The 467672-nt window shown below is 36.7% G+C and overlaps 24 protein-coding genes, 5 long non-coding RNA genes and 2 other non-coding genes across 45 annotated transcripts; 15 read left to right on the top strand and 16 right to left on the bottom strand.

Moving 5' to 3' along the window:
* Positions 1–2779: 2779 nt before the first annotated feature.
* Positions 2780–43793, bottom strand: LOC118270968 (maternal embryonic leucine zipper kinase). Of its 2 annotated transcripts, none has more exons than XM_035586820.2 (8): positions 43559–43793; positions 29702–29745; positions 19788–19878; positions 17566–17769; positions 8005–8146; positions 7146–7345; positions 6374–6526; positions 2780–5656 (listed from the first exon to the last, which is right to left on the bottom strand). In XM_035586820.2, exons 2-8 carry the CDS (start codon positions 29733–29735, stop codon positions 4459–4461), a joined length of 2022 nt encoding a protein of 673 aa, XP_035442713.2. In that variant the 5' UTR covers positions 29736–29745; positions 43559–43793; the 3' UTR covers positions 2780–4458. The 2 variants fall into 2 exon arrangements, with proteins under 2 accessions (XP_035442713.2, XP_035442712.2); XM_035586819.2 differs by lacking the exon at positions 43559–43793 and adding an exon at positions 34681–34817.
* A 3106-nt stretch (positions 43794–46899) lies between these two features.
* LOC118271212 (intraflagellar transport protein 57 homolog) lies at positions 46900–48130 on the top strand. The gene has a single exon (XM_035587208.2). The coding sequence runs from the start codon at positions 46953–46955 to the stop codon at positions 48072–48074; it is 1122 nt and encodes a 373-aa protein (XP_035443101.2). The 5' UTR covers positions 46900–46952; the 3' UTR covers positions 48075–48130.
* A 3379-nt stretch (positions 48131–51509) lies between these two features.
* Positions 51510–70357, bottom strand: LOC118271342 (xylosyl- and glucuronyltransferase LARGE2s). Its single transcript, XM_050695859.1, has 13 exons — positions 69940–70357; positions 68606–68957; positions 67736–67934; positions 64164–64378; positions 63218–63550; positions 62459–62611; positions 61406–61583; positions 60580–60710; positions 59725–59880; positions 58868–59047; positions 54737–54829; positions 54142–54272; positions 51510–53256 (listed from the first exon to the last, which is right to left on the bottom strand). The coding sequence occupies exons 2-13, from the start codon at positions 68816–68818 to the stop codon at positions 53106–53108; spliced, it is 2133 nt and encodes a 710-aa protein (XP_050551816.1). The 5' UTR covers positions 68819–68957; positions 69940–70357; the 3' UTR covers positions 51510–53105.
* Positions 70358–70990: 633 nt separating this feature from the next.
* Positions 70991–93322, bottom strand: LOC118271033 (protein mesh). Of its 2 annotated transcripts, XM_035586903.2 has the most exons (22): positions 92837–93322; positions 87499–87737; positions 86930–87136; positions 86273–86431; positions 85525–85662; positions 84995–85163; positions 84423–84680; positions 83711–84050; positions 83076–83357; positions 82601–82733; positions 82126–82220; positions 81883–82001; positions 81236–81387; positions 80642–80750; positions 80010–80146; positions 78751–78880; positions 77905–78167; positions 76125–76229; positions 75428–75536; positions 74383–75261; positions 73055–73211; positions 70991–72072 (listed from the first exon to the last, which is right to left on the bottom strand). In XM_035586903.2, the coding sequence occupies exons 1-22, from the start codon at positions 93207–93209 to the stop codon at positions 71811–71813; spliced, it is 4815 nt and encodes a 1604-aa protein (XP_035442796.2). In that variant the 5' UTR covers positions 93210–93322; the 3' UTR covers positions 70991–71810. The 2 variants fall into 2 exon arrangements, with proteins under 2 accessions (XP_035442796.2, XP_050551811.1); XM_050695854.1 differs by lacking the exon at positions 74383–75261 and having other exon boundaries at positions 92837–93319.
* An 8194-nt stretch (positions 93323–101516) lies between these two features.
* Positions 101517–103127, bottom strand: LOC118271326 (uncharacterized). Its single transcript, XR_004783295.2, has 3 exons — positions 102774–103127; positions 102131–102199; positions 101517–101642 (listed from the first exon to the last, which is right to left on the bottom strand). It is a non-coding gene; the product is annotated as an uncharacterized LOC118271326 (long non-coding RNA).
* A 2651-nt stretch (positions 103128–105778) lies between these two features.
* Positions 105779–108006, top strand: LOC118271325 (uncharacterized). The gene is made up of 2 exons (XM_035587380.2): positions 105779–106030; positions 106348–108006. Exons 1-2 carry the CDS (start codon positions 105986–105988, stop codon positions 107428–107430), a joined length of 1128 nt encoding a protein of 375 aa, XP_035443273.2. The 5' UTR covers positions 105779–105985; the 3' UTR covers positions 107431–108006.
* A 1486-nt stretch (positions 108007–109492) lies between these two features.
* LOC118271238 (uncharacterized) lies at positions 109493–112110 on the bottom strand. The gene is made up of 3 exons (XR_004783283.2): positions 111980–112110; positions 110394–110468; positions 109493–109667 (listed from the first exon to the last, which is right to left on the bottom strand). It is a non-coding gene; the product is annotated as an uncharacterized LOC118271238 (long non-coding RNA).
* Positions 112111–113705: 1595 nt separating this feature from the next.
* LOC118271331 (uncharacterized) lies at positions 113706–115649 on the top strand. Its single transcript, XM_035587387.2, has 2 exons — positions 113706–114031; positions 115239–115649. The coding sequence occupies exons 1-2, from the start codon at positions 113992–113994 to the stop codon at positions 115541–115543; spliced, it is 345 nt and encodes a 114-aa protein (XP_035443280.1). The 5' UTR covers positions 113706–113991; the 3' UTR covers positions 115544–115649.
* A 7507-nt stretch (positions 115650–123156) lies between these two features.
* LOC118271385 (uncharacterized) lies at positions 123157–127719 on the top strand. The gene is made up of 3 exons (XR_004783304.2): positions 123157–123323; positions 126353–126436; positions 127273–127719. It is a non-coding gene; the product is annotated as an uncharacterized LOC118271385 (long non-coding RNA).
* A 1004-nt stretch (positions 127720–128723) lies between these two features.
* LOC118271388 (uncharacterized) lies at positions 128724–231605 on the bottom strand. 2 transcript variants are annotated; one of them, XM_035587472.2, is made up of 17 exons: positions 231188–231604; positions 175930–176065; positions 174733–174910; positions 162263–162649; positions 160760–160881; positions 140043–140312; positions 139282–139598; positions 137639–139189; positions 136991–137180; positions 134588–134722; positions 133993–134152; positions 133423–133564; positions 132768–132887; positions 132170–132380; positions 131838–132008; positions 130844–131062; positions 128724–130553 (listed from the first exon to the last, which is right to left on the bottom strand). In XM_035587472.2, the coding sequence occupies exons 1-17, from the start codon at positions 231378–231380 to the stop codon at positions 130436–130438; spliced, it is 4620 nt and encodes a 1539-aa protein (XP_035443365.2). In that variant the 5' UTR covers positions 231381–231604; the 3' UTR covers positions 128724–130435. The 2 variants fall into 2 exon arrangements, with proteins under 2 accessions (XP_035443365.2, XP_035443366.2); XM_035587473.2 differs by lacking the exon at positions 134588–134722 and having other exon boundaries at positions 231188–231605.
* Positions 231606–232624: 1019 nt separating this feature from the next.
* On the top strand, positions 232625–237378 carry LOC118271389 (RIB43A-like with coiled-coils protein 2). The gene is made up of 9 exons (XM_035587474.2): positions 232625–232845; positions 233212–233352; positions 233561–233721; positions 233906–234041; positions 235085–235189; positions 235480–235619; positions 235949–236036; positions 236125–236231; positions 236653–237378. The coding sequence occupies exons 1-9, from the start codon at positions 232723–232725 to the stop codon at positions 236792–236794; spliced, it is 1143 nt and encodes a 380-aa protein (XP_035443367.1). The 5' UTR covers positions 232625–232722; the 3' UTR covers positions 236795–237378.
* Positions 237379–237609: 231 nt separating this feature from the next.
* On the bottom strand, positions 237610–242051 carry LOC118271115 (histone deacetylase 11). Its single transcript, XM_035587034.2, has 8 exons — positions 241902–242051; positions 241656–241788; positions 241382–241492; positions 241091–241182; positions 240465–240669; positions 239887–240053; positions 239010–239118; positions 237610–238674 (listed from the first exon to the last, which is right to left on the bottom strand). Exons 1-8 carry the CDS (start codon positions 241907–241909, stop codon positions 238519–238521), a joined length of 981 nt encoding a protein of 326 aa, XP_035442927.1. The 5' UTR covers positions 241910–242051; the 3' UTR covers positions 237610–238518.
* Positions 242052–242269: 218 nt separating this feature from the next.
* Positions 242270–247022, top strand: LOC118271223 (rho-associated protein kinase 2-like). The gene is made up of 11 exons (XM_050695860.1): positions 242270–242495; positions 242635–242814; positions 242971–243075; positions 243256–243585; positions 243803–243881; positions 244038–244221; positions 244657–244780; positions 245291–245439; positions 245906–246004; positions 246190–246264; positions 246523–247022. Exons 1-11 carry the CDS (start codon positions 242424–242426, stop codon positions 246653–246655), a joined length of 1530 nt encoding a protein of 509 aa, XP_050551817.1. The 5' UTR covers positions 242270–242423; the 3' UTR covers positions 246656–247022.
* Positions 247023–247221: 199 nt separating this feature from the next.
* Positions 247222–249361, bottom strand: LOC118271229 (vacuolar-sorting protein SNF8). The gene is made up of 4 exons (XM_035587232.2): positions 248968–249361; positions 248391–248592; positions 247896–248042; positions 247222–247444 (listed from the first exon to the last, which is right to left on the bottom strand). Exons 1-4 carry the CDS (start codon positions 249233–249235, stop codon positions 247312–247314), a joined length of 750 nt encoding a protein of 249 aa, XP_035443125.1. The 5' UTR covers positions 249236–249361; the 3' UTR covers positions 247222–247311.
* Positions 249362–250207: 846 nt separating this feature from the next.
* On the bottom strand, positions 250208–250280 carry Trnar-ucu (transfer RNA arginine (anticodon UCU)). The gene has a single exon. It is a non-coding gene; the product is annotated as a tRNA-Arg (tRNA).
* A 207-nt stretch (positions 250281–250487) lies between these two features.
* On the top strand, positions 250488–263810 carry LOC118271016 (uncharacterized). Of its 4 annotated transcripts, none has more exons than XM_050695856.1 (17): positions 250489–250818; positions 251269–251363; positions 251893–252046; positions 252525–252653; positions 253278–253456; positions 254074–254163; positions 254828–254950; positions 256574–256735; positions 257166–257654; positions 258519–258692; positions 259209–259309; positions 259765–259914; positions 260232–260323; positions 260587–260677; positions 261743–261841; positions 262313–262536; positions 262613–263810. In XM_050695856.1, exons 1-17 carry the CDS (start codon positions 250632–250634, stop codon positions 263743–263745), a joined length of 3672 nt encoding a protein of 1223 aa, XP_050551813.1. In that variant the 5' UTR covers positions 250489–250631; the 3' UTR covers positions 263746–263810. The 4 variants fall into 4 exon arrangements, with proteins under 4 accessions (XP_050551815.1, XP_050551813.1, XP_050551814.1 ...); XM_050695857.1 differs by having other exon boundaries at positions 259762–259914; positions 260593–260677; XM_050695855.1 differs by having other exon boundaries at positions 259762–259914.
* A 434-nt stretch (positions 263811–264244) lies between these two features.
* On the bottom strand, positions 264245–284897 carry LOC118271087 (ankyrin repeat and LEM domain-containing protein 2). Its single transcript, XM_035586971.2, has 14 exons — positions 284714–284897; positions 284367–284615; positions 281620–281775; positions 275330–275493; positions 273444–273584; positions 272847–273020; positions 272199–272351; positions 271610–271851; positions 270277–271316; positions 269787–269914; positions 267609–267751; positions 266710–266841; positions 266104–266305; positions 264245–265740 (listed from the first exon to the last, which is right to left on the bottom strand). Exons 2-14 carry the CDS (start codon positions 284602–284604, stop codon positions 265648–265650), a joined length of 3006 nt encoding a protein of 1001 aa, XP_035442864.2. The 5' UTR covers positions 284605–284615; positions 284714–284897; the 3' UTR covers positions 264245–265647.
* Positions 284898–285609: 712 nt separating this feature from the next.
* Positions 285610–287100, bottom strand: LOC118271248 (WD repeat-containing protein 18). Its single transcript, XM_035587257.2, has one exon. The coding sequence runs from the start codon at positions 286966–286968 to the stop codon at positions 285625–285627; it is 1344 nt and encodes a 447-aa protein (XP_035443150.2). The 5' UTR covers positions 286969–287100; the 3' UTR covers positions 285610–285624.
* Positions 287101–287534: 434 nt separating this feature from the next.
* LOC118270963 (malignant T-cell-amplified sequence 1 homolog) lies at positions 287535–335100 on the top strand. Its single transcript, XM_035586808.2, has 5 exons — positions 287535–287704; positions 333668–333820; positions 334123–334223; positions 334453–334654; positions 334946–335100. Exons 1-5 carry the CDS (start codon positions 287694–287696, stop codon positions 335025–335027), a joined length of 549 nt encoding a protein of 182 aa, XP_035442701.1. The 5' UTR covers positions 287535–287693; the 3' UTR covers positions 335028–335100.
* LOC118270960 (adiponectin receptor protein) lies at positions 288330–291665 on the top strand. Its single transcript, XM_035586806.2, has one exon. The coding sequence runs from the start codon at positions 288636–288638 to the stop codon at positions 289794–289796; it is 1161 nt and encodes a 386-aa protein (XP_035442699.1). The 5' UTR covers positions 288330–288635; the 3' UTR covers positions 289797–291665.
* LOC126911038 (uncharacterized) lies at positions 306488–307005 on the top strand. Its single transcript, XR_007705597.1, has 2 exons — positions 306488–306625; positions 306769–307005. It is a non-coding gene; the product is annotated as an uncharacterized LOC126911038 (long non-coding RNA).
* LOC118270961 (uncharacterized) lies at positions 330524–333658 on the bottom strand. Its single transcript, XM_035586807.2, has 2 exons — positions 332627–333658; positions 330524–331476 (listed from the first exon to the last, which is right to left on the bottom strand). Exons 1-2 carry the CDS (start codon positions 333014–333016, stop codon positions 331111–331113), a joined length of 756 nt encoding a protein of 251 aa, XP_035442700.2. The 5' UTR covers positions 333017–333658; the 3' UTR covers positions 330524–331110.
* A 783-nt stretch (positions 335101–335883) lies between the features above and the next one.
* LOC118271227 (electron transfer flavoprotein-ubiquinone oxidoreductase, mitochondrial) lies at positions 335884–356610 on the top strand. Of its 2 annotated transcripts, none has more exons than XM_035587230.2 (15): positions 335884–336026; positions 336385–336489; positions 337368–337480; positions 339206–339404; positions 341687–341778; positions 342003–342162; positions 342560–342672; positions 343108–343327; positions 343930–344085; positions 349971–350095; positions 350562–350679; positions 351037–351144; positions 351554–351667; positions 355292–355366; positions 355821–356610. In XM_035587230.2, the coding sequence occupies exons 1-15, from the start codon at positions 335993–335995 to the stop codon at positions 355907–355909; spliced, it is 1821 nt and encodes a 606-aa protein (XP_035443123.1). In that variant the 5' UTR covers positions 335884–335992; the 3' UTR covers positions 355910–356610. The 2 variants fall into 2 exon arrangements, with proteins under 2 accessions (XP_035443123.1, XP_050552023.1); XM_050696066.1 differs by lacking the exon at positions 335884–336026 and adding an exon at positions 336061–336182.
* On the top strand, positions 352783–354167 carry LOC126911075 (uncharacterized). Of its 6 annotated transcripts, none has more exons than XR_007705648.1 (4): positions 352795–353033; positions 353120–353307; positions 353563–353776; positions 353929–354167. It is a non-coding gene; the product is annotated as an uncharacterized LOC126911075 (long non-coding RNA). The 6 variants fall into 6 exon arrangements; XR_007705647.1 differs by having other exon boundaries at positions 353926–354167; XR_007705645.1 differs by having other exon boundaries at positions 353563–353785.
* Positions 356611–356943: 333 nt separating the features above from the next.
* LOC118271207 (uncharacterized) lies at positions 356944–362342 on the bottom strand. The gene is made up of 6 exons (XM_035587203.2): positions 362174–362342; positions 359524–359768; positions 358871–359111; positions 358415–358579; positions 357911–358012; positions 356944–357251 (listed from the first exon to the last, which is right to left on the bottom strand). Exons 1-6 carry the CDS (start codon positions 362213–362215, stop codon positions 357066–357068), a joined length of 981 nt encoding a protein of 326 aa, XP_035443096.1. The 5' UTR covers positions 362216–362342; the 3' UTR covers positions 356944–357065.
* Positions 362343–362847: 505 nt separating this feature from the next.
* LOC118271202 (uncharacterized) lies at positions 362848–365296 on the top strand. Its single transcript, XM_035587195.2, has 5 exons — positions 362848–363013; positions 363428–363594; positions 363819–363990; positions 364503–364598; positions 365153–365296. The coding sequence occupies exons 1-5, from the start codon at positions 362969–362971 to the stop codon at positions 365291–365293; spliced, it is 621 nt and encodes a 206-aa protein (XP_035443088.1). The 5' UTR covers positions 362848–362968; the 3' UTR covers positions 365294–365296.
* LOC118271211 (uncharacterized) lies at positions 365291–373050 on the bottom strand. 2 transcript variants are annotated; one of them, XM_035587206.2, is made up of 7 exons: positions 372876–373050; positions 372017–372157; positions 369900–370014; positions 368366–369128; positions 367722–367877; positions 367296–367465; positions 365291–366870 (listed from the first exon to the last, which is right to left on the bottom strand). In XM_035587206.2, exons 1-7 carry the CDS (start codon positions 372946–372948, stop codon positions 366534–366536), a joined length of 1755 nt encoding a protein of 584 aa, XP_035443099.2. In that variant the 5' UTR covers positions 372949–373050; the 3' UTR covers positions 365291–366533. The 2 variants fall into 2 exon arrangements, with proteins under 2 accessions (XP_035443099.2, XP_035443100.2); XM_035587207.2 differs by lacking the exon at positions 372017–372157.
* Positions 373051–373527: 477 nt separating this feature from the next.
* On the bottom strand, positions 373528–381058 carry LOC118271397 (fibroin light chain-like). Its single transcript, XM_035587484.2, has 7 exons — positions 380894–381058; positions 379291–379379; positions 377692–377887; positions 376461–376604; positions 375363–375460; positions 374620–374764; positions 373528–373987 (listed from the first exon to the last, which is right to left on the bottom strand). The coding sequence occupies exons 1-7, from the start codon at positions 380927–380929 to the stop codon at positions 373910–373912; spliced, it is 786 nt and encodes a 261-aa protein (XP_035443377.2). The 5' UTR covers positions 380930–381058; the 3' UTR covers positions 373528–373909.
* A 9780-nt stretch (positions 381059–390838) lies between these two features.
* Positions 390839–405565, top strand: LOC118271017 (uncharacterized). Its single transcript, XM_050695691.1, has 13 exons — positions 390839–391081; positions 391972–392017; positions 392516–392617; positions 393515–393619; positions 394122–394235; positions 395965–396093; positions 396481–396588; positions 397045–397176; positions 397657–397812; positions 398063–403438; positions 403731–403883; positions 404273–404485; positions 405106–405565. The coding sequence occupies exons 1-13, from the start codon at positions 391022–391024 to the stop codon at positions 405228–405230; spliced, it is 6819 nt and encodes a 2272-aa protein (XP_050551648.1). The 5' UTR covers positions 390839–391021; the 3' UTR covers positions 405231–405565.
* A 5332-nt stretch (positions 405566–410897) lies between these two features.
* On the bottom strand, positions 410898–436457 carry LOC118271018 (kielin/chordin-like protein). 2 transcript variants are annotated; one of them, XM_050695947.1, is made up of 33 exons: positions 436359–436457; positions 435805–435859; positions 435256–435372; positions 434905–434943; positions 432937–432987; positions 432195–432233; positions 431567–431677; positions 430325–430477; positions 429347–429481; positions 428834–428959; positions 428437–428586; positions 427738–427854; positions 427055–427201; positions 426434–426595; positions 425898–426029; positions 425355–425480; positions 424710–424742; positions 424550–424585; positions 423818–423853; positions 423020–423109; positions 422241–422306; positions 421194–421226; positions 420557–420709; positions 419784–419813; positions 419570–419698; positions 417029–417169; positions 416319–416453; positions 415479–415616; positions 414558–414689; positions 413416–413616; positions 412609–412800; positions 411583–411747; positions 410898–410974 (listed from the first exon to the last, which is right to left on the bottom strand). In XM_050695947.1, exons 1-33 carry the CDS (start codon positions 436386–436388, stop codon positions 410934–410936), a joined length of 3441 nt encoding a protein of 1146 aa, XP_050551904.1. In that variant the 5' UTR covers positions 436389–436457; the 3' UTR covers positions 410898–410933. The 2 variants fall into 2 exon arrangements, with proteins under 2 accessions (XP_050551904.1, XP_050551905.1); XM_050695948.1 differs by having other exon boundaries at positions 412609–412797.
* A 12485-nt stretch (positions 436458–448942) lies between these two features.
* Positions 448943–449014, top strand: Trnaq-cug (transfer RNA glutamine (anticodon CUG)). Its single transcript has one exon. It is a non-coding gene; the product is annotated as a tRNA-Gln (tRNA).
* Positions 449015–467672: the final 18658 nt, after the last annotated feature.

Below are 467672 nucleotides of genomic sequence, written 5' to 3'. Positions count from 1 at the left end.
TGGATTAGGTACACAAATTACAAATTGGTAGTGTCGTTCGGGACTCGAACCCATGAAACGGTACGCATTTATTGGTAACGGGCTTTGATATTCCGAGCTAAGCTTACTGTAACGGCCCCTTTATATTCTGTGGTTAGGTTACGGGTTGAAGAAAGAAAATAAAAAAATCATATGCAACAAGAAATATTTATTTATTTTATGAAAATTTCGTTCACAATCCAATGTCTTTAGTAATAGTCATTTATTTGGAACATTAAATGCAATACATAAAGTACGACAATTTATTTAATTAAATATTTTGGTAGCATTTCAAAGTGACATAAATTTAAATATGGCTGACAAATTAAACATGGCGGATATTAGATCTAATGGAGAGATTGAAATTAATTAATACTTATTTAAAATTAGCACAAAACTTATATAACTAATGTTAGAAGTTAATGTCTTTCATTATTTACTTATATAAACATATTTTTTTAATTATTTTCTAGGCATCTCACTGCAAAGAGGAGGCCCTCTTATTTTTCAAAATTTGTGCAAGTTATAATATAGTCTTAATCACTTAAAATACTAACACGTGTATAATTCTGATATACAGATCTCAATGAGATTATTAATTACATTTATTTTAATTATTATAATATTATTATAGGCACGCATTTATTTACCTAGTGTTACCAGTTAGTAAATATTTTGGCACCATTTTAGTCATGAAAAAACTAGTTTTCTGCCTCTAATAGCTTCAAAAACTTAATACCTAGGTACAAAGTACAATAATAATTTTAGGCTGCACCCCACTTCAGACTCAAAAAATCCAAGGGTCCTCAAGGTTTAATTTTTTTTTATGATTTTGCACCTTGTGGGCCTTTCTTAGCCTTTTACCTACTTTTTAGACCTTAGTTTCGTTGTACAAAAAAACAATGAAATGTTTGTCTCATAGAAATATTAAGTACATTGCATCGTAAAGAGCCAAACAAACAATCACTTATTAATACTGAATTTTGTTTAAATACCTAATACTCAGTTGACAACTGTCATTTAATTTAAAATTATTATTGTTGTATTTAAAATATTATATTATCAAAGTACCTATTGTTTAACGTGAAATTAAGGCTATTTTAATGCACAGCAATTATTATTTTGCTATTTATTTTTTAAATCTAAAACAACATTGAACTCTAGCGCGTCAACAAGTGCTTATTAAAAAAAAAGAAACAACAGATTAAAAATTAACGTAAATAATCATGTAAGGGAATAAAAACTGGCATCATTGTTGATTATTAAATTATTGACAACAAAATAAAATTATAATTATTATGATACACAAAGATCAATAGAGATTAACAAAATAATTATGAAATATTATGCTCATGTGCGTAGTTTGCAAAATATGTGCGTTTCTTTCCCAAAATATATAGCTAAACTTTAATAAATAATTAGGCAGTGTTTGCAACTGTGTTAATAAATGGAGCCTCTGACGCATTTAAAAGAAGGTAAAATTTAATTACTTAAGTTATTCAGTTGAATTACCAACAACAAATAGCAAAGATAATATTATAGGAATAGTGTGGTACAAACTACCTACCAAGTAAGCCAGTATTGCAAAGATGAACAGATGGCTTAGTACGAGTAACGAAATTAAAACGAGAACGCGTTCGGTGCTCTGATTGGCCGGTGCTAATGAACCAACCAATTAGAGTGCCGAACGCGTTCTCGATCAACGTAAAGCAAACTCATACTAAGGGCACAGAAAATAGCTAAGAGAAAAGGTCAATTTGTAAAATAGTTTTAAGAAAAATTTATGGCAAATTCAAATTGAATTTAAATAAAAAATAGTCTAGATCCTAGACTATTTTGTAACTTTCAATTCCACAGACCGAAGTGAACTCGATCACGGTGCGCTATGTTATTGGTTGTGAAAATAATCTCAACCAATGATGGGCGAAAAATAAATCGATTTCAAATTGAAAGTTACAGAATAGCCTAGCTACTGTATGTAGTCTATACCGCACGAAAACCTATTTTATTACTGTTAAACGATTTAGTAAAATATAAGGCACAAAACAACGCCTTAAAAAGATGCACAACACTGCCCAATTCATAGATATCTAACTAAAAGAAAAAAAAGAACTACACAATTAAAATTAAAAATTAATTTTCTCCATTTTTCTCTTCAATTTTTTCATCATGGTGGTCTTCGAATTTGGCACCCATTCTTTTGAGCGCGATGACAGCTGACACTGCTTTGGCCCAACGCTTTTTGATCACGTACCTTTTAAGTTTCGATTTGGTGACGTGTAGTTCTGTGCAAAGCGCTGATTGGATGAGCCAAGGATGCGTCAGAGTCGATGACGCTGATAGTCGATCGCTGTGGAAAGTTAAAATTGAATATTGGGATTGTGGTTTTAATAAAACAATAGTTAATGATTCCAGGTTAGGTAGTTTCACAGGTTAGATAGTTTTCGTTTTTAATGTCTTACATAAATGCTCGACAAGTTTCAAGCACGATCGGAGCCCTTAGAACCTGTAAATGCAGCGACTTCACTGCAGTTTTTCAAGCTCCTTGTGTAAAAATGCTGTTTTTAAACCATTACTTATACCCATCGTGGATTGGAGTCTTATTGGATTGTATGGCGTGGTATTTTTCAATTTGCGTATGGTTATTTTCTACCTAAATCCAGACATGTGATCTTGAATAGCCAACTCCTCAATAGGAATTGGCGTGTCCAAATCAAAATGCTTATTTTACTACTTTAGACTATAAATAAAACATCAAAAATTTTAATAAAGCCTTATATTTTAACAACATACGTATAGTAATAACAATAAATTATAATTAAGTTATACATAAGTACAGAGTAAGGAACAATCATAATTTATTTAAGCATATTTATACCACCTACTATAAAAATGTCTTATGTACACATTAAAAAAGTTTTAATTACCAAAACGTGTTCAATAAGTATGTCGACTTAACTCGCTCTCAGTCTTGGAGTCTAAAAATCTGTATTTAATTACAAAATTTCGAAGACTAGATAGTTTCCCTTTTTTATTATTGTCATTTTAAATTTTTAACCGCCTTTTTAAGACTTAGCGCATACATATAAACGTATTTTCTTAGTACTTTGTACCTTATAATAAATAAATATAAATGATAACTATGGTTGTAGTGAAATTACCATTTTAAGGTAAGTGTCCGCAGGCCCGCATCGTACGCATCGCACGCATCGTACATTCCATATGATGTCATCGGTACGCATCGCATGTAGGCATTGCCGACGAGCGATCCGTACGATGCGGATCAGTGAACGCAGTTGTATGAGTTTCTATACAAGACAAACTAAAATCCGTTGCGTGCGATGTGTTCGATGCGTGCGATGCGGGCCTGTGGACGCTTACCTTTAACGAGACCTTAGGATAAAATGGACACTGTGTAATAAATAGTCAAAAATGTCTGTGACAAAATAATTTTGACTTTAACTTTATCAATAGACTAGCATTTAGTTTTGATCTTTCAGTTTATGACTATGAGTAATAATGGTGCTCCTACACAGCCTTAAAATATTAGTAAAAATGTTCATATTTTAAGTGTGGGAGAGCCATGCTTCGGCACGAATGGACCGATTCGACCGGATTGATACCACGGCCTCACAAAAAAAAACGACCCTTGCGTTGTGTGAGCTTGGTTACCGGAGGCCCAATTCCCCAATACCCTTGCCAATCTTCCCAATCCCCGATTTCCCAACAACCCTTATTTATTCCTAACCCCCAAAAGGCCGGCAACGCACTTGTAACGCCTCTAGAGCAAGCGGCTCCGATTGCTTACCACAAGATGATCCGTCTGCTCGTCTACCGGCTTATAACATAAAAAAGAACGTTTCAAAAAATGGTTACCTAACATTTTTAAAAGGCAGTATGGAAGCACCATGACAATCATCCTATCGATAAAAAGCTGCCTTGATAGGATATTTTCAACGACTAGTCTTTTATATTGTACGTATGATATATTTACGTACAACAGTTATTTTTAAGAGTAAATTAATAGTACAAGTACCTCATCATTCAGTCACAATACTAATCGTACTTCTTTCATTTATAAACTTCATCATTGATTACTTACAATAGATATAATGAGAGCTACGGATACTGAGTTCACCAGATGGGGATAATGAAGCTTAACGTCCCATTCCTCCAATCACTGTCACTGCCAAAAACCTAAATACCAATGGCTGGACAGCTGCAAGTAGCCCATTGGACAAGATCTTAAGCTACATTAGCGGTCTCGGTGGCACGGTAACTCTCATTGGCTGATGAAAAAAACTTGTGTAAGGTCTAAAAATGTTTGTATAAGAACAATGTTCATGTATATGCGCTAGGCTTATAATATAAGAACATAAACTAATCTCATACCGTACTTTGGTAACATAGTGTCATGGCACTTTAGTCTCACAACTTAAATCATTTCGCTACATTAGTCGTCACTTTCTTCCTTTGCGTCTTCTCATCTGAAGTCTGTCTTTGGAAGAAGGCGTGGAGGCTTGACATGGAGGTTTGACCCAACTGGTTAGAGGGAGACCACTCTAGGGATATCGACTGATGTCTGCCTCCGTTTGAAGTGCCCCCAGCTGACCTCTCTGCTTCCACCTCCTCAGATTCTCCCCATTTCTCCAAAAGATGTAAAAGAAGGTCTTTTGTCCGATGCGCATTGTTCTCATCGCCTCTTCTGTAAGGCATTTGTCTACCATTCTCTGAACCATTCACTAATTTGTCTATCTTCTCTCGTCTCCTGTCGAATTCCTGGAAGAAACTGTTCCGTACGTCTACTGGTTGATCTGGTACGTCTCTACTCATGTTTGTCACTCGTTTCGGCCTGCTTGTCTTCACCCATGGCATTTTACTCGTCATTGGTTTCTCTGGCTCCCTCTCTGTTAAGAATGTCGATGATATTTTGGTCGTTGACTTCGATGTGAACAGTTTCTTTTCCTTACCTGACGCGTCGCCGTTCGTGATAGTCTTCGTATACCTTGTTTCTTTCTTAAAACCATTTGGTAGTTTCTCCTCTTTGACTGACTTTGTTTCTGTAATGTTTTTGTCTAGTTCCTTCATACTGTTGTTGTTTGCGAGATCAGTGTTCATTGTGGATAACATATACAAGTGGTCAGACAGTTTCTTTATTTCTTCTGCTAAGTTTTTCCTAACGAGAACGTCCTGTCTTTTATGCAAGAAGCAAGTGCTGTCAGAGGCTCGCCTTTCTACAGGATTATATTTGGGTGCAGATAGGAAATTGTGTTCTCTTAGTGGTGGTGGTTCCAAGTCGTCTTCATCAAACACTACATCAGGGGAGCTGCTCAGGGAACTTCTAGGGGAAGGCGAGCATCCTCCTATAGAGGACCTCTCACAATTTCCATTGGCTAGGCTGGTGATTTCATGTGCTTGGTTATCGAATACGTATGGTGAGTTAGGGTGTTCACTCCATCGCTCTACGAAGAGCCGCAGGTTGTCCTTGGCGACGTCGAGTGCGTTCTTAGGTTCAGGCACGGGAGTGCGCGGTGCGGGGTGCGGTGTGGGGAGCTGGCCGTTGTGCGCGGCGTGCGGGGGCGGCGCGCGACGCTGCAGCCACGCGTGCCGGAGGCACTCGGTGGCGCTGGGCCGCGACCTGCGACAAAGACCCTTGTTACTAGCGCCCAACACCGACACAACAGTTACAGGAGGGGATGGCGTCACTACTGGGGGCTAAGTGATGGTTGGTAGGACCCAGTTACGCCAAGGAGGATGTAAGAGGAAATGCGTGCATGTGTAGAAGGAGTATAGGAAGGATTAATAGATTAGCTTGTATGGGACAGTTTGTGCCAGATCTTGGGCCAAATTTGAAGGAAGGAACAGTTACTGGTGGTCTACTTATACATTCTAATCTACATCTACTTAACTAGTATGTACAGGTTAGAGAATTAATGTTATAGTTAGAGCATTCTTCTACTTCGTGCAAGGTTTTATGTATTGTTAGTTACTAGTGTTGGATAAAACGAGTAACAAGGGGTCTTTATCGTCAGGCTGGCATGTACACAGCTTTAGAATAACCGCGATATTGAGATCATACCGGAGTTGAAAGGTAGCGAGGATATATCAGGTTTGTCATCGGTTTAAACACGCATTTTGAACTAAGGTTCTTTAAGAAGTAGGTAGTCAAATTCTTTATTTGTACACGCTTACTTTTAGGGGGAACTTTTTGCAAAAAGTCTTTTCGTGGCCATTTTAGACTTAGGGTCTTTGGGAGGTTTTTTTAAATGAAGATTTTTTGCAAAAAGTTCATGCCTTAAAGGGCCTAATGCCCTTAAAATCACAACAAGAAGGTAGTATATCAGGCAGAACTTACTCTTTATCTTTGACCAGCAACTTCTGGATGAAGTCCTTGGCGTCTTCCGAGATCTCGTTGAAAGCTTCATCGTCGAAGTCGTATTTAGCGACTGTGACGTTAGCCATTGTCTCTATGTCTGTCTCGCCCATGAACGGTGAAAGTCCCGATAGGCTAGAAAGAGATGGATATGTTTACATATACTTAGTATGAGATACAGTATTTAGGTATTATAAAACATGATAAGCATATACCTATTATTAGCTAATTTAGGTATGTGTTATGAATAAGGACATTCAATATGACTTCTTTACTTGGAAATCTTATGCTATGAAGTTAAAAATAGAATTGATCGAATTCCTATATGAAGTATGTAGTATCACAAGTCTTTAATTCCCTGAATTGCTTACATTATTAGTTTACATGACTACAATTATTCAATTATTGAATGTAGGTAACAAAGTCCCATGTGATCTTAATCTAGATCTTATCATATCGCTTAAGATTTTTAGTCGAAAATCCGAGCAAGAGGTCTCGGTTTCACACGGTAAAAAATGGATAGACCAAACACTTAATAATATCTTCTCTCTACTCGTTCAAAGAAAAATAGCGGTAAAGACTAAGGGTCGATTTATACTAGCGCAGAGTCGAAGCGCATTGAAGCGTCTATCCAAAACTGCACACAACAAATTCAACCTTAACTTAACAGCGTAACGCACTCTCGCTCGCGACTCGCGATTCTGCGCTAGTATATATTGACCCTAAAGGCAATAATATAAAAAAATAAACTTACAGAACATAACAGATGACGCCAACCGACCACATATCGGTTCCGTAGCCAATCTGATCGAAGTTCACAACCTCTGGTGCCACGAACTCAGGGGTGCCAAACAGAACTTGGAGTTTCTTCTCCGGGTCATAGAACCTGGCCAGACCGAAGTCAATGATCTTGATGCGGTTGCCCTGCTTTGTGAGGCAGAGGATATTTTCTGGCTGGAAGGTTGAAGAAGATAGAGTTAATAAGAGTTGAACTGGAGACTGGAGAGACAGAGTGGACTATACTTTGTCTTTAATATTATTAAGAACAACGCCTGTGTAAAGGTAGGTATATCCTGTTAACAAGCCATATATATTACGGGCAATCTATCAACTATTTTCATCAACATTTGCTTACATAACTTCAGCATGTAAACAAGGCAATTGAAAACGGCAAAATAAAGCATCAAACACTCATCGAAAGGCCATAAATTACCAAAGAGTTTTTAGTCCAATATAAACTCCTTAGTGTATTTCTGCAACGTTTCCGACAGATGACAGAAATACACATTCGAAATTCAAAAGCGACATCTTCAAATAAACTGGCTTGTAATCATAAAAGTCGCGCGCTTTTTTCCGCCATTTTGATTTATTAGTTGGAACCGAACCAAAATGGCGGGACCGCAACAGCAACAGCTGAACAATGTAATCGTTTCTTTATTTACTTTATTATTTGTACAAACGGAATTACGTCTGTATTTTATTGTTGAAGTCAAGGGTGAAGCGATTTTGCATTATTTCGATATTTTTGTAGCTGATTTTGTAGTAATTACGATTTACTTAATATTTCAGATTGTTTTTCTGTCCTTCAAATAAATATTAGAGCATTTTTTTACCTTCATATCGAGATGCAGGATATTCTGCCGATGCACGAACTCAATGCCTTCGCATATCTGTCGCATGAACACAGTGCAAGCTCGCTCCGTCAGCACGAAGTCCTCATCGATGACACGCTCAAACAGCTCACCACCTGTTATGCTGGAAAGAGAAAGAAATAAGTTTTTAAATACATGACGAAACAAAAATACTTATATAAAACTAGCAAACCCGGCGAACTCCGTTTCGCCACCAATGATTTTCCCTGTTTTCCTGCTTTTCTCTTATTTTTTTCCTGAATTTTCTTTGCTATAAACCTCACGGAGCCCGAGACCTTTCTAACAAATGCAAAACCGTGGAAATCGGTTCGTGCGATCTGGAGTTATAGCATCAGGAAGGAAAACCTGACTTATTTTTATATTATAGATGATGGAGATCATTAGACCTATGAAGAAATTATTAGCAAATATAAAATTACAGGGATCGTATTTTTTATATTTGATGGGTCAACGTTTGGCCGCTATCTCGCCTGGTGGTAAGTGATGATGCGGCCTACGATGGAGCACGTCTGCCCATGAGCAACCTATTCACTCGAGCTTTGAAGACACCCAGGTTATACCCATCAGTATTAAAGTAAGTTTTTTACAAATATCACGACGTAAACAAGTCAAAAGTTTATAGAAATTAAGACTAACCAACAAAGACATTAAGCATCAAAATCCTGTGGAACAAACCACACTCCACCTACGTAATTCCAAGGCAACTTTGGAATCGGCGTGAACATAATTACGACTTTATGGATGGACAAACAAAACGCCCGGTATTACAGCTATTAGGTAGTGTTGAAAACATCGTAAAACTTTTGTTTATAGCACAGAGAATAGAGTGATGTCTGAATTCGTTTTTTTTAGTGGGAGAAAGAGAAAATCACTTGTCTGTACACATAACCAGTTAAACTTCTGTAATCTAGGTACTATGGGAACGAGCATTCAAAAATGTGGATTTTACTGTAATAAGAAAAGTAAAGAAGAAATAATTTTACATCCATTTAGTCAAGCCCTACCCTCTTAATCTTCTGCGGACTACCTAGCGGGTTACCGAAGCTTCGGTTCGGTAAGAATGGGGTTGTTTTTATTCAGTAACAGTCTGACGCTACCTCTCGCCTCATTGGATGAAATTCCCCCTCGAAAAAAAGTACTAATCTTCAACAGCAAAAACAATCTGGCATTGAAGGCGTACAGACACAACAAAACAACTAGGAAAGACTTCAAAAGAAACACGCTACTAATAGGATACCTAACTGTTTTTAAGACTAATCAAAAATACCGTCTACCGCACACAAGAGGTCAATTAGTCATTCCAAATACATCTGACTCATCTGGACCTCTCCCAATTCGCTGACACCGCGTTCCGCGTTCCGCATTGCAAAAGTTCAAAGATAGTTCTTCCAAATTAGTCCTTGATTACTTAGAATGCACATTGAGTGCACTCCATGTATAGAGACTGCATGTTTATGCACTATCAATACAAAGTGCATGTTATCACAAGGCCGGAATGACCGCCAAGGTACAGAATTCGAGCTATGTATGACTCAGCATTGATTGCAAATGAAACACGATTGGGAAAAATGTTTAGTACAAAACTTTGCACGTTTCCTCAAGCTCAAAAGAGTGGACAAAAGCGTTCGTGACTAGAATATTTAGTTTTTGTTCGTAATGCTATTTGTTCCATGTAATCGGGTGGTCTCAAATACCGTCATCTAGTGGCATGTGTTCAGAAAATGTGCGTCCATTTTGTAATTTAATCATCAAAGAAGACTCAACAGTGTTGATGTTCCGTAACGACCAAAAATACAAAGTGAGATAATGAGACAAACTAACTATAGTACGTACTACAGATAAACAAACATACAATTCTAACGCGTAGGTAGGTATTTACCAAAAACTGTCTCACCAAAACAGATGTTACTACGAAAATACGTTGTTTTTTTATTATTTTGAGAAGCTATACCGATTGCTCGGCTGAGCCGTGCTTTGGGCAAGGTTGCCAAAAAAATAAGATGATCGAAATTAGCATCGACGTGTGCGTTGGCGCCAAAATAAACTCAAATAGAGGCGTTGAAGGTTGATGTCAGGCCGTTTATTTCGTGTTTATCGACGGACTGGATTTAAATTGTTATACGTTACTGAGGAGGATAGATTATGGAGATTATGGGGATATTTATACCCCAATCATCGAATTAAAACAAGATTTTATCGAGAAAAGTCTCAAAAGCCGGCAATGTCAAGCTGGCGGTCATCAACACTGGTCAAAGACAATCGTTATCTCTTTTTTCGAGACATTACTGAATCCCAAAACATTTCGAACTGAGAACGACCATTAAATCGTCCTAAGCTGCCTTAATGCATTCTGGAAACGGCATTCTTGAACCGAAAACCAGTCTGTAATCTTCTTTTACCAAGTTTTTACTTTAAAATGGTGTTCCAAGATCCGTGTGTGTCGGTCACGACTATTTCGACCACATCCTTAGTATGCACGTGTAGGAACACGTTTAATGGTGCTTTTGTAATGTGTTGGAAAGGCTGGTCGACTGGTGAGTGGCGAGTGGCTAACTGTTCTTAATTTTAGTAGGTACCTACAGTCTCTTTGTGTGCGATGTAAGGACACGGCCCAATTTTTTGCAAATGTTTTATTACGAGGACCAAGGTTAATGTAGTCATGTCTTTAAAACTAATATCGTTTAAAGCTATATAGATATTTAATCTATTTAAAGATCAAAATCAATCCGGAACTGCGGACTACCTCTTATTTTACGCGGGTTTACTCGCTCTGGCTCGAAAAGCAGGAGTAGGAACAAAAAAGCAGGACTTCGAATAGTCGTGTTACGAAGTACAAAAAAACATACCGGCCCGGCCGAATTGAAAACCTCCTCTTTTTTGGGAAGTCGGTTAAAAATACAGCTAGCGATAGTACCAGTTTTATTTGTTACCGCAACAAGATGAAACAATGATCGTAAATGCGGACGGAGCAATAACATCAATCTCCTTGGAAGCGTTTACTAAAACTTCAACTTGGCATACTTTCCATAAATTTTCCAACTAATTGGTTCATGTGTCGACCGTGTACGATGAAATTTTATTGAGAAAAGGTGACCTTACCACATGTAAAATAAAAGCGTCTTTGCATTAATGGATTGCCTTACAAAGATGCAACAAAACATTTGTTTTCCAATCTCAATAGACAAAGTTTCGTTCTATCTAAGGCCGTAGGTTTTATTGATTAACTAATAGAATTACTTGAAATAACGTTTTATTTTTAATTTCATATCAAAGCCTATTTATTTATTTTCATTTCATTCGTTCATTTTTGTTCACAAAAGTTCGCAATAAATAGAATTGTTGTTTGCAATCTGCGAAGTTTCGGACGAAACTTCGTTTTTCGTTGAATTAGAGTAGGCCCCCAGGTTTCACACAGTTTTCAAAACAATATATAAGATGGATATAAAGCATGCAAGAACACACGTGTTGCTGAATGGAGCCAACGTAAATAGTGTCAGGAATTTAACAGATATTTGGCGGGTTTAAGACTAGAATGAAGATTTAGGAGTAAGTACCTATCGGTTCTTGATAAAGATAGATGAGTGAGATTTTCCCATTCATTATTCTTCTCCTTCTCATTTATATGGGCTATAGATGTCTAAAATGGAAATAAAGGAAAGCAAATAAGGAATTGCAATTTTTTTAAGGGGTTAGAATCATCCAATGTCTTCTGTCGACATGGGCGAGGCTTGAGGAAGTGTCAGACTCTTACTGACTAAAAACCACCCCGTTCCTACTCCTGCTTTTCGAGCCGGAGCCCCGGTAAATCCGCTTGGTAGTCCGCAGCTCCGGAGTTTAATAGATACTTAATACACATATTTATGTATACAGGTGGTCTTTATGTCACATTCTCATTTGGTCGACCTTTGTGTGATGCAAAATGAGGAAGTAGGCATTAACTACAGCTTTGTAAATATCACACGTAATTTGGGTTATTTTAAAAATATTTTGATGAATTTTACTTTATTTTTTTTATGGTATAAGCCGGTAAACGAGCAGACGGATCACCTGAAGCAATAGCCGCTGCCTATGGATAACCGAAACACCGAAACTGAATCGTACAAGTGCTTCTTGTTCCAAATCGTAAGAACTGAGTAAATACTAAAGGAACGTAATTTCCTACCAAGACAAATGAGTAGAGACATACATTATTATGTTCCAAATGTCACGATTTCTGTACTTAGCAGTATACTAGTCGTAAAAGACGGACTTTATAGCATTTTTACTGTATTTTTTGATAATCTGGCAAGATAAAAGGTAAACTACAGATAAAAGGTACATCGTAAAGGACGTAAATATTTATCTCCACGCGTCTGGCTGGCAAAACTGTTTCCTTGACCCATTCCCCACGCATTCCAGACTCGTTAGTAATTTTTTTGTTGTTCATACGACCCTGACTCCACTATTCGCAATACACGGAACATCATCGAATTTTTCCATTTACCAATACTTACGTTGTTATGTTTACTTCTCACGTTTAACGTCGCGTCATTCATATTATGTAGGCTATTTAAATTTAGAATATTTGAATGAGGAAAACGTCAACAGCTGATTCTGGCCAGTATTTTTCGCTTTTCGGGCGTGACGTCATGGATATAGGGTTGTGACGACACCTGACAAGTGACAAATGACAGAAGTCGCACATAGACTATCGACGAGTAAATCAATGGATGACGTCATAAATATCCTGCATCGCACATGTGAAGTTTACATGGATAGAAAATCCCAACAAACAACAGTTGGGCAGAAAGCCCGCCAGGCATGATCACCTCACCTGATCGGAGGATCCTTTCTTTTCTTAGGGAACTTTACTCTCAGTTCCCTAAAGGGTTATAGTTTTCGAGTTTATTAGTCGTATCTTGAAGAGTTTTGACGTCAGACGTATCGGTGTTCATTAATCGGATATGTAAACAGTTTAAGAGCTGCTGGCTACATAAACAATATTGTATGAAAGTTAGTTTTTGCCGTACCTACGTCATTATGAGCCAACTAATGTATTTTATAGACAAACTTAACGGCTTTAGATGACGATCAATCAATGTCATAATACCGATAGCTATGTTTACATTCTAGTTTCGTGTTGTCTACGAGAAAAGGATATCAGAAAGTTATGCAAAGTTACTTTCTCATGAGTTGTTAATGTGATCGGTAATTCGATATTTGTTTTAACATTAAATTTATTGGTTATTCTACCATTTTCTAGTTTGACGTTTCTTGTTTTTAATTACCGTGGCCATTTTTATTTTGACTTAAAACACGTTATAGCTACAAAATCTATACTAATATTATAAAGCTGAAGAATTTGTTTGTTTGTTTGTTTGTTTGAACGCGCTAATCTCCAGTACTACTGGTCCGATTTGAATAATTCGTTTTGTGTTGAATAGCGCATTTATCGAGGAAGGCTATAGGCTATAAAACATCACGCTATGACTAATAGGAATAAGTAGAGCGGGTGAAACCGTGCGGAAAAAGCTAGTCGCTAATAGTTGTTACAGGTCGCATTGATGTCTGAATTTATATCTTTGATTTGTTTCATATTTTAATACGTTTAGGCCAAAATATATTATAAGGTGTCCGTTATAAGGTTGAGATCTGCTTGAATGGGAAATTTTTAGTATTACATGGTCAACTTTAGTTGAAGAAATTTTTTTTTGTTTGTGATACGATTCAGAAATAAGATCAGTATTTGCAGATGTCTCAGTGGGCCTTGGCTCAACAGTTTTACATAAGGAGTCAGCCAAAAGTCATAAGATTACAAAAATAAAATAAAAATGTTATTTAAGTGTTGCCTCGACTTATTGTTAATCATTTTCTGTGAACGCATACACTTGACATAGGGTTGCCAACTTTTATATTTATAAATAAAAAAGGTATTTGTGTGTGGACCAAATTAATCTTATGTAATTAGTAGGTATGTATGTCTATAGTTTGTTAGATCACGAGTAAGATGTGAAGATAGATGAATATTTGGCAAACGTACTAAAGAGACAGGAAGACTGGGTAAGGCATGTAATAGACATGTCAACACTAGGGGACGACGACCGATTTGCTGGTTGGCTGATTGACTATTTTAGGGTTGTAGTGAAAAAAGACAAAAATGTAACCGATAAACCGATTAAACGTGGCTTTAAAAAGACGCAATCGTTAAGACAGATCTCTATAAAACTATTAACTATAGCTGATTATAAATAGATACAGAAAACAGCAAAATTAACTTAATAAAAAAATTACATAACCTCAAAACCTTGACAATATAACCAAAAAATATCCAATCCTTGTTTAAAATGAGAAGAAAATGGCGAATTATTAATTGAAAAGCAAGCAACCCTGTTACGGTTTGATAGAATGGCGTCGCGTGGCCGTGCGCCAAGTATGCGCCGTAACATCTGACGCTGTTTGACGCCACGACTCATTCTGTATCTGTGGAGTAGCCGTCGCCATTTACGGGTTACACTTTGGCGCGCTTTTATATCAGGATATGCGTCATAGAGGAAGACAAAGACGGGTATTCAAGATAAGTTAATTGGAGGGTTCGGATTCGAAATTCAAGATAGAGAGGCCATTTAAACTGGTTGAGTGTTTAATCCTTTTTTTTATTGATTCCTTTTTTGAATTTTTGTTTTTATTTATGAGGTGGTTTGTTTAGTATTCTATTTGGAAACTAAGATTTGTTTTTTTTTTATGGGATAGGTGGCAAACGAGCAGACGAGGTACCTGATGGTTAGCGATCAGCGCTGCCCATGGACACCCGCAACACCAGAGGAGTTACAGGTGCGTTGGGAGATATTTAAAAATGAATGCGCTCTTTTCCTGAAGGTTTGAAGATTTAGTTTCACAACCTGATTTATTATTAAATAGTTTTATTATTAAATTTATTGAAAACTAAATTAAAGCATAATAATAAGTTACCTATGTAGATAATAGATATCGTTTTTTCTTGCGTGCGTGAAAATTACTCCACAATATTTAAAACTTAGGCATTTAAAAAAAACACGGTTGGTGACTAACGCCTGGCGCAGCAATACCAGTGTCCACATTGACCGCAGAACAGCACATAAGATAATAAAACCGTCTCGTATTTACTTAACTGTACATTTGTGTTACTTTCCAATAGCAAAGCAATACACAGTTTCTTCTGACTCATCGCAGTCATCACTTGTCTGTCTGACTTTCACCTTTTTGACATGTCACTGATCTGTTTTACGTGTATGCACATAAAAAGGTTATGCACACATAAACACAAATGTCTATCTCGAACGAAAGCATTTGACATATGTTTTCCTGTTATTTACGCTTGTGATTTCACTTTGGAAGCTGTTTTTGGAGCGCCGCAGCAATTTACAGCATCAAATGATCAATTAGGAAACTATGTATCTATGCACTTAGTCATTATGATCTATTAAAATAACATCAAAATTGAATAATGATGACCATTTAAGTAGCCAATGAGGTGGATCAAAGTACTTAAGGGTTGCCAGATGACCGGGATTTTCGGGATTGTCCCGGAATATTTTGTGCTGTGCTGAACGTCACGCCTTTTATCCCCGAAGGGGTAGGCAGAGGTGCACATTACGGTACGTAATGCGGCTATACAATGTACACCCACTTTTCAAAATTTGTGTTATAAGTCCCATGTAATAGGGGGTGAGCCTATTGCCATATAGCTAGGTACCTACTTAATTCCTACTTTTACATACAGTTTAGTCTCGGATGGGACACTAAAGCTCAGATTACATTCTCGGCTTTAGAAATGTCTAGGAAATGATCTGTTTGGATCTGGCAACCCTTTCTTATTTTGAGGGGAGAAAATCATCCAATGACTTCTTCCGCCTTGGGCGAGGTGAGAGGGAGTGTCAGATTCTTACTGACTAAAAACCACCCCGTTCCTTCTCCTGCTTTTCGAGTCGGAGCCCCGGTAAACCCGCTAGGTAGTCCGCAGCTCCGGAATCTGGCAACCCTAATTAAGTATTTCAATGACGTCATAGTATAAGAGTGAAAATTCCATAATGAATGTGCAATGGGCGGCGTTGCACCTGTCGACACATGCGAACTGTCAACGACTGACCTAATTACACCTGGATTATTCACAATTACTAATTATAGATTCCATCCAGTGTAGAAGGAAAGACCGCCATTAAAACCCCAATTATAGGCGATGACGGCCAAAACATGAGCGAAGTTTAAAGACCTATTTACTTTTTTATGTTGTTTACTAGCGACCCGCCTTAGCTTCGTATGGGTGCAATATTATGCATGTATTATGCTTATAAACCATTCTCTTGAATCACTCTATCTATCAAAAAAACCGCATCAAAATCCGTTACGCGGTTTTAAAGATTTATGCATGTAAAAGGACATAGGGACAGAGAAAGCGGCTTTGTTTTATAATATGTAGTGATGAAATATCCGATGACACTAGGGTAAAGTTTACACTGAATTCGTCTGTAGGTATAAAATTTTGCCAAAAGATGAGTGCATATTTTTGGGTACATTAGCGAACCCTTCAAAAAATGCATAAAACAAAGAGACTGCGAACAGATGTTTACAAATTGACGTGTCGGGAAATTATGAAAAAATGAGAGATTGTATGGCAAGAAATATTGCAGAGTACAGTACCTACAGCTTTTTTTTTAAGGTAGGAAAATCATCCAATGACTTCTCTTGCTTTGGGCGAGGCGAGAGGGAGTGTCAGACTCTTACTGACTAAAAACCACCCCGTTCTTACTCCTGCTTTTCGCCGGTAAACCCGCTAGGTAGTCCGCAGCTCCAGATAAAGTACCTACAGTCACAGTGATAAATGAAAACAAATGGCCTAGAATTCCGGCATGTCAAAAGTACAAACGTCCTTAACCTACATCGCTGGGTGTAAGAGTAAGACATAACCTGATATTGTCCAGCTTTTGCAACAGTGACTCATGCATGGAGCACGAAGCTACTGTTTGAATGAACGCAAATCGAAATGCACCGAGAATGTTTGTGCAAATGAATCTCCACCTACATATTTGTAATGATAAATATCCATCACAAAAATAAATTCCTGAAGCGAGCCATTGGACGGCGAACGATACAAATAAATTGATGACGGAAACTATGAAACACTGGCTCCATCTGTATAGTTTTTCCGCAAATTCTTGTCGTGTGACTGTGTACTTTGATTCTCTGATTAGTTAGCTATTTTCGTTATGCATTAATTTAAAAGAAAGGTCGTTGAATAAAATTAAATATGTACACACGCATGTTAGATCCCACGTTTTGAAGCTGCCGTGGGTAGATTTCTTGGCATTGTTCACTTTCAAATCAGCTACGTTATTAAAAGTAATTGAATATGAAAATTGTTTCATATCCGCTTAACACTTATAGCCTTTGTATTTGTATCATGCTTCTAGCAATCGAGATTTTACAGCTATTTGTATATACAGAAGTGTCTCTTGGACATTCTTGTTTTATCATGTGTTGGAGTGCATCAAGTGCATTGGTACTTACAGTTCGAGCACCACACACATGTATTTCCCCCATTCGTAGGCGTCATACAGCTGTATGAGCCTCGGGTGCCGCAGTCTCCTCATCACATCCACTTCACGCTCCACGTTCCTTCTCTCATCTCTTCTGCTGACGGAGACAAGTTTGGCAGCAAGCTCCAGTCCTGTGCTTCTCTCGCGGCAGAGGTATACTGTTCCGAATTTGCCCCTGAAAAGAAGAAAAATGGGTGAACATTAAAATAGAAGAATACATATGTAAGAAAATTTATAATCAAAATTTAAGGAGTGCAAAATACAAAATAAGTAGAGTCTGGAAAAGATAGTATAATGGGCTTACAGATTGCAGAAATTATAGATTTTGTCTCGTAACATTTATACAGGTATTTTTGAAATAAAGAAACAAATAATAGTTTGTCAGTCTGTACGTCAATGAAGCTAGGTGCTCGTTCTAAAGTGTAGCTTCGAATGAAGAAGACCGAGCAAGAAACTCCATTCGTAATAACTGAATAGGTGATTTTAACCATTCGCAAAAAGGCACGATTCTATTCATAATAAATGATATAAAAAGAAAACAATAAGTCAAAATGAATCTTGAAATCAAAATAAATGGGATTAAACACAAAGAATCTTCCACAGATCCGTAAAGAAGATTTATGAAAGAAATGATATCCACAAAGTGCTTCTAATAGATTTGAATGTAGGGAAATAAATTATGTACAGAATGTAGTCATCGGCATTTCTTTTGACAAAGGAAACCATAACAGATACCCTTTCATATGAAGAAATGTTGTGTAACTAACGTCGTCTATCAATATCTTGTGAATTCAGGTAGAAAAGAGACAGTCGGGTTATCACGACTCTTTTTTCTTAAGAAGTACGAAGAGGTGCCCATGTTAAATATGTTACTTGGTTTTTAAAGGTAAGCGTCCACAGGCCCGCATCGTACGTATTCTGTATGACGTCGTCAGTACGCATCGCATGTAGGCATTGCTGATTATGCGGTGCATACGATGTGTACTTATCAGTGGACGCAGAGAGTTCATATACAAGACAAACTAAAATCCGTTGCGTGCGATGCGTACGATGTGGGCCTGTGGACGCGTACCATATCAGTTCGATAATTTATTATGTATTGAGTTCTTAGTAAAAATTAAAATAGGTCAAACTATTTTCAAAAATTGAATAAATTAGTTTTCTTTTCATTAGATAGCTTACAACCTTCTTCGAATTAAATACGCGTGTCTTTCTAATTATGTTCCAATTTCAAAGTTCTTACAGACAAAATGTTGTTTTAATTATAGGGCAATTACGCATGGTAGCTACTGGCATTGTCTTGTAATAAATGTGCCATGCTCCAAAATAACAAGGTATTTAAATTATTAGAGGATAATTTCTGAGAAAATTACAGCCATTGGACACTTGGTCTATTTACGATGTAGATTTACGATTAACATTGAATAGATAGAACATTAGTTCACGGTAGTAAATTAGTTTTAAGAGCTAGTGTGTTTTCTAAAGCTTTACTGATTTACTGATCACTAATGGATAATTCCAAACTAATTAAAAAATTAAGAGCCTTTTTAGATTACAAATCAGAAATTTTATGCAACGCAACGCCTTTTATCCCCGAAGGGGCAGGCAGAGGTGCACATTATGGCACGTAATGCTACTGTACAATGTAATAGGGGTGAGCTATAGCCATATACTGGGCACCATTCCAGACTCCGCGCTACCTCTAAGGAATTTTCGAAAAACCGAAAAAATCTTTGTCCGACATGGGAATCGAACCCGAGACCCCTTGCAGTCGCACTTGTGACCACTCGACCAACGAGGCAGTCTTGCTGTCAGACAGAAATTTAACTACACCGGTATAAAGAAGTGAGTTACCGAAAAATAAATAAAATATTCGATAACTGGATATTACTCTTTAAAAAACTGTTTTTCTACAGTACAAGTGCTCGAAAGCACTTCTCAAACAAGCCAATTGTGTCATGAAGTCCGATTATCTTCAAGCGATAATTCAAGACGAACTCAAATTAGATTTGTAAACAAATTAGGATAACACTTGAGAAAACCATTGTTATTTACATGTACTTTCTACTTACCAACATTTGAATTGACATATCTGTTACAATAGCGATAGCTTATCGTGTTAATCAGTGTTTAAACACTCGACGTGTGTTAAACAAACACTTACTGCAAGTAAAAGTGTAATGGCGGACTCACCTGCCGATCTCAGAGAGCATTTCATAAAATTCATTGACATCTGTACTCCTTTTGATGCTGACATCTCGACAGGGAAAAGGTGGTTCGATTTCTGTGGACGAAACATATTGATATTGTTAGTTTATTGGTTTAATTTTACGTGTTTTTGTGTACAAAAGGCAAATATGCTAAGGGAGTTCCTTAGGGACGATATTGGGGCCAATTTAGTTTTAAGCCAAGATTGAATGAAAATGCCTTGTTTGGAGGTGCTGTAGTTGGGTTGTATCCTACGTCAAAAATAAATTATTTTCAATACAATAAAATATCCCAAAACGATCGTACTTTCATTCTAAATTTTTAATTTTTTCTAGCAATTTTTTAACAAATAAGTATGCTATTTGACGCAAATATTTGGTAACGTCATAAGTTGCGATCTCCTATAAAATTCATAAAAAAGTATCGTTTTTGACATTTCAATAAAAGTATTGAATTTGACTAGTTGGAAACTATTGCATTGTGTGATGATTGGTCATTTAAGTTTAGCAGGTATTCTATTCCAAAAGGTTCAAGATATCTGTCAGACTTAGACTAGGCCCTCGTAAAGATTATTGCAACTACTGCTCTATCACCTTATTGAACCTGATTGTCACGGACGATTACTGATACTAATCGCAATCTAGATTACTAATCTCATAGTGTAATACTAGTGACATGACTTCACGTGGTCCACTGACCTTTTTAACTTGTTATCTTAATTACACACGTGGCTTATCACACGTCGACGTCAACGTCATTATGTCGAAGTCACCTTTAGATGGATGATAGATATAATAGTATAGCTTTGTATGCCGGTGGTCAATCACAGATGCGATTGCTTTATCGTAGTAGTTTTTTTTTAAGGGTGGAAAATCATCCTATGAGTTCTCTCATCTAGGGTGAGGGAGTGGCAAACTCTTACTGACGCAAAACCACCACGTTCCTTCTCCTGCTTTGAACCGAAGCCGGTAACGTGTTACGTTATTCGCAGCTCCGGATTAGCAGTAGTTAATCTGTTTAATTTGCGCCAGATAGTTATTTGGTTTTTTTTTGTATCGGGCGGCAAATGAGTAAACGGATCACCTGATGTAAAGCAATCGGCGTACCCATAGACATTCGTAACATCAGAGGACTTTCCAAGTGCATGTCCGGTATTTCGGGTAGGTATATCGAAATTTTTATTAGTAATACAAAATTATTTTATCCGGTGTTTAAAGTTTGGGTCTTTCCTTATTACAACAGCTACGATGATGTAAAGTACCTATAGGTAAATGTTATAATTGTATAGGATTAAGATTTTCGTATTTTCCTTCCGATTTTTGCATAATTTGCCACTGTGGTTTTTCTTGATAGGCATGCAATGGCATTTGTGAGTCCACTTTATTTAATCAATGACGAATGATGATGACGTTTGAAAGGAAAGTGTCTCAAAATATGGGGTTTTCACGACAAAGGTCATTTGGGAAAAAATACCTTAAATACGACAATTGAAATATTTTATTGAAATAGCACTACCTACTGTTATATTCGTCATTAACAAGATCTAAATGGCAATAGTGGTAAAACTAAGTATTGACCAATGACCAATTAAAATGAAACCACATTCGAACGTTATGAAATTACGAGAATACAAGCGTTTGTGATAATTTTCCGTTGTTATTGTAACTATACGTACTTTCTGATATGGTACCCAGTATCTAATTAAAGTGATTAGACATCGTACTGCCGGTTGATAACGCGATAAAAAATGCACCGTAGTCCGCACGAAATGTATGAGCTATCGTTTTGACAAGGCGGATATTTGTAACTACTATAATATTATTATGCTTCAAGGTTTCTTCATTATTATATCTCAGATTATTTATGTATTTCTTTCTACCAAACGTGTACAAAAGTCCGACTAGGCTTCTCCTACGTTAGAGCGTTTACCATAAAAATACGGATATGTGCTATGGATGCGTGCTATGTATGTGTGCTATGGATGGCTTCCCTACTATTGAGCTCAAAACTGCTCGAGCTGCGCATCTTCCTCGCACAGCTACTTCGCAGCGGCGCATCTTCATAGCACATCTTACTCGCACTGCTACATAGCTTAGTATCAGTGGAAACAATCACATAGTTTCGCAGCTTATCTCTTGTATCTTCGTATCATAGCTACATAGCACATTTCTGTTTTATGGCACACTAATTTTCAATTACATTAACACCGTGATGTTCTTCTACTATTTAAACTTAGACTGTAGAAACAGATGTGTCGCAAGTATTCAGGTGTTTTGTATTCCTAAAAGGCTAGAACTACACTCGTCACTATGTTAGTCACGTCAGTGAATATTTTACATGGAGAAACGGGATCCTAGCCTTCCCGTCTTGTTCACTACACTTTTATACGTTGTTGTAAGCTAAAACTATGTTCTTTTGGCCAAATGTGTAAAAGTTAAAGTCAAAATTATTTATTTCAAAGGCAGTTTTGAACGTCAAAGCAAATATAATAATATTAACAATGTCTGTCTGTCGGTCAGTCCTCAAGTGATCATGTAAAACACTAAGGCAATTGTATGAACCTTTCTTTTTGAAGTACCTATCAAAGCTATAAGATACTTATACTTAGGTATTACCTAAATTACTTAAGTAAATCTTTTTGGGACAGCAAAATACCTCAGCTGTAAGTAGGAAACAAATATTTCATCACATCAGCGAGATCACAGGTCCAATAAACCAGTAAATTACTCCGCAAATTGAGTGTGACAACACATCACCGCAAGCACGATGTAAATTGCTCCATCTAGCCAATACATTAGAGACGAAAATAGAACAAACGAATCTACACTCATTTATCACCATAATTAAACACGTTTCTCGATACTTCTATAGCGATAGTATAAAAAAAAAACAAATAATATAATGAAGACTGCACCCGCTTGCGTCATTGCATCATTTTGGCACGACATCAAGGAGTAAAAAACGTGTCGACCAAGTCCACTCGCAATTTTTGGAGTGTCTATCCATTGTTTAGTCTCAACGCACCGACCGACATGTGTTCAACGTTTAGCTGTAGCTTGTTTACATATTTATGTATCCGGCATGTTCAGGCTCGTTTTAGTTAATTTTCAATGCTAATCGACCTAATTTCGTATGTTAATTTCGTTATTTAGTTAGGTTTACGGAGGCTGTTTAGTTAGGCGGTTCCAATTTATAGTTTTACTGCCAATTAACAAGTTTAAATTGTGAGTTACAGTTCAAACATTAATTGTGGTAATTTAAACAGAGATAGCTACCTAAATTACGTGGTTTAAAGTGTTGATTAATCTTATCGTATTGATTTTTTGATACGCAGTTCACTGAAATTGGACAAAAGCGATTACAAATGTTAGGTACTAATTATTATCTGAAAAAATGGTGTTAATTGATTTTCCCTGTGCACCGATTAGCAGTTGCACTCTGATCGATCCTGAATCCGGCCCTGTAGTAATATTAATAGTAGGCACACAATAGTACTAATTTAATTTAACCTTAGTCCGTTGGACAGTGCACGAGTTGAATGTACTGTGAGCGCCTTTGATGCGTTCGTCCACCTTTACCACGAGAAGTTGATTACTCATCGATTTTATATAGTCAGATCTTAGTTACATCATTAGTACGACTCAGATCTGTTTCTATAGTAAATAAGAAACACGAATTGAGCGTGTTTTTCGTAGTTTTTTAAGCTAATGACTCCCATAAAAGTCGGCTGATGTTTTATGGGTTTACCATATTTTAGAATGCTTTTTTGGTAAGGTAACATAATAAAATTCTATTGTTTTTGTTTATGTTTGGCTTCCTAATTTAGCGTTTGGAGATTTATACGGTCAGATACCTGGATTGTTCGTTTTAAAATTTTATTATGGTCATAATATAAAAATATTGTAAGTGTTTTTTGTAGTCAAGTGTGAATTTTTTGTTCTGTTCGTGAGTAATGAGTTAATGTACGTAACTAATCTTTTGATTTCCTACGTGGCTATTTGAATAATCGTTATGTTAGTCACACTTCACACTTACTAACTCATTCATAGCTCATACTTCTTCTAATTCTTCTGACAATAATTTTATTGTAGTATATAGGTATGACTTGACTAAGCATTGACACTATGACAGTAGAATGGACCAACGAAATCATCAGAATCACGTGCTTTTGGGTTCAAGAGGCCACCCAACGTCACCCCAGCGTGAAGTCTAGAGGATTTCCGGAGCTGCGGACTGCCTAGCGGGTTACCAGTGCTCCGGTTCGAAAAGCAAGAGTAGGAACGAGGTGGTCTTTAGTCAGTAATAGTCTGATACTGCCTCTCGCCTCACAAAGGTCCCGCCTTTGGTTGAGAAGGTTGGAGGAAGGGTTGAGAAGTCATTGGATTTTTCCTCCCTCAAAAAAAGCATCGTGATTTTGTCTATCAATCATCAAAATCGTGGATAATATTAATACATATAATTACGCTTATCAAATGAAATTGATTTGATGGCAATTTTAGTAGAACTAGTTAGGACCTGTTCAAAAAACTGAAGTGTTGATGTTCTTGTCTACCTGATAAGGTAACCTAGATAACTTTTCTTTAGTCGGACAAAAAGAACAACGTAGGTATTACCTCTTTCATAAGACTCTTATTACTCGAGCCGGGGTCCCGGTAATCCGCTAGGAACCGGAGCTCTTTAATATATTTTTAATGCAACGTTTTAAAAAGAAAGATAATGGAAATCAATGAATTAGGTAAACTTTACTCTCTCTCTACCTAAAGACAAAAGTAAAATTACTATCAGATATTAATTGATAGATTGATTGAAAACTCTTTATTGTACATCATATAAAAATACAAAGGACAAACATAAAAAAATAAAATAATAGTAGGTACAAAAGTATCTAATCATGATATTTTCTATAAGAATTGAGCCACATTTGAGACGGGATATTTACCATGTTTATTTATTTCGTTGAGTTTCCAATATTTCGGCACTGTTGCACAGCGCCATTAGACTAATAAATTCAACTAGTAATTTTAAAAACGCAAAACACTAATGTTATTGCGTCGTATGATGATTTTTAAAAATAGCATAGTTATGAATGGGAGCGGGCGCGGACGGGCAAAGATCTGATGACCTTCTGTCTAACAGCATCCCAGGGGATACTTGGCTGCGAAACGGCACGTGTTTCTATTTTATTGTTAGCATGTTTTTAACTAGCTCATATTCTATACAAATCTACCTAAATACTCGTATTGTTGTTCTTACCCCAAGTACTCGAAATAATTTTGCGTTCAATTTGTTTATGAGCTCTATTTAAAAACGGATTTAGGTAGGGTAGGGTAGGTAAAGTTAAATACTAAATACTAGGATTTTCTCCTGTGTCGTGAGTGCGTTTACAAACAAATCAGTTCATGCACATGGAGTTACTCCGTGCGGGAATCGAACCCGCTACCACTACACGTTAATTTTCCTAAAGTTGCTGCCAACTTTTAAACACATGATTTACGCGAAAAAAGGGAGTTGATTATTTGAACTTTTGTGATTTCTGTAATGAAATACAAAATTGGGTGATTTTTATTTTTTGCTTACACATGTTAGTCTTCCGTAGCCCGGGGGCCCTGTATAATTGATACGGCAGATACGCTCCTGTTCTAAACCCTATTTTAATAAAAATAACGTATAATGAAAACCATAATGTATACCTATAGGTATTGTATTGTAAATACATGCAAATAAAAAAAGTCTATTCAATATTAGGTATGTACTGTGAATAGAACATATATCTATCTATTTAAAATATACCTTTATTGTTCATTGAGGCAAAGGAAAATAAAATACCTACACTACTATTATAAAATCAATTGTTTTCTGAATTATATGTATAAACACAATAACTATTTATATAGATAATAGAAATACCTATCGCGGAAAATTTTATTGTATTTAAAATAAATATTACCTATCTGTATTTGTTCATTTCTTTTTTTATTTTATTGTTTTTTATGTATAGCAACACACCCACTGTTTGAACATGTAATAAATATGTGTGAGTATGTGTGAGAGAGTCTCTGTGTGTGTGTGTGTTTGAAAAATGCCATAACACTGAATGTGTCGTGTAGAAAGTCATTCACCTTTCTTTCACGATCAAAATTAAATGTTCGTGGTTCATGTAATGGAATGTATGAATTTTTACATACCGAACACATAAATATGTATACATAAGTATTTTTGTTTTGTATAATGTATTACATATGAATTGTTGTAGATATATGAGGCTACGTTAAGTAGGTATAACTAAAAACTGTTTTGTAATCATTACAGAGGGCTTAGTACGAGTTTGTTTTACGTTTAACGAGAACGAAACGAGACTGCGTTCGGCGCTCTGATTGGTTGGTTCATTCGTACCGGCCAATCAGATTGCCGAACGCGCTCTCGTTTCGTTTTCGTTCAACGTAAAGCAAACTCGTACTAAGGGTACTGATTTGTTAATTTAGCAATTTTAACGAAAATAATATCAACAATATTGATTGCATAACTATCAAGAATCGTATTACCTAATACTAAACTATTATTATTAGGTAATAATGCTTAGGTTTTTAAACTTTTGATAAAGGGGGTCGTACGTAAAATATTTTCTATTAAATTTTTCCTCGAGCCAATATAATAAACCTACATAAAAATTATTCTGCGACAAAACAAAATAAATAAACGTTTTATATGTTTTTAGTAGCAACGTAGCAATGTCATGCCATTTATCCCCGAAGGGGCAGAGATGCATGTTAAGGCACGTAATAGCGTTATACAATGTACACTCACTTTTCACCATTTGCGTTTTAAGCCCCATGTAATAGGGGGTGAGCCGATTGCAATATTATATTGGACACATTTCCAGACTTCGTGCCACTACTGAGAAATGTTCGAAAACCCAAAAAAATGTCCAGTAATACTTCGCCTGACCCGGGAATCGAACCCGAGACCCCTTGTTCCGCGATCGCACTTGCGACCACTCGTCTTTCGTTCTTTTTCTTTGAGCTAATAAACCTACTTCAAAATACATTTGCGACAATTAAAACAAAATAAACATTTTATTTATTTCATATCTTTTGTTAAGTATAAAAATGCTACACTATACCATAAACAAGTAACAAAACCATTTTAAGAACGGACCACAGGATATACACGTGAGTCACAACAAGAATGCCTTATGATTAAGACCTGTGGTATTGACAATGAGGTTGAATGCCTTAGGGCGCTTTTCCATCAGAGATGTGCTATGTAGCTATGTTACGAAGATGTAATAGCTAAGCTGTGAAACTATGTGACCGTTTCCATTGATAAGATATGTAGCTGTGCGAGGAAGATTGAGTATATGTGCGATGTATCGATAGTAAGCAAACGATCCATAGCACGCATTTTTCCATATAAAAAACATAGCTCAGCTGAGTCCGTTTCCACCAGTGCTAAGCTATAATGTTATGCTATGCTATAAAAACATAGCTTATCTGAGTCCGTTTCCACCATTGCTCAACTACGTACATCAATGAACATGATTGGTGGAAGCCAAACGCATCCACAGCAACGTAGCATAGCACATCTGGTGGAAAAGCACCCTAAGTCTAGACTTTAGGGGACAATGTTACTACAGGACTCAATTTAGCATACCTGGATCAATTCCCGTCATTTCTGAATGCCGGACATTGCTAGGATTCCATTGTGCTTGTACCCAATCGATGATTGGCTAAGCTGTTATTCTAAGAATGTAAACCTGTGTACCTGGTACTATGTATTAAAGGGCTGTAGCCACAGATGCCAGTACCTAATCGAAATTAGACTATACTGTCATAATCAATAGGTTTATAATTACTGTTTAGCGAAGGGGCGTACCAATACAAACCAGATCTTGTCTAATGGTGCAATAAATATGTAAAACTGTATTGAAATTTAACAAATGGATAAAGACAAGAAGAAAATAATCCCTACATCGATCAACTTTTTCCAGCGACTTCGCCCGCGTTACCGTGGGATAAAAATTCCTATTCTATCACCCAAGTCAGCTGAATGTCCTGTCTGTACAACATTTATTTTTACATCGTATCGTATAAGCCTTTTATCCCCGAAGGAGTAGGCAGAGGTGCACATTATGGCACGTAATGCTACTGTATAATATACTCCCACTTTTCACGATTTATGTAGTAAGTCCCACGTAATAGCTACCTCTTTAAAATCCTAATTAACCTACCTCTACGACAATGACGAAACAACCGTCACAATTATTACAAAAACATGGCCAGGTTTCGAGACGTACAAAACTACAAACGTACATGTCCACATGACGCGAGTGACGGACTGACGACTATGTATCGTGTCATCGGACTAACGATTTCAAATATTCAGCCGAGTCGAAAATAAAGACGGATTCCGCTTCGCCTGCCAAAATCTTGTGTTTGTTTACTTTATTTTATTTCGCTGTCAGTTTATCTAACTACATGTGTAATGGTAAATATTAAATAACTTTACATTTTAACCTAGATATTGAGTATATTAACAGAATTAATCAAGTGCTAAGATTAATCCTTTAACCGCCTGTGTGGCATATATGTCCCTACCACTCATGTCATATTGCTGCGACAGAGAAAATGCATGATTTTTCGTTCTATTTACACGATTGCTCCTCTTTATTTAGTGTAGATATATTTTTTTCGATTTGTAGCCACGTGCTAGGGGCACGATAATTGATATTTAACTTGGCGGTTAACTAAAGGGTTAATAAATTAATGTTTAAAGCTTTTTACGGCCAACCCTTGTCATAGATGTCGAGTTCGTCTGAGGCAGTCAGTGTAGTGTAGATAAGTGTGGGAGAGTCATGCTTCGGCACGAATGGGCCGGCTCAACCGGAGTGATACCACGGCCTCACAGAAAACTGACGTGAAACAACGCTTGCGTTGTGATTGGGTTAATAAATCAACGTTGTCATGAACGGTTTTTTAGCGAATTTTATTAGACAACTTTTTGTAAAGTTCGTTGCTACCATTTTTTTCTGTGTTTTGAATTGATAAACTAGTTCATACTGGTTTCTGAGTAACCGTTTATGCTTCTAGTATGAAGGATGGGCGGGAAACGCTCATAGACTGCTCAAATTGAAGATGATCTCTGATAGCTATTTTTGTCGCTACGTTAAGATAAACATCGTAGTTGAAGAGATTTTCATAAAAGCTAAAAAAGCTCACGAAGATGCGAACTTCGTGAGTCAAGATTCTGAGTAATGTTTGGGAAAAAGTTGATCAATTTAGTTATCATTACGGCACGTAATGCTGCTAAACAATGTACACCAACTTTTGACCATTTGCGTTATAAGTTGGGACTTATAACGCGGGATCTGATAACGAGAGATGATCCCACACACACACAACGGCACGCCTTTTATCCCCGAAGGGGTAGCAGAGGTGCACATTACGGTACGTAATGCGGCTATACAATGTACAATTTTCACCATTTGTGTTATAAGTCCCATGTAAGCCTATTGCCATATAATACCAGAATCCGTGCTACTACGGAGAAATTTTCAAACTCCGAAAAACTACCAGTAATAATTTGCCCGACCTGGGAATCGAACCCGAGATCCCTTGTCCGGCAGTCGCACTTGCCACCACTCGACCAACGAGGCAGTCTTACTTACGAATACTATTCTTATTTAAATCTTTAAAAATAAACAATAGAATGCCCAGCCCAACCCAACTGTCAGTTGGTAACGGTCATTTATTTCAAATTTTGAATTCGAAAAAAAGTCTGCAACACACAAGTGACGTCACACTTTCGGCATTTAAAATCCGTTACACGTGATGTGTTTTTAATGGCCTCACTCGGTCTGTTTGAACGAATTTAATTTTATAAACAAAAGCATTGAATATTACCTCCCACCGGATCCGTCTCGTCCACATGGATCATTTCTGATGATCTGTAACAAAACAATAAAGCATGAATTTCAGTATCTCATTAAGCATTCATTGCAATGCAGCTGGAAATTGTTTTTGAATTATTAATTTACACAAGTATGATGCATGATAGTTGTTTTATTGAACAAATTCAATGTGAAATATAAGCAATAGGGATGATGACGGGGTATGAAAATTAAAAATGTAATTAGTTCGTCAGTTAGGTAGTGAAACAATATTAGACACGTATTTTGTTATTTTGTCATCTAAGATAACAATACTTAAATAAAACTATTCAAAGTAAGTTTAGGAGTGGGAGCAAACACGTTACTTCTACGTATTAAAATGTACCAAGAAGTTACGTCATGCGATGTTTGAAATCAATATTAAAAAATTAAAAATACATGTCTAATATTTTAAAATAATCTACAAGACGGACATTAAAATAAAATTTAGTCATCTACCCTATTACTTTATAACTACTAGTTGTTATTCTCGTGTTCACTCGCACGATTAAAGGATAAATAGTAGCCTAATCCACTCTCCAGTCTTTTAAACAAAAGTGACCGTGAACTTTTCAAGCCAGACAGCTATCAATAATATTGAAAGTTGTCATTAAAAATCGATTTTAGACTCATTAAGACTACTTAGTGATAATTAAAAATTAAAATCTCGCTTGTGCAATCGTTTGAAAGCGTTGGCGAGAATAACGCGATTTCTACCGAACTTGAACTGAAAAGACTGATGACTGTTGATGAAGCGAAAGAAGTGTGTAAGATTCGTAGCAATTGGCGTTTCATTGTCTCTGTCTACCCCCATGGGAGACAGGCATGAGGTTATGTATGTATGTATGGCTATAAACTTGAGATTTTTATTTCATTTGTTTTGTTTTATTCACTTTTATTTTACTACTATTTAAACCAAAACTGAGGTCTAACAAGTTTACCTGCAAAATATATCTCAGATTGCGGAAATGAGACATTTTTCTATTCTACGTTTTATCATATTTGTCCCATCTTTATCCCAAATTACTTGGACGGCTTCTTATTCTCATATTCTTTTTCTTCTTGTTCTAATATCATAGTTCTCTTTCTTTTCATCCATCTATCTACATTTAAACACTATTTCTACTTCTACAGTTAGAAAACCTACTTAATCATTCCCAAGTATCCCTTTCCCAAATATTTGTCCTCTATCCCGTGGAACAACATCGTTCTGCAGTCCAGTCGTGCACTCGAATTTGGGTCGTCTATTTACGAACTAGCATTTGTGGGCCATTATTATATCGTGTCGATCGCACGGACTCAAATGTATTTCATATTTTAAATCACTAGCCGTTGGCATTTAGAAAGGTTTTGCTTCGCTTTGTCATGCCAGTGTTGGCAAATATGACGAATGCTGGTGTAGTTTTGGCGTGATTTGATTGATTGATAGTGTTGTGGAAGAAAATCGTTTTATTTGTTGGTTTGTCAAGAAATTTTATAGTTTTCAAGACCGAATTGGGAATCTGAATGGGGTTTTCAAATAGTAAGTGCTTGTTATTTATTTTCTGAAGTATCTTTGGAGTAACAAAGTAATCTTTGAAATATTTATTTAATTTTTGGCTCAAAATATAACAGAATTTAAAGCTACTAATGCCAATACGTAGTATATTTAAGTTTTAATTTTTCACGAACGTAAACATAGTTCGAAAAGCATTTACTACATTCAGCCAGTTTTCCAATCGTAAACAAAACTCATTGGGGCGTAAAAAAACATTGAAAAAGAAAAATTGAACATTCTTTTTTTAAAATGGAACAAGGTTGGTGGTAATGGTGCGGTTCAGTATTCCGAGATTCGACCTACTTGTATAAGACGGATTGATTAATTCAAAATTATTTGTTTTGTTCATAATTCGTATTGTGTATTTTAATTTCATTGCAATATTCATTCATTATTAGATCTATTAAGTCATCAGTTCATTCAAAGTTACACTGCGTTTTATATCAGTCTGATGATTCAACTTTATAATACTGTGAGATTGCCACAAACAAGTTTATTTTAGGTTTTTTGGACTTCCTATGATACATTTATTAAGTCCATCAGTGCATTAGACTAGATAAACACTAAATAATCCAGTATTTACCATAAATCTAGTCTAGATTAAGAAATAACCCGTTTCTTAAGCATTTCCCAATTACATATCATTAAACATTTTTCAAAACTAAACTGAGATCGGAGATTTTTCCGACAAAAGTTACCGTTTAACGAAAATAGATTCTGTTGTAAAGTGGCGTAAGGTTAATTTTATCTTGTAGGTTATATGTTGGCTAATTAGCTAGATTAACACATTTCCACGTGTGGAAAGGAGGCCGATGGTCAGATAAGGTTTTGCACACTCCGCCTGACTGCATGTTTATTTAAAATAATCAGGTTAAATTGTTTTAAAATGTAGCTACCACTACCAGTACTTATATCTTTCGGTCTTTCATTCATCATCATCAGCCTATAAGTGGCCACTGCTGGCCAAAGGCCTCTTCTCACACGGAGAAGGTTTGGGCATTAATCACCACGCTTGCTCAATGCGGTTTTTCATTATGTTTGTTTAAAACGTAATTGTTTCTATAGATAGATAACTAAAACTAAAAATAATTATCCATTGATAAACATTAGACATTTATTTAGCTATTTACTAAGTTATTTGCCAAATATTTTAAATAGGTACTTCGTAATTCTGCTATTCAGAATAGCTATATTTTCTTTTAAAATGGGATTTAAGTACACATGCATAATCGCAAATAGGAATGATAATGATAACTCGTTGGTGGAGTGCGACTGCCGGACAAAGGGTCTCGAGTGTGATTCCCGAGTCGGGCAAAGTATTACTGGGCTTTTTTCAATTTGTCGAATACTTCTCAGTAGTAACACAGAGTCTGGAATTGTGCACTAAATGTGGCAATAGACACACCCCTAGTGCACGGGATTTACAACACACATGGTGAAAAGTGCGTACATTTTATAGCAGCATTACGTGCCGTAATGTGCACCTCTGTCTAACCCTTCGGGGATAAGATGCATGAAGTTTAGTTACATACGCACTTAAATACATAATTAAGTAGATATAACAACAATAAATAGGTAAGTATTGAGTATTAATAGAAATGTAATCAGCTGGTGAAGTTACACCCACTCTGAATCATGTTAATTGATTATTTTATAAGCTTCTAATCTCTAGACATATCTACTTGAAATAGATAATAATTGTTCTTCAATAAAAGGTGAATATAAGTAAAGTACACAAAGGGAATTTCCCACGAAAATTGTACAAGGATAAAACTAGGAACTCAAGAGAAACAGAATTTGCATTGTCTAGGTGGCGCTGCGGGCGATTTAAATCACATAAGTTTAAACTAAATTTAATATGCGCTAGAAACAGCTATGTGGCAATTTAGATTTTAATTTTTTGCTGTAGTTTGAAGTTCAGATAATAATTATGATTGTTAATAGAAGAAAGTATTCTTCTTTGGATTAGAAAAGTCTCTAAAGCCATTTTTTAATGGGGGAAAATCCAATAACTTCTCCCGCCTTTGGCGAGACGAGGGGGAGTGTCAAATCTCTTACTGGCTAAAAACCACCCCGTTCCTACTCCTGCTGTTCGAGCCGGAGACTTGGTAAACCCGCTAGGTAGTCCGCAGCTCCGGAGCCTCTAAAGCGTAACCTTCAAAATTGTATTTATTTTTTGTATTTTAAATCGTTGCTAATTTAGAAAATTGTAGGTCCTTTCATTAGAGAATATTTTTCAGTTATTTATCTACTTATGCCTATTATCTAAATTGCCACATAAACGAACATTTCAACCAATTTAATTACATTTAGGTATTTTTCCGACATTAAAATAAAATTATTATCGTCATTGAATTACTTATGTATTCATACCAGCGATACCAACTGTCGTTTGTTTGAGTACCTACTGAAACCCCAGGTTTTACGAGACATGAGATACATTGCATGGAATTAAAAGCCTTCTTCCTTTCGAGAAAAGGATTATAATCGTGTGTTAAGATAATATTTTAACCAAGTAACAGCGGGTGTGTGGCAGTCTGACAGGTCACAAAGCGATTCTGCACACAGCTTTCGCAACTCAAGGTGAAATTCTTTTGGACGTGTTATACAACCAATTATACATACATAAGTTTAATGTACCTTTATAAACGACTGATAATTGAATATTTTATGCACATGCGAGCACTTTCACAAGACCTCATTAATTAGGTACACTACTAAGTACTAAATGGTGGATTGTTAGTTAATGTGGAGATCAGAAGACAAGAGAGAACAGGAATAGTTGCGAAAGGCACATGATCGAAAAGCCTGGAGATAGCTAGAGAAGGCCTGTGTCTAACATTGGACAACACATGGCTAAAGATGATGTTTATGAAAATATTCGTAGGGTCGTCTTCGATTGAATAAACATGCACCATGTAAAACAAGATCAGAATTGTATCTATTGTTTTAAAAAAGTTAGTTGTTACTTGTAGGAGACCTCATTAGAACGAAGTTCCTATCGTTTTGAACTAAGTATCATAGGAGGTACTATTTTTATTTATTTTCAATGTATAATCGATTTTTTTTTCTCAAATCGATTTTATAATAATCTAGGCAGAATTATAGAATCACATTATCACCATCCCGCCTCTTTAAAAAAGCAAATAAATATGGCCGTCACTGTCACTATCACTATTCAAATTTTAGAACGTGAAATTATTGTCTCGCCTTGCTCCCTTAGCCAGCGTATCGCGCGATAAGGAACTTCGTTCCAAAACTTCATTTCAATAATAAAACATTTAGGTAAAAATGTACCATCACACGCTTTCGTGATGATATCATAATAAATGCATCATTATAACAAATACAAGGTGTTAAATGCAATATGTTAAACAAAGTCTGCATTCTGGGTTTTTCTTTTGTGAAAAACTTACATTTGTCGGTTCGTTTTCCTGAAAGTCGATAGAGGACTCATTTTTTGTTTAAATCCTTTCTTTGTTTCATATAAATTTAATCACTGTGATGAATATTCTGATGATTTTATTATTTATTTAACACTGTATGTATAAATGAACAAAGACGGGCTTAATTTCAAATGGCATTCTCTACCAGCCAACCGTAATGAAGATTTTGATGTTTTGTAATTTAGAAAAAAATAAAACTCGAACAATATTTGTAGGTTAAGTTTATAAGTGGTGCTTCGTAAGTATATCGCTATTGATTTTTCCATAACATTCAGAAATTTCATTTCATTACATTACACTTAAAATGATCAGAAAAAGAAAAAAATAATAATCTAATAATCTTGAAATAAAAAAAATCCCGCCATAACGATTAATGTCACTTTTCAAATTCAGAACTAAGCACTCAAATACACCACTAATGTCACTTTTTTTTCTTAATTTTCATAATGGTTGGACCAAGGAAGTGATTGATACGGACAATGGCTGACTGATTGGACTGAAGATTGTATTATATGAGATGTCGATGAATCAATTGGCATCATGAATGGAATGCATCGACGCCATTTGTAAGGGTAAGCGGCCAATTTTCCAAAGCAATTCATACCTAGTTTATCATCTGCACAGATATAATGTAAGGGCATTAATTTATAGTGAATACATACTTAGTGGCTGATTAATAACAGGTCATTAATTATGCAGTAATGGGGCATCGGGATTGCAAATTAAGTTTACATAACACGAATTATTTATCTGTCCTTAATAACTTATGAAATGCAGAGAAAACTAAATCATCTGCGTTTGAAATAGGTTACGTATTTAAATGCAAAATAAACTCGCATAAAATACAGATTTACGGCTAAAAAAATGACAATAAATTTGAAATTTTGGCACAACGTTTCACCAGGATCAGCCTATTGCCAACTGTACCCTTAGTACGAGTTTGCTTTACGTTGAACGACAACGAAACGAGAGCGCGTTCGGCGCTCTGATTGGCTGGCTCGAATAAAGCAACCAATCAGAGCGCCGAACGCACTCTCGTTTCGATAACTTTATACGTAAACCAAACTCATACTAAGGGTGCAGTTCTCTCGACTTCTGACGTCACAACTTCCATGTTTGTAACCATAGTTTACTATTGTTTATGCTCTGACTTTGTAGGTAGCTTTACCTATGTATATACCTATATACATGTTACTAGGTATATAGGTGATTATTTATTCCGTGACGCATGCTCGAATGGACTAGATTTGTTCAACTGGTAGCTTTTAGAAGTTGTTTTAGCTAAGAGGTTTAAAGATTATTTACACTTCGAATCTTTCCATGGGAAATATTGTTTTTTGAATTTCTTTCACACATAGATGTTTTGTTACATGTGTATAGTGTATGTTAACGGTTGAAAATTTGGTTTACAAGCAAGCGGTATATGTATAAACGTGCAAAATCAAGAGAAACTGCAGTATCGGAATAATATGCATTTATTATATTGAATTAGTGAAAATAAAATAAATTTTGCAGCTAAGTAAAAACTTTTCAAAAATGGAAAAGATTAAAAATAAAACCGTAAACAAATCTAATGCTAATGAAGAAAGTTTCTCAAGGAAAAATAAAATAGTAATAACTATCAAAAGAGGTGACATAACGAACACGTGTGTGATATTTAGTTCGAAAATTAAATTCAAGCCGTTGAGGAGCAAAGCCTGCCATTTCGTCGCGACACACCGATAGGAGAATGCTCACGGGTTCGTCGACCGGAATTAACTTTCCAAACTTGTTTCTGATAAAAGGCTCACACGGAACACGACACATATGTGCCCGCGACCAACAGAAATGTCGTAGCACACACACAAATTGTTTTCCTTTTGTTCAATTGAAATCTTTAACTCATTTCTGTATACTAGGTAATTAAATTTAAAACTCGGTAAAGTAAACGAACGGCTGTGGAATTCATCAGTCAACTTTTAAAGTGTGTTTTCCTTAAAAAGGCGGTCAAGACAACAAGCCTACACATTTGAATTCTGGAGGTTGCGAGGATCGTCAAAATAATGTTTATTTAACTGTGAAGATACCGAAAACTCAGGATCTTTGGAATTCCAAATGTTATTGTGTAGGCGACAAAGCACACAGGCCTGTTTGTTTTGTCTCGATATATAAAGTTGATTGTGATAGTTAATTTGTTTCAAATCCTTGCCAAGAATGCGAATTAAGATTTAACTGTCAACGGAAGTTTATAACAAGTGTATGAACGGCTGACAAGGGCCACTGAAATGTTTGGAGAATTCTCAAATTTTTATTATCATTGGCGTTCTCTACTGTCTAAATATAAATAATACAGAGTTTCGGTTCTTCGGCAGTTCATTTTTATGTTTTATTGAGAAGTGTTCTGACTTCTGACGGTAAATAGACGAGAAGAATACGAATATTATTTCGAATTTAGAAATTCCAATAATTGAAAATGACAGCTGTCAACAAAGGTTATCACAGTAATCAGTGTCTTGCCAATAAGGAAAAAAAAGAAATCAGTGATTTTGCATGCAACCCGACAGTTTTTAAATTTTGGGGGACCAGCTCTTGTTTTGTAGAAGTTTTTTTCCAATAAATCTTCTTTAAAGCATTAAATGCCGAAAGTAAATTGAAGGGAAATCTTCCGTTAAGTGTCGGTCACCAGTGATCAATATGGCGGTTAACGTATTAATCTATTTTTAAAATATCCTTAATGAAGACAATCTTCCACCTATGAAAATGTATCAACACTGCCCTAAAAAAGAAAAACAAAACAGCAAGACCTGCCCATTCACAAGGACATATAACTAAATACATTTAACATAGGTACAACAATGGTCACTGGTATATGGTCAGGGGCCATGTAAGGCACGGTGGCACGCCTGATGACGCCAGGACAGGATGAGCTAGGAAGTTTCCAGTAATAAATTGAACAATGTAAATAGATGAGACGAATAGCAGACTCGGTGTGATGTTTGTAGATATAATAGTATTTACAAGGAATGCGATTTAAGAGGGTGTGATTGTTAATTCATTGGTAAGCAAAGGGCTTAATAATACTGCAATTCAACTAAATCTGGTTAAGATGCAACCCAAAATCTAATTAGGAAAACGAAAAGTGGAGAGACAAATTGGACTTCATGTTTCCCCAAGGCATCTTTAGGTATCCGGAGCTGCGGACTATTTAGCAGGCTTAGCGGGACTCCGGCTCGAAAAGCAGGAGTAGGAATAGGGTGGTTTTTAGTCAGTAAGAGTCTGACACTCCCTCTCGCCTAGCCCAGGGCGGGAGAAGTCATTGCATGATTTTCCCCCTTAAAAAAGGCATCTTTAGGTGCAGGGATTAACATTTATTACGCAGAAAACACGATTCTCTTTTACGTTCTTTCAACTGGTAAGAGCAATGAATTAAAACAGTAACACCGAGTGACACGAGAAAGAAACACATTCACAATGATTTGAGCGAATTTCTCCAGAAGCTGTTGCATTGATCACTCAGTTGACATTATAGTTCGTGGATCTGATAAACCGTCTACTTTCACTCGCATAATATATCCGCAAAAAATCACATAATGATTTCACTTGGGCTCCGACTCTCTGACACCTTCAATCTTCGTCTTTAATGATTCATTAACACGGATCAATTGAGACTTATATACGAGGATTATATACGTTCTAGGAAATTGGTTTTTATTTCTATTCTGAGAACCCCGGAATCTTTTTAAAACCTCGTTAATGTAAGCACAGCTGAAGTTGTACTTCCGAAGCTTTTGTAGAAACTATTCAATGGATATACTTAATGGGCATTACACATTCTAAAAATAAATTAGAGTTGTTTACTAGGTATTCCCGCGCGGTTTCACCCGCTCTGCTCGGCTCCTGTTTATCGTAGTGCAATGTTTTATAGCCAAAAATCTTCCTCTATAAATAAGCTATCCAATACAAAAATAATTATTCAATTTGAACCAGTAATTCCGAAGATTAGCGCGTACATACATTTAGCGATTCATTTTTATTTATACAGATTTAATTTACACAGTTCATTGGTAAATAAGATGACGTACAAACATTGTAAAGAGGGCAACAGTTCACGGTGTAGTACTACAACTAGTAGCACGCATAGTAGTCATATAATTCTGTAAAATCTAGGTAGCAATGTGCACCGATGTCAGTCGAGCGAGGTACGCGAGGCCGCGCCAACCAGACGGTCTATTTCCGAACCGACGAGACGATGCAAAAAATCACACATTCATACTAACCAGTGGCTAAAATTATATGTCTATGTTAAGTGGAACTAATCAATAAACGACCAGTCTGTTACCGTTTAGAGAAAATTGTGAGTCATTCGAGTTATTGAGTGTTGTAGGCCGTACAAACTAAGTTTTGTTCACTGTTATACTTGCTTGTCTAGTTTTCTGATATTGACGTAGTAATTTGGTACTTTTAGACGGGGAAGCTGGTTCTTCTTGTTGGTCATTTATCTATTATAAAGCCAATTTACGAAGTCGAAACATCTGTTATTTGAAAACTACATTAAAACAATGCTTAGACCCTTTAAAGTTTATTTTATTTAGCACACTGCAAACAGGACAAAGGTCTGTGACGGAAAATTGCATTTTTGCAATAATAAATGCCAAAATGGCCTCCAACCGAACATTAAAACGTTCGGAAGAAGAAAATCAACAACGAATTCGGTTTGTTTATGTAATTTTTACGAGTATTTCGATGTAAAGAACAGATACCGCTGTTGTTTGTAAATATTGAGATTGAAATAAATGGCGCCCGAGATAAAGGGAAATATTGTGAATAACTAAAATATTTTACAACAATACCCTTTGTTGTCTAGTAACGCAGTGGAATAAATCATGTGATAGGGAAAAGTATTCATTATGGTGTCAAAATAATAGCGATGCGGGAGTTGAAACGTTTACATACGCCTGTTTTCCGCTAAAGGGGTGAACAGAGATTAGACACACTAACTTTTCTGTTATAATGTTTTTCATGCAATTAAAGACCATAAAACTAATGATATTTAGAGTTTAAAATCAATTATCTAACCTTTAATTTGTTCATATAACATTAGTCCAAATGATATACATACGATCACGTTGACGTAGATACATAAGTATATACATATTTAACTAGGTATGTATGTACCTAAAGGGACTTAATTCCAGACCAGATGTTCTGAAGTAGCAATATATCATATATCTTATGAAAACCGACACCAAAGAGTATGTTGTGGTCGTTTTATAGTTTACCGCATAAAAATAGTTTTTGCTTAGTCGTGTTTATTTATGCCCGTAACCACAGACTGTATAGTTAGCTAGCAAATAGATAGATATAAATATTGATTGGCATTTGATTTAATTTAGTTTTTTTCTAAGGTAAAAAATCTTCTACCATTTTTTATTTCATGCCATGGTCAAACAAGGTTATTGAAAGATTCTCTCAGTTGATTCATCTTCTTCACATTACATAGGGACTTACTATAGAACTGTGATGACTTCACCCAAGCAATCAGTTATCAGTCTTTTAACTATTTTTAATGTTATTACAATTCTCGATCTAAGTCTATTGAACTTAACTATCCGGAGCTGCGGACTGCCTAGCGGGTTTACTGGCTCTGGCTCGAAAAGCAAGAGTTGGAACGGGGTGGTTTTTAGTTAGTAAGAGTCTGACACTCCCTCTCGCCTCGCCCAAGGAGGGAGAAGTCATTGGATGATTTTCTCCCTAAAACAAGTTAATTGAACTTTTTCTATGTGACATTCCCATATGCTGCACTAGCGTCACACCATCGAAACTGACGAAACAGTTTGTTATACAAGCCGAAGGAAGCTATCAAAGTACTATCTTATTCTAGACCAATAATCAAATAGATCAAATTCTCTTCCTTATTGATTCTCATCTCATCAGCATTGCGAAGCAGCATTCACACACAATAATACATTTAACACCGCATAAGTATGTATTAATGCAACGAATACTATATCTGTTTCCATCTATGCGACTAACAACATCCTCAACTATTGTCTTAGAGAATTACTTTCCAAACAATAGCTGTGCCTTGCGTATAATATGTTCCGATCACCTTTTGTTTAAACTACAACAATACGAACAGATATAGCTGAAGGATCTCCACATCCTAGGATACAAATGACTTCTGATACAAATGCTTGGTATGTTATTTATTATTTATATTAGTTTCTATAAATCGATGTTTATGTTTATACATTTTTTCTCTGTTGGTATGTGAGAAAATGCCACGTTGGTTGGTGTGTTGGATTTAAACGGTCTGAAAGGTGGAAAGAATCCAATAAAAGATGGATCAATGTATCCATCGTTAGCAATAAGTGTGTTAAAGGAACCTCAACAAAATATACTGACAGGAGAATGAAGGAGTAGACAAGGAGTAGTAGTAGGAGTAGCAAGAAGAAATATAATAAAAAGAACTAGTCTAGAACTACTTCTAGAGACTATTTTCTTTTTTGTCAAAAGAGCAGACAGTCAGTTAGGAATTTGTTTTATTATTTCAAGGTAAATAAGCATTCGCAACACGTTCGTCAACCACATATTTCGTGCTCTTTGTTTTTTATTCAATGATTAATAGGAAAACAGTCGTTTCAATACCTATTTCTATATCTTTATGACAAGCGATTTCATTTTGAGCTAGAGTAGTTTGCAAATGGTCTTAAAATTTAAGATGGAGACCGATGTATGGTCAGTATCTTTTAGAATTTGCCCTCCTTCATAAGGTATACGCTTTCGTCTTCTGATGACGAGGAAGATGACAGGAAACCAAACGATTCATTGTTACATTAATCATTTCCATCCACTTTTGCTAATGCTCTTGAGAAAATTCAAGTGTTTTGTTTGATTATGAACAAGAAAATAAATAAAACTGAACGCAACGCCGGACATTGTATTCATAAATTGTACGATAACATTGATGGAAACGCATAAATTGATTGCTCAAGCCCAAGCAATCAGTTATCACGTGTTATCAATATGAATTCCGATATGGTAACGTGTTCCTGTATTGGATACTTCTATTGTTATCATAGCTTTAATATCAATGTTAAAATCTACCTAATCGAGTTTGTTACACTAATAAAGGGTCGCCTTGAAATTGGGGAAGATTATGGATTAATAGTCTAGAGATAATTAGAAGTTTTGGGTACTTCCGAAACTATACTTATTTGCACGCTATTATTTTCTGACGAACTAAGTCAAGTACAATATTATAAAAAGCCAATTGAAGAAAATTACTTCTTTAACTAAATAATTTATAGTGCTAGAAGATATATGCACAGATATTTTGACAAAAGTAATTATCGGGTCTCAATTTAGGGATTTTCAATAGATTTAAGTGCTTAAAAAAATTGGTAGGTGTTCCATATTTTGATATTAGGCTCACGTGTTACAGTGGACTGACAACATCAAAACTATCTCTTACAATTCTAGTTATCCCTAACCCTAGTTGAGAGCTTGATATCCCAGAATCCTTTGCGACTACGACTCAAGAATTTAAATGCGAGAACGGCATTAACAATGGTTTAGCTGCGTCTGGAGGTCGAAAACAGGATCAGGCGTTCCTGTGACCTCTAAAATAGCCAGACAACAATATGCTTTGATAAAACAACCAAACAAAGACTTCCAAACGTTTCCTTTACATCATCAAGGTCACCAAACCTGTGAGAGTCCACTACTGGACTATGTACCTCCTTAATAAAAGAGGACTTTGCTATAATCTCCACGCTTGTCGCGGTTGGAGATTGCAGTTTTAACGGATCAGGATTATCAGAGAACACTGCTGTTTGGTGTCTGTATAATATGACTTTAGGCTGTAAGATCTTCCTTTGTAAGATATGTATTTCTTGCAAATAAATTGAATTTGAATTTTGAATATGTATTCTAGTATTTTATTCGGTGGTCGGTTCTTATAACTCCTTTGGGAAGACGAGAGATGGGAATAAATGCTTTTTTTTCTTCTTTAATGGCGACCGAACCTCCAATTCAATTTTGTCGACTACACTGCCAGTGTCCAAATGTATTCTATTCTGTCTTCACCAACATAAGTCTACAAGTAGATATCTACCTAATATGCATACAGGTACTCCTTAAGTAGGTTAGAAACGTGTACATTAAGTAAAAACGTCGCCAATTTCGCTCGTCACAACGGACGACCGACAACCGACAACTTGATACCTACGTATGCAAAAACCGTTACAACAGCACTAAGTATAACCTGTATTTTTTTAAAACCACGTTTTTATTGCAGTCTAAATGTCAAAAGAGGATTTATTTCAGTCTACATTCAAATTATTTTCTTTTGGAAATCTCAGAAAAGTTTTTTTTGAGAACAATTGGTTAGAATAGTGCTGTCTGTAGTTCGTTTTTGGTGTATAGTGATGTGCTATATGTGTGAACTTATAGTATGGTAGTAGGTAGGTATATCTACTTACTGTTTTAATATAAACATAGGTATAACACACGTAGGAATAGTGTGTGAAAATAAAACTCGTTTCTCTTAGGTGACCTAATGGATGCAACTTTCCTGTTGATCTAAGACCTAAGTTTTAAGAGCTTATTTTTAAATACAAATGTGTTTTTTTACGTAAGTTTAAAGAGACGCAGTAGAAAAAAAGTTTAAACTGTTATCGGTTTTAAATTGAGAGTGTGCGAAAGTTTTGACGAACTGCAGTCAGTCGACAAAGTTGTAGTCTTAATTTGAAAGGACGTTTTAATTTTCTTACAGCTTTAGTCGTATTTTTTTCATTGAACAAAGTTGAGCAGTATAATTCTTTGTTTTTGAAATAGAAATTATTAAAAAAGCCAAACACAAACTCACCTCCGAAAAACAATTTCACATTACAATCAAAAACATCCAAATAGATTTTCGTTTTTTGAATTAAAAACGCACACGAACCACTTGCACCGGTTACAAAACACTATATTTAATATAGTTTACTCACTCTACACTACGTTCAAAACAAAATTGAGTGTAAAAAGTTTTTAAATGAATCAACCGCAGTAACGTGACGTGCGCTCTCCGCGGACGCCTGATCGCGACTGTGCTCCTACCACTGTGGTGGGCAACGTTTCTAATTTTATCGTACCAGTAATACGAGATAAAGACGGCATTATTGAGATATACTTTTTTAAATTTTATTATTACTGGTATGAAAGAGAAAATCGACGATTCAATAAAGGTATTGTAGACCATCGAGTTCTATATTGTGTGTAATATAAGTAAACATTGATCTTTACTTCTTTAAAAGGTAAATTGTGCACGATTGTGTCGCCTTAAATGAGACACGTCAGAACACTTTAAAAGTTAAACAAACAGTTTGCTACGTGGTCTGCAATGCGTTTGCGATGACACCGGCATTGCAAGTAGCAATATCAGAGAGAGACGGTGCCGACTTCAAAGTCAAAGCATTTATTTGAGTTAATCCTAAATTAGGCACTTTTAAAACGTCATATTAAATTGTCCGTCAGTCTGTCAGTGAAGCTAGGTGCTCGTTCCAAAGTGTAGTTTCGAATGGAGAAGAACGAGCAAGAAACTCCATCATTACTCTTTAAAAAATGTTTTTTTTTACAATCTCTCTGATCACTTATCATTAGGCAGGTCGTAAGCGTTGTTGCTACCAAACTGCAGTATAAAAAAGTACTTTTAATCAACTTTGGGCAGCTTTACAGTGAAGATTATGAAACAAAGTTTGGCATTGAATGCCATTGGCACTGTGTCCAGCCATTCTTCCTGCAACCGTTAGAATTCTGGCGAATGTCGACAGTAGGTGTCCGCGACTACATCGCAGATGTTGCGAAATCCTATAATAACTTCAAACGATTGGAGATAGGTATCTATCTACATAGTCTACTCTCTAAAAGATTGTTTACTAAAAGTTTCAGGGTTATTAATTGGGTATAGTTACAGGGAAAATATTAAATGCATACTATAAATTAAACTTAAAGTCATTAGGGGAGGCATAGGCCTCCCCGTGAACATAGGTTCAGCAGTAGCAGGACGCCTTGAGGCTGGTATGATGATAATGATAGGAAAAATATTTTATAGGCACATAAAACTATTAAATCAGGCGCCTTTTTGTAATGCATAACGTCTTCTGTCTGATGCATCAATATCATCAGACAGAAGACGTCCACCGACGTAAAACACCTGCAATACGAGGCATAACCACAACGAGTGCGTTATCGAAAACCTGGAAAATATAAAAAAGGTTGAAATGATGTTTTCAGTATGTTCATTAAGTTTACCATATAACATATAGTTCCTTACCTTCTCAATAATACATTTTCCATAAATAAATATTCGTTAAATATAAATTAAATGGTTCTATTCACAAGGTGATCGCACGTGGACGCTATGATGATACACACGGAAATTGTGCTAAGCGAGCCAATAGGTAGTATTAGTAACTACAGACTGTTTTAATGATCGGCTCCTATATAAACTTACAAAAAATAAATAGGATTAATGAATTTGGACCAATGACTTAGGTGAGGCGAGAAGGAGTATCAGACTCTTACTGACTAAAAATCACCTCTTTTTTGCTCCTGCTTTTCGAGCCGGGCCCTCGGTAGCCTGCTAGGCAGTTCGCCCTCGGTAGCCTGCTAGGCAGTTCGCCCTCGGTAGCCTGCTAGGCAGTTCGCCCTCGGTAGTCTGCTAGGCAGTTCGCCCTCGGTAGCCTGCTAGGCAGTTCGCCCTCGGTAGCCTGCTAGGCAGTTCGCCCTCGGTAGTCTGCTAGGCAGTTCGCCCTCGGTAGCCTGCTAGGCAGTTCGCCCTCGGTAGCCTGCTAGGCAGTTCGCCCTCGGTAGCCTGCTAGGCAGTTCGCCCTCGGTAGCCTGCTAGGCAGTTCGTCCTCGGTAGCCTGCTAGGCAGTTCGCCCTCGGTAGCCTGCTAGGCAGTTCGCCCTCGGTAGCCTGCTAGGCAGTTCGCCCTCGGTAGCCTGCTAGGCAGTTCGCCCTCGGTAGCCTGCTAGGCAGTTCGTCCTCGGTAGCCTGCTAGGCAGTTCGCCCTCGGTAGCCTGCTAGGCAGTTCGTCCTCGGTAGCCTGCTAGGCAGTTCGTCCTCGGTAGCCTGCTAGGCAGTTCGCCCTCGGTAGCCTGCTAGGCAGTTCGCAGCTCTGGATCACTTTAGTAGCGAGGTCTGTATAGTATAATGTTCAGCTTGTAGTTTACATAAATAATTAATTCTATATTTTTTGAGCGGGATACGAACGCGTCTCAATATGTACGCAGCAGACAGTTGTCTAGGCAGTGCAATTCATTTCCGTTTTTCGTGATATCCACTTACTTATAAATATAATAGTTTCTTAGGTCGGTAAACCGCATGTAATGCCCAAAGTGTTGCAAGCGTTCATAGGCCACGGTTACCACTTCACTTCACTATCAGGTGGGTCGTGCGGTTTTTTGCCACTGTCGTGGTATAAAAAAATACATGAATTAAAATATTATGTATATTCAATAATTTTACTAACCATTTATAGGTAGGTTTCCTTGACGTAGGGAGCGGTCGTGTGTCACGGGATTACTCATTACTCTGGCCAGTGGCCACTGATATAATAAACAACACATTCAATCCAAATTTAATTCCTCAAACGTAATTATATCTCGTGTTTTGTAAACTTCCGTTCTTTAATTAATTGTTATTATTCATTAATAATGATAATTTTCCTGAAAGGATAGGCAGGCTAGGCGTATTCCTATGTAATATTATTTGCTTGTGTTGTTTAGCATGACTGTACCTACTAAGTACAATTTTTTTTAGTGGTTTGGTAACTATCAAGTCTTACGTAGGTAGGTAACCATAATAAGTAAGTAAGTACCTACCTGATTACACACAAAGAAAATAAGGAACTTTATTAAATTTAATTAAATGAAATTGTCAAGAAATGAAAGTTCTGTAGTTATTTGAATTTATGTAATAGAAACTAAGGACGTTGCAAATTTAATTCCACGTCCTTGATAGAAACTAGTTTATTATTTTCTTCTATTATAACTAATATTTTGAAAAAATCTTCTATTATATTATGATAGAACTTGATATCCATCCTTTAACTCGTGAACTCATAGAATCATTACGATTTTGAGTATGGCAACCCGCTACGTTACCATGGTAACGGCGCCCAAACATTAGACTGACAGCATCAAAGAATAAAGCAGTATTATACGTGCGATTCTATTTTGTAATTTTAATAATACTTCCCTAAAACATTAAGGAAAATGGATCTAAAATTAATGGACAAACTGCGCCTATTAAAAGTGGACACCGAGTTACGTTCGCAAATAAAAATGAAACCGATGAGTAGGTACTATTTCATTACTAGTACGAACCCGGGCGAACAGTTCTACGTTTTCGCATCCACTGCTGCGTGGCTGATCAGGAAAACTGGGAAAGAATTTGAACAACCCAACGAGGAAGATGATCCAAACAGTATAATCGCTACTATCCTCGATATCTTGAGAGAAAAGGACATTGCTGTAGATTTCTCTTCGCACAAACTCAAACAAGGCTATGGAGAACAAGTGTGTTATATATTAAACGTACTGGCTGACGAAGCTTTGAAATGTGAGGAGTTCGAATGGCAGAAACCAATCGTGGATATACCAGAGCCTGAAGAAGCTGCTGATGATGTAGACCAAGTTGAGGACGAAACAGAAATATTACTAGACAAAGTTGAAGAAGAAATGGCGATATATTCCGGAGAATCTGAAGAAGAATTTAATGTAGAAGAAAAGGATTCAAGTTTAGTCAAAAAAGTTCATGATTGGGAAGCTTGGAAACTAGAATTGGAGAGGGTAGCACCAGCGCTGAGACTTAAAATATCAGCAGACGGTCGCGATTGGAGGGCAAGACACTCCCAAATGAGGACGTACAGAGATGAACTATTTGAAAGGTACAAAACGACTGGTTCACAACTTAACAAACTCCACACAAATATAAGTTCTGTTATGGACAAGATATCAGCAAGAGAAAACATACTGAATGAGCAATTTGAGCCGTTAGTCAGAGAGTACGGGGCGTTATTGGATGAGTTGAATAAAGTAACCAATGAATATAAAGATGTTAGTGTAGGAGTGACAGAGAGACAAGAAATGTTGAACGAATTGACTTCTAAAGTGGAAAACATAAAACAAAGGACAGAGTCTAAAGGATCCTCGATGAATGATAATTCTCCTTTAGTGACTGCGAAAAAAGCGGTTGCGAATTTGAAAAAAGACATACAAGATATGGATTTCCAGATCATTATTTTAATTTGGTTGTTGACTACGAAAGAGAATCCGAATAGTAATAATTTGTTTACGAATGCTGAATCCAAAATGGTGGGCATTGAAAGTTATTGAAGGAGTTGTTCGATGTTTTGTTAACGAAAATCAATTTTTACTTACCTTGTCTGCTGTTACTTCATTAAAATAAATCTCCTGATCGATTTCCGTCATGGTGGCCATATGTCTAACTAGACTAGCCCATGACACAAGATATATAGTGTACAAGCACTCTCTGTTCGTGTTTTCCGAGGCATGGGGGTGAAACACCGCCGAACTTCCTGACTACGGGCTAATGGCCATTTTAATCCAAAAATGTCATTATCACTTTTTGGCTGGCGCGGGAATCGAACCCGTGACACGTTGCATAACCGCCGGTCACTCAACCACTCCTCCAACTGTGCTTCACACTTCAATATGGATGTATTGTGTACAATAAGATATTCAGGTTATACGTGTGAATACCTTCTTTGAAAATAAAACACATTGATCCGATTAATTTCTTTGTTTTTGTAATATTACGTAAAAATGTTCACAGATACACCAAGTGTTGGCGTGCTTACAACGATTACAATTTAAAAAAATAATTAAACAAAATATTCAAAAATAATACATTCTTTGGCGACATAATATAGAAAAATAGGTAACTTATTATGCGTAAATACAAAAGATTAAATCATTTTATCATATCCGAATTATAAAATTAGCTGCAAAAATTGACACATCTGCCACTCAGTTCTCAATTAAAAATATAAAGTTAAAGGTAAGCGTCCAAAGGTCCGCATCGTACGCATCGCACGCAACGTATTTTAGTTTGTCTTGTATAGAAGCTCATACAACTGCGTCCACTGATCCGCATCGTACGGACCGCTCATCGGCAATGCCTACATGCGATGCGTACCGATGACGTCATACGGAATGCCGATGCCAAAAATCCTAGTAGGTAAATGGGGTATCAGCAATCCGATTGCTAATATTCGCGTCGGCAATCCGAACGCTGCATACATTGGACGCAGTCTGAAAACTTAATCCGTTTGATGCGATCCGTCCGATGCGTACGATGCGAGCCTGTGGAAGCTTACCTTAAAGGTATAATTTGGAATGAAGTGTAAAAATAATACGTAAAAATCATAATTGTCACAATGAAATAGCGTACAACAGGTTGCAATAAAGTTTTAATAAAGTGTATATTGTGTATTAAAAGATAAGCGAAGATTTTATACAAGTTTATATTGTTTGGCAAGATTGATAATTTTCAATTAATGTAGAAAGGTATTAGGTATCTTCTACAATATAAAAAGCAATCACTGAATGTGTTTGAGCGCAAATCTTGAGAACAACTGAACCGATTTCGATTTTATTGGCTTTGCTACTGTTAAAAAACTGTAAAAAAACGCCTTTACGTCAGAAAAAAAAAATACACATGATGCGCAAAATTATTTCCCGTTCAAAACAAATCCGCGGTGTCCATTAGTATTTTAATATTTTTATCATATACTCTACAGTTTATATAGAGCTTTATTTCAGTATACTACGTACTTCCTAACCTGGTGTCGACTTGGTTGCGCAACTAAGTTGCCGGCTACCAAACCATCCTTAGTGTTTGTTCCGATGTCTCTCTGTCTAACGACAGTACGATTGCGCGTCTGGTCGAGAGCCATGACATTCGTCGACCCTCAGAAAATAACGCAAAATAAGTGAAGAGTAATTTTTCTTTGGTTTTGCAAGGAACAAATGAAAAGTTTTTGATTATTCTTAGAAGATTTCTTTGTTAGGTTTTGGTACATCTAATCGCTCATATTTTGACGCACTTTTAGAGACAATCTTCATTTGGCATTATCTGTGATTTATAAACTGATTTCTTACTACACAATTCATACATTCACAATCGTCATAAAAACTTAACCAGATTTAACAGAATATCGATACAATAATTAAAACTAAAATATAATACAGTCAAACGATCCGAATTATAAAACATACATAAAAAAGATATAAAAAAAATACTGCAATGGCCTTTCTTGTATTTTAGGCCTTTTATACTCATACAAGACACTTTAAGAGCCATATTTATTTGATACATCATGGTTGTAGAACTAAGTTATGCAAGAAACAAAATGGCTATTTCATTAATTAGAATGCACGATCGGTACGGTGACTGGGCTGCCGCGCAACGTGTAGCTAGTTCGATCTCGCACGGAGCAACTTTTCTTTGTGTGATCCACATTGTTGTTTCGGGTCTAGGTGATGTGTATGTGAACTTGTATGTTTGTAAACGCATCCACGATACAGGAGAAAATCCTAGTGTGGAGCAAGGTTTAATAAAAAAAGTATCAACATTGTTGCGCAACAAAGTTGTCGGCAACCAAATCAACTCTAGTATTAATTCTGGCGTGTCTCTGTAAACATGGTTGCGCGACTAGTCGCACCACCATGTTGTATCAATGAAATAAGACTTTTAAGTGTCACGTATACTATCGGCCTTAAAAAAAGACAGGAATGTATATAAAGCATGAACAAATATACCATATCCATACAAATTCGTACTCTTATATTCTACCTACACAGTAAAAAAACGCCTAAGGCGGGAATTGTCACGATATAAAAATAATATTCCTATGGCCGTTTTCGCCAACCTCTACTAAGTTTTAAGGACCCCTTAAGCTAGGATGGGTGACATTCTTCATTTTAATTTATCAATCTGTAGCCTTATTACGAGTTTGATTTACGTTGAACGAAAACGAAACGAGAGCGCGTTCAGCGTTCTGATTGGAATGCACTAAGCATTGGAGTAAGCCAATCACAGCGCCGAACGCCGTCTCGTTTTGATCTCGTTAAACGTAAAGGAAATTCGTACTAAGGCCCCTGTAAGTGGCACTTAAGTATACAAGTAAGGGATTAGTTTAGGTGCTTTCTCAGTCTAACCGCTGTACTCAGAGTTATTTAATGGTTACTTAACCCAGTCCTTAGCAATTGTTTTCGATACAAAATTGTTACTAAGGAATAGTTTAAGTAATTATGAAATATCTCTGAATGCGGCAGTAATTTTAGTTTAGTGATGATTGGTGAAAACGGCCACTTAAAGTCACATAATTTAAAGATTTCTTTCAAAGAATTTAAGATAAATTAATTGATTTTCAATTCACAACAGCTTGACAACTTTTCACATAAATACTTAAACAAAATAAATGGTATTACATACGTCATCTCAGTAATTATTCTTAGGAATTAATTGTTATAGTTGAGCCATTACAAACCGAACTCTTACGTCAAAGGACTGTGACAGTGCTGCGCAACTCGTTATCGATAAATCAGTTAGCTAATTACTATTAAATATTAATGCAATAAAAGTAATGTAGGTGTTTAACTTTAAATTTAAACTGTGTTAATCTTTTTAGTATTTTACGTCGAAATTTGTAATTTTTTTTATGATTTTAAAAATATCTTTTAACAAGTACGCTGCAATTCTTTCAATATTATTTCGTTATCTTTTCTAATAACTATCGACAAATCTTTTTTTTTTTAACTAAGTTTTTACACATAACACTAGCAGTGCGAGCGAGAGTTCCGATGCGCCCATAAGAATGAGCGAGAGTTCCGATTATTTTTGACTGAATTCGCACGCTTGTAATGACCCAACTATAGTTTAGACTATGCACGGTGCAAAAACTGAAATACAAAAATTGATGCATTGTACATGTACATAATATATATCTAGCTATAATACACTGTATACATTATTTTACTTATTTAATCTCGATGACTACTTAAGATATTATAGACAAATATTATTGCAATTTTTACGTGAGTAAAAAATTCTTACGTTAATCAACCCGTACCCTTAGTACGAGTTTGCTTTACGTTTGAAGTAATCAAAACGAGAGCGCGTTCGGCGCTCTAATTGGCCGGCTCGAATAAACCAACCAATCAGAGTGCCGAATGCGCTTTCGTTTCGATTACTTTAAACGTAAAGCAAACTCATACTAAGGGTACAGATTTAACTTCAAAGGTATAAATTAAAATACAGTGAATATTGTTACAGGTATAGAGATACATAGATCAGGGGGCTTACTCTTGAATCCAATTCCGATCGATTGACATTTATATTGTGAAATCTTGTTATCTTGAGTTGCAACACTAGCGCCTATTGCGTAGCATATTTAATGAACTAAACGGTATTGAGTTTGGCTTTATATTCGGAATGCTATTTTAACAGATGAATTCGATTTATATTCCGTATGTATAGAATGCTAATTTAACAGCTACTATTGTGGTTGTATAGTGCTGACATTGAATATAATTATTGACATATTATTAAATTGTATTAACATTGACATTGGTTTCAAGAGTAAGCGCCCAGATCTTTATACACACAAAAATATCACTCACCGTAATTCTACCTCGATAAAATATTCACCATATTTTTCGATCACACCGGTAAGTAAAAAACTACGTATCTGGGACATAAATTATCCTTACCAGTACTAAATTGGGGCATTTACCTACATTTTATCTAATTAATCCGGTTGCATGTCTTATGAAGAACGTATATTCGTTTCTATATCAGAAGGTCTAGTACGACTTTGTTTTACGTTTAACGAAAAAACGTTACTGCATTTAACCCTCTAATTGGTTGGTTCAATGGAGCCGGCCAATCAGACCGCCGAGCGACATCTCGTTTCGATCTGGTTAAACGTAAAACAAACTCGTACTAAGCCCTCTGATCTGTTAACGTCAACATTTTGAGAGCCATACTTGAATGAAGAAGACTATAAGCTACAACAGCGCCATCTAGGATGCGCAAAAATTAAAGCGTCTCTATTAAAATATTGAATGGCCAACTCTTGGAGTTAAAAGATACTATTTTCTTAAGAGTCATTCATAAGACATGCTACAGGTTCAATTAGACAATGAATAAATACAACCATAGTTACAAACATAACAATCAGGGCTATCGCGAGAGAGTTTGTCCAATCGCTGCTTTTGTCCAATCAACTACATGCTAATGTGCGGTCATTGGACAATAATTTTTTGAGAGCTGCAGTGATTGGACAAATATGACGTGATGCTACATTGGCGCCCTCTGACAAGCGGAGACGGTAGCTCTCATCAGTTCAGGTCCTGATCACCTGCTTGGTTCAGTATTAAACTCTTAGCCTGTGCTAGATACATTGGGTCTGAATTCGATGGTTCTTTGAATGTGATGTTGTATTTACTCTTGAGGTCCTCCATGAATTCTTGTTTCAATAAGGCAAGGCAGCTGGAATTGTGAAAATTAGATTTTATTTTGACGTTCTTAAAGTCTATTTTGTTTTGTGTTTAGATTCTAGGGAACACGTTGGTTAAGGTGAATTTACAGGAGATATTGGAAATTTTATTAAAAATATTGAAAAGGTAATTTAGATGAACAAAGTCTTTAAAGTTTACTTATCTGGAGGTGACCTTGGTTAATATGTATATGAGAATGGGGTGTGGGAGAGCCATGCTTCAGCACGAATGGACCGGCTCGGCCGGAGTGATGACTACGGCCTCACATAAAACCGATGTGAAACAACGCTTGCGTTGTCTGAGTGAGGTTACCGGAGGCCCAATTACCTCACCTTCGCAATCCCCAACAATCTTTAAATTCCTAACCCGCAAAAGCCCAACAACGCACTTGTAACGTCTCTGGTGTTTCGGGTGTCCATGGGCGTTGGTGATGGCTTACCATCCGGTGATCCGTCGACTCTTTTATTGGTTTCTCTCTCTTTTACCATAGAAAAAAAAGAATATAAAAAAGTCAATGAGCGAGGTGACAATCGTGTTAATATTACAAAGCGATATTAGTGAGTAACAGTTGGAATGAATAGAAAAAGAAGAGTGTACTAGAGTAGTGGGGGTGTATGTACACGCGGTAGTAGAGGAGTGGGGGTATACGTATGTAGGCTACGCACACACATTGTACTTTGTACTTAAGTATAAGATTATATATGTATTATGTGTAACTGTGCAGCGATGCGGCTGCGCCCGCAGTTGATGTAATTGTATTCAGTCGCTAATATACCGTGATCGCTTTCGGATGTTTTATTTCCTCGACACCCTTCTGATATATTACGTAGTTGGATATAGCTTGAGAACAGACCTTATTCATAATAGCTATACGTACATGCGGTAGTGCGGGTCTGCGCGGAAGGCGGTGATGTCCTGCGAGGGCGCGTGCGGCGTGTGCACCACGAAGGCCCCCGGCAGTACCACGGCGCGGTAGCCCTGCGCGCGCAGCTCTACGCTGTGGGACACCTGCAATGCGTACGTACGTTAAGTGTGAAAGAGCCATGCTTCGGCACAAATGGGTCGGCTCGACCGGAGTGATACTACGGCCTCACCGAAAACCGACGTGTTGTGTTTCGTTGTGTAAGTGAGGTCCCAATCCCCGATTCCCCAACAACCTTTAAATTCCTAACCCCAAAAGGCTGGAAACGCACTTGTAACGCTGGTGTTTCAAATGTCCATGAGTTGGGGTGATTGCTTACCATCAGGTGATCCGGCTCAATTACCGGCGTGTTCCATAAAAAAAACTTACGTACTTAGATATACATGTATTTTTACGGCCATATTCCAATATTATATCCGACGTAGCAATCAAACTCGATAACTCTTGCTCAGCCTTACTAACGTAGCACTCAAAAGAGAAATTATAGTGTAAAATATCTAATTCATCGTAACGCGAGCACCAAGTCACTGGCTATAAAACGCAACGTTACCTTATTCCAGCCGAAGCCTGAGAACCTGGTATCGTATTTAGGCACAGATCTGTGCACTACTAGATACGGCTCGTAGTCCGACTGCCATTCCACCTGGAATATACAATACAACTTTTAATATTAATAATTAAAGATAACCTATAGATGTCATAAGTAGTTTCCGTAAATACAAAGAGAAGATGTCATAACTGGGTTTCCCATTAACATAACGCGTGCCACTTTACGGGGAGCGCGGGATTTTCAATCTAGCGTTAACATACTACAAAAACCTTGCTAATTGTCCACATTTTAATGTGCCACTTTCTGAGCACTTATAACCTACTAGCTACTTCCGCGCGGTTTCACCCGCTCTGCTCGGTTCCTTTTAATCGTAGCGTGATGTTTTATAGCCTATAACCTTTTTCGATAAATGCGCTATCCAACACAAAAAGAATGATTAAAATCGGACCAGTAGCTCATGAGATTAGCGCGTTCAAACAAACAAACAAACAAACAATCAAACAAACTCTTCAGCTTTAATATAGTATATAGATATAGATATACACAATCATATGAATGATAAGGTAAATTCTGGCAGTATAAAACTATTTCAAAATAATTATACACAGGAGCAGCACAACCTTAAATTATTTTATATTAACATTCAAGGCTGTTCCTCAAAAATCTTAGAATTAGAGCTGTTTTTAGAAAAAACTAAGTTTGATTTAATTTGTCTATCAGAGCATTGGTTAAAGGAGGACCAACTAACATCTTTAAATCTAGAAAACTACAATGTAATTAGTAATTTCAGTAGAAAACAAATATTACATGGTGGGTCCCTAATATTAGTTAAAAATAGTATTAAATCTAAAGAAAGGAAAGACATTGTAGCACTGTCAGTTGAACACACCATTGAGTTGTCCTGTGTTGAGCTGGATAGACATGTTGTAGTTTGTGTATATAGACCACCTAATTATCAGAATCTTGCTTTATTTGATTCTGTCATGGAGGATGTTTTAAGAAAGCTTTCTACTAGTCACAAGTCAATAATTGTTTGTGGCGATTTCAATATTAATTTATTAGAAAATAGTACAAGCAGTATGGAATTGTTAAATTTGTTTGGATCATTTAATTTAAAAAATGTTTTTTTAGAACCAACTAGAATAACATCCTCGACTGCCACCTGCATTGATAATGTTTTTTGTAATTGTGATTACAAAGAAAAACATATTATAAATAGCTTGCCATCCGACCACTGTGGACTGATGGTTGCGTATAGCTCTTATTTGCCTTTGCTAAAAACTCAAATAAGATTTAGACAAACTACACTTAGAAATTTGGAGAAATTAAACAATTCTTTAGCTAGTAAATTAAGTATAAAAACATTTGATATTAGTAATGTGAATAAGTTTTACAACGATTTCTTTGAATTATTAAACAAGGAATTTAACAATATTTTGCCACTCAAAAATAAAGATATTCATACCAAATTTGTATTTAGCGATTGGGCTACTGTAGGTATTCGAAAGAGTAGAAATAAACTTTTTGATCTTTATGGCATGAAACCATATAATAACGACCCCCATTTTCAACAATATGTAACATCGTACTCAAAGACTTTTAGATTAGTGTGCAAAGCCGCAAAACGTCTTTATATCAGCAATAAAATAAAATCAGCTGATGACAAAATAAAGACAACTTGGAAAATTATACAAAACGAGACTGGTAGGAAAAAAATACATAATTCAGAAATTAAATTAAGATCTGAAATTGGACAAATTTCTTCAAAATGTGATGTAGCACAGGAGTTTGAAAATTTTTTTACTAATATTCCTATTAAAATAACTAGAGATTTAAATTCTTCAGCTACACTCTCAGCTAGTTTGCTTAAAAAAATGTAAAATCATGTCAACATGACTTTATTTTTCAATATACGAATCCTCTAGAGATCGTAAAGGTCTTTAAAGAAATTAAAATAAAATCAACTGAAGATCTTTGGGGACTATCAGTGAAAGTCTGCAAAACAATTATTCAAACTATAGCGCCCTGTCTGGCTATGATTTTTAATAAAAGTATAGATGACGGTGTTTTTCCTGACCTTATGAAATATAGCAAGGTTATCCCACTATTTAAAAGCGGCGAAACCACAGAACCTAATAATTATAGGCCTGTATCTATTTTGCCGGTCCTTAGCAAAGTGTTTGAAAAGTTGATACTGTCTCAGATGCTTCATCATTTTAATAAAAACTCCATCTTCCACCATCAGCAGTATGGTTTCACTAAAGGTCGTTGTACAACTGACGCCGGTGTTACTTTAATGAAAGAAATATTTGGTGCCTGGGAGGAAGCACAGGATGCCATAGGTGTTTTTTGTGACCTCTCAAAAGCATTTGATTGCGTTGACCACGAGACACTTTTGCTGAAATTAAATCATTACGGGATTAGAAACACTGCGCTCCGTCTATTGAAATCATATCTAGGAGATAGGCAGCTAAAAGTTCATATTAACGGTGTTAATTCACAAGGGCCTGAGATAAAAATGGGCGTTCCTCAAGGTTCAATATTGGGTCCTTTCCTCTTTTTAGTGTACATAAACGATTTGCCACTCATATTCGAAAATGAACCAAAAATGGTTCTGTTTGCAGATGATACATCACTGATTTTTAAAATAGGTCGACGTACGAATAATTTTGACGACGTGAACAGCTCCATTCTTCGAGTCTATGAGTGGTTTACTATTAATAACTTGGCGCTTAATGAGAAAAAAACCAAATGTATTAAATTTTGCTTGCCAAACGTACAAAATAACGAATGTTATGTTGCTTTGAACGGACAAAAGTTAGAATTTGTTAAGGAGACTGTATTTTTGGGTATCACATTAGATGACAGATTACAATGGGGGCCCCATATAAAAGCACTTTCGGGGAGACTAAGCTCAGCTGCTTATGCAATTAGACAGATTAGGCAGCTAACGGACGTAGGTACGGCAAGGCTTGTTTATTTTAGTTATTTTCACAGCATAATGTCTTACGGCATTTTGCTGTGGGGGCGAGCTGCGGATGTAGAATCAATTTTTATTTTGCAAAAGCGAGCTATTCGAGCAATATATAACTTGCCCCGTCGCGAATCTTTGAGAGAACTATTTAAAACTATAAACATTCTTACAGTGCCTTCTCAATTCATTTACGAAAATATTATGTACGTGAGAAAAAATCAACAATTGTTTGAAAAAAGAAGCGACAGACACAATTTTAATACGAGAGGTAAAAATAAGTTAGCTATACCGCAATTCCGATTGTCCAAAGTGCAGAAATCCTTCATGGGATTTTGTGTTAAGTGTTACAATAAACTACCAACCACCATACTGAATCTGAACGAGAAAAAATTTAAATCTTGTATAAAGCGTGAACTGTGTAAACAGGCATATTATAAACTGTCAGATTATATTGAAGATAAAAATGTGTGGCAGCATGTTGGTCCGGCTCCACTGGACACTCGCTCACACTAGACAATGCTCTAATACGATCACTAGTTACACGTTAAATTAAAGTACTAATTTATTCCAATGTAGTCTAGGGATCCTGTGGCATCAAGCAGTTATTTATTTATTTTTTATTTGAAAAATTAAATTAAAGATTATTTTTTATTTGTATAGAAGCATTATTTCAAAATTGTAAGTGTACATATGTGGGCACTATGTTTGAAACAACCCGCTTTTTTAATTTATATTCTTTACAAATTGGTTTTATTGTCCCATAGTTTTGACGTCGTATTGTCGTTACATTGTTCCTACATATATATACAATAGGTAAATGATCAAATAATGTATCAGAGATATTGTAAAAAACATTTTTTGAAAAGAGTAACGATGGAGTTTCTTGCTCGTTCTTCTCCATTCGAAGCAACACTTTGGAACGAGCGCCTAGCTTCACTGACAGACAGACTGACGGACAATTCAATTTGACGTTTCAAAAGTGCCTAATTTAGGATTAATTGAAATAAATGCTTTGACTTTGACTTTGACCTTTTTAGTTTTACTATCATTGGGCAGAGCCGTTTTTTGTGTCATAGTGCATAATCACATTATGGCATCTCCTTACTGTACTATCAAAATGAGAGGGCGCTAGGAATGTCTAATAGAGTGGTTGGTACCTCGTAGGGCGCGTTGGCGGTGGTCCACCTTGTGTAGTTGGTGGCGCGGTGCCCGCGGGGCCACTCGTGGTGGCGGAAGGGCGCCAGGTCGCGCGCCGCCAGCCGCGCCAGCAGCGCCGCCTTGCTGCGCGGGACCGAGCTGCGGTAGCGCGCAGACTCGAACGCCGCCACCACCAGGCACTAAGTACCAACATTATATAATTAATAGAAAATACTACTACACCTTTTTTTTTGAGGGGGAAAATCATCCAACGACTTCTCTCGCCTTGGGCGAGGCGAGAGGGAGTGTGAGACTCTTACTGACTAAAAACCACCCCGTTCCTACTCCTGCTTTTCGAGCCGGAGCCCCGGTAACCCCGCTAGGTAGTCCACAGCTCCGGAATACTACTATACCTATGAAATTGACGTTCTGTACCCGGCGGGTCAGATTGGCCGGCGCGAATAAACCAACCAATCAGAGCGCCTAACACGCTCTCGTTTCGATCTCGTTCAACGTAAAGCAAACTCGTACTAAGGGTACTAGTTTTAATTAATTAATTTTAATATTAATTAATTTTATCTCATTATTTTTAATTAAAATTACTTATCATTTAATGACAAACGTTCAACACATTTGAAGAAACTACGCTATCTTACTTTCATAGATAATTACTCAATATACCGTCACATCAGTAACTAATTAGAATGCATTATTAGAGTAGCTACAAGCGCAACTGTTGTGAATTTTTACTATCAAAATCTCTCATCTTCTTGTCTTCCAGAACTTGTCATCCATCATTTGGGATATACCACATCAAAAAAGAAATAGCATAATATGTATGAAACCAGTTGATAGCACAATATACTTTCAAACATACCTTCTTCTGCGGATAAGGGTTGATGAGTTTGATGGCGGCCTTGAGATGGGAGTAGAGGTCCACCATGGGCACGAAGTCCACGTCCATCAGGAACACGTACGGAGTGTTCACGTTCTCCAGCGCCACGTTACGGAGGTAGTTCACTGGGTAGTGTACCTGCCATGTGGAATTATTACGTATAACTTTAATTTATAAATAGTAATGGTAAATGGAAAGTTACCGGAGGCCCAATTGATCATCATCATCATCAGCCGAGAGACGTGCAGACGTGCACTGCTGAACAAAGGCCTTCCCCTTAATCCTCCACGTAGGAGGCCCAATTAATTATTCCTAATCTCCCCGATTCCCCAATCAATACTAATATTATAAAGCTGAAGACTTTGTTTGATTGTTTGTTTCTTTGTTTGTTTGAACGCGCTAATCTCCGGAACTACTGTTCCGATTTGAATATTTTTTTTTGTGTTGTATAGTGCATTTATCGAGGAAGGCTTATAGGCTATAAAACATCACACTATGACCAATAGAAGCTGAACAGAGCGGGTAAAACCGCGCGGAAGTAGCTAGTTAATAATAATGGTAAATGGAAAGTTACCGGAAGCCCAATTAATTATTCCTTATCTCCCCGATTCCCCAATAACCCATAAATTCCTAACCCCCAAAAGGCTGGCAACGCACTTGTAACACTTCTGGTGTTTCGGGTGTCCAGGGGCGGCGGTGATTCAACAATCAGTCAAAAAATGTTTGACGGTAACAACTTCAACGGCCGTCAGTGCCATTTAATGAGCAAAAGACACCAATCACTCGCATAACAAGACTAAGTTGAGAAAAAATCACAAAAAAGAAACTACAACTTACTTGATCAGTTTTAAACACGAGATGGTATCCGATGTTCTTCCTGTCGCGCAGAGTATCGGACCAATTCTCTATGAAATTCAACAACTTCCCAACATCACAGTCGGCTAAGTATATAGCTACGCTTAGTGGACCTGTAGGCAAATAGAAAAACACTAGTACAGTCATTTAAGAAAACGGTCAGTTTTCAGAGAAGTCCGACTAGGGGACCATCCTTAAATTACGTCACACAAATTTCATGATTTTTAACCCCCTCCCCCGTCCTTGTCACAATTGGTCACATTTGTGAGACCTCCCCCTCCCTAGTGTGACGTCACATTTTATAATTTTACATCTAGATTTTTTTTTCTATAATAGTTCCAAGTTCGTGTTTTAACATTTATATTATAATAATTTAAATGTGACCCGCCCCCTTGTCACATAAAGTCACACTTCTACGACCCCCTCCCCTCCCTTAAAGTGTGACGTAATTAATGGATGGCCCCTAGTTTCGAGCTACATCGGGGCCCTTAATGAAATGGTAAATGACTAAGTTGATTGGGGAAATATTACCAAGAACAAGATCGAGGGTTTTACTGGCTATGGCGATAGACCACCATCAGACTCTTGGCTATTAATATTGATTACACTAATATTATAAATGTGAAACTTTGTTAGTTTGTATGTATGTCCGTCAATCACGCTGAAACTACTGAACGGATTTTGATGAAATTTGGTATACAGACAGGGTATGATCTGACTCGGTTGATAGGATACTTTTTATCCCACGAAACGCAGGCAAAGCCGCTGACAGAAGCTAGTTTTAAATAAAAATCAGTTAGCTTAATACCTTCCCAGTAATTGACGAGTCTCTCAAGGAACAGTAGGCGGTCCATAGACAGCTGTAGAGCTAGAGTGACATCGAAGCCGTCACTGTTCTTATAGCTATAGTCCATGAAGTAGAGATGCGTGCGCAGCTTCAATTGCTGGGCCGCGCGGAAACTGCTGCATAGGTCCGAGTTGTTCATCTGTAAGGTGTATAATTAGGACATTAATAACGCATAATATTTTTTTAATAACTGTCGTGAGAAATACTAAATTAACTAAGAAATCACAGTTTACTACTACAGACGCGGCTACGCGACGTAGCCGCGTCGATTTTAAATATTGTAAAACGCAACACAAATATTGTAACGGACCTTAAAATGTGAGATTTTAAAGTTTTACATAATTATTCATGGAATTAGGTATAGGGCTAAGTCGCGCATCCTACTGCTCATGATGAAGAGTCCCTCTGTGTCTCGAAACTAGTAGTGCTTTTCTCCATTAATGTGATTAAACCGTAATCACTTAGTTAATTTAGCACGTAATAATCTACGAAAGGACTATGGGTGTCGTCTTAAGAAGTTGGTCATAATCTCCAGACTTGATAGGTATAGGATAACCTCTTGTTCAGTATATGAGACACAATAGAAAACACAATGTGTTTCGCGTAGATCTGCGTTTCGACATACAATGGGTTAAAAGCAAACTTATACAAAGGGTACAGATGGCGCTAGTTTATTAGGGAATTAGAGAAGGCTAAGGAATTAGCTAGTGCCACACCATTGGACGTTCAATATTTGAAGGATGCTGTGATTGGACGAAAACCTCTTCCTACATTCTCGCCATCTGGTGCGCAAAAAGTTGGTAGGCACCCGGAGCTGCGGACTACCTAGCGAGTTACTGGGACTACGGCGCGAAAAGTAGGAGTAGGAACATCCCGTTCCTACTCCTACTTTTCGCGCTTTTAGTCATTTCCTCTCGCCTCGCCTAAGACGGGAGAAGCCATAGAATGATTTTCCCCGGTCAAAAAAAGCTCCCATTAAAGACTGAATATAAATGATAAAGAATATATACTAACTTTAACAGTAACGTGCTGTATGAAGGTGCACCTGTGTAGCTTCTCCCTGAGCAGGTACCCGTCGAAGTTCACGTACGACTGATGTATGTCGCGGAAGTAGTGAGCGTCGCGGATCTTCACGCCGTATTTTAAAGGGGAGTTCCAGTGTATTATCTGAAATTATAATATAGAAGTTATTATTTTGTACAATTCCCGCACGGAGGAACTCTTTGTGTGATCCACAAATTGTTGTTTTGAGGTCTGGGTGTCATGTGAACTTGTATGTTTATAAAATCAGCCACGACACAAGAGAAAATCCTAAAGTGGGGGCAACGTTTTTAAGAAAAGTAAAGAACGTTTAAAAAGGTTTTGTTTGAAGAAAACATGACAGTGGTTACGCGCTATAAGCGACGCGACGTAGATTGTCACGCATGCAGTTTATAATTGTAAACCCCAGTCGTGGTTTGAAATTAATCGAGTATCCTCATACAGAAATGACAACTACAAGCCGGAGCCGGAGTCCTGTCTCAGAAGAATGAGTACCTATTTTTTTTTAAATCAAACAAAGCTTTAGTAGGCATTTCTTATTATGATTGACTGATTGTATATATGTGATGTATGAGTGATTGTGTTAGCTTATCATAATTGGAGTATTGAATGCAAAATGTATGTTTACATGATAGATATTAATATAGATTTCGTGATATTCTTTAAAATATTTATGTTACTCCGATACATGATAAATTCCGACGAACTATATACATAAGTAAACAAACTTACCTTAACATTATCCTTATTTTCCCCATAACAATTCTTAGCTAGCGTCGTAGTGGACATTTGTACGTTGTATTGACAGCTCATATCATAGACAAAGCGCGGTTGGTTTTTAATAATGGCATTGATGACATCCTGGTCAGCCAATGTTGTGTGGTTCAGTCTTTTTATGTTGTCGTTGACGGCATCGCGCCATAGCCTCGTCCAGTCTGTAGTTGTCCTTATTTTCTTGAGATCTAGTAGCATCACTCCTGTGTTGTAACCTCGGCCTAATGCTGGCCATCGGTTGGGTTTGTTCGTGTAATACCAACTGCTTTCATTCTCCACTAAGCCTATGAACTGTGAAAAAATGTGGTTGATAATGGCATTGTTTTTTAGCGAAATCTATTATAGAAATAGTCATAATTTGCTAACAGGTTCAATTAGTATAGCGTGAAGGTTTTGGTGCAAAAGATATAAAGGAGGAAAAACATGGAATGACTTAGCTAAGTTATGTTTTTTATATGAAAAGATGCGTGCTATGCATGTGTGGTATGGATGGCTTCGGATGGGCGGATCTTTCTCGCACAGCTACATAACTTAGTATCAGTGGAAATGGTCACATAGTTTTACAGCTTAGCTATTACATCTTCGTAGCACAGTTAACTACACAGCATATCTCTGGTGGAAAAGCACCTTTTTGACTGCACAGTTGGTGCGGTGGTCCGGCAACTGGCTGCCGCGCAACGGGTAGCGGGTTCGATTCCCGCACGGAGCAACTCTTTGTGTGATCCACAAATTGTTGTTTCAGGTCTGGGTGTCATGTGTATATGAAGTTGTATGTTTGTAAACGCACCCACGACACAGGAGAAAATCCTAATGTGGGGCAACGTTTTTTTAAAACGAAAGCAAAACCTTTAAAATCCTCACACATTTGAATCATTGATGCTAAACCCCACATCATTAAACTTACCTGATCATCAGTCATATTCCTAAACATGGCCCACAGCTCAGCCACATCACACAGGAACGTCAGATCAGAGTCCAGTACTATTGCCTGACTGAGGGAGTCAGGTAGTATGTCTGGAAACAGCAGCTTCACCAGCGCGTATATACCGGAGTAGTGGCTGTTGCGGATCCATTGCACTTGTGACAAGTATCCTTCGGCGTTGTAGCATGAGTATTTGACTGAAATTTTGCGAGACAAGAATGTGGGTAAAAGAAATCAATCCAAAACAATGTGTATACAACTTGTAATACACTAAATTAGTAGTAGTTTCAAAAATTGAATGATTTATAATTTTTTTCTATGGTATAAGCCGGTAAACGAGCAGACGGATCACCTGATGGTAAGCAATTGCCGTCGCCTATGGACACCCTAAACACCAGAGGCGTTACAAGTGCGTTGCCGGTCTTTTGGAGTTAGGAATTTAAGGGTTGTTGGGGAATCGGGGATTGGGAAGGGGGCGAAATTGGGGAGCCGAATACCGAAGCTGAGACTTTTTAAAAGAATAAAATAAACAAGGAAGTTATAGTCTATAGTTACTACCACATTTTTTTTTTTTTTTTTTTTTTTTTTGAGGGGGGAAAATCATCCAATGACTTTTCCCGCCTTGGGCGAGGCGAGAAGGAGTGTCAGACTCTTACTGACTAAAAACCACCCCGTTCCTTCTCCTGCTTTTTGAGCCGGAGCCCCGGTAAACCCGCTAGGTAGTCCGCAGCTCCGGATCAGGCATCAGCCCTGCTGGGCCCCATCTGTGGTGGTCTGATGGCTCTTTGAGGCGCGCGCAGAACGCTACGCGCCGTACGCACGGGTCTGGTTCTGTTCGGGCGGTGAGCTACCCTTGCTCGCCGTCCGCAGGCCCGCACTTACGGTGGCCGGAGATCGTCTCGCGATCCCCGACGCCCGGAGTGTCTCTCGCGACGGCTGGGGCGTGAGGAGGTTTGTTCTCTCACGCGCCCCGCCTCCTCCTTAGCTAGCATGACTGCTTCGCAGAAGGAGGAGACGGCATCCCAGTCCCTCTCGCTCCGCACCATGGCCTGAACCAGTGCTGGGCGCGAGAGGTCGCCGTCGCCGACCACATCCCTGAGGACTTGGCGGTGCTCAGCCCACGCAGGGCACACCGCCACCGTATGTTCTACCGTGTCCTCCGGGCGGTCCTCACAGTGATGACACCCGGGCGTTTCCTCCCGCCCAATAAGGAACAGGAACCTACCGAAACTCCCATGTCCGGTAAGCACCTGCGTCAGGCGGTAGGTGAGGACGCCGTGGCGCCTCTCTAGCCACTCCTCAAAGAGGGGACTTACCGCTGCGATGACAGCGAGCCCAGCCCTCGGTTGCGACAGTCGTTGCTGCCATTCCGCCATGAGATCGCGCCGGAGCTCGTCCCGCCACGCACTGATCTGGCGCGGCAGCAAACTAAACACGCGCGCGAGCACCTTCGCCTCCAAATCCCACGGCGGTAATCCGGCAAGGAGGTTCGCTGCCTCCCCGGAGATCGTGCGATATCCACGGATCACCCGGATGGCCATGACCCTCTGAGACGTGAGCAGCGCCCGAGCTGGCCGCCGCATCAGGTTCGGCGCCCACACAGGGGCGCCGTAGAGGGCCATGGACCGCACGATCCCCGCGTACAACCTCCGGCAGGAGGCATTTGGCCCCCGAGGTTTGGCAGGAGCCGCTTAAGCGCAGCCCCCGTCCGTTCCAACTTAGGAGCCAAACGTCGAAAGTGTTCCACGAAGTTCCATCGACTGTCGAGGACGAGACCTAGATACTTCATCGTCGTCTCGACGCCGATGGAAACTCCTCCCGCCGTTATTTGGAACCCACCCGGAGGTGGCGCGTTCCCGCGGCCATGAAAGCACATGGCCTCGGACTTGTGGAGCGCCACCTCGAGTCCCAATTGCCGGATCCTATCAACAACTGTCGCAACCGCTCTCGCCATTAAGTTGGCCGCCGCCTGGTGCGACCTCCCGTGCGCTAACACTAGCGTCTCGTCGGCGTAACAAATTACGCCAACGCCGTTCGGGAGGTCGGTGCGCAGCACCCAGTCGTAACCGATATCCCACAGGAGCGGTCCCAAAACCGAACCCTGTGGAACACCGCGCGACATCTCTCGCCGTTTCCATTCGCCCTGGTGACCGGGGTATATGACATACCTGTCTGTCAGGTAGGCCTCGATTATATGACGGAGGTAGGTAGGAACCCGGTGATACCGGAGTGCCTCCAGTATGCAGCTCCAGGGTAGGGAGTTGAAGGCGTTGGCGATGTCCAGAGACACCGCTACAACGACCTTACCCCTGGACACTGCAGTCCCCGTCGTGAGGTCCCTTACGCGCATGATGGCGTCCACCGTGGAGCGCCCTCTGCGGAAGCCGAACTGGCCATCCGCGAGGTCCGGCCCAAATCCGGACAAGTGCGCGACGAGGCGGTTCGAAATTATCCTTTCGAAGACTTTTCCCACCTCGTCGAGCAGCACAATGGGCCGGTATGCGGATGGAGAGTCCGCAGGGCGCCCCGGCTTCTTCACGAGGACCAGTTTTCCCGTCTTCCACTGAAGTGGGAACTGGCCCCTCTCCAAGCATGCGCTGTAGAGACCTATTAATCGAGGCCCGAGAGCCTCCGAGGCCAGGACCCACGCCTTGCCATGTAGGCCATCGGGTCCTGGGGCGGTGTTCTTGGCGCCCATTCGGCGCACCGCCGCTCTCATTTCTGCCTCGGTCACCTCCGGAACGATGTCGTCGTCGTCGTCACTGTGGCCCGCATTGGGCACCGCAGGGGGCGGAGTCATGGATGGAGGGGTGAAACCCCTCCGTAGTCGGGGAAACAAGGTGCCGACTACTTCCTCTACGACCTCTGGCCGGAGACTCTGAGTCAGTGGGGGAGCCCACGTGCGGAGCTTATCACGCACCATCCGATAGGGGCGCCCCCATGGATCTCTGTTCAGAGTCTCCAGCATCTCCCGGCGGGCTTCCTCCTTAGCCCGCCAAATCTCCGCTTTATAGTTACTACCACTAAACTCTAATACAAATACTTATCATAAACACAGAAGTGCGTAATAAACGCTGAACGACCAAAATATAAAAAAAAAAACTGTAAAAAAAGATTCAATCGCTCTCGAGGTTTGCGCTTATCAACACATATTGCGATCCGTTTTCATCCATAACACATAGATAACGGAAATCAATACGTTTTGAATTACTCAAACGAACACGGTGAATATTTTGTTCAGACTAAACTACACCTAGGTATCTAACAAAATTATATCAGATTATAGGTTTTAAAAATTCAATTTCGAAATATTATTAGGTATAAATTTTCCTAGCCTCTGACTAGAGTTGACTGTCTCGTTGGATGAGTGGTCGCAGATGTAATGTCGATTAATTGCGCGTTATTGTTTTCAGGTTTGATTACAGACAAAGAATTATTAGGATTTTTATTTTAGTTTTCGCAATTTGCTCAGTAATAGCAGCGTGAAAGGCTACTCCTTGGGCTAGCTGCACAAAATGAAATTTTCTATATTATTTAAAAATACAAGCACTTACCATCAGGCAAGTCCCAAGTATCAAACAGCGTGTTAATAGTTCTATGTGAATTCGTATCGACAACGAAATGGAAGTGTATGGGGTTCTGTCGATGGTGCATCAAAGACTTGATCATTGGCGTGATCTGTCGCGAACATTTGCCCATACACACGAGCGCTATATGCACTGTTTCACATAGAGTACCCACTGCATCTGGAATCTAGAAAATTAAGAACTGTTAATAGACTTTTCTTCTTTAACCAGTATAAATAAGTCTACAATTAGCTGTAAGGATATTTGAATAGTGTAAGGCCAACAGGCCAACTTATTCCTACATATTTGTGATTATTTTGAACTTTATTCTCATGTATTAAAATATATAATGATCATATTATAAGTTTCGAGGGACATACTAAATTAATTAATATGTTTTTCGGCTTACTCACATAACTGTTTAAAGACGGACTCTACTAGTTGCAGACTAGTAGAAGCGCGATACGCGGAATGTAGCTCATTAATATGAGCCTTTAGCATGGCTTGAAAGTAGTTGAGTTCCTCGTCAAACAGTTACGTGAGTAAAACGAAAAGTATAATCATTAAATTCTATAATCTTGTGTGGTTCTCTTTTATGGTCAGAGAAAGTTGTAATAAAATACAAATATGGATTTCAAGAGTTGACCGGGTCATGCTATACCTTAAAATACATAACAAAACTGGTTAAAAATATATGCCAAGTATAGGCTTGTACAGTTACACATATTATATACAATATCTCAAAGAAAAAGTGATATAACCCATTGTATGCCGGAACGCAGATCCACGTGAGACACAATGTATTTTCTATTGTGTCTTATATACCGGCAGTCAAACGGTTAATCAAAGATAACTTACCACAGGAACTTCATAAGTAGACACAGAATCGACAGACATCTTTTTCACCAAGGTATTATATTGTGAGTACTTCAATTGTGTCTTAAATACTTTGTTCTGAGATTCCAGCAAACTGATTTTTGATATAAGCCACCAGAAATACAGTACTAGTCCGATTCCAAAAAACGCTGCCAACCAATGTCGGGTACATAATTTTTTCGTTTTCATTTTCATTCTTGATGCTTTGTGTTGTGATTACGGAGTCAAAGCTGTCTTGTCCTAATGTTGTGATTTACTCTTGTAGTGAGTTTAAGTATTGAATTTATATATGTGAGTAATTCATTACTTTTCGTGCCGGTGAACATTATTTTGCCTATAAAGAGGTAAAACATTACTTAGTTAAATAATATTGTTTTATTTATTAATTATATTTAAGACTTTTCACTAAATAAATTATTATTTTTTTACTTAAAGTAATTAATTACTTAAATAAATTTTACTTAAATTATATTTAAAACTAGTCTGATGACTTTTTGACTAACAAAAGTAGCCTAAGTTATTGCTTAATATATCAGCTACCTGCTAATAAAAGTCCAGTCAAAATCAGTTCAACAATTTCAGAGATTAGCCAGAACAAAGAGACAGACAAAAATTGTAATAGGTATTATTTTAATGTATGTATTGTATGAATGTTCATAATAATATGCATATAGTAGAAAGTGGTTAAGTATTTCACTATTACAAACAGACACTCCAAATTTATTTATATTTATAGATTATAGACTACTCTAGTCCTAATATTGCAGTCATTGTATACAAGTGCAATAAAGTATCTTGTTGATTCTGACCGACAATACTAGGTACCTTACATAACTATTTTTAAATTTCTTTTGTATTTAAGATATATAGTTAATCTCATTAATTTAATACTTATCTTTTAATGCTTATCAGGTATAAGCTGTTAAATGGCTATGTTTTATTAGTATCTTCTATAGATACATATTTAAAATCTATATGTATATATTTGAAGATTGTTTACTTTTGAGTTATTATTCTCTGTCCTTTCTGTTTTATTACCATGCCATAGTTTTTCTAGTTACATACCCTCTTGGGAGTTCAAAGACTTATAGAATGAGTAAAACATAAATTACAACCATCTTCCAATAAATAATATTTTGTTATTTATGCAGGTATTCACCTTAATTTGTATTATGTGCACATAAAGGTTGGAGGGTATCCTTTGATTTAAAACCAAACGTGTGATAATAAGTTAATAACATATAGAATATATTAAATTCTAAATAAATGAATAAATAACAAAATTAATAAAACAAATATTACATAGGTATTCCTACCTTGCACACGCAATAGATTTAATAAAGCCGGTACTGCTTGTTGCACAGATAACAAACCGGGTACATAGTAAACGAGAGTAATAAAAAAATATCGACACAATCAATCATAATATCACGATTCATTTGATTTGATAATAGTGTAGAGCGCAAACCGAATTACTTTGTAATTCCATGTATAAAACTATTTTTAATCACATTCAAGTAATTGTCTGTAGCCCTTTTACTGAAACATATTTATTTCTTTCGTATATTTGCTCAATTAGTACATTTTCTATGCATTTTTTAAAACTTATTTTGGAAAATGAAACCGAAACAGTATTTAGCCTAAAATTTTTGACTTCTATCTGTCATCTGACAAAGTGACAAGATAATGTCAAACTATCGCGCAATGGAACCATAGATAAAAAAACTGTAAGTGTCTCCTAGTGAGCTATCATTTTAAATAAGTCTATGCCCAAATATGTCCGTACGTAATATTTAAGAAACAGGGGTGTTCGTGTGTAAGTACTAAAGTACCTACCTTCCAATAGAACATCTATCTGATGAACGCTACATTATTTGTACTATATAAGGTGTGTGCACTCTACACATATCTTAGTCTGAGAGCTTTGTAACTAAGTTTACTTTTATTTATACGTACCTTTTTTTTAAATATTACCGTACACTAGTATTTTCTTTTGTGCCGTGATTGCGTTTACAAACATTCAATTTCACATACACACATCACACCCAGACTCGGAACAACAATTTGTGGATCACACAGAGTTACTCTGTCCGAAAATCGAACTCGCAACACGTCGCGCGGCAACCAATTGCCCAGCCACTGCACGAACTGGCAGTCATTTTCTATGTAGTTTGTAAATAATGTTTCTATTTATACTTACATAATTAAATAATGCAAATAAGTTAATGAATAGCATTCTTTCACCAGCTGTAAGAAGTCCACGGCTAAACATAGGCCTGCTCCGCCCCAATGAATTTCAGATTGGCTTGGTGTAAATGTAAGACACATGAAGGATAAGGGCAGTTGGGTAAAATAACAAACAAAATGTAATATTATAAAATTTTATTTAACTAACTAGGTACATGAATATGAATGTCAGAATGCTTATTTTATCTGAATCGTTGTCATGTAACACAAAACAGGTATTGTACTTATTTAACAACATACCTATTTACTTAAACCTAGAATTATTTCAATGGTGGGATTATTCATGGATTCCGAATTTTGAGTGAATAAATTCCAAAGTTAATGTTGATTTATGGCAACGGGAACTATTTATATATATTGATTAACATTAACATTTATATAACTATTACATAATATATAAAGTTCTTATGAATTTCTTAAAAAGTATAAAAATATATTCTGCACAAGTTTTAGCTGGGTGGTTTAAAATTAAAATTTTAGCTGGTTTTTATTGGTAGGAAGACCAAATTAAAACACGTTTTTTCCAATATAAATCTAGTTTGAGCTAATTAGTTTTTTTATGGATTTTTTTTAAATATACTTAATTCCTACGGTAGGCAAAGAACGTACTCTAATTTGATAAGAGACAAAGTAGTTATTATATAAGTAGGTATATAAAAAAACAAATATATTCTAGGACGTTTTTGTACAAAATAGAACCACGAAATATAACTTAAAAAATGCAACCTTAATTTTTTATCCAAGTAAACCTATAAGTATCTTATTATTTAGTTTGGAAAAATAAAACTAAATATTTTTTCAAGATATCGAAAACTTATTTCAGTTTTATTTCTACCATAATCAAGCATAGCGTGGCAACACTTTATGGTTTAGATACTGGTCTTTTGGCCCAATTACTAAACACATTTTTGGTGCCTACGCTACGTTTGGTAATCTTAAACTAGTTAATTTCCGTTTCGCCACCGTACGGCCGAGCTTGTCTGCTCTGGTCATAAGGCATGCCATACGCTGGGTATGGTATACCCACTACTGGCAAAGGTGCTGGCATGGGCGCCGGCGGAATAGGCTCCGGCGAAGGTTCTTGATTATCCACCACCTTCACCGGTTCCGTTGGCTCCGGAGTGTCGTCTGATGTATCCTTCTTGTACGGTATGCTCTCATCATCAGAGTTGATTCGAAGGGATTCCTCAGGGTCCAGTGGCCTGGAAAGTTAAAGAAAATGTTAAAGTAATTTATTTTTGAAAACAATCGTGCTGTTAAGAATGTTCTGGTATGCTTAGCGTATTATAGAGGGTGCTTTGAAGAAAGGAGGATTCATATGGATGTTCAGTATGAAATTAGTTTTTTTAAACGTTGTCCTACCCTAGTTCTCCCGTGTTGTCGGTGCATTCACAAACATATTTACAAGTTCACATACGCATGACACCCAGAGCCCGAAAACACAATTTGTGGATCACACAAAGAGTTGCTCCTTGCGGTAATCGAACCCGCTACCCGTTGCGCGGCAGCCAGTTGCCCAGCTACCTCACCAACCATGCAGTAATTATCATGTATTGTAGAGGGTACATGGAAGGAAGGACACTACATCACGTATAAACTACTAGCTACTTCCGCGCGGTTTCACCCGCTCTACTCGGTTCCTATTAATCGTAGCGTGATGTTTTATAGCCTATAACCTTCCTCGATAAATGCGCTATCCAACACAAAAAGAATTATTCAAATCGGACCAGTAGTTTCGGAGATTAGCGCCTTCAAACAAACAAACAAACTCTTCAGCTTTATAATATTAGTATAGTATAGATAATATGAATGTTCAGTCTGTCCAAAAATAAATAAAAAAATCAGAGACACCACCTGCTAAAGCAATCATAGGGCATGCTACTGTGGCTATGCCCTAGTGTTTTTTCGCAGTTTAAGAATCTATCCAAGACTATAGAATGAAAATAAACGAATAATTATTTAATTAATTATTATGTTATCGGCTTACTCACGTATTTGTTTGACGAGGAACTCGACTGGTTTCAAGCCATGCTAGAGGCTCATATTCATGAGCAGCATTCCGCGACACACGACGCGGCGCAGCAGCGCGACAATCACCGCAACAATACGTGAGTAAGCCGATAACATAATAATTAATTTAGTATGTCTCACGAACGTTACAATAAAATTATAATTAATACTTACTTGATATTCATGAACTCCCTGTCTTCCTTTTCTTCAGCCTTCTTGCGCAGTAGCAGCCTCCATCCGATGCATATCAGCACAATCACGATGGGTATCATGATAGCGCTGATGATGCCCCATGTCGCTCCCAAAGTACGGGACGAGTACTCTTGCTTACCTATATAGTTTAAAAGTATAAATTATTCAGACTAATTGAAAAACTTTACCCTACAATAGCATTTTGTACTGTGTGTCGTCGGTGCGTTTACAAACTTACAAGTTCACATACACATGACACACAGAACCAAAACAACAATTTGTGGATCACACAAATAGATGCTCCGTGCGGGAATCGAACCCGCTACACGTTTCGCGGCAGCCGGTTGCCCGGTCACCGCGCCAACCGTGCAGTCTCCGTGCAGTAATTGAACCTATGAGATTTTACCTTTTGTGCTTAAAGTTTGTGATTTTAATTGATGATTTCTGACTTTCTAATTGGTTACTCAGTACCTAAGTACCTAAACATTTAAGGTACCTACTTAACTAATCGAATGCCCCACTTCCTCCCCTTTGCATAATAACAAAGTCCCATCGATTTATATAAAAGTTAACACTGGCTGTATTTGAATAACCTCATTATATAAAAATCTTATCACCCAATACCATTTCCCAACGACGAAAAAATAATACACAGCCCTTATAACGCAATTTATCATAAAACAAAGATACGCTATCGGCTGCGCAAAGCCCTAAAAGATAACCGCAATGCAAATAAAAAAATTGATACACGTACCTGTTCATATGACCTGGTTTTTTTATGTACACTAGATAAGAAAGCAAGCAATAACCTTACAGATTAGGAAGAACAAAATAATAACTCATCACAAGTCAGAGAAAATTTCTATTCCACACATCGTGGCCCGTAACATTATTCCTTGCTTTCTTACCTAAAACAAAATCAATTGATCAAGTTATTCTACCGAGATGGGAACAGAAATTTCCTCTTCGTGTGACTGCATAGACATATTTAAAATAAGTTTTATTAAATTAATCATTTAATAGAATTTACAAACATTCAACAACAACAACAACGATGGGAAACTCACGGAAATCCATTAGAACCTAAATAAAACCTAATTATGTAAAACATTAAGTGCAAAATACTAAAATAATGTGTTTCTTACGTAATAAATTATTCCTAAGCTTATAATACTCCTGGCAATGTCATTGGATGGGCAGTGAATAATGTATAGAACAATACTTTCAAGGTTATCAGACCATGGTAGAGCGAGGGCTCATTGTGGGCATTTCGGAAATAGGTGGGTCTATCAGAGTCTCCAGTGACTTGCCCTTCTGTGTGGGCATGGTGAATGTCTGGATAGAATCTGCAGGAGCACTCTTTGGAGGGTCCGGCAAGCCAGGGTTATTGAACGTACTCCTCGGACTGTCTGAGGTAGGACTGATCGGTGGGGAATATATTTCGGAATAAGTCGGAGAATACGCAGAAGGTATGGGGCTGTATTGACCCTCGTACTTTGGAGAGTAAGGATCTTCAGAATCCTTTGTAGAATAACCTGAGTCACTAGGCAACGCCCTGCGACCAAGTTGACGTGGTCTGCCAACGTATTCTATATCTTTTGCCGGACGAGTTAAAGTTGAATCTCTGTTTGATTCGGTATCTGAAGGCGATGTTATAGAAAGTAAGTCTTCTTCAGAGAGATCCCAAAGTTTTTCAGGGAATTCCTCGTTAGGAGCGTTCGGGATAGGTTCGTTGGTTCGATAGGATTTGTCATAGGCCCTACGCTTTTTAAACGACTTGTCAGATTTATTGGAGTCACTCTTATTGGAATCTGGGTACCCTATGCCTGAGCTGTCACCATCTTGTGGGGGAGGTGGGGCGGCCCTAGTTAATGGAGCAGATCTAGTCATTGGGGTCTCCTCAGTGGGAGTTTCTGGCAATTTAGCCTTTTTATCAGAATCTGTGCTACGTAAAGTGGAAGATTTCATTGTGTCTGTAAGATTTCCCATCGAAGCTGTTCTTAGGTTTAGTCTGGAAGCAGATTTTGATCGCGGAATATCTTCGAATCGGAATCCGTCTTTGCCTTCGGAGCGGGGCTTGTACCAGCACCAGAACCACAGTAGGCAAATCAACAGGCCTAACGGTAGAATAACTGCCAATATGACGCCCCAGGTCAAGAACAGTGCGCGCTGAGAGTACTCTTGGTTACCTGGATATTATAAAACGCTGTGTCATTGCTCTGTGTTATTGTATCGCAACAAATCTTTGAAACTTAATAGACAGATGTTTTAACAGAAGTAAAGTATCATTAGTATTGTTATTTGAACTAACAATATGACAGAAAGCAAGGTTTGTGTAAAGAAACATGTACTCACGTAGACACTCAGTGTATCCATAGTCTGGAAGGTTCCACCGTCCGTTGTCCTCACACACTCGACGCTTGTCTCCAATCAGAATGAAGTCTTGGTTACATTCGAAGTTCACCTGCCAATGAACAATTAGGTACCTAAGTTAGTGTCCTAAGTTAGTACCTAAGTTAGGACCACAGGGTCCGGTCCTTTTAGACGGAGTAGCCACGAGAGACCGAAGTTAACTGTACAGAGGCTAGTTCGACAACTTGAAAGTAAATGGGACAAAACATAAACTGACAATTGTAATAATAATTCTTAGTATATTATTGTACCATAATACACTATTGTATGTATATTTATGTTTACACAATGGATGATACACAAGGCAATTTTGACCACAGTGTTTCCTTAACTCGTGACGAATAGTGGTTTTGTGGGAGCCTACTTCAATTTATTGGAAACATTAATAAACCCTATAACACTTGTAAACATTTCAAGCTCGCTCCATTTCAACAGATTGTCCTCCAAAGAGAAAGTCTAAACCTATCAAATCATTAGTATCAACACTGGTTTTGTGCTAAGCATTAATATCTAGTTCGTTTTTGCTATGTAAATGATTATAATAATATGTATAAAGTAGAAACCTCAAAATGGTCCTTCTCTAAATAATTATTGCTAGGACCAATACTAACTATTGTTAGAACCTTAGATAGGTACTCACCCTTGTGCCTGGTGTGAAGAAGAAGTTACTCTTTCTGCCGAATCGAGGGGTTTCCAATATACCGCAGCTGATGACTCGACGGGCGTTCTGCTCTTTAATGTTCGTCTGGAAAAATATAATAAAGTTACAGTACATCTTTCTAAACATAATGCTCTAAAGCTCACAAAAGGTTCTGTCACATTAAAAATAATTTATCTTCAAATGCCTTTCCAAATAAAAATGTCATACATAAGAGTATGAAATCAAACGTTTGGTCCTTTCATCCGAAAAATCTGGTCCTTAGAGCCAAAAAGGACTTACCACAACCATAGAAAGACTATATTAAAGAAATCACAATTTCAATTCAAACACAATACAATCTAAGTACAAGATATCTTGAATACAAGAATGATGAATGGATTAATGTTAACGACTAAAGTGTGTAGCGTTGCCATCGTCTGTCCTGTCCTATTGACTTGAGGACCTTGGTCTATGCAATATAATTATAAGAACAATGGACTTGCTAGACGCATCTGCACGCAAATACTTAGTACTGTTAGGATTTAGTTTGTTGATAAAGTGAAAATAGGGATGGGTGAACATGAAGCTTAACATGTCAATACAATGTAATAGAAATACTGTTCAAATATCACGCAAATTTATTTTATTTGCTACTACATCAAACATGTAAATTTTTTACTGAAAATCACGGTCTACTGACGTAAATTAATGGAGAAAACACTGCGAAACTAACTTTAGTATGTCTCACGTGTATAGGATTTTGGTATACAATGGCAATAACCCATTATTCGCGTTATTAATAAGAGAATTGAAAATAAGAAGCCCTGTGATATAAGTTTTCTCTGATTCGGCAATGAAGGCGAAACACTTGATGCAAGTGGCTTGATTTATTTTTTTATGAAGCAGTCTATTAAAAAGTCATTCTACTGTACAAAGCAACGGGCCCAAAATTATATTGATATATTATGACCTACCAATAGCAAAAATATGAATCTAGAAACATTTATTAATATCTAATTGAAGATCAGAAAGGTTTCGAACCAAACAAACAAACAAACATACGTCTATATACATTTTTCTATAGATAAATAGACGTATGTAAGTATCAAGTGTGGGAATCCATAATTTGTATGGACTATGACAGGTTGACAATCAAGGTAATTATTTACTTAATAGCTGGGATGAATCATGATGGTTCGCATTTTCTTATAGGTACACAAAGTGACATCTTTATTAGAAAAATCAATTGCAATTCGTTAGTCTCGCTAAAACTCGGGAACGACAAGACCGATTTGGCAAATCTTGGTCTTGAATTATTTGTATAAATCCAGGGCAGGTTTAAAAGGTAAGAAAAATTTTTTCAAGGCTAGTCATAAATAGAAATAGTATTACAGGTGATCAGAGGGCTTAGTACGAGCTTGTTATACGTTTAACGAGATCGAAATTAAATCGCGTTCGGTGCTGTGATTGGTTAGTTCATTGAAGCATTTGGAGCCGGCCAATCAGAGCGAGTATCGCGATCGCGGTCGCGTTTTGACCACGTTAAACGTAAATAAAAAATCGTACTAAGCCCACTCATCGATAGTCTCATGTGAATTATATGCAAGTAGATTTAGTGCATCAATGGTAAGTCAAAGTAATCTGGGTTAAAGTAATCAAACCTTCGAGGAAACCGCGCTAAGAAAACGATTAAAGAAAGTATCTTTATAACGACCGTGATGCTACTAATTAGTTTAGTTTTAGAACAATAATAACAGCATAATAAAAAAGAAATACTCACAATAGAAGACAAATAATTCTTGGTGAATTCAGCCATGTCTCTGTTGAGCGTCATACCGTAGTCATATCGGCATTGGTAGGAGTCCTGACAGATTTCTATCGCCCTGGCCACGTCCTGCGATCTATTAGCAGGGAGGAAGTCTGCCGGCTCCCTTATGAAGTTCGGAACGAATTGGTTGTCGTTATAGTATGCTGCGGTTCTACCATATTCTCGGTAGAACATTGCCACTCCTATGTCTCGTTGTTCTCTGTCGGTTAGTTGCCCTGGAAAAGGAGGTATTGGGTGTTTGAAGTTGGAAAGCATTTGCGTGATCTTAAAAAGGCTTTAAATTAAATTTAATAGAAAATATCTTTAACAATTATCGGGGAAATTATGGTTTCACCAGATTGATATACCTAAATATGGTTTGGTTCTGGAGGCTATCAAAGACATATAGAAAGAAGTCCCCTTTCGCGTCTCTCTGTATGGATACAATAAACTCAAAAACTACCGAATGAATTTCGATACAGTTTTCACTAATAGATAAATAACAATAATTCCTGAAGAAAGTTAAACCAACTTAAATGATGATGTTGGACTTGGGATTTCAGCCATGATCGTCCCACTGCAGGGCAAAGGCTTCCCTACCCTCCTTCCACTCCTCTCTATGCAGAGCTTTCTGTGGCCAATCCTTTTCATAGGCGTCGAGTTCATCCCGCCATCTCCTTCTGGGCCTGCCGCGACGTCTATTGACGTTTAGTGGGATCCACTCAGTGGTGAGTTTTGCCCATCGCTCGTCTAACATACGGCAGACGTAATCTAATATCGACAAACTAATCGGAAACATAGTTTTGTTAAATGACTTACAGTGCTGAGCGAAGTCCCTGTGTGCAGTCTGGAAGTTGTTGAGGTCCACGGCGACTCGCGTGCCATCAGGTCGCGTGAAGTCATCGTTTACGTCCAAAGACCAGTTGCCGAATAGACCTCGCGTTTGGTTCTGTGACAAAATATATTTTGGTTCAGGTGTTCAGGATCAAGAAACAGATCAAGTGCTAATTGTAATTTATGTCACTTAATTTAAAATTTTCATCAGTTATCTGTTATGTATCGTGATGGCTTTTATTTCCAAAGGTGAAGGTAGAAGTGCACATAATGCCATTGTACAATGTACACCCACTTTTCACCATTGGTGTTATAAGTCCCATGTAATAGGGGGTGAGCCTATTGCCATATATCAGACTCAATTTTAGACTCCGTGCTATTACTGAGAAACCCTTTCCCAATCTTTCCAATTCCCCAATAACCCTCAAATTCCTAACCTCTAAAAGGCCAGCAACACACACACTTGTAACGCTTCTTGCGTTTCGGGCTTCCATAGGCGGCAGCGATTGCTTACCATCAGGTGATCCGTCAGCTCGTTCACTGGCTTTGTAAAAATAATCTGAATTACCTTATTTCAAGGTCGAAAACAGGTCTTTCAACATCTAAAAATTCTGTCTAAAATATTTAGGATACAGATATGATAAAAACATTGAAGAAAATAACACTGTTTATCAGTTCAGTGAAAAGTATATATTATTATGTTTTCCTTCTTGATCAATCCTTATCGAGCGATGACGGTATCGAGATAGTGTTAATAATAGCCGCAATTTAATCTTTAACTGCAGGTGCTTGTTATGTATTATATATTTAAGTAGGTAATGTGGTTTTTCAGCATATTTTAGCAATAACACGCCTTTTATCCCCAAAAGGGGTGGGCAGAGGTGCACATTACACGTAATGCCGCTATAATGTACACTCACTTTTCACCATTTGTGTTATAAGTTCCATGCAATAGGGGGTGAGACTATTGCCATATACTGGGCACAATTCTACTACTACTACTGAGAAATTTTCAAAAAACTGAAAAAAGTTCAGCTATATTTAGCCCAGACCGAGAATCGAACCCGAGACCTCTTGTCCGGCAGTCGCACTGGCGACCGATAATATATTTTTTTAATAATAATAACAGGTACTCTTGAGACGTCGAAATTTAATTGTCCGACAGTCTATTTGTCAGTGAAGCTAGACACTCTTTGCAAAGGCCATTCGAAAAGACTTTAAACACTATCCTATGATCCACTCACCATATAAGTCCAAGGCAGGTAGACTCTAGCAGACATGAACCCTTTGTTCTCGATCACCTCGACACCAGCGCCCGACGAGAACATGATCACAATCTCTGACTGGTTCAGCAAGTACATCGGCTGGTACACTGTCACACCTGGAGAACAATGGAAATTGCTTTAGTTAAACAGAATAATAGGAATTTACTTTTTGGAAAAGTCTACCTATGGAATTTTCGAAGTGAGCAAAGATTACGAAAGCAATAGACCTATAAAAAATGGGCTGATGGATGAATTGCCTTCCGTCAGCTGAAGTTTAACAGGCTTCCATTTTCAGTGGTAAACCATTTGATTGATTGAAATATTAATCTGAAAATCTATAATAATTGAAGAAATAACATCTAGCACGAGGTATCGTTAACCGTGTTTATTAAATACAGTTTTTTTAAGGCCGGAAAATCATTCAATGACTTCTTCCACCTTGGGCGAAACGATTAATAGTGTTAGACTCTTACCGACTAAAAACCACCCCGTTCCTATTCCCCGTTCCCGTTAAACCCGTTAGGTTGTCCGCAGCTCCGGATCAGGTTCAATTTAGCTAAATAAGTAATAAGAACCTTAAAATCTTTAGTTTAAAGTCTATATTAGCTTACCTGGGAAGTACTGAACTCGGAGAGCAGGCCTGTCGAAGTAGACCCTCTTGTTGTCAGCGAACACATCGAGTCGGTATCTCCATTGAGCGTGTTGGGGGCGTAGACGTACCTGGAGACGAAGATATTGGTATAATTCCAGACCTCAAACCTCAGACAAAGAGTTTGCTATAAAATTCTGTTTTTCCCATTTTACAAAGAAGCTACTCATGTAACCTAGACAATAATCAGTTAGGCCTGTTTGTCAGTCAGTTACCAAAATGTAATAAACTACTGTTAAAAGTAAGCGTCCATAGGCCCGCATCGTACACATTCCGTATGACGTTATCGGTACGCATCGCATGTAGGTATTGCTAATGATGCGGATCAGTGGACGCAGTTGTATGAGTTTCTATACAAGACAAACTAAAATCCGTTGTGTACGGTGCGTGCGATGCATACGATGCGGGCCTGTGGACGCTTACCTTTAGAATGACATTACAGAAAAACGAGTTCCTAATATGATAATATCTGATACAAAATAGTAAACAGAAGACAAGTAGATCAACACAATACTTAAGCAAATTGCATGATATAAAGAATACTAAAAGACCTTACCTCAATAGGTACGGAGTTGTTGGAAGCAGCTACAACAGATGTGAGATGTGTGGCGTTGACTGGACCGTGGATGTTGCGAGGAACCTGTTCGAACCTACCCTGGACGTCCAGCTTCAGTTGTGGGTGGTCCACTCTTACCAGAACGTATTCACCTTGAAAATTAACAAATATGTTTGTTTCGTTTCCACAAAAGAGGCTATTTTTTTTGAGGGGGCAAATCATCCAATGACTTCTCCCGCCTTGGGTGAGGCGGGAGGGAGTGTCAGACTTAAAATCACCCCGTTCCTTCTCCTGCTTTGAGCTAGAGCCCCGGTAACCTTTTACGTTGTCCGCAGCTCCGGAAGAGGCTAGGGCTAAGGAGCTGATTTCAACTAAATATATCCAATCCAATCTACCCAATATCCAACCAAAAACATTTTAAGGTTTATTCACGTTACTCTTTGACGAGATAGCTCGACTAGTTTCGGGTTACTCCTGAATATGAGTCCTTAGCGTGACTTGAAACTAATCGAGTTATTCGCGTCGGTGCGGTTACGTGAGTAAATAGTAAAACAAAATTGATTAAGTATGTCTTACAAGAGTTATATTGATACAAAAAGATTTAACCAAAGTTCAACCATTATTTTAAAACCTTTAGTAATTTTTACCTTTTCCATTGAAAGTGTATTGCAAATCATCGAATGTGACGATGTGTGGGTCTCCGAATATTCCTGCTACTCCTGGAGATTGGTATGCCACGCAGTCTTGCGAAGGTCGACGTTCGAATCTGTGGGAACAAATAGAGTCTTAATATCAATCATAGTTAAAAATCCTTTAGTTGTAAGATATTGAATTTTTATAGTAGTGGGTCTTCTGAAGACTAATAAAGAGACAAGTAAAGAAAAAACTACCTGAATGTTTCACAGCCAACAGCCTGTTCTTCTTGCCACAAACAACATTGGTAGAATGGAATCATATCGTGGAACCAATGGGATAACGATGGGACCTATGAAAAAAAAAAGGTAAAAATTTGCATCAAAACAGATCTAGGCTTCGATTACCAATATTGCACTGGTATCTCATTGATAGCCAGTGAAAGTCCATTGTCTATGGGTAAGTCGGGTTTTCTGTAGAAAAGAGTTTGCCATTTTCTTCACGTTTGACAAGCGACTTGGAGTTAAAAGGATCAGGTTTTTCAGAGAATGTTGCTGCCTTGTCTCAGTTAAAAATTTAGTCCTAGGATGCTAATTTTAAAGACCACCTTTACGACAACCGCTAAAAGAGAAGTGGTGGTAGCAAATGTATTCTACTCTGCCATTATCACTCACTAGCACTGGAAATATTACTACTAAAACTAGCATAGAAAATGTCAATTAAATGTCCTACCTTATTGGCCTCGTTGTAAGGAGTGAATCCGAAGTCGTGAGCCCTTGAGGGTCTGGATCCCCACATCTGATCGTAGGACAGCATGAGGAAACCGTTCTTGTCGTAGCAACACTGCTGGCCAGAACCTTCCGCACTGCAGAAGAAAGAAGAAAGAACCATTCAATTAATTATTTCTTAACAAGATGATCAGCTTTTCTTTTTTTGTCAGCCCTGGTCGTCCCATTGCAGGGCAAAGGCCTCCTAATCCTCCTTCCACTCAACTCTTTGAAGAGCTTTCTGTAGCCAATCCTTTAGATGATCAGCTAATTTATTTAATTTAATTTACGTCCAAATACTGAAATGCTATTCAATTTTAAGTTGTACTTGAATATCGTGCTATCTCTGTCGTTTACATAAAATTTGTAGTGACAGAACTATTCTTGGGAGCGTCTTAAAATTGAGAGACGTATGAGTATTTGATCATTAGTGTCTGTACCTGGGTGCTCCACTCCTGACGCAATGTATACCTCCCCAATGGTATCTGCAAGTGGGGTTCGTGTCTTTGTCACAATCCAGATCAGGCATAAACCTTCCTTTGTCCAATAAGGCGTGTTCCAATGTGCATGGGCAGACCCATACTTGAGAAGCGAAGTTCTTCAGGAAACGATCCGTTCGTAGCCAGTTGTTGCAAAGGGCATTTGGCCAACGTGAACCGTGTAGTCTTTCCCATTGTGGGGCGAAGTACCAACCCAATGGAATGGGTCGACTCCATAGAACACTGTGGATAGAAAATATGAATTAAATGTCAAATTAGCAATTTGATTTCCATTTAATTTTTTTTTAATTAGTGCTGAAATAATTTGACGTTTTTTAAATAAATAAAAGTAGCCTAAGATACTCCTTAGTACATCAGCTACCTGCCAATAAAAGTCCCGTCAAAATCGGTCCAACTATTTCAGAGATTAGCCCGAATAAACGGACAGACAAAAAAATAAAAAATATTATTTAGGTGTATGTGTCGTATGCATATTCATATGAAATGAATTCAAGACGCGGTTATTTCAATATTATAAACAATCACATCGATTTAATTTATTAGTCTAAACTCAATAACAGATGCATAAAACTCACGGCGAGATTGAGACTCCTTTGAAGACTTCAGGCGTAGTTAAATTAATCTGGAGGAAACCGAACTGCATGTCATTGTGCATGAAGTTGTCCCTGTTCCTAAAGTTTTGGGGATTGATCACATATTCTCCCGTGTTAGCCACGCCCATCTCGATAATATCTATGTATTCAAGTTGGGGTCTGATTGTAATCTCTTTGTAGCCCCATAAACTGATCTGAAGTTGCACGTTGAGGTTCGAAGTCAAGTTGAAGCGGTCCCAAGTTATTCTTATTTCTGGTGGATACCTCTCATGGACTGAGTTGTCAGTAAAGAATATCTTTTCTGCAGCCGTTGCTGGGGTTTCTGTAGAAAATGAGGGTGTTAGATGAAGGGAATGGGTAAACAGGAGATTTAATTTTAAAACTACATAATAGCAAAAAAGCGACTTCCTGCTTTTTATCCACGAAGAGCAAGGGGTAGGGCCTTATAAGGAATGCCGCTATACAATGTATGGTTTATAAGTCTCATGTATTAGGGGATGAAGCCGTATACCGGTCACAATTCCAGACTCCGTGCTACAACTGAGAAATTTTTGAAAATCCGAAAAAAAAAACCAGTAATACTTTGCCCAGCCAGGGAATCGAACCCGAAACCTCTTGTCCGGTAGTCCAGTCCCAGGGCCAGTCAAGGCCCAGTCTTAATATTAAAAGTTCCTACATTTTTTTATGAACTTACCGACGAAGTATTTTCCCTTCCATTTATAAGGTTCGTTGTTGATGGCGATCTCAAATCTAGCGTATCCATTGTGCCAGAATCTGGGCTGGACGCAGATAGCCCTATTGGCGTCCACTACGGCGCCTATAACGGACTCCGTGTCGAAACGGCAAGTGATTCTGTCCGTAGGGTTGAAGCAGGGACCCGTGATATTGACGATAGTACCTCCCAACATGTTACCACTCTCAGGAGCGAACATCAAAGGAAGATTTGCTCCATCTAAGAAACAGAGAGACATTGCATTGAACAATGTAACCAAGAATTGTATTGTGAATCTGATTGAAAAAGAGTAACCTATGGAGTTACTTGCTCGTTCTTCTCCATAGGAATCTACACTTTGGAACGAGCAAATAGCTTCTATAGACCGATAAAACCGACAGACAGACGTTATTAATATTCTTAAATTTGCTTTGACTTTCAAAAGTGCCTTCCTGGTCCATTTGAAATAAATAATTTTGACTTTGACTTTGATATGATGTCAACCATAATAGCTTTGTAATACGATTCCTTTAAGACATTATCAATAAACTCACCGATATCCTTATTACAAGTTCCCATAAGTATTTTCTCGTCTATCCTGAATATGTGTCGTCCAGGGAAACCGTTGGCCCATCCTCTGCCCGTCAGATCTCGAAGCACAGATGCTTGTGAGTAGGGTTTGTATTCATAGCTTTGGGTTCCGTTACCAGCGTTGAATCCGATCTGTGATTTGAGGTAACAAAATTGAATTGTGAAGCCATGTTACCAACAGTAAGTAACTGTATTATCTAAATATATAAAAATCAATTGCAGTTCGTTAGTCTCACTAAAACTCGAAAATGGCTGGACCGGTTTGGCAAATGTTGGTCTTAAATTATTTGTAGAAGTCCAGGGTTTAAAAGGTGAGAAACAAAATGTTTGAGGCGGAACGAAGTTTGCCGGGTCAGCTAGTATTTTACTAAAATTCGCATCGCATTGATATCATAAGTAACTTAATTGAATAATAGAATGTTATACCTGGTCACTTACAGTCACTTACACTATTCTATTAAATAGTAATAGAATGTTAATACAAATAACTTACATAAGCAGGCGTTCCACCTTCTCCTGTAGTGGTATCACCTCCAGCCTCCGTGTGAGAACTCCAGTTGATCTCCAAATAGTTGAAAATCGCGTACGTGAACACCTCATCAGTCGCTAGCACCATTTGGAATGTGTTTGTCTGTATCACAAAATAATTAATTGTGAACAGAATCATCAAAGAACAGACATCTTTTGAAAAATAACGAAAGAATAAACATAATAACAAAGTAAGGCAGTTGTCCCACCAACGGCGAGTGAACGACTAACTATCGGCTATTTTCTCGCTCAAGAAACGTACAATAGATATACTTTCCGTGTAAACAAAAGAGATGCATATACAAATAGTTGATCGCTGACTGTTCACACTGCCGGCGAGTGCTCGCTTCACTAGTTTGTCGCTGAGCGACAAGAGCTATGAAAGATAACACTCGCTCGGCGACACTCGCCAAGCGATTAAAACTCACGCCGAGCGAGCAACCAGTGGTCATTTCTCTACAGTGCGTATCGTAGTGCGAGTAATCATTCAATTAATCGCCTCACTCGCACACTCGCTTATAGCCGAGCTACACAAATATCAGAACTACACACTCGCTCGCCACGTCTCGCTTAACTCGTTTCTAGTTCTAGCTCTACTCGTTACTCGTTCATCGTTGCCGGTGGGACAACTGCCTAAGGGAAAGCAAGTCATTATCAACACTAACAAAATTCTAAAACAAATACTTAAATGGCTTGAAGAAGAAACTACTGACCCTGAACAGAGAGTTGTCGATTCCTCCAGAGAAGGACATGTTCTTCCAGGTGATGGTGATGGCGTGTTTGGGCAAGAAGGTCTCGGAGCCGATCACACCCTCACGGATGTCCCACGTCAGACGCTCTCTCATCTCCACTCCCAGTTGGTCTGTACGAGTCTGTAGAAAATACACTTTTTAGAAAGTACATATACACACCATTCATAAAGCTATGAACTACTACTATAGTGCTACTACTACTATATACTACTAGTAACTAAGTATAGTCAATATTACTAATACTACTTAAAACAATAATACTTAATGTGTCAATACACATTTGGGATTCAACAATCGTCAATTTGTAGGTAAGTACATTAAAGTGACATGACTCATCAAGCTACCAAAACTGTCCAATTTTGTTTGTTTTTTCTTTTATTTATTAAGTGTCACCATCATAAATGCAGCAATATTGCATAATGAATGAAAATAACCGTTACATACAAACTACCTTAGGCTTATCTGTATTTACAATTATGGGTAACCACAGCATGAATATTTTTAAGTTTACAATAAAACCTTTATTTTCTTTAATAAACCTTGCCATTTTTCTGTAAATCGTAGTTAACTTCATGTGTTGTCTGTATAAAAAAGGTTAGTACAAATTTTTCTTCTCACCTGCAGATCTCTGTCCATTCTGAAATAAACTCCTGGTCTTCGTTGATCAGGATCGTCCTGATTCAGGCTGCCGATACGACACTTGCTGAAGAAGATACCGATGAAGGACGGGTCGTTCACGTTGGGCCAGTCTCTCATGGGGAAAGAGAGAGGGTATGTGTAGTGGTCTGGAGGGTCACTGAAGTAGATGTAGCCGTTCATCGTCAACTGTAGAATGGAAAAATTGCTTTAAAATTTGTGTGTTGAGGCTTTAGAACTTATTTTCAAACCCTTAATGATGATGGTAATGATGAAGTTACGTTACCACTTGAACTAAATATATGTGCAACGTAACGTCTATTATCCCCGAAGGACATAGGCATAGGTGCACATTCAGGGGCTCGTAATGCCGCTATACAATGTACGCCCACTTTTCACCATTTTTGTTATAAGTCCCATGTAATAGAGGGTGAGCCTATTGCCATATACTGAGCACAATTCCAGACTGCGTGCTACTACTGAGAAATTTTCGAACACAAAAAAAAACTGAACTAAATATACCTCCCTTAAAATCTGATAAATTCACTTACCCTGGTGTAATTGAACCTAAATCCGAAGAACGGCAACTGGAAGTTGAAGTTCTTATGGATCTGTGGAGTGGAAGTGTGGATGTCCCTCTGGTAATCTCCATTGTTCTCGTTACCTCCCATATCATAGAACCAGTACATGAAGTTTCCTCTGATCTGGGCCAGTCGAGCAGCCGTGATGACGTAGGGCTGGCCATTGTTCTGGTAGCTGGTGTCTGGTAAGACTCGGCCATCGATATGAGCTGGGAAGGCGAAAATTAGAATATTTAATGGCTTGAGTAAAGACCGCAATGCAAGAAGTTTACTTGGATTGTGGGTAAGGTTGATGCTCACGGTTTTGCCATAAGCAATATTTTCAAAAAAATCTTCTTTCTTTTTTATTAGGTATATATTTATCTTCCATCATAATTTTAACAGTTATTATGATCACACTCAATGACTACGTTTATGATTTTGTTTTTACTTGACCTCAAATAGTTAATTATCAGATTTGATAAAAAATATTATTGATTTTGAAATGTTATGATTATGACTAAACTAAAGTTGCTAGAGAATCTCCAGGACCCGGAGGTGCGGACTACCTAGCGGGTTTACTGGGGCTTCGGCTCGAAAAGCAGGAGTAGGAACAGGGTGGTTTTTAGTCGGTAAGAGTCTGATACTTCCTCTCGCCTCGCCCAAGGCGGGAGAAATCATTGGATGATTTTCCCCCATTAAAAATGGTAAACTCCAGAAATTTCTTTCACTCACATTATGTGTTATTCAATAATTTATTCTATTAATACATTAATAAATTGTTTGCTACGAAAATATTGGAAACAATAGCAGATTTATTTTCACATAGTTTGTGAATTATTTAAGCAGTCGTTTATGGATTGGTATCGTATACTAGGCCCCGATAGCAGTGATAAGCTATCAGCTTATATCGGGCAAGCGATTCCTAGTATACGAGTTGATGTCATTTTAACACCTACCAAAGCCTCTTTGTTTCACCATTTACTGTAACTGTTTTTAGTATGCGTTATTATCTACTTTCATCTTTTCCGGATGCTAAAATTTATTAGTATTCGACCCTCTTGTAATTGTTGTGCTCTAGCATTAGGAACCTTTTAAAATTTGGTTTCAGCAATCAACTTAATCTTATGATGTTCTCTCCTGTTGTTATTTGTATCTTTTTTGATTTTGTCATAAGTCTGGGTTTTCTCGCTAATTTCGTACTTATGTACCTCATTTTTTTTACTGTTATGTCTTTCGTGGAACGTTTAATGATGTTATACTAAGAGAAATTATAATGACATTTCAGGCAAAGATGAAGAAGAAAATCTATATCTATTCTATACTAAAGTTGAGAGTTTGTTTGTTTTAAGGCGCTAATCCACAGAACTACTGGTTCGATTTGAAAAATACTTTTTGTTTCGGATAGTCCAATTGTCAAGGAAGGTATGATATATATGCTATATATCTATATATATAAAACTCTTCCGTTACTGAGTGACTGACTGACTGACTGACTGACAGACAACGCACAGTCGAAACTACTGGTCGTAGACAGCTGAAATTTGGAATGTAGGTTCCTTGGGATATGTAGGGGAGCACTAAGAAAGGATTTTTGGAAATTCAACCCCCAAGGGGGGAAAAGGGGTAAAAACGTTTCTATGAAAAATCTTATTCCTTGGGTTTATAAACTTGAAACTTGGCATGAACACGTACATAAGCAAGTAAATATGTTTGACATTATAAGTTTTTTCAAACTACCCTCCAATCGTGATTTAGGGGTGCGATTGGGTGACTGATTTATTAACGCACAGCCGAAACCGCTCGGTATAGGTGTCTGAGATTTTGAACAGAGGTTCCTTTAGTAACATAAGTGAGCACTAAGAAGGGATTTTTGAAATGTCAACCCCCAATGAAAGGGGGGAAACGGGATAAACTGAGCCGGGGCTGCGGGAAAGTTCTAACGAGATACCGTGGCCCCGGTACGCAAAGGGCAACTGAAGGAACGAGGTGGGTTTTAGTCAGTAAAAGTCTGACACTCCCTTCCGTTCCACCCAGAGCGGGAGAGGTCATTTGATGATTTCCCATCCTTAAAAAAAAAGACTTTGTATGACAACTTTCAGTCGTCTCTTTAACATACATAATTATGTACATACATGCATAACATTAATAACATCACGCCTTTAAATCCCTGAGTAATCACCTACATCATCCCTGAGTAACACAGGCTATATTTAATTCCAGTTGTAACAAGATTTCAGCCTGTGGAAGAAAAAGCCCTGTCGAGATCATTAAAAAACGCTATATATAACCGAATTACACGTGGGCGAAGCCGCGGGCGGAAAGCTAGTATGCTATAAAACATCACACTACGATCGAAAAGAAGCCCAGCAGAATGGATAAAACCGCGCAGAAGTAGCTAGTTTAGCAAATAAGTAATATTTAGACCAAATAGTCTTTGTTCTGTCTATAAATAGTTGTGGATTATATCTCTTGATAAAAAAAATAAAAACAATGACATGCAACCAGAAATCCTAGTTGACTTCATAAGAATTGTTTGTGAACACATGACTGTACAAGCTCGTCTATCTCTGATTCATTATTAGTAACAAGAATTACTATAGTACTTAGATAACTCGTTGGACTTAGATTAGAATAGTAGAGGACAAGTTTCTTTACAATTATTGTCCCCTAAACTCTGATATTGATGAATTTTACAAACTTTACCACAACACGCAAGTCACAATAAGCCGTATTGATAAAATATGCTTTTTTGAGGGGAGAATCTCATCCAATTGCTTCTCCCGACCTGAGTGAGGCGCGAGGGATTGTCAGACTCTTACTGACTAAAAACCACCCCGTTCCTACTCCTGCTCTTCAAGTCCCGGAAACCCTAGCGGAAGACCTGACATCATATGCTTAAGAACTAACTTATTGTATAAGCACAATTGAATTTTCATTACTAGTCTGGTTCGAGGTTGGATTGAAAACTTGCTGGCTTTGTTCAAATTATCTATCAAAACACGGCTATAGAAGTACCTGTATTGAGGCTGGGCGTGGCACCGACTGCGCCAAATAATGTTCGTTTAACTGATAAAAATAATAATTGTCAAATCTATATAGGTGGGTGGATTACTGTAGATTTTTAATTAATTGTTTTTCTTAGAAGACTAAAAACAGACAAAACTATGAACTTTACAATCCCTGGGATGGAAATTATAGAAGCATGTAATAATATTTATTTATGGGATAGGCCGGCAAACGAGCAGACGGATCATCTGATGGTAGACAATCGCGGTCGCCCATGAGCACCCGAAACACCAGCGGCGTTACAAGCGCGTCGCCGGAAGAGATTAAGAATTTTAGGATTGTTGGAGATTCAGACTAGGTTGAGGAAATTGGGGAAGGGGGTAATTGGGCCGTTGGTACTATACTCACATGATGCACCACAACGCAAGCGTTGTTTCACGTCGGTTTTCTGGTTAAGATTATAATGGTGCGTTTACATTAGAAAAAGAAATGTTTTACGGACTAAAAACAATTTAGACAAACATATACATATGTATTTGTACAAACTGGAAATGCCTTTACTTAGTTTCTGACTTAGTATTTGCAACTAAGTTTAACTTTTGGATTTGGATTCATCCCATCAATAGCTCCCTTCCCTTTATTATCACTCCTAATTCTAACACAATTCACCTGTCTTTTGGGTGGGTCGTCCTCCTTCTATTCATCCTTGTACATTGCAAGTTCAGTACTCGTTTTAAATTAATCAAAAATGTACTGTGGTACATTAGTTACATTGCTAGCCACGTTTGACCCAAAAACATAATCCTCAAACAACACACCGATGAAATCATTTGTAACTCGCATAGCAGTGTTGCGAAACGGTTTCATGGTGACACGACTTCATATATTTTGGTGGTATGCAGATTGTGCTCCTTATTCTATTTAATGGAGTTTTTACCATCAAATTGTTGGAAAGGTTAAGGTAAGGACATTAAGCAATAACTACTTTTAGTCAACAGTAAACGACTTAGTCATCTGGTTTAAGAACGAGTCCTCAGTATGAATTTGCTTTACGTTTAAAGTAATCAAAATGAAAGCGCGTTCGGCGTTGATTGGTTGGTTTGTTCGAGCCGGCCAATCAGAGCGCCAAACTGAAGCTTGCAAGGAAGCGGCCATTAGATTTTAAAACGGCACAACAATAACTACCTACTTAACTAGGAAGGTAAAGAAGAACCACACGTTCTAATTTCTAGTAAATACTCTATAGAGAAGAAAGGGTTTGGGGCCGGAATCTTCAACAAAATATTACTTTTACGTCATGAAATTCTGCAAAATAACCGAGTACTCATATACTCCAACTGTGCCTCTTCAAAGAATATTTCATACGGGACTCAAATGCAAACAGAAACCGCACTTGACCACGTTTATTATCTCTTGATAAAATGCGTAGCCCTTATCTACAGCTCGTACTTAATTGGTATAACCCGACTCATTTCAAAAGTTATTTCCATCTGGTACTTTAGTTAAAGAATCTATGTATCTCGTAATTGGTTGGGTTATACTTAAGGTGCGGCCCTTATCGTAGATTACTACATCATTTTATTTGATTAAATTAAATGAGTAATGTAATATTTTTTTGTTAAGTTACAAAAGGTGTGCCTGAAACTACAGTTTTAATTATTTCAATACACTGTTTTAGAAATGGACTTCTTTTTTCTCAAACTCTCTTAACTTGCATCAAAATAAAAGGACACAGGGTTAGAAGAATCATGTCTATTTGATGTCAATATATCCTGATTAGAAATATGCATCGGATTGTACATAGAACAGATATACTGAATGAAATGACGTCACCCTGCATTTATGTACTTAATGATTAATGGTTACTCATCTTGCGACATATGAATCACTCTAAATATACATTAGATACTAAAAGATTACAGGTCATAAACATTTTAGCTTCATTAAACATTTTGCGAAGCCATAATCGTCCATTATACTCTACTCAAGTAAAAAATGAGGTTCTATTTACGCGCTGAATTCAAAATCTCTTATCTCAACTCTTGAACATCGTCAAACATTGCCAAATGTTTGTCATTCGTCCCTTCTGTGTCATCTACGAAAACTATGTGGGCCAATGTTTGAACAAACACGCCAACGTATGTAGGTACCATTGATTTAGTATCAGTAGACAAGGCGAGGTCATGATTATCTAAGACTTTTGTTTCTTTACAACCTTTGATACCTTGTTTTATATTGTAAGGATTATGATTTTTAATGTCAAAATGTGTAACATTCTTCAATTCTTTGGTTAATAATTCATTATCATCAAATGACTTACCATACTCATTGTTCGTGACTTGAGTTGTGCCAGGAGAGAGCAACTGCTTCTCACTCTCTCCTGCATCATTATTCGAGTCGAAATTAACAGCATCTAGTGGCATCGGCTCTTCACCCACGAGCCCATCATTGAGCTGATATTTCCCGCTTCTTACTTGCAGATCATCCGTTGGACTTAGTATTTCCACTGGGTTCGCATCTTCAGCAACTTCATCTTTTGTGGCTTCTGTAACTGTGTCTAATACTATCGGGTCCTCACTAGCTAAATTGTCCACCACAACTTCCTTTGTTACATCGTTGTCACTGACAGTAACGTCTTGTCCGAGTACACTAACAACTAAGAGTGCTATTAAAGCTAAAACCTTAACACCCATTTTCACACTTATATTAAAATGTCCATCACATTATTTTTTATCAATTTTCACGACAACAGGTGGCTCGCTAATGTACTGGTCGACTAAAGTGTTGGAACATTGTGTGCCCGTTGATATGGTATTATCTTTAAGAGATATGATAAGATAGCAAATAGGAACGTTAGGTGTGCCAAATTCTTTGTCCTAATCATAGCCCTGCATGTAGGGTTTTGGTGTTTTATGATGATGATAATTTGAGGCGAATTAAAGGTGTTTGGGTCACGTTGGATGCGGTTTTATCTAACTGACTCAATACCTTACTTAATTTAATACAACATGGTTCGTAAATAGTTTGCACTTGTTCACAAATTATAGAGAAAATAATTATGCATGTTGCTACCGAATACTCAATGGGAATCAAACAAACAATTGCAAATACGAATGCAAGAAGCTTTTTCACTATAATGTGAACTTATTCTCGCAGACGACCGTTCCACACGCGGCTTACTAATTACTTACTTGTTGTTTACATAATTGTACGTAATAGTACCTAACTTAACGTTGATTCCATTTTATTTTAGGCCTTATCAATGACCTTATTTTAATGCCTTGTGGCCTGTGATCGTTTGGTCGATAGATCTATTACGCTATCCTCTACCTATACTTATAACTTTTACGATTATATAATATCTTCTTTTATTTAATAATGGGTCAGGTTTCTCTCAGCACTCTTTTACATTGTCAGTATGCATATTTGAACACCATGTTAGATTAGAGGGCCTCAGTATGTTAACTTAGTAAGTTCTATCATTTGTATTACGTGTTGCAATGTCTCTGTATTTATCGTTAATTGGAATAAAAGCTTTGACTTTGACTAATTTTCTTTCTTAACATTCTAAACAATAACATGTTTATGTAAGAGGTCTTTACTATGATTTCTTCTCATTCATCTGCACCGTAGGGTTATCACGAAACAAGCTCATATCTTATTATATTACTTTACAAATTCGTTTAACCTTCATTCTCATTTCGATAACGTGTGATCTTCAGTCTACTATCTTCTGGTCTCAGCCGTCACCAGATGTGAGTGACTGAATCTCAGAATTTAACAGCGATTTCCATCTGTTCATTGTGGGTGAGCAGATTTCTTGATGCATGAAGAAATCTATAGTCTTAGGGTGTCTTTACACCAGAGGTGTGCTACGCTACGTTGCTGTGGATGCGTTTGGCTTCCAGCAATCATATTATTTGCTTACACATAGCTTAGCACTGGTGGAAATGAACTGAGCTATGTTTTTTTATATGGATAATGATGATGATGATCTAAAAGATGTGTGTTATGGGTGGCTTTCCTACTATCACTAGATCACATACCCGAGCTGCGCATCTTACTCGTGCAACTACTTGCGGTGCATCTTAATAGCACAACTACATAGCTTAGTATCAGTAAAAACGGCCACATAGTTTCAAAGCTTAGCTATTAGGTACATCTTCGTAGCATAGGTGCATAGCACATCTCTGGTGGAAAAACACTCTTAAGTTAGTTATTTTATACGATTTGAATGTGACGTATAGTAGCTGAAACTTTGCATCTACATTTCTTTTTCTGAGCCCAAAGTTTTTAAATCAATAAAAGTTTTCACATAAGCAGTTACGAATATATTTTTATAATAACTATCGTGAGATATACTAAATTAACTAAAAATCACGGTTTACACAGCCAGTAGGCTGCGCGACGTCACCGCGTCTGCGCACGCTGCTCATGATGAAGACTCCTTCTGTGAGTAGAAGAGATTTTCTTAATTAATTTACGTCAGTGAACCGCAATTTTTAGTTGATTCAGTTACGAGTATTTGTTATTTCTATATTATACCGAAGAGTGCTGTAATCGGCACAAGTACTAAGTAATCGTACCTACCTAGGTTTTATCAACAGATAACGTTTGTTTTCCAGATATTTAACGAACTTATTCACCGTTCGCCTACTGGCTGATGATGATTCATTTTCAGTAATTTTTAGAATAACTTCCTTAACGGAAATAATAATGTGTGCGTCATTCCGGATGTAATCTATTGTCTTTATATTTTTTCTATGAAATTGATAGTAAACACTTCGATAGTATTAACAGTAGCTATGTACGTATGTACGTAGTAAATATGATTGTGATCAATGAATTAAAAATAGTCATCATCGTGTCACATCTTATGAAATAGTAGATATTTTTTTTTTTTACTTCACTGATAAGTTTAAGTAATGTTTTCTTTATATTTTTATTTTAATCTACTATTACAATGCTAGTAGTAAAACAGCTTACGGCCGCCTGATGCTACCTAAGTGACTGTATTTTTTTCACCTCTGACATTTCGAAATTAATCGAAATAGTAACTGTATTTACTGAAATAGCAAAACTAAGAAAATAAACTTTTTTTTAAATTTGTGTATAATTTGGACATTTATCAGTTAGGAGATATTATACTACTACTAGATACTACTTTAGGACACTTATAAAAGCAGGGAGACAATTTTGTCTGACATATTTTTATGATAAAACTCATCGTTTCGCTGAAAAGTAAAAAAGAACCCATTTTAGCAAACTTTGACCTTGAATAATTTTTCTGGCAGACATGGAATCGATGGAGACTTTTCACAATTTCATTACAATGCAAATTTTCAGCTTTTTGGAAATTTTTGCAAGGGTCAATGTTTAAAAATAGACTGGATTATTCGTACGAGTACTTCGCCGTAGTTTTGAGTGTCAAGTGATTTTTGGATAACAATGAAGAGACTATTAAATGGCGAATTAACTGGGATGGTAATTCGGGATTTTCTGTTTATCAGACAAACGTAGTTTGCGTATATTCTATGAGAAGGTGTTAAATAGTTTGGCTAATTAAGAATTGGATACAAATTATACAAATGCCTGCCTCGTTGGTCGAGTGGTCGCAAGTACAAAGGGTCTCAGTTTTGAGTCCCGGTCGAGCAAAGTAGCACGGAGTTTGGAATTGGGCCCAGTGTATGGCAATAGGCTCACCCCTGATAAAAGGCGTGAATGCTGCAATATATAACAACGCCATCGCAATCATTGCGATGGCGTTAAGATGGATCCCTTGTAGCATTATGCTGATCCATCTTATACACTTAATTTTTTACCTGATTGTAGGCAGTGTATTGTTTTTTAAATAGGAAATGAAAGGCTTTGTGATCTTATAATACAATGCTACTACAACCAACCAAATACATTATATTGAGCGCCTAAAGCTTGTGGGTAGCAAATCACTCTGTTGTGTCTGTTAGGTATCTATATAAAAAAGGAAAGGCGCTGATTAGTAGAACACATTTTGTTTGTGCATCTGGGGTTTATGCAGTAGTGTCCTCTAACTGTTCTGAGTTCTTTAGTGACGGATGTGCGGCTAGATTATGCTAAAAAGATTAGGGATGGTTTGTTTACCTCATCAAAATCACTCTGGGGGCCATCATCAGTTGAGGGCGCATTGAGTCCTCTAAGTAAATTCTACATAAATTTTGTGTATTTCGGCTTACTCGCATAATAATTTGACGAGTAGCAGCAGTGCGACGCGTCGCGTGTCGCGGAATGCTGGTCATGAATTTGAGCGTCTAGCAAGGCTCGAAACTAGTTGATTTTTTGTCAAATAATAACGTGAATAAGCCGAAAATCATAATAATTAATTTAGTATGTCTCACGAAAGTTATAATATAAACAAATTCTTCATTTGTTACTTTTGCACACAGAAACTACTGAACGGGTCTTACTGAGATAATTTATAGTCTGGATTGAACAACAGATACTTTTTATCCCAGTCCTACGAGCGAAGATTCTAGAAAACGTAATGTAGTACCAAATAAATTGGTTTGCCAATCTGCCTCCGTTTATTGATAAAATACAAGTCCACGACCTATCGCAACTCACAAGAATGAAATAACTCAACGATCGTAAGTATGAGGTACCTACCTATATACACAGATCATAAATTTTCTACAACATTGTTGCTCTCTTTATTAACAAATGAGTTTATAGCTATAGTATATAGGTAGCAAGTACTTAAAACAAGAGCCCTCGTCGTGGCCGAGTGCAAAACAAATCAGGCACACGGCCCTACACTCCAATCCTTTGTAAAACTGTCCTTTTACACGTTACTTTCACTTTGTATAACATCCATTGCTGTTTAAGTAAATATAAGTTCAAGAAAACGGCGTTCAAAAGAAGCAATGTATGTGAACTGTAGCGAAGTTGTTTAGTGTTGTCGTGTAATGCACTTTATGTGCAATTTACGAGTGCAACTAGAGAGAACCCGTTGTAAATTGTTTGTTGCGTTTAAAGGAATATTTATTTATTTGTCGATATCACATATATTCAAACCCGATAGAAAATAATACTAAACATAACGTTGACGTTCATTGTATGACATGTACCTACTGAAATGCTGCTCATGATTATAGGTCCCGGCACGGCTTGAAACTAGTTGAGTCACCTCGTCGAACAGTTACGCGATAGGTCAGCTGTATAAGTTAATTAAAACCAATCCTTTATTGCCTTATTCAGAGTCATTTAATGATTACTTTTAGCCCAGTCCTTAGCAATCGTTTTCGGAACAACATCGATCTAAGGAATAGTTTAAGTAATCATTAAATGACTCTGAGTCGCGGCAGTTAGTCTGCTAAGCTATTGATCTATTGTTTAACTCGATGGGCAAGCCTAATAATCAGGCTATTATTATAATAAGAAAACATGTTTCCAGTATTTGGTAAACCATTCTTCATAGGTATAATGGGACGAAAATAAACGAACCTCCGGCGATACGTAACTGGTGTGTACTTAAATGCAAAGAATCAACGACTGAGCCTCAACACAATTCACAGCATCATGTTATTTTTTTTATTGTAATAATCCGGTAAACGAGCACACGGATCACCTGATGGCAAGCAATCGTCGTCACCCATGGACACCCGAAACACCAGAAGCGTTACCGGCCTTTCGGGGGTTAGGAAATTAAGGATTGTTGGGGAATCGGGAAGATTGGGAAGAGGGGTAATTGGGCCACCGGCAACCTCACTCATACAACGAAAGCGTTGTTTCACGTCGGTTTTCTGTGAGCCCGTAGTATCATTCCGGTCGAGCCGGCCCATTCGTGCCGAAGCAGGAATCTCCCACACATACTTACTACATGTTATTAAGTTTTTAATTTCGCACACAGACATCGAAAACTCAAAACAAATGGTAAAAAATCTTACCTGAATACCAGTAAGTCGGCGTTCGGACTAATATCCAACATTATTAAACTGCAGTCGAAAGAAAATACTTAAACATCGATCAAGTTTCCGAAGCGGCTGACCGGCTCGACTCTAAACTAAATTATTGATAACAATCGCCCGCTGAAATATAAAGCGCATTGCTACTGCAGCGCTCCCGCCAACACAACGCGTTCTATTTTCAAACATTTGAATTTCTAGTTTCGAATTTTCATTTTTTTTTTCTTCTTTGTTTTTTAAATATATCAAGATGCCTTGCGGAGGTTGTGGTGACAGTGAGTTTTGTTTGTTATTTTATTAATTAATTTTTAATTTTAGTAATTATTTTTTTTATTTGTTTTATCCTTATATTAATTGTTTATTTTGTTTGAACAATACCTGACCTAGTGTTTGGTAATTGTGTGTAAAGTTGGCGAATGCTATCGTTTTGCATAATAAGTAGATATTTATTTAATGTCTAGGCATTCTGTTTCCTATAATTATGTCTAAGCGCGCATAAGTTACCCATTATTACAGCAAATTAATATTTACACTGCTATGCAGTCTTAAGATAAGAAAATTTCTGCCTTTAAAATACGCATAGAAACAATTGTCTTTCATTCGTTGGCTGATAACAGTGTAATTATAGGTATATTGCACTTCTATCTTGAAATGCACGTCAATGCATTTTGTTGTTTACAAAAAATGTGAAGGGCATTCAAACTTTTGACGCGTTTCTCGCTGATTAAGTACCTAGAAACAGTCGTAATGTTCTAGAATTGACTTCAACTTACAATGTGTCTGCGTTTTACAATATAAAAAACGCAAAAAGACAAGTAAATAACATCATTAATGATGAAAATATAAAATAACACTTAAAAAATTTAATTTATAAAATAGAGTTGATTAATTTAAATTAATAAACGAAAACCCACTAAGGTCAGCAAACAATGATTGAATTTATTTAATTTAATTACGAATTAACAAGACCTACATACCTATGCCTATCTATTTTTTTCGAGTCGATCAGATGTTACAAAGTTTGGTTACATGGAAATAGGCAGAATGAATATCATCCCTTATTAGGTAGAAGTTATAACATTTAAAAATATGTATCGAAGGCCCAGTTTTATGTTGTTTTCTTTTTATATGTCGTCGACTTATTACAAGAAGTCATTATGTGACATTCATTCTAAGATAAATGGTATTTTAGATTGAATTATGTATTGGTTGGTTCATTATCTTAAATATAAATACGTTGATGAAATTTGTTTTCGCATTCTGTAGAATGTGTCAAAATAAGTCTAGGGAATTAGGTATTGGTTGGTTGTTGATTTGCCCATATTATATATTATCTTAAATATAACTACGTTGATGAAATTTGTTTTCCTTTTCTGTAGAAAGTGTCAAAACAAGTCTACTATAAGTCAACGATTTCTTGCAATATGCCAACGATAAGTAAGTGCCACTAAAATTGTGTGAAAAATTTAATTGAATTAAAATTGATGTAGAACCGTATCGTAGATAAATATGTAGGTAAATTATATACTCTTAAACAATAAGTATCTTACTGCTCTGTGCATAATTGTTTCGTGACAGTTCATTATATATTTTATCTAAATTACCTCGCTTACCTCACGGTCTCATTGTCCACTAATTTACTCAGAAAAATCTATTTAGAAAAAACGAACATTACCTATAACGCCGATTGAATCACTGTTGATAGATTTTAAATCATATTTTTTTATTTGGTATAAGTCAGTAAACGAGCTGACGGATCGATGGTAAGCAATCGCCGCCGCCCATGGACATCGCCATTGGTGTTTTAACACCAGAGGCGGTATAGTTGTGTTGCTGGCCTTTTGGGGTTAGGAATTTAAGGGTTGATGGGGAATTCGATTAGGAAGATTGGGAAGGACTAATTGGGTCTTCGGTAACCTCACTCATAAAACGAAACACAACGCAAGCGTTGTTTCACGTCGGTTTTCTGTGAGGTTGTAGTATCACTCCGTTTGAGCCGGCCCATTCGTGGCGAAGTATGGCTCTTCCACACTTAATTTATTATGAACTAACTTCTTCCGCGTCACCGTGGGTTAAACAGCTTATGTGTTATTCCAGACCATAAACTACCCCTGTTACAAATTTTATTCCAATCCCTTCAGCCGTTTTGATGTGATTGAGTACCTAACAAACGTCGTCCCAAAAGATAAATTAATTGAAATATAATTTTGTTTCAGACTGTAAATGCAGTGCCAACCAGTGCTGCACATCATGCAAGTGTGATGCATCTTGCACTTGCACCTGCAAACGCACAACAACCACCACAGACACAGCGTGTGGAAAGGATACCAAAAAGTAACCATCATAGCATTAAGCCTTTTTTGTCAAAATAAAAAAAAAATAACAATCATTGATGGTCATGGATTTTAAATTTTCATAATTGGAACACGAGTTTTCTTTATTTGTAAAATTTGACATTAGGTCACATTGAAGGTGAAAAAATTAAAAATGGAATTTGTTTTACGTAATTAAAATTTTATTTTCAACAAATGAAACAACTGTTTAAATAATGATATTGCATAAAAATAAATAAATTACTTATTCATAGGTACTGCGTTTGTCAAATAAACTGCATAGTTTATTATTATTACATTGTTTTACATCACTTGTGTAACAGATCATCACAGCGTTGTTTCCTCCATTTTGCTTTTCATTGTTAAAAGAAAATAAATCATTATCATCATTGTTTATGACTTTTATTTTTAGAACACCTGTTTTAAATAGGGTTGATGACTAATTTTTATTTTAATATCCATCTTGTAGATTATTTTAAAACATTAGACACGTATTTTTTAATTTCTTACGGAAACAAATACTTATTATAAATATTAGGTATGTTGATTGGAAATATCACATGACATCTCTTCTAGGTAAGTTTTATACGTAGAAATGACGTAATTGTTCCCACTCCTAAACTTTCATTACTTTTATGGAAGTGTTATTATTTTACATGACAAAAAATACGCGTCTAATATTATTTCATTGCGTAACTGACGGACTAATTAGATTTTTAATTTTCATACCTCGTCATGATCCCTATTATCTAATTTCAACCTACGTACAACTTAATAAGGTATATAATAATATGGCTAGCTATAATAAATAGTATCTCCGAGTCTGGTTTCCATGTTTACTTCATGCAGGTATCTGAAAAAGTAATTACAATATTATAAAATTACACTGCTACCTACTAAGTTATTTTATACACAGCTGGGTAATATTTTTACACGACGGGTAATAATTTCTGGTCGTGGTGGCTCGGAGGTTTAAGACGTCCGCTTCTCATATACGAACGTGCCGGTTCCAAACCTACCATAGGCAAGTACCAATGTAACTTTTTCCAAGTAAAATGTAAGTAGGTAGGTACTTTTAAGATTATTTAGACACCACTGACAAACGGTGAAGGAAAACATCGCGAGGAAACCTGGGCTTATAATTTCTGATTATAAGTTTTAAATCGCCAACCCGCATTGAGCAAGCGTGGTGATTAATGCTCAAACCTTCTCCGTGTGAGAAGAGACCTTTGGTCAGTGTAATTTCTTATAGGGCAGAAACTCTTGTTGATATGCCTTGAATGAAATTGCCCAAGCTATTTATAGTACCAAAGTACATATACAAGGAGAGTAGTTACTCACGATCAATATAGATGTCGTGGCAGTCGCAGCCTGGTACACACTCATCGGTACTTGGAGGTTCAACTAGATCTGAAATAAAACAAATTAATTCCTTAACCAATGTAATAGACTTACACAAATTAATGTAATCTACACTAATAAATAAAATTGGAGTGTCTGTTTGTAGTATATTGAAAAAACCGCTGTTTACTACATGCGTATGAACATACATACGATATGCTATTTTTAAAATTTTTGTCTGTCTGTTTGTTCCGACAATTCTCTGAAATAGCTGAACCGATTTTGACGGGGCTTTTATTGCAGCCGATAAAAAACATCGGGATAATTATACTTTGACCGAAGAAAGCATTTAGGTTCTGAGATACATGATCCTTAAAGGTAAGCGTCCACAGGCCCGCATCGTACACATCGCACGCATCGTACGCATTCCGTATGCCGTCATCAGTACGCATCGCGTGTAGGCATTGCCGATGATGCGGTCCGTACGATGCGAATCAGTGGACGCAGTTGTATGGGTATCTATACAAGGCAGACTAAAATTCGCTGTGTATGATGCGTGCGATGCGTACGATGCGGGCCTGTGGACGCTTACCTTAACAAAGACATATTATAAGATTTAGACAAATAGTTATAACATACATACCAGTTAATCCACCATAGAATCTCATTTTAAAAACAAAATACTCAAATATTCTTAGACGTCCAACTTACAATAGATTAGCACAAAGAATAGAATAAAACTGCATCATTGCAATCCGACATAAAAAATATATTGTAACTTAATAAAAACTAAGTGACATTGATCAGCCAATAAAAGAAGACTAATGAGGCGTATCGACACTTAGTCACCAGCGAATCAAAGTACCCGAATCTTAAAGTTTCTTTAATACATTTTCAACCTTACACCATTGAAACAAAGAAGAAAATCTTTAAACAGATAGGGATAGTTTGATCTGCTGTCATCTCGTTAATGAGAAGATAGAATTTACTAAGGTTAATTAGTATCGTACTATCAATCTACCCATCTATTTATCACCATCAGACGTTCTCATACTCAACATAGACTTTCCCTAAAGACTTCCCGATCAGCCAATTGGAAGCGACCTGCCTTCATCTTCTCTTCATGACACTGGACTTTTAATACAGCTATACTTAAGTATCCGGAGCTACAAATTACCTAGCGGGTTTACCAGGGATCCGACTCGAAGGGCTGAAGTAGGAACGGGGTGGTTTATAGTCAGTAAGAGTCTGACACTCCCTCTCGCCCAAGGCGGGAGAAGACATAGGATGATGTTCCCTCCCTAAAAAGTTATACTTAGGTAAAACTAATCCTTCGCAAAAACATGTTCAATATCATCGAATTCAAACAATAAAACCTTTTTGGTCCATTCGAGGTCTCGCCAACCTCGCTATTGTAGTTTTTACTCCACTTGTTAAAGTTCTACTTGTATATAAACGTCAGTCTGTTTGTTCAAACGTACAGTCTCAGGTTTGCAGTAGTTTCCAGTTCTTCAATCAAACTAACCATCAGCCAAGATGCCTGCCCCTTCAGAACAGTGCAAAGGTATGTAAATAAGGATCTCATTGTTTATTAAGTCTTTGACTGCCAATAGAAAACTGTTGAAGGCAAATCCTCCGCTAACGTCGGTCACTGGTGACCACCACGGCGTTCAATGTGTTAAGTAAATGGTCGAAAGTTTAATTATTCTGACTGGCTAAAATAACACTACTGTTTGTTATTTGTTTCTAAATAATAAACATTAAATAAAATGTGTAGCTTAACACAAACTGAAGCCGGGATAATATAAACAGATCCTTATGTAAATATTATGCGATTATATTTATCTAGTTTTAACAGATTAATTTTAATACCATATCTTAAATTTTCTTTATCGCCTCGATTTTTTATAGTCAGGCAATGTCCCACAAACTTTCATACAAACCTCTTTTTTTAGTCGGTAAATAAATGTGACGTTTCACTTTCTAGATTCCTGCAAGGATGCTGATTGCTGCAAGGATAACAACTGCGAGACCTCGTGCAAGGATTGTACTTCCGAAGGTAACTATTCTTTATAAAATTATTCAACTACTTATTCTTCTTGTACCGACAATATTAACGATGACATCAACTTTAATAGTTCGTGACAGAGTATTGCTGGATCATGGATATCCTTTAGAACAGTTTGCTATAATCTCCGTACTTGTCTTGACAGGCAACTTGGAGATTGCAGTTTAAAAAGTCATATCTCTATATATATAGAAGTCAATTGTTGTTCATTAGTCTCGCTTAAACTCAAGAACGGCTGCACCGATTTTGACTAATTTTGGTTTGGAATTATTTATGGAAGTCCAGGGAAGATTTAAAAGGTGAGAAAAAAAAAGTTTGAGGCAATACGAAAGTCTAGTCCGTCTAGTTCAGCCAGTCTTAGATAGTAACCTGATTACTTTCAAATTAGTAGTCTCTTAGCCGTGGGAAGAGTAATACTGATTACTAATTAATACTGAAACTAATTCTAGTCTACCTTCAACACACGGCAAAACTACCAAAGATGATTAACGATCATGCAAAAAACAACTTCCTAATAGACCTAATTTTTCTTCTTCTTCCTAATAGATCTATTCTCTTTTCAGGTGGTTGCTGCTAATTCCTGGTGGCGTGCCTACACATACCATCTCAACTAACATAATGTGATATAACTTTATTTCTCTGATCACATTTAATAAAATTATACTTTAAAAAACTAAACAAAATTTTCTTTAAAACCTTTTTGGAATCATTTCGATCCGAAGTATTGTTGGTACATAGACATACTAATAATATGTCTAAAACAAAAATATCTTCCTTCCCAATCCCTGATTCATCTACAACCCTTAAAATCCTAACTTAACTACAAAAGGTCGGCAAAGCATTCACGCCTCTGGTGTTTCGGGTGTCCATAGGCGGCAGCAATTGTTTACCATCAGGTGATCCGTCTGCTCGTTTACCCGCTTATATTTACCATATAAAAGTAGGTAGTAATAGCACTATGCAGAGATGCAACTTTGCTACCATAATAAAACATTACTAAACAGACAATTTTTACAAGAATACCCTACGTTTTAAAAAGCCAAATTTAAAAATTGTATGTAATCTGTACGACGTCCTTATGGAAGAATATTCGTAGTTTTAGAAATGTTACACTGGTATGGTATCATATATTTATGCACACACTAACATTTAAAAAAAAAACTCGCGAAAGCACGACACAGGCAAACAATCTTGTTTGTAATTTTCGTTTGTTATTGTGTGGTGTTATACCCTCCAATCTAGTTTATACAAATCACAAAGACGACGCATCGTTGCCTGCCTCGTTGGTCGAGTGGTCGCAAGTTTGGCTACCGGACAAGGAGTCTTGTGTTCGATTCCCGGGTCGAGCAAAGTATTACTGGGCTTTTGTCGGTTTTTCGATTTCTCAGTAGTTGCACGGAATCTGCAATGGTGCCCAGTATATGGCAATAGGCTCAACCCCTATTACGTGGGACTTATAATACAAATGGTAAAAAGTAGGTGTATTACGTGCCGTAATGTGCATCTCTGTCTACCCCCTGGGGGATAAAAGTTAAAGGTGTCGTTGTAAAAAAACAAAAACGACGTGACGGTACCGCCAACCGTCAACGATCACACTCCCTTGTACAAATGCTTTATCTTTTCAAGTCTCAAGCGCAGCTCCACTATTCCTGTGTGTGTAAAGCACAATGACAATATGTGTGTATGTGTGCGTCCTCAAACAGGAGCGCTCAGTGTCTGTAACGTCTCCGGCCAAAGCAGTTGTGTTACTTTATTCGCTGTAATATTATTTGCCAAATACCGTCAACATGGAAGGTCCGAGTCCGAGTAAGCGGAGAAAAATTGGTGATGAGGTAAGGAAATTTAAAATTCACTTTCGCCTTTATATATAGCTTTTAGTTTTTTAAACAAAAATACGTTGTCCCATACTAGGATTTTTTCCTGTGTCGTTAGCGCGTTTAAAAACATATAAGTTCACATACTCATCACCCAGGACCGAAACAACAATTTGTGAATCACACAAATAATTGCTCGGTGCGGGAATCGAACCCGCTACACGTTTCGGCTACAGTTACAGCAGCCGGTTGCTGAGCCATCGTATCTATACCACCCAAATATATGTATAACTAGTAAATTAATGTAACTAATAACTTTACGTTGTTTATTTTAGGCCCGTGAAATGATAGCAAAAGTCTACCATTTCCTCAAAGAAGAATATGAATTCACGGACCTTCACAAAGAACCAAATGCTGACATAACACATTTGCGTAATATTACGCAGCGCACTGCAGAAGCGACGGGAGTATGTGAAAGAACAGTATATAAAATATTACAAGAGGAAAGAGAAAAATTAAGAGAAAAGTTTGCTGCAGCGGGAACCAGTCAAAGCACACAACAAAAGTCATTTAAAGAAGACAAATCAGAAGAAAGTGACGTTGCTGCCAGGGTGAATGAAGGTACTGAGCCCAAAATACCAGAAGTCAGAAACGTAGTGGCTACAACTAGTAAAGAAATGCCAGACGGAACAAATGTCGCTAGCAGGAGTACTGAACGAATCTTAGTAATAAAAAAGGATATATCAGAGGAACTAAGCGTTGCGACTGAAGCCAATAAAATAGCAGCACAAAGAGCAATAAAAGAAGAAAGAGACCTAACAGAAGAAAGTTATGTTCCAAAAAAAGAAATAGATACAAAAGAAGAAAGATCATCAGAAGACAGAGGTTTGCCTCCATTAACAGAAGAACTAGATATAAAACAAGAAAGAAGCACATCAGAAGAAAGTGATCTCCCTTCATTAACAAAAGAAATAGATATAAAACAAGAAAGAAGCTCATCAGAAGAAAGCGATTTCCCTTCATTAACAGAAGAAGGAGATATAAAAGAAGAAAGAGACTTATCAGAAGACAGAGATCTTCCTACATTAACGGAAGATGTAAAAGAAGAAACAGCCACATCAGAAGAAAGAGATCTTCCTACATTAACAGAAGAAGTAAAAGAAGAAACAGGCACATCAGAAGAAAGAAGTACTACTTCAGAAGAAAGAATTACGTCAGAAGACAGTAATACATCAGAAGGAAGAGAAACATCAGAAGAAAGTAGGTCATCATCAGAAGGAAGTAAGTCATCATCAGAAGAAAGTAATGTCAATGCCAATGGGGAAAGTACAAGAATAAGTCTAAATGGGATAAAAGATGAAGATACGAGAGAAGAAAGTAGTGACATTAGAAGAAGGAGATTTCGTGACTGGAGTTAGTAAATAAAGAAGTATGAAGTGACGAAGAAACTGACTCGTATGAGTCTTCTGATTAGCGTTCCGTATGCGTTACAAAATAAAATGAAGGTTTCTTAAAGAACTATGCAAATGGTGTATTATACTCAAAGAAAGAGTATGTCTGTCACGTCTGTTATTGTAATCTATAAACAAAGTTCTAGATTTTCGAAAATTTTGCATTGGCATTTCTTATTATACTAAAACTATATTTAATATAAACCACGCACTACATTTTACGTCGTCATGCTTTCTTCATGTCGCTATGAATCGAGTCTACAATGTTTCTTTACTGAGATAGTTAATCACTTTTTAACTATTTTTCTCATGCCTACGAATTTCAATCAAATCTAAATATCTTAAGCGAAATATCTAGACTATCTAGACGCGGTAGACATAATCTTTCTGCAAAGATTCTACGCCATTTGCATAGTTCTTTAAAAAAACAGCATTGAGTAATGCAATGTTATAATTATTGAATCCTATTTTTTATACAATTTAATTTAATTTAAATACAAATTCATTGTTGTTTTTAATTAAAAATATTTTTTTTTTTAAATACTTATTTGTTTTTATTATTTTCTTGAACTTGCTAACGCTACTTGTTAACAATTAAGTTACACACACAGGGACATGTGTGGGTATACGCATTACAACTACAAGCATGGCTCTTTCACCCTCGTAAGGTAAGGCGTCTATTAATGTGTGTACGGATAAACTTACATGTGTGAGTGATTCGACACAAACATTACTTAATTCTTTCTCGTACAGTACAGGAGCATGTTAGAATGTGTGTGTGTTGCAGCCGTTGGAAATTGGAATTGTCAGCCAACTAGACAAAGACAGCAATATAATAATACATTGTTGGGTACTCTTTATACTTATTATTAGTACTTCTTAAATCGTTATAATATATGTATTATAAATTATAACAACTTATATTTCTTATCAAGTTCAGAAATTTTATGAAATAAAGCCATTCTTTGACAATTTACCTAAAAAAACAATATTTGATTGCGACCGTGAATATAAAATGATGTCAAGGTCAAACTCTGTTTTAGGTATGCCACAGATTAAAGAAACACTGTGAAGACTGAACACTATGAAGATAAAACAAAGAATATGGATTTACCCGTCTTTTAAAAGTAATGCAAAGAACCTGATATTATGAAACTACCCGCTAATAGTGAGGCCTTCTTAATGAGATCAAACAAACGAATCACCTGCATGATAATCCATCAGCTTCGTTCAAAGACCATCAGAGGACACGCGACGATCTCCGGCCACCGTGAGTCCGGGTCTGCGGACGAGCAAGGGTAGTTTGCCACCCGACATGAACCAGATCCGTGCGTACGTACGTAAACCACCACAGATGTGACCCAGTAGCGCTGATGCCTGATCCGGAGCTGCGGAATTACCTAGCGTGTTTAACGGGGCGCCAGCTTGAAAAGCAGGAGGAGAAACGGGGTGGTTTTTAGTCAGTAAGAGTCTGACACTCCCTCTCGCCTCGCCCAGGGCGGAAGAAGTCGTTAGTATCGCGAATCCCCCCTCAAAAAATACCACCAGAGGAGTTCAAGTGAATTAATGGTTTTTTAAACAAAAGTTACAGCACGCTTTTATTTAGTGCCTACATTAAATACCTGGTCACCTTGGCTATCATTATTATCTTGCTATGTGGATTTAAGCAGGTACAGAATAAAATCAATCCGTAAAATCACACTAATGTGAAAGTTTGTTTATCCGTTAATCACGCTAAAACTACTGCATGGATTTTGGTGAAATTTGGTTTGTAGATAGGGTATGACTGACTTGGTTAGGATATAAGATAGGACTTTAATCCCACGGAACCGCGGCCGAAGCTGATCGCAAAAACTAGTATAATATAAATCAAAATAAAATTGAATTCTTTTCTATCTCCAGATTTTTTTTAGGGTGGCAAATTATTTAATGACTTTGTCCCGCCTTGGGAGAGGCGAAAGAGTATCAGACTAATTAAAAATCACTACAATCTATGACAAGGTTACAACTAAGGAATAAAAGACAAAAATAATTAAAACAAAACATTTATATGAGACAGTAGAAGAATACGAGTGTGATGAAGAAGACTATGGAGAATGTGATGGGGAAGCAGGACTCCAGGAAACGACTGGTGCGGCTGAAGAGAGAGGGGCGGCGAGTCCGTCTGTCAGTATCCATTGTCGACTGATGCTAGCAGCAACCACCTGTGGACGAAAACAAACAATGCATGAGTTAGCCAAAGCATTTAACAAAATTAAACGAAATCAAAGTCAAAGTCAAAATCATTTATTTCAAATAGACCAGGAAGGCACTTTTGAACGTCAAAGCAAATATAATAATATTAATAACGTCTGTCTGTCAGTCAGTCCTCTAGTGAAGCTATTTGCTCGTTCCAAAGTGTAGATTCCTATGGAGAAGAACGAGCAAGAAACTCCTTAGGTTACTCTTTTTCAATCAGATTCACAATACAATTCTTGGTTACATTGTTTCGGCCTTTAAGTTTCTGAAGCGGTAGACGTGGAAATATTATTGTTGTATCTCCACCGATTTTCACCAGTTATGAGTTTCATACGATTGGGAGTGACAGTTTAAACATTTAACTTAACTAAATGATAAATATCCAGGGCACTTTCAAATATCTCCACTAGATGTCGTTCTAAAACGCGCTGTGTTTACATTCGGTCCTAACATAGCATTATTTTTAGATCAAAAATTAATATCAATGAGTAAACCGTTACTTTTAGTTAAGTCAAAGTATTTATTTCAATTAATCCTAAATTAGGCACTTTTGAAACGTGAAATTGAATTGTCCGTCGGTCTGTCAAGCTAGGTGCTCGTTCCAAAGTGTAGCTTCGAATGCAGGAGAATGGGTAAGAAACTCCATAGAGGTAAAGGTAGATAGACTATAAAATAAGAGTTATGATTATCACCTTTTGATGTGCAATCGTCACAGCCCTTGTCTTTGCACGCACACTTGTCTCCACAAGATCCACCTTTGCAGGTATCTGTAAAAAAAAACAATCATTTATTTAGCTCCCTTGAAGAAAGAGTACACACACTGTCTGTGAAAGATTTTCAACTTTCTGGCTTTAGCAATAGAGATCAGTATTGAGATCAGGACTGAGTTGTTCTGTTTCAATTATTTTTGGGTCTTCAAGTACACATAATAGACAAATAGTTTGTCATACTAAAAATATACCTACACAATATGAATGGTCTACAACAAGTCTACTTCAAGATAAACACTTAACGTAAAAAATGTCTCAACTCAAAAAAAAAAAAATTACATCTTAACACTAACTGAAACTCAAAGACATTGAATGATTACTTAAACTACCTATTCCTAGTAACGATTTTGCCATGGTAATATTATCTATACCGTGATTTTGCTAAGGACTGGGTTAAGTAATCATTAAATGACTGAGTACGGCGGTAAGTATCTATTTATTAATTTTCTTTTAACAGAATGTAATAAAAATGAACACTAACCTCAATATAATGACGTGGAACCATTCAACAGCAGACACGATAAATAACTAAGATGTAAATGGCTATTGTTTCTGTATATAAAGTGGCATCAAGTGGCCTTCGGCTAAAGGAAAATTGTATAGGAAGGCAAGTTTAGTTTTCCTATCGAAATTTTAATCACGCCCGCTATAGTAGGAAGTTCTATGCCTCTAACCAAATGCTGCTTAGCGCTTATCTTTTTGTTCTTTATTATGGTATAAGCCGGTGGAGTAGACGGATCATCTGATGGTAAGCAATCGCTACCGCACATGGATACCCGAAACACCAGAAGCGTTACAAGTGCGTTGTCGGGCTTTTAGAAGTTAGAAATTTAAGTTAAGGGTTGTTGGGGAATCGGTGTTTAGTAAGATTGGGAATTAGGTAATTGGGCCTCCGGTATCCTCACTCACACAATGAAACACAACGCAAGCGTTGTTTTACGTTCTGTGAGGTCGTAGTATCACTCCTGTCTAGTGTCTCCTAAAACTAAATTATATGTCTAGTAGTGTAGGTCTAGTAATTAGTTTATTTTATCTACTTTAAAAATTGCCTCATGTATGTTTTTTTTCTATAATGAAGGGATTAACGTCATCAGTAGCTGAACGTGACCACTTCTGCTGGTAAATGGTTCCACTTGAGAGGTGGACTGTTGAAATACTGATTTTTTCTAAATTCCATGTTATCATTGAGAATTTCAAAAATGAAAGTACTAGAATACTTTATCTACATCATGAAAATTCTCAAAATTGAAAACGTAATACCTAACTTCTTGGGAGATTCAACTAAAGATACAGTGGACATAATATCAGACGATCTTCATTTGCGCACGCTGCTCATGATGAAGTGTCCCTCTGTGACTCGAAACTAGTAGAGCTTGTCTCCATTATTTAGTAAGAATGTCTCACGATAGTTATTATAAAAAGACAGTGACAATGATTATTAAAATTATAATAATACAATATTATTTTAAAACACTAATACATTATTTTAGAAGTAGGTATAATCTTACCTTTGCACGGTTCGCAGGGAGCAGGCATGTTGTGTCTAGCTGCAATTTCAGCACAAACTGCACTATCTTACAGCCTGTCAAGTTATATACCTCACAGTTATAGCAAAAACCAACAACATCTGGAACGAGGTTGAGGAAAAACTGATAACTATTATAATACTAAAATTGACCGATATTATTGTAAAATGAAGGTAAAAAATAAGTATTAAATAATAAACAATGTAGCTTGAATTTAAAACCGTTAAACAAAGGGATTATTCAATTAAATACTATAGATTTTTTACAGTTAAGTATCTATCTTATTTCCATTGGTGTATTAATTTTGTGCGTAGGCTTATGTCACCACTAGGGTCACCAATAGGGACGTAAACTTGCTTTCTGATAACACTGCACTATTCAGATACAAATACTAATATATAATCAAATACATACGAGTAGATACCAGGTCTCCCGAAACTGCGGATAACCCGCTAGGCAGTCGCCTTATCCGGGGCCGCGGCTCGAAAAGCAGGAGTAGGAACGGGGTGGTTTTTAGTCAGTAAGAGTTTGACACTCACTCTCGCCTCGCCCAAAGCGGGAGAAGTCATTAGAAGATTTTGAAAATGGACTACTATAACAACTCAGTAGTAATAAAAAATAAATGGAAATAAAAGAAAAGTAGCTAACGAGGTTAATACTTTTAGTTTAGTCGTCGTCGTGTCGTCACGCGTTTTATACTAGGCAGAGCTGCACATTACGGCGCGTAATGCCACTGCACAATGTACAATTGTACAGTTGTACACCCACTTTTCACCATTTTGTGTTTTCACAACCGCTGTACTCAGAGTTATTCGTAATCAATAAATGTCTCTGAGTGCGGCACTAAGAGTCATTTAATGATTACTTAAACTATTCCTTAGTAACAATTTTGTATCAAAAACAATTGCTAAAGCCGGGATTAAGCGACCATTAAATGTCTTTGAGCACAACGGTAAGTGTGGCAGTCAGTTAAGTATTTATTACTACACATAATGACTGATTAATATATATATATATATATATCTGTGCTGGCTACTGTGAAACATGTTGCGGGCTCGATTCTCACAGAAGCAAATCAGATCAGAGTGCCAAATTGAAAGGAAATATACGTTGCTGTGGATACTTTTGGCTTTCACCAATTATATTCATTAGTAGACATAGCTTAGAACTGGTGGAAACAGACTCAGTTAATGTTTTTATATGGAAGGATGAGTGCTAAAGATGCGTGCTATGAATGTGTCATGTGTGCTATGAATGGCTTCCCTACTACCTACCGACTTTACATACTCGAGCTGCGCATTCATCTTCCTCGCACAGTTACGTAGCTTGATATCGGTTGCAACGGTCACATAGTTACATAGCTTAGTTATTACATCTTGATAGCATAGCTACATAGTACATCTCAGCAGGAAAAGCACCCTTAGATTATGTCTATATGATCGCAACTACGACACAGAAGATGTTAGCAGTAAAATTATTTTAGAAAAATCTCGATGTAATTAAGTTACCCGGTTGAAAGAGTGTCACCATCGAGTATACTGGCCAGGGCTTTTAGAGGCGTAGCGTGGCTTACTGATTGTATGAAACTGGTTCTCGAAGGGTATGACGTGCCGCAGTCTTTCTCTCAACTCCTATCCATCGTACACCATTAATGTTGACCAAAAAGGTGGTGATATCCGATGTGCTGCCGTCTCAACTCTGTATCTAAGCATCTATAGACTGAACAAACATCACAAGTCTGCAACTCCAACAATCTGTTCCACCCAATGAAGCAAGTCTTTAACAATATATTTTTTTCGATAAAAACTAGAAAAGTCAAGCTAGCCCATCTATTTAGTGGGTTCCGCACGACCACGCAAACTGAACATCGAGGAAGCATCGCAGAAGGTTCTTCCTACTTCCCCAGTAACCTTGGTTGGGTCCACTACTCCTATATTTAGGAGATTAATTTAATTTTCATATCATTCTCAGTCAGGAAACTGTGGATTGCAGCAATGGCGACCATCACCCAAACTCAGACGCAAACTGTGGAAGGTAAGTTCATGTTTACATTTAATTAAAAACTATTATTTGTTAAAAAGTTTTGAGTAAAATTAGATCAACGAAAAAAGTGTACACTTCCAATTTTATCCACATCAAGTGTACGCATTACTATTTCTAACATTACATTAACCGAATCTTACTATGGACCCAAAAATTTCTCACACATAGAAGCTATAGTCATTCATTGAAAACCATGATACCTCAGTTTGTTCCGGCATTTCTTCTCAGAGTAGTCCGATAGGAAATGCCGGCCTCATCTAGTTATTTAAGAGATTTGACGTGTAAAAGAGTTACATTGTAACCTATTTGCAAAAATAAATATCATTTATTATTTATGCTTGCTCAAAGCAAAAGGCCTATTTGATACTTGTACTTCTTGTAAGTACAAACCTTGTCTGCGATATAAAGATCACAATAGAAACAAATTATCGTTTTCGATGAAGTCATTCACTAGTTATGACATAATCAAGGGAAATGTTAATTAAATTTATTTTGTATACAGGTTGCTTTAAAGTCTATTTTGACGTGTCGTATCTCAAGTAAATTCTAACAATGTATTTCTATTCAAATAGAAAAAAGGAAATGCCAAAAATAATAAACTAAGTAAATTAATGACATAACGGAACTTTTTACACATAAACATAGGTACGTAGCAAGTCTAGGGTTTGTTAGAAACATCATTAGGAGTGCAATGACTTTATTTCAACAATTTCAATTGCTTAATGTCTTTGGTAGATCTAACACCTGCTTAATGACTACAAGGCTTGATTTATAGAACAGCCTGTATTTTAATAAATAGTTAATTCTATTTTTGCTACAAGTAATCTATTTTATTGCTTTTAATTGATTTTAATTGATATTGATAATACTTGTTCAGCTGTTTAGTTTTATTTTTCATGAGATTATTCTACAAATTATGTCGTGGTGGCAATGTCAAGTAGGTGCCAATGTGACTTTTTCCGAGTGGTACGTACTTTCTAAGATTGTTTAGACACTAGTGGCAAATGTTGAAGGAAAACATTGTGACGAAAACCTGGGCTTATAATTTCTAAAAATAAGTTTGAAATCACCGTCACCGTGTAAGATGAGGCTAAAACTTTTAGTCTTTTTACACCAGCGATATCAAAACTGCGATTTCGATCTATATAAATAATCACAAAAAATACTTTAATTTATCCTAATATTTCCTTCTTTACAGAATTCCTGCCAAAGACCCAAATGAAACAAATTCTATCGCCAAAGACTAAAGCAAGTGCAAAAACCAAACAAGAGCCACAAGCCTTAGGATGTCCAGAAGACTGTCCATGCAAGATAAATGCCCAAAAAGCACAAAGACGCCCTCTACAGTTGCTGTTCAATGTCATAGGAATTATTGTGGCGTTGGTAGCCACTTATTTGATAGTGACCACAGATTCTAATATCTACTTAATATTTTGGATTTGTTACTCTGTTCTGAGGCGGCTAACGAAGTCTAAATCCAGGTCCCATGTTAAGTCTGACTGAGTCTATATTTTATGTATCGTATTTATTCCTAGGCTTAAGTATTTATTTGTTTATTTATTCGCACTAACTGAGCATGCAATGTAATCAATAAACTGTTTATTGTTTATGTTTTTGTTTGATTCTCTTGTTGTGTTGTGATGTGTTTAATAACTGTCTTATTTGTAAAGCAGCGAAAGTGATTACATTATCCTTAGTACGAGTTTCCTTTACGTTTAAACTAAAGTAACGAGAGCGTATTTGGCGCTCGAATTGGCCGGCTTGAATAAACCAAGCTAAGATTAATACTTACGAGTAGGTATCATTAGAACCGAGGATTTCATCATTATGTTACAGAAATCGACAAGCTTGATCATAATATGATACATTAACAGAAAAGTTTTATGTAAAGGGAACGACTATCATGATTCTCCGCTCTTTCTTTCTTTACCACACTTTTTCCACAGTCACGTTTCGTTTTTCTTTCAAACATGGTCCCAAGATTTTCTGTGGCGAATAATAATTTCTTTCGGTTTGTTCAAATCGTCGTATCCGTCGTCTTACGTGGATATAAACGTAATCTTGATTTTTTACAACAATTAGTATCGCCAGCAAGTTCACTGACCCCAGAAATTAACGCGCCATCTTGTTTTTTGTGACAAATGGGATTTTGGCGCAATTTCGAGATTGTAGATTATACAGCACAGCCACAAACCACGGAGTTTTTGTAGGTATCTAAACTTTTTGTTGTGTTTTCGGAGTATTTTTTTATTTGTACCTACCTATTATAATAAGTAAGTAGTTCTTTTGAGTTTGGCATTGAACTATTGTATCGATTTAACAATAAAAGATAGGTCGATGTTGAAGTACGAATAATGACTTGGATCAGAGACGGAGATTGCCTTAGGTAAGCAACTTTGGAGCATTTCCGACGTTTGGCTCCTAAGTTGGAACGGACGGGGGCTGCACTTAAGCGGCTCCTGCCCAACCTCGGGGGCCAAATGCCTCCTGCCGGAGGTTGTACGCGGGGATCGTGCGGTCCATGGCCCTCTACGGAGCCCCTGTGTGGGCGCCGACCCTGATGCGGCGACCAGCTCGGGCGCTGCTCACGTCTCAGAGAGTCATGGCCATCCGGGTGATCCGCGGATATCGCACGATCTCCGGAGAGGCGGCTAACCTCCTTGCCGGACTCCCGCCGTGGGATTTGGAGGCGAAGGTGCTCGCGCGCGTCTTTACTTTGCGCGCCGACGCGCGTCGCCGGGGCGAAACTCCACTGCCGCGCCAGATAAGTGCATGGTGGGATGAGCTCCGGCGTGATCTCATGGAGGAATAGCAGCAACGACTGTCGCAACCGAGGGCTGGGCTCGCTGTCATTGCAGCGGTAAGTCCCCTCTTTGAGGAGTGGCTAGAGAGGCGCCACGGCGTCCTCACCTACCGCCTGACGCAGGTGCTTACCGGACATGGAAGTTTCGGTAGGTTCCTGTTTCTGATTGGGCGGGAGGAAACGCCCGGGTGTCATCACTGCGAAGACCGCCCGGAGGACACGGTGGAACATACGCTTGCGGTCTGCCCTGCGTGGGCTGAGCACCGCCGTGTCCTCAGGGATGTGGTCGGCGACGGCGCCCTCTCGCGTCCGGCACTGATACAAGCCATGGTGCGGAGCGAGGGGGACTGGGATGCCGTCTCCTCCTTCTGCGAAGCAGTCATGCTAGCTAAGGAGGAGGCGGGGCGCGTGAGAGAACAAACCTCCTCACGCCCCAGCCGTCGCGAGAGACACTCCGGGCGTCGGGGATCGCGCGACGATCTCCGGCCACCGTAAGTGCGGGTCTGCGGACGGCGAGCAAGGGTAGCTCGCCGCCCGACCAGAACCAGACCCGTGCGTGCGGCGCGTCGCGTTCTGCGCGCGCCTCAAAGAGCCATCAGACCACCACAGATGGGGCCCAGTAGGGCTGATGCCTAATCCGGAGCTGCGGACTACCTAGCGGGTTTACCGGGGCTCCGGCTCGACGGGCAGGAGCAGGAACGGGGTGGTTTTTAGTCAGTAAGAGTCTGACACTCCCTCTCGCCTCGCCCAAGGCGGGAGAAGTCATTGGATGATTTTCCACACTAAAAAAAAAAAAAAAAGGTAAGCAACTTATAGTACTATAACTGACTGATATTAATATTAATATTATATTAAATAAGTAGATACATTGATACTACATGATGCGTACATATATATTTATTAAGTAGATAAATGTTTATTATACATATTTATTATGCACGGACTGCACGGTTGGTGCGGTGGCTGGGCAACTGGCTGCCGTGCAACGGGTAGCGGGTTCGATTCCCGCACGGAGCAACACTTTGTGTGATCCACAAATTGTTGTTTCGGGTCTGGATGTCATGTGTATGTGAACTTGTATGTTTGTAAACGCACCCACGACACAGGAGAAAATCCTAATGTGGGGCAACGTTTTTTAAAAAAAGAAAAAAAGATTATTAAGTCGAATATAAAAGCTACAAATACAAATATTATTTATTTTGTCAATGCCAGGTATCTTACAATAGATGGTAGATGGTATCATTCTGGTAGTTCGGCACATTGTGTCTGTACAGATACATAAAATTCATACAAAACTTGAAGTTATTAGAGTACGACAAGTATTAAGTACGTTAAATTATTAAGTACGAGGTAGGTACCACTTAGTTTAAGGAAGCATCTGTCGATATAACTTTGTTCTCGTACCTGAACGAGGTTATATTTTTTGCCGTAGTCTTAAGTACCAGCTTGCGGCTTGTAACTGCAGAAAAAAAACAATTTAATTAAGGGTCTGAATACAATGATTGGAAAAACAAGATGAATAAAAAAGAGCACACCCATGACCAAAAAACAACCCAAACAATTGTATTTTATTAGTTTATTTATTAAAATACCCCACAATTATTGACTCAGAATCTGGTGATACCTTTTACTCGAAAGTCGTACTTACGTCCAGTTGACCAATGAGGCAATTCTTGAGAATGAAAAGGTACCTATCTATTTTACCTGTACCTACCTACTATGTGAGAAGAGGCCTTTGGTTAGCAGTGGCCACTTATACGCTGTGTGACGTATTCTACCCAAGTATATTATATTGGTATTAGACTGCCTCGTTGGTCGGGTGGTCGCAAGTGCGACTGCCGGACAAGGGGTCTCGGGTTTGATTTCTCAGTAGCACGGAGTCTGGAAATGTGTCCAGTATATGGCAATAGGCTCACCCCCTATTACATGGGACTTATAACACAAATGGTGAAACGTGGGTGTACATTGTATAGCGGTATTACGCGACGTAATGTGCACCTCTGCCTACCCCTTAGGGGATAAAAGGTGGGACGTTATTTATTTTAATTTTTTATATTATATTGCTGCCTCTCCCCCTTCTTTTAGTATAACTCGTGACAATACAACGGTAAACAATAATCTTAGTAACGACATCAATTAGCAGCCGACGGGTGAGCTCTAATGAGCGCCTGCGCATATCGACACGAAGTTTCCTAGCTTTCTCTAACAACACTAGTGTGAAACCATTTCTACAGTCCTGTTAGTAGTTACTTTATAATTATTTAGTTCATTACAAAAGTGGATGCAAAACCTGGTCCTACCTTCTAATAACATCATTGGATAGGTCATTTTGAGCTGAATAAAAGTTACTATGGCGCCAAGTTCCAAATCTTAGTCCGTTCAGACTTATCCTTTATTAAACATGGTAGTTTTATCAGTAGCCAAGGAGTGCTATTTTTACGTCATAATTGCATTTGTGCTTTATACAAGAGGGCACAGAAAAACGTTAGCTTGCGTTACAAGGGGGAGAAGGGGCGTCAAAAATATTTTAGAATTGGATTACGTAATACTTAAACGCCCCCTTAAGATAACTGATATATTGTAGAAATACCTACCTATAATTGCTACTACTTTATAGTAAACGAAATTTCTTATCTACAAAAAAAAAAAACAAGTTCAATGTCACTGCTCTAAAAAAGCTATTTAAGCTAAAATTACTTCAATAACAAAACACAAAAAAAAAAACATTCTAAAACCATTTCAAAATAAACCATTAAGAGTTAGATAGTTGTTATAAAACGTAGTGAATCACTGCGTGCGCGCAGGTCGTCGACATTACACTTCGTGTCGTTCCGCTAAACCGCAGATCTGATCTTTGTTAATAACAAATCTTGATTTCTATCTCATTTATATGTTTTCTTTGTCTGTCTTTAAGGTATTTAGATCGAAGTCGGAGTTAGACAAAGTATGACTTAAGAATTTTAGTTTCAATAGGTATGTCCCGCTCTTAAAGTAAGTTATAGTCGCTAATGAGTTATGTAAAATGATCTAATTTTAATAGATAAAGGACACGAACTTGTATATTTGTAAACAGTAAAATCCACGAAATAATAGAAAATCCTAATGTGGTGCAAAGTTTAAAAAAAGTAAGTAGGTATATATTTTTGTATCTCGCGAAGAAAAATTTGTGAGAGAAAAAAATCAACAAATTCACGGAAAAAGTCGATAATTAAACATTCGTTCGAAGCTAGGAGCTGGTCGCTTGTGGTAAATAATCATAGTTATTTTTTACTCTAAAAGAGACCATGACCTATCAATTGGTTTCGGGTTTACAGATTGACGTGTAAAAGTTTTTCTTAATCGCACACTGCAGTCACCTGCAGCTCCCAAGAATCTTCCGTATATGCACATGCAAATAAAACAAGATATAAATAACAGAGTTCCCGTCAGAGCCCGGGTAGCCATTAGAAGGATGGCTGGTGCGGTTTTTGCCTCATTACCTGCTGCCAAGGTCAAAATTCCCCATTAAGCATAATTTGCAACTTTTTACTTTGTTTTGTGATCCTTCTAAACATAAATTACTGAACCTGTTTTGTTATTAGAGCGTGTTTTAAGCTACTTTGGTTTGCAATTTTATTATAACTTTCGTGAGACATACTAAATTAATTGCTAAATTAAGTGCTCTTTTCTTTTATTTGCCGAATGAAACCATCATATCGTGAAGTGATACTGTCTCTCCTAAATAGATAAACTGTTGTCAACGGGTCGTTGCTGTATTAATGCTACTCATAAATATAAGCCTCTAGCATGCCTTGAAACTAGTCGAGTTCCTCGTCCAACATTTAAGTACCTACGTGAGTAAGTTGGTAACATTATAATTTGCTTTTGTTTGGTTTACGAAATTTTATTTTATTATAATGTTATTACTATGCTCTTACGTTATTTTTTGCGTACTATTATTAGTAAACACAAGCAACCATTGAGCTAAATGTTCAAATTATAAAGACAGTTCATTTCACGTTTGTTTGTCTATTTGTTACGCTTTCCCACCGATATGAAGTACATAAATAAACTATTAGGCTTATTTTAGTATCTATAGCGATAGATTGAATTGGAGCTAAATAGTGTAGGCGAGTTTTTGGGCAATTGTTGTGACTACAGTCCAGCTTAGGAGAAAAAAGTATTGTATACAGGATACAGATGCACTTACACATATGCCATGTCACGTTTACTTTTCCCTTATACATATAACTAAGACCCACAACAGGAAAAAAAAACAAAACAAAAACCATTTCATTTAACGTTGCCGGACGAAAACATAAGCCTGTATGAGTCATATCTACTCATAAAATGTATTACAAATAGGCATAATAATAATATAGCGTATATTCTATTACATAAGGTTCATAAAGAAATACTCATAAAATATATTACAAATAGACATTTATACTCTATATTCTATGACATAGGGTTCATAATTCATTTATGCGCAGTCCGGTCACATTGCGCCGCATCACGTATTTTATGTCTCGCTATGCGCCAACTTCTGTCTGCTGCTCTTGGCAAAGCCTAACTGCGCCAAAAGACATAAAATTTAACTTAGAACTACATTTTCATATTACATATTGTATAGCTATTAATATAACATACATACATACATAACTTCACGCCTGTCTCCCATGGGGGTGGGTATAAACAATGGACCAAAATTGCTATGTCAAAGTCAAAGTCAAAGCATTTATTTCAATTGATCCTAAATTAGGCACCTTTGAAACATCAAATTGAATTGTCCGTCAGTGATGCTAGGTGCTCAAAGCGCAGCTTCGAATGGAGAAGAACGAGCAAAAATCCCACTATGAATCTTATATACCTCTTTCGCTTCATAAACAGTCGTTAGTAATATAACATAGCTTAAAATTATGGCTGCTCTTACAATATGAATTAGGGAAAATGCAGTTTATTGCATTGCAGATACTTAATGCTTTAACTTTATGAGCCTGATGCGACATTAGCATCAACTGAAAGACGTCTCATCATCAGACTGTGACAATCTACTATTGGAAACCCATGTTCCAATAGACCCATGCTCCAATTTGGAATATGGGTCTCCTCTATATAAGAGGTTTGTCTTAATCTCCGCGCTTAGGGTACTTTTCATCAGAGATGTGCTATGCTACGTTGCTGTGGATGCGTTTGGCTTCCACCAATCATATTTTATAAGGTAAGATGCGTGTTATGGATGGCTTCCCTACTATCGATACATAGCATACTCGAGCTGCGCATCTTATTCGCACAGCTACATATCAGTATCCCTTAGTATCAGTGGAAACGGTCACATAAAATCACAGCACCTTCGTAGCATAGCTACATAGCACATCTCTGGTGAAAAACCACCCATGGACGGGTTGGAAATCGTAGTTTAGGAGGTTCAGGTTTATCAGAGAGAGCTGTTGCCCTGCTGGTTTTGGTTAAAGTTAAAATATAGGATTGTCATTTTCGCAATAATATGGTTCACGAATCACAAAGTTATAGAAAAGCTTGGTATATAAACAGATGTAATCGTATCGGCTCCGGGCCGGGAGAGCGAACCGGTCCGGTCGCCTGTCCGTGCCGCGGTACCGGCCTGTTTTTGTTTACGGCCCAATCATTTATTGTACCTATACACAACACGGCACGACTTAAATAACTATCTTATTTTAGTACAAGAGGCGGTGAACGGTTTTAAAAAGTCATGTTTTAAAAATATTGGAAGGTTCTTTTTATTATTTATCTAATTAATAATGCAGTTGGTAGAATAGTGCTACTAGAAGTTTTATTTACATACAAATAAGTAAATATTTTTATACAGTAAGGTACGAACAAAAAATTAATGTGTATAACAATACTGTGCTTACTAAGCTTAATAATCATCTTCATTGACTGCAACTTGACTGCACGGTTGGCGCGGTGGCTGGGCTACTGGCTGCCGTGCAACGTGTCGCGGATTCAATTCCCGCACGGAACAACTCTTTGTGTGATCCACAGATTGTTGTTCCGGGTCTGGGCGTGATGTGTATGTGAACTTGTATGTTTGTAAACGCACCCACGACACATGAGAAAATCCTAATGTGGGGCAACGTTTTATTTAAAAAAATAAAAATAAATATCATCCTCATTAATTATTTTAAACTATTTTTAAACAGAAGTGCCCAATCAATTTCTAATGGCAATTATATTAAATAAAGCAAATAAATAACTGATTCACTAGAAACCAATAAATTACAACCCGATCTTACTACTATGCAAATGCCTAATTAAAGAGATGACAATATCAATCAGCATGCTATCTCTCGGACTAAGAGTAAGGAGCGCTGCGATCCCCCCTCGGCGCTCAGTTATTGACCCGCCGAGCTCGGCGGCTGTAGACGTTGCCTGCGCGCGCACCCTACCACTCTCCCAGACCCAGCTAGCTTAGTCTAGCCTAGCCTAGCACGATGCCAGCACCGTGCGACTCTTGCAAAGGTAAGTAGAAAAAAAATAATACTAAAATTCCTTTTACAAATATTTGTATTTGAATTTCTTTTTTTCAAACCACGTGTGTTCTCTTTGTGACGTTTGTAGTATTTTTGTTTTGTTTTGCCGGCTGTTCCTTTAAGTAGGTACTGTCTTGTTTCGCCAATCAAATGACGCAGTTGCAATTACGTAGTACGACGGTACCTTTCTAGTTGTTTCGTAATTGGTTTAAAATTTTGTTTTGTTGTTTGTAGATTTGTTTTTGTTTGATGAAAGGCCTTCGAGAAGGGATTTTGAGGGATTTTTCGGTGGAATATTTTTTTCGTAATTGATTTTTATGATGACGCAAGTCATTGTTGTTGTTGTTGACATATCAGAAAGTTAAAACAAACAAATATTTTATACGTCGTATAGGCTCTTTTTTATTATGATCGTTGTGTGCAAACTTTAGAAGGGTGAGTTAATTGCGTGCCTAACCCGACTGTAAAGAGTGCTGATAAGTTTTATATTGGAGGTGCATAAGAGTTACTTATTATTGTCCACATTTGTGCCGACAACAATTAATATAAAAATGATAGGTACATGTACTGTGAAAATTTTGTCGTTAACAGTTTTCTTTCGATAGTCGAAGTATGCAATTTATGAAGATTGTTTTTGACCAATTTTAAGAGAAGAAGGTGAATAAATTATATTGGATATTTATTTATTTTGCAAACAAGCTACAAAATCATCCTTTTGATGTTCACTAATCTCATTTTTTTCGGATTTTCGAAAATTTCTCATTAATAGCTCGGAGTCTGGAATTGTGCTCTGCAAATAGACTCCCTTTTTACATGGGACTTGTGAACACTAATGGTGAAAAGGAGATGTACATAGTATAGCGACATTACGTGCCGAAATGTTCACTGTCTCTTCGGGGATAAAATGCGTGACGTTGCATTACATTTCTAAAACTCATGACTTGATCTGGGAATAAAAATAACGACATGTAACTTCAAACTCAAACTAAAAATCTTTATTTGCATGTTAAGGTATTGCACAGGTCTTAATTTAAATATTTTGAACAGCTTAACGGCCTTTTTCAAGCGTTGCAAAATTGAGGGCTATCACTAACCTACAAGGAGGAGGCGGGGCGCGTGAGGGAACAAACCTCCTCACGCCCCAGCCGTCGCGAGAGACACTCTGGGCGTCGGGGATCGCGTGACGATCTCCGGCCACCGTAAGTGCGGGTCTGCGGACGGTGAGCAAGGGTAGCTCATCGCCCGAACAGAACCAGACCCGTGCGTGCGGCGCGTCGCGTTCCGCGCGCGCCTCAAAGAGCCATCAGACCACCACAGATGGGGCCCAGTAGGGCTGATGCCTGATCCGGAGCTGCGGACTACCTAGCGGGTTTACCGGGGCTCCGGCTCGAAAAGCAGGAGAAGGAACGGGGTGGTTTTTAGTCAGTAAGAGTCTGACACTCCCTCTCGCCTCGCCCAAGGCGGGAGAAGTCATTGGATGATTTTCCCCCCTCAAAAAAAAAAAAAAAAATCACTAACCTACCGTAAATTACATTTACTTAACCTTGGACTTAGTATAAAGTTATTATAACTAGGACTAGGACTTACTATAACTAAATAAGACTAGTATAAATAGGACTTAGTAAAACTTAACAAATGTGCAAAATGTATGGGTGATCTTTCCAACAGAACTATCGTGTGGCTAGTTATTTTCTCAGTCCGAAAATGAATAGAATAGTAAATTATATCAATTCTCACGGTCGAGGTATTTATCTAGAGTTGAATGTGCTTATAGCAGCGTACATAGGCAGGGACTTGCTTTGTTCCAAGCTGCCTATCTCTGTATCAGAATAAATTTGTGTTACTTAACCAAAATAGACTACCGAGTATAGTCTTGCAGTAGCCGACCGCTTCTAGGTACTTATATTTAGCCAGATATCGTTCTGTGTGTACCTGTAGGCTAACTATTGTTTCGGAGGTATGTTACTTAATAGTCTTCTCATGTATTGTAATTCTCGTGTCACAGTTTTCGTTGCCATACTCCTCCGTAACGGCTTGACCGATTTTGATGAAATTTTTTGTGCTTATCCGGTATCTATGAGAATCGGCCAACATCTATTTTTCATCCCCCTAAATGTTAGGGGTAGTACAACCCAAATTTTTTTAATTTTCCGCAGACGAAGTCGCGGGCAGAAGCTAGTTATATTATAAGATTTTGATTTTAAGGTCCAGAATAAATGAAACAAATGTTCACTTTAATGTGGTTTAATTAAGATTGATTTAAACGGCGGGCGCAGCAACCTCTATTCCCTATACCTAGTGCGCACATATGCAATCCTATACTTAAGTATTATCTAACGCACACATGTTCATGCTGCCCTTACAAACCTTTTAGCTTGTAAACCTTTTAGCTTTGTGCAAGTTTACAAAGGAAAGGACTTAAAGATTTAGTTGGAATTAATTAAGGAAAACATTGGGATTTTCGGAAGTTAAACAAGGTCGACTCAATTATACTAGATTGCAAAAAAATGCTGTTTTATTGGGAATTTAAGTCTTAATAGACTCAGACAAATTGCTTTTCCACCAGAGATGTGCTATGCTACGTTGGTGTGGATGCGTTTGGATTTCACCAATCATATTCATAGGTACACATAGCTTAGCACTGGTAGAAACGGGTTCAACCAAGATATATTTTTTATATGGAAAGATGCGTGCTATAAATGGCTTCCCTACTATCAATACATCGCATACTCGAGCTGCGCACCTTCCTCGCACAGCTACATAGCTTAGTATCAGTGGAAACGGTCACATAGTTTCACAGCTTAGCTATTGCAACTTCGTAACATAGCTACATAGCACATCTCTGGTGGAAAAGCACTCTTACAAAGAAACTTCTTTATTTTATTAGAATGTTAATCATAATGATGACTGCTATCGATGATGATTTTATGATGATGATTTTTGATGATGATGATTTTTGATGATGATGATTTTTGAGGATGATGATTTTTGAGTATGATGATGATGATGACGTTACAGATACGTGCGGAGGCGGGGCGGCCGCGTGCGGTGCCAACTGCACCTGCGGCCCCAACTGCGCGTGCGGCGATGGCAAGCCCTCTGGTCAGTATTACCTACACTCCAATTACACACAAATATAATTGAGTTTTAATTAACTTTGTAGCTGTTTTCAAACAGTTAACCATAGAAATCTACACTTTGGAACGAGCAAATAGCTTCACTAGAGGACTGACCGACAGACAGACGTTATTAATATTATTATATTTGCGTTGACGTTCAAAAGTGCCTTCCTGGTCTATTTGAAATAAATAATTTTGACTTTGACTTTGAGTTCAGTACCCTTGGTTGGTTTATTCGAGCCGGCCAATGAGAGCGCCGAACGCGTTTCGATTACTTTAAACGTAAAACACACTCGTACTAAGGGTACATACAGTATCTAGTTTAATTGTTGAGTAACTCTTTAACTGGAACTTAAAATAAGAATATAATATGGATTTAGGTACTACAGGACTGCCTCGTTGGTCGAGTGGTCGCAAGTGCGACTGCAGACAAGGGATCTCGGGTTCGAATCCCGGGTCGGGCAAAGAATTACTGGGCATATTTCGGTTTTTCGAAAATTTCTCAGTAGTAGCATGAAGTCTGGAAATGTGTCCGGTATATGGCAATAGGCTCACCCCCTATTACATGGGACTTATAACACAAATGGTGAAAAGTGGGTGTACATTGTATAGCAGTATTACGTGCCGTAATGTGCACCTCACCTTAACCCTTAGGGGATAAAAGGCGTGACGTATTTTTTTTTAAACAACTGTTTGTGGAACACACGAAGCGTTGCTCGGTGCAGGAATCGAACACACAACACGTTGGGTGGCAGCTACTGCCCAAACCGTGCAGTCTTTGATGGTACCTATTTTAACGTTTTATATTTCTCTTCACAGGTGGCAAGCCATGCTGTCAGGGAGGCGGCAAGAAGTAATTAAAACTCTTCAAATTCTAAACTACAATTTTCCCAAATGTGCTCTATTTTAAAAATTATATAATCTCTATTGTATCGTAGACTAAATAGCCGTGTAACTCATATTAAAAATTATTATGTAGTATTCTTTAATATTTAAAAATTTAACGAGGTAATGTTGTGTCGTCATGAAATGAAATTAGTATATAAGGGATTATTAGTTACAATGATATTCTAGCTTACATAGGTTAGTTTATATTTATCTCTGCTTATATAAGTAAGTGTAGTTAATAATAATTGTCACATTCAGTGTTTAGCTTCTGATAAAGGATTGTTCCTTAGTACTTATAATACTCATTAGTTTAGTTCAAGTGGGCACGCACACACACGTCTGAATATGTGTAGTGAATATAGTAAATAAGTAAGGAAATTATGTGTTTTATTTTAGACTAGCTTCTGCCATCTACTTCACCCGAGTTCCTAGGTGTTATTCTAGACCATAATGAACCCCTGTTCCAAATTTCACACCGATTCCTTCAGTCGTTTTGACGTGAAGGAGTAACAAACAATATACAAAAACTAACGACCCACCCCAGCTTTGCAGGGGTGCAATGGAGGTATATTATGCATGTATTATACATATAAACCTTCCTCTTGAATCACTCTATCTAATTTAAAGATTTAGATACAAAGGGACATAGGGACAGAGAAAGTGACTTTGTTTTATACTATGTAGTGATTTACCATTTATATCTGCCGTCGGTCGAGCTGTCGCAAGTGCGACTGCTGCAGAGCTGCGGACTACCTAGCTGGTTGCCAGGCTTCAGCTCAAAGAGCAGGAGTAGGAAAAGGGTGGATTATAGTCAGTAAGAGTCTGACACTCCCTCTCGCCTCACCCAAGGCGGTGAAGTAATTGGGTGGTTTCCCTTATATAAAGTGCAAATGCCAAGTAAAACGTGCACTGGCACCAGTGCAAAACTCATTACTACTGCTGCCCAACCCAATAAAAATCCTGATGTTATGAGCGGTTTATGACACAACTATGTGGGAGTATATAACACAAGTGTAGGAGAGCCATACTTCGACCCGAATGTGCCGGTCGACCGGAGTGATACCACGGCCACAAAAAACCGAGGCGTGTGTTGCGTGGTGTGAGTGAAGTTACCGGAGGTCCAATTACCTCCCTTCCCAATCCCTGATTCCCCAACAACCCTTAAATTCCTAACCCCCAAAATGCCGGCAACGCACTTGTAACGCCTCTGGAGTTTCAGGTATCCATGGGCGGCGGCAATTGCATACCATCAGGTGATCCGTCTTCTCGTTTACCGGCTTATATCATAAAAAAACGGAGGATATTACTAGTCCTAGCCAATTGATTTACTCTTTTTTCTTAATAAAATTCCAAAACGGGAATAAGAAAATAAAACACAGAAGTCATTAAAACATATTTTTATTTCATACGACAATATGTATATGAATACAATAATTATATCATGGAAGCAATTAATGGGACTTGTTGTTTCAAGATTATTATAGTTCACACTTACTTCTAGTTACATCCCAACTTTAGGAATTTCACTTAAACACTAAAATTGCATACACGAGCAATATAAAACGTAGACAATAATAAGTAGATAGTTACATAATGACGCAAAAAAATAATCATTACAAAATAAAAACTTAAAAGAAAAAAATAAATCTAAAAAAATGAGTTCTCAACATTCGAAATTCAGTCTCACATCAGCAGCCATATTCCTTGTTACCCAACTACGTCAAAAAGGAGGGTAATGCCATACGGAAAGTGATTGTTGATGTCTCTACAAAATAACCATTCGCTCTCGTAGAAAAATGTAGTTAAAAACTTGTTTATATAATATAATACATGCAAAACTATTGCGGTAAGCAAATTAATATCTTTATAAAAAGCGTAACAAACAACTTCGAAGTTTTGTACAAACAGCTCTCGTACTCGCTACTTTGTAAACTTGTATAATTAAATCTTTTATATATCTACCATCATATCTTTATAACTACGTTACACAAAATAGTTATATGTACCTTCCTAGGTACTCAACATATACTTAAAATAAAATCGGTATATAATAAACACTTGGATATATTTCTTGAACTCTCATCAACCGAATAAATAGACCGCGTTATACACTTAATATTTCATCTCCATACACAATCTTGATTCATACAACAACATTGAAAAATATATTTCTTAATTACAATAACAGACTATAACAAATGCACTTTGTTTTCAATTCCACAGTTATACATCAATAAAAAAAACGTACCATTTTATTAGTAACAAAATATTATCAACATGGCAACCCTGAATCTACTCGTAACGTCAAATCAAATGTTACACTCACTCTAAGTTACAAACTAGAATATATTGCGGGTGAATCTCAGTGGCTCTGTAGCAACAAGTCTCATAACTATCAGGCCATATAATTAGGCCTATGCTAATCAAACATCTATTAAAATTGTCCCAATATCATTATTAAAAATCGTAGGCTTACGAATTTTATAGAGCCACGAACATTCTACCGCATACAATAACATAGTTGATCACAAGTAAAACAATCACTGAGAAATCACGAGCCGACTTCTAACACACACTACCAGAAAATTGCCAAATGGCATAATATATAGCATTCTCCCGAGGTGAATTACATCCACCCTAGCTTCCTTACATACACAGAACACATCTTTTTTTAACTGGCAACACACAAATAGACATGACACCTGCCTTTGACAGGCCGCCATGTTGCTTTTTGCCAGCTTAATTTGACAGCCACGGAAGGCTTGAAAACACTCTGTAGTTACCAAATCCTGCCTACAGCTGCATCTTGGTCACGGAGTAATATAAAATTAAATATACTGGCTAATCAAAGCACTCCAACAAGTTAATAAATTTTCGACATTATTACAAAATTGTAAAGTTGAAAATCTATAAAATTAGACAGATTGGAGTACATTGAATTACAATCATGAAAATAACAAGCATAACAAATCATTTTCTATTACACCGTGTAGCTGAAATCATACTATTTTACTTGGCATGTTTGGCATCTGGCACTTTAGAGTAGTTGGCACCCTGGCACGGGTGGCAGACAGCTGTGGCAGGTGGCAGTCGCCTACGGAAGCAGTTCTTCCTCACTGTCCTCGTCCGAGTCATAGACTGGTGCGCCATTCCTCATTTGTATGACTGACTTCTTCCTATGACGCTGCTCCTTCTGATCTTTGTTCAGATCTCTGTAAAAAAAGAAATCGGTATTCAATAAGATAGTCTTTGAGTAGCCAAGCATAGATTTAGCAATATTTATTGGTTTTAAATAAATTTTCTTTAAATAAAAAAAACTTGTTATGAGTAATAAATACAAATGTGTTATTTAGACCCAGGCCAAATTTAAGTAATAACTTTAACTTTCTCAAATTAGTCAAAATGTCCTATCCAAAATAAGACCTTAAAATAATAGCATATTTTAGGTCACCTTTCCCAAAATCTAGGCCTTTCATTCCAAAGCTTTGATAATAAAACTAACCTGCCATTAAAAAGAGGACGTAACGCACTCTTGAGGCTGGTGAAGAGGTACGGGTACATCCTCTCCTGAGAGGCGAGGAGGTCCCGAGCACTCTCCAGAGGCTCTGAGAGTGAGGCTGCAAGGATCTTGTCCTGTATCTCCTCACTTGTTGCTTGCGCCAGTTGCTTGTTTGATGAACTGCAGGCTTCGGTTAGTGTCTCATCCAGAATGTTGTCTTTACTGAAAGGGGGAAAGAGGAGTTATAGATGTTTGTTCATTTATTTATTTATTGGAAACTCTACAGTTTACTTTCTTAAGTACATAGTATGGTATGTAAAGGAACATGAGGTTATAAAGCCAATTACAGAGTTTTACAGCATGCATTATATATTTTACTAGCGGACCCGACAGACGTTGTCCTGTCTACACGTTAATTTGAAAATTTTATTCTTTTTTTAATAAGCTAAAACATTCTGGACCTTTTTTATGAAAATTATTATTCAAATGTTATGACAATATCTAACGTCATTAATATTTGACACTGCGATGGTAGCGCCGTATGTCGGATCCGATGTAAAACATTCCAAAATCAACAACTACTAATAAATTAAAAATTAATTAAAAACACTTTGTCCAGCGGACAAAAGTGTGAATCTAAACCATTCTCAGATCCTCTTGAACACACACAAAAAGTTTCATCAAAATCCGTCTAGTCGTTTAAGAGGAGTTCAGTGACATACACACGTACAGAAGAATTATATATATAAAAGATTGGTATTAATATATGATTGCTGTGCGAGCTGTGAAGGATGGGGATCCTTGGGTTTTAGGAAAAATGCGGAAGGATCGCATATATCGTAATTCTTACAACAAAAGAAAGTGTTTCTGAAACCGGTTTATATACATAGTTCACAAATAATGATCATAGCTGCGAAATACTAAAAGAGATTTTCCACGAGCTGATAATTGCGAACCTCCTCATATTTTGTATTTTTACTAATTAATGTTAGCTTACCCATTATCTCCATTGTCGTCACTATGAGCGGGGCTGTTGGGCGGTGAGTCCGGGGAGTGGGGGGAGTGGGGAGCGAGGCGGAAGTCCGGCAGTGAGCGCGCGCAGGAGAACGCGGCCAGCGCGCGCCCGCGCACGTAGATAAACGGCCGGATTATTCGGATGTCGTGGTCACTGGAATAAAATATATTTATGTTATACTTGGTAGACATATTTTTTAGAAGACCACATTGCTAGTTGATTTGGTCCTAACTTATTATATTGAATTTACTTCTGAACATTGAGAAACCAGCTATGAACATACGCATATTACATGATTTATTAATAAGACTTACCGCAGAGTATAATGTGGCTTCAAAGTCCTCAATGTTCCAGCATGCAGAGCGGCTGCTACGAAGGCCGTAGCAGCGCGGTCGAGGTGCTGCGCGAGCGCTGCTACGCCGTAGCCGTGCGCCAGCGCCGTAGCAATGGCGCGCTTACGAGTGCTACGACACGACCAACGGGTCGCCTCCGCTGCTAGGCTCCAAGGGTTGTTGCAAATTACATCTGAAAATTAAAGAGAATTGATATAGTGATCTTCGGTAGTTAGACGTGGAAGATTGAAGATTTTTTTAAGTTTAAAGGGTGGGGAATCATCCAATGATTTTTTCATATCCAGGGATAGAGTTAAGTTTTTAGTAAAGGGTGATGAGTAAAATAACTAAGAACTAGATCTTCCAGTATGTTTTTTAAAGGTCAAAATCATCCAATGACTTCCCGCCGAGAGGCAAGAGGTCAGAAAACTCCCTCTCTAAACTAATGAGGTCCTAGGTTTTTACCTAGGACCTCATTAGTTTAGAGAGGATAGGACCTCGTTAATCGTAGGTTATATGTAAAGGACTCAGTTCTAATAGTCCTATCCATTAATACTTCTATTCTACTGGCACTACTTACTTTCTGGTTCATCCTCTTCAAACTTGTCTTCGTAGATGAACTTGACTCCAAGAGTCCTGCAGTACGCCATCAGGTGCAAAGGATCCACTTGCGACTTCGCTTCGTGAACGAATAGAGCTCCTGTAAATAGATGGAAACCACATTAAATATTTGACTTACTACGAAACCAGGTGATCATTTTAATCACTTTGTATGTTTGGATTAGTTAATTTTTAACATTTAAGTAACGATTCATACATTCGCCTGAAATTATCTTCGTAAGTAGTTTTCAAATGATATTCTCTAAGGGTAATTTTTTGATGACGGCGAAACCTTTAAAAGTCGCCTAGCTTTTCCGGGACAAAAGACAAAAGAAAAAAAGAGAAGAAAGATAAAAGAGTATGGGATTTTTACTTCACTAAAATTACCCCGGTCGCCCTCAACACCTTAAGGGTCACCCAGTTGTCTTAGTAGACCTACTCCGGAGCCCCCGCGGTGCAACGCCTGTTACGACTCTAAGGGACCTATATTCTACCCTAGCTCACAGACGGATTATTCTATTTTGACATTTCTAAAGTATGTACTTGAAATAAATACTAAAGCACTTTGATTAATACGAGCTAGTGCGTGCTAGTATTTAGGTGTTACTTGCAAGAATATATGAACAATATCTTACCAATACTGAAGTGTATGCCCTTGGCCCTGCAGTAGAGCTGGTAGTGGTGCATAGTGTGTAGGAGCGCTATGGAACTGCTACCTCCTGACAGACACACCAGCACCTTGTCTCCGGGCCTGATCATGTTGTACTCGTGGATGGCCTGCAAGAAAACGTTGAATAATTATACTTTTGTTATATATTCGAAAAGAGTTTTAGTCTGTACTCTGTCTTGAATTTTATTTCGTTACGACAGAATTAAAGCTCTTTTACCATTAGACACTTATTTTGTCACTCACTGGTTCTAGAGAGAGAAGAGACCTGATGCGATTTTGTCAAAGAAATATTTATAAAAATCTAGTGTGTGTCAGATTTGGTAAACATAGTTTTTCTTAGCCTTAGGATGAATTTTACGTTTTACGTTTAAAGTTTCTGGGCTCTGATTGGTTGGTTTATTCGAACCGACCTATCAGAGCGCCGAACGCGCTCTTGTTTCTATTATTTTAAACGTGAAGCAAACTTGTACTAAATGTTTCTGGACAAAAATACTTAGTACAATGTAACAGTCAGACTCTCTACAGTAATTCCTACCTCAACAGTGGGTTTCCAAACGGCTCTGGGAGGGCAGTGCCAGTTGCTGTCGTCGTCTAAGGTGAGGTCTGTGAGGGACGCGTCGCTGCAGGCACTGCTGTCCTCGTGTTCCTCCCTTTCCTCCTCCCAGTGAGGCTTGAATGTACGGCACTCTGACTCACTGGAGAATAGAAAGGTATTTCTTGGTTAAAATCTAGTCTAGGATAGCAAATAAAATTAATGACGAGAATTTACGATGGTTGAAAGGCTAATTGATCTAAGCGACATTTTTTTGCGATATTAATTTATATACATATATTCGGAATAACTGTTATTTTTCTCTCCATCGAATAATTTAGATCCTAATATATTCCTTAGATCAATTAGCCTCTCAACCGTGGATGTCATATTCTGGTTACAAGTTAACTTTTTGGAAGCACGACGATTATTTTAAACGATAACTTCTTGCAAAATAACAAAATGACATGACAATATAAGAAAAAAAAACGTGTCAAATATTTTTTCAATATCTAAGTAATGGACTACTTAGATTTTTAATTTTCATATCCCGTTATCATCCCTATTAATTAAAGTAATGTTTTTGTTTAAAACTAACCTCCTATCATAAAACCGTTCATCATGGGTCCTCTGGTCAGTACCGTATCCACTGGATCGAGAGCTTCTATCAGAACAGCTCGAGGATGCGTTGGAGGAGCGGCTGCAGCGCTTTGAGTCCACTGCCGTCGTGGCTCTAGAACAAGTCAGGAGACTGAGGGTTAGAGAGGACTGAGATGTTTTTTTAAACTTTGTCTTTCTTATCTTTGAAATGAAACGTTGCCCCACACTAGGATTTTGTCCAGTGTTGTGGGTACGTTCACAATCATACAAGTTTACATACACAATACACATGGCACCCAGACCCGAAACAACACTTTGTGGATCACACAAAGAGTTGCTCCGAGTTGGAATCGTGCCTGCTACCCGTTGCGCGGCAGCCAGTTGCCCAGCCACCGCAGCAACCGTGCAGTCCTTTCCTTATTTGTAGTAGACAAATTGGTAACTTATAAACACGGTAAGTATAACACAAAACTTCTTCATATGTGTCTGCTTGTCAATACTTTTACGGGTTAATGGACAAAGACTCATGAAGAAGTTTATGTACTTTGTAACTTCTACCAGCGGCTCCTCCCACATATCCAGGCTAAAAATAAATACTAGACTATAATCTATGATGCAACGTCACGATTTTATCCCCGAAGGGGTAGGCAGTGGTGCACGTTACGGCTCGTAATGCCGCTACACAATATACACGCACTTTTCACCATTTGTGTGATAAGTCCCAAGTATTAGGGGGTGAACCTATTGCAGACTCTGTGCTACTACTGAGAAAATTTAGAAAAACGTAAAAAAGAAACCAGTGAAACTTTGACTATAATCTATCTCAGTGCCAATTTGCTATGTTTAGATCTGCTCAGTAGTTTTTGGATGAAAAAAAGAACATCTAAACATTTTATTGTATTTTGTCAATTAACAAAATTGCATTCTTTAATGAGACACTTCTTAAACTATTCTATTCATACCATATTACGTTTGCATAAACTAAACAAAACATAGAGACTAGTCATGTACCTACTTGACATGTTAAACAGTATTTAACTAAGAGACTAGAATATTCCACTCCATTGTCGTCAAGTGCATTGACCCAGTTACAATGTTGCAAATTGGTGATAGATATAAAATGGCGCCTAACGATTTGAACTTGAGATCAATCAGATGTGATGACAACGAGACTGCGTTATTAGAAAGGGCAAACTAAATGATTGATTGGAGCAGTTTTATGTTTTAATTTTTTTAGTTTTTATGATGTATGATAAAAAATATATTGGGCTAGCTTCTGCCAACAGCTTCGCCTGCGTTCCCGTGGGATAACAAGTATCTTATGTGTTATTCCAGACTATAATCTACCCCTGTTCTAAATTTCATCCTGATCCCTTCAGCCGTTTTGACGTGATTGAGTAACAAACATACACACCTTTTGCCTTTATAATATTAGTACCATTATTTTGATGGAATAACAAATTCAGGTATGTAAACTAAAAGACCTCCTCCATCTTTCATTACTGACACATTACTTCTATAAAAAACATTTCATAGATTAGTTACTTTAGAAGAAACAACGATTATTTCTTACTATTTCTATTACCGTCACTATTTATGTATCATAAACACGTTTTAAAAGAAAATTCTTGATAAAACATCTTAAAATATAGAGAATAATGCTATTAAAAGTAACAACTGGACGTTAAAATGGATAGCTGTAGAGAAACTTGAGATGCTTGGATGGATACGCTTTGATTTATTGCCAAAATTCTCCCCGTGGTATCTCCATTTTGATTTTAATTTAAACTTCATTAAATTCTTGCCAAGTCGCCGTGGTGGGTAGCAAATAGTTTAACGACCTTACTCTAGTTTGGATTGACGAGCTGGCAATGGAACTTTATGAGGATCGTCTTTTTAAAGGGTATTTAACGTCAAACTTTATTTTTTGATGGAAATGATAAATAAGTATACGGTTTTTTTAAGGGGGCAAATCATCTAATGGCTTCTCCGCCTTGGGTACGCGTGAGGAAATGTCAGACTTTTACTGACTAAAAACCACCCCGTTTGTACTGCTGCTCTTCGAGCCGGTGCCCTGTTAACCTGTTAGGTAGTCCGCAGCTCCGGGTGTATTTATGTTTCTTTGTAAGTACAAATACGTATTATTGGTATAACGGTATTAGACCTAGTAATGTATTTTAGCAAGGCCTATTGGTAAAGAAAGACATTTTATAACAAGATCATCTAAATTTTAGGTAAAAGGCACTGTAGGTACTAGCTGTGTTTAATAAAGCTCAATGACTAATTTTAAGTGTCTATTGATAATGGATATTGGCCATACGGACCTGGACGGTTCCTTTATCGCATTTCAGTTTAATATGATTTTAAAGTGTAATTAGTTTCTAGATATGAATGTTCTTACCTATTCTGTCTTTCAGGATCTTCAGCGAACACGACTCTGCTGGAGTCTGTGGCGTCGTACCTCTTGGTCTGGCGGACGTGGTCACCAGAGCACACCGGTACGCCCTCTATAATGTCTGGCACTTCACTCTTCTCGTGTTTCTGGCATATCCGTAGTCTGCCCTGGAACTTTCTCGTCTTGGTTGTCGAATCTGTAAATGGTTTTTAAAATGCTTTTAATTTATTGTTGATTTCAGTGTAATGTTTTATGTGTAACGTCACGTTTTTGTATCCCCGAAGGGGTATGTAGAGGTGCACATTATGGCACGCTATATAATGTACACTCACTTTTCATCATTTGTGTTGTAAGTCCCATCTAATAGGAGGTTTGACTATTGTCTGTATTATGAATACTGTGCTATTAACATTAATATTAAGATAGTATCTCGTTTGATAAGATCTATCGCATGATAATCTAATCAATCAACTATCGTCCACCAGAAATTATGCATATTTTCGTCAATCAGTGTTTATTGACATTGAACCGTTCAGGGTCGTCGACTCGAACCACAAGACGTGAACAATTTATTGACACCACTTAGCAGGCGCACCGAATTCATCCGGGTTCCATTATTGTCTAAAAAATTAGTCATAAATAACGTCTACTTACCGAATTCTAGAAATGAGTCGGTTTCTGTGAACGTCATGTTAATTCCACTGTCTTGTGAACTGACTGAGGGGTTTTGGCACCAGTTTTTCTTGATACAACAATGTCTGCATGTGACGTCAGTACAACTTGCTTCGTCATCCGATAGTTTTTGTGAACTCAGCGATTTAGGGAGGATCGGCGAGTTCTGTGTCGTTACCACTTGAATGATCGTGTCTGGTGTCGATGTCTCACTCGAATTGAACGATATGCTGTTAGGCCCTGACGCTTCGTGTGACGGTGTACATTGTGCAGACTTTGGAGAACTTGTACTTGGAGACCGCTTGCAGAAACGACCTTCATCTTCATCATACTGAGGCAATACCGGACTAGTGGGACATTTCCTCAAACTGGCTGGCGCCTTTTTTAGGTCCAGTCCTAACTCAGGGCCAGAACCAATTCTTTGTCGACCAGTCTGTGGCGGAGAACTCTTTCGAGAACAAGACCCTGTATAGTCCGGGGATATCATCTCATCAACCTGATTGACCATTTCACGAATTTCGTGTTTCACTTCCGAAGCCATTTCTCGTGACATACCCATGAGATACTCAGCTACATCTATGACTGATACTGAATTCTTATCGCTCTGACTAGATATTGAGTTCATACTAAGATTCGACTGTTCGAGCGAATCAGAATTCTCTAAAATGTCATCTACTTTGGAGATGACTTCGCGAATTTCTGACTTTATTTCTGTTGCTATTTCTCTGGTCATTTCTTTGACATAAGCCTGGATATCTTCTGAGGTCTGTGAGTTTAGTGAAGTGGTCGGCGACGTTCGTCCTACTTGGCTGCAGTCAGATACTGATGTGCTGCTCTGTGTGCTGTAGAACGCCTTGCCAGGTGAGATCATGGGGTCGTCCAAGGACTGGAGGTCTGTTTGACTTCCGCAGTTACAGAAGTTAGATTTTTCTATGACATTGTTGGGGCTGGTTTCTTTCAAGCCCAGGTTTAATTTTGTTTGTGCGCTGAGTGCTGCTGGTGGACTGTCTGACCCTAAGCTGTAGCATCTTGACCTGACTAGCTGGGGTTGTCTGTTCTGTGGTATCATGCGGAGTGGTGACACAGATTCTCCAACAGCAAACTGCACTGGAGGTGTTTCACTTTCCTCTTTATGATTTTCCCGTAGACTTGATTCTCTCGAGTAGAACTTTGTTTTCTGTTTCAGTCTAAATATATGGCAGTCGTCTATGGCTGAGAGACTGAAATGTCTTGGCGACGATCCCAATATGGGCGAAGAAGTAATGGAAGACCTCGTCAGATTCAGGCTCTTTCTTGCTCCTGTGTATCCTGACGGGTCAAATGGCACAATATGTTTGACATTACCCGACCGACCGAGAAGAAGGTCGTGGGCTTCTTTAGGTAACATAAACCATCTGAGATAGTCTATGCGTGGGTTGAATGTGACTTCTGGCTCAGCTGTTGAGCACTTCATGGCCAGTTTCCTGGCTCTGTTGAACAGATTTCTAGCGGTTTGCAGAGTCTCTGTATATGTTTGTGGGAAAATACCTGGACCTGAAATAAAAACGATAGCAATTAAATATCGAGTCATTAACGTCACATCACACATGTTTACACATTGAAATGTAAATAGAGTGAATACTAACCAGAAATTCTTCTTTCGTGCGAGGTCATCTTACCGTCATTGAACCTCAGTGAGTGCAATGACTTTCTGTCCCTAAGTACTGCACAGGTGTGGTGTCTCCACTGTCCTGTTTCAGGGTTCACAACGTATTGAGGTAAGATCTTCCAACCTTCTGTGGCCACCATCTTCAAAGCCTCTAATACGAAGGCCAGTTCAGTATCTGACATAAAGAAGGGCAGGGAAACTCTGCAGAATCCAGGTCTCAGGTGTTCATTGTGAATGGGGACTTCGGGTGCCTTTACATCACTGAGTTTGCGCACCCGAGCGACCTCCTTCTGACTGTAAGAAAAATTCCATTGATAAAACCAAACACGCTGGTACTGTATGTGCGTGCAAATTATTTAGCCTTGAGATACAATTAACAGATTTGTAATATAAACGCGCAGTGCCCAAATGTTTGTGCTTCTAAAAATATAGCCGACGCTCAAGAAGCTACATCAATTTGTATGCCAATAGACACATTGTATGTGAACAAAAAACAATTTGGTTAGTGTTAAATATAAATTAACGCTGAATTACAGTCGTGTAGAAATAGATGCTTTAACGAAACATTTGCGTCATATGACATTAAAGTAATAATTTCTAACACCGTAATGAATTCCAGATAGACTAGAGTTAGGCTTGTTCCCACTTGAATTCACTAGTATTATTTATTTTCACATTCGTTCGTTTCAACCAATTGCGCCTTGAACAATTTGTATTGACATCAATATTTGTACTTACGCTTCAACGTCTAGAAGTTTCTCGTATTCCTTTAGAAGTTGGCTGTCGATTCCGAGGACATCGGAGCCGTAGTTCAGGTTGCTGGACAGCCCACCTCTGGCTTGGATTCCAAAGACATCGTTGAGGACTGCACAGATGAAGTTATGGTGGAGGAAGGTACCTCGAGGATGCTTCACCATCAGCGAGAAGATTGGAAGTCTTCTGACTGTTGGAGACACGTTGCCCAGCAATATTAACTCCGGTATGTTCTTTATGTGTGCAAGAACTTGTCTGGAACAAATAAAATGGTAAATTAATCATGTGCTCCTCTGTTTATAATGTCTAAAGAATAAGAAAACATTAGCCTGTCGTGTCAGCAAGAGGAAGAAATAAATAACGAACAGGCATTAATTTTTTCATCGGAAACTATACATTATCATCTTATACCAAATAATCAGTGTATAAATAATTCAGAATCGTCCTAAATACATTAATATTGCAAAGTATCTTTAGAAATCTACACAAAAGGTCGCTTTTTCCCAAACATGCTGAACTGGACCTATTTGGTGCATCCGTGGGACACAATAATGTAAACTTTTTTTTGTTTTTGTATTTTATTTCTTTTTTACTCATTATTTTTATTACTATTTTTTGTTATGTTGTGTGTTTTGCGGCCAAATAAACTTATTTTCTTTCTTTTTTTTATATCTTAAACATTAACTGACTTTTATGGCTGAAATTGGCAATAAGATAACAAGAATGGAAGAAAATGAAATTCCCAAATTGTGTCTTAAAAAACAAATAGTACCTATCTTTTTGTCATTTGGCCATCAGACTAGAAACCAGAATACACTAAACAAATTAGGTATTCAGTAATGATTTCTAGTTACATCTGCATAAGTCAATAAGCACATAAATTACCATGCCAAGGCCTAAAGCCGCAGTAATAAAAAGGTAGAAATCAATAAAACAGCGGTACACTCTGCTCTGGCTATGGTAACATATAATTTATGACAAGTATGGACTCTTTTTTTAGGATATTGCTAAATAACTCTTTATACTTTTTTTTTTGAGGGGGGAAATCCTTTGGGGGGAAAGATTTTAGAGCCTCAGAGTCTTATTGACTAAAAACCACCCCGTTCCTGCTTGGAGCCGGAGCCCCGGTAACCTGTTACGTTGTCTGCAGCTCCGGAACTCTTTATACTTAATGAATAGTTATTTGCAATTACCTGACTAATAAGTTGTAGATAACTACATCTATTTTCTTCGTAGTATTAAGTTAAATGGTTTACTAGAGCAATATCAAGATATTCCTAAAGAAACTGCAGTTGCTTCATCTAAAATATTAACTTTAGCCTGGTCAAGGTACAATACCAACTCCAAGCCATTTGGGAAAAGGCCAGGAGAAAGATTGTACGCTAGCTCACTATCTACTATCACTACAATTTTAAAATCAATTCCCCTACCAGGGCAAAGGCAATGGTTCCGGTCGAACTTATCAAATATTTATGTATGAAGCTACCAGACAAATTGTCGATCAACAACGTGATTAACCTTCACACCTAGCAAGGTCCATCAGACCTCTATGTTTACAAAATATAACCGCTGCTGACCCATTGATTTTATGTTTGTGACCCCCTGTTTACGACTCGCCCGCTGATAACTAACCGGAACTGCATTCTGGTTCATTTTCATTGATTTAGGAACAAAATATCGGAAAGTTTTATTGGTACGTCTGACGTCATTGCATCTGCCACGGGCGAGCAAAAAGATGGACTCGCTTTACAGACTACATAGATTTAAAAAAGTGGTATTATAAAGTTACCGACGTAGCTAAAAGGGTTAGTAAACTCAAGAGGCAGTGGGCGGTCACATTTGTCAAAGATGACCGTTGGGGTAAACATGTTCTAGAGTGGAGATCGCGTCTCGGTAAGCGTAGTGTAGGGCGCCCTCCAGCTAAGTGGAGTGACGATATCCACAAAGTAGCTGGTAGTGGCTGGATGCGTTGGAGCTGAAGTTTGAGCTCGGTGGCGTGCCATTGGAAAGGCCTAAGTTCAGCAGTGGACGAGAACAGGCTGATGATGATGATGAGAAGTATTATAAAATAGACATCGAGTTTATAGAATTTGTCATTAATTATTTGATGAAGACATTATTGCAGATAATTCTCTAATAATTGGTTCTACTGAGTAATAGTTAAAGTGTACATAGAAGAGGATAAAACCATGGATATCGCATCTATTAGTAAACAAGAAGCACGTGTAAGCGAAGGTCGCCACAAATGACATCCAATTTCATAATTTCGCATCGATCGGCTGCGACCACGTGTAACTTTGTCCCTCGAGTGCATCCTTCTAGTTTATGACAACTAATTTACTCTTGATCAATATCAAACATGGCTCCTATAGCTACTTTAACAAGATCAAACTATGTATTGTATATAGCTACCCTATTAGAAATGAAACTATAGGTAATATACAAGGTTATGTTTTAACACGTAAATTGCACCTATGTTTTGAAAATTGTACACAATTTTTCAACCAGTCAGATTCCGTCAAACTTTTGAAAGAGTTTTCCATCTGTAAATTATATTATTTGATCACAAATTAATTCAAATAACCTTCAATTCTTTATATTATGTCTTTTTTCAAATGACTTCTTCCAGTAGGAACGAGGTGGTTTTTTTTTGTGGTGGAAGCGGTAAACCCGCTAGGTAGTCCGCAGCTCCGGATTAGGTATCAGCCATACTAGGCTCTAATTCTTTATTCACGAAATCTGTGTTCGCTACAGCAGCAGAAAGTTCGAAAATTGGCAGTCGTTACCGAATCGATATATCTGACTAACATCTTAAGAAAACTAGTAAGAGAAGGTGGTTGTGTGTCATTTTATGGACTATTTGATAATCAATTCTGCTGCCAAGTTATGTGGGACAGCACTTGAACTGTCCGCAACTGGGGCACGATCTGTTATAGAACAAACGATTGTGCCATTTGTCTTTGTAAGTTAACTGTGACGATATTATAATGGTCTTTTTAATGAATCATATTAGGGAATAGGTATAAAAATAATAGGGTTTTTTAAATTTTAGGGGGCTTTTTCACCAGATATGTGCTATGCTACGTAGCTGTGGATTCTTTTGGCTTCCACCAATCATATTCATTGGTAGCACATAGCTTAGAACTAATGGAAACGACTCAGTTGAGCTATGTTTTTGTATGGTAAGATGCGTGCTATGGATGGCTTTCCGACTATCGATACATCGCATCTTCCTCGCACAGCTACGTAGCTTAGTATCAATGGAAACGGTCACATAGTTTCACAGCTTAGCTTACATCTTCGTAGCATAGCTACATAGCAAATCTCTGGTGGAAAAGCACACTTAAACTTGTATCTTTCATACACCTAGAAGATTAAATGCTTCTTTAACAGCGTAACTGCTTACGCTACCATAATCATTCATCAAAAATGCTGACCAAGCGATCTAAACTTCAAATTCCATAATACATTGCCAGTTAGATTCTGATAATGCCAAGTTCGAAATTATATAAAAGAGGGAAGATATAAAATTACACGAAATGTAATATTCGAATGGATACGGAACCCGGCTACTGGCGTATCTATGATAATGTCTGGAGTCTTGCCAAACGCCTAATGGCAAAACTTTAAAGCTCTGCTCTTTACTTAAACACGTTCAGTGGTTAGATACTATCAACTATTGACGATATTTTCTGTACTATTCATTAGCAATCGTTTTAAGGTCAAGTAGATTCAGATATTTTTCAATACCCAACATGTGTCAGGTTTATTTGACCCTAGAGGGTAACGTTTAGACCAGGGTTTCTCAAAGTGGGGTACGGGAACTCCTAAGGCTTCGCCATTCACGACGGCAAAGAGTTCGCGTCAAGATTATGTGAGAGTGGGTTATCATAGGTATGCAAACCCATTCTCACTTTAGTTAGTTAGTTTTTATCATGACCACCTAATCATACAGAATCAAACCGGTAAATACAGAAATCGGCTTGATACCGACTCAGAATTAAAGTTAAAATTGTCCAAAATTTCTCCTAACATTGAATCCATTTGCAACAAGAAACAAACACACATCGATACAAATAACAAAAATATTAAAACAAACACGTAAGAATAATGTTTCTGTATAAAGTTAAGTGACGTGGAATATTCTCAAGAGATATATCTTCATTGAATTTGTTGAACAGATGACGTGGTCCCACAAAGGGTGTCGACTGAGCTGACGTACCCCACATTACTTATACTCGATTTGTATTCAAATCGAGCTGGAACTGCTCGAAGTAGGCCATTATGTACTTGCACACGTGGAAATAAGCTCAACTAAAGCATTCGTATTGAAAATGCGAGCGATTTGTAATGAGAATAATTAGTGCTGAAAGTGAAATATTATTTTGCAGTTGAACAAAGGTACTTATAAGTTTGAAATCGCCAACCGTCATTCAGCAAACGCGGTGATTAATACTCAAACCTTCTTCATGTAAGAAGAGGCCTTTGGTCAGCAGTGGCCTCGTATAGGCTATGTGTACAAAAATGCACCTTGAACGATTGTCATCTATGTGTCTACATGACACTAATTATTATTTTTATTAGGACAAAGATAGATCTATCAAACCTTCATCACATTACTCTTGCTTCTAAATGGAAGCACCTAATTATAATTGGCCTTGAATCTAAGCCTTATGCTCATAAGTTGCCTTTACGATCACTTACATGACGTCAATCTGTTGTTTTTGGAAGCTTTAGACAGGAATCAGTAGCCAAATCACTTGTTAATTATACTAAAACAATGGCACAAAGTCAAAGTCAAAACATTTATTTCAATTAATCCTAAATTAGGCACTTTTGAAACGTCCAATTAATCAATAAAGTCTATTTTAAGTTCAAGAACATGGTCTTATTAATCTATTTCACCGTGTATGCTAAGTTTCTCCATCTAAGTGACGATTGTAATTAACTATGTTTGACCTACTTTCTCACTAGAAAAAAATGCTAAAACAGGAAGCCTAAAACACGTGACCTTTAACTTCAAATGCAAACAAGACGTGTTCAAACGACCCTCCATACTAGGTCGACTTTAAAAAAATATGGAGGATAGTTTACATAACATTGACCGTCTTCTATAATAAACTGCATACAGGCTTCGTAGAAAACTGGGAAATATTTTAGTGTAACACCAGTGGCTAAACAATTCCCGTATCAAGGATGCGGCCTTGCATCGAACCAGTAAAATTACCATTCACTATGTGAGGTTATTAGGGATGTCAGCTACCATTTCTATTTATTTTTATTATTTTATTATAACGTCACGCCTTTAATCCCCGAAGAGGCATGCCCATTATGGCACATAATGCCACAATGTACACCCACATTTCACAATTTATATTGTAAGTCCCATGTAATAGTGAGCCTATTGCCATATACCGGGCACATTTCCAGACTCCGTGCTACCACTGAGAAATTTTCGAAAAACCGAAAAAGCCCAGTAATACTTCGCCCGACCCGGGAATCGAAATTTCTATTTATCTCACTGACTTTTACTGTCAGACTGGATATATCGTGTTTATTTATGAAGTCGAACGAGGAAGTGCTGTTGCTAAGCTAATTTGTATGTGAAGGTTAGTAGAGTGTTCACCTTGTGTATTAGTAGCTTGAATTAAATATGATCACTTTCCTTTGTGATACACGTTCCACGTAATAGCTAGCAAGCTTATCGAAATTGAACCTAGCTTCACTGACAGACTATTATTTATTTCTTTATTTGTTGGCATTTCAAAACTACCTAATTATAGTTTAATGGAATAAATGATTTGAACTTGACTTTGAATTAGTAATTTGTCCAATTATAAACTATAATTTAGAAATTATAAGAAGCTAGCTACAGTATTCTTCTCCATTTTGTATAATAAATATTTTTTGACTTTTTATTATAGTTTTACATGTATGGAGATATTTGCTACAGTATTATTTGGCAACCCTACAACGTTCAAAGACTGCTAAGCAAGGGTACGCTGCGCCAACTAGCGATAGATACGTTATGTGTCCATTTATGTAAACCTTGTTACCAACGCTGTTGGCGTTTTGGTGTTAACTGACGGGCTGTACTGGCCAAAACTAGGTTGTTATCTTTTATTAGAGCTTATAGTTTACGAAAATGCCATACTATGTAGTATTCGATTATGTTTTCATATTTTAGAAGAAAAAGTTTACAGTAATACCTTACTGTTGTTTTTATCTGAATATTAGATATTTACTAGCTGACCCGGCAAACGTTGTTTTGCTTTATATATTATTTCTGGAAAATAGATAGTAGCCGATTCTCAGGCCTAGTGAATACGCATATATTTTCAGACCTAATGTAAACATCGGTAAAGCCGATGGAAAATAATATCCCACTAAATACTATAAGAAAGAATCCATATTTCCCACTACAAAGACTGATGATACATAGCTGAAAAGATGAAATAAAAATTATGAAAAGTTGAAAAGTCAGAAAAGAATCCAATTCTCTTGTTAAAAAAGTGGTGTAAACAAAGTTATCAGAAACCGGTAGAAGTTTCCACAGGAACGTGAAAGATCATAATCATAATATTTATATTTTCCAATAAAATTGGAGATCTCATAAAACCGATGTATCCTCAGCCACCTCCCACATGAACCACGATTATCAGCTGATACATTCGCGCTTCTATTTTAGACGCTCCAGCGACGCGGAAGATGTTTACTCATTTTAAAGATTGAATGCGAAATCTATTTTCGATTTTCCCACAAAATTTTAAGACGCATATCGTTATGTAACATTTTATAATTTATATTATAGGATAGAGGAATGCTATGTGTTTTGAGGAGCTTTGCGTGGATATATAAACAAGAATTCATTAATCGGGTTTTTGTTTTGAAGAGCAAAAAACATCTGTTTTAACCTATTTTTGTTTATGTAATAATATGTTTGTTTTTCCTTGTAGTATAGCATGATGTTTAGAACTTTCCGTTGGTTTAAGTATATTTTTAAATCAAACACAACATATCAACTGGTGAACATAGCCCTATCCTTTCGTTGTTGAAAAGGACATGCGTCTAGTGGCTACCTTTTTTATTGGGAAAATCATCCAGTGATGACTTCAGACTCTTACTGACTTAAAACCCTGTTCCTACCCTGAACCAGAGGCCCGGTAACCTGCTAGACAGTCCGCAGCTCCGGTTTCCAGAGGCTTCTTGCGACTTATTATTTTTGCTTCTATAGCAAGCTTTTTATCCATGTTACTTAATCTATCGCTGTCAATCGATCAGAGAGTCACGGTAATAGCATTGAAATCAACACAATACAAACATCATACATCAATGCTAGACCATCCACTTGACATACTGTCCTTCATAAAGACAAAATTATAAGATAATCACAAAAAACATCTATCTAATCTGAATCACAATTTTAATGTTACATACAAAAAGAAAATTAGAATGATGTTTTAAAAGATTATCGTACTCGTGTACAAAAACAGTTTAATGAAAATTGTCGAATCGACAACAATTTACCATCTACCTATAATAATCTACCAATCTCTTTCTATTATTACTTTAATATTATAACTGTGGCAGTTCGTTTGTTTGCATGTTTGTTCGTCAATCAAGCTGTAACTACTGAACGGATTTTGATAACATTTGGTATACAGACAGGGTCTGAGCTGACTTGGGTGATAGGATACTTTTTATCTCGGGAAACGCAGATGAAGACACTGGCAGAAGCCAGTTAAATTTATAAAAATCTTTCAAAAAAGCTAACTCCTATTCTACAACTAATAAAATTCAATACCAGTGCAAACTAACAATTTGCTCCAGGGAGAAGAAAACACCAGTACACTCGTACGTTACAAAAATAAATAGCAACGAGCGGTTGGCGCCGTGCAAGTTAAACACACACCGGAACGTACAGACAAACAATTGGGTACAGGTTTACTATTACCAGTGCTGGTCACAACTGAAGCATTGCTACTGAACATACAACAAACTAAAGTAAAAAAAGACACTAAAGAGAATGAAATGGAGTACAGAAGATAAAAAGTAACCCTAGTCTTGATTATCATAGATCATACTGCATTTCATTACAACATGTTATTAGCAAAAATGTTTATGAGTCGCCTGATAGTAAGCGGTCACAGTAACCTTTATTTTTTGAGGGAGGGAAAACATCCATGACTCCCGCCTATAGCATAGTGAGTCCAGAGGAGAGTCAGACTCTTACTGGTTAAAAACCACCCGGTTCCTTGTCCTGTTTCGAGCCAGAGCTCCGGCAATCCTGTAAGTTGTCGAGCCTAAATACAGAAGAAGAGATCACAGAACAGACGTTTGTTATTACTAGTGGTCGCCTAGTGGTCGAAATTCGACCATATACGATTTAATTTACAATACCACTTAACATACGTTCAAGGATAATTTTTATTTAACTCAAACTCTTTTATTTAAACTCTATTCATATGAGACGTGAGAATATCATCGCAATGTCTATCGATTTTGACGTTTTGTCAAGTACGATCAGATACTATGCATGTGTGTGTAATGTTTTATTTATTGATTTAATGTACTTTATAAGCATTATTTTTGAAAAATATTAGCGTTCTCCACTTCTCCTACACATAAACTATAAGTGTACCAAATTTTATGCTCCTACGTCCGCGCAATTTTCGTAAAAAGCGGTCCAAAGTTTTTGCATCACGTATTAATATATAGATTCAATATTAGAATTTATTTTTATGGAAAATAAAGGTAATTATATTATTTGTAATTTACGGTCATGTTTATGCAACACACGTATGTTCTAAGTTTTCCTTAGTTGACTGGACTTTGGAATTGCGATTACCATTATTATAATAACTATAGAATCTACAATGATCCTGTCTTGTTTAACTAGTGATTGGAAGCGAGATAAGGCGTTTAGAACTGTGTGTGTCATCCTTCTTGATGTTACACTTCGAACTTGACAGAAACATGTATTAATATGACTGCACGGTTGGTGCGGTGGCTGGGCAACTGGCTGCTGTGCAACGGGTAGCGGGTCCGATTCCCGCACGGAGCAACCCTTGTGTAATTCACAAATTGTTGTTTCGGGTCTAGGTGTCATGTGTATGTAAACTTGTATAAACGAACCCACGACACAGGAGAAAATCCTAGTGTGGGGCAACGATTGAAATAATATCTAAAACTTTGTCCATAGAAAATGACATATAGTTACCTAAACATGACAACGCAAACATTGATAAAGCGTATTTTTTCTTTCATGTATAACATTATTTAGAAAATAAACATGTTAATTGAACCGAAAACACCGCAGTTCCCACGATAGCAACTCATAATTTCCATCAATTTCTCTCATAATCCCTAAAACTACTTTACCAGATAAAAGAAGATGTTCTAACATTTTATTTAGAGCATGTTCACACATTATATACAACGTGTTAAAGTTTTAAAACTGTCATCACGGTAACAGAGGACGATGAACCTTATCCTCCTCAAATGGGATCGATTATGCCATTGAACTCAAAACAAAATGGGGCAGGTACACATTCGTTATATCAACATGCCATTTTCTTATGAATTATATTAAATAACATATCGTGAATCATACTGATACTATCATTTCTTTAAAAACTATTCTTGTTTCTCCTTTGATATTTGAAAATACTTTGTCATATTATAGTTTTGTTTTGTCTTATATTTGACGTGACCGTATTGGATGGCCATTGACCGGATTTCCACGTTTTGTAGCAAAAATAAATATTAAAATTAAACATTAGTTTAAAATATTTGCAAACACATGTTCCTTGTTGCAATATAGACGGAAGAACGTTGGCATTGTTTTTAAAAGTAAATGTAAAAAGCTTGTCATAACCTTTGAATGGATGGTAGATCAGCCACTCGGCAGAGAAAAAACTAAACTCGATTCCGATGGTCACACAAATTGTAGCACAAAAAGTAATAAGGAATTTGAAATCCTAACAATAGAAGCAATCAGTGAAGTCGTGAGACCACCCCTGGTGGGCAATAAAGACCAAAATGACAATCACTTGTAAAATACTACTAACATCAATCCGTAACCGCTTAAAAGCAGCCGCTGTCAGCGAGAAATGGCCACAAATAAACAAGAAGAAATACTTAACCAGTACATACATACATAACCTTACGCCTGTCTCCCATGGGGGTAGGCAAAGACAATGGAACACCAATTGCCACGGTTCTTACACACTTCTTTCGCTTCATCAACAGTCATCAGTCTTTTCATGCATGCTCGTCAGTTAAAGGTACTTTTAATTTGACCCCTTTTTAATAAATGCTTAACCAGTTCCTAAAATAACTAACGATTGAGCTACAATCCTATCAGAATCATTAGACTTTAAAGATATGTAATTAAAACACATTTTACACTGCACGAGATCACCATTTAAGTTCGCGTATGACATTTACAACCTTTAAGCCAGTTTTTGCAGTAAGTACGATACTATCAAACGCACGTGGTTTGTATATCAACGAACACAGATGACTTTGTTAGATTTCTCAGTAAAATGACCCTAAAGGAGTTGATGACGTCACAGTCTGTCTGACCTTAGATGCTAGGAGGTTATCCATGTATGGCCAGATGGATACGGCGTCTTTGAAGATTTGATGGTAGAGGGAATTAATTAAATCGGGCGTAATAATGGGTTTAAATATCGATTAAGAGTCAGATTCAATAACTGGTCTAATACCAAAGGAATTGATATAGGTATTTGTTGTTATTTCGTTGCGGGATCCAAGACAGTCATACATGTCCCTGGGATCAGCAGGACTTCAGTAGTCCGGTGTTTTAATGATTGCACCTACTGTTTACGTCCTGGTTTACGGGCTTGTCCCATTAACATATATGTTAGATTTTTAAAGATAGATTTTTGACGTAAGCTTCGTATAAAATGATGAACGTTATCTTGCCATGTTGTAATATGACTTCTTATCTTGTTTTAATCAAACACAAAACTGCAAACAATAAAACTACAAGACCTTAAGGAAAAAGAGACAACCTTAATACAAATATCGGAAGACCGGAACGAGAAAAATATTGCAAAATGCGGCCACTGGGTAAACTCAAGTAATTCTAGAAATAAACGTTGCGCTATTAACCTTAACAATAAAAATGTTAACAAACCGGAAATGTTCAGGGAAGAAACAGATAAACATAACAATGAGGTAGTAAAGTTCAAAGGCGATGTAAAAGCTAAATTATGTCAATTTTATGCCTACCCTTGAGAAGTGAAGTCTGTATTGCACAATGGTTTAATTGTTCATGAACTTTCGCGTTTTGCACTAATCTACATTAAATCAAAAGTATTAAATCTATTAGCGGGCTGAAGTGGCAATGGGCAGGCAACGTCGCTCGAACGACTGATGGCCGCTGGGCCAGGAAGGTGACCGAGTGGCGACCGCGGACCGGAAGACGTAACGTTTAACGGCACTAGATGGACCAACAACATCGTCAGAGTCGCGGGGAGCCAGTGGATGCAGGTGGCGGCTTGTCGTTCTACGTGGAGGACTAAGGGGGAGGCCTTTGTTCAGCAGTGGACTCGGCTGATAATGATGTCAGACTCTTATTGAGTGAAAACGACCCCGTTCCTACTCCTGCTTGTCGAACCGGAATCACAGTAACGCAAGGAAGTCCGCAGCTCCGTATTTTCCTTACCTTAATTTTCTTTCAATTATAATCAGTATAGTTTATAACTACCACATGTGGGATATATATAAAAATATTGGGACTTGCGCCCATTAATTCAGAACTTTGGTTTAGTTTGGATGATTTATAAAGGGCTCGTAAATCATTCGGATCGTAAAATTGGTTTTTATAACTGGTTTTACACTTTTAGGTCGGTTTTGTCACAAGATATCAGTTTCGTAACATGCGTAACGGTGATTTTATCTCTATACGGCATTATTGTTGTTTTAATAGCTAACTGCCCTACTCAGAGTCATTTAATGGTTACTTAACATAGTCCTTAGCAATTGTTTTCGATATAAAATTGTTACTAATGAGTGCGGCTGTATATTATTATGTATAGAGCTACTAGCTAGTATATAAATAAACGCATGTGAATTGGAATCTTGTTAATTTTTAAGCAGAAATCTTCAATCAATTGAGTTTACATTTTGTTTCCACGCTGAGTTTACATGATCATAAATACTTAGCAGTTCAATTTAAATGTTCTAAAAGATGGACGTGAGATTAGGTACCGACACTGAAGTATCTCGTAGTAATTAAAAATTGTAAATGAACATAGACTTTTCGCGTTAACGACAGTGGAATATTTATTCTAAAGTGTTTTTTTTTCATTGACGATTTAAATGCTTACGCATATTGTCGGCACATAGCAACTTGTTCTATTTCAGGCGTCCAGTTCCTCTGACCCATTTACTGTGTTTCGAGGGCAGCGCTGCAATGACCCGGATTCGATACCCGTGCCACGCTCGTACGTGGACATTTGCGGAAATGCGAATTTGAGACGATAGCCTTGTGCAATTATGTTGCTTTATTATTTATTTTGTTTCCTTGGGTGCGTTGTGTTAGTTAGTGCTGTTTTGTAAGCATTTGCTTCGTCATTGCATCCTTCTCCAGCTATTTATATTGCCTAGTCCATTTTTAATTCATATTCATTAAATGTAAAGATGTAGACAGTATTCTTTGTCTTTGAAATCTAATTAATACCATTTTGTTTCAAACTTTGATGGATACTTGCAACTTCACGCCTTTTATCCCCGAAGGGGTAGGCAGAGGTGCACATAATGCCGCTATACAATTACCCACTTTTCGCCATTTGTGTCCCATGTAATAGGGGGCAATGAGCCTATTGATGTATAATTCAAGGACCTGTATTATTTTTGCAAAACAATAGGAACACCAGTAGTACAGTGGTTAGTAGATAAAGAAACAAAAACAAAACACCGAAACCCGTACAAGTAAATGTTCTTCGTAACAACCAATTAGGCGCTACAGTTACACCAAATTACATCACTAGGGGGTTATAATAGCAGAGCAATAATTCGGCCTTCACCAACTAGTTGATTGATACCCAGAACAGGGTTGGGTTAAATTATCGATAAGTGTGCTGCAATTGGTGCTTCCCATTGGAAAATGCTCAATACTGAGTTAGGAAGCCATGTATCTGAGCGTCCGGACACGTTTCCTATAGTCTTAGGAAGAAAAAATGTTATGAGGCAATTCCGTTTTTAATTTTAACTTGTAGTATGCCGGGAACGCAGATCTACGCGAGACACAATGTGTTTTCTATTGTGTCTCATATATCGATAGACAAGAGGTTAAAATAAAATGCATGTTGAGGTATGCCATGACAATGAGCATCGAACTAAACTAAAATGTTAATCGAGATTGCTAATGAAAATGAACTAAGAATAATAGACAGATTCTGTCAAAGAGAACATGTGCATGAAAATACGAGGAAAAGTCGAGAGATGAAATAAAATATTACTTGTGTAAAACCTCACACATTACATTACAAGTGAAAACAATAATATTACACAATGAACAGCAGTAGATCCTTTGATTCCGTTTGATTAACATTTTTGGCACGTCTACGGAGCTATTTAGCGCTGTTACTCATATGTATGTTTTTTTAAAGAAGTTTTTATATCGCACTGTTTTTAATTTTTCATTTCGTTTCTTTATATTTCTAGAGTTATGTTTTCCTTTATGGCTGAGTCATAAGAAACAAACTAACTAAGACTACTTTAAGTAGTTACTTATAATATCAATGAATAATCCTATAATAGTATAGTACTTTTTAAGGGGGAAAATCATCCAATATCTTTCCCGCCGTGGGCGAGGCGAAAGAGAATGTCAGACTCTTACTGACTAAAAACCACCCCCGTTCTTACCTTCTTTCAAGCTCAAGCCCCGGTAAAACTGCTAAGTATTCCGCAATAGTACTTACCAACTCTAGTACTGACTCTTACAACCTTTTTCTTACAAATTCATGTAGAACATTAAAATCAATTTATTCACAAATTTATGTAACATCATTCACATTGCATTTCTACCACTTAATCGATATTCACACTGCAATGGTTACGGACTAGGTCGTGAATTTGAGTAGGCGCCAGCCGTTGAAAAACAATGCCCATTAGTCCTTGCGAAGAAATCGTTTTGGCAAAACAACTGCGCCAAGATTGTTAGCATTCATTCGGCGAGTATTTTTAAATCGTTGTTTCTTTATAATTCTATAATACGTAGGTCAGTACAATTATATTGTTTTATGGTAGCGACAAAGCAGCTTTGTATGCATTTTAAAACAATTAGGTGAAGACTATGAACGGTGTCGTTCTAAAGCTTAATAACTATTGTACTTTAGTTCATCAAAAATTGAAAAAAAAGAGTAGCATTTATTTAACAGAATGACAGGCACACAAATAATACAAAGAAAACAGTGAAAATAAAATAAAAACAGAAATTAAAAATTAATAAAAACAATCGCGCTTGCCCACGACAAAAAGGCCTCAGGGACGAAACCAAGAAGCCTTGTCTTTACACACGATATAATAAATTTATAATCATCTAAATAAAAGAATAAGAGACGTGGACATACGATCATATGTAGATGTAGAACTTTGTAACTATAACGCATTATTGTTTTACCAAAGGCCTTTTCATTCATCAAGCACTAGAAACTTCAAAAGAATCGCCATTAATATAGATTCAATATAGAATTATGTTTTAACTGATATCATTTGTAACGTCTGCCAGTAGACACAGAGCATTACTGTTGCCGTATCAAATACTTGCGTCATCAAGAATACGTGCAACGCTTTTTATCTTAATGCCTTCAGAGAATTCCGTTGGGTTTCCCACAAGGAGCTATCTTGGGGCCAAAATTTTTAAAACTTGTAATGAGAACTATAAATTTCTAGAACCATGGACTATTTAGCTAGGGTGACTTTACACCTAGCTTCACTGACGGACAGACTGACAGACTATTATTTATTTCTTATTTGTTGACGTTTCAAAAGTACCTATATATGGTTTAATTGGAATAAATGATTTGACTTTTTGACTTTTGAAGGTTAATCATAGAATACATATAGAGTACGACATTTACAGTATAGTTAGAATAGAAGATGAATTTCTAAAACGCATAAAATATGGGAGAATGCCAGTGTGTCATTGAAATATAATAACTACACGACAATAATGTGTAAATCTTTTGACATTCACACAACATCGAGTCGACAAAGTCTGTACACGAAAAGCAATAAACCTCGACTTGTGGTATATTACTGAAATAATTTGCGATGTGTATTCTGCTTCAGGAAGCCAGTGAAATAAAAACTGCGGTGAGGCAGTTAGATCTGCCTGTGACGGGAACAGTGCCAAACCGGACAGTTGCAGTACTATCTATTTGTCTTCAAAATTGTATAAAGCATGTGAAGTGAATTGTAGAATGTTTTACATAAGTATCTTTATATTAAAGTAAGTAAATACGTCGATGCTGTTTGATCTTTGTTGTATTTTTTGAAAAATATTTATTTCTTTTGGTAAGTAGTTTTCCTATGATTCATCATAGTATAATTATGATTCATCATAAAACCGCATGCTTATTAAAGTGTAAGAGTTCTTTTCCACCAGAGATGTGCTATGCTAGGTTGGTGCGGATGCGTTTGGCTTCCACCAATTATAAATTACACATAGCTTAGCACTGGTGGAAACAGACTCAGCTAAGCTGTTTTTTATATGGAAAGATGCTTGCTATGGATGCGTGTTATAGACCCTACTATCGATACATTGCATACACTAACCGCGCATCTTCCTCGCACAGCTACATAGCTTAGTATCAGTGGAAACGGTCACATACATAGTTTCACAGCTTAGCTATTACATCTTCATAGCATTGCTACATAGCACATCTCTGGTGGAAAAGCACCTTAGGGCACTTCTACAATTGACCCAATTTCCACCTAGGTAACCTCTAAAGACAAACCCAATATTACAATATTAAATCAGAAAAAATATCTTCGCCAATAAATTTCTAATATTCTAGTGGAAAATTCATCTTCTTCCCGGTCCCTATTCACGTGCAGCATCATAAATCGTAATACGTAGCGTGTCAGCAACTCTGTATGTATGTATGTATGTATGACGCACGGGCTGCTGTCACAGACACCGCGGACACGGCGCCTTCCGTGCTCAAATAATATGTAGTAGCTAGAGAACTCGATATTCTGTGTGTGCTGGAATTTTTTACAGCATCTACAGTTGCATAGTTTGAAAACTATCGTGATTAAATTTGAATATTCTATGGGATATCCAGTTAAAATTCCAACACTTTTAGAGGGCTTTTCCAACAGAGATGTAATAGCTAAGCTGTGAAACTATGTGACCGTTTCTACTGATACTAAGCTATGTAGCGATGCGAGTAAAATGAAGATGTGCAGCTCGGGTATGCGATGCATCGACAGTAGGGAAACTATCCATAGCACATCTCTAGTGGAAAAGCAACCTTACTCTAACGATTGAATATCAAGCTAAAATTCTAAAACTCTGCTCCAAAACCTCTCTCTAATTAAGAGCTACGCAATGTTACCTATTGTGTTAAATTGAAAGCAAAGTTAGATATAACTCGTTGGAAATTTTCAAGTAATTCAATGATTCGCTAAAGAAAAGAGAGGCTATAGAAAATCTGTATAATATTTTACTTGAATAGAAAAGGAGAAGACTGTCTCGTTAATCGAGTGGTCACAATTGCGACTGCCGAACAAGGGGTCTCGGGTTTGATTCCCGTGTCGAGCAAAGTATTACTGGGCTATTTTCGGTTTTCGAAAATTTCTCAATGGTAGCACGGAGTCTGGAATTGTGCCCGGTATATGGCAATATGCTCACCCCCTATTACATGGGACTTATAACACAATTGGTGAAAATGTATACATTGTACAATGGCATTGCATGCCGTAATGTGCAACTCTGCCTACCCCTTCGAAGATCGCGTATATAGAAAAGGAGAAGATACCTTCCCATTTTATGAATTCATCTATTGTACTCACAATAAGTATATTACCATTAGTTAAATGTATGTTAATTTCCACCACATAAGTAAACAACGACATAAAATTATGAGTTTATTTATCAGAACCACTGAGACCGACTAGAATTTAGATTATAATAGACTCCTATTCATGTGGGTTTGAAGCGGGTAGAAAATTCCAGTACTTTGAAAGCAATTTTGCTTATCAGTCGCTATAGAAGTTATGATATAGGGTAATTCCAATTTCATTTCATTCTGGCTTTTGTAGGATGAGCTTTGAAATTATACTTTGTTCAAGCAATTAGATTATTTTGAATTGAGTGAATAAGCAATTGGATAATTTTAAATCTGTCGCAGATAATATTACGTAGGTATATAATGTCCGAATACTCAAACGCTACTCAATTTTAAGATGCTCTCAAAACTAGTTCTGTCTCTATCAATTCTTTATAAAATGACAGAGATAGCACGATATTTAAATACAACTTAAAATTGAGTAGCATTTCAGTATTCGGGCGTAAGTCTTGGAAAGATGTTTTGAGACAGATCCGTCAGTCCGTCACACACTCTCCCGCTGCGAATGCTGTCAATCAGATTCTGCAGTGGTTACCAACCAAAATAAATCAACGAAACAGTTAAGTGACAAATGAAGTATCTGGATAATGAGAGCAGCCATTCAATATTATTTAAGTTTTTGACTGCCAATAGAAAACTGTTGAAGGCAAATCCTCCGATAACGTCGGTCACCGGTGACCCACCACGGCGTTCAATGTGTTAAGATCCCAAAGTTTCATTTTTTTATGAAATAGGGCAAACAAGCAAACAGATCACGTGATGGTAAGCGACCAGTGCCGCCCGTGGACACCAGCAGCACCAGAGGTATTACAGGTGCGTTGGCATTTAAAAAGGAATACTCTTTTCTTGAAGGTTAGAAAGTCGTATCGGTTCAAAAATACGTTGTGAAAGTAACTTAAAACTTGTGTTTAACAAAAAAACATACCGACATATTGAGAACTCCTCTTTTTTGGGAAGTTGGTTAAAAACCAGTCGTCGATATTAAAGAAGAAAGAAGAAAATCATACAGGATGATAAAATTTTGAAATGAAAATAATATTTAATTTTCTTAAAACCATTACCTACACAATCAATAATATATTTGTCTAGCCATGAAACCTAAGTCTAGAACAGTTTTACGACTGAATATAAACGCCACTCAGAGTTCGCAGTTTTAATTTAATAGTTAAACGCTTTGTTTACCACCAGCATGTCACGTTATGCAATATATCTCTAGTTTTATTATTTCCTGTGTTGCTCTGAGAATGCACTATTATTGTGTACTGTCATAAAAATATAAAGTAGATAGTGTAAACAGTATTACGGCTTGGCTGTGTTTTGTGTTCAGATTTATTTACTGTTTTATGTATTGGAGTCATAATTGATTGAGGTTAAGTCCTTGCATCAATTCCTAGGTCAAATAAGATTTGTAAAGATATTTGATGAGATCCCGAATATTTCATTTTATGTTTAGCCGTAATCGACCCGCTGCAGGGCAAACGGAGGCCTCCTTACTCTCCCTCCACTCCTCTCTGTGCAGAGCTTTCTGTGGCCAATAATTATAGTAGATATTAAGTTCGTCCTGCCATCTCCTTTTGGGCCTGCCGCTCTACGTCGTTTGGCGTTGATTGCTACACCCAGTATTACTTTGGTTGAGATTTTTACAGTATTATTACCAAATCTATATTTAGCATCTAGAAGAGTTCGATTCATTCAAGTGAGAGAGTACAAAATGGGACGGTGCGTGAACCTATATTTTTTTAGTTTTTTCTAACTAGGTAACTCAAAACTCTAGATCTAAGTTGGCACTATTTTAAACAGTTATTTTCGCTTTTTCTCTTTTAGCAAATATGGACACTGTAATGGCGTCAGACAGTTTCAAAAATATTTCTACAAATGTTTGAGTAACAAAAATAACGCGGTTTTTGTATTCTGTTAAAAACTCTGTACCTATACTCGTACAATTGAAACTTTTAATTTGCTCAGTACGTGAACGTTGTTAAAATTTTAGTACGAAAGTTTTAAACGCGAATAAAAATGATTTATACGTAGTTGGACATATTTATTCGTATGACGAAAACTTGCTACAAAGCTTTTTATTTTGTACTACCTTTGGTATTATATTAAAGTCTTACCGCCGTACTCAGAGTAATTTAATGGTTACTTAACCCAATACTTAGTAGTTGTTTTCAGAATGAAATGGTTACTAAGCAATAGTTTAAGTAATCATCAAATGTCTCTGAGTACGGCAGTTAGGCTTTCCAAATTTATAATATGTTAGCCTGTTTGAAGAATAAAATTAATAGAACAAGAATGACACAAAATAAAAAACTTTTGATACAGAAAGGTCATTGGATGATTTTCCCCCCTCAAAAAAAAGATACAGTACGCTACATACACTACACTACCTGTTCGTGTCTGTTTTTATTTTAAGTTCTACCTACGTATTGTTTAGCTCTTTATCTCATGTACCAACAAGCTCGATGTTGCAATCGAGTTATTGAAGCGAAATGAACTTGTTATTGAAGTGACACGTGCCCAGATTACCGAGCGTGCTTCAATAAAGTCCTTGACGAGGAAAACCTATTTTAAAAAGCGTGACGTAAGCACTAAGAGCGGATTTCAAAGTCGAATAAAATGAAAAAGAAGTATGAAGATATTTTTAAACTCAATTTGAATTATAGAGGTTACAAATCGATACGGTTTCATTCTTTTTTTTTAGTTTTTATAAGAATGCGAACCCGCTTTCTGCCAGAACGGCGAAGCGAAGATGTAGCACACAGACTTAGATAGTACCTATTTACTCTGACCTTGAAAAGACCCAAGTCATGTATCGTTGTCGTATCGCCGTATTCGATTTAAAGCAGCTAATAGTATCACATCATCAGCCTATAAGTGGTCAATGCTGACCAAAGGCCTCTTCTCACACGGAGAAGGTTTGAGCATTAATCACCACGCTTGCTCAATGCCGGTTGGCTAATGGTATGGTACTGCTTATATAAATGTTATCTTCATATACATATGTATAAAAACTAGGTACTACTACTTGCTCTGATAAAAACAGTTATAAAAAACAGAAACGAGTAATTGCGTTTACCGTTATTGAACCAACAGTACCTAATTTATTTACTTTTCTTTTTTGCTATTGAAACTATATATTTAGAAGAAGGTATAACATTACTTGGGACGATAACTGTTTTGATTTAATTAACGGTTTGAGCTTTTTTTTTCAATGGAGGAACAAGTTTAATGTTTGTTTTATGATAGGAGACATAATCTGTCCACGTCATCGTCATCATCAGCCGAGAAACGTCCACTGCTGAACAAATGCCTAGCCACGTACCTAAAGATGTTCTTAGGCAAAAATACACACACTTGATTTATAATTATTCTTGGCCTTCTTCATTTCTAACTTTATGATGAACTTAAGCGCAATCTTTTACCAATAAAAAGGTAAGTATGCCTTGAAAATATTATGAAACCAGATCAAATTTCATACCACACATCTAGTTCTGGGCCCCATCTAGTTATTTTAGAGATTGACGTGTAAATGAGTTACATTGTAACCTATTTACAAAAATTAATATCATTTATATTTAACCTTTATCTTACCTGCTTATATTATCCTGTCGCTCCACAATAGTTTGAAGGCCGACTGCATCTCGTAACTGCATCACCAGCGATGCCCTCACCCCTTTAGTACACTTCAACTCTTCGATCCTCTCACTCAATACCTGGAAGAACAAGTTAGCATTAGGGTACGAATAATTATATTATTAATTGAAAATTAAAATAAGACTAGTTATAAAGCATCATAAGACAGCATATTACGTTGTGTAAATCAATAATTTTCAAAGAATTTAACAATCTATCTAATCTTAGTACGAGTTTTCTTTAAGTTTAACTAGATCAAAACGAAACGATTGGTCGGCTGCAACGAATCAACCAATCAGAGCGCTGAATGCGCTCTCGTATAGATCTCGTTAAACGTAAAACAAACTCTAACTAAGCCCTCTGATATGAAATAGGTAAGTAGCTATACATAAAAGAATTGTCACAGATCTGTAATTTAGGTCTCCCTTAAAATACTCGTAATACAAATTTATACAATTGTTAGAAACCCAATTAGGTACCGTACTACAATTCCTCAAACCCTTTTAAGTCCCAATTACCAAAACGACGCAACGTGACGCGGGCTTAAGGCTAGATAGAATGAATTTAAAAGACAAAAAGGTATTTCCTTTGTACCGTGAATAAATTAACATTTGTATACCAACGAAAAAATAAAAGCAAGGTGTTTTTTACTTTTCTTCTTTTTGTCTTTTCTGTTTCACTAAATTGAATAAAACAAAATCGCTTTCTCTCTCCCTATGTCCCTTTGTATACTTAAATCTTTAAAACTACGCAACGGATTTTGATGCGGGTTTTTTAAAAAGATAGAGTAATTCAAGGTGAATATGTATAATACATGCATAATATATCACCATTGCACGCATGCGAAGCTAGGGCGGGTCGCTAGTTTATAATAAATTATTGCAAAAAATGCTAAAAGTTTAAACAAAATTCCTTGCAATGATAATAAGAAAATTCTCGAAAGATCCACCACAGTGGTAGTCAGGTTAGCATCATGTCCTCATACATATTTAACTCATTCAATTCCGTTGCTGTGTACTCCTTGCATTATCTAAGACTTGAGAAAACTTTAGAGAGAGCTAAGAAAAACAAATCTACAGTTTTCTTCTAAGCTAAGTCTTGTTACGGAGCACTAACATAAGAGAAACTGTTGAAATATTCTTTGATTACTCATAAAACATTTTTTATGAATATGATGATAAATCGCCTCAACTAGTAACATTTTGTTCAAACGTTGCCCTACACTAGTATATCCTCCTGTGTCGTGGGTGCGTTTTCAAACATACAGGTTCACATACACATGACATACACACAGGATCACCAGATCACCAAAGAGATATTCCGTGCGGGAATCGAACCCGCTACCCGTTGCACAGTAGCCGGAGTGCAGTCAATATAATCGACCTTCGTAATATTGCAACAAAATACATATTACGATGACATCCACAGTCGATGAAGAAGTACAACAAGAAGAATACAAACCTCAACATCATCAGCATAAATCGGAGTATCAGCAAACACATCCTTCTTCACAATCACAACATTTGGACCCTGGACTCCTCCCACGAACTTCTCACAATCGAAGAAGAGAGCATCTTTCTTGACCATCTCCTCATCAACTCCTGGGAAAGTTGGGTTCATGTCGATAGCAGACGAAGGAGCGACCAGGGTGTAGTCCCAAAAGGACCATGCTCCGTACTGGTGCAGGAGTAGTGTGGTGGCCACATCATCAGCTAAGACTCCTGTTAGCTTGGAGGCTGCTGGGAAGAACCCAATCATTCTCTGCCCAGTACTGCTGTACTGCTGCAGTCTCTGTTCCAAGTTGTTCAGGTCTATGTAGCCTTCTTTTGTTTCTGGGATTTTTATGACCTGTAACAATGGAGATAGAAACTTTATTGATTTGTTTTTAAAATTGTTGCTTATTCAAATACTAGTTTGGTCTCTATTATGTTAAACTAAAAGTTTTAATTGATAATCAAAAGTTTTTACTAAGCTACTTCATTTAGACTTAGACCATTTTCTTTAGGTCCAATGTTCTACTTCTTTCAAAAAAAAAATTTGTTTGACGGCAATAACCCTAAACTTATGGCAATGGCCAGTATACTTAAGAATAAATCTAAAATACCCATAAATGTTACTAATATTATAAATGCAAATGTTTGTGACTTTATGTGTTTGTGAGTATGTGTGTATGTTTGTTAACTTAATCACGTCAAAATTGCTGAATGGATCAAGAAGAAACTTGGAACAGGGGTAGATCACGGTCTGGAATAACACATAGGAATAAGACATACTTTTTTTCCCACGAAACGGCTGGCAGAAACTAGTAACTAATAAGAAAATAAATAATAAAGCAATCCTTTTCGTACTGTTTAAAATTCAAACACAGATATGTAAATGGCGACATGGCGAGCTTTCTACAAACATAATAAGATTTGTAAGTTGGAAAATTATTGCCGATACAAACAATTTATTGGACAGAACCAATAAATATGTCTTACGTGTTTAATAAACGGCAAATATATGCTGAACAATGTCGCTAATAGAATTAAACATTGATTTAAACAAGCGAAATAAAATTGTCATTCCTTATTTACAAGACAACGACAGTCAGTTTGATAAATACGAGTGTATAAATAAACTGGCTTCTGCCAGCGGCTTCTTCTGCAGTCCAGACAAAAAGTTGTCTCCAATGGGTGTAGGCAGAGACAATGGACCGCCAATTGCTACGAATCTTACATACCTCTTTCACTTCATCAACAGTCATCAATCTTTTCATGCATGCTCGTCAGTTAAGAGTAGGTACTATTAATTTTGCCCTCCTTTAATATATCGCCTGGTCGCTATATGTCCGTCTACGCCTTCTACCGACAGCCCTATTCATATCCGCCTTGTATATTTATTTCGTAAATCTGCTTTCATCCATCCTTTCTACATGTCCAAACCGTCGTAACATTTCATTTATTAGAACCAACATTAGCAAAATACTGGAGTGCCTAGCTGTATAAAATAATAATAATAACAAGATCCCTTATTCTACGTTTTATGAGAAGCGAGACGTATAAAAAAGATGAGATACTTATTTTATTTAAGGTTCGTCTCAATCTCAGCCGGCACGAACGCCTACATCAGCTAAAAGCAGGTACTACTAAATCTACAAAGGTACGCAATTTCTACATTTTTCGTCTCACAAAGGCAAAATTTTAGGAACATTATTGTGTTTTATGCCTCAATAGTAAGGTTTTGTTCGGTCAATTTGTTTTAAAAACAGTAAATGTTTCGTATTCCCAAGAAACTAGGCTTCGAAACTTTTAGCATAACATAACGCTTTCAATTTTTATAAAATCACAAAAAAATAGGCAGTGATTTTAGGTCATGACGTAAAAAGTATGCCTACAAAATGGCGTGTCAGGAACAGAGTCCCATTAACAAGACATAAATTGCTATAGACTGGTGTCCAGGCATATTAATGTCCTACATTACAGCACTCACAGATTAATATAGCCTTATAATTGAAGGCACTCAGCAGATTGACAGGCTATAGATTAGGCTATAAATAGGTTAAAGGTCAATTTCATCTACAACCTGCGAGTATCTACGCTACAAAAAAAATCTAGCTATAAGTGTGGGAGAGCCATGCTTCGGCACGAACGAACCGGTTTGACGGGAGTGATACCACGATCCCACAGAAAACCGACGTGAAACAACGCTTTTTTTTTTCAAATTGGGGCCATTCGGGGGTTAGGAATTTACGAGTTGATAGTAATCGGGGATTGAGAAGATTGGGAAGGGAAGGTAATATTAGGTCTCCGGTAACCCCTCTCACACAACGAAACAAAACTCAAGCGTTGTTTCATGTCGGTATTCTGTGATTGTTTTGTATCACATTACAGTAAACTGTCAATATTGGTATCTAACTCGCAATCAACGTTTCAGTACGGCAATTTCTGTGTAGAGAGCAGTTTACGTACCTACTCGTATCGACTCAACCACTAATTGCTTTGCCAACTAGTAATTAGCAATTTCCCGTCATTTACCTACCTATCTACCACGCATACTTACATATGTGTCGACAATAAAAGGCTACAGCCGTTAAACACAACAAAGAAAATGAGGTTCAAATTTTTTATGGAATATAGGGCAAACAACAGACCGATCTTCTGATGGTAAGCGATCAGCGCTGCAAATGGACACCCGCAACACCAGAGGAGTCAGAGATGCGTTGCCGACCTTTTAAAAAGGAATACGCTCTTTTCTTGTAGGTTTGAAGGTCGTATCGGTTCGGAAATACCGCCGACGACAGCTCATTGCTCAGCGACGAAAGTTTCCTGAGAAACACACTGTTGTGGCCTGTCAACCATCTATATGATGGTGATGGAATGAAAGTGATGTCGTATCAGACCACTCATGTTATTACATAAACTGTACCGACCTACCATTGTTTTTTACGTGTAAAATAAATGTACTTTCATTCTTTCTTACTTAATTATAAGTATTGTTTTGTAATGTTTATATGTAATGCATTGTTTTTGTTTTAAAAAGACGCAATTACAAACAAACCATAATAATAAGCCACAACCGTAATTCATATGAAAACAGGGCCATTACAAGCAAAAATCTAAATTTAACATGCAAACAACGTTTCGTTCTAAGAATTTGCGAAGACAAAAAACGGTTAACAATACAAATATAAATTATACCGACATTATTTTAGGAGAACATTTCGAAATACAACAACATCGCATGTTTGTATGTTTCAAGACGGCCATCACAAAAACTGCTGGACAGAAATTAGTGATGTATTCATCTGCTTATTGCAAGCGTAATTAGTATAGTAAGTATTAAATGACTGCTTTGATGGTCATGTTGTTGGTGGCACGATGTTTTACATTGAATCTCTTCGCTAAAATATAAATGCTGGGGTTTTCAATTGCTTTTTTACACTACAGACTGGGCCCAGTAGGACTAATGCCTGATCCGGAGGTACGGACTACCTAGCAGGTTACCGGGACTTCACCTCGAAAAGCAGAAGTAGGAGCAGGGTGGATTTTTGTCAGTAAAAGTCTAACACTCCCACTCGCCTCGCCCAAGGCGGGAGAAGTAACTAGAAGGTGTTCCCCCTTAAAGAAAAGTGTCAGGTAAAGTGAGCTAAGTATTTACCTACTATTTTATAATAAACTCTCAGTAGAGAAAAATCTTGAAAAATATAAATTAAACTTAGTAGGAATAAACAACCCGCATCACAGTTAAACGTTCCATTAAGAACAATCTTGACTCTGAACTTCACAATTGTAAGAACGAAACAGCTTCAGTGGGAATACACGTCCTGAATTTCAATGAAGTTAACTTGTAACGTCTCAATTTTAACTTAAGGGTACAACAAGTACAAAGATCCAATATCAAGATAGTCGTCTGAAGTTTCATGAAACTTTTTGACCGCGGCTCCAGGCGTATTTTAATGGATTTCATTAAACGATTGTCAATTTGTACCTATCTACTTAAATACAAAATTAGTGTAACAAGATTATTAAGCAAGACTTTAGATTTCCATTACTGTATCTACTTTAATTATTTTGTTTTTTGGGCTTACACACGTAACTATTTGACGAGAAACTCGACTAGTTAGAAGGTTGTAGACTAGACTCAGTAGCAGTGCGACAGTCGCCGTATCATGTGTCGCGGAATGCTGCTCATGAATATGAACCTCTAGCATGGCGTCAAACAGTTAGGTGAGTGAGCCAAAAACGATAATAATTAGTCTAGTATGTCTCTCGAAAGTTATAATGTAAGAATTATAGGTACCTATTTACATTCATCAACAATGCCTAAAGCTTAAAAATAACCTCATTTACACACGATTTAATGAAAAAAACAAACCGATTATTTAAAATAAAACATCCCACAAATACATAATTAAAAAGAACCATCGTCAAAAACAACAGGAAACGAAAAAAAACATTGCTTCTAAAAATAACTGCCAAACAAATTCCTGACCCATACTTGACTTTAGGAAATATGTGGTGATGTCATTGTTGGGCCCAAATGCCCAACGCGAGGTGCGTTTAAGGGCCTGTAAACACGCATCGTACTACGACGCAAACCCTGTGGGCATGGAGTATGGAGTCGTAGAGTAGTTCATCATTATGTGTTAAATAGGACAAACGTGTTATTGGATTTTATGCAAGTTTGATAACTTTCACGTAATACGTAGTCAAAAGGGTTTTGAGTGTGTTATATTAATTTTAAAGTTATACTAATATAAACCAACGATGATAAAGATGTGAACTAGTCTCATCTAAAGCTACGAGCAAACTGGACGGGTCAAAAAAATGTTGTGTCTTTTCCCAATAAAATACTATTTTATTTAATAAAAAGCTGCGCGAAAGGCCACTTCTTCCAATTGGTTATTCCATATTATTATACTCCATGGCTGTAACTATAGCGTGACGTCACCCACTCAACACTGGAGCGCCAAGGACGGAGGAGTCAGTTTGTAAAATACGGGAATGTTTAGTTTAATACAAGCTTTTGATGTAAATAAACGAAATGAGGAAGCAAGGGGGCTTGGTAGAATATAATAAAGGGCAGGAAATAGGGATAATGAAATGAAATGTGTCGATAGTCGTAGCGTAACAAAAATATTATTAATCAAGGATTATTTGTATCATATTGATTTGATCACGTTTTTACGTCATATGTTCGTTCCTTTTGTAACTAACTTGATGTATTTTTATAATAACTATTGTGAGACATACTAAATTAACTAAAAATCACGATTTACTCACAAACACTAGAGCATTAACTGCCGAAAGAAAACTTTAGAAGGCAAATCCTCCGCTAAGGGTCGGTCCCCAGTGTCCGACGTGGCGGTTAACGTGTTAATAGAGAAAAGCTCTACTAGTTACAAGTCACAGAGGGACTCTTCATCATGAGTAACGTATGCAGACGCGGCGATGTCAGTAGGCTGCGCGACGTCACCCTATACCTAATTTACATGAAAAATTTCAACATCTCACGTGCTATTTGGTCCGTTACAATATTTGTTTTGCGTTTTACAATATTCAAAATATCAATTCACTTCCATTCAATTTGTAAGATCACGAATCGATACAGCTAAACGGATATACGCACATACCTAACAGGAAATGACTTAAGGAACAATAATCTTGATACTAACGGGTTTCCGGACTATTGTTGCGCGTTGTATAGAGTGAGGGGGAACTCATTCATTCTTGATACTTGAGGTATGATGCATACTTCATTACTTATTAACGTTATATTGATCACACTATAGGACAAATCTACCTAAACCTTAAAAATCCGTTTTTTATGTATAAGCCGGTAAACGAGCAGACGAATCACCTGATGATAAGCAATCTCCGCCACCCATGGACACCCAAAACACCAGAGGCATTACAAGTGCGTTGCCGGCCTTTTGGGGATTAGAAATGTATGGTTGTTGGGGAATCGGAGATTGGGAAGCTTGGGATATTCGGAAAAATGGGATATGATGACCAACTTCCCAAAATAAAAAGTCGTAAGTTCGGAACATTACACTACAACGCTTAGATTTAGATTTCAGCCATGATCATCCCACTGCAAGGCAAAAGCCCTCCTTCCACTCCCCTCACTACAACGCTTACTCTAGACTAAATAAATATTATTCTAAATGATATTCTGAAACGTATATAATCAGATTGGAATAAATTAATACGTAACAGCCAACCGATAGGGACGACCCTTAAAGATAGTCTTAGACACTAAATTGTACGCAAGACAAAGGTATCACATAAATTACGCCGAAACTAACTAGGTCACGATGATAGTCATATAACGTTCAGTAATTAAAATTACATACATACATATCGTCACGCCTTTAATCCACGAAGGGGTAGGCAGAGGTACACATTATGGCACGTAATACCACTGTACAATGTACACCCACTTTTCACAATGTATGTTGTAAGACCCATATAATAGATAGTGAGTCTATTGCCATATACCGGATACATTTCCCGACCCGGGAATCGAACCCGAGGTCCCTTGTCCGGCAGTCGCACTTGCGACCACTCGACCAACGAGGCAGTCGAGTAATTAAAATTATTAGCCCAAATATCCAACTAAAATAGAATTCAGAAAATACTTTACCTACGTCAATCTTAAAGGTCAAGAGAATTCAAATTTCAATTATAAATTCTAAGTTATAAAGTCTGAAAATTGTTTTTGTTAGTCTCAAAGTTTAGGTCTCACACAAAACTAGACCTTTTGAACCACAATCAAAGTAGATATAAAGAAAAATTTGATTACATTTTCCAGAATATTCTAGTACCTACGTAGACATTGCTCGCAATATCAATTTAATTATTTTCACGTTAGAACGAACATAGGACTGTACACAATACATATAGATAGTATCTGAATTTCATTAAAGATCAAAGGTTAGGGAGTTATAGGTATTTACTGAGAAATGATTACTTCTCATACCACATATACTAATGTATATGTAAAAGAAAAAAGAAACCATAAAAGTAAATCGTATCGTCACACCTTTTTATCTCCGAAGGGGTAGGCAGAAGTGCATAATTGCACATAACGGCACGTAATGCCACTGTACAATGTACACCCACTTTTCACCATTTCTTTACAAAACGTTAATTTGTTTTATTTCATTCCTATGTCTCTTTCTTATTTTTATTATTAGATAAGTTTACCAATAAGTAATTATTTAAGATAATTTTACCCTTTATACGTACAACAAATCTGTTACAATTCAACGACTGGAACTTCAAAGGATTAGATCGAACAAACAAATAGAAATCTTTATTCTACCTACTTCTAATCCTTAACAAATATAAAGGCTGTTCTCTCATAAAAACTACAAAGCAAACAAGAAGCTTCATCTTACGAAAACAAAGAAGGAAAATAAAATAAAATAAAATAATGAAAACCGCAACAAAGTATGAAACTACAATGAAATTAAATACATTGCCAAGAATCCAAGATTCAGTTTGATCGTAAACAATAGCGTAGTACATAGTCTAGTTAACATTGTTAGCAGATGATAATAAAATATACTGCGCTGCCCATAATAAAATGGTCACGTTGGTAAACAATACCATTTAGATCTACTACCTATTAATTTTTATGGTATAAGCCGGTAAATGTGTAGACGGATCACCTGATGGTAAGCAATTGTCGCCGCCCATGGACACTGGAAACACCAAAGGCGTTACAAGTGCGTTGTTGGCCTTTTGGGGGTTAGGAATTTAAGGGTTGTTGGGGAATCGGAGATTGGGAACCCCACTCACACAACGCAAGCGTTGTTTCACATCGGTTTTCTGTGAGGCCGTGGTATCACTCCGGTCGAGCCAGCCCATTCGTGCCGAAGCATGGCTCAAAGAGGTGGTCATATTATAAGAAGATATTTATGGTCATTTGTCAGTCAAGTAATTTAGTAGGACCTTTCCTATGATATAATTATATAAATATATCATAAACCCAACCATTTTTGTAGGCTTTTTCTATTTCCATTCGTAAGTATCGTCTTTAGGTCGCTATAATAAAAAAAAAATACGCTAGTTTTGTGCGCAAATTACCTAACTTATAAAAATAAGGCGCAGTAAGCAGTAGTCGATCTTAGAACGTATTTGCGCCAATGGACAGATATAGGCAAATAACACATTTTTACGATTGTTTGCTATAAAATCATAGGTATATTATTATATCATCATTAAGATATAATTTTATTACTGTCAAGTACTTAATAGAAATGTAAATAACTTTATTAGTTAGTCATTTGTTTTTACATACCTACCTACTTCTGCAGACATAACATTTACCAATGTGATGTTTTACCAGACAGCAAGAATAATAACTATACTTATGAACAGAATTAAATTTACTTTAAGAAAATATAATTTTCTTATTTAGGATTGCCCCCAAAAGGCCGGCAACGCACTTGTAACGCTTTTGGTGTTTCAAGTGTCCATAGGCGGTTGATTGCTTACCATCAGGTGATTATTTACGTCTGCTCGTTTACCGGCTTATTGCAAAAAAGCAATTACAAACAATTCAACAATCAGAATATAAACAAAAATACCTACAGAAAATCCGAAGATAGGTTAAAAAATATATAGATATCAAAAGGCTTCATAAATAAAAGCCCTAAAAATAAAACCTAGATTTGATAAAGAGGTGATGAGGGATGACAGCGTCGAGATATCGACAGAAGTTACCACACCGAGCTCAAAGGTCACAGGAACTATAAATAAATAAGTGGGTCAGGTATTGCCACAGAAATATTCAGACTTTTAGAGGAACTATAAAAGTAAATGGCATTTGGTTAGCTGATAACAAGTAAGCACATGTGAAATATGTCATCTATCTCCTTTATAGACTACTAGGTTTTGCGAGCTGCATTTTCCAGGATAAAAAATATTAAGTATACAGACAGGGTATGAGCTGGCAGCTGGCTTGGGTTTGGTATACCAAATTTCATCAAAATCCGTTCAGTAGTTTCAGCGTGATTGACGGGCCAATATACAAATAAACAAACTTTTACCGTTGTAACCTGACTTTCCCAAGAAATCAAGCTGCAAAGCCAAACAGTAATATCAAGATATTAGAAAAAAATTAGCTCAAAAGAACATAATATTCTCTTCCAACCTTCTGAACACACATTGACCTTTTCCAGGGTTGCAAGACCTTGCTACCACCTGTTATACTGCAGGTCAAACTAACCTATCGATTGAGATATAAGTAGGCACTGCACTTATACCAAGGACAATAACCGACGCACCAGGTCACGTGCGAAAACATCGTAAACCATGCATTTGTTGACAAAATAAAGGAATTTGCCGGTCGTTAGTGCAGTGTAATGCGTTTTGCATGATAGCGAGAATATACGGGTGATTGGGCTATGCAGGCACGCAGCACGCTACTGTTCGAATAGATAATTGTGTGGAGTATACAATAATTACTGTAGTTCACTTGGAAGTAAAGAAATGGAGCCAATGCAAATTCTCCGCGTTTTTTTCAAAAACAACCCTCTAAAACGTTAAAAGAATTTATTTCTTTTACAACAAAATAATCCCATTTTAAAGGTGAAAATTGTCTTTCATTCGACATACATTACGGATTAAGCAAATATATACGTATATCAGAAAATATTTATCCAGAAAAGAAAAAGGAAAAACACTAATGACTCCGTTTCTTTGCTCCTAAGTGAAGTTGGAGAGTGACGTTCAGAAGTTACATAAAGGCGTTTGGCGCTATAAGAAAGAAGGGGAGTCTAGACAGCAATCTAAAACTAGACGAATTCCGCGACACAGACATTAAAAACAGTCAATGAATCAGCTTTCGAATGCAACATTCAAATATTCCACGCGATCCATATCAACAACAGCGTCTGCCAAGCACTTGAAATAACAGTGACATCGGAACATGCAATGTAGTTGCATAAGAAAACAACGAACTGTGCGACGCACAAACAAATAAAATACAACATAATATAACCTATGAAAAGTTTCCAGGGGCCTTAGTCTGCTATTACAATTGTGTCAGAATGGTCGATCACTGAGCAGTGCGAGATGGACGGAGCTATGTAGGTTGTATAGCTCCATCCCTCTTGCACTGCTCAGTGATCGACGATTCTAAGAAGTAGCGTCGCGGTGGCGCCCGCAATGTACGGTCGTATATTTTCATTGTATGCAAAAACTATAAAAGTCCACGCTTCCGTTACGTAACTCAAGGGCGCATTATCGGCAGTTGGCCTTACTCGTGATGCATTTAGTTGCACACCGATAATATAATGCATTACTACTACTAGTAGTTATAATATTTTACGGCGCTCTATACCAGTTCTAAGTCACGTCGCGCTGCGTACGAGTGGAAATGTCCAATGTTTTGCAATTATGTTGCGCTTGCGATGTTAGGTGTTGAATATACGTTATTTTGTATTCATAACTGAAGCAGAAAATTGAATTAATTTACCGATTCACTTCATTCATCATTTGAGCAATTGGTCCCAAATGGAATCAAGTTTCGGTTTTCCCATGGCTATCAATTTGATCATTTAGTTGGATGGTCATTAAGTATTATTGGGTTTTTTTGGTATGTATATATAAATGAGAATTTATTATTATTTCATCGCTCCCTATGGGACTTCGAATTTATGAGATTTAAACCACAAATGAATACTCTTTGCATAGGTCTATATCCCTGAGGCCTTCTTCTTAGTTTGCAAACTACTATCCTAAAAACCACGTCAAAATCAGTTCATTCAAACGCGAGATAATCGTGCACAAACATAACAGACATACATACATACAGGTCAAACTAAGAACCTCCTGTTTTTTAGAAGACGCTGATATCTTTTTAAGCCGAAGCAACCGTAAAAAATCTAGCAATCACACACCGTTAAAATAAAAGTATGTACTAACAAGTTACAAATTAATCCATGAATAATACTAGGTATATTAAACCTGTAACACTAACCTTCATACGAGTAGCTATAAGAGAACAGCACATTAAAACGCATCCCATCAGCTAACACTTGATAATAATTCATTCTGAACATGCAACGTCTTACGTACGAGTATCCGTCAGTAAGATATTGAAATAACGAACTACGTGATAACTGACACGCCAACGACGGAGTATTGCAGTTTTTTAATGCAATTTAATATGCAATGTTTAGTTGTAGTTACAAATACATTCGAAGAAATGGTGGAATGAAGCGTTGTTTTTTTACAAGCGCTTATTTTTATTTTATGCCTATGATTTTATTAAAAAGAAATATGTTTGAATTTAGAATTCAAAATGGCGATGTTTACACAAAGCAACCAGTAACCATAGTATGAGTTTGCTTTACGTTTAAAATATCGATCGAAACGAGAGCGCGATCTCTTTGATTGGTCGGCTCGAATAAACCACCCAATCAGAGCGCACTAAGGATACAATACTTTCTGGATAGCGAAAAAGATGAGTATCAATGCTACCTAATGAAATTAGCTATCTGTATACGTAATTTTGCATATAAATCGGAAAGTTTGAAGTCACAAATAAAACTAACACAATAAAACTCTAAAAAATAAAAACACCGACGCGTCTGACAGGTCCACGTAGCGACAAAACAAAAAACATTTCGACTATCCAAATAAATTTTAACTCTGTCGAAAAACTTTGTAAATAAATGTCCAGTCCGGCACATCAATTACTTTATTGCTTCAGTTTCGAGAACAGTCTGCGTTTTGACAAAAAAAAAATATTCTGACCAAAAAGGCAAAAAAGTTCATTTTATCATGAACCATTTCAACTTTACTTCCATTTTGGGAATTCAACAGAACAGTTCCCAAACATTGCTTTACACGTCAAAAATAATTTGTAGTAGAGAGAATATCGAAGCAATAAGCAGAAACGTTAATTTTATTTCAAAACCAAATCAGTTTTTCTTAAGGTGGAAAGTCATGCAATGCCTTTTCAGCAGCTCCGATCAAGCATCACAAATGGAAATTATAGAAGAAGGAAAATCTATTGAACGTCCAACAAACAAGCTAATATATCCCTTTACTGATTACAATAATTATCTATTATAATCAACACTAATTAAAATCTAAAAGACTACATCACGTGTCACCATCGTGTTTGAAACGCATTCAGTACCTTTAGTATGAGTTTGCTTTACCAATCAGAGCGCCGAAAGCGTTTTGTTTCGACTTCGTTCAACGTAAGGCAAATTCGTACTAAGGGTACAGTCAGTACAGTTCTTACAGATGGGGCCCAGTAGGGCTGATGCCTGATCCGGAGCTGCGGACTACCTAGCGACGTTGAGGTTTTTAGTCGGTAAAAGTATGACACTCCCTCTCGCCTCGCCCAAGGCGGGAGAAGTTATTGGATGATTTTCCCCTCTCAAAAAAATGGTACAGTTCTTTATGCAGTTAGGTCTTTCTTACCTTAGTGTCATATTCCCTCCATGGTGCAATCTGTCTCTCCGTCTCCCTTGAAGACACGAAGAGTACCACGTTCTCCGGCCGCAGTGCCCTGAGGAACCGCACCAGATTGGCTCCTACCACCGTCACATCTTCAGGGCAAGCTCCCACGAACCGTCTGATTATTGATTTTGATTCTGATCTGTGAAAGAAGAGTAAATTTTAAAATTATTAGTTTAGGAGTTGGGACTGCCTCATTGAGTATGACTAGTCCTTAGTGTGATTATTGAGGGTGTCTGATCGGATCCGATTAAAAAGTCAACGGTTAAGGGTACTGAGGGCATCAAAATTTGGATCACGTTCTACTATCTTCTTAATTTACTAGCATTCAGCGCTATATTCGTATCTCTTTCTTTTCTCCTATTCACCACTCCCTACCAATTTATTATTTTCTTCCCCAAATTTCAATGCCTCTTCATTACCAAAAGTCTGATCAATATTCAGTCTATCTAACTATGCCAATCTATAACTTCCACCTGTGTATAAGACATTGTGTTCCGATCGACGTTTAGACAATAGACTTAGACAATGACAACTACCTGTGTCTGGCAAGGTGTAGAAGTACTTTCGTCACGCTATACCGCCTGTATCGTCAACTTAGACAATATTCCTTACACATCTATTGTCTTTTAGTGTGGCTACAAACACGTGGAGTCGTATATTTGGATCAATACAGAGCGTTCTAGACTAATAGACACAAAATTGTAACGATGGTGAAAAGACTGATGACTGTTGGTAAAGTGAAAGAGGTATGTAAGATTCGTAGCAATTGGCGTGAGGTTATGTACATATGTAACGAAGGTTCTCTTACAAAGAAGTCTAAAGAATAATGTAAAATTAATGAATAGTATTAAGGCGAGACAGTCAGGCAATGATTTCATATGAAATATTTAAATTTGCTGAATTAGAGATGAAGTTATTCAAAGACTGTATCTTTTAATATCTTCTTTTTAAATGAAAAGAAAAGTCTTTATATCGATTGTTAATATTAAACGATTTTAGCTTGACCTATTTGTTTGTTTGGGTCAAAAGTAATTGCAATTTAAACCCCTTTCCTGAGGTCCAATCGATCTGATATTTGGTACAGTATCTTAATCTTGATGACCATACAATATAAGCCTAAAAAATATTGACGTATATATGTTGTGTTTCAACAATTACCTGTAAAGTTCGCTCTGTCCCGAAGTGTAGGACAGTCCGGTGCATCGTGTGGCGTGTGTGGGCAGGACATCGCGGGCTATGTAGTCCTCTATCCACTGCAGGGCACGGCCGGACCCGTTGTAGTCGCAGTACACAACTGTTGGACAAACAGAAAGATATATTTTAATACATTTACTTTATCTATCTATAAGTAATATAAAATTAAGTCGGGTTTTCCTTCCTGACGCTATAACTCCAGAATGCACGAACGGTCTCGGGCTCCGTTAAGTTTATAGCAAAAAAAATTTAGGAAAAAATTTAAGAGAAAAGAAGGAAAATAATCATTGGTGGCGAAACGAATTTTGGCGGGTTTGCTAGTATCGTATAGTTATCTAATAAGGTAACTAAATAATAAATCGTATTAGGTTTTGTATTCTTCTCCTTTTCGTCCTAAAATCTAATAATGCCGTTCTCAAAAACAATAATTATTCCTTTCGGATTTTGTTTCGGAGCTGCGAACGGAGTTCCGGAGGCGGTAACTCTTCATACACGTTTCGTTTTCGATACTGACGTCATAACACACCTATGTCGTACATTGCATCCTTGTACTTCTACGTGACAGTAATTTATCCTTCGTCATAAGAAAGGAAGTAATGGTAAAGGAAAATCTATCTTATTACAATTGTATAATGGTTTAATCTAGATAAACGATCGTGATATGAAACGGTTAAATATTCTCCAAGTACTTATATCCGACTTAGATCTATGATGCTGCATACAGAATACCTATTTAATACCTAAGTTTAAGGAAAACTACTCAATGGGAGCTAATAATGCGGTTTACATGCATTAAGATGCAGAATAGCTATCATTGCATACAAATATGCATGTAATTTGCATAAATAATATATAAACTCTTGATGTATTAATTGAGGATGTAAATGTTTTCTATTCAATGAGTTATTAGTTCCAAACACGCACAAAAATTAAGCAACTACTTTATTTTCGCGCATCCTACTCCGACGTCGCCGCGTCAGAGCACGCTACTCATGATGAAGAGTCCCTCTGTGACTCGAAACTAGTAGAGCCTTTCTCCATTAATTTACAAAAGTAAACCGTGAATTTTAGTTAATTTAGTATGTCTCATGAGAATTATTATAAAAATATAAGTACTTTCTTTATTTATTTACACTTCTGTATATAACATACTATAGCGGACTTAACGCCGGGTGGCATTCTCTAACAGTCAACCATTGGGTGATGCAGAGATGTGCAACAGTAGGTGTACCAAATATTAGTGTGATGTAATATATATAATATATGATAAACATTTTTTGTTTGTCTGTTTGTTCTAGCTAATCTCTGAAATGGCTGGACCGATTTTGACGGGACTTTTATTGGCAGGTAGCTGATGTATCAAAGAGTAGTTTAGGTTACTTTAATTATAGATATTTTGGAAAATGGAGTCACAAAGTCCGTAATCCACGCAAGCGAAGCTGCGGGCATCAGCTAGTTTGAACTAAATACCACGCATATTTAACAGGACTGAGTTACTGAGAACTGCCAGGCATTTCAAATTCCTTCAGGGCCTGAAATTACATGTGTAAAATGTCAAGGACGATGCCTAACCCTTATTGAAACACATGATTCTAATTCCAATGAGTATTATGTTATCAAACATCTAGTCTTTAAACTATCAAAATGTCTTTGAAGAACGAATAACCAAAAAATCACAGTCCCTTCTCACATATATTAATGGAGAAAAGCTCTATTTGCTAGTCACAGAGGGACTCTTCATCATGAGCAGCAACATCATTTTCTCCATTAGAGTACGTGAGTAAACCGTGATTTTTTAGTTAATTTAGTATGTTTCACATTAATTATTATAAAAAAAGATATAAAAACAAATCACAAATTCAAACATTTCAAAGAGAATATAACTGGCACATTCGATCCTCGATATCAACCGACGCGGACATTCGTTATTGGGTAAAGTGTTATTGAGTTTGTCACTTCCAATTAAAAGCACAGGGATCGGATTTGCATCCGATAACTACGTGTGGAGAGACGGCGCTTGGGAAAATAAAAACAAATAGGACGTGGTGCTACGCTGCCTAATGAAAAAAAGACCACTATTGAGGTGTATTTTTTCGAAAAATTCTCAGTACTTTTTTTTATATAATGTCGCCCCACTCTATTATTTTCTCTCATGTCGTGGGTGTGTTTACACACATACACACAAGACGTTGCTCCGTGCGGGTATTGTTGTCCAGGCCCCGCGTAAAACGTGCTGTGATTCTGAAATTGTGTCAGGTATTTGGCAATAGGCTCATCCCCTTTTACATTGCAGTCCGCTATCCGCCCTAAAGGAGCACTGGTAATTCCTCTGGTGCTATGGGCGTCCACGTACGGCGCTGATTGCTTATCATCAAATAATCCGTCTTCTCGTTTACCCCTTGATACCATAAAAAATCGTACATCTTACTAATTTTCCTTCATTATATATTATATCTAAAAACATCCAATAATATTAATGAATAACTTAATATAATTTCACGACGAACGTCTCCTTCATAATTAACTATAGTCCCAAAATCGACCTGAAAGGGGTCATTAACCCTGAGCCAATGTCAGACGTTTTGGCATTGTCAGACATTGAGTAGCTTTGTTTTAGATACCGATACCATCAGCTACAGTCTCGTTTGAATACTAATATTCAACGGATATATGATTTATATGGTCCTACAATTAACTGATCAGTAAATAAATAAGGTGTAGGCTCGGTGAAAAGTTTTGCAACAAAATTGGTTAGCAACCAAGGACTTTGAATTTTGATTTAATAGCACTCACGCCCGAATACTGAAATGGTACTCAATGTTAAGTTGCACTTAAATGTCGTACTATCTCTGTCATTTATAAAGAATTTGTAGAGACAGAACTATTCTTGAGCGCGTCTTAAAATTGAGTGACGTTTGAGTATTTGACCATCAGAGTAATAATTACCTAAATGTCTGTGAGTAGGTACGGTGGCTAAAAATGAAAGTTATGAAAATTATTCTGTGAATAGAGTAATACGACTTAAGACTGACTGACTCCGTAAGCAATTTGATTTGGACATCCAACACTCAATGAGTTTTAAAAAATAATTTTAATCTTGATAAGTAATTACCAATATTAAATGATTTCAAGCATTATCTGTGCGCAACAAAACGAACGGAAACACTTAAAAGTTATTCAATTAAACGATATCACCAAAACATTTGTTTATATTATTTCGTACTTAATTCGCCTTTTAACTTTTTCATAAATAAATCCGACACGTGTAATCACGCCTGTTACATAATATTTGGTTAATACAGATAACTGTATCAATTGAGCACAAAACAGCCGCTTATTGTAAACTAATATATTAAATAACAAATAATATAATTTTACACATAACAACACCAAATGATAAATATGCGCGTGAGTGGATTCGCGACCCAATTGCTGGCACTCAATTACGAGATAACGTGACGTATACAAGGAAAATACCTATTGTTGGGAAAACAATAGTATAATAGGTAAGTAATAATTATGATGATTACTTGTGAGTAAAATAATCTAAAATGATCAATGATGATGACCTTATTAGAATTTTGTGAGTTAAACCTAGTTTGTGGATGAAATTCTGATGAAGCCATGAAGGATTAGACTAATTTAATTTATCCAGAAAAGTCAATAAAAGTAACTAACGTGTTAACAACTTCATTGGAAATCTATTACAAACAAAATGTCAGCCTACATTAAAACCAAGAAAATAAAAAAAATCAAGCATTCTGACAGCAGATTAATAACTGGCTGGAAACAACCATTTAACAAACAAATAGAAGTACAGATAACGTAAACAAAACGTCAAATTGTCAATAAAAACTATTACAATAAGAGTGTCGCGTGTCTATTGTTTTACCTACCTACCACAATATACGTTTTTCTTACATCTCTAAGTTGTATTTATATCCGGAAATTAATGATACAGATGTAGAATTTAAGTTAAAGTTTTTAACGGAATAAAATAGTTACTAAGGAATAGTTTAAGTAATGAGTACGGCAGTAAATATTTGTTACATTTTTTTCTTTAGAACGATTTTTAATAAATTGTGCTACATATATAGCTACCTTCTATATACTGAAACTGTAGTATATTTAAATGGGATATTAATTAACAAAAGATATACATTGTATACGTTAAAACAAGCGTAGCAACAGCAATATATCTATTCAATGCTACTACCGACCCTAACAACCATTTTACTACACCACATTTCCACATCAGTCGGTAAGGACCGCACCCAAAGTGTGTCAACGACGCTCTGGACCCAATTACCAACGCATCTCTGTCCATATGTCCGTATTACGGAGCTGTTTATTTTGAACCTTATTAGCTAAGGAATAGTATAAGCTTTGAAACCGTTTCTCTATTTAGGTAAATAAAAATGTATGGTGAAAACTAGGAACTTTTGATTTTTTTTCCTACTTTTTTTTCGAAATTCTCTTTATTCTAGAAGGCTTGCAAATATATAATCTAGAAAGACCTAGATTCTAGGCTTTGATTATAGTTTAGTTTAATAATGAAGACAAAGTAAATATGAAGTAAACATATGACCAGTTCCAATTATTTTTGGAAGAGCCAACTAAGGAACTAGATACATGTGACAAAGTCTCTATGATAAACCATAACTTTTTTTTCAGTGGTGAAAATCATCCGTTTCTTCCGCCTTTGGTGACGCGAGAGGGACTGTCAGGCTCTTACTAACTCAGAAGCACTCCTACTCCTTTTTTCGAGCCGTAGCAGTCGCAATCCGCAGCTCCGGATATAGAAATAATGCTAAGTTATCGACGTTATGTAGACACACAAATCACTACAATAATGTGCATACAAAGATGATGCATAGATTAACAAATCATCATCTGTTTCACGTCAAAACTTACGTCAATGGAGTAGACTTTCAACTGTGAATTTATCAAAGTGTTCACCTCTACACAATTGAAAGTCAATAGAAGCGTCCCAGGCAGTTATCTAAGCTGTATTATCAAAACAATAAGGGGCATCTCGGAAAATTTTCATAGACACAGATAACAAGTACCTAGTCGCACGTGCAAGTCTATTCATTTGTTTACAGTTTTCTCTTTTCCTCTGTAAAGACGAAAATAGATGCAACGTCACGCCTTTAATCCCTGAAGGGGTAGGCAGAGGTGCACATTACGGCACGTAATGCCACTATACAATGTAGGTACACCCACTTTTCACCGTTTGTGTTATAAGTCGTATGTAATAGAATAATAATAATAATAAAATTCTTTATTTGTTTTTTACAAAAATAAATATTACATAAACCCACCAAACTGTTAAGACAGTTTGACGGCGGGAGTAGCGCTCGAAATTATATATATTTTTTATTTTATTTAGAAGGTGAGCCTATTGTCATATACTGAACACAATTCCAGACTTCGTGCTACTACTGAGAGAAATTTTCGACAAATCAAAAAGAGCCACGTAAAGCTTTGCCCGACCCGGGAATTGAACTCGAGACCCCTTGCCCGGCAGACGCACTTGCGAAATGAACTCGATCGCATTCTCGCCCGTGATTAGACGGGATTATTCTCACAACAAATGACATGGCGAGTTTACTTCGATCTTTCAAATTAAAAGTTACAGAATAGCCTAGCTGAAAAAAGGTACAAGTTACAATGCTATATAACATTATGCAAGCAACATCAGTAGTAACTTACGCAACCTCTGCGACAGAACTGCATCACTACTGCATTAAACACTACATTAACCTTGCAACTGTACCGGATTTATTGAAATGGTTTTGGACAGGTCTATTGGCTGTCAAAGGCCTTTCCGAAGCCTGTGAGGTATGTAAAGGGCCAAATTGTGAGGTACCGTAAAACCGGGTGAGTAGAAGTCGAGGGGTGAATAGATACAGAAGAGTATTATATATCTATTCACCCTTTGAATTCTATTCATCCCGTTTTACCGTACTTGAAAATTGGCCGACATGTTTAGTTTAAAAGACTGACTGACTTAAATGCATTGACCAAAGTATTAGGATTTAGTAAATGAAAGATAGCCGTATTTCTTTTCTGCTTCTACGTACAAAATGCATATGGTTATTTAGGGTATAATATGAAGGTGTAATATGCTTAGAAGTCAAAAAGTCACGTTGAAATGAATACATAGACGTACATATATTTACCACAAAAGGTATAGTAAAGTTGGGCACGTGTTGTACCACGCATTAGTTTTGCATAGCAGTAGCTGCCATATTGATTCATGCATTCTGGGTGTGGTGGGTGCTAATACATTTAAAGTCAATACTGACTGGATACATAACGTTTCTATGTGTGCACCCAACTATATGTATTGGTACAAATTGGTGCTCCACTGAAGCCTTAATCAACATAAAAGCATTCGTCTTGATACCTTTGCCAATTGCCAGTTTTTGCTTTAATCAGTTCCTATATATTACGTGCTATATGTACCTACGTCAACTCCACTCGGCCTGCAGGTAAGAGCCTATTGAGAGGAACTACATATTTGACAGAGACCGGACCATATAATCCTAGAAACCAAACATCAAAATTAGGTAGATACAGGTACTAGGCGATCAGATTTACAGAAGAAATGTTTCGTAATATAATCGAGTGCCCCTGTGACACGTTTGTATGATTTAAAATCAAGAACCATACGATACCAAGTATTTGGTGTGATTCGGTGCCAATTTTTTTTTAGAATTTTAAGCTGAAACTTTGTGTAGAGATTCTATTCAACCTGTATTCTTCAGTGCTTCTTGATGTACATGGGTATTTTGTTACATGCTGTATATGGAGTTGACGTACTAGATTCAAGTGAAAACAAAACCATGACCGATTTCTTTAGTCTAAATATTTTTGCTATAACTAAAGTAGAATCTACCAATATTATATACTGTGTAGGAACTGTTTTGTTTGTATATTTAAAGAGATCTATTATATTACTGGCTTTTGTTTCGACATTAATGTGCAATCCATTGAAAATGTTTACAAAGCGGTAAGCCACTGAATAAAATACTAATAATACTGGCTTTGTACACTGCATCGGCGCTGCAACTTCAATCTTTAGTATCTTTGCGCTCGTAAATGTCTATCTCTATTTATGTTTCAATAGCACTCCGTATACAATTTGTGAACCAAACCTAGAAGCAATTCTATGCTTGTATTTGTCTAAAAAGGTAGTCAGAAAAGTTATTTATTTATTTAGCTCTTCAGGCACAGAATGTATATATAGACAAGGTGGGCTTAATACCGTAGGCCTTTTGTAGTAGGCTAACCTTTGAGTGATGCAGACACAAACCAGTGGAAGTTGCACGAAGCAATACTTGCAAAATTCTTACGGACACAACATTGCAATTTACGGATAAGAAAGTATTGATTACGAGCAGATTTGTCTACCCATTCGGAAAATGTAGAATATTAAATTTAAAAATGAAAACTAAAGCTAATTTTCTTTGATGTCTGATAGAAAGATTAGCCAGATTCATCCAAAAGTTACCTGTAGACCATCATAATCAATGTCAGACACTTCTAGAAATAAAAAAGACACCTACACCACCTATTTATATTAACAAAACAGTAATAAATAGTGTAACATTTTCAAGGTTTATCCGAAACCGCGCAAATACACGAGGCGCCGTTTAATTTACATACTTCGTAAATATTTGTGCAACCAAACCAAAGCCGGCGGGCACAGCTTTTATTCAAACACGCTGTAATTACTTCGCTTACAGACGTGTCAGTTATTTCATTTTCATGAAGCTGGGAGACATAAATTTACGTATATTTGAGGTATTTTTTATGATGTCATGAAAATGTTTTATGTAAATATTGCCTTAGCATGAGGCAAAACGGTCACTCGTTTTGTAGAAGACTAATAACAACGAATAACGAATAGATAGATATACCGAAACACTGATTTTACTTAATACTGTCTCGCTGTATATTTTAGCGGACATCAGTTAATCCGCTTTACCGCTTAGCTACAATTTCGTACGTAAAACTAAAATAATCGACAGTAAGGATCCAACCACATGGCAGACAGGATAATTTATTTCGGTAAACGCATTTACAATTAACCTCATGTATGCCGTTTATAAGACACAATAGAAAATACATTGTGTCAAGCGTGGATCCACGTTTTGGTCACACGACGGGCTAACCCTTACTGTGCCGGAACGTGGATCCACATACGAGAGGTACTCGCTTGCTAGGAAATGGAAATTATTACAAACCCCTCTTTCGTAGAGAAGGCTCAATATCCAGCAGTAGACTCTCCTGGGCAACCCGAGACACCGGTCTATCTAGCGGATTACCGGGGCTCCGACTCCAAGAGCAGGAGTAGAAAGTGGTAGTTTTAGTCAGTAAGAGTCTGACACTCCCTCTCTCTCGCCTCGCCCAAGGCGGTAGAAGACATAGGATAATTTTCTCCTCTCAAAAAAAGACTCCTGAGTTGTTGATGACGTTGATCATTAAAGAGGGTTTATATAAAGATCTTCCTTTAGTCACTTTCATTAATTTTCTAATCATAGTTTATGAGTAAATAAAAGTAGTTACAATAGAACATTAACTGGACGTATTAGTAGCAGATCACAAGGCCTAACAGTGCTCGCTGGCATTGAGTGAGATAACTGCATTTTAATGTCGCTTAGTTAACTGTACAGGGAAGTAACTGGTAATTATAACAGAGGCTGCAACTATTCGCTGTAGATATTGATCGGCGATTTATAGAATTCTTGATTGTCTTTTCCTGGAACTTTAGTTTTTTTTTTCTTTTAAAGCCGTTGCTTTGTTTTAAGATTTTTTTTAAATGATCAGGTTTAACAGAGAAGTGCCAGTGCCCGAGTAAACTTGGTGCCAAACTGTGGCGTCCCCACATGACTTAAACCTCTTTACTGTAGATAGATTACAACTATCATAACTAAGTACTTTTGCTTCCTGCCCTAATAAAATATTACTTAGGGTTGTCGAAACATTATCTTTCGGTTCCCCTATTAGTCCGTCGCGTCGTGTCGTCTCGACATGCATTCCCTCTCCTAGACAGTCAATATATCTTTGTACACCCCTCATATTAAAAAACATTCCCAAACTATGAGTCGCGATCCATTGGACCCACCAATGGTTTAATTCCCTGAAGGTAGGTCCTGAGTTTGGGTATTTGATTAAGATTAAAATAGGTCGTAGTCCAGACAATTTTGGGAACCACAGCTCTACGCACCTCTAGAAAAACTAGAATGTCAGGTCAAAGCAGATTGCATTTCAATAATTCAGTTGCATTGTGAAAACGAAGCACGTAATCAGTGCATCCATTAACAACTGCACAATAGACTCAACGTGACAAATCCGAATTAGAATTGTAAAACGAACACGCTACAAACGATTGTGTTACATATTTCTTAAAGTATAATACAGGAAACACGTGTTTATCTTTAGTATGTACCTGGGTAAGGCTGAGTTTGTTAGCAAATAATATTTAATCTGCGTATTTGTGTTGCTAATACAAAGATCAGCTGTCATGCGCATGATTTGTGCACGGTTTTACCGACTAATATTAATAAGACTACCTCGTTGGTCGAGTGGTCGCTAGTGCGACTGCCGGACAAGGGGTCTCGGGTTCAATTCCCGGATCGGGCAAAGTACTACTGGGCTTATTTCGGTTTTTCGAAATAAGCCCAATAATTTCTCAGTAGTAGCACGGAGTTCGGAATTGTGCCTAGTATATGGCAATAGACTCACGATGTGCACCTCTGCCTACCAATTCGGGGATAAAAGGCGTGACGTTGCATTTACCGACTAATATATCCTGATCCCCGTAAAAATGGAACTTCTACCCGACAAACTTAACTGTTCAAGTGGACAAAATTATAACTAGGGAAATAATATGTTTCTATGAAGATACTATAGTGTCATTTTTGTTTGCAAATTTAATTTGTTAATGTTCTTTTAAATATCCCAAGTTAGTCAATTATAGTTACTTACAACAAAGTTAGTATAACTAGTCAAATGACAGAAATTAAAATAAAAATTCCGGAACAAACAATAACATCCTTGGTAAAAGAACCAAACATAGAATGCAAACGGAACAAGATATTATTGACGTTGATTAACAAACTCAATTAGCAATGTCATTTCACACCCAAGCATTAACTGCACCCATAGTACGAGTTTATTTTACGTTCAAAGTAATCGAAACGAGAGCGTTCGGCGCTCTGATTGGTTGGTTTATTCGAGCCGGCCAATCAGAGCGCCGAACGCATACTGTGTAAAGCAAACTCATACTAAGGTCCCAGGAGGTGAGTTAGCAATGATCATCATATAAATATTGATGCTAATTGAAGTGCTTTGCTAGATATTGCACGTGTTAACTATAAAAGGAAAATCTCATCAAAACAATATGTAATCGTACGACTATTACAACCATATTTTGGTTTTAGAAAAAATATTTCATTTGGTAAGGTATAAAGTTTCGGGTACACTATACCACTAGTTGTTGTTACAACTACACTAAAGTCTCAAAAATAGCTGAATGGATAGTAGTGATATTTGATAATCTGCAGACCAGGCTACATATGATCGTATGGATCATTTTAATCAGTTCTGCACGTGCTATGTTGTCACATTTGCCAGTATTGTCAGTTAACACAATAATAGTAGAGCAGATCTTCTAATGAACGACATTATTTCGTCGTGATAGTCCATTGCTAAACTGTGGATCAGATGAAAAGGTTAAGATTTTTCAAAGAGCAATGCTATCCAACATCTGTCAATGTGCAGTCCCTTTGAATGCTTACGGTAAATATGGTGGTGCCAATTTATCAAGGGTGGTGCCAATCTATCAATGGTGGTGGCAATCTATCAATGGAGCTGCCAAATTGCCAATGTTGGTGTCAATCTTCCTAAATACCCCCAAATATACGAGTACACCTCAAAAATCACCATCTAATCTTTATTTACGTTCATTCACACCCACTACACGGCACTCAGTACATGGTACGAGTTTGAATCACACGTCTAAGTGTTTACCTGCGATTAGATAAGGCACATTATCAGTTTTGCTTGAGGCAGACTATTTGCAAACACGTTGCATACAGCTACACTTTCGTTAAAGGTATCTATATGAAGTGTTTCATGTCTGGGTGAGATTAAATTCAGTATACACTTGTGACTATCTTCCTGGAGACACGATACTACACTAAAACCCTTATAGTAAGCTTCCTAAGAATCTAAGGCGCGTCGCCCACTGGTAAGTCGAAGCGACATCGCGTCAGCGGCGATGCGGCGTCGCAGCACGGACGAGGGTAGGTCGCCGGGGCGAAACTCCACTGCCGCGCCAGGTCAGTGCGTGGCGGGACGAGCTCCGGCGCGATCTCATGGCGGAATGGCAAAACGACTGTCGCAACCGAGGGCTGGGCTTGCTGTTATCGCAGCGAAGTCCCCTCTTTGAGGAGTGGCTAGAGAGGCGCCACGGCGTCCTCACCTACCGCCTGACGCAGGTGCACCGGACATGGGAGTTTCGGTAGGTTCCTGTTCCTTATTGGGCGGGAGGAAACGTCCGGGTGTCATCACTGTGAGGACCGCCCGGAGGACACGGTAGAACATACGGTGGCGGTGTGCCCTGCTGGGCAGAGCACCGCCAAGTCCTCAGGGATGTGGTCGGCGACGGCGACCTCTCGCGCCCGGCACTGGTTCAGGCCAATATGCGGAGCGAGAGGGACTGGGATGCCGTCTCCTCCTTCTGCGAAGCAGTCATGCTAGCTAAGGAGGAGGCGGGGCGCGTGAGAGAACAAACCTCCTTACGCCCCAGCCGTCGCAAGACACTCCGGGCGTAGGGGATAACGATTTAAGTGCGGGCCTGCGGACGGCGAGCAAGGGTAGCTCGCCGCCCGAAAACCAGACTGCGTGCGGCGCGTCGCGTTCCGCGCGCGCCTCAAAGAGCCATCAGACCACCACAGATGGGGCCCAGCAGGGCTATGCCTGATCCGGAACTACCTAGCGGGTTTACCGGAGTTCCGGGTCGAAAAGCAGGAGAAGGAACGGGGTGGTTTTTAGTCAGTAAGAGTCTGACACTGGAGAAGTCATTGGATGATTTTCCCCACTCAAAAAAAAAAAAAAAAAAGGTGCGTAGAGTCGACCATAAAAAGGTTGGAAAACCCATACTCTAATCTAATCAAAAATGTAATTTAAAATCAAAATCCCAATAATTATTTAACCCTTCGTATGTTTAGAACGAGGATCGCGAAAGAAAGAAAGAAAATATCTTTATTTGGCACAGACAGACAGACACGCGAGAGACAATATGTTTTCTATTTTTGTCTTATATACGGCATACCAACCAGAAGCCTGATCCTAGAATATCACATGAATCTCTACAGGCAATGAGGAAGTCAGTCATATCACAAAAACAAATGGAATACTAACCACAAAATTAACCCGAAATATTACTGGAAAACAAACTCCTAATCAAATATTGTAAATCCATATACAAATAAAATAAAATGCTTTTATATACCACGGCAAAATAAGCCTATATGACCAATATAAACTGATCTTACACTAGATACAAGTTTGTGCCGTTTGGGAGTTCTTTGTAAACTGGTTGTTAAGTCCTATATAAAGGCTGTTAGTTCTTTGTTGAACGTGTTATATAACTTTACATGAGCGTTCAATGTCAATGTTTTTATAGAGATAACTGTTTAAGTATAAGTAACCACATTGTACTTGACTAGCACGTACTAAAGAGGTTTAAACTGTTTTATCAAAAACCATACTGGGTCTTCCTTGCGCTTATGTTTTTCTTTTTCAAAATATGGTTATGTGTGTGTTACTTTGTTTTTATGGTAAACGAGCTGACGGATCACCTGATGCTAAGCAATCACCGCCGCCTATGGACCACCGAAACACCAGAGGCGTTACAAGTGCGTTGCTGGCCTTTTAGGGTTTAGGAACTTAAAGGTTGTTGGGGAACCGGAGATTGGAAAGGGGGGTAATTGAGCCTCCGGTTGTTCGACGTCAGTGTTGTTTCACGTCGGTTTTCTGTGAAGCCGTGGTATCACACGTGGTGACTACATTAAAGTATTAATATTAATGACTGTGTGCATTTATTATTTCAATTTAACACAAATACCTACATTATCTTCACAATGGCTTGTGGTTAAACATGTCACATGAATAAACATGATTTTTCTTTTGTTATTGCATTAGTGTGTCAAACATTGGCCACAAGTAACACAGATACAGCTTGACTATAGCTAATATTGGTACAAATATTGGCTTTGTGACAGTGAATAAAGATTAAGCACATGCCTAAATGCTACATGCTATATGACAGTATAGCTAAGTCGTTTAATTACGTTATACCATACTAGCTACTTCCACACGGTTTCATCCGCTCTGCTCGGCTCCTATTGGTCATAGCGTGCTGTTTTATAGCCTATAGCCTTCCTCGATAAATGCACTATCCAAAAAGAACTATTCAAATCGGACCAGTGGTTCCGGAGATTAGCGCGTTCAAACAAACAAACAAACAAACTCTTCAGCTTTATAATATTAGTATAGATATATGAGCCCCGGTTTTGCCTCGAAACTAGTTGAGTATCCTCGAAAAGTTCTAAGTAATTTAAAACTCTATAATAATCCCGAAAATATGTGTATGTAAGTAATCACAAAACGTAGAATCAAATTCATAAGTCATTCATCTACCTATACATTTCTTTGTTTTGGATTTCAGTCTCGTGACTCGTGACTCGACAGCTGACATTAAAGTTCCCCTACAGCACACTAATCTCGACAAATCGCCAATTTTAGATTGTGAAGGAACTATCAACGTTCTAACGATAGTAATGTGTGTATCTGATTAGATATAGTTAAGTGTTATTAGATAGGATGCGAAACGATATTTTGTAGCCTTAGTACGAGTTTGCTTTACGTATAAAGTTATTAAAACGAAAGCGCGTTCGGGGCGCTGATTGGTTGATTTATTCCAGCCGGCCAATCAGAGCGCCGAACTCGCTCTCGTTTCAATTATTCTAAACGTAAAGCAAACCCATAGTAAGGCAGTTGTCCCACCGGCAACGATGAACGAGTAACGAGTAGAGCTAGAACTAGAAACGAGTGAAAACGAGTGAAAACAAAAACAAACAAGTGAAGCGAGCACTCGCCGGCAGTGTGAACAGTCAGCGATCAACTATTTGTATATGCATCTCTTTTGTTTACACGGAAAGTATATCTATTGTACGTTTCTTGAGCGAGAAAATAGCCGATAGTTAGTCGTTCACTCGCCGTTGGTGGGACAACTGCCTAAGGGTACAGATAGAAATACGATAGAATAATAATTCGTTAACTTAATTTTCAAAAGTAGTCTTCATTTCTAAACTTGGATAAAACAATTAATGAACTTGGAAGAAACTAAGCATTCTATGAAATGTCTAGGTGTCTACTAAGAAGAGATCAGAAACGTGTGTTTAGTCAGAAATAAAGATTAAAATGCTGCTATTAACCATTGAGGTAAAATCTTTCTTATTAAATCTCCGAGAGGCATTTGAAGCCGCATGAACAATTATGCACGTCTAACTAAAGAAGAGGCTCAAAATCAATATAGCTCCCGACCATTAACGGCGCTTACTAAATTAATAACACCTAAGTACCTGTCAACCGCTTAACGCTAAATAAACGTAATCTATTCAGTTAAACGTTCAAATATTTGGTCTGTAGCACTCAAAACTTAATGGCTGCTTTGCTAAAACTATAAACATGAAGATATTTTGCCATACGACATTATGAGTAGGGTACATACTACTACAGACCAACTTGTATAAAATAACCAGTTTATGATGGTCTTGCTTTGTATAATCTTTCCGCAGAATCAAAGGTCAGTTTATACTGGTCGCATTGCTTGTCGTGTGTACTACTAAATACGAAAATAGGTCGGTTTTCGCAGCAGTTCACGAAATGGGCTGGCTATTAAAAGCGAGTCACCTGACTAGTGGACGTTACCGCACGTGAAGAGGTAATATCGTATCATAATAGTACGTGTGTGCTAAAAATTGTTGTTATTTCAGAATTTTAGTGGTATTTAATCGTATTAGATCGTCTGGAATAGTCGGACAGTACACTTTGATAGACATTTATACAAGTCATTCATTCACTGAGACACTGTTGTGACTGCTGTCCCGTAGTTTGTTTTATAGATTAGATACAAATTTTATAAAAAAAGTTGATGCTACCTACTGTAAATAAACTTTAACACGTAGCAACTTCATTGAAGTAAATAAATAAAAGTAAATTATCTTTGTACCAGGTTTTATAATAATATAGTAGACAGTGACAGTGGTCAAATTCCAACCTAAATAAATCACATCACTATTTTTTCGCGTGTAGACGAACACACTACGAGTCTACGATCGCGATCGTGACGATTCGCGATGTGTGTCGAAAATAAACGAGAATAGATCGACCTTGATCGCCGAGAACACAGCACAACACTACTTGTAGGTATTTTGTATTAAGTATATTACGTTGTGTTACATAATGTAGTATATAATACATATAATGGTATCGTTCTAGCAATATGATATTGTGCTTTGTAACTGAAGGAGTCAATAAAACTCATATTGTTATTCTAGTGACACATATTTGCCGGTTAGTTTTCCTTTTAAAACTATAATTAATTAGCTAGACTGCCTCGTTGGCCGAGTGGTTGCTAGTGCGACTGCCGGACAAGGGGTCTCAGGTTCGATTCCCGGGTCGGGCAAAGTATTACTGGGCTTTTTTTGGATTTTCGAAAATTTCTCAGTAGTAGCACGGAGTCTGGAAATGTGCCCGGTATATGGCAATAGGCTCACCACCTATTACATGGGACTTACAACATAAATTGTGAAATGTGGGTGTACACAATGGCATTACGTGTCATAATGTGCACCTCTGCCTACCCTTTCGGGGATTAAAAGGCGTGACGATATGTATGTATGTATTAATTAGCTATTGTTTTTTTTTTGTTAATTAATGTAAGGAAAGATTTCGATAATAATATCCAGATATACCTAAATATCTAGTGTCAAATTTCATCTAAATCAGGGACTTAGTACGAGTTTGCTTTACGACAAACGAAAGCGTGTTCGGCGGTCTGATTGACCGGCTCGAATGAAGCAACCAATCAGAGCACCGAACGTACTTTCGTTTCGATCTCCTTGAACGTAAAGCAAACTCGTACTAAGGGTACAGCTTAGTATTTTTTGCATTCAAGAAAACAAACAAATATCTATCCATGTGAAAAATTATCTTACCTACTAGGTACTAGTATTAGCATTCCTACACGTTTACTTTATACCTACCGAGTATTACATAAACAACGAACTAAAACCGGCAACCATCAATTTATTGTCGGCTAACAAGCATGGAATATAAAAAAAATACAAAAACAAGTCGTATCGCACGTGCTCAACTCCCATTATTGTTTGGCAACATTTAAATTGTTAAAAAACAACAAATCTACAAGCGATTAGCTAACATTATCGTAAAATATTTTGTACAAATCGACTAAACGACCTTTTGACAGATAATACGTATCTTATAAAGCTGTCAAACGATATAAGGCAAAGGTAGTAAAGTATACAGCCTGAAATAAACATTGGCATTAACCTCGTGGAAGGAAACAGACCGATGACATCATATTATTGATCGTATATCAGGCACACGTGGCGAGGCATAACACTACACACACAGTGCCTGTTCGGTTTAAAAATAAAAAAATATATAAATGCTTTATCGCCCGCGAAGACGCACGTCGGAATGGCGGGAACCGTGACCTTGGGATAGTGTTGAACGCGCATAGACTATAGAATATAAACCATTTTCTTTTTTTAAAAAACATCCTTTGCTCTGACTGAACCACTGTGTTTACCACTTTGTTCTCAAGCGTTAGTAAATTCATTTATTCTAAGCCATTTCAATTCACCAGACTAAGGGGTATATACATAATACTCTTATTTTTTTTAAACACTGTTGTATACGACAAATTTTTGAGACAATAATATAATAAATAAAACGTCATATTCATTTTTTAAAACAGTCACCGTAAGACACATTTTTACTTACTAGTAGTCGCCTAATGGCCGAAATTCGACCATATATGGTTTAATTTACAATACCACTTAACGTACGTTGAAGGATAATTTTTATTTAATTCAAACTCTTTTATAAAACTCTTTTCATATGAGACGTGAGAATATCATCGCAATGTCTATCGATTTTGACGTTTTGTCAAATACGATCAGATACTATGCATGTGTGTGTAATGTTTTATTTATTGATTTAATGTACTTTATAAGCATTATTTTTGAAAAATATTAGCGCTATGCACTTCTCCTACACATAAACTATAAGTATACCAAATTTTATGCTCCTACGTCCGCGCAATTTTCGTAAAATGTGGTCCAAAGTTTTTGCATCACGTATTAATATATAGATTACAAGTACTTCATTCAATTATGTAGTCAATGGATTCAACGATAAAGAAGCATGTTTTTGTTGTGTCACAGCACGGTAACACGTAAGTACCGTACCAAATTAACTGAAGGTACTTTCGTAAGTACATACTTCTTTGGACAATAACAAACTATATACTTACACAATTAAAGTTCACTATGAGTCACTGATTTAAACAGTCACACCTTGTACTGGTAAAAAATTTGGTAATCAAATAGAATTGATTATGTTCAGTTACTATTGTTATGTGTTTTTTTTTTATATTTATATTTAATAGGTCGTTTGGCCGCTATCTCGCCTGGTGGTAAGTGATGATGCGGCCTACGATGGAGCACGTCTGCCCATAAGCAACCTATTCACTCAGGCCTTGAAGACATCCAGGTTATACCCATCAGGAAAAACAGACTCCGGCAAAGAATTCCACTCCTTAGCAGTTTACGCAAGGAACCTTGAAGCGAAGCGCTTCGTGTGAGTGGGTAGGATATCTACCATGACGCGGTGGCGCGCCGATTAACTTGTGGTTCGATGATGGAAAGGAGTAGGGGGAATCAAGTTGTGCAATACTCCCACATTGTATTATTTTAAACAGATTTTGCGACAGTTTGTGTTATTAGAAATTATGTGTTATGAATATATGATATTTTAGAAATGACAAGTGATTCATTTACGAACTCAAAATCAGCTATATTGTTACGATTCACACTTTAAAACGTATTGTTTCCACCAAATCATCATACAATAATGTGTTGTAAGCGTATTGATTTGAAATTCGAATTTAAGTGTTGTTCCCGGAACATTGGTGCTTCACTATTGGCTGTAACCTTGAAATGCGGTATTTATGCCAAACACGTGCCACATGGAGTCTTTATTACTAGTAGTGTTGACTATGGCCATAATAGGAGTTCGTTCCATTTTCAAATTATCGGTTGTACTTTTTTGGAAGTCCCTGATAGGTCGGTTAAACGGAAGATTTGCAACATCGAAAACTGATCTTATGGCCTCAAAATAAAGCTGCTGTTACTATGAACATACGGTTGACTTGTTTATGTAAACATCGGTTGCTTAATCTGAGGGAATTAACATAAATATTACTGTCATAACACTCATATTTCGCCATGGCAATGACATGTAATGCCAAGGCGGTATGACGTCAATTTCCATTCAGACAGATTTACGAGATGTTAAACAATCCAAATGTGACTACAAAGTACGCAGATCTGTTTAAGATAATCCGTGTTTATTTAGTATTTATTATCCAATGAAAACCCAACCAAAGCGCAATTTGCACAACTAAAATACACTTCTTGTATGGAAACACAGCTGTATTTTCTTCTTTTAGCGTAGTGAGTAATACACGTGTGTGGTCGACATCATGTGTGCTACGATTTAATGCCATCAAAATTCCAACATAGCTTTGTGACAGACAGACAGACATACATATCAGAGTCTTGTGTATGTCCCCAAGGACGTAACCTAAGGTCATGATTAAGATAAACAACTACATTAATCACGTAATCTTTATTTTATTTTAACTTCGCAAATAAAATATGACCGGCCTGTATACTTTGGGTATATGTACACATCCTGTAGACTTTGGGGTCTAGACTTTTAAAATGTTTACGAATGTTATTCATATTATTACACATCAATTAAGATAATTATAATAATCAAGATGGGATTAATAAAAAAAGCCTTCCAAAATATCATACAATTAATGGTGACGAAATGGAATCGTACACATGAACGATTGTCACTGCTTGTCTAATCATTCTTGATTATTTTAATCACAAATTCTATTATAAGCTTTGGCATAATTTTGTTTTAAATTCAGTGAGTGAAGAGACTGCCAGAATTACAGGGGCTTTTTACGGATTTTCGGAAATTTCTAAATAGTGGCACGGAGTCTGGAATTTGCCCAGTATATGGCAACGTACATAACACAACGTACGAAAACTAGGCATTAGATTTTATACGGTCATCAAAACAAGGACAGGTACAGAAGTTTGTGTACCTCCATACAAAGTCACGTCATACAGCCCAACTGTCAAATCGTTTAGCCGCGAAAATAAAAACAAGATGGCGGATTTGACAACACCAGAGTTGTTTTCGTTAAAAATGTTCTGTGATGGTCATCGTGTCGTATTTGTGTAGTATTATGTTTAATCAGTATTGAAATACCACAGCTGTTTGTTATAATGTAAACGTGGGAAGTTTCCACAGACATCGATAGTGGAGACGGCCGATCGAATTTAAAAAAGGAAGGTTTGTTGTTTATTTTTTTTAAACTCCATAGAATTTTATTTATAGAAAATATCGTTCTTATTTTTTACATTTTTAATTAATTTGATATAGATATATATTAAATAAAATAAAATCTGCAGCTTGTAACTCGAACTATTAGGATTAATCGAACTTGAATCGATAGAATAAAATCGATTTCTGGAGTTATGCACATAGCAACTGATTCACGAACGAATATTTTTTTATTTGTATACAGATAACAGAAGTAAACATACATGTTTAAACCCAATTCTGTTTACTTTTCAGTAACTATATTATTACCACCATTACCTAAAAGTCTTCTATTTAAAAATAAAGCCTGCTCCACGTGAAACGTTGAATAAATTACCATATTTAATTATTTTTATCACCCATTTAAAATAATCAAAATGATTATTATCATTCACGTGACTCAGAGCCTGATAATGACCCAGACCTAGAGGCTTATTTCCATTAACAAATAAAATAAACCTACATATGTATAAAATAACGTCGAGTTTTCTATGGGACATAGGGATATTTCATTGTATAGTGCACATATGCATTATGTAGGCTCTCAGCCTGTCTACTCTGTATTATAAGGCGTGATGTTATATAAAAACAATACCACCCAAGATTAATGTACATATCTTGTTATGTATCTGTAAGTAACTGTAAGTGTAAATAATAAAATAATTCATTGAAATAATAATTGATAACCCGGAATTCAATTATGTAAACAACGTGTTGACCTAAATTAATGAGCTTCATGGTTCAAAGCTGTATTTCAGAGTGTTGGATAATTAAATACTTTTGAATTAAAGGTTTTTACTATGCACTAGCAAACCCGGCGAACTCCGTTTCGCCACTAATGATTTTCCCTGTTTTCCTGCCTTTATCTTGAAATTTTTCCTGAATTTTCTTTGCTATAAACCTCACGGAGCCCGAGACCTCCAACAAAATCGAGGAAATCGGTCCTTGCATTCTGGAGTTATAGCGTTAGGAAGGAAAATCCGACATATTTTTGCATTATAGAGATCTACATTAATAGATACACAGCATATTAAACGAGACTACCACTAAAAAGTAAAAAAATATATTATAAGTATCTGCCAAAATATCTCTTCTAATATTTTGCATAGAATTTTTATGTATATTTACATTAAATAGTTACACATATCAACACAATAATGTACCTAATGTAATAGATAAGGATGAAATGTTAAACGGCCCGTATTTTTATCAATTTGTCCAATTTAGATAGCCGGGTCGTCGCGGAACGTTGACCAAACCAAATGCTCATAACATTTTTATAAAGCTGTTTGCGCAGCCGTGACATTCTATTATTCAGCCTACTAATTCGCATTCTTTATTGTCGGCAAGGAATGATACTGCGTCACTTATTCTATTTAAATTGCTAGCTCTGCCAAATGGGTTTGCTTGTGTTGTGTTTGTTTACAATTGGAGTGATGACGTCGATTGTTGCTGATATTTGATAATAATATTAAGGGTGATTTTCCACCAGAGATGGGCTATGCTACGTTGTTGTGGATGCGTTTGGCTTCTACCAATCATATTCATTGGTACATATTGCTTAGCAATGGTGGAAATGGACTCAGCCAAGCTATGTTTACAATATCAGTTTCAATCTCATACATTATAATGGCCATTTACCTAGGATGGACTAGTCGGTAGATTAGCGAATAAACCTCTTTATCTACACCAGTGCCACTACAGAAAAAATCAATCATAGTCTAGAACGTAAATAGAGTAAATCAATTTGAGTTACAATAAGCTTTTATACTAAAAAATATACTGAACAAGAAAACAAATACTTACAAGATGGTTGAAAGAAAGATAATCTTACTGAAATAAGATTTTTCAAAGTGAAATAGATTGGTGTCTCAAAGCGACTGGCTGGAGGTATTCTGTTTGCTTCGGGCAAATTACGTGATATGAATCCAGGAGACACGAGCATAAAGCTCTCCTTCCAAGTAATACTAGCAGACGGCGGTGTAGAAACGTTATAAAATAACAAACAAGCAAGGAATTGAAGTGGTTTTTATATTTGGATAAAATTGCTTAGCTACTGATTTGTTCGTTTGTATTTACTTGTTATTTGCGTTTATTTCTACCTATTTATATGTCCAATAAGGATATCAAAATTAAAATTGTAAAAAGACGAAATAAATACAACCTCTGTATACATAACGAATAAAAGAGGATGCAAATCTTGGTCCCATCATCACCAATAGCTATGTGTGTTCAATAACACAAATGCAATTATGACGTGAAAGTAGCATTACTTGGCCACTGATAAAACTACCATGTTTAATAAAGAATAACTAAACAGACTAAGATTTGCAACTTGGCGCCATAGTAACTTTTATTCAACTCAAAATTACCTATCCAATTATGTAATACACATAGCTATTAGAAGGTAGAATCAGATTTCATGAATAACATGAATAATCATCCTTGTCTTCAAGAAAAATATAAAGAAAAACGAATCAAAGTATTCTCAATGAAAATTCCAACCGAAATATTTTATCTTTGAATTCGAAATGTATTTCCATTTTGGAATTCAAAGTTGTCTTATAGCAAATGGCATCCTCGCCAAATATTTTGCCTTCCGAATGGAATAAACGCACCATTGTTTATTGTGCGATCAGATTAATGATCGTCAGCTACTGCAGTGAATGCATGTCGTCAAGAAGAAGGTATTTAATTAACGGAAAATTTTGTATCTGTAGGCAATTGGCTCGTAAGATTCTTTAAATTATTCTCATTGCGAAGCTAAGGACCATGTTGACCTCTTCTGGCTATCAGTGTGTTTAATATTATGCCTTTTTTGGAGTATGAAAATCGTCCAATGACTTCTCCCACCTGGGGCGAGGCGAGAGGGAGAGAGGGAGACTTTTACTGACTAAAAACCAATCTGTTCTTACTACTGCTTTTCAAGTCGGAGCCCTGGTAAACCTGCTAGGTAGTCTAGATTCTAGTAGGTAACATTAAATAGTATCTAGAGTACTACAAAAAGGCATCAATTGTAATGTCAAAACAATTTTACTTTTTCTTAAAGCAATGCGAACTTTAAGTAAATACAAACATCGGTACATAAGAGATTTGGAAAAAGACGCATTGCAGTGACCGAACGAAGGAAGAAAGAGTAAACATCACTTACATTATAAACCACAATTCCATAATAAATATTAAAAGCTTAATAAATGAGTAAAATTCAATGAAACGTTATAATAACACTTTAACACCGGACACAAAATCAGGCTTATGAAATATTTCCAAACATTCCACATAACATAAATCAAAGCTGTCAATAAATATTCGTATCGAAATTGAACCTTATTTCAATAACAATAAGCCCATGAGTGGGCGAAAAAAATTGCTTGAATGAAGACTCCTACAACTACTACCAAGTTAGTAGAATCATTCATAGTAAGCAACACATTTCGGAGAAAAAGAAAATGGAACTCTAAGCTGTAGTGACAAGGATTATTTTTAGTTATTACAGTTTTGATACCAAGTTATGCGGTAATCCTAAGTGGACTTGAGATAATCCGTGAAATCCAACAGAGGACACTAAGAACAGAACAAATATTGAATACTTAATAGTTGAAGTGTTTAACAAAACTGTTTAGATAGAAGAAGATTTAAATATAAGACAATGATATGGTTCTTTGGAAAATCCAATAAAGAATCTCCGGTTTAAGACAAGTTTTTAAGCTTCACGCAAACAACAATACTGTTTAGATAGAAGAAGATTTAAATATAAGACAATACAATAATATGGTTCTTTGGGAAATCCAAGAAAGAATCTCCGGATTGAAATAGTTTTTAAGCTTCATATACACACACAACGTCACGCCTTTTTATCTCCGAAGGGATAGGCATGTAGGCAATAGGGGTTGAGCCTATATACTGAGTATAATTCCAAACTCAGTGCTATCACTGAGAAATTTTCGAAAAACTACAATAAACCGAGTAATACTGCCCGATCCGGGAATCGACCCCTTGTCCGGCAATCGCACTTGCGACCAGTCGACCAACGAGGCAGTCTTTTTTAAGCTTCATAACTCCAAATTCTATTTAGTGCATTGAAAAGTTACTGCGAATACCCTTTTGGACGATTTACGCTGTCATAAACCCATATCCCGAAACCATTTCTGCTTACACCAAAAAAAAACCCATCAACTTACTTCAACAACACAAAGATCAAAAATACAATGCCTATAAAACACCAGGTCAAGGTCAGAGCATTCAACTCCAGACCTTTGTACTTAGACTTTGAGGTCTAGAGTTCATTGCTCTACTTCATTCATTCCAAAAAACAAGTTGGGAGCACTAGAAATATTCTCTACTATAGCCTCATCTTCATCTATCCAATAAATATCATCTTTTATTACTTCCATTACTTATTTGAATTGCGTAAGTGGAATAAGGAGTTATCCTTTGTCCCCTAATACTTCGGCTCGATCAATAACCGGGAGTAGGCCACGTTTACGTTCAGGGTCACTCTTGTTTTCACACCATCCTTTTCTAACTTATACTTCCATCTCTGTCCTTAGTCCTTTATCCGGGAAACCACTTCCCTACGCAATGTTATTCTCGTTCAAGTAATTTACGAATGTGCGCAGTTACGAAAGTTACGTAACACTGCATTTTCTCATTGTTTACTTCTGAATTGGGTATTTGTATGATGAAAAATAAATTATTGGAGCTCTCGAGCTTTCAATACAATAAAGTATTCAAAAATAAACATACCTGTATTCATTCATTGGGTTGACGATATGGTTTATTTAATTCTGGCTAATTTTTAAGAATTGAATGTGCTGTTTGACGTGAAAATATGATGACGTCACAAGTCAGTATCTCATACAAGATTCATAAAAAAGTATCGTTTTGGCATTTCGATAAAAGTAATGAATTTCACTGTCTGACAAATACCGGATTGCAAAGAAGTTATTTTTTATTTATTAAACGATAATGATTGAAATCATAATAACTTACAAAAAACAAAATTAAATAGCTACTAATGGTCTAAACAGCATACTGTATAGTCTACTAACTTATGATCTATACGTCAATTTGTATAACATCTTTGCCCTATCACAAAATGCTTTTCACAAATAAGTCCTTGAAGACTTTGTAAATCACCGAATTTGTACTTTGTTTTGTATATAGGTTACACGTTCACGGCAGCTTATCCTGCGTGAAGGCTAAATCAAGATTTGTTTACTTACAATATCTGGCCTTAAATTTCTGGAAGATAAGTGTGTCCCTGATATTGCCAATACTTTTTTATCTAACACATGACCTTAGAAGATAAGAAAAGGATGTCACATTTGCGATTATTAAAAAATAATAAATACTTTTTCTAATACTGTATTTGTTGTTTGTATTGTCAGTGTGGAATATCGTCTAATACAGCTATTGGTTACCGCAAACAATTTTGGTTTCTTTACTACCAACATTTCAATCTAAAATACAACTTTTAACGACTAATCTGATTAGTTTGCATGTTAACACGACCAAAAACAACAGAACACTAATTCCAGTGGCAGTATTATACGAGTATTTTAAATACTTTACGACATCAAATCTGGAATATGTCCAAATGCAAGACCAATCGTACTGCTTCCATGACATATGGGACGGTAATGATACGACATATACTTGTGGAATGGATTTTACGATCAATTTACAACGTTCCCCATATACTAAATTAGAACAGACTGGTTTAAATACAGATACAAGAGTAAATACCGGGATATTTGTTGAAGATGTTGTATTATAAATAGGTGATGTTATATCATGCGTTTTATGTCATGATACAGTAATTTTCAAACAGTCTTATGTATCTGTTTAACGTGTGAATGGTCTCAATATCATGGATGATGATACAAGTAGTGTAACAATCAAAGCAAGATAGATAAATACAGTTCAGATCACGATGCTATTCGGCTCTTTATAAGTTTTCCTATTATCCTCAAAACACAAAAAGCATTGAAGAGAACCAGGCCAAAGACATAATAGCTCCAATATTTCCCATTTATAGAGCGAGTAATACAAAGTAATGTTCCTCCAGTCTCATAAATTGTGGTTAAATGTCTTGCATTTCGTGTCGCAAAACGAACATGGCCAAATTTTGTCTTCATCCAAATATCGACCAGGTATTTTGATAGGTTCTATTTCTACTGAAGATGAGGTAGCATGGCAAATTATACCTTTACAAGTTTGTTTCCATTCATAATCAATTCTCCATCGCGATGAGGAGTTCCTAAAGTTCAAAGTTGTTAATCCAAAGTTTGTTTATCATTTAACAAGCATTACAAGTGAACAATCGAGTCACGTCTCTTTGTTATACTTTATTTATTTTACACTTTTTGTACATTTAAACAATGGTGGAGTTGATGTCAATTTGGTATTCTCTAACAGTCAACATGATACAGAAAGACACAACAGTAGGTGTAAAAGTTTGAAATATTGTTGAAATCTTTTAACATAAATTAATATACTTTACTTATTGATGTAGCTATAAACTAAACTTCCCAGATTTTATCAATCACGTAATATACTAAATATTAAACCATTTCACGAAATTCATCATAATAAACATTTCAAATAACATCAATGACATTGTGAATACCGTCAGATTGCTCTACAGCATCAATTGCATTGTGTTTGGCGTTGAATGTGTCAACAGTACTGATTCTCATTCACGTACCTTTTACAATAACACTGATTCCCAGCGAAAGGCTGGCATGTGTCCATCTGGCGCCAACGCTCGCTCGGGTGATTTTCCGCTTTCCCAAATTGGTCGAACGATTAATTTATAGTCCAAACAAATGTAGCGCTTTATTTTTGTTGGCTATCATTAACTTCGTGGTGGGTCTGATTTGAGAAACCATTTTTCAATTTCGAAGGGCCCTAATTAATATACAATTATACTACTTTTGTCGAATTCACGCCACCTATTACACACATATTATAGGGTAGAAGGCTATCTTCATATCATAATAACCAATATAATTAGGACATTGACCCATGAGCCAGTAAAACCCTCCAAATTGAATAATATTTAATTTAACACCTACGTAGAATGACTTGATGCTTGATGCAAGCGCGTGACTTAATCGCTGAAGATCAAATTAACACAATTTGGTTAGAAAAATAAATTTAAAGTGTGTATTGTTTACATGACATAAATCGCTGATATTAATGCAGATGCGGTCATCATTTTAATAATTCTTGAGCTACCTACGTCTTTTAAATTTAATAACTGTTATCATCATTTCTTCTAGTGTCAAAATTCTCCTTCACAAAGAGCTAGCCCGTCAACAATACTTTCTACACTATTCTTACTACATTGGCTTAAAATACATCTCAATACGATACAAGAACGTGCCAACCTCCGTCTCATATCCATTACCACTAGCTAAAGTAGCTAAGTAGCTATAACTCCGTTACCCGAACGGTTTACAAAAACTAAAACTTCAATATTGACACGCACTATTATCACAAGTCTATGAAAGAAAGAAGTAACGTGTAAAACAATAGCTATTGTCATTAGGTATAATTGTACAATCATTCTGTCCACAATAGCCGGCACTCGTGGCATTGTGGATCAACAAATGTTAGCCACAACACAGGGAAAAATGTCAAACAGTATTATTGTACAATGTTTTCTGAACTGAGGACAGTCTTAGTAAAAATATTCCTTGAGGTATAATAAAACAGTATACAATTATAAAGGTAGACGGAGACAGTAATGAAATTGTGATCTTATTCGCTTACATATATGATTCAATTTTGAATTTCCCTAGTTTTTAACTTGATAGATATTAATCAAAAGCCTTTATGAAAAGACAGCAAATTAAATCATGAATACAATTTAATATTGTCTGGAGTAATAACTAGTGAAAATTATAACAAGCATTGCGCTAACGCTAAACAAATTTACAATGCCGAAGTAATCAATTTGAATCAGTTTCACAATAATTGTGTAAGTAGGTAATGCAGTTACAAACTATAGCAATACCACCGCAAATATTTGTAAATTATAACATCGTAAAGGTATAAAGCAGGCCGTACTACTCAGGCATATTAAAGTACCTATTAAAAGTTTCAAGGGAATTCGTTAACTAAAGAGTAAACAAACCAAGGTGAGGCGTAAAATATTCAACAGTTTATACGAATCTGAATAGTCGCCAACCCATTGTTTTTGACCTTGATAATTACCAATAACACTCATGCCAGCCAATTAAACTCGGCTTCAATAAGCAATAATTTACGTGAAAATAAATGGAAATTCTTCAAAGCGTTGTGAGGTAGGTCATAAATACGATTGAAGTATCGTTTGCCTCAGAATAACCACGTGAATCGCTTCGGAAAACACTCGAAAGTGTAATTTAATGCCAACAATAATCGTATTAATTCAAATTGCCGGCTACCAATAATGCAAATATCGGAATAGCAACAACAACTTCCGTTTAATAAACAAAATGAAGTAACACGACGCCTAAAGTCGCCGGTCATTCACGTTTCGGTCCCACGTGTCGGCTCGATAATGTTGATGTTACAATGCCGTTCCACGTAAACAGAGGCGTTGAATTTCACTAGTTTTCTGTTATGCATTCTTTAGGTTACTACGCCACACGTAACGTGATATCATAGAGTGTAAACAAAAAGGGTCCCAGGCGGGTAACTTGCGGCACTCCTGCCATGCTGTACCGTTAACATTTTATATGGGATGCTATGATCGCTACATTATTGGCACTTCTTAGAAGCAACTGGATGTAATATCCCACTAGTGGTCGACGAGATACGAGGACAAAGTGAATGAATCATGTAGTGGAACGGAATATTTAATATAGGTCACACAGCCGTCACAGTGAACAACGACATTTTGAAAGATGAGACAAAATGCACATGCGTGTAATGTTCGAAGATTTGTTTTATTTTAAAGTGAATTAGAGCATCACTGTTCCCGAATCGGTTGAGTGACAAAGACATTCTTTAAATTAAATAACGCTGAAGGCCGTGATGACATGAGTGTGGTTTGTGCTCACGCGATGTGGCCTGGGAATGTGCGGAAACCACGCGACTGGTCGTAAAACCTGAGAACCCACGTGTGAATGGACACAGGCTGATTGTCACAGAACACGACACTCACAGTGGCTCCTTGTCGAATACTCATAGTAAACAGCATCGTAAATCTCAGATAACTACACACTACACGTTTCAGCGCACGCGCATACAACTTATCGGGTTTACGTTGCGTTGGCATTACGCATTGAAAATTTTCATGTTCACGGTTATTGGTTGGAAACGTGATTGGAAAATTATTTATCGTAGTGTTTACTTCGAGTTCGTCTTTATTTACTGGCTTTGGCTAGGCAGCTACTATTATGTACTAAGTAGATACAATTTTATTTATTCGATCTAGATCCACTAAAGATAATGAAAAGTTTAAAACTTCTGAAACTTTTGTTCAAACAAACAATAATTCTAAAGAACACATCTTCAAAAGTTATTCAGACAATTTGTTAGTTTATTCAGAGTAGGAAGTAAAATTCTGGCCAACATTCAGTCATCGCTAATACAACGATGTTAGAACATCTGTTCGCAATTATATTCAAAGGCAAAATTTCACACGATTTGACCTTGGCTCACTTGAACAAATTGTAACAGTCATCTACTGGACCACAAAGTAAGGAGATGGACTCAAGGTTTAACTATTTTAGACACAGACAGTTTCAATGAGTGTCTGGTTAACATAATTTTGCAATGAAGATTTTAACATACTCTATCAAAAATACTGCATAAATATCTAGTCTTTTAACATATACATTCTCATCTTATCTCAAAAAGACAGTGATCTCATTAATAGCATTAAAGCATTCGACAATACATCACCAGATGAACTCACTAAAGCAAAGATCCAGCTCATAACTTTTATGAACATAATGACTATCATCAATCCAGCTTAACATGACAAAAACACAACTTGTGGCAAACACATACATGCTCAATGAACACAAATCAGTCTCAGAATACTCAAATCCACATTACAGATCATGCTGTATATATATTTAAAAAAAAAAACTTCCCTTTGCATCCAAAATACGTTGTGAGAAACGGTGTTAATAAGACATGGCCAAATTTATCCGAGTAAGACAACAGACGTCATGCTGTTTGCTCAAGTATGCGTAAATTGATGGCAAATATGTGGCTATGGATGATAAGAGCTTCATTCCCGAATATGTTTTATAAGAGGTGGTTGATCTAGAAGCGGATCTTTTTAGAACTTGTCGTGGAATGTCAAGGACAAGCAATGATGATGTGAAATGCATTGTTTTTTTGACCGACTGTGGTAGATAGCTACTGGCGGGACTTTACCGGGGCTCCGGCTCCACAACCAGGGTAAGAACGGGGTGGTTTTTAGTCAAAGCATCTGACACTCTCTCTCGCTTCAGCCCAAGATGGGACATTGGATGATTTAACCCCTTAAAAAAATTGGACACAATCTAGCGTTTGGTCCTAAGATTGAGCAAGTTTTGTCTAGTATTATTGATACGAATGGAATGGACTCTGTAAAAAACGTGTAAAACGTCCATTCCAATCCTTCGTAAAAAATTAAAGATGGCACAATTTCAAATTACATAATTTGAAGGAATATTACGTCAAAAATTTTAACAATCTGTCCAAACGTATGACTCATTGGCTGTCTCGAGAAACACGATATCCACGGCTTCTCTAAAGAAAACACGTCTCGCTCAAAAGTTGAACGATCTCACAAGACGTCAAAGACTTTATGAAGAAAACTTCTTAAAGTACTAAATCCAATTTAGAAACAGTTACTTCCGACTTCCTAATGTCTTATTTATTTAAGAGCTTTTAGTTTCAATACTTGGTGCTGAGCACTTCGAAATCCTTTCACAAACTTCGGCACAATTAAAATACACATTTCCTTGAATTTCACTGCTGTTCGAGGGCTTATAATGAGAGTTGGCAAAACTTTATGCCCGTTATACTCTCCCAAAGGGCTAATTGCCAAGGAGTTGCAATTTGCATTTGAGATTACAAAATCGATAGACTACTATTGAATCATTGTAGACTGGCTTTTTTAAGGGGGAAAAATTATCCAATGACTTCTTCCGCCTCGGGCGAGGCGAGAGGGAGTGTCAGACTCTTACGGACTAACAACCACCCCGTTCCTACTCCTTCTTTCGAGTCAGAGCCCCGGTGAATCTAGGCTAGGTATTCCGCTAGGTAGTCCGCAGCTCCGGATTGTAGACTAACCAGAATGGTGCTTAGTGATGACTATGTCTACATAATAATATCTTAAAAACACAATCTGTCTATCATTTCGCAATCTTTTGGGATCTACAAGATGTCATATTGTCGATTTCTATCTTTTCTCACTTCTGTCTTATACGGATCAAATGGTATTAGAGATGTCACATGACTTAGCACAATGTACCTGGTTATTGCTTCTGAAGAGCTTTATGCTATTGAATAAGTATTAATTCTATTTTTATATTACCTACGTTCATCGCTCTGTATTTTATTCTTCTTTTCAGTTTTTATTCTATTTAAAATAAAATCAATTTGTACAACTCAAGAACAAAATTCAAATTCAAAGTCAAAATTATTTATTTCAAATAGACCAGGAAGGCACTTTTGAAAGTCAAAGCAAAAAGAATATAAACAATGTCTATCTATCGATCAGTCCTCTACTGAAGCTAAATTGCTCGTTCAAATAGTAAAGAACGAGCTCGTAAAGTTTAAATTATGGAGAAGAACGACCAAGAAACTGCATAGGTTACTCTTTTTCAATTAGATTCACGATACAATTATTTATCTCTCAATGAAAGACACTGACACGAAACAAATTCGCAACAATACCAACGCATGCAGTAGCTTGACATTATGTCATATGAAACAGATAATATATTACTTTCAAACAAGTACGGTATGTATCTACCAATGCCATCAGCTACTTGTACCAGAAATGATATTGAGCCGACCGTACCCAAGTACGTTCTATTTTTATCAATCACCACTTGAGTCTCAGATTAGATATGCAAATCTTCGAGATTAGCCAAAAATCCGCTTACAAACCACTTCTGTAAAGAATGTTTTGTGGCTTGAATATGTTTTTTGTCAATAATAATAAAAGGAATGATTCAGAATAAGAAATGTGATAGTGATATAGGTATTTGATTGTTTTGATTGTTTTAAAAAGGTCGCAAAGGTTGCCTGTTTTCGTATTGACTACCAATTTATGACTTCAAACATAAATTAACCTCAGACCCATATACTCAAGACAAAAAAAGTGTTTTTTAAGTTTTTTTTTTGAGGGAAAAAAACATCCAATGACTTCTCTCGCCTTGGGCGAGACGAGAGGGAGTGTCTAAACTCTTACTGACTAAAAACTTGCTACTGCTTTTCGAGCCGGAGCCCTGGTAAACGCACAAGGTATTTTTTATGCGGCGGCAAACGAGCAGACGGGTCATCTGATAATGGCCATCAGTAACACGAGCATGGTAGAACTGTAGCTAGGCAACAATAGACAATAGTCTCTGTACAACAATACCACTATCATTCAGTAAGAACGTCATTTGGGCCGCAGCCAACGCAATGGATTAGGAAATAGTGGCAAATTGTACCGAATGATAAATTAACAGACAACAGATTTCTGAGATATATAACAGAATCAACGTGGTGTTTGTGGTGATGGACATTATGTTAAGTATTAGAATCCTATTATTATACTCGTAAGAACACGTGTAACTACGTATAAATAATCATTTTGGGTGCTTTTCCATCAGAGATGTGCTATGTAGCTACGCTACGAAAATGTAATAGCTAAGCTGTGAAAGTATGTGATCGCTTCCACTGATACTAAGCTATGTATGTAGCTGTGCGAGGAAGATGCGCAGGTCAAATATGTGATGTATCGATACTACTCGTACTACGTATAAAAAACATAGCTTAGCTGAGTCTATTTCTACCAGTGCTATGCTATGTATATAAATCAATATGATTGGTACTCATAGCAGATATTTCAAATCAATATAGCTTCAAAAGTATTTGTTTCCGTAAGAAAATAAAAAATACGTGGGTAATAGGTATTTTAAAATACGAACGATCATTAAAATAAAAAAATTGTCATCTACCCTGTTAAACCCTCAAACTAAACCAAAGAAGTTCACTTTAACATTAATAAATAAAAAACGCAGACTAGTTCCATATTCAAAAACTGTTATTTAAGTTTTGTAATCGGCCAGTCTATCTAATTAGCCGACATTGACCGATCATGCATCCGTGGCCGCGAGCGAAACCGCGTGGGCTAATGTTATGTTATAAATTAGATCATTATTACATAGCTGTTGTAACGGTATTACATAGGTTTATTAATCTGTGAAGTTAATGTTTAATGTGTAATGTATTATTATCTCTATCCTGGGATTATTCAAATCGCGAATGATAATAGGTTAATAATACACTTTTCTAGTGAGTGTACTAGAAAAGTGCACCTTTAGTTCGAGGTAGTTCTGAGGGCTTAGTATGAGTTTGATTTAACGTTACTGCGGTCAGCGCTCGGTACCCTTAGTACGAGTTTGTTTTACGTATAACGAAATAGAAACGAGAGCGTGTTCGGCGCTCTGATTGGCTGGTGCGAATGAACCAACTAATCAGAATCTAAGTTTGGCTGAAGCACTAATATGGTTGATTCATTGAGCAGGCCAATCAGAGCGCCGATCGCTGTAACGTTTTGATCTCTTTAAATGTAAATGAAATTCGTACTAAACCTTCTGGTAGCTAAACGTCGACCGATTATAAAAGAAAAAAATAAAGCCTTATTAGTTAATCAAAGTTAAATGTTTGATACTTTAGATAAACTATACCTAATGGCTCTTTACCTATATATCCTCAAAAGTAATTATCAAAGCAGCTATCACGTACCTACAAAACATTTCATTGAAATGTTATTTCTAAGTAATTTCCAGAAACTTATCGCCTTAAGGATAAGCTTTAATACAATATAACAAACCAATTAAATTGTCTTAAGGTCCAATTATTTATATAATATAACAAAGAGATAAATCTAAAGGTTACTTGATCTAAAGAAGAAATGTTATCTTTCCTTTAAGAGATTAAGAACACCGGTACTGTAAACCTTTAAACCCACTTGTAGTGTGTAGGTAGAACTCCTACAATGAACTTAAGGTTATCCAGTGGGTGTGTGAGCACACTTGAATAGTTCTTCGTACCTTGGAGAAGAAAACCTTTGGTTCAAGTAAGCCTTCAAAACCTTTAAGTTGCAGAGAAATAGGTACCTATAAAATTCCGATTTAAGATCAGTATCAATAAACGCATATATAATTTTGTCTATACTAATAAATACTTTAAGTACTATATTCGTATATTAAACTTTTTTTATGTTATAAGCCAGTAAACAAGCAGACGGATCACCTGATGGTAAGCAACCGCCGCGCCGCCCACGGACATCCGAAACGCCAGAGGCGTTACAAGTGCGTTGCCAGCCTTTTGGGGTTAGGAATTTAAGGGTTGTTGCGGTTATTTATCTACTAATATAAAGTAGAAGTATTTTCTATTTATTAGCCTATGTACAGTTTATTTAACGTTATAGACACTTTAGGGTAGATACATAGGTAATCTGTCCCATGTAACCATTTCACAATCTCGAAAGCCAATCAATGCACATGTGAACTTGTAAACCCACGACACAGGAGAAAATCTTAGAGAGCGGCAACGTTTATTTAAACAAATTGCTTTCCTGACCTAGGGAATTAAACCTAAACTCCTTTTACTCATAGAAACTATTACAATAAGGAAAGAAAGAACTTTATAGCTGAATATAATCTCGATATGGTAATCAAGTTGCATTGGCCGTGAATGCTGAAACGCTGCAAAGCCTTACGAATGCACGGCCGCTACCGAGGTGACGATTTACTCAATATGTACTTAGTTAAGCGATAAACTGAACTACTGGTAGGTCTATTACAGAAAATTTTACTTTAACGTAAGGTAATTATATATTATTTAAGGCTTAGGAAGTCTATTACTCATTTTTTTACTTTAACTTAAGGTTACTACATTATTTAAGGATTTTTCTCAAAAGATTTTTTCAGAGGATGACACATATTATAAAAAGAAGAGAAAAATTAATCACTAAATGTGCTACTTTGTCTTTTAAACAATGACAACTACTGCTATCACCGAAATTTATAGAATTTTGCAGAGATTTTAGAATACTTATAGGTTAAAATAATAGAGATATTTTTAGAATTTATATAATAAAATCAACAGTCATCACGTTAAGTAAATAGTTTAAACGCCGTGCTCATAAGTACCAGTTGGCGTTCAGTAACGTCACTTAATAATTAATTAAGCCAATCCTTGCCAATAAAATTGTTTTCGGAACAAAATCGTTACTAAGGAATAGTTAAAGTAATTATTAAATGTCTCTTTATACGCAGTTACCTACATAGCATCCAGAATACAACCTAATACGGAGAATTTCGAGAATCGAAATCCCACGTGAGAAATTGACCGCAGAATCTCGTCAGTAGCCGTGGTCGCAACAGACTGACATACAAGCCAGGGATTACTGTTACTATGCAAGTCCAATTAGCCATCTTATGGAGACATAGGTAGACCTATGAGCTTAGATAGGTCAGCCAAGTCACTCAATGTACAAGTTGAAAAAATAAAGATTGATTCAGTAACTAGACTGAGAATAACTTTGTGGATGTTGGTCAGCAAGGTAGTTTTAGTGAGGTAGGAATCACAGTACACTCCCTAGTCCTTCTCCTTAAGACTTTGACTGCCAACTGTGAAAGGCAAATCCTCTACTAGCGTCGGTCACTATTTCCCCCATGGCATTTAATGTGTTAAATAGCTAGTCGTCTTTTGAAGGTTCCTTTAGACTAAGGCTAACTACGTAGGAAATTTTCTACACATCATCACATCATCATAAGCCTATAAGTTGTAACTTGCTGGCTAATGATGATGTGATGATGTCATCATCATGAAGGCTTCATACAACGATAAAGACAACTATATCGAAACAATGGTAAAAAATGTACATAAGTCATAAATGCGGTATTTTATTAAAACTATGTATGGCAGCGGTACAGATAAATAAATACTCTGACACATTCTACTTTCATTATCTATTCCGAATCACTTTCTGTAAACAAAACGAACAAATAACGCGTCCGCTTATTTACCTTGCCTACATCTGGTTCAACAGTTTTAGAAAATCATGTTTTTTTTACTTCAAAATTAACTATTTTCTCTAAACTAAAAAAACAATTCATAAAACTGTAGTTTTCCAAAAGTGTACCTACACATATAACGAGAATACCTATGTTCTTTCATTTTATGTTTTTCACACGAAAATCCAATACAAATACAAGCTACAAAACATTTTTACGTACCGATAATAAGTTTTTTAAAACATTGTTGTAGTAACTGTGTTAAAAGAGATAACAATTGCTATCATTACTACATTGTGTTCATATTGAAACAAGCTATAATCAAAATAATTACCAATAAACCGCATAATCAAGTACTATTAGTACAAATTACATACGTTATTATTCAATCTCATATATTATACTTAAATACTTACATGACTGCTATATTATTTCGTAGAAGTATGATAATATTGATGAAAATTACCTGTAAACAAATGAAATCATAATTATTATAGGCTATCTAATATGTAGTTTCGTTTCAAACGTTGCCCTATCCTATATTCCCTCTGTATTCTAAAATTAATTGTATTGTTATAGCCAAAGGAGCGATAATATAATGTTTTTGTTTGTTTTTAGGATTGTTCGATTGCCATAGTATGTGTTGTGTTCATCTTTTGATGCAGATCGTATGTAATTCAATATATAAATATCATTTATGTAACTAAGTAAAAACTAAAACTGAAACTGTTATTTAGTAAATTAAATTCTATGGAAGAACAGGGTCTCCTAATACATCTTGCCTAAAAAGTGTCTCCAAACACGAAATGATCACACAATTTATAACAAATTGTACCAATAAAGGATATTTCCATTTCAAACGTAAACGACTTCCTCGTAAATAAATATGATACCAATCAAAGTAAGAAATCACTGTAGTTAATAACATTAATTAGTGTTGAAGTGTAGAAAATTCTAGGCCACAATCAAGCTCTTATCTAGTCTTACTGAGAACATGTAAAGGAAATATAAAATTGTGTTGCATTCTTCTACGAACAATTAATGGAGGCTTGAGAAGTTATAGCCTCATTTTATAAAACACAATATTGTCAAGTCCTGCTTGCTATCAATCGACCATTGAAATAGCCGTGTCCATTAATTATATACACAAACCAAATAGTCCCGGAGCTGCGGACTACCTAGCGGGTTTACCGGGGATCCGGCTCGAAGGGCAGAAATAGGAACGGGGTGGTTTTTAGTCAATAAGAGTCTGACACTAAGGCGGGAGAAGTCATTGGATGATTTTCCCCATTAATAAAAATGGTCAGTCGTAAATCTTTTCTTTACCTAAACTTGTAACGTCCATATTAATCTCAAGAGTAATTAGGTCAAAACTGATAAAAGATCCCTCAATTTCATTACTCCACAGTTTCTAAGAACACTTGACTCACTCGCTACCGAAGACACACCAAAAAATTAACACATTCTCGTTTTTTGGAAACAATGAAAAATGACCTCATTCTTATCTTGTCACCTTATTAATAGAGTTCAGATTTATTTGCACTATGTATTTCTAGGTAGGATATTAATCATAAAATCTTCCGTCAGTTTTCCTGGTTCGAGATCGCCAGACAATTTCAAAAGTTGATGTAAGGCCTTGTACCTTCAGCTTGATGCAGTGTCTTCCGCAATGGAACAAAATACCTTTATATCTATACTATTACTAATATAATAAAGCTGAAGAGTTTGTTTGTTTGTTTGTTTGAACGCGCTAATCTCCGAAACCACAGGTCCAAAGTAAATAATTATTTTTGTGTTGGATAGTGCATTTATCGAGGAAGGCTATATAGGTTAAAACATCACGCTACGACCAATAGGTGCCGAGTAGAGCGAGTGAAACCGCGCGGAAGTAGTTAGTTTCTGATATAACCAAGACCATCTGTCAAAGGACAATTAACTGATAGAAACTAACTAGTTCCTTTAACATTGCAAGCGGATTAACATTTTAAATGCACATTTTATTACGTTTCTATAATTGTTTGATGTTTAACGTGAAGATAAATAATACCTAACATGTTGTATTTTTTCTGTATTGTCTTTATGTGCTTCCTCTATGATTCAAGAAGCCTTCGTTCTTGCTTCATTGGTTTGCTTGAGTGTGACATCTTAGTTTGTGTTACCAATATTCTATTATGATTTAGGTATTTAAATCAATTTGTTGTCATCATCATCATCATCAGCTGGACGAAGGCTCCCCCCTTAGTCTTCCACGCTGAACGAGCTCGCCTCCTGCATCCACTGGCTCCTAGCTACTTTTGCAATGTCTTCGGTCCATCAGGTCTGCCCACACTTCGTCTTCTGGACGGTGGTCTCCACTCGATCACTTTCCTGGTCCAATCAATTTGTAGTTATCTATATTTTATTTTCATCTTTTTTTTCATATTTCTGTTTGTATTCGATGCAGTAACCTCTTCTATTTATAATTATTCTAAGTCAGCTAAAGTTAATATGCCAATCACCAAGTTAACATTTTCCATTTAAAATCCTGCTGCTGTTATTACTGCAAAATACTTCGCAATATTACCTAACGACCTCTATAGAAGCAGCTCTAACTATTGAGTTTGCCCTTGTTTCCTTACCAATATTATTTATAGCTCTGTTTTGAACAAAACTAAATATATTTTAACGTGCACTTAAAACTTATGTTCCTACGTATTATATAATGTAAAACAGTGATATAAAATAACATATTTAGGTCCCTAACATTAGTATAGGTCGTGGAAATCTCGGTTGGTTCTTGGCAAAAACAAAGGAGGAAAAGACAAGAGTAATTTACTATGATATAACATCGTCGTCTTGCCAGCAGTATTTCTACGAAGTATATTACGCCAATAACCTATTTCGATTAATTGTTAATCATAATCTTTAAGACTATCCTTCCTACGTTTTAATTACTTGGCAGTATTTATTTCGAGCTATCTGGGCCGTTCGCCTTACAGAAAGCAGCTTTCTCGTGAATTTGATGGGATGTAATATTTTATTTTCCTTATTAAATATTTATATAATGTTTCCTTGTAAAAGTAAGCGTCCACACGCCCGCATCGTACGCATCACACATTGTATGACGTCATCAGTACGCATCACATGTAGGCATTGCTGATGATGCGGTGCGTACGATGCGGAACAGTGGACGCAGTTGTATGAGTTTCTATACAAGACAAACTGCGTTGCGTGCGGTTGCGTGCTGTACGAGCGATGCGTACGATGCTCCTAGCCGTGTGTGTGACTACACAACTGTCACCAAACACACTTTACGTGTGTGATGAAGAGATGGCTCATTGAGATATGGATCTTTCATTCGTAAAACATCTCGTTTTGTAAATATTTAAATTGAATTACTAGGTAAGTTCCCTGCCTACACGAGCGTATACATTTTAATATTAAAATATTTCACAAGCGTGGAAAATTTTCACACATTATGAATTCATTTGAATTATTTAAGTTATTGAAGGTAACAAACAAAACAGTTAGGAAAGTATATATCTACTTAATCTTATCATTTTAGAGTTATTACAATCTAGTCACATTTTCTTCTCCAGATTAGGTACTTTTTATATGGAGCAGACGTATCACCTGATGGTAAGCAATCGTCGCCGCCCATGGACACATGAAACACCAGAGGCGTTACAAGTGCGTTGCCGGCCTTTCGGGAGTTGGGAAAAGGGGAATTGGGCTTCTGGTAACCTCACTCACACAACGAAACACAACGCAAGCGTTGTTTCACGTCGGTAGTTAATTGGAAAACTTTAAATCAATAAAATTATAAACTAACACGAGAAAATCTTTTATGTTTAAGACGCATCTACCTTTGAGACGCAAATAAATTCTCCAAAGTACCAATTACAATAACAAAAGAAAAAAACAACAACTTGCAGTAGCGATCGAATATCAAAACACGTTGCCACGCTTTCGTAGGTACTAAGAAAAATTCCGAGAATAATGTGCGAGTGTTCGTTCGTTCGTAAGTAGGTTACTATTGTTTACACGTGAACCCGCGGCACATTCGCTGTGTTGTTTGTTTCCAGCCAGTGTTCACTGTTCCGGGGTGACAACACGAGAGAAATAGGGTAATCGATAGAAGCAGCTTCGTTTAATGTAACAAAATATATGTATCTACAATTAGGTAGATGATTTTTTTTTTTAATAAATAAATAAAATAATATTTCTTTATTTCAGACCCAATAGTAGTCCATACGTTGTTAGCGAGTTAGTAACAGAAAATGCTTATATGTTATGTTATTAGTTATTAGTACTTAATTATATAATCCTATAGCTAATCCCACCCAGTGTGTGACACCCAGTAATGTCAATCTTGTAGTATTTTTTTTTCATTATTAAACACGATTTTTTATTTTCTTACGGAAACAAATACTTTTGAAGATATATCGATTTGAAATATCGCCTGACGTCACTTCTACGTTTTATACGTAGGTATGTTGTAGCAGTTGCCTTATTCGAATACTATTATATAATATAGTTTTGTAAACTATTTTATTAATTTCCATTTGCAATTTATTTCACTAAATATTCATACATTGAAAAGAAATGACAAATACATGTTCTTTTGTGTGCTCCAATTCAGTATATAGGTTAACACAACAAACAAAAAAACTCCAAGAGTCCAAGAAAATAAGTACTGACCTAAAATAATAATATTTCCTCAAACATTCTTACAATGGACAAAAAACATTGTATTCTGCTGAAGCTGAATTATTTCTAAGGATGGGGGAAGTAGACCTTTGTCTTTTAAACTTCTAGAAAGACCATTTGGGGAAGCCCTAAGAAAATAATAAATATCTTTCAAAAAGGGTCTTTGTCTGGAGGTTAGCCTGCTTAAGCTAAGTAGCAGGACTAAGGGCTTAAAAACTAAATAAAATAAAATTCATTCAAAAATCTACTAGTTACTTACAACTATTGATAAAGCGAAAGAGGTATGTAAGATTCGTAGCAATTGGCGTTCCATTGTCTCTGCCTACCCCCATGGGAGACAGGCGTGATGTTATGTATGTATGTATGTAAAACTCGTAAATAAAATATAAATAGAACAGTACCAACGTATGGTCACATAACACAACATTTTATGTAGATTTTACGAGTACATAAATAAACAAATCCAGCAAATCATATTTCTATTAATTCCATAGACGTTGCTATGTTTAATTTATCTTACAAATTATCATAATTTCTATGAGACTGGTATTTGGATGATTCCCAAAGAAAACACATCGTAAAGATGAATTATTAACTTCGAATGTTACTGTAAATGGTTCGGACGATTCTCCTATATACATTACCTATGTATACATAAGAGTTATGTACAAATAACACAATCTCTTTCATTGCAATTCTTATCTTCGGTAACCTACTTTTGTTATTTACTTACGTACCTATTCAAATGTAGCATAATGATTTTATTCAATCGGAATATTCAGTAGTTACCTACGGGGATTTTTACTGAATAAGTGAATAAAACATACAACATACTTTACCTATGTAGTTGCAATACACATAGTACAAGTTTAAAAATTTGCACGCTACACATTTTTGTTTTCTACAATTATTATGGTTAAAACGGTTGCGTGACCGGCCTGCTGTGCAACGTGTCGCGGGTTTAAATCCCATCCCGGAAAAAAGGTGATAATGGCATTTTCTGAGTAAAATGACCATTGAGTCAGGAAGTTCTACAGTGTTTCACTCCCGAACCTGGGAAAGCACGTAAAGCTGTTGGTCCTACGCCTATCTGCCTGGTCCTGTCAGTCTGCCGTCGCATCGGGTTCAGAGAGTGCACCTGTGTTTGTACACACACTTGTGCACCATACACCTTAATATTTAAACCTTGACTAATACAATTTTACTTATTGCAAACTCAACGCAATGGTCTCCTAAAATATCTCCTGCATAGTGGGCTAGTATAGTTAAACAGACCACCATGATCGAAATCGTTTATAATAAATTTACAGCCAACATCTTAATACCTATTACCACACTTCGTCTTAATGCATCACGATATTCACAAATTAATGAGCCAAAACACTTTTCATCATAAATCATCAAAGAAATTAAAAAACTATTTCTCGGAAAATCTTTCGAAAAGACGCTAATATTAGACGTTTTTAAAGACTTAAAGATTGTATCTAAAACGTGTTAATTATCTTGGAAATGGGGCAAAGCTCAATGAACTTGTTCGTACAGATTTTTATGACAATTGCTACTTTTTTAAGTGCGTTTCCTATTTCTATCAGACGTCATTTAGTTACCAAGTATTTTTAACCGATCTTAGTTTAACCTTTATATATGTATCTTTGTGACGGATTTTGATGCGGTTTTTAGCATAGTATTTTTTAGACTTAGGATAAGGTTTTAGGGATATTACCTGACTTAAAAAATGGAGATAATAAGGAAATTAAACGATGTTCCCCCTTTTAAAAAAAATGTTTAACCGATTACGTGTTATTTACACAGAACATTTTCTGAAGTTCCCAAAACTAAAACACGAAATTTACTAACTAACAAACAACGAACCGGAATTAGGAAACAGTGAAAAACTATAAATAAAACAAAATCACTTAACATTCAGTTGTAGTCAGGTATTTAACCAAAATGTTTTCCTTCACGTTTACCTGGTACCTCAAATACAATGGGAATGAGAGCCAAATGTAATATAATTTCCTATAGTAGTTGCTGTTGATGGTCGCGCCCATGCCCTTCGGTACAGGATATAGTAGTAACAGGGCATCAACCTAACAATTGAACCGAATTAGTGAACTACTCGCTACTCGTAGTGTACATTGTAGAGGGAAATACAGAAGGTTCATGTTGTATGGGCAGAAAAACTACGCTTCATGACGTTAAAGGTAAACGTTTAAGTGTGGGAGAGCCATGCTTCGGCACGAATGGGCCGGTTCGACAGGAGTGATACCACGGCCTCACAGAAAACCGACGTGAATCAACGCTTGCGTTATGTTTCGTCGTATGACGTAGGCCGGTGGCCGTGGCCTATCGATCCCTAATCTTCCCAATCCCCGAATCCTCGACAATCTCAAATTCCCAACCCCCAAGAGGCCAGTAACGCACTCGTAACGTCTCTGGTGTTTCGGATATCCATGAACAGCCGACTGCTTACCATCAAGCTATAATCTGCTTTTTTATCTCCACAAAAAAAAATCTTAAAGTACATCTGATGTATGTAGTAGGTGCCTAGGTGTACTCAATTTTTACCAGTTAATTATAAGTTTGTTAAGTTAAAAAAGTTAAGTAAGTTCATGATTTCAGCTTCCGAGTAGTTCTGATGAACTATGACTAGACCGATGAAGTGATACTGAGAATTTCGAAAACCAATTATATTTTTTGTCAATTCAATCAAACGCACTATATAACTAATAACTTATTCTCGGTATACACGCGTGCAAACTGTACCTACCTATTATTATTTTGATTATACATCAAGCTTCTTTTTTCTTTTTTAATTTTAATTAAACAGCACAATGAAATTATCCTGGAATAATACACTTTGATTCACCAATCGAACAAGTGACGTCATTTATACTAACTAAGCGGGAATATTCCAACTACAACTTCAATTGAGTCTACTCGTATTTTTTTTGTTTTACGTCAATGCGTATAGTTCGTCAACCTTGCGTGACATACAATACCTACGCTACGTACAGACACACATGTCAATTTTAATTACATATAGTTTTTTGGTGGTTAGCAAAAAAGTGTATTCGTAACGTAATGGAATGGAATGACAGACAGCCTGCCGCCCCGAGGACATTGACCCCTGTATTAATAAACGTGTATTTTTAATCAACTCTTCGTAGAAACAGTTTTGTTTGACTGTTTTGACAAATTACTTCTCTACGTGTGATGTCGCCGAAATGTGGTGATGAAAGTGCTAATTGTTGAATGAATTCACCAATTATACAGTACGCAAGTCATTTGTGATGACGTCTCTGTCCCTTTATAGAGCAAAATACCGACGCATTTTTTTTAATCCATACATCGGAATATAAACCTAATGTCCTTCTTAACAATGAATTTTGATACAAGCTCAGATCCTTAAAAATATCTTTATTTGATATCATTGAATCTAAAACCCTTCTCATCCGACGTTTTCAGGAAAAAGAATTCAATAACCAATGTATTAAAGTTCAAATCTCTTCACTTTTAACATTAACAGCCCTTTTTCGTCCACTAGGATCTAAATACTAGTTACCTATAGCTCATTTATTTTGAATATCATCTACTTATAAGTACAGTGCTAAACTTGTTTAGTTTTTTTTTTAAACCAGACAAAGTCCATCACAAGTGAAGCCACATTACATCACTTGGAACAAAAATAGACAATGATAAAAAACTTTGTTTACTTTACTAGATATAACTACAAAACTGTTAATTGCTTACAGTATTATCTTTGCACAACAACCGCTCAGCCGCTATGATATGATTAAAATTAAGCTATTTATGGTACGACTAAACTTGGATAAGCCACAAGACTTCAAGTAACTAAAATAGTTATATATTATTTTTATATTTGATGGGTCGACGTTTGGCCGCTATTTCGCCTGGTGGTAAGTGATGATGCGGCCTACGATGGAACACGTCTGTCCATAAGCAACCTATTCACTCAGGCCTTGAAGACACCCAGGTTATACCCATCAGGAAACACAGACTCCGGCAAAGAATTCCACTCCTTAGCATTTCGCACATGATAGCTTGAAGCGAAGCCCTTCGTGCGAGTGGGTCTTGCGGAATGTCTTGTGGTTCGGTAGCAGTAAAAACAATCTTCGGGAATACTTCTTTTATTCACGTCATAATTGAAAGCGAAAGAAAATACACCGATATTGACTCAGCTGCCTCTATGTATTTAGAATACCACAAAAAATACTTACTACCTATTGTATACTATTAGAACCAATAACAAAAAAATGAAAACAATTACTCACTTACAAAACTCCATGTATGGCTCTTAAAAACCGTCTACCTATTTCTCTCTACCACCACGCCCAGTCAACAATAATAATTTATAAAAAATCTTCGTAAGTACTTATTTTTACAACCATAATGTTCTTAAACTTGTCAGAGTAAAACCCTCTTTTTATTTGTGAACACAGACTGCCTGACGCCTGGTGGTAAGGTCGTTGACCTTAACCCCAACGATTGGTCTATACTCTATGTCATATTCATTTTTGATTAGCGAGCTTTAGACGGCACAGCTGTTTGTGTAGCGGTGATTATTTATCTACTGAGCAATTAAATTTAGTCACGATTTTAATGAACGAAATAGAAGTTTGTAATAAATATTATAGGCTAGAGTTTAATATCGGGATGGTCAAGAGCAAGAGGTCGCGATTGTACCTTAGTTGTTAATAGAATTTAGTTGTCTGGCATTTTAATTTAATCAAGTTTCATTATAATTTTTACCTTTAAACCAACGAGAGTAGAAAAAATAATTTACTTAACAGTATAATTTCATTTTTATAATTTGTTGCATTAGGTAACCATGGAAACTAATTTGTTTTGATCATCAGTAAAATTTCATACTGTTCCTTCCTATTTATAAAAAATATTCACAAATACTGCTCCTACTCAAAAGGAAGCCCTATTATGAAGCAAACTATTCAAAAAACTGCCTAGTTAAATAGTCCTATCATGCATTACATACATTTTTCCAAGTCTACCACCGAACAATAGCAAACAAGTACCTCATCAAGGCCTGTCAATGTTAAAAGATGGCCTCAACATTGTCTACGCACATTGAACCCTACGCTGCTATTATAATCTATGGTCCAAACTATCAGTCTTCATTAGTTTAAATAAAACTAATTACAAAAATATGACAATCAGTCACGCAATGTTAAAAAAAAACATTAAAAAAGAGCAACGTCCGAACTAATTGCTTGCCAATTAAGGAAGAGGCGGAAGTATCAATTTAATGATAAAATGTTGAGTAAAAAAGTATTTGACACTTGTACTGTTAAGTGTTGTCACTGCTTTACGAAATGTCGGCTTTTCAATATTGACAACTTAGGAAAGTCCATTTTTAGATTAGATTATGAGCATCATCATTATTTTGGGTACCTGTTAACGATATTTTTTTAACTATTTACTTGTTTTTTTTTGCGAGGGGACCGGTGTTAGTGTCTGTATCTTACTGACTAAAAACCACCACGTTCCTTCTCCTGCTTTGAGCCGGAGTCCCGGTCACCCGTTAAGTTATCCGCAGCTCCGGATAGATCTTAGCTTATCATGTCAATTTGCAAAGCTTTGCAAAAATAAAACGTTTTAGTTTTCGTTAATTTTTCTCTTCTGTAGGAATGATTTGTCATTACATACATTGAAATGTACATAATTTACTTAAAATCCTGGCTGCAAGAACTGAATATGTATTATGTAGTTCAAACTCTAAGATACACCTAAAGAAAAATACAATCAAAGAGTTACCGAACCAATTATGAACGCAAACATGGACTATAGGTAATACTAATCAATGCTGGCACCTAGATGGCATTGAGAATTGCAATAACTTATGGCATTTCCTTCATAACTATTGCACTTATAAATAAAATGAGTTTAAACAGCTAATGTCATTAATTTTCCCGTTCACTCCGGCACTAGGTCACTTCCTTCTTAGACGCTTTGTGCTCGGCTTAAGAAAAACCTTTCATAGTAGTTAACAATTGAAATAGACGAAATAGAATAGAATTATTCTATTCTCGAGAACTTTATCGATCTTCTTCTTAACTTAATCTTAGAACTGTTTAGAACTTCGAAATTGAATAACCTGGTAGATTACCTAAGTGTGCTTTTTGGTCAGAGAGCATAGTATGCTGTGCTACGTTGCTGTGGATGCGTTTGGCTTCCACCAATCTTATTAATTGGTACTTATAGCTTTGGACTGGTGGAAACGGACTTAGCTAAAATATGTATTTTATATAGAAAGTTGCGTACGATGGATGTGTATCATCAGTGGAAACGGTCACTTAGTTTGACAGCTTAGCTATTACATCATTAGATTTAAACTTCAAAAACAGTTCAGTAATTTCGGCTTATCGAGGATCCACACTAAGATGTAGGAAAATCAAGAGAATTTCTAATAACAAAATCGCAATACACGAATCAACAACAACAGCTGTGTACACAAATCGCAGACACATTCGTGAAATAGTTTGATTCATTCAAAATCCATGACAGTACACTCCGTCCTTTTAACCCTCCTCTTTATTTGTATATCGGTACGTTTCTACTTAAATATTTAATCGTAGTTACTATTTGCGCAACACGACCTTCGTGTCGACCGGTTTTCAATCAATTATGCTGTCGGTATAAGCAGTTAGATTGTAGGCATATGTTTTTCTTGAAGATATTTTCGTAAATAGACGAACGGATTATAATGTTACTATGAAGGTAACGCCTTAAAATAATGCTATAGTAGATTTAACTCGTCATCATTCCTTTTTATCCCCAAAGGAGTAGGCAGAGGTGCATATTGCGGCACGTACCTAATGCCACTGTACAATGTGCATCACTTGTCACTAGTTGCGTTATAAGTCGCATGTAAAAAATCACTATCATAAGTTGTCGCTTATATATTATACATACATAACCTCACGCCTGTCTCCCATGGCGGTAGGCAGAGACAATGTAACGCCCATCACCACGAATCTTCCATACCACTTTCGCTTCATCGACAGTTAACAGTCTTTTCATGCATACTCGTCCCTGTACCTATCATTAAATACAACTAAACACCCACTAAAAGTTAACTGAATAACAACAAAAAATACAAAAAAAAATTGTAACGTTAATCATCGCGCCGCCATATTGTCTAACGTTAAACAAGTAAACAAATTACATTGTGGTTTTGTAGTACTCTATAGTACTTGTTTAATCTTGTTGTTTAGTTGTCGCGTGCGATAATTGTTGAATAGAATAATAGTCACGTGTCAATTTGTATACAATATTTAAAGTATCTTAACAAGCGCACGCGAGAGACATTTAATGGCTACTTAAACTATTACTTAGTAACGATTTTGTTCCGAAAACAATTGCTAAGGACTGAGTTAAGTACCTTAACTTGAAATGACTCTGAGTACGGCAATTAATATATTTTTTTGTTATACAATTTTGCTTTATGTTCTGTATCTCAGCATCTAACTATGTCAGAAAATTTTCAGCATTCATTTCCATTACATAATCCACATACTTATAAAACTACAAAATTGAATTTGTCCGTCAATGAAATTAAATACTCATTCCAAAATATAAATACGTATGGAGAAAAGAAACTCCATCGTTACTCTTTAAAAATAACTTTTTTTATGGAATAGCTGGCAAACGAGCAGACGAGTTACCTGATGGTAAACTAACTGTATGAAAGAAAATCGTAGATGGCACTAGTTTCGACCAACCTACACCCAGGCGTCAGCTGCATATGTATGCTAATAGTGGCCTATAAAACACAACATTTACGTATTTATATTATCAACTCAACATATATCACAGATATTTCGGTCCATAGTGATTTTCTATTTAATGAAACCTGTTACACCAGTTCTAATAATATATTACTAACAACGAGTTCTTTAGTTATCGTTTTTTATAAATAAACAGGTAGCAACAATAAAGAGCTACTCTTTAAAGCCGGTGAACAAAATTATTGACCTTCAAATTTCTGGTTGTTGAAAACTTATAGTATCTTCTCCTTTTCTCAATTATTTTAGGATCGACACTAAATCTAAACCACACACACAAACAGAAAAAAAAAAATATCATAAAACTTTGACGTCCGTGTATCTAATGGCTAGATGGCGACACCATCGCTTTAAAGCAAGGCAAAATTTATTCAATGCACTGCCATACTAAACTAGATTATGACATTTCCTCGAGTTGTAATATAACTTACTATTAAATACAAACCGCATTTACATAGTACATAGCCCACAAGGTCACCCAACAAGTAGATAAGGCCTTACTATCGCGTTCACACACTGACAGACTAGTTTCATAAACCATGAACCTGAGACATATAGCATTACTTTATCGGATGGCATTGATACCTTATACCTAGGTTACTTTGCAGGTGTTTGAATTAGAAACTGCTAGAAGACCTTAGGAGACGTTAGTAACAGAGAGTTACCTTAAAATATTTTTAGAGGTCATGGTTCAACATAATATATTATTACATTGTGATTTTAAAATTATTATGATGTTTTTTCAGCTACTGCTCATTGCTTCATAAGGGGATTAGGAACCTTCGATAAGAGCGTGAGGACACTTTTCAATATAGGCATTCTTAACATTTTGTAAAATACGTACTTTATCATCGTCATCATCACACAACAACCCTGATTTTCTGCCATCCTTCCCAGTTTTACGTGTAAATTGTTTAGTTTGCCAATATTTAACTTAGGCATTTAATTTTGGCTGGTAGTGGTTGGATGCGTAGAGCTGAAGATCGAGCTCAGTGGCGTGCCATTAGAGAGGCCTATGTCCAGCAGTGGACGAGAATAGGCTGATGATGATGATGATGATTTAATTTTCTAGATTAATACAGGACAATTTTTAGACATAGACACAAACGCTGACGTAAGCCATTTTGAGTCATATTTCAAAGATTTATAACCATGTCAGTGTTGCCAAGACATTGACGTAACTATTTTATTTACAGGAAGTGTCAAGGCAATAAATTGTTGATTATTAGCAATTTAGATATTTTGATATAAAGCACAGGAATCACGGACATGCTGAGATAATTTCTGATCGAATTGATCTTACACGTAACGTAATCATTTTGATGCATTTGACACTAAATATTATTACAGTGCGGTATTAGCACTATACAGCCACATTCATTATTCAAAGTTTAAGGAAAATCTCATTCATGATCTCCTTGGATTTGCTTTAAAAATGTTTGTCATCTAAAACATCCCACACATAAAAATTCATATTATTTTCCACCAATAACAAAAAGAAACCACAAACTGCGCATCGTAAAGATACATTGAGTCATACCTATCTATAGGAATAAAATTTAAAAAATCAAAACTTCCATTCACAAATACAAATTCAATGCCATTATCATTATTTATTATGCATAAAATCATAAATTATACCAAAAATAAAACAGTCTAGGACAAAGTCCATGCCTAAAGTCTAAAAATAGTGTCACCATTAGCTGCCTAAATTGGTGAATTAATTTGCAATCATTTCGTTCTACTCGACTTATTAATAAAGGTAATTTGCTGATAAAGTTATCAGTAAAGTAATCGGTAAATTCGTACCCACTTGAGCGTCGATTATACCTACTATACTCGAACACAGTTATGTCACACACAACGAACGATAAGAATGTTTTTCTGATATTCTTTGTTCTGAAAATTAACCTAAAACTTACTTTTCCGCGTTATGTATTAATATCCACAAACTTACAGACTTACTTTACTTTGGGAACGAGCAAATAGAGAACTGACCGACAGACAGACATTTTCCTTTTTTATATTGTAGTGTAGATAATATTTGCTTCAAAAGATTCCCGCTCTATTTTAAATAAATAATTTTGACTTACTATGCGATTTTCACGAACTATTTTTCAGTTTAAGTGGTTGGCAGTCTTACTTTCCAAAATTAGCAAATCAACGCGCCTGTGTCGTTGGTAACACCATAAAATTAACACATAAGGTGAAGTCACCTATTACTGTCATCCTCGTAGGTACTCGTATCTCATTTTATATCTTAGGTTTATTGCAAGTACATAAAACAGTGAATGTTCTGCAACGTGATTTTTAAACTATGAACCGTATTCTTTCTTCCAAATAGTAAAAACAAAAAAAAAATCGGTCAAAACTTCACCAAATATTAGAGTGACCGGATTTAAATCGCTTGAAGCGCCATCTAGTCATTGCAAAATTTGTAACTCCAAACATATTCATCAACATCTACCGTTGACAGTTGACAGTGAAATGTAGAACACATGAAGGATGTACAGCAAGTCAACTTATCCCAAATTACCCATTTCCTTAAAACAATTCCAACTTTATTTGTTTTGTAACAAAGTCCAAAATCTATTTTGTATATTTAGGGTAGTTTGACGTGCTAGTGTCCTTAATTTTCATGCTAATCCAGTCCTCAAGTGATGTGTGTCGCAAGCGTCTGCTCATCACATGCAATATGCGTTTTGTCCTTATAACAAAAGGCGAGCGTTGATTTATGGTCAGGGATGACTTACACATACATGATGTGATTAATTTGTACCGCGGTACAGGTACTTGAATGTACTAAAGATGGTTTTGTTTTATTTATCATCGTTGCCAATAATAGGGTTGATGACAAATTTTTATTTTAATGTCCGTCTTGTAGACTATTTTAAAACGTTGGACACGTGTTTTTTATTTACTCACGGAAACAAATACTTTCGAAGATATGTCGATTTGAAATATCACGTGACTAATTGCTCCCACTCCGAAACTTTGATTCGTTTTATCTAAGTATTGTTATCTTATATGACAAAATAAAAAAATACGTGTCTAATATTTTTTCATTACATAACTGACGGACTGATTAGATTTTTAATTTTCATACCCCGTCATCATCCCTATTGTTAGGCGTACTTAAAATATTAAGCTCCATAATTTATTACCAATATGTTTACCTACTTTTAAATTAAAAAAGTAGTTACTTCAGTGAGGTATCTTAAATCGATACCAATTACAGTTTACAGTTAAGAAAACGCAGTTTTTTTAACAAAAACTGCAATGGAACTACTTAAAGTAGCTGTAAGAGCAAATTAGTTTTTGTTTTGTGCACGTGACTTGGTACCTATTGGTAATTAAAGAGTAAACTATTAATTAGTGTAAAAACAAGAGCAGCACATCCGATATAGGTAACACCACGTCTAATAACGACCAATAATAACAAGTCTATTATTAATAATAATAAATATTACTATTATTTCCTTGCAAACAGAAATGATAGTGAGTAACTATGTACCTACTGGACACTATGACAAATGATTAGCGTAGACAACACGTGAATAGAAACGTGGTCACTATGACATGCGCGTGAGCACTGTATCGGTGCACAGTGCACCCACTTCCGCACAAACAAAGCATTCAATTATTCCAGTTTATTATGCATTTCTGTTTCTATCTATTCTGTAACGTGAAACCATCGTACATCCACTTAGTCGACAATAAAAAGTAATTTATACTTATTTAGTAGACTTTGTACGCGATCCGTGTCGTTGTTGTGTGGTTACTAAACGTGAATGGTTATTGTGACGATTTTCATTTCACATATTCATCCATCAGCATATTAGCAACAAGATATCCATTGTTGAACATAAGTCTTTCCTAGTGACTTTGGTGCAGATCGGTCGGTTGGAAGTAACCTGCGAGGTACGTTTTATACGTATTCCTAAATTTTATTTATAAAAAACAAAAAACCCAATTGTATTTTGAAAAACGTGATTTAATTTTCGTGATTCGTTTTATCATAAGTATTGTTATCTTATATGAGTAAATAAAAATATACGTGTCTTCTATTTTCTCCTTATTACCTAACTGACGGACTAAATAGATTTTTAATTTTCATACCCCGTCATCATCGCTATAGTTTAAACAATTAACAAAACCCTTACGCACACCAGACATTGTGTCTTTCATCTGGCCCGTACACACCCGTTATCATTACTGACCTTAAGACATATATTCCTCACATATACATAGGCATATAACTGATAACAACACATCTTATACGACTCTTAATACTAAGCTAAGCGTGCCTATCTAAAAATTATGAGCGCGTCATAAAATTCATCTCCAAAGTTTTACTGCAATCATAAAAGGTCCAGGTTTTTGATCCCGTCTCGACAAATGACCTTCAAAACCTGTTTGGGATCCCTTTCACTGAGACTGGGAAGTTTCCTACACATCGTACGAGGAAAAAAGGTTCCACTAATAACGGTATTATAATACAGAAACTGTCAAGAAAGATCGATGGAAAATGGGAGTAATTTTTATGGTAATTATAAGTATTATTTAAAAAAAGTGGACTACTTTTTGTGGAAGTAAAGTTTGACCAATTCCAATAAGTATGTGAAAGAAGTTAAGTGCCTATCGAGTAAATTATGAAAATTAAATCACGTTTTTCAAAATACAATTGGGCTTTTTTTGTATTTATAAAATCCTCAACAGCTTTCATTTGCAACTGCGATAAATAAAAAGACGTGAGAATATAAATCATAATATCGGAGGTCCAATTTCGTCAAATTTATTTCTCAAGGTCATTTGCATACCAATATATTCTCAATTCTCAACAATTGTAATAAATCCTACCAATATTATAAATGCGAACTTTTATAATGTTTGTTTGTTACTCCTTCACACCAAAACAGCTGAAGGGATCGATATTAAATTTGGCACAGACGTAGATTATACTCTGAAATAACACATAGACCATTTTGTATCACACGGGATCGCAAGGAAAGCCGCTGGCAGAAGATAGTAATCATAAACAATATAATATTTACGATCACCCTGTTTTCATCACACTTTTAATAATGGAAGTCGTCAAAATAATCGACATGACATGTATTGATTGCCCATAATTGATCGTGCCAAATGTTGAACAAGAGAGATAAACATTTTGGCGCCCAACCCGACGTGGTATAAATTATCTGAGAATATAGACAGGAGGATGTTCGTAGAAATAAATTGTAAATAAAATAACTTCTTAATTATGTGTCAGTAATTAAATACTGAGGCAAATTTATTTTAGGTTAGGTACTTTATTTTGTCTGGGTCATGGCACTGTAAGAATATAGCCATTTAAGAAGAAGAGCGTTTTAGTATGACCCTCCAAATACAGGGAGTATTTGGTACTTTGAGTACTAAAACGCATTTTTTATAAAAAAGGGAACCGCCATCAATTTTTTTTCTTCAGGTAATATCCCAAATACCTTCCCCGCAGTCTGAAAATTACTATGCTGAAAACTGCATCAAAATCAGTTCAGCCAAACGCGAGATAATCGCGCACACCCACGACACAGGAGAAAACCTTAGTGTGAGGCTAGGTAAAAAAAAACAAAATCGGAATCGATAATCCCGCCCTTAATTTAGCTAACCGATGTAAAACTAGGCGTACCGTATACTACCTTTGTTTACTCACAAAATCTCTTGAAGGAAAAAAACAGACGTGATGACTTGATATGTTTGTGTTATGCAATTTGTTGAAGAGAAAGAATGTTAATCACCAGCTCGGATAAAATGAGATAATCGGTTCGTTGCAGTGATTATCCTCGCAATTAACATGGCCATCAGAATTACGTTACTATCAATACCTTTTTTTTAAGAATGGAAAATCATCCAATGACTTAGAGAGAGTGTCAGACTCTTACTGACTAAAACCCACCCCGTTCCTACTCCTGCTTTTCGAGCCGGAGCCCCGGTAAACCCACTAGGTAGTCCGCAGCTCCGGATCAGAAAAGACATCATGTTGGAGTCACCAGTTTAGGGAATAGAGATTAAAGTTCCCTAAAAAAGGAGAATCCTCCGACCAGGCGATTTGCTATTTACCAATTGTTGTTTATAAAAAAATTAAACACAATTAAAATTTACAAACCTCTAGACATGTTTAATACGAAACTATCTAGCTATATTTATAAATACGAGAATTTGTAGAGGCGATATGCTTGTGAATCTTAATCTAATCTTAATAAAGTAGAAAATCATACGTTTTATCTTAAAACATCCAAATTAAAATGGTAATCTAATGACTTTAACCTTGATCACTATACACTAGTTCACGAGGAGCCGGCTAATACACACAGAACATATGTTTTTTCTATTATTAGGCCTTGTATAGTAACGAACATGGCACATTGGCATCGTTTCCACGTCTCGAAATAACTAATGCTAATTTATTTGAATATTCTATTCAATGTGATTTGTTTACAATGCATTAAAGTCATGCGACGTGACGTTCAGATTTTCCAAATTTATTTGCGCACCATTTTAGTTTTCCTACCCAATATTCTTATTGAGTCGTTGAATTATTCAGTATATTGGCTTTAGGAACAGATTTAGAAAGATGTTTGTGTTAAGAAAGTCTTTATCGTCAATTTTGAATGTAACGTTTCAATTTAAAACAAGTCCTACCTTTTCTCCTCCCAAAAGGTCCACAGAAAGAATTCCCTTTCCCGATGATGTTCTCATCGATACATTTTATCAATTTCGCGGCTTCCTGAGACTGATTTTCGCGGGAGATCTCCCCCCATCTCGAAGGCAGATCCTCTTGCATGGATTCAGATTTTCCTTTAGTGCCTCTAGATTTCTTCAAAACACTTGTCATAATTATAACACATAACACAGTGAAAAATGTGATTCAAAAGCACAGCACTTTTATTTATTTTTTTATTTGTAACACTAAAAATATACGTTTGTAAATACGTAATAGTACGCACATGTAATACGGGTTTTCGTCCGCGAACGCGTAACAACCTCGTCTGACGGCGGTGTGGCGCGCACTGTGGCTGAATTCTAATCTACGCTACTCGGCGGCGAGTGGCCTGACAATTGCGACGCACACCTCATGTTCGCCGCAGTCCGTGTTGCTAGCACAAAAATTTAATTTACTACCACGTTTCCTATTTCAAAATGGTAGTTTATGGACTAAACATTATTGCTATTAGCCAATTAGATGAGTGTTCCTTACTTTCAGTTACAGAATCAATATGATGGGACATTTGCGTCACAGTGATACTTCCACAAGATTACCTTTAGTAGAATCATAAACGTGATTCAATATTTATTTACGTGTAGGTTTATACATATATACCTATTTTACTAAGTTTGTACTAAATTAGGTAAGTTCCCAAGTGTTTACAGGGAAATTTTAGAAGATGTATCGTTTTCTTTCTTTAACTGTAATCACTTTGAAAAGGTCTTAAAGTATTTTCTTTTTAAAATACGTTTCCATCATTTTCCTAGAATCTAGGTATTTAACTCACATTGGGTATATTCGCCACCTACCTAATATATCTACTCTCACATAATAGGCTTCCTACTTGTATTAGGAACATTATGCGAACATTAGGCTTACCCAATCCCATATAAAATCAAACGTATAAATCAAACCTTAGCTTTGCCAACCTCTTAAAAAAAATTTATTAAATATACGCGTTGCTCTTTTCTCAACCATGGACGAATTATTTAATAACGACGATAAATCAGTATTTATATTAACAAAACAAAAAAGTTCTACCATTTAATGCTACGACTGCTACGAGCTACGCCTCCGTAGCTACGGATTTTAACTGTAGTCTGTCCTTTATTGCACAGAATAAAGTAATTATCGATTTTATTGCACTTAATGTGTGATATAAGTTAATTTACAGTTTCAGTAATGGCCTTGTTTATTAAATGTTATTGATGTCATTTTAGGTACCAAAGAAAATAAAACAATCAAAACTCGAGTACACAGTTTAATGTCTTGATTACCAAAGAACCAACCAAACAACTGGCTAAACAAATAGACGAAAGATAACATACAACCTTTTCCAAAAATCAATGCCGTATCCAACAACCAGAAAAAACAATCAGTTACCATAGCAACGCACTTTGTTATTTCGCGGACGCGGAATTTTGTACCGAATTATTTTGTGAACAAGTTTTTCAAGTATTTAGACGTAAAAATGATGAAATTACAGATAGCCAACGAACAGGACCGAAAGGAGGCTCAGAATAGAGAGAGAAGGAGACAATGTGAGCTCGAGAGAAGGTCCAGGATCTTCAATGCTAGAAACAGGAAGATTGGGGTAAGAACACATAATCTTTATTTTATTTTATTGGACTCCCAGCAAAGGATACACTTACATGCTCAAATACAATTTACAATAATTTACATGGCCTTGTGATCCTTTCAAAACTTGAATTACTATATAAAATTGCAAAAATATTTAAATCTAATGAGATCAAATTAAAAATGAAAATACTTATTTATTAAGGCAACAATAATAATAGGTATATACCATTTGTCTATGCAATATATTTATCATCACAGAAAATGCCCCCATTGCCACAATCTTTTAAAAAGCAATCACACTTATACACCTCGTCCTAAAGTTATTTTCTTTCACCCTTCATGTCGAGAGCTACATAGTATGCTCAGAGCCTGATTGCAGGTGGATGTCAAGTTCCTGGAGCGTCAGGTAGCGGAGAAGAAGGCAGAACGAGACGACCAAAAACGAAAAGACCTGGCCTTCGCGCAGCAGATGATCAAGGACAGCAACCTAGCCGTTATACTTGAAGCTAGGGAGAAAGAAGTAAGTATTTAAGAAAGGAGGTTAGCACTTTGTGGGCTACTATTGCAGAATTCCTAAGTTCACCACTGTACTATCGAAATTCACTAAAAGAAAATGTCCATAGATAAACAAGTATCCATACTGTGATAACTTGTTGAGGTAATTGTTAGGTTCCTCTTACCACAACTATGTTTCGTTTTCCGTAAATCGACTAATATAAATTCCGTAGGAACGTCATCGTATTGGCGTTGAAATAGACTCGTACCGCCAAAAATACCAGCGTTTTGAAGACAGGCGGGAGTACGATCTCAACGACCCTGAAGTTCTGAAGAAGCAGCTGCCACCGAGACCTGATGATGGCCAGCCAGTGGGCTTGTCCAGTGCTCAGAAGTATGTGTGGCAAATTCATTTGACTAAACAATTTGTTTCCTCTTTTTGTACACAGCAGTTATGCTCCTACAATATTTTTAAGAATAGGAGTTATCCTATTCTTAAAAATTGGTTTATACCTTTACGAGGAAGACGACAATAACGTAGGTGTAAATGAATATGAGTCTGTCTGTCTTTATTACAGATTCGAAGGTGAAGACCTGGAATTTGAAGAGCGTAAGAAGATCATGGCAGCACAGAAGAATGCCTGGCTTGAACAACAGGTACAAGAGAGGAAGGCGGCCGAAGAGGAAAGAAAGAAAGCTGAAGCTGCTTACATGGTACGTTGCTAGAACACTTTATAGAAGTGCATCAGACTTTTTTGAAACGTTGCCCCACTTCAGTATTCTCCTGTGTCGTGGGTGCGTTTACTAAACATACAAGTTCACGTACATTTCACACCCATACCCGGAACAACAATTTGTGGATCATACAAACGTGTGTTGCTCCGTGAGGGAATAGAACAAATTCGTTATTATTTACCAACCGATATTGTTTGAATGCTTATTATTGATAAAATCTTTCATTCCAATTTTCTATTGGAAAGTTGTTTACCTATCATCGTCATGATCAACAGTCCAGTGTTGGGATTATGGGTCTGTTCTACACACAACACATAGTTTTAATATGATTTGACACTGCTACCAAGTACATGGTAAGTACCCAAATTGTCATGAGCCCTTACAAACAACATAACAATTAGTGGCATAACAAATTAATGTTCATTAACTGGATGTGAGCATTGTGGTTGTGGTCACACTGTATTACCAGTTACCACACAGGTATTACGGATTACTGTGTAATGGATCATGTGACACATTACACTGACCATTTTTTATTTTTCCTATTACATTCTACTTCCTACTAAAATATACATACATACATCAACAGCCTATTACATGGACACTGCGGACCAGAGCCTCTTTTCGCTTGGAGAAAGTCTGAGCATTAATCACCACGCTTGCTCAATACGGGTTGACGATTTTAGACTTGTAATTAGAAATTAAAGGCCAAGGTTTCTTCACGATGTTTTTCTTTGCCGTTTGTCAGTGTTGTCTAAATAATCTTAAAAAGTACATATAACTTGGAAAAAGACACATTGGTACTTGCCGTTGATAAGTTTCGAAACCGCACTCAGGTATACATATAGGAACTATGAATGAATATGAAAGTTTTTTTATATCCAGACCATGTGCAGACCTCTCGGGATTCGGTACAGGAGGATACAGCGGTCAAAACTACCTATTTATGCACAAAATATTGACAAGATGAACACAAGCATTTCTAACAATGAAAACATTACCAATTTTTTTTTTGTTTAAAGATGGCCATAAAAGCTCGTGACAACCGCGCTGGTGAGCTGGACAAGATGGAACGAGAGTGCCGCTACAGGCTCGGACAGGCCAACCTTAAATACAACGAAGCCTTGGTAAGTGCTTGATAAATAATCTATTAAACGCTTTTATAATTAGGTACTCATTTTACTAACAGAAGAATCCATGCTACATATTTTTATTACATAAAATAAAAAAAATAAAACACTAAAACAGGATTGCATTATGGGCAGAAGATGAAACTTTTTTACGGTAAACGATTAGACAGATCACCTGATGGTAAGCAATCGGCGTCGCGCATGTACATCCGGCGTAACAAGTGTCGACATTTTGGGGAAAATATTGAAATGACAGGGACTTTTAAACAATAATTTAATTTGACCAGGCTGCAGAGAAGAAGCAACTGGAACAGGTCCTCAAAGAGCAGGAGGAAGCCGACAACACAGCGGAGATGTACAACAACCTCACTTCGGATATGCTCACTGAGAACCCTGATGTGGCCAAGAGTGCTCTTGGAAAGAACAGGTTTGTTGAACATGAGGACATTGATGAGCTATGTGTTGCCAACAGAACACCTATAATGCATTTGTCATCAGCTGATTCTAGCGTGAGTTTAAAGAGCCGATTAAGGGACTACATATTTATCAGAAACCGGGCAGCAGCGTTCTCTGATGAAGCTTATTCTCTCAAGCTGTGATCTCCAACCTGCTAGTGAAGCGTACAGATGATAATGATCCATGACGTTTTTCAAAAAGACATGGCATTTGTAAAAATTGGCTGACGACCTTCAAATAAGCGTTTTTTCCAAAAACCAAGAATATGTTTTTAAAGCTTGTCGTGTGTTTGTTTTTCAGGGCCATCGGTTACATGTACAAGGGTATGAACCAAGAAGAATTGAAGAAGTTCTATGCCGCACAGAAGGAACAAATGGCTGCATCTAAGGTAATTTACTTTAACTGATTATTAAAAGACCAAAAAGAACCAATGTTTCTTTTATCTGGTAAGCTTATCCTGGTTCGTTTTTCTTCAGGCGAAGCGCGACGCTTTAGATAAGATGGAAGCTGAATGGCAAGCGTTATCCAAGTCCATTCAACGCGAAGTGGCACGACAGGACATTGCCGACAAGAGAAAGAGACGGTAATTTAAGCAGTTATTGTTTTATTAATTTATCAGCGTGATTATATGACCCGATACATGGATAATGTGGAAATTGAGAATGTAAAGATGGTAGTTTACCCCATGGGGTAGGGTAAAGGGAAGTAACCTAGTCGCTTGAAACTTTTTGACCTGTACCCTTAGTGCGAGTTTGCTTTACGTTGAACGAAAACGAAACAGGAGTACGTTCGGCGTTCTGATTGGTTGATTCATTCCCGCCTGCCAATCAGAGCGCCGAACGCTCTCTTGTTTCGCTTTCGTTCAACGTAAAGCAAACTCGTACTAAGCCCTCTGAAATGTTAACTGACGCAGGTTTTAACCTTTCAAAAATTGCTTTTAAGACCCAAAACACAGAATATTACCCAAAACTGCAATTGAAAACCATGTCAAACTCCACTTACAGAGAGATCGCTCGCCAGCTGATGGAAGAAAACCAACTCATGGCCTTACAGCAGAAGGAGAAAGAGAAGTACTTCAGAGAAGTGGTGTACAACAACACGCCGACCGATGAATACTACGCGCAGTTCAACACTACCACCAGATAAAATGAGCTCTCTTGTGGAATACACCACAGTGTTCGAGTTTCTAGTCGATTGGTCTTGGCTAAATTATTACGTTTTTGGATACATTTTTATATGGAAATTCATCATCGTCATCATCATTATGAAACTAGGGAGTTTCTGTCACTTTGATCATATATTTATTGCTGAGGAACTAAATAGATAGTTTCTTCTAGTCATCTCTTTCATTATGTTCAGACTATTGCTCCATAAAATCAAATAAAGACTGGAAAAATACTTTGAATTTAGCATAGTGTATGAGATTGGACAGAATTATATGCAATATTTTGCATCTTGTATGAAGCGCCATAATAGGTCACAGAGGGATAAAAGATATGCCATTAACAGAGTGTTCTGAGACCACCAAAGCACTCTTGCACTTATTAAACATACGTGAATGTTTGTATGAAGCACATTTTTGCTACAAATATGTTTAAAAGACACTGCGTTTCCTTGCACTGCTGCGTCAAGCTAAATGTGTGCACTGGATGTCTTGTAACTTAGTTTTGCAAAAATGCTCTTTATTTATTAATTTCTAGGGTTGTTATTAATAAATGCGTTTAAATTATTACTTTTTTGTTTAATTTCTTCTTGATCAATTGTGACACACGCCACAAAATTCCCTTCACATCTGTCTGTTTGCGACAAACTCAGAAAATATTGAACAGATTTTGATACGATTTTGAACAATGGATAGTGGTTCTTGAGGAACTTTGAGGAACTTTAAACACTCATGTTATACTTCTCCCACGAGTAATATCCGTTCCATTTTTGGAATAATTAAATAAAAGTTCTTATTACGAGAAAAATAGTATTTATTTGAAAAAATAATCTTCAAGCATTATACTATTGTGTAATAAATACTTTATATTGATCACATTATTAAAGATTAATTAATACAGGTAAATATAAAACTATAATTATAAATATATGTATGTATCTACTACAAAACTAAATGTACTATGAGTACTAAAAATCGCAAATTTAATTTGCTTATATTAATAAATAATAATTTAATTGGCACAATGAGATCGAAGTTAAAGTGTGTCTTTATAATATCACTTGTAGAATTTAATTCTAGAATTTTCTACTGCTAGTAGTAATAAAATACTGGATTAATGTCTTAATTAGATATTTTAATAAGTTTTTGCGTTTATTGTGGCTTGTCTCCTTTTAGCTTATTAGGAAGTTTAGCTTTATCCTACAGCTTAGTAACGCCACATTGTTAATAGAATTCTAACCTTGATGTTTTTCAAATAAAGTTGAAACTCCATTAATCTATTTTGACACATTAGAATAGTTCCAAGTTCTGGTGTCTCCACGAGAAGCGATACCTCTCATAATATTCACAGGAAAGGTTTAACGAGGATGAAACTCGATAAATATTATCTCCTATACTGGCAATGTTTACATTTGAGTGACACCCTTATTACTTAGGTAACAAGGTAGAAAGTCATTAAGCATCAAAGATTTAAGTAATATCATTAAAGCAAATACAATTTCTTGAGTACTTACTAGTTCTTTTTAAATCAGATTCGCCCTCCCACCACTTATAATAACAATTCAAAAGAATATTATCAATAACAAAGTTATTAAAATTACCTTACAAGCAGAGTAGAGTAACGAACAATGACAAAAATGAGATATTTTATATCGCGTCATATTCCTCAAACCTGATTGGTTGTTGATCACGTGATACCTTCCCTTGTTTATCCTTGGATGAGTCCTTTACGATGTAAGTTCATGATGGAGTCTGCTATGATTTTGGCAGTTTTTCTCAAATACCCTCCACTTGTCAGCATTACAATAGGAATACTTCTCGCCTTACACATTTCGAAAACGAATTCGTCTCTTTTTACTATACCCTGAAAAAGGATAATTACACTATAATATTATAATAAATGTGAAAGTTTGTTTGTTTGGATATTTGTCAGTCAATCACGCTGAAACTACTGGACGGATTTTGATTAAAGGTATACAAACAGTGCATGAGCTGACTTGGGTGATAGGACTTTTTAGCCCACGGTGACACGAGCGAAGCCGCTGGCAGAACCTAGTAGTTAATAACTATGCCCCTAAAATAAAATATGGAAAGATTGTCTGAGCAAAGCTTAAGTGTAATAAAGTCTAATAGATGTATGATACTTTAGTCAATATTCCAGGTACCATGCTATTAATAAGAATTATTCTATAAACTTACAAATTCACTAATTCTCAAGTGGCCAAGTGGATCTGAATCCAGTATGTCGGTCCCGGCGTTGTATATCAAAATATCTGGCTTGAACTCCTTCAAAGCTTCTTTTAAATTCCTGAAATTATTTTATTATCTATCAATAGCTAATTAAAATTAATTTCGTAATCATTGACATAACTTCTTTCATAACTTTATTACCTATAGTTAGACCTATAGTTTAGAAGAAGTTATAAAAACATCAGTTTGGAACAGAACAAACAATAATGACTAGTTTTTGCACTTACTAGGTGGTGCTACTAGAGACTTAAACTAGAGTCTTGTTAGTAATTCAGTACAACTATTTATATTTGCTTCCGAAGGCACTTGTTGACAAAGGGCTGATTAATATGGTTAATTTATTCTATTGATGTAGTTTTTTGCAGAGTATAGATGGCGCCTCTAGCGATAAACGCGTCGTCAATGTAACTACCGTCAAATATGCGTTCACAAAGGGTTAGTAAAAAGTTAAGACTAACGCCCGAAAACTGAAACGCTACTCAATTTTAAGTTGAACTTTAATATCTTTCTATCTTTGTCTTTTATAAGAAATTTGTAGTGACAACGACTATTCTTGATAGCGTCTTAAAATCGATTGGCGTTTGAGTATTTGACCATCTTCTTCTTTCTTCTCTATATATAAAAATCAAATGCTGTTCGTTAGTCTCGCTAAAATTCGAGAACGGCTGGAGCAATTTGGCAAATTTTGGTCTTGAATTATTTGTGGAAGTCCAGGGAAGGTTTAAAAGGTGAGAAAAATAATGTTTGAGGCGGTACGAAGTTTGCCGGATCAGCTAGTAAGCAACTATAATATCTATTTATTTATGTCTGTAAGTTCTATACTCACTGTCTTAACTTGAGCATGTACTCCATATCTTCAACTTTGTTACCGAGTTCCACCTTCTTCCTAATCGCCCGTTTGGCCTCTTTGTCATTCGGATATATGTGCTTGTTGTACATGTCCATTATGTACACTTCTGGTACACCTAGGAAGTCACGTTCGTAGCCATTTCCCTACAATTATAATTTCGATCAACCCCACAATATGTTTGAAAGGAAATATGTAATGTAAGTGACTAGAGAAATAAATGAGTTGATTTGAGTTAGGCAAAGAAAAATAGTCAACAGCACTTAGCAACACCAAATTGTCAACTTTCGTTATCACATTTGCAACCTTATTATTATGTAGCTAAGACGAAAATCTATTAAAAGCATAACTGCTGAAACGAAATTATTGAAGGCAAATCTCCCTGTTAAGCATCAATCAATCACCAGTGACCAGTGTGGTGGTTAACATGTTAACCTATGAGTTCCAATAATATGGACTGTCTACTCTAGTTACATCACATCAGCAGCCTATAAGAGACCATTGGTAGTTTGACCATTAATGCTACTCTAGTACTACTTACATAAAATATGAATTACCTGATGAGCATCCAAGTCCACAATCATAGCGTTCTGTATCAAATGGTGTATGACTAGGAAACGGATGAGCAGGGTAATATCTGCATACGGACAGAATCCACCTCCCTTGTCACCACTGCAGTGGTGGAAGCCACCTCCTACGTTGATAGCCCAGCCTCGCTCTAATGCCAACTTACCAGCTAACACAGAACCGCCAGTTTGTAGCCTGAAAAAAATTAATTGTATAGCATTTATTTTTTTGGGGAGTGGAAATCATCAAATTCTCCTATGTTGTCAAGTAACTTCTCCCACATTGAATGAGAGTGGTCTGATAGCTATTTTAGGCTCGAGTAGGGCGTGACCCTCGGGTCTCTTACCCTTGCTTGCCGTCTGTAGATCTGTACTTACTGTAGCCAGAGAATGCCGCGATCCCCCAAGCCCGGAGTGTCTCCCGCAAAACTTGTATAGGATAAAACATTGTTTTCCAATTGTAGGAAAAAGTACACCCATTTTAGAGGAATGTCAAGAATAGTTGTTTAATCTGAAGAAACCTAGATTCTTGTACTAGTGGATAATAATAGTTATTCCAAATCAAGAATGAACTAATAACACTGGCTAGTGGCTAGCAATAACAGTTTATACTATACCTCATAGGCTTCAAGTATGCATACTGCACCAGTATATTTGGAACTAATGCAATCACTGGAACTTCTGCTATCACAGCTACTTTTGGACTCCACTGAAAGTAGAAAAATCTTCAGAAATAATTAAAAGTAACTTATTTATTTTTATAAAAATGTAATGTCTTGTCTATTTGATTTACTTATTTATACAAATAAATTGCTGACCATCAGGTAAACCATCTGCTCGTTTGCAGCTTAGATTTGCTCATTTACCACAAAACAACCCACTGACCACAAAGAGTTCCTATAACTTACTTTTAGTGATTTTAGATATCTCCTAGTGTGGACTAATTGTAGATCACTCTTTGTAGCTTCAAGTGGTCTCACTAAGTGGTCATCTGTTATCAGTTCAGCTTCTTTCAAGTACTGAAAATATAAAATAAAAACTTTATTCTCACATAATATTTTACATACATATCATATCTTTCGAAAATTAATATAAATGAGTACATCGCAATACTTTTGGCACAGAAAAAAAGCTGTTTTTTCATATATTTCATTCATATCGGCGAAATAAAGATAACGATACCTGGATTATGTTGCGCCATTTCTTTGCATCGAATACATGAAACCTTTCTAAACCCATAAACGATACATTATAGTTATCGTCATAAACCAGAGGCCACTGGTCTTCTCTGATATCAAAATATAACTTGGAGTCACTGGAATAATTAAATAATAGTCGATATTTACTTAACATAACAACTGCAAAGGTCAAGACGAAAATATCAGATTTAAAACAAAGTTGTAAATAAAAATCTTCAATGATACAAACCTTGACATGTTTAACTGATATTAAATCAAATTCAAACCGAAAACTCTGGATAATTTACATTTTTTAAATATCTAATCCACAATTTCGCGAAACGCAATTTCGATTTTCGCGGATGACAATTTCACAATGACAGCGGACAGCAAACCTGTCAAACAAGGTTTCGTTTAAAAATTACTTCTTTAATAAAAATCCTAAATAATGGTGAACCAAATTAAAAAAATGCATTGATTTTGACTGTTTAAATTCACTAACATAGTTTTAAGTACCATGACTCTCCATAAAAGCTTTTGCCTTCATAAACTGGAGGGTTTAGCATCACAAGTAAACGTAAGCGTTTTAAAACGTTAGACGTTTGTTGCTTAGCAACAAATGATGACGTTTCCGGAGCGCGAAATGTAAACAAAACGTGGACGCTACGCTACTAAGCTATAAAAGATTTATTAAGTTTTTAAATAGTTTATTACATTGTTATAAGTATGAGTAAATTATAAATATACTGCTACGATTGTTACTATACTGTTAATGACTGAAGACTATTTTAACATGGAGCATCCTACTTTGGAAGCACTTCAATGTGAAGTGGACTTTTTCAGGGTAACTGGTCATTAAATTCTTATCAGTACCTAACGATAGCACGCCTAACAACACGCTTTTAACTATATTTCCATTTTTCAAACAAATAAGTACAGAAAACTTTGGTTTCCTAACATAAAAAATAATTTAAAATTCACAGCAAAATCAGACAATAGTGGAAGAAGAAATAAGAACTCTGATAGCAGATAATCAGAAACTGTCCCAACAAGTGGGGATGCTATTGAAGGAGAAGTTGGACAATGCTAGAGCCAATAGCCACAACCTAGACCACAGCAAAGAGTTGGAAGAGCTGAGGAAACAAGTCTCTTTGTTGGCTAAGGTTTTTCTTTTATAATTTTTATTTAGGAGTGTCAGATATACTAACTAAAACATCCCATTCCTACTCCTGTTTTCGACCCGGAGCCCAATACGCAGCCCCGCTAGACCCTATCTACGGTGGTCTGGAACTTACTTACCCTAACTCTGTCTTCTTCAGGAACGAGACTCGCTTCACGTGCTCTGGCAAACCTCACAGAAGACTATAGATGCACTGGAAACTGAATTGAAGACTTACCAGAGTTATGACAGTGGAGGAAAGAAGGTATTTTTACAACTCACACTTCTTTCTTGATCAACCGCACTATTAGCATCACCAACCGCCACCGACTCATTTATACACCTCCCAAAATCTTTAGAAAATGCACTAAGTATCCACAAAGTATTAAGTCTCCTTTTGAATAGGTACTTATTCATAAAACTAATAAACAATTTTTGCTACCAGCCCTCGACAGAAGAAAGAAGAGATTTCGAACTAAAACTCGAAACAGCATTAACAGATTACATCGACCTCGAAAACAAGCACAAAGATTTACAAACAAAACACGCTATATTAGAAAACGATTTGAAAAGCCGAGAGAAAGAGATAGCAGCGTATAAAGAGAGAGGCAAAGAGTTAGAAGAAAAATTGAGTGACGTCACTAAGAGTTTAGAAGAATATAAAATCAATTTTGCGGTTGAGAAGAAGAATAGTGAAGATTTGAAGGAGCAGTTGGGGTTGTGTCAGAAGGAATGTGCTGAGAAGTCGAAGAGGGAAGTGGAAGCTAAGTCTAAGGTAAGCTGAGAAATACAACCCTGGTCTTTTTAAGGTTAGAGTTAATAGGTACTTTCTAAGTCCATGTGCTCCTTGGCAGTAAGCGGGTTGGTGGCCAAACTTATCAACGCTAAAAAAAGCTTCTGGACACTTCTGGTGATTTACTATGTATCTTATGTATTAAGTATATTATAATTTCTGCCTTAAAATAAAACTATTTCTACTTCCTTCTCTGCAGGTAGCAGAAGCATTACAATTATACGACGAGGTATCGAAACAGAAGAATGAAGCTTACAAAACTGTACAGGAATTATCTAGTAAGTTGGATTTACTACTACAAAAATAAAACAAAACTTCTCCTACCGAAAAGAGGAACGGAGAGGTGGACAACTGGCACTTTTTACTGGTTACCTGTGTTGAGTCTCATGTCCCAGAGTTTATACTACCTACCTAACGAACCAATATTTTTGCAGGAGAAATAGCCCAACTGAAACACACATTATCGAACATAAGACAGGAGATAGAGACGTCGTGTAGGAAAGAGATGGACGAGGCGAAAGAGAAGTACAACGAGAAAGTCGCAGACATGTTGCAACATATACGGAATTTGGACGCTGAGCTCGTGGAGAAAGGATTGCTGCTGAATAAGACTTTAAGGTATTACACGCTATTTTAAGACCGTCTGATACAAGGTAGATAAACAGTAGGTAGAGCAGTATGCGACCATAGGGACTCCGGAACAGGTCTAATTAGAGAACTCGATGCCCCTTATGAAAGAAAAGGAAAGAAAAGCAGTTTATTTGTACCCCAACAAAAATAATTAACAGAAATAAAATAAAGGTGTACAGGGCTTATCGGTGCCGAAGGTGGCCACCGGGGTGGTTTTAGTGAGGTAAGAATCCCACACTCCCTAGTCTTTCTCCACAAAAAGCTAGACACCTTTTGAAGGTTTTTCCCCGCCATCAAAAAAAGCCTATGCCATAAGCGCAGAACCGAAAAATCGCCACCGAAAATTTAGGTACCACACTGAATCTGCCTTTATATTGAGAATCTAGATATTAGATTCCACAATAAATATGAGATTATTTTCAGAGAAAACAAGATATTGCTCGCTTCCAACGAAAGTTACTTGAAACAGCAAAAGGATTCGTTGAAGTCTGTAGACCCGAAACTCGCACTAGCTGAACAAAAGGTGGAAGCCATGTTTCAAGAACTGGTAAGTTACGTTCTGCTAAAGACATTTTCTGTAAGTTTTTGTTGCCGAGTGTGCTTCGGTACGAATAGGCCGGCTTGACCGAAGTGACACCACGGCCTCTCAGAAAACCGAAGAGAAACAACGCATGCGTTTTGTTTCGTTACCTCGAATCCCCAACAACCCTTAAATCCCTAATCCCCAAAATGCCGGCAACGCACTTGTAAAGCCTCTAGTGTTTCGGGTGCCCTTAGGCGACGACGATTGCTAACCATCAGGTGATCCGTCTGCTCGTTTACAGTTCCGTAATGTGTTCCATAAAAAAAGAAAATCCTAGTGTGGGACACGAAATAACCGCCCAAAAATTTATTTATGAATGCGCAAGCTTTAGGCCTTCTGCGAATATCCAAATTAAAGACAAACAGAATAAACAATCAAGAATCATAACTTCTGCATTTCACGCATTAAAATTTGCAAAATCGAATGGATGTATTCATTTCTGAAGACTGATAGTTAATTTTCCACTTTCCCCAGGTAGCGTCAGAAAGACGCAACATGCAACTGGTGTGTGAGAAGCAATGCCTCGCTATAGACATACAGAGGATGCAGGATGTCCACGCGAGGGAGATCAAGCGACGCGACTGGGAGGAACAACTGCTGAGGACACAGTGCGATGAACTCAAGTATGTTAACTACAACAATACTTAATTATCTTAAAAGAGCTAAAATATAGCATGTAGGGTCCTTCGGCTGTAAGGAAAGCGATATAAGAAGATTTACTACGGAAACACCTATTGGAACTGGCAGAAATGGCCCATTTATTAAGTGTGGGAGAGCCATGCTTCGGCATGGCCACGGCTACGGCCTCACAGAAAATCGACCTAAAATAACGCTTGCCCGATTTCCTAACAACCCTCTAATTCCTAATTCGCAAAAGGCCGGCAACACTCTTATAACGCCTCTGGTGTTTCGGGTGTCCACGGCGGTAGCGATTGCCTACCATCAGGATCACGTTATGGTAGGCAACAAGCGGACCACCGTCAGCGTGTTTACCAGCCTATACCATAAAAAAAATATGAAAAAAAGAAGAATGTAAAAGCTGACAAAAACTGGTGAATAGTATTATTATAAAAATATCTCTTATTTCAGATTACAAGTGGAGCATCTCCAGAAATCGTTGGAAGAAACGCACGGCATGGTGAATAAGTTGCAAACCATGCTCGCTTCCAGAACCGAACTCAATCAGAAGTGAGTTTAAATAAGTATGCACAATTGGCAGCACTGTCGCTTTATGTCTTCCTAGAGATGTGGTGACATATCATAACTTATTTGCTGTTGTTTCTTTTTCTATTTATTGATTTTGGGGCATTTTAATTTTGGACTATGTATACATAGTAGGTATGACTAATTTAGAATGTTTTTTAAACTTCCAGAATGGTGACAACCAAAGAAGAGGAGGTGATAGAACTGAACAAACATTTAGAAAATCAAATGGAGCTCAGTAAAAAGTAATTACCATTTATTTTCTACTAACAATACTTACCGCCGTACTCAGAGTCCTTTAATGATTACTTACTAAGTCCTTAGCAATTGTTTTCAATACAAAATCATTACTAAAGAATTATGAAATTTCTCTAGTACAACAGATAATTATATGATAAAAGATCTACGAAAGCTATTTGGAATGAATTCAATTCACGACTTATGTTATCATTGACCTTATTTTCTTGACCATAAGGTTTAAATTACAATATTTTTTATTACAGATGGAAAGAATCCTACTTAGAAATGACAGAAAAACTGAAGAAGAAACTAGATGAAATGCAGAAAGAGAATAAGGAACTAAGATCAAAGTTAAAACTGCCTTATGTTGGGTCCTCAGAGGAAAGTAACAGCTAACATTTGAATTTAGACAATTATGTTTAGGAAATAAAGTAGAAAATTGATTAGCACCTGCTCACAGACATAATTAGATAGATATCAATGTTAAGTTTCTTAAAATAAAGTCTATTTTTGTTTACCTTGATGATTAAAAATATCAACAAGCAAGCAAGGCAAGCCTAACTAGCTTTTAAAGTATGGTATGGTCACAACCTAAGATGTTTGATGATTAAAAATCAACCTTACCACTATAGATAAAAGTGCCCCATTGCCTTGTTCCCAATGCTCCAATAAACCTACCTCTATGAAAAATGTATTCCTAATTTAATTTTAAGAGTGTTACCACAGTGCAATATAGTTATAGATAATAAATATTTAATATTAACTCCATATTTTATTTAATGCACGCAATACATTTGATTCAAAATACTAAACAATATGGGATACTTCAAGAAGGTAGTAAATAGGTGTCTTGACAATCGACAAAGCGTATTTAATGCCTCAAGTATTTAGTGGATTTATTTATTTACCACTTACCATCAGTTGCTTTCTTGCCACCTTCGCCGTCGTAGGATTAATAAAAACTAATTTCTGTATATATTTTCAACATAAATTATAATATGTATATCACAAAATAACTCTTATAACTTTACAATAGGGTTTAAATTTGTAAATCATGCAGCCACACACTCGGAGAACATGCTTGGGAACCAGTATAGTGTCTCCTTCGTGTCCTGGGTATCCACCCATGCTAGACCTTCCTTTACCATGTGATTTAAAGCATTCTGAGCTCTTGTTTCTGTCCATCTGGAAAACGAGAGAGTAAAATTGTAATTTCTTACTTCCATATTGCTAAACTCTTTCCAATTGGTTTGTGATTGAAAATATATTGTTGGTGTATAAGAAGTGATCCTACTCTCAAGACACATCCTTCAGAATGTGATATTAATGGAGTAAACCATACAAGTTTGATTTCATAGGTACTTCAAAATCCCTGAGCAGACACCGGTGTCCACTTTCACTCACTCCTATAATAGACCTTATTTCCGATATTCAGATACTAGTTTTGTATGAACAAATTATGTTGAATCAAATTTAATTTGATAGCAAACTACAAAATGCAGATAAGTTAAAAAAATGATTTTCCCAAGGGAATTTTCTTCATTTATCGATTCCTAACTTTCATAAAAGAAACAATTGTATTTCCCTTGTCATAATAGGCATTCATTAATTCATTAATAAGAATTAAAATGCTCACCCAAGATCATCAATGAGTATACTGATGGACACCCAAGCAGTGCCAAGACCACTTGCTTTCTGCAACACTAAAGTTTGGTCCAAGTTCAACTCGCCCGGCACTGACTGCACCAACCACTTGCCTTTACCCATTGGCACTACTGTGAAACTGGAATAAAAATAATTATAAGTTACAGTGGACAGATAGATAACTTGGTTTTTTTTCATGGAATAAGCTGATAAACAAGCAGATGGGCCACCTGATGGTAAGCAATCGCCGCCGCCCATGGACACTTGGCGTTGCCGACCTTTTGGGGGTTAGGAATTTAAGGGTTGTTGGGGATTGGGAATTGGAAAGGTGGGTAATTGGGCCTCCTTTAACTTGACTCATACAACACAAGTGTTTTTTCATATCAGTTTTCTGTGAGGCCGTGGTGTCACTTTGGTCGAGCCGGCCCATTCGTGCCGAAACATGGCCCTCACACACTTGCTACCCTAACTAACTAACATTACTCACCCATTCCCAAATATTCTCAGTTTCTTTACAGCAACCAGCAGATCCTCATTAGTTATCTCCTGGTGTATCTTGGCCTTGCCTCTGGCAGCAATGAGCCTCGTCCGCAGCTCTTCTAAAGTTATAAGCCCACCATTCTTGTAATTTGTGGCTAAACAAACCTCCACTATTTGTACTCCTATTTCATAGTAAAAATCACCAATACCTGAAATGTAAGAAGCAAAATTTATTTTAAGAACTATTTACAAAACAGATTGAAATTAATTATAATAAGGATATAGTAACATTATTTTGGCAAAAATAATTGCAAATACCTCATGAATTGCTGGAATAGCTCTAATATGCACTTAATTACATAAATTCCTGCAAATATAAAAAAATTGAAAATTTGGAAAATATTCTACCATCTATTCAGCCCATTCCTTTGTTTATTCACCCTTTGAATTCTATTCTCTATTCACCCCATTTTACATTACATAAAGTTGGGAGTATGGAGATGGCACAGTCATAGTCATGGGTAAAAGCTAACCCATGATACAGTAGAATCAATTGGATGGTACTTCATGAAGTCGTCACCAACCTAAAACAGACCAAAATCCCTTCCCCGACGCGAGGGGATCTACACCGATAGCCGCACACATCTCTTGGAACTGCCGCCTGAACTGAGCATTCTTCTTTATCTCATTCTTATGTTTAGTCGCAAATTCTTCCAAGTTTTCTCTAAAAACTTCCAATTGTTTGGACATTTGCTGAAACTGATTTTCCTGGATTTCCGATCCTTTCTCCCGATATTTCTCCTGTTGCAACCTTTGTTTCTGTATGGCACCTACTCCTGCATGACGCCTCATGATTGTTGCTTTATATTTATTACGTTTTGTACTTAGAAATAGAATTAATTCGTTACAAAAATAATAAATTGTATCTTCTATTTTTCACAATGATGTCAACAATCGTGAATTAGCTGTCATTCTATGACATTTGACATTGACATATTTTGATAAAAGCACAACGTTCCTCTACATCCAATGAATAAAAATAAAGTCTCTCGGTAGAATAACAAATAGAAAACAAATTCTACTTACTTTTAAATTATTCTACTTAATTAATTTAAATAAATCCTTCATATACATACCGTTGAATTAATATTTTTATTAAAATATTCTCTAGAGTGAAAATGATCGCACGATCAAATTGTTACTTATAAAAAAGTTAGATGGCGTTAATTTAAATATTTTTTCACTCCGTCTTCCATTTAGATAATTTTCTAGCCACAGAAGCTCAGACAAAACAGTTTACCTAAAGGAAATCGTATACCTACCATGACTAGGTCTTCATACTTCATCTTCATGATTGGATTTTAGCATCAAACTATTTATTCACAATCCTAATTAATAATTCGTATGGCTTACAAACTTATTTTTTCTCGTAAATGTTTAGATCTAAAGACGACGAAAGGTCACACACCACTGTCCATAGGTACTAATGGCTTGAACACCTGCATTTAATTAATAACAATTCATTATTGTGTAGCATAATAATTACTTTTCATCTCTGTTTACAACGTGCATATGTCTGCTTATCCCTATCTTGAAACATTAAAGCGTAATGTTATGGTACAAATTTTTATCAAAATTCATATTTTTTTGCAAATAATATAAAATTTCACAATAGTAACACACTTATGAAGCTTAAAATAATACTTATCATGTTTATATTTTAAATGTGTATCAATAATAATTAATTTTAGTTACATGAGTAACATTTTCAGCATAATAATTTCAGTAGAATCTTTTAAAATCGAATACAAAAAGAAATGTTTGCATCCCTGGTGGGGATCGAACCCACGACCTTTGGATTAGAAGTCCAACGCGCTATCCTCTGCGCCACAGGGACTGATACATGACATGTTAAAATTTCTATCCACTATCTACTAAGTGAATATATACAATACAGTTTGCATATTTTACAATTTAAAATTGTAATATACATTTTAAAATACTTTTATGTTTATCAAATATTTCTAAAACTGGTTTTTTAATGTTTTATAAGTAAAGAGTATGGTTATTTTTATCGTTTGTCCGTTGTCATATTTTCAACCGGAAATGTCAACAAACAGAACAAATGTCAAAAATCTGTGTTTGGGAAGTTTGAAATTTCCAGTAATTTATTAAATTATTTCTCATAAATTTATAATGTAGGCACAATTTCTGTTACGGATAACTATAAAACAGTTAAAACAATAAAATGGAAAGTGGAATTACGAAAGAATTTACGCCGCCCATTGCAGAAACGCAAAATGTGGATAACGCCGACTCTGCAGACTCCTTTCAGTCATTCATTTACGAATTATTTGAAAAGAATGGTGTACTCAATGACTTAAGGGCGTACTTACGTGGCCACATTGTTAATGTTATCAAAAGTGCACAAACTGGTGAGAAATATTCGTTAAATAATTTGCCATTTATCTCTACTTTTCAAAGCCGGCGTCCTGTCGTTCCAGGGATAAAACGTACCGTTCCAAGCACTATCCCTTGTCTGTCTCTTTTCCACTTGCACGAATTTGTATCTTCTGTCTTTGTTTTGATTGCTATGTTTTTGTTTTCGTTTTTTGTTTGTTGGAAATCAAGTTGTTTGTTTATGGAAATGAAGTTGTTATTTTTGTAAACTTATTATTTTAGGATTAAGAGGAGTTTTATTACTAAAAACAATGTTTACTACATTGTTTTTTAGTAATAAAACTCCCTCTAGTATTACTGTATCTATTAATTAAGATATTTTGCTATTAATTCTAATTGTAATTCAATATTAATAGCTGACAATGATGAATGGAATAACAGATGTCTCAGTAAGTTAAATTCTTAAAATTCTTTTTGTTTTGTAGGAGACCCACACCCATGTCAGAAACACTTCACGCAACGTTTGGAGCTAAAATACCAAGCCGTCAACATCCTAATAGCTGAATATCTGATGAGACTGGTAAGTGATAACAAAATATTTTCTGTTCTCCGACATAGTTGACATAAATACTTCTTTTAGCTTTTTATTAATCCATATTAGAGTGCTTTTCTACTAGAGATGTGCTATGCTACATTGCTGTGAATGTGTTTGGATTCCACCGATCATATTTTTATTGGTTGAAACTCAATACTCATAGCATAGCACTGGTGAAAACGGACTCAGCTAAGCTATATTTTTTACATAGATTTGGCATCGCATACTGGAGCTGCACATTTTCCTCGCACAGCTACATACTTTAGTATCAGTGGAAACAGTCACATTGTTTCACAGCTTAGCTATTACATCTTCATAGCATAGCACATCTCTGGTGGAAAAGCACTCTAAGATACAGGCAAGGTATTATCTATTAACTATCCAATATAATACATTTTGATGTTCATATGAGCATCTGAGGAAGTGAATAATGCTAATCATATTTATCTTTCTTTTAGTAATAGTGTTGAACACAAAATAATAATCTTTAGTTAATAATTTTATTGTTTTGCAGGAATTCAGCTACAGTTTTTCTGTATTTGTATCAGAAATACCTTTAGCTAATATGGTATTTGGATTTGCCAAGGCTATGATGGAGCGGAGATCTGAGAATAAGATGGATATGAGGTTCAAGGAGTCCGATATCTGGTCTATACTTAACTACTTAGGTGAGACTTATAACAAATATAATAACCAAAGCTGTTTAATGTTTCTAAACTTCCCTTTCTTTCGTCCATCTGCCCCGAAGAAATACTGAAACTGTTTAACTTCAAGTGGATATCAATAATACCTTAAATTCGTAACTGAAACCTGTGATAAATGTTAGGACGTTTTTAGATATGTATTACATGTTTTTTATTGTATAAGCCGATAGTAGACGGATCTACTGATAGTAAGCAATCGCCGCCGCCCATGGACACCCGAAACACCAGAGGCGTTACAAGTGCGTTGCCGGCCTTTTGAGGGTTGGGAAAACGAGGATTGGGAAGATTGGAGTGGGGAGTAATTGGAAGTGGTATCACGTCGGTCGAGTCGGCCCATTCGTGCCGAAGCATGGCTCTCCCACACTTAAATGTATAGTAGTTTTTAGAACAGTTGGCTTTCTGGTTTACATTTTAAAAGTAGCTTTGATTCCAAACTTTTCAGGCGTACAGTGTGACTCTGAGCATGCAGCGAATGTGGTGGAGATGTACAAGAATGACAAACAGAATCCTCTGCTGCTCTGTATACTCAAGTGTATGCCCTTGTACAAGGAGAATGTGGGGCTGCCACAGGGTAAGAAAATAATGTAGTGTGACATCTTTATTTGTCTTAATAAAGTAACTGTCTCAAGTGTTCATAAATGCCAACACCGCGCAATGGGTCTGAGGTCGGATGCCCTAGATCTAGCAATGTTTTTAGGGCTTTTCGGTTTAGCTGCGGACTACCTAGCGGATTACCGGGGCTCTGAACAAAAAAGCAGGAGTAGGAGCGGAGTGGTTTTAGTCAGTAAGACTCTGACACTCCCTCTCGCCTCACTCAGGCAGGAGAAGTCATTGGATGATTTTCCTCCCGTAAAAAAAGCGCTCAGTTCTCAGTTGTCTCAGAGCAATAGCACAGTTTCCATTACATAGGGTTTTTGACATGAGTACTGAACCATTGGTGCTGTATTGTAATCTCTATCAGATTGGCAATAAGGCTGCATTTCCAATAGGATTGCACAAAATCTGTCCACTAGAGGAGCAAGAGATTTTGTGCAATCCTATTGGTTAATATTTCACTAATTCTCTGCTCCACTACCTGTTTCCGTTCCGGTGGAGGCAGCCTAAAGTTACACACATCCAATAACGACTAATCCACAAATGTTAGTCTGTTAAGCTTAATATAGTAATCTATTCTATATTACTCCTTGTTCAACAGTGTCATCAGAAGATACTCTATCAAGTGTACAGTCAGTAGAAAGCATTGAGAAGAGGCCTCAAAGTAAACCAACAGGCCTCCCCGACAAATGTCGCCATTACCTGTTCTGCAAGACTTGCCAGAACAAGATGTACCGGCTCAAGGAAATGTATAAGAGGAAGAAGAAGTACATAGCTAAGGTAAGAAGTTTCTAGAATCTTCTATTCTGCTGGTAGAGCGAATTTGAACTTTATTGTATAGGTGTTTAGGATCAGTTTTGATTGACAGTGTTACATTTTTTGGCTGATTTGGATTAATAGTTGCCAAGTAAAATTGGAAGATGTTTGAGACAGGCTTCGGCACTAATGGGCTGACCCGACTGGATTGATAACACAGCCGCACAGAAAACCGATGTGAAACAATGCTTGCGTTGTATTTCGTTGTGTGAGTGAGGTTACAAGAGGCCCAATTACCAAAATCTTGCCAATTCCCATTCCTCCTACAACCTCCAAAATACAACAAGCAGGTACAACATTTGTAGCGCCACTGGTGTTTCGTGTGGTGGCGATTGCTTACCATCAGGTGATTCGTCTGCTCGTTTACCGGCTTATAACATAATAAAAAAAGGGTGGCCGGCAGCGGTGTCTGATAAACCTGAATCTTTTAATCAACAACCACTCAAACGCCTGCCAAGTTTAGATATTACTATGTCAAACCCTCTATTTGTAGAAAAGGTCTATAGTCCACCAGTAAATAGTCTCACGCTGTAGTTAATATAAGTTTTTTATCGGAACACTTTACTATGATTTTATTTCAGACTTGTAAAGATAGTGCGAATATGAACCCTGCTAACCTGGCGAGTCTTGTAAACAACATCAACGCTATGGAGAAAAGCCTCATTGAAGAGGTCTTTAATACTTGCTTTATTATCACTTATGTTGTATTGTTAACTCACCTATTGTACCTAATTACCTGTATGTATTGTACCTACCTATGAAAAATGTATCAGAGAAATTGTAAACATGTATTTTTTAATTGAGCAACAATGTAGTTTCTAGCTCGTGCTTCTCCATTCGAAGCTACACTTTGAAACGAGTACTTAGCTTCACTGACTCACAGACTATTATGTATTTATTTAGTTATTTGTCGACATTTCAAAAGTTCCGGCTTTACGCTTTAATTGGAATATAACTCGTCGGTGCTCATATCTATGGGCCCTTGACGTGGCTTGTTATAAGTCGGGTTACCTTGACAGTTACAGAGTATGTCGTACAACATGTTTAGTGTGTCTCACGATAGTTACGATGCTTTATTGGTGTTTACATTTACAATATTAGTTCATTATAATAACTTTAAATTGAAACGTCATCACAGGTTTCGGTGTGTAGAAATCATTAGAATAACCTAAAAGTATTGTGCATTTACTAACTTCTTTTCTAGTTTTAAAAGTATATTAACTGAAATTCACGGATATTTTTAGTGATTTGAAAAACCGTGATTTTTAATTAATTTACTATGTCTCACGATAGTTATTATTAAAAGTAAATAGTAAAATAATGTTCTTATTGTAGATGTTCCAACAACTGAAGTGTGTGTACGAGACGGAGATGGAAATGGTAAAGATTGAAGAAGAGAAGAAAGTGAAACGGTCGATGGCCTCACACGCTATCAAACTGCAGAAGAAACGGGATGAGGTCAGTATAGTATCCTTAGTACGAGTTTGCTTTACGTTGAACGAAAATGGAATATACAAGAGACTCTAATTGGTGGCTTTATTCGTGCTGGCCAATCAGAGCGCCGAACGCGCTTTCGTTTCGATTACTTTAAATGTAAAGTAAACTCATACTAAGGGTACAGTCATAAAGCCATATTCACATTGTTGGAGATATTACAGCACGCCTGCATTACTGCACGGTTAGCGCAGTGGCTGGCTAACCAGCTGCCGCGTTATGTGTAACAATTGCCCTACGGAGCAACTTTTTGTACCTATGATCCAGAAATTGTTGTTTCGGGTCAAGGTGTCATTTAATCTACACTAATATTATAAAGAGGAAAACTTTGTTTGTTTGGTTGTACCGAATAGGCTCAAAAACTACTGGACCGATTTTAAAAATTCTTTCACCATTCGAAAGCTACATTATCCACGAGTAACATAGGCTATATTTTAATTTAGAAAAAAATAGGGTTCCGTGAGATATTTGGATTTTTCGGACACAAACTGAACAAAATCAACCAAAGAAGTTACTTATTTTGCGTACGCTGCCTAAACTACAAAAGATAGAACCATAAAATGTTATAATTAATTGTAGATCTTATAAATATCTACAAAAAAGTCCGCGACACACTATACCTATCTATGTCGAGTGAGGCACAACAACCACATTTTTGTTTAAAAATCTTAATTTTCTTTTTGGACTACATTTAAACGCGTTTATTTTACTCATGCTATTAATCCTTATCAAAATAAATTATTTCATCAATAAGTACAGTTTATGTTGATAATATTTGGTCTTTGAATGATTAAAATTGGACGTTTGGTTTTGAAGTTGTGGTGAAATTAAAATATTATAAATATTTCTGCTGCACGGCCCGTTGCAAAGTGGACGTCGCCAAGGCCAAGGGTGCGCGTGCGGGTCATATTTAATATATTATAAATGCGAAAGTAACTCTGTCTGTCTGTCTGTCTGTTACGCTTACGCCGTTACGCCTAACCCTGTAAACCGAACATTTTGAAGAAATTTGGTACAGAGATAGAATAGACTCTGAAGAACAACATAGACTACTTTTTATTGCAAAAAATAGGGGAGAATGGGTAAAAATAAGGTATGAATGGTCTTATGGAAATTCGACATTTTTAAAGCTGTAACAGTGAAACTTTGTATTTAGACACTTAATAGGGAACGAAAGAACATAGGCTACTTTTTATAGCGAATAAAAAGGGTAGAAGGCGTTTTAATTTTGACCACCAACCACGCGGACGAAGTCGCGGGCAAAAGCTAGTCTATTATATAAAAATAAGTCGGGTTTTCCTTCCTGACGCTATAACTCCAGAACGCACGAACCGATTTCCACGGTTTTGCATTCGATGGAAAGGTAACGGGTTCCGTGATGTTTATAGCAAAGAAAACTAAAAAAAAAAAAAAACAAGAAAAGAGCAGGTGGCGAAACGGAGTTCGCTGGGTTTGCTAGTTTGTAATAAAAATGAAAGGATCTTAGTAGGTTTAGGGAGCTTTATTCTGTCTACCTTCATTCTGGATACAAAAGAGCATGAGTCTATAGAGTATTTATATTTAAAAGACATAATTTGCATCGGTCAGATGGAGGAGAAGTTCAAGGCTCGCGAGTTGGAGTTGGAGCGTCGCGTGGCTGCGAAGAAGCAGTTCCTGTGGGGGCTGGCGCGGGCGCTGCGGACCCAGCACGCCAACATGGCGCGCGCCATGAGGGACGTCAAGTCCGAGACGCATAGGCTCGAACTTAAGGTAATATCATCAGCTTTTTATCAATATCTAATCTTACTAATATTATAAATGTGAAAGTTTGTGTGTTTGTGTGTTACCTAATCATGTTAAAAAGGCTGAAGGGATTTAGATGAAATTTCTAACAGAGGTAGACTATGGTTTAGAATAACAAAAGAAAAATGCCCAGTAGGTAATGCTTTGCCGGACTCGGACATCGAATCCGAGACCCCTTGCCCAACAATCGTACTTGCATCTTGTGGCCAATGCCAATAGGAATCCACACTTCCATTTAATAATAGTTTTCTTTTTTGTACATCTCTTCTTATTTTTTTTTCTTCCTTTTATTTCAATTTTATTTTTATAATTCTATATTTTGTGTGTATTAATGTAATTGGTTCATTAAACCGTGTTAACATATTAATAATAATAAATAAATAAATAAATTTTACAGGAGGACAGTCTAAAAACCCAGCTAGCGGAAGCAGAACAGATTCTAAAGAAACGCGGCGAAGAGATGCGTCTACAGATATCAAACGAACTCACAGTCTTAGAGGGACACCTGGAATCTATGAAGAAAGAGAGAGAAGGCATCACGAAAGAGAAGTCCGAATTAGAAAATATGAAAACAGTACAAAATACACCGAGCAAGGTCTTAAAAGACCATGATATGGAATCTCAGGAGGTCCATTCTCACTATGATTTACTCAAGAATGAGTTGGCAATACTCAAGAAGTATCTAGAATCATCGAAACTTTCTGCCAAGTGTGTCATAGAAAGGGGAACGATTACGGAGCCCATGCAGTTTGATTCCCAAGTTACTGTGACACTGAACAATAGTCAGGGCAATGACAAATGTTCGAAAAGCGACGACGTTGATGATAAAGTGAAAACCAATCAGCTCGTCAATGATTTCAGGAAGAAAAATGTTAATTTTAGTCAGGTATGTTTAATACGTATTACTACTTACTTAAGGTCCTATTGTCCGAATACAGAAACGCTACTTAATTTTAAGACGCTCTCAAAACTAGTTCTGCCCTTATCAATTCTTTATAAAAAGACAGAGATAGTACGATATTTAAGCACAACTTAAAATGAGTAGCATTTCGGGCCTATGTCCCCTACATGGGGCAGTTAGCGTCCACATAGGTCTTCCATTTCGACCGGTCTTGAACTTCCCACTTCACTTCTCTCCATGTTGATGGCCGCCGTTTCCGCCACTACAGTACATCGCCAGGTTTGCCGAGGACGGCTACGCTTCCTTTCCCCCCCTTTTTGAGGGGGGGGGGTCAGACTCTGGGGATTCCACTGTAAGGAAAGCGGCTCCCGGAGCTGCGGACTACCTAGCGGGTTTACCGGGGCTCCGACTCGAAAAGCAGAAGTAAGAACGGGGTGGTTTTTAGTCAGTAAGAGTCTGACACTCCCTCTCGCCTCGCCCAGGGCGGGAAGAGACATTCAATGATTTCCCCCCCTTAAAAAAAAAGAACTCTAAGGAAACTCAAAACCGCACGCAAGTTGCTAGTTTGAGAATAATAGAAATCTATATTCTCATACATATTACTAGCCGCTTCCGCGCGGTATCACCCGCTCTGCTTGGTCATAGCGTGATGTTTTATAGCCTATAGCCTTTCTCGATAAATGGACTACCCAACACAAAAATAATCTTACAAATCGAACCACTAGTTCCGGAGATTAGCGCGTTCACACAAACAAACAAACTCTTCAGCTTTATAATATTAAAGCTTTATAATATTATAGTATAGATTTTACTTTTGTATATATGTTTTAATCTGTAATTATTTTCTAGTCGAATTTAGACGAGCTCTACCGCGAGAGAAGTAGAGACCGCAGTCGGTCGTCGTTGTCGAGCGAGGCGGGGGACAATGCGGCGCCCGAGCTGGACCTCGAGCGGGGACGGAACAGGGACCTCATACAACGGCTGCGGGAGGAGAACGATAGACTCAAGGCGTTTGCTAGACAGGTAATTGTGGAGACGGTCTTTTATAGTTGTTGTTTAACCCGTCGTGTGCCGCAGAACGCAGATGTACGCGAGACACAATGTATTTTCTATTGTTGTAAACGAAAGGTTAAGTTACTTATTTGTTTAAATGACTAACTTAAATTTAGTGATTGACGTGAAACAAGGCTTGCGTTGTGTTTCGTTGTGTGACTGAAGAGGCCCAAACCCCGATTCCCCAACAACCCCTAAATTCTTAACTCCAAAAGGCTGGCAACGCGGTTGTAACGTCGGCGATTGCTTATCTTCAGGTGATCCGTGAGACCGTTTACCGGTTTATACTATAAAAAGAGGTATTGAGTATATGATAGTTTAAGATGTGGTATTTTGGAATCAGTACGATCATGAGAAGTTCAAGAAAAGACCTTTTTAAAGGCCGGTAACGTATGTCCGTAGGGCGCTTGTCATTTATCATCAGGATATTTACCTGTTCATTTGCTCCAAAATCATTAAGAAAGTTTTGTTTATGCCGTATTTCAGCAACGCTCCCACATGGAGCACATAGAGCGGGGCCCGGTCCCCCTGCAGGCGGGCGCGCGGCCCCGCACCGCGCCCCCCGCCGCCGTCACGCATATATACAAGTTAGTATATTACTCATACTGTGGTATTGGAACTCATGTGCTCTATACTAATTTATTGAGAACCTAATACAGGTTCACATTATTATAGAGAACTACTCAGCCAATGGCGTAGCGTGCCTTGGCGACTATTATTGGAGCTTTTTTTTTAAGCGGTAAAATCGTCCAGTGACTTTTCCCGTCCGGTCTTTCAAACCCCACAGAGGGGATTTACCGATGCTATAACAACGAGCTCATGTTTGGGGCCCTTTATGACAACCTTAATATTCCTAAAGTTGCTGCCAACTTTTTTAAAGCATTCTTTATACGAAAAAAAGGAATTAATTATTTGAACTAGCGATGCCTCAGCACATTTTAAGTCGTATAAACCAGAGCCTTTAGATAATGACTTTCAAAACCTTATCAGGTGTGTCAGAGAACGATGCTATCCAGTTTTCCATTTTATTTCCCGTCAGTAGTGCGAGCGTGAACACTTTGAACGTGGGTTGGCGGAAGGGCGCGGGCGAGGAGCTGAGCATCTTCAGCAACGCACAGCCGCGCATACTGGTGCCCGGGGACACGCTGCCCTTCATTGGGGTGCTCCGGGATAGACATGGGAATGCTAGGAGGTAAGCATTTTATAGAAATAATTATATAAGGTGTTTCAGTGTTTAGAAGTTGGGCGTAGGAAAAATAGGGGCCTAAGAGAAAGAAAGAAAAAAAAGACACACTTTATTTGTACCGTTGTAAGATACTGCTGGCAAAACAAGAAAATAATAAAAAATACACGGTGCAAAAAGGCCAGTGTTAATAAAAAAACGGTCACATATTTTCGCAGCTTAGCTATTACATCTTCGTAGCATAGCTACACAGCACATCTCTGATGGAAAAACACACTTACCGGTATTTTACTAAACTGATTATTCTATAATATGTTGGTACATAGGTCTCCAATAGGGTCGCGGTCGGCTCGCTCCCGCGTCTGGCCCCTGGCCGGAGTGACCAAACGGGCCACCTCGCCGCTACGGGACAGGCTCAGTAAGTTTATCTCAATACTATCTGAAAATTATGCCCAGTCTGTACCCTTAGTACGTCCTAAGGTCCTCCTCAAAAAAACTGTTTGTTTATGCTAACTATAAATGCATGATGCGAGGATTATCTTTCAACATCTACTTGTACAATATGCTATCAAAATAATAGATTTACCTAATTTTTGCTTTTGCACGTAAACACGTGCAAAAGCGTTTGTTAGTTTCGCTGCTTCTAAACAGAAGTAGGTACAAAGCATAAATAATGTGTAGTTCTAGGTTCGCCCGGCAGCAGTGGGCAACACATGAGCGGCGCGTCCGGCTCCCTGCAGCAAGACGACGACGCGTACAACTCGTCGCCGTGGTAAGTTTAAGTACTTACTTTAAAAAGAAATACTATATTTTTAATTACTTAAAACTAATTCATCAGCCATCAATCTTATCACAAAACCTTAAACATTCACGACATACATCCTTCCATCTCGCTGCGAATAAATCACACTCTGGTGCGGACGTCAAGAGAGCATTGATCATCGTCAATGCTTGAACGAGTGGAGAATTTGCAGTTCAGACGGTCGGGACAGCCAGTAATGGATGCTTGCGCGGCCTAAGCTAATGTTTTAGAACTGCAGGCACAAACAACCGTACCACTTGCGCCACCAGCAATATATAGTATGCAATATACAATAGGCTCACCTACTATTACATGGGACTTGTAACACAAATGGTGAAAAGTGGGTGTACACTGTATAGTGGCATTACGTGCCGTAATGTGCACCTCTGCCTACCCCTTCGGGGATGGAAAGCGTGATGTTGATTATAGTATGCAAGTAAAGTGCAATTTACTCATATAAGGTACAATGTCACCATGCGTATCTTCCAAAGGTGGACATAAATAGAACACCATAACACAATGGTATTAATCTTTTCATCCATACTTGTCGGAAATAGCCCGGAGGCACGGCCACTTCTTTTCAGATATAACCAACGGACTTTCCCCATGACGATGAATTTCCATCAAGTGATCTGTCTGCTCGTTTGCTATCAAAAAAATTGTATTCATAACCAAATACCCTATCTAGAGCACGCCTTACTGTACAGTCTAGTCAATTATTTTTTATGGTATAAACCGCTAAACTAGCATACGGATCAACTGATGGTAAGTAATCGTCGTCGCTCAAGGACACCCGAAACATCAGATGCGTTGCCAGCCTTTTGGAGGTCAGGAATTTAAGGGTTGTCGAAATAAGGGAATCGGAGATTGGGGATCTCACTCACACAACGAAACACAACGTAAGCGTTTTCTCACGTCGGTTTTCTGTGAGGTCGTGGTATCACTCCGGCCGAGCCGGCCCATTCGTACTGAAGCATGGCGCTCCCACAAAATCTCTCCATTAAATAAGTATCGCTCATAACAATGTGGTTTTAGTGAACACCGGCCGCGCACTGCTATGAGCTTAGAAATGCACAGAGACAGAGACAAGAGTCCCAAGTCTGTACTCCGGGAGGCTAAGGAGAAACTACGGAGGTAAATGTAGTTAGATGAGGATAGAACAGACTGTAGAGGATAGTTGTAGTTTAGAGCTTGTCGCTAATAGCTCTAGGATACTTTTACTTTTTCCTCTTGGTTCGTGAATTGTATGTATGTATTTATTAATTACACGACACCTAACACGTCCCTATAACAACTACTTATGGTCATATCTTATTCGCTACAAATAAACATCTCTTCTCGTTATAAACGTAGTATTTTTTTTTTTAACTTTGCGTCACTCTAGGCTTTTCTCCTGTATCGTGGGTGCGTTTACAAACATACAAGTTCACATACACATGACACCCAGACCCTAAACAACAGTTTGTGGATCACACAAAGAGTTGCTCCGTGTGGGAATCGAACCCGTACCACGTTGCATGGCAGCCAATTGCCCAGCCACCGCGCTAACCGTGCAGTCAGTCATCTCTTCTCTTTATAATCGTAGCATTTTATTAATTTTTGCAGCCGTGACAGCGTAATAAGCAGTCCTCCTGTACTGCCTCGTGATAAAAGTCCCAATGCAGTGCTGCGCGAGGCCAAGCAGCGCCTGCGCAAGTTGGAGATAGAAGCCGAAGCCGTTGAGAAGTCATACCTCGACTTCCGACGGAAGCAGTCTGAACTACGACTCGAGAGGAATGCACGCAGGCAGCAAGAAGCAAGTGACGAAGTTGCTCATACACTACTTGTCGGTTAGTTGCAAACATTACTTCAATTCATGTTATTTTATTATTGTAGATGTCAGCATTCAAGTCATTTTTCCTACAGTTCCAGACGTAAAATCGAAACGAAGCCAATCACTAAAGAAACTAGACGAGCCCAGCACCAATGAGAGAGAACAACCACTGACAGACGTACACAAGTCCGTCCGCACCGACTTCGACAACTATATCCGCGAGTACAAGAACAAGTTCAACATCGGCGAGACACACTTCCGAAGCAAACCTACTGTTGGGGAGAAAGTTAAACCCATCCCCGGAGCATACTCTAACTCTAAACATAGCGACTGCAAGGAACAAAGTGAGCCTCAAGAGAATTACCTTGAGCAGCCGCTCATAGAGTTCAGGAAGCTATACACGTCTGCCAGACACCTACGTCGGGAGGACGCCGACACCAAGTCCAACAGCAGGAGCCTTCACTCAGGGAACACCAGCGGCACCGAGGACTCCGCTCGACAGGAAGCCATTAAAAAAGTCAAAAATAAAAAACAAGCCGAACTAGAAATACTGAAACAGAACCTTAGCAAGATGTACAACTTGACCAATGACAACCTCGATTTCAACATACTTGCGGACGCACCGGAACACGAGAACTGTCAGGAAGTCGCTCAGGTTGTAGAGGAGAATGTACTGAGGGTGGAGGTGGAGAGCACGAGTGAACAGAACAACCTGAAGTCGAAGACGCAGGACTTGTTGCTTGTAGTGCAGAGCTCGGTGACGGCGCACGAGATGACTCTAGCCTGCGGCGAGGCGGCGCCCGACGACGGTTCCCCGCAGGTCACCATCGTCGTCAGCCCGGCCGGCAGCCGCCCGCGCCTCGCCCCGGCGGCCGAGGCAGGCCTGGCCGCGCGCTCGCCATCAGCCGGCCTGAGCTCGCCATCCCCACCTCCATCGCGCCGCCGCCGCAGCATATCCCCCGAACAAGCCGCCCACCTCACCCGCAACGATGTCCTCGACGCCATCTTCCACGCAGACCCCGACCAACAGATCTCTAGCGTCCAAATGCAACTGGAACTTTCCAAAGAAGTTCTGGACGACTCAAACAGCGATTACGGGAAGGGCGAGTATGCGGACGACTTCTCAGCCGACGTGGACAACTACAACAGCCGGTCTGACTACGAGAATAACTCGCCGATATCTCTGCCCAAGACGTCTGAGGACGAGAACTTCTGGGACTCGTAAATTTGAACCTACTTTATTTATAACCTCTTGTTGTCGAGTATACTATGGGACCAGTACTTTATAAACATTGGTTTTTATGTTTTGCTTGCACATAACAAAAATGTTCAGTTTTTGTGACCAAATATAGAAATCGCTCTTTTCCTTTGAAAGTGTATGAATATGTTACTGGATCAAATGTACATGTATCATATCTATTTAGTCCGTCAGTTAGGTAATGAAAAGATATTAGATACGTATTTTTATTGGAGCATAAAACGTAGACAAAAGTGACGTCACGTGATATTTCAAATCAATATATCGTAGAAAGTATTTATTTCTGTAAGAAAATAAAAAAAATACGTGTCTAATGTCTCATAATAATCTACAAGACGGACATTAAAATAAATATTAATCTCCCATTTACATTATAGTAGTCTGTGCTGACTTGTAAAGTGTAAAAAACTTAAAAATATTATTGTATCGGTTTACTTATTACAGGGATTAAAAAAAACAACAGTAATAAAAAGAACCAGTCATAATTTATTTATCTATCGTCTATGTGAATTAAAACATTATAATATCATATAAAACATACATTTTTGTTTACCAATATCTCATATCTTTGAATAATATAAAAGTACAAACATTCGTAGACGTAATATCAACAACTCACAGCTTTTGGCATCCGCAGAGTTCCTACGTCGTGACCTTACTACATTAAATGCTAATCAACGCAGTGAAACAACTTTATTGTCACAATAATATATAAAAACAAATGCAACTAGGACAATGTCTTACTGTGGTTTACAAAACAAACTTGCTTTTAACGAATCACTAATTACTTAATATGAATCACAACGGTTTTGTGCCAAATGCGCGCTCAAACAATAATTCTAATCATTTTCAACGATTCCTGTTCGTATTGCGTTTGTAAACCCTAACAACTAATTTGTCTAAAACAACGACGTACATGAGATTTGTTACATAACGTTAGCGGAACTCTTTACTGATTGAATATAATTTCAATACACCTTTCTATTTATAATAGAAAGTATATATACTTGTATCAATAACAAAGAGTATTATATTATTACCTGAAACTATATTATAAGTACTTATCGTTGGCGTTTCGTTTGTCATCAATATGATTGATGCACAACGCTGCACAGCAGACGATTAAAGATGTTTGTAAACATATAAGCTTTAACGAGCTCTATATTAAGTCATGTTAGCTATGTCTTAACCTACGAATGTGATGTAAAACATACAAAAAGAACAACCCTTTGCTTTAATTCAATCAAAGTTTAGAACTCCATTTTTTTATTTTAATACTTAGTTCAATGGACCTTGTCATTCTTTAGTACATAGGGTTGTTTACATAAGAGCGTTAGTCACATTAAATTTAGTTTACAAATGAAATGAAATGGACTATGAACTTAATAGTACTGCGCCAATCCACATTACCTACGAGAAAATTAAACAAAATATATAAACATTCTCCAATTAAAAATAATCATAGAAATAAACATTCAAACACCATCGAATTATATTCAATTATTAAATAAACTAATTTATATTAATCGGGGAGTGAAACATTAATATCGAGACACTAGAATTATGCATGTCACTAACTAAATACGTGTAGATTCACATTTTATGTTTTCGTATCTAAAAATGAGTTAATAATACCTAAGTTTTGTTAGATCTTAAAGAAATGTTAACTATTTTTAATTACAATTAAACAATTTACATATTTTTGCTGCCCAATAACCGATATAGGAATGATGCGTGTGTAACGCTGAATTGTATGTCAATTTCGATTGAGAATTTTCTTTTAACCGAGTGATGTAAAGTGATGATATATAATTTAAAAGGCCACAAGTTTAGCATGACTGCCATGAGTATGGTAGCGGGGAGTGTGGATCAGAAGCCGAAGCTGACGTTGTGGTTCGCGTTCCTGACTGCCAGCGCGGACCGAGGGGAGTTGGGGCCCGTCACACGGAGCCAGGTCGACACCTGTACACAAACAAACATGTTAATACTAAGTGTTATATTAGAAGAGTGTGTTCTTAAATGGTAAGAAATGTCTTTGAGACTTATTTACTGTAACATTAAAACAGTGATTAGAGTACAAAATAGTATCTCTCTCCACAAGGAAATATTTGTTATTAGTGTTTTTCCACCAGATGTGAGAGATACATATGTAAGCTACATAGCACATCTTTAGGGTCGAAACAAACTCAAAAGTTATACACACGAAAGACGCCACAAAAAACAAATTTCAAAACTAGGGAATTATCTCTAACCTCTTAAGAAATATTGACATCACAAACTTAAAAGCAACAATTTGAATCATAAAAAGTCCATTATTTTATATACCTGTAGTGGAGGCGCTCTAGCGGAGTCTCGATCCCTGCACGGCGTGGAGCACCGCGCGGCGCTGCGGCCGGGCCTTGTTGCCGGACTACTCGTCACTGCCGAGCTACTCGCCAGCCCCGGGCTGTTCATGAAGCCCGGGCTCGCTGTACCCAGGGACATGCTCACACACATACTGTCCTCTATTGATGGGGCTGGCAACCATCTAAAAAACAATTAATAATAATTAACTTTTTATCTAAATAATATCTAATGTCGCATGGTTTCACCAGCCGCTTGGTTCTTATTAGTCGTAGCATGATGTTCTAGCGTTCCTTGATAAATAAACTATCTTACACATATACAATTTTTCTATTTGATTTTTTATCTTTACAAACTTTATAATGTCCTATACATACATATAAAAATAAATTGCTGTTCGTTAGTCTCGCCAAAAGTCGAGAACGACTGGACCGTTTTGACAAATTTTGGTCTTGAATTATATGTGAAGTTCAAAGAAAAAAAAAATGAGGCGGTACGAAGTTTGCCGGGCCAGCTAGTTATAGTATGGATATTGAAATATTATTCATTTAATATTATAATATTGTTATGTTTATTCTGCCCACTAACTTGTCTCTCTGGTCGGGCGGGTAGAGCGCCACGTGGTGTCTCCAGCGGTACACGTTGGGGTACTGGTCGGCGGATATAGAGGTGGACTGCAGCGCGTCGTACACCAGCCGGTCCATCTTCGACGGCTCCTCGCTGGAACATAGAACATCATTATTGTATACACCCAGCCAGTTTCATATTAAAAAAATGCTAAATAGCAGTAATACGGAGTTAATAGGGATCGAGAGATGAATAGGGACAGAAGAAGGGTGAATAGAGATACTATGAAGAATTTCCCTGTACCTATTCACCTCTCGATCCCTATTCACTTCGTATTACCGTTATTTAGGACCTGTTACAATGTCTGGATAGCCGCTATGATCTAGATAAATTTTAATTAAGAATGTAACCTGTATGCACTGTCTGTCACATAAGTTTATCGGGCATTTATGGAGATTGTAAAACAGGCGGTTATATTTTTTTACACAGTATTTGAACTTATAAAGGGCTGTTATGTATAGACGATATCAAATACTATAGCATACGTCATAAGATTTAATGTTCAAATACAAATGACAAGTTTATTGCTTGGTTGCAGCAGTGCCTAAAAGTATGATACGTCCTTAAGTATCCAGCTAGTATGATGCAACAACAAGATTATCAATACAACAACATACATACATACACAACCTTACACCTGTCTCCCATCAGGGTAGGCAGAGACAATGGAACGCCAATTGCTACGATTCTAACACACCTCTTTCATCAACAGTCGTCAGTCTTTAAGTTAAATATAATAGATTCCAGATTCTATTAACCCGTCGTATGCTGAAGCACTGATCAGTGCGAGACACAATGTGTATTCTATTGTTGTCTCATATACCCACAGACGAAAGAAAGAGAAAGGTTAATAAACTTACCCATAAATAAAAGGCTCCGCTACGGCCGCGTCGCTGGCCTCTTCCATGTCATCATCCTCCTTCTCCGAGTGTTCAGACGCGGTGTGGAAGTCCTCGTCATCGACATCAGAATTGCACGACGCTACTGAGTCATCGTCCGATATCTGTAAAGAGTATAAAGTAACAGTTTAGTATTAGTTACTTAAAGTAATTACTAACTTTCGATACTGAAATGTTTTTTGCCAGCAGTTTTAGCTTGTATAATCTTCCCAACTTTCAAAGTTAAACCTATTCAAGAACAACTCTATGCCAAAAAATTTATAAGCCTGTTTAGAATCTCAGTTAAACGAAATCAGATGGAAGTGGCGCTGAATTATGATTATGTTAGGATAACAAATCGAAAATCATAATCCCTCAGTACCCACCCCGACTAACTGAAAATCTGTAGCTTTACTGACGTAAAGTGATTGTTACAATGCCCCTCTGATAAAATTGTCCCTACCTGTTACTGGATAAAAAACTTGACTCATCGAAAAAGGAGCACTAATCAAGTATGTAATTAAAAGAGGTTTAAGATATAACAGACCTACTCATTATGATATGACTCAGAATATTTCGAAAACAAAGCTGCTCTACTAAAACAAACGTCACACACACACGAACAAACTCAACAAGTCATTTATTATGCAAATACAGACGCGAGAGCATCAACCTACTCTATACTGTCAAAACTCTTCAATACATTATCAACCTTATTATAAGCCGCAATAAAATCGAAAACCGCGAATGGGTTACGTGAACTGTTTACATGACGCATAAGACCTTGACGTAACACTTGACGCATAAAATACATTGATAGCATATAGAAGCAAGGAACAGAATTGTATTTAATTTAATACAAGTTTAGTATAATTTCATCTTACTAGTCTAGAGAACAAATTTCGAAAATGTCGGACTTTGATTTCGATTGGGACAACAGAAAAGCGATGAGAAACACGTGGACAACGGGAATCGTTCTATCTACAGCGTGTTTAATCATACAATTAGTCCTATACAAGTATGTGCCGAAAATACGAAAAACTGATCAGATGGTTCTCACACAATTAACAATAGCAAGATTATTAAACACCACTGTGGAGTTTTTACTAACTTTCGACATATTTAATGCTATGCAGAGTGACATTTTGTGGGGCATGTTGACTCACTCAGAAGCAGTGACTATATGTTGGATGTGTGTGTACACGAAGATATTATACGACAAATTTGTGATTGTGTTAGGAGTCGAAGACATAAACTTTAAGGTACTATCCTGTTTAATATGGTTGCTTACCATACCTTTGGGAGCTTTAGACCCAGTTCTAGCGACTAGGTACTACGAATTCTTCTTATTTTCATACACATGGGTGAAATTGGGTGTCTTAACAGTGAATATGTATTTCTTCTTTAAAATCTACAATGTTATTCTTGATGTAAAGATGAGAGCTAATAGTAAAGTAGCTAGTATTGTAGTATCAAGTGTGATATCGTTTATTTTGTTTTGTATAACGAGTTTTGGGTCGTTTGTCAGTATTTTGATGACGGATGTCGTACCTGAATATAGTCACATGGATCAAATATTGGATGATGGGTTTTTGATCATGAATTCCTTTGCTGGTATCGCTATTACTGTAATATTTGTTATTAGAACTAAGACTCAGATGAAAGAAAGATAATGAAACATTGATGTTTTTTTGTAAGTTACTTATTATTGTTGTTTTGATATTATTACGTCAGCCATTGAATTGTTATAAATGTTGTATCTTAACCTTATTTAGCATAATACCTATTATGCTTTAAAGTTGTCTTTTAAATGGATAATTAATGTTACGTAAATAAACAATAATACCATTTCACCCAAATGTTATGTGTTCTTTGTCATTTTATTTAGTTTAGAATTTAGAATGTGCATGTAATAAATCCTAAGCGGCTGGACTGATATTAACGAAATTACCTATGTGGATAGTATAGATATTTATGCTAGATGTTTTATAATAAATAATACGTTTAACGAATAGTTTTTTAACAGAATCCTCTTGCGCGTTCGCTAATAAATTTATCCCTTGGTATGACAGAACACAGATCCATGCGAGACACAATGCGTTTTCTATTGTATAAAAGTTAAATGAGGTTTAAGGAGGTAGTAACTAGTAGAACACTGACCTCAGCGGGTAGCACCTGGCACTTGTTGGTGTCGAGCGTGTAGAGCGCGGTGGGGGCGCCACTGTCGCCGGCCGGGGAGTTCACGCTCACTACGCGGGACATCTCGCTGTGTTGCAGTTTGCCGTCGCCTGGGATATGGAACTTTGTTAATATTGATGTAAACACTTTAATATTCACGATAACAGCCCACGAGAAACGGAAACTTGTTATAGAAACTTTAAGGTCTTATTGTAAGGACAAGATACATTTTACATGCCTTGTATGAGGACTTATTAGAACATGTCAGTACTCGTTTTATTGTAACTCTTGCCTTACGCGTGCTAGTACTAGACACTTATAAAACGAGAGTTAACTTTAAGAAATGTAATAAAATATTTAAAAAGTGTTAATGATGTAACACTTTTTAAATATATCAATATTGATTGATTTGATTGATGGCTCACTGTAAGGCTTTCTCCTGGCTACTAGAAACAGCATGAAAGTTACTTACCAATATCTTGATCAAAAGTCAGTCTTCTAATAAAACTCTCGCTCTTCGGACTAGTCGACAGTATAGATCTATTCTTCCTAAACGACGCGTTCTTCTTGCTATTCCGTTCGAACACTTCGATCTTCCAGTCACACCGGCACTTCGAGGCTTTGTGCCACAACTCTGTACACTCAATCTCCGACATTGCCGGAGCCTTCAGCCCTTCAGCTTCCGTCAACTCCTCACATATAAAACTAGTTAAGCATCTAACATGGCCGTCTATCACATGAGTCATTTTCACTCTACTGGGACCTCTATAATTCGGTTTCCTTTCGTCGTCTGAGCTAAATATATCGTCATTCGGACATCGGAGTCTCACAAGAAACTCCAATAAATGGTTAATGTCGTCTAAGTCACTCGTTTGTTGCTTTAGTTTGTACACAACTAACTGCGCTAGTCTAGAATGTATTAAGGCAAAGTCTATCTTTTGAAATCGCTCGTCGTCCATGTACGTGTAGATTGTATGTTGAAGGTGTTTGGACTCGGACTTGAGTGCGTCGCCGGCGGTCTCAGGCTCGGCGTTGAGAGAAAATGTTAGCGCGTCCGCTATTCTTTTAGCGAAAACTTGGCATGTGCGCTCTATACATAACAACTGGCTCACTGTATGGTTTACTACCGGAGTATCGCCATTCAAGGTCTTCGGTCCAGGTTGTCTACATAACCTCTGTCTTAAAGGATCAGTTTTCCTCCAATGCGCTGGTCTTTCATTGGTTATTTTACAGGATTTCATGGCAACGCAGAGCTCCGACATGGGGCTTAGCGTGGACTCCTTTGAAGGACTTTGTTGGGATATGGAGAGACTGATTCTGGACAGCGAGAGGTCTTCAGGCACGTGAGATTGGGCACAACTATCAGTATAGGCGAATGAACAAGCGCTATCGTATTTACTCTTGAGGTAATTCTCGAGTAACGTCAGACCTTCCGGTGTTCTAAGGTCGGTGAACGTGTCCAAAAACGGCCAGTATTCCTTCCAACCCACTTTCATTTGTTCCGCTAAACTCCTGCAAAGAAAATGTTCAAAATAGATTAAGGCGAACATGGTATCTTCTTAGGATTAAACCCGATAACACTTTATTAGGAATACGCTTATCGAATAAATAATGTAGGATCGTACTAGGTTTGCTTTCACTCTGTGGTTTCTATTTACAACTAAAATTATGTTGTTCAAACATAGACCATATCATACAAACACATTTGATGTGTCTCCTTCGCTCTCTCTGTTCTTCTACAACCTAAAGGAATAAAAAAATAAACAAAAATCGTCTTTTTCCATACATAATTCAGTTCCACATACCTGCCAACAGTTTCTAATCCCTTAGTAATCTCCTTAAGTCTAAATGTGTGTGATTTGGCGCTGGGACTGGGCGGGGGCGCGGGACTATGATCTTGTAGTAGGCGGGGCGGGGGCGCGGAGGGCGCGGGGGCGCGCGGCGGCGTCTTCCAGCGACGACGGAACAGTTCCGCGGCACGAGCCTCCATGGGACCCGCGTAGGCACGGATCTCATAGCGAGGACTTAATGGATCGCGGTTTATATCCTGGAAATGAAGACAAAGTTTATTAGAGTAATAATGGCTTTAAAAAGGTTGTTCTTTTCAAAAGTTTTGGCTATTTTTAGTTGACTTAACTTGTGAATACAACAATAGTTGAGTAAATTAGTACACAACACTAAATATCTTGAAAACCACTGGACAGTTTTTTACGTAACAATATTTCTAAATAACTCTTTATCAATATCATTAAATTCAATAAAATAAAAAGCAAGAACCAACACTTTGAAATTGTAAGCGCAACAGATGCGCAAAAAATCATAGACCAAAATCAAATTGCGCAAACAACCGCTTTCAAAATTAATAAGTAAATAATATGAACAAAATATACATACGGGTGGCACGGCCGGTGTGAAGGCCTTCCCTATAGTGGGCACGCCGCTGCCGTCCTCAGTATGCAGTACGGGGACATAGTAACGTTCCTGCAACATACACGCTATGCGGCTCGCCACGCCCGCCTCGCAGTTTGAAGCCCGTTTGCAGATTATCTGACGGTGAAAAAGATTGAAAACATTATAAGATTTGATTTTAAAACATATTAGAATAAGTTGCATGTGCTATTATCAAGGTACCAGTTTCTATACGGTCGGGCAAAGTGATTTTCTTTAGATTTTTTTAGGAATCTGCATTCATAGTAGGAAATCAGATATTATACCAGGTGTATGGCAAATGTTTCTTCCCTATGGGATGCATAGTATATAACTAGAGAAAAGTGTGTATTCACATTAAGGTGTCCTGCAAACTCTTTTGAAGAACAGAATGTGTAATGTATCTATCTCTATCTTATCATGATTCCTTACTCTGTAAGAAAAACCGACCTAAGATGGTTAGAGAAGTCTTTTTTATGGGACAAACCAGCCACAACCTCCCATACCGCTGCAACTCCTGTAAGCCAGGATCTACAGTAGGTACAATCATGAACGAATACTGTCATGGATCTTAGATAATTGTAATTTTATATTCATTGTAAATATCTCACTCACATCCTTAGGCTGTTCCCCGTACTTATTGACAGCAGTGCGGTTGCACTGTGGGAAGGCAGTGAGCACGTCCACCACCTGTTCCGCGCCGAACTTGGCCGCGAAGTGCAGGGGGGTCTCGTTGATAGCCTTGTCCGGAGTGTTCAGGTAGCGGTCCACGAGGATACTTGCAAACTCCTGTAAAATGGGACATAGCTATATGTTATAAAAGTCAAGACGATTTAAAAGTAAAATGTTGCATTATGAAAGTGTAAAGCCTTGGAAAACTAAGTGGAAAATTGAGGAAATTGGGTAAAGATGGGTGTTTCACTTATTTCAATTTGTATGTTACGCATTTATTTGTTATTACCTACGTATGTAATGATGGCGCAAAACATATACAAATTGTACATTTTAATGCGACAAAATATATTTTGCACTTATTTTCTGTGCTAAATTCCATCTAGATACATTCAGCCCTTTTAGTGTGAACTTATAATTAACTAACGTGCAACAAATAGGTAACAGATATACATACAAACAATACGGCATACAATATACATGTACAATTGTACAAGTTACTAAAATTACGATAACAATGTATAAACCACATAACCTCACCTTACAAGACTCGGGGTCAGCATCCATGCCGTACAACGTCTGCACAAACATGGGGTTGCCGACCGTCGTCAGTATTAGGTTGCAGATCTCCGCGTTACTCGCCTTAGCTGCTATATGCAATGCGTTGTAACGAGACCCTTCCTGGAATAAACAAAATCTTATATAAAAATAAGTCGGGTTTTTCTTCCTGACGCTATAACTCCAGAACGCACGAACCGATTTCCACGGTTTTGCATTCGTTGGAAAGGTTCATAGCAAAGAAAATTCATGAAAAAAAACAAGACAAAACCAGGAAAACAGTGAAAATCATTGGCGGCGAAACGAAGATCGCCGAGTGCTGCCTCGTCGGTTGAGTTATCCCAAGTTCGACTGCCGGACAAAGGATCTCGGATTCGATTCCCGGGTCGGGCAAAGTATTACTGGGGGTTTTTCGATTTTTCGAAAATTTCTCAGTGGTAGCACATAGTCTGGAAATGTGCCCGGTATATAGGCTCACCCCTATATACATGGGACTTATAACACAAATGGTGAAAAGTGGGTGAACAGTAGCATTTTGCCGTAAGTAATGTGCACCTCTGCTTACTCTATAAAGGGCGTAACATGAAGTATTTATCGTGAGGTTTATCTGTAACTCAACTAAAAAATGGCTATTTGATTTGGTTCAAAATGTAAATATCAATAGTTGATTCTAATAAGACGGTTATAATATCATCAATACTTAAAATAGACTCTATGTCGAGGAGATTTTGGAATTAACACAGTTTAAGTAGGTATTTAGTACGACCTACACAAACATTGTTTTTGGTCGATATTGTGTTATGATATGAGATCATTGAGCAGTTTTGAAATCGAGTAATCCATATTCTTATAATAGAAATACCTAATATTGTGACTAGTAAACGGTTTTGTAACTACAATACCGTAAAACGGGGTTAATAGATACAGAAATGAAGTTGTTTATGAAAACATAAACATGTTGGGAAAATTTTCTAACATCTATTCACCCCATTCCTGGGTCTATTTACCCTTTGAATTCTATTCCCCCGTTTTATCATCTCAAACATTAACTCATCATGGTATTCTGAACTTTAAAAACAATGTTACAACAGCCAAGATTTTCTACCAACAACACTGCTCAATAAAACTTCAACCCTACCACCACGGTTTAAGTCACACATTTCCTTTAACCATTCATGTTCAGCTTACTCAAGGGACAAGACAGACACTAACCTTGTACAATGCTTAATTACAATAACGTGTAGGTATGTCCGTTTGTGTGTCATTAACGCCATGCCAACTAACTGCGCCTAGTCTATTGAATGCTAATTACCTTAATAAGTCATTTGCACCTCAATCACGTTGTAACACGACTTGTTTATTGTCAATACTTTATTTTGTTGTTATTTAATCAGATAAATGCTGTGTTATGATAGAATAGAGTACATTTGGCACCATCTCTGTTCTTCCTACGGGTGTCGTGAGAGGCAACCAAGGAACATTTGACAGAAGCACTCTCTGATAAACTTAAACCTTTAAACTATTTAAATATAAACAATCCTTCAAGACTCAGTATATAGAAATACGTTAGTAACGTCGTTATGTTAGAATTATTTCACTGCTAGCTTCTGCCAGCCGATTCGCTAGCTTTACCGTGGGATAAAAAGTATCCTATCACCTAATACAGCTTACAACCTGTCTGTTTATCAAATTACATCAAAATCCGTTCAGTGGTTTCAGCGTGATTGACGAACAAACAATTTATAATATTAGTGTGATTAGATTCGGATGGATTTCCATATTGTTAAAGACGCTTTGACCTTTCTCATCTTATACGGACTACAAATTAAATCAAATTCTATCGAACACAAACTTCTTTCATCATTTACCTGCATAATAGCGGGTGTATTCCCACTGCTGACTAGAAACCTCGGGTTGTCCCACACTCTGTCTCTCACGGTGGTAGCGAGACCAGCTTCTATCGCCTTCCTGAGCGCCACCATGTCTTGAGGAGAAGGCGCCTTGAATGGATACGGCTTCTCTCCCATAATCGCTGCAAAAGAAAATAAGAATGTTATGACTATAGTTGTCTATTTATGTTAAATAGCAATGATAAGTTATCTCTTTTCTTCGCTAGTTAAAGGATTGTAGCGATTTGTTTAAAAATACATAAACCAAGTAATAGGCTTTTGTTTTGGAGGGGAGAAAATCATCCAAAGACTTGATTTTGACAGCACGGTTGGAGCAGTTGCTGTCCCTCACAGAGTAACCCTTTGTGTGATACACAAATAGATATTTCGGGTCTGGGTGTCGTGTGTATGTGAACTTGTATGTTTGTAAACGCACCCACGACACAGGAGAAAATCCTATTGTACGTGTAGACACATTTAAAAAAAATACAAAGTACAAGTACTTATCCGGCCTTGGGTGAGGCGAGAGGAAGTGTGAGACGCTTACTGACTAAAAACCACCCCGTTTCTGCTGTTGCTCTTCGACTCGGAGCCTAGCCTAGCATCCCATTAGATCTCCAAGTAATAGGCTAACGTAAATAATTTTAGCTAGACAAAACAGAACTTGTTCTATTAGCATCTAAATTAAAAGATCTATTAAAATTCGTATGCGATAGTAAATTTACTGAAGCGTAAAAGAAAGTTTAGAGAATATAAATTACCTATATAATTTCTTTGTTCAAGTATTTTAATAAGCAATTGCTTAGTAAATGGTATGTGTGTATAATGGGTATGGATCAGTGGTGCTCTGCTTGCAAATCTAACTGTCTTGAAGAGATTATATTGATTGAATCGTAAAATAACTGACAAACTTAGATGCAACTTGTCCATAGTCCTACTAATATTATAAATGCGAATATTTGATATATGAGCAGACCAATCACTGATGGTAAGCAATCGCCGCCGTCTATGATAAGCCGACACACCAGAGGCGTTACAAGTGCGTTGCGGCCTTTTGGGTGTTATGAATTTAAGTGTTGGTGGGAAAGCAGGGATTGGGAAAATTAGGAAGGGACCCCCCTTCCCAATCATCCCAGTGCTATATTATGCTGTACTACGAGAAAAAGCACCTAAATAGTATTAAGTAACGCGTGATACTAATTCAAGGCTCATTAAATATTGTTAGTTAGAAGATCGCGTGATAATACCGTTGTATAACAGTTACCGATGTCTAATTTAATGGGCTATAACTATTTTCAATTAGGTTCAATTTGGCTGCCTTGTTTTTTTTATTGCTTTGATAAGTCAGTCTTTGGCCACCAATCCGCTTTCTGAACGGCGAAGCGAAGATGTGGCCGAAGATGGAGCACACAGACTTAGAAAGTACCTATTCACCTGACCTTGAAGAAGACCAAGAAAAATAGAAGCCGATAGATTGTTTCATTCCCTATGTGCATGGATTAGGAATGTGGATTCGAACTGTTTCGTGTTAAATATATGTAACAAAATAATATGTACTACCAATAGTGTCATCTGGTGTATTAGTTCTAAACTAATTATGTATGTAGACCTATCAATTGTTAAACTCCTTATGTGATAAGTAAATTCTTTGTATATTGTTTATTATAAAACGTCAGTTGATTGCAAACCATCCTAGCGTTTATTATTTCGTTGTACATTACTATTGTCAGGTATTCAATAGTCAAAACTATATGTACACAAAAAAAAAATAGAACGGCTTCTCAATATGTTACCAACAAGAAATAAATAGAAACTGCTTCTTAGACTCGTTTATTCCACATTTTTTTAAAATCGATTAATTGACACACTTTTATTATAATACCATACGATTTCATAGTTCACTGGTGAACAAAGTTCCATTAATTGAATTTGTTTCACAATTTCTTTGTCCCATTTTTTCTAGCATGACTATAGACTATTTAAATTAGAAAAAGGCTATAGGCATTCAAACTTAGAACTTGAAATACGACAATTATGTTCCATTAGCCATTAGTGGTTGCCATGTGGGTAGAGCAATGAGGTCAGTGACCTAAAACACGTAAACTTTCGATCCGCAAACATGTAGGACGCCTGTAATTTTACACAAAGCTACGACGAAATACGAAAAAAAAGTTCCATGAAGGTTACAAAAAATATTCTGAAATGACTTTATTACGTTATACCTACCGGACAATAGACATTGACTTTACTTGATAGAAAGAGGATAGTAGATTTGAATTCACGGGCAAGAATCTACATGAAAAGTTTATAATTCGATAAGAAATTAAGCTTTTCTTTGCTTAGTAATCAGCATGATCCATAAGCAAGATAGCCAGAAGATACCTTATATTGCGTATTCTAACATGTTTACATTTTTTTTTTTTAAATAACATTGAGCTACACTAGGATTTTCTCTAGTGTCGTGTTTGCATACGTATACAAACATACAATTTTACATGCACATGATTTTCAGACCCGAAACAACAATTAGTGAAGAGTTGCTGCGTGCGAGAATCGAACCTGCTACACGTTACACGGCAGCCAACCGTGCAGTCCATCTTTCTTAGTTGGTACCTAATTAAAACCTAAGTGCTTGCATGCCTTGACCTTTGACACCAAGTGACGTGGCGCATAATTTTCGTCAACATACAATTCTTTGCACAAATGCCAAGTTTGATACAATATTTCCGCGTACAATAACCATTGTTTCACGCATTCAATTGAATATTGATTGTTATGTATCTTTTATTTTGTGATAATGAAATAATACGGGTAGAGAAATGGGGATGATTTAGGCACATTGTCGGTAACTTAGCTTGGAAAACAATGAGGCCAAAATGGTTCAAAATGATGTATTTTAAATGGGTTGGCACTCAACAAAGACGCCTAGTTCGAGTTTGCATTACGTTTGACGAGATTAAAACGAGATCGCGTTCAGCGCCGTGATTCGGCTGCATTGAACCGACCAATCAGCATCGAACGCTTTGATCTCGTTCAACGTAAAAGAAAGTTGTACCAAGCCCTTTGATGTGATAAAGTGGATGTAATCTAATCGAGGTGGATGCCATAAACCAAAGAAGGTTTTCACTCTCTTGAGTGTAAACCTTCTTGTTTGTACATTACAAATGTTACCGTAAATCCATCCTTCTTTATAAGCCAATTCATACAAAAATAAGAACTAAACACCTACAAAGTTCTAATTAATTTCTACTAAATCGATTGATTGAGAAGCATAATAAATAGTTAATGAGGCGTGAAGTGGCTGCAGTAAGCCAACGTCATTATTTTAGTTTCCCGCGTAAAAATGGCGTCATACCAAGAAATTAGCTATGTTGTTTGTATAGTCCCTAATGATTAAGCTGGCATCGTGACAATAGGCATGTTTCCTACTAGTCAAATACAATACTTTTTTCGAAACGTCAAACACGATAAAAAAATTGTATGAAATACTCTATTATAACGTCATAAGTTTTTGACGTCAAATAGAGTATTTCATCATCCCTATTGTACATATGTAGGCATAAGCATAGGAGACAGAGTACATCGTATAGCGGTATTACGTGCCGTAATATGCACCTCTGCCTACCCCTTCGGGGATAAAAGGCGTAGCGTTGCAAATAGGGATAAGCACATTTTTGTGCGTGAAGAGGCCTTTGGTCAGCAGTGGCCACGTATAAACTGTTGATGTAAACCAAAAGACAAAACGAACTCGATAAAAGCGGGTTAACCAATCTTTACCACTACTTAACATTGTTTAAAAATAAACGCATGATTCCTTGTGTAGGTAGTACCAAGATATCAAAAGCGTGTTACTCATACATTATAACACACAGTTTTATCCTTGAATGAATCTGCCCACTATCACGCCACCTCCGATATCCGAATGATATTTAGCTCCATTCTAATTTTAGATATCAAACGACTCGTACGATGCCATCACTGAACAAATTTCAAAAGAAACCACGCCTAAACATTTTATCAAGCTAAAACGTCTTTAATCACACACATCAATAGTTAAAATTCTTTCTTAATTATGAAGAAATAGAGCTACTTTTGGACTGTGATCAATATGCAAGTGAGAAGTATTTGGCATTGGCACGGAAAGTGAACGCTTTCATTTTCACAATGGTATATTTATTTGGCATGATAAGACATATTGTTTTCTAGTACTTACTAGCCAGATAGTAAAATACAAAAATATGTATAGTAAAGCTAGAATAAATAATGTTTATTCTAAAGCAGCAAAAATAACTGATAATTTAGAAATTCTTACGAGGTTTAATAACTAAAAAATATCTCACTTGATAATTTTCGTTGCATTACTTAATCAATAATAAGTCAATTTTATTTATTCGGGCCATGCTCCCGCTACTGGTCGGCTCCTATTTTTATATTTTTAAATGTTATTTTGTTTTTTATTTTTATAAGTTATGTTTAAAAATGTAAATTTAGAGAATTTTAAATAAACTAGTGGTCGCCTAGTGGTCGAAATTCAACCATATACGATTTAATTTACAATACCACTTAACATACGTTCAAGGATAATTTTTATTTAACTCAAACTCAAACAAACTCTTTTATAAAACTCTTTTCATATGAGACGTGAGAATATCATCGCAATGTCTATCGATTTTGACGTTTTGTCATATACGATCAGATACTATGCATGTGTAATGTTTTATTTATTGATTTAATGTACTTTATAAGCATTATTTTTGAAAAATATTAGCGTGCTGCACTTCTTCTACACATAAACTATAAGTGTACCAAATTTTATGCTCCTACGTCCGCGCAATTTTCGTAAAAAGCGGTCCAAAGTTTTTGCATCACGTATTAATATATAGATATAGTAAAAAAGTTAATTTTATATAAAAAGAAAAAAAACATGGAGTTTTAAACAAGACGACGTGAAACAACTCTATCGTTGTATGAGTGAGGATACCGGAGGCCTAATTACCCCCTTCCCAATCCCCGATTCCTCAACAATCCTTTAATTCCTAACCCCGAAAGGCCGGCAACGCACTTGTAACGCCTCTGGTGTTTCAAGTATCCATGGGCGGCGGCGATTGCTTACCATCAGGTGATCCGTCTGCTCGTTCACCGGCTTATTCCATAAAAAAAAGTTTCGTGGTAGATCCATTTATGGCATGCACTGCCTCTATGTATTATAGTATCTAATATTATATATAGCATCAAAACATAACCCGAGAAAAGATCGAAACTTTAAGGAGATATCATTAATTTATCGTTGTATTGTAAAACGTGTGTGCATTTATTTTAAGAAAGTACTTGACGAAAGTCTGTCACTAAGTGCTTATGATAGTACACGATCAAAACACAGACATTTTTCTTTTGATAACAACTTGATAGGTCAATGACCTATGTAACACTGTTGCTATCATCGTTTATGTGAACAAAACAATAAAATGGTTAGGTGTTTATTTTTATTCGATAAGATAGTTTATAGTTTCTTTATTTCCTTAGTTTTATTAATGAAAGCATTAGTCTGGGGCATACGGATACTACTATCTGTAGCAACAAATATACAGTACCCTTAGTACGAGTTTGCTTTACGTTTAACGAGATCGAAACGAGAGCATTCCCGGCGTTCTGATTGGTTGGTTCATACACGCCGGCCAATCAGGCCGCCGAACGCACATTCGTTATGGTTTCGTTGAACGTAAAGCAATCTCAAAATAAGGGTATAGAGCGCCGAACGCACATTCGTTTCGGTTTCGTTCAGCGTAAAGCAAACTCATACTAAGGGCATAGGTCGCCTGAGGACAAGTAGTAACCGAAACTTAACTAGTTAATCTAGCGAACTTAATTAGCTAATCAAAATTACCTTTGGCTTACAACCTTACTTCCCTTAGTCAAGGCACTACACGTAAATAACCAGATCAATATACTTTCTTTGTCATTTGGTCTAATTATTTTTTTAAACGCTGTCCTTCAGTAGGATTTTCTCCTGTACCGTGGGCGCGTTTACGAACATACATATGACACCCAGACCCTGAACAACAACTGGTGGATCACACAAAGAGTTGTACGGTGCGGGAAACGAACCAGCTACTCGTTCCGCGGCAGTCGGTCACCCAGCCACCGCGCCACTCGTGCAGTCGAATTTATCAGGTAAAGGTTATTTCTTACGAATAAAACCTTAGAAATCTCGCCCAGAAAGTCGGATAAAAAGCCATATGAACTAATAAAATCTATGTATAAATACTTACAGCTATCATTTCCGTCTGTATTATCAGTGGGTTCAGCTCCCCGCAGCGCAAAGGACACAGCATCCTGTCGGTTCCTGAAAGCCTTGAACCTCGCAGACTTGTACCTTCGCACCAGCTCGAGAGCTTCCGATTTATTCTTATAAACATGTAGCGCTTCTGTAAAGGGGAAAAAAACGTTCAAAATGTTTGCTTATTTATTAAAGAGTGGAATATTATTAACAAGGGCCTGACAGTTTACAGAGACTCAAGCTATTATTATGAATATTGGAAATCGTAAGACACCACGAAATCTTTGACCAGACCCAAGTCCAACGTAGTTCGAAAATAAGTTACATCCAAGTATTTAGTATGGCTTTTATCCATATCTCTTTATAGCAGTGGTTCCCAAGCGGTGGCCGGAAAACCAAAAATTGGTCGAAGTGAAAAAATATATACACAAGACACACCTCTGTTCAATAAATACCACAGTCAAAACTCGAACTAAACGTATCAAAGGGCACAACTGAGAGGAGAAACCGATTTCAATCGTCCAAAAGGCACTATTTTTAGTAAATGAGAAAATCAAAGTGTGGGGCCAAATAAAAAAAGTAATAGTCATCCCTAGCTTAACAAGATTTATAAAAGTGGTCTTTGATCAGATAAAAAGTTGGGAACCCCTGCTTTATTGAAAACGTATACAAAGCATTAATTGATTGCATTAGACGTCTTAGATAAATCAGCAAAAATAGCGATTACTTCGACAGATGTATTTGGGCGCTCGACATTACGGTACGGTAGCAATTAATACTTATAAAAATACACATAATAGCTCTGTTGACCGTGCATCTAAAATAAACGGGCATGCATCATTAACCTAATTGTTAAATTGGGTCGAACATTAAACATATTGATTGTGAACTAAACCCTATTGACGAGAATGAAATTGTATATTTATTTATGTTCATACTTTCCTTCCTTGGCTTCCACATAGAATATTGTGAAAAATAAATGGCAAGGGTTTTCCAAAGTCATCTAAAAATAGCATAAGTTTACCCACTGCATGGTAAAGAGGAAAGCCTATACCCAACAGTGGGTGTACCTAAGCTGATATGACAATGAAATGATTTTCCAAATTGTGTTGTTTGGTCTAACCTAACTTATAACAAAACAAAAATCACCCAATGAAATACACCTTACAGTACCTATACAATCAAATAATTAATAATTTACGTACAAAAAAGTCTATGGAAGACGAATTCTAATCAGACCTTAACTCAAATCAGAAATAACGTCATTATTTATATTATATCTTCAATGGAATTTATAGTTTATACCCACTAACATAAGTAAACTTGTAGCTTGCAGGTGGAATATGACACATAATAAGTCTAGCCACATATACCTAGATCAAGTTGAACAAAGAGAAACCTACACATAGAGGACTTAGTATAAATTGTTTTACAATTAGGTAACAAGATTGAAATGTTACTGCATTCTGCACTCTGATTGGCCAACTCCAATAAAGCAACCAATCAGAGAGCTAAACGTGGCAACCTTTTGATCTTGTTACACGTAAAACAAACTCGTACTAGATCCTTAGTACAGTCTTAGTTGTTATAAATACATTATAGTACTTTCACCTTTTGGAAACAAGCCAATAGCTACAACTACTGACAAGAGAATAGTACACAAAATGGCTTATTTACAAGTTGTTGTTTATGTAAATGATGATTAGATATGTTTGTAAAAACCATGTGATATAGGACATCACACCTGTAATTCAATAAAGGGGTAAACAGATGTGTACTAACAATGTTAACTTTGGACTAGCGACTTTAACCCTTGGTATGCAGGAACGCAGATCCACACAAGACACAATGTGTTTTCTATTGTGTCTTATTTACATATGAGAGGTTAATATTTCATTTTAATAATATTAACCATTAAATCAGTCACAAGATTTATAGTTACTGCAATAAAACATGACGAAATGCATAAAAGCTTAGAAAAGGAGGACAATGTGATATAGAAGGAAATTATGAACAATAAGAGTCTTATTCTTCTCCTAAACCTATTAATATTAAAATGTGTTATGTATGAAATTTGCTAAAAACGTAAACAACCTTAGCAATAATCCAGGTAAATACAATAGATTACAATTTGCAAAGGCCGTACATAGATTAAGTGATATGAGGAAGTTGATAACAATGTTGACCCACATCAATGCTATCTCAGAGATAACAAACAAAAGAGGTTTTATACATTATACATTAAAAAGTTAACAAACATTTTTTTATTCATAATTAAGTACTGGCAATTAAGAATGGGGCCATTATTTTAGGATAGTTAATTTTTTTATGTTTAATATTTAGTTTTAATTAAGAACATTTCAGGAATAATGACTAAGTATTCTCTTTATAAAATTACTAATTATATTAGTTGGAATCTCGAGCCTATAAAATAATCATTTCCAAACACATATGTCAATGCTTATTGTATTTTCTTTCTTCCGTTATTGAAAATAAATATGTTATTATTAAAAAAAAAAAACATAAACAAAACGCAATGAGTCATTCTTTTCCAAAAACTGATGCTAAAATGGACACTTATGCTGACAGCATGTAGTCCATATTATATTCTTTTTATTGTTTACACAAGCTAAATAATTATTAGCACTAACTTTAAAAACTTTGATCTTTGTTTGGACATAATGTTATGACTAAGAAGTTTAGTGTAGAACTACCAAGTAAATCTAAATGGAAACATACCTTCATCTGGTCCCTTTTTAATTTCACTAGGTATATAAACTCCGTAGTAGGTGGTAGGCGGTTCCACGGAGGTCGGACTCTCGGGCGAGCCACTCTTCTTACTCAATGTATCCAGTCGCAGCAGCCTAAACAAACCACCGATTGCCCCATCTCGTTTCTCAGTCGGAGACAGTGATAACTCCTCTTTCATACCCCCTATATCCTTATTACACTCCGGTATAATTACAGCCTTCGACATATTATCGTCTCCTGAAAATCGTAAACATTTTACTGTTTTGTTTGTGACGCAAAACGCAGCTAGCGAACAGTTTATTTTTACAACGATCCTATTTTGTACGGTCGCTCACCTGAACGACGAGACTTGTCATAAAAACATACTCGTAACTTTACTATCAAATAATGATTAGCAATTTCAGCGCATTTTGTACAAAACTTTAGACCACATCAAAAAAAAAATCGGGCGTTTTTTGAAACAGAAAATTGAAATGCGTTAAGAGAACGGTGGATGACGTTTTGACAGATTTAGTTTACTAGTGATGGAATGTTCCGAATCTGAATGCTGTCACATAACTTTAGTATGACAACTTACTAAAAAGACAAAAAAGAAACAAAATAAAACTAATTTGAGAAATTATATAACTTTAATTTTTGGATAGTTTCCTACAAAACAATTTTGTTATATTTATATTTGTAAGAAAAAAGTTATTTTTGTATGATACATATGCGTCTTCACGATTAAACGATTTGCGACAATGGAATGATATTCTCGACTACTCTATCAAGCTGACGCTTAACTTTACCGGTTTTTACTTTCGGTTGGAAGAATCTAATTTTTAATTAATAAGTATTTAAATTAAGTAGCCGTTCCTTCATATGCCAATTTTTGGAATATTTTTTCATATTATATCTATTAACTTCGATGAGGTTTTTGAGTTTGTTTAAATAAACCAGATCTAACTACATCTACACAATTGTTTAATTTACAAGTAAATAGGAAAAGGAAAGTCGTAATATGTAACTTGATTGGGATATTTCAACTAATTGCAAGGCCAACAAACAGTAATGTCAGTGCCGTATTGAACATGACCAAAATATTTACAACTTAAAAAAAAGAAATTAAAAAGAATTAAAAACGAATTTAAGGTGTCGAAAAAATTATTCTCATTAGATATAAAATTTACTATTTTAGGAAACAAGTTGGGTCTATTTAAGCATAAAGCAAGAAAAAAGAAACAACAACAGCTTCAATATAAAATATTTATTCATTAGCCTTCTGTTTTCTCTTCCTATTCTTATTTTTATTTTGTGGAGGTTGGCCTAAGGAAACAGAATCCAAAGATTTTTGAACAGCCATAGAATAAAGATTGGAATTAATAATTTTTAATTTATTGAGTTGGGCAAGAAGGTCTTCTTCCTTGTATTTGAACTCATTCTCTAACTCCTTTGAATTTTCATGGTCTTCAATATTCTCTTGAGGTTCGGGCCAGAAATTAATCTTTGTCTTCATAAGGACTTCCATCTCTGTGATTTCTTCTGCATCCTTTTCTAGTGTCCTTTCCAAGCTATGAAGGATGATGCTAGGTGAAAAATCTTGTTTGTAAATAGCTGGGTAGTTTGTTGTGAAGAATGCATTAGTAATTGGACCTTTATGTCTCATTATTCTCACTGGCTGTTTACTGGGTATGTGCCACAACACTACTTGTTCATCATTTCCACCCGACATAAGTGTTTCACCGTCTAATGACACAGACAAACAAGTTACAGCCTTTGTGTGCAAAGAGAAAGTAGGGCAAGTAACCTCCGTGTTCACCAAAACGTCTCTGTTACGCGGGGGACTTGTGAGACTAAATTGATATATTTTTCCTTCCATCGTTCCCACAAATATATTCAGCTCTAAGACATCCATTGTAATAGAGCACAGTGGAACGTCAAATACTAGGTTCAATAGCAGCTCTCCGGAAGACAAGTCGTAGATTTTGCAAGTTCTGTCACTGGATACAGTGCACAGGCGTCCGTGCATACCTGTCTTACTGATGCACATGTCACTCACTGGTAGAGAGTGATTGGAAAATATATAAACTGGATCATGCTGGCCTGCAGAGCTTTGTGATACTAAGTCTACTTCAGGATGAGCAGCCACTGTGGCTAGTGACCACACCATGACTATCCCGTCATCAGATGCTGACACAAAATAGCGTCCGTCCGGTGTAAACTTTAATAAGGCCACTTTTTGATAGTGTTTACTTATGATCGTTAATAGGTTACCAGAGGCTGTTTGCCATAGGTATATTTTTTCTTCGATCCCAGCTACTAAATATGCTCCATCACGTGATACTGCGAAGGCTGTTGCCTTTCCCGGCAATATAAACCGCATGCCTTGAACAGTTTGATACGAGTTCAATGGCCATATGTGTAATACTGGCTTCGTCTTCTCCACAGCTGCTAAATAATCATTCCCAATAAACGTAACGGTCTTGTTTTCGGCTGTACCACCTCCTTTGTAAGTCATTAAACTGGTGCCGGTGTGTGGGTCCCACACGGCATTCGTCCATAGTGTATTATTCGAGTCACTAGTAACTAAAACTTCTAACAATGTCGCCATCACGTTTTCAATAAATGCACTGATATTTATAAAAAAATATATGAAAATGACTAGGTTTATGGTTAAATTAATGTTTACTGAAGTCACATGTGGATTCAAGAAGTCATCACATTAAGAAATTAGCTGTCAATTTGACATAAACAAAAAGGCTGGACATGACAGACAAATTGACAGCACAGATACAGATTAGTGTTTTGATACATACGCATTATTTTACACACCTACTATCTACGTTACTCTTTTTCTAAACAAAGGTATTTATATAATTATATAGCAGAGAAGTAATTTTATTATGGTACTAGCACTAGTTTCGGAACTTAGAATAGATTAGGTAGGTACTGGATATTTGAAAATAAACCTAGAATCGACCTCGATAAAAAAACTTTAAAAACCTCATAATTTATATTTTTATAATACTTTCATAACTATGAATTGGTTTATTTATATAGCAATTTTATTATCATCTAAAACTTTTCAACCATTTCTAAATTTTTACTGGTGTATCCGAACGATACCGGTATACGAGCGGAAGATTCGGTAATACACAGACTGTCAACCAATAGAATGCTAGTATAAAAGTGTGCTCTACTGTGATTGGTCAATATGTTAAGCATTGAATATGACAAACAAATAAGAACAATTCCCAATTCTCGTTCATGAACTTTAAAGTGTCATTGAAGTGGAGTGTGTTTTCTTAGTGATTTTTATACAAAAACTGCTGCAAAATGTTTAAAAAGTAAGTGGAACTAATTTTCTTTTTCAAATTAATAGTAAATTAGAGCATACGGAATTTCAGGAGATAATTTTCTCGACCGTAGCAGAGGTTATAATCTCATTCATTCAGGCATTCACGAAATGTCAAAATCGTAAATTATTGACTCGCAATGTTACTGACCAATCAGGAATCAGCATGGTATTGTATAGTGATGTCCTTAATTTACTTTTGCTTTTATCGGTTAAAGTTAATAATCGATTTTCATGTTTATTCTTATATCATTCATATTATAAAAATAAAATAGTTTTTTATTTAGTTATGTAACTTTCATGCATTAATCATTTAGAATAAATCCGTCCTTAAAATGATCCACGGATCGAATTAGATTATTAGATAAGTCTCCAAATGTTCAGGCTTTGTTTTGAGAGTTTCATATTCATGAAGATTTAATTTTAACATTTAAAGCTAAAATAAAAAAATATATAATAATAACCATACACAAATCGATTTTATAATACGGTTTTTATAATTTTTTACTTCTGACATCACTACTAAAGTATGACGTTTGCAACGAAAGGTCCGAGACATGAGACAAAAACATAAGTTGGATAGAGATAGAGTATTTTAGTTGAATGACTCTGAGATGGAAAATTTCGTTCAGTTCATTCGTAATTCAGTTCTGTGCAGCTGTTCTTATTTGATCGTCCTGTGGATTAGTGATTTTTCGACTATTTTATAACGCTTAAAATTTTTGTGATCGTGGACGAACCATTTTGACCCAAAAGTCTTAGTTGGGAACATTTCGATAAATAGATTTATAGACTTGTGCGTCGTGTGTACTTTCCGTGACGTAACTGGATTTCTTACGAATAACTGTTCGCGTGCGACTAACAAAGGTCGTGGCGACTAATGGTGGCCGTTCTCGAGTGTCGGGGTGAATTTTGACGGCGCGATGTGGGAATCTGATTCTGACACAGGGTCCCGCAGCGCGTCTTCGGACGGGCTGCGGAGACGCCAAGGATGGGATCCCGAAGCGGAGAGTTTGGCTTCACAAATGGATGAACTAGACGAAGTGCTCGCAGAGGAAGAAGATGGATGTCCTTTACCCTCGACTCCTGAGGATCAACATCTGTTGGACGCTGAGATGGCGGAAGTGTTGAAAGCGGGCGTACTCTCTGATGAAATCGATCTTGGTGCGCTGGCACACAACGCGGCGGAACAAGCCGAGGAGTTCGTCCGCAAGGTCTGGGAGGCCTCCTGGAACGTGTGCCACTTCCGACACCTGCCCCGCTGGCTACAAGACAACGATTACCTCCACAAAGGCCACAGACCGCCGCTACCCTCGTTCAGCGCGTGCTTCGCATCCATATTCCGCATCCACACGGAGACAGGCAACATCTGGACACATCTGCTGGGCTGCGTGGCTTTCATTGGCGTCGCGATCTACTTCCTGTCGCGCCCCTCGATCGAGATTCAGATGCAGGAGAAAATGATATTTGGAGTATTCTTTATAGGTGCCATAGTGTGCCTTGGCTTCTCGTTCGCATACCACACCCTCTATTGCCATTCGGAGATGGTCGGCAAATTATTCTCTAAATTGGATTACTGTGGTATAGCCCTATTAATTATGGGCTCATTTGTTCCATGGCTTTATTATAGTTTCTACTGCCACTACAGACCTAAAATAATATATTTATCTGTAGTGGTTGTTTTAGGAATGCTTTCAATCATTGTGTCACTCTGGGATAGATTCTCAGAGCCTCGCTTACGACCTCTTCGAGCGGGAGTGTTCATGGGTTTTGGTCTGTCAGGCATTGTGCCTGCCATCCACTATGGTATTACGGAGGGCTGGTTCAGTCAAGTGAGTAAAGCTTCACTGGGCTGGCTGGTTCTGATGGGCCTGTTGTACATATTAGGAGCTATGTTCTACGCCCTGCGGGTACCTGAGCGCTGGTTCCCAGGGAAGTGTGACATCTGGTTCCAGTCCCACCAAATATTCCACGTGCTTGTGATTGTAGCTGCATTCGTGCACTACCATGGCATCAGTGAGTTGGCATCATACCGTGTGACCGTAGGGGAATGTTCTATGCCTCCATCATCGATTGCATTCTAGCCCCTCCCTAAACCAAATGTGATAGTAGACCATAGATAAATTTAAGTAGAAATACAAACATTCAATAGCTTCACTGTATATTTTTTAAACATATAAATTACGAATTTTTGTAAAGTTTTATAACAACAAAGAAAAAATTGCTAATAACACAGATGGTTCATAATAAGTGAGGCTAAAATGGGTTCAGAATGGGGGTAAAGGGACTATGATAAATAATAAACATATGTCATAGTAACTTGTTTATTTATTTAAAAAAAAATTAGGATTAGTGCATTAGTAGTTATTGTTACTTTCTAGTTTTCTAATTGCACCATGAACTGCACTTTTGAAGGAAAAGAAAAGAAAATCACGATATAAAACATTTTTATTTGCTGTATTTCCTTGAATCAAGCTGTGTTGAGATTTGTGTTATCTTTATAGTGTACTTAATTTCAATGTTTTATTTATGTACTTGTTTTTGCACTAAATTTAAGACCAGTGTTAAGTAGCATAGAATAGTTTGGACCACATGTATGCCCTTCACTGTTCTTCCATGTACATAAACATTGTCAAAACATTGTTTTTTATCATTTGCTAGAAGAAAACAAATCAATGGAGTTTTTTCTTGAATGTAAGCAATTTGCTTGAAAGTAGAAGGTAATAACTACTGATCTTGCATGATCATGTGAATGATTTGTTTGTCTTATAGTTTTCATACATCAATTATCACTTTCTCTAATCATTATTTTTAATCAAAGACAGTTCCTATTTCATTCATTTTTTACTTGTTCAGGATTAATAAACATTTGTGTATATTGCATGGAATCTCTTGCTGTCTATCATCATAAATTAGATGCCTTTTAGAAGCACTTTTGTCAGTTTTGAATGAGTTTAGTACTATCTAATGTACCTATTAATTAATTAGTATGTGTAATAAATCCATTTTGTTAACTGGTCCTCACCAATTTTGCACAAATGAGTACATCATACAAATTAAAAGATTTAAATTGTAATTAGATTAACAATAATTAACAATTGGAAATATTTTATAATGGTGTACTTGTAAGTGTATTGGTTTTTTTATAAGTTTTAAGTAACTGCTGTCTAACATTCCATCATAGTATCAAAATAATGTTAAATAATATATTTTCTGATTGTTTTTAAGAGTTACTTATTTAATTTATATTTTTCTGGGCATAATCATCGAGTATCATCATTTCATTAAACTGTGGTCTGCATTAGGTTAAATAAATTTAATTCAAAGTATATTCTAAATTGTTATAAGTGTTCATAAGTGTAAAGATTTTATGAGACAAAATGTATTAAAAGATTTTGTGATGGTATATTGCAAATTGAGCTCTATTGTCTTGAAAAGTACATTTATATTGATATGTTGGATTGAAAAGCTTAAAAATTATGTAAGTAGAGATGTTAATATGATAAATATAGAAAAAAAATCTCGTAAAGATATCGTAAAGACAATGTCTTATAAATATAAAATAAAATATAAGTAATGTATTGCTGCTTTCTCTGAATACAATGTATGATCCTATTTTGGGAGAAAATTCCGCAAACCCAGTATTTGGCATATCAAACAACTAAGTCGGAATCGGACTGAGGATAAAGACAATACCTGTTTCTCACGCAAAATGTGTTGATTTTTTGATGTTGAGACATGTCAGTGACCTGCTTATATCAGTTTTGCTATGGGATATCATTTTGAAGTTGTTAACATTCACCACAGACCACACGATATTTTCTGTTGCATACATATTTTGTTAACATTTTTCTTCAATTGCAAATATGCTTTTACTGTTCTTGTGACATTTGTTGATTACTTGTTTTTGGTGGGATTAAAAATTATGCAATAAAAATTAAAATAAAACCGTATTTTGTTTTTTTTTCTTACGTAGCTGACCAAAACATTACATGATACATAATATTATGTATTGTATGTTATGTTTAGCTAAATCCCTACTTGTTCGTTTTAATACGTTTTCGCAAAGTTGTCGGACTTCGTATGACGTCACAGTGGGATTACGCTCTACATTTATCACGTAAGTAGGTCCAAACGCTTGCGTCATCTCTTGCAAGGGTTGCCAACTTTCCACCAAAGGAAAGTGAATAATAAAACTGCCGCATTGCGAATCCTTGTAAACAGGAATTTGCATTTAAAACGTTTTGTTTGTTTTATATATATAAGCGGAAGCATAGCAGTTTATTATTATAGTTGGTATAAGAAATCTGTGACTAAAACCCTGAAAATTTTATTTCATCTGTAAATACCTTCGTACCTAAAATTCACCCTTAACTTTATTACTCGTTCTGAATTGAAAAGATTATCACTTCGCTAAAACTGTCTAGTGTCAGCCCTGAAAATGCAAACAAAAGCGTTAAGGACCATTATTGTGTGTCAATTTATTGGGAAAATCTATCTCTATGCTGATTACTTTGACTATATTAGCATACCTAGGTAGCCTTATTGGTATTCTACGTACAACAAATAACACCCACATTTTCCATCTATTGTTTAGAATAAATAACATCGTACATTACGTAGGCTACGCTACGTAGGAATTGAGTTACTGTTGTTCTATTCAATACAAACACTGTAAACATACGTTACGTAATTTGTGACCAAAGATGTCTATCTGAAATCAATAAAAAGATATCATTAGATGTGCTATGTTACGTTGCTGTGGATGCGTTTGGCTTCCACCAATCGTATTCATTGGTACATATAGCTTAGCACTGGTGGAAACGGACTCAGCTAAGCTGTTTTTATATGGAAAGATGCGTGCTATAGATGGTTTCCCTATTATCGATACATCGCATACTCGAGCTGCGCATCTTCCTCGCTCAGCTTAGTATTAGTGGAAACGGTCACATTTTTTCACAGCTTAGCTATTACATCTTCGTATCATAGCTACATAGCATCGGAAGGATTTAAGATACTATCCCTAAACGGAAATCTCTCAAAAGTCTCTGAACTGAAATAAACCGTACCGTGGCATCGTCTATTTCGTGTCTCAGCATCCGGGAAGTTTATTTTTAGACACGGAGACTAAAGAATTATTAACAACGGTCGAAATACTTATTGAAAATGTTACGTTGGCGCAGTTTCGGTTCTGAAAATATGATGAATAATGATTTAAGCTAGGTAATTATCTAGTACTTAATGTGATGTACCTACTTACTAATTAACCAAAGTACCTTTATCTGCCTGTATAAGTCGGTACACGTCTTACTACTATGGTACGTACGTAATACGTACATAGGTATTTTCTCTCCGGAGCTACGGACTACCTAGCGGGCTTACCAGGACTACGGCTCGAAAAGTAAGAGGAAGAACTAGGTTGTTTTTAGTCAGTAAGAGTCTGGCGCTCTCGAGTCTCGCCCCGCCCAAGGCGGGAGAAATCATTAGATGACTTTCCCCCTCTAAAAAAACGTCTTTTATTTCACGAAGTGGGAATGAGCTTGCTTGGTTGAATCAATATGCTTGTTCCAAGACTCAAGACGGAAATCTAAAGAGTGATATCTAACTTATAATTTCAAATTATGTATGTTTCTGATGACGTTAAGTCATAAACATGTAGCGTAGTATAATTCCTATTAAATCAATGTACAACGGTACCTTATAATAATCAATCATCGGCAAGGTATAACAATAGTTGTTATTACAGAATCAGAACGATTCGTACGACCTACTGACCGATACCTAATTGGTACCTTTTCATTTATTCAAACATCGATTACACGAACAATGAAACGTTGTATGTTAGTAAATAATAAATAATTTTGATCATATAAATGTCTGATCTACTTTATAATTGTTATTACTTATTTTCATAGATTATTATTCTTTATTAGACTTGAAAATCGGACTAAACTAGTCTTGTTTGGCAGTTATAGGTATCTATGCCTATGCCTGCTACAAAATAGAGATGAAGTCAAGCTACATCCCTGATAAATACTCCATGCTGATAAATATACCATTCTGAAAATGACAAAGCAGCCTAACTTATAATATGTATTTTGGTCGAATAGGGGCCCTCAGGGCACTTATAAATCGAGGAGATTGCTTTAATTCCTACGTATTTAAAGATATTATTGACGAGGCGTCAGAACCGGGAAGTTTTAGTGTTCTTCCAACATACTATATTCTTCAAGGTACTTGCATGCCTCAGCTTTCTGCGACCATTCATTTCAGTGGTGCGTGGTATAAATCACACACATAAAAATAATCTTCCTATACCCACAGTACAGTCTCATAGATCGATTTTAGCCAGCCCACTCTATAATATCCCCATCAATCATCAAGCCTCAATAAAATAGAGATTAAGATCTCTCGACCTCTTTTCAAAGAATATTTGTTTAGTAAGTGAGTACGTAGTATATACTTTAATGTACACCATTAAAGGGAATATAAAAAAGCCACTAAAATCGACGATAATGGCGGTCTTATCGGATCATCGATATTAGAGATCAGCTATCTGGTGAGCTTTATGCAAATTAGGTTTTGGTCAGGTACTTTTAAAATGCTACTGCTGTGAGGGTTTTAGGTACTTATTAAGTTTGATAAGTAGGTAGGTATGATATCTTAGAATTTTTAGACACAGGTGAGTGGGTTTTATTTAATGTCCTTCTTGTAGATGTTTTAATACTATTAGACACGTATTTTTCATTTTCTTACGGATTGGTATAAATTTATCGAGGATATATCGATTTGAAATATAGCGTGACATCACTTCTAGGTACGTTTTATACGTAGAAAAGAAATTACGTTTTTGCTCCCACTCTTAAACTTTGATTTGTTTTAGCAAAGTATTGTTATCTTATATGACAAAACAAAAAATACGTGTCTAATTTTTTTTTTTCATACTCCGTCATCATCCCCCATTAAACACTATTAATTCTTATAATCTACACATGATTTCAGAATAACTTCAGACCTAATGCTGCTTTTATTCTAAACACTAGAATAACTTCAGTTTAGTCTAAAAAATCAATACCAAAGGAAACTTTCCAAACATTGATTTATGTGTGACATTATGAATATTCAAGTAAGCTAGGTTTTCCATAAAACTTTCGTGGAATCATGGATTATTTGTATCGATCGCTAACGCCCTTGACACTGGCAAACTGTAAGGCTGAGTGTAGACTGCCGAGGGCAGGTCATTTAAACGTAATATTGTTATTTATGGAGTTTCCAAAGTCAATCGTGTCGGGTGATTTAAGTATTAAGTTTTAAAAGCTACTATTAAATATGACTGCCTCGTTGATCGAGTGGTCGCAAGTGCAACTGCCGGATAAGAGGTCTCTGGTTCGATACCTGGGTCGAGAAAAGTATTATTGGGCCTTTTTTCGTTTTTAGAAAATTCTTAGTAGTAGCACGGAGTCTGGAATTGTGCCCCGTATATGGCAATAGGCTTACTCCCTATTACATGGGACTTATAACACAAATGTTGAAAAGTGGGTGTATATTGTATAGCGGCATTACGTACTCTGCCTACCCCTTCGGGGATAAAAGGTGCAACGTTGCGTATAATATGATATTTCGGATCTTTAATCCTTTACGAAGTAATCCTTTACAAAAATATGGCTTTAATTACAAACCCTTCACGCTTATTCCCCCAAGGACTATGCAGTATGCGGAGGCAGGTGTCAACTGCGCAGGAATTCCGGACATTCCAGGGAATTTTTAATAAACGCTAATTCTAACATACATCAGCACAGTTCCATAATGAACCCTATGCAGTTGTACTTACTTACCAGTATTCAGAGTAAATTAATTTCAGACCTTATTTTAAATCATATTCAGGACCACAACTAAATAGTGTCTCTCTCTCTCTCTCTCATACACACACACACACACACTCTAAGAAAACAAAATTAGAAAAAATGCACAAGTACCTACAAAATTACAAACACCAGCTTGAATATCAATTGATTTCTTTTGCAAACTGCCGTTGTTTACATTTCGTAATGAGCCGCTTCAGTAATTACATCGACCGCATTATAATTAGTATTGTACGTATATCGTAATTCGTCGGTAGTTAGCTACTGAGTACTTAGTAGGTAATTTATATGCTAATACTGAATTGCCGTGCATCGTCAAAGTAGCTTGCTCAGAATTATGCATAGTGGGGCTTCGATCTATTAATCCAAGAAGCGTTTAGCTTTTATGGTATCGGTTCGTTGCAGTGCTATGTATAATATATCTTACTATTATTATAAATGCGAAAGTTTGTATGTTTGTTCCTCCTTAAAGTCAAAACGCCTGAAGGGATCCAGATGATATTTGGAACAGGGATTGATTTTGGTCTGAAATAACACAAGCTTTATATCTCACGGGACTGCGACTACTGGCAGTAGCTATACTTATATTTAAAGACTAGCTTCCGCCCGCGACTCCGTCCGCGCGGATGTCGGTCTTCGCGTGGTAGTTTTATTTCTCCATTTTGAGTAACTCTGACAATGACATCTTATAAATATCTATTGGACCCAAATACGGCGAGGCCCATAATAATTAAGGAGATCCCTCTATTGAGCTACTGCTGTTGAGCTCGCTTTCTGTAGAATAAAACTGAAAAATAAAGATTTTTTTCTACGTATTTTTCCAGGATAAAAAGTATCCTATTTTATGCCCAGGATAGTAAGGTATAATTATACCAAGTTTCATCGAAATCGAACCGTTAGTTTTCACGTGATGCCTGAACATACAGACAGACAGACAGACAGACAGACAAAAAAAAATTAATCACATATTTGGGTTTGGTATCGATCCAGTAACACCCCCTGCTATTTATTCTTTCAATATTTTCAATGTACAGAATTGACCCTTCTACAGATTTATTATAATATGAATGAATGAATGAATGAATGTGTTATAAACGTAAGAGTAGACAAATATTAAGCTATCGGGAGTTATACGTGTTATTGTGAGTCAACCATAAAAGATAGACATTTGCTGTCGTGGAATATTTTTTAAACAATTTTAAGGAGAACATTTCCGTCATTATTATCCATGATTTCTGTGTAGCTTTAACCATTAAGGCTGCACACGCGACGGAAGCTTAAAAAATGGAGTAAGTTCTCCCGTTTTCCCAACATTTCCCTTCACTGCTCTGCTCCTTTTGATCGTAGCGTGATGAAAAGTATACTATAACCTGCCCAGGAGTATGAAGAACAATTGTACCAAGTTTCGTTGAAATCTGTCGAGTGGTTTTTATTTCTATAAAGAACATACAGACAGACAGACAGACAGACAGACAGACAGACAGACAGACAAAAAATTTTCTGATTGCATTTTTGGCGTCAGTATCGATCACTAATCACCCGCTGATAGTTATTTTGGAAATATATTTCATGTACAGAATTGACCTCTCTACAGATTTATTATAAGTATAGATAGAAGAAGAAGATTAGATAACAATTGATCGGTAATTAGGGACTTTATCTGGTATATCTGTCGTATCGTATACAAAGTCTGCAGATCAAGCAAAGTAAATTGAGGTTTTTGATTTTCTTAATTCTCGGTGCTCTATGAGATTTTTAGCTACTCTCCCGCACAGAATCAAGAATAGTGCTCTATCTATATCATTGGATAATTATAAGTTCGCCTCTATTACGTGGAACTTTCACCTAATTGTCAAGTCCTTGGTATTAGTTCTACTTGCCATAATTACTGCAAACTAACAATAAGGCTAATAAGCATATTGCTAATGTGTTTGCCATTCCCAAATCGTTAACTGCATATTTAGTAAATGAAATGAATTATTTTTTTAGTAGATAGGCTACAAAAGAGGATAAGTAAATGATAATGATAAATGATATTTATTTCTGTAAATAGGTTATAAAATAACACTTTTACACGTCAATATTTTAAATAGCTAGATGACGCCGGCATTTCCTATCCGACTACTCTGAGAAGAAATGCCGAAACAAACTCAGAGGTCATAGTCTCTTTTAAAGTCCAAACAATGAAATAGAGGATAATGTGAGAGAACCGTGCAAGTTGATTCTGTAGTGGTCTTTAGAGGAAAGAACCACAACAGTATGAGCGGACCTGTTCATTTACACGTCAAAAATTATTAATAAAAAAAGTCTAGATGAGGTCGGCATTTCCTAACTGACTACACTGAGAAGAAATGCCGAAACAAACTCAGTCAGTTAAAATGCATACCTACTTAACAATGTGCTCTAAGTAAAATGCCCTCGATACTTGGCATTCATAGTCGTTGCCTTCGACTCAATGACGTAACAATCGAATGAGATATGTATAGGAAGAACGGAGTTATGAGGTATTTATTTATATGAGACTCGTGAAAATGGGCGTTGCCAAGTATAAAATAGGGAAGATGACTAATTTTTATTTTGATGTCCGTCTTGTAGATTGTTTTTTAAATATTAGACACAGTTTTTTTTTTAATTTCTTACGGAAACAAATACCTTTACCATTTGATATATCGCGAGATGTCACTTCTGAAGTGACGTAATTATTTGCTTCCCACTCCTAAACTTTGGTTCGTTTCTAAAAAATACGTGTCTAATATTTTCCATTAAGTACCTAACTGACTTACTAAATAGATTTATAATTTCCAAACCCTGTCATCATCCCTATTGTGTTTGCATAGTTCTTTAGACCGTATTATGTTCTATCTTTCAATAGTTAGGTCAGTACTCCCATTGAAAATGTCTATTTTGGTTTATGTGTGTGCTAGTTTTTTTAATGAATACGGTCCTTGATATAAAATTTGGCTAGTCAACAATAGCGCGGTATCGAGGTTGATCGTCCAAGGGTGCGTCACAAATTCGACCTTCTTACGTTTTATCGCTGTGGGAGACTTCTGTGTACTAAATAAGGTTACATAAGTTCTTTGCTAAGACATGGCAAATAAAAATGCGTTTTTATGTATGTTAATAATGTTATTGGACTTGTTAAATACGTTTAATGTTACTATTTTAATGTGTCTTGTAAGCTAATTATTATCTCCTTGCTCTAATTAAAGGGTGATTGCTTTATCAACACCATTATCACCAAAATATTTGCGTCTAACACATGCCAGTTTGCATGCTTTTCCACCAGAGTTGTGCTGTGCTATGCTGCTGTGGATGTGTTTGGCTTCCACAGCAATCATATTCATTGGTAGACATAGCTTAGCACTGGAGGAAACGGATTCAGCTAAGCTACAGACTTCACTACTATCGATACATCGCATACTCAAGCTACACATCTTACTCTTAGCTACATAGCTTAGTATCAGTGGAAACGGTCACATAGTTTCACGGCTTAGTCATTACATCTTCGTAGCATTGCTACATAGATCATGGAACACATCTCTGATGGAAAACAATTCTTACACTGGATGTAAGTCTCTCTAATATAGCATGTCTCTGATCTAATTCTTCAGCTCTTCTCCTAGAGATATCTTCAAAATAAAGAGGACGTTAAACGTAAAGCAAACTCGTACTAAGGACACTGATATCATTCTATTCTCGTGATTCCCTTGGTACGTTCAAACAGGATCCAACTATGCGAACAATTTCATCTGCCCAAGTTCCCGTGAGAATTCGTACATTATTCCCCGTATGTGTTTGCTATTGGTCGATCGATCGGTTCCAACATTCTTCGTTTCCCATACACGCTGTCCTTGCTTCAAAGACGCAAATAACTGAAACAATAAATAAATTATTTATTATATTTCATAAAGCGTTATTTAATGATACAATTAATCCAAGTTAAGCCATTATCAACTTTAAAACTATGTATAAAGTGATTGAAATATTAATACTTGACGAATCACGTTTTTCGATTAGATAATGGAACCTGTTTTTGATAAATATTGATGTTATTAGCCCGTAAGACACGTGTTAAAATGTTGTTTGTCTGGTATTTAAGTAACTTGGAATAAGTCTATTTGAACTTCATCATCATCAGCATAATGGACCTGTCTCAGGTGTTGGCTAGACATTGTTTTTGTGGTATAAGCCGGTAAATGAGCTGACTTATCGCCTGATGGTAAATTATGGTAGATAGATTACCCTAAGCCTTTGAGCTCGATCTTCAAGCCCCCTAGAGCCCCTAGACTACTGACATTTAAACGGTAGTTGAATACCTAAAGCTTGACATAGTTTATCAAATATCAGTGTCCATCCCTTACAATGGTCTTTTTATTCACTCGTTCGATTAGCCTTTAAATGCCATTTATTGCCTAGGGTACCAAATATTCATCATGTTTAACACTGGCAGCTAATTTGAAAATGTCAGCCCTATCTGAAGTTATTGAACTTATTTTGTCATCGATGTAGGAAAGAGATGGGAATAACCTCTGAATTCATTGATTCAAATAAAATCTGATCAAATAACTTTAATACATCCATAGTGTACAGTGTGGTCTACAATTTTATACAGTAACTAGCGGACCCGACAGACGTTGTCCTGTCTACACGTCTTTAATTTGAAATTTTAAACTTTTTTTAATAAGCTAAAACATTCTGGACCTTTTTGATGAAAATTGTTATTCAAATGTTATGACAATATCTAACGTCATTCATATTTGACACTGCGATGGTAGCGCCGTCTGTCGGATTCAATGTAAAACATTCCAAAATCAACAACTACTGATAAATTAAATAATAATCAAAAAATCATTGTCCAGCGGACAAAATTGTGAATCTAAACCATTCTCAGATCCTCTTGAACACACACAAAAAGTTTCATCAAAATCCGTCTAGTCGTTTAAGAGGAGTTCAGTGACATACACACGTACAGAAGAATTATATATATAAAGATATGTTCCAATTATTATTAATTAGTATTAAATTCATCTATCAATTAGTATCATCTTCTGATTACAAGGTCGAACGTCTATGTCTGAGAATTCGGATGCCTAGACTATGCGCAACAGCCGTGAGTCAGAACATCAAAGCATAGGAAAACAAATAGTAACTAGATAAAAATAATCTTTAGCTTCTCCATCTACCAAAGTATTTAGTAATTTAATGAAATGAATCAATTTCAACTAAAGCCATTCATTATCGCTTTGTCGCCCATCGTAGATAGGGTCCGGAAAAGTCGGCAAGACGTTGTGGTCAATTTGCCCATAAATTAATTAGGTCAAGCGAGATTGTGGCCGCGTAATCTTGTCCAATTTATGGGGAAGAAGATGTTGTTATGGCTTAGTATTTTCGATAATAAAACATGGTGTTTCCAATTTTAATTGAAAGGAGACTTACTTATTATAATTGTTACATTCTATGACATAGTAGTTTGAACTTAAGATGACTATTAGCCAGTCCAAAAAATAATTACTTTTCGCGTGTAATATTGAACGTATGACGTAGGGCAAACTTATTGCTATACTGGACACAAATCTAGACTCTCTGACAAAGATAATAAACCACAAATAACACTTTGCCCTACCTCGTAAATACTTAAAATCAATAGTCGTGTTTACGCTCTACCAGATGGGCAACGACCAAAATCGTTAGGTGATTAGAAAAAAGCAAAACTAATAAACAGCTGTTTTCTTGGATGATAAGGAAAAATAAAATGAAGTATATTTCTCATTTATCTTAGTCGTTGGGCTAGCGACAAGAAACTTCTCAAGGACGCGGACGGAGAAAATTGTTTTTCAAAGACTTCTGGATCAATAAATACCGGCCGAATGGAGGATTTATTTTCTGGTCGTCTTTGAAGATTTGTTATTAATTAATTATTTTGATAAGTAAAATGTTTTAATAAGCTTTTTAGATGTTGTTCGAATTTTTTTGCTTAAACGTTTTTCTTAATTATGGAGTGGTTTCGGACTATTATATTAATTGAGAAATAGAAGTGGCATTTCTAATTTACCAAACGTTAGATTACTTATACTTTAACTACGATTGAATTTACGAACGATTTTATACGATCAAATATAGAGCATAATTGTATGGAAAAAACCCACGTTTCAAGTAGAATTGTAAAGAATAGTGTTCGTAACAAGAGACACTAATGTAATGTATATGTCTGGCAATTCTGTGATGTCTATCTAAGACTGTAGTCTTATACGTAAGAATGCTAAAAATAACATCGTATAATTTAACACAAAGCTAGCAATTGCGCACTTCATTACCTGTTTAAATCGTCTGTCTAGTAATCTAGTACAGTCTAGAATTTTTATAGACTAGACAGAACTTTCCAGAACGTCCATGTCCTTGGTCTTTAAACGCGCTATCTCTGAAAGTAATTGGATTTCAATTTCATTAATCAATGATTAAGTCTTTAAATATTTGGTCGGTACTTTATGGAATTACTTCTGGTATCGATACGTATGTATCAACATTATTATGTAGGTATCACAAATGGATCGATCGCTAAGTCATTATGTTAATCGTGGCTACCATCAGCGGTTCTAAGTTCCTAGTTTCCCACTAATCTCAATATCATGGAGTTATTTAGCTATGTATATTTCGAGAACAGCTATCCAGATAGATTTGCACGATCTTTGTCTGGATAGAACTCCGTATCTTCCGTCTGGAGAGTCTCTATTATAGATCCTGGTGTGCCAATTAAATATGAACTTTATGCCTTAGACAGTAAACAACTTATAATTACACAATGACTAATCTTTAAAAGAACATTTGACCTATTTCTGCACGTGACTCTTATCACAATTATTGTTGTGCTGTAAAATATAATACATCGAATTTATTTTATTGAAAGATTTATCCCTATCTAATCGGTCTGTCTGAATCACTCGGAATTACGATATTTTTCGTAGATATAATAATTACAAATTGTTATGTTAGGTTTTGCCCGCAGTTCTGCGTATTTTTCGGCTTTGGTATACCAAAAGGCCTCTGTTTTCAAAAGCAAAGAGCTAATTAAGTAGATAATTAATTTAACAACCACACCCATTTAGTTGAAGAGTTCCTTTTCACAGCGGGCGAGAAACATAATCTCTCTAGACTCCGTTACGCTGCTGATAATTTCAAAATTGCAATAAGTGTTTTGCATAGGCATATGATGTTGCATGATGATGATGTTCATCATAGGATGCAAGTCGTTTCCTACCGGCCTATCTGAAAGTCGTTGAGGATACCTGTTTTCAGCACTAGACGTTTTGAGGCTGATACTGCTGATGATGAATAGCTAGGTTTTGAAGGACTATCGAGCCAAACTCGAGACCTCTTGCTCACCACGCATGAAAAATCTCAATAATTCTTTTTATGAACCAAGTCAAAACAACTTCCTCAATAGTTGCGCTTTTGAACGCACAACAAACATTATCGTTTTCATAGAAAAATGACAATATGCGTCTCATATGTTTATCTAATAACTATTGATCAGCATTTCAAATTAGTTTCCGATCCTCGCATCGTATTTCCGTTTCGCTAAAACGGCATTAATCTCAGTTGTTCCATCTTCTACGACCTCCAATGGATTAAGGTCTTTAAGCGTAAGTGAATATTAAGCGAACTAAATCCTGAGGTTCTAGGATCGTGTGTCTTGGCGTATGTTACAGATAAGACCAGATAGAAGGATATTAGTTGATAGATAATGGACTATAATCATTAAACTATCGTGATCCATCAGACATGCTTCGAAATAAATGGCCCTCTTACGTGAGCTGTTCCAGAAAAGTTCAAAAACTTTGCTGCACCTCATATTTTATGAGCCCCGGTGTGGTTTGAAACTCGTTGAACATTTTTGGAAATGTTCACGTGAGTCCAATCAAGTCCAATCTATTTTTAGACTGGGTTACTAATAGTCTTGATATGATTCACTAGTGATTACAAGTATAGATTGTTGTAGGTACACTTTACGATTAGGTATTAATGGTTCCATAGTTCCATTCCATATCTTTTGTGTTGATTCAACACGTTGTTTATGTTTCCAATAATGACTAGTTACTATAATGATGCTAATATAGACATTTTGTTTAGCAAAAACGATGAACCCTAACTTATTTCTATTTAAGAAGCTATTTCTGAATTCTTGTTTGTAACCTAAACTATAAATATTTGCATACAAACTACTTACTTGATCAATATTATTATTTGACGTCATTAAACTAAGTGGTTTTCCCTCACTTTGTAAACAAGTAGAAATATTTACTTGACAGTTCATAGTCAGGTCATATTTTCCTTCTATTTTTTTTGTTGGGAACTTGTTATAAATTGTCGGAATATTTTCGATTGTGCTGGAGTCATGCTTCGACATGAACGGGCCTAATGGACATCCTGCGTGAGACTACGCTTTTATTGCGATTCGTCACTACATCATCCATTGCTTTTGTCCCACAAGGATTAACGGAAACCACAGACTGTCACCCAATACGATCCTTACATATACTTCTTTGGCTTCCTTCACCACTATAGTGTACACTAGCTCGTGACGAGAGCGCATTCGGCGCTCTGATTGATGGGTTTAGTCGAGTCGACCAAACAGAGCGCAGCGAGTGCGAACTCTCGTTTCGATTACTTTAAACGTAAATCAAACTCATAGTAAGGGGACTCAGCTGTTCATTAAGTGCTGATTAAGTTTCTGTTGACTGACACGATACTTCAAATTAACCATCAGCAAAGCTGACAAAGGTTGTAAAGCAGGACTTCAATATTATATTATTGCAATAATACAAAGAATTTGTTATTCACACTTGTTTTTCTGATAATTTTCCTGCTTACAACGCATAATAAGTGCATTAGTAACTTAAATTCGGTTAGTTACAAAATTGTTTAAAATAATGCACATTGTAACACGATTCGGTCACGTTTTCCTGCCTGTTATCAGCTCTGTGACATCGTGTTATCAACATGTGCATGATAATGTGTGTTAGCGTTTCGTTGAGAATGGAACCAGGCGTTTACGCATTGGCCAGTTATGACGTTATTCGTTGGAGACAGATTGGCGCATTGGCGGTATTTGTTTGTGGTCATAGTTGCAATAACTGGATTTTCTTTGGATTATGACAGTCTTTTTCTGAGGGGGAAAAATTATCCAATGACTTCTCGCGTTGGGCGAGGCGAGAGGCTTCTCGGATGTCAGACTATTACTGACTAAAATTCCAGTTCCTACTTTTGCTTTTCGAGCCGGAGCTCCGGTAAACCCATTAGGTAGTCTGCAGCTACGGGCATTAATATACTTAGGTATACTGAATTTCTGAAATGGTACTAGAAAGAGTAATGCTGACATTAATAATCATCTTATTCTCTTGATAGATCTACGTTTTTGTCAGAAATTCAATAGAACTAATGTCTTAAATCGATCTAAATTATTAATTTCGACCTTAAGGTGATGCTTCTCTTAGTATTACAATCAAACGGGCAGCCCTTGCTTCACTATCTCAGCGTAGCGCTCCAAATTGCATCTACAAAGAGCATCTTCAAGTACAGATACGTGGCTTCCAGTCCTTTGAGGCCAATAGTAATTACCATAACACTACAGAGACGATAGTACGGTTCGTGCCATCACTGTTGGGAATCCCTAGCTAATAAATGCATTGAACAGTAGCTTTAGTGGTCTCTTGATGGCGATGGTACAAGGAGACTTGCTTACTCATGAGCTGGGCTCTCCAATCATCAGTCATCTTCTTTCCATAGAAAGAAAATCTATATAATATAAAAATAATAGGGGTTTTCCTTCCTGACGCGATAACTCCAGAACGAACGAACCGATTTCCACGGTTTTGCATTTGTTGGAAAGCTCTCGTGCTCCGTGAGGTCCGAAATGGAGTTCGCCGGGTTTGCAACTATTGTATAATAATGGATTCTTGGCTAGTAGTATTCTAGTAATTGGGTCGCTCAAGGGAATATAAGTATTTTTATATATTTTTGTCGTAAAACTTGTTCGTGATAGGATTATATTGGAAATCTATTCAAATCACCCCTTGAAGGGGATTTTGTTAGTTACTATGTTGTAAACTTAACATACCGTGGCGATTTAAAAAAATGTCTAATATGTCTATTGTGTTGTTCATGCGCATGATGTTGTGTTTTATATTTATATTGTTTATAGACCAAAACAAAAAGAAAATCCTGTTGGAGCGAGACATTTGTAATCGTACAATGGCATAACTTAGTATATTGAGAAAATAAAGCAACTAAACAATCTGTACCCTTAGTATGAGTTTGCTTCACGTTGAACGAAAACGAAACGAGACCGCGTTCGATGTTCTGATTGGCCGGCGCGAATGAATCAACCAATCAGAACGCCGAACGCGCTCTATGCCCTCTGTAAATGTTTTCATTTTCCTTAAAAAAAGTAGAATACCTTTTCTACTATATTAAGTGTATAAAAGTAGTAAATCTGGACATGCGTCGAAAAGGATCTAATTCCCTTTCAAACTACAGAGTACGTATAAAATCATTACAACTTCTTGAACCTTTTAATAAATGGAAGCTTGCCTAGGTCTGCACATGATAACATTGTACTAGATTACCACATAACCTAAAACCTATTTTTCCCCAACACTGAATGTAAAGAAGATAGATAGGTAACATAATGGAGACCATAAAATACAAAGTCTACATTGTGGTGAGCAGACTAGGTTCACAATTCCAACAACAAAAGCCTCATATCGATCGATTTGACTTTCTATACTTACTTTATAGACTTACTTAGGATATTTGCGTTCCCTGGGTTGGGCTAAGGTCATCTTCCCAAATGATATCACTATTCAACCTTCGTTGACCTTGATGCGTCACTTCGGGGCGTATTTTCGCTATTTTTACCCGACTGCGCCAGAAGGAGGGTTATGTTTTTCGAGAGTATGTATGTATGTATGTAGGTATGTATGTATGTATGTATGTATAATTGTTTGGCACGCTCTACAGCCTAAACGGCTTGATGGATTTTGGCTTGAGAGGTGTCGTTGGATTCGTCTTTCCTGTGAGAGTGACACTGGATATATCAAAATAGTAAAAAAAACAAAATGGCGGATTTTTGGCGCCAAATTCGAATATTGCTCACTCTCTAGCCTGAACGACTTGATGGATTTCAGCTTGAGAGGTGTCGTTAGATTCGTATTTACTGTGAGAATGACACTGGATATATCAAAATAATAAAAAAATAAAATGGCGGATTTTTGGCGCCAAATTCGAATATTGTTCAATCTCTAGCCTAAACGACTCGATGGATTTCAGCTTCCGTTTGATTAATTTTTACTGTGAGAGTGCCACTAGATACCTATAATTACCAAAATATTAAAATAATAAAACTAAAAGAAAATAAAATAAAATAAGGTAATTTAAAAAACTAAAAAACCCGACTGCGTTTCTTCATAATATGAAAATGAAAAAACCCTAAAACAAGAAAGTCATCGTAAAATTGAAGCAGTCGGGACCCATTCTAGAAAACACTCACTGAGTCTTCATATTTAGAATGGGTCCCGACTGCTTTAATTTTACGATGACTTTCTTGTTTTAGGGTTTTTTCATTTTCATATTATGAAGAAACGCAGTCGGGTTTTTTAGTTTTTTAAATTACCTTATTTTATTTCTTTCGTAGTTGTTTATTTAGTGTCTAGTTTATTTTTAACTCTTTTTTATCGTGTTATTTATGGGGTGATAGTGGGAGAGTTATTGGTGTTTACTGTTTACAAGTTTTTTGTACTATAGCTTAAACTTCGTCGTCGTCGTTAGTCGAAACAGCATCTAGTGATGTTAGTAGCTTAAACAAGTTTCCAAAAAAGATTAGAGTCTTTCGGATAGCAGTTAGATTTAGAGGATACACAGAAAGTTTAGAGAATCCTGCTGCCCCTTTCCTAGGTGACTTGTCTCACTTTTAGGACTTATCCGAATCCATATTCATACTAATTCTTATTGCAACCGCAAAATACATATAAACAAACAACGTCACTAACTCATTGCCATTGCTCTCTGTAGATAGACACCTACCTAATCAAATTAGCACTACTTTGTTTACACGCGCAGACCACACGCCTAGCATGAAAAGTAGATCAAAATACATATAAAATAATACTTTTATCAACATTTTTGTACATAATTCATGATATCAAGATGCAAATAAGATATTTGCTTGATAATAACTTTGATAAGAAAGTTATTTATGTGATGTTTACGTATATAATATTGATGTAACGTGTCTGTTATAATGTATTTCGAGTAAATAAGTAAAAGAGGATAAAAAACAGAATTTATACTCTGGGGCCTTAGCACGAGTTTGCTTTACGTTCAACGATAAAGAAACCGCGTTCGGCGCTGTGATTGGCAGGCTCCAATGAATCAACCAATCAAAGCGCCGAACGCGCTCTTGTTCAACGTAAAGCAAATTCGTACTAAGACCCCAAAAGAGGTTACATGATGATGTTTTGAGCATATCGAAAATGTAACATCCACTACGTTTTACTGGGTATGGTATGGGAATGAGTCCTACCTATGTAAAAAATAGGAGCAAAACCCATATCCTAATGGGTTATGCTCATACTGGAACTGTAGTTAAACGAATACATCAATTTCATGGTGTTACAAAAATGTAATACGGAAACACGTTATCACAAAGGGATATTAATTGAGATAAACTTATCTTCTTTTAGTTTATAGTTAAATTAACCTTTGTACTTTGTACCACTTATGATTGTATGCACTGTTATAATGGGCATGGACAAACGAACTCAATGTTCGGACTGATAACCTGTCCAAACATTGAGTTTGCTTAATGAATTTTAAAGTCATAGTAGAATGAGGTTTTTGGAATTTTACCCAATGTGTAGCAAATTAGCAATAGGTACTTCATCCTGATTTTTGTTACTTCATAATAAGTGACACTCACACATTAGTCTTACTTTTCTCTTACGTCTTACATGATTACCCTTTTGGGGACAAAACACACGTAATATTGTGTCAAACAATTAAGGACGGGTAGAGAAAAGTTTGGTAGTCATTTCGGGTCTACTTTGCTGACATTTTGGCTTGACCTAGATATTTCAAATTATTTTCGGACGTCGACAAAGGTACGGCGAGGGGATGACGTTTGTCCGTCTCTCTGTCTATCTGTTTGTGTTTAATGATGTTTTTTTAGCTTGTAAAAAGTTACGTGAACAGACAAATGTTTGTGTTTATGACATGGACATATACCCATATTCTGTTTTTGTATTTTTTTTCTATGGTTTGTTTCAGTTTTATGACAAATACTATTTCTTATTTAAAATGCGTAAATATTAGTTTCTTTGTTTGGTTAGGTTGAGTAATCATTAGTTAGAAACAAGGCGGTAGTAGGTAATGTAGTGGTCGTAATGTAACAGACAGTAAAAACCGCATCCAATTTCCATTGTTTAGTAATTTGACCACTATTGTACACGTTGCGAAGTTCGATTGACCAATAAATAGGGCATGCAATTCTGTTAGTATCCAGTCTGGTAGTAGCAAATAAACTTATAAACAACGTGTTTATTTCATAAGACTTCTGGATCAGCGCCATGTTGTTCTGTTGTTAAATAATTTATCAAGCCCAACGCTAATTACGTTTAGAATATCTGGTGATGATAGTAAACAAGGAAGAAAACAAGATTACTATTAATACAACGCAGGCACAGGCAAGCACACAAATAAACTACTAGGGCTTCGTCTGTCCGGAGCTGCGGACTACCTAGCGGGTCCGGAGCTGTGGACTACCTAGCGGATTTACCGGGGCTCCGGCTCGAAAAGCAGGAGTAGGGTGGTTTTTAGTCAGTAAGAGTCTGACACTCCTTTTTGCCTCGCCCAAAGCGGGAGAAGTCATTGGATAATTTTCGTCACTCAAAAAAGTGCTTCGTCCGTGTTACTAAGAGTAGCTAATGTTTTATTTATGTAAAAACTATAATCTCTCTTAGTGCTAAATATCACCCAAATCCATTCCGAAGTGTAGCAGACATCCATGCGTCTTGACAAAATGTCAATTATACAACGTGTAAAAAAAGGGGGTATACATATCAATTGCACGGTTTCTAGATAACATAACAAACGATACGGGAAGGGTTTTTTAAACTCATGTTTTCATGGTACCATGTTATGAATTTTTCCAATCGCGCCGACGCGCGAATCAAAATTAGGTAGACAGGTACTAGGTGATCAGATTGACAGGAAAAATGTTTCGTAATATTAGCGAGTGATCCCTGCAGGGTTGTGACACGTTTGTATGATTTGAAATCAAGAACTATGCGATACCAAGTATTTGGTACTAATCCATATGTTTTGCTGAAACTTTGTCTAGAGATTCTATTCAACCTGTATTCATCAGGGCTTCTTGATGTAGGGTATTTAGTTACACCTTGTATATTTTTTTAAGAAAAACATAAACATCACAGGTCCATTTTTAAACATACAAATTCACATAAACGTCACTCTAGATGTTAAATAAATAAATACGTAATAGTGTATGAACAGGAACTCATTACACTAGTACACCACAGTCACCCACATCCAGTTACATGTACCAATATCAGGATGCGACCTCCTTTCAGAATTCGTCCTACAAAGGATGACCTCCAAACTAGATCAGGGAGTCCGTTTCTCACTATATTGAGTTTTTGTTGCGGGGACAAGGGGCCCGTTATATTAAATGGGATGTAAATTGAAATTCCCTGCTAGCAAATAAACTGTATAAACAACGTGGTTTGGTCGTTGGTAACACTTCTGGATCCGCAACCATAGTTGTTCTCGTTGTTAAATAAGTCTTATCAAGCCCAACGCTAATTACACTTAAAATATTGGTGATGATAAAACAAGGAAGAAAACAATATTAGGTACTTATTTACTATAACGCATGCACACAAATAACAGCTAGGGCTTCGTCCGTCTGTATCCGGAGCTGCGGACTAAAGCGGGTTTACCGGGTAAAATGCTCGAAATAGCAGGATAAATGAACGGCGCGAGTTTATCTATAAGTTAAGAGTCTGACACTCCCCCTCGCTTCGCCGAAGGCGGAGTAGTCATTGGACGATCTAGATTTAAACTGTCTAATTATATTCGTTTTTATTAAAAAAAAATAGCTTCTCCATTTTTATCAAAAATTCACATAAATATCACTCTAGATGTTAAATAAATAAATACGTAATAGTGTATGAACAGGAACTCATTACACTAGTACATCTCAGTCACCCACATCCACAGTAAGTTACATGTGCCAATATCAGGATGCGACCTCCTTTCAGAATTCGTCCTACAAAGGACGTGACCTCCAAACTAGATCAAGGGAGTCCGTCCGTTCTCACTATATTGCGCAGTTTTTGTTGCGGGGACAAGGGGCCCGTTATATTAAATGGGATGTAAATTGAAATTCCCTGCTAGCAATACTGTCATTGGTTTGCTCGTTGGTAACATTCCCCAACCTAGCATACTCGTATAAGTCTTTAAATAATGACACGTTTGAATTTGGGATAAGACCGCCTATTGTACTCAAATTACTATTACAATTGTATTGTGTTTTACGTGTGTGTGAAATAACTACATAGTATAAAACAAAGTCGCTTTCTCTGTCCCTATGTCCCTTTTTAAATTTTAATATTTCAACGGGTTTTGGTGCAGTTTATTGATAGAGTGATTTAAGAGCAAGGTTTTATGTATTGTGATAGGGGTGAGACTTCTAACCAGTTAAGGCTGAGTACTACATCTAATTTTATCGACATAAAGTCGGGGGTCGAAGGGAATCCCCCCCCTAAAAATTATGGCTATTTTAATATATTTTTTACTTTTTTTGATATCAAAGGTTGTATGCGTCGTAGAAACAAAAAAAAACGACAAACGGTAGCTAATAACCTTGGCTAACTAATTCATTACTTTTTTCATATGTTTGATAATGTTTTGGTGAGAAAAAAATCATTTGTGAATTATTTTTACCGAACAAATCACTATTTTTCAATATTTTCAATTAGTGGTTCAACCCTCCATATTATTTTTTTAAAGTCGATAAAATTAGATGTAGTACTCAGCCTTAACGGGTTAGAAGTGTCACCCCTATCACATTGTATAATAGATGCATAATATATCACCATTACACCCATGCGAAGATTTGGCGGGTCGCTAGTAAAGTATAAAATAAATAAATAAATGAAGACCCGCGATTACCTATAAGTTAAATTGTTTTCAAGATTAATCTTATCAGCGACTAGAAGAATGTGTGATGAAGTAATATTAGCTTCACCGGTTGATAAGCTAACAAATGAAGTTACCGTATTATCAAAATTCTCAACATTTTGTTGCTTCCTGATCCCTTTTTGATGAAACCCGAACTGTTTTATTTTTGGAATATTTTAAGTAATGATTGTATGTTGTGTATTGTCGTTTGAAGTCGTATCCTTGTGATGAGCCTCATTGTAGGTTGTTGTTTCTATTTTTATTACCAATACCGAAGCCGTATTTCAAGGAACTCTACCTTATTTACCTATAGTTATAGAATTCTAAGGTTAATGCCATTTGTTTTATTCGGAAGTAATAAAAAAACATGCATAACCTTATGTAATCTGAAGGACCTTTTTTTTTTTTTTTTTTTTTTGAGGGGGAAAATCATCCAATGACTTCTCCCGCCTTGGGCGAGGCGAGAGGGAGTGTCAGACTCTTACTGACTAAAAACCACCCCGTTCCTTCTCCTGCTTTTCGAGCCGGAGCCCCGGTAAACCCGCTAGGTAGTCCGCAGCTCCGGATCTGAAGGACCTTAGAATCAATATTTAAGCAAATTTTCAAAGGTTATTCCGGTGTTACTAAATTCGTAAATTTCTCATGTTTTATGCATTTTCGCTCTTAGCTAATATTATGTCATGATCATGTTTGTGACCTCGAGAGGATTCGAAAGAAAAGTTTGAGCTAATACCAATCAGTATGTATTTTTATTTAAGTGGTTTTTGCAAATGCATTGAAACTATAGAAGCTACGCAGAAAACAGGCTATTAGTACTGTACCTAAAATTAGCGACGCAACCTAGTTTCGCTTCTCTATTTTAGTAATTCACACTAAACTAATTAATCATACCTACTGTAAAATTATCCTCAAACATCACTATTCATTATAGAAAATCAGTTCAGCAACAGCGTACTTAATGTTCAGTCAGACTCACAAACAGACAGACAGACGCAAATTGGTTATATACCCTATACTTATTTATGATAAAAACATATAACATACAAGTGATGCACCAATTCACTCACCACTATTACATGGGACTTATAACATAAATTGTGAAATATGAGTGTACATTGTTTAGCGGCATTACGTGCCGTAATGTGCACCTCTGCTATGTGCTAATCTAATGATGCACCAATCCACAAAGAGCCTTTACAATTATTCCGTAATCCAGAATCTGATATGAGTTATATATTCATTAAATTACGTAATACACTTTCACTTCAGACCTCGAGTCGTCTCGTGTTTGGCACAGTTTTTATGTACACAAAGCGTTTGAGGTTATGTGATTATGTGCCAACTGTTTACAACACGTACCTAGGTATGCTGTTAACAATCGGCACGTGATTGTGACACGAACGGTGTGAGGTCTCTTGGAGGCGTTCCATTGACATATGACATAACTTCAGCATCATTTATGGTATTGGTGATCTTATTTTATTGACCCCAAAGTTCAAAATCCTTATGGATCGTACAGGGCTCTTTTAGCAGAGGATGTCATAGGGCGGACGTCCTTTGCTGGCCAAAAACCACTCCACTGTCACTTCTCTCACGTGGGCACAAGGGGCCCAAAAATTACATTTAGTCACTTTTTGTTAAGCACGGAGTCTGGAATTGGGCTCAGTATATAGCAATAGGCTCACCCTCTATTATATGCGATTTACTTATAACACATTTGGTGAAAAGTGGGTGTACATTGTACAGTGGCATTACGTGCCGTAATGTGCAACTTGAGATAAAATGTGTGACGTTGCGTAATTGTTTTTCACATAATTTTGGACAAGTCGAAGTAATAGTGTATCACCCTTATGTTATTTTCTAAACTGCACTCACTTTCATCTTATTCGTATTATTACAACTATAGCTCACAACTTTATTGCCAAATTATTGAAAAACAAAGCCAGGCTTTGTTCTCACAAATCCGTAGTGTTCTGTTCTGAGAAGTTTGCAATAAAAATCCTAATAATACTTTGTCCGACTTGAGCGTTGGCCAGTCAGTTTTGCTGACACCGAAAGCTATATTGGGAGCAGAAAAGAAAATATTTAGTGCAGTGTGTCATAACATTGATGTCACCAAGGAGGTCGCAATGCGCACAGTTACTGAACTGACATTTGTTTTTGTTTGTTATGTAACTACTAGATTTTCAACCCGCTAGGTAATTTATGGTGAATTAATTAAGATGGTTGCAAAGATGATGTCAATACACGTGTCACCAGTTTTGATGTTTAGAAATAATCGTTTAATTTCGTTTTTTTTAAGAGGGAAAGTCATCCAATGACTTCTTCCTTTTTCTTGTGTGAGGCGAGAGGGAGTGTCAGACTCTTACTGACAAAAAACCACCCTGTTCCTACTTCTGCTTTTAGCCGGAACATATCAAAGAGTTATAAGCTAATGTAGTTAATTTAATTAGTATTAGTTGCTACAATTATTCACTGTCATGGATAGTTACAATATTATTTCCTCTTATATAAAACCGAAGCAAACTTCTAGTGAATAAACCGTGTAAATACTGTTTCGAATATTTTCTTTGTCATTGTGGTTGCGGTAAATGAATGATTATGCATTATGAGTAAATAAACTTATTTTTTCGAAGACGAAAAACGATATCTTCTTGTAGAACAGTATCTATGTCTTTTTCTATCAGCACATATATTTCTTTTATTGATCTACACATGTAACCTACTTCAAGAATGAAATTACCCAATAGGAATAGCTGAATAGCTTCTAAAACATCTATTGAATCTAAAGCGCCCTATTTGTAGGTGTGTAACTGTGTCACATGCCTACCTACCTAAATTAAATCCAATTGGCATCTATGTATGTATGATGGGGCATCACACGAGGATGGTTGTAGATTTGATTAACTGCCAGTCTCAATAACCTGTCTGTCTGTGTGTTTGGCTACACCGCTACACACTACACTGTAGAGAGTATTTTACATTAGTTTCTTACAAAATGTTCTCTCGAAATTTTGTCTCCGGTAATCAAACCTGCCGTTTAATAGATTTTTATAATAAATATCATGATACATACTAAATTTATCAAATAATCACGGTTTACTCACGTACATTAATTGAGAAAAGCTCTATTAGTTTCGAGTCACTGAGGGACTCTTCGTCATGAGCAGCGTGTGCAGACGCGGCGATGTCACGCAACATACGTTATTGAGAATACTGTTATGTTGTGAATGTAGAAACCTTTTTTTTCGAGTTATCACAGCTTTAAAAAGCATCTGTATCTTTATGCAAAACAATAATTTATGCTCTTCTAAGAGCATTCTATTGGGTTAGTTCATACAAGTTGTCATCTAAACTATTAAATCCTGCAGTAGCCTTCACAATTTTACCAGTTTACTAAATGCCGTCGTGATCTACAATTTTGACCTTTGTTCCGTTTGTGTTAGAGTTCATCATGGACGTTTTATATGTAATATGACGTCATGAGCTGACTGTGTCAAGCGTTTAATTATTATAATGACTGATACTCGACTGGGTGACTGCCATTATACTGAAGTATATTTTACTTTTGATGCCCAATTACCTTAGCTTCTTACATTAAGCCTCAATTATGTTAAGCTGTAATAAGAATTATATGAGAGAGAATATTAATGAGTTCTACGTCTGAAATAATGACGTTAACGTCTCTATTTGCGTTTGGTGTTATTTTATTATCTCTACTTATGTTATTTCAAGGTAAACTTGGCTAGGTATATTTTGTGTTACCTGTACATAATTTATCAATGAAAATTGAAAACAATAGGTTTTACTTTTAATTGTTCAAGGCTTAGTTACGCCATTTCTAACCATTTCATGCACCAATATCTTGTGCAGAATTCTGGTTTTATTAGATGCAACATTTTATTAAACGGGGGTCATTTATTTTATTTTTCTGCCTGTAACCTCTCTGTCCTTATGTGACCACAATCTGTTTAACCTGGTGGAAACTTTTAACAATACAAAAATAACCCAAGAATTTGCATTAATTCCCATGTACCTGCACGACGTAAGCTGCATTGTGCTGCAAACAACGCGAATCTTTAATTAAATTGCAGTATTTGACTTTATGTACCCATAGGAGAAAAGTTGTACACTTGCTTTGGTTAGTTTGTGTCGAAAATAATTAAATAGTTAATGAAAGATCTATTCCAAGCGTTCTTACGATACTTACGAAGATTCTATGTCTTGATTTAACTCCGATTGACTAGTCAGTGGCGTGCTTTTAGAGAAGCTATGTTTAGTAGAGGACATAAACAGGTTGATGGTTGATGATGATGAAGATGCCTTGTGGCTTTTTGCCCTTTTAGCACATTTAAACTTAATGCCCCTTATCCTACACCAGGAATGGTGAACCATTGGCACGCGTGCAATTGATATCACGCAGTTCTATATTTTGGGCACGTCATTGATCACAAAATCTGTTCTATGCCTGTCACTATTTTCAGATATGAATAACATCAAAGATTCAGAGTTACACAAATGTCTCCAGTTCAGCATGAATTTTGCTTAAGTAACTACCAAAAAATCTAATTATTATTTTCATGGCATTACATGCACCTCAAAAAACATTTCTTTAATCAATTACACGTTGTTACGTAAAGTCAAAGTCAAAGTCAAAATTATTTATTTCAAATAGACCAGCAATACACTTTTGAACGTCAAAGTAAATAATACATTATAAAAAAAAGAAAAACAAAATGTCTGTCTGGTCAGTAAAGATTCCCCATCTCTGTACTACACATTCATGTGGTTGCTCGTAAAGCGTTTAACTGCACGGTTGGTGCAGTGACTAGCCGACAGCCGACTAGTTACTGCACGTTGTTTGCGGTTTGTAAACGTACCCACGACAGAGAAACTCCTACTACGGGACATGCAGCAATGAAAATAAAAAAAAACCCTAAAAGAAGAAAGTCATCGTTCCCGATTGCACTTAAGAGATAGGTAAATTATAGAACCGGAGCTTAATGTATTACTATTACTATCTATATTTTTAAATACATACAAGAAAAATTGAAGCAGTCGGGATCCATTCTAAATATGAAGACTTAGTGAGGGCACATACGGCTGGCTTTCTAACGCAGCGCCCTCCTTCTAGCGCAGTCGGGTAAAAAAATACAAAGAACAAGTTAAAAAAATAACTGTTGAATAATTAACGGCCTGATAACATAACCTTGAAACAACTGTTTTGTTTCGACGAGTAATAAGGTTGAATACAAATTACTGGATTGCGTCACCGCGTTATCAAGATTACGGGAACATGCCTTATGTTTTATGAATGTTATGAATAGCTTTCGTTATTGTCTTTATTTAGTGGATTAATAAAATAGTAGTTTTACTTAGTAGTATTAAACATAACTGCGTAGAACCCGAACTATCAGAAAAAGTGTCTATCTAACTTTTCGAAGTTAGAGTACTTTACTTGCTATGTTAGTTTTTTTTTTGCTGTCAGGGAAATTGATCAGGTATTTAATACGAAATGTTCCAAGTCTACCAAACCAAACCGAGTGTCAATTTTAAAGTACTCAGTACCTTGGCGACACATGACATGACATGACAAATGACAGATGACAGAAGTCGCACATAGACGATCGACGAATAAATCAACGGAAGATGATATAAATCCTACATCGCACATGTGAAGTTCACATGCGAATAAACATGAATAGAAAATCCCAACGAACAAATCCCACAAAACCCACGATCACCACGCCTGGTCTCCTGGATCCTCCATACTCCTTTTTTCAGGGAACTTTTCTCTTTGTTCCCTAAAACCTAATTAACAAAGTTTGTAACTGTGTCCTATTCTGGGAGTAGGCTTCTGTTTAAATGCCAATAGACTAATGAAATAACTTTACTAACTCATAAGCAAATATGTATTAGACGTCTTTAGCGATCATGTCATACCTAATAGTGTTAGCTTAACTACTATCTGATCTCCTAAACTTGTAACTTGTCCCAATTCTGTCCTTCAATGTTCATATCAAGCAAATTAATCTACTTTCCCAACTTTAGCACAGATTTCAATAACTAATATTATAAACTAATTTGTATGCTAAAATGAGGCAGCCTGTACCTGGCAACTGTAGGGAATTTAATAGGTATTCACTATTCAGTATTTAGAGCTAAATACTGCGTAGTTGATCAGGGTGTGTGTGTGTGTTCTAAAATGGCGATCAGTTACTGAGGCAAAGGCAGGTAGAAGCGCCTTCTCGATGGCTAACTCTCCCCAAGCTGCCTACCAAGCGTGGGGTTTGTTGCTGCGGATTATCTAGCGGGTTTACCGGGGCTTCGGCTCGAAAAGCAGGAGTAGGAACGGGGTGGTTTTTAATCAGTAAGAGTCTGACACTCCCTTTTGCCTCGCCCAAGGCGTGAGAAGTCATTGGATGATTTTTTCCCCTTAAAAAAAGCGTGGGGTTTGTGGCCTATCAAGTGTTCAGATTATGGCAATTTGGAAGTAGAATACTTCAGCATAAAACTTACAATCATTGGCCTATACAATACATGTAGAAAATAGAATAAGGGCGGCCGTACACGGACGGCTTCAAGCAGTTATAACCGACTGCTTGAAGCCGCGACGGCACGATGAACTATAGCCATTCATTCGCTGCCGTACACACGACTGCTCGAGCAGTCGCGAACACTTCAAGCCGTCAACAGCTTCAAGCAGTCGACGCCGACCGCTCGAGCAGTCCGTGTACGGCCGCTCTAAGAAATGAATGCCTCATGGCTTCACTTACTAAAAATTACACAATAGGACTATTTACTTGATCGCAATCAAGTTTCAAACATCCCTTCTAGTAATTATTACTAGGACGAGTTTACGAGTATCGTAAATATTGCACAAAAGGAAATAATGTAGGTTACTTGGTTGCCTGTGTGGCAACTAATTGCCATGATTGCAATGCAATTTCCTATACCCGATTGCCGATAACAGTAGCTTAGCAGAACAGCATGTTTGTATAGAAAATGCTGAGACAAAGACAAAAAAATCAAGTAAAAAACCTGCAAAAATTTAATTAGACCTTGCACTAGAATGTTTGCATTCACTTTACGCTACTCAGACTTAGTTTTTATGTGATACACTGTAGTAAGACTTTCCATGCACCTAAAATATACAAGACGCCGAGACAAGCTCAATCGTATTTGGACCGACATCAGTACTGTACCCTTAGTACGAATTTAACGCTCTGATTGGTTGCTTCATTCGAGCCGGCCAATCAGACCGCCGAACGCGCTCTCGTTTCGATTTCGTTGAACGTAAAGCAAACTCGTACTAAGGCTCCTGTTTGGGCATCATGTTCAGTAATTAGACAGCCGAAATTCTTCAAAGTAAATACTAATACAGCAGTTAATTAGTGGATGAGACTTAGGTACGTGTTTTTCCTTATCTTCCAGTAAGCCGATTACGCAGTTGGGTCGACAGGAACTTGGTTTAGAAGGTTCAGTAAATGGAACAATGTGTCTGTCTGGAGTCTGGATCAGTGTCCAGACACTCAAATATCTGTATTTGCTTTGATGAAGTTATTTGCGGTCATTCATATTTTCGGTCAACTACGAAATCTAAGTTATGGCGGTTATATTTCATGGCAGGTAAGGAGACCCTAATAAGAGATCTTGAGAATTCGATCCCGATTTTTCGGTTTTTGAAAGCACTAATGAAGTTTTTTTCGTGGTTGTAGTAAAATTTTGTTGAAAAAAAGCTTGCTTTTTTTGGGGAACCGTTGGATGCAGATGGCGGCTTGTCGTTCTACGTGGAGGACTAAGGGAGAGGCCTTTGTTCAGCAGTCTCTCGGCTGATGATGATGATGAAAATGGTTTTATCATTATTGGGATTTTGGAATAGTGTTTTGTTTTCTCCTGTTAGTTCACCTTCGCCAGTTCTTTCAGGGGTTGTGTCTGTTTGTTACTGTGCCATTGATCAATTAGAATAATATTCTTCTGCGTTTCTTTTATCGTAACAAGTACGTGTGACACTGACGCGACAATACTGCGCGTCGCGACGGATCGATGTAAGTGGTTCAAGGTTGGTAGCGTTTTTAATAGATTCTGTATTTTATTCTCTAGTGTTTAAAACGCACTAGAAATAGTGTGGAGTTAATACTAATAACTGGCCTGTGTTAAGACCAAGATGTATTGAACGTAGTGGAAGCTAAATAAGTAGATAGGATAAAGGCGAAAGGTTTTACGTCTGTGCAGAGCACCCACTAAGACCCACTTCCTTCGCGACTTGAGAAACCAGGCGTTCGAAATGAAATGATTTCGGAGACTCAAAGACAGAATTATCTGGATGCGATCGTTTTTGAAGTCTGGTTTGATAAAAAGGCCGATCAATGTCGACTAATCCATTCTACCATCGGTATTCTTTCACCATTATGCGTGACCACACATGTAGACGCGACACTCAATACTGAGAGACCGCGACAATCGCCTGGGGGACTCGTCCATGTGCATGTATATTTGAGTGTGCTATTTTGAACGATTACAGGTAGTTTCCGTACTGTTCCTTATTTTTTACTGTGATCGTGACTTGTAATGTTACGTGAATATCTTCAGTGTTTTGTTAAATCATCTTTGTAACAAAGATTGTTTATCATTTGCCTTTGATGTGAATGGATGATGGACGAACGATCTCACGATTAATCACAATATTTGTTAGTTGGAAAGATAAATCTGAGAGATTCTTGGTAGAGAAATTCGAAGTGTCAGTTTTGATCACTGGGTTTCAGATTCAGACGAGTTATTATTCATTTTATCTTGGTTTTTATAAACCTTATTTAATGGAATTGCTCGGATTCTAGAATTGTCTAGCAATATTATTACCATACCTCGTGTAGCGTATGGTAATGATACTAACACCTATCTTATTATGTCTATCATTTTAACTAGACATAATATTATTGAGTGTGAGCTGTGGAGTGTCTTGTAGTGCAAGGGAAGGTTGAAGGCACAAGAGCGCGTGGCAGATCACCGATGCTATGGACGGATCAAATTAAAACTGCACTCAATAATCCAATTTGCCAATGCACAAGAAGGCTGCAGTGAGGAGTGGTGACGAATTGTAAAACTTGCCACCTATATGATGACTACGACCACTCTGCCGAGAGTGTAACACGACTAAGAAGAATATTATTTAATGTTATGTCTAAGACTTCGTATATTTCTAACTTCAAAAGGGAATTGTAGGCGACGTAATAATATATCATGGAAAAAAAATAAGTCGGGTTTTCTTTCCTGACGCTATAACTCCAAAACGCACGAACCGATTTCCATGGTTTCATTGGAAAGGTTTCGAGCTCCGTGAGGTTTATAGCAAAGAAAATTGAAGAAAAATTTCAAGAGAAAATCATTGGTGGCGAAACGGAGTTCGCCGGGTTTGCTAGTTTATCATGGAAAGATACTACAATTCGATTGCGTACTATGTGGTCGACACGTGATGTGATACGAGTAACTAGTAGATAGGTCAGAAGTCGTCACATATCCGCATTCTAGGGCTTACTTATATGTTATTTCGTACGGCTTATGGACGTCAGTAAATGTACTGAGGCTGTACTTAAACTATGTAGATAGTGTTATCTTTATCCTGTTTAGTTAGAACTTAGATTGTAGATATTTGATAAGGTTAAAACCATATTGCGTTGAATAGTTTGTTTAGACGCAGTAATCTTTCGGTATTTGGGATGCATTCAGCCACTCCATAGTCCGATACGTGGCCCTATTTTTAGACAGAAAAAAATAAATAATACTTACCTACTAATATTTTTTTTTAAGGAGGGAAAATCATCCAATGACTTCTTCCGCCTTGGGCGAGGCGAGAGGGAGTGTCAGACTATTACTGACTAAAAACCACCCCGTTCCTACTCCTGCTTTTCGAGCCGGAGCCCGGAGCCCCGGTAAACCCGCTAGGTATTCCGCAGCTCCGGGTAACTTACTATTCAAGTTCTCCTATCCATGCACCGAATGATGCGAATGAATAGCTTATCTACACTTTAATCTGTAACTACAACAGACGTAACTCAACAATGTTTAATAAGTACATCAAGTGCACATGTGTTTCCATAGTCAGGTACATGTGTGTACAATTGTACCTATATACGTAGCTATGTACTTGATTAAACGTGTTCAGTACAAACGCGTTAGCACATAATAAATATCACATTACGTCGATTTAGTAAGAACGTAACAAAACAGATTTTATAGCTTCGTTAGGTACTGTGTTTACAGAATGTGTTGATTGTGTTGTCAGCTCGTTTGATGCTGTTGTTTTCAATATTCAATTGTTTACATCTGGAATTTATTTATAAGTAGCATTTTACGGTGATTTTGTTCGAGTTATTATTTTACAATAAATTACAAGTCAAAACATTGCAATTATGGGCGTTCAGTTGAGGAAAATTATACAGGGCAAATATGTACCTACAAGTCATAATGCAATATGCACATGACTATCCATAATACATAATATTATGTGCTGAAGTAAATTGTCCTTTCCGTAGAGAAACTATGCAAAAAAAGCGGATCAAAAACCTAAAAGGTTTTATTTATTTATTACTACAAAATACAACTATCAAAACAGGAACACCTAATGCAATAGTGAATTGACAATCTATTATTATTTATGTACGTTACCTAACAAAACAGGTAAACCCGACTCCTTTATAATACCGTTCTGAAAGACATTAAATCTTTTAAAATCAAACACGATGTTATCCAATTCTCCATCTAGATATCTACATATACGTATGCTAAATTACATCTAAATCCGTCCAGCAGTTCTTACGTATTAGTCTCTAAAACATTCAACCTTGTTTATACTAGCTTCATTAACTTTCACGTGTCTGATAGTCGGTATCGCATAAATGTCAGTGCACTGACTGGTCAGTTATCTGTTAAGCGGTCAGACTGAGAATAAAGTGTGGCTTTCACGTGATTAAATGCGTAGGAAAATCGATTTCTGGAGCTGCGGACTACCTAGCGGAATTACTAGAAGCTCCGGCTCGAAAGGCAGAAGTAGGAACGGGGTGGTTTTTAGTTAGTGAGAGTCTGACACTTCCTCACGTCCCACCCAAAGCTGGAGAAGGCAGATGATTATTCCCCTTAAAAGAAGAATCAATTGAGTTACGGTCAGTCTCACTAGTCTTTCGATAGGTTTCGTTACTGTGAAGTGGTACCAATGGTATTTTTACATCAGCTGTATACAAAGTATTCAATTTAAGTCTAAAACCTCAAACGAAAAATCTGTACCTAAAACAACCAGACGGACGTTCACTCTGGTTTATTTATACATATACCTATTAGTATTCGATGACCGAATACCGAAACACGTGCGGCTAACGTAACGGTTAATGTAAAACAGATTAAAATTAAAGTTTACAATACATTGCTGGCTTGAAACCGACGAGTAAAGTATTGAAGTGAATAAAACAGTCAATGTATAGGGTATAATGCGGAAAGTTTGAGTACGAACGGTCAGAAACGAGTTCTGTATGGGAAAACGTGAGCCAGTCGAACACGTGACGAGATGACATTGGCTGGGCGGTATAGAGCAGGGAAGTTACAGAAATACCATTTCGTTTAGAACTCCGTATAGTTCAAGGAAAACATTAACATATGTAGTCGGATATTTTGGTTAAAATATCGTGAAGATGTGTTTTATGCTGCCTTCTGAGTTTCGTGGTGAACTAAACTTTAAACTAAATTAAGGTTTTCGTTTTGACTGTCTCTAATTTAGACGACAAAAACATTTTTTAAGACAGACTGACGGACAATTCAATTTGACGTTTCAAAAGTGCCTAATTTAGGATTAATTGAAATAAATGCTTGACTTTGAATGACAATCTAAATAGGTAAATTACTGCTAAGTACTTTTTCCCTTTTTTCATAAATTCTAGTTTATGATGAATGGACATTCTATATTCTTACTTTGTTAAAAAGTAGGTAGCCTAAGGGCTGTCGCGTTCGCGTGAGCGTCTCAAGTTCTAATTCAAAGGGTCACATTTCTTTCCCAATAAAAAGATAAGATAAGGCTTAAAATTATGGCCGGCAGCGACAATTTATTTGTCTTTGTTTTTTATAACGTATTGTGTTATTTTATTGGAACCTATAATAACAGATACTGTAGACATTTAACGGTTTTATGATGTTGCAGTGATGTTTTGCTTGCGTGACATGATTAAAACTTATTATTATTACCTCTACCTCCCTCCATTTCACCGGCTTTTAATTTTCAGTCATTACACGTGGATAATATTGGTTTTAAGTTGTTCTTGAGTTAGTCTTGATACTATTTTCAATACTGTGGCCTTCGCTTGGTTGTGAAAGCGTTACAAACGGATTTACAATAATGTATCTACATAATATGTCTGACGTAGCTACTAAATGAGAGAATTTAGAACCGATTTTTGTGTATTTTTTCTAAGTAACAATTTTTTTAGGTTTTTGTTCTATTAGTTGGTACTATTTACTTTTAACTGGACTATCTGCTCTATTAAATACCACTTAATTTTAATTTATTGTGTCCTAGTTTTTTTCATTTAATATTGAGAATTTAAAATGTTTTTGTTAAACTGAATTCTATTACGTTTGAATCGAAAACTTGTTTTGTGCATCGATCGAGAGATTCCTCTTCAATATACGCAGATTGGATAGCTCTTCCTAGTTCATTCTTTTCCTTATTTTTAGAGGGTTAAGGTCTAAAATGCTGTATGAAATTAATCTTGGTGTTCTACATTCGTTCGTACTTTGTGGTCGTATAGGTCATTGTAATGTAGCTATGAAATGTGTTATGGTTATATTAGCCAAACGAAGCGTAGAGCAACTGTTTCAATAAACTTCTGCTTATTTTGCAGCGTGTCTAATGCCTATCACAAAGGAAAATTTTGTATGTCAACTTATTGTTGAAATATTAATAACTAATTTATATTATGGTTAAAGGTATCAATGATTTTAATTTTACAAATAGGTAGGTACATATTTTTACTATAGGATACGATTAATAATTATACGAAATCATTCATTTGCTAAACTGATCTGATGTTTTAATATTTAATTAATTTTATTATCTAACCTGGAAATAAGCATTGTTTACACTGTTATTGTAACCGCTTCCGCTACCGTAGGACAATGTCGCACTTGTCTCATTAATTTATAATGTTTAATAGTTTATTAATAAAATAAACGATACTAAGTAGGTGCCTCAACTTAAAATGCTTAGAACTTCATAACAGTGCGCCATTTAGGTCACAACTTATGTAGACTACATTTCTTCTCATACAGACTATTCGATCGCGTGACTGTAGGAAAACTTTATCATAGCATAGATTTAGAAATTTGATTCAAAGTTATTCGATCGTTACATTACCTTGATTCACCTAAATTCTAACATAACTTTGGAAGTGGGTGGCTAATCTAAACCCATACCTAATTACTAACAAATTCCTTGGTCGCTGCCCACACGATGAAGTAGAGAATCTGAAAGTACATATACTACGCACTCACGTTAGTGTTATTTCTAAAAACTATATACATACTTTGGTGATTGCACTTGGCTGTACGTCGATTATTGCAAAATATTCTAGTATGTCATTAGAACTTATAACGGGATATTTACCATGTTTATTAGTTTTTTTGAGTTTCCGATATTTCGGTACTGTTGCAAGCGCCATGATCACGGATGATCAGTTCATATCCCGTTTTAAGTTCTAATGATATTACTACTGACCATGTCAGTTTAAAAACTTATATTGTAGTATGTGTTAAACGTGTTTTTAACATTGATATCAGCGGTTATAGAGTTAAAAATATTAAAGGTAGCAACAGCGAGTGAAAAAAAAAAAAAATTGTCCTCGTTTTTAACAGAACTTGCGACCATTATGCCAACGACAATATACCTACATAATATCCGAACCTTCATATAAACCTAACGAAATTACTCCACACCCCGACTTAAGGTCTTTGACCGTCGTTGCCCCTATATGGCTGCAACACCTGCTAAGTATAATAATGCGATAAATGTCGACTTCCAAGGTAGAAATAGTTGGATTTTTTCATAAAATACCTTCATGACATTTGTTATTTGTTCTTAGAAGTACCAAATAACAAAGAAATGCCCTTACTGTGACCATATTAAGGACGAAAGTCCTTCATAACCACAAACAAGAAAATAGATCGATGACCCCTTGGGCTGTGAGTATTCGTATTACGAATTCACAGACAACAAATATTTGTTTGATTCCAGACGATTCACCTCTGTCTTTATTTAAGAATGTTCTGCATAATTTTGTTTTGAATTTATGTAGGTACTTAAACACAAAACTATGTCTCATCTTAATACCAAAACATCGATCAATCCACAAGATTAGATCAAAGGTAATAGGAGACGTATTTTTGAAATTATTAGTTCTATCTAGTGAAACAAGTCAAGTTGCAGTCATTTATTAAATACCAGATAATTTCCAACTCTTTATCTTAACTAGTTTTCACGGAAAGGTGAAATTGCTGCATCGATACTGGCTCACACATAAAGAGCATTCTTGCATACATCTACACGCTTCAGTGAAAGCAGTCCAGCTGCCAATTTACCACTCTCCAATCTTGATGCAGTTAGTTTCAGTCACAGGATTGTATGCACGTCAGCTGTCTGTCTCGATGAGCACAAAGAACAGTTACGTTATGTTCAGATAGATAGATGACCAAAATTTTAAGTGAGGCTGTGAGTCTAATGAGGCTTCTACATACGAAAATAGGTCTGTTGACATAAAATCGGAGCTAATCAATCTAATAACAGACCGTGTGAATGAAAGAATGATGTTGTGCCGTCGAGAATTTAATGCAGATGCAGTCTTATAATATCTATGCTTAATTCGCATAGTGGGACTAATGGCACCCAAATCCTTTCAAAATTAATCACAGGGCTTTTCCGAAGGCGTTCTCTAGTATTGTAGAAGTAGTAGTTGATTTGTGTATTTCGAATTCATCTTGACTATTAGATTTATTTCGAAACCTTACTTTCGATTTACAATGTGAATTAGAGCAAAGTAATAAATGTGCCGACGACCTCGTCTCGTTGAAAATTACCACCGACGCCAACGGGAAGATAACCAGGTTTTCTCCGAAGTTTGTTTTGGGTCACTAATTTATTGTAATAGATGTTATTAATCCCTTTTCATTTATTCTAGGTAGTAATTAAACAAAGCTGGAAAGGTTGTTTGAACTCACTAACCTATCTCTACTAAATTGGTTTTCTGATTTAAATTAGATTTAGAAACCTACATATTTTCTACAAGAAGGATATAGATATCCTTAGTTAGTTAATGCTAGAACATTATTTCAACATTTATTGACAATAAATGTTGATGAATTAAAGTGAATCACTTCATAGTATAAAACAAAGTATGTCTTTGTATGCTTAAATCTTTAAAACTACGCAACGGATTTTGATGCGGATTTTTTTTAAATAAATGGAGTGATTCAAGAGGAAGGTTTATATGTATAATACATGCATAATATATCACCATTGCACTCATGCGATGCTGGGGCGGGTCGCTAGTATTTTATAAACGGTAAATGCAGTTTATTCGAAACAGCAGTTTAGTTTCCACAAATGCGTTTAGTTGGTAACAAGAGTACATACGTTTAATGTTGTAGTAAAACATTTTATTGTTCAATGCAGATATGTATTAGGTATTAGGTATTGTTATGGAACGCTATTGTATTGTTATGGAAGGCTATTTTAAAACAAATGCAGCAGTTTAATAACATAACCGATTACAGAACATTTTTGATGTGGCATGTTTAAGTAAATAATACACATTTTTGTACGTAGGTACCTGTGTTTTGTATCTGTGATAAAGAGGATGCCATGAAATATTGACATTTAACTTGAAGAAAATTATTTTCTGTTACTTTAATAAACTATGTTCACCATTCAAGTGATATGTTCCAAAATTCCATAAGTACTTAGTGGGTACTTACGCTATTTTTGTCTCCTGCCTTGGGTGAGGAGAGAGGGTCTTTCAGACTCTTACTGACTAAAAACCACCCCGTTCCTATTCCTGCTTCGAGCCGGAGCCCCGGTAACCAACTAGGTCGTCCGCAACTCCGTAACGATTAACTAATACATAATAATATGTATTTAGGTGCATCGCTTTATAATATTCAAACGCATTTATCTTTCCAACTCTCAGCGCCAGCGCGAAATATGGACAAGTTTTAGTAAGCAAACAGTTAGTATAACAGCTCTTTTAAGTCTCAAATATACTTCTTTTCATAATGCATACATCTGTACTGCGTCAGACAAAATATGAGATGAATATATAATAATATCTCTACGTATATGCTACCTACCTGTGCGCTTGAAAAGGCCACGGGGTCGCGCGAGTTACCGAAAAGTGAGATATTTTTAGCACCACCATTTCCTGCATTATTATGTAACATCTACAAATAAATACATGTAGGTACTTGTTTGCAGATGTATCAATGTCATTTTTATCTGACACACATTGATAACCTACTTTAAAAGTTTTCGTAATATAAACTAAATCTTCTCGGGAATTAATAACTGTTAAATATAAATATTGAATTGTTTTATCGTAAAAACCAACTTTGTTATTTTAATAATTATATTGTTTAGGTACATTATGTAGATAAGGAAACACAAACAGTTGTTAGTAGGCTTGGAATTATTGGATCTTAAAAATATGTTGTCAAAATATTCAGAATGGGATAACATTCCTCAAGAGACTGTTGTCACATTAATTCGTCCATGAGAGAAAGCATGGAAGCAGTCATCAGGGCTAGGGAGGGTAACACTAGGTTGTAAGGACGTATTTGTTGTAAAATAAAATTTAACTTTTTAATCATTTGCATTTGCTTGCTTTTTTATTCCCTGGTAAACAAAAAACCAAATCCATTGATTTATTCTTAAACTTAAATGAATTGCCTTTCCAATGATACCTTACAGTCATATGTCTGCCATTGATTAATAGGGTTAAAATTACTATGAAAGGAACTTTTAAAGAGGTGCGATTTTTGTGACGCCGAGTGTAGATAAGGAAACACAAACAGTTGTTAGTAGGCTTGGAATTATCGCCTCTTAAAAATATACGTCTTTTCTAAGCTTTTGATGTCGAAAATTCCGTAACCAACTTTCCAATCACTTCAAAATCGTTTCTAGCATTCATATTTCGACCTGAATTCATCAAAAATGTACACATAGCGTGATAGGAACCTCACGTGTTTAAGTTAAGCGGTAGTACGGTGTCCGAACTAGGGCGGTGCAACGACCCAGTAATAGGCACCTACGTTATTTGCAACACCGACGAAACTGCTTTTTTACGAGACTTATGTCCGATTACTCAAACGCTACTCAATTTTACTTGCACTTAGATATCGTGCTATCTCTGTCACTTTATAAAGAATTGATAAGGACAGAACTAGTTTTGACAGCGTCTTAAAATTGAGTAGCGTTTGAGTATTCGGACATAACGGCGTAAACCGAAAAGCGATTGGTAACTCTTATTTAACAACGTAACACGTGTACTGCAATCATAATATAAATTTCCGTTGTAGGTAGGTCGATTACATAGATTCTTAGATCAGTAAATTATTAATGAATCAAGGGGTTCGCTCTGTTTACATTACTTACATATCGAAATTGGTTTGGGAAAAGATTTGGTAATGGCAGCCACACACGATACAGTATACTTGCGCAAGCTTGGACTTGTACAAATTCACGTATTTCGGAGCCGACCACAAACGGCTCAAGCATGCTTGCACAAATATCATTTCACTGATATTCGTACAAGCGTGCGTACCTGCTCCATTTAAAACAATATCATTATTCTTGAAAGTGGAGCTACCTGGTTGTGTTGTTTTGTGCTATAGATGATGCAGTAGCATTAGTTGGCTTTATTTTAGCTACGAAAAAACTGAAAACTCACAAGAGAAATCGAAAAGTATGGACTAAAGGCTGGTTAATAAAAAGAAACCATTATTCGCACATCAATTTATTGAATGAATTAAATGATAAATGATATTTATTTTTGCAAATAGGTTATAAAATAACACTTTTACACGTCAATCTTTGAAATACCTAGATGAGGCCGGCATTTCCTATCTGACTACTCTGAGAAGAAATGCCGAAACAAACTCAGAGGTCATAGTCTCTTTTAAAGTCCAGACAATGAAATAGAGGATTGAAATTTGCACCCAAAGACTGGCATAACTAGCTCAGCTAACGGCTGTTGCTGAATGATCCGACGAACGATACCAACCAAAAGAACATTTGGGTAGGTCTCGTAAATGCTCACACTGTCAGAATATAATTAACTAAAAGTGAAATAACTAAGCAAACTCTCACACGGTCCTCAGACTAACAATTTTAAAAATAATATGTTAAAAATAAAAAATTTTTTTTTTGATTGAAATTTGCACCCAAAGACTGGCATAACTATCTGCGTATGGATGAAGAAACTTATTTAAAACTTCTGTCAATGGTAACGCTATACAATAAAAAACACGATACTGCTATGAGGCAATCCATATCACCACACGAAAGATTAACAGCCACTTTAAGGATCTCGCACCTGGAAGGAGCTACGAAGACCTCAAAACAACAATTATATCACCTCAAGCTTTAGGTATAATTATTCCGGAAACATGTGACGCGATTTACAAAGTACTGTGGAAAGATTATTTGAAGGTAAGTAATAAAAATACAAGTTTTCCATATTAATAAAATATAAGTATGTAGGTAACACAATATATATTTATAGCTAAAAAACTAAGTTACACGGTTTATTTTGGACTCACGACATTCATCTGAACGCAATCATACAATATGTTCCAACAGAATATTCTGGAATAGATGGCACTGTGATATTTTCAGATGAATATTGCGAGTCTGAGTTATATTGCAATGAAGAAGTATCATCATATTCTTGTTGATTATCTGCTGCTGGAGTGGAAGGAGATGGAGTTGATTCTAAATGAATCACTCTTGTGGTTCTAGAGTTGCATGAATGTATTGTTGTGTTTGGTGTAGTGGAGGGCTTTTTTTTTTTTGAGGGGGAAAATCATCCAATGACTTCTCCCGCTTTGGGCGAGGCGAGAGGGAGTGTCAGACTCTTACTGACTAAAAACCACCCCTTTCCTACTCCTGCTTTTCGAACCGGAGCCCCGGTAAACCCGCTAGGTAGTCCGCAGCTCCGGGTAGTGGAGGGCTAGGAGTTGGAGTTCTACGCATTTATTGTTGTGTTTGGTGTGGTGGAGGACTAGGAATTGGATTTGTATGAATGTACTGCGGTAGTGTCAAACTGCCCAATTCCGCGTGAAATAGTGTATCATTTATAATTTTTTCAGCAATTAGTCCCTGCTGTTTAGGTAATTCACGCAATTTCATTGCGACATATTTGCCAAAAATATCAAATCGATCGTCCAAAGGACGTTTAAAATGCTCGTTTACGGAATGTAATACTTCATTAGACAAATCTGTCGAATCTGTAGTTTTTCTTTTGGGAGGTCTAGCACGACTTGATGTTTGTTCAGAAGTAGAATCCGTGTCCGAAGAGTTACCATGTATATCTTGTGAATGTAAAGCTGATTCGGGTTCCTGAAACAATAACATAAGCAACATAAAGGAAGCACATAAAGGAAGCACATATATATTATTCCCCCAAGTGGAAGCGGCTCATATTTTTATAATTATAAAAGTCGACACAGTATGGTACTTCTTGCAATAGTGGATGCAAAATATAAATTCACAATGTGTGACTTTGGAGTTAATGGCAGAATATCAGACGGAGGCGTGCTTCATACTACTAAATTCTTCGAAAAGCTTGAGACAAACCAATTAAATATCCCTATAGATGGACCTATCAGAGGAAGTTCTAAAGTACTTCCATATGTATTTGTAACCGACGATGCACATTTGCTTTGAGAACTGACATGATGAAGCCATTTCGACAGGCTGATTTAATTTCACGGGAAAAAAAGATATACAACTATCGAGTTTCTAGAGCTAGACGCATTGTTGAGAATGCGTTTGGCATTTTGTCTTCTAGATTTAGGATATATAAAACTCAAATTAATATTGAACCAAAAGGTATTGAAAAGGTAGTAACGGCTAGCTGTGCTTTGCACAACTTTTTAATGTCTGTATCTTTGAACTCATATAGTTCTGCAGAATGTTTCGACCATGAAAACAGAGAAGATGGAATTATTACTCCAGCTTTAAATTCAATTGATTCAAACATGGAACCTTTACTACGAAGAAGCTCTGGAAATAATCCAACTGCTGCCAAAAATATAAGAAACCAGTATGTACACTACTTTAATAATGAGGGAAGTGTACCTTGGCAAGATAACTTTATTCATTAACGGCCGGTTTTAATAACTTACTATAATCCGTTACTGGAGATTTAAAGTATACCTGTCTTTGTTATTTACAATGTAAAAGACAGTGTCAAATCTCCAGTTACGGATATAGTAAGTTATTGAAACCGACCGGCCATAATGTGTTTTTAATCAGAATGAGGAAACACTGGCTCCTGCGTACTAATGTGGTACTAACCTTACATGATACTTACATTTTATTTTGTTTTTTGTCTTAATTACCTGAATTAAATGTGTATATACCAACAATAAATAAATAAATACAATGAGTAATATTAATATGCTTTTTAATATCAATATTCATAATTATAAACAAAATATTAAGCCTTATTTTATTACTATAGATAGATGTACGAGTAGGTACTTACTTGTGAACTTTCATCTCCATCGATGTTACTACGACTAAATCTTGGCGTCCCTTGGTCGTCATCCAAAAATTTTAATAATTTGTAGTACCATAATGTAGGTTCATACACATCACTGGAACCTGCTCCAGATCGAATTGACTCTTCAACCTTTTTCTTTTCTTTACGGTAATTCGTACGCAAAGCATTCAATTTTTTAACAACTGCATCACGGTTGGCGCTTGGTTCTAATTTTCGGTATTGTTCAATTAATTTATTATAAGCAGCATTTTTTTTCTCCCTGTGATGGTAGTCTTTACTTTTTATTTGCCAAAGACATGGCTCATTTCTGTAAATATTTATAAATTCTTCAATAATACCACGAACTCCATGTCGCTCAGAAGTCTCGTTCATTTTGGCGCCAAAACGACGTGCGTGCGTACGGTACGGTGGCTTGGAACTTTCTAAAGAACTTGTGCCACACTTGTGCAATCGATACAGTATACTTGCGCAAGTCACTTACGCAAGTATACTGTATCGTGTGTGGCTGCCATAATGTGTGGTTAGACGATATTTTTTGTACAATAGTTTATCAATTTTACCGTTACATGTTATATTTTTTAATCTCAACATTTTTATGTATGTACGAGCAAAAGCAATAATAATTCGCGTTAACTGTCATCAATGCTAAAACGCAGTCATCTCAAGATTTAATAACGATTGCATCGTTAAAAGAACTTTGTTAGATAGAAGACGATAAAATGAAATTAATTATGCCTACGCTTATTTACATAGAGTAAATATTTACATCGCTTGCGGTTATAAGATTCACATAATTTATTACTATAATAAAAGCGACACTATTTATTATTTACCTATTCAAAAGAAAAAATCTTGAATATATAAATAAATAATAATTCTTATGTTGAATGCCAATTATTTATCGTACTTCGTCTGCCCTTGACATTAGACCTTGTTCGTTCAAAGGACACCTTTAATCCTATGTGATTAGGTGTATTTTTACTTGTGAAGTCAGTTTTTAATTCTTGTCTTCATTCTTTCTAGGTTTGACGAGAAAGAGAGCATTTCGGGCGTGCAGCAACTCAAGTCTTCGGTCCAGAAAGGCATCAGGGCGCGTCTGCTTGAACTGTACCCACACTTGGATAACTACATCGATCAAGTGCTCCCTAAAAAGGACACTTTCAGGATTGTGAAATGGTACGTATCCCATATGTTTGCTAAGCCATTGCATGCGGGTCATTTCCAAATGGTTTGGATCTAGAAGTCATATGACTATATTCAGCAGTTGAACTCTTGTAGCTTATAATGACGAATATTTCTTATATTATTTGTTTTAAGTGTCAATGCTTGAAGTTATCAAAACGACCCATACCAATTACTATCAATCACTATCTTCTACTGACAACCATATTCATTTGCCATGCACATAATACGCTATAGTAATATGGTTTTTTGTTGTTCATTGTTCATTAATTTTGTGCAAAATTTCTTATTTCCAGCCACGACCACATCGAGATCATGGTGAACAGCGCTGGAGAGTTGCTGTTCTTCCGTCAACGAGAGGGACCATGGATGCCAACTTTGAAACTCCTTCATAAATGTGAGTAGGAATCCTACCACCATAGATCAAAAGCCTAATCATAGACCAATATTGCATGTGTTCAAAAAGCCATATTATTTAGAGAGAATTTGAATGTCTGATGTACACCAAATTAGTTAGCTAGAATTAAAAAATGGTGTCCACATGGTTATTGAGATATGAAAATCCTACCGAATATTTAGTTCAATGGATGAACCTTCTTTTAAACCACATTTTATCAATGTTTCAGATCCATTCTTCCTGCCAATGCAGCAGGTTGACAAGGGTGCTATTCGCTTCGTGCTCAGTGGTGCCAACATCATGTGCCCTGGACTGACCTCACCAGGCGCTCGGATGAGCAGCGTGGACAAGGGACAGGTGGTCGCTGTAATGGCTGAAGGAAAGGAACATGCTCTTGCTGTTGGATGCACTGCTCTATCTACTGATGACATGTAATATTGATTTAAACAGTTTATTTCACACACATACACACACATGACACATTCATATTTTGGAGAAAATTGTTTCCAAGACATAAATGATTAGATTCACCAAGCTACTTAGACTTAAAACTATTCGCAGTTCCAACTAGACTTAGACTAGACTATGAAAGAGATTTAAAAAGGTCGAACGTTAAAAAAGTATAGATGGAATAATTGTTCAAATGCAAAAATTGAGAGAGTCAGAAAAGGATTGTATCTTCATATATTATTTATTTATGCATTATTTTATTTCTTTTTCAGAGCTAAGGTAAACAAGGGCGTGGGCATCGAAAACTGTCACTATCTCAATGATGGCTTGTGGCAAATGAAACCAGTGAAGTAAATGGAATGTAAAGTTTATGCTTCCGTGTAATTTATTACTAAGTTGTCTCAATAAAGATATTAATTTCTAAGAGGGTTCTTTGTTTTATTACACCACGAACGTCAAGCTGCTACATTAAGGAAATCTTTAGAAGAAACAATGAGTGTTATTTATTTATCATCATTAATAAAATAGGTATAGTAACGCCATCTATTATCGACGTCGATAACTAAACTAACAACATTTTTTCCTAAGGAACAAGATAATTGTGTAGTTTCTTGTAGCAGTATAAATTGGAGTAAAATTTGAGTCTTCTTATAGTTATCAGATAACCCCACTATATTCATGAAGAAAATAATCATTCTCTATTCAGTTGGTTGCTATAGTAAATAAGTAAATCATGATCGAGTACATAAACAATACTTGTGTATTTCAATTAGTTTCGTAGAATGAAATATTATTTATTTTTTATAAGAATAATTAATAACTTATCTACCTACATGTACATACTTACAACAAAGTTGAAATCACGTCTCTGATGGATGACCGATGGATGATGATGACTAGCTAAACTTGCCGCTTTTGCGATATAGAATTTACGTTTACCAATGCAACATTACTTCGTTTTTGTTTTAAAATATCATATAGTAATAAATACAAAACAACAATTACTTTCGCAAAAAGTAAATTGTGTCAAAGATAGGTATTAAACTTAAATTTCGCGCCACATATTTCTTCAGTCGTTCCGTTTCACAATTTATTTCGTGTTCTCACAGTACAACACGTTTTGTGTTTAATAAAAAAATATTACAAAATCTAAGTATATACCGTAAAGTGTCTCCTAGTATATGCAACAGCTTTTATTTTCATTCATTAAATATTTCTTATTGATTTCAATTGTTCTTTTTTGTTACCCTATTTGAAATGTAAGAAGCGATGAAACGTGGACCTTGATCAACGAAACGGAACGCACATTGTTTTTAAAAATGGCGGCGGCACTTGTTAGTTCGTCTCGTCAGGGTAAATAAAATACTTTTTAAATAAAAACCAGCATATTTTTACTATGAATTGAATACCAAATGAGTTGAAATAATATGGGTTGAATTTATAATTTGTTAAATGTTGTTGCGTTAACGGTAAAAAAGTTGTTTCATGTGACGTTGCTATCAGCTGTTCGTGAGTTGGTTTTTAATATTTTTGAGTAATTAGTGGTGATAAAGACAATAATTTATTAGTTCCAGTTGATGTATTTAGTTAAAATTATAAATATGAGACCTTGGTGCACAACGTTATGCAATAAAGCGACTAAATATAAAAGTTCAAAGTTCACTCTGGTTTGTTTTGGTGCTGTTTTCTGACAAACATTTATTATTTTCAGTGGGGAGGCTAACCTATGCCGCAAAAAGGTTGTATTCAGATGCTTACCCAAAGATAACAACTCATTACACCATTCACCCAAGAGATAAGGATCCAAGATGGAAAGGTAAATGATAACCTCAAGTTCAAATATATTATCAAAATTAACGTCACAACTAGACCTTGATAGCAATTTAATTTATCACTCTACTGAGAGAGAAAAATGTATGAAAAACAAACAAATGTGATCGCTAATGGAGATTAAATTGGTATCATTAGCCTTCAGTATTCATCAAGTTTAAAATCAGCATATAATTCTAAAAAAATAGACATGATAAAGTAACCAGTACTTAGGTAAAACAAACCATTTTGTATAGAGGTTATACTCTATCAACTGTTTACATGGTAACAACCCTTCTAGAGTTATAATGAGGTGTTTCATCATAGCACCCACTCGCATTATCTGGCATGAATATTATAAACTCTTGCACCATATTGATGAGATGCCAACTTCCTGTAGAAATTTCCACAAGTCTATATTAGTATCATCTTATAACTACTGCCGCATTCAGAGACATTTAATTATTAATTAAACTATTCCTTAGTAACAATTTTTTATTGAAAGCAATTGCTAAGGATGGGGCTAAGTAACTCTTAAATGAATGTAGGATTCTCTATAAGTTTCTTTCAATTTATGAATTATTAATTATTAATTTTACTTCTAAAACAATAATTATATTCATTTTTAATTGCTTTCCTATCTAATTAGACATAATTAGGTAGTTAGTAGTAAATAAACAAAACTAGTAAACATAATTAACTATTTGACTAATGAATAACTGAGTTTAAATACTCTTTCTTTTAATAACTAAAATAAATTAAAGTTACTGCACAAACAAGATGGATTATGAATGATACAAAATCTTACAGTTATAAAACTGTATTGCACACATTATACACATTAACTATGTAAATAACTCACGTATAAAATCATACAATGTCTAGAAATAAATATGGAGCGGGTAGCGGAAGAGACGGACATCCTCATTATTGGAGGAGGACCAGCAGGCATGGCTGCTGCCATCAGAGCTCGACAGATTGCAGAGGAGAAGGGGGCTGTAAGTATAAATTACATGCTTCTGCCAGTGGCTTTGCCCACATTCCAATAGGCCTATGTGTTAATTCAGAGCATTATCTACTACTGTTCCAAACTGATCTTCTTGATCTTGATCTGTTTAGCCGTTTTGACGTGATTGAGTGACAATTGATACACACAAAGTTTTGCATTTATAATATTAGTAAGATAGTAGATTATTGATTGTTTTTATGTACATAATTATGGTGAATTTACTGGTCACCTCCCATCACATAGTACCCCATGTGGTGTCACCATTTACAGAACATATTTTAGTAATATCATGTAGTAAGAGAGCCCTTAGACTTAACTAAAGATTTATTAATGTAATGCCAGAGCAACAACCTTGGCATTGCCTAAATTATTGCAGTTTCATGTAAATGTTGCTTAGAGTCAGAAGTGAGATAGCTATAGACTAAAAACTAAAAAAAAAACTGTAATGAAAATAAAAATGCCTGCAAAATGTGCTTTTATGTATGTTTGCAACAGTTAATTTGTATTACTTATCTAAAACTAATTTGCAACTGTTGCCAACGCCAGTTGTGGTAGTATGATAATGCTTATCAATCGTAATAAAATGGTATTTTGTGATCTTATTCAATGATAATATTTGCTATCAGAAAAGAGATACACCGATACACATAACTCAAAAATACATTAAGATAGGAAGAAATGTCAATAGTCAATAATAAATTATTGTATTGTAAATATTTATGTGACATTTATTTACCTTTAATGCGCCTACCACACGTGCATGCCTGACCACAGTTTTAATTGCACATGCTTGTCGCATGAAAAGACTGAACACGGATGTATCTACCACACGGCACAGTTAAGTACGCGCAAGCCACATTCTTGTCGACATCGTCGGCGTGGAAACAATGGTTCCCAATGAAGAACTATTTCTTCTGCTATTATTTTTCAAGTGTTTGCTTGTGAAAAAAAAAGAAAATACAAAAGTAACTATCAAAGTGTACAAAAAAATGGCTGTTGAATAAATTTTTATTTGATCTTCCACAGTGCGGGCAGAGCTCTATATAATTCAATGATTTCAGTAACGAACTGTCGATTGTATGTACGTAAATCCGCCATTTTTAACGACCGTGCGCGTACTGTTACTCCCCTCGACTAAACTGAGAGCGGCTTGAACACTGAACTACCAACCACACGCGCAGACAAGTTTGTACAAGTATAGCTTGCGCATGCCAGAATTTCAAGCAAGTTTAAAAACCATCAAGCCAAGCATTGGAGTTTGCGCATGCTACCGTTTTACCAACTACACGCACAGTGTTCAGTGTACAAGCTGGCATGCGCAAGTAAAACTGCGGTCAAGCATGCACGTGTGGTAGACGCATAACTTACAACAATATGTATACTCACTTTTCACTATTTGTGTTATAAGTCCCATGTAATAGGTAGAAAGTCTATTGTCATATACTAGACACAATAATTCTAGACTGTAGACCGTGCAACTATTGAGAAATTATCGAAAAACCGAAAAAAAGCCCAGTAATGCTTTCCCCGATCTAGGAATCGAACCCGAGCCTCTTGTTCGGCTGTCGCACTTGCGTGGCGAAGGTGTGACGTTGCTTAACACATTGAACGCCGTAGTGGTCACCGGTGACCGACGTTAGCGGAGGATTTGCCTTCAACAGTTTTCTATTGGCAGTCAAAGACTTAACTTACAACACTGTAACTCTAATTACAGGAAGTCAGAGTAACCCTATTGGAAAAAGCAGCAGAAGTTGGTGGGCACATTCTATCAGGTGCCTGTGTGGATCCTATAGCTCTAAATGAGTTGATCCCAGACTGGCAAGAGAAGGGTGCTCCTATGAACACACCGGTCACATCGGACAAGTTCGGTCTTCTTACCAAGAGTGGGAGGATACCTATCCCTGTGTTTCCAGGTATGTTTGATCTATGAAAATGTTTTTAGCGCTACAGTACAGGATTTTTATATTTAGACTAGCTGATCTGGCAAACTTCGTACCGCCTCAATAATTGCTTTCTCGCCTTTTACACCTTCCCTGGACTCTCACAAACAATTCAAGACCAAAATTAGCCAAGGCGAAACTAAAGAACAGAAAATATTTTTTATAAGTGTATAAGAGAATAGTTATGTTGAAAAAGCTGATAGTCTGCCTGGAAAGTTGTAGGGTGGTTTTCCGAAAAAAATCACAAAATGTTAACGGCGTCATTACCCTCAACCAAAAGTTAACAATTCTGGCGATTGAAACACAAAATTTGGTTTCAATAAATTAAGCTGTGACACTGCTTTCAACCAATCCAATAAAAATAATGATGATAATAAGCTACCGCGATGCTTAACCTTTTGAACGCCACGGACGTTTATAGACGTCTAACGAAATCGTGCCAAACACGCCACCGACGTCTATAGACGTCAAGAAAACGACATTTTTTAAATACAAAATAAATATACTAAATTAAGTTTTCTGTGTTTCTTTTTCCTATTATTTCAAACTACTTTAGTGAAATATTGTAAATTGACACAAAGATATATTCATTATTTGAATTCACAAGAAAAAACAATCGTCAAATATTGCTAATCGAAATCCGTAAAATTGTGTATTTCCCCACGCCACAGACGTCAAGACACGTCAGCTAGTGATGGGTAGGTAAGGTAACTTATATTCCAAATTTATGAAATATTTTATTGAAAGTAGCTTACTATTACTTTGACAATTACTTTTTACTGACAAATATTCGTATCTGAATATTCCTAATGTATAATATTTAAAAAAATGTGGAAAAGAACTTATAATTGATATCCTTAAATCGATAGTTTACTGTCCACTCTCGCGCATCCCTATGTAAGAGCTCATAGACAGTTACCTCTACGCCACAGACGGGAATGGACGTCAAGCGGTGACGTCATTAGCGCTACGGGAGTCTGCTAGTGCTTTACTACATTTATTATTATGATCGGTGGTAATATTAATATTTGAACAGCAAAAGGACTTGGATGACATAAGTTTGCCAAGTTTCGAAGAATCCGACTAATAATAATTATATGTAAAATGATTAAATTGTTTTAAATAATAAAATATTATTATTTTTTATGTACCACAATATCACATGATCACATCCCTACTCGCATGCGAGAAAGTTGTCAAAAGTCGTGCCAGCCACGCCAGAGACGTGTCTTCACGTCGGCGGATGACGTCACGAACCAGATTAGTGATGTACCTTATTATATTATTGATTTATTCGTTTGTAGTTCTAATGTTTGCTATTAGGTTGCTTAGAACTTAGTAACTGCTGTTTAATGATAGTATGATACCAAATAGGGTCAAGTTAAATAAAAGACCAATGCAACGAATAATATTTATTTAAAAAATATAGAACGAAAAGCACGGATTCATTGGTTATCGATAACTTTTCGTTAAGATGTTGGAATCACTATTTTTTTTGTAGGTTTTTGTACTGAATTTGTGGCTTGGCGTAGAAGGGGCGCCGATGTGTTTACGCTCTGGCGTTCAAAAGGTTAATAACGCAGGAGATTAATGATTTGTTAAATAAAAGTTAAAGTTTTTCGGAAAACCACCCTGTAACTGTAATTATGTAGCCTAAATGAAGTTAAGGTAATACAAGATATTATTGTCACTCCAACTATGCTAATCTATCTATATAATTTATTTGATTGAAAGTTGAAATTGTTGTCTCCCTTTAAAAAATATTCTCTCTCTTGTATGGGTACTTGTGTATATCACTTATCAAGGTTTCACTGTATAATGTGAACACGTTTGTGCGTTGCAATATATAACCGAATCTGAATTACTCTAAACAAAAATTCTTAAACTTGACTAATCAATATCACTCTGTTTGTTGTTTCAGGATTAAAAATAAAATAAAAAAAATAAAATAAAATAAAATAAGCCTTTATTGCTGTTTAAGTTTACAAACATAACTTTACTTCTAATAACTAACTACCTATCTATTTATTATAAATGTTCTCTTAAAAAATTATTCTCTTAAATTATAAATGTTAATCTTTCACGTAATTAACTTAGTATATCGGCGTTCGGTTCAAAAACAGCTTGTCTTTCGACATAGGCCTCCTCTAAAGATTTCCATTTCTCCCTGTTTTTTGCTACTCGGATCCATTCCGGACCAGCCACCATTTTTATATCGTCTTCCCATCTTTTAGTCTGTCGTCTGTTGTTTCTAGGATTACCTAACTACAACCACGGCAACTACGTGGTGCGTTTGGGACACCTGGTAAGGTGGCTATCTGAACAAGCTGAGGCTGCTGGAGCTGAGGTAAATATCTATATATCATATAGATATGTTTTTCGTTAGTCTGTGAAGGTGTGACTAAGTACCTGAGTCTGCAGTTTAATCCCAAAGTTTATAGAATTCGAATCACTTAATACTTGGCCAGTGTCTAGTGGTCATCTCACACAAATGGTTTAAAAATGTATGAATATTACTAATTTAAGAAGTTATAATAGCATTATCTTTATGTTTCTTTTCATTTCTTTCAGATCTGGCCAGGCTGCGCAGGCGCAGACCTGCTATACCGCGACGATGGCTCACTAAAAGGTGTCGCCACTGGTGACGTCGGTATCGCTAAGGATGGCAGCCCTAAGGACATGTTCGAACGAGGCATGGAGTTCCACTCTAAGATCACCATCTTCACTGAAGGTAAGGTTTCAAGTACTTTTTCCTTGAGGTTTCTTTTCAAATCGGCTAAATGAGGATTCGGCTTTGCCGATTTGATGCCAATGCCAGTATTTTATTTCTGGTTATTGTTTTTAGCCCTAACTATCAAATACCTTTTTACAAATGGCATATTTTTTGTTGAATTTAGTCAATGATGAAAATGGAATTACTTTTCTTGACATATTATGAACTATTTTTCTTGATACAACTTCATCCTTTTCGAAACTAGTCTTAAGATTCAAATCCTCTCTCAATATACTCACCAAATGATAATGATTTTAATTAATTTAACACTGCAAACTTCTTTAAGACAAGTTATTAAACAAATACTTATGACCATGGTTTCAACCATCCTTTACCATATATAATTTATTTCCAGGTTGCCACGGCCATCTAACAAAGATGATTTCAAACAAGTACAATTTGCGAGCGAACAGTGAGCCACAGTCATATGGTATTGGACTTAAAGAGCTCTGGGAAGTTAAACCAGAGGTATGTTAAATGTTATAGTTTTTTTATGTTTATTAAATTGTTACCAACATAAAGTTAAGTACAGATGTTTATGTCAGTTCTAGAGGCTGTCAGTTGGCATGGTGTTTGGCTTAGTAGCTGTTTTGTTCGATTCTCGCGAAGTGAATAAAGAAAATAGGTACAGTTAGCGTCAAAAGTCGATGACCACATATAAATTTAGATTGTACTATCTTTTTTAAAATAGATTTGATTGACTTTTGTCTAAACAACTAATGAATGATTCTGATAGGCTTATATAGGATTAATATAAATAAGTATAGTGTACAATGAGCGGTGTTATCGCACAAGGCGATTTCTTATAGACAACCTTTGGATGGAGCTGCAATAGAAGTCTGATATGGGTCTTCTAATATACAATTTACTTATTCTTTTCTTAATTTCTCTTTTCCTTTTCAGAATCACAAGCCCGGTCTAGTAGAACACACAGTGGGTTGGCCGTTAGACAAGAACACATACGGTGGCTCGTTCATCTACCACTTGAAGGTAGAGGAGGGCGAAACACCCCTCGTGGCTGCGGGCTTCGTGGTCGGCCTCGACTACTCCAACCCTTACCTCAGCCCCTTCAGAGAGTTCCAGAAATTCAAGACCCATCCGTACATTAGGCCTATGTTTGAAGGTAGGGTACAACAAGCCAAATTACAATACAATGGTGGACTTAATGCATAATGAACACTTTACATAAAGTGTAAAATAAAAAAAAATACCTATATATGTGTAAAAAATTATCTACATATTACCATTTTTCATTCATAATAAATTAATGATGTTGTATCCTAAGTGGGTGTAACTCTTAAAAAGGTAGAGTATTAGAAAATCAAGAGTAAAAAAGTAAAAGCTAAAGTATTCAATAGAATAAGGACGTGGTTTATTTGGTAGTAGATTCTTAGCATAAATCTGAAGAATTAAGCGAGAATCTTAATGTTTATATTACATTATGGTAAATGATATGGGCATAGACCCGAGTCCGTAGACTTCTGATAATATTATTGTTACAAAAAAATCAGTAAATCAGAAATAACAACTGATCGCTTAGCACCTGGGGCCTTAGTCTGCGAGAGGGACGGAGCTATACAACCTACATAGCTCCGTCCCTCTCGCACTGTTCAGTGATCGATCATTCTGACACAATTGTAATAGCAGACTAAGGCCCCAGGTGACTAGTCTGCTCGTTTGCCACCTATTCCATAAAAAAACCAATGGCGTGTTGTTGTAACGCAGGTGGTTCCCGCATAGCATACGGCGCGCGTGCGCTGGTGGAGGGCGGGTGGCAGTGCCTGCCTGTCCCCGTGTTCCCGGGCGGAGTGCTGGCCGGGGACTCCGCCGGGTTCCTCAACGTGCCCAGGATTAAGGGCACGCATAATGCTATGAAGAGTGGTACGTATACACTAGAATTATGCAACGTCATGCCTTTTATCCCCGAAGGGGTAGGTGCACGATACGCACGTACGCACGTAATGCCGCTATACAATGTACACTCACTTTTCACCATTTGTGTTCTAAGTCCCATATAATACCCAACCAACAAAAGTTAGTTTTATAGAAGGCCATAGAACGTTTTGTAAAAACTAAATGGTGGTCAAATAAAAGGCCAAAGAAGGTGCATCTACAAAGAAAGTGGCGCAATTATATCTCCATTCAGTGTTAAAGTAGAACTATAAGGGTATCAGGCATGACAATTTTGGCCCATTGCAGTTGATGTTACACTAACGCAATCTCTATTTGGTGATATATAAGCCACCGCAGCACTACTAAAGTGTTTTTGGGTACTGTAAAAGAGTTCATGATTCCATTACATCACTAAAATTCATCATTCATTCATTTTACATTCGTTCACGTCGCTGCAGTGTCTCAGTGTTTTAGAAGAGAAATAAAAAAATAAGAAAAGTGACGGGGTATCGTGGTGACTAAGATATTATTTTGTACTTAATCGAATTATTCGTCTCTTACGAGGAAAATGTTGTGCGACTGTAATTTTACTGATAAACTATGTATGGATTTACGACATATTTGAATGCCCCCTTCGAATTAATGAGCTTTTACTAAAATAATTTCTTATTTTAAGTTATAAACATAGTTCCAGCTTCCTTAACTCTACTATAGTACTCATTATGATAGATTACATCCACCATTACATGAAATTAGGGTTCCTTTTGAGCTTGTTTGTTATTTTTGTTTTATTTTTTGTCCTTATTCCATAAATATGATGAATACTTTTGTTAATGAATAAATGTTATGGTTTATAAATCTGTGTAGGTACTACGTATGACGTCAGAGAAGTATAACTACATACATACATATCGACACACCTTTAATCCCCGAAGGGGTAGGTAGAGGTGCACATTATGGCACGTAATGCCACTGTGTACACCCACATTTCACAATTATTTATATTGTAAGTCACATGTAATAGGTGGTGAGCCTATTGTCATATACCGGGCACATTTCCAGACTCCGTGCTACTACTGAGAAATTTTCGAAAAGCCGAAAAAAGCTCAGCAATACTTCGCCCGACCCGGGAATCGAACCAGAGACCCCTTGCCCGGCAGTCGCACTTGCAACCACTCGACCAACGAGGCAGACTTTTTATTGCTTCGTGTGAAATATTATAATTAATAGCCCAATGCTTCAAACCATCTCGTAGTTGCTGGTTTTTTTCTTCAGTTGAATCAATCAAACAATCTGAAAAACTGTCACACCTGGAATCGCTGTCCACAAATGAATTATTCTCCATTTCATCACTGACGTGAACTGTATTTTGTACGGAACCATTTTCTACAAATAGTCCAGTCATTTGGTAGATAAAAAGGGGTTACCTGGAATGTTTTCCGGGAGTTTTGAAAATTGGTGAATTTATAGATTTGGATATGCTCTTTTCGAATTTCAACTTTGCCACCTCGTACACCCGCCGCTCGCGCCGCCATATTGAAAAAATGGCGCCTAAAAACGGTTTTTTATTAATATCTCCGTTCCGACGCATTTTACGAAAAAATATTTATCTACAAAATTAAACTAGAAAAAATTTCCTACAATTTATGTATTGATAACTTTTTCATAAAATCAATAGTTTTTGGCGTACGAGCGCCGCAAAGTATTATTAGTCCAGTCAAATTAGGATTTCACCTCGGAATTTGAGATACCCAGCTGTAATTTTGTATATACTTGTATATTGACTGCCTGAAACTTGTCTCAAAACCTACATATGGTAGGGTAAGCAACTATTAAATTTTAAGGTCCAAAGGTCCCAAAAAACGTTTTATTGCGCTTTTTTGGAAATTTATCATTTCCTATGGGTTTTTGGTATTTGCATTTAATACCAATATTGTAGAATACAAAATTCTCTACAACTTTTGTCTAAACTTTTTTTTTATACGGTGCACCGTTTCCGAGATAGAGGGCGGAGAGCACGCGGTCACTGCACCTATTCAAAAAATTTTTTTTTCGTCTAACCTATCCGTGATGGTTGTCTATGGATAGGCCATTAAAAATTCGTCATGGTTCCTAAAACCATTTTTCTTCAAAACCAATTGTTTGAAAGATAGACACTTCCAAAGTGGAAAAATGAGGTCTATCGAATGTGTCCTGCCCTCTAACTTTTAAAATAAGTGAGTAAGAAAACTAAAAAATATATATGCTGTAGATTTTAATGGAAACTTTCAAAGAAAATTGGTTTGAACGAGATATCATAATTAGTTTTTAAGAATTGATACATTTAAAAAAACCACATTGTTTATACACGTGGTGGTGCAGATGAATAATACTTTGCGGCGCTCGTACGCCAAAAACTATTGATTTTATGAAAAAGTTATCAATACATAAATTGTAGGAAATTTTTTCTAGTTTAATTTTGTAAAAAAATGTTTTTTCGTAAAATGCGTCGGAACGGAGATATTAATAAAAAACCGTTTACAAACAATGTGTGTTGTACAAACAGGGGAGTTTCGGTAGGTTCCTGTTTCTGATGTTATATGTGTTATGTTATATGTTCCACTGTGTCCTTCGGGCGGTCTTCGCAGTGATGACACCCGGGCGTTTCCTCCCGCCCAATCAAAAACAGGATCCTACCGAAACTCTTGTGTCCGGTAAGCACCTGCGTCAGGCGGTAGGTGAGGACGCCATGGCGCCTCTCTAGCCACTCCTCAAACAGGGGACTTACCTCTGCAATGACAGCGAGCCCAGCCCTCGGTTGCGACAGTCGTTGCTGCACAACACACATTGTTTGTACACGTGGTGGTGCAGATGAATAATACTTTGCGGCGCTCGTACGCCAAAAACTATTGATTTTATGAAAAAGTTATCAATACATAAATTGTAGGAAATTTTTTCTAGTTTAATTTTGTAGATAAATATTTTTTCGTAAAATGCGTCGGAACGGAGATATTAATAAAAAACCATTTTTAGCCGCCATTTTTTCAATATGGCGGCGCGAGCGGCGGTTGTACGAGGTGGCAAAGTTGAAATTCGAAAAGAGCATACCCAAATCTATAAATTCACCAATTTTCAAAACTCCCGGAAAACTTTCCAGGTAAAACTACCAAATGACTGGACTAAAATGGGTCTTCAAAAAGAATTATTCAAATGTCAATATTGTTGTAAAAGAGCGATAGAAGTGCTTTTACAAAACGGAATTATCATTTAAAAGCATTGCTAGCCTAACTTTATACACAATAATAATGTTTTAAAACACTTAAGATCTCCGTTATAGTACTGTTGTGTAATAGAGGAACTATAATAGTTATAAAAAAACAATCTGCTTCTAAAAAGTGTATTTGTGATATAAGTTTATCACTACAGCTATAATGGGCATTAACAACCTTTTATAAGACAATTAAGCTATATAAATATAATTGAAACTCAGCTGTATCACCAAATCACTCCGATGTAGACTTTTTGTGCCCACTATATTACTGTGTACTGTAACGATGATCTTAAAACCCTCAATATCGTAATATCGTCCTATTCCTGAGTTGTCATCTCTACTTTAACAAACGACACATAGGAGTTCGTTTCGAACCTTTATTGCGCAAATTAGGCGCATTAGGGTGACAGTTAAAACTGTTATGAAGTTCAATCGTTGTATACTAGTCACAATGGAGGTTGCTATAACGCCTGACTATAACAGCTATATAAAGTCGTGAAGTAAACCTTTACATCAACTATTAATAGGTCGTTTTTGCTATATAAACTTATAGAGCCAAACTGTGTTGTCAAACGCTTTTACACAACAATCAGTCACCACCAAAACCTTTATACATCATTTACCCAGCTTTTTTGAGATATAAGGTTTGGTTATAGGGCAAAATTGTTAGTTGGGTAGGCGGCGAGTATATTACCACATACTGGGCACAATTCCCGACTCCGCGCTACTATTCAGAAATTTTCGAAAAACCGAAAAAAGCCCAGTAATACTTTGCCCGACAAGGAAATCAAACCCGAGACTCCTTGCCTGGCAATCGCACTTGTGACCACTCAACGAACGACGGAGGCAGTCCTACTATACACTACAATTCTAAAAATAATAGCGGCCTTACACTGCGATTTGCGCAACGGTTTTAATATTTCATACTGTAATTTAATTTTGTATATAGAGCACAAGTCCAAAGCTTTTTAATTTCATAAAACATTAACTGTAAAGTAACTTTTACAAACTTACGGTCTTACTAATAAACATTTATACACGCCGTATACACACTGTATACACGCGTTATAGTTTATTCATTACTAATTAACAATGTATATGGATTGTCATCTTATACACCCGTTATAACAGTTGCATAAGTGTATGTCATTTTAGACAATCCTTATTCAGTCAGATGAGCTTGTTTAACGTGTGAATAACCAACAAATAATTTATAGTCGTGTCTTATTTCGCAACATATTTTAATTTAGTGGTTATTGTGGATTATTTAGAATATCTGCGCGATTTTAATATTGTCGACTTGGACGATGAGGAACGACCAAGAAAGAGAAAACCTTATAAAACACGTATTTGATGTCTTTTCTTTCGAAGAAGATGAATGTAAAGATAAATACAGGTTTACTAAGAGATATGTCAGAGAAATGGTGGACTTGATCCGAGAAGAAACAAAGAAGGTTGGCGGCTTCTCTGTAGAGCTTCAAGTTTATGTAGCTCTCAAGGTATGGGCGCAGTAAGAACTACAAGACGACGCAGCCATGTATGTTAGGCAAGAGTCAAAAATCAAACACTTACTTCCTCTTGCTGTACTGTAAATTCGTTAAATGTGTGAAACTGGTATTCAGCCATCATTTCATCAACAACAGAGACAGCCAGCATACAATATTGCTGGACAAATTGCAAGGCAATTGTTTATAAGAACACATTTTAACAAACATTTCCTTAAAATAAAAGAACAAGTTTATAGGTACTGTATGAGAATGTATTTTATTTATATATTTTGTTATTTTAAATTTCTTAGACGAAGCTCTTGTTCAGCTCGTGTCCACTCATGGGATTCTAGCATGTGTTTCATTGTTACCTCATTTTCAGCCTTTACGACAGTTCACATTGAGAACTTGATTTCTCATCATCTGCTCATCCTTATGCTGAAACAAATAGGTAGTAATTTAAAAAAATATATAGTTTTGAGAATTAACTCGAGCCGAATTTGGTAAATAATACTTACTTTAAACCCAATCACAAGGGATCCAAATCAGAAGCACGCTTCCTCTTCATTGCTACGATACAATCGACTCCATTTCCCATTGTTATCAAAAATAAAATGAATGCATATGAAATATAAATACGAAAAACAACACGACCTGGGTTTGTATTTATCTTTTTACATTTCTTGCGAAAAATGACATTTGACGTTTCAAAGCGCGTTCAAAACATGTTCTTAAATATAGATGACATTTTACTGATTGGAAAATATTAAATAAAATAATTTAAATATCTGCATGTATGTATACTGAAAATATTTTGTAATAAACAGAAATTGTTCATTTCTTATTTTCTAGTCACTGGTAAATAAAATCATGTAAATATGAAAGAAAAATAGAAATAGAAATGTGTGGTGTTTTTAACGTTTTAAGGTTTCGGAACACTTCTCAAAATGTTACCAGCGGTTAGTGTTATAACAATTAAATAGTTACTCAAGGCTTATACACTGTTTATTAGTAAAGTAGTGTATATCTAGCTATTCACGCCTTAAACATTGAATAAGTAATCAGACGTTTAACAGTTGTTTAATATATTTTTATTAGTAAGACCGTAAATACATTTTAATACGACTGTATGACAGGTATGCTGGCGGCCGAAGCTGCGATGGATCTCATCATATCCGGGGAGGCGACGCACGAGAAAGGAGTAGTTCCCACACAGTATGAGGAGAAACTCAAGGAATCTTATGTTTACAAGGAACTTAAGGTAATTAACATGCATTCTCATAAACGATACCGAGTTAATATGCTTCGAAACGATACCATTTACCAGTCGATTTTACCCGACTACCAAAAATTGGGTTATTATGATATTACCGTGCATCCACACCATAGTTACTTTTTGTAGATCAACATTTCCAAGTGTTACTCAGTAACATCCAACAGCAAAAAGTTATTTATAAGCCACATAGATTACAGATAGTTACCTAATGTTACCATGTTGCATTTTGTGCCTTCACAAAAGTGTGGAAATGGTTATGTTAACAAAGTAAAACCTCTCCATAAACCTTATTCTGAAGTTTAACAATTTGCATGGAGTCATAAGATACGGAAAAACCTATTACAAACAGAGTTTTCTAAATCATATTTTTACCCATAACAGTTTGCCCGCAGCTAGATTCACGGTAGTATTATTTTGTGGGTGATAATAATAATGTTTGTATGAATTCCAGCAAGTACGTAACTGCCGACCATCGTTCCACACGTCGCTGGGTCTGTACGGCGGTGTCGCGTACTCTGCCTTCAGTACGCTCATGAGGGGGAAGGAACCCTGGACTCTCAGCCATGGAGGTCAGTTGTTTTTTTTTTAAATTTAAGCCGGTAAAAGAGCTAACTTGTCCCATAATGATAAGCAATCGCCGCCGCCCATGGACACCCGAAATACCAGAGGCGTTAAAGTTCGTTGCTGGCGTTTTGGGTTTAGGAATTTAAGGGTTATTACAATTGGTTAGACAATTGACAATTGAGAGAGGCGTGGTTTGTGTCGTCCCGCGTAGACTGTCACGCATTATGTTTAAGGGAAATCCAGTTATGACATCTCTTTTTGAATTTGTTTCATGGATTCACATTGCATAAATAATGTGATGCGCAAAATGTCCCGTGGTTATGTTTCAATAGACTTTTCTTACTACTTTTAACTTATTACAGGCGCTGATCACGCGAGACTAAAGCCCGCGAAGGAATGCCAACCGATAGAGTATCCTAAACCTGATGGAGTCATCACTTTCGACCTGCTCTCGTCTGTCGCTCTTACTGGTAAGCTCTTTCATTGTAATCTAATATTAAAAATGAAAAAAATCAGAGTGAATTTCGAAATCCTTGGCGATTCTTGTTAACATATTAAAATTAATAAAAGAGGCAAAACTATTTTAAAAAGAAAATGTTTTCTTGTGAAAACTTTTTCTTTAAAGAAAGGTTCGTCTTGAATGGCGATGTAGTGTCAAGGATTGAAAAGGGAATGTTACGAAGGTTAGGACATGTAGAAAGGATGGATGAAAGCAGATTTACGAAAGAAAGAATTCAAGGTGAAGCGACAGAGGTGTGTAAGATTCGTAGTAATGGGCGTTACATTGCCTCTGCCTACCCAATTGGGAGGTTATTTATGTATGAAGATTTTCTTTTGTCATTTTAATAATACAATAACGATAAAATTATAAATTGTCAGGAACGAACCACGAGGCTGACCAGCCAGCCCACTTGACCCTGAAGGACGACACGGTGCCCGTCAAACAGAACCTCGGAGTCTACGACGGACCTGAAGCCAGATTCTGTCCTGCAGGTTGGTCAAACTAGCTTCTGCCCGTGATTATGCTGTGCCCTAACGGGGCCATATTGTTTCTAATACATATATTGTTTTAAGGTGAATGTTCCGATCGCCTTTTCATACATTTTTCGTTCACGGTATACTCTCCGTACATAGACACTTTTTGCACAAAACTAATCACTTTATCACTTTTGTACGGTCAAGAATCTGCATATAACTTTTTGGTAAATAATTCGCATTATATATGGAGAAAAACAGTCTTGAAAACCGTGAAAAATTTGGCATTTCTTTTACTAGTGTTAGTGCAATTTGACAATCAAACATATCGGAATGTCTGGATAGGTTATAATATTAAACGCTAGATGGCGTGCACCCGATAATGTAAATTTGAAGAATCATTACTAATTTTATAACAATAGTTTTCATTAAAAAACATTACAATAATTTAAAACTAACTATCGTAAACGAAAATATAAAACATTGTGGTCGTGTGTGAAAAAAATGTTAGCGTTAGTTATTATTATTGTCACTGGCAACAATAAAATTTTTAAATTCGTTCGTAGACAAAATACGATGTTGCCGTTCCGTCGAACATGACCTTTGACACGTTGCCAAACTTATTTAGTACCATCAGATGGTTGACTTGAAATAAAATACATTTCGAAGAGTTTGCGTAGCATTACGCTAGGCTTTACGCGCGGAATTTCTTGTATGTTTTTGATCAATGAAAATTCATTGATTCGAAGTAATATTTCTTGTATGTATTTCTTTCCAATTTAATATGATTATTGCAAAGTATTGTAGTATATGTTGTTTATAAGTAAGTAATTTTATTTCAAAATAAAAATACCTACCAACTAATAAATATTAGCAAGTCAGCCCGTGAGTTTAGCTGGCTATTACAAACTAAAATCCTCATATTAGAAATCACCGATCGATATTATATTGTTTTCTCAGATTAGTAATACAAATAACTTTGGACGGACAAACATTAGTATTATTTGTCACATTATATTGCGTCTGCTACATGAATCCCGCGCGTTCCGATACACTCAAAATCAGTTGAACGGACGGTAAAACAAGTATCTTTAAATTTCTAATGTTATAGTAAATAGAGTATAATTATGTAATATGATTTTATGATTTTATTATGGTTGTTCTGCAGCGATTTTTCAATTGATGTTATATCATAATTTGGGTAAGTAAAATTTTATTGCTATAATTTTTCTGAATTTCGGAACGTATTTAATAAATTCTGTTTTATCTATGGTATGGATATTTACTTTGCAATAATTTTCATGACATGAGACTACATTTTGCTGCAATTACAAGCGATTTGATCTGGTTTTGTTATAATTTCGTTTAAATTTTATGCGAATAGGTACTGAGATTATAAAAGTAACATAATATTGTCTTGTACTTATATAATTAGTTTTTGTGTATTTCGGATTCCGTTTACATCTATAGGTACCTACTATGTCGGGGTCCTACGAGAAAGCTGGCGTATCAACGCCACGAATATTCAGGCGCCCGTAAATCGTCAAAACGAGTGAAAAGCGCATTCAGTTGAATACATGTGGACGACAAGATAGTAAACCTGTAAATTATAACTCAAGTTGTGGCCAGCTTCATTGTAAACAAACTTTAGTTTTCAAGTACGTATAGAGTCATCAGTTGTTGAGCCATCTACATGTAAACTTAGAACTCTTTTAGTAATAAGCGTTTCATCCCTCTTCTTCTTATGACCATACCAAGAAAAACGATTTCCTTTCAATTTTGCTCTATCATTGGATAATAATGTTCTAGTTATGAATAAAAAGCATGAATATTACTATCAAGTAAATTCTATTGCATGTCCACTTTATAATTTATTTTAGCATCTTCTTACTATAATATTAAATCTATTTCAGGTTCAAGGACAAATGCGTGTCAGTAACATGGATAAATGCTACTTCATATGTTTTATTTCAGTCAATGAACCTTTGACTGTTATAGAAGTTTGTCGAGATAATATAATGACTTTATCAGCAATATGATGCCAAAGTTAATACACTTTTTTAAAGAATGTATTCTGCCAGAAATAGTTTTGAGACATGTTCAAAAAAATGCGAAATGTATACCTAGGTATGAAAGGTACACAATTTTTTTTTATTTTATTTTATGATTTCCATTGATTTCAATCTATATTATATTTTTTTCTTGTGGGATATTGTTTTCATCCACATCAAAAGTTAAAAACAAAATATACTAATTATAGTAATTTTCTTTCGCAGCAGCTGTGTAGCAGTAGTTTCCAGGCAATAATGAGGAAGGATGAGTGAAAACAACACGACAAATGTTTTTTTATTGTACTATTATAGTAGTGTGTTTAGAATCTACATTATCAATGTTTACAGTCATGTTTTTTTTGATGTCAGAAAACTGAAATGGTGTACTCGTCGTAATGAACATAATGTTCATAATGTGATATGAATACATTGACCTATTTTAAGGTTTCTGAAAAACAAAAAGGAAAGTTGTTGCTTTTTTATTTCCTTATGTAGTATAGTGATTATGGATGCTTAGATATTCTCAAACATTTTTCCGCTTTGATTGCAATCTATTATTCTGGTTGCCTTGTTTATGAATTATAGTTTTGAATTATTATTTTGAAAGAGATTATTTTTTAATAATCAGTCACGTATCAAGCATTCATGTCACATAAATACTTGTAATAATTGCAGGTTAGTATAAGATAATAAAATAAAACTGTCTTACATTGCATTCTTGACATTCATTTTATTCCCAAACTAGTGACCCGCCCCGTTTTCGCACGGGTGCAAAATTATCAGTTTCCCTACTATAATATACATATATTATACATATAAACCTTCCTCTTGAATCACTCTATCGATTAAAAGAAACAGCATCAAAATCCTTAGTGTAGAAAGCATACATATGGATATAGGGACAGAGAAAACGACTTTGTTTTATGCTATTTAGTACCTAAATATAACACTACTTATACCTTTTATTTTTAGAACATAATAGCATCAGATGGTGTTCTTTAGTTCCTAATCCCCAAGACATAATTTCTACAGGTACCAGCCTATTAACTTTTAAATGCACGCCATCTAGTGGTTAATTTTGAAGAAAGGTTGATTTTAAAGTAGGCGCTATGTCTATGTGTGTATAAATGACTGTAAACAAGAGTTGGATATTAATATTTCGCTTTTATGGCAAATCGGATGGGTTTTGAGGCGATAATTTGACTAATTCCGATAAAGTGGGATGCCTGACTTTCGCATTACTATTTCTGTTACTTAATATTGTTCCAATGACACTCAAAACAACATAAAACTGAAAATGTTCAATTCAGCGCCATCTATCGGGAAACGAGCCATGAAGAGCTCGGAACATTCACCTTAACTGTATAAGATCCATCTATATCCAACACTGCCCTTGTAAAATAGTGACTATGAGCAGATTTGTTTGTCTTGGGTGTTCCAGTTTCCAAAACTAATTATACCCTGTTTACCATTTTCCCCAAGTTTCTATGATACTTCACTAAACATTTTGATTTTGATAGTGTTCAAAAGCGAAAAACGTAAATATGTATATATTTTTTCTTAGAATACTTATTTTTATCAACTATTCCAGGTGTATATGAATTCGTGCCGATGGAGAGTGGTGATGGACAACGCCTTCAAATTAATGCTCAAAATTGCATACACTGTAAGTTATTTTATTTTTATTTGGTACTAGTTGACCCGACTTCTACAAATAACCAAGACCAAAATTTGTCAAATCGGTCCAGCCGTTCTCGAGTTTTAGCGAGACTAACGAATAGCAATCGATTTTTATATATATTTGGTATTAATTTGCATCGTTTCCGAGTAGTCGCAAGTGCGATTACCTTTAAAAAATGACCTAGCAAGAAGTCTGGGGCTCGATTTCCGACTTGAGCAATTAAGTTGGTTATATTTGTTTTTATTCTTGGAATCTAAAGATTTTATTCAATCTTATTGCGATATACCGAGTACGGAATATCGCAATAAGATTGAATAAAATCTTTTTTACGACGCCGGCATATAACATAACTGGTAAACAAATGGATGTTACATTTACACACTCATTCGGGGATTAAAGGCATTAATTATCATAATACAAGCTCTTGTTTTTATTTCAGGCAAGACATGTGACATCAAAGACCCATCGCAGAACATAAACTGGGTGGTTCCAGAGGGAGGCGGCGGCCCCGCTTACAACGGCATGTAAACACTACCATACACGATCAACACCTCTACTGTCTATTTATCTATACTGCCCAAATAAAAGAAACCTCATTTTTATGTAATTGATCATATAAATATGTGTATAGTACTTGTAAGTCGAATCATGTTTTAGATTTCTATATTGGCAATACTCTTTTAGACAATTTTACCTTTTCTATGTATATTTATTTGTTTTTTAAGCTATTTTTTCTTAGTAAATCAATAACTATACAAATCTTTTCTGTTATAATCATTTCTAGTTACAATCCAAAGTGTTAAATTCATACGACTAGTTTATATTTTCAAAGCATAAAAATAAAATCACCCCCTATTACATGGGACTTGTAACACAAATGGTGAAAAGTGTACATTGTATAGCGTTTCGTGCCGTAATGTGCACGAGACGTTGTTGTTTTCATAAAAATAAAGTGTAGCTACTCTTCGAGTGTGTAAACGGGAAGGATAAATGTGTCGATAAATCAATTATGTATGAAATAAATTGACCAATATTTGTTAGTAGGTAAATAAACATTAGCTTGTATTCCTGACTGGTTTACACAATCTATCAAGTTTCCTGTACAAATCTGGTGCTGTGTCCATGTTGTTCCATAATTATTTATCCTGAATGTGTGTATGATATCCCCAATTAGTTTGTAAGTGTAAATTTTACATTGAAAATTAAATAAATTATATTTTAGATACAAATTGTATTTTATTTTGATTAATTTTAATGCTTTACTCACGTAATCGTTACGAGGTATCTCGACTAGTTTCAAACCACGTTGGGGGTACAAAATCAGTCTCTAATCCCCATGTTTGAGAGACGACATTTTTATAACTACCGTGAGACATACTAAATTGAATACAAAACACGACTTACTCACAAATATTTGGAGAAAACTGTACCACTAGTGAGGAGTCACAGGGGACTCTTCATCATGAGGAGTCAGTAGGTTGCGCGACGTTCGTCGCGTCTCCGCATGCTGCTCAAGATGAAAAGTCCCTCTGTGACTCGAAACTAGTACAGCTTTTACTCCAAATATTTGTAAACTAATTTGACCGACGCTTTAGGATTGCAGTAAGATCACCAAAAGCTACGGAATTTGGTCGCAGTTTTACATACAATATAATATAATTAAAATCGAACACCATTTTAAATTTCAAAGCAGATTTATGACGTAGAAAATGATTAAAATAATTATTATAGGTGTATGTGGTAAGCGACACAGGCTTATTTGCGAGGATGATGACACAATTTCAGTTTCTACTTTGCTCGGCATATGTTCCAGTTCCATCTGTGGCGTGGCGGTACCAGAGTGCGCTAGCGCCACATGTACTGCTCGTACCTGTAACAATAACACAGTTTCATTTATGAAAAAGTAAACGTGAGAGTAGAGTAGAATATGTAAATTTGTGTACCCGCGGGTGCGGGTATTTTAATTAAATCTATTTCTTTTACCAATCAACCTGTTTAGTCCGTACTTAACAATAATCAAAGTTTTACTAAAGATAGATTATATTGATTGAAACCACTGTTTATTAAAATAGTGTCATTTTTTATAATAACTATCGTGAGACATACTAAATTAACTAAAAATAACGGCTTACTCACATAAATGTTCTGAGGAAAGCTCTACCTACTAGTTTCGAGTCACAGAGGGACTCTTCATCATTACCAGCGTGCGCAGACGCGACGTCACACAGCCTAGTAGAGCTTTTCTCAATATATTTACGTGAGTAAACAGTCATTTAAGTTAATATAGTTAGAATTTATCCGAAAAATAAATGTTGTGTACACCTGCTTCTATGAAACCTTTTATGGAATAGAGGGCAAACGATCAGACGGGTCATCTGATGGTAAGCGGTGATCAGCGGTAATAGTTTTTTTTATATAATGTAGAAGTGACTGGACTATAGATACTGCAAGAAGGGTTTTAATTCTTACCTATGTACTTAAATTAGGCACAGCCTGTAGATATAACTTATAGGTACAAATTATACTAACCGTGTTGGCAGTACGTGTAGGCCGCTTCATAGATTTAAAATGGACTTCAGTCGTTGTTACTATATTATTATTATCTTCTTCTGAATATGATTTGCCCTGAAACTATAAAGGAATAATTTTAAATTGCTTTTTGTAAATGCATTACATCATTCACCTAAATGCTTACATAAACAATAAAATATAAAATAAGTCGGGTTTTCCTTCCTGACGCTATAACTCCAGAACGCACGAATCGATTTCTACGGTTGGGTGATTTTCCACCAGAGATGTGCTATACTACGTTGTTGTGGATGCGTTTGGCTTCCATCAATCATATTCATTGATACACATAGCTTAGTACGGATGGAAACGGACTCAGCTAATCTATATTTTTTGTATGGAAAGATGCGTTCTATAGATGGCATCGCATACTTGAGCTGCGCATCTTCCTCGCACAGCTACATAGCTTAGTATCAGTGGAAACGGTAACATAGTTTTACAGCTTAGCTAATTAGGGTTTCTTACATCAGTTGTGACGGTTTCTGGTGATTTCTTCTGGTACATATTCAGTGGAGTGACGTGTTGAATGAACTCTTCCATGATAAACCTGGCTCGAGCGATGACGGGCTCCAGAGCTTTCATCTGCTTCGCTATCGTGATTGGCTTCGTTATAGTCAAATATTTGTTTACCTGAGAAGTAAAAATGTAATAAACATGACTTAAATATTTTCCAGAGGTAATGGGTAGGTACTCTTTTTCTTTTGGTGTAAGCATAAGGTTCCTCTAAAGTCCCTCTCTGACTCGAAACTAGTAGAGTTTTCCTCAGAGTACATACGTGAGTAAACTTTTTTTTTATGGTATAGGGGGTGATCGAGTCGACGGATCACCTGATGGTAAGCGATCAGCGCTGCCCATGGACATCCGCAACACCAAAGGAGTCATAGGTGCGTTGCAGAAAGTTATTATAAAAAATCCCATTACCTTGTTTATAGGACACCATCCGAATTTTTTAGTGGTGACAGGATCCGTGACTGTCATCCAGGTCATAGCCAGAATCCTAGGGAACGTGGTGTGTGGTTCTCCCATCATCACTCCTGGAGTCTTGACCAAGGAGTCCAGGTCTGGTTCTGCGTCCAACATGGACGTTTCCACCAGCAGTTTGGTTCGAACCAGAGCTTGAATCAGATCTGTTACTATGTTACCTTCATCGCCCTCTAAATTTCTGTAATCATAATATTGATAATGAAGATAGACCGATGCTTTAGTCATTTCTCTAGCATTGCCCTGTCAATTAATGGTTTAGAATTTCGCAGTGCCTACTTAACCTAGTACTTAACAAGAAGTTTGGATTAAATTTTAACTCTAAAAAGTAAGCAGGTAGACTTTTTAGGGACCCGATCCGGAGCTGCGGACAACGTAACAGGTTACCAGGGTTCTGGCTCAAAGCAGGAGAAGGAACGTGGTGGTTTTTAGTCAGTAAGAGTCTGACACTCCCTCTCGCCATACCCAAGGTGAGAGAATTCATTCGATGATTTCCCCCCCTAAGAAAAGGCTTCTTGGGGACATTATAGGATTTTGCGTACATCTAAAGTCCTAAGCAAAAGCTAGCACGATTAAAAAGAGAATCAACTCACTTCAACAACTCCAGCATCAGCCGGGCAACTTTCCCAGACGCTGGTCTTGCATACGAGATGCAGTCGGTTGACAGACTCCTCGCTGGAGGAGCTGGCTCGGTTTCGTACGCAGCAGCCAGCTCCCTCTGCCGCTGGTCTTCCGCAGCCAACCAGTCCAGCGTCAGAGCTGATCTGTAGGCCGCTATCCCTGATAGCGTGGCCTTTGACGAATTTTGAGGGTTGTAGTAGTAATCTTCTGCATTACCCTTTGAAGAAGAGAATAATGATTGAGTATTATACTTTATCTACTTACAACACTCGATCATCAATTCATTAATGGTTAAAAAGGAAAAAAGATGTTTATTTATTTATACAAAGTTTCTATCCTAAATTATTAGGTGTTCACAAATTGACACAACAACCAAGAATAGGTTAACTGAAAATTCACACATACTTAAATGTATTTTATTTTGAATAAATCATGTTCCTTTGATGAAGAAAAATAAATTCTTTACGTAACATAGGCACCTGAAGCTTATCATTTTAAAACCAAAAATATCATTAATTGTAGGACTAGGAATCCTTACAAGAATCAGGAATATGTTAAAAAAAGTCGTTCACATCTATTAAATCACCGCCCCGTCACAGGAGAAGCAAAAAGTCAAAACATGAAAAGTTATTCGTTAAAAAAAGACTGATACAAACTTCAGGGGAAAACTTTTTCAATTCCCTTTTCTTTTTAAGTCGAATGAATGTATAAATGAGTTTAGAAATATTATTAAGTTTGACGGTACGTGAAGGGAAAATATTTTTTATTAGGTACTGAAGATTGACTGTCCCATGTCGTTGTTAGAAGATAAACTTAGCATAATACTAAAACTAAGTGGTATTTGATTGCTGTTTTCAGTATTATATATATCACTAGCTTCTGCCAGCGACTCTATTTTAAATAAATTCTAGTCTCCTTGTTATCTAATAAGTAAATTAAAAACTTCTCACAATATATATCCGTAACAGTTGTAGGAAATGAACCAACAATGTGGATATGTAAGTGACTTATACAGTTATACCTATGTAGTATACATATAAGTGCAAGTAAGTATACATACATGTTACCTTCAAACCCATCTAGATAGATAACGTAAAAAGTAATAAAACCTAACTTTTATCGTGGCCATAAAATGTTCAATGCATAACAAAACACTCGCTTCCATTGGAAAAAATTGTCAATATCCATTAAAACAAACACAGGTGCAGCCATAAAGAGTTTACTGGTAACGGCGCCTCGTACTTCCGACGGAAAGTGATTTTAATAGTTTATTACACTACGTCGAAACGATGATACGGTACTAAATGAAAAATGAAACTAACAATTTTACCTAGAGGTACTATATCGGCAAAGTTTACGGTAGTAGGTTGTACACTTTTAAACAAAATTCTGTGGCAAATTCGCTATCCACCGGGCGTTTTCGTTTTAATCGCTCGCCGCGATATCGCCTATAATGATAGTCGACCGCCAACTTTGTCTTATACTAGGTTATAGAATCAGTACCCTTAGTACGAGTTTGATTTACGTTGAACGAAAACGAAACAAGAGCGTGTTTGTAGCTCTGAACCAATTAATTGGAGCGGTAAACGCTCTCGTTTCGATATCGTTAAACGTAGAGCAAACTCGTAATAAGAATACAGGTGTAAATAAATCTAGTTTTTTTTTCTACACTGATGTCTAACATACAATAATTTTATCGTGTTTCCAAGGTTATCCCGCTAAATAGCCGATTCTATTTTAATGAACGTTTAGAAGAAAGCTAGGGGTAACTTGGAGATTCACAAAATAAAAATTGATTCAAGAAAACGGACAGAGTGAACGGAATATCCTGTACCTACTGTGAATATGCGACAATATTATCTTTTGACTGCTTATAAATATGGCTAGGTACTTTAATAGTTGTCCTCAGACCCTCTATAATGGAGTCTGAGTGTGATATAGTGGGCATACAGGCGGCCGACCGAGTTTATAACAAACCCAGTTTTATGTTGCGGAAAATTAAACTATCCAATGTGGTTGGGAACTATTTTATGGGACCAGAGGACCTCATGTGGTCCAAATTCGTTATTAATTTTATGTACGAGTAGTATTATGGTACGAGTAAATGTCCAAACGTTAAGGTGCTTGATTCTCAAGCAGGAAGGTGCTGTTTCGAAACCGGGAAGCACTTACTAATGTGAATTTTAATAATTAATACTATGTACTTACTAAGTTTATTTACATGCGACTGATATACAGAGATGGAAAATATCACGAGGAAATAAGGTATTTCAAATGCATGGTTGGCGCGGTGGCTGGGCAACTGGCTGCCGTGCAACGTGTAGTGGGTTCGATTCCCGCACGGAGCAACTCTTGGTGTGGTCCACAAATTGTTGGTTTTGGTCTGGGTGTCATGTGTATGTTAACTTGTATGTTTGTAAACGCGCCCACGACACACGAGAATATGATAGTGCCTCTCATCTTTGGCATGCCGTTTTAATCTGTATGCTTTGGCAGTTAAGGTATATTTTTAATTGATTTATTCTCAGTTATCTTGGTGTGCGCTAGGCCTTCCTTTCATGCTAGTGTACACTGTTGTGATACTTACTTAAATAGGTACTTGAAAAAAGTAAAATCACTTACCCTAGCCCATAAAACCATGAAGGGAATCATTATTGAAATCATTTCAAGTACATTTACTCAGTAATTTATAACTTTCGTGTGTTAAAAAATATTTGGACACCACTCGGCATTTTGTGTTGACATTTCTTTACGTCAGTACTTATATTCATCTATGTTTCTTTCTGTGGTGTTAGAGAAATCTCAAACTAGCATAAATAGTATTTGAGGGAAGAGTTTTAATACTTAACATTAACGAAGAAAATCTTAACTCTAATAATATTGATTTGGGTTCAAAAACCTTTTTCGTTTACCTTGTCTCGTATTAGATAGGACTTGTGAAATTACACTAAAAATACAATAAATTGAGATAATTATCGGTTGAGCTTTGGAAACCACCGAGTCAACAACTCCTAAAGATGCTCCGTGGAGGAGCGAAACATATGCCTATTCCAAAGGAATCTGCACATTAGAACGAGCGAGAGCTTCTTTGTGCAAGAGTGCCCCCTATTGGTTCCCCTATTCCCTTATACCTATTGGTATAGTTTGACTTTTGAAGGCATTGCCTTTACCAGATTTACCTATTCATCCTCATTTCTCTCACAAAGTCTATGAATGTCCAGAACTTTACACCGTAAGAAAAGTTGAGCAACTACCGCTGCTGCGCGATTGGCTATATCTGCAATAGACGATAGAATTTTGTTGTTGTCATTTTGACAGTTACCATCAAAATAAACTGAACATGGAGTAAATCGTAAAATTACATGCGACATGTTCTCATTGGAGACAAATTAACATGAAACATAGAAGGAGACGGAGATGGCACAGAATATATGTCATGTATTGTTTTGGTTGAGTCTTGCGGTTAGTACATACAACATTTACAAGGATTGGATTTACCCTATAAATAGCACCTAACACATGTATCTACTAGGTGCTTTGACACAGGATATCTTCTTGTTGCCATCAATTGGGGATTGTTTAAGTTCTGGGGTGCAAGGCGGTCTCATCGCCTCACATCGTGGTGGCGAAGGATTTTGGCAACTATAACTTGAGGAGCCCTAATAGTTCGGTTGTGGATATCTTCAGGGATTGGAGTGAACTTCGGTCGGGGTTTCATTTCATTACAGCACCATTAGAGTTCAGATTAGTAGTCCCACTTATGGGATTTGGATTTGTGTGGTGTGAGACAACATATCCATACATAGTGTGAAACACTATGACCCTCTGGATAAAAAAGTGTCAACGTTTGTCATGATATTCCATTATTATTTCCAGTGGCCGTGTTTTTGCGTAGATATGGATTTAGAATCAGATTTTCAAGAAGACCGCTGGTTGTTTAAGCATTCGCCACAGGAACGGAAAGTGGGACATGAAATGGCATGCGCTGCTGTGCGACCTACGGCGAAAGACATTGTCAGGCGATTCTATGCGATTTTGCCTTAGTAAGTAAATCGATAATTCCACCACTCTTCAGTTTGAGTAAAATGTGCAAATTGTCATCTCCTCTTTCATCAAATTTTACAAAATTGTGTGATGCGTTGTCCTTGAAACTATGAGGCTATGCCCACAAACGGCGCTGATCGCTTACCACCAGTTGATCCGTATGCTCGTTTGCCCATATTTCCTAAAAGCAATGAAAGGACTGGTGATGATAATGTTTTTCCAGTTTCGACAAGGATCATACGAATACGGCCTTCCTCCATAAGTTCCGTGGAACAATCTACAGCATGTCTGACAGTGAGGATATGCTGGACCGCGAGGCTGGCTTCTACGCTGCAGTCCTCACTCCCCTGGTATTCCTTCAACAGTACCGTGACACCTGGTGTCTCCTGGAACGCGTAAGTCTTCAATTTTAGGAGTAGAAGTAAAAAATTGGTGGAAGACTGGAAGGAAACTCGTTAAACTTGGGTCGCCATAAACTGGTGTCCCACCAGTGACCGCCCTGTTGATAGAGGTGTATTTGCCTTCAACAGTTTTCAAAGACTTAAATTGCTGCGGCCTAACAGGATCATGTGGTATAGTTGTAGAAGTGTGTGTGACCTGATACTCTATATCAGGTTCCCAACTCTTTTATGGTTAAGGACCCCTTTTATAATTATTATTAAGTTAGGGACCGCTATTATTACTATTACTTTCACTCATCTCTTTTTCTCATTCACTCATAAAAATAGTGATTTTTGGATTATTGAAATCAGTTGCTCCTCTCAGTTGTCTCCTTTGATATTAAGTTTAATTCGATCTTTAATCTTAAATTGAACGCGCTTTGAATAATTTCATAAAGATTTCGAATTGTTAATAAAAAATGTCTAAGTTTCTTTAATTATACATTAATAAAATAATTTATGTGTAGTTTCACAGGGCAATAAGGCTGTATCAAGTCTCACATCCAACTGAAAAGAGGTCGGCGCTAAAATTGCTTCAGAATTTAAGAGCAGTCAATCAGAAGGTAAGTTTAGGATAAATGTTTTATTTACTTACTTCTATGATATATACCTAGTAATTGTATTTATTTGTTAACAAAACACAACACGCCGTTTTCAACCCCGCTTAATTTCAATTTGTCTAAAAACTCGTCTTTAAATCCTCTGTTTTGACTATTTGTAACTAAGTATGAATTACATAATTTTCCAAATATTAATCATGTGGTGATGGCTAAATAGCCAAATGTTGTTAGTATCTTTGCACACATAAACGACACGGCACGGCCAAAACGCTGTAAGCATGCGGTCAGCGCGCGGACCGTTCGGTTACAGCGTTTGAATTGGCGTTATAAAATAAATCATACGACAGAAGATTTTAATGTTCAAATTGAATTGAAAAAAATATTGCTAGGTTGGAGCAGTGTCGTCAAAGTGTAATTCCTTTATAGTCGACAGCGATCTCCACCCCGCTTGCGCTTGCCAACTGTAAACCGTTTTGTAGAGGAGGCATATTTCCTGCAATATGCAATGGGCGGTTGGTGGTCCATAGGTGGTAATGGTGAATTTTCTATCTCGTCAGATTCGAGGATTCATATTCGAGCTGCCAGGCCAGGAGCAAGCTCCTAGGACGACGTCACCGCCAGAGAGTGAAGATGACGACACACTTCACGATAAGAAAGATATTAGGTATCTCAAAGAATTGATTAAAAACCTCGGGTAAACATTCAAAGCTTTTATTTATTTACACGTACATTTATTGATCCTTAACCTTATATTACTTATTTCACTTACATAATGAGTTACTCGTAGATACAATTTTAAATGTCGTGGTGGCTCCGGAGCTGCGGACTACCTTACAGGTTTACCGGGGCTCCGACTCGAAAAGCAGGAGTAGGAACAGGGTAGTATTTAGTCAGTAAGAGTCTGACACTCCCTCTCGCCTCGAACAAGACGAGAGAAGTCAATGTATGATTTTACCCCATCAAAAAAAAAAATTAATAAAAAGAAGTGTCGTGGTGGCCCAGAGGTTGAAGAAGGGTGGGTTTCTCGCTATCGAAACCTACTAACTGCAAGTACCAATGTGACTTTTTCCAAGTTATATGTACTTTCTAAGATTACTTAGACACCACTGATGATTAGACTAAGCGGTGAAGGAAAATATCGTGAGGAAACCTAGGCTTATAATTTCTAGTTATAAGTTTGAAATCGCATGGCATTGAGCAAGCGTGGTGATTTATGCTCAAACCTTCTCCGTGTGAGAAGAGGCATTTGGTCAGCATTGACTACTTGTAGGCTGTTGATGTATGTATGATGTAAAATTTAAAAATAAATATCTACAACACAAGTGGAAATCAAAAATCTACAATACATTGTGCATTGGTCTATCACTTTACCAAACTTTTATTTAATTTTGCTTATGTCCTTAATTAATCTATACTAATATTATAAAGCTGAAGAGTTTGTTTGTTTGTTTGTTTGTTTGAACGCGCTAATCTCCCGAACTACTGGTCCGATTTGAATAATTCTTTTTGTGTTGGATAGCGCATTTATCGAGGAAGGTTATAAGCTATAAAACATCACGCTATGACCAATAGGAGCCAAGCGGGTGAAACCGCGCGGAAGTAGCTAGTGTTATCATAAAACAGTTTAGGAAAATAAGAATGATGACGGGGTATGAAAATTAAAAATCCAAATACCACTATTTGGATTTTTAATTTAGGTAATGTAAAAATAGGAAACTAATAAATGTATTTTTTATTTTGTCATTTAAGATAACAATACCTGGTAGATAAAACGAATCAAAGTTTAGGAATGGGAGGGTATATCTTCGAAAGTAATTGTTTCCGTAAGAAACATAAACATATAAAAAATTGTCTAATATTTAACAATAATCTAAAAGACATAACACAATAATTAATCTAAAAGACGGACAATAAAGTAAAAATGAGTCATCTACCCAATTATTCAAAATTTCGATAATAGTTATTATGGTTCAAAGGCGTAGTTTTATCAAAGAAACATATAAGCCAACACACAGTCATAAAAAACATTATACATACAAACATGAAGACCAGAGGCAGGGCAAAGTCGCAAGGACTAAAGTATTTGTTACTATAAGCTACGCAAAACGGCGAATCTTTTGGAATTTTCTTAAAAGGTTGGTTAAAATGGCGCACTTTAGCGCCACTACTGTCAACATAAATCGTTGATACCAGCTTGGGATTAGGAAATAATCTCTTGACACACACCAAAGCATCGCTTCTCTTCATTTCTGCATTCATTTCTCTTGCGAATGCGCTGTAATTGAAACAATAAGGTATAATTAAGTATTGCGGAATGCGGTTGATGCTCGAGACAAAATAGTCATCCTGCAACCGCAAGACGATTCTTGGGTTGATCACCAGTTCAAATTTTTAAAAACCAATCTTAATCCTTATCTTCTGGTTTTAAGACTGTGGTTGGTGAGTAGGCTAGGCAACAGGATGCCGTACAATGTGTCGCGGGGTCGATTCCCACACGGAACAACTCTTTGTGTGATCCACAAATTGTTGTTCCGGGTCTGGGTGTCATGTGCATGTGAAATTGTATGTTTGTAAACGCACGCACGCAAAGAAAAAGAAAAAAAAATGTAAATGAGAAAGAATCGAATCAAAAAGTAATTTTATGTACCATGGAACAAAGTAAAAAATATGAAAAAGCATATTTGTACGAGTACGTGTTACCTGTAAAAATCTTTTTTCTTCGTTTCGTCAGTGACATTGCTGATGAAATAACGCATATTTGACGCGATGGTCTGAACACCAAATTCAATATCATTATCCACATAATCATCACATTCTCTGTTTCTACTTGAACGCAAGCTAACTGAGAACACGTTTTTTTTTGTTAATACCTGAAAATAAATTTTATTGAGTACCACAAAATTTTAAGTTGATGAACGAGCTATGGAGAGAGCTATGCTCGGAGTCTCTCCTCGCTCGGAGTCCTCTATAGTAGAAACAGATAAACACATTTGAAGACAAAACCTGTTTTTTTTTTCTAATTGACCATTAGTTTAAATCGGTTATTATTCTCGACCGTTAAGAACTTAAAACCAAAGTTTGGGACCTTTGAAAAATATGGGAGAAATTAAATTAAATAGACTTTACCTCTGCACCTAGTTGATTCCACTCTGTTTCTTTCATATCCCTTAAAATCCACGTGGTGTTACGTCGAATTTGGCTCATTAATAGATTTAATTCATCACCCCTCTCTATGTTAGCGATGACTATCCTTGGTGAGGTCTGGTGTAATTTTTTTCTTAGCTGAAAGTCAATGATTGTTTATTGTTTGATTATTATCTGTACGTAACGTTCCAAAGGGAATATTTAGATTTTTTTATGGTATAGCCGGTTAACGAGCTGACGGATCACCTGATGGTAAGCAATCGCCGCCGCCTATGGACACTTGAAACACTAGAGGCGTTTCAAGTGCGTTGTCGGCCTTTTAGCGGTTAGGAATTTAAGGATTGTTGAGGAATTGGGGATTGGGAAGGGGTAATTGGGCCTCCGATAACCCCACTCACACAACGAAACACAATGCAAGCGCTGTTTCACGTCAGTTTTCTGTGAGACCGTGGTATCACTACGGTAGAGCCGGCCCATTCGTGCCGAAGTATGGCTCTCCCACACTTAAAGAGATTTGGTTGAAAGAAGAACACAGATGCAGTAGTTGTCTCTATTCAACAGGAACATAGAGTTATTTGAAGAACATTGGTAGAATAATAATAATTACTAATTAATTTAATACTTACTTTTTCTAAACTGAACTCAGCACCTTCACATCGAACAGAAGTGAAAATAATTCCTTCTTTTTGCAATAAATCAGTCAATTCTCTTTCGAATTCGACGCTAAACTCTGAATCATCAGACACTACCACCAGCCGTTGCCAGCCAACTTTTTGTATGAACTTTACAATTCCAAACTTTAACGGTTGCCAAGGAACCAAGTTCATAGAATTTGGAAGAACTGCTTTATCCTCGGAAGATATATAAGGAGTCCTCAATAGTACAGTGGGTACTGGTGACTCATTTTGAGCCTCATTTCTCAATATCGCAAGGAGCCGATGTTGGTTAGCTTCGATAATTTCATCACAGTTACTATCATCTGCTTGAATTAAATTAAATTTTGTATCGTGCTTTGATTTGAGATGCATGAAGAAGTCTGCCCTCAATGGTTGACAAATAACGATGGTGTTCAAATTCTTAATACTGACGCGTGGTCTGCACCTTTCCTCGTCCTCTGGGAGATATTCAGTGCGGTTAATCTGGAAAGTCTGAATGAAGTTGAATACAGTTTCAAAGTTAAGCAGTGAATCAGGTACGTCAGGTATGTGCACTAGGTTCACAGTTTCGTTGCAGTAAAGGTCATTGTTTATCTTGGTGCAAATCATTTCATTTGGATCAGTAACGCTGCCGGCGAACACGAATTTCATGTCTTCCATCTCAATGTTATCATCATCATTGTAATTATAAGTACCAGGGACAGCGAAGTATATGATAGGCAGGTTAACGAAGCTGTGGACATAAAAAAAATATGTTTGATACAAGATTTGTAAAAAAAATAACTAGACTTTAGAATATGAGCCTCTAGCATGGCTTGAAACTAGTCGAGTTCCTCGTCAAACAGTTACATGAGTAAGCCGAAAAGATAATTATTAATTTAGTATGTCTCATAAGAGTTAAAATGAAACTAGACTTTCAGCGATCTTCAGCTCCGACTTGAAAAGCAGGAGTAGGAACGGGGTGTTTTTCATTTAGTAAGAGTCTGGTAAGCAATCGTCGCCGCCCATGGACACTTGAATCTCCAGAGGTATTATAAGAGCGTTGTCGATCTTTTGGGGGTTAGAAATTTAGGGTTGTTGGGGAATCGGGGATTGGGAAGAATGGAAAGGAGGGTATTGGGGCCTCCGGTAACACATAGTACAGCAGTGGACGTTAAACAATATTCTATAGAGTTACGTCAATAGAGTGCCTCGTTGATCGAGTGGTTACAAGTGTGACTGCAGGGCAAGGGGTCTCGGGTTCGATTTCCGGGTCGGGCAAAGTATTGCGGACCTTTTTTAATTTTTCGAAAAAAATCTCAGTAGTAGCACGGAGTCTGGAATTGTGCCCAGTATATGGCAATAGGCTTACATGGGACTTATAACACAAATTGTGAAATGTGGGTGTACTTTGTACAATGGCATTACGTGCCATAATGTGCATCTCTGCCTACCCCTTCGGGGATAAAAGGTGTGACGATACAACAACAACAACAACGTTAATGAAATAAAGCACACAACTTACTCTTTTTTTATTGTTTGGCTATATTCTATGTCATAATATTTGTCACAAGCCCTTTGAAAAATGTCATTGAAAAGTCTGTTGTAATTATTCTCACTTTCTATCAAGATTATTTTCTCTGAAAAATACACACATCATGATTAGATAATTTTACTTCTTACTAATATTATAAATGTGAATGTTTGTGAGTTTGTCTTCGTGGGGTTGTATGTATGTTTGTTACCCAATCACGTCAAAATGGCTTAAAGGGTCGGGATGAAATTTGGAATAGGGGTAGATTATGAAGTGAAATACATAATCATACTAAGTCACAAACATTTGCATTTAAAATATTAGTAAGACTATAATAATTAATAGTATGTTTCATGAAACCGTATTGATTAAACGTAGTTTCCTAGTCAAAAAACTATTACAGTAGAAGCTCCTTATTCGCGCTTCCTTCATTCGCGGATTGAAAAAATGCGATCCAATTCCTATATTCGCGGTCTAAGATTTCTTTATTCGCGGATCGAATCGAAATATCGGTGCGTAACCTACAAAAATACATTCGCTATCCTTTGTCAACGCGTCAGTAGAAGGATTAAAAAATAAAATAGACCTTATTACAACTACGTCTAGATTGTGACTTCTGCCTAAACCTAGTGTGACCTAAACTGTCTGTATGATCAAAAAGTTCAATTAAACATTTTTTTTATCCACTATTTGCTTCTTGATTTCGTCATCTAGGAACGTATCGCCTATAACCTCATACAAATTACCATTCCATATTCACGGTTTTTGTATTCGCGGCATATTTACGGAACGCATTCCCCGCGAATAAAGAGCTTCTACTGTATATACATTTCAATATAAAATAAAATATCACAAAATAATTGTACTTTCATTCATCAATTTGGCGATATATTTATTTAATTTTCATTAGTGGTGGTACAGATGAATAATACTTTGCGGCACTCGTACGCCAAAAACTATTGATTTTATGAAAAAGTTATCAATACATAAATTGTAGGAAATTTTTTCTAGTTTAATTTTGTAAATAAATATTTTTTCGTAAAATGCGTCGGAACGGAGATATTAATAAAAAACCGTTTTTAGGCGCCATTTTTTCAATATGGCGGCGCTAGCGGCGGTTGTACGAGGTGGCAAAGTTGAAATTTGAAAAGAGCATACCCAAATCTATAAATTCACCAATTTTCAAAACTCCCGGAAAACTTTCCAGGTAACCCCCTTTTTATCTACCAAATGACTTTTTTTTATGGAATAGGAGGCAAACGAGCAAACGAGTCACCTGATGGTAAGCGATCAGCGCCGCCCATGGACACCCGCAACACCAGAGGAGTCACAGGTGCGTTGCCGGCCTTTTTTTGTATGCTCTTTTGTTGAAGGTTTGAAGGTCGTAAAATACCGCCGAGTATGCTCTTTTGCTTGAAGGTTTGAAGGTCGTATCGGATCGGAAATACCGCCGACGACAGCTCATTCCACAGTTTTGCTATGCGAGGCAGAAAGTTGCGCGAGAAGCGCACAGTTGTGGCCTGCTGCAGTGAAATACCATCTGTTGAGCACACCAAGCTTTTTCGAGGCTAATTTAGCCTTATCCTCCAGATGACCACGAAACTGGACATCGCTAGAAATGTTAATGCCAAGTATTCCAATACCTGATGAGGCAGTCAGAGCGGTACTTTGAAACTGAAGTGAGACGACCATCGGCAATATTTTAGCGGTAAACAAGCAGATCTGAGTCTTAGTAGGGTTAAACTGGACCAGATTAAGTTCACCCCAATCTGAGATTCTCCGCAAAGAAGTCTCGATTTCAGACACAAGTCTGTTTCGGTTCTCGATGACGTTTTCCCGAGAAATGTTAGCGCGGCCTAACAATGAATGCTGCTGATTTGCAACATATCATTGATATGGATGAGGAACAGGGTAGGTGACAGCACGCAGCCTTGAGGGACACCTGCGTTTACAGACAGAGAGTCGGAGCATTCCCCGTCGAACCGTTGACTGGCCTATATAATAGTAGGAAACTAAAATTACAGGTTTATAAAAAAAGGCACTTTAATAAAATTATTTATCGTACAATTCTAAGTCTTATTATCTGATCAATAAAACTAATGCAATACCTTTTTCTTTTAACTTTGGCTCCGGTTCTGGTGGGTAGAATGGGATGGGAAAGTAGGGAATCCTTTTCCCAGGAAATGGGATTGCCTGGTAATCCCAGGAAAGCTCATTCTCAGGGAATCCCAGGAAATCGGTAGGTCCCCCTAAATATTAAAAAAAAACGCTTACGATTGTATTTTGTTTCTTAAAAATATCTTCTTAGCTCTAAAGATCTTAACAAAAAGTTTTAAAGAAATCGGTCCCGACAGGCGTTCAAATTGCTAAGAAAAAATCATTTAATATTTGTACAATCAAGATTGATAGACAATTATAGTTTTGACTCATAAAATATCTATGCAGCCTGATATTTTTATCACCAGCCAATTTTTTTTCTGAGAGTTAGGTATCATACAAACATTCCATTTTTAAATAATAAAAAAAAACTGAAGAAAATCGGTTAAAAAGAAAACTGAAATGGTTAAAAATGAATTTTATTTCGGAGGTCGGTGTTAAATAAAAAACAAACAATAATGAGATACACTGACTTTCGAAATCAATCTCAATTTGATCCTTTAAAATAAATGTCTTTTTTAACCGTCTTTCTTCAGTGAAGTCTTTTACTATTTTTTGAAAAACGTGTTTTTTTTTTATTTAGAAGTGGAATATTTGAATGGTACCTATATAATGAAAACGGTTGGTGAGACAAGCTGGCCCAGCAAACTTCTTTCGGCCTCAACCATATTTTCTTCACCTTTTAAAATCAGCCTGGATTTCCACAAATAATTTAAGAACAAAATTTGCCGAATCGGTCCAGCCGTTCTCGAGTTTTAGCGAGACTAACGAACAGCAATAGCTTTTTATATAAAGAGACACTTTACTTACCATAATCGTTAAATACATCATCTGAATATGCCACAGACACAAGTAGGACGTCAATAAAAGCGATTAAAATCATTATTTCACGTATAACATGTATTGAAAGTTGATTAAAATTAATTTAGTTATTGATACAACTATTGCTAAGTCCACTACACAAATAAATTGGTTTAAGGACAATGCCACTGATATTCCTGTTAATATTATGTTGTAATTTTCCTCAAATGAATACGTAACTTTATTTTAAAAGTAAAATTATAATAGTAATGAGCAATTATTTATCCTGGTTCATGTTTGCTGTTTCGGTTTGACACTGTTATTCGCAATAGTAGTACCTATGCGGTTTAGGATTATTCATATATTTTTTTATAATTTATAATACGATCAGAAAATGGTATATTAAAACAAATTCGTGTCATATTTCCATATAAAAAACATATCTTTGCTGAGTCAATTTACACCAGTGCTAAGCTATGTGTACCAATTAATATGATTGGTTGATACAGATGATAACCGCATCCACAGCAATGTAGCATAGGATCTTTGGTGGAAAAGCACTTTTATACTGTTTTACAAATGATCCTCTGATCTGCTCCATAAATATTGAGGAGCCGAGCTAACTTGCAAGTAGAACAAAGGTATATAAATAAAACAACAATTTATAAATTGAATTATATGGATACATCTTTATTGAAACAAAACTTAGTCCATCAAATAAAAGCCGAGTCATTGTGTGTACAAATAAAATGTATTTATATACATAATATATATTGAATCTCCAGTCATTGTATAAAACAGTGTTAATTTGGTCTTCATAGAAGAAAATCTATATAAATACATACTAAATCCATTGTTAGGCTATGATTTTGTGTATAAAATACCGATATATATCAATGTCTATAAGGCCAAAGTGTGTATAAAAACGAGATAGTTAATTTTAAACTTTAATACCGAGGCAAAAGAATTTGATTCATTTTGGCTTGGTTAAGAAGCTGAAAGTAGACTAGTGAATGTTGTCTATAGTTTTTATGATCGTAAAATTAAACGGAGTTGTAAAGACCCTGCTTGAGATCCGAAGCTGCGAATCCAGCATTGCCTGAAGGAAGTGCAGACAGGAACTGAAAAATTTGATACAAATTAATTAGGTAATACGACTTTATCTTGTAAAACAGACATATAATTAGTCACTCAACCAGTTTCAAGCCACGAGAGGGCCCATACATTGAAACTAGTCGAGCAAGATTCTCAAAAAGTCACGCCTGTTATTAACTGTACTACAATATTTTTATGACATACTAGCAAACCCACGCCACCAATGATTTTCCCTGTTTTCCTGCTTTTCTCTTGTAATTTTTGCTATACAACTTACGGAGCCCGAGACTTGTCCAACGAATGCACAACCATGGAAATCGGTTCGTGCGTTCTGGAGTTATAGCGTCAGGAAGGAAAACCCGGCTCATTTTTATGTAACAGACTAGCAAACCCGGCGAACTCCGTTTCGCTGCCAATGATTTTCCCTGTTTTCCTGCTTTTCTTTTAATTTTTTCCTGAATTTTCTTTGCTATAAACTTCACGGAGCCCGAGACCTTTCCAACGAATGCAAAACCGTGGAAATCGGTTCGTGCGTTCTGGAGTTATAGAGTCAGGAAGGAAAACCCAACTTATTTTTATGTAACAGATTATGTTTACATACAACATAGGGAAAAAGTATAATTAATTAGTAATATTGAGTCATAATGTTGGTACTTACGTTGACTGCCTGTGGAATCACTCTCTGGAAGGCTTGGTTCACGGATGGCAGGGATACTGCAGTGAGGAGGGCACCAGCATTGTTGCTGACCACACTGAAGCCCTTGAACAAACGCTTAGCTGCGCAGTATTGTTCGTTCACCAAGCTGGAATTAAAATTACGACATTAATTTAATTCAAATAGCCCAGGACGGGAGGAGAGTAATTTGATGATGTTCTACCAAAAATTGCCAATTTCAACGCTTTTTTTAAGTATACTTTAGTAACTAGTATCCTGATGCTTTATCGACAAAAATATTATTATGTTCATTGTAATCCAAAAGTGTGGGAGAGCCATGCTTCGGTATGAATGGGCCTTACCGAAAACCGACGTGAAACAACGCTTGCGTTGTGTTTCGTTGTTTGAGTGAGGTTAACGGAAGCCCAATTACCCCCCTTCCCAATCTTCCCAATACCGATTCCCCAACAACCCTTAAATTCCTAACCCCAAAAGGCCAACAACGCACTTGTAACGTCTCTGGTGTTTCGGGCGTCCATGGGCACGGCGGCGATTGCTTACTATCAGGTGATCCGTCTGCTCATTTACCGTCTTATAAAAAAGGTTTCTTGTTTCGACGGGATTCTCTTCATACTTGGCAGGCGACTTAGTGATCGTAGTTAAGTTACTGCAAATGTTGACTTAGGGGGATGTTGGTTCCTGTCATATAGGTTATATAATAACAAGACTATTGGTGATTCACTTACTGAGCAGAAGAAGCTGGGGCGGAGGCAAGGATTGAGTCCCAGGCTGCTTCGAATTGGTAGTTTCTGCCGCCGGCAGCGCAGTTACCACGAGGTCCAACCTGCAAATAGTATACATTGTAGAATTAGTGGTAAGGAACAATATCTTTTCTTTTTTAAGGGGGGAAAATCATCCAATGTCTTCTCCCGCCTTGGGCGAGGCGAGAGGGAGTGTCGGACTCTGGCTGACTAAATCCACCCCGTTCCTACTCCTGCTTTTCTAGCCGGAGCCCCGGTAAACCCGCTAGGTAGTCCGCAGCTTCGGAAAGGAACAATACCTAAGGTCTATTAATGATTATGTATTAAAGAAAGATTCTTACCTATACTTAGTTTCTCTATTTTTGTGATTAAAATAGTTTTTTTTTTAAATTTCATTTGAACTAGTGAGTGATGATGATTATCATGAGCAAATACTTAAAGAAAAACTAAGTAAGAAAGCAAAAGGTGATCGACAAATCGAAAGTCTATAATACTCCCATAGGACTAACAACTTAATTGGCGACAAGTCCTACTACACTCTATAAAAAAAAAAGTTGCAACGTCACTATAGCACATGAAGAGAATGGTCGTAAATCAAATGTAGAGAAAAATCATTTGTATCAATAACGACAGAGGGTCGAAATTGTTTAGACGATAGACAATATTGGGATAGTGAGGTGATGGATGTGACGTTTGATTAATGGTGGCCATTTTACGTATGCATTGCGTTTGCAAGTCATCAACTGTTGTTTGCGCAAAATGTACTCAAGCTGCGGGTGAGGAAACCAATAGAAACAATGGATTTATTACTATAATTTCCAAAATTAAAAAAAGAAGAATTGCCAGATTCCTTTCTAAAGTTGAAAATAAAGATAAAAATAGGGATTTTGAAAAACTGCAGTCGTAGTTAAAGCTCTTTCCTTTGACATGAACATTTGTAACAGAACATAATTTTGTTGACTTCTGTCTCTCATTAGTACGAATGGAGACCATATAAAAGTCCTATTCTATTCTGTCAGACTTCTTTTGATTCTTCTACGTTCATCAGCATTTATCTTTGAAGGTCATAGAGGTAAAACTTACTGCGAAGCGAACGCCTTCAGGGTTGACGGACAATTCAACGATGTTGTCGATGAGGGAGCTCAGGTAGTTGACGAATTTGGCGGTGGCTGAGCGGACAGCTTGGTTGTTGCCGGAGCGGGAAGCAGACACCACGGTGTTGATCAACTGGAACATTTCAGAGGTAATAAATAAAAGGAGTAAAAGTCAAAGTCAAAATCATTTATTTCAAATAGACCAGGTGCTATACAGGTTGTATAGCTCCGTCCCTCTCGCACTGCTCAGTGATCGATCATTCTGACACAATTGTAATAGCAGACTAAGGCCCCAGGAAGGCACTTTTGAACGTCAAAGCAAATAATTTTGTATAACAATGCGGCGCAACAGTCAAACCGCTAAACCGGTTTTGTGGGAGATTGTCTTAAATATAATGCTGTATTTCTTTTATTATAATAAATAAATAAATAAGAGCAATAATCAAGAGCCTGATGCAGAAGGCAGTACTTCTGGGCACAGCGCGTATTGTCCGGAAATTCCTCTCTTGAGCCCTGACCGGTAGCTTGGACTTATCCCGTCGCAGGTGGGCTACTGCTTTTTATATTTTTAAATGTATTTTTTTATTTTAATTTAATGTTTAAAAATGTAAAATTCAAGTATAAGAAATAAATAAATCAATAATAAAATAAAATATAATCTTGGTAAGTGGTATAGTAGGAGGTGGTATAGTAAATTGTAATGTTGTATTTGCGATCTTTGGTCAGGGAGATTGCTAAAAGAATTGTCAAGGCATCTTACATGCATTAAGTACTTACTGTATCTAACTAAAATGTCTTTACCGAGATCAAATGAGAAGAAAGTAATTCTCTTTCATGGCAATCTCAAATGTCAATATCTGAAAACAATTCTAAAATCTTCTTTTACCCTTGATAAAACCATGCTAATGATATAAATATGTATTTTGTTGTTCAAGAAGTGCTTTGGAAGTTGATATCAATATGTATTTTGTCATCCAATCTTAAAAGAGACAGCAATACTGCACTGTTGGTGTGGTGGCTGGGCAACTGGCTGCCGCGCAACGGGTAGCGGGTTCGATTCCCGCACGGAGCAACTCTTTGTGTGATCCACAAATTGTTGTTTCGGATCTGGGTGTCATGTGTATGTGAACTTGTATGTTTGTAAACGCACCCACGACACAGGAGAAAAGCCTAGGGCAACGTTTTATATAAAAAAACAAAAACAAAAAAACAATACTCACGTCAGCTGAAGCACAAGCGTCACCAGGAACACCTGAAGAGACGGAGCCGAGGTAAGCAATAGTTTGGGCGGCGGCTAGAGCCTGGCTGACTCTGTCACCATCATTGCCAAGGTCCTTGATGATCTGTGCAAAGGTCAGCAGGTATGCGCTGGCTTCTCCTTCATTGGTGATTTCAGTGGCTTGGTCAATTCTGAAACTGTTTAGGGGTTTAATGATTAGCAGCCATCTGTTTTTCTATTGGATTTTATTTGTGGATAGAAGCTCTACACAACAATAATGAAAAAAATATTAGTTTTCGGGCAAAAACAAACTTGTTGCTGGATCTCCATCTAATATTTTTACCATATTTTTTAGGGTTCCGTAGCCAAATGGCAAAAAACAGAACCCTTATAGATTCGTCATGTCTGTCTGTCCGTCCGTCCGTATGTCACAGCCATTCATTTCCGAAACTGTTGGGTCTACATAGTTGAAACTTTGTAGGTTGATGTATTCTGGTAACCGCTATTCGAAAGGGCGAGTCTGACTCGCACTTGGTCGGTTTTTTTATGATACAAGTAGTCATAGGCGTAGCCAATTTTAGTTTCGGGAGGGGTTCAAGAAAGTCAAGCCATTAAATGTGTGACCAAAAAAAAAAACATTTTTGGTCCTTGTAATACACAGATTCTGTACGTAATAATAGAGTCCTTTGCCAAATAGGGGATGTACTATGCTAACTAAAAAATAACGCTCTGTAATGTCATTGGTACGCATTTTTCGGGGGCTGGCTACGCCTATGCAAGTAGTATTGATATATTTTAGCAAAATGAATACCAATGTTTATACTTACGCGGAGATTATCCTTAGGTGCAATCGCTTCATCGATCGGTATGATGTTTAAGTAAGCACCTGGAGCAGCTAGTGCGCTCTGTTGACAACAAGAAAGATGATAGTTAATAAGTTTTATAGTTTTTTTCCGCTATCTCGCCCGATGGTAAGTGATGATGGAGCACGTGTATAGTTGTTGTATGATAGGAATAGGAATTCAACTTATTCTAACAGACTAATAGTTGAGTCTGAGAGCCAATATGATGTTTTTTAGACCGCAAAAAACAGAACCCTTATAGATTCGTCATGTCTGTCTGTCTGTCCGTCTGAATGTCACAGCCATTCATTTGCGAAACTGTTGGGCCTACATAGTTGAAACTTTGTAGGTTGATGTATTCTGGTAACCGCTATTCGAAAGGGCGAGTCTGACTCGCACTTGGCCGAGCATGATACAAGTAGTATTGATATATCAAAATTGCAAAATTGCCTCATTGGTCGAGTGGTCGCAAGTGCGACTGCCGAACAAGGGGTCTCGGGTTCGATTCCCGGGTCGCGCAAAGTACTACTAGGCTTTTTTCGGATTTTCGAAAAAAGTCTCGGTGGTAGCACGGAGTATAGAATTGTGTCCAGTATATGGCAATAGGCTCACCCCCTATTACATGGGACCTATAAAAAACAAATGATGAAAAGTGGGTACATTGTATAGCGGCAGTAGGTGCCGTAATGTGCACCTCTGCCTACCCCTTCGATAAAAGGCGTGACGTTGTGTGTGTGTATACCAATGTTTATACTTACGCGGAGATTCCTCTGCCGCTATCCTTAGGTGCAATCGCTTCATCGATCGGTATGATGTTTAAGTAAGCACCGGGAGCAGCTAGTGCGCTCTGTTGAGAACAAGAAAGATGATAGTTAATAACTTTTATAGTTTTTTTTTACGTTTGATGGGTTGACGTTTGGCCGCTATCTCGCCTGATGGTAAGTGATGATGCGGCCTACGATGGAGCACGTCTTTAGTTGTTGTATGATAAGAATAGGAATTCAACTTATTCTAACAGACTAATAGTTGAGAAAAACAAGTTTAGAAAGACAAGTTTTGGTACTTTGCCGTTAGTAGATTTTGAAGACCTGTATTTATGTATGTAAGTATATTTGTCTGCAATAAGCTCACGATTGGCTGATCCGAATTGAATGTGCGTATAAAATGTATTATTTAAGTATGAGCTTAAACGAGTTGCTTTATTTAATAGACTAATCCGATACGAGTACATTTTTAGAATCATGTAAATAGTTGTCGCATCTCGTATTCCTAATACATTATTGTAATGACAAGTGCGGTATCATTTACTCTCGATTTCAATATATTACGTTCTCAAGAATGGTTCGGAATCTTGTCTGAATCACGCGTCTAATACATTTATTCATGGAGGTTGTAGAGTCACCATATTTTTGTAGTTCTATTAATTATTTGCACGAAAATATATTTCCTTTTGTGGCGTAAACGCCTGTAAACGAGAACTCCTGATAGTAAGCAATCGTCGCCGTCTTAGACACCCGAAAAACCAGAGGTGTAACAAGTGCGTTGCTGGCCTTTTGGTGGTTAGGAATTTAAGGGTTGTTGGGGCCCAATTCCTGATTGGGAAGAGGCGATAATTATGTATAAATGGAAATATCCTACCTATTAATAAACCAAACGAATTTTCAAATAGATCAACTGACTTTTACTTTAGGTATTTTTCAAAAATATCAATTTCAATTAGAATTTTTGACTTACACGTATCTGTTTAAGGTTTAATATTAACTAGTTTCCCGTAGTCAGGTTTCGCAACACGAAACACGACAGTTATTGTACTTAGTTTTATGAAAATCCTTTTCTTAGAAAGACTTTTCCTTGCAAGCACAGAAAGTATGGTGTACGTACACAAACCTGTATATTGTCAGGTGTGTATATTTAGGATTTTGATTGAGAGCATTTTAGAATACAATTTCGTAAGATGACTACTAGTAAATTAGAAGTGAGAAGAGGACATTTAGTGAATATATTTCTTTGTTGTAGGTACCTATTTAATGATAAATATAAAGATATTTTTTATTTGTATTAACATGAATTTTAGGTAGGTAGGGAATTTATATTAAATTATCAAACCTAAATAAGCAAAAATATAGGAAAGATATTAAAACAACAGTTATTCATAATCTATGGCAATGTAAACATAAAAAATAAAATATAAACTCCAAATTACGAGTCCGATTCTTGTCTACTATAACCTGGTTATTTAACAGAATATTCTAAGCCCAAATACGTTTACATTTTCGGGAAGAAAAGAGAGAAAAAACTATAGATTTTACGGTATTTATGGAATAGTATATATTGAGAAATAAATACGAAAATAGTACTCACAGTAGCGACAAGTAACACCAATACGACAGGCAGCATTTTGTTGGTCTTATTTCGACCTATCGGTATAATACACTATACACGAAAATCTATATAAAATACCAATATATATACATTGCACAACAATGATAGAAAATCAACCACAACTGCGCAAACATTCACTATTTACTAAACAAGAATCACTTTATATTCTACACCTAAATCAGGCTTCAGACACTTTAATTCCAAGTGTATAAGGTCGAATTTTCAATGAATTTCAGTTTTTCAGCTACATGGCATATATAATATCAATAATCAAAGGATTCAATAAACCTGTTTTAATTGAAACGTTTGTCTATTTGTTTGCGTATCGATGTAAAATCTTTTGTGTATCGTACAATGTACAATTAAGTTGTAACATGTTTTTATGTTATTGTTGAAAATCATCTGTTGGGTAAGTAAATAGAATATAATGGAGGCTATATGGATAAAGTTACTAGCTTATAGCCAGCGGTTTCACTTGTGTGAAATTTCTGCTGTCGTCGACGGTATTTCCGAACCGATACGACCTTCAAACCTTCAAGAAAAGAACGTATTCCTTTTTAAAAGGCCAGCAACGCACCTGTGTCTCCTCTGGTGTTGCGGATGTTCATGGGCGGCGCTGATCGCTTACCATCCGGTGACCCATCTGCTCGTTTGCCCCCTATTCCATAAAAAAAGAATATTGGAATGAAAAGTCTATGTGCTTCCTCGAACGATATAAGCTTATAACCAAATTGTATTTAAAATCGATATATTTCATTTGAGATATCTCGAGTATTCCACTGTAAGATTTTCTCCTGTGTCGGGGGTGCGTTTACAAACATATCAGACAAATCAGACCATATACATACAATACACATCGTGGAACACATAAGTTGTATCGTGCAAGAATCTAATACGCAGCACGTTGCGCCAAAACCAGTTGCCTAGTCAACATGCCAACCTTAGAGTCAATACAAAAAGGAATGTACTTAATGCCAACAGAGAGACAAACAAATAAAATCTTTCCTCTATATCTTCATCCATTTGCAGGAAGAACAGGAATAGTGACATTTCGACACCAGCAATTTATACTACGCTAACTCGAAATTTGGAAAAAACTTTTTTATGCCAAGTTGCTTAAAATGTGTGTTTACATATGTCATCAAAAAATTGAGAAGAAATATGCAAAAATAAGAAAGTTACAAATCTTATAAAACGCTAAGTAAAGGTACTTTTTGAAATCATCGTTTATATTACGCATATTATTAGCGGAGTTCATCACTTTGGTCAAAATCTGTGCAACACTGCGCTAACTCATAGTTAGCGTAGTTTAGTGCGTTCGTGTGTATACTTGTTCGTTTGTAAAATGAACGACTTAGCGACTTTTACATAGTAAATATTTATGTGTTAACGTATTATTTAGTTATTAATGGTACGTTGACTATTCTTTTTGTAAGTAAGTACATGTTCTTCATAAAATATTGAAATATGCATCAGATGATTGATCATGCACTGCGACGTCCCGTACTACACTACGCTAACATAAGTTAGACGTGTATAAGATGTCATTTTTTTGATGAATTACGTTTATATATACGGCTAACTTGCGCTAAATCAAAAAATAGAAATAATTAAGGAAATATAAATATGAGATATTACAATGAATAAATTAAATATTAAGCATACCAAATTTCAAAAAAGTATCTTAATTAATGTAAAAGTTATCACGTTTTTCCCTTTAAACGCCTCTACTGTAAAGTACGCTTTTTGAGTTAGCGCAGTATAAATTGCTGGTGTCGATTTAATGTACTTATTTACTCGGCCATCATACTTAATGTCCATGTAAGCATTAGTTCAAAACGTTTACTTAGATGTAACTTAGTACAGTGTTGCAATGTTAGGTCATTCCGTTCATCTCACTGATAGAGGGCAGGAACTATTGTTATTTGACTGTGGAGCTCTTAGAGCAGCGAGTAGAAATGAAGGTGTTTATAATAATGGCCAGCCGATAAAGCGACATATGTTACCAAGACTGGTTTGGAGCAGGAGCAGGAACGGAGTGGTTTTTATTATTAAAGTTATTAAATTAAACTTGATTATTCCTCCTCAAAAAAGTTGCTTATAATAATAGCTTCATTATTATTGTTTAATAGACTTTTCAAAATAGATTTATTAAGTACCTGCTAGGCTTTACCTAGTTGTTTAATCTTTTTTTGTTGTTTTTTCAAGGCTCAAGTCATTTTGTGCAATCTATTTTATTTCTTCTTTACTAATGAAATCTTCTGACTTCTTTCGTTGTTAAGATAGTTGTGCACGTCCCTAGGACGCACCGGTTTTTTCATAGCTGTATCTACTGTAGATCCTGGCTTACAGAAGTTGCAGAGGCATTAAGAGGCTAAGATGGGCTAATCCGATAAAAATATTAAACACTAAGCAACTGTTTTACAGCATTACAACTTTACAACCACTAAATTACTCTGAGTACGGCGGTTAATGTAAATTTACTTTGGCCAGAAAGTGGACTTATATATTTGGTATTATTTAAAGCATAAGCTGAGCTTGTATGCAGGGAAAATTTTACCCCCAACTTCGAGCTCTTACGCCCGCTGGTTAAGCTGTACGCTGTTTGCAAATCCCCATTAATATTTGAAATTCAGATTAACGAATTAATTAATCCCAGTTTTGAATATTATTAGGTGCTTTGTAGACGAAGTAACTTGCTTTATGTAATGAACTTTGGCTAAAAATGTGTGTAGGATATTCAGAAGACTCGGTACTGATGGTGATAATGATCACCAGGGTGTGGTGGTTTTAGCAAGGTGATTATTGATAACTTTACTAATATTGGGATTGCTCTGAGGAATTGTTTGGTCTGATACCTGCCACGTCTTTTCGCCATCGATCTACACGACAGCACTTCCATCCCCATCATATAGATGGTTGGCATGCCGTGCACGCTTTTCACGAAACTTTATGCCTCGCATAGAAAAACAACAAAGCAAAATTTAATGAGGTGTCTTCGGTGGTGATACGACATCCAAACCCTCAAGAAAAGAGCGTATTCCTTTTGAAAAGACCTGCAAAGCACTTATGCCTCCTATGGTACTGCGGGTGTCCATGGGCAGAGTTGATCGCTTACCATCAGGTGACCCGTGCTCGTTTGCCTCCTATCTCATAAAAAAAATACAGTTAGATAATTTACTTTACTGTTGATATGAATCAAGTAAAAGAGTGTTTTATATCGTTGAACAATTTAATATTCTTTACACACTAAACTAAATCAACAACAAAATCTTAACATCTGCTCAACCAAAAATAAAATCTACTACCAAAATAACAAGAACAAAAATCGCATGTTTAGTGACCATAACGCAAAAGCAACGTTCATTGCTGTCTCATCATTTGCAGTAAAGTTACATACACGAGTTTAACCGCCGATGGACACTAAAATACTATGTTCCAGTTTATAGTCACTTTGGACATGTGACCATTATCTTTACGATGGAGTGTCGGCAAATAGCTTTAAGGTCTTTACATTGTAAAAATGGATCCATGAAAGTGTAATGTATACTTAGTTTAAGAAAGAGGTTGTAGATTTTATTTTGATTTGGATTTTGCTCTAGTGTAGTTGTGACTCTGACTAACTTATCGAAAATATGGAATGAGCTGTCGTCGGCGGTATTAACGAACTGATACTACCTCCAAATGTTTAAGAAAAGAGCGTATTATATTTTTAAAGGCTGGAAAAGCACCAGTGATTCCTCTGGTGTTGCGGCTGTCAATGGGCGCCGCTGATCGCTTACCATCAGGTAATTCGTCTGCTCGGTGGCCCCCATTCCATAAAAAATGTTTTAAAATATAATTTCTACAATAGTATCTTACACTGACAATCTCGTCGAAGGTTTCAAATGATAGTAAATGCGATTGTCGAGCAAAGGGTTACGGATTTGATTGCTGGGTCAAGTATTTTTTAGACTGGACTAGATAATAGCACAGAGAGTAGAAGTTATAGGCTCACCTCTATAACTTAGGACTCATATCATAACTGATAAAAATGGGTGCCAGTATTTACCACCAAAACCTAATCTTTTTCTATCACAAACACATCTTTTGAAAGTCCAATATAATAATATTTTATCTAACCTAAGGCTAGTCTGGACCAATCTCATATCTAGCTTGTCAAACAATTTACATAGCTCCATGAGAAATATGAGCGGTACACAAACAATTTTACATAAGATTCGGATTCGTCTGAGATTTATGAAACAACAGTACACTCGGTAAAGTATTATTGAAGTCTTACAAAGTCAAATTCTGAAGGTAGATGTAGGGTCTCAGTGATAGCGAGGTTTTAGTACAAATTCTTAGAATATTAACTGACTTTAATTTTACCCTAAGCATAGTTTACGCACGTATGGCGCGTCGCGTTCCCCGCACTCCTCAAAGATCCATCAGACCACCACAGATGGGGCCTAGTAGGGTTGATACCCGACCCGGAGCTGTGGACTATGTCCGAATAAGACATCAGCCCTACTGGATCCCATCTGTGGTGGTCTGATGACTCTTTGAGGCCAAAAAATATACGAAGTCACAACATCACGCCTTTTATTCTGCACATTACGGCACGTAGTGCCAATGTACACCCACTTTTCACCATGGACAAAGACTTTTCACCATGCACAAGTAAAAAAGTAAACGATTGCATAACAAATCCTTTGTTTCCCTGCAAATGGGACCACATCTTTATCTGGTACCCGTCGTAGCTTAAGCTGGAGATAATCCTGTCTCCCGGTGGGATGTACTTTGTGATTGCTAACGGGAACTCGACAAACAAAGAAACTAAAGGTACTATCACTGAAATTGGTACTTTTGATGACGTCGTGTAGACGTCGTCAGATTGTTTTCGGATACTGACTACAAAGTGTAGTTTCTTGTAGTTCTTTAGATATAGGTATTTCATAACGATACGCTTTTTGATCTCTAATCTGCAGACAGAGGTGTATATGTATGTATGTAATGTACCTAACATACTCTATTTAGTAGATAGGTATAGTACGAGTGATTTATTTAATTTATTAAAGGATCCGCCGTACTCAGAGTCATTTAATGATTACTTAACCTGGGTTAAGTTCCTTAGCAATTGTTTTCGGTACAAAATCCTTACTAGGGAATAGTTTAAGTAATCATTAAATGTCTCTGAGTGCGGCAGTTTGTCTCTTAAAAAAAACATTGCCCAGTACCATTTATATCATAATAATTTCTAAAAAAATAAATTAAATAGCTACTAATAGTCTAAATAGTATAAGTCTACAAACTTATGGTCTATAGTCAATTCGTAAAAAATTTACAAATTGATGTATACATCAATTTGTACAAAATTTTTATCCAATCACAATTTGGGAAAGCAAGAATGCTGTTTACAGTGTTATAAGTCAATAGTGCCGTTTACTGTTTTTAGTTTTCTATACACAACTTTGGGTAAACAGGAAATTAATGACATGCATAGGACGTCCACCCACAAGGTGCACAGACGACCTGCTTGCTTCCAGCTGGCCTATCTGGAAGTCATTGGGGGAAACCTATGTTCAGTAGTGTACGTCTTGTGGCTGATATGATGATAATGAGACTTCTAGAATCTAGATCCATAATGAAACAAAACGTTCAACTTATTACAATATTTAATTTTTATTGGCCACCATTAAGAAATGGCGGCTTTTACTCAAATAAAATCTCCGTAATAGAACAGTTATAAAGAAAGACATTTGTTATGGTTGAAAATATAATTCTTGGGAGTGAACAGTGAGGAATCAGAGGGATCCAGATAAGCCGGCGACACCGTCTATAAATAATTTATTAACTGCCGCTTTGCGGATGAAGCCACCAAAACTGCGGTTGTCATAATAATGTAGGTATTGAGGGATTTTTGACATATTACACTTGAATCACATTCTTTAGTGACATTATTGATATAGGATATAGGATTCGATATGATCATATTTTTCTTATGGTATAAGCTGGTTAACGAGCATACGGATCACCTGATGGTAAGCAATCGCCATGGCCACCCGAAACACCAGAGGCGTTACAAGTTCATTGCCGACCTTTTGAGGGTTAGGAATTTAAGGGTTGTTGGGGAATCAGGGATTGGGAATGGAGGTAATTGGGCCTCCACTAACCTCACTTATACAACGAAACACAACGCAAGCGTTGTTTTATTTCGGTTTTCTCTGAGGCTGTGGTATCAATCCGGTCGAGCCGGCCCATTCGTGCCGAAGCATGGCTCTCCCACACTAAATAAAGCGAAGATTATTGACTTCTCGCTATTTTCATGGCCAAACTGAAACAGTTGTTACTGCGCCTCTTTGTTGAAGAATTTTATGTTTCAGCAAACTACGGGCGGATTCATTTTAATAATTTTAAATAAAAAATCTTTTTCAAAAAGGTATGGATTCAGTGCTTAAACAATTCTTCTGTATTCTTTGTTTTTCTTGAGATAATTCTTAAAATCAAGGACATACATTGATGTAATATCGGGTAATGAGGAATACTATTTTTATGTTTTCCAGATACTTAGCATCAATGTAACACGAGTTCCTAATTGTCTGATCCGCCTTCGGACTACCTAGCGGGTTACCGGGGCTCCGGATCGAAAAACAGGAGTAGGAACGGGGTGTTTTTTAGTCAGTAGAATCTGATACTCCCTCTTGCCTCGAGGCGGGAGAAGTCATTGGCTGATTTTCCCCTTAAAAAAGTAATACTACTATTTATTAATTTTCGTTATGTTTTAAGCTTGGAAAGATTCTACCAAAAATTCTATGGAGATTGACGACTAACACCATCGCTAAACATCTCTACAGCCTCGTGGTAAGAATAAACTGACGTTCCTACGACTAACCCATGAAATTCAATCCATTATACCATTTCGATGTAATCAGGTGCCTACTAGTAAACAAGGTATAATTATAGTGTGCGCATATGTAGTACTATGTACGTAGTAATGAGTATTTGCTCAGATTAAGCCAGCGCACAATAGGCGCTGATTAGTAAATGTTTGAACAAGTTAATGTTATTGTAAAGTATGACGTTGAAGAAGTACTTATTGTTAGGATACATTTGGTGTTGATGGTGTTTTTCGATGTACTGCTTTGTTGGTTGTAGAGCGAGGGGTTTCAGATTCTGATGTTTTCTGGGTAGGTTTTGATGGCCTCGGCTTGGAGAAGGAGTTTAGATTATTTTTATTTAGGAGTCTAACACTCCCTCACGCCTCATCCTGGAGTATTCGCATTTGTAATATTAGTAAGATTCTCAATTCGAGAAATGTGTTTATAGAGATTCTAACGAAAATTACTAATAAAGTCAGCAGTTTTATAGTTATGTTAAAGGCCAGTAACAAAACTTATGCGAAGATGTGAAAATGTATCTTGCATAGAAACAATAAAAACTGTCCACGATGCGGCAATGTTAAATCCGCCTATTCGTTTTGACGAATGCATGTATTCGTCAAATGATGCAAAGTTAACAATAGCCTTAATTCTTTGCTATGAAGCTTGGTAGATGCTTTGGGGAACACAGCTATTAACAGTTCACTGCTGGTCCTTCTCTTAAAAAAGGCCAGTTGCGGGTGTTCATATGTGACGCGACACTGATCGCTTACCATCAGGTGATCCATCTGCTCCTTTAATTGCCTCCTATTCCATAAACAAAATCACACCTACCGTATTAAGTAAATGGTTTTATTTTGTGTGCAATGATTACCATTTAATCCAAGTATATTGTAGCTAGCTTTAGCCCCAGACTTCGCCCACGACCGACGACGACTAATCGATTTAATAGGTGCTTAAATTATCGTTATTGTGATATCGTAACAGACTGACAGAGCTATTACGTCCTTTCCCTGTTCTAAGTATATCAGTTGTTGTACCGAATTTCATCCAAAAAGGTTCAGTGGTTTAGACAGACAAACAGACTTACGTATAGACAAAGAATAACTTACACATTTACCAAATTAGTATGGATTAACGTGGATTAGCCTTGGTGGTTACTTGTGTACCGTCGTTTTACTGAAATGGCAGCGTGATTGAGTAAGTAAAGATTTCTTTTAATTTGTTACTTTAAAGGTCCATAGTTCATTACCTTTTTTGATGTCCTTAAAACGCTCATGAAATATTTCATTGTCTTTATTTAAAAACCGAAGTACTTAGCACTTATAGATCACATCAACAGTCTATTAAGTGGCCACTGCTGACCAGAGGCCTCTTCTCGCACGGAGAAGAGTTTGAGTATCTATCAGCATGCTTGCTCAATGCGGGTTGGCGATTTCCAACTTATAATAAATTAGCAACTATGTATAAGCCTTAGTTCCCTCACGATGTTTTCTTTCACCGTTTGTCAGTGAGTCTATATAATCTTAAAAACTACACATAACTCTGATAAAATCACATTGGTAGGTACTTGCTGTTGGTAGGTTGCGAAAGCACTCTCATGTATTTGAAGCAGGCGTCTTAAACCTCCGTACCGACGATTTTTTTTTTTTTTTAAAAAAAACGTTGCCCCACATTAGGATTTTCTCCTGTGTCGTGGGTGCGTTTACAAACATACAAAGTTCACATGACACCCAGACCCGAAACAACAATTTGTGGATCACACAAAGAGTTGCTCTGCGGGAATCGAACCCGCTACCCGTTGCCGGCAGCCAGTTGCCCAGCCACCGCACCAACCGTGCAGTCAAAGTCAAAGATTATTGATACTTATAGATCATCAAAACTAAACTCAATGTAACAAGCAATAAGTATCCAATTTAAGTGACGAATCGGAACTAATATCCCAAATAACTCGATGTCTCTGAAGTTTAGCGGCAATTAGACGTTTTCAAGAGTTGGCCAAGTGGGAGAACTAACTTAGTCTAGTGCTCCTAACTAGACGTCTAGAAGTCTAGATTATGTCGGTTGGAACTGTACAAGGATTAATTTGTATGGATCTATCAAGGAGAATATTTCATGATGGAACTCATCAGCAGTTTCTCAATTCGGTTGTGTTAATGAATAATGATAAATTAATTGTGGTCTCTGTTAACCATGATAGAAGATCGTTCTGAAAGTATTTGAAACTAATGAGTGATTTATTTAAAGCTTATATAGGTATACCTTATTTTTCTAGAAGTGCGTTTGATTTCTGACATACATATAAAAATACTATATTTTGTCCGCGCTTTCGCTTGCGTTAAAAATATTACTATAAATAAAATTTATTAAGATCCTTTCTTAGGGGATGCCTACGTCATAGTAGTTTAATTTATGCATGCAAAGTCTCAGCCCGATCGGTTTTAAACTTTCATCCCCTATTTTATCCCCTTGGATGCCTACGTCATAACATCTACCTGCATGTCAAATTTCTGCCTGACCTGTCCAGTGGTTTGGGCTGTGCGTTGATTACTATGTCAGTCAGTCAGTTATATGTATTTAGATAGATGGTGATCAATCAGTATTTACCTAACATAAATATTTGACGCAAACAACCGTAATGACACAACACACATCGACGTTCTCATACAAAAATCGTAGTAGAAAACTATCGCTTTCAATATTTCTGAATGTTCAATTCAGAAATAGCTGGTAACTTTCTTATTACTTACGAATTACATTCCAATTTAATGTAAATAATGTAATTTAAAAGCGACCTTGAACGGAAAATCATTGTCACCGTTCCTGCTTAATATCGACGTTATTTTTTTTTAAAGGAGACAACTACATCCACGTCTTCTGCGTATGGAGAGAACCGTGGAAGTGCAACAGACTTCAGACACCCTCGCAATAAGAGGAGAAACTCCCATTAACAAAACAACACCGCTACTAGTTTATCTACTCGCAAACATTTAAGAGAAAATTAATTTATGTTCAATAACAACCATCGTAACCACTAACAAATACACATAGCACCTCCAACCAACACAATTTGCAACCTTAACACTCGAATATAAAGTTGATTATCAATAATTTCTTCGAGAAACTATAATAAAAGTTAGCAATGTACTTGTAATTTGTTTATAATGATTGTTGGGAATACTCATTAGCGATTTGTGTTACCGTATAAAAGATTTCTGTATTTTCAATGCATGTGTCGGCGTAAACTATGTTCCATTGTTTCTTCATAATGGACTGGCTAACTTTCCAATTTTATATTGTAATCTGGGTAAGAACATAATCATATTAATTACCTATATATAAATACTTCATTATCTTTCTTTTTTTATGGAATAAGCCGGTAAACGAGCTGACGGATCACCTGATGGTAAGCAGTCGCCGCCGCCCATGGACATCAGAGGCATTACAAGTGTGTTACCGGGAGTTAGGAATTTAAGGGTTGTTGGGAAATCGGGGATTGGGAAGGGGTGCAATTGGGCGTCTGGTTACCTCATTCACACAACGAAACACAACACAAGCGTTGTTTCACGTCAGTATTCTGTGAGGCCGTGGTATCACTGCGGTCGAGTGTGATTTGGAATGGAGAAATGGACTATAAAACTCGTTGACTTTTGAGTTAGTATTAGGTATGTTTAATTTTATGTAATCGTTATTACATATTAGCATATAGTATAAAGAATGAGACCTGATTTTAGTTTTATTGAAGTTTGGTTTTAGGAACGAATTGTTTTTACATTTATTTACATTTTATTATTTTATTGTGTTAACTAACAAACCAAGGGACTGAGAATTACAACTTTGAAATAGATAACATGTACTTGTATACATTTCGAATCAAACTCAGTTCAGTTTAATTACAAAAGAGTATGAATTAATATAATTAGGTACTCATCAACACACACATCACACGTATCAACTTGAATATATTTCACGCGATTCAAAGAATTAATACATGACATTTGTGTTAACTTTAAACGGTGTAAAGAAAACTAGATTGGTAGGTGCATAAAATTCTAAAGTGTGGGAGAGCCAGGCTTCAACACGAATTGGCCTTCCGACCAGAGTGTACGGCCACAGAAAACCAACATTAAAAATAGCAACATTTGCGTTGTGTTTGAATACCCACAAATCTAACTGCAACTAATCATATTTTTTCAGATATTATGCACATCAGAAATTAAGACACAATTATCGACCTATAATTGTAAGTACTTAGTTCATAATTCTATGGCGCCCAAATATTTTAATCATGAATACCAGTAATATTTAAAGTTAATGATATGTCGTCCATCGTTTTATAGTTAAAATTAAGTATGTTACAGCCTCGTCTCCACTTGGAACAGTTGTCGAGCGACATGTATTGTGTCGCCAGGGACATCGGGCGATGTCGGACGATGTCGGGCGACGTCGGACGACATCGCCGCGACATTATTGATTGTGCGACAAGAAACAGTTTCAACAATGTCCTTATGTTCCTAGTGAGGACGAGGCTTCAAGCATATCTGAACTTTAATGACAGGGAAATTTATCCAAAAGCTGATTATTAATTTCTAGAATTAAATGGCCATAGATTGGCAAAACTATGACAGATTTGTTTAACGTTAATTTTCTTTTATTTGCTCTCCTTTTCACATTAGTTTCTTTACTAATCGTCTTTTTTTTCTTTATCTTGTCTTTTTAATTAAATTATGTTTCTTTTCAGTGCCTTATTGCGAGCCAGGCCAGCCTGTTCCCTCACTAGATAAATGCAACACTTGCATTTGTTATGAAGGAAGAGTAATTTGCACCAATTTGCCGTGTCCAGGTAAGATATGCATATGATATTATTAACGAGGGCATTCGAAGCTACACTTTTGAACGAGCACCTAGCTTCACTGATGGACAGACTGACAGACTATTATTTCTTTACTTGTTAACATTTCAAAAATACCTATTTATGGTTAAATAGGAATAAATGATTTCACTTTGACTTTGGGATATATATTGAACGGCGTTATACCACGGCTTTACATAAAACCGGCGTGAAACAACGCTTGCGTTGTGTATTGTCGTGTGAGTTCGCTCCGGAGGCAACGCCTTTGGTGTTGCGGGTGTCCATGACCGGCGTCGATAACTTACCATCAGGTGATCCGTCTGCTCGTTTACCGACTAAAAGTAGGATAAATGGTAGAGGCAACTCTATGCGAGTAAAATATAGGTATACTTTGTATACTAAACGTAAGGATAAATGGTAAAAGCAGCCCTAGACTATATAATATAGCTATACTTCTCTATAATTATGTACTTTATTGGCCCTTCATATCCCCTACATCCCTAGGTAGGGATAAAGGCTTATTCGAAAGTACTCTTAACCGGCGTTCTTTTGTCAGTAAATGCATGATGAAGTATGTAAGGATCGAAGGGAGAGTTGCTTCTTCACTTTTCTTTACAAGCTTTTATTTAACTGACAATCCATGAATGAATGTATGTATGTAGTTTCTCTTTATGTAAATTGGAATCTTAATTATCATTGAATTTTGAAGCAGATATTTTCAACCGATTGAGCTGAAATTTTGTATAGATACCCGTGTAGTTGGCATTACCGTAACTCCTTAGTTGTTTAATTCAAATGATGTAAAAGCGTGTCATGACCTATGAGATATCTAGTAAAATTGTTGTCCATATATTCCTTCTTATCTTAAAACAAGTATTTCTTTTTCAGCCCCATCTTGCACAAATGGTGAAACTCTGCCAAACCCAGATCCATGCAACAAATGTGTGTGCAGCAACAATAAAGTGGCTTGTTCCGACTTGATTTGTATACCAGGTACCTAACCATTGTTTTATACAGGATATCCCTGAAGTTGATGTCCAAAAACACAGACGAAAATATAAAGATTTATTTAGAAACAATAAGAGTCAAAACATTGGCACAGGACGTAGTTTTTCTTGGATAACACATACATTTTGGTAATTTAAAAACTGTATGACTTAGATTTTTCTAAACATTTTTCTGATACCAGTTGCAATCTTGCCAATTACCTGGTGCCATTTGGGCGTCGACTTCAGAGACATTCTGTATAGTTATATTAATAGGGTATCATTAAATTGAAAATGCAACACTATTTAATAAAAGCGTTGCATAAAAGACCCTGAACTTATGACCATGTAACTACAAGCAACAGATACAGTCTTTATTCGAACGCATTTAAGACATGCGTTAAATACAAAGTTTTTCGCCGTTGCATTCATTACATTTTTGTTATTTTTTCCCAAAAACATTGACTAAGAAAATTGTATGATAACTAATTTATTTACTTTTTTTCCAGCGCCACAATGCATAGAAAAGAAACAGTATCCCGCACAAAACAAGTGCAATATTTGCATGTGTTTGAAGGGACATATCATGTGTACCACAAATATCTGCCAAATCGAAAAGAAAGGTAAGATTCTTACATATTTTGAACATAAAATGTCTGCCGTCGACAAGTGGTCCATCGAGTATTCATTATTATCAGGGTCGGCAATTGAAGTATTAGGTACTAGACCCATTTTCGGTATTTCGAAATTTTCTCAAACCCGTCCATGTAACACGGTGTCTGCAGCAACAACAAAGTTGCTTGTTCAGACTATATAGCCAGGTACGGTACCTCACCATTGTTTCTACTAATTATGGGACTATATATAGACAATATGGTGAAAAGTGGATGTATATTGTATAGCGACATTATGTGCTGTAAAGTGCAGCTCTGCTTACACCTTTGGGGATAAAAAAACTCATAATCAATAGATATTATATTTACTATTGTAATCCGTTAATACAAATTCAACTTTAAGTTTGCATTGGCATATCTACCTACCATTCGTATGGGCAAAATTTATTTGAAAGGGTATTTTAAGGGGGTAAGATCATCCAATGAACTTTTCTGCGGACCTTGGGCGAGGTGAGAAGGAGTGCCAGACTCTTACTTGACCAGTAAAAACCACCACCGTTCCTACTCCTGCTTATTCAAGCCGTGAGCCCCGGTTCAATGTACATACGTATAGGTAGTGCCGTAGCTCCGGATCAGTCATCAGTCCTACTGGGCCCCATCTGTGGGGCTAACTTGAAAGAGTGAATCCTAAACCATACTTAGTAACTTAAAAATAGTATAGTAACATTTACCTACTCATATATTAATATTTTATAATGATATATAATAAATAATAAATGATCGATAGCAAATCAATTTTGTTATTGATTATGTTCTGCTTGTGTGACTATCACTAACAATAAAATAATAAAATAACGCAATTAACTACTCATAAAGATGTCACTATATTCGTGACGTATGTTTATTACTAACTTTAGATTGGATGCATGTACAATATAATTGCAATATCTTACCAACAATTTACAATTTGTGTATCCAATAATAATAATTTTATTAAACTTCTTCCATTAACGTTGAAAATAAGTCTAAGCCGACTATGGTTTTGCTTGGTCTTGAATCCTCTCAATGCTTTACTGGAAGCTTCAATGTTTTTTTTAATAAAAGGGAAAATTATGCTATGGCTTCTCCCACCTTGGGCGAGGCGAGAGGGAGTGTCAGACTCTTACTGACTAAAAACCACGCCATTCCTACTCCTGCTTTTCGAGCTGGAGCCCCAATAAACCCGCTAGATAGTCCGCAGCTTCATGGCTGGGCCATAATTTGTCAAGAGGGGGTCCAGGTTTACCCCACTTGTTTTACATGGATGGAACTACTGAAAATAACTATACATTTTGTGGTTCCATCAAAATGGAGTTTGGAGTAGACAATTGTGTTGTGCAGTTTGAGGGTCTAGAATTATCAGATTTCACAAAACTGAGATCACTATTATATCCGCAAATGATACAACATGTACCTATGTATATCAGAATGGTTTTCCTGAAAACGGCACGCATCGTGAGGAGTTTCTCTCCTTAGTCACCGGTAGCTTGGACCATGGACATGGACTATGATGTTGGTTGGCTCCCATTTTTATAATTTTAAATATTAGTTACCGCCGCCGCCAGAAATTAGAGGGTTTGGCTATGATGAGACCGGAGAAACGTGGCAGTAGTATGGGCAAAATTACTTCCAAAATTTTAGCTCTGTTGATGTTTAGGTACTTATGATGAATATTATTTTGTTCAATCGTTTTATACAGTGGTGCAAGAATCGTTTGCAATAAACGAAACTATTGCGGATGACAGTGAGGAGGGAACATTAGGAGCATTGGCCGCCCCCCTTCGAGCTTCGGCCAGCGTTGAAGATATCACACTCAAAGATAGAACAGGTAAATGTGTTGTGTGAGAGTGTGTTGGTTCGATTTGAAAATATCGTTTTGGGTTGGATAGTCTATTTATAGAGGAAGGCTATAAAACATTACTCTACGATTAATAGAAATCGAGTAGCGGATGAAACCCCGCAGAAGTAGCTAGTACTTAATGAAGTTAAATGACTGCAATGTATACTAATATTATAAATGCGAAAGTTTGTGAGATTTTGTGTTTGTCTGCATGTTTGTTACTTAATCACGTCAAAACGGCTGAAGGGATCGGAATGAAATTTGGTACAGAGGTAGATTATGGTTTGGAATAACACATAGGCTTTTTATCGCGGGTGAAGCTACTGGTGGAAGCTAGTAATGAATAATTCTATAACAAGCATAATATTTTTACAGGTTTAGAATGTGATGCTAATGATGCTAAGGTTTACAAACCAGACGACTGCAATGAATGTTACTGTTTCGAGGGTCGACTGGTATGCTCCGATTTAATATGCATACGAGGTATAGTACATTTTGTTTGTGATGTAATTAATTAATAATGGACCTTAAGGATATGAATAAAAGTTTAAAATTAACTGCACACATTCTCTTAGAGGGTGGGAAAAGATGTAGTGACGGTATAGTAGAATATTTTGTCATTACATCTATTCTGCACGTCTGTGTCGTGAGGGCTCTTATACAGAGGAGGTCGAAAGTCCAGCCGAGGACTGTTCCAGTTTGCTGATGTTGATTCTTCCATAGCTCATTTACAAATAATACAAACACATTAAAAGAAAATACTTCAATAATAAAAGTGTCAATAAGTATCGAAGATCACACAAAACAAATGAACTGTGTTCCGTTGAAAATTTCTATAGTTTATTTTTTCTATTTAATGAATAAATAATATTATCATAAATAAACTACATTAACAACGATAAGGTTCCTTGATAATGATGATGTGGTGATTATTTCCAGGGTCTAAATGTGTTGAGGGCCAGGAGATACCCAAACCAGACAGCTGTAACTCCTGCAAATGTATTGAAGAACACATTATATGTACGAACCATGAATGTCCAGATACAATCTCAAAGAATTCATTTGGAAAAGGTAAATTATTGTTTTTTTTGTCTTTTTAGTATTTTTTTTTATAATAACTGTCGTGAGACATACTAAATTAATTAAAAGTAACGGTTTACTCACGTAAATATTGAGAAAAGCTCTACGAATTTCGAGTCACAGAATTGAGTAGGTTGCACGACGTTCGCCGCGCCCTCGCACGTTGCTCATGAGGAAGAGTCCCTCTGTGGCACGAAACTAGTAAAGCTTTTCGCTGTATATTTACGTGAGTTACCCCTTATTTTTAGTGATTGTTTTTCCGGGGCTCTGACTCAAACAACAGGAGTTGGAACGTGATGGTTTTTAGTCAGTAAGAATTTGAAACTCCCTCTCGCCTCGCCCAAGGCGGGAAAAGTCAGTGGACAATTTTCCCCCTAAATACACCTACCTGAAATTAATTATTTCCTAAAGGTTACATATTCTTGAATTTCTTAGGTAATACGTAAGATTTGTAACTCTGCTTTTTCACAGAAAACACATCAATACAATTGAAGCCACCTGAGCAATGTAAGGAAGGTGACGTCATACCACCGCCGCCGCCACCCAATGACTGCAACACGTGCACTTGTGTAGACAATCGCGTTGTATGCACTCAGAGAGAGTGTCCCGATGATGAATTCATACCAGGTAAAGTAATATGTAAATTAAGTAAACAAATATCACAAGTACTTAATTACTCCCCTCCCCAATCTACCCGATCTCCGATTTCCAAATAAACCTCAAATTCCCAACTCCCAAACCTCCTAGCGCCTCTGGTGTTTCGGGTGTCCATGAGTGACGGCGATTGCTTACCATCAGGTGATACATCTACACGTTTATCGGCTTATAACATAAAAAATCACCAAGGCAAGAGTCTAAAAAGCATTATCTTTTTCAGCAATCCAATCAAGATTCGTAAGATCAGAAGAAGACGAAGATGAACACAGTCAACTTAAAGTGTTTGATAAACAGTTATCAGTAGAACCTATTGTTGATATGTTACTTAAGAACCACGACAAAAAGCCGTCGAAACTGGTACACACACATGCATACAATGGCTTCCAACAAGAAATAAAAGTCCATTCTGGACAATTGTCCAAAGATACTTCAAAGTTACTTAAAGCCTTAGCCAGTAGCCTGCACAGCCCAGCACTAGCTGACATTGGAGATAAATTATTATTGCAAAAGTCTCAATCTACATTGCCTAATGGTGATACAATTAATATAAGTACAAAGAATTCATTTGATTTGCAAGAGCTTCCAGTTACGCAAACCAGTAAAATAATAACATCAGGTTCTCTGGGTAATGAAACAATAATAATAATACCAGAATCTTTGGCTAAGCAGAACCATGTGACTATTATGCCAGTAATGACTAACCATGAAACAGTTTGGAACACAGTTTCATCTCCACCGCCAATTGTTAGTAAAAATATGTATGAAATGTATTCTCACGGGACTAAAGAGAAAAAATTGCAAGAAAACCAAGATGGTTCACAAATCATAACTATTAAGAAACATGAAATCGTTACTGAACCAAATAAATTGGATCATTCGGGTGAAGAACATTTCATGACTCAAACTCGAATCATGGTACCGACACCAACGGGAAATCCACATTCGGAAAATCTACAACTCCAATTAACTCCGAACCCAATAAATGTCCACAATGGTAGACCATACTCACAATATTCACAATACTCAAACCATAATAATCAATATGACGCGTTACAGTATGAAACACGCATTAAATATGCCAACTCGATTGTCAAACCTGGTTCTAAATACACTTTTATGAGCTCGGCGTATGGACCAAATTCAGATTATAAAATCTATCCCATTGCACCACAAAATCCACACACAAAAAGCGTAGCGATCCAATTAAATCCAAACTCGATAAATGCTAACAATGGCAGACCACACCAGGTACTATCCCGTTTCACTGAGTCAAATGTCGCACCTGTTACAACGTATACTTTGTTGACCTCAAAATACAAACCTAGGCAAGACCAAGATAGTCACAATGTACAATTTGGTTCAAACATATCCAAAAAATACAAGATGACAGTCAATCATGTCCAAATGAATCCTCAAGTAAATAAATATGTATCGAACGTTAACTATACCCCACAACGTGGTTCTTTCCCAAATGATCAACATAGACCTAGAGATGTCCCAAATAACCGCATTAGACAATTCAAATGGATTTCAACCGACAATAATATCAAATCTTCACGTGGTAAACAAGTACTTATAAATAATAGAATCAGGCAAACAACTAAATATCCATCTAACTATCTTAAAAATGTAAATGATGATGAAAGTAATCCTTATTTGTCACATTACACAACAGAAACTAATTGGAATCCTGATAAAATTCCACCTAAATTCACTTACATGATCACGCAAACTACTAGTCCAAAACCTCACACCGTTTATCATAAGACTGTAAACTACAAAAATTTTGAACCTAGACATACTACAATAAGTTACCAATCAGAATTAGATCAATTATCTAATGACAAATTGCAAGTTAGCCATGACTCGTATAAACCTAACTACATACCGATTAAACAAACAACTATTAACTATAATATGCCTGAATTTGTTCAAAAAATAAAAGGAACGAATGATATTGAACCTAAATTGAATCATCACCCTCCTGATGACTCACAGGAAATTAAAGATCACTATCAACAAATTAATGTTTCTCCTATAATGTCTGTAGTACAAAAGTATAACTCACACGGTTCTATGAACAAATTAAGTGCTAGTAAACAGTATGTGCCTCCTATAAGTCAGAAAATAAATTCTGGCCCCGATGAAAGTCACATTAATCCTCTAACTTCTTCGTATCCAAATGTTATTGGTCACTCAGTTTATCCTGATGAATCTGGAAAGAATTTTCTTCCAACTCAATCAGAAACAGTTCATATTACCACTGTTTCCACGAGGTTTGATCCCGGTCAAAATCGTTTAGAAAATAATTCACAAAAGCAATTTAAATTTAAACCCATACGATTTGTGAAACCGGTTAAAAAACCACATTCAACTCCATCGAGAATTGTTGAGATCCCACAGTCACCTGACTCAGTAGATCATGAGCCTAATAATGATTTCTTATATGCAGATAATGCCAATCGAAATAGTTTAGCTAATAATATCTTACCATATCCTTTACAAAATGAAAATTTACCAATATCAGTAAATTGTGATTGGTCTTATCAATCTTGGAACAATCCAAATTTAGGTCACGAAAATCCATCGTATTTTAATCCTAATCAACCCCAATTACAACAAGAACCGCAACCTCATTTTGTAACTCCATATAACCACAATTATCCTGGAGATGGTGTTACTGCAACACCTTTGGTCGCTTTCTCAGAACCCGCCTATACGGTTCCGCAAACTCGCTTTCCAGATATTATTAATCAGCCCCCAGACTTACAGCCAAGCCCTGAAAATATTCCTCTTGGACCTGGAGAACTTAGTAGCCCAGTTAGTCAACCCCCACAGTTGCAATCGAGCCCTGTATATATGCCTCGTGGACCTGGTGAACTTAGTAGCCCAGTTAGTCAACCCCCACAGTTGCAATCGAGCCCTGTATATATTCCTCGTGGACCTGGCGAACTTAGTAGACCGGTTAGTCAACCCCCACAGTTGCAATCGAGCCCTGTATATATGCCTCGTGGACCTGGTGAACTTAGTAGCCCAGTTAGTCAATCCCCACAGTTGCAATCGAGCCCTGTATATAGCCCTCGACGACCTGAAGAACTTAGTAGCCCAGTAAGTCAACCCCCACAGTTGCAATCGAGCCCTGTATATAGCCCTCGACGACCTGAAGAACTTAGTAGCCCAGTAAGTCAACCCCCACAGTTGCAATCTAGTCCTGTATATAGCCCTCGACGACCTGAAGAACTTAGTCGCCCAGTTAGTAAACCTCCACAGTTGCAATCGAGCCCTGTATATATGCCTCGTGGACCTGGTGAACTTAGTAGCCCAGTAAGTCAACCCCCACAGTTGCAATCAAGCCCTGTATATATCCCTCGTCGACCTGGTGAACTTAGTCGCCCAGTTAGTCAACCCCCACAATTTCACTCAAGCCCTGTAACTCTCCCTCGAGGACCTGGAGTACTTAATAGTCATTCTAGTCCAGCGCCAGTTGTTGCCCTACAATACCCATCGAGGTTACCAGAAAGTCCTTCAAGTCCAAAAGGATTCATAGATCAAACTCCAAATTACTATCAAGAAGAATACCTTCAATACATAAATCCTAATCAGTATCCAAATTCTCAATCGAGGCTTCATGAAAATACTGGTCCTGCTCAAGAAGTAATCCACAATTATGAAAATCAAAATAAATATTCAATTACCAATTATGAAAATTATGACCCTTATTCACCTCAACAGTCTCAACATGCCCCTGGCTCAATGGACCATCCAAAGACCTATGATGATTACCAATACCCTTTCCATTCTTCAGAATATTTGCCAACGTTAATAGAAAGTCCAGGACATCATCCACCTAATGTACAATTCCCACCAAAATTGAAACAACCGACTGGAATATCAGAAAAGCCTTCGCCAGATATTGTTTATCAATATCTACCTCCACCACAAGGGCTTGAGTCATCTCAGGATCCGCATGAACCACAAAGTTTTGAAAGTTTTTATAACTACCCAAATAAAACTCAACACTTACAATCAACAATGAATCAACAAATATCAAGAAATTTTACCTTAGATTATTTACATGCCCCTCCTCAACTCCCGTTTGAGCCCTACCCAAATAAAAATGGCGGGAATATTCCACACATTAAAGAATATAGAAATCCTCACTCACCACATTTACAATCAAAACCAGAAAGTCCACATATACCAGGGGACTATAAGTCAATAGATGATTATTCCCTTCCTGAACATATTTCTCCTAAAAACACATTTGAGGTACCCCACAAAGAAAATGTTTCAGACGTATTTGATGATACCTCTGAAGGTTTCAAATACCCGCCTAGTTCCATCGAACACATCACTCTTTCGAATACTTTAGTTGAGCATCCCAATACTAAAATTAGTACAACAGTAACTCCAGATTTTAATGTCCGTGGAGCTAATACCGGATTCGAGTTTATATCGGAGTCCATTGAAGATACTACCCGCACAAAAAGTCCTATTACTGAAATACCTGATGATTTCGATGGACATGGATCTGGCGGTGCATATCAATACACATCTAATTCTGCTGAAGATCAAAATAAACGTCCTTGGAAACTACTGATTTCAACAACGGTTTCACCACATAATCTTAAACCAGAAAACGGTGAATACATACAATTCTTTAACAATTCATGGACATCAGAAGAAGTGGATAAAATTCACGAATCTCTAAATTCCTCGACGCCCGAACTTAAGCATGATCACGAGGAATTAGAAGGTGATTGGGATCCAACAGATTTGGACAACAAATTGTTTAATTTAAATCCAAATGATTTAGCGAATTTGTTGGCAGTTGCAAACGATACAAAGAATTTGAACAAATTGTATCCATTACTCATATTGTTAATTAAAAACTTTACTAACCCAGACCTTAATAATTCCGAAGTTGACGAGGGTGATTTAGACCAAGCAGACTACTTACCTGTTCTATTGTCGATACTTGCTAAGTATCAAAATGATATGATGAAATTAAAACATAAACAGCATATTACTAATAATAGTGTTTTAGCTTTACTGAAAGAAATTACAGCATATAATTATACACCTGAAGACGAAATAGATATACAAAAAATTTACAATGCGCTTTCTAAATTACCTACACTGAATATTAATACAACAAATACTAAAGTAACGCATGACAATGTTGAAGAATATTTACTAAAGTTAATAAATAATATTCAAGAAAAATCTATGGCTACAACGGCACACCCTGAAAAATTAACAATTACTTCTAAATTTAAGCAAACCAAACCAGCCGTGTCTCATAAGAAATATCCAAATTTACTAAGTATATTACAAGATATTCAAGAAGGAGATCCATTGGACCTGCAAGCTCTGGTAGATAATCTGACAGTAGACAGCAGTCAAGGTGACGAGAAGCCTGTAGAATCAAGATTTTCGGATGCAAAGCCGAAATTCATGTCTAAACATAAATTGAAAGATCAGAAAGAAGAATGTGGAGACGGTACGGCATGGATTAAAAATTGCCACGAGTGCACCTGCCAGGCAGGACACGCGCATTGTATTAAAATTCCCGATTGCGCCCTAAGACCGTTTGGTAAGCAATGCTATTATTACATTAATCGAAGTCAAAGTCAAATCATTTATTTCAATTAAACCAAAAATTCCAATTAAACAATTTTTGAATTGTCGACTAATAAAGAAATAAATAATAGTCTGTCAGTTTGTCTGTCAGTGAAGCTAGATGCTCGTGTAGGTTTAAATGGAGAAGGACGAGCAAGAAACTACATTTCGTTACTTTAGCAAGAAACTCCATTTTTACTCTCTCAAATTTGGCCAACTGAAGTGTGGTACAAAATAGCATTTTGTAATTCAACCGTGTTTTCTAGGTGTACCAATGATGTGCAAACCATATACTCGTTTCAACATGAGCGCCTGTTATACTTGCGAATGTAATGGCGATGGGATTCCTGAATGTGAAGGCTCAAGTTGTGTAACAAGACCATTTCCACCGATGGAAGAAGAGACATATAAAGGGAAAGGTACTGTATCTATACTATTTACATCACTATGTTAAACTAAGGGTTTACCTGGATTAATGTCGTGGTAGCTCAGAAGTTAAAGACTCCTCATCTATGTGAGCATCCTACCAATGGCAATTAGTACCAATGTGACTTTTTCCTAGTTATATGTACTTTCTAAGATTATTTAGACACCACTGACAAACGGTGAAGGAAAACACCTTGAAGAAACCTAGGCTGTTAATTTCTAATTATAAGTTTCAAGATGCCAACCCGCATTGAGCAAACGTGGTGTTTAATGATCAAATCTTCTCCGTGTGGGAGGCCTTTGGTCAGCAGTGGGCACTTATAGGCTGTTGATGATGATGATGATTACCTGGATTACTTTAATTTTGAAGCTCTATTCACAGAATTCTTCGATGAGAAAAAGACGAATGAACTTATTCAATACTACAAGACTTACAAAAAACTACCTAAAGATTGTTCAGATTTGAGCTTCATGTACCCAACGTGTAAGCCGGGAACTAGCTGGCTCAGTGAATGCAATAACTGCACATGTAATGACAGAGGCAAACGTGAATGTACCAAGATGCTGGACTGTTCACTGCTTTCTGTTTCTTACGGTAAGAATATTTTTTGGTAACACGCAACACAAGACTTAACTTTTCTCTGCAATTAACACATTGAACGCCGTGGTGGTCACTGTTGACCGACGTTAGCGGAGGATTTGCCTTCAACAGTTTTCTATTGGCAGTCAAAGACTTAAATATAGTGATAGAGATAAATAGTATCTAGAACAGAGCTTTCCAAATAATAGTGGTCCGTAGAAGAGTAATAAAATAAAAAAATACACAAGACTTTGTTCAATAGATAATAATCTGTCTGTTTGAGTGAAGCAACAAAAGTCACTATTTTTATAAGTGACTGAGAAAATCTGATTGTGGGACTACATAAAAAAGTAATAATTGTTGTGATCTCTGACCTAACAAGAATGATAGAAAAGTGGACCTTGATCATGAAAGATTGGGAAATCTCTTTTTGACTTCTCCTGCTTTTAGCGATCCGAGATGGAGTGTCTGACTCTTACTTATTAAAAACAACCTTGTTCCTTCTGCTGCTTTTTGAGCTAGAGCTCCGGTCTCCTGCCCCTCAGGACTAGAAAATCGAATAATTAGTAGTGTGATTCTTAATGTAACTAAGTGTAACTAGTAATGTAGTAATTCTTCCTGTCGACTGTTTACAGGTGAACCAAGTAAATGTAAGCCGAATACGAAATTTTATCCGAAGTCCAGTGGTATGCCGTGTGTAGAGTGTTCCTGCGACGACGACGGCGAGCCTCACTGTCCCACTACCGATCATACAATATGACTGTTATAATTTGAGATTAATACAAGTTTTATACATTTTAGACTATGTTAAGTTTACAGCAATGTAATGTTTTTGAGAAGATGTCTAATAAGATGGTGTAGATGTCTATTAAGTCATAATAGGGATGATGACGGGGTATGAAAATTAAAAATCTATTTAGTCCATCAATTAGGTAATGAAAATATATTACAATACTTTGATAAAACAAATCAAAGTTCAATTCAAATCAAAGGGAGCAAATACGTCATTTCTACGTATAAAATGTACCTAGAGGTGAAGTCACGCAATATTTCAAATCGACATATATATGAAAGTATTGGTTTCTCAAAGAAAAACATGTCTAATCTAATTTTTAAATAAACTACAAGACGGACTTTAGAATAAAGATTAGTCATCTTCCCTATTGTCATCTTCCTACCGTTATGTCAAATTAAGCTTGCTGTCCATGAAGCGTCAATTGACGAATGCATGCAACCTACAAATGAATGTAAATAGAATTGTAGAAGGAGTGAGTAACGCAACGTTGCCGCTCTGTGAACATAGTCTGGATTATTCCTACGCAATATGCAAGCATTCGTCTCGCAATCGTCAATTGACGAAAGCGTGCTCATTAGGTGCAGTTGACGTGGACAATACGCATTACTTTAAACCGAGCATCCATATTATTTCCCTTCTGTCTTGATGACGTGTGATAAGAAGTTACGTGCCATTACATGACATACTTACCTATATTTCTTTAGTATCGTTCCTCACACAATCTATTTATTCCTTTCCCTCCAAAAAATATTATAAGGTATCAAAAATAATTTAAAAGTGACAAAATACAAATATGCCTGGTTTTGCTTTCTCAATTCCAATTTTAGTAAAGTATTTGTATATTTGTGTTTCTATGTACATAGTAATAGACCCATTAAAGTACATAATATACACGCAAATCACATGTGTTTTAGGTGCTTATTGTAAAAAAAATGTATTTTATGTAATAGGTATAAAATTATAGGAAATTTATGAGATGTTTTTTATTGAATTTAATTTCCTCGTTCATAAAGAATTGGTGAATTCTGCAGTTTTTTATCACGTCATTTTCCCTACTCCTGGTTTTAGAGCGGGAACCCCGGTAACCCGCTAGCCAGTCCGCAGCTCAATTGTAGTTTAGAGTTATGCTTTGACAACGCCTGATTTTAGCAAACACAGTAATGTATTGTAAAACTAGAATGTATACTATACTGTAGGTACTAGTGAGACAAGTGAAACTACTGACAGCTAATAGCATACGTTTTTAATACTGTCTTAGAGATGTGAGTATTGATACCGTGTACGCTTATATACGCGCAATATACAACAACTTCTGATTTAACTAAAGTTTTATTGAGTGTTTGATGTTTCAAATCGTTGTGCAGAAATCACCAAGCACACTTGTAGAAAAACAACGACGACATTTAAAATCACCTTTTATACTCATAATAAAGGAAATTTGAACCAAAATAAAAACAATTCAAGGTTTAATTTAGTAACGAGTAGCCAATGCAATGGCTAGCAAGTTTCGTAAATAAAATATACGGGCCTGCAAAATAAAAGCTCTTGCTTTGGCCGTGTTCCCTTGAAACGTAATAAAAATGAATGTTTAATTCTTGCTCGGATGCAGTGTTAAACTACACATATGTAACATTAGGTTCCGTTGTCTGTATGTTTGGACACATATTTATACATACAATATACAATGGAAAGCTGCTGAATGATGGATTGATACCTTATTGACTTATCATCATCAACAGCCTATTTATAGTGGCCACTGCTGACCAAAGGCATCTTCTCGCACAGATAAGGTTTGAACATTAATCACCACGCTTGCTCAATGCAGGTTGGCGGTTTCAGTTTACTCACGATGTTGATGTTTTCTTTAACAGTTTGTTACTGGTCTAACCGCCGCACTCAGAGACATTTAATGATTACATAAACTATTCTTTAGTAACAATTTTGTATCAAAAACAATTACTAAGGACTGGGCTAAGTTAGCATTAAATGACTCTGAGTACAGCGGTTAGTCATCTTAGAAAGTACATAAATATAACTAGGAAAAGGTCGTATTGGTATTTGCTGTTAGTAGGTTTCGAGGCGCACCCTCGTGCATAAGAAGCGAGCGGTATCAATCAAGTCATTTATTAACTCTATTTTTTGTTAAGAATTTAAATTAAAGCTGGTGTTTGGCCCAGAAGTAAAATCTAGGTTTTTTAAACAACATAACTATTTGATTATTCAGGTGCTTTGATGCCAAATATGGGCTGGCTCACTAAGAATCTGAATCTGAGGCTGTTTTAGGAGGCGCCATATGATAGTATAAGTATTGGATATATCCTTATATAAAAGTATAAACATAAAGTTTGCTGCTTAAAGAATAAAAAACTAAACGAGTAAAACCAAGCGCTTAGTGTTAACTAGACAAACGGTAGCAGATGTAACAAATAAATATAAATTTTTGTCCAGTGGACGCCACGACAGCAGTGGGAAACGCATTGCGGTGCTCACTACCATATACATTTTTAGTGCACAGTGATAAATATAATGGCAAAGTGCAGACAAATTGGACAAAACTAGTCGGCTTTAAATTTCTCGAAAAAATATGTTTATTCCTTTCCTTTATTGGTTTGGTAATCCTGTTGTTGTCTCATTTAACTGATCATGTATTTACTCGTGTTTATTTTTTATTTGTGTTTTTATTCTACATACATACAAATCCTCACGCATGTCTCCCATGAGGGTAGGCAGAGACAATGGAACGCCAATTGCTACGATTCTTACACACCTCTTTCGCTTCATCAACAGTCATCATGACTTCGATCAACAGTACCTTTATAATTTTAATTTTACTTTTAATTTGGCCCTTTTTTAATATGTATATATGAATATATTGTATATAGCTATAGTAAAATGCTTAAAAACCTTTAAAATATCAAATTAGACAGACAAATTAAGCTAGGTTTGAATAAAGTGACGTACAACGGCAGACATTTAATGAAACGGTCACAGGTGTTCTCAACTTTGAACGACGACAGCGCTCGCGGAATTAAAGGGAACTAATAACTCTGACGTTTACTTGATAAAACTATCTCAATGGGCAAGCGGTTTAAAATGCAGCTGCTGAGTTAAAAAGTCTGGATTTCGATTTCCTTGTTGGGTTTTAATTTTAGTAAATTGGTTTATATGTATTGGTTCATCCTATTCCAAAATTGTAATGGTAGCTTGATTTGTCATCATCTGTCTTATAAAATGAGCTTGGACATGGCAAAACGCTCACCCCAAGAGATGACCACGATGCATGCAATATTTCGCCCTTTATCCTCGAAGGGCAGAGGTGCTCATTACGGCAAGTAATGCCATTGTACAATGTACACTCACTTTTCACCATTTGTATTAAAGTCCCATGATAGGAGGTGAGCCTATTACCATATACTGGGCAGAATTCCGATGCATCTTCTTGGAATACTCTCTTAAAAATGGCGCCATTTGTGGCTGGGCAATCAGCTGCCACGCAACGTTTTTTTTAATGGAATAAGCCGAATAAGGTAAACGAGTAGACGGAGCACCTGATGGTAAGCAATCGCCACCGCCCATAGACAGTTGAAACACCGGAGTTTAAGGGTGGTTGGGTATCGGGGATTGAGAAGATTGGGAAGGGGGGCAATTGGGAATCCGAAAACGTACCGATGCAGTAAAAAAAGACAATGTACTTTATTACAAATCATTGATTTATTTGACTTAACGCAAAAGTATGTTATAAAGTGTAATGATTGATTACTTGATCAACACACCTAGCTTCGGTGAAGCACAAATTGTGGGCATCAGAGTCGTAGCCCCCACACAGGCAGATACTGCAGTGCTGCTTTGGATTTTGGACGAAAGTTCCAATAGGACATTTTACGGTACCTGCAATAGATGGTGACGGGGTATGAAAATTAAAAGTCTATTTAATCCGTCAGTTAGGTAATGAAAAAATTAGACACGTATTTTTTATAAGATCTTTCTAATTGTTACGTGAGTTAGCCATTTTAATCCTAGTTATTTGTTTTTCAAAGTCAAAGTCAAAGGCAAAGCGTTTATTTCAATTAATCTTAAATTAGGCACTTTTGAAACGTCAAATTGAATTGTCCGTCAGTCTGTCCGTCCGTGAAGTTAGGCGCTCGTTCCAAAGTGTTGCTTCGAATGGAGAAGAACGAGCAAGAAACTCCATCGTTACTCTTGATTTAGTCCATGACAAAGATGATGTTTGTATGCTCTATTCAGTCATGAGCGTGAGGGAACAGCGGTACACGTGGTCACACGTAGTTAAAATAAGAAGTCGTATAGATACTTACTATGATCTGAAAAGTGAAATAAAACCAATTGTATTATTTTTGAAATTGGAAAAAGAAATGTGGTTATAGTATATCTAGTATCACATTACATAAACAGCCTATAAGAGGCCACTGCTGACCAAAGGCCTCTTTTCGCACGGAGAAGGTTTGAGCATTAATCGCCACGCTTGCTCAATGCGGGTTGTCGATTTTAAACTTATAATTTCCTCACGATGTTATCGTTCACCGTTTGTCAGTGGTATCTAAATAATCTTAGAAAGTACATATCTTTTTTTTTATCAAGGTTTCCCAACCTTCAAAAGGCGTCTAAGCTTTCTGGGGATAAAAGACTAGGGAGTGTGGGATTTTTATCTCACTAAAACCACCCCGGTGGCCACTTTCACCACCTGTAAGGGGCACCGGGTCCTCTAATAGAGAAAGTATATATTATTATCTATAGTATTTAGTATTTAGTATCGGTAAGTAATATTTATTCCAACAGTAAAGGGCACCGGGTCCTCAAATAGAGAAGGTACATATCTAGAGTAGGTATTTAGTATCGGTAAGTAATATTTTGTTCTCTTTTTGTTTAAATGTCGGTTATATATAAGCTACTAAAAGTGTATAAAGATTACGTACCTGGACATGATTTAGGTTCTATGGAACAGAACCATTGTTTGTGGGTACACTTGCACCCAGCACAGTATGGTGTGAAGCCCATCCGAAAGGCGTCAGTATCGTCGCAGTCCTTATCTAAAAAAATAAGGAATAAAAAATTATGAATATGTATTATATCTATACTAATATTATAATGCTGAAGAATTTGATTGTTTGTTTGAACGCGCTAATCTCCGGAACTACTGGTCCTATTTGAATAATTATTTTTGTGTTGAATAGTGCATTTATCGAGGAAGGCTATAGGCTATAAAACATCACGCTATGACCAATAGGAGCCAAGCAGAGCGGGTGAAACCGCGCGGAAGTAGCTAGTCATGTAATAGGGATTGAGCCGACCAGGTATTGTCGCGCTGCTACTGCAGTAGGCGAGTAAGCCGATAACATAATTCATATCAGCCATGTTTCGTAGGCACATTTTGAGTCTGAATATTTAGTTACTAGGTACTTCTGCCGGTTCCACCCGCTCTGGTTAGGTCCTATTGATCGAAGCGTTATGTTATATAGCTTCCTCAACAAATGGACTATCCAATAAGTAGTACCGGAGATTAGTACTTTCAAACAAACAAACTCTTCAGCTTTATATATTAGCATAGATGCTAATTGATTAACGTAATTCATTTCATATATAAAAAGAATTGGAAAAAAACTAGCTTAAAGGTAATAATATAAATCCTAAATAAGAAATGGGACACTCTCAAGAAAAGGAAAACTTACGGACGGGCTCCGGTGGTACATCTGCAAAAAATAACAAACTTATTTCTTGTAACAATTAATTTACAAACATTAGATTAAACTTTAGCTATGACTTTTCATAATAACTTTAGTAAGACATATTAAATTAATTAAAAATCACGCTTTTATTGAGAAAAGCTCTACTAGTTTCGAGACCCGGCAACGTCACGCAGCTAATGATGAAGAATCCCTTTGTGACTCGAAATTAGTAGACCTTTTCTCCGTGATACGTGATTGACCGTGATTTTTAGTTAATTTAACTGTGACAACACCGGAACACTGAAGTCCGACGCGTGCCAGTCCAATAATTGTCTTATGATATAAATCAAAAGATATTATTAGAGGAGAAGAAAAATATGATAGTTTCCATTTCCTTCAGTGAATTTTATACTCATTTTTTATGGCACAAAGTCGCTGCAACCTCCCGTACTATTGCAATTCCTGTAAGCCAGGATCTACAGTAGATACAACCATGAAAACACCGGAACACTGAAGTCTGGCGCGTCCCAGGGACATGAATGACTGTCTTGGATCCCGCAACGAAATTAATCAGAAGGTATTGTTAGAGGAAAAGAATATGCATGAAGTTTTATTGATGAGAAGTAACTAACCTTTAGTATACTTGCACAAGTTCAATAAACATAAAGAGAATCCGTCGTGTAAGCAGAAACAGTTCCTACAGAACCTATTGCCCTCAGGACTGTAGAACGTAAAAGGCTCGCAGAATGTACTGTTCGGCGGCAATTTTTGTCTTTTGCTACTCGGGCTTAAGTATCCTGAAAAACAAATAAACGTTTAATTATTATGTTATCGGCTTACTCACGTAATTATTTGACGAGGAACTCGACTAGTTTCAAGGCATGCTAGAGGTTTATATACATGAGCAGCATTACGCGACATACGACGCAGCGACTGTCGCGCTGCTACTAGTCTATAATAATAATGTTTGTGAAAATATTGTATGATTATAGTATTCTATGATGTATTCCCTGGCGATTATTTACATCGTTGAAATTGATAAAGAAACTAGCGGATCCGACAGACGTTGTCCTGTCTACACGTTTTTAATTTGAAAATTTTAGAACTTTTTTTAATAAGCTAAAACATTCTGGACCATTTTGATGAAAATTATTATTCAAATGTTATGACAATATCTAACGTCATTAATATTTGACACTGCGATGGTAGCGCCGTCTGTCAGATACAACGTAAAACATTCCAAAATCAACAACTACAATAAATGAAAAATTAATTAAAGAAACATTGTCCAGCGGACAAAATTGTGAATCTAAACCATTCTCAGATCCCCTTGAACACACACATAAAAAATCATCAAAATCGGTCCAGTCGTTTAAGAGAAGTTCAGTGACATACACACTTACAGAAGAATTATATATATAAAGAAGATAAAAAAAACTTAGATTAAGCTACAACACAGTGGAAATTATGATTCCTTTGGCGTTATATATCATCGGAACACACCCTCGAATATTAAATCTGAAAAATATTTTAAACACATTTCGTTTCAGGGTGAATTTCAATCACGGTGGCCAGTATGTCTAACTAGACTAGGACTAACTAAACTACTACATAGGGACAGAGAAAGCGACTTTATTTTATACTATGTAGTGATGTACCTTGAATGAGTTGATTAAACTCATCTTGACTGTCGTCATCCTCACTTTCCAAATCCATGTTCTCAACGCATTTTACATATTTACAAGTTGGTGTGCCCCTCATACACACGCAGACGAGGCAAGGGGAACTGGAGGGGATCTGCTCCCCGGTAAGACAACCGCTTCGTTGCATCAACTGTGATAAAGAATCTGCTGTAAATAAATACATACATAAGTGATTTCGGTCAGCAGGATGAGAGTAAGCGAGAGAGAAACATATACAATATGCAACGTTTCGCCTTTTATCCCCGAAAAGGTAAGAGATGCACATTTTTCACGCTTTTCACCATTTGTGTTATAAGTCCCATGTAGTAGGGGGTGAGCCTTGCTATATACTGGACACATATCCCGACTCTGTGCTACTACTGAGAAATTTTCGAAAAATCGAAAGTCCTCAGTAATTCTTTGCCTGATCCGGGCATCGAACCTGAGATCATACCCGGCAGTCGCACTTGCGACCACTCGACCAACGCGGCAGTCAGAAATAGATAAAATAATAGAACTGAATTCAGTATTTATTTCATCATCATCATCATCAGACTGTTCTCGTTCACTGCTGGACATAGGCCTCTCCAATGGCACGCCACTGAGCTCGATCTTCAGCTCTACGCATCCAACTACTACCAGTCACCTTGCGAGTATCGTCACTTCACCTAGCTGGAGGGCGCCCTACACTACGCTTGCCTAGACGCGGTCTCCACTCTAGAACACGTTTACCCCAACGGTCATCGGCCGTAGTAGTATTAATATACGTAATTTCAAACTCACCTTCTTTGTCACATTTTCGGCGTGTACAAAACAATTCGTTTCCATCACATATACACACGTTACCACAAGCAGGGTCCTCATCTTCAGGTTGGTAAATCGTGCCTCTGATGCAGCCGGACCCTGGCGCCGGCAGTGCCATTTGGGAATTAATATCACCTGCTCGTAGCAATGTTCGGATCATTTCGATTTTTGTTATACCACCTGGAAAATAGAACCGTGCATTGGTATCAATTTGACTTGACTGTTTATTGTAATTGATTTTAAAAGTGTCAGGGAATGTAATAAGGTATTTTTTAAGGGGAGAAAATCATCCAATTACTTCTCTGGGGCTGAGGCGAGAGGGAGTGTCAGATTCTTACTGATTTAAAACCACCCCGTTCCTACTCCTGCCCATCGAGCTGGAGGTAAACCCGCTAGGTAGTCCGCAGGTTACGATCAGGCGTCTGCCCTACCATCATGGGCACCATCTGTGGTGGTCTGATGGCTCTTTGAGCCGCACGCATGGGTCTGATTCTGGTCGGACGTCGAGCATCAATTAAGTTATGGTGAAGGAAAACATCATAAGTCCCTGAACTTATAATTATCTATACTAATATACTAATATTATAAAGCTGAAAAGTTTGTTTGTTTGTTTGAACGCGCTAATCTCCAGAACTACTGGTCCGATTTGACTAATTATGTAATAAATAATAATTTTGTGTTGAATAGTGCATTTATCGAGGAAGGCTATAGGCTATAAAACATAACGCTATGACCAATAGGAGCTAAGCAGAGCGGGTGAAACCGCGCGGAAGTAGCTAGTTATTTATAAATTCGCCAATCAGCCTTGGGCAAGCTAAGCATGTTAATTAATCCGGACTACCTAAATTACCGGGGCTCCGGCTCAAAGAGCAGCAGTAGGAACAGAGTGGTTTTTAGTAAGTAACAGTCTGACGTTCCCTCTCGTTTCACACAAGGCGAGAGAAGTCATTGGAAGATTTTCCCTTCTCAAAAAAAGCGTGGTGATTAATGTTCATTCCTTCTCCGTATGAGAGGAGGCCTTTGGTCAGCAGTACTTAAGGGACTTATAGATTGAAGATGTTGATGTCTAATGAGGTAATGGGTGAGTTATGATGATGTGTCTTCTTCGACCGAATACTTACTTTCAAGTACTTCCAAACATTGTTTTTTAGTGCAAATAATATTCCCATTGATGCAGACACAGACGTTGCAAGCACCCGTCAATGAAGTTACTTCTCCGTTAACACAATTTTGTTTATCTATTATTGTGTAATCTGTAAGCAAAGAAAATTTTACGACATTTTTAGTGGTTGCTATTAAAAATGTCATCACATAAATTCCATTCAGGTTTGTATCCAGAACCAAATCATTTTTACAATACTAGTTACTACCCTTAGGCGGTTGTCCCACCAACGACGAGAAAACGACTAACTATCGGATATTTTCTCACTCAAGAAACGTACAATAGATATACTTTCCGTGTGAACAAAAGAGATGCATATACAAACAAGTACCCGATAATCAAATGTGACAGATTGTCCAGAAATTAGATTTTTAAGTCTGTGTCTTTTGTCCTCTATCGTGGGTGCCTTTACAAACATACAAGATCTATGTGATCTTGTACGTTTGTAACAACACATGACACGTAGACCTGGAACTACAATTTGTGAATCACACAAAGATTTGCTCCGTGCGGGTATCGAACCCGCTGCACGTTACCTGGCAGCCGGTTGCCCAGCCACCGCGTCAACCGTGCAATCAAATCTGTTTGTAAGTATGGTTTGGATAGCCTAGCAAACATATCAAACTGTAAAATAGGCCCTAAATCTATTTCTTCTTGATTACTTATCAGAAGGGACAGAAAACCGAGAAGGTTTTTAAGTGTGGGAGAGCCATGCTTCGGCACGAATGGGTAATGCACTTATAACAACTATGGTGTATCGGGTTTCTATGGGCGGTGGCGATTGCTTACCGTGGTGATCCGTCTGCTCATTTACCGGCTTATTCCAAAAAAAAGAGGTAAGTTTTCTTAAGAATAAATATTTAGCTTATGGCGTAATTACCTGATGTTATATTGTGGTGTTTGCAGGGTTTACGAGTGCAGAGTATGTCGGAATCTATGCAGACGCATGTGTTGCAGGGATCAGGGCTGGGTATAGGTGTGTCTTCGTCGCATTCCGGCTCCGGGAATATGTAGGGAGCTGTGTGAATAAATAATTGTAATACATTTTTATAATAACTATCGTGAGACATACTAAATTGACTAAAAATCTCGGTTTGGTGTGCAGGAACGTAGATCTACGCAAGCTACAATGTATTTTCTATTGTTTCTCTCATACTAGCAGACAAGAGTTTAATGCAGATAAGCATTACTAGTTTCGAGTCACAGAGGGACTGGATGGCTCGGTGACATCGCGCATCCTACACGTCGCTCAGCCTACTGAAGCGCTAACTGGATTTCGAGTCCCAGAGGGACTCGACGACTTGGCGAAGTCGCTCAGCCAACTGAACTTCGCCGCGACGTCGCCGCGTTTGCGCACGCTACTCATGATGAAGATTCCCTTTGTGACTCGAAACTAATAGTGTTTCTTTTCCATGAGTAAACAACCGTGATTCTTAGTTAATTATAATGTTTTTTTAACTATGTACTATCTCAGTGATTGAGTGGTGATCGATATTGTAATTATGAGAAGTAATATGAACAGTGTAATTTACTCAGCAGCGTCGAGGGCTTAGTTATTTCTTGTCGTGTTTGTTATTATTAGTACACAACTTGTATGAAAGGAAAATTACACCGGTATGTCCCCTGGACTCTGCAAGAAATTGATCGCCAGCGAAGTTGGGATGGGTTTAATATACCCACCAGTTTATACATGTATATACAACTTTATATAAATACATACTTGGTTTATTATTCCAGCAAGGCTTTTGACTGCAAAATTCGACTCCATCTTTACAAGTGCAATAGTTGCAAGCGTCTATTTGTCGTTTGCTGCCGTCTACACAGTGTTCATTTACATTTATTCTTTGCGTTATATCTGAAAAGAAAATAAATAATTGATAAAGTAAATACCTATATGGGTAATATTTACATACAAATAAATAGTTTGGTTTATGTGACTGCTTAAATAACGTATTTAACTGACGCGTTAGTTACCACGGTCCCCTACACTTCTAGCGAGCAAAATGTTTTATTTTTGAATCATCTAATGACTTCTCCCGTCTTGGGCGAGGCGAGAGGGAGTGTCAGTCTCTTACAGATAAACCTGAATTTACCTATATTTTGCGATAACCTTCCAAACTAAGCATTTATGGTTATGCAAACTTAGAATGAATACCAAATTTCAGCTTAGTTACAAGATTTCACTTCACACACACTGATACATACATCTATACTAATATTATAAAGCTGAAGAGTTTGTTTGTGTGTTTGTTTGTTTGAACGCGCTAATCTCCAGAACTACTGGTCCGATTTGAATAATTCTTTTTGTGTTGAATAGTGCATTTATCGAGGAAGGCCACACAAACATCACGCTATGACCATTAGGAGCTAAGTAGAGCGGGTGAAACCGCGCGGAAGTAGCTAGTATTCTATAATGAGAGTTAAGTTTACCAGGAGGCTCGCATTCATCATTATCTTCCGCGGCGCACACGTATGTCCCGTTTGCAGTACAGGTGCAGACAATGCAGCTGTCCACCAGAACATGTCCTGCTTCACAGTTCTCGTCAAATGGTGAACGCAAAGAGGAACGACCTAAGAAAAGACAAAAAAGAAAAAAAAACGTTAATAAGAGTTATAACCAGAGATCCCTTTCCGCACTTCATCACTTCATTGCACTTCTGAAATAATTTTCAAAGTTATCATTTATTCCAATTAAACCAGAAATAGGTACTTTTAAAATGTCAACAAATAAAGAAATAAATAATAATCTGTCAGTCTGTCCGTCAGTGAAGCTAGGTGCTCGTTCCAAAGTCAAGATTCGATTTTTTTTCCAATTTCTTCAGGATATCAGTTCTTCAGTCTGCTACCAGTTTCTTGGTGGTGGTTGTCAGTTTTAGGACATGCCCCATGACTTATAATACTAGACGACTACTGGGCGTCCTCGCAAAACCTGGCGTAGCACCATTTTGGCAAAATATGACGTGAAGCGAGGTGAAACGTGAAGCTCTAGACAAATCGCGCTGGAGAACTTATGCGGACGTCTTCTGCCTTATCCAACGACTTTTCCTGCCTTGAATGAGGCGAGAGGAAGTGTCAGACTCTTACTGACTCAAAACCACCCCGTTTCTACTCCTGCTTTTCGAGCCGGAGCCCCGGTAACCCGCTAGGTAGTTCCGGAGCTGCGGACATAGACGGACATTAGGGTGTCCCAGCCAAGTAGGGCGAAAAAAAAATTTTCGATTTTAAGTACGCATACCCTCTATATTTTTTCTATTTGACCATAATAACTAAAATAAAAAATATCATTGGTATCGGATAACGGGAACCCGTGCCGACTTGATGTCAAAGTTTCAAGAAAAATTTTGTATGGAGATTGTAAGGAAAATCACTTTAAGTTAGCTTTAACGTTATAAATTAATATTTTTTATTATTGTAAATATTTATTTATTATTAAAATAATATTATATATAAAATTTCCTCTGTAATGGCATTCTTCTACAGTCAGGATATTTCAGTCTGTGTTCCTGTGCGCAATGTAGTAACAACTGTTTTTGTTCCTCTTCAAGTGTGATTTTTTTCGTGGAAATCTTGCATTAATTTCACTGCTCCCTCATTGGCTGTATCATTTACGGCTTCAGTATTAACATTTGTGCCTTTACTTGTAGAAAATAAAGCATTCTTTGACCATGAATAGGACTTAGTGTAGGAAACTGTCATCAATTTTAAAATGATCGAACAAGGCCTTTTGGAGGAGTTACATATGGAATAATCATCAATGTTGAGTCCAAGTGCCTCAATAGTGACCGCCTGAAGGACACTTTGGAACATATTGGTGTATAGGTGGCGGTATGCCCTGTATGGGCTGAGCACCGCCGTGTCCTCAGGGACGTGCTCAGCGACGGCGACCTCTCGCGTCCGGCATTGGTTCAATCCATGGTGCGGAGCGAGGGAGACTGGGATGCGATCTCCTCCTTCTGCGAAGCAGTCATGCTAGCTAAGGAAGAAGCGGGACGCGTAAGGAAACGAACCTTCTCAAGATCTAACCGTCACGAGAGGCACTCCGGGCGTCAGGGATCGCGCAACGATCTCTGGCCACCGTAAGTGCGGGTCTGCGGACGGCGAGCAAAAGGTAGCTCGCCGCCCGATCAGAACCAGACCCGTGCGGTACAAAGAGCCATCAGACCAACATAGATGGGCCCAGTAGGGCTGATACCTGATCCGGAGCTGCGACCCACCTAGCGGGTTTACCAAGGCTCTGGTTTTTGTCCACTCCAGCTAAGTGACCAGGCCTGCCAAACTCTTTCTGTCGCTGCAAGAAGATCCTATCTTCATCTATCTTTATTGAGCGTCGAATCTGATATGCAATGTCGAATAAATTGTCCAAATTAGAAATAAACTTGAGGAGGCCGTTTAAATAAGTCTTGGGTTTTGTTCGCATTTTTTTTGTAGATCTCTCCAAACTTGGTATAAGGTTACTAGCTTCTTAACATAGTTAGGTAATGCTTTAGTTGATATACGGGCTTTTTCCCAGTAAACAATGCACTCAGGAATACTTAGGTTTGCACTTTCATTGATTATATTGTCTTTGCGAATGTTGTAAATCAAAACTGCCAATACTTGGCAATTGGAGGGCAATTTCGAACCGCTAATTTGATGTTATACATCACCTATGAAGAATATGCACTTTTTAGAACTGCGTAATACCCCTGACATCTTGACTAAACGAAAACAATATGTTCCCTAATAAATCAAACAAGTAATAACCAGCACTGCGATACGATAACTCCGACGCGCCAAAATTTGCAAGTACTGGCATGTATAAAGGCAAGTCGGCACGGGTTACTGTGCTTCTAGGTAAATGAAACTTTATTTACGTGTATGTAGACACTATTCGAAAATAATTAGAGGGTATGCGTTAAAAAATACCGCCTTTTATTTTTTTGGGACACCCTAATGGACATAACTAACAATTTATTAATATAGAGGACTTACTACGTCCAGCGCCACTGCATCTATGCTTTGAACATACGAGTTTACGATGAGCGTCGCAGTAGCAATAGTTGCATTTGTCTAGCCTGAATCGTTCTCCTATGTGGCATCGCTTGTTTACGTAATCCTTGGCTGAAAATTATATTAATTAATTTCGCCTCTAATTTGATTTTAATTACTTTAAAAACATTATTAAATTAAAAAAAAATATTCATACGTTGATAGTCTGTTGCATCAACATCGGAATCTGCAAAAAAGATAAATTTAATATATTAGAAAGATTTTTTCAAAGTTTGAACTGTGGACATTTTTTTACATTTGATGGCTCGACGATTGGCCGTTATCTCGCCTGATGGTAAGTGATATTGCGGCCTACGATTGAGCACGTTTGTCCATAAGCAACCTATTCACTCGGGTTTTGAGGATACCCAGGTTATACCCATCAGGAAATACAGACTCCGACATTATCATCTTTTAAAAAACTGGTTGCACTCATTGAGTTGATTTCTTAAGTCAGAGAGCTTGTCAAACTGCTGTACCAACCATGATTGGACTGGACAAGTTCAAGAATTCTTAGCGCAAAACAACTTAAGCTAGGCGACGTAGGCTATTCAATAACATTACATAAAATTATCGGTTTACTATCGTGCTATATTGAGCATCGCTCTACTAATTTCGAGTCACAGTAGGACTCTTCTTCATGAGTAGCGTGACTTGAGCTTTTCTCATTTGTTCACGTGAGAAAACTAATGCTTTTATTAATATGTTTTATCATGCGATAGTTATTATAAAAATATCACACTTATATTATAAGTGTGAAAGTTTGTTTGTTTGTCCGTTAATCACTATGAATTTACTGAACGGATTTTGATGAAATTTGGAATACAGACAGGGTATGAGCTGACTTGGGTGATGGGATACTTTTTATGCCACGGAAATGCGGGCAAAGCCGCTGGCAGAAGTTAGTATTTAATAAGACTTCGAACTTACCGTAAGTGCAGGCGTGTTTGGTACATATTCGGACGCGATGTTCATTGCAGTAGCAATAATTGCAGGCGCCCAATCTAAACCTCTCACCAACATCACATTTTTTACCCTCCTCCTCAATAATTTGGTATGTACCATCCGTTCGTAGCGCCTCACCTATAAAATAACAAAAATGTCACTACATAATATAAAACCAAGTCGCTTTTTCTGTCCCTTTGTATGTTTACATCTTTAAAACTACGCAACGGATTTTGATGCGGTTTTTTAATAGATAGTGTAATTCAAGAGGTTTATATGTATTATATACACGCATATAATATCATCATTGCACCCATGCGAAGCTGGGGAGTGCCGCTGGTTTAAAATATAAGGTGTTCTAAAGTTATCTGCGACGGCTTTAATGGGAGGTAGTGTTGTGTTGAGTTTAAACAACAAGGATGTATCAAAGAAAACTGCTCCGGGTTCCATATTTTTTGGAATATATTGCACCACGAATCAAAGATCTAAAACTAATGATGAAGAACCTCCTTTTTTGGGGAAATCGGTTAAAAACATAAAGAAATCCGAATGGTCGACGACAGTGGTTTCATTTCTTTCATTCTTTCATTAAAATACTATGTATTTGATTTAATTTACTCACCAGCGTACGCTTGAGGCAGATACTCATCACTATCTGTGAAAATAGAATATATATTATTTAATTATATTATATTTATAACCATATTAACACGGAGCTGTATGTCGTTCATCTGATTACAGTGCAAAGAATAAAAGTACTGATCAAAGTCAACAAATGATACAAAAGAGAGAAAGAAAATCACATTAATAATTCCATTTATTCTAGATAGCTACTTCCGCGCGGTTTCACCCGCTCTGCTTAGCTCCTATTGGTCATAGCGTAATGTTTTATAGCCTATAGCCTTCCTCGATAAATGCACTATTCAACACAAAAATAATTATTCAAATCGGACCAGTAGTTCCGGAGATTAGTGCGTTCAAACAAACAAACAAACAAACTCTTCAGCTTTATAATATAAGTATAGATAATCCCAAATGTTATGAAAGTAAAATGGTAGTGGGCTAGCCATGGTCTGCTCAGACATGCAAAGGCATTACGCAATAGCATGCTATACCCTTAGTACGAGTTTGCTTTACGTTTAAACTAATGGAAACGGGATCGCGTTCGGCGCTCTGATTAGCCAGCGCGAATAAACCAACCAATCAGAGCGAACGCGCTCTCGTTTCGATTTAAACGTAAATTATGGTACTGATACCTTGTGGTACTAATTGGCCGGCTCGAATAAGCCAACTAATCAGAGTGCTCGTTTCCATTATTTTAAACTTATGGTGCTCCCACACAGCGGTTATATAACGTTATACAACAATGTGTAACAATAACATTTGTGTTTAAACAAATTATAACAGTGGTTGTAGAGTATGTTACATGCTGTTATAAATGTTACACAATGTTGTATAACGTTACATAACTGCTGTGTGGGAGCACCATTAAAACAAACTCGTACTAAGGGTACTGTTTGCTATGTCTTAACCCAATACGGCCTCATCTAGTTATTTAAGGGATTGACGTGTAAAAGAGTTCCATTGTAACCTATTCGCAAAATAAATATCATTTACCATTTAATACGGGAATAAAGGAACAAAGACTGAATTACAAATGTTTACTTACAGCGATATCTGTGTTTAACGCGACGTGGTTTAGTAGGACGACGTTTTTTAGTATAATCACGGTGAACTGTACAAAATTATGGTTCTATAAATATCTAACTATAGTAAATTTATCGCCCAGGTAGGCGGAGTGATGATATCCGCATAGTGGGTGACAGTTCGTGGATGCGAAGAGTTGAAGAAAGAGTTTAGGTTGGTTCTAGTCGTTATATTTTTCCATACAAGTTTCGGGGTGGTTTCCTACCACTGTTTGGCATCGTACATCTATAATCAAACATGATATCGGTTTCTCTCATCGTTAACTCGGTCGATACGGGTTTAGATTTGTAAAATAATTAACCACTAAAAAGTTATATAAGCCGTCAAAGACTTCGCAAGTTCGAGCCGCCAACTCAACCGCTCTTAAGTTCACTTACAAGCAAGTTCGAGCCGCCGACTCGACCGCTCTTAAGTTTATTTACAAGCAAGTTCGAGCCGCCGACTCGACCGCTCTTAAGTTCACTTACAAGCAAGTTCGAGCCGCCAACTCAACCGTTCTTAAGTTTATTTACAAGCAAGTTCGAGCCGCCGACTCGACCGCTCTTAAGTTCACTTACAAGCAAGTTCGAGCCGCCGACTCGACCGCTCTTAAGTTCACTTACAAGCAAGTTCGAGCCGCCGACTCGACCGCTCTTAAGTTCACTTACAAGCAAGTTCGAGCCGCCAACTCAACCGTTCTTAAGTTTATTTACAAGCAAGTTCGAGCCGCCGACTCGACCGCTCTTAAGTTCGTTTACTCACCGTGGATAGGAGGACGACGACGCTTAGTAGTAGTACGACGTTTACGAGGACGGGGTGTAGGTTTACTTAATAAATCACTATAAAATATATCTGTAAAAATTATGGTATCGTTAAATAACAATACTGTACCCTTAGTACGAGTTTGCTTTACGTTTAAAGCTATCGAAACGAAAGCGCAAACGGCGTTCTAATCGGTTGATTTATTCGAGCCGGCCAATCAAAGGGCCGAACGCGCTCTCGTTTCGATTACTTTAAATGGAAAGCAAATAAATACTGTCTTAGGGTACTGTTAGAAGCATAGACAAAAAAAATAAAGTCATCGTGTGGCGGGAATATTTAAACTGTGGTTTGACTGATTGAAAACAAGATGGCGGTAGGCCGAATTTTGTGTTTAGAGAATTTAAATCTGTTTTGAGGGTTAATCTGCCTCATTTTTGTATTGTTGTTTACATTCAAATTATTATGTTCGGTATAGCGGTATAGTCTTGATTTTGTAATTTCATTTCGATGTTAACAATATAAGTGTAAAAGTTAAACTGAAGTTTTTGAACTTTTTAATTTTTTCTCGCGTTAAGTTTCTATTATCCAATGCCGATGAAAACCAATGAGTTTCTAATATCAGAAGTAAGGTAAAAAAAATGAGGATTTTTATTTTTTTTATGTTTTTCTAAGAATACTATATATGTTATTTACTGATTATTATGAACCAAATAAACATTGAGCTTAGTGGCGAGCTACTGGAGTACCTGAAGAGGCTCATGGTAAAAAGTAATGTGGGTAGTATATATTTTAACTTACCGTCGTCCATTACAAAATCAGAATCATTGTCTTGCTCTGTAAAATTATAGAATCTTTCAATAACAATTAATTATTATGAATTACTTAGTAGTAACTATTATTACGGAGTTGTACATCCTGTATTTGTCTACACCACGTCTACACTTTGGAACGAGCACCAAACTTCACTGACGGATAGACGGACAGACTATAATTAATTTCTTTATTTATTGACATTTAAAAAGTACCTATTTATGATTTAATTGAAATAAACGATTTGACTTTGACTTTTACTACTGTGCAGAGTATAAAAGTCCTATCGACTTTTTTTAAACCACTTAATGATTTTGACTGCCTCGTTGGTCGAGTGGTCGCAAGTGCGAATGCCGGGCAAAGGGTCTCGGGTTCGATTCCCGGGTCGGGCGAAGTATTACTGGGTTTTTTTCGGCTTTTCGAAAATTTCTCAGTGGTAGCACGGAATCTGGAAATGTGCCCGGTATATGGCAATAGGCTCACCACCTATTACATGCGACTTACAATAAAATTGTGAAATGTGGGTGTACATTGGCATTATGTGCCATTACGTGCACGTGCACTTCTGCCTACCCCTTCGGGGATTAAAGGCGTGAAGTTATAAAAAAAAAGATTTTATTGGCAAAGGATCGACGTTTGACCATTATCTCTTCTGGTGGTAAGCGATGATGCAGCCTACCATGGAGCACGCCTGCCCATAAGCAACTTATTTTTACTCACCAGTAATTTCCTCGAGGGGCATGGAGTCATCGAAATCTGCAACAAATATTGCGTCTATTAATAATACTCTACGAAAAACTCTTACTAGTAGTACAGGTATTAAAATAGCGATTTAATAGACGCGACTAAACATTAGTTTATATACTTTTAACTTACTTACCCTCATCAATGTCGTCGTTATTTAGTTTGTTTGCTGTAAAAAATAAAATGGTATCTAAATAACAATAACACATCAACAGTCCAAGACAGTCTTCCATGACAACTTCTGGACTATCGGCCTTCGCTTTATAGAAGGGTTTTATTTTATGGTATAAGCCGGTAAACGAGTAGACGGGTCACCTGATGGTAAGCGATCGCCGTCAACTACCCGAAACACCAGAGGCGTTACAAGTGCGTTGCTGGCCTTTTGGGGGTTAGGTATTTAAAAGTTGTTTGGGAATCGGGGATTGGGAAGATTGGGTAGGGGTAATTGGGCCTCCGCTAAACACACTCACACAACGCAAGCGTTGTTTCACGTCGGTTTTCTGTGAGGCCGTGGTATCGCTCCGGCGGAGCCGGTCCATTCGTGCCGAATCATGGCTCTCCCACACTTAAATTAACATTTATATTTATTAATACCATAGCTAAGTTATTAAACTTAATCCTTTCTCCTTTACTCTACTGTTTTACATGTGTAAAAAGTTTTGTTGTTCTCAGAAAATGAATATGTATGGGCAATAACCATAAAGAGATATTTGAGAAGTAGGCACAGGGAAATTTTAAAAGGTGCTAGCTAGTTTATAATATTAGTAAAATGTTGACTTACGTGATTTCGCACACTTATAATTGGTACAATACCATTGTCCACCCATGCATATACATCGGTTACATTTTACATACTTCCTCTCTCGAGCTTCACAGTTCCTTCTTCTTCGTCGAACATAATCTGAAACTATACAGGAACAGTAAAATAATTCACAAGAACATTCACGCTATAATCAATAGGAGCTGAGCAGAGAGGGCAACATTCAGCTGAATTTGGTTGTGACTTTGTTTTTTTTTTTATTATGAGCTATTGTATCACCTGATGGTAAGCAGTCGCCGGCCATGGACACTTGAAACACCAGAGGTGTTACAAGTGCGTTGCCGGCCTTTCGGCTTTTAGGAATTTAAGGGTTGTTGGGGAATCGGAGATTGGGAAGATTGGGAATTGGGCCTCCGGTAACCTCACTCACTCAACGAAACACAACGCAAGCGTTTTTTCACGTCGGTTTCAGGTGAGGCGGTGGTATCACTCCGGTCGAGCCGGCCGATTCGTGCCGAAGTATAACTCTCCTACACTTAAACTACGGAGAAAGAAGACACTTACAATCTGGAGTAGTAGTTTCTGTTTCACATATTTCGTTAGTACAAACATAGAGTCCATATTCGCATGTACAGTGGTTGCAGTTGTCTATTTGACGGGTATTGCCTTCCTTGCACGGTGTCGACATTATGTTTGCTGAAAATTATACTCAATTAACAATTTTATATTATTGTAAAAGCTAGGAATTTTGCTAGAAAATTAGACTGCCTTGTTGGTAAGTAGTCGCAAGTGCGATTGCAGGACAAGGGGGTTCGATTCCCGGGTCGAGCAAAATATTACTGGTTTTTTTTTTCGGTTTTTCGAACATTTCTCTGTAGTAGTACAGAGACATGGCAATATGCTTACCCCCTATTACATGGGACTTATAACACAAATGGTGAAAAGTGGGTGTACATTGTGTAGCGGCATTACGTGCCGTAACGTGCCTACATTCGGGGATAACACTTTGCGTGACGTTTTTTGTAAAAGCTAGAAATTTCAAATTTATTGTGTTTTAATACATTTGTAATATATACTTTATTTACTTTGTTATTACGTACGTTTTCGCATTTTCGTATTTTTTTCGTAAGAATCACAATCACGTTTCGTGCAAAACCAAAGCCATCTGGATGGTAGAACATTTGTTGCTTTACTGCAGGTGCAAACGTTGCAGTCTACCTTTTTTGGATTAATGTCTTTATAGGGATTGCAAACAACGCCATCTTTAAACATATAAATAAAGTGTTAGTTTCATGACCTCAGAATTTGTTTCGGCATTTCTTCTTAGGGTGTTATCACACCTATCGATCGATAGTCCATCGATGCCGTCGATCGATAGCTTTAATTGATCGACGGATACAGGTCGACTTACCAATCGATCGACTGCCTGTCGATTGCAGCGGTCGGTAGATTTATTATATTCCGACTGAAATCTATCGATCGACATCGACCAATCCATTCCACCATCGATTGATGGTATCTATCGGCTATCGATCGATTTTTTTGATAGAAACTATCGATCGATATCGACCAATCCATTCCACCATCGATCGATGGTATCGATCGACCATCGCTCGATTGGTGTGGTAATACCCTTGTAAAACTGTTTCTTGTCGCACAGTCAACAATGTCTTATACTTTTTACTTGTTTTAGTTTATTTGAACAGTTATACATGACTTACCCAATTGAATGGCTGCACAATCTGTATTTGTGCATATATCGTGCCCATCGACACATATACAGTAATTACAAGGATCCGTTTTATATCTCTCTCCTTCTATACACAGTCTGTCGTGACTCCTTCTAGTCAAACTGCGATTTACTAAAGCTAACAAAAGAAAAATAACGTTATAAGAATAAATTCATTGAATTTTCAAAGGAAAACTGGACTTACAATTCCTTTATTGTAAGTTTAAAATCGCCAAGCATTGAGCAACTGTGAACTCCGTGTGAAAAGAGGTATTTGCTTAGGAGTTGGCTATTTGCTTAAATGCTAGTAATGATAATAATTTATTATTACTATATGGCGATATAATATATTGCCATAATTATATTATATGGCAATGAGTTCACCACATGGAACTTATAACATAAATTAGAGATTAAAGTGAAAAGTGGGTGTGCATTGTAGTGGCATTACGTGTCATAATGTGCCCCTCTGTTTAGCCCTTCGGGGATAAAAGGCGTGACGATTTATTATTACTATTACTAGTAGCGACACAATTCATATTGCCGTCATTCAATCGTACTAGACTTCTAGATTTATAAAAAAAATGAAATCGCTAGGTTTTTGTTTGCTTACATTTTTTGGTCAAGAGCAGACTGAAATATTTTTAATAAAACAAAATTATAATTATAACTAACGTGTATCCCGGCTTTCACAGATAGGACAGATCCACTGTCCGGAGACGCAGAAACATGTTCCACACGCGACCTCTTTGGTAGTTCCAGATTTGCAATTTTGCCTTGATCGGTGGTTTTCTGCAGTAAAATTTAATTATTATAAAACATTGCATACATTTGTATACTGACAACGCGCCTTTGGCTTTTTGTATAGTTTCCGAACCGAAAAACACCGTGCCGTGGCCGTGTCGTGGCAGTGCCGTGGCCGTGCCGTGGCAGTGCCGTGACTGTGCCGTTATTTTGTGCCATGACGTACACATATGCGAAACGGTACGGTAACTCTGTAAGTATATCGTTATAATGAACAGTGCGACTGCCTCGTTGGTCGATTGGTCGCAAGTGCAAGAGCAAGGGGTCTTGGGTTCGACTTCCGGGTCAGGCAAAGTATTACTGAGCTTTTTCGATAATTTCTCAGTACCGTAGTAGCACGAACTCCGGAATTGTGCCCACCCCTTATTACATGGGACTTATAACACAAATGGTGATGGTGCCATAATGTGCAGCTCACACAGACCGGCTCGTAGAGGAGAGCAAAATTTTGTCACTACCCCTTCGGGGCTCCGAGCGCATCCGCTTCCAGCCGGTGTATGTGAAATAGTTGGCGATAAAAGGCGTGACGTTGCGTTGCATATAATGTAAAGTTATTTGAAGTGGTCTTACCATATCTTGCTGTTTTTACACACTTCATCTTAGTGCACATCATCTCACCATGCACACAGACGCATTTGTTGCACCCATCTGCATCTTTGAACCACTCGCCCGGCACACGGTCGTTGCATTCCGGGTATTTGGCTCTTAACTTATTTTTATCTATAAGTATGAAAAATTAATTAAACACAAAATTATACAACAAAATAGTATCACGAAACCAGGACGCATATAGGTAAATTTATAGCTGTTTTCACCAATCAACCCTAAACCATCCTCTAACTAAGAGTTACTTAGCGTAAAGGATCACCTAAACTATCTTTATTGGTTGGTGTCACTTACAGATTGGTGAAAACCAGAATTCAAAATTACTTTCAGATTTTGGCAAGTTAATAAGAATTTAGCTTACTCATTTTGTTTGGGAGCCGGTTATATTTCTTTTTTTTATGCTCACAGGGAGAGCAAATCCATGTTTCCTTGACGCAGTAACATTCGCCACACTCGCCTTCTTTCACTGTCCCTGATATGCAAACACCTGTAGCAAAAACCAATTTAATTATTACATAGCTAGCGTAGAGAGGCCTTTACCCTGGTAGATGGTACACTCCATTAGACTGTTATAATTATAAATTATTTTGTGAAGAACTATAAGATCGTATGTCTATAATACACACGATTTAACGTATGAATGGATACTATATTTTTATGTTAAACGGTCTTAATGAGCTCTATTCTACTAATCAAGCTCTTTCGTGTGATATTTATAATGGAAATTGTGGAACAAAATGCTTTTATTGTATGGTCATCAAGATTAAGAGTGTGTTAGAGACTGGTTAAAATTCAATGATTAAATTTGGTCCAAACAAAGGGGCCAAGCTAAATAAAACCATTTAATCATATTAGGTAATATAAAAATATATACCGGTTTGGTCTGAGCAGTCTCTCATAGTGCAATATTCTATATTGTCGATGCAGCGGCAGTGGTTGCATCCCTCGTCATCCATGTACGACGTGCCGTTAACACATTGCGTATTTGTGTTTCGATTCAGATTTTCATCTAAAAGTAGGAAGTATGAAGATAGAAAGTGTGAAGAACTAAAGGTTTTTTAAAAAATAAACATAACTATAATAATAACATACGTAATCTACCAGACGTATTACCTGATGGTAAGCAATCGCTGCCGCCCATGGACACTTGAAACACCAGAGGCTTTACAAGTGCATTACCGGCTTTTTGGGAGTTAGGAATTTAAAGGTTATTGTTCGGGAATGGGGATGGGGAAGATTGGGAAGGGGGAATTGTGCCTCCGGTAACCTCACTCACACAACGAAACACAACGCAAGCGTTGTTTCACGGTTGTCGATTTTCTGTGAGGCCGTGGTCGAGCCGGCCAAATCGTGCCGAAGCATGGCTCTGCCACACTTAATATCAGCCATTTTGGTCCAAATTCGAAAATGTTGACCAATTTGAAAAGATATAATAATCTGTTAGTACTTGACCTCACAACACATTGAACGCCGTGGTGGTCACAGGTGACGGACGTTATCGGAGGATTTGCCTTCAACAGTTTTCTGTTGGCAGTCAAAGACTTAAGCATTTATTAATATGGCACCAAAACTGTGCACTTTTGAATTTAGACCAAAATTGTGGACCATTAGGACGCAGTTCGTTATTTTTATCCCCAATACCTATAATTATCTTCAGCTTCACCTTATTTTTATTTGAAGCCAGTTAATAATACAGTATTATAAAAACTTCCTCTAATGTCTAACAAACACTTTTCTGAAAACTGCATCAAAATTGGTTGGGCCAATCGCGAGATAGTAGCGGACAAACATACATAAATACAGGTCAAACTAAGAACTTGTTTTTTTTTTTATTATTTAAATGTTAACTTACTTTCCTCGCAGTCTTTCAAAGAACAGTACTCTTGATTATTGATGCAGTAGCAGTGGTTGCATCCTTCCGCATCCATGTACGATGTACCATTAACGCATCCCGATTGTGTGGACACTGCTCTCAACTGCGCTCTTTTAACTTTTCTATCTCTCTCTAAAAATATATGTTTTATCAACCTTTAACTTTTGTATTTAGTACATTCTAGGTTTTTATAAAGAACTAGCTGACCCAGTAAACTTCGTACCGCCTCAAACATTATTTTCTCACCTTTTAAACCTTCCCTGGACTTCCACAAATAAATTCAACATCAAAATTAGCCAAAACGATCCAGCCGTTCTCGAGTTTTAGCGAGATTAACGAACAGCAATTGATTTTTATATATAGAGAGATATACAGCGTGTAACAAAATACCCATATACATCAAGAAGCACTGAAGAATACAGGTTGAATAGAATCTCTACACAAAGTTTCAGCTTAAAATACGTTTAAAAAAATTGGTACCAAATACTTGGTGTCGCATGTTTCTTGATTTTAAATCATCATACAAACGTATCACAACACTACAGGGGTCACTCGCTAATTACGAAACATTTCTTCTGTAAATCTGATCGCCTAGTACCTGTATCTACCTAATCTTAATGTTTAGTGTCTGGAATTTTATGTATTGGAAAAATTCATAACTTCTTTCCATGAAAACATGAGTTTAAAAAACCCTTCCCGTATCGTTTGTAATGTTGTCTAGAAACCGTGCACTTGATATGTATACCCCCTTTTTGTTACACGTTGTATACACGGTGTAACAAACGATACGGGAAGGGTTTTTTAAACTCATGTTTTCATGGTACCAAGTTATGAATTTTTCCAATCGCGCCGCCGCGCGAATCAAAATTAGGTAGACAGGTACTAGGCGATCAGATTGACAGAAGAAATGTTTCGTAATATTAGCGAGTGACCCCTGTAGTGTTGTGACACGTTTGTATGATTTGAAATCAAGAACCATGCGATACCAAGTATTTGGTACAATTTTTTTTTAAACGTATTTTGAGCTGAAACTTTGTGTAGAGATTCTATTCAACCTGTATACATCAGGGCTTCTTGATGTATATGGGTATTTTGTTACACGTTGTGTACATATAACAAATCTGTAGAACTACTCTACTATAAAAAGACTCTTTGCCTCTTTGGCCTGAAAACAAAGATTGATTCGAGACTAAAAAATGCCAGCAAAGTGAATTGTCTTACTTTTAGGAGGCGAGGCACAGATCACTCCAGTGCACATGTAGAGTTGTCCCGCGACGCATGCGCAGTAGTTGCAGGTTGTCCTTGTTTGTCTGCCCATCATACAGTACTTTGCTGGTGAAGAAACCATTTCTTTACTTAGTATCATTATTGTCATATTATCAACTATAAGACCTCGAATGATAACCCAGTTCTACTGAAGCGATCAGAGGATCTAGTGCAAGTTTTTTTAAACGTTACCGTGTTCAGCTTTTTTTATGGAACACAAACGGGCAGACGTATCACCTGATGGTAAGCAATCGCCGCCGCCCATGGACACTTGAAACACCAGAGGCGTAAGGGTTGTTGGGGAATCGGGGATTGGGAAGATTGGGAAGGGGAGTAATTGGGCCTCCGGTAACCTCACTCACACAACGAAACACAACGCACTTTCCGATTGGTTGGTTAATTGCGGCTAACCAATCAGAGCACTGAATATCATAAACGGGTCGATGGCGTTAACGTAAAATAAACTTGCACTAGGCACGCTGGATCCAGCTCTTAGTTTTGTTAATAATCAAATAATTTATGTACCTAATCTTACCTGTATACCAAATACAATAATTACATATAAGTTACAATTACTACTTACACCCTTCTGGGAAAGGCAGTCGTAAGGCTCTGGCTGAATCTGAAATACCATAACATTATTAAGTTAAGCTTATAATTATGGTGAATACTTAGCTTCTGTTCGCGGCTTCATCCACATTTCCGTGGAATAAAAAGTAGCCTATGTCTTATTTCAGACCATAATCTACCTCTGTTCTGAATTTTATCTGGTTCCCTTCAGCTGTTTTGACGTGATTGAGTTACAAACACTGCCTGCCTAGTTAGTCGAGTGGTCGCATGCGACTGCCGTACAAGGGGTCTCGGGTTCGATTCCCGGGTCGGGCAAAGTATTACTGGGCTTTTTTCGTATTTTCGAAAATTTCTTAGTATTAGCACCGAGTCTGGAATTGTATATAGCAATAGGCTTATTACATGGGACTTATAAAACAAAAGGTGTACATTGTATCGCGGCATTACGTGCCGTAAGTCTGTCTAACCCTTCGGGGATAAGAGGCGTGACGATATGTATGTTGTTGTATGAGTTACAAACATACACACAAATTCGGAAACTTTCGCATTTATAATATTGTAAGATTATTAACAAAATGATAATAATTCTTACGATTTAACTCGTTAAGATGAGTGTGGTTTTACATTTAAAGCTGTACTACAACATAAGGCCATATCTGGATTATAACAAAAATTGTTTTATCATGAAAAGAAACGAATGAATTTGTTATAAGAGTTCAATTAATTCCCAAAGGGCAAGTACAAAACTGTCTTACCGAAGTCTTCTGAGTGACTTAGGAATCTAAACACTTGAAGTGATAGTATTCCTGAAATATGAAACAATACATTACTTCGTTTTTTTTAAAAGGTGTAAATGTCTTTTTTTTTTGGGCAAGCAATACCGGACCGGACCGAATAAGACCGGATTAGGCGTTCTGATTGGCCGGCTGGTGGATTAATCATCCAATCAGAACGATGAACACGCTCTTGCTAAACGTAAAACAAACTCGTAATAAGTCTTCTGTTCAGAATCACATCATGGAACCCGATCTATGAGTTCTTCTTATGTAATAAATCTTGAACATTATTCTAAATTTATGTTATGACTAGCTTCCGAAAAGACTCCGTCCGCGCGGATGTCGGTCTTCGCGTGGATGTTTTATTTCTTTTTGAGTAACTCTGACAATAACATCTTATCAATATCTATTGGACCCAAATACGGCTAGGCCCATAATAATTAAAGAGATCCCTCTATTGGCTTAACCAGAACGGAGTTATTTCCAGTTTTCCAATCCAGACTTCATCAGAATGACCGGTCCAGCTTAACATTGCAAATTAAGTGCTGTCTTTGGCAATACAAATCGCTATCGGTGTTCACCCTAGATCGGTCACAGAGACATCACTGAATATACGCGTCTCGGAAAACTCATACATCATATTGCTCATAGCGCCCGAGCTGGTCGCCGCATCAGGTTCGGCGCCCAAAGGGGCTCCGTAGAGGGACCTTTCCCACACGTACAACTTCCGGCAGGAGGCATTTGGCCCCCGAGGTTGGGCAGGAGCCGCTTAAGTGCAGCCCCCTCCGTTCCAACTTAGGAGCCAAACGTCGGAAATGCCTCTCGCGACGGCTTGCTTCGCAATTGAAGGAGGAGAATCCCAGTCCCCCTCGCTCCGCATCCATGGTCTGAACCAAACGTATTGGTCGCCGTTATCAACCACATCCCTGAGGAATACGGCGGTGCTAAGTGATGGGCGTTTCCTCCCACCCAATCCTGGAACCTACCGAAGCTTCTATGTCCGGTAGGCACCTGCGTTAGGCGAAAAGGAACGTAGCCTAAGCCACTCCTCAAAGAGGGGACTTACCGCTGAATGACAGCGAGCCCAGGTATTCCGACCCCTAGATTCAGTATTCACACACGGTGGCTTATTAGCGTAAGTGCAAGATCTTTGGTGTTTCTGTACCGATTTCTATGATTCTTTTTTTATTAAATAGGTAATAATGTTAACATTTTTAATTAGAGAGGAATGAGAGTGTTATAAACGCAAGAGTAGACAAAGATAATCAGAAAGCTCCGAACTGCTAAGCTATCGGGAAAAACATATGAGTCAACCATAAAAGATAGACATTTGTTGTCGTGGAATATTTTTTAAACAATTTTAAGGAGAACTTTCCGTCATAAATGATTTCTGTGTAGCTTTAACCATAAAGGCTGCACATGGCGACGGAAGCTTAAAAAATTGAGTAAGTTCTCCTGTTTTCCCAACATTTCCCTTCACTGCTCTGCTCCTATTGATCGTAGCACCATGAAAAGTATACTATAAGATGAAGTATGAAGAACAATTGTACCAAGTTTCGTTGAAATCTGTCGAGTACTTTTTGTTTCTATAAGGAACATACAGACAGACAGACAGACAGACAGACAACAGACAAAAATTTTTCTGATTGCATTTTTGGCGTCAGTATCGATGCTAATCACCCGCTGATAGCGAATTTGGAAATATATTTCATGTACAGAATCGACCTCTCTACAGATTTATTATAAGTATACTATAGAAGATTTTTTTTTTTTTTTGAGGGTGGAAAGTCATCCAATGACTTCTCCCGCTCCCCCCGGCGACAGGGAGTGTTAGACTCTTACTGACTAAAAAACACCCGTTCCTACTTGCCCGTCGAGCCGGAGCCCCGCCCGCTAGGTCGTCCGCAGCTCCGAGATATAGATAGATTAAGAAAAGAAAATAATTACTTTGTTTAACTTTCTTGAAAGTTTTTCTCATGTATATATCTGTAAAAATAAAATAATAAAACATTATTAATTTATTTCAGATGATCAAAATATTATAATGAAGAAAACTGAGCGGACGCAGGATTTACAAACAATATATAAGCAAAAAAAAGAGATCGATGAACTCGATCGCGATCCCCCATGTCATTGGTTGAAATAATCTGCGAGTATTCTAGTAATAATCTGAGAATAAGTCGGGTTTCCGCTTTTCTGAAGCCGCATCAAAATCGGCTGAGCCAGTCACAAGATAATCGCGGAAAACCATACATACACAATCTTCAGAAATTCTAGTTCAAAATGTGAAAATGTTACCTTTCTCACTCTCTATTCGGCGCCGATATGTGTCTGCAAAACTTCTTAGACTATCTTTAAAGCTCTCGTTCTTGAAATGTACATGTAAGCCCGAACGCCTATCATCATCCATCCTTTCTGAAAAAAATATTGATACAGCAGTATCAAAATCAAATATGTATTAAGGTGCTTTTCCACCTGAGATGTAAATACTTTGTAGCTACGTTACGAAAATGTAATACAAGCTCAAACTAAGAGACCGTTTCCACATATTAAGTTATGTAAGCAAGTCGATGTCGTCGCACAGCTGTACGAGGAAGATGCGCAGCTCGAGTATCAATAGTAGGGAAGCCATCCATAGCAGGTTCCATAAAAAACATAGCAAAGCTGAGTCCGTTTCCACTATCTCTAAGCTATGTGTACGCCTCACCGTAGGCGGGAGAAGCCATTGGATGATTTTCCTCCCTCAAAAAGGTCTCAAACTTCCCCAGTTGTGAGCACAAAAATAACTAGTTACAAAATAATATGGTCATAGTACTAGGTTTTTATAGTTTAAATGTAATTATTTACCATTGTCCCAGTTATACATATTGAATTCATCGTAGAATGCTTCACAAACTGTGGCCTGAAATAAGAAAAACAAGATCAAACTAGAGTCGGAAACATATTGAGGATCAAGTCGAAGCACAATTTTAAGATTTTCGAGCGTTTGGTCTGACAAACCGTCAGAATTGTGCAGAATGTTCGAGCACTTTCCGACGACCGACCGATGATCGAAAATTCTGACACAATTGTAATAGCAGACTAAGGCCCCAGTCCTATTCTAGCTCCTGGATATGGTATCTTTCTTTATACTTCTGTGACTCCCAAAACTCATATTGGGTAATGGGAATAGTTATCATGGTCATTATCATCATTATCACCATACAGGCTAGGAGACACCCTCAGTTGAAGATAGGCTTAGTATTTCATAATCCGGAGAAATTCCAGGCCGGTGGTGGATCATACATAGTTAGATCATAAAAAACTCGAAAGCTATTGTTGGCGAAGTTATTGGTAGTTATCATTCCCATGGTGAATAAATAATAAAGTAATAATTTATCTAATTTAATACATTTTCTCACCAAAATTATTAGCCACAGCGTCCGATACATGGTCGCCGAGAAAAAACACTAACGGTAAAACACCATGAACATTTTAAATGGAACTAATTGAAGAGAAATGGAAAAACTAATAATTGATACATTGCGGAAAATTCATCACAACGGTACATTGTATAGACTCGCAGTAGATTAGCATTATTTAGAATAACCGTTATTGTTATCCGACTACCCGAAGGATTAAAAGGTGTTGTCTTGGTGGTGTCTTCTATTTACTGTTTGAAGGGATATATGGTGGCGAGCGAGCAGACGGGTCACCTTGCAAGTGGTGTCATCCATGGACACCCGCAACACCGGAGGGAGTTGCTTTGGGTAACCTCAATCACACGGTAAAACACAATGCAGGCATTTGTTTCACGCGAATTTTCTGTGAGGCCCTGGTATCATTCCGGTTGAGCTGGACCATTTGTGCTGAAGTATAACTCTCTCTGTGAATGTCCCCTTTTAAAATTACATTTTAGTTTTTTAGTCACACATTAGTTTTTTACCAGTTTTCAGATTCTATTCGCCTGTGTCGTCGTTGGTGTATTACCTAACTAACAAGGTACGTAGACCTAAAAATAATTTGTGGATCACAACAAAGAACTGGGAATGGAACCTTCTACATGTAGCATAGCAGCCAGAAACTCAACCACGGTGCCAACCATGTATTCAAGGTATAATAATTAAAATAAACATTAAACAGTTATTTATTAATATTGATTTACATAATTTAGGAAAACCAATTACTTCTCGATCTGTTGTAATAAATTAAAAATTGTACGCCTAAGCCACTGTTAAATTACGTTGGTAAATGAGTTGGTAAACCACTACTTTAAATGGGCGTTTGCAATATACTTTACATACCTTTGATTTAATCTTTCACGGTCAATTTAGACTTTTCAATTTACTAGCTTCTGTCAGCAGTTTCACCCGCATTATTATGAGATAAAAAGTAGCCTACGTGTTATTCCAGACCCTAGTCTACCCCTGTTTCGGAGCTGCGAGTAAAATAACAGGTTAACGGGGCTCCTAAGATATTAAGAAGTTAAGATTGGAATATTGCCGAAATAACTTAACTTGAACTTCTCACATATAACAAACTCTTTGCTTGTATTAATAAACATTTCAAATTGTACATTCATAGCTTTTTGGAAGTAGTAATCAAAACTCCACCGGACTCTCGTGTACCAGTAGTTGATTCGTTTTGTTGAAAACTCAACTACGCTATTTTGCCTTGTTGTGGTAGTTAAAAATTCGGTCCGTACGAAAGCAAGGATCCCTAAAAGTTTGTTAAACAAACGCAGCTACGTTGCCGGTACTCCTGTACTCTCCTACCTATTTGAGCAGCTGATAAAAAATTCAATAGTTAACGCAGAGGGAATTTTAAAAAGTGCAGTTTGCTAAAAGTCATATTTTGTTTTTGTCGAGCTTTTATTTCGAATTCCGTCTTTGCTATGATTCTCGAAATTGTCGACTAAAAGGTAGTTTTAGATGTTGAGAGGTTTTTTAATAAAACATGTTTGCTTTGCTTGCTCAGGCTCAGGGTGGCGCGATGTCACCAAATGGACGGCTATTATGAAAAGTACGCTCTGCTAAGTGTACATTTTCTCTTACAAAAATGGTATGAGTTGATATATAAAGGGTTCATGCTAGTACATACATACATATCGTCACGCATTTATTCCCCGAAGGCTTTTCACAATTTATATTGTGGTGAGCCTATTGCCATATACCGGGCACATTTCCAGACTTCGTGCTACCACTTGAAAAACTGAAGAAAGCCCAGTAATACTTCTGCAGTGGTACTTGCAACCACTCGGCCATCGAGGCAGTCTGGTGACTCGTGAACGATTCATGCTAGTATGTTACAATTTTTGGCAAGATATAATTCATTACTGCTGCAGCCAATGCTAGTATTTAATCTAAAGGACGGTTTTAGATACGCAGGACAAACATTAATGATTGCAATTTGCAAGCAATTCTATGAAATCATCGATTGGTCGATTAATTTTCCTCCAGTAAATTGACAATCGCGAGACAAAGCGAATTGATTTGAATCGGTAATCTCCAATCGGATTATGTTATCTGTCTTTAATTGTACTTGTATCATTTTCGGTCACTGTCTTTTAATACTTCATCAATGTATCCATGTATATCCTAAAATTGGGATCAGGCACCAAAGAAGAGACAGCAGCCAAATGACCTTATAGGGACTACGTCACAAATCTAGAAGAGGCCTGTTTGTCTAATCACTGCCGCTATCAAATATTGATCGTCCAATTGTGCGACACGAGTTAAACCGTTACGTGAATAAGCCAATAACGTATACATTAATTTAGTATGTCTCATTAAAGTTATCATAAAATTAAACTAAAATTGTTCCTAAATACAAGTCAATAAACACACAGTAAGCACTTCTTTGATGAGCACTAAAGTACCAAGAGATGATGGCGATCGACGAGAAACTGCAGCATCATTTTATATTGCTGTACAGCATTTTCGGAAATATACTGGCCTTTATGAAAAGAGTGAATAAGTGAAATTCAGTGGCGTACCTCGCTCCACGCTGCCGAGCACCGCTGTAACATTTACACCGTACCGCTTGTTTTACATTTTCTGAATACGGAATGCCATCAATGTTGGTTTTGTGTGGACGTACGGACAAATTAAATATTTGGACGAATGCAGTCTGAATGCTGATGTGATCATCAACTTTTGCCTTTTGTGAGGACGGTACGATGCGTGGGGAATGATCGCATTACTCTTTTTTTTTCGGGGTAACAAACTGTTATATTTTTCGGTTAGCATTAAGTCCTCTTTATACATTTGTTGATATAAAACATAAAATAAATATTTAGAAAATTGTACAAACTGCAAACTAAAATATAATTAAATAACGTACGTAACGTAACAAGCGTGGTGATTTATGTTCAAACCTTCTCTGTGTGAGAAGAGGCCTTTGGTCAGCAGTGGCCACTTACAGGTTGTTGGTGTGATGTGAAAAAAAGATTTAAATAGATCAATTTTTGTCCTGTAATCTGTATTTAAATATCAAATGTTAATGTTTAAGCTATTGTTTCTCTTAGACCATGCTAATCTTTAATACCAGTTTGGATTGAGTTATTTTAGGATCCTTAGGAAAGTTTCGTCTTAATCCCTAATCCTTGTTCTAGATAATCCTTTTTCTTTTCAAAATTTATCTTTTAAATATTATTTTTGGTCCATGTCCAATTGGCGACAACACGTTTTTTTATATATTTATTTTTAAAACTGCCCCACACCATGGTTTTCTCCTGTGTGGTACCTATAGGTGCGTTTACAAACATACAAGTTCACATGCATATGATACCCAGACACGAAACAATAATTTGTGGATCACTTAAAGTTACTCCGTGCGGGAATCGAACCCAATGCACGTTGCACAGCAGCCAGTTGCCCAGCCAACCGTGCACGTAGGACGTAGGTATTAAATGTAAATTTTGTTCTCTAACACATTGCTGTTTTTTTACAAATGTTCTCTTACATTGTTATTTTTTCCTTTAAAATGTATTGTTAGAATAAAGAGAATATTATGATACAATATAAAACACACACACAACTTCACGCCTTTTATCCCCGAAGGGGTAGGCAGAGGTGCACATTACGGCATGTAATGCCGCTATACAATGTACACACACTTTTCACCATTTTGTGTTAAAGTCCCATGTAATAGGAGGTGAGCCTATTGCCATATCCTGAACACAATTCCAGACTCCGTGCTACTACCGAGAAATTTTCGAAAATCCGAAAAAAGCCCAGTAATACTTTGCCCGACCCGGGAATCGTACCCGAGACCCCTTGTTCGGCAGTCGCACTTGCGACCACTCGACCAACGAGGCAGTCTATCTTAAAAAGTCTAAAGTTCTAAAGTCTAAATTTTATTTTTTAAACATTTTAAAATAAAAATCCATGCTAAACTCATGGTACGTTCTATACAGGCACGTCGGCTGGTCGGATGGCCGACAAATATTTGATATCGGCCATAGCCGCCCGACCTACACTTCTTATAGCCTTTAGTCATTCTGGCTTTCAGGCCATGCAGCGTACCAACAATTTGTATCCATTTGTTCTCTGATAAATAGTGTTTACGCTTCACTTTGTATAGGAACCAGTTTTTAGTTTTAGATTTTTTTTGATATTAAGTTGTTTAAGGTTTAAGTAGAAAATGTCAACGAATAGGTTTTGTATAATAAAATGTTTAATATAACGTTTATTGATAGTTGACTGCCTCGTTGGTCGAGTGGTTGCAAGTGCGACTGCCGGACAAGGCGTCTCGATTTACTTGAGGCTTGGCAAGATTAATTTTTCCAAGCATTTAGGAATTATAAAACCCTAAAACATTAGTAAACCTTACCGAACAGTCATTACATGATCAGCAATCCCATTAACAACTATGTACTAACACTTAATCAGTAACCAGTCTTGCATAGAAAATCTTCCAAAGACTCTGAAAGCTATTTATGAAGCTTACTTCAGCTATCGTGTTATCCAGGCAATTTAATGGATATTTGGCATAGCCCCGGTCATGCTAGTGCCAGCCCACACAATTTATATGCCCACTTTTGTAACATAATTTAATACACGAACAGCTCAAGTTATATTTTGTCTTCATTGAAAATTATGAACTGCATTGCAAAATGTATGAACGGAATTTTGGCTGGGCTACCCCGACCTCTATGTTGCGATGTGTGCTTTAGTGTAATTTGATCGTTAAATATACTAGGCAGTAAATTTCATTTTTGGTGTGTATACTTAAAAATATGACTGTTTATTTATTACATGAGTATGAGCACCTAAATTCATTGAAATATAGATTGACGCAAAATTAATATTATATTAATATTATTACGATTCAAAAGTGCCTATAATTATTATAATGCGGAATTATTTAACCTTGAATAGATTTACAAAGGGTTCAGACAATGCATTTCTTTTTTGTTATTTTATTAGGGAAACAAACTGTTGTGTGACGAGTTTTACGATATTACAGATGATAAAACACAGAAAATAGAGCTAGAGTACTATCCATGACGCATCCAAGCTTACTTATTCAACCATGGTAAGTGTGGGAGAGCCATACTTCAGCACGAATGGGCCGACTCGACTGGAGTGGTACCACGGCCTTACAGAAAACTGACGAGAAACAACTTGCGTTGTGTGAGTGATTCGGGTGTTTCGGGTGTCCATGGGCGGCGGCGATTGATCACAATCAGGTGATCCGTCGTTTCTCGTTTCGATCTCTCGTTTACCGGCTTATACCATAAAAATCCATAATCCTTTAAATCCCAAAGAACTTATTAGAGCATACTTCTTTTTATCATCCCGGTAACTACTCAGTACTTGACCGATCTTTATGCTATAAGAAGATTGCAACATAATCCTCTAAGATGGGTTCAGAACAGAATATTAATCTAGGCTTTATGAATGGCTAGCGAGCGAGGCACTGAGGTCTAAGCCAGTCTGAAGCCTCGACAATTAAGGCCAATGATACACGTGGAGGTAAATTGGAATATTGGAGTTTATTCGGTGCATGAAGAGATTGAGGGTGCTTTTGGTGAAAGTTGTAGTCGCCAAAAATAAATATAGGGCCCATAGTTGGAACATATTACTGTATAAAATTGTAGACTACACTGTATACTATGGATGCATTAAAGTGATTTGATTTGATTTTGAATATATTATAGTAAGCAGTTAGATATGAAAACAGTAACAGAGGTTGGAGGTTAAGACAGAATGTGGTTCCAGTATGAGCCCACATGCGGGACGAATGGAGACATCGGAGTGGTTTTTAGTCAATAAGAGTCTGACAATCTAAAATAGATAAATAAGGGTAAAACAAGGAGACACATTTTACTTTATGTCATCAACTATATTATAAGAAGTTTTCTATTGTGTTAGTCTTGATCCTGTAGCCAAATAGAAATTAAAAGAAGTCTATGTTACTCCATGAAAAATTAAGCTTTTCTAAATTAAAATAATTTTGAAATTGGTGCAGCAGTTTTGGAGTATATTCACTGCAAACAAAAAATCAATCAAATCTTTTCTCTCTCTAAATGTCTGAAGTAAACAATGCCGTATTAATAGAGGATAATAATAGTGTGTTCCGAACCTAGTTCATAGTTCTGTGTCGGTCAAAGAGCAGGGCATAGCGGAATCGTGTCAAACTGCAAAGACGACCAGGCGACCGTGTATAATCGGTAGGTATTACGCAAATGATCCACTCGCACCGGTCTCCTAGTGTTTGCATTTAAAATCTTTAGCCTTTAATATTTAAAATGGTACAGGGTGGGAAAAATTAATATTTTTGTCACCATAGTCTAGTCTTCCCGCGGGTGTTATTTAGAGCCGAGTCAGGGAGTATATACTTAACACAGATCAGGCAGCAGCGTTCTCTGATACAATTCTGTTTAAACAAGCGTGGATTTTACAGTTAATCTATCTCATACAGATGAGTCTCATAGCCCAGCAGTAGACAGTCACGAGCTGTAGAGAATTAAAACAAGGTTTCCTAGCTTTTGGCTCCTCAATGACACAACTCAATAATTCAAACTATTGCTTCAAATTCGATCGAATGGTAAAGGAAAACGGTCGCCGTTTTTAACAATACATTGGTTAAAACTTCCATTATTTTCAACAATAACTTAAGTCGCGAAATCGCTGACAGAAATATCAATATCCCCAAAATTATTACCGTCCAATTTAACTAATTGATTCTCTCACAAATTAAAATACATATTTCATTGGTTTGGCGAATATTCTGAACATTGCCAATAAAACCGCCATTTTGCAGCTAGCAAAACTCTCGAACGAACCGACCAAAACATACGTCGATAGCTCTAGAAACTTCTATAAATCAACGAATATTCACCAGCTGTTTGAACTGTGTAATTTGGGCACTTAATAACTGGATATAACCAGTTCAAGCCGCTTCGTTCCAGCGCAAAGTGATTCAGTGCGGATAGTCTCGGCTTCTGCCAAATCCACTTAGTGAAAGCACTTATTTAGGACTTTTTACGTTGTGGCGAAAAGATTAATAGCATGAGTTAGTGGGAGAGAAGTGTGCAACGGACGGTGTTGGGGGTATTAGATTTCATCTTAACGTCTTAGGAATTGTTGTCTAGTACAAGCTCATGGGCTAAAATCCTGGGTCGAAAAATGGATTCTTTTGTAATATCAAAAAGTCTCATCGAATCTGAGAACGTGCTTAGTATACTGGCTAAAACTCTTAATAGGTTGGTATCCATCTGTTTTGTCATCATACGAGTATGCCAATGTATGCTCATTGCTCTCTAGTATTTGTATGATCCTCGCTGAAGATGCCACTGCATTTCCCCGATACCAGTCTTGACAAAATCCCGTGATATCAGTGTTAGAATAGCACAAACTAACCTAGATAATTTATAGTGACGGGAATCACCAATGGTGTGCGCTTCTAAGGACGATTGGTTAATGTTTATACAGTATTATGTATTATACTACAAAACGCGAATCAAAATAATCCATTGACAAAATTGAGACGCTACTTTTATTACAAAATCTGCGATTTTTCCACAACGTCGCAAGGAGACTAATCGTAAGACTTAAACGCGAATACAGATTAATGTAGAGGCGTAAATTCTCCTTTATTTAAATTCGAAAACTGTCTAAAAAGAGAGTGGTTTTTATTAGCATTCGCAAATAGCGGTCCAGCATCGCTGAAAGTTTATTTTCCTTTGTCTAAGCAGCTTACATAAGACCTTTTGTTCTTGTGTTATTTAAATGTAACGGTTTTGGTTGAAGAGTTTAAAATGGCCGCTGGTTTTCTAGTGCTTAAGTTCACTTAAGTAAAATTAAATGTTGAATTCTTTAGACGAAGTTTTGTTGGTGTTTTTAAAGTTGGTTTAGATAAATGGTATATTTGTAACTGAAAAAGAGTATGTGTCTACATAATCACATTAATCTAACTTTTCTAAGTTGTATACTGGAAATAAGAAATGCTTTGCTTGTCTCTGCTATTGAAGCTTTTTTTTGAGAGGGTACAATCATCCAATGACATCTACCGCCTTGAGTGAAGCGAAAGGAAGTGTCAGATTCTTATTGATTAAAAACCACCCTGTTCCTACTCCTGCTTTTCGAGCCGGAGCCCCGGTAACCCGCTAGGTATAGTCCGTCACAATCGGTCTGCAATTTCATTGAAGCTGATACTTCATTGGCCAACTAAGGTGTAATTCTTGGAAGTCGACGTTGGTGCGATGAAAATCCTTTTTTGTAGCTCTAAAAGAGAGTTTATACTCTTATTTTCATACTTAAGCCATTCATACGAAATGAAGAGGCTGTAGATGACAGATTAACTTTTCCGAGCGTCACATTATGCATTCCTTCGCGACAACAATGGCCGAAAGAATATTAACTTAGAACTATTAAAACTTTTACGACAAAAATTGATTATCTTTGGGCTTCTGCGCAAAACAGGTGGAAGCAGAAGGTCAAATAACATTTTTTTAACAAGAGTAAATAGAATGTCACGGTTTGTAAGGGTACGTACTAGGTATTTTAATTTATTTATTTGAATACTAAGACATCTGTATAACTAATGTTATCAGTATCGTTTATCACACGACAATGCGTCCATTCCATAACTTAAAGAGACCGAGAGCAGCGTTCTCTAATAAACCTGACTCATTTAAATTTAATTGCGATCTCCAATCCTCTAGGCTTCTGTAAATGTCAATTCGAAACATTCGAAGTTAGTTCGAGCTGGACATGGCGGACCACAAATGAGCTTATTTCGAAAGTTTCGAATGGCAGTTACAGAATAGCCTACCTGTTCACGAGTCTTAGAGATTACTGCAAACCCCTCAATGAGACTTTCAGTAGTGGCTTCTCACTCCCATGATGATTATAAGCTACTTGGTACTTTTCCACGTAACCTGTAAAATGGCTTGTTTGTTTCAAAGAACTGAAACTCCGTCCCTATAATAAGGGACTTACGGTTTTGGACGCGAAGCATTCAAACTTTTCGGTTGCAAATGATATAAAATTTCTACCCCAGGGTCCCGCCATTATGGTGAAGCGAAGTTATGATGAAAATTGAGAATTGAGTGGTGTCTGCTTGATAGGATTTTCTGGATTCCTTAGAGCTTCGAGCTACGAGCAAATAGCTTCACTCGAGGACTGACAAACAGACGTTTTGTTTTTGTTATATTGTAATATCTGCTTTACGTTGAAAAGTATTTGAAATAAATAATTTTGACTTTGACTTCTTCTGAGACAAATGTACCTTCAGCTGCTGTATAGAATATTGAAGTCTGTGTGTTGTAGACTATTCCTAGGTATGCTAAGTATGTACCTATGTATTTGCGTCTTTTATTTATTAACTTTATGTTTGTTTATAGTGTACTAGCGGACCTTGTTTCGCTTTAGACATATTTCTGCACATCTGTGTTATTTTTTTCGTAACTTTCTTACTCACTTTTTACATGAGAACTACTTTGTATAATAATAAACCTATATATTGTTTAATCTTACACCTAGTTGCAAATCATGCAGCATTTAAACCAATCAAATCGAACAGATTTAAATGCAGCATGGAGTGAAATAGCTGTTCTTTGTAGAGCTCCTAAATTGGACAAGTCCTTAAACTATAATAGATTAGAATTTCTCTCTAAAATTGGACTGATCCAACTACTAGCACCGACTGTTACACCGTATCGGTACAGTTTGCCGAAGAGACGCTTTCGTACTTTTTATAAATGTTAAAAAATTAACAAGGATAGGGAGGCCTATTGCTGTGCAGTGGGATAGACCACGAGTAAAACAAAAATGTTCAGTCAATTTCTTAATTTAGGGTAGAAATGTAAAAAAACTAACAAGTTTTAGCATATATTTATTGGATAGGCCAGTAAACGAGCAACACGGGTTGCTATCCACGCCACCTATTAACTATGGGCAGCACACGTACTAGTGCGTTATCGGCATTTTAGGGTAGAAGAGAATCTGACCATCACAGATGGGGTCCAATAGATGTCGACCCGGAGCTGCGCTACCTACCGGGGCTCCGGCTTGAAGAACAGGATTAGGAATGAGGTGGTTTTTAGTCAGTAAGAGTCTGACATTCCCTCTCGCTTCATCCAAGGCGGGAGAAATCATTGTATAATTTTGCCCCCTCAAAAAAAAGTGATGACGCTAATTTGACCTCCAATAACCTCATTCACACAGCAAAACACAATGCAAGCATTATTTACCAAAATCTTCAAATCATCCCAACAATAATTAATCACTCCAAACACAAGACTTATCCATAAACAACAATTTAAACCCACCCTCGGGGATTAAGAAGGCACGGTTATTACACTACGGTGTGACAAAATGACCATTAATGGGTGAAATTAATGGCAATCGGTTGCAATCAATTTGTGGTTAAATTGAACGACAAAGCGAGTACCGAGTTGTATGGTGATTAATTGCAATTCGTTTGTTGCTTGCATTGGGAGCGGGTGCTGGAACGGGGTAGTGTATTGGGAATTTGCAATTTTGTTCGCTTTGATGGTCAGAGGTTGGGAGGGTAAGAAATGTGTGGCGCATATTAGTTTGTGTAAGTAAGTAAGTATGGATGTAGACGTACCTATGTACAATAGCATTATTATTGCATATACGAATTTCAAAATGAACAATATCATTTCAATTCGAAATCAATTTATTTGTTTGATCTTTATTTTAATTATGGAGGGTTTTATCACAATTGATAATGTCACCCTCATGAGGTATAGGATACATGGATTTATAAACTATAAAAGTATGATCTACGCAAGTTAACTAACTTGTATACTATTTTAGCCATCTTTGATGATCGGTTGAGATATGCACATTAGGTACGGCTCGTAATGCCGCTGTACAATATATACCTACTTTCTACCATTTGTGTTATGAGTCCAATGTAATAGGGGGTGAGTCTATTGCCATGTACTGGGCACAATTCCAGACTCTGTGCTACTAATGAGAAATTTTCGAAAAACCGAAAAAAGCCCAGTATTACTACAGAACAGATATACCTACAGAACAGATAAAGTTTTGTGACTATGTCCGACCGATTCGGGGAATCGAAAACGAGCTCCCTTCTGCAGCAGTCACACTTACGACCCGTCGACCAACGAGGCAGTATTTTCTTACAAACTTTTCATACAATAACGAAAGTAATACTCACTCACTTTCAAAAGAGCAATACGGAATTAAGATTCTATAGAAGTTTTAAAGTAAAAGGAATCCACGTGATTACCAGCTAAGTGCTTTGAAAGCTGGAATAAAAATCTGTAATAGAATTAAAGTTCAGTCTCTGCTGAAAGCAATCCTGCTAATCGCCTTACATTAGGTCCATAGGTGCATTCTAGACTACAAATTGTTCTAGAACGTGTAACGGCTAAGTTAATGAGAGCTAAAGCACTGTTTTAAAATAATGGGGTGTTTCGTTTTTAAATTTTTAGTTGTAATTAAAGTATTTGTCTGCTATGCTGAATATAAAAAACTAGCTACTTCCGTGCGGCTACACCTGCTCGGCTTGGCTCCTATTGGTCATAGCGTGATGTTTTATAGCCTATAGCCTTTCTCGATAAATGGACTATCCAACACAAAAATAATTATTCAAATCGGACCAGCAGTTCCGGAGATTAGCGCGTTCAAACAAACAAACAATCAAACAAACTCTTCAGCTTTATAATATTAGTATAGATTAAAGTATTTGGCCGCTATTCTAGCTAGAATGTAAAGAATAAAAAAAAATCTTGATAATTTTTTTTCATATAATTTTATATGGCTAAAATACAATTTAAAAAAAAATGTATTGTCTATCTTGACTGTGATTAAAAATCATGCTTTAGTTTAGACAAACAAGCAAATACGTATTTGCTTGAAATTAATTTATGTACGACAATAGGACAGTAATTGAAATTGCTCTTCATATCTACCAACCTACTTATTACTTTAATAAGAGTTTGGGGAGGTCTCTCCTTCTCGAGTTTGACCCGGTGAAAATGAGCATCGGGTCCCGCGACCCGCAGGAAAAACGGTGCTCATTGCCCCCTACTAATTGTTAATTTATAGCTCTCCTCCTTCCTCTTCTGCCGACTTCTTGAGTATTAATACTGTTTGCGTGTTGTTCTGAATTTTTTAATCAGATTAATGTATGTATTCAAATTGCTCTTTATACCTATCTACGTATTATTATATATTTCTTTTAATAATAAAGATATTAATGAACTCTCAATATTTGAGTTCTAAATAAACAAGCATTTGATTCTAGTAGAACTATATGATCCAGTTTATTATGACCTCGCTTCGTATGGTCTTTCCGCATATTCAAAGGTCAGTTTATACTGGATATGGGTACCTTGATTTGTAGTCGTGTGTACATTCGTTCTATTGATAGCACACATTCAACACGCGTAGCGTAGTGGGAACGAGACAGACTCATAGAAAGGAAAGAGACATCGGTATTGTCATGCGTACTACGTCTTGCATAGTTAGTGATCACGTTTTTCGACACTGCTGTCAGCGGTCCCATGGTGTAATGGTTAGCACTTTGGACTCTGAATCCAACGATCCGAGTTCAAATCTCGGTGGGACCTGGCTTTTTTGGAGTTTAATTTTGAGTTTGTAGTTCTTTTTTTTTCATTTTTGTATGTTTTTTGTCTTTTTTGGTATGTTATTTTCGTTTGTTTTTAAGGATTCTGTTTCTTTAAAGTAATGTTTTGTGTACCTAGTCTATTCTTGTGATTAGAATTAGAATAAATAGTATTTTATAAATTTTGAACTGTGTAATATATGAAGATAAAGTAAATGAAATGTTTTAAAATATTAATCTATATAATATTTTCACGTTGATAATTTTGAAACATTGCTAACATTAAAATATTAGGCGCACAATAATCTGTTTGTGAGTAAGTATTTTAGGAAAATCTTCGAAAACTTTTTTAATGTTTAAATTAACTACAGATGATATATTATTTCCAGTTAAATCTGTGTAGTATTATTATTTTTGTCAAAACATGTTGAAATGCTATTGCTATCATATGTAATTGCTAATAAAAAAACATCAGGCGCTTCAAACAAAACCTTTCTATCGATAAAAATGACTGAAATAAACTAGATAAAAGCTACTTAAATTCCTAGATTTATGGATAGGATAATCAGAGGAAGGTGTGGAAGACATTTAGTATAACGAAGTCGGTAGGTAAGCAGTGTTGCAGGCTTCGCAATGCAATTACCGCGGCACTCGAATCGCCGATAGAATTGAAGCGAATGAACTGATGCCAGTAAGGATAGGTCTTATAGTTGGCGATTTTGAAATTAATAAATAAAATATATGTACATATTTTATATGTAATAGGGGGGCAAATGAGCAGAGGAAAACTTAAATAAACTAGGGATTTTTCCCCACTAAAACCTTCCCAGTTGCCACCATCTGCGCCTCAACGAGGCATTGGGGCCTCTTAGTAAACCAAACCTGGAACCCCAATGGTTTTGGCACTTCCTTTAGAAGACCTATTTGTATCATCCTTAGACTCTGTGCAGTGCAGTGGACGGCTGCATTTGACTCTTGTGGCGCCGTGTTCCTTGAGGTCATTAAGTAAAGTAGGCATCTAGATCCCCACTCTATGCGCCCATGACTTATGAAGTAAATATAAACCTAGTTACATCGGTAGTTGTAACTGTAAATTTTAAGTCGCTTATTACATATCTTTCCATTAAAAAATCACACGTTATAATTTAAAACTTTTATCAGCCTCGCTGTCTGTGTAACCGCGTCCCTACGACAGCTATTTAGTTAGCAAAGAAGTAAGAATAGGTGCCGTTCCGTTCTCTTTGCATTTTTATTGGACATTTTCTTACTTTCAGTCCTTGGATTTGAATAATATTCTTTAACAGAGATACCTGTATAGAGAACAATTCGCGTTTACCTTGATATTTCTTTTTTTATAAAAACGTAGAGCATATAGCTAAGGAGGAGGCGAAAAATGCAACATAATATAACATAACATAACAGTATGACATAACACAACACAATATAACAGTATGATTGCTTCACAAAAGAAGGAGACGGCATCCCAGTCCCCCTCGCTTCGCGCCATGGCCTGAACCAAAGCTGGACGCGAGAGGTCGCTGTCGCCGACCACATGCCTGAGGACACTGTAGTGTTCAGCCCACGCAGGGCACACCCCCACCGTATGCTCCACCATGTCCTACGGGAGGTCCTCGCAGTATGACATGTTGCATATGGAGTAAACTCATTGTTGGAGTGATTTCAATCATGTGTTTCTTGCGAAATACAACTTGGGTGTCTTCAAGTCCTGAGTGAACAGGTTGCTTATAGGTAGGCGTGCTCCATCGTCGGTCATATTATCGCGGCCAAACGTCATCCTATTATGTATATAAAAAAAAATCGCAGGCAGTCTCAGGTATGACCTGTGGGTCCCTACCCAGGTCAGCCAAATATTGATCGGTTGGAAAATCTTAGTAATTAACTGAGGTCTAGAGTTTCTTCAAAATATGCTTCTGCATACAGTACAGTCAAACCTCTTGAGGATACCTACTTTAAAATGCTCGTAAAACATCGCTATTTCTCTTACAATAGACGAAAATCTTTAACATTTATGATTTAATTTGACTCCGAATCAAATCTAAGGTCTCCACTTTTGTTTTAAGTGATTAATAATTTAGATTGTCTCTGGGTGATTGTCCCAAACCTTAATCATTGAGAAGTGACGGAATCCACTTTACTTTTTTGAGTGAATTTTCTCAGATACCTTACCCTAATTTATGGACCCTCGGTGCGTTATTGAAAAAGCTCTCTGTCTTTTCGAAGTACTTCTTAGTGTAGGATAACGATGATTTTTTGGAGGAATTATTGGAATGATTTATAGATTCTTTATGTTTTTTATTGTGGTTACTAAACCACAATAAAAGTAAAATATAAGCGCATTTTTTATAATAAGTATCGTGAGACATACTACTAAATTCTAAAAATCACGGTTTGCTCTCGTACACTAATGGAGAAAAGCTCTACTAGTTTCAAGACGCAGCGACGCGACGTCGCGTAGGGCTGTGCGACGTCTGTCATACTTTTACATGAGTAAGCTGTGACATTTGAGGTCTATTTAGCTATATCTCACGATAGTTATTATAAAGATATAATAAATTAAAATTACACCAAATATGACTATTTCATTATTTACTAGTAAGCATTTTATTATTCTTTGTATTTTTTTTTGTTCTAATGCAGTCCACGGAAAGTCCTATCGAAAATTGAACTTAGTGTCACAGTACATAAAGGTGAAACTGGTCTTAAATTAACAAAGCCGTCTCAACTGATTGGAATTTCGAAGTGATATTATCAAGACAATGAATATAATACAATACTCCTTAACTTTTCCACTTTGCCACTGTTTCGAGTCCAATTTGAGACTTTTATTAAAACCTAGCTTTAAATGGAGTGGCACTTCACCTATTTGTCAAGTATTTGTTTACTGAGTAATATAAAATTATATTATATTATAATAGAGTCTATATTTTTTAAAGAAAATGTAAAACCATTTTTATTTGGTATACTGCTTAGGTAAATGTAGTGTAGGACGCTATTCAGGTAGTTACAAAATGTGCAAGATGATTGCGTTTAGTCTACTCTCGACCCTTAAAAACTTTGAATTTAAATAGACAACACACTAAAAAAGAACAAAAACAATTCAACTGAGCTTTTAACGTTTTGTTGTTGACTGTACCAAAATTTCTTTTTCGAGCTAGATGTCTAAGTCGACTAGACCGAGAAGCCGAGAGTGGACTAAACGGATGATTGCCAGTAGTTGGATCCAAAGAGTTATAGATCAAGCTCAGTGGCTAACCATATTGTAGATAATTTTAGTCCAGTAATACGATGATTACATCTTATTTGGTAAAATGATTCGATCCTGCGAAATATAGTTTAACGTGTGATGTTTTGTTCATCTCATTGACAAACAGAAGGATCAAGGATCAAACTGCCTACTTACTTAATTAAACGAGCCATTCCTTTCTGACAAAGTCTAGGAATTTAAAAAATAAAAAAAAATCCTAGAACACCAACCTTCAAAACCACTTTAAGAGAATAAATAAAAAGCGTTCGTTGAGTAAAATATTAAATTATGATGCAAAAATATTTTGCTTGCAATCGTAGTTACGACGAGACGGAGTATTCGACAAACAACCGGTAAACCTCTTATTTTCATTTTACCGGTAAAATTACCGGTATTTTTTACTCTCTCTTTCTCTATTAAAAATACCGGTTCGTGACAAGGAACGTGAAACGGAAAATTACTGAAGAATAAAGAGAAAATATTTTTTTTTATTAGAAACTTTACTTTTCTGAGTAATAAGGGTCAGGTATTTTTAGTTCTAGAGATATTTAATGATAACTTTAACTATTCCTTAGTAACAATTTTGCTCTAAAAACAATTACTAAGGACTGGGTTAAGTAACTATTAAATGACTGACTCTGAGTACGGCGGTAAATCTTGTATATAATTATGTAAACAATAAATTTAACATAAGTAATATAAATTGGTATGTTTTTTTTTGTACGAAGCACGAAGAAATTTTTTTACTAGCTTTAAAATATTTGATCATAAATATTGAAAAAAATCTTCCAATATTTTTAATCACCATTTATCAAAACTAATCACCCATTAATCAATACTACATAAATAAACAACTAACCACTTATTTAAAATTCCATTCACATATCGAAAACTTATGAGCACAACCCATTGTAAAATAAAATAAAAAGTTACAGTACGAATATTTTAGAAAAAATTAATAAATATAAAACCAAATTTCTAAGTAAATACATAAAGTTGGAATGTCTGTTTGTAATATTGATATAACCGCTTTTTATACGTGGATAAATATTTAGTATGAATATGCGAACGATACATACGAGTATATGTATAAAAAAATATATATTTTTAAAATTTTTGTCTGTCTGTTTCTACCGGCTAATTTCTGAAATGGCTGGACCGATTGTGACGGGACTTTTATTGGCATATAGCTCACGTACTAAGAAATAACTTAGTCTACATATATTTTAAAAAATAAAGTCACAAATTACGTTATCCACTCGAGCGCAGCTGCGGGAATCCATTAGCTAGTTTCTAAATAAAAATAATGCGTACCTAGCGAGACAAAAAGGTTTGCAAACTATTTACACATTGAAAGAACGTGACCTACCCTTCAAACGGTCTATAACCTCACCTCCTAACAAGCAGATCAAACTACACTAAACTTTCACAAATCTTTGATACATTTTCAGCTTTATATTCCAAAAAATAAGGCTCGAAATCAATTAAAGATATTTTCAGTTTAAGGTAGGTTTGCTTGCTAGTGTTGTATCCCACCTGAGAAGCGACAATGAAATGTGAAACAAAATGTACCCAAGCTCTATTTATAGGCCGTAGTCAAAACTTCACGGGTTCCTACTAAAAATGCCGTGAGAATTTCAGTTATACAAACTTAATTTTACCAATCCTCACACTCATCATCATCCTTATTGTGTAACACTAAGGTTCAATTTACATCGTTTTTTAATTTTTGCAATGTCCGTTTGCGTTTTGAGCAACGTGACCGTGTGATTTTGAATGCGTGGGAAATTACTGTACAGGGGTGATATTTTTTTTCTCGTGTGTATTTTTAAATGTAGTAAGATATGTGCCGGAAAGTGTAGTGAAGGAAAAGACTGGTCATATGTGCGTGAGAATGCGGTTAAATTTTTTTTTTCTTTTTTTTTCTGGGAAATTCTGTAAGTGAATTAATTTGGAAAGCTAGTAGTAGTATATAGTGTTTTCGTTCACACCTGTTTTTATCTATCCATGCCCTAAACTACTTGAAGTGATTAAATAAAAAAAAAATAAACGTTTATTTAGTGTAAAAATTTTAAAGTCTAAAAAAATAATAATTAAAGTCTAACGTATATAGAACCTCAACTAGGTACAAGCCTGTGTATCACGTTAAAAATGTGCTGATATATTAAAAATATTATAAAATGAAACTTTAAATATAATGTCTGTATGTATAAATTTAATTAATTTAAATTTATTTTTAAGTATAACAAGTGATGTTTAAATTACTTTAGTAGAACTCAAAATAAACAACGTTAAAAGTTTACAGCAATATTTATTTGCTTTAAAATCACTAAACATTAGAGAGTTTTATGTATAAAGCTGTGCCCTTAATGTTATTTCTCTGCGTATTCAAATAAAAATAAATGATAAATGATATTTATTTCTGTAAATAGATTATAAAATAACACTTTTACACGTCAATATTTCAAATAGCTAGATGAGGCCGGCATTTCCTATCCGACTACTCTGAGAAGAAATGCCGAAACAAACTCAGAGGTCATAGTCTCTTTTAAAGTCCAGACAAAATCAATTAAAGATGTCGGAGAACCGTGCAAGTCTATTCTGTAGTGGTCTTTTGAGGAAAGAACCACAGCAGTTTGAGCGGACCTGTTCAGATGGCAGCACGCATGTGTCAGTTTACAATGAGCTCAGCTGACGGCTGTTGCTGAATGATCCGACGAACAATACCTACCAAAAGAACATTTGGGTAGGCCATACAAATGCTCACACTGTCAGAATATAATTAACTAAAAGTGAAATGACTAGGCAAACTCTCGCACGGTCCTCAAACTAACAATTTTAAAAATAATATGTGAAAACAAAAAAATATCGAATGATATTAATGTATATCATGTCAAAATGTATAAAAATGTAACTTGTGTTACAAACATGTCAACATGACCTGTGTGGACATTATAGCGGCTCACTCCCAAGCCTGACTATCATCTAAGTAGTCTTTAATTTTATAAAAAGCTTTACTACATAGTTTTTCTTTAATAACATTTTTATTCAGGCTCAAACTTTGAATATCGCTAGGAATTTTATTGTAAAAACGTATGCATTGACATCTGAACGAACCACTAATTTTCTTAAGTCTAGTAATGGGAACAATATATTTGTTTTTACTTCTAGTGTTTATATTATATATATCACAATACTTTTTGAATAAATACAAATACTAACATTGGTTTCATAAAATAAATAAAAAAGCACTTCAAATAAAAATCCCAAACTCTATAATTTTAAATACAGCAAAAAAAAAAGAAAATACAAATATTTACTTTTCTAAAAAATTAACCCGTCTACTGAAAAGTGACATAGAGGTCAAGGTCATTTGCCAGACAAGTTACTGGGGCGAGTACTGAGGGCAAGTGAACTTGCCTTGCGTTGTTCCACGCGTCTTTTTTCTATATTTGCGCTACTTACTAGATACGTGTCTCATAGACTTAAAAATATAATTTCACACACTTTATTTCTCAAAGAAGTTTGCATAAAGCAATATTAAATTACGAATATTCTCAAAAAAATAATAACATAGAAACATTCATTCAAATCTAAAATCAAAATCAAAAATATTATGAAGGCGAATGTTTATGAGATTGTGTGTATGTTTGTTACTCAATCACGTCAAAATGGCTGAAGGAATCGGGATGAAATCTAGAACAATTATAAGATATAGCCTAAAAATGTGTGCTGTGTGTTAATGTAGGATACATTTTTATCCCTCGGGGCCGCGGGCGAAACCGCTGACAGAAGGTAGTAAATAATAATTTACAAATAATCGTATGTAACACTAGGTTAAGTAAATAAAGTTTATCAGTGTGAAAAATTAAATAGATCAGAGTAACTATTGATATAGTTGTTATCACCCAAGGTCAAGGGCATGATAAGAAAAGTCGAGCGTGGGAACTTCGTGCTTACCCGTGGGAACTGAACGATGAGACCTCTTGTTGGGTGTAGGCTGATTGGTTTGCCCGTATTGTAACGTTGTAAAAAAATAGGGAGATTAATTGATTGTACACCTGCGCAGACGCATCACCTTATGGCAAGCAATCGCCGCTGCCCATGGACTTGAAACACCAGAGGCGTTACAAATTAAGTATGCCAGCCTCTTTGGTGGTATAGGATATTTTAAGTAATTGTTGTTAATTTTGTGTAGGACAAAATTAAATTAGTATTATTGACTGTAAATCTATAAAAAACTAATTGTTTGGATTCGAGCCGTGGATAGCAAACTATTTCAATATAAAAAAAAACTGCTATTCGTTGCAGTATTTTCAAATGCCATTTTAGAATGATTTAAATGGAAAATATGTAAAACTAAATAGACATATTAATATATGAAAGGGCAAAAGAAATGTAACACAAAAAATCGCCTACCTGTCCAATTCTCACGCCAGTGAGTTCAAGGTCGTGATGGTCGAGTTACTGGGGCGTGTGAATCGGACGAGTAGCCGTGGGAACTAAACGAAGCATAGCGTGATTAAATTGTGTACCTAATTGATTACATGTCACTCAAGTATGTGTTGTGTTTAATTTATTTTATCTAAAATATTTTTTATTTCTTGTTCATAATCATAATTATATAATGTATTAATGGACTAAGATTAATAAAATTATAACAGAAAAGTGTTTAAAGAAAATATATTCAGTAATAAACGCTAGGCATGACAATATCATTTAATTAAAAACATATTATTAATTTATTTTAATTTACAAAACACAAAAAAAATTGCAGCCTCATAAATATTTAATAAAAAATTCGCACACTTAAAATTAATACATAATATTTGAAACCATTTCTAAGAATAAAAAAAACTAGATAACAAAATGACATTTACATGACATTATATCAACAACAAAACAAATCTTAGCAACATGCAAAAACTAGCAAACATAACAATCAATACAATACAAAACAACCTTTATCCCTACAAACTTAAAGTCCAATTTCGTAAGCTTTGATGTCTGATACGGTTCGCGGTTGTAATTCCCACAGAATTTTTCACGTGAGAATTGAAATTTTGTGGGAACACCCTGTGTAATCTGTGGTATTTGAGGGCATGGCGCGTGCCTAAGGGTTATCAGACAGAATTAGGGTGATAAATGCCTAATATGAAGTTATTTGATATGCGTGAACACATTCATTAAGTTTTTTGAAATTAGAGTTATTTGTGAGGCTTCGATGTATGGGTAAATATTTACTTGCTGCTTGCGGTTGTGATGTGTAAGAAAAAAAAAAACAAACGATCAAACATAGTTTTGTATTTATAGTAGAGTTAAAAATAACTGTTTTTTTGTTTACCAATTCTGGTACCTAACAATCTTAAATTCCTCTACTAAACTTAACGACAAATATCCAGTAGGTACAATAGTTTCTAGATTCTAGATGTTGGTACCGAGAATTTAAATCATGTAACTTGATGTAATGAAAAAAAAATTAATTTCACGAAAAGGCTTTTTTAAACGTGGATTTTTCCCGAGGTCGTGGGTACATTAACAAATATACAATTTCACATAAACGTCACACCCAGATCCGGAAAACAATTTGTAGATTACACAAAGAGCAGGAATCGAACCCGCGACCAGTTGCCCAGCCACCGCACCAATCATGCAGTCTAATCTCTAAACGAACCTCTTCTTCACTTTTCACTCACAACAACTCACCAACAAAATAAAATACACAAATAATAACAATTACCTACCTATTTGTATTCCCAAAGGTTCCCCCAACAACAGTTTTTTTTGCCCTACACGATGGTGTTATCACAGTGAGGTCAACAAGCAAGGTCGCACGGTTCCCATGGGGCCATGGGACACCGAGTTTCCTATGTGAACGGAATCGTCATGGGAATATAAGTTTTTGTGGAATTTCTGACAGCCCTAAATGTAGGTAGGTAAGTAAATATGAGTGTTAAAGATACAGGACGTTTGTGATTCGTGTTTTTTTTGTTAAATATAACAATTTTTATGTTTTTTTTTTGTGCTTGGGCTGTCTTGTCGAGTTATAGCTTAGGTCGGGTAAAGATTTCGTAGGTTAGGTTTTCAGATTATTTTTTATTATGGAGTATAAATTAATAGCATAGAATTGTTACATATTTGTCAATAGACAACTTGACGTGTAATAAGTTGTTTTAGATTTAATAATAAGACAAGTGTTTTTTTATTTATTTCATGTTAATATCCTACTCATTCCTTACCTTTTTTATGAGGGGGGATGTCATTCATCCAATGACTTTTTTCTCTTACTGACTAAAAACTTCCGCGTTCCTATTCCTGCTCTTTTCCGTTGTTAGTGTCAATACTACTCAATACTCATTCCTTACCTAAAGGTGGCACATGATTTCTATAGAAAACACCTCTATCTTCACTCCACCAACCCTTCAGTAAACAACAAAGGTGACATTATTATTTGGCGGCTCAAAACTTCCTTCCGTAATAAACATGTTAACCCCCCGCCCGCCACAGTAGACGACTGTTCATAAAAATTCCCGCACACCAGACGCGTTTCACACGCAAAAATACGCACGGAATTCTGTGTATGTTCGATATTTGGGAAAATAAAAGGGAAAATATTTATTTTTGTTACAATACATGAAATAGAAGTTTAGTCTGCTACAGAAAAAATTAGGCGTCTATGACTTTTTTAAGAAAGATTCGACACGTTTTTTATTCTCGAAGGGGTAAGCAGAGGTGCACATTTTAGCACGTAATGTCACTGTACAATGTACACCCACTTCTCACCGTTTGTGTTATAAGTCCCATGTAATAGGAGGTGAGCCTATTGCCATATACTGGACGCAGTTTCAGACAGTAGGTTCATCTCTTATTACAATAGGATCAACAACTGTACTATGTGGATTAATTTAGCAAATCTGAACTTATCGTTTAAAAATACCTGTTATATTGGTATTGCCTGTTATACTGGTTGTGAATGCGCGGCAATATGTGAACAATAGATAATTTTGTGTGTGCACTATTCTCAGAACATAGAAAAACACATCAACAGGTACATAAGTAAACAAAACATTTGCTACTGAATTTATTTCAATGCTTACTACAAAATATGTTGGATATAAAAGCTACTGGTCACGCACGTTGGTTTAGTACCTAAACACATATTATATGTACAATGTAGTTATCGCTTTGTAATGGATTTCCGGATCGACGCACATGACCCCAAAATACACATACGTAATAGTAGGTATGGGTACTATTATACCCTTACTTGACCATTGACGGGTTGGCGCTTTGTACTTTTAAGTGTTTTTCGTTTTGGTTGACAATATGGTGTGGTTTTGGGTTCGGTGTCTGAATAGTAACTGACTATTATGCGTCTTTATTCGTTAAACATAAGGTCGGCTTCTTATTGTTTCGCGATTATAAAATAACAGGCGATATTGGATAGTACTCGCACACAGATTAGTGCAAATTATAATAGATGATTTAAATTAAACATATATATATATTTTTTATATTGCCATATCTACTGCATATTGTGGAACAGAAGTTTACTACGGCCTCACAGAAGCCTAGCAACGAATTACATGTAACGCTATCTTTTACGTTTTAAATGTATCGATGAGCGGCGGCAATTTTGTACTTAATATCAGGTCATCCGCCCTTTAATTTAGACCATTAAAAAAAATACTATATGCAACATTTTTTAAATACTTTCTAAATCAGCTCTACCGTTTAAAATAAATCAGTTGTATAAATAACTCACGCTATTTATAATATCTGCCTCGTTGGTCGAGGGTTGGTCGCAAGTGCGACTGCCGGATAAAGGGTCTCGGGTTCGATTTCCGGGTCGGGAAAAGTATTACTGGCCGCATTTTTCGACCTTTCGAAAATTATCTCGGTAGTAGCACGGAGTCTGGATTCGTGTCCAGTATAGCAATAGACTCACTCCCTATTACATGGGACTTATAACACAAATGGCGAAAAGTGGATGTACATTGTATTCCATTTTATTGCGTGCCGTGAATGTACACCTCTGCCTACCCCTTCGGGGATCAAAAGGCGTGAAGTTGTGTGTGTGTTGCTATTTATAATATCACCTGTTTTAAAATTAGGGTTGTGACGCGTGCCACGATAAAAAAAATACTATTGTTACTTTCGACATTATATTATACGCCACGGTCATGATTATAATGTGAGGGTAGGGGTCTTTACAGGTAATCGTTATCGTGATATCGTAATTCCATTTTAATTGGTTGGTACGTTTCACACATCACACCTGCGTTTGAGGGTACGGAGTGTAGTGTTTGAAACAAATTGTTTTCTATTTAAAGTTACTTTAAGTTGATATTTAAATAATTTGTTGACTACCTCGTTAGCCCAGTGGTAATGTAAATGCGATTGCCGGACAAGGCGGTCTCGGGTTCTATTCCCGGGTCGGGCGAAGGATTACGTGGGTTACTTTAAGGATTTTCGATTTTCTCAGTACTAGCATGGAGTCTGGAAACGTGCCGGGTATATGGCAATAGGCTCACCACCTATTACATGGGATTACAACACACATTATATGCCATAATGTGCACCACTGCCCATCACCATAAAAGGCGTGACGTTGTTTATACTGTCCTATGAAAGTATAAACTAAATGTTAAAATGACTAGGTTTTTTTTGGAATGAGAGTAGCCTATATTAACATACCTTCAAAATAGGTTTAATTAAATTTTCGTTTAAATATCTCGTCAAGAGAATTCTTCAAACATTTTTACCTGTTTTTGCTACGTAATAAAAATATTTTTCCCATGGACCCCTATTAAATTTTTTGGTCAAAACGTAATCTTTGTGTTCCCATGGGTTTAGTTCTCTTGTGAACTTTGCTCCAGGAAGGATAGCGTGGGACAACATCGGGGGTTCGTTATTTCGGGCCACTAACACAGCGATTTTTATGATCATGTGGAATGCTTTTGGGATACATATGGGATGTGTTAAGTTACAACTGAAACCGTGTTTATATTTAATATTTCTTTTCTTGTTTAATTATTAATCATTTGCAAAAAAACATTTATATTAAAATTAAATAAAAAGCAAGAAGACATTTTTTTTTACTAAACATAAACTTAAGCCGATCTTTAAAAACATTTACTGTATTAAAAAAATGACACTAAGAAAAAATAAATACGCCGTCTGCCCTTACAAAACTGTCCTCAGGACGTATCGTAACAGATGCAACTAATATTATTATTACACAAAAATTAACTATCAAATATTAATCACGAGGAGCAACGCGTAACTTAAACTTCAGAACCAGAAACTCCGCCGATTTCATGGCCTCAACAGTGCTACAATTGTCGCGTGCCAGAACTCTCATGACAATTTGTGTCACAATGGCATTGGGTTGTGAGGGTATGGGAACCATGGGGTCTTAGGGGAATCTGTTTACCTGGATAACTAAATAAGATATTATATTTAGCTTCCTATTATTAGGTTTACAATCATGGTGATTTACTAAAATCGCTATAGAGCGGTTTTAGTACATCATCATGTTTGTAATAGTCATATACCTATGGTCTATTAGGTTTTTAAACTAGCTTTTAAATAAAATGAAAAATGTATGCGCTTGTTGGTTTGTCAGTAAATTAAATGAATAAAAGTATGGATTTTCTCAAAAAATATAATTATAAGTAAGGAATTTATAAGTACGGAGTTAAGTATAAAAAAATATCCGAACACGGATCGGTTTAAAATAAGGATTTTTCTGATATATCAGGATTATTGACCCATTTTTTCAAAGTCTATGATTATCTAATTCTTAAACTGTCTCAAAATTCAATTTGGTCTTTTTATAACTTTCCTTAATCATAGATTTTTTACTGCAACCGACCTTTATAATAATAACAATAAATTTGGGTCGAAACGACAAAAAACCGAATGATGATGATCTGTTAATGAACTGACTTAATTAGGCGTGTTAAAGTGACGGAAAAAATTTAAGGGTCCATAAAAACAGGTAGCGAATCCATTTCTCCTTCCCTACCCTTACTTCCCACGATATCCTCATTGACTTTTATGATTCCAAAATCCGTTGAGGTTCACACGAGTTTTGGTTCACAGGAAGTTTTTGGTGGGACTGGGAACTTTTGGGTCGGCACGTGGCGTTCATGGGGTTAAGTGGTTACTTAACAGATTACGTAGTTTATTTATAGGGGGTCTTTATCAGTCATTATTTGGTGTATGAGTGTTTGGTAGTGAATGGTTGGTATTGAATGGAAAACTATGTGTATATTAACTGCCTCGTTGGTCGAGTCGGTCGCAAGTGCAACTGCCGCACAAGGGGTCTCGGGTTCGATCCCCGGGTTAGCAAAGTATTACTGGGGTATTTTTGGTTTGTGAAAATTCAGTAGTGTGTCCAGTATATGGCAATAGGCTCACCCCTAAACATGGGACTTATTACACAGATGGTGGAAATTAAGTGGGTGTGCAATGTATAGCGGCATTACGTGTAGCTATTTTTTTTAGCGCTAACCGCGTTGTTATTTTAATACAACCATAACACAGGCGTGTAACAATTTGCCTGATTGCGTATTTGCGTACGAAAAAATTACAAATGGCTCAAGCTGATTAAATATTTTTCTCATTATGTTCAAATGTAATTATCATACATAGTGAGTTTTAAATATTGTTGGCGTTAAATAAAAACCTATTACAAATTATATTGTTTTGTTAATGACTTTAGGTATATCAATCAAGTACATATTACATTCCAGCTTATTACATAGATAACCAATTTCAAGCAAATTTTTGCTATTTCTTTTTCTACTCGGCAACCCTGTGGACAAATTGTTTGTGTTAGTGGCGAGCAAGAGGTCTCCTTCAGGGATAAAAAGCGTGAAGTAAAATTTTTGTTGCAATAAAAAAAAACTATTGTAATAGTCACTTGCACTAGTTACGTTAGGTACACATTGAATGTATTTAATGCTCTTCCCTGTATATCCCTTCGAAGTATAAAAGTATGGCGTTAAATATCATTATTATATTGACAATGTATCTTTAACTTTAACTATTTCGAAAAGAATAAAGTCTCTATTACAAAAACGCCAAGAAAAGTTTTTTCAACAAAAATTCGTTAATAGTTCCCGTAGGAACCCTCCGGTTCTCACAGGAAATAATTTGGGGTGGAAATATTGTACCGCAGCGGCGGCGCGTGGCGCGTGGCGATACCTGTCGCGATCACAGGGTTAATGGGCTGCGAAACTGTTTTGAATATCGATGGAACTATTATTTAAATGTCTTTATTTGTTTTGACAGCTTAAAGTGTTTTATTTTGTGCATGGTAGTGATTTAGAAAAAGATAATAGATTCCCTTATAAGTATTTATTATTAGATGATCCGGCAAACTTTGTACCGGCTCAAATATTTTTTTCTCATCTTTTAAACCTTCCCTGGACATTTACAAATAATTCAAGACCAAAATTAGTCAAAGCAGTTCAGCCGTTCTCGACTTTTAGTAAGACTAAGGACTGTTCCTTAGTCTTTGATTGATAAATATACCTATTTAGGATCAGGCTCTCAAAATAGTTTACGTTTTTGAAAATTCGAAAGATTAATAAGCCTTTCCGTAGCCTGAGAATCAAACACGAAGTACCCAGTCGAACCAATGCATTACAATCACCCGACCAGCGATACAGTTTAACTATCAATAAATCACCAAAAACAGCGACATAACAACAAAATTCGTTTCAATAAACATTTCTATGGGAACTTTATCTCCCAGTACCTATTGTAAAAACCACAAAAGTATATAAATTACTGAATCCCTTAAAAGCGTATCGATAACCACAAGCCGTTTTAATTCCCACACAAAATTTCAACGGACCTTTTTCCCGCAAAATTTCGTTGGTGCTTCACACGGGACTCGAACAGTTCCCACCGAACTCTGTGGTGGGAAAAATGTGGTGCGTGCCAAAATGGGCCACGGGTCGCGGTTGACGGGTTGAGTAGCTGTGAAATTGTTCTGTACTAATATAATATAGATGATGTTTTGTTTGTCGGTTTGACGATTATAATTTTGTTGTATCTTTTTTTTAAAGGGGGAAAATCAAACAAAGTTAATAATTATGTTTAAATTTCTTTAAATGTTTAAATTACAATCATATTTAATTTAAGCAACGTCACGCATTTTATTCCTGAAGGGGTAGGCAGAGGTGCAGTTGTACATAATGGCACTTATTGCTACGGAACATTATACACCCACTTATCACCATTTGTGTTATAAATCGCCATGTAATATATGAGTCTACTCGGCACAATTCCAAACTCTTTGCTATTACAGCCCAAAACCGACATACTTTGCCCGACTCAAGAATCAAACCCGAGACACCTTGCTCAATGACACTTGCAACCACTCGACCAACGAGGTACTTAGTCGTTTAATTTAATTGGTATTTATTATTAATTAAGTATTTAGTATTTAATTTTGTTATAACTATTTCATAGATGTCAGCATCCTTATTCCATTAAGTAGTCAGATTAAGTCCGTTAATATTTCACACGTGAACTAGACAGTTCTCACTTGCATTGGGTGGGAAATGTTTGGGTTATTTTGTACCATAGGGCGGCGCGTGCTACTAAATCGTTCAGTGGCAGTGACAGGGTTAAGTGGTTGTTAATACTTTGTTATTTTTAATAGGGCGTTGGGAATTTTAAATATTGTTTTTTTTTTATTTCGTTTTGTCTGAAATATGATGATTAGGCAACACCGGTGTTGTCGTGATAGTTTAAAAAAATACTTAAAAAGTTAAACTATAGGTTTATACCTGAGAGATAAACTATTGTCTGAGCTGAATCCGTTTCCACCAGTGCTAAGCTACGTGTAGCAATGAATATGATATACATGGGTAACATATGAGATTGTGGTAAATAATGAGTTTCTATAATTGTAAAAGTTATTTAAGTATTAGGATAATGTTAAGGTTATTTATGTTCATACAGATATTTGTTTTGGTTTATTAAGTTTTATACTGCATTTATCGTATTAGGTGTGCCTGTAAAGATAGATGTAAGTAATGTTTAAGATAAATAAATAAATGATTGCTGGAAGCCAAACGCATTTACAGCAACGTAGCATATCACATCACTGGTGAAAAAGCACCCTAAATCTCATAGTAATTCAAGATGGTGACGTTAAATACCGTTGACAATTCACACGGGATGGTTTCAGTTCCCGTGGGGACCAGTTTAAGGCACGTGTTAGGTAACGACCCCAGAATGAGGGTTCCAAGTGGGTTTAACATACCAACAATGTATTTTTTGGTAACTATAAAACCTTAAGGACTGCGAATGGGATAGGTATGTAAATAATTCTTACATTATTTTAAATGTTAAAACCAATTTTTGGTAATCATGCTGTGAATTTAGTCTTAGACAGACTGGCCAACATGATAGACTAGCCTACCTACTAGACCAGCTTTTTTATGAAACACGCCGGCAATCGAGCAGACGTATCACCTAATGGTAAGCAATCATCGCCGCCCATGGATAGTTGAAACACCAGAGGCGTTACAAATGCGTTGCCGGCTTTTGAGCCTTCGGTAACCTCACTCACACAACGAAACACAACACAACCTTCCTATGTAGGAGATATTATTATATTTATTTATTCTTTTACATCAGGCAACGAAGGCCCATATTAATATAACAATACTATACTAAACTATATAAAATACTATAAATACATAATTGTTGTGTATTATAGTGCATACTATGTGTGTGCGCAAACACAGGTGCACGGGGGTGAAACACCGCCAAAGTTCCTGACTAACAGTAAACATAGTTCACTTAACAACCATCATAGTTAAAATCGAAATTCAATAACATCCCCACTCTTTTAATTTCAACCATTACCAAAAGAAAAAAGAAAATCACTTTAAAAATCGAACGTTACAATTCCGTTGACATTTCATGTGAAATGTCACACACACGTCAAATAGTTCACACAGGAACGGAATGCCACCGCAGTCATATTGGCTGGAAATTGACGCACATTGGGCCATCCAACGGTCGTTGCACGGTTAAATTGCCACAGGGTAAACAAATAAACAACGTTTTGTGGGTAGCTGGTAAATTAATATACTATTTTAATATGAAATTGAAGGTGGTTGGTTATAAAATGAGTTTATAATTATAATTTATTGTTGTCATTTTCTCTTTAGTTGGTTATAATTACGTCACGTATTCAACATATTTTTTTATGGTATAAGCCAGCATGGACATCCGAAACACCAGGGGCGTTACAAGTGCATTGCCGGCCTTCTGGGGGATGTAGTTTAAGAGTTGTTGAGGAATCGGGAATTGGGAAGGATGGGAAGGGGTTTAATTGGGCCTCCAATTTTCTGTAAAGCCACTGGTATCACTCCGGTCGAGCTAGCCCGTCGTGCCGAAGTATGTGGTAATAAATATTTTTTCTAAGTATATTTATTTATTTGTTTTATTGAAATATGATAAGAATATACAGAAACAAAACTAGATAATTATAGTTTTAATCACGACGCGATATTTTACTTAAAATTCTTTTATATTCAACTAAACACATCGATTAATAAAAAAAAATCATCATTCCCATTAGGTACATCTAACGTTTCTTCGACGTTTTCACACGAAAATATTCTTTGCAGATATCGTTTTATGATAAAAGCCGGTTCCCAGTTCACACGGGACGATTTCCGGTGGGAAGTCGTGACGAGTGAGAACATTTGGGGTGGCACGTGCCAAATGATACCAACCGTGGCGTTCACAGGGTTAAATGGTTTATTTGAAAAAAAAGTAGGTATGACTTACTTAGAGTAGTTTGTCTACTTGTGTTTTTAAAAGGTGAGAAATATTTTCTTTTTTAACTTATGTCAACGTTATGTTTTTGGTAATAAGTTTATGATCGATATTACGAGTACCAATTAGGTACAGATATTTGGGATACATAACATAATTGGCTAAACCTAGGTGTTACTTTTAATAATATGCCATCTCGCCTGGTGGTAAACTATGGTGTCGCCTACAATGGAGCACGCCTACCTATGATCAACCTGTTCAATCGGCAACCAGATCGCCACTCTGGTTCCCCATTCTAAATTAAACGGCAAATTCAATGTAACACTGGAATCGAACCCAAGACATTGACCGTCATAAAACAATTAATTTTTCCAAAGAAACTGCGACACGTGGCGACACGTGCCTACAAAACCGAAGACTACCAACAAGCCAGTTTTATTTGTACTAATACAGTAATTTAGATAATGAGGTAGTAAACAACTCATAATCGTGAAATACCATCTTATATACTTATACGTATATAATGAGATACATTTTGTATATAGATAACTAAAAATGGAGCAATAAGATTTGGCCATTT

The sequence above is a fragment of the Spodoptera frugiperda genome, chromosome 9, assembly GCF_023101765.2.
Source record: "Spodoptera frugiperda isolate SF20-4 chromosome 9, AGI-APGP_CSIRO_Sfru_2.0, whole genome shotgun sequence".
In the NCBI taxonomy this organism is placed as follows: Eukaryota; Metazoa; Arthropoda; class Insecta; order Lepidoptera; family Noctuidae; genus Spodoptera; species Spodoptera frugiperda.
This window is presented reverse-complemented; position numbering and strand designations above follow the sequence as displayed.

Coding starts and splice junctions, on each gene's coding strand:
- LOC118270968 (XM_035586819.2), bottom strand. CDS start 34,721: ATGAGTCCTCTATCGACTTTCAGGAAAACGAACCGACAAAT. Junction 19,879..29,701: donor CGAGACGGATCCGGTGGGAG/GTAATATTCAAT, acceptor TTTCGTCCACAG/AAATCGAACCACCTTTTCCC. Junction 5,657..6,373: donor TTGCTGGTCAAAGATAAAGA/GTAAGTTCTGCC, acceptor TCTTTGTCGCAG/GTCGCGGCCCAGCGCCACCG.
- LOC118271212 (XM_035587208.2), top strand. CDS start 46,953: ATGGATCTAAAATTAATGGACAAACTGCGCCTATTAAAAGTGGACACC.
- LOC118271342 (XM_050695859.1), bottom strand. CDS start 68,818: ATGAAAATGAAAACGAAAAAATTATGTACCCGACATTGGTTGGCAGCG. Junction 54,273..54,736: donor CAGGCTTCGGCTGGAATAAG/GTAACGTTGCGT, acceptor TACGCATTGCAG/GTGTCCCACAGCGTAGAGCT. Junction 53,257..54,141: donor GCAGACCCGCACTACCGCAT/GTACGTATAGCT, acceptor TCACAATTCCAG/CTGCCTTGCCTTATTGAAAC.
- LOC118271033 (XM_035586903.2), bottom strand. CDS start 93,209: ATGGGTGTTAAGGTTTTAGCTTTAATAGCACTCTTAGTTGTTAGTGTA. Junction 82,002..82,125: donor GTTGGCTGTGAAACATTCAG/GTAGTTTTTTCT, acceptor TTGTTCCCACAG/ATTCGAACGTCGACCTTCGC. Junction 78,881..80,009: donor ACCTGCCTTGGACTTATATG/GTGAGTGGATCA, acceptor ATTTTGTCACAG/AACCAAACGCGAGGTCTATT.
- LOC118271325 (XM_035587380.2), top strand. CDS start 105,986: ATGGAAGGTCCGAGTCCGAGTAAGCGGAGAAAAATTGGTGATGAG. Junction 106,031..106,347: donor GGAGAAAAATTGGTGATGAG/GTAAGGAAATTT, acceptor TGTTTATTTTAG/GCCCGTGAAATGATAGCAAA.
- LOC118271331 (XM_035587387.2), top strand. CDS start 113,992: ATGGCGACCATCACCCAAACTCAGACGCAAACTGTGGAAG. Junction 114,032..115,238: donor TCAGACGCAAACTGTGGAAG/GTAAGTTCATGT, acceptor CCTTCTTTACAG/AATTCCTGCCAAAGACCCAA.
- LOC118271388 (XM_035587472.2), bottom strand. CDS start 231,380: ATGACAAGTGTTTTGAAGAAATCTAGAGGCACTAAAGGAAAATCTGAA. Junction 140,313..160,759: donor CGACAGGATAATATAAGCAG/GTAAGATAAAGG, acceptor TATTTGTTCCAG/ACAAGTTCTTGCACACATAA. Junction 133,565..133,992: donor TTTGGAAACCCACTGTTGAG/GTAGGAATTACT, acceptor GTTTTCTTGCAG/GCCATCCACGAGTACAACAT.
- LOC118271389 (XM_035587474.2), top strand. CDS start 232,723: ATGATGAAATTACAGATAGCCAACGAACAGGACCGAAAGGAGGCTCAG. Junction 236,037..236,124: donor AACAAATGGCTGCATCTAAG/GTAATTTACTTT, acceptor GTTTTTCTTCAG/GCGAAGCGCGACGCTTTAGA. Junction 236,232..236,652: donor GCCGACAAGAGAAAGAGACG/GTAATTTAAGCA, acceptor CTCCACTTACAG/AGAGATCGCTCGCCAGCTGA.
- LOC118271115 (XM_035587034.2), bottom strand. Junction 241,183..241,381: donor GATATCTAAAATCACTAAAA/GTAAGTTATAGG, acceptor TTCTACTTTCAG/TGGAGTCCAAAAGTAGCTGT. Junction 239,119..239,886: donor TACATGCTCAAGTTAAGACA/GTGAGTATAGAA, acceptor AAATAATTTCAG/GAATTTAAAAGAAGCTTTGA.
- LOC118271223 (XM_050695860.1), top strand. CDS start 242,424: ATGACTGAAGACTATTTTAACATGGAGCATCCTACTTTGGAAGCACTT. Junction 244,222..244,656: donor CTGCTGAATAAGACTTTAAG/GTATTACACGCT, acceptor GATTATTTTCAG/AGAAAACAAGATATTGCTCG. Junction 246,265..246,522: donor CAAATGGAGCTCAGTAAAAA/GTAATTACCATT, acceptor TTTTTATTACAG/ATGGAAAGAATCCTACTTAG.
- LOC118271229 (XM_035587232.2), bottom strand. CDS start 249,235: ATGAGGCGTCATGCAGGAGTAGGTGCCATACAGAAACAAAGGTTGCAA. Junction 248,043..248,390: donor CTGAGAATATTTGGGAATGG/GTGAGTAATGTT, acceptor TTTTTATTCCAG/TTTCACAGTAGTGCCAATGG. Junction 247,445..247,895: donor ATACTCATTGATGATCTTGG/GTGAGCATTTTA, acceptor CTCGTTTTCCAG/ATGGACAGAAACAAGAGCTC.
- LOC118271016 (XM_050695855.1), top strand. CDS start 250,632: ATGGAAAGTGGAATTACGAAAGAATTTACGCCGCCCATTGCAGAAACG. Junction 251,364..251,892: donor CTGAATATCTGATGAGACTG/GTAAGTGATAAC, acceptor ATTGTTTTGCAG/GAATTCAGCTACAGTTTTTC. Junction 256,736..257,165: donor CGCATAGGCTCGAACTTAAG/GTAATATCATCA, acceptor TAAATTTTACAG/GAGGACAGTCTAAAAACCCA.
- LOC118271087 (XM_035586971.2), bottom strand. CDS start 284,604: ATGTCGAAGGCTGTAATTATACCGGAGTGTAATAAGGATATAGGGGGT. Junction 267,752..269,786: donor GCCAGGTGCTACCCGCTGAG/GTCAGTGTTCTA, acceptor TACTCTTTACAG/ATATCGGACGATGACTCAGT. Junction 266,306..266,709: donor CCGCCCGACCAGAGAGACAA/GTTAGTGGGCAG, acceptor ATTGTTTTTTAG/ATGGTTGCCAGCCCCATCAA.
- LOC118271248 (XM_035587257.2), bottom strand. CDS start 286,968: ATGGCGACATTGTTAGAAGTTTTAGTTACTAGTGACTCGAATAATACA.
- LOC118270963 (XM_035586808.2), top strand. Junction 333,821..334,122: donor ACTTTCAGGATTGTGAAATG/GTACGTATCCCA, acceptor TCTTATTTCCAG/CCACGACCACATCGAGATCA. Junction 334,224..334,452: donor TTTGAAACTCCTTCATAAAT/GTGAGTAGGAAT, acceptor TCAATGTTTCAG/ATCCATTCTTCCTGCCAATG.
- LOC118270960 (XM_035586806.2), top strand. CDS start 288,636: ATGTGGGAATCTGATTCTGACACAGGGTCCCGCAGCGCGTCTTCGGAC.
- LOC118270961 (XM_035586807.2), bottom strand. CDS start 333,016: ATGAACGAGACTTCTGAGCGACATGGAGTTCGTGGTATTATTGAAGAA. Junction 331,477..332,626: donor ATGGAGATGAAAGTTCACAA/GTAAGTACCTAC, acceptor TTATTGTTTCAG/GAACCCGAATCAGCTTTACA.
- LOC118271227 (XM_035587230.2), top strand. CDS start 335,993: ATGGCGGCGGCACTTGTTAGTTCGTCTCGTCAGG. Junction 341,779..342,002: donor CTGAGGCTGCTGGAGCTGAG/GTAAATATCTAT, acceptor CATTTCTTTCAG/ATCTGGCCAGGCTGCGCAGG. Junction 351,668..355,291: donor AGCCAGATTCTGTCCTGCAG/GTTGGTCAAACT, acceptor CAACTATTCCAG/GTGTATATGAATTCGTGCCG.
- LOC118271207 (XM_035587203.2), bottom strand. CDS start 362,215: ATGATTTCAATAATGATTCCCTTCATGGTTTTATGGGCTAGG. Junction 358,580..358,870: donor GATGGTGTCCTATAAACAAG/GTAATGGGATTT, acceptor TTTACTTCTCAG/GTAAACAAATATTTGACTAT. Junction 357,252..357,910: donor CTACACGTACTGCCAACACG/GTTAGTATAATT, acceptor TTATTGTTACAG/GTACGAGCAGTACATGTGGC.
- LOC118271202 (XM_035587195.2), top strand. CDS start 362,969: ATGGCACAGAATATATGTCATGTATTGTTTTGGTTGAGTCTTGCG. Junction 363,014..363,427: donor TGTTTTGGTTGAGTCTTGCG/GTTAGTACATAC, acceptor TATTATTTCCAG/TGGCCGTGTTTTTGCGTAGA. Junction 363,595..363,818: donor TTCTATGCGATTTTGCCTTA/GTAAGTAAATCG, acceptor ATGTTTTTCCAG/TTTCGACAAGGATCATACGA.
- LOC118271211 (XM_035587206.2), bottom strand. CDS start 372,948: ATGATTTTAATCGCTTTTATTGACGTCCTACTTGTGTCTGTGGCATAT. Junction 367,878..368,365: donor CTGAGTTCAGTTTAGAAAAA/GTAAGTATTAAA, acceptor ATTGACTTTCAG/CTAAGAAAAAAATTACACCA. Junction 367,466..367,721: donor GGAATCAACTAGGTGCAGAG/GTAAAGTCTATT, acceptor ATTTATTTTCAG/GTATTAACAAAAAAAAACGT.
- LOC118271397 (XM_035587484.2), bottom strand. CDS start 380,929: ATGCTGCCTGTCGTATTGGTGTTACTTGTCGCTACT. Junction 376,605..377,691: donor ACGCTTGTGCTTCAGCTGAC/GTGAGTATTGTT, acceptor GAAATGTTCCAG/TTGATCAACACCGTGGTGTC. Junction 374,765..375,362: donor GCCCCAGCTTCTTCTGCTCA/GTAAGTGAATCA, acceptor TTTTAATTCCAG/CTTGGTGAACGAACAATACT.
- LOC118271017 (XM_050695691.1), top strand. CDS start 391,022: ATGTTCCATTGTTTCTTCATAATGGACTGGCTAACTTTCCAATTTTAT. Junction 397,177..397,656: donor AAAGAATTCATTTGGAAAAG/GTAAATTATTGT, acceptor GCTTTTTCACAG/AAAACACATCAATACAATTG. Junction 403,439..403,730: donor TTGCGCCCTAAGACCGTTTG/GTAAGCAATGCT, acceptor CGTGTTTTCTAG/GTGTACCAATGATGTGCAAA.
- LOC118271018 (XM_050695947.1), bottom strand. CDS start 436,388: ATGTATCGGACGCTGTGGCTAATAATTTTG. Junction 422,307..423,019: donor TCGTCGTCCTCCTATCCACG/GTGAGTAAACGA, acceptor AATTTTGTACAG/TTCACCGTGATTATACTAAA. Junction 410,975..411,582: donor CTTGTGCAAGTATACTAAAG/GTTAGTTACTTC, acceptor TATTTTTTGCAG/ATGTACCACCGGAGCCCGTC.